This window comes from Colletotrichum fructicola, assembly GCF_000319635.2.
Source record: "Colletotrichum fructicola Nara gc5 chromosome Unknown KSG_Nara_v1_contig07, whole genome shotgun sequence".
NCBI lineage: Eukaryota > Fungi > Ascomycota > Sordariomycetes > Glomerellales > Glomerellaceae > Colletotrichum > Colletotrichum fructicola.
Window position 1 is genome coordinate 2,690,367 of NW_027094057.1, and position 545,955 is coordinate 3,236,321.

General features: G+C 54.1%; 129 protein-coding genes across 129 annotated transcripts in view; 72 read left to right on the forward strand and 57 right to left on the reverse strand.

The window, feature by feature from the left end:
- Positions 1 to 1,487: 1,487 nt before the first annotated feature.
- CGGC5_v012465 (MIP18 family protein) lies at positions 1,488 to 2,529 on the forward strand (the record flags this gene model as incomplete). The annotated part of the gene is made up of 2 exons (XM_032034039.1): positions 1,488 to 1,725; positions 2,150 to 2,529. 2 exons carry the CDS (start codon positions 1,488 to 1,490, stop codon positions 2,527 to 2,529), a joined length of 618 nt encoding a protein of 205 aa, XP_031886581.1.
- Positions 2,530 to 10,178: 7,649 nt separating this feature from the next.
- On the reverse strand, positions 10,179 to 13,664 carry cwf10 (Pre-mRNA-splicing factor cwf10; the record flags this gene model as incomplete). The annotated part of the gene is made up of 5 exons (XM_032034038.1): positions 10,179 to 10,741; positions 11,112 to 11,199; positions 11,263 to 13,406; positions 13,458 to 13,588; positions 13,645 to 13,664. The coding sequence occupies 5 exons, from the start codon at positions 13,662 to 13,664 to the stop codon at positions 10,179 to 10,181; spliced, it is 2,946 nt and encodes a 981-aa protein (XP_031886579.1).
- A 549-nt stretch (positions 13,665 to 14,213) lies between these two features.
- PACTA (Acetyl-CoA acetyltransferase IA) lies at positions 14,214 to 15,643 on the forward strand (the record flags this gene model as incomplete). The annotated part of the gene is made up of 4 exons (XM_032034037.1): positions 14,214 to 14,278; positions 14,363 to 14,412; positions 14,482 to 14,557; positions 14,632 to 15,643. 4 exons carry the CDS (start codon positions 14,214 to 14,216, stop codon positions 15,641 to 15,643), a joined length of 1,203 nt encoding a protein of 400 aa, XP_031886580.1.
- Positions 15,644 to 16,791: 1,148 nt separating this feature from the next.
- On the reverse strand, positions 16,792 to 23,456 carry pst1 (Paired amphipathic helix protein pst1; the record flags this gene model as incomplete). The annotated part of the gene is made up of 10 exons (XM_066152700.1): positions 16,792 to 17,337; positions 17,387 to 19,087; positions 19,138 to 19,983; positions 20,073 to 20,655; positions 20,706 to 20,806; positions 21,211 to 21,891; positions 22,066 to 22,077; positions 22,687 to 22,713; positions 22,780 to 22,839; positions 22,893 to 23,456. 10 exons carry the CDS (start codon positions 23,454 to 23,456, stop codon positions 16,792 to 16,794), a joined length of 5,121 nt encoding a protein of 1,706 aa, XP_066007927.1.
- Positions 23,457 to 26,490: 3,034 nt separating this feature from the next.
- On the forward strand, positions 26,491 to 28,543 carry osm1-1 (Fumarate reductase; the record flags this gene model as incomplete). The annotated part of the gene is made up of 4 exons (XM_032034034.1): positions 26,491 to 26,524; positions 26,590 to 26,658; positions 26,715 to 26,952; positions 27,007 to 28,543. The coding sequence occupies 4 exons, from the start codon at positions 26,491 to 26,493 to the stop codon at positions 28,541 to 28,543; spliced, it is 1,878 nt and encodes a 625-aa protein (XP_031886715.1).
- Positions 28,544 to 30,238: 1,695 nt separating this feature from the next.
- On the reverse strand, positions 30,239 to 33,662 carry MSB1 (Morphogenesis-related protein MSB1; the record flags this gene model as incomplete). The annotated part of the gene is made up of 6 exons (XM_032034033.1): positions 30,239 to 30,348; positions 30,405 to 32,743; positions 32,793 to 33,021; positions 33,084 to 33,177; positions 33,227 to 33,372; positions 33,473 to 33,662. The coding sequence occupies 6 exons, from the start codon at positions 33,660 to 33,662 to the stop codon at positions 30,239 to 30,241; spliced, it is 3,108 nt and encodes a 1,035-aa protein (XP_031886732.1).
- A 5,790-nt stretch (positions 33,663 to 39,452) lies between these two features.
- ung1 (Uracil-DNA glycosylase) lies at positions 39,453 to 40,620 on the reverse strand (the record flags this gene model as incomplete). The annotated part of the gene is made up of 2 exons (XM_032034032.1): positions 39,453 to 40,170; positions 40,232 to 40,620. The coding sequence occupies 2 exons, from the start codon at positions 40,618 to 40,620 to the stop codon at positions 39,453 to 39,455; spliced, it is 1,107 nt and encodes a 368-aa protein (XP_031886714.1).
- A 929-nt stretch (positions 40,621 to 41,549) lies between these two features.
- On the reverse strand, positions 41,550 to 42,915 carry slc25a40 (Solute carrier family 25 member 40; the record flags this gene model as incomplete). The annotated part of the gene is made up of 2 exons (XM_032034031.1): positions 41,550 to 42,673; positions 42,732 to 42,915. 2 exons carry the CDS (start codon positions 42,913 to 42,915, stop codon positions 41,550 to 41,552), a joined length of 1,308 nt encoding a protein of 435 aa, XP_031886628.1.
- Positions 42,916 to 43,574: 659 nt separating this feature from the next.
- On the forward strand, positions 43,575 to 45,163 carry pof7 (F-box protein pof7; the record flags this gene model as incomplete). Its single annotated transcript, XM_032034030.1, has 2 exons — positions 43,575 to 43,967; positions 44,024 to 45,163. The coding sequence occupies 2 exons, from the start codon at positions 43,575 to 43,577 to the stop codon at positions 45,161 to 45,163; spliced, it is 1,533 nt and encodes a 510-aa protein (XP_031886627.1).
- Positions 45,164 to 45,342: 179 nt separating this feature from the next.
- On the reverse strand, positions 45,343 to 46,392 carry CGGC5_v012474 (Oxidoreductase BOA17; the record flags this gene model as incomplete). The annotated part of the gene is made up of 3 exons (XM_032034029.1): positions 45,343 to 45,722; positions 45,811 to 45,992; positions 46,079 to 46,392. The coding sequence occupies 3 exons, from the start codon at positions 46,390 to 46,392 to the stop codon at positions 45,343 to 45,345; spliced, it is 876 nt and encodes a 291-aa protein (XP_031886633.1).
- Positions 46,393 to 47,417: 1,025 nt separating this feature from the next.
- On the reverse strand, positions 47,418 to 49,719 carry CGGC5_v012475 (uncharacterized protein; the record flags this gene model as incomplete). Its single annotated transcript, XM_066152701.1, has 4 exons — positions 47,418 to 47,595; positions 47,648 to 47,678; positions 47,732 to 48,653; positions 48,706 to 49,719. The coding sequence occupies 4 exons, from the start codon at positions 49,717 to 49,719 to the stop codon at positions 47,418 to 47,420; spliced, it is 2,145 nt and encodes a 714-aa protein (XP_066008043.1).
- A 3,538-nt stretch (positions 49,720 to 53,257) lies between these two features.
- CGGC5_v012476 (uncharacterized protein) lies at positions 53,258 to 53,740 on the forward strand (the record flags this gene model as incomplete). Its single annotated transcript, XM_066152702.1, has 2 exons — positions 53,258 to 53,384; positions 53,568 to 53,740. The coding sequence occupies 2 exons, from the start codon at positions 53,258 to 53,260 to the stop codon at positions 53,738 to 53,740; spliced, it is 300 nt and encodes a 99-aa protein (XP_066007893.1).
- Positions 53,741 to 56,510: 2,770 nt separating this feature from the next.
- CGGC5_v012477 (uncharacterized protein) lies at positions 56,511 to 57,485 on the forward strand (the record flags this gene model as incomplete). Its single annotated transcript, XM_032034027.1, has 2 exons — positions 56,511 to 56,618; positions 56,766 to 57,485. 2 exons carry the CDS (start codon positions 56,511 to 56,513, stop codon positions 57,483 to 57,485), a joined length of 828 nt encoding a protein of 275 aa, XP_031886631.1.
- Positions 57,486 to 57,803: 318 nt separating this feature from the next.
- On the reverse strand, positions 57,804 to 59,913 carry GUP1 (Glycerol uptake protein 1; the record flags this gene model as incomplete). The annotated part of the gene is made up of 5 exons (XM_032034025.1): positions 57,804 to 57,910; positions 57,975 to 58,836; positions 58,890 to 59,468; positions 59,529 to 59,596; positions 59,655 to 59,913. The coding sequence occupies 5 exons, from the start codon at positions 59,911 to 59,913 to the stop codon at positions 57,804 to 57,806; spliced, it is 1,875 nt and encodes a 624-aa protein (XP_031886629.1).
- Positions 59,914 to 61,135: 1,222 nt separating this feature from the next.
- On the reverse strand, positions 61,136 to 62,413 carry CGGC5_v012479 (uncharacterized protein; the record flags this gene model as incomplete). Its single annotated transcript, XM_032034022.2, has 3 exons — positions 61,136 to 61,544; positions 61,599 to 62,125; positions 62,171 to 62,413. The coding sequence occupies 3 exons, from the start codon at positions 62,411 to 62,413 to the stop codon at positions 61,136 to 61,138; spliced, it is 1,179 nt and encodes a 392-aa protein (XP_031886781.2).
- A 951-nt stretch (positions 62,414 to 63,364) lies between these two features.
- On the forward strand, positions 63,365 to 64,876 carry CGGC5_v012480 (uncharacterized protein; the record flags this gene model as incomplete). The annotated part of the gene is made up of 1 exon (XM_032034020.1): positions 63,365 to 64,876. The coding sequence occupies one exon, from the start codon at positions 63,365 to 63,367 to the stop codon at positions 64,874 to 64,876; it is 1,512 nt and encodes a 503-aa protein (XP_031886782.1).
- A 1,941-nt stretch (positions 64,877 to 66,817) lies between these two features.
- Positions 66,818 to 68,938, reverse strand: rglA-0 (putative rhamnogalacturonate lyase A; the record flags this gene model as incomplete). The annotated part of the gene is made up of 10 exons (XM_032030415.1): positions 66,818 to 66,890; positions 66,950 to 67,051; positions 67,112 to 67,334; positions 67,390 to 67,494; positions 67,546 to 67,861; positions 67,913 to 68,140; positions 68,198 to 68,247; positions 68,295 to 68,366; positions 68,418 to 68,493; positions 68,549 to 68,938. 10 exons carry the CDS (start codon positions 68,936 to 68,938, stop codon positions 66,818 to 66,820), a joined length of 1,635 nt encoding a protein of 544 aa, XP_031890277.1.
- A 3,072-nt stretch (positions 68,939 to 72,010) lies between these two features.
- On the reverse strand, positions 72,011 to 76,881 carry CGGC5_v012482 (Vacuolar protein sorting-associated protein 8-like protein; the record flags this gene model as incomplete). The annotated part of the gene is made up of 4 exons (XM_066152703.1): positions 72,011 to 74,964; positions 75,010 to 76,355; positions 76,423 to 76,534; positions 76,581 to 76,881. 4 exons carry the CDS (start codon positions 76,879 to 76,881, stop codon positions 72,011 to 72,013), a joined length of 4,713 nt encoding a protein of 1,570 aa, XP_066007985.1.
- Positions 76,882 to 77,489: 608 nt separating this feature from the next.
- On the forward strand, positions 77,490 to 78,539 carry GPALPP1 (GPALPP motifs-containing protein 1; the record flags this gene model as incomplete). The annotated part of the gene is made up of 1 exon (XM_032030413.1): positions 77,490 to 78,539. The coding sequence occupies one exon, from the start codon at positions 77,490 to 77,492 to the stop codon at positions 78,537 to 78,539; it is 1,050 nt and encodes a 349-aa protein (XP_031890279.1).
- A 478-nt stretch (positions 78,540 to 79,017) lies between these two features.
- On the reverse strand, positions 79,018 to 80,499 carry Rnf167 (E3 ubiquitin-protein ligase RNF167; the record flags this gene model as incomplete). The annotated part of the gene is made up of 2 exons (XM_032030412.1): positions 79,018 to 80,146; positions 80,207 to 80,499. 2 exons carry the CDS (start codon positions 80,497 to 80,499, stop codon positions 79,018 to 79,020), a joined length of 1,422 nt encoding a protein of 473 aa, XP_031890274.1.
- Positions 80,500 to 81,801: 1,302 nt separating this feature from the next.
- CGGC5_v012485 (uncharacterized protein) lies at positions 81,802 to 82,170 on the forward strand (the record flags this gene model as incomplete). Its single annotated transcript, XM_066152704.1, has 2 exons — positions 81,802 to 81,836; positions 81,969 to 82,170. 2 exons carry the CDS (start codon positions 81,802 to 81,804, stop codon positions 82,168 to 82,170), a joined length of 237 nt encoding a protein of 78 aa, XP_066007986.1.
- A 6,795-nt stretch (positions 82,171 to 88,965) lies between these two features.
- Positions 88,966 to 90,410, forward strand: CGGC5_v012486 (Secondary metabolism regulator LAE1; the record flags this gene model as incomplete). Its single annotated transcript, XM_066152705.1, has 7 exons — positions 88,966 to 89,131; positions 89,192 to 89,233; positions 89,310 to 89,464; positions 89,524 to 89,561; positions 89,628 to 89,765; positions 89,826 to 90,245; positions 90,335 to 90,410. 7 exons carry the CDS (start codon positions 88,966 to 88,968, stop codon positions 90,408 to 90,410), a joined length of 1,035 nt encoding a protein of 344 aa, XP_066008039.1.
- Positions 90,411 to 91,037: 627 nt separating this feature from the next.
- Positions 91,038 to 92,749, forward strand: CYP3 (Peptidyl-prolyl cis-trans isomerase H; the record flags this gene model as incomplete). Its single annotated transcript, XM_032030410.1, has 6 exons — positions 91,038 to 91,075; positions 91,414 to 91,439; positions 91,885 to 92,030; positions 92,120 to 92,257; positions 92,414 to 92,610; positions 92,671 to 92,749. The coding sequence occupies 6 exons, from the start codon at positions 91,038 to 91,040 to the stop codon at positions 92,747 to 92,749; spliced, it is 624 nt and encodes a 207-aa protein (XP_031890276.1).
- Positions 92,750 to 94,197: 1,448 nt separating this feature from the next.
- On the reverse strand, positions 94,198 to 95,496 carry CGGC5_v012488 (uncharacterized protein; the record flags this gene model as incomplete). The annotated part of the gene is made up of 1 exon (XM_032030409.1): positions 94,198 to 95,496. The coding sequence occupies one exon, from the start codon at positions 95,494 to 95,496 to the stop codon at positions 94,198 to 94,200; it is 1,299 nt and encodes a 432-aa protein (XP_031890275.1).
- Positions 95,497 to 100,150: 4,654 nt separating this feature from the next.
- On the reverse strand, positions 100,151 to 103,050 carry abaA (Conidiophore development regulator abaA; the record flags this gene model as incomplete). The annotated part of the gene is made up of 3 exons (XM_032030405.1): positions 100,151 to 102,315; positions 102,365 to 102,568; positions 102,621 to 103,050. 3 exons carry the CDS (start codon positions 103,048 to 103,050, stop codon positions 100,151 to 100,153), a joined length of 2,799 nt encoding a protein of 932 aa, XP_031890036.1.
- Positions 103,051 to 105,629: 2,579 nt separating this feature from the next.
- On the reverse strand, positions 105,630 to 108,509 carry mrd-1 (Multiple RNA-binding domain-containing protein 1; the record flags this gene model as incomplete). Its single annotated transcript, XM_032030404.1, has 3 exons — positions 105,630 to 107,129; positions 107,342 to 108,181; positions 108,249 to 108,509. 3 exons carry the CDS (start codon positions 108,507 to 108,509, stop codon positions 105,630 to 105,632), a joined length of 2,601 nt encoding a protein of 866 aa, XP_031890031.1.
- A 661-nt stretch (positions 108,510 to 109,170) lies between these two features.
- Positions 109,171 to 109,924, forward strand: CGGC5_v012491 (Dynein light chain; the record flags this gene model as incomplete). The annotated part of the gene is made up of 7 exons (XM_032030403.2): positions 109,171 to 109,219; positions 109,293 to 109,315; positions 109,373 to 109,406; positions 109,473 to 109,507; positions 109,578 to 109,604; positions 109,666 to 109,735; positions 109,860 to 109,924. 7 exons carry the CDS (start codon positions 109,171 to 109,173, stop codon positions 109,922 to 109,924), a joined length of 303 nt encoding a protein of 100 aa, XP_031890030.2.
- Positions 109,925 to 123,006: 13,082 nt separating this feature from the next.
- On the forward strand, positions 123,007 to 125,398 carry CGGC5_v012492 (uncharacterized protein; the record flags this gene model as incomplete). The annotated part of the gene is made up of 3 exons (XM_032030402.1): positions 123,007 to 123,180; positions 123,405 to 123,679; positions 123,736 to 125,398. The coding sequence occupies 3 exons, from the start codon at positions 123,007 to 123,009 to the stop codon at positions 125,396 to 125,398; spliced, it is 2,112 nt and encodes a 703-aa protein (XP_031890029.1).
- A 2,526-nt stretch (positions 125,399 to 127,924) lies between these two features.
- Positions 127,925 to 129,008, forward strand: CGGC5_v012493 (uncharacterized protein; the record flags this gene model as incomplete). Its single annotated transcript, XM_032030401.1, has 2 exons — positions 127,925 to 128,828; positions 128,872 to 129,008. The coding sequence occupies 2 exons, from the start codon at positions 127,925 to 127,927 to the stop codon at positions 129,006 to 129,008; spliced, it is 1,041 nt and encodes a 346-aa protein (XP_031890028.1).
- Positions 129,009 to 130,044: 1,036 nt separating this feature from the next.
- EFM2-0 (Protein-lysine N-methyltransferase EFM2) lies at positions 130,045 to 131,182 on the forward strand (the record flags this gene model as incomplete). Its single annotated transcript, XM_032030400.1, has 3 exons — positions 130,045 to 130,333; positions 130,381 to 130,832; positions 130,886 to 131,182. 3 exons carry the CDS (start codon positions 130,045 to 130,047, stop codon positions 131,180 to 131,182), a joined length of 1,038 nt encoding a protein of 345 aa, XP_031890035.1.
- Positions 131,183 to 131,653: 471 nt separating this feature from the next.
- On the forward strand, positions 131,654 to 133,305 carry CGGC5_v012495 (uncharacterized protein; the record flags this gene model as incomplete). The annotated part of the gene is made up of 3 exons (XM_032030399.1): positions 131,654 to 131,829; positions 131,938 to 132,015; positions 132,066 to 133,305. 3 exons carry the CDS (start codon positions 131,654 to 131,656, stop codon positions 133,303 to 133,305), a joined length of 1,494 nt encoding a protein of 497 aa, XP_031890034.1.
- A 636-nt stretch (positions 133,306 to 133,941) lies between these two features.
- CGGC5_v012496 (uncharacterized protein) lies at positions 133,942 to 136,468 on the reverse strand (the record flags this gene model as incomplete). The annotated part of the gene is made up of 7 exons (XM_032030398.1): positions 133,942 to 134,989; positions 135,045 to 135,444; positions 135,496 to 135,652; positions 135,706 to 135,876; positions 135,927 to 136,025; positions 136,081 to 136,294; positions 136,347 to 136,468. The coding sequence occupies 7 exons, from the start codon at positions 136,466 to 136,468 to the stop codon at positions 133,942 to 133,944; spliced, it is 2,211 nt and encodes a 736-aa protein (XP_031890033.1).
- Positions 136,469 to 142,238: 5,770 nt separating this feature from the next.
- Positions 142,239 to 142,642, reverse strand: Polr2l (DNA-directed RNA polymerases I, II, and III subunit RPABC5; the record flags this gene model as incomplete). Its single annotated transcript, XM_032030397.1, has 4 exons — positions 142,239 to 142,287; positions 142,345 to 142,431; positions 142,493 to 142,551; positions 142,607 to 142,642. The coding sequence occupies 4 exons, from the start codon at positions 142,640 to 142,642 to the stop codon at positions 142,239 to 142,241; spliced, it is 231 nt and encodes a 76-aa protein (XP_031890032.1).
- Positions 142,643 to 143,101: 459 nt separating this feature from the next.
- Positions 143,102 to 146,077, forward strand: utp17 (U3 small nucleolar RNA-associated protein 17; the record flags this gene model as incomplete). Its single annotated transcript, XM_032030395.1, has 3 exons — positions 143,102 to 143,421; positions 143,472 to 144,259; positions 144,318 to 146,077. 3 exons carry the CDS (start codon positions 143,102 to 143,104, stop codon positions 146,075 to 146,077), a joined length of 2,868 nt encoding a protein of 955 aa, XP_031890229.1.
- A 440-nt stretch (positions 146,078 to 146,517) lies between these two features.
- Positions 146,518 to 147,720, forward strand: DIN11 (putative 2-oxoglutarate-dependent dioxygenase DIN11; the record flags this gene model as incomplete). The annotated part of the gene is made up of 2 exons (XM_032030394.1): positions 146,518 to 146,717; positions 146,790 to 147,720. The coding sequence occupies 2 exons, from the start codon at positions 146,518 to 146,520 to the stop codon at positions 147,718 to 147,720; spliced, it is 1,131 nt and encodes a 376-aa protein (XP_031890230.1).
- A 249-nt stretch (positions 147,721 to 147,969) lies between these two features.
- Positions 147,970 to 148,444, reverse strand: CGGC5_v012500 (Uncharacterized protein; the record flags this gene model as incomplete). Its single annotated transcript, XM_032030393.1, has 4 exons — positions 147,970 to 148,042; positions 148,126 to 148,196; positions 148,265 to 148,336; positions 148,436 to 148,444. 4 exons carry the CDS (start codon positions 148,442 to 148,444, stop codon positions 147,970 to 147,972), a joined length of 225 nt encoding a protein of 74 aa, XP_031890235.1.
- Positions 148,445 to 149,520: 1,076 nt separating this feature from the next.
- Positions 149,521 to 150,517, forward strand: CGGC5_v012501 (uncharacterized protein; the record flags this gene model as incomplete). Its single annotated transcript, XM_032030392.1, has 3 exons — positions 149,521 to 149,629; positions 149,707 to 149,839; positions 149,974 to 150,517. 3 exons carry the CDS (start codon positions 149,521 to 149,523, stop codon positions 150,515 to 150,517), a joined length of 786 nt encoding a protein of 261 aa, XP_031890236.1.
- A 706-nt stretch (positions 150,518 to 151,223) lies between these two features.
- On the forward strand, positions 151,224 to 152,654 carry ybiU-1 (Uncharacterized protein; the record flags this gene model as incomplete). Its single annotated transcript, XM_032030391.1, has 1 exon — positions 151,224 to 152,654. One exon carries the CDS (start codon positions 151,224 to 151,226, stop codon positions 152,652 to 152,654), a length of 1,431 nt encoding a protein of 476 aa, XP_031890237.1.
- Positions 152,655 to 153,235: 581 nt separating this feature from the next.
- Positions 153,236 to 155,802, forward strand: CGGC5_v012503 (uncharacterized protein; the record flags this gene model as incomplete). Its single annotated transcript, XM_066152706.1, has 3 exons — positions 153,236 to 153,589; positions 153,647 to 153,768; positions 153,828 to 155,802. The coding sequence occupies 3 exons, from the start codon at positions 153,236 to 153,238 to the stop codon at positions 155,800 to 155,802; spliced, it is 2,451 nt and encodes an 816-aa protein (XP_066007982.1).
- A 2,451-nt stretch (positions 155,803 to 158,253) lies between these two features.
- On the reverse strand, positions 158,254 to 159,018 carry CGGC5_v012504 (uncharacterized protein; the record flags this gene model as incomplete). Its single annotated transcript, XM_032030389.1, has 1 exon — positions 158,254 to 159,018. The coding sequence occupies one exon, from the start codon at positions 159,016 to 159,018 to the stop codon at positions 158,254 to 158,256; it is 765 nt and encodes a 254-aa protein (XP_031890231.1).
- Positions 159,019 to 160,326: 1,308 nt separating this feature from the next.
- HCFC1 (Host cell factor 1) lies at positions 160,327 to 161,964 on the forward strand (the record flags this gene model as incomplete). Its single annotated transcript, XM_032030388.1, has 1 exon — positions 160,327 to 161,964. One exon carries the CDS (start codon positions 160,327 to 160,329, stop codon positions 161,962 to 161,964), a length of 1,638 nt encoding a protein of 545 aa, XP_031890232.1.
- A 1,623-nt stretch (positions 161,965 to 163,587) lies between these two features.
- Positions 163,588 to 164,364, reverse strand: CGGC5_v012506 (Respiratory supercomplex factor 2-like protein; the record flags this gene model as incomplete). The annotated part of the gene is made up of 2 exons (XM_032030387.1): positions 163,588 to 163,646; positions 163,728 to 164,364. The coding sequence occupies 2 exons, from the start codon at positions 164,362 to 164,364 to the stop codon at positions 163,588 to 163,590; spliced, it is 696 nt and encodes a 231-aa protein (XP_031890233.1).
- A 9,332-nt stretch (positions 164,365 to 173,696) lies between these two features.
- Positions 173,697 to 175,991, forward strand: SFP1 (Transcription factor SFP1; the record flags this gene model as incomplete). Its single annotated transcript, XM_032030383.1, has 4 exons — positions 173,697 to 174,349; positions 174,486 to 175,559; positions 175,617 to 175,797; positions 175,854 to 175,991. The coding sequence occupies 4 exons, from the start codon at positions 173,697 to 173,699 to the stop codon at positions 175,989 to 175,991; spliced, it is 2,046 nt and encodes a 681-aa protein (XP_031889979.1).
- Positions 175,992 to 177,172: 1,181 nt separating this feature from the next.
- Rcbtb1 (RCC1 and BTB domain-containing protein 1) lies at positions 177,173 to 178,236 on the reverse strand (the record flags this gene model as incomplete). The annotated part of the gene is made up of 2 exons (XM_066152707.1): positions 177,173 to 178,091; positions 178,142 to 178,236. The coding sequence occupies 2 exons, from the start codon at positions 178,234 to 178,236 to the stop codon at positions 177,173 to 177,175; spliced, it is 1,014 nt and encodes a 337-aa protein (XP_066007898.1).
- A 136-nt stretch (positions 178,237 to 178,372) lies between these two features.
- On the reverse strand, positions 178,373 to 179,565 carry ACBP5 (Acyl-CoA-binding domain-containing protein 5; the record flags this gene model as incomplete). The annotated part of the gene is made up of 3 exons (XM_066152708.1): positions 178,373 to 178,385; positions 178,451 to 179,075; positions 179,133 to 179,565. 3 exons carry the CDS (start codon positions 179,563 to 179,565, stop codon positions 178,373 to 178,375), a joined length of 1,071 nt encoding a protein of 356 aa, XP_066007897.1.
- Positions 179,566 to 180,783: 1,218 nt separating this feature from the next.
- Positions 180,784 to 182,589, forward strand: slp1 (WD repeat-containing protein slp1; the record flags this gene model as incomplete). The annotated part of the gene is made up of 1 exon (XM_032030381.1): positions 180,784 to 182,589. The coding sequence occupies one exon, from the start codon at positions 180,784 to 180,786 to the stop codon at positions 182,587 to 182,589; it is 1,806 nt and encodes a 601-aa protein (XP_031889986.1).
- A 1,120-nt stretch (positions 182,590 to 183,709) lies between these two features.
- On the forward strand, positions 183,710 to 184,813 carry toa1 (Transcription initiation factor IIA large subunit; the record flags this gene model as incomplete). Its single annotated transcript, XM_032030380.1, has 1 exon — positions 183,710 to 184,813. One exon carries the CDS (start codon positions 183,710 to 183,712, stop codon positions 184,811 to 184,813), a length of 1,104 nt encoding a protein of 367 aa, XP_031889989.1.
- Positions 184,814 to 199,878: 15,065 nt separating this feature from the next.
- CGGC5_v012512 (Secondary metabolism regulator LAE1) lies at positions 199,879 to 201,149 on the forward strand (the record flags this gene model as incomplete). Its single annotated transcript, XM_032030378.1, has 6 exons — positions 199,879 to 199,892; positions 199,972 to 200,062; positions 200,117 to 200,262; positions 200,333 to 200,404; positions 200,462 to 201,028; positions 201,116 to 201,149. The coding sequence occupies 6 exons, from the start codon at positions 199,879 to 199,881 to the stop codon at positions 201,147 to 201,149; spliced, it is 924 nt and encodes a 307-aa protein (XP_031889983.1).
- A 7,886-nt stretch (positions 201,150 to 209,035) lies between these two features.
- CGGC5_v012513 (ATP synthase subunit g) lies at positions 209,036 to 209,826 on the reverse strand (the record flags this gene model as incomplete). The annotated part of the gene is made up of 3 exons (XM_032030376.1): positions 209,036 to 209,312; positions 209,371 to 209,455; positions 209,562 to 209,826. 3 exons carry the CDS (start codon positions 209,824 to 209,826, stop codon positions 209,036 to 209,038), a joined length of 627 nt encoding a protein of 208 aa, XP_031889985.1.
- A 943-nt stretch (positions 209,827 to 210,769) lies between these two features.
- On the reverse strand, positions 210,770 to 211,957 carry ard-1 (L-arabinitol 4-dehydrogenase; the record flags this gene model as incomplete). The annotated part of the gene is made up of 2 exons (XM_032030375.1): positions 210,770 to 211,703; positions 211,761 to 211,957. 2 exons carry the CDS (start codon positions 211,955 to 211,957, stop codon positions 210,770 to 210,772), a joined length of 1,131 nt encoding a protein of 376 aa, XP_031889984.1.
- A 1,484-nt stretch (positions 211,958 to 213,441) lies between these two features.
- On the forward strand, positions 213,442 to 214,591 carry rutB-0 (Peroxyureidoacrylate/ureidoacrylate amidohydrolase RutB; the record flags this gene model as incomplete). The annotated part of the gene is made up of 3 exons (XM_032030373.1): positions 213,442 to 213,729; positions 213,969 to 214,436; positions 214,535 to 214,591. 3 exons carry the CDS (start codon positions 213,442 to 213,444, stop codon positions 214,589 to 214,591), a joined length of 813 nt encoding a protein of 270 aa, XP_031890192.1.
- Positions 214,592 to 215,334: 743 nt separating this feature from the next.
- On the forward strand, positions 215,335 to 215,719 carry CGGC5_v012516 (uncharacterized protein; the record flags this gene model as incomplete). Its single annotated transcript, XM_032030372.1, has 2 exons — positions 215,335 to 215,401; positions 215,457 to 215,719. 2 exons carry the CDS (start codon positions 215,335 to 215,337, stop codon positions 215,717 to 215,719), a joined length of 330 nt encoding a protein of 109 aa, XP_031890193.1.
- A 6,110-nt stretch (positions 215,720 to 221,829) lies between these two features.
- fcyB-0 (Purine-cytosine permease fcyB) lies at positions 221,830 to 223,500 on the forward strand (the record flags this gene model as incomplete). The annotated part of the gene is made up of 3 exons (XM_032030370.1): positions 221,830 to 222,060; positions 222,130 to 222,346; positions 222,404 to 223,500. The coding sequence occupies 3 exons, from the start codon at positions 221,830 to 221,832 to the stop codon at positions 223,498 to 223,500; spliced, it is 1,545 nt and encodes a 514-aa protein (XP_031890299.1).
- Positions 223,501 to 225,426: 1,926 nt separating this feature from the next.
- On the reverse strand, positions 225,427 to 229,448 carry Ezh1 (Histone-lysine N-methyltransferase EZH1; the record flags this gene model as incomplete). The annotated part of the gene is made up of 2 exons (XM_032030369.1): positions 225,427 to 228,495; positions 228,588 to 229,448. 2 exons carry the CDS (start codon positions 229,446 to 229,448, stop codon positions 225,427 to 225,429), a joined length of 3,930 nt encoding a protein of 1,309 aa, XP_031890201.1.
- Positions 229,449 to 232,243: 2,795 nt separating this feature from the next.
- On the forward strand, positions 232,244 to 233,587 carry PIL1 (Sphingolipid long chain base-responsive protein PIL1; the record flags this gene model as incomplete). Its single annotated transcript, XM_032030368.1, has 5 exons — positions 232,244 to 232,300; positions 232,375 to 232,432; positions 232,524 to 232,657; positions 232,716 to 232,899; positions 232,953 to 233,587. 5 exons carry the CDS (start codon positions 232,244 to 232,246, stop codon positions 233,585 to 233,587), a joined length of 1,068 nt encoding a protein of 355 aa, XP_031890202.1.
- Positions 233,588 to 233,914: 327 nt separating this feature from the next.
- Positions 233,915 to 234,319, reverse strand: naa38-b (N-alpha-acetyltransferase 38-B, NatC auxiliary subunit; the record flags this gene model as incomplete). Its single annotated transcript, XM_032030367.1, has 2 exons — positions 233,915 to 234,148; positions 234,209 to 234,319. The coding sequence occupies 2 exons, from the start codon at positions 234,317 to 234,319 to the stop codon at positions 233,915 to 233,917; spliced, it is 345 nt and encodes a 114-aa protein (XP_031890199.1).
- A 513-nt stretch (positions 234,320 to 234,832) lies between these two features.
- Positions 234,833 to 238,555, forward strand: rad13 (DNA repair protein rad13; the record flags this gene model as incomplete). Its single annotated transcript, XM_032030366.1, has 1 exon — positions 234,833 to 238,555. The coding sequence occupies one exon, from the start codon at positions 234,833 to 234,835 to the stop codon at positions 238,553 to 238,555; it is 3,723 nt and encodes a 1,240-aa protein (XP_031890200.1).
- Positions 238,556 to 242,407: 3,852 nt separating this feature from the next.
- CGGC5_v012522 (PGA52-like protein) lies at positions 242,408 to 243,860 on the forward strand (the record flags this gene model as incomplete). The annotated part of the gene is made up of 2 exons (XM_032030365.1): positions 242,408 to 242,650; positions 242,712 to 243,860. The coding sequence occupies 2 exons, from the start codon at positions 242,408 to 242,410 to the stop codon at positions 243,858 to 243,860; spliced, it is 1,392 nt and encodes a 463-aa protein (XP_031890197.1).
- A 1,834-nt stretch (positions 243,861 to 245,694) lies between these two features.
- On the forward strand, positions 245,695 to 246,829 carry NMRAL1-1 (NmrA-like family domain-containing protein 1; the record flags this gene model as incomplete). The annotated part of the gene is made up of 4 exons (XM_032030364.1): positions 245,695 to 245,871; positions 245,943 to 246,036; positions 246,088 to 246,183; positions 246,243 to 246,829. The coding sequence occupies 4 exons, from the start codon at positions 245,695 to 245,697 to the stop codon at positions 246,827 to 246,829; spliced, it is 954 nt and encodes a 317-aa protein (XP_031890293.1).
- Positions 246,830 to 247,395: 566 nt separating this feature from the next.
- On the forward strand, positions 247,396 to 249,386 carry PEX13 (Peroxisomal membrane protein PAS20; the record flags this gene model as incomplete). The annotated part of the gene is made up of 3 exons (XM_032030362.1): positions 248,015 to 248,069; positions 248,139 to 248,633; positions 248,686 to 249,386. The coding sequence occupies 3 exons, from the start codon at positions 248,015 to 248,017 to the stop codon at positions 249,384 to 249,386; spliced, it is 1,251 nt and encodes a 416-aa protein (XP_031889999.1).
- A 1,268-nt stretch (positions 249,387 to 250,654) lies between these two features.
- Positions 250,655 to 251,938, forward strand: CGGC5_v012525 (Uncharacterized protein; the record flags this gene model as incomplete). The annotated part of the gene is made up of 6 exons (XM_032030361.2): positions 250,655 to 250,675; positions 250,766 to 250,851; positions 250,929 to 251,078; positions 251,179 to 251,550; positions 251,843 to 251,861; positions 251,930 to 251,938. The coding sequence occupies 6 exons, from the start codon at positions 250,655 to 250,657 to the stop codon at positions 251,936 to 251,938; spliced, it is 657 nt and encodes a 218-aa protein (XP_031889998.2).
- Positions 251,939 to 253,529: 1,591 nt separating this feature from the next.
- On the reverse strand, positions 253,530 to 254,020 carry CGGC5_v012526 (uncharacterized protein; the record flags this gene model as incomplete). The annotated part of the gene is made up of 2 exons (XM_032030360.1): positions 253,530 to 253,556; positions 253,604 to 254,020. The coding sequence occupies 2 exons, from the start codon at positions 254,018 to 254,020 to the stop codon at positions 253,530 to 253,532; spliced, it is 444 nt and encodes a 147-aa protein (XP_031889994.1).
- Positions 254,021 to 256,923: 2,903 nt separating this feature from the next.
- On the reverse strand, positions 256,924 to 259,340 carry CGGC5_v012527 (tRNA-dihydrouridine(47) synthase; the record flags this gene model as incomplete). The annotated part of the gene is made up of 3 exons (XM_032030359.1): positions 256,924 to 257,005; positions 257,058 to 258,959; positions 259,009 to 259,340. 3 exons carry the CDS (start codon positions 259,338 to 259,340, stop codon positions 256,924 to 256,926), a joined length of 2,316 nt encoding a protein of 771 aa, XP_031889993.1.
- A 1,104-nt stretch (positions 259,341 to 260,444) lies between these two features.
- On the reverse strand, positions 260,445 to 261,659 carry pzh1 (Serine/threonine-protein phosphatase PP-Z; the record flags this gene model as incomplete). Its single annotated transcript, XM_032030358.2, has 3 exons — positions 260,445 to 260,474; positions 260,527 to 260,679; positions 260,733 to 261,659. The coding sequence occupies 3 exons, from the start codon at positions 261,657 to 261,659 to the stop codon at positions 260,445 to 260,447; spliced, it is 1,110 nt and encodes a 369-aa protein (XP_031889997.2).
- A 106-nt stretch (positions 261,660 to 261,765) lies between these two features.
- Positions 261,766 to 262,118, reverse strand: CGGC5_v012529 (uncharacterized protein; the record flags this gene model as incomplete). Its single annotated transcript, XM_066152709.1, has 2 exons — positions 261,766 to 261,791; positions 261,875 to 262,118. 2 exons carry the CDS (start codon positions 262,116 to 262,118, stop codon positions 261,766 to 261,768), a joined length of 270 nt encoding a protein of 89 aa, XP_066007910.1.
- Positions 262,119 to 271,759: 9,641 nt separating this feature from the next.
- On the forward strand, positions 271,760 to 272,770 carry CGGC5_v012530 (uncharacterized protein; the record flags this gene model as incomplete). The annotated part of the gene is made up of 1 exon (XM_032030357.1): positions 271,760 to 272,770. One exon carries the CDS (start codon positions 271,760 to 271,762, stop codon positions 272,768 to 272,770), a length of 1,011 nt encoding a protein of 336 aa, XP_031889992.1.
- Positions 272,771 to 273,517: 747 nt separating this feature from the next.
- RTT10 (Regulator of Ty1 transposition protein 10) lies at positions 273,518 to 276,926 on the forward strand (the record flags this gene model as incomplete). The annotated part of the gene is made up of 2 exons (XM_032030356.1): positions 273,518 to 273,532; positions 273,648 to 276,926. The coding sequence occupies 2 exons, from the start codon at positions 273,518 to 273,520 to the stop codon at positions 276,924 to 276,926; spliced, it is 3,294 nt and encodes a 1,097-aa protein (XP_031889991.1).
- Positions 276,927 to 279,896: 2,970 nt separating this feature from the next.
- On the forward strand, positions 279,897 to 280,881 carry CGGC5_v012532 (uncharacterized protein; the record flags this gene model as incomplete). The annotated part of the gene is made up of 3 exons (XM_066152710.1): positions 279,897 to 280,041; positions 280,112 to 280,405; positions 280,466 to 280,881. 3 exons carry the CDS (start codon positions 279,897 to 279,899, stop codon positions 280,879 to 280,881), a joined length of 855 nt encoding a protein of 284 aa, XP_066007863.1.
- A 411-nt stretch (positions 280,882 to 281,292) lies between these two features.
- On the forward strand, positions 281,293 to 281,634 carry CGGC5_v012533 (uncharacterized protein; the record flags this gene model as incomplete). The annotated part of the gene is made up of 1 exon (XM_032030354.2): positions 281,293 to 281,634. One exon carries the CDS (start codon positions 281,293 to 281,295, stop codon positions 281,632 to 281,634), a length of 342 nt encoding a protein of 113 aa, XP_031889996.2.
- A 447-nt stretch (positions 281,635 to 282,081) lies between these two features.
- Positions 282,082 to 284,852, reverse strand: STB2 (the record flags this gene model as incomplete). The annotated part of the gene is made up of 2 exons (XM_032030353.2): positions 282,082 to 284,557; positions 284,611 to 284,852. The coding sequence occupies 2 exons, from the start codon at positions 284,850 to 284,852 to the stop codon at positions 282,082 to 282,084; spliced, it is 2,718 nt and encodes a 905-aa protein (XP_031889995.2).
- A 1,301-nt stretch (positions 284,853 to 286,153) lies between these two features.
- On the forward strand, positions 286,154 to 287,544 carry CGGC5_v012535 (LisH domain-containing protein; the record flags this gene model as incomplete). The annotated part of the gene is made up of 3 exons (XM_032030351.1): positions 286,154 to 286,289; positions 286,369 to 286,502; positions 286,561 to 287,544. 3 exons carry the CDS (start codon positions 286,154 to 286,156, stop codon positions 287,542 to 287,544), a joined length of 1,254 nt encoding a protein of 417 aa, XP_031890211.1.
- Positions 287,545 to 288,658: 1,114 nt separating this feature from the next.
- Positions 288,659 to 289,850, reverse strand: CGGC5_v012536 (UPF0658 Golgi apparatus membrane protein; the record flags this gene model as incomplete). Its single annotated transcript, XM_032030350.1, has 3 exons — positions 288,659 to 289,150; positions 289,203 to 289,665; positions 289,723 to 289,850. The coding sequence occupies 3 exons, from the start codon at positions 289,848 to 289,850 to the stop codon at positions 288,659 to 288,661; spliced, it is 1,083 nt and encodes a 360-aa protein (XP_031890212.1).
- Positions 289,851 to 296,643: 6,793 nt separating this feature from the next.
- tim10 (Mitochondrial import inner membrane translocase subunit tim10) lies at positions 296,644 to 297,023 on the reverse strand (the record flags this gene model as incomplete). Its single annotated transcript, XM_032030349.1, has 2 exons — positions 296,644 to 296,827; positions 296,926 to 297,023. 2 exons carry the CDS (start codon positions 297,021 to 297,023, stop codon positions 296,644 to 296,646), a joined length of 282 nt encoding a protein of 93 aa, XP_031890208.1.
- Positions 297,024 to 298,075: 1,052 nt separating this feature from the next.
- On the forward strand, positions 298,076 to 299,744 carry CGGC5_v012538 (Lysine--tRNA ligase; the record flags this gene model as incomplete). Its single annotated transcript, XM_032030348.2, has 2 exons — positions 298,076 to 298,247; positions 298,327 to 299,744. The coding sequence occupies 2 exons, from the start codon at positions 298,076 to 298,078 to the stop codon at positions 299,742 to 299,744; spliced, it is 1,590 nt and encodes a 529-aa protein (XP_031889946.2).
- A 731-nt stretch (positions 299,745 to 300,475) lies between these two features.
- CGGC5_v012539 (uncharacterized protein) lies at positions 300,476 to 302,606 on the reverse strand (the record flags this gene model as incomplete). The annotated part of the gene is made up of 3 exons (XM_032030347.1): positions 300,476 to 301,668; positions 301,718 to 302,108; positions 302,160 to 302,606. 3 exons carry the CDS (start codon positions 302,604 to 302,606, stop codon positions 300,476 to 300,478), a joined length of 2,031 nt encoding a protein of 676 aa, XP_031889947.1.
- A 12,204-nt stretch (positions 302,607 to 314,810) lies between these two features.
- Positions 314,811 to 316,620, forward strand: CGGC5_v012540 (uncharacterized protein; the record flags this gene model as incomplete). Its single annotated transcript, XM_032030346.1, has 3 exons — positions 314,811 to 315,076; positions 315,133 to 315,322; positions 315,379 to 316,620. The coding sequence occupies 3 exons, from the start codon at positions 314,811 to 314,813 to the stop codon at positions 316,618 to 316,620; spliced, it is 1,698 nt and encodes a 565-aa protein (XP_031890209.1).
- Positions 316,621 to 320,019: 3,399 nt separating this feature from the next.
- Positions 320,020 to 322,494, forward strand: CGGC5_v012541 (uncharacterized protein; the record flags this gene model as incomplete). Its single annotated transcript, XM_032030344.1, has 3 exons — positions 320,020 to 321,467; positions 321,522 to 321,916; positions 321,968 to 322,494. 3 exons carry the CDS (start codon positions 320,020 to 320,022, stop codon positions 322,492 to 322,494), a joined length of 2,370 nt encoding a protein of 789 aa, XP_031889960.1.
- A 161-nt stretch (positions 322,495 to 322,655) lies between these two features.
- Positions 322,656 to 324,338, reverse strand: davD-0 (Glutarate-semialdehyde dehydrogenase DavD; the record flags this gene model as incomplete). Its single annotated transcript, XM_032030343.1, has 4 exons — positions 322,656 to 323,670; positions 323,727 to 324,096; positions 324,168 to 324,258; positions 324,327 to 324,338. 4 exons carry the CDS (start codon positions 324,336 to 324,338, stop codon positions 322,656 to 322,658), a joined length of 1,488 nt encoding a protein of 495 aa, XP_031889948.1.
- Positions 324,339 to 325,565: 1,227 nt separating this feature from the next.
- Positions 325,566 to 327,367, forward strand: CGGC5_v012543 (Beta-glucuronidase; the record flags this gene model as incomplete). Its single annotated transcript, XM_032030342.1, has 4 exons — positions 325,566 to 325,809; positions 325,862 to 326,772; positions 326,819 to 327,290; positions 327,345 to 327,367. 4 exons carry the CDS (start codon positions 325,566 to 325,568, stop codon positions 327,365 to 327,367), a joined length of 1,650 nt encoding a protein of 549 aa, XP_031889949.1.
- Positions 327,368 to 332,213: 4,846 nt separating this feature from the next.
- CGGC5_v012544 (uncharacterized protein) lies at positions 332,214 to 333,606 on the reverse strand (the record flags this gene model as incomplete). Its single annotated transcript, XM_032030340.1, has 2 exons — positions 332,214 to 332,413; positions 332,607 to 333,606. The coding sequence occupies 2 exons, from the start codon at positions 333,604 to 333,606 to the stop codon at positions 332,214 to 332,216; spliced, it is 1,200 nt and encodes a 399-aa protein (XP_031889959.1).
- A 2,286-nt stretch (positions 333,607 to 335,892) lies between these two features.
- On the forward strand, positions 335,893 to 337,485 carry GWT1 (GPI-anchored wall transfer protein 1; the record flags this gene model as incomplete). Its single annotated transcript, XM_066152711.1, has 2 exons — positions 335,893 to 336,000; positions 336,103 to 337,485. The coding sequence occupies 2 exons, from the start codon at positions 335,893 to 335,895 to the stop codon at positions 337,483 to 337,485; spliced, it is 1,491 nt and encodes a 496-aa protein (XP_066007870.1).
- Positions 337,486 to 344,544: 7,059 nt separating this feature from the next.
- On the forward strand, positions 344,545 to 348,121 carry FRK1 (Fatty acyl-CoA synthetase and RNA processing-associated kinase 1; the record flags this gene model as incomplete). The annotated part of the gene is made up of 4 exons (XM_032030338.1): positions 344,545 to 345,492; positions 345,548 to 346,141; positions 346,196 to 347,040; positions 347,092 to 348,121. The coding sequence occupies 4 exons, from the start codon at positions 344,545 to 344,547 to the stop codon at positions 348,119 to 348,121; spliced, it is 3,417 nt and encodes a 1,138-aa protein (XP_031890220.1).
- A 4,482-nt stretch (positions 348,122 to 352,603) lies between these two features.
- On the forward strand, positions 352,604 to 355,612 carry VCX1-0 (Vacuolar calcium ion transporter; the record flags this gene model as incomplete). Its single annotated transcript, XM_066152712.1, has 8 exons — positions 352,604 to 352,930; positions 352,985 to 353,289; positions 353,541 to 353,681; positions 353,746 to 353,761; positions 353,822 to 353,929; positions 353,983 to 354,054; positions 354,108 to 354,185; positions 354,233 to 355,612. The coding sequence occupies 8 exons, from the start codon at positions 352,604 to 352,606 to the stop codon at positions 355,610 to 355,612; spliced, it is 2,427 nt and encodes an 808-aa protein (XP_066007871.1).
- A 1,807-nt stretch (positions 355,613 to 357,419) lies between these two features.
- On the forward strand, positions 357,420 to 358,670 carry splA (Dual specificity protein kinase splA; the record flags this gene model as incomplete). Its single annotated transcript, XM_032030336.2, has 1 exon — positions 357,420 to 358,670. One exon carries the CDS (start codon positions 357,420 to 357,422, stop codon positions 358,668 to 358,670), a length of 1,251 nt encoding a protein of 416 aa, XP_031889952.2.
- Positions 358,671 to 358,790: 120 nt separating this feature from the next.
- AKT3-1 (Enoyl-CoA hydratase AKT3-1) lies at positions 358,791 to 359,690 on the reverse strand (the record flags this gene model as incomplete). The annotated part of the gene is made up of 1 exon (XM_032030335.1): positions 358,791 to 359,690. One exon carries the CDS (start codon positions 359,688 to 359,690, stop codon positions 358,791 to 358,793), a length of 900 nt encoding a protein of 299 aa, XP_031889951.1.
- Positions 359,691 to 360,226: 536 nt separating this feature from the next.
- Positions 360,227 to 362,275, forward strand: CGGC5_v012550 (uncharacterized protein; the record flags this gene model as incomplete). The annotated part of the gene is made up of 2 exons (XM_032030334.2): positions 360,227 to 360,342; positions 360,514 to 362,275. The coding sequence occupies 2 exons, from the start codon at positions 360,227 to 360,229 to the stop codon at positions 362,273 to 362,275; spliced, it is 1,878 nt and encodes a 625-aa protein (XP_031889954.2).
- A 694-nt stretch (positions 362,276 to 362,969) lies between these two features.
- CGGC5_v012551 (D-lactate dehydrogenase) lies at positions 362,970 to 364,987 on the forward strand (the record flags this gene model as incomplete). The annotated part of the gene is made up of 4 exons (XM_032030333.1): positions 362,970 to 363,252; positions 363,328 to 364,694; positions 364,747 to 364,827; positions 364,895 to 364,987. The coding sequence occupies 4 exons, from the start codon at positions 362,970 to 362,972 to the stop codon at positions 364,985 to 364,987; spliced, it is 1,824 nt and encodes a 607-aa protein (XP_031889953.1).
- A 3,221-nt stretch (positions 364,988 to 368,208) lies between these two features.
- On the reverse strand, positions 368,209 to 369,078 carry CGGC5_v012552 (uncharacterized protein; the record flags this gene model as incomplete). Its single annotated transcript, XM_032030332.1, has 2 exons — positions 368,209 to 368,761; positions 368,834 to 369,078. The coding sequence occupies 2 exons, from the start codon at positions 369,076 to 369,078 to the stop codon at positions 368,209 to 368,211; spliced, it is 798 nt and encodes a 265-aa protein (XP_031889956.1).
- Positions 369,079 to 378,361: 9,283 nt separating this feature from the next.
- On the forward strand, positions 378,362 to 383,049 carry dhkK-1 (Hybrid signal transduction histidine kinase K; the record flags this gene model as incomplete). Its single annotated transcript, XM_032030329.1, has 2 exons — positions 378,362 to 382,852; positions 382,906 to 383,049. The coding sequence occupies 2 exons, from the start codon at positions 378,362 to 378,364 to the stop codon at positions 383,047 to 383,049; spliced, it is 4,635 nt and encodes a 1,544-aa protein (XP_031890172.1).
- Positions 383,050 to 383,781: 732 nt separating this feature from the next.
- On the forward strand, positions 383,782 to 385,041 carry CGGC5_v012554 (uncharacterized protein; the record flags this gene model as incomplete). The annotated part of the gene is made up of 1 exon (XM_032030328.1): positions 383,782 to 385,041. The coding sequence occupies one exon, from the start codon at positions 383,782 to 383,784 to the stop codon at positions 385,039 to 385,041; it is 1,260 nt and encodes a 419-aa protein (XP_031890173.1).
- Positions 385,042 to 385,257: 216 nt separating this feature from the next.
- Positions 385,258 to 386,168, reverse strand: CGGC5_v012555 (uncharacterized protein; the record flags this gene model as incomplete). Its single annotated transcript, XM_032030327.1, has 2 exons — positions 385,258 to 386,044; positions 386,101 to 386,168. 2 exons carry the CDS (start codon positions 386,166 to 386,168, stop codon positions 385,258 to 385,260), a joined length of 855 nt encoding a protein of 284 aa, XP_031890011.1.
- Positions 386,169 to 386,590: 422 nt separating this feature from the next.
- CGGC5_v012556 (60S ribosomal eL30 domain-containing protein) lies at positions 386,591 to 387,454 on the reverse strand (the record flags this gene model as incomplete). Its single annotated transcript, XM_032030326.1, has 5 exons — positions 386,591 to 386,597; positions 386,808 to 386,842; positions 386,937 to 386,971; positions 387,074 to 387,220; positions 387,277 to 387,454. The coding sequence occupies 5 exons, from the start codon at positions 387,452 to 387,454 to the stop codon at positions 386,591 to 386,593; spliced, it is 402 nt and encodes a 133-aa protein (XP_031890116.1).
- Positions 387,455 to 387,747: 293 nt separating this feature from the next.
- CGGC5_v012557 (uncharacterized protein) lies at positions 387,748 to 388,159 on the forward strand (the record flags this gene model as incomplete). Its single annotated transcript, XM_066152713.1, has 3 exons — positions 387,748 to 387,834; positions 387,894 to 387,943; positions 388,072 to 388,159. 3 exons carry the CDS (start codon positions 387,748 to 387,750, stop codon positions 388,157 to 388,159), a joined length of 225 nt encoding a protein of 74 aa, XP_066007980.1.
- Positions 388,160 to 389,089: 930 nt separating this feature from the next.
- CGGC5_v012558 (uncharacterized protein) lies at positions 389,090 to 391,020 on the forward strand (the record flags this gene model as incomplete). Its single annotated transcript, XM_032030325.2, has 4 exons — positions 389,090 to 389,151; positions 389,213 to 389,261; positions 389,389 to 390,238; positions 390,305 to 391,020. 4 exons carry the CDS (start codon positions 389,090 to 389,092, stop codon positions 391,018 to 391,020), a joined length of 1,677 nt encoding a protein of 558 aa, XP_031890009.2.
- Positions 391,021 to 391,356: 336 nt separating this feature from the next.
- rad50 (DNA repair protein rad50) lies at positions 391,357 to 395,334 on the reverse strand (the record flags this gene model as incomplete). The annotated part of the gene is made up of 2 exons (XM_032030324.1): positions 391,357 to 395,076; positions 395,131 to 395,334. The coding sequence occupies 2 exons, from the start codon at positions 395,332 to 395,334 to the stop codon at positions 391,357 to 391,359; spliced, it is 3,924 nt and encodes a 1,307-aa protein (XP_031890010.1).
- Positions 395,335 to 398,667: 3,333 nt separating this feature from the next.
- On the forward strand, positions 398,668 to 400,343 carry CGPB (Cutinase gene palindrome-binding protein; the record flags this gene model as incomplete). The annotated part of the gene is made up of 3 exons (XM_032030323.1): positions 398,668 to 398,709; positions 398,912 to 400,118; positions 400,177 to 400,343. 3 exons carry the CDS (start codon positions 398,668 to 398,670, stop codon positions 400,341 to 400,343), a joined length of 1,416 nt encoding a protein of 471 aa, XP_031890119.1.
- Positions 400,344 to 401,621: 1,278 nt separating this feature from the next.
- Positions 401,622 to 402,850, forward strand: CGGC5_v012561 (uncharacterized protein; the record flags this gene model as incomplete). The annotated part of the gene is made up of 5 exons (XM_032030322.1): positions 401,622 to 401,721; positions 401,873 to 401,896; positions 402,149 to 402,340; positions 402,445 to 402,626; positions 402,689 to 402,850. 5 exons carry the CDS (start codon positions 401,622 to 401,624, stop codon positions 402,848 to 402,850), a joined length of 660 nt encoding a protein of 219 aa, XP_031890019.1.
- A 227-nt stretch (positions 402,851 to 403,077) lies between these two features.
- Positions 403,078 to 405,118, reverse strand: FAAH-0 (Fatty acid amide hydrolase; the record flags this gene model as incomplete). Its single annotated transcript, XM_032030321.1, has 5 exons — positions 403,078 to 404,136; positions 404,186 to 404,202; positions 404,263 to 404,779; positions 404,831 to 404,933; positions 404,988 to 405,118. The coding sequence occupies 5 exons, from the start codon at positions 405,116 to 405,118 to the stop codon at positions 403,078 to 403,080; spliced, it is 1,827 nt and encodes a 608-aa protein (XP_031890117.1).
- A 2,558-nt stretch (positions 405,119 to 407,676) lies between these two features.
- On the reverse strand, positions 407,677 to 409,089 carry CGGC5_v012563 (uncharacterized protein; the record flags this gene model as incomplete). Its single annotated transcript, XM_032030320.1, has 1 exon — positions 407,677 to 409,089. One exon carries the CDS (start codon positions 409,087 to 409,089, stop codon positions 407,677 to 407,679), a length of 1,413 nt encoding a protein of 470 aa, XP_031890012.1.
- Positions 409,090 to 409,263: 174 nt separating this feature from the next.
- Positions 409,264 to 409,872, reverse strand: CGGC5_v012564 (uncharacterized protein; the record flags this gene model as incomplete). The annotated part of the gene is made up of 3 exons (XM_066152714.1): positions 409,264 to 409,476; positions 409,551 to 409,568; positions 409,792 to 409,872. 3 exons carry the CDS (start codon positions 409,870 to 409,872, stop codon positions 409,264 to 409,266), a joined length of 312 nt encoding a protein of 103 aa, XP_066007936.1.
- A 3,364-nt stretch (positions 409,873 to 413,236) lies between these two features.
- Positions 413,237 to 413,488, forward strand: CGGC5_v012565 (uncharacterized protein; the record flags this gene model as incomplete). The annotated part of the gene is made up of 2 exons (XM_066152715.1): positions 413,237 to 413,275; positions 413,327 to 413,488. The coding sequence occupies 2 exons, from the start codon at positions 413,237 to 413,239 to the stop codon at positions 413,486 to 413,488; spliced, it is 201 nt and encodes a 66-aa protein (XP_066007935.1).
- A 3,465-nt stretch (positions 413,489 to 416,953) lies between these two features.
- Positions 416,954 to 417,318, forward strand: CGGC5_v012566 (uncharacterized protein; the record flags this gene model as incomplete). The annotated part of the gene is made up of 3 exons (XM_032030318.2): positions 416,954 to 417,064; positions 417,121 to 417,172; positions 417,233 to 417,318. The coding sequence occupies 3 exons, from the start codon at positions 416,954 to 416,956 to the stop codon at positions 417,316 to 417,318; spliced, it is 249 nt and encodes an 82-aa protein (XP_031889966.2).
- A 43-nt stretch (positions 417,319 to 417,361) lies between these two features.
- Positions 417,362 to 418,430, reverse strand: CGGC5_v012567 (uncharacterized protein; the record flags this gene model as incomplete). The annotated part of the gene is made up of 5 exons (XM_066152716.1): positions 417,362 to 417,427; positions 417,576 to 417,663; positions 418,180 to 418,187; positions 418,321 to 418,346; positions 418,415 to 418,430. 5 exons carry the CDS (start codon positions 418,428 to 418,430, stop codon positions 417,362 to 417,364), a joined length of 204 nt encoding a protein of 67 aa, XP_066007934.1.
- Positions 418,431 to 423,362: 4,932 nt separating this feature from the next.
- Positions 423,363 to 423,675, forward strand: CGGC5_v012568 (uncharacterized protein; the record flags this gene model as incomplete). Its single annotated transcript, XM_066152717.1, has 2 exons — positions 423,363 to 423,581; positions 423,670 to 423,675. The coding sequence occupies 2 exons, from the start codon at positions 423,363 to 423,365 to the stop codon at positions 423,673 to 423,675; spliced, it is 225 nt and encodes a 74-aa protein (XP_066007933.1).
- Positions 423,676 to 429,037: 5,362 nt separating this feature from the next.
- On the forward strand, positions 429,038 to 430,824 carry HAS2 (Hyaluronan synthase 2; the record flags this gene model as incomplete). The annotated part of the gene is made up of 4 exons (XM_032030317.1): positions 429,038 to 429,123; positions 429,243 to 430,097; positions 430,220 to 430,514; positions 430,579 to 430,824. 4 exons carry the CDS (start codon positions 429,038 to 429,040, stop codon positions 430,822 to 430,824), a joined length of 1,482 nt encoding a protein of 493 aa, XP_031889965.1.
- A 6,873-nt stretch (positions 430,825 to 437,697) lies between these two features.
- Positions 437,698 to 438,045, forward strand: CGGC5_v012570 (uncharacterized protein; the record flags this gene model as incomplete). The annotated part of the gene is made up of 2 exons (XM_066152718.1): positions 437,698 to 437,825; positions 437,874 to 438,045. The coding sequence occupies 2 exons, from the start codon at positions 437,698 to 437,700 to the stop codon at positions 438,043 to 438,045; spliced, it is 300 nt and encodes a 99-aa protein (XP_066007961.1).
- A 16,009-nt stretch (positions 438,046 to 454,054) lies between these two features.
- CGGC5_v012571 (uncharacterized protein) lies at positions 454,055 to 454,762 on the reverse strand (the record flags this gene model as incomplete). The annotated part of the gene is made up of 1 exon (XM_066152719.1): positions 454,055 to 454,762. The coding sequence occupies one exon, from the start codon at positions 454,760 to 454,762 to the stop codon at positions 454,055 to 454,057; it is 708 nt and encodes a 235-aa protein (XP_066007962.1).
- Positions 454,763 to 455,974: 1,212 nt separating this feature from the next.
- Positions 455,975 to 458,296, reverse strand: CGGC5_v012572 (uncharacterized protein; the record flags this gene model as incomplete). Its single annotated transcript, XM_066152720.1, has 3 exons — positions 455,975 to 456,946; positions 457,141 to 457,822; positions 457,896 to 458,296. 3 exons carry the CDS (start codon positions 458,294 to 458,296, stop codon positions 455,975 to 455,977), a joined length of 2,055 nt encoding a protein of 684 aa, XP_066007963.1.
- Positions 458,297 to 458,863: 567 nt separating this feature from the next.
- Positions 458,864 to 460,987, reverse strand: ROK1 (ATP-dependent RNA helicase ROK1; the record flags this gene model as incomplete). The annotated part of the gene is made up of 1 exon (XM_032030313.1): positions 458,864 to 460,987. The coding sequence occupies one exon, from the start codon at positions 460,985 to 460,987 to the stop codon at positions 458,864 to 458,866; it is 2,124 nt and encodes a 707-aa protein (XP_031890241.1).
- Positions 460,988 to 461,400: 413 nt separating this feature from the next.
- On the forward strand, positions 461,401 to 463,205 carry CGGC5_v012574 (Vegetative incompatibility protein HET-E-1; the record flags this gene model as incomplete). Its single annotated transcript, XM_032030312.1, has 2 exons — positions 461,401 to 461,654; positions 461,708 to 463,205. 2 exons carry the CDS (start codon positions 461,401 to 461,403, stop codon positions 463,203 to 463,205), a joined length of 1,752 nt encoding a protein of 583 aa, XP_031890246.1.
- A 227-nt stretch (positions 463,206 to 463,432) lies between these two features.
- CGGC5_v012575 (Isoleucine--tRNA ligase) lies at positions 463,433 to 466,383 on the reverse strand (the record flags this gene model as incomplete). The annotated part of the gene is made up of 3 exons (XM_032030311.1): positions 463,433 to 466,020; positions 466,078 to 466,277; positions 466,334 to 466,383. 3 exons carry the CDS (start codon positions 466,381 to 466,383, stop codon positions 463,433 to 463,435), a joined length of 2,838 nt encoding a protein of 945 aa, XP_031890245.1.
- A 660-nt stretch (positions 466,384 to 467,043) lies between these two features.
- On the forward strand, positions 467,044 to 468,086 carry CGGC5_v012576 (uncharacterized protein; the record flags this gene model as incomplete). Its single annotated transcript, XM_032030310.1, has 2 exons — positions 467,044 to 467,284; positions 467,431 to 468,086. 2 exons carry the CDS (start codon positions 467,044 to 467,046, stop codon positions 468,084 to 468,086), a joined length of 897 nt encoding a protein of 298 aa, XP_031889968.1.
- Positions 468,087 to 487,215: 19,129 nt separating this feature from the next.
- On the forward strand, positions 487,216 to 487,925 carry CGGC5_v012577 (uncharacterized protein; the record flags this gene model as incomplete). Its single annotated transcript, XM_066152721.1, has 4 exons — positions 487,216 to 487,332; positions 487,388 to 487,477; positions 487,707 to 487,812; positions 487,870 to 487,925. The coding sequence occupies 4 exons, from the start codon at positions 487,216 to 487,218 to the stop codon at positions 487,923 to 487,925; spliced, it is 369 nt and encodes a 122-aa protein (XP_066007960.1).
- Positions 487,926 to 491,492: 3,567 nt separating this feature from the next.
- On the forward strand, positions 491,493 to 493,135 carry CGGC5_v012578 (Metaxin-like protein; the record flags this gene model as incomplete). Its single annotated transcript, XM_032030307.1, has 2 exons — positions 491,493 to 491,646; positions 491,982 to 493,135. The coding sequence occupies 2 exons, from the start codon at positions 491,493 to 491,495 to the stop codon at positions 493,133 to 493,135; spliced, it is 1,308 nt and encodes a 435-aa protein (XP_031890188.1).
- A 282-nt stretch (positions 493,136 to 493,417) lies between these two features.
- Positions 493,418 to 494,806, reverse strand: Pigu (Phosphatidylinositol glycan anchor biosynthesis class U protein; the record flags this gene model as incomplete). Its single annotated transcript, XM_032030306.2, has 3 exons — positions 493,418 to 494,276; positions 494,340 to 494,607; positions 494,665 to 494,806. The coding sequence occupies 3 exons, from the start codon at positions 494,804 to 494,806 to the stop codon at positions 493,418 to 493,420; spliced, it is 1,269 nt and encodes a 422-aa protein (XP_031890207.2).
- A 528-nt stretch (positions 494,807 to 495,334) lies between these two features.
- Positions 495,335 to 497,293, forward strand: CGGC5_v012580 (Pescadillo-like protein; the record flags this gene model as incomplete). The annotated part of the gene is made up of 1 exon (XM_032030305.1): positions 495,335 to 497,293. One exon carries the CDS (start codon positions 495,335 to 495,337, stop codon positions 497,291 to 497,293), a length of 1,959 nt encoding a protein of 652 aa, XP_031890186.1.
- Positions 497,294 to 497,687: 394 nt separating this feature from the next.
- On the forward strand, positions 497,688 to 499,716 carry CGGC5_v012581 (uncharacterized protein; the record flags this gene model as incomplete). Its single annotated transcript, XM_032030304.1, has 2 exons — positions 497,688 to 497,942; positions 497,998 to 499,716. 2 exons carry the CDS (start codon positions 497,688 to 497,690, stop codon positions 499,714 to 499,716), a joined length of 1,974 nt encoding a protein of 657 aa, XP_031890187.1.
- A 117-nt stretch (positions 499,717 to 499,833) lies between these two features.
- Positions 499,834 to 500,610, reverse strand: CGGC5_v012582 (uncharacterized protein; the record flags this gene model as incomplete). The annotated part of the gene is made up of 1 exon (XM_032030303.1): positions 499,834 to 500,610. The coding sequence occupies one exon, from the start codon at positions 500,608 to 500,610 to the stop codon at positions 499,834 to 499,836; it is 777 nt and encodes a 258-aa protein (XP_031890205.1).
- A 1,592-nt stretch (positions 500,611 to 502,202) lies between these two features.
- bimC (Kinesin-like protein bimC) lies at positions 502,203 to 505,851 on the reverse strand (the record flags this gene model as incomplete). The annotated part of the gene is made up of 4 exons (XM_032030302.1): positions 502,203 to 503,075; positions 503,126 to 503,578; positions 503,631 to 505,340; positions 505,390 to 505,851. The coding sequence occupies 4 exons, from the start codon at positions 505,849 to 505,851 to the stop codon at positions 502,203 to 502,205; spliced, it is 3,498 nt and encodes a 1,165-aa protein (XP_031890206.1).
- Positions 505,852 to 508,712: 2,861 nt separating this feature from the next.
- Positions 508,713 to 509,465, reverse strand: CGGC5_v012584 (uncharacterized protein; the record flags this gene model as incomplete). The annotated part of the gene is made up of 2 exons (XM_032030299.1): positions 508,713 to 508,836; positions 508,888 to 509,465. 2 exons carry the CDS (start codon positions 509,463 to 509,465, stop codon positions 508,713 to 508,715), a joined length of 702 nt encoding a protein of 233 aa, XP_031890184.1.
- A 4,563-nt stretch (positions 509,466 to 514,028) lies between these two features.
- On the forward strand, positions 514,029 to 515,637 carry CGGC5_v012585 (UPF0183 protein; the record flags this gene model as incomplete). Its single annotated transcript, XM_032030298.1, has 2 exons — positions 514,029 to 514,080; positions 514,145 to 515,637. The coding sequence occupies 2 exons, from the start codon at positions 514,029 to 514,031 to the stop codon at positions 515,635 to 515,637; spliced, it is 1,545 nt and encodes a 514-aa protein (XP_031890185.1).
- A 624-nt stretch (positions 515,638 to 516,261) lies between these two features.
- Positions 516,262 to 517,294, forward strand: CGGC5_v012586 (Failed axon connections-like protein; the record flags this gene model as incomplete). Its single annotated transcript, XM_032030295.1, has 3 exons — positions 516,262 to 516,705; positions 516,774 to 517,114; positions 517,186 to 517,294. The coding sequence occupies 3 exons, from the start codon at positions 516,262 to 516,264 to the stop codon at positions 517,292 to 517,294; spliced, it is 894 nt and encodes a 297-aa protein (XP_031890194.1).
- A 5,700-nt stretch (positions 517,295 to 522,994) lies between these two features.
- On the forward strand, positions 522,995 to 526,729 carry CGGC5_v012587 (uncharacterized protein; the record flags this gene model as incomplete). The annotated part of the gene is made up of 1 exon (XM_032030294.1): positions 522,995 to 526,729. One exon carries the CDS (start codon positions 522,995 to 522,997, stop codon positions 526,727 to 526,729), a length of 3,735 nt encoding a protein of 1,244 aa, XP_031890195.1.
- A 6,868-nt stretch (positions 526,730 to 533,597) lies between these two features.
- On the forward strand, positions 533,598 to 535,666 carry CGGC5_v012588 (Uncharacterized protein; the record flags this gene model as incomplete). The annotated part of the gene is made up of 3 exons (XM_032030292.1): positions 533,598 to 534,489; positions 534,552 to 534,926; positions 534,975 to 535,666. 3 exons carry the CDS (start codon positions 533,598 to 533,600, stop codon positions 535,664 to 535,666), a joined length of 1,959 nt encoding a protein of 652 aa, XP_031890297.1.
- Positions 535,667 to 536,231: 565 nt separating this feature from the next.
- On the reverse strand, positions 536,232 to 538,019 carry CGGC5_v012589 (Drug resistance protein; the record flags this gene model as incomplete). Its single annotated transcript, XM_032030291.1, has 2 exons — positions 536,232 to 537,640; positions 537,722 to 538,019. The coding sequence occupies 2 exons, from the start codon at positions 538,017 to 538,019 to the stop codon at positions 536,232 to 536,234; spliced, it is 1,707 nt and encodes a 568-aa protein (XP_031890203.1).
- Positions 538,020 to 538,759: 740 nt separating this feature from the next.
- On the forward strand, positions 538,760 to 539,143 carry CGGC5_v012590 (uncharacterized protein; the record flags this gene model as incomplete). Its single annotated transcript, XM_032030290.1, has 1 exon — positions 538,760 to 539,143. The coding sequence occupies one exon, from the start codon at positions 538,760 to 538,762 to the stop codon at positions 539,141 to 539,143; it is 384 nt and encodes a 127-aa protein (XP_031890204.1).
- Positions 539,144 to 540,089: 946 nt separating this feature from the next.
- On the reverse strand, positions 540,090 to 541,290 carry axeA-0 (putative acetylxylan esterase A; the record flags this gene model as incomplete). The annotated part of the gene is made up of 3 exons (XM_066152722.1): positions 540,090 to 540,284; positions 540,337 to 540,777; positions 540,865 to 541,290. The coding sequence occupies 3 exons, from the start codon at positions 541,288 to 541,290 to the stop codon at positions 540,090 to 540,092; spliced, it is 1,062 nt and encodes a 353-aa protein (XP_066007861.1).
- A 1,044-nt stretch (positions 541,291 to 542,334) lies between these two features.
- Positions 542,335 to 544,222, reverse strand: dotC-0 (Efflux pump dotC; the record flags this gene model as incomplete). The annotated part of the gene is made up of 2 exons (XM_032030288.1): positions 542,335 to 543,407; positions 543,469 to 544,222. The coding sequence occupies 2 exons, from the start codon at positions 544,220 to 544,222 to the stop codon at positions 542,335 to 542,337; spliced, it is 1,827 nt and encodes a 608-aa protein (XP_031890198.1).
- Positions 544,223 to 545,624: 1,402 nt separating this feature from the next.
- CGGC5_v012593 (uncharacterized protein) overlaps positions 545,625 to 545,955 on the reverse strand; it is a gene marked incomplete at both ends in the record, with an annotated part of 2,287 nt that continues 1,956 nt past the window's right edge. Inside the window, one exon of the mRNA XM_032030287.1 lies at positions 545,625 to 545,955. This exon is cut by the window's right edge and continues 520 nt beyond it. Coding sequence (XP_031890294.1) covers positions 545,625 to 545,955 — 331 coding nt within the window.

Sequence of the window (545,955 nt, forward strand, 5' to 3'; positions counted from 1 at the left end):
GTGGGACGTAGTGTGCCTACCGTGGGGTCGGACCATGTCCAGCAGCGCGTTTTACGAATGGAACGGCCCAACGTGGCTTCTGAGCATTAAAGTTCATTAGAGCTGTCGGCAAAGAAGATAAGAAGGAACAGAAGGATCCAAGGGAAAGGGGATGAAGTCATGATGGGGACCTCGGGAACAGGTTCTCTGGTTGATCTGGAGAGAGGTAATTAAACTTTGGAAAAACCGCAAGGGGCGGTTCTTTGATGCTTGCACAGGCTGCTCCTTTTTCTCCAGTCAAGGGTCCCGTCAGCCTTACGCTACTGCTACCACGACCACGAATGGGCAAGGCGCCGTGAGATGATCTTAGCTTTCCAAGAAGTCTCCCCGTCGCGCGGAGGTGTGGTAACATGGGGGCGAAATAGCGGTTTGCATGGGTGTGGGAAGGGACGGGGAAAAGAGGAAACCCTCAAGCTGTCGTGGACACGTTTGGTTTGGTCTTTTTTTCGTATCCATATCCGCAGTTGCGAGACGAGACGAGAGTGGATTTGGATTCGATTCATGGATGTTCAGGAACGCAGTGGCAGCCCAGGGTCATAAGCGCCGATAACCCGCAGAAAACGACCCCCAAGTGGCATTTTGGAGGAGTCGGAGGACACGGGATGGATGGAAATGGGCATCGTTCGATGCTCCTTTTTGCGCGATATCCAAGAGGTTATTTTAGATTTATTGGAAGATCATCGAGAATCCTTTAAATGGTGGATCTCCGCTGACGACACGGGGGCCCGACACAGAGCAGGTAAGGTAAGGTACTCTGAAAAGCGGGGATGAGCTGTCCGATTCCGGCAAGTGAGGGGCAATATTCCAGCGCTCTGCCATCACTGTAAGATTAGTGATTCATGCGCCAACTGCTTTTTGGCTGACGACCCCTCAGACCCCTCGACGTCGCTTATCTAATCCTCGTCGTTGGGCGGGGGCACCTGGGGCAATACCTCCAAAAATATTGATTCATTCATGCCAGCTCAATTTCTTTGCCATCCACAAGCCCATCCACAGCCTCATCGCCAACGACCAGAAGACCATCAGGAAAAACAAGCACACCCACACATATACCAGCCGTGACGAGGGTGATTTCCGAAAAAAGAACACATTGCGAGACCAGCTGCAGCAGAGCAATACGCCATCACCACCCATCTCAATCTCAATTCACTCCCGCGGCCTCGTCCCGCCTTAACCGAGCGACTGGGGGGGCCTTTGAGAGGGCATCTCGAATCGACAAAGTACCAGCAGCAGCAGCAGCAGCAATCTTTCTTGTCGGCCTCCTCTTTGGGACTTTTGTGCTAGCCGGAGAGCGGCACCGAGATCAAGCGGAGAAGCATCTTCAGGGCCACTGATTGCACTTGCTGGGGTGTCCAAAGACGTAACCCTGGAAGTCTTGAGAGATATCATCATCAAAGACGAATCACCAGGAAGAGAAAGAGGGAAAAGTTGCGCATATCTTGACCACCATGGACAAAGATCTCGACAATGCGAACCCGACCATCCTGAGCGCGGCTCAGATGCCGACGCGTCAGACCAAGAGGATAGCGCCAAGGAAGGGCCCAGATGCCAAATATAACGATGTCATTCTGGCCAAACCTGCCTACCTGTCACGCCCCTTCTGCGATGACGACTCCTTATGGCCCGACAGGGACGTTGTCGATGACGACTTTGCGGAGGAGCCTATCGATGAGCAGGAAATCTACGGTGAGAGGCCTCTTTCCCCTTTTTTTCCTCTACCTATTCATTGTTCTGTCACCTGCGTCTCATACAATCGTTTCCTTGCGTAAAGCAGAAAACTGGAAAGGTGCACAATGCCGAGTCTTCCAGACAAGTCCACTCGGAGTCATGGTCCACACGAGGGTAGACGAGGCAAGCGCCACTCGCTGCGGCCATGCCATATCACGAGACCGTTGGCCCCTCTTTACCATGCGATGCATAGTCGCATTGATCTCAGTTGCTGCGTGATGCGTCGACGAGGGTGCTCACCGTTGTGGGTTTCGCTTCCGCCTCCTCGCAAGGCGAGGAATGCCCATTCTTCTCTCTCCAGTTCGACCTAACGCCGAACCGCCGCGAATCCCCTGCCACACTTACCAGACCCTGTAGGGATCACGCAACTGACGTTTCATAGACTTGATATCTACCATCTCTGATCCAGAGCACCCCCTCTCTCTGGGCCAGCTGGCGGTCGTCAACCTTCCTGACATCCACATCCACCCACCTCCCTGTTCAGGACCGTCAGACCCCAATGCGCTGGTGCAGGTCAAGGTCGACTTGACGCCCACCGTATCACACTGCTCTCTCGCCACCGTCCTTGGCTTGGGGGTTCGTGTGCGTCTGGAGCAAGCGCTCCCCCCCAATTACCGCGTCGACGTCAGGGTCAAGGAGAACGCCCACGCCCAGGATGACCAGGTCAACAAACAGCTGAGCGACAAGGAGCGCGTCGCTGCCGCCCTGGAGAACGACACCCTCAGGGGGGTTCTGGACAAGATGCTCGAAACCTGCGTATGATCGGTGCGAATCCGTCACGGCTATCGGCGTATAATGTCGCAGAACTGCAGATTGCATATCGCCATCTGGGTCTAGGTTGAACTTGGGATGGTAAAATGGCAAATTTATCCACAATCGACATTTGCTTGACAGCCGGAAATAAACAAGGAATCGTGTCTTTAAATAGGTGTGATCGACGCTCTGTACCTTTTTTTTTTCTTGACCAAGGCATCGCCACCTTGGCAGGGGGATTATTAAGTATATCGATTCTTCTGCCATGGCAAAACCAGAAGACACTCACCCACCCAGCCCAGTATTGGCAACTCACATTACCAAGGCGGGATCGACAGGTACCGTCATCCACCGACGGGTGCACGAAAAGGGTCCTTTTGCTTACGGGACTCGCATCCGCGGCGGCGGCGGCGCAGCCTTCTCCCCACCTGACGAAAGCTCGCAGGGTCTGGGCGGGATCGGCCAACGGTTCATGACTCTCGCAAGCCCGGCGGCCGTTTTCCGGGTAGGGCTGGGACGACGGGAAGAGGGGGAGGTTTCTTGCTGCTCTTCACGAAAATGTGCTCGGACTGTTTGCGTGGTGGTCCACACTACGTTTCCGTTACGGAAAAAATAGAGGAACTATGTCATGAGCAATATGATGGCTTTCCGAGCGGGATGATGTGTTCACACAATTGTCGGAATGGGTAGTAGCAATAAGACGTCGTACCTATCGAGTAGCTAGCACATGTTTACACCGCCCATGTTCCCGTGCCCTTCCGACATGGTTGGAAACATTGTGCTTACCACCATCTATATCAAGTGCCATATTATTGCATTCAATAGCCGAGCCAGAGGTATCATCCCTCTGGCTCGCTAACTGCCCACCGCGACAGCCGACGTGATTACCGGTTCAGGGTCTTTTTAACGAAGAGATAATGAAGTTTATCCAGCAAACATTCTGCACTAGCTGGCTGCTACTGCTGCTGCCGCCAGGGGACGACGAGGAGAAATCGTTTCTCGGTATGCGGATCTGCAATAAGATGGATGGGCTTCGTCCAAGGCAATGGACCGTCCTGTCCAACTTCGCCTGCACCAAAAACTTGCATGGCGTTACATTTGTGGCGCTGGCCATGTCCTCTCGCTCCTGCCGCGCCCCTGCCCCCAACCCAACCCAACCACACGAGGGGGTAAGGTAGGTAGGTAGGCAAGTGTTTTGCTGCTGGGTGCAAGTCAGATCGAAGAACGGCATGGGGAGAAACCAACCACCAGCAGCGTTACATCCAGCAAACCACATCCTTTTGCTGCAGCGCAAGCAAGCCCACGGGCCGTAGGGAGCGCTGCAATTATTGGATTTCTTCCTTCACGCCCCCCCTTCTGGCGGCGCAAAACTCTAATACATAGTGCAGCAGTTGTAAGCTGCCCAAGGGTACGCAGGTTGGTTTTGCAGATCTACCGTGTAGGAGTGAGTAAATCCACGCACGGCACGACGAGCTAAGTTTCCCGTGCCTCGAACAGACAGAAGGGGACCACACGTACGGACGTATTATGTTTGTTGGATCAGCTTCGTGGTTTACCCGGCCATGAGGCAATTGGTGGACGGAGGTCCTTCTTAGCTCGGGGTAGGTAGGCCAGGTCAGGTACCTAGGGTTCGAATGAAGAATCCCCGTCCGATCTGCAACTCCCGAGCCTTCCGTGGCCCAAGCTCTTTTCCCTATTCTCATCGTCTTCGTCCACGGCTTCAGTCTTGTTGGATTTGCAATCTTTGTACGCTTTTGGGGGGCTCGTCATGGCTAGCGACACTCGTCGTCGTCACGCTGTCACAGGTTCGATCAAGAAGGGGAGAACGCATTCTGGCCAAACATCGAGTCCGTGGCTGCGCCTCCCCCACAGCGACAGGTCTGGATGCGCGGTTGCAGGGCCATGCCCAGCAGGAGGTAAGCCGCGGGCCACACACACCATCTAACGTCGATCGATCGTGTCCAATGAAGGCCACTCGGCGATATTGAACTTGCGTCACACGGCATGCCCGTCGAGATTCGACGAGTACCAGAGGCGGCGGGCGGGATGCATCTTCAACACAGGGAGCCGCCTCCTCTCCCGTCTCCCGCCATGCGCTGCAGCATCGCGACGATTACCTGACAAGCGTCCGACGTTGGAAGGTCGCATGGGGCTCTCTCCTTCTTTATCGGCGAGACGGCGACGAAGGCGAGTGACGGGGAATGTGCGCTCAGCCACACAGCCTGAATCGGAAAGAGACAAAAATTACGCCCAATGAGGACGTCTGTCAAGCTCAAGAAGGAAGTTCCCAACGAAAAATGCGTGTTCAACGGGGTGTGGGTTGGCATGTGCCGAAGGGGGGCCAGACAACCTCTCTCGAGGCGTCAAAACGGCAGGTCCCTGGGCCGGCAGGTAGGTAGGCATGATACGGTACTTTCTTGTCGTTGTTGGTGGTGGTGTGGGATATGGGGGCGGCCGGCCATCTGGGGTCGCGGCCAGGGCGGCGGCGTTGCAAAGAGGAAGGGCCTGGAGCTTGGGATACGGAGGGTTGTGATGCATGGCGAGGTAGGTTTAAGGAGGTTGACTTGCAGCGAGGAGTCCTTGCCAAAGTCGCATATCACATCATGTCTCTCGTTCTGCAGTGGCTGGTGGGGGTGTGTTCAAGGTGTTGCTGTTGTTGTTGTTGTTGTTGTTGGAAAGCTTTCGTTGTGTGTTGTCGTGATTGCTTCCGAGTTTCCTCTAAAGGAAGGCTGAAAGTCTTGGAACCCGGTCCGCGCGATTTGCCCACATGGCTCTTCGTCATCTACTACCCTACTCTTGATGCTGAAGATAGCGCAAGGCAAGATACGCTTCTTTCGCAGAACCGGTCCAGTTGTCTTGTGTGTCTCTCTCTCACACACAATTCGTACCTAAGGATGCAAGTTGTCAAAAGTGCAGCTCACCCAAGCGGACGGCCGGAGCCCGCCGATCATCCATCCTTAACCCTGTCTCGTTCTTGTCTCTCTGCGTCGTCTAGCAGGACTTGGCGGCGAACCCTGGTTTCTGGTCGTTCATCGACACAATCTACGGATACAACGAAAGCTAGCAAAACAGAGTTTCGGTGAACTGTCCGGGCGATATCCCGCTTTACAAACGGTACCGCGGTAAACCATGATAATTCCGCGGTAGTACCGCTGTCAAAATGTCACTGCCGCCGCGCCAGGGCCACGACTCTCTACCGTCGCATTTCAATATACGTCGGGTGGCGGAAGAGATACACCCGTTTCCTCTTTCTAATCTTTTGTTTCTTTTTAATGTATCTTTGCCTGTCTGCTGCCAATGCGGCAGGCCGCAGGGCACGCGACACTACGCGCATGTTCACACGCAGTTTCCGTTTCCAGGGGAAGTCCCATGCGGATCTGCCATCTGCAATTATGCGCTTACGATAAAACGGCGTCAACTTCAACTTGGCAAAGCAGTGACAACGACGAATACTGTGGCGTCGCATAACGCTCTTCATTGCTTTGCTTCATATGGAAAGGTAAAAGAGTACTGCGCAGCAGCAACATGCAGCAAGGTAGACTTTGTCGCGACATGGAAGTGCCAAACAAATACATGTCGTTATACCCTCTATGATGGTCTCAGCGTGGCGATATTCATGATTCGCAAAGAGCTGGGCGGGGGGAATACGTGGGCTGCTGGCGTCTGTCTCGTCGCCTCTGACACTTTACCCGCGCGGCGTTTACTACAGGATCCCTTGGAGACGTGCGCGCCAAAGAATAAAAATGTCACCTATTCAAAGGGAAAAAAACCTTCACGGTGGCTGCGCTAGATGAGCTCGCGTGGCTTAGAGTGGGCTCTCTCGAAGTCTACGATCTGGGCTTTTCGACATCTGCCGACCCGATGTTTTGCCAGTATGGATACCAGAATCGACCGTCTGAGCTCGAGAAGGCGACGTCAGTGGGGGTTTTGAGGGGCAAAAGGGGGCGTGGTGAAGGGACCAGAAGGGTTTCCGGGTGTACTATGTAGTTTGGCTTGTCTTTTTTAAAATTTTGGTTCGGTATCCGTATTCTCGCGTGGGTTTTTTTCTCGTGCATGTATCTCGACATGGTGGTGTTGGTAGGGTCAAGGAAGTGAAGATTTGCAGGCGACAGGAAGGTTTAAGACAAGGTAGCGTTGTACACTGGGCTGGAGGGTTGATCCCCGTCAGATACAGCCGCTCCAACAGACGGCTCTCGTTTAGAAGACGGCGCCGTTGATCAGAGATCTTTGTAGCGCCAATTGTCAATGTCAATCTTTGTCCAATTCAAGATTGCCGTTGATGGCACCCGAGACGAACTGTAACAAGTTCTAGCCTAAAGAGTCAACTGTTTCGGCGTTAGAGGAAGAGAGGGAAAGAGAGGGGTGGAATCTGGAGTAAAGTCGGTGTGCTGGGGTGTAACTCGCCAGAGAGGGGCAAAGAGTGGATGAGGGGGGCAAGACCAGGCAAGGTGAAAGTGAGGTGTCACGGTGTGTGGTTTTTCTTCGCCTTGTGCGACCTGGCTGACGGTGAGGGGAGGGGAGGGAGTTGCAGCAGAGATAAACCGGGGATAGGGTCACCAGAAAGAAGAGGGGGGAAGAAAGAAACTCCGCAATGGACGGCCCGATTGCGACGGCGACGGCGGTGGGGGGGAGGCTACTCCAGGTCCTGGTCCCCCCTTCCGGGTTCCGGGGGCTGCCGCAGGCGCAGCCGGTTCTTGGACTTGAGGAATGTCAGTGGAGGGAATTCGTTCGACGGCTAGACGAAAGGGACGAACACCCCCCGGTTGGTGATCGGCGCTCCGTACGGCCGGCCATGACGATGAGATTTGGAGTAGGGCGGGGGGTTCCCTCTGTACTTTGTTGAGGAAATGGGTGTGGTGGTCAGGGTCTCCAATTGATGGCCAAGAGATGAGTTCCGTACCTGGGCCGTATCACCTTCTGGCGTGCCATGTGTGTTCCGATAGCCCCGGTACCAATACAATTCGAGCTTTGTTGACATGCGTCGTCGATTCTAAGATCTACGCCGTACAGCATTTTTAGTCCTTCGAGCTGTGCCCAAGCGTGTGAATGAAGGCGGCAGCAGCGTTGGGTGGTATCATTTTCCGGGGTATGGAGCCAGGGACGTCTGAATCCGCTTTGTAAATCCGCGGCCTTTTCCTTTGTCCACTCCAAACAAGCTACTGGGTCTTGATCGACTGTATCGTGAAGCTCTGCTACGTGTGTGACCACTGCCAAGGGCAAAACGTCCAAAGGGGGCTCGTTTGGAGACAGGTGTCACGGAGCTTTTTTCTCTAATGTTTAATTCTGGGGTTGTTTGGGGGCTATATATGGAGCTGTTTCACGATAGTTCGATCAGCCAAGAAGGAGGCTGGTAACGGAAGCGCCTGTTCCCGCGATGGGGCTCATGTCGTCTTACCCACGAAACATCAGGCCAGGACAGAAAACATGAAGGATTCAGCCTGGAGCTGTCTTCTGACGTTCGGAAATGGCGGCTGCACGTGTGGAATTTGCTGGGGAGGTTCTCGACATTGACCTGGGCTGCTTGCTCCGTCTTAGGGAGATTCGGTCAGGTGGATTCTTGTTACGGAAGAACATCAAGGACCTTGAGCTCTTCCGTACATGGACTAGCAAACCATCAACGTTCTCAGACACGGCGATGGCTTTCCCTGACTTACACCTAGGGGACCACGCCAATGCATGCAAAAGTTGAGTTCGGCCAGCGTCACTACGTGCAAACTCTAAGGAGAAGGGCTTGATTTGCTTTCATGGCACATTAGTCTGCTTGGTGCCGGTCCTGACGGCGTCCAAGTTGATGCAGTTGACTTTAGTGTCTGCTGCCTAGCACCGGGCTGCTTGACGCCCAACAGCTATGAATTTGCTTGGGTAAGCTCTGTGACTGTTTCCTCAGAAAAATATGCTTGGCATCGCCGCAATATACGAGACTCATGAATCTGTTGTGCGCCATCATCAAAGACATCAAGTTAAGGCAGGACAGTAGCTTGCGACGCAGTAACAACATATTTTCAATGTACGCCGAATCACAGTGAGTTCAGAGAGCATTTTCTACATGATTAGGAAGTAATTAGACTTAGAAGAGCACACGGCATAAAATAATATATGTTTTGTGATATGATGAAAACCGCATTTCTTTTACCGCCTCTGTGCCGCTGCGCCCGAACAATACGTTTGGTAAACTTTCATCGCTCGTTATCATTCGGAATAATGAGATGAAATGAAAAAAGATGTGTTGTTTCTCGGACGTTGATTGTTGGAAGAGGACCTGACATCGATGGAGTTAGGCGAATAGAACGAACATGCCGAAAACGCGATGACAGCCAGCAGAGTGATTGTCTTCGTTTGCAACTGACTAACCTAGAAAGAGTTGCTTCTTCTCTTTGGGAATTGAAACAACAAAGCTATTAGCAGCTTGACTGGCAGTAATAGCACTGTTTAAGCTAGCTGTTAATGTTAGTTGAAGCCGGGCGATCGTAACTCTCGATCTCCACCACATGCCATCAAAACATCGCACGCTGAATCTCACGATGCACCCATTGAAACCCACAACACCACACTAATATCAATCAAATGTTTCTCATAAGATGCACGAAGCATTTGAAAATTTCATAGAATTGTAGTTTTCCTCTGGCAACCACGAGCCACGCCATTTGCCAGCTGCCCCATCAGAGCGGGACCTGCCACCTGCAAGCCGCACGCTGGGTGAGCTACATGAGTCCCTTGCCGGGGTGCGACTTCCAAGCAAGGACCCGGTCTTCTCCGGTTCCTTCCCAATTCGCCCAGATCGTCTAGTTGGTTAGGATGATACGTTGTGGTCTCCATCACTCAGCGATACCGTGTTGACGGCGGTTCGAATCCGCCTCTGGGCAATTACTTTTTGTTTTTCTCGTGTCAATCGAGAGGTCACGCACGGTTGGGAATTCCACCGTTAGAGAAATGTTTGCTTCAACTTCTTCCTTCGGCTTCGGTTTTTGCCGATTCATGAGGGAGGTTCGCCAAAACTGACTAATGAGTCGAGTCAGTTAGAGAAACACGAGATATTAGACGCCAAGAGGGTCTGGAGGAGTCCTCGTTCACCCCGTACATGCGCGTCCACGAGCGCGTCCACGAGCACGTCCACCAACTCAATCTGGGATGAGCAATGCGCCACACACCTTTCACGGCATATCCGGGGTCGGGTCGCCGAAGCGGAGTAGATTGGGATCCGGCGCCCGCAAGTTCCCCGACAACAGCCAGATCCTGGGTTCCGTGAGGAGGCTACAGTTTTCAGCACGACATTTCCCGATTTGCCTCTCAACTCCAAACGGCCCGTGACCGCAACCAGAGCCATGCAATCCGAGAGGAGTCTCGTTGAGGTATCTATCTGATGGCCTCATGTAGACGTGAAAGATGGAGACCGTCCCCGTTTTTTTCTTGGTATACAACGGCCCGAGCACCTAGTGTCTCATGGGCGGCTCATCTATTAACAAACATTCTCACCAGATGCCTCATGCATGGGAGGCATCATTCCATCCTTCCGTCCCCAAACGGCGACTTGCAGGATCGCAAGACCACATGTCCGTATGCACGCGCCAACTCCATCATTCTCGAATGGCTCGGCATCACAGCTGACGACGAGCTCCGCCTGCGGCCACCATACATCTTTCCTTCAACCCCTAGCCCCCTCATTCGCCAAGAATCTCGCTCTCGATGAGGCTCTTGTAGAACTCTGGTTCGAGGAAGGTGGCCACGCTAACGTCTTCGCTCAGACCCTTTCTCCTCCTGGTCTTCAACACAAAGTCCCTAGCCGTAGCCTGCGCGCTAGCCGGCTGTAGTGGCCGGATGATGACCTCCTTGTCAAGAGGATCACCGGGCACAATACTCCAGCTGTCGAATGTCAGACTCACCATGGCCATGCCCTTCGTCTTGATGCGCAGATCTGTCTCGAAACCGAACGAGTCGATGACAGGAATGAGGCCGTTGACACGGTAAAGCGGCGTGCCGGCCACGGGGCCGTCCTGGAGAACGTGGCCACGGCGTCTGGCCAGCGTCGTGTAAACCTCCGTGGCCGAGTCCTGAGGTCCAGTCACAGAGACGGAGTACAGAGGCTCCATTAGTCTAGGTGAGGCCATCAGGAAGGAGGAGTAGCATGCTCGGCGGGAGGTGGGGATGATCTGACCGCCTCCCCTGAAGATGGCTTCCGAAGCCAACGACACATCGGTGATTCTGAACTTTGTATTTCGAATGGCTGTCACGATATCGAGTTAGTGTACCGGTGAGCAAGCAGAGGCTGGGAAGTGGTCTGATGTGGGGACAGAATTTCTGCTAAGGGCCGTGCCCCCATCCTGGTCAACCAAAGAGAGGCATGGTTGTGGGAAAAGGGTCTCGTGCGTAGAAGCAGGTTTTCTTCTGACAGGTCGGGGTAGGTGAGGGGCCTTTGCTGCTAATGCAAGCCATGCCTAAGAACCCAACCCCAACCCCAGTTCCATGTGTTGGACCCTCCCGGGAGCTATTTCCGCCTGGTCGGGGACCAATAACGGCGCCTAGCGAGGGCATTGAAGGACGACACGAAGACAGGAGGCGAGGAAGAACAGGGGCAAGGAAATGGGGGAACTCACGCTCTTCACACAGGGGGCCTTCTCTGGTTGCCCAGCTGAATCCTTGGCGGATGGTCTCCTTGACCGTAGTCAGGAGCTTCTTGTCGACCTGCAGCTCGTTAGCCTGTTGGTTCCTTCAAAGGGGTCAGTCAAGGAAGCCACCGGGCCTTACCTCGGAGGGCAACGTGTCGTCTTGAAGGATGTTGGGTCCCATCTCATCAGGACCGAATGCCCAGATGCTTCTCGCCGCCAGTTTGTCCCAGCCGTAAGTTTCTTCGAAGTAGTTGGCCGTCTTGCGGATTGGATCCCGAATCTTGACCTTGCCGGACTCAATGTCCTCTGAGATGCCCTTGTCAAGCTGCTCGGCGACCATCGTGATCTTGTTCTTCTTGTTCGGCGTGATCGCATAGCACTTTGTCGCCGACTGCTCTACGACCGTCTCGCAGAACCGGGTGACGGGGTCGGACACCTTGATCTCCATATCGGCATACAGACGTCTTAAGTCGTGCAAAACACAATCCATGTACAGCTCGCCCGTACCCAAGACAATGTGCTCTCCTGACTCTTCGACCTTGGTAGTGATCAATGGATAACTCTTTTGAATTTTGCGTAGGCCGTCCAGCATCTTTGGCAGTTCTGAGGGGTTGATGGGCTCAACAGCTACCTTCAGGACCGACTCTGTGAAATGAGTGACGGGTTTGAAAATGTACACATCTTCGTCGTCCTCTAGCTTTGGGGGGAAGATCGTCGCCGTCTTGACGATCGAGTTGTCGACACCACTCAGCAGCACAAAATTGCCTGCTGGCACACCATCCGTGGGAATGTTGTACCTTGATTCGCCGATGAAAACATCTGATATCGTTGCCATTGCCATATCTTCGTCGTCGTCTGTGGAGTAGCTTTCTCCTAGGACTCTGACTTGTGTGTCGGGGCGAGCCGTACCACTCAAGACACGACCGAAAGAGTAGAAGCTCTTGGCATCTGCCGTGCTGAACAACTTGGAGACGTGAATCACAAGAGGCCCGTCCTGGTTGCAGGCCTTCATGGACCCGGCAACCTTAGTGTCCAGTGGTCCAGTGTAGTACTTCTCCAGGTATCTCTCAGCAGCCTCTTGCGGTGATGGGACGTGTCGCACAATCATGTCGACGAAGCCTGTTGAAGGACCGAAAAATTGTTCGCACACCAGCTTCAACAAGACCTTGGCATCGGCCTTATATTGAGATGGCTTAAGAGTGATGCCCAGTGTGCCCAATACTCTCTTCAACTCTTCAGGGGTGTCGCTGATGGTATGGGTGAAGATCTTGTAAATCGGTTCCAGAACGAACTTGACGAACGAACGGCTTGAGTGAGTCTCTGTCGGTTTCCTCGTGAAGTTGCGCTTCTCAGGATTGAAGTAGATGTCTCCCCATAACCTCTTCGCGAAATCCTCGGTGTTGATACCGCCGTAAGTGTCGGTGTACATCTTCGAGAATGACTGCAGAGTGAAGCACCAGCCCATGTCGGTACACGCGAAAAGAACATTTCCTTTCTCAGGACTGATCCGTTTCGTCTCGCCTTTGCCCGGGATCGTGTTCTCGATGACTGTGTTGACCTCCTCGATGACATGCTTGAGCTTGAAGTACGCGTCCTTAGGGGGCAGCTTCAGCTCAAGAACGAGGCGATCCATCTTGTTGATGATGAGCGTGAGCGGAATATCTTCCAAAACCGCGTGCTTGATGATCTGCTCTGTGTTGACCTGAACCCCTTCCACCACATCAACGACCAAGCAGACACCATCCGCCAATCGCAAGCTGGCCGCCACCTCGTCGACGAAGTTAACGTGGCCCGGCGTATCAAGAATATTGACCAGATGCGACTTGCCCTTTGTGCTTTGGAGCACCAGGCTCATGGGCGCCGCTTTGATCGAAACTCCTCTCTCCCTCTCGACTACGTGGACGTCGGTGTACCGAAGCTGCTCGTCTCGGTTCTTGCCAACGCGGCGCTCCAGCCTGTCGGTAATGTCATGGGTTTCGAGAACCAGCATGTCCATGAACGCTGTCTTGCCGTGATGGAGATGTCCTGCCAGCGCCACATTTCGTATTTGATCGGGGAAGCTCATCAGGTCGGTCATGAAGCTGCGGTCGAAGAAAACGGGTGGCAGATCGGTCTCCTCGATGTTGAACTTCTTCTGCTCGACAGGAGCAATGATGGGCTGCGTAAGAAGCTGCTCGTCCTCCTCCCGAACTAGAACTTCGACCTCGTCTCCGTATACTTGTTGCGCCGTGGGATAGTACTGTTTGTCTTCGTGCAGGATGATCGCATTCGACGGGCCGTCGTCTGTCATCATGTCAGCATCAACTTCACTGGAGAACAGTGCAGAGTAAATACCATCGATCTCCATCAGCTCCTGGCCCGTAGGCGCAGGTGCCTCGCTCGCATCGTCTCCATAGTAGTCCGCATCCACGCCCCTTTCAGACGCCTCTTCAGAACCGACATCCTCGCCGATGAAGTTACCGAACCTGTGAAGGAAAAGTCAGTCTGATGCCAAAGTCGAAGCGAAGGGGAAAAGACATACTCATCGTATAGGTCGTCCATTGTGGCGTCTAAATGCTCGGGTGGAGTTGGTCGTTGCGGTTTGTCTAATGACGATAAATCTCGACCCAGTCGCGGTCGCAGTCGCAGAGTCGCGCCTAGAATGACCCTGGCCTCACAAACTTTCTTGCAAGGCTGCAGTGTGGCTAGTGCACATGTGTGGCTGCGAGGCTGGAACACTGCTGCGATATGCTTACTCCCTGGCTTCGCTTCTCGCGCTAGGGAAGCAGGTACACTAGGACCGGCAGGGGGTCAGTGCTTCCTGATAGCTACTGCGCCACAGGGACCCGGACGGGACACCGCAACGTCCCAGCTGTGCTAGGGTCCGGTCGGAGCAACCCCACCAAACATCAAAAAGGCGGCGGTGGGAGGGGTGGATGATTAGAAGCACGTCTTCCTAATAAGTGACCTGCCGCCCAACAAAATTGTTTGCTTCAATTTGTTTGCTTGCTCTCTCCAGGTCACACATAAACAAGACGGTCCCCCGGCTCTGTTCTCGACACAATCTTCTATTCTACAACCACCTCGAGTCTCACTTGCACGACATTCACAATGGCCAACCTTCCCCCCGTTTACATTGTTTCTGCCGCCAGAACCCCCGTCGGTTCGTTCCTTGGGTAAGTCTGGACCCTACTTCGTCGGAGAAGAAGAAAGAAATGTTCACCGCCTGGATCGAGAAGCTAACGTTTTGCCTTGGACAGCTCTCTGTCTAGCCTGAGCGCCACGCAACTGGGCTCCCACGCCATCAAGGGTATGTAAATGTCTTATCAACGGTCCGGAGCAAGCGCGGGGCAGTCCACCGCTAACCCCTCGTCAACAGCCGCCGTCGAGCGTGTTCCCCAGATCAAGCCCGAGGATGTCGAGGAGGTCATCTACGGCAATGTCCTGTCCGCCAAGTATGTCTGATATCACGGATAAGCTGCAAAGCTGCAAAAACAAACAAGATTGCTGACCACCCATCGCTATCTAGCCTCGGACAGGCCCCCGCCCGCCAGTGTGCTCTCGGAGCCGGCCTCTCTCAGGGAGTCGCCGCCACGACCGTCAACAAGGTCTGCGCCTCCGGCATGAAGGCCATCATTCTCGGCGCCCAGACCATCCTCACCGGCACCGCTGACATCGTCGTCGCCGGTGGCACTGAGTCCATGACCAACACCCCCCACTACCTCCCCGTCCTCCGTAACGGTGCCAAGTACGGCAACCAGACCCTCGTCGACGGTGTCCTCCAGGACGGTCTGACCGACGCCTACGGCAAGAAGGAGCACATGGGCATGGCTGCTGAGCTTTGCGCAAAGGACCACGACATCACCCGCGAGCAGCAGGACGAGTACGCCATCAACACCTACAAGAAGGCCCAGGCCGCTACCGAGGCGGGCATCTTCTCCAAGGAGATTGCCCCCGTCGAGGTCTCTGGTGGCCGCGGCAAGCCCGCCATCACCGTTGACCGTGATGACGAGGTCAAGAACCTCAACGAGGCCAAGCTTAAGGCCATGCGCCCCGCCTTCATTCCCAACGGCGGTACCGTCACGGCCCCCAACGCTGCCCCCCTCAACGACGGCGCCGCCGCCGTCGTCCTCATGTCCGAGGCCAAGGTTAAGGAGCTCGGCGTCACTCCTATCGCCAAGATTCGCGGCTGGGCCGACGCCGCCCGCGAGCCGGAGCGCTTCACCATCGCCCCCGCGCTGGCCATTCCCAAGGCCATCAAGCACGCCGGCCTCACCGAGAAGGACGTTAACTTTTACGAGATCAACGAGGCCTTCTCCGTCGTCGCCCTCGCCAACATCAAGCTTCTGAACCTCGACCCTGAGACCGTCAACGTCTTCGGTGGCTCCGTCGCCATTGGTCACCCTCTGGGCTGCTCCGGTGCCCGCATCGTCACCACCCTCACCACCGTTCTCCGCGAGAAGAAGGCCAAGATTGGTGTTGCCGGTATCTGCAACGGCGGTGGCGGCGCCTCTGCCATTGTCATCGAGAACCTGCAATAAGCTGCGCAAAGCACATGCTAAACTGCAAACGTTCTCGGAGCTCCGAGCTGGTGCGGGTCTGTAATTCACTAGAGAGGACCTTGAATTCACTCGGAGAACGTGGGGACTGGCTGCATGGCGGGGCTTTCCTGAGCTGAAGAAAAAAAAAAAAAAAACAGGCCACGACCCCTCCATCAAGCACAGGTGCCGCAACTTGCCCGCGCCGCGCCGCCGGCCATGACTCCCCCGACCCGTTTCTGCAGATTATTTGACGCACCAAAAAAGAAGGAAGATGGTCACATTTGGTTCCCGTATTATCCTCGCGCCAAAAAAAGTTTCAGTATACCAGCGTTTTAGATATAACGCATCGGGCCACCCCGGTGCAGCTTTGTTTTACCTAATATCACGAATCAGACGACTGCATCTTTTCCCAAAAGCTTCCCATCTGCCGTGATCTGCGCCTTTTTTCTGCGGCTAGTTCCTGTCGTGATACTCCACCTGCGTCGCATCCTGACATGCGTGGCTGTGCTGCTCGAATTATCAGATTTTTTCGATAATCAAGCTCGTGGGGGGGTGGAGGGGGGAGGCAACGGATCCAAACCGAGCGATGAGACCTGATTTGGTGTCGCGACATCGGCCGAGGTGGACCACACGTCCAAGGATCACTCATCTCATGGGGATCACTAATCTCTTGCCGCGGGAGGATTCGTAGTGTTCGTCGTATGCATAACTCTTTTGTGCAACTATGGTAACTATTGTACATCGAGGGAGTAGAAAAGGAAAGGAAAAAGAAAAAGAACTGAAAGACAACTAAGTATCTCTCCAGCTGAGAAGACCGCCTCCTTTTTTTCTTGCTCTCCCTCTCTCCCTACCCATCACCTCAAGGCGCGGTACAAACAGAAAAACGAAGAAATGAAGTAAAACGCCAATGACCCAATCCCACGCCATGCCAAACCCCCCCGGCCAAAAAGAATTAGGCGGGATGAGGGTTATTTAAAGATAAATCCATGTGAGCCCTGGGTAACATGGCAGCCAGCCATTCAGCACCGCTATGCCGCCTGGTATCTTCGTAATTGTGAAATGCATTCTTCACCTAGTCCCCTTACTTTCCCACAAGACACATCTGTCCTCCCGGAATCCGCACGTGGCCGAGCGTTTGCAGAGTTGTTTCAATCCGCAGTGTCCATGGCGTCGCCAGCCTCAGAAGACGGGAGAACGCCCTCCTTAAGCCACTTTGACCAGCCCTCATTGGACTTCTGCACGTCCGCCTGGCTCATGCCCTTCATCCACGGGCTGTTGAAGACAAACTTCTCACGAAGTTTGGTGTCGCGCTTGTTGCTTGCGTTCTTGAGTCTCTCGAGATGGCGCTCCCGAGCTTCCTTCTCCTTGGGAATGTTGTCATAGACAAAGTACTCAGACGTACCTGCCTTCCAGACCATCTTGCTCGTGTTGAGGCAGATGCTGATAGAAAGGTCCTCATCATACGAAATCGGCTTGGGGATCTGGCTTTCATCGAACTTCTCGTCGCTGGCTGGCAAGTTCCTGGCCAGGACAGCCTTCTGAAGCTTGTGGCGAGGCACACCTTCGGTCGGCTCGACTTGGATGAAGGACGAAATGTAATATTGCCAGCGGTCTTTTGCCTTCATCTCGTCCATGTAGAATGTCGTGTCTTCACGTTGAAGCCAGCGAACAGTCGCCTCAGTCTTTTGCGGGAACTAAATTTTGGTTAGATGGCGATGAAACCCGTCGTTGATTCAGACTTACCCAGCAAATGACAAACATCTCTCCATCCTTGACGCATTTCTCCGCATACTTCCTGGCGGCGATTTCGGCCTGGTAGTTGGTCTCGTCCTTCTCGCGGCTGTGAAGATATTGCTGGATCAAATCCGGCGTCTTCTCCTTGGCGTCAGTGCTACTGCAGGTCAAGGCTAGACGGCAGAGAGTCTTCAAGAGGTCCTGAATGGTGTAAAGCTTCCACCCGCTCTTGAGGTAGTAGTGGCGCAGTACATCCTGGTACTTGACCTCGTCAATGTCGCCGGCAATGTACTCCTCCACTAGGTCGAGAGTCTTTGGCCAAAACGTTGAAGCATCATCCTGAGGACTAAAGTAGTTCAGGGTGTTATCTGCCAACCCAATGTCCTTGGCAGGACGCGGCCGGCTTTGGCGATTGATCTCCTCGATGACGCTTTCTTTGCTCTCCTTCACGTCTCTCAGCCTGGTGTAAACAGTCTGAAAGACGTTGAAGAAGACGAAGATGGTTTGGTTGCAGAAGAAGTTGTACCATGGCCTGGAAAAGAAGCCATCTGCCTTCAACTCGCCGTCCGCAGTCAACAGAGTATCGTCGCCTGTGGTGACGATTGGCTGAGGAACGATGGGCATCCAGCGCTCATTGGACACTTCCGGTCCAGCACCTTCTTCGGGTGCATCGGGCATCTCTTCTTCGTTGGCAGAACCAACTTCAGGAGTAGTTTCCTTGCTACCAGATGCCGCACTTCCCTCCTTCTGCCCGCGAGGCTTGGAGCCATTACGTCCAGGATCCAGAACGCCACGAAGCAAGTCACCCCTTCTACCGGTACGGCGGCTGCGGCCGTTGGTCAACTCCGCCGGGACAGACTCTTCGTTATCATCCTCTTCCGAGACATCCTGCAGTCTGGGTAGGCGTCCCTCGATTTCCTCTTCAGGAATATCGAAGAAGGCGGGGATAAAGGTCTCAAAGAATTCCGTGATGCGTTCCTTTTCGGGCACGCTGTGCTGGCCGCTGCTGACGGTGTAGAGCATCATCAGACGGAGAAGCTCGATGACAACCTTCTTGTCTGAGAAATCCCAGACGAGCTGGTGGCGTGGGGCCTTGCCCTTCAGGCTGCGCTGACGTTTCTGCTCTTCAGCCTTCGTCTTGATGACGTCGACGAGATGCTTGGCAGACAGATTTCTCTTGTCATTTTGCTTCACCAAAATACCCATGTGGTCAAGACTCTTGAGATGCATGTTCTCAACTTGCGCGTGCCACACCTTCTCCCACTCACGCTGCGAGAAGCGCCACTCCTCATCCTTTTGTTTCATGCGAGTCAAAACTATCGGAACCACATTGAGCGGGTTCGAGAACAAATCGTTGACGACCTCAGGACCCTTATCACCGTAGATCTTTTTGCAGACGCGCTTGAACACAGACGTACTGTGGCCGGCCAACGCCTGCGGCATCTGGAAATGCTCACGCTCAACTGGCGACATGACGCTGATTTGCTGAGCAACAGGCTCCAAGAGCTGGATGCATTTCAAATTCGCCTCAATGTTGAAGTCGTAATCGTGACGTTCTTCCTCGATACGGTGAAGGCCTTCTTCAAATCCGTTCTTGCGGTGGGCAACGAATCCTGAGTCCTCGGAGGCCCACGTAGGGTGAGAAGCCCAATCGTCGTTCAAGACGGAGTTGCAGAGTTCGTCGCGACCGCTGCAGGGTTTGAGTCGTTCCTATTCAAGAGTCAGTACAGGCGCAGGTTCTTTTTAGATTTGACACATACCCGCTTCGGCAGGAGACGGTAGCTAGGACCGTAGCCGCGGCAGTTGCTCAAGGAAACCTTGCCGCTCGGCGGGGCAGGGCGGTTGTCGACGACCTCATCATGCGGCTCATACTTCAGGAAAGCCTTCCAGAATCCCATAAGTTCAGGGTTGGCAGCAAAGAAGACACTGCCCTTGTGGAAGACCGTGTTGCGATCGATGATGGATTGGCTGAACAAGTTGCAGACTTTGAGGAACTCGTTGAAAGCCGTTTTGTTGCCAAGATACTTCTTCACCTTCTCAAAGAAGGCGATCTCGTCTGAGTTCGACGTGGTAGCCGTAGGCGGTCCGAGAGGCTCAGGTAGGATCGGCGTCAACGTCGGCTCGACCGCTGGCGCATCAGCAGTCAGAGCCTTATTGTGTGCAAGCCTCGCTCGCTTGTTGTTCGCGCTGGTTGGGGGAGCTGCGCCGGGTGCGGCTCGCATCACTGGGGGCGGCACTTCGGAGACGGCAGGCGCGGGAACAGGCGTCTGCTTGTCGGGTCTTGGGCGCTTCTTGTTATTCTCCTTGGAAGCACTCGGGGGTGCGAAGCTGCCCAACGGGGGCATCTTTTGTGCACCCATGGGCTGCGGAGTTTGGTTCGGACCAGGACCAGGCGGTTGTTCCTCTCCTGGACGGCCAGGTGTACCCTTCGCTTGGCCGGCGGACTCGGGCAAAAACTGCTTGAAATCTTCCAGCAGGTCCGGTGCGGTGTGGAACAAAGTAGTGACTTGAGCGTACACGTCCTGAATAGGCTTCTGTTCGCGTTGGTAGGTTTGAAGGATCTCGAGGAATTGTTTGTAAATTTCTGGCTTGTCCTGGAAGCGATTCTGCAGCGTGGTTAGCGCGCGAGGTCTCAGAATTCGACGCGGCGGTGGTGGGTGGATTTTGCAGGTAAACTTGCCTTTATTTTGTTTACGTAGCTAATCGCGTGGTTGAACTCGACAGGACCGCGGCGTTCAAGGTTTGCCTGCTGTTGTTGCTGCTGGCTTGCGTTGCCGTTGACATTTGCGGGTCCGGTGACCGGAGTAGGGGTATGCGCGTTGCGAGGCGGCTGTTGAGAGTTGGCAGGGTGCGCACCTTGAGCTTGAGGGCCACGCTGCTGAGCACCCTGAGCCTCAAAGGCAGCAGCCAGATTCTGAGCCTGCTGGCCAAAACCACCAGGGCCGTTCTGGACAGGCGTGCTGAAGTTGGCCTCGGGACTCTCGATACTGTGCTGAGGCTGCTGCTGTTGTTGCTGCCAATTGGGGCCGCGCTGGGGAAAGAGCGATTGCGAAGCGCCTCCAGGATGCGCGTGTCCGCCATCGACCTGCGCGCCCCGGCCAGCGATCGATTGAACCGTCGTACCCATCGGTGTCGTTACTCTGATGGTATTCGGATCGTTACCAGCGCCGCATTCGATTCGGTAACCGGGCGGCAGGAATGTGTTGAAGCCCTGGATTAGATTGGGATGGCCGGCGAAAAGCTCCGAGACACGATTGATGACACCGGGAGTATCGATGCTACTATCGTCAGCGATGCCACGGTAAAGGAAGATCTTCATTACACGTACGCCTGACTCTTGAAGTCTTTCATGATATCAAGGAATCGATTGTAGACATCCGGCTGGTCGTGGAACTGCACCTTGACCTGATCCAGATACGTCAAGGCATCCTGTCAGACATCGTCAGCGCATGATCTTAGTCGCAACCCCTACAGGCCGAAATCCAAGCGTTACTTGAACCATGCCGTGCTCTCCCATCGCCATCGCGGAGGATGCATTCGATTGTTGGATTACGAAGGGAGATGAGATGAATGAAGCGACAGTAGTGATTACAATCGGATGAAGTGTACACGCGAAAGACAAAGGCGGAATACGAGCCGAGGCGAGGCGCGAGACCCTGGGCGACAACGGGAATATGCACGCGGGGCGGCCATGCATCCTGCCTGACCTGCGCCGTATCGGCGCACCAGCCCACACTGGTTTCCACTTTGGATGGTCAAGCCACAGGTAGCAGGCGCGCCAACAAATGGTGTCTTCTGGTTGAGCGAAATTCATAAAGCAAATTTAGACTTACGTTCAAAATTGGCTGCTGGCCATGGGCAATGCCGCCCTGGCCTTGCTGCTGCATCTGACCTTGGCCTCCAGCAGCGCCAGCGCCGGCGCTGCCACTGTTACCGCCGCCGCCGCCGCCAAAGGGACCTTGTTGCATCGGTGGTTGGCCTTCGCGTTGTTGGAGCGGTCCGCCAAAGACAGGGGGGCCTCCGTTCGCGGCCCCCAGGGAGTTGCTCGGGGGCCCGGTCGTATGTGGGATGGGGGCGAACATCTGATGCTGGGCAGTCGGGTTGTTCGGGCCACCGTGTTGCGGCGGCCTGTTGTTGTCGGGCTGAAGGGGGCCGCCGAAGTTTGCGCCGGGACCGGCTGGGGCGCCGAGGGGCATAGGAGGACCGGAGGAGCCTGAGCCGTGGTTTGCCAGCAGACCGCCAGGGCTGTGGATTGCGCCCATGGCGCGTGATGCGACGGGCTGGTGTATTGGGATCGAGCCGGCATTGCTGTGATGGGGAGGTCCGGCAGGATAACCCTCGCGAAGTCGTCTTTCGGCTTGTTCCTGTTCGTGTCGCTCTTGTTCACGTCGCTCCTTGTCGCGTCGTTCCATCCTTTCGGCCTCCATGGCCATCAGGCGACGGTTCTCCTCCATGGGATCAAGAACGCCCTCTCCGGCGGGTTTCCCGCTCATCATCCTGAGATCGATCGTCTTCTGAGAATGCAAAAGTTAGCGACGCGAATGCGGGAGGATAGCGAGACAGGAGGAGCTGTGGAAGTTGGCGCAAGCGTCCCAAGAGGGGGGGCTGGATCGTCAACCGCGCAAGCTTTGCTGCGTCGCCCGGGAGCTTAGGGGAGGAGGATTGCGCACTGGTCGAGCGAGACTTACAGACTGATGATACTGTAGCTAATTCTCTGTCTACATGAGGATCAGGGTGATGGGTCTCGGGAGGCGGGAATGAAGATCAGGAATAACGTCACGCTTGGAAAATTCGTGATGAGCTTGCACCTTGCTCAAACCCCTTCCTGGTTGATTGGAATGAGAGAGCCTGCCCGGGTGCGGCTTTTGCCGTGTCACGTGGAGATAAGAATCTTATCAACAAGCTCTGTGACCCGCTAACCGGATTTGGAGCAGTAGCGATTTCATCTGATGTTCCCGTTTTTTGCCGCGGATACGCGATGCTTCCGATTTGCTCGGTCGTGACGCAAAATGCCATGACGACAGCCTCACTCTAGGTATGCCGTGTAACGATAAACGTGTGCTCTGGTTCCCTGAAGATGTGTGCTCCACCAGCTTGCCTGTGGCTTGATCCCTTGGAGATGCGTCGCTCACATTTCATCGTGTTTGCACCGGCGACGTCCGCCTCATTGTCTCCCGCACCTCGGCGCGCAAAGAAGCACATGACATAAATGTTCCATTGATTTGTAGACTGCGGGTATCCAATCATTCTCTCATCAGTCGTCCTACTCATACCTGGACCTGCCGGCTCACGTCGCGCATTCCTCAGACATAGTTGCGGACTTCCTTGATGATCCACTGCGCACCAATCAGTCTGTGATCCAGAGCGCCTAGGTTGGCTTGCTGGCAAATTGGAAAACTTACCACTTCACCATTAGCGACGGTGCTTGCGACGTTGATAACCTCGATGTTGCCAGGCTGGATCTGAGGGTACACTCAGTGATTGCGCAAAACAAGCAATGAACCAGGGTACTCACAAATTTGGTGCCGTCCTTACTCTCCCACCAGATATCTCTATCATCACCTATCGCCTTGGCCTTGTGGTTTTCGGGCCATGGGCTGACGGTGACCATGTGCGCCTCAACAAATCTGCGAATGTTTCTCTGCGCTCTCTCTTGCCCATCACCACCCTCATAGGCGCTTTCGCCAAAGTGCTGGTACTCCTTGGGGTCTTCCCAGGGCTTCCGCGGCAAGTTCTCGACGGCGGAGTTGAGCGGCGCAAGCACCGTTGTGTTCTGAGTCTGGTCGTCTAACCTGCGAGAAGCGGATTCGATGTCGCGAGTGAAGCTGGCGAAGACGTTGATGCTCCTGTCGCGGCCCATCACATCGGAGAGCCTGACGCCGTCCTGTGCCGGAGGCAGCTGGGAGTCGGAGGGGTCTGAGGGCGGCATGGCTGGGCCGATAGGGTTCACGGGGGCGAGCGGCTTCTGACGGAGAATGCGGGGAGCGTACGGACCGCAGCGTTCAACGGGCAAGTTCATCAACTGCGCCGTGGCTACGGAACAGGATAGGAGAACAAGAAGGGTGGTTGGCCGTTTCATGATGCTTTCAGGGCCGGATATCTAACGGTCAGATCAGAAAAAGGAACGTCCCAAGCGGTTCTCACGGAGGCAACAGCACTGGCAGCAAAACTGGTTTGAGCCTCTGGTGGTGCACGTCACTGCAGCGCAGTCTGGAAAGGTGTTTGGCGGCTCCTTACGCAGGATGATGTAGCGGCTGGATTCTCCACGGGACCAGATTTTTGGAAATCTGCAGGTTCTGATTGGCTATATGTCTCATGACATCACCTAATGTGCTGTGTACAGTGCCTTCCGCCTGCTGTTGCGCCTGCGACGTAGTGATGTACTGCATAGTAAACTGCGCGACACATCTAAAAATGCGGAAATAGCATTTCAGTACAAATCGCATGAATTCCGAGCCTGCACTGGTGTTTCTGCGCCCGACGAGAACCTCATTTTCTTCCTCAGCGGGAAGTGAGTGAAGTCGCCGAGATTCACCGAGCACGACGACATTGTCTCAAGACGTGAAGGGCTTCGGAGCCTTTTGTCTCGCAGGAGCAGCGATTGCGGAGACGGCTCGCTCGATTTTGTTCTCCACATGCACGGGCACTGCCAGGTTGCGGGTTGCCAGGCCGGCCGGAGAAGGTGAAGATGCGCGACGGGATGAGGTCGGGATTTATTGCTACATTCGAACAGGCAAGCAAGGGCTTTCAGCAACAGACGCAGCAGTACCAACCAGCAATTCGCATTGCAAAAGTCTGAGAACCGCTGACCATCAAATTGATAGCCACTGGCTCTTGAATAGCGCAATGGAACCCGAACTTCCAGCACCGTTTATTCAATCCATGATTCATGAAAGAGACGAATGAAACGAATGAACAGGTGGCAAGTCGGATGTTGTATTGTCGGCGACGTGAAGGAGCAGCATCTGACCATGTCTGTTCCGCCCACACGTCTGTCCCGAGCTCTTCTTTCACATGCAAGTGCTTCTGCGCCATCTCTGTCCTGGGCTGTCCAGCGCTGCACGGCTATCCGTACCTGCCTGCCTCGAAGTAGGTACCTACTCCAACTCCAGCCCCCAAATGCCCCCCAAATATGCCCCAGAACGGAGGGGGGGAAGGGTAGTACCTTACGTGGGAGGCACGGAGCAGAGGCGGAGAGAACTCGTCCTTCACAAGTGTGGAGGACAAGCTGGAAGACTGAGTGGTCGCCCGGCAGCCAGGCTGGGCCGAAAAGAGGGGACGGCAATGCAGGTGGCAGGCTGGCCGAGCTGGGGAAACCGCCAGTGGGAGTGGAAGATCCTCGGTCAGGTGCTAAATGTTCCGGACCGGCATCATCTGACCTGGTGCACTTGGGAGAATGTGTGGGGGAAGAGGCTTGTGTGGGTGAGACTACCTTAGTGTGTCTGTAGCCCGTGAAGAGAGGGGGCAAACAGGTGCTCGATGCAGCCGCAATGCCTCTAGTGTTGGTGCATTGTTCGGATCGCGTCTGCAAGGAGGCTGGAGAGAAGGGTTTTGGAAACTGTCCTGTCTCCAATGGGCGGTGGCGTTGAAGACTACACTATCAAGATTCACCTGTTCACCGCAAAGACGGGGGTTCTTCTGCATCGTTTTTGACACGAGGCATGACATTTGGTTGGCCTTTTGGCGTTCCGGGTGCCATGGCGGTGGGGACAGGAAGCCTGTGCTCGCTGTAAGAGGTGACGGCGTGACGGGATGCCTCCGGTAATTGGGAACCTTGGGACGCATACACAGACAGCGCAGCGGCTCTCGCCTCAGCTTGGGATAAAGCATGAGCGTCAGCGTGACCACGAGCATGACCGTGACCGACAACCTTCACATGTCAGAATCGAAGAGCCTGAAACTGTCAAAAAAAAATCTTCGCGGCCTTCCACGCCAACGTGGTCTCAATTGCCTTGTGAAAGTCGGGTGGCCCGTCAGAGCTAACCTAAAGCTCAACGGCACGCCTCACGTCGACGACGGGTCACCACGGATACGGATAGGGGACTTGTCGAATTGCCATCTGCCATCCCTTCTCCAGCGACGGGCAGCGACCGACCGTAGGGTACTCGCTCGCTCACTGTAGCACTCTAGCAGGCTCTCTTTCCAATCCGTCTCCTACCGTTGGTCATCGTAGCCAGCTTCCCCAGCAACAACAGCAAGACAGATCCAGTCCAGTGCATGCCGTAGTCAGTTTCCTGTTGCGTACCCCGTATCGCGGCCCCGTAGGAGCTTCAACAGTTTTGGTGTTCCCCCCACACTTCCCCCAGTTTTGCTCTTCGCGGTCCACCACCGAAAGGAGCGAAGCCAGGTACTACTCGGCCAGAATTGCTGCGAGAGGCAGAGGGCCCCCTTACGCCTGCTGCTACGTCGTCAAAAATACTTATAAAACCCCCGTAGCCGGAGTCAATTGCCTCGTGTGCGCAGGCTGCTGTTGCTTCCCTTCTGTCCAGAATCTCTGTTTTCCGGTTGCATCCCATTGTCTAGGTGTCTCTTTGTCCGACCTGCTGCTGTCCCTGTAAGTACCTGATCCGAATCCACCGCTGGGCTGCCTTACCAACTCGCGCATTCTTACTGGCACGCCGCGACGGGTGACGCCAATCTGCCCCAGACGGCACCCCAGCCCAGACCCAAACTGGCCCCAAACCCGCTAGCACCACGGCGGGCGGCCCAGTCGAGTCCCATGAAAATCCCCAGTGCTAATCCCCCTGTTCCCTCCCAGGCGCTTCGACCTCGGCTCACGACTCGCCGTGTCAGCACCGCACCGCATCGCACCACCGCACCCGCACCACGCCCAAGGCCGCAGCAACACACCCTTTGTTTGCAAGGTACTCGGTACGCATACCCCGTACCTTTCTGGCCCTGCCGTGAGGTACCTCCATCGTCCCTCGGCGTAGCTTAGACACGAAGGCGACTGGGACGCTCCTCTCACACGCTCTCGTCCATCTCCCCGTTTTCTTCTTAAACCTCGACCTCCATAAACTCTCCTCCATTCCCCCCACAAACTTCATCTTCCCCATCTTCTTTGTTGATTCTCCATCCCTTCTCTTGGAGCGCATCTGTACAAATCAATCAACATGGCACCCAGAGTTATCGTCGTCGGCGGTGGTCGTAAGTGGCATCTCTCTCCAACCTCGCTCTCGAGCGTGCCGTCACATGCTAACGTGTGTTCTCAGTTTCCGGCTTGAGTGCCGCGCACACCATCTACCTCGCTGGTGGCAACGTTGTTGTTCTCGACAAGCAGGGTAAGTCTCACGCTGCGCACCGCGAACAGTCGCAATACTGACTCCGTCGCAATCAGGCTTCTTCGGAGGAAACTCCACAAAGGCCACCTCCGGTATCAACGGCGCCTTGACCCGCACACAGGTCGACACCAAGATTGCCGACAGCGTCAAGCAGTTTTACGATGATACGTTGAAGTCTGCCCGTGACAAGGCCCGCCCCGACCTCATTAAGGTCCTCACTTACAAGTCCGCTGCTGCCGTTGAGTGGCTTCAGGATGTCTTCAACCTGGACCTCACCCTCGTTTCGCGGTTAGGGTGAGTTTGCATGCTGCGCGCCCCTCGACGCAACAGCGACTAACTTCTCATCAGTGGTCACTCCCAGCCCCGCACGCACCGTGGTCACGATGCCAAGTTCCCCGGCATGGCCATCACCTACGCTCTCATGCAAAGACTCGAGGAACTCGCCGAGACCGAGCCCCACCGAGTCGAGATCATCAAGAAGGCCCGTGTCACCGGCCTGAACAAGGAGGGAAACACCATCACTGGTGTGAACTACGAGTTCGGCGGAGAGGAGCAGAGGCTCGACGGCCCCGTCGTTCTTGCCACTGGTGGCTACGCCGCTGACTTCGGCGACACCTCTCTGCTGAAGCAGCACCGTCCCGATACCTTTGGCCTCGCCACCACCAACGGCTCCCACGCCACTGGTGATGGCCAGAAGATGGTCATGGCCATCGGTGGTAACGGTATTGACATGGACAAGGTCCAGGTCCACCCTACCGGTCTGGTCGACCCCAAGGACCCCGGTTCCAAGTGGAAGTTTTTGGCTGCTGAGGCTCTTCGTGGTGAGGGTGGTCTCCTGCTGAACGCTGACGGTGACCGTTTCTGCGACGAGCTTGGCCACCGTGACTACGTCTCCGGTATGATGTGGAAGGAGAAGGACAAGAACAAGTTCCCTATCAGACTTGTCCTCAACTCCAAGGCCTCAAACGTTCTTGACTTCCACACTCGCCACTACTCTGGCCGTGGTCTGATGAAGAAGATGAGCGGCCAGGACTTGGCCAAGGAGATTGGCTGCTCGCCTGACCACCTCCAGAAGTCCTTCCAGACCTACAACGCCATCGCTGATGGCAAGCAGAAGGACCCTTGGGGCAAGAAGTTCTTCCACAACCTGCCTTTCGACATCAACGACACCTTCCACGTTGCCGTTATGGAGCCCGTCCTCCACTTCACCATGGGAGGTATCGAGATCAACGACAAGGCCCAGGTCCTCAACTCTGAGCAGAAGCCCTTCGACGGCCTCTACGCTTGCGGTGAGCTGGCTGGTGGTGTCCACGGTGCTAACCGTCTTGGTGGTTCCTCTCTTCTTGGCTGTGTCGTCTACGGCCGTGTTGCCGGTGACACTGCCAGCAACTACCTCTTCCAGCAGGCCCTCAGCGGCGCTGGTGGTGCTGCCGCCCGTATGGGACAGATCTCGCTGCACCTCGACCCTGCCCAGCCTGGCCGTCTGACGATCGACTGGAACAACGCCGGCGGTGCTGGTGGCCAGGGCATCCCTGCCCAACAGACCACCTCGGCAGCAGGCCCCACACCCGTCCAGAACGGACAGAAGGCCGACAAGCCCAACGACCCCAAGAAGTTTACCATTCCCGAGAAGGAGTTCTCCATGGAGGAGGTCGCAAAGCACAACACAAAGGAGGACCTGTGGGTCGTCGTTAAGGGCGTTGTGATGGATCTCTCCAACTGGTTGGAGGAGCACCCCGGTGGTCCTCAGGCCATCATGAACTTCATGGGTCGTGACGCGACTGAGGAGTTTGAGATGCTGCACGACGACGAGGTCATTCCCAAGTACGCACCACAGCAGGTGATTGGCCGCGTCAAGGGCCAGGAGCCAAGCTTGGAGCTGTAAGTACTAGGATGATGGACGTGTTAACGATGGCATTGGCTTGGGTAAAATAGTGATAACCGGAGTACTGGGTGCGCATTGGCGCACTTTTGATTTGGGCATTTTCTTCATGAGTAGTCACTATCGGGATTGTATTCATAGATACATTTTGTAGTCTCTTGGATCCAATGGAACTCCATACTTCTCTGTTCACAACCTTGTTGCTCATCTCTTCACACGCGACTGTCACGTAATGACCCTGGCTATGCCGGCGCCAAGTCAGTTGACTCTTTACGTGCATGCCGATGCCGACATCCGGGTTTTCCGCCTTTCATTCGGCCGACTGATTCCCCACTGACCAAATTGCGGCGCATTTCCCCCCGAATCGCGTCACTATTCCCCCGAAAACCCGAGCCGCGACTGCTCACTACACGCAGCAAAAAAGGAAACAGGAAATGTTCCCGGAAGCCAGCCCGTGCAGATATACTCAGTTTGACGATGTCAAGAGCAAGGCGTTGTGCCTCACCTTTTCGATTAGACAAGGTCAATCAAGTCTCAGAACTCCCGTTGGCCGTGCCTGGAGGGGCAGGAGGAGGTCTACACTGGCCGCTTCGTCAACGTCGCTTTCACGGGTGAGGCAGCGTAAATAATGTGCTGTGTGGTTTGAGGATTTGGGTTGACGAATGACGCGGTGCTGATGACCTCATGAACCCTTGGTGAACTAAGGCATACCTTCTTGGTGACTGGTCATAGAGAGATCCGTTCTCCCGGCGACTTGGTTTAGTTTTATGGAAACATCTGAGTGCCCTACATATCAAATTAACGATCAATAGCCACTTGGCGCAATAGGAGGAACCGCCCAATCTCCTTGTGTCTACGCTGCTATTTTTACTATGTATTTAACACACTCATGCAGAAGACTAGTAGAAGCAGTAATAATAGCGGCGACGACGACGACCGTAAGGTAGAAGATGGCATAGTCAAAGTAGTTGCTGTAGCCCAGGAAAGATGGGCGGTCTATCGTAGAAAGCCTTTAGTTGAGTGGGAAGGAGTGAAGAGTCAGGTCGATGGGTGACATGGACATTTGTTCTGACTAGAACTGTGCACGCAGGCCGAGTTGCAAAGGCTGTCTCTACATATCATGAAGTAGGGCCTATATACATACTGTCACACGTGTGCTACTCGGACGAAAAATGTTGTGTTGTGTACATCAAGGGTAGATTTTTAATATTCTGATGACGGAATTCACTCGCGCTTTTCTTTTGGCACACAAAACTAGCTTCATTGATGGAGGAAGACAAAAATGAATTGCGACTGCATCGAACTGATTCCCCCACGTCATTCGACAACGCTCCGTTCCCCTCCGGACTCTCAATTTTTAGCCGCCAATGCGGAGAAGTTGAAATAAGAAAAAGTTGAAAAACTGCCATTGAAAATTGTGCGTACCGGCTTGCTGTTCTAGTGGTATCATCTTCTGTGTGTAACAACCCGCAACGTAAAAAAGAAGAAACAGCAGACAAGGTATTAGCGACTAATTACTGAGAAGCCTAGATCCGGCCAGGGACCCGGTGAAGCCGGAGACATCCGTTTTCATCTCGAAGAATTAGAGACCGGAAGAAATGGTGCTTTTCTCGTGATGGAGGTGGCGATGCGGGAGTCATTCAAAGAATCGCAGTAAACTGAAAATCAAATCGTTCGGCCTCATATCGGCCCGTCAATCTATCGGCGGATGGGAGGAGGTGTGCGGGCGCCCGGGGCGGTGGAGTTCTCCATGTTGCCCGTGAGCTCCGCAACCCGTGCCTTGATGCGTGCGACGCGAGACTCGATTGCTGCAACAGTGTCAGTTGGCTGGTGATTGGATACCCGGTAACATGATTGCACTTACTCTCTTCTCCGCTGGTGTCGTCGTCACCATCAGTGGTCTTGCTGTATCCACCCCGACTCTGCTCTTCGCTCTGGCGCTGGGCCGCACGCTCTGCAGCATTCTTGCGAATTTGCGCCCATCGATCCTGCGCCTGGGGGCTTCGGGACCCATCAGTCGGGGACACGGGTGAGACGGGGGACATCTTCGCGGGCGGCTCGGGCGTCTTGTGTCTCGCGATGGGGGGAGGAGCCGCGTCATCATCGTCGGAATCGTCGGGCACGAACGCGGGCTGCTCCTGGAGGGGACCCTGATCGAAACGGGAAAATTCGGTGTGAGCCTCGTTGGCGTCCTCGGTATCGATGCGAGAGAGCGACTCATCAACCGACGGCTCATACTGCGGCTCGTGAGCTTGGGTCTCAACAGGGGCTGGCTGGGGCGCCTCCATCGGCGTGGCGTAAGCCTCGATAGGTGTTGGTGTGGGAAGGTTGGACTCAGTGGCAGTGGGCTGGGGAACGGGAGACGGAGCGTGTCTTGGCGGTTCGGGAGTTGCTGTTTCGCGCTGAAGCATACCGTTCACATCCGCGGCGGCGTTCTCAGGGAGCTTGGAGTTCCGGTTCTTGTTACGACCAAACAGCTTTCGCAGGCCGCCACCGCCAGTCTTTTCCTTGTGAAGCTTCTTCTGCTTCTTGTCCTTGGGGCTGGTGTCCGGTTCCGGCGTGAACATGTTTTCGCGGCCCTGGTCGAAAGAGTCCTTCGGCGGGGGCATCGGCGAGCTTCGTCCGCCTGAGTCGAATCGTTCGGCGGGCTGGAGACCACTCGGTGTCTCAGTATCCCTCTCGATGGGCGCGGGCGGTTCGTCGTTGTGTTGGGACGGCAGCGGCGAGGGTGTTCGGGGGATGCCTGGCGAGTTCATGGTCAATGGCGAAGGCTGAGGTTGTAAAGAAGGTGACTTTTCCGGAACTTCAGGGCGAAGCTCGTCACCATTGGCATGGCCGTTCGTGTATTCGTTTTGGCCGTGGCTTCCATTTCTCTGCATTGTGGAAACTCCGATACCGCGACCAGCAGTGTTGTTTGCGAGATAGGCCTCCCGAATCGCCTCCTTGTCGTATTTGTTTGCCCACTTCATTGCCGGAGAAGCTTGCTTCATGATATCGGGCTGGAGAGTCATCACGCTAGTAGTCTTCTCCATGGCCGATGCATCATTGCGTCCTCGGCGTGCTGCGAGTATTTGCTGCTGCTTCAGTTGTTGCTCCTGTTGCTGACGCGCCTGGAGCTGTGCGGCAGCTGCCTGGATGCGAGCTTGTTGATCTGGACCAATGCTCGACTTGCTGACATTTGGGTCCTCCTTCTTGCTCCCCTTCTCCAAGGCGTGCTTTCCAGTCGACTTGCGGCGGTTGACGCCCTTGTTACGTCTGGTCCAGCTGAAAAAGCCCTTCTTTTCGGCAATGTAGGCGCCTTCTTGAGGTTCAGGGGCAGCTCCGGCCACCATCTCTTCCATGACAAGCCATCTTCCAGACCGAATGGCGGTCTCGATGACGGCACAGCGGCCGAAGGCTGACTTTCTTTCCGGCGTCTCCTCAGGAGCAAGACTGCTCATCCAGACCCACCAGAACGCTTCATCCAGGTCGAAACGTGCTATGCTTGCCAATTCACCGGGCTCCAGACGATCCGATTCGAGTCTAGGGTTGTGGGATTGAGAACTTCGTTGGCGGACAGCTGTCTCAATTGGCGGCAGCACCTTATCGGGCGGCAAAAGCATGTTCGGGTTGTTCGGGTTGTCATCAACGAAGCCCGATGACAGGAAGTCTGCCCAAGACGGTGTGGTTGGTCGGCCAAGACCAACGTTTCCAGCTGCCGGTGTCGTCCTCAAGCCCTGCGGCTTGCGAGCGGCGGCGGCGGCTTCCTCGTCATCGTCCTCATCCTCAAGAGCGCTGGTAAAGCCAATGTCTTCGAAACGTGACCAGGAGGCATCGCGCAAGCTGGTGGAGTGCTTGGAGCTAGACACTTGGGACTGGTTGGCCGAAGAAATCGCCTTCAAGACACGGCGGCACTCTTCGGTAAGGGCCTTGACGGGATCCTCGTACTCGGAAAACTCTCGCAGAGCTCGATCTTCGTCACGATACTGGAAATGGTTTGCCCTCCTCAAAAGGGCGAAAGGCGTAGGGGAAACTGCGTCGACAATCATGACCACCTTGTAGGTGGAGGACTGCATCAGCGAGGGCTTCTGAGGGGGGTACTCGGTTTCCTGCAAGAGCTTCTGTAGTGACATGGGCAACATGGAGATGCTGCCTTGGGAAGGCTTCTGGGGAGCTAGCGACCTGAGGTATGCGAAGAACAGATGGCTCGTAGCATCGGCGGCGCTGCAGCGTGTTAGCGCTGACGATTCGCAATTGCAAATTTTATACTCACCTCGCCCATGACTTATAGCCACCCTCAAAGCCGCTGCCCGTATCTTTGTGCTCAAACGCCCACCATGCACCCATACGAGAGAGCTTGCGGCCACCCAAACCGTTCATCTTTCCATGAGCTGCAATCGCGGAAAGAAGGTCGAAGAAGTCGAAAATAATACATGATCGGGCGCCGTTGTCGACACTGAGGGGGATGAATGTCTTGAACGAGTCTCTCGCCATGTTCGAATCTGGAAGGCGCATGAGCCACTGTCGTATGGCACGGGGTGGCTGATCCTTGTGTGCGACTTACCTTGCTCGCCAACTTTGAACAATTCATACGCATCCCAACCAACAACACCCCCCGGCAATCTGCTCCAACACCATTTTACAACGCCGGCGATGACCTCGATGGTGTTAGCACGACCCAAGGGACCTCATTCTCAAGACACATACCATGGGTTCGGTCATGCGAAGCTCTTGCGACAAGAACTCGCCGCGAAGCGGTTGATTGCCATCGAAGAAATGGCGGATGAAGGTACGGACAGCACTAGGGTCCGAGGTGGGACGGAATGGAAGGAGCAGGAAAGGGTGGTCCAGAGCTAGAGACGGAAGGAAGCATGTCAGTTTTGCAGTCGCGATAGGTCGCATTGGGCACAAAGATTGATGCGTGCACATGCAAGATATGCAAGAAGGTCGTACCTCGAGCCTTGAGCTCCTCAGTGCAGCGTCTGATCAGGTCCTGAATCTCCTCGGGTTCGACCGTCTTTCGTGTATAAGCGTCGTCCCATCGTGGCTTCGCGGGGAGATGGTCGGCAGCATCGAAGTTCGCGCCCTTCTTCTTCTTGGTCGCACCGTCTTTGCCCTTGAGGCGGGAAAACAGGCTAGGCATTTTTGCGGTGAGGAATCGCCTTCAAGAAGACGACTGTTTGTTGAAGCGGGGGGAGGCGCGCGGCATTCGCAGAGCGGACGGAGAGGTCGACGAAGTCGTCGTGGCTGCTGCGTCGACGAGGGGTCGGAGACCGTTAAAGGGATCTGAGACACGGGGAGCCAAGATGATCAAGGTTGCGGATTCGCCTCGCCTCGGGTAGTGGGAATTGGTGGGGGAGTCGCGAAAGATGCGCGATAGGGGGGCGAGGAGGAGTAGGTATCGTCGACGGAGGACGGTGTTGCGCGTTTGTCGAAAGTCAATAATACGGCGTTGGAGCAGTTCCCCACGCAGACACTCCGCTAGGAGATTGCGGCGAAAGGGAATACAGAAAGAGATTCGAGGGTATATGGGGAAAGAACCGAGATTCTAAGAAACGAAAGTAATTTCCAGCAAGGGAAAGCGAGAGGAGGAGAAAGGAAAAAGGTGTGGTTGTGGTGTTGGCTGCCGGACTGCTTGGGCAAGAACCGAAAGAAAGAGGCAGCTTCACTCTCTTTCTCTCTCTCTCTCTTTCTTGGGTTCAGGGGCGGGCGAACAAGCGGCGGGCTATTAATTGGAGAAAGCGGGAAATGGTAATATTTGGGGGGGTCCCCTGGATGCTTGGCTCCCGCGCTCTTCCTGCTGGTGCTTGTCTCTTTTTTTTTTTCTCTCTTTGCTTTTGCTTGCTGTATTTTTTTCCTTCTGTTTTTGATCTGGCTCCCCTGTCTGCGTCTCTGTGGACTGAAGTATCTTTTGTGTGACGGTCACAGCAGACGGGTACCTGGGGGCGACCCTGAGGTGGCAGCCGAATAGGGGATAGCGGCAATGCAGCGGTTTAGGGGAGGCTTCCAGTCCGTGGGTCGCGGGTGTGGGTCGTGGGACTCTGTGCTCCTTGCAGAGGTGCAGCGGTGCTGCGTGCAAGTGGTGACTGCAGCGGTGGTGTGCAGCAAAAGGCGGCGGCAGCAGCAACAACAGCAGCAGCAGCCTCCACTGGGATCTTTTTTGAGGGGCTTTTGGCGGCGTATGGTAGGCTCGCAAGTTCTCTGGGCCGTTGTTTGACCTCTCGACCGAGGGTAGGTTCTCGGGTGATGCTAGTGGCACCTAAGGATCAGGCACAACACACAATGGTGGTAGGAGGAGGGGCAGGCAGGCCCTGAAATGAAATTAAATCGCTGGATAGAGGACCCTGGCTGAGTGCCACAGCCTACAGGGCCACCAGACCGCCCGCCGCTGATGGAACGAGGCTTGCAAGTTGAGGTGCGGGTGATCTCTCGAGACCTCGACCTTGACCTTGGGCAGGTAACCAAGTCAGGCACCGTACCGCTCTGTACCGCACCGCACCGCACCGTACACTTATTCCGTACCGCACGCTCGCTGCAATCTCGACCAGTCGATGGAGTCCGATGTGCAGCTGGGCGGAGAAGCAGGCAAGGAAGGTGCTCGTGAGTAGTGGGGGAGCTAAAGAATTTGGGGCTGCAAGGTGCAGACTAAGATCTCAGGCGACGATGTAAGTATGGGCGTAGAAGACGGTGGGAGCGTTGCCGCGCCTGGACGACTCACAAGAGGCGGACGGGTGGTGTTGATGGCAATGACGACTCGGCAGAGAATCCAGAATCCAGAATCCAGAATCCAGAACAGGGCCGGCCGCGCAAGTCTCAACATGAGTTACTTCCATGCATCCGGGATAAGAAGGTGTGTGTAATGCAGATGCAATGCCAATGCCCCGGCAAGGAAAACCTCAGACGAAAGAGACGATGGAGCAGTTCCGGCGTCAGTACCAGCCTCGGCGGCCACACTGGACGAGCAGAGAGGGAGCCAGTAGGTGCTTATCAACCACTCAAAGAGACGACGGGAATGCAGACTCCTTCATCTCGCGTGGGCATGCTGTCATCGACAAGGTTAAAGAAGGTTAACACCCATCACCACTTGGGCACCATGCGATGCGTCAAGAGCACGTCGGGTATCTGGATCTGTATCTCTACTTTGGCCATCCATCTCGTTGAGTCGGACTTGAACTTGTTCAGCTCCTCGGCTCCCAGAGATGAGGTACATAGCATTCCTCTGACTTTACTATGTATACACGAGACGAGACGAGGTGAGGTGAAGTCCATTTGCTATTGATCATGGATGGCTTGAGACAAGCTGTCTCTGATGCGCGGTGCTTGGTATGGGCAAGCGTGGACATCCCATCTGTCCAGTGCACCTTATTTGAGCCCCTGTACCCGCTAGTTCCGGTCGGCGCTGGGTGTTGGGCTGAACTTGAATCTGAACGAGTCTTTCGCGTCTCTTGTCCAAGTCTTACAGGCTGTTTTGCTCCGGCCGTTGCATCTGGAAGGGAGCAGAGGGATACAAGTCGGGAGCAGCAAGAATTGCAATTAATGAGATGGAAGGCGGTGCGGTCCAGTCCAGGCTCAGGACTCAGGTTGTCTTCATTCATTTCATCATCCACCATCAAAATGTTCAGCCATTGAGAGCAGGGCACCCTGTTGGTCCGGCCTGCCCCCCTTCCTTCCCCGTAAGGCACCACGGTACCACACCCAGCACCACAATCCACCACACCACCACCGCCGTCTCCTCCTACTTCTCAAGTGGTGCATTGTGGTCCTGTCGCTGCCGCTCATCATCTCTGGGCCCTTACCTCATTCTAACCCACCCAGCGGCCCTGCCGCCAGGAGGAGCATTGCTAGCTATCCAATTGGCAGTGGGGGTGGACCCTGTCTCGTTTCGGACCTTCGTTGACTCGTCCCTCACTTCCCACCAAGATCCAGCAGCGTTGCGATCCCGAGATGCAAAGCAACAAAACCGCCCTCTTCATCACCATCCAAGTACACATCACCTTGCAGCTGTGCATAATACCTTGGGCTTGGAGGGTGTACACACGACCATGATTTTGTCTCGTCGCCTGCAGCTCAGCCCAAAGGAAAGCGCGATGCCTCACGTCGCCCCTCGGTGTTTTCGCTTTCGGTGCTCGGTCCAACACTAACACGACCTCAACAGGTCCAGTCTATCGTTCCATTGACATCGCTTCATCTTCCACGGTCGCTGTACATAATCGCCTCCGGTCCATTCCCCGCGGCCTGTGTTCATATCAGGAACATCCGACATACCCAGGTACGGACTTATCACGGCGTAAATTCTGCCGCATTTTTGTAGCACCCTCATTGAGCTCATGTCTCGCAGCATCCTCAGCTGGGAAAGCACAAGGCATAGCATGATGACCACTAACACGACGAGACGCGTCTCGAATGTGAACCTGCCGCCAGGTTACTTTGGCTTCCGGCGCCCGCCCGTCTGCCCCACTCCCCGGCAAGCCACAGGACGCGGCAACATGCTCATGTCAACGACCTTGGAGGAATCCAATTGTCCCAGAAAGAAATAGCAAGACTCGAAGCGACATCCGAGAAAGAACCCATGAGTCTGGGGCACCGCCGTGCCGCCTCAATGGCCCGAGAGCGATGTTGGAAACCCCCAACTCAGCGCCGCCAACGGTCCGGGCAGGACGCCACTTCGGCCGCTCTTAGGAGCCTTCTTACTCAGAACAATCTGCCTCTGACACCCAATCTAAAGCGACTCGCCAGCTCCCAGCACACCGGGATTTGCCAACAATAGGACGACAATTCTCCTGGGTGAGGGAAGTCGCTTCGCCGTGCATGAGTTGGCCGTTGCCAGCACATCCTCGTCGCTACTCCCATCCACCATTCACAGCCGGCTTTCTTCACATCCTCAGAGCCGAGCACCCCGATGGAACAAGTCATTGGCTGTGTTCTGTGCGCTTGATCGGCGTGTGCTGGCACCCACCACAAAGTGCTGTCAGGCTTGACGGGCAGCAGCTCTCTGGTTACTTGCATTTCGGCTCATCGTGCGCGTCACTGACCCTCTAGGCCCCAGTAGATGTCGCGCCGATGAAATCTCGCTACCGCTCTTTTCTCCGTCCGGAGACTTCTCCTCGGCGGATGTACAATCGGTACCGCTGAGGGTGACAGATCACCATGATGCCACTGACAGGATACGACACGGAAGCGAGCTGGCAGATGCCACGGATTGGCACTCCGAGGTGCCATGGGCTCCCTCAAACCATTCATCGGCGAATGCGACGGCGCTCGAGCCTCCCATTGTTTTTCTGTGCCTCCTCTCGCACATTCAAATCGGTCGTGCCAGGGCCGCATGAACGCACCTCCAAGGGGGGCTTGGGGGCTCAAGGACCTGCTTGCCTCTGCGCGTCTGATCCCGGCGTCTTGACTGGCCAGATCAGATGCGAAACTTCTTCCTGGTTTGTCTGGATTACCAAAAAAAAAAAAAAAAAAAAGAAAAAAAAAAAAGGCTGGCTGCACTACCGATCGATCAACGTCAGAAATGTCTATCCATACCCCACCGAATGACCAACTCAATTATCGGACGATGTCTTCCATGGGTCTCGGCTCTAATTGGGGAGACTAGCCGCCGGTGTCTTACACAGAAACGTCGCCAATCCTCCAGCTTGCCCTCCAAGGCTGCGGCGAACATGAACCCTTCGACCGCTACGCCAGCGGCTGCCACTGCACCACCCGAATCTCAGCATGCCAATTACTGCTGCATGTCTCTTGTTTGACTTACCGGCATAAAGTCCCGGTGGCATGGCGCTGCAACCAACCCAATGGCTTCCCCGAACGTGACAAGACCCTTAAATTCCCTGTTTAAATGACATAAGCAAGTTGTCCGTCATTTAGACTCATCAGGGTTGTGAGATGGCATGTGACCCGCGGAACGCGCTTCAACTTCTGCAACGCACAATATAAGGTAATTGGAATATCAAACCCGTCTGGCTTGCAAGAACAATTTCGACGGAATGTAGGGCGAAAAGGTGCGCTCTCGCTGAGGGAACAAGGAAAATCGCACATTGACCAATCGCTCGACAAACGATTAAGATGAACCCGCGAGACACTTTCACATGCCTGAGCACCAGCATTGCGTACCTAATCGGTCGCATTAGGTTTCCGTCCTTGCGTCCGGCCCGGGCGGCACCGGAATCGGGACCGCGATATGGGTCCCGGGAACCCGGAGGCCCGTCCGGTTTTGTCAACTCAGAAGCTCACTATGAGAAAGTGTTTACAACTGGCCCGGAAAAATATCACACTGCAAGTGAGAGCGAGAAATTTCTTCCAAGTACCTAGCAGTGGTCACCACAAAGCCAGCTCTATGCAAACCAGTAGTTTACGAGCCCGAGTAAACGTCGTGACGGATATGCCCAGTTCCGGGCACTGCCTCATAAGCGTAAGAGGCTAGCATAGTACGGATGCTGTAGCACTGCCTTTGGATATCTCGGGCAGCGAGCGTTGTAAAAGCTGTGTCAGGACAAGCAGCGACACTAATGAAGAATATGGCTCTTCGGACTGGGCCTAGATATGGTTTCTGGCGTCTGCGCATAGAAGCGCTCAGTGTGGTGGATCAGTCGTCGGCATAGACCCAGTACCACGACAATGGAACTGTCTCCAAGGTCCGCTGAGGAGGCATGCTTATTGGTAACCATGCAAATGCATACAAGGCCTGTATCAATGAATTTTCCAATCATGGCATTCTTTCGATTTTCTCCTGAGCCATCCGAACACCACCGCCTCGTACCTTAGCCAATCCCGACATGCATCTATGCGTGATTCTTCATATGCCAACAGCAGGCTTTATCATCTAGTAAAACAAGTCATGATCCGGGCCATTCCTAGAAGATGGCCCGGACATAGCAAGCGTGTCGTCGGGGACAAACATATGCAGTTCGCCCCAACGACCGTCTTCTCGATAGTATTACTCCTTCTTGGGCGAGGCCTTCGTCTCGGCCTCTTCCTCCGCCGCAGCCGCCATAGCCGCCATGGCGTCCTCGTCGACTTCGTCATCGTCGTCCTCCTCCTTCTTCTCCGCCGGGGCCGGGGCCGGGGCCGGGGCCGGGGCCGGGGCCGGGGCCTCAACCTTCTTGGCCCCGCTCAGGTCCCAGTCAATCTCGGCGCCAGCGCCATACCGCTCGACAAGCCAGTCGTTGGCCTTGCGGAAGTGTCCGCAGTCGAAGAAGCCCCTCGACGCACTCAGCGGGCTGGGATGCACGCTCTTGAGAATGAGATGCTTCTTGGCGTCAATCTTGACGACGCGCTTGCCGGCGGGCGTGCCCCACGCCATGTAGACGACGCCGCGAGAGCGCTTCTGCGCGACGAGGTCAATGACCTTTTGCGTGAAGCGCTCCCAGCCGCGGTTCGAGTGCGAGTTGGCCTCGTGCGCGCGGACCGTCAGGCAGGTGTTGAGCATGAGCACGCCGCGGTCCGCCCACGGGGTCAGCAGGCCGCCGTTCTTGGGAGGCGGGCTGAAGCTCGGGTAGTCCTTCCTGAGGGCAATGTACATGTTCTTGAGCGAAGGGGGGGCCGGGGTCGGGGGGCGGACGGAGAAGGCGAGGCCGTGGGCTTGGTTGTGGTTGTGGTAGGGGTCTTGGCCGACAATGACGACTTTGACGTTGTTGAAGGGGGTATGACGGGACCTGAAGCTATGTTAGCATACACGTATTGAGTGCGCTGGGGTAGTGGAATCGGGAAACGGACCAAGAGTACACATCCTCCTTTGGAGGAAACCACTTCCTTCCTGCACTAGTTTCCCTGTTCAAGAACCTCTTGAGGTCGAGGAACTCCTTGCTCGTGACCTCATCCTTAAGGTGTGCCAGCCAGCTCTCGTGCAAAGTGTCGATCTCGAGCTGGAGCAGCTCCTTCTGCTCGGCCGTCAGTCCGGCGACCCACTTCACCTTGTCGAACTTGGGAGCCGGCGTATCGGCGGCGGCGGCTGCAGCCACAGCGCCGTTGCCGCTCCCTGCGGCGGCGGAACCCTTAGCAACCGGTTTCGGGGCGCCGAAGAAGGACATGATACTGCCGTCCTGCTTGGGTTTCTTGCTGTCCGCGGACGACAGCGTGCCGGCCTTGCGCTTGAGGGTCGACATTTTGGTCTTTGTGGGGAAGGAGAACGGCTTTTTGGAGAAAGTGGTGATGTGGAGTGCCCCTTGATCTGGGCGAGGGCGGACTAGAACTGGCAGCTGGAAGGGCAGGCGTAGGCGTAGGCGGGTAATCGTGGTGAGATGTGTGGGTGGTCGTGAAGGCGTCAACTGGTCGTCAATGGGTTCGTAAATCAAAGTTGGAGCATAGATGGAAGGTCACAAGAGAAGAAATGGATAGTGGCGAGGTCAATTGGAAGGGGAAGAACGGCTAGACAAGAAGAGGTGAGGTTGGCGTGCCGGACGTCGTAGTAGAATTCTTTGCCTGGCCAAAGCTGAAAGTGCCGGTCTGCGGACCGTCCAGTGTCGCGTGGGGCGACGCGCTACCGGTAAGAGCAAAGAAAAAAAAAGGAAGCCATTTACGCGAAAACCCCCGGTGGCCCGCTCTTTCAGGCGCGTCCTGCCACGAGTTTTAGTGGTTGGTAGGGGCGCGGGGGAGCTGCGTGGGAGCTGCAGCCCTGCAGCGCCCCCAGCTTAGGTTGGCTCGGCGGCACCCGCATGTTCCCCCTGAGATGGGCGTCGTTTGGGACGAAGTGGTGACTTCATAGGCGTCCGACGCGGCATCGGGAGGGTGTCATTGGACGGTGCATCCTGTCATCTTGGTGTTCGTCAAGCGAATTCTCGTCCAACTTGGCATCAAAAGCTTAAACACATCAAAAGACAAAAAAGTCGTGTTGTGGGAGGTATCATTACATCTTTCGCTACATAGTACAAGTTTTTGGTTTTCCCATGTCTAATAAACCCAAACCACGACATCTGCGTGTCGTTTGGCGTGCAACTCCAGGCCCGGATTCTTTTCCTTCCGGTTCATTAATAGCAGCCCGCCGTTTTAACGCCCAACAATGCATTGAAAGGGAAAGAGTGGTGATGCTGTGTCTTCAGTCCATGTCCCGCCTCGACTTCTCATTAACGCTCCTGAACACTCGCTTGCCGACTTCGTAGCTGCTGATCATGATGGCGCAGGCCGGGGCAACCTTTAGAGTGCGGGGAATCCATCCCTTCCAGAGGCCCTGGATACCTTCGGTCGAAAATATGTGCCAGAGCAGGCGAATCATTGTGCCTTGTTCAGCTGCAGCCATCTTAGTAGCGTTGGGGGAGTCGCGGTAGACTTGAGTCCTCGTCTTGCCCACGTCGAACGGCATCGTCACTATCGATGCGAATCCACCAGACACAGCACCGGCAATGAAGCTATCCGTCAAGGTTTCCGTATGGTTCTCCTGGCTTTGCGATCTACGGCGCGCCTGTGTCCGAGAACCCCTGACGTCCAGCGTTCGGCCACGGCGGGTCTCGCGCAGGTCCGTCAGCTTTCCCCGGATCGTCTCGTACCCCCACCAGTAGATACCCGAGAAGGGCACATCCCTCCACAACGTCAAGGTCAGGCCCCTCCACAACGCGCTGTAGCCGCTGGCGTTGACCATGTCCTTGATGCCTCGGAACGTGTTGGCAAGGTGGCCTGTTGCAGAGTTTCCGGTGCTGGCTTGCATTCTGGTGCGGAACAGCTCGATCGGGCTGACGGCGGCGGCGGCAAGGATGCGAGCTCCGGAGCCGGCGACAAGGGGAGCGGTGTCGTCGTTGAGCCTCTGCGCGATCGGGCTCTTCTTGTTGTATCGCAGGTAGTCGTAGCCGGTGAAGTAGATGATGTTTCCCGGAATCGTCATGAGTAACGTCGGAGACAGACCCCGCCACAGGCTGGTGAACCCCTCGTTGCGCGCAATCTTCCTAAGTCCGTCCATGGTCGAGCTAATTGTCTTTCGCTCCACCTCCTCGACGGCACAATCGGCCGCCACTGCGGTCGCGGCGCCCTCCGCTTTAGGCATGGCTATGCACAGCTCAGAGTTGCCATTCATGAAGAAGACCTCCCTGCAGCAGGCAGTAACTCCGAGCGTCTCTCGATTAAAGGTCTTCAGGGTGTTGGTCGTCATCGCAAGCTTGGAAAAGTCTACCGAAGGCGGGGTGACGGTTTGGGACTGCCATCGAACTCGTACAACATCGAGCGGCGTAACTGTAGTGAGCCGCGTTAGCGGAAGGCGACTGAATCGATATGCAAAAGCTGTACTTACCGAGAAGCGACGTCAACAGACTGCCCGACATGGCCGAGATCATCTTTTGAGACGCGCTGATGTCCTCGTCACCGCCTCCTGGACCATTGTCCTTGCCTGGAATCATGCGCGCCATGGCGAAGGAGTCATCCGGGTCGAATCTGTCGTGGTCCTGGCCGCCGGTAGCCTGGTGTATGGTAGTCATCGCGGACCAAGTTGCATGGTCGGAGAGATCGGAGCTGGAGAAAGAGGAAGTCCCCATCCGGTCGCAAGTGCTGTGTAACGTCGTACAAGGCCAAAGGGTTGCGAGTCGTGTCGTAGAAGAAAAGACGGATGAGGGGAAGACAAGCTTTCGTGAGCTTTTTCGCTCGAGCAGGGGGAGATGGGCGAGATGGACCTTACCCCGTTTGCCAGAGTCCGGCCGTCATCGTCCTTCTTCCCCAAAAATTTTGGGCCGGAGATAATGAGATGGGTGGCGTTGGGGCACGTACCTTGCCTGGCCGAGCCGAGCCCAGGACGTCACTAACCGAAAATGGGGTATGATTGGCTCGACATCGGGTCGTGCCTCCGATGTTCCACACCTGCACTAAATGTCACCGATAAGCACCAGCCCGGTGGAGCTGACGCCGGATGACTCCAGTTGTCGGCGTGCGTGCTTACAACGCATAGTCGATGATGAGTGGTCGGCCTCAACTACATCTCATTTCTTAAATAGGTACATCTTCAACCACCTGGGCCGACCACACTCTCAACTCCATCGCACAACTTTTTCTTTATTTTTCAGTCGACCCTCATGACATTATTATAGAATTAGCATTTGCTCCAGAGCTCAGGTTTTCCTGAGCAACTCACAAGTACCTTACCATGGAAGACAACCCGCCAAAGCTCGACTCCGAGCTGGAGTCTTTCCGTCAACAATGGAAGACGGAGCTTCAGTCCAAGAAGTCGGTTCCAGAGCCGCGCGGATCTCACTCAAAGAAAGCCGTGCCCTCATCGTCCAAGGCGATTGTAGCCCCTGAAAGTTCTAGAACCGCAACAAACAAGAAGTCCCAGATTGAAGAGGACGAGGAATATGCCCGTGCGTTGACATTCGATGAGCCGGCACCTCCGTCGTCTTCAGGGAGGACTTTGGATCAGTCGGAACCACCAAAGGCGAAGGAGCTGGTCTCGGCCTTGGATCACTTTGAAGAGGCGGTGGAGAAGGAGGCAATTGGTAATTTGGGCGATAGCTTGAAGCTCTACCGAAAGGCTTTCCGGGTGAGTAACAGCCTGGTTCTCATACGTGAGTGATTATATCTAACACCTCCATCAAGATGGACAACCGTGTGGATTTGGCCTACAGGAAAAAGCATTTCCCTGCAGCTGTGGGGAAGCCTGTGCAGACAGCAACGTCAGCCACGCCGGCCGCCACCTCAAGTGCGGCCGATAAGTCAGCAGAGACGCAGCAGCAGACTATGAGTGAGCTCATCGCGAGCTTTTCAGGTCTCTCTGTGGCAGCAGCTCCTCCTCCAGTGGAGGGAGACCCGGCGCCTCCTTGCCCCATCGCCGAACTACCCGAGGAAATTCTAGTCCACATTTTCAAGGACCTGGCTGTTCTTGATGTTGGCGATTACGTGCGTCTGTCTCTCGTTTGCAAGCGTTTCGCCTACATTGTCGCCACGGAGCAGTCCATCTGGCGTCGCATCGCAATGGGCACCGAGTTCGGTTTTGCTGGAATGCATTACCACTGGCAGAAGGGCATCTCGTGGGAGCCCCTGGGCACGGCGGAGGAAATTGAAGACACAGACTTTGTCAGCATGGAGGAGCTCAACCAACATCGTGAGGAAGAGAAGGAAGCAACAACTCTTGTCCTCTTACCGGAGCTGTATTCCTCGTCGTGGCTGAAGCTTTGGCGGCACCGACCTCGCATTCGCTTCAACGGGTGCTACATCTCCACGGTGAACTACATCCGCGCTGGCGGAGCCAACGCGAACCAGATTACCTGGAACAGTCCTGTTCACATCGTCACATATTACCGCTACCTACGCTTCTTCCGCGACGGTACGGTCATAAGCCTACTCACCACCGCCGAGCCGGGCGACGTCGTGCACTACATGACCAAAAGCCACCTGGAGCAGCACGTCGGTGGCAACGCAGCTCATCTCCCTTCTATCCTTATGCAGGACGCCCTGAAGGGACGCTGGCGGTTGTCGTCAGCTTTAGACCATTCTGATGCACCTCTGGGTGAGATAGAAGGCGACCTCTTCGTCGAGACGGAGGGAGTCGCGCCCAAGTACATGTACAAGATGGACATGTCGATGCGAAACGCTGGTAAGGGGGCGCGGAACACGAAGCTCGTTTGGAAGGGCTTCTATAGCTATAACAAGCTAACGGATGACTGGGGCGAGTTCGCCCTGAAGAACGATAAGCCCTTTTATTTCAGCAGGGTTAAGAGCTACGGCGCTGGGCAGTGAGTTGACTCGCCATAGATGAAAACAATCAGATGCTTGTGCTCTCATCAGCATTGATCTTTTCTTAATACTTCATCAGTATATAAAGAGCGTGGACGGCTCTCATTTAAAACCATCGATTAGCAATGCAACTCCAAGGGCCTGAGCTTGACTAACACCAAAGCAATAGCCCATCCACTGCCCTACCAATCCGTGCTCTTTGCAACATCCTCCCAATCCTCACAAACCTTGACCATATCCTCACACTTCTTCTTGATCCTTCCCCACCCATCAGTCCCCAACGGAACCCTCAGCGGCACCTCCCGCCCCTCAGCCATCCCCTCGCCCCGGACCAGCTCCACCATCCGCTCAACAGCCTTCTCCGGATCCCCGGGCTCCGTCCCGTAAATCTTGGCTCCCTGCTCCACACAAGCCGCATTGAAGCCCGCAAACTCTGGGATCCGCAGCGGGATGTGCGCGAGCTTGACGAACACCCTCGTGCGGAAGTACCCCGGCTCGACCATGAGAACCTTCAAACCCGGCGCCAGGATCGCGAGCTCTTGCGCGAGTGTCTCGACGGCGGCTAGCTCGGGGTTACCCCCTTGGTTAGCACAATGTTCTCAGAGAGTTCCAACAGTGTTGATGAGATACAGGAAGGGAAAGGTCCGCACCTGATAGCGCAAACTTGCTGGCGCAGTACGCCCCAGCAGAGATATCGACGTGCCACGCGGCCTGCGAGCTGAGAAAAACCAGCGTCCCCGTCCCCCTCTCCCTCAGGAACGGGAGAAACGCACGCGCGATGTTCAGCGGCCCGTGGAAATTCGTGCGGAAGCACTCCTCCATCTGTTCTTGTCTGTTCCCTTTCATTCATCAGCCTCATCCATTCCATTGCAACTCCCCCCACGCCCCAAGGTCATGTACAGAAAGAACAAAACTCACGTCAACTCTTCAATCAACCCAGAGAGCACATATCCCGCATTGTTCACCACAACATCGACGCCGCCGGGGAACGCCGCCCACGCCTGCTCGACCGTCTCCCGAATGACGGCCTCAGAAGCCGAAATGTCCAGGTCCATGACCTTCGCGCCCGTGTCCTGGAGATGCGCGAGCTTGACGTCGGCCTGGCGGCCCGTGGCGATGACGTTCTCCCCCTCGGCGCATAGTTTCCTGACGAGGATCTCGCCGAAGCCGCTCGAGCAGCCTGTGATGAACCAGGTCTTGGGTACTCTCGTTGCTTCTGCGCCTGTAGCCATGGTATCACGAACAGAGAGAGATGCAAGCCAGAGTTCTCGTCCTTCAGGGATAGGAACGAGAGAATGGAGGAAGCAGATCTTAAAGACCATCCGGTGTAAGCTCGTGCTGTGATAGCAACGCCACCCCAGTCATGTTTGTCTGCACTGGCATGCCGCCAACGATAAATCACACGCAAACAATGTCCACTTTCGTCCTACTTTCCGCTAAAACATGGCCCTCATGAGAAGACGAAAAGTGAGAATCAGCAGTTGTACCGACTCGAGTACTTGCATTTGCCTTTTATAGTTAACGGAGGCGAAAGGGTCCCATGGGCCAGAGCCTTAGCCTATTAAAGAATGTGTCGTTCTTAGTCTAAGTCGCAGAAAGGCGTGCAGGAATTGTCTGTTCCACACTTTGGATACGCAGTCATGTTTTCGTGTAACGCATGGCTTACGAGGTTCTGCAGGCAACATGCACCAAACAGGCAAGCACGGAGACGTATGTCAATCAAGAACCCGTACCACGGAAGATCTTTTATCTATAGTGGGCCGAGGATTTTCTGGCCGTTGTTTTCTCGGATTCTCATCGAATCGTACATTACGGGCCAATCATGGGCACAAGAAAAAGGTAGCCAGGCTTTTCAAATGCATCAGAAAATAAACAGTTCGCTCCCTTATTGCAAAACGCCCCAACACCTGGCAGGATGACAGTGTTCAGTGCTTCCCTTCCCAAGTTGTGAGTTCCTTTTCCTAAGCAATATACATGTAGAAATGTAAAAGAAAATGCTGGATACTGATGGTTCCTTGCAAACAAGGTGGTTGCATGGGGCAGTAGCGAGTGTGATGGACGCGCATAAATGCAATGGTAAATGATCAGTGGACGCCCCGGGTATCAATGTCGCACTTTATGCCAAGGCTGGGTAAAGACACGCAATAGGGCAAGTTTAGGAAATGCACCGGGCCACAGCGTGCCAAGCTGACGGAGAGAGCCTCCAGGCCCCATGTTGTCGGTGTGAGGCCGGGCCACATGGCCATCAGGCACCGTCTCAGCGCGGTGTTACTCTCTTGCCGTCCAAGAACTTGGGGCTTCTGGCATCGTAGTACATATTCGGCGTTTGTTGCTGCCTCCGCTGTTCGTATGCCATCCGCTCTTCCTCATCGAGAGAGAATGCCTTCTTCAACCAGCCGAATGCACTGCGCTTCTTCTTCAGTCGCTTTTCACCGCTAGCCGTGGCTTGAGAATCGTAAGTCATAGTCGTGACGGTACTCAACATACTTGCGCCACCCAAGCGGGAGGGTGCGTTCCTCTGGTGGGAGGGATAGTACCCAGATTGAGCATAAGGAGACCGAGGTTGCGCACCAGCCGTAAGGGGCCTTTGCTGCAGAGGAGAATGCGGGCTTGCCTGCACCGGGCGGTAAAACTGGTGCTCAGACCGAGGAGAGGGCAGGACTGGCGGTTGCTGCACCTGCGGAGACAGCTCATTGGTGTTGTGGTAGCGCGGTCGTTGGTCGATATCTGAGCCGTACGCTGAATCGGGAGCCTGGTATTGCCGGGGCGATTCTCTCTCAGCATGGGAATGGTGTAGGTCTGTAGCGGGAGGAGGGATTTGAATGGACTCCGGAGGCGTTGTCTTGAGCGAGACTCGTTGTCGGAGCGAAGTCTTCTTTGTTGGTACGGGGGCCTCTCGTTGCGGCTCAGGTTTGGGCGAGTCAGTCACCATAGGCGAGGGTAGAGGTTCCGGGGGCTGAGGCGTATATGTCCGAGGCTGCAGGATATAGAGCGGAGCGTCGTCAATGGCGACTTCAACTTCTTCGGGTTCGAAAGACCCCGACGGACCATCAGGCGTCTCCAAGGTCAGCTTCGGTGTAACTTTGTGCGTGCTATGTACCGAGCTGTGAACCGAATGCGAGCTGGGTGCAGTATGGTTGCTGTGAGTAGTGTGGAAGCTGCCGGTCGTTCGAGAGCTGCTGGTCGTGTGGTTGCTTCTGCTAGTGTGCGTACTTCTAGCAGTATGGATGCTCCTATTTGTTTGCGATGTCTGGGCGGTGCGCGTGGATTGTCGGTCTGGCGAAGCCGCTGGAGACGGCCTTTGTACAGGGATTTCGAAATAACTTGGATTCGAGCTTGATCTTCCGGTGGACATGGAGCCACTGACGCTGTTGGCGCGGAGCGTTGATCGTCTTGCGCTCCTGAGAGAAGGGGGAGAAGCCGGCGGGGAGTTGAGTGAGGCCTCATCAGTTCGAGGTCCTTGAATCGGCAAAGTGAATGGTGGGATGCTCGCCTGCGTCCTCGTTAGCTCTAAATTTCGTCCCAATCGTTTCGTTGTCACTCACCCAAGTTCTCCTGCTGACTTCACCAGCCTTCCTGCTCATCTCCGCCACCATTTTGCCAAGCCTGATAACCAGAGCGTTCAGTTCCTTCCCTTGAGCCTGCAACTCAACAAATGCGTTATACCAGCCCTCCGTGTTGCCCTTCATGGCGGCGTAAATGTCGACGACATCTGGTCGATCTTGGCGCCATGTGCCGGCGTTTTGTTGGGCTAGGTAAATGGCAAACTCCTTTGTCGCAGCTAAGCCATGCTGTACATCCTTGTCGTATTGCTCGAGCTGGATGTTGGTGCGGGCGGCAATGTGCTCAATCTTTTCGTTCCCTTGGACAATTTCCAGTCGAAAATTACGGTCCTCCAACAGCTTCTCAAACACTTCCAGATTTTCCATCGGCAAGCGCAGGTAGTCTATCCTCTCCTTCAAGTCTTTGGAAGCCTGTTCAAAATCCTCCATTACAACCTCAAGAAACTCGTCCACTTCATCAATGTGTCCCTGGAGAATGCTAACTACTTGAGCAGCGCTGTTGGCCATGCCATTGAGCAGTAAGTAGACGCCAAATGATATTTGAGCCATGAGCTTGTGAAGCTCGTGCTGCTGCTGGCCAGGACGGAAACGCCAGAGCATGTCGGGGAGGTCATCTTCGCGCTCCTGGCTTATGAGCTCTTCGCGACGGATCTTTGCGTCAGCCGTCTTCAACTTTGGCTTGGCGGCGGGGTTGCCATCGGCGACTTCGAGGAAGGACTCGTTGAAAGCAGATTGCATAGAGGGGATAGGATGGCGCGGGACCTTGGGGCTGCCGAGTGTCGGAGACTCATTGTTGTCGCGGCGGATGCTTCGCTCAGGAATCTGTGGGATCGTTGCGGTTGTGGGTGTCCTCTGATCATCCTCGTCGTCGCTCTCGTCAATTGGCGAAGGCGGGTCGTCTGTTGGAGGCAAAAGGACAATGGGCAGGTCCAGAGAAAGGTCGAGTGACTTGCTGGCCCCGAAGGACATGCGCGGGAGACCGGTCGAGGTAGCCATGGTGTACAAGGTGTGTCTCGGTACCTACTGACAGACTGCAGAGACCATCTGGTGTGTGACGACCGCCGCAGCCGTTTGACAGGACGCACAGAGTACGAATGGGAGTCGTGCAAGGCGCGGCAGGGCGAATGGGCGAATTTGGAGCGATCAAACCCTGTGCGACGCTGGCGCTTATCGAAGCACCGGTTGGCTGTTGGTGTAGTTTGTGGTGGGCGAAAAGAGAGAAGGTCGTTGTGCAGCTGGGTGGGAGCCGCGTTGAAGAAGTCCAGGTCGTCGTGTTCAACAGTCGCACATAGACATGACAGGCAGGAGAGTCCCTGGTTGAAGGAGGGGGTCGCGAGAAGGGCGAATAAGAACAGGTCCGGGGTCGTCGTTGTGGTGAAAAAGGGCGGGTGAGTAAGGAGGGAGGGCAAGGTAAGGTAAGGCAAGGTCAGGCCCGACAGGGTAAGGTATAGATTATAGTGAGGTGGGATAATATTAGTATTACGAATAAAGGGTTAGGTTGGGAAGCGAAGAGAAGAGTCCAGTCGGGACAGGCCAAGCGATGACGACGGAGCCGAAGGTTTAGGCGGAGGAAGAGAGGATGGCGGGGAGGGAAGCAGAGAGCATTCCAGATAAGAGGCGAAGGGTTGACGGTGCTCAGTCAGGGCCGAGGAGGAGCGAGCGAGCGAACGAACGGGGGGGGGGGAGAGTGGAAAAAGAAAACAAGAAAAAAGAGAGAGAAGAGTTGAGGCGAAGGTTGTAAGGTAAGGCAAGGCGTCGGAAGGATGCGCTTTCGGGGAAGTATGATGGGGAAAAGTAGCCGCAACGCGCAGCCGAAAAAGAAGCTGTCTGTCTGTCCGTCTGTCTGGCTTGCTGGCCGGCCGAAGGAGGGATTGATTGATTGATTGATGGGACGGGATAAGATGGGTTGGGGACGTGGACGTGGACGTGGACATGGACGTGGACGGGGTGGATGGGATGGGAGGTGGATGGGATGCGCCCTCCATCACCCATCCCATCCCATGCCCTGGCCAGACGGTCCTCTCCTCCACTGAATTGAATGAAAGAATGGCCTGAATGCCGGGAGCTACTGTGCGGCGCAAGGAAGGACCCAGGCAGGGAGGGTACTGTCACTTCGCGGCCGGTACGTACATTTGATGCCACCTACCTGCCTTGCCTTCCTGTGCGAAGTTCTAACCTCGCAGTCCTTGCAGTACCTACCTGCATGCCGCTGTCGCTAGCTACCTTACCTAGGTAGGCACATCGGCAAATGGCAGGTACGGTACCTTAAGGTAAGGTAAGGTAGGTAGGTAGGTTTGCTGTCTGTCGCCTGTCGCCTGTCTGGGCCTCAGATTGCCCGCGTCGCGCAAACAAAAGGAAGCAAGCAACATTCGAGTCAAAGATGGAGCCTAACTGTCGGATTGCAGTGACACCTGTGACCGCCGCTGGGACTGTGGGGACGAACACATTTGGCCAGTCGCATAGACGCGCCGAGACTCCTTGCTTTGTCCGTCTGCTTTTTTTTTTTCCCCTCTCTTTTTGCTTCCCTTTCTTCGGCTTCAACTTCAATGGCTTGGGACAAGGCAAGGCAAGGTTAGCTACACCACCTACCATACCTACCTACCTTACCTAAGGTAAGGTACGGTAAGGCACGGTAGATAGGTACGGGCAGATACGAGCACCTGTGTACGCATACTTGACCAACAGCACCGACCGATGCTCTCCGTGTGGTCTGCCCAACTTCATATATCTTGATCAACTAATTCGTTTAATATCAGACCATTGGCACGACTCTCATTGCCCCGTCCGTCGCCTCCTGTCTCCTGGCCGCGCATGGCTCCCCAAATGGAATGGCAAAAAAAGGCGCTGAACAACAGGAAGAAAGGAAGAACCCAGCATGCACCCGCCGGCCCCCCTTGAATCGTTCTCCAACCCCTGTCGCCATTCCTCTTTTCCACCTTAGCGTCTTTTGGGGCCCTGAACCCCTGAACAAAACGGGGAAAGACATGGCAAAAGGGAAAGGGCCCAGAACCACCCGACGCTCACCCTGTTGCAGGGGCCCCGACGCCGTGAACCACTTCAGTGTCTTTTTTTCTTCCCAGGAGCCCAGGGTCCCACGCCCCTCTCGCAACCCTCCACTTTCACCCAGGCAAGCACACCAACCCAGGCCAGCCCAGCTCCAGCTCCAGCTCCAGCAGCTCACATCTCCGCCGGAGAGCCGTCTTCGGCCCTGGACTCTTTAGCTTCAGGCACGCCGCGACGCTCGAACAACCGACAAGCTCTCTCACGTGCTATGTTAGGTGGTCAGTATCCATCCACCTACCTACCTACCTACCTACCTACCTACCTAAGGTAGACACTCACGAATCCAGACCAGAACACACACATGCTGACGGACGTTCGGACTGACTCTGACTTCCTATGACTCTGACTTTGAACTTTCCAGTCGCGTTACTTGCCGCCGCCGCCAGACGACCTGCACACTCCGCCCACTTCCCTTACTTGCAGTGGGATGGGAGCCTCTGTGCCCGTGAGGGCAGACCTTGGATGCCCGTGGGATGCCCGTCGTGGCATCCTCTGCCTGCAACCACCAACCTAGCTAGGCCCGAGGATCGGTACCGGACTCAGAGTATCATTCATCCTCCTGTCACAAGGTTCTGCGCATTTACGGCGCTGTGCTTGCTCGCTCACGCATGCTCCTCAGCAGACGGGACTGGAGATACTCGGTTGATGGCCTTGCCGAACAAAGTACCGTATGCGATCGATGCACGGATATCCACTCAACTGAGCCAGGATACACAAAAACTGGCCGCCATTGACGCAGTAATCGCGACATGCAGACTCTTGCATGCGCGCCAAGCCAGACGACCCAGGCTGTCGTCAGCCACCACCTACGGCAGAAGTCACCGGCGCGACAGTTGGCGTATGACGGGCACTTGACCTGCCCGCATCTGCATTTGCTGCATTTTCAATCCGCATCGCATCGTCGCCATAGGGAGATAAGGTACCTTACCTTAGGCCCATCGTACTATTCGTTTTGTGCAGGAACCAGTCTCAATCGGGCTTGAACCCCTGCCGGTGACTGACAGCCTGGGACATCGTCTTCCTTCTTCTGTCTGCTTCGCGCCCAAAAGTGCAGATACTTTGGTCGCGCGCCATCGCTTATTCGTCTTCACGTTACCACACCCGTCTGCAAGAGCGCGAAGAATGGTTCCCATGCCTTGTCGATGGTAGCCGACGAAGCCAAGAGGGGGTGCACCGAGGCGCAATAACTTACGAAAGACTCTTTAATGGAATCCCCGTTATACGTTCCATTGGGGCCGCCGACACGAGATGAGAATGGCACTGCGACATGCAACATGCAACCCCCCATCTTCAAAGGTGCCAACGGTATTCCTGCCAAACGTGCCCTTCCCGCCCGCACCGCGCCGACAGGGTCTGGGGGAGCACTGTCGTAGGTTGTTTGTTGTTTGCCTGCTTGCTGCTTCGTCGCTTGTTTCTGCTCTGGAGCCCGGGCCAACAGCCCGAACCTCCTGGCTTGCTGACACAGATAGCAATGAGGTGGACGTCGTCAGCGGCCGACCTACGCAGCACCAGAGGCATCCATCGCTCACCGCAAGATACCTTGGGTGGTAGTGCCTTGCATCCATACATCCTGCCGCACTTTGTCTTTACTCAGATAGGTAGGCAGACAACAAACCAGTCGACGTGGCCTCTGAAGGCCTCGGTCTCACGGTGATCATCACCGATGCCCCCTCCAAATCTTATTCGCCATCGGTGGCACGTCCGTCGCGGTCTATCGCCCGCCAACACCGGCACGAGTCACGGAGCGGCTTGTGCCAGACACTGACTGTTCGACCATTCAGCACAGCCTGGGCAGCACAGCACAGCGCACAACACAGCACCTGAGCACAGCACTTCCATCTTCCATCTGTGCCCTGCTGCCATTCGATTGGCAGCTGCTGACATGCCCTGTCTCCGACCGCACGGCCCGTCGCCGTCGCCGCCGCCGCCGTCGAAACCGCGAAGCTACTCCTGAGTCTCAAACCGCCGACTGTGTCGCTCAACAACGATGATGCTCACCGTCTCCTGGACTTGGCCGTTGCTGTACGAGGTCGCATCCACGTCTGACCGGCCCCCTTCCCCTCTGGGCTTATTTCCATCTCCGGACATAGGCTCATTGACCCGATCGATCGGCTTGTCCCATGTCCACGTAGCCCGCTGTCTGCCCCGTGGCCGCCCCCTGGATGCCTTCTCGATGGATTGATCAAATTGGATATCTAGGCCCCCGTTGGCATTGGCAATGGCCTATTTGGGCCCTGGCTTGTTATTTCCCCAGCCGTTGACCGCTTTTCAAAATTTGGTTACGATATCCTTGACGTGGCTGCAACAGGGGAGATGAGGAGGGACGAAGGAGCAGAAAAGATGAGATGAACGAGGGAGTCTCATCTGGTTCGTTCCAACGCCTTTGACTTTGGCCTTGGTCGAGTCTGTGCGGGCAACGACGACACCAGTGCTAATTGCGATGACGAGATTCATTGAAGTCCGCCGGTGATAGGTAGCCAGCGAAGCAACCAGCATGGCTCCATTTGAGGCAGGCCAAGCTATTCTTACATGGTTCTTCAGCCTTGACATCAAGTCGCCCGTTGCATCCGGCCGGCGTTGCTGGAGGGCGACCAGGACCTGGAGGCTGATGGAAGCGGCTGTCACAACCTCTCTTAAAATCAATAAATGACCCAAAGAGGCCCGCTGACGATTTTGTCTGACCCGATGACCCGGACGAGTCAGATTAACGCGACCAATTGGGTTGCTCACACGGCTGCAATGAGCAATGGTAGATATTGGGCTGGCAAAATATTGATTTTTAGCTCACCTCTGGAGATCTACGATACGACATCATCATTCACACGAGACTTCTGGAGTTCTGGAAGGGGGGCTCTGCACAACGGGGACAGACAGAACATGGCAAGGCAAGATGACGAGCATGAGAAATCGCAACGGGCCACATTCTGCAGCAGGCCCCGTTGCAGGTGGACCATGGAACTAGCCGTGGGACTATCTGTTGTCTATCCACGTCTATCCAAGGAGTCCTAGCACGATGGTGATTCCGCTTTACCGTCGCCAAGGACGTTATTGATGCCACATCAAGTGGCCCCAGTGGCAGCAGTCGTCGTCTGCACTGAGTGGTCTCTGCCCTCGGCCCGCGGCTGCCCCTCGCGCAGCAACCCGCCTGCTGTTCGCAGTCCATGTCGGCTCGTGGTGGCTCTCTTCCAAGGGTCGGAGAGTGGCGGGTGCAAATGCATCGCGCTTCTCCGTCCCCCCCCAACGCAAGCGCGGAAATGACGGACGCCCACGATTCAGCAGTCTCTTCACGACAAGCGCGGCTGGCTCGCGTACGGATAGGTGCCAGGGCTGTCCTGGTTTTCGATCCCGTCATACAAGTGGTTCCCCTGTGGCACTCTCGCCCTGGGCTGGGCCGAGCAGCGCTTTTCTGATCGACGGACCGTTCATCTGGGGATCGATCTGCAATCTGCTTACCCAAGATGTGTCCCTTTTTCTGCCTCCTGCACGAAGACTGCATCAGCCTCACCCCGCAACAGGCACGCTTTCCGAGCCCGTCGATGAGGGCTTCGCATTTCAAGATCACGCTGGTCAACGGGAGACGGGCTGCGCGTCTAGTCCAAGCCTCAACCTGATGGTTCTCAGCTCCGTCACATTGGACACGCCATCACTGTGGCTGCTGCTGGCTGGCTGTCTGTTGTCCTTGCCAATCAAAGCCACTGGGCGTCACGGCGCCCACTCATCATTCGCTGGTATCATACGTTCCTCATCGCGGTCCAGTTCAGTGATGCCACGTGCAGCCACATCCCAGATGCTGACCGGCGTCAGCGATGCGCAGCCGGCTCTAAACTTGGGCACTTGGAAGTCGGACTAGTTACCAAGGCTGAGCTATATTCTGGTTGCAGCTGAGAGATGCTACTAGGCCATCATCATGAAGAGATATGGTCGGTTATGGCATCAGAAAGCCTACTCTCGATGGATGGAAGATTGAAAAGTAGCTCCATCCCTTTTCAGCAACCACGTACCCAACATCGGGCTCTAAATCTAAATGTGTACTGAACCGTTCGCTCCCCACATCATCTCCGGCCACCAAGCTGCAGCAACGGTCAAGACCCTCTTTCGGGACCAGGACCCTGGCCCTGATTATCGAAAGAGGAAGCAGGCAGTAAGAAACGGCCACTTCCCGTCGGCATCAGCCACAACGCCGGGGCCGTGTCTTAATCGCGTCCCGACGTGTTTGCTGAAATAGAACACTACCATCGTCAGCTCGGCACTGCATTCCGGGTCACTCTGAAGGTGTGAGAGAAGTCTTTGGAATGCTCCTCCTCAACATCGACATATCGTAGATGTCTTTTTCCCATTCGCATTCATTCCGCCGCTGTCGCTATCCTTCTGCAGTCAGTGTTTTCTATTAAGACACGAATACACAAAATACACAGGCATTCATAAAGGCCAAGTTGCACACGACACCGAACCCATCTACCGCGGTACTGTCAACAGCAAGCCCCGGGCTGCCAGGTCACCCCGGCAGCGACGTGATTGCGCTTTTCCTGGCGACGGAGGCACACCCTTGCGACCTTACGACCCGCGCCGAGAGCCAAGGCCCACCACGTTCAAAAACCTCTTGGGTCTCGATCTTCCCACTCCCAGGGCTCAACTCCAAAACCTGAACATCGTCAACAAGCGAAAATAACGGTTTTTACACCTCCTCAAGCGGTGTAAAACCCCTCCCTCCAGGGCAGATGAAGATGTTCGCTGCCTTCCGCTTCGGGAACGATCTCTGGGATCCATCCTACCGCTTCGAGACCTCGTGGCTTCTGTCTCCCTACCTGTTGGCTGCTTGTCGCGCGCTGATTGTGAGTGTTTACTTTTCTCCTATCCTCGCATCCCCGAGACGACTCTTCATTTTATTGTCTCTATCCTCCCGGATTTGTACCACGTTCCCTGGCTTCAACCCCGCTCTACGCCTTTCTCAATTGGAAGCTAACGATGACCCCCCACAGAGTCTCTACATCTTCGTCACCCGCTTCTTCATCATCGGTTGGACATGCACCCACGCTGAGGATGGCGGCTGCACGATTGTCGGCCAGAGCTTCTCATACTTCACCGTCCTCACCTACTGGGGTCTAGCCTTCTACTTCCTCGTCTCCGCCATCCACACCTTCACCTACGCGCACTCGGGCTCCCCTCTCCTCGACCGCTTCCCGCGCCCTCTGCAGGCCCTCCACGCCTTCTACTACACGACCATCACCACCTACCCGTTCATCGTCACGATTGTGTACTGGGCGATTATCTACTCGGGTCCTTGGTACGAGGAGGAATTCAACGCTTGGAGTAACGTCTCCCAGCACGCAATGAACTCGGGCTTCGCCCTGTTCGAGATCATCATCCCCCGCACCAGCGCCGCCCAGCTCGAGTGGGTGCACATGCTCTGGCTCATCATCGTCCTCGCCCTGTACCTGGCCCTCGCCTACGTCACCCACGCCACGCAGGGCTTCTACACGTATGACTTCCTCGACATCCAGAAGAACGGCAGCGGCAAGACGGCGGCGTACATCATCGGCATCGCCGTCGCCGGTATCGTCTTCTACCTCATCGTCAAGGGCCTCATCTGGCTCAGGGAGTGGGTGACGGAGCGCAAGCTGGGCATGGACGGCAAGTTTGCCCAGCAGCGTTTCCGCAACTACGACACCGAGCTGGGCACCATCAACAGCAAGCACTAGATATGCATGGCTTGTGTATGTGTCCATATGTGTCTGTACATTTTCCATTTGTCCGCGCCGAGTACACGGTCGGCGCTTACGGGAACGTTCATAAAAAGAAGACTTGCAAGGAGTCGGGCATTCGGGTGGGAGCGGCTGCATTGATCATTATACCCCGAGGGACGGTATCGGTGTCCCTGTCACCATCTATACCTAGGCACGAACAGGACAGACATAGAAGTAGTAGTAGTGTACAACAGCGTCAGCTGTCTCGTATGGTAATACAGGTAATTTTAAGACGTAAAAAGCTGGCTTTCTATGATCGTGCTCTCTTTTGTTTTAGCACTTCAACGAGATGCCTCTTCTCATCTCAGACTCGCGTATCTCGAACATGACTTGGACGCCGATGAAGAGCGCGGTACATGCCCCTACGAAAAACATGACGCCTACGCAATGTGTTAGTATGATACACTCGAAAGGTAGAGCGCGAGTTCTTGTGGGGCAGCGTACCTGACCAGTCATGCAGGATACCGTGCAGAATGCTCTGCAGGCCATCTAAACCAACAGCGAAACCGACAAGGTTGGCCGTCATCATCATGAGCACGTTGGCAACGGCGCCGATGCCACACAGCCAGCGGTACTGGTTCGGTCTGTTCTCCCACTTCCTCGCGGGGAACAGCATTCCCGCGAGCACCTCTGGTAGGAGGAACAGGACGATGAGCCAGCCCCAGATCAGCAGGCGCAAGCGGATGTCATGCCACAGTGCTACAAACGTGAAGACGAGGAGGTACGTGGCGATTGAGCGGACGGTCGTGGCCCAGGAGCGGAAGTTTGCACCGCCCAGGGGTATGTATATGTAGCGGATCAGCCAACGGTTGTAGGAGCGATGCCAGGCCTTCCAGAAGGATTTCGGAGACCAGTTGTTGGAGACGCAGCGCAGCATGTTCTCCGGCGCGTCGACGCCGTCGAGGAGGGCCCATAGGCGGAATAGGCGCCATGGGAGGAGGAGTTTGAGCCAGATGATGTGGAGGTTAAAGTAGGAGAGCAGGGAAAGCTGAGAGGGCGTGTAGGATGACCAATTGGGCCCCGCGTGCGAGATGGCGCACACATAGTCGTAATGGAGCACAATTTCCATTGCGAGCAGGCAGAGAGCAAAGCGGACTGCGTAGCGAATGGTGCGGCCCGTCTCGACAGAGGCAGGCGGGTGTCGGAGCTGGTGGATGAAGTCGTTGAAGGTCATGATGGGCCCAACAAGATACAGCGGCGCATAGATCGCGTAGGCGAGGTAATTACGGAAGCAGTAATCCTTAGGAGCAGCGGAAATGGCCAGGCGGTCACGTTCGGAGAGATTGGCGGGGTCAAGTTGCTTCTTCTTAAGGATCTCAGTGCTGGACAATGCGTTTGGGACGGTGGATGTAGTCTTACCTCGAGAGCGCTTCCGCCACGATGATCAAGGCTAAAATAGTAATCCAAGTTGAAACTGATGAGCCGCAGAACAGTGATGTTGAAGAGAATCTCCCAGCGGCCCATCAACCCTCCGTAGGAATCGAGCCAGACACCCCATCGCACCAGGAAGGGGTCTTCCTCTAGTAGGTCCTTGTGCGCAGAGGGTGGTGTGATGTGCCGCGCAATGTTGGCGAACTTGTATCCCTGGCTCAGCTCGTTCGCGAAGAGCATGCAGACGTTGAAGATCCATGTCGCAGCGGGGATGTATCTTCGCGGAAGCCGCGTGGCAAGTTGGTAGTTGATGTAAAGGATTGCTAGGACCTTGAACGCGGAGAAGCCGTGCAGTGCGATGAGGAACACGATGGCGAATCGGTAATCAAAGGAAGCGCGCTGCTCGAGGCGGGCGTCGCCTTGTTCTGTTACCGACTTCTTGTGTAGGTCTGACGGGATCGGGAAGACGATGTTCCAAAGCTTCCGGAGGAGTGGGTGGAAGGTCAGGAGCAGGGCCATGTAAGGAAGGTTCTGGCGGAAGGTATGATATTGCGAGTCGGAAACATCCTAGAAGGGATCGTGTTACAGGAGGCTTCACTTCGTAGAGGGGTCTCGAGGGCGACATACGATTTTACGCCCCGGGATCCAGCCGTCAGATAGGAAGCGCTCGTAGTTGTGGTATCGGGGGTCAGAAGCTGCAGTGACATATCGTTAGCATAGCTACGAGCTCAGGACTCTCCATGAGCCACTCACGCCTCGACACTCCCCAGGCCACCCAGAACATATACGGTATCACCCCTGCGATATAAGCGAGGTAGACGATAAACTCGGGTTGCCTCCATTTTGACGGCTGCGCGCGGCTCTGGGCTTTGCTGGCTGACTCTTTGCTCTGCGCCGGATCATTGCGTGACTCGATCACGGTCTTGTATGGAACGGAGGAGGAATTCGTGAAGCGCGTATCGAGGTTGTCGAGATCGTAGATGCTCTTCAGGAACGTGAGCGGGCCACCCATGGCGGGCGGGCTTTCTGCTGCTGCTGCTGCTGGCAGCTGCTCTGCTTGGAGCTTCGAAGCGTGTGGGGAGCGAGGGGGGAAAGGACAGCAGGTGACGGTTCTAGATCATTGTCAATCAAATAACGGAGAGTCCCCAGGACTGGTGTTGTTGGAAGAAGTGAGTTGGTTTCTCCCGGTCAGATGGTGGTCGAAATGGGGCGTCGTGGGATGTCTCGTGTCCGTGGATCGCATTTCCGTCCCATGTGTCCAATTGACGGGACGGTTATTTTTGAAGCAAGCTGCTGGAGACATTGGAAGGGCTGCTAAGCTAAGCTCAGACAAGCTACGTGGGACCCCCGTAATGCGCAACCTGCCAGTTGCACCGCCCGCAAATTCGGGGCATTTCTGGCCTTCTAGAGCGTCCCAATTGGCGGGGGTGATCGACAATACCCCTTTTTCTGCACTGGGGGCCGGTTCGGGGTTCGCCTCAGGTCGCATGCGCTGTGCCTCGGTCCCCCGGTTGCTGCACTGCATTTGCACCGGATTTTGGGGAGGCTTGGTTGGCCAATGGCGTGAAACAATTGCCAATCATGAGACGCCAACTCTGCAACGCGCAACGTCGACTTCCTCAACTTCTGAATCAACTCTTCGCGTTCACATTGAAGGTAACATTAGAAAGCCACAAGGCTTCTTTGTCAAGGAGCAACTTCGAAACAAAGAATATTACCAGGTCTGTCATAGCTCACGACTGGGAGAAACAAGCGGCCAAAATTGCGGCCACTTCCTCAAGCCCGACTACAGCTCTGAGGTTATAGGCAAATTCACTTCACGATGCCTTCACATATGACCATACCCGTTGGAAAACTCGGGATCCCGTCCGCTCCCCCATAGATAAGCCAATGAGGGCTGGAGTAGTAGTCAGGTCGGTGACGACTGGCGAATGCCTGGTGTTGTATGTTTTTGCTCCCAAGTCTTCCTTTTTAGACTCTGAACCGCCTTCCTACTTGATTTGAAGCTATCGTGAGCCTCGAGTTTTGTTTGGGCCTTTCTCAATGACAGGAATAGAACTAGTTCTCGATTTAACTTTCGGGCAGTTACTCAACAATAGGGCAGCATCAGGACTACAGAAGATGCAGAGAGGTGACCATCCGGGGCGTGTTTGAGATAGTAAGGGTCTCGTGGTGTTTTCTGACTGACTACCGTATCCTTGCTACTAAGTTGAAAGTTCTTGTACTCGCGAATTTCACTCCCCAGAAACCGTCGGGAACAAAAAGGATAGTTCGCTCTGCTCGAACCACGCCTTCTTCTTACCCCAAGCATTGACAATAAACTCACTGCCGATCCGAGCAACATCTCGGGTTTGTTCACGAGTCTCCATTTCTCGCGAAATGGTGCCAAAACTGATGAGATGGACCCCCAGCTGGAGGGCGATTCGGAGAGCTGAGCTCTCCGACAGGTCATCTAGTCCCCTGCAGTAGCCCTCAGCAATCCACAGGCTTGCTGCTGACCCCTGACACAGCCAGATTGCGTATAGCTCTCCCAGCATCTCCCCGTGATCCATGCTTGGAACTCCAAGTTGGGCGTTCTCCCAGTCTACCACATATATAGACGTATCAAGGTTGGTCGCGAGTGGTGTGTCACGAATCAGGACACTGTTCTGGTGTTATTCTAAAAGTTTGAGGTAGTAGGAATCGGCTTTAACCCACTTCTGTGGACAGAAGTCCCCATGTATAACCGTCAAGGTCTTATTAACCCCGCGTATCTCCTCTAAGGCCTGCCCCTTTACTTCCTCAAATATGCCCCGCATGTGGCCCAGGATCGAGGGGAACTGGGCGACTCTCTCGAGCAGCCAATCGTAGTTGATCATATGCTTCAACTTCTGCATCTGGTTGTCTTTGTAAAGGGCCTCCTTCAGTGATGAGCCTGTTCCATCCTGCTCGTCGCTTTCCAAGATGCTGTTCGTGAGCTCATGGAATTTGGAAATGTATTTAGCCATGGCGCTACCAATGTTCTGGTATTGCGGACGTAGATCTATGGGCGTGTCTGATGGAGGGAACTTGAGAAGGTGCTTCTTCAAGTGTACCGCATTTGGCAGATACTCTTGAATCTGCGTCTTCGTTTCCTCGTCGTAGACGTAGCATCTTGGGCTTTTGACGGTGATACTGAAGCTCTCCTGGCTACGCAGGCGAAGAGACATCGCCTCCAGCTCTTTCAAACAAGCCGCCTCCACGTTCTATCAAGTATTAGCTGAGTTACTAGATAGCAAAGATCGTCTTACACAACGCTCGATCGTGATGGAGTTGACGGGATGCCGAGCCATGTATGGCTCTCCATGTTTGACCATGACTTCCATCGCCTTGTTTCCATCTTTATCGTCAAATGCCTGCCTCAGCCTTGCGAGGTAGGTGAAGTTGGTTTGACCTCCTGTAAGCGACGTAAGTGAGACTGCAGAATATGAGGTAGCTTGCATCCACTCCTGCACGCGGGACTGGACCTCGTCTGATATCTGCGAAACAGCCATCGCCCCTAGACTGTGAATCAAGGAGTGAAGAAGACATTCATTTCCGCGGTTTGACAGGTTCTCACTTCCGTTCATTAAATGATCCAGCCGCCAAGGCACATTCTGGGTGCCTAGATGCGGCTCATCGCAGCGAGTGGCCATTCATCGTCATGCATGACTGACGTCAGCCCTCCCAAACAACAGCCTGATTATATTGCAACACACTTAAACGGGATATTGGCTGTCTCGCAGGACCCTATCAGAAGGATCTGTATTATTTGATGACCACAATAACTGCAAGATTACATGCTCATATGATGAAAGCAGATGGAAGATGGTGATTAAGTTGCCTCGTTCTTGTGGCTTCCCTTTCTAAGAACTGTGTCTAGGTTTCCTCTAAGATGGGATAGCGTATGATATGGATCTTTCTTGTGCTCTCTCAAGGCATAGAATGTATTTATTAAGGTTGTGTATTGAGTCTTGTCAAGAATTGCCTAGCTGAAATTCCGCTCCTTCCTCTTTAAATCGAGTAAAGGACTTTGTCAGTTCGCGTTCGTACCAACAGTAGCTAGATGGGCAAGAAGAATGGAGTGAGACGGAAATGCCAGTCGTTATTTTTTCCAGCTTCTGGTGTTTTGACGTATGTGAATGGCCGAGGTGTTTGCTCTTGATTGTGGATGTGTTTTGTCTTCTTTCTGTGTGTTTGCCTTAGTGAAAGGCTGAGATGCTTGTGCGACGTCTTGATGGTCGAAGGCAGATACAATCCAAAGCAGCCAGGCACGGGCACCTGCTTTGTATTCGCTCATGCCCGCGAAAATTATTGAACTGAGATTGGTCACTGAACTAACAACATCACCAACTGCCATATCACGTACCTCACCCACTCGACCCTTTCCCCTGTGTCTACCAACTCATTCTCCTCATATAGGGCTATGGTGATTGAAATACAATCACCTCGATCCTACTATTACCATGAACGACTTTCACCCTGAATGGATTTGGGGCGATGACGCCGAAACGACCGTCTTCGCCCAAGGGTACGGCAACGATCGCACCATCATCTTCAGTTTCTCTCTCGACGCATCCAAGCCTCCAACCTCTCTCGCGAATCGCATCTGCGCTTGTATGCATGGAACTGAGGTCGATGACGCATCAAAATCATTCAAGGACAGCGCGGCCATGCGTGAGGCCTTGTGGAACGCGGTTCGCGATGTGTGGTCAGCCTGCTCGACAGACAAACGAATTTCGCAACCAGACGTTGTCTTCGCCGTCGATCATCACGATGATGCAAGCTCTTCCAGTGATGTGCGCTGGAATGCTTATTCTCACCCACTCTTTCAACGCTACATTAGCTATCTCCGTGACAGCGAAAGTATGTATCTCCAATCTTTCTCCCTATTCCCATTTTCGTCCTTCTCACATCCCTCGCTTTCTGGCATTTCGTCGACCGTAATTTACACCGTGAAAGTTGGCAAGACCACTCTACTCCCGAACGACGAGCAAGTTGAGTTTGCCTCAATAGTCCGCTACGATCAGCTGGGCGGGCGAGTCTGTGCGACTCGAATTCGTCGCATGGACAAAAGCTCGAAGGACTTCATGGTCTTCAAAGGCATCGACTTTCGTACCTTCTTAACGTACGCTGATGATGAAGGCGACAAAACCATTCGCCACATGATACATGGCTGGCACAGATCCAACAATCTACTTCGCAATATGCCCAAGCATCCCAATGTGCTCTCAGCTCCGTCGAAGCTAGTGACCTATGGCAGTCAGGGTGGGGTGGTCTGCGGCACACTGCAGCCGTTCTACGTGGGGGGCGATTTGGGATCTCGCATAGAGAACAGTAACGCCCTGAGATCCCGTATTCCCCTTGCTACCAAGGTCCGGTGGTGCACCGACATGGCCGCGGCGGTCGCCCACACTCATCGACAGGCCAAGACATATCACATGGACATCAAACCTGGCAACTTCTTGATCGACCAAGACGGCAACCTGGTCCTAGGAGACTGGGAGCAGACGGATGCGCCAACAACGACCATCGCACCAGAAGCCGATGGAACTTGGGACGTTGAGATGGAAGAAGAGGGCGGCGGCCCTGCTGGCAATGGGTGGAATCGCCCACGTCTTCAATACACCAAGTATGAGGGCCCACCGCGCCGCAATACTGAGGAAGACGTACTCGGTGACTATCCATGGAACACCTGGAACGTGTTTCCTGGCTGGAGTGCAGAACATCCACTGGCTCTTGAGCTTGCTGAGGTGTTCAGCCTGGGCCGAGCGATGTGGATGCTTTTGCGTCAGCCGGACATGGATTTCGATGAGATTGAGCATCCGAGCCAGCTCAAAACCAGTTGGGAAGGCGCCGAGGACATACCCAGGGCGTGGATGGGCATGACATATCGGTGCATGGCGAAAGATCCAAATGAAAGGCCGGACGTAATGGAGGTCCTAGGTTTCTGGCAGGCTGAGAGGGCAAACTTTTAACTCAGCAGTGTAGAGTGTATGAAGTCTAGTTGATATGAACAAGAGGGGCTCAACTCATTTGGACAGTAAAGGGTAACTAGGCAAAAGATTCATTCAATTGTAGGCGAGACAGGTGATGTAGTTGTAGTTGATTGGACGCTTTGCGGTACCTTTAGGTGTCCATATCGTGTTAAGAACCCCCAAGGCACCGACTCGATCATCATCGTGGACATCTACGTTTTGACCATCATTATAATTTACCTTGATGTTCAAGACAGGAAATCCCGCAGCTCAACCATGAAAGGTGCCTCCGCGGTCTTGAGAGGTTGCCCATTGATGTCAGTACGAGTTACATAAATACCGGTCGTCTAACTTTTCTCTTCATCCTCATTGTCTGCAATGATCGTTTCTACGATTATTCGTTCGAACACCAAACCCCATCATCATCGCGTCTGCCTCTCAGCCAAAACCGGCCACAATGTGTGTAATCAATACTTGGTTTTGCCGTCGTTGCCAATATCCCTGCGATCGACTCATCGACGTCTGTTCTGGGGCTCTTCAAACAAACCCCAACCAACCGCGTCAGCACAGACACATAGGACGCGATCTTCCACCTTTTAACCCACCCAAAGGCTGCGAAAGGTTTAAAGGGGTTAGCGCATGGTCTGATCAGGACTGTTCTGGCTGCGCTTCACAAGACTCGACTCCCTTTCACCTCCCTCCAAGCACTTGGTCACGACCCGACTATGTGGTTCATAGCCGACCCCAATTCAATCAACAACCTCAACCTCGACCAACCCCGCACAATGCGCGGCACGGAACGTCTGAAACCCCCGGGTGGCTCGAATGGCTAGTGTGTCGGACCACTATATTCGGAAGTGGTTGTTGGAGAGCATTCATGGTCGTCTGGGGTTCGGTGGCTCGATCTCACTTGATGAATTTGATCTTAATGCGAGGTTTTAGGGGAGTTGTGGCCAGATCCTAAAGAGAGTAAAGAAAACGATAGCATGAGTCGAAACGGAGCTGACGTCTATATGAACACAGACAGAAAAGGATATGAGAAACGGAGACGCCGACTTTAAACAGTGGGCATGCACATGCGATGTATGAATGGAATGGGAATCTAGAAGAAAAGCTCATACTATAGAGGTTTGACCAGTTCGTCTTCCGGAAAGACCACAGATCTATTGTTCGGAGCCTTGGCTAACTCATATCAAATAGCTACTACAAGATTTCTTTTTTTAAAAAAAAAAAAAAAAAAAAAAAAAGACTGGCGACGACAACACATCTTTGACTCAACGAATCACCCATCTCGAATGACATCAGTGTTACCATCGTCGAACCTAGGTACATCGGCTTCGGCTTTATTGGTGCTGGGCGACCATACCGCTTCCAGTCTACCCTACAAAGACCAAAACAATGTGCGAGATCTGGCAGCGCTTTTCTAACGTCTGATCCATGATGAGTCAAGTTACTATCCACCACTGCGACGAAGCGACGGACCGGGGGCAGAAACGAAGACTTAATCTTGATTTTTCCCATGTAGCACATGGTACAACGTCATTCAGAGGATGCGGGAACAAACGCCTAGGACACTCATGGCGCAACGGCGGATTACCTTGTGGAGTTTCACATGAAATAGAATTATTTGGGAAAAACATCTGATTTTAAAGTGAGAGATAGACATTGCTCGTTGAATTTCTATAGGATTTAAACTTATTGCAATATGAATTGGAAGTTTTCGACCCGACAGAGCACATAGACATGTAGAAACTTGCGTCTCCAAGGAGCATGTGATTGGTATATACGCAGGCTCAAGGCCCCGAATGATATATTCACTGAAGTATGTACAGCTTTGAAGAAATGTATGTGACAAGATATATAGGAGTAGTTTGACGGTGAAAACAACCGCGAAACGTGGGTGCTCGTTTAGTTCCTGAGTATCTGTGGACATTGCCTGGTTTAAGCAAGCAACTCAACCACGTCAAAAGAGACGCCAGGGCTGAGAAACTTTGTGCCAGAGCTGCCGGAAATACTGTCGTGAAGTGTTAGTCTGATCCACAAAAAACTTAGTCGGAGTACGGGTGGACATACACGTTGATAGTGAGAACCTGCCACTCGCTTGTGCTCTGGATCCAAGCGGTTTGAGGCACAGCGTAAGTCAACTTCACATTGTTGCCGCGCCATGTTCCGACACTTGCATCTTTGTTAGCTTCTAACTTTCTGAATGAAGCATGTGTAACCTTGAGAACTTACGTGAGAGATCGGGTGCTGGCCTGGTTGGTGGCGGCAGGGAGGGCAGAGGCCCAAGAGTTGATATTGATGGAGGGCCGACCGCCAATGTAGCCTTCCGTGATACCAATGCGAACAGTGTGACCAGCTGCGAGTTGTGCGGTAGTGAGCTTGAAGTAGATGATGTAGCCGCTGTTGACCTCCTTCCACATGTAACCCGGAAAGCGGTTGGTCGAGTGTGTGCCCACTTTGCGGAATTAGATTCCATACTCAAGAGTGATTGCTGGACCTAGAAGACTCACCAATGAAGTTTCCAGCGTTCCAAGTTGAAATGCGGGTGTCGGAGGGATGCATGTATGTAAGCTTTACCGGGGTATCCTCAAAGTTGAGGAAGCCCTTGGGGGTTCCTGTTGTAGATAGTCAGACAGGAACCCACACTTTCTAGTGCCAAAACTTACCGTCCCACTCGCCGATACGCCAGATAGTAGCATCATCTTCAGGGTCAACACAAGTGATTGTGTTCACAGCGGTGCCCTTGCCAGCAGTAATGGTCACAGACGAAGTGGCGACCTCGAGCTCGTCCTTGTAAACGGTCAAGGTGTAGGTGCCAGGAATGACCTTTGTGATAGACCAGGCGCCACCAGAACCGGCTGTGCCCCAGTATTGAGCGTTGGAGTTGCTAAGGCCAACGACGTACGTCTTGCCGCTCTTCATGTTGGCCAGGCCAACACCACTGGCATAACCACGGCCGGAAGCCGGGACCCAACCGTCCAGCTAAACAAACATCAGCTATTGATCATGGATCAGGCCTGATTTCGTACTCACACCGAGGTCATCGAACCAGGACCAGTCGGCCTTGCGGGCGAAGAGATTGCTATTGGGGGCCTCGCCGTTGGTGAAAGAGATAACGGAGGGTCCCTGGAGACCAGTGCGCATGGGGTCGGTGTGACCCATGTTATAGTAATAGATGTCGTACAGGTCCTCTCCAGTGGGATCGGCGCGGCGAACGAGGGATCGGAAGAAGGGACCGCCGGAGGCCTTCTCGTGGTTGCTCTAGGTTTCAGATGTTAGCGGTGACACATGAAGGCAAATCTGCACCGCAACACTTACTCTGATCATGAACAAACCGACATCGCTCTTCGTGCGGCCGACGTAATCGTCTTCAAACAGTCAGTATGTGCCAAGAAAGTCTCGAAACAAATCTTACAGTCGATGGTTCGGCCATAGTTGGAGCCTTGGTAGTGCTTGCTCTTGGTCAGACCCGCGCTGTTCACATTGACTTTGAAAAGTTAGCACAACCTGACCATCTCCATGTTTAGAAACTACGAACTGTCTTGGGCTTCGATGATGGTGCTATCGGCATCGTAGAAGTCGCTCTCGGTCGAGGCATGGCTGAAGATTCCGCCCTGTCATTTCCGTTAAATTCAGACTCCCGACGAACATTCTCGACCCGTCACAGACCTTGATTCTAACAATGTAACGCATGGCGGACACAGAGTCGTCCGCCTTGTTGGTGAAGAGGTAGACATTGTTGTTGCCGTAGCGGACAAAGATCCAATGCTTCAGAGTACCGTGGACGACGGAGACCTTAATCACGTTGGAGTAAGTGGTAATGCTGACCGTGCTGGTACCCAACCCAGACTCGACGTGAGAGTTCTTGCCGCCCCAGCCGTTGTACTCGACGCCCTTGTAGTTGAGCGAGGAGATGTCACCGCAGCACTTGGTGACCTTGATAACCAGGTCGGAGCCGGAGTCGATCACATATTCGCTGCCGTTGTCAGTCCAGCCCCAGGCCGCGAAGACGGCGGAGGGCAGGAAGAACAAGGAGAAGAACAGGGAGAGAAACAACATGGTTGTTGCTGTTGTTGTTGACAGAATTCCAGGTAATGAGTGAAGAAAGAACCACAGCTGCAGTGTGGTCCTACTGGTGTAAGGGAACGACAGAGGGCTACGAGAGCAACAGCAACGAAGGAGATCCCTCCCCTTCGAGAGAGAGCGGGAGCGCAGCGGTGTCCCATTATATTAGCTTCTCATATCCCTAGGAGGCCCTGTTCACCAACTCTTCAGCAAGTGCCCGCCTGTCCGCCCATCCGCTCCGCCCGCTCCCAAGACCACATCTTTTGCCGTACCGGCCGATAGCGTGCTTGGGAACCCCCCTTAGGCTTGATCACTTGATGAGACGTCTTTGGTGGAATAGATTGGGTGTTACACTGGAAGAGGATGTGGTGCGTGCTTAAGCTGCCCTGCCGGCCATGGGTTCTCGGAGGCATTAGCCCTACCGGGCCTCAAGTCCGCGGTCCTTCACCCCACTTGTCATATCCGGTCTACACCCATCACCCCGGCTCCGAGATTCCAGAGTGCTTTTTCTGCCCATTTCACAATCACCCCCTTTGAATCCTCTAGGATCCTTTTTGTCATTCGAAAGAAGGATCGTGGAACAATAGCGTCCGTGAAGTGCCAGCGGGTTGGTGGAATTCGAAGAAGCTCTCCGCTCTCCCAACGCACCACCAACGTTTATTGTGCATTGTACTCGTCATCCCCCATCCTTGACTCGTTTAAGGTAGTATTCAAGCATATTGTTTATTGGAACTAGGCAGTTCATCGTTGTCCCGCAATCTTCTTACACTTCGTGGATGTTTCCACCGAGGTCTCGGTCTGACTGCCGACGAGTCCTTGGCCTGAGGGTTACACCCGCCCGCAGATCCAAGGCTTGATTCTGCTCCTCAGATGCTTCGTTGGCAAGCGGCCTCCAGCACATGCCGATCATTGTCCCTGAACCCTTCCGCCTGGCGGCACTCAACTAGGTCGGGGCTAATCCTCCGTTCAGTACCGAGTGCCTGCGTTCCGTCCCCACTCAGCCCACTGAATACAGCTCCGCTACCACGCGTCGAGCTACCGAGGAGATGGGCCACGATGCATGTTATTCACATCTCATTTGAGGACTCCAGCATTTATCTTCCACCTTTCAAGCCTAGCTATATCCAATTTATAGAAGCTTACGCTATACTATAAAAATTCTATTTATACTTTAATAGATATTTACTATATATTATAATACTATTTATAATAACTAGGAAAACTTTAATCTAAGTTTATAAAAGTATTATTAATAACTTTAATAGTTTATAAATAATTTATTATATAAGATTATATAAAAAGAAGAATATAAGTTTGTTCTTCTTCTATTCATTAACTATTTTTAATAAAATTAACTTATTATGTCTAAACCTATATTAACTAAAGTACTAATTATAAGAAAAACTAATAACTAAATAGAAGTAAAGTATTACCCTATCTAAATAGTAAATATATATATATATATAACTATATAAGTTTAAATAGTTTATTAATAGTATTTTCTTTAATATTATAACTAAAGATAATTATAAAAATTACTATAAATATTTAATTTAACTATATCCTATAAGTTATTATATATCTCTTATATCTATAAAATAATAAACTAAATATAAAGTATATTTATTTATAATTTTAGTAGATATATTAATAAAGAAGAACTTTATAAAAACTTAATAATAAAGAACTTAGAGAGAATATTAATAAGTTAGAGGAAATTTTATAATATAAAGATTATATAAACGAAATAAGTATAGTAATAGCTATAGTCCTTCTTAACTATTAAAAATAGGAAGGGAGAAGTAAAGAAGGAAAAGGGGTAGCTATAAAAATAGCCTATATACTAGTAGAGTTTCTAAAAAGTATACTTTAATATACTATATCACTTTATAGTGAAAGTGCAAGAGGACTCCAGCATTTCTAGCTGGGACACTCGCTAGTTGCGCCTGTCTCGACATGGCATTCCAAACTACGCTATGCGACGAGCGGGCCTTTTTGAAGTTTGAGGTCCACTAAGCAATCTTTTCCGGTGACTGAGTTTGAAATTCGGCTCTTGTCGTCTTCTTTCGGAAGAGTTCATATAACCGTTGCCTCCCAAGTCAATAGACCCACTGAACAGACTCGGCATTCTCAGGGACCACCTCACCCTTCGAGTCATGCGGATTTTTCCATCATATGGAGATTAGTACCACTCATCAGCCCGATAGTCCGAAACCATCATTACAGCGACATCATGGCGAATGGCGATGAGAACGGCGAATCAATTGAAGTTCCAGGGGAACTACTACAACACAATCTCAAGAAACACCGTCTAGGACCGCTCTTATCTTTGCAATGGGTCCCATGCAGTGCCGGGATCAACAGACGGCCGTAGCCCCAGGCCCGATCTTCCCGGAGTCCACTCCGACCCCGCCCGCCGATCCCCGGGCGCCCTCCGGAACATAGTTCGAAGTCTTCGGGTCCCGTATCTCCTATTCTTCCCTGTGTCACGTCTTCAGTCTCACACTAAAGAGCTGACAGGGCTGAGCATCCGTCTAAGCCCGACTACCCAGAGAAATTGTTTCTGATTGACACATTGACCGACAAAGCCAAGACATGTCATCAGTCAACGATACGACAGACTGCAACGCCCGAGTACTTAGTCAAGACTTGGCGTCTGCAATATGACACATAGACCATCTCTATATCGACGTCTTGTTCGCCTGTCGCATCTTCTGTGTTGTTCTAAATACCGTGGAACCAAGATTGATGCATTCGTTCGTCCACTACACCTTCTACTTGCGCTCGTGACCATCTGATATCCTACGTGGCAGCCGTCCGGAAATGTATTCGGGCAAAAACCGTGGGGTAGGGCAACGCGTAGCTTTCAGGTGCAGGCGGCACTTGCAGCCCGTTACACAGAACAAGGGCAGTCAGAAGACAACATCGGAGTAGCACGACTTGAACGGTGAGATGCCGGCCAATTTCCCAAGGATGCCAACCAACTTTAAAGAAATCGTAGACACGATCAAGTGTCATTCGTGAATTCATGAAATTTGTACATCGTACACAGAAGATACAACTCATCTATCCATCAATCGGACATCTGTACTCCCTCGCGTGGCTATCAATTCTGCGGGTCTCTCCCTCAACCTCCGGCCGGGCCTGATACGCATCCAGGCAGGTTTGGTGGTAGATGTGCCTGCAACCCAGCACAACGAGCGGCCCGAGGGGCTGCTCTTTGGGCCTTCCGATCGCATCTTTCTGCGCATCCACACCCTCCTCTGCCGCGGCAGCTTCAACGCCCGCTGGTGCAGAAACACCCGCTGCGGCTTTCCCCTTTCCCTTCGAACTGTATGCAGCCTGAGATGCCTCACCGGCGGCAGGGGCTGCTTTGCCCTTACCGCGCTCGTCAGCGGCGGTCTTTCTTTCGGCCTTGTGTTGCTCGTCGCGGGCCTGCTTTTCTTCCCAGGCCTCAAAAACATTACCAGAGACACCTGGGCCCCATATACGACGGCCGCACGCCTCACACGTGGAACCCCTGGGTCGCCAACCGCGTTGTCGGAGGTCGACGGCTTGCTTGACGTTCACGAACAAGCTTCGTTCCAACAGACGGTTTGAAAGTCGCAAGATGGACTCTTCATAGGCGTACGCGGAAAAGATGGATGCCAGCACCGAGCGCAGATCTGCGAGATTGGGGGACGATGCAGCGGCTCGTGTCAGAAAGGCACGCAGAATTCGAAGAAATGACAGGTTGTTCCCTGCGTTGGAAAGGAGTCGGCCACCAGCCTGGGCTCCTGCGGGACTTGAAGTCGTCGTCAGGAGAGCCGTGAAAGTATGCTGCACCAAAGATCGAAGCAGTGTCAAGAGCTTCTCTTTGTCTAAGCTGTCCATAGCGCTTGCCTTCTCCGAAACGCCGTTCTGGGTGGTTTTCGACGACTCGATGGTGGACGAGATTGATCGCGTGGTCTGCACTGCCGCATCGATGAGACTGAGCCAAAGCTCCTCATCTGGAGAGAGAACTTCTGACGTGTTTTTCGACTTTCGTTGTTGGACGCCGTTCGCCTTCTTCGATGACTTGGTCTGGCCCTGGCAAAGCCAAATGCCCACGTGAACATATTTTTGCAACGCTCGCAAAGTCTCCTCGGCTCCTGATTGCAAGTCATTTGAACTCTCCTGTTGAGCGCCAGACAAGATACCTTGCAAGGCCGATTCAAGGGTACCGAGGTGCTTCACAAGCCTGTCCATGGCATCCTTGACTTGGCCTTCTCGAGCCATGAGTACGACCGCAGCGTCAATCACGCCGGTCTCCTCCATGGCAGGCAGCAAGACATCCAACCTGAGGTTGACGGATTGAACCAGGCCGATGTAATCCGACACATGTGCGGAATCATACTTGCACATGAGCTGGACGTAGCGCTCGATGAGGACTCGGTCTGGATTCAATGGGGTCTCGACGTCTCGCTTTTCGGGCTCGAGCAACGTCCGCAGGTAAAAGAACTGCAGCTCGGGTGCGTCTTCGGCAGAATCCAGGATGTGTTGGTGAACGTCCACAGACTGAGCTGCCAAGACTCTCGCCGCTTCGACGGGGTTAATTCCGAGGAGTTCCCTGGCGTTGTTCTTGACTGCTTCGAGGACTTCTTGCACCTGTCGGCGATTCAGACCACTGTGTGGCCGAAGACAGTCCCCGAGGCATTCAAAGACGGCATCCCGGTCAGCGGGGTCTTCGAAGTACGTCTGGACAAGCTTGTCATACTGTTTGTCAACCTTGTATTGCCTCTTCAATATCCGATAGAAGCCCGCTTTCTTGAACATGGGAATCAGCGTGGTAACATCGGGAGGCTGGTAGATCGAGAGCAGGTATTCGGCACTTAGTTGGGCGTCTTCGGCTAGGTCAGCTCCAGGGTAATTGCAAAGCCCGGTCAAGACCTTTGTAAGCGTCGAGCCCGGGAAGAGCAAGTATTGAGGAAATTTGGGAAGGTTGCGAGCGATGAACATATCGAGGTAAATGGTGTCCTCCGATGCGAAGTCTGCTGGGTTCATAATCTCCAACAAGATAGAGACAATGTACTGACGATCGACCGTGAGCCCGAATATCTGCTCTTCAGGGACGTCGCCCCTAATGCCGCCGTTAACTTGCTTCTCAGGAGAGTCGTTCAAGAATGAATCTTCAAAGGCTTCGTTTATAGCACTAAGGAAGCTTGGGGCATCGAACTTCAGGATCAACCTGAGGTATGGGAACGACGGCTCAGTGTGCTGATCTGGCCGTGTGAGAAACCGCCGAGTGCTGCCCTTGGGCCACGTGACGCTATTTCCTGAGAATAGAAACCAGTAAATCTCAGCCTTGGCTTTGGAGGCAACGGCGGTGTCCATGGCCTCCCCGGTGGGGTATACTCTGCCCGTCAACGTGTATGAGAGGTAGGGGAACATCTTCAAGGCGTTAACGCCGTAAATCTCGTCATCCATGTTCCCTGAAGACATGTAGTCGCCGTTGCTCATAAGTGGCACAAGCAAGGTTAGTAGGTCGATCAATGGTGTAATGTAATCGTTCAAGGCCTGATTCCAGACATAAATCAAGGCGTCGTAAAGACTGTGCTGCTTGCACAGAAGAGTAATCTGGTCCAAATCTAGGGTCATTGTGTCCATGTGGACAATCATCTCCTCAAGGCGACTCTCCCAACCCTTGGTGACGTAGTGGTTAACTGTGGCCTTGACAATGGTTGGCGGCACAACCGTGATGTTCTTTTCCAGAATGTAAGGCTCCATGGTCTCGAGAAAAATGCCTTCCACGCCGGCGTCTTCATACCATTCGTACATTTCATCGAAGAGGAAGTCGACGTCGCCGACGCTGTGGCAGGCCGTGAAACAAGTCTCAGCCAACTCTCGAAGGTGGGCGTCGTCCGCTGCAGCTCGGTCTTTTTGCCGCTGGGTGAAGGCATATTTGAGAGAAGCTCGCATGATCTCCATGAGCTTGTCTCGCACCATCGAGTGGCGCAACTCGGTATCTTCGGGTAGGCCAATTGTGAGTTTATCGGCGTCACCTGTGTAGTATGATGTTCCAAGTTGAATAGCACCAACGTAATCACCATTTTCCATCAGAGCAATAATGCGATCAGCCCAGTTCGAAAGCGATCCAATTGAAACATCGTTGAAACCGAGCAGGAAAATTTTGCCCTTGTAGGTTTTGAAGCTCATGTAGAAAGCGTCGGCCACAACACCATGCATCGATGTGTCGTCCTCGTCGAGCTGCTCGACCAATGTATGTAACTGTTTAGAGAACAGGTCGGAGTGGTAAATGAACTTATTGATGAGATCAAAACCCTCGGTCATTCGCATACTGCGATCCTCAACGACGATTAGGCGCTGAGTAATGGTCAAAACTGTGAGAACAGAACGGCTTAGCCACTGGACCGCAACAATGGCTTCTTCACACTTCCACCGACTCCGGGCCTTGAACTTGAGCGTGGGCGGCTTGTCCTTGTTCTCTGCTGGTATCTCGTCTACGTCCAGAACAGTCAGGACGTTTGACCAGCAGTACACCAATTTGACTTTGGAGATGTCGCTGCCTGTAACGGGATCTGGAACCTTAAGCTTCACCGCAGGAAACCACGCAAGGCAGCCGGTCATCGCACTGTGATGGGCGACATCTTTTGGTCTGGCCGATTTGTGTTGTGTCTGGGCGACGGGTGTGGTAGAAACGATAACCAACAGATATGGTGTAAGCATGGCCGTCAGGCCGAGGGTATCCGTGGCGCGTTCGGTATTACCCAAAGGACATGGACTAAATGCCAGTACAGTACTGGGCTTGAGAGGCTTTCCGGCAGGAGGCGCCGCGTTCGGGTACCGTCCGAGTATCCTCGTTGTCTTTACAGTTCGGCCGAGAGAGCCAGTGCCTCTAGTTGCCAGATGGGAGAAGGCCATGCCACGATCATCCGCTGACACAAGCGCAGTGTGCCTGGTCCCCAGAAATCCAAGATGGGTGACCGCGACACCAGGGAGATGGCCATCCATGGTCCGGTTCTCTAGTTGCGACTGGTCTAGGTGCGGAATGGACAGGAACGGCCTGGACGCTCGGTTCGTCTCCCACGTAAAGATGCTTCCATTCGCATGGCCCCCAGCAATGGTGGTGTGATCTGCCGACACAGCGATTGCCGTGATGGCGCCCGACTCGACGGCCTTGGTCCCGGGCCCTATGATGGTCTTCAAGACCTGGTTGTAATCAAACATTAGTATTATTCCCTTGTTCGTCCCCAACACAATCGAGGCGGAGACGGCGATGCAGGTCGGAGCGCCGAAGTTGCGCTTGCCGGCCTCGGAGAAGGCCTGGCCGTTAAGTTTCTTCAATCTCGTCCATCGAACAACTTCCCACGGCGGCGAGGGGGTATCGGTATCTTCGCGGTCGAGCAGTCCTGAGCTCAGGGAAGCGGAACGGCTATGGCCGGTGAGAAAAGCAGGTGAGGAGGATCGCGGGCTACTGATGAAGCTGGCGGAGGAGATACGGGATTGGAATCGACGATCGAAAGGACGGAATGACGGGGTTGGACTGCTGAGGCCTGGTCGAGAAGCAACGGATGGGAGGACACTGCTGCTTGGAGAGGAGATCACGGAGCCCTGAGGTTTGTGGTTAGCTAGTGCAGCCTGAAGCTGATAGGGCTACTTGCCTGAACAGACGGGGAATCGTCGGGCAGAGACATCAGGGAATCGATGGGACTTCCCACGCGCTTCGGCGCCGCATCCACGGATCCCTCCTCAGACGCATCGTCAGCTTGGTCTCGTAATATTTGCCGATACCGATTTGATATAATGCCGTTCTCAATTGCTGGAGAGGCATCGGAGGCCTCTCTTTCTTCATCGTCCAGAAGGCCGACGATGCCGTCCTCCTCCCCCTCGGCCTTTACCATCCCTCCATCGCTGGGAGCTTGTACGTCCGCGGAGGACCGGTCGTCTGGATCTGCCATTGTGTCTCCAGGTCCATCATCTCTCTCCGTCGGTGGTGGGGTCATCAATGGCGGTTCATCAAGCACATGTCTTCGGTCGGGCCAGAGTTCGGTTTGGGTTCAGAAGCTAGGCCAGTGCTCTCAGCAGGGAGGGAGAGCGAGAGGGCCTGACTCGATCGGAAACAGCAGCTGGAGGATGATAGAAGCTGGCCAAATGAGGCGAGGACCCTTTCGAAACGTGATTCTGCTTTTCAAGCTCCTATCAGACGAGGAGAAGCTGACTTGTCAATGGATGATCAGTTGCACTTAGTAGGAGCGCATTACGCAGTTGGACGCGCACAGCCCACACATCAAGTTCCGGGTTCCAGGTTCCAGCCACCCAGAGCTCTACGACGGACCGCGGTTTCTCCGGCGGGCCCGACAGCGCCTAGCAACGTCGCAGTGACCTCTGATTGTCACGGCGCAAGCCCGGTGGAGCTTTCCTTTAGCACTTACATCACCTTACAGCGCTGGTCACACTCTTTAATGCGACCAATCTCCACACGCGTCGCGAGTTGTCAGATCAACATATCCCGAATTCAAACTGAACACCACCGCTCCACCACCCGGCTAACATCGCAGCTTTCACTATGTCTTCCATTGGGCCCCAGCTGCCACCTCATCTCACCAAGAGGAAGCGCAACCCAGACGACGTCAGCGCCGACTCACCGCCAACAAAGCAGACTCGAAACACCGACGAGATCGATCTCGACGACAGTTCCGATGACGATGGTTTTGGACCTAGTGTGCCTGGCGCATCAGTCAAGGAACCTGCGCCGACCGTTAATCCTGCCGTTGGTCCAACAATGCCTCCTTCCAGCACAACGAATACAAATGAGATACCTCTCGACGGCTCTGATTCAGAAGACGGCTACGGCCCATCCGCTCCTCGCGCGGCATCACCGAATGCTTCCAAGTCCAAGCCCTCAATAGGTCCTACTCTGCCTCCGAGACAGCCTATAGGACCCACGCTCCCCCCAGCGGCTCACCAGGGCGGGAACGACGACTCTTCGTCAGATTCGGAGGATGACTACGGTCCTGCTCTTCCCTCGTCAACAACCTCCGCTCAACGAGCACAAGCTGCCGCAGTAGCAGCAGCCGCGGCGGCAGCCTCGGGCCGTGCCGCACCTCAGCGCGATGACTGGATGCTCGCACCACCGACACAATCTGGTTACCAAGAGCGCGACCCGACCAAGCTCAAGAATCGCAAATTCGCCAGCGGCAAATCGTCATCGGCTGCGGGCGGCAGCGGTGGGGGTATCAGCAGCATCTGGACAGAGACACCAGAACAGAAGCGCAAGCGACTCGAAGATGCTGTGCTAGGTCGTGGAGGGGAAGTCGGCGGAGCAGAACAGCAGAAACCGCGTCGTACTAGAGAAGAAGAGGAACGGGATAGGCGCATCAGCGAGAACATCGCAGCAACCCGGGGGAAGAGTATGTATGATGAGCATCAGACAGACAAGAAGAGTGGCGCAAAGGTTGGAAAGGACGGCGAAGAGGAGGATGACCCTAGCAAGAGGGCATTTGATAGAGAAAAGGATATGGCATTGGGCGGCAAGATCGGTACAGCTCAGCGCAGGGAGTTGCTCAACCGTGCCAAAGATTTTGGTGGCCGATTCCAAAAGGGGTCATATCTTTGACGAACGTAAAGGGCCGCATAGGCGGCAGCAGGTGGGGATAATCAAATTAAACCAACCACAGATTTTCATATCAGAAGCACAAAGCCAACAAAAGGAGTTTTTTGTGAACATTGTCAATTGTCATTATTCCATGTCGAGTGATGCCTATGTCGCCGCAACTCCGCCGCTCTCCTCAGAATTCAGAGGATACAAACCAAGCCAAATCAGTCCGCCCTGACTGTAATGCAACTCCCTTCTGCCACATGTTGCGGCAGCCAAACCTTCTTTCCCCTTTTACTCCTTGGGGCTATTCCTCCGAACACACGTTATATGTAAAGGTGGGTATGAAAAGTGGTGTCGTGAGCGTGTATAGATGCGGTCACATCGCAGTCTATGTTGAGATCTGCAAATTGGTCTCGGGGGTATGATGTACAAGAGTAGCACAACGGAAAAAGATCAAAGTCGCTTTTTTCGGGCGACTTTTGTCGCTCATGAATAATCACCGCGCCTCCGTAGTCGCGGCGGTGGCATTTTGAGTACCAGCTTCGAGCTGAGACGGGGTAACGTTCGCACCAGACGCGGTGGGAGAGCCGCCCTGCTGCTGATCCCCTCGTCTGAGAGGATTGCGGAACACGGGCATGCGGAAGCTGGAGAGCAGACCGCGGGATTCTTGGTTCTCTGCCACAGGAGGTGACTGAGGGGGGTTAGGACTGGGATTCGTCGCAGTCTGCTGGCGAGCACGTCGACGGCGGTTGGCGCGGTCATTGTTCTGTCGATTGCCTCTGTTGCGACCACCAAATCCTAGGCGCGAGCCGCTGAGGTTATACCAGGCAGCAGGAGGAGCATTGGGCATGTTCGTGCGAGATGCGGTGCGAGCCATGTCGCCGTTAGCGTTGACGTCACCCTCGGGAGCAGGACGAGGCTTCGGGGTGTAGTAATCGGCCTTGCAAAGAGGGCAGCAGGCACGGCGGCTTGTGAGCCAGGGGTCGACGCAGACAGCGTGGAACGCATGACCGCAAGTAAGACCACGGATGTCGTCATCGTCCTCCAAGGTGTCGATGCAAATGGCACAAGTATCACCGCTCGTGGCCATCAGTTCAGGAGGCAGAGCAGCGTTGATGTGCTCATCATCCTCCTCGTCATCCTCACTATGGACACGCTGGAGGGGAGTAGCAGAAGTCGGAGACTGCACAGGGGCACCAGTAGCGTCAGCAGTCGCGGTCGAGTTATCGCCTTCCTTTTTGGTCGCATCCTCAGATTGCTTCTCGGACATGGTTGCCTTGTTACCGGTACTGGTAGCAGGGCGTTCTTCAGTCGAATCCCTCTCCTTTGAAGGCAACTCGGGAACAATGCCATCGACGGAACGCAAACTATTTGCGCGACTCGGCGGGGCGGAGACGCCGCCGGCCGTAGGGAGACCCTCTCTGGCACGTTCGGAAACCCATGCCTTGTACTTCATCATGGGGAACTTGTCGTTCACCTCATCCATCGTCATTAACTTCTTCTCACGGCGGCGACGGTGCGGTCGAGGCATGTTCTCCAGGTTGATGGGCTCTCCGTCCTCGTTCAGACGCATAGCGCGGTTGCGAGCGTTGTAGCGGAAGCAGTACTTGACACCAACGATGATCCTGAAGCAGATGTTAGATACTGATGACCCCGGTAGGAAGCCAAAGTGGCAGAGGGCTCACCAGAGGTTAGTGAATACGACGCCGAAACCGAGAGCCACGAAGAAGAGTAGAGGCGAGCTCGTGGAGCCACCACCACCTCCCCCTCCGTTTCCTCCATTGCCGCCAGCGGGGGTTGTTGACTGAGGGTCACTTGATGTAGTCGGGGTGATGGAAGAGGGATCGAGTGAAGTCGTCGAGGGTGCGGCAGAGGAGGCTGCAGATGACGGGAGGGTAGAAGTCGGAGTGTCCGACGAAACTGCCTGCCGCACTACAAAGCGCGAGACCTCGACGAGGACTTGATTGATGACTGCCATGATGACGGATAAAATTGATCGGTTCGAAATCGAGAGGCGGAGTCGTCAAGAAGAGCGATCGCACACCAGCGGATGGTGATGTCGGAAAATAATCACGGTCGGAGGAAAGACGAGGGCATCGATTAATTGATTGATTGACTGTTGCGGGAAGGCAAGAGCCTAGAGGTGAAACGCGGAATCCGAAAACAGCGTCTCGTGACGGAAATGGTCGACCTGAACCCTCGATCGCATGCGGCCTGCAATCAACGCAAGTCACAGTGAAAAAAAGGGGAAAACCCTCGGGCAGAGGGTATGGCAGTGATTCAATATCCCAATCCACTCAAGCCGTGTTGCACAGCGGTCGCGGTGAGCAGAGGGAAATTGAAACGAGAGAAAACTCACGACTCAAAGTCGGATGGGGGAGGTTGAGAGTTGACAGAGGCAGGCAGGAAGAGTGCGGAGGGTGGGAAAGTGCAGGTGGAGTGGGATAAGTATGGAACGGTACTGTGGGACGCTCACTCTCTGACGGACAGGACAGTAACACAGCCCCCCGGTCGGGTCGACGTAGGAAAAATAAAAGTGGAAATGCGAGGCGGCGGGCGGGTAAAGAGCGTCGTGAGTGTGAGGGAGGAGCGACGCCGACGGGCAAGGGGAGTGAGTGCGAGGAGCAGGAAGGACCCCCCGGACACCCGGACACCCAGACACCACACACACGCTCTCTCACACACACCTTCACTGAGGGGGACACCCCCCGGTACACCACCTAGACCGGAAAGAGCAAGCCAACACACTGCGGGCTCTTTTTGGTTCCTTCTTGTGTTTTTCCCCGGGGCTGGCTTCCGTTTGCCTTCTCGGCCAAGCGGTAGGAAGGCTACGAGGGAATTGCATTCAGTTGTTGTCTTCGCACTATCGTAACAGATACTTAAATTCCTGACTGAGTCGAGGATGAGAAGGAAGAAGATGACGGGGAAGAGCGAAGAGGAGACTGGGCATTGCCTGCACTGGACTTGGTGCTGCAAGGAGGTGGAGGGGGAGCTGGGAAGGCAGGAGTGGAGACCTGGGGCCTCTTTCCCGCAAAATGCAGGCCGGGCGAGCGAGGTTGAGGGCGACCCGTGTTGGCTGCACTGTGCTACTGCGATCCCTCAGACAATTGAACAATTAACATTTCAATTTGCGCACCAGTGCACCACCACTACACTATGTACCACCACCACCTCTGCTTGTTGCTTGCACCTCCCATCTCACCTCTCGCACCTTGTTGCCGCGCACCCTGCCACAGCTGAGAGCCTGAATGTGAGAGAGCTGAGGCCAGAGGAGGGTGCCATGAACACCGTACGGTATCATTGCCTCGAGAGAGAGTACGTTGCAAGTCCCCTCCTCCCCTTCCCTTCCGCTGGGACCTGCAATTTGCAATTTGCAATTTGCGAATCACAATGCCGTGGTCTGGATGATTTGACAGCCTTATTGATTTATTTAGCTGACCTCTCCAGCGTGAGTACAGACGCTGAGCGACCAACAATTCTCTCAAACCCCAAGCGACCTGACATGGGCTCAACTCCAGAGAGTCCGGGCGCCAGTCAGGCAAGTCAAGCACTTGGACCCAAGCCCCCGTCAATCACTTCGTTTCCAGTCCATGGGATAGCCGAACTAGTCTTGTTTGGGAAAGATAACGGCACGCTAGGCACATTATGAGTGGTGGGACGGGCTCTCGAGCAGGCCACCATCCCCCTTCAAGTTTAGCATCAAGACTGCTAAAGTGTTCACGTTGTCGAGTGGGTAGCTTGCTTCCAAGTTCCAGCAGGCATCGGGCCCTTGGCTGGGGAACCAAGAAAGAGAGGCGGGGGAACCACACAACAGGACTGAGAACGCAGTGGAGGGCCTTGCAGCCGCTGAGAGCAGGGGTTCACCATCGAGCTGACTGCTATTTCTACCGATACTACGCCTTAGCGGCAGCCAACACCTGTTCGCTGGAAAGGAAGGCTGGCCTGGTCTTCTCACCATGCTGCTTTTTGCATGGCCATCTCACATCTCAACGTCTTCTGAATGGCATCACAACTGCATCCTTTTTCCACTTGCCTTCTCCTTAAACCTCTAGCAAGGGCACTCTAGCTCTTCAACCGTTCTCGGGCTGACCGTTTTCCCTTTGTCGTCATATTCCCGCTTCAGAGGCTGATACCGCCAGGAATCAAGGGGTTTCCATGTTACGACCCCTATCCCAGAGGAGATATCACCAGGGGCCAACTTGATACAAAGTCTCCCAAGCAAGGTACGCGTTCCTGCATCGCACCGCCATGGGCTTCTGAGAAACGGGCACGCGCTTCGTCGCCCGGAGCGCCTGAGATTCCAAAAAAGACGTTCGCCCGCACGATTTACACCCCGGCCGAGAGGTCTTTCCATGCCGATATAATGGGCCGCATATGGTATCCGTGCCATCGCGCGCCGCCCAGTCTACGGCCGAGCATTCACATTCCATATTTCCGTCTTGCAATCTCAATCAGTGGCCAAGTATCGAATTCCCAGAGATTGCGGTAAACAGATTTGTGTGTTCACTCGAACAAAGGCCTTTGTTCTTCGCCCTTGCCGTCCGCCTTCGCCCCCGAACTAAGCACGGCAGTCAGCCACTCAAACTTGGTCCTTACCGTCACCGCCCACCGCCAACCGCCCCGGCGCCCCAGTCCGACACTTTGGTGATCCCCAAACCCCAAAGAACGAGGTAAAGGGTGGGGTTGCGGCGGCTGATGGAAGAGGCCGCGACACCATGCAGTAGCATCCAGTCCGAGAAGCGAAGAAGCAACTTCAACACCCGCGTTCGCCAGAAAGAAAAACGGCTGGAGTCTAGTGCGTCGAACGAGAATCTGAACGGTTCGGTGTTTCATCATTCGCGACTTGCCCGCCCAAAATCACCGCGTGTACGTCGCGCTGATTGCTTTCCGAAGATCATGCCGCATGGAACCGCTTTCTAGGGAGTATCACGATAGGCAGGGCCTGGAATCAAATTGGCACGTTGGCGACTTGCTCTCATCCTCCGCCGCCATCAACGAAACCCCTGCTGGCTGGCACAGGCTTCTCTGCGTAGGGAGGAAGCTTACAAACACGGCCTGTATTAATCAGACTGATTTTCTTTCTTTCTTTTTTTTGCTTCTTCCAGCCGTGGCAGTTTGTTTTGACTCTACCTCCCGGTCTTCACAAGCAAAAGCAATTCTTTAGCTCGGTGTCTCTGGATTATTTCCGTGTCGGACAAGCTCCGCAAGAACACTGCCGTCGAGTCAAACACTGTCAGGAAACCCGTCAGACTCAGAAGCCTCGGATGGCGAATGGCCAGAACATGCTTCCCGGCGGAGGACGGTAAGCCATCTCAAGAAAACCATGTCGGTTCGATTACTTCGTCGGCAGCGCTTCGGCGAGCCGACACTAGGCTCTCCCGGCCCGGCCAGGCCAACACGGTAATTCGAGGCCCTTGTCACTGTCTTCACCCAACCCAGGATGGCGGCTCGTCTTCCCGCATGAACGGGAGAAGAGTACCTACATCACGCACGTATCCGCGCAATACGAGAAGGAGAAAAACGCACCCCGCCTCGCACGGAATACGACGTCCTGAATTGCGCCTCGTTGGGAGGCAGGCATCTGAACACCTCAGACACGTTCGATATGGAACCTGCATCTCAGTGTTGCGATCTAACGCACGATCAGTCAGCTCAAATCTTACAAGAGCAATTAATAGCTCTTGACTTCTGCCCATGACGAACAACGCGCGTGTCGTATACCGCTGCAGCCAGTGGGAAGTTCAGATGGTCCTGACCGGAACGCTTAGACCGACGGGCAACTGATTTCACCCCAAGTTTTCCAATGTTTCAGCATCACAGACAAAGACGACGCTTTTCGCCACGATGTAATCTTCAGCGGTGTGCTCTGCATCGCACTTGATTCAGGCACCGTCAATGCATCCTCCTTTGTACGTGTCGCCTCAACTCCTCGGGCCCGACCGTCGGCACTCCCAAAAGGCGCATCTGCAACTTCCGTCTGGCGCCTCTTCGTTGACTTATCAGTGCCACTCACCTAGTCGAGGAATCGAGTGTTCTCTTGGAAGTCAGTGTCCCTTAGGCCCGACCAAAGGTGTCAGACGTAAGAAAAGCATAATAGCGCAACGCTGGCAATGCAGCACATGCGTGTCTCGAACGTCTTATCAGATGTCAAACGGCGAGTTCTTTCACCTCACTGGCGAGTCCCTTCAAGACACTGTTGTCCGTCTCAAGCCTTCTACCCCCTGTGAGGAGCCCAGACGCCTTCTTAGTAAAGCTTGGCCGACGCCAGGACCACTGCAGTCTCTGGGGGCGCCCAGCTAATGCAATTGAAAACCAAAAAACGCTCCTTGCTTTACCAATTTCCACCGGTCGAGAGAAGATAGCTTGCAGAGAACGCTGCGCTGGCTTCCATAGCTCAAAGACGCGGTTCGTTCCATCGACTGGAAGGGTTCCAGACGTGCAACAAGCTACTGTAAGAAGACGTAGGAACCGGTGTCACTTGTAAGATACGTGTAAAGGAAGCAAGGCCGATTGATCCGTCGCTAACAGCCCGACAGTATGAGAATTTAGTCTTTTCACGGTGCGTCTGGGGATTTGATGGCAAGCGCCCAGGGAGGCTGATTCGACAGATGACGCTGACCGAAGGTGAGTGCCGCAAACTCCGGACACACACCACCAATCCCCCGTCGATGACGGCGACGAGAACGGCTTGGCTCCCGTTAATTCGGCCATAGTTAGTATGGCCTTGCCCCCTATTCTCGGGACTATGGCTATTGTCCAGACCTGCGCCTCCGTGTCAATCATCATCACAACCGCCACTTGTTTGTTCTTCTCGCCCGTACGCCTTGAGAGTTCGGCGCGTCGGCTGGGGTGGTGGTCGATTTGGCAAACTACTCGTCATGCAAAATCCTCATGTGCTGGCAGGCGACCCACCTACGTTGAAGCAGCAAGCTCGAAATGCTAGAGAAAAAAAGGAATGTTGCGAAGGCTGGATGATTATTAAGAAGGACCCTGTAACAGCCAGGATCATGCCATCATCATCCTCACCGCAGCATGCGTTCTTTCGGGTGCTGGTGGACCCTGAACGGCCTTAAACAAACCAGCCGACCTTCTTATCGTCGTTGGAGGGGATCGTCGCCAGATCTCAGTGGCTGGCGCCGAACAAACACCACGAGTCTCCCAGCGGGAATGCCGGGAACTCGTGGTCAGCTATCGCAACATGCCGACACCCGCAAGCTTAATCTTTTGCACACCATCTGACCATTCCCGTGCGCTGCGGGTAAAAAGAGACGAAACCCATTTTCTGCCCACAGGTTCCTGAGGATGGAATGATACGACCCAAGCTTCGATCCCGAAGAAAGTGATGTCAGGCCACGAGTCGTTTGGAGGCTTCCGAGCTTCTCCTTCGTCGCGGGTTCATCGGGGGAATGCAGATGCCATCATATGTGGTGTTGGTTGTCTCTCGCGGGGCACGACTGGCGCGAGGGGCTATGCAGGCCATTTGTGATAATATTCACGGACGACCTACATGTCCCGATGTCGAATTGCAAATCATGCCTCCAAAATCGCAAATCATAGATCTTGGCTACTCCCACTGCCGAACACCGGCGTCCAATAGACTTCGCCGTGTCTTGCCCTTCTCGCCGCCGGCACTCTGTCTTGACGCAACCGTGATCACTTCGCAAAACGGATACAACTGGCGCGCGCGAGAGCGAGAGCGCGCAGGCGACCTGTCAACCCGGCCATGCGTGGGTTATGTGGGGGAACCGCGTTCGAAACATAACAGCACCCCCGGTCGTGTGAGGGCGACGGGGTCTCACGATGCCATTATTACGGGTTGTTTTGCTGCTCTTGCAGTCTGCAGCAAGAAAGAACTGGACTGGTTCAAGACTTGCCATGAGCCAATTGGTCGTCGGCAGGAATGGATGAGATCATTTTCGATGGAACCCCCAACTCCTTTGTGCACACTGCGGGCCCCCCTCGTCCCCTCCGCACACCCTGGCTGGTGCTGTCGATCTTCGACGCCGCGCCATCCGGGGAGCGGGCTGGACTTGCTGGAATCAAGCTTCCCAGCGCAAGCCCCTGCGATAACGGCGGCGGCGGGCAGCACGGCAAAGGGCGAGGATGGTCTACGCCCGGACGGTCAGATTTTGGAACTCCGCGCCGCCCGACGGAGACGGTTCAGTTTCGTTGTCAGAATGGGACACTTGCTGCTGTCAACTCAGGAACTTTGATGCGAGAAATAGGGTCAAGAATTCTTTCCGGTCCTTCCAGATTGCACGACATGGCGCAGTTCTTTTTGTCCACATCTCTGGTCGTGTGCGACGACGGAGACGATGGTTGGTACGGAGGTGTGGAGCGATGAGGAGGTCCTCTTGGCCCCGTTCCCAGCCTCTCTTGGCCGAGGGCTGGGCGGGCCAGTCATTCAATCAACCCGAAGTCCGGTTACGCGTCCGAATCCTGGGCCTCCGCTTCCGTGCCTGTCTCCTTCCTTTGCGTTCCTTTCCCCACCGGCCAGCGGTTAAACAAGCCGCGGGAGGGTTGTGCTTCTGGGCGTCCGGAGAGAAGTGCGGCAGCAAAGATACTTCATGGGCGGCTACGACGAAAGGAAGAGGGGCGGAAAAAGGCCATGCTACGCGTGGGGCGACTGGCACGCGAGACTGCGTATTACTTGCTTCCTATGTGGCATCCTTGCCAATAACGTGTCTGAGAAGAGCGGGAAGACCTCGCAGGGCTCATTTACGGAAAGTCTTCATGGTCCGCAGGGAGGGAGGCCCCTGGGATAAGAAGTTCGTTCGCGAGAACCTCTCAGCCTGTGTCGTGCAATTTAAAATCTGCCCAGACAGACTTTGGGTTTGTCTCGAAAGACACGAGCTGCAGACATGCACGTCTAGCTCGTGTGGCTGATCTATTGTTTCAACTGCGACACCAAGCTTTTTTCAGGTGAAGAAGCTTATGTACAACGGCGGCCCTCCCTTGGGTTCAAAGTCATGGGGGACCCTCCGACATCAGAGAAGATGGTTTTTTTACTCGGGTTATCAGGGGGTCAGTGCTGTTCAATTACTCGAGTCCGGAAGGGCCAAGCATTCCTGTCAAGTGTCATAGTTATTGAGGTGGCCTGCGCGGACGCGGCCGGCTCCGGAACGGAGGGTGTCCCGTGCTAGGGAGGCCCGACGGAAGAGGACCCTTCCGCGAGCTGCGCCGGATGGGGCCCCGTCGATCCTTAGTCTCTTCTGTATTGTTGGATTTCAGATATATTCGGTGATCATGCCCCCTGAAGTTGGCAACGACACCCTCGCCGCGGGGGTCTCTGGACGTCTCGATCGTAATTTCGAGTGGTCGCAAGCTACTGGGGTTGAACTCAGACGAGCTCTTTGCGACTTATACGGCCCATTCAGGAGTATAAGGGGGTCAAGCATGATGCGACATAGGCTGTCTTGTGCGCAATGGATTGACTGTGTACAGACAGACTGCGGCATGCAGTTCTAGTCAGGTTGCGGAGCGGCAACTTGAGACGAGAGCCGGCTTCGCTTCGACTGATACTACTCCGCGATCCAGAACTTGGGGAGTTGAGAATTCGTTCTCCAAATGCCATGTTCCAGCAACGAAACCGGAATGACAGTTATCAACCAGTCTTAGACCTACTTCATTGTTTGCTAATTAAAACCGAAACTGTATGTACTTTGAAATGTCAACCCGCGGCTACCCAGGCACACACGAAGTTGTGTACAATTATCATGGTGGATTCGTGTCTAGTCACCGGGCTCGCGCGGACATTCGACAACCACGGCGAAAACGTATGTCGAGTTTATACAAGCATTACAAGCATTGATAGGGCCATACTCAAACTCACTACCCAGCTAGATGGTGCTTGTCCTATCCCCAAATGGCCGCCGTGTTTGAGAACGGATACCAGCCTCAAGCCAACAAAACTGCCAAAAAGACATACAACACCAGGCATTCGCCGGTCGTCACCGACCCGACTACTACTCCGGCTCTCATCGGCTTGTCTCTGGGAGAGCGGACGGGATCCCGAATTTTCCGATGGATATGGTCGTATGTGGTGGTTCCGCAGTAGGAGACAGATCATGAAGCCATCACGGACAAGACGTGTTTTTGTGGTCGCGGATACCGCCAGACATTGCTGCGCCGCACGCCTGTTATTAATCTTGGCGGATGCTCCCCTATGAGCAGGGGTTGCTCTACAGACTGATGGTTGGTAGCAGAAATAATGCGGAACCGGTCCCCAGCAGAGACGAGAGGGGCCTTCCAGTGATTGTTGGAACCAACATAGGAGAACCAACAGCCCAGAAGTCCAAAATGGGATAATTTGCCGCGCAGCTTGTTTGCTTTGGCGCCAACCGCGAGGCTGCACATTTCTGCCCGCAGACCGAGACTCATTTGAACCCAACAGTTGCCTGCGCTGCATCATAACATTGTTGTTCTCGCTCTCATCGCTCGAAAGATGTCGGATGATAACGCCACGGTCCACAGCTCCTCTTCAATGGACGTCGATCCGCCCGGCGCCGGCCCCAAGGACGGTCGGCCGCCGTCAACCCGGAGCGTCACCGACTCCATTCTCGAATACCGGCGGGAAAATGGACGAACGTACCATAGATACAAGGAAGGGAGTATGTGCTCCAAATTGTTTCTGCCTGCGAAAAATCGTGAGACCTGGCTAACAGACCCAGAATACTGGGCGCCCAACGACGAGGTAGAGCTAGACAGACTTGGTGCGCCTATCCATATGCAAAACACAGGCCACGACCTTGTGATTCTGGGCTAATGTGGCCATTGCGGCAAATATAGATTTGGTTCACAACCTCTACATGCTGACGTTCGACGATCGTCTCGCAACAGCTCCGCCCAGCGCGCCGGGATCGACCGTGAGGCGGGTCCTCGACGTTGGCACTGGCACCGGCATTTGGGCCATCGATTTCGGAGAAGAGCATCCAGAAGCTGATGTAAGTGGGGCCTAGAGTCCCCGGATGCTCTTCCGGGAACTCTACTGACATGCTGATAGGTTGTTGGCATCGATCTATCTGCCTCCCAACCTGAGTAGTAAGATGCTCAGGCAAATCCAAACCTGTGGCATGGTGTATGTGATGATACTGATGGTTCTCATAGCGTTCCTCCCAATGTCAGGTTTGAGATCGATGACATTGAGGAGCCGTGGACTTTCTCGCAGCCCTTTGACTATATCCACAGCCGGATGATGATGGGCAGTATCCGCGACTGGCGGACATACCTCCAAAGATGTTTCGAGTTAGTTATATCTAAATTCTGAATCTCGGTCCCATCAGTTACTAATCGCTGAACTATTAGTAACCTCAGCCCAGGAGGCTATCTTGAGCTCAACGATGTCGATTTCTTCCCCATCTCAGACGATGGAAGCATCACGGAGGAGCACAGCCTGTGGAAGGCTTTCGTGCTGTGCCATGAAGCGCTCGCAGCTCTCGGGTCTCCTTTTCAGGAGTTCAGCCGGTTCGGGAGCCTTATGACCGAGATTGGTTTTCAAGATGTCCGCGTCCAGTGTTTCAAATGGCCTACGAACGCATGGCCTCTTGACCCTAAGCTCCGAGAGCTTGGGCTCTGGAACTATGAGAACCTGGCTCCGAATCTCGACGGTCTCCTGATGGCCCCGTTGACGCGAGGGCTGCAGTGGAAAAAGGCGGAGGTTCATGTACTTGCGATGCATGCTCGTAAAGATCTTGCGAATCGAGACATCCACGCTTACTTTAACATGTAAGACCCCTCCCCCCCCCTTGCGCCCCTATTAATCCCGTAAATGTGCAGTTTCTCCCCCTTCAAGACTTTGTTCCTGACTTTTACAGCTTGTCTATCTATGGACAGAAACCTACAGGGACCCCGACCACACAGTTCCAAAACTTCTCGTTCAATGATGCATGATTCGGAATGGTTGGCTCGGCTGACTACTTTGAAGTTTGATTTACGCAGTGTTCTGGGATTTCTACGAGATTTAGTTCGCAATAATCGATATTATCTTTGCTTTTCGTTGTCACATGTCCACACTCATGTCTGCTCATTCCCATTTTCGAATACGCGTGCAATTCATGGAGACGATCTCTGAAACCCTCGGTTTCTAGTTGAGGCATTTCTGAAGGAATTTCAAAAGATAAAAAGGTTGACCCATTTGGGCAGGTCATATTGTGCACTCACCGCACCTCCGCCCGGACATGCAAACGGCTGTGCCCCGGCGGAAGAGGTACCCACTCTTTACCAGCCGTTCCGACAACTCGGCTCCAGTCCCCTCCAAGGTCCCCCTCACAACTCTGTTCCCACTTCTCACCAGCCAACGAATCGTTTGTCCAACCAACTCAAATTCAGGCGAGTTCTCGACCGCCTTCCCACCAGTTCCAAACACAGCCCCATTCCCGGGTGCGCGGAAAACGACCAGACGACCAGGACCACGGAGGAAGCAGCAGCAGCAGAAGACGCGCCATTTGATTTCTTTGGCTCAAACCACCCGCAGGTACACTCACACACGCACGTATCGCGCGACCGACTCTACTAGCCATGCCTCCCACAAAGCTCCCGGAATCCGGCAACCCGCTGTAAGTTGTTCAACCGCCGTCTCTCTTTCTTTTGATGTTACACCCCGCAAGATTTTGGGTTGCAACTACCCTTGGCTGTATTGAGCTCCGCCGCACACCCGCCTTATCTCACTCTTGCTCTCACACTCACCACCACTTCCACAACCGGGGACTGCTCGTCCAGCGCAAGCATGGGCTGCAGGTATCGCGGTGGCTGAGCTCCACGCGTCCAACGTAGCCCAACCTCCAAAGGCGGGGAAGCGAAAAAGAAGGGTCTTGAGTTTACCCCGACCTTGCCCATTATTGTCGCGCGCCCACGCCTCGGCAGCACCCAAGAGACTAACACATCGCGTCAACAGGGTGTTTTTTGATATCACGCTTGGCGGTATGTGAAGGCCTTTCCTCATTGGGGACCACCAGCTCGGCGGTGCGGGGACGCGAAGGAGGGGAAACGGGCTCGGCGCCGGACGGACTGGTGAAGCCGTCGGCCAGACACTATGTCTTGGAAGTCGTGAAGTCATGAAGCCATTCGCACATCTCGGGCACGTGGGCAACCCGCCGAGACGGACGGCCTGGGCTCGAAGGTTCTGTGCTGCATGCACTACCCGCTGCCACCGATCAGGCGGTTCGACAGGGGAGGGTTCCTTCTTATCTTGACTGCTGTCATCGCCGACGAGATCGTGGCGTTGACATTCTCAGCCCCGGCTTGGCTCTTTTTGACTTTCCAGTCTCCGGCGCCCGCTCCTCTTTTCTTCCCTCCCGACCCCGGTCATCCCGAGCCTGCGGGCCCACGTTTCCCGGCGGTGTTCGCTGACGTTTGTGCTGCGTAGGTGAGCCTCTGGGCCGCATCACGTTCGAGCTCTTCAACGATGCTGTGCCAAAGACGGCTGAGAACTTCCGCCAGTTCTGCACCGGCGAGTCAAAGAACGCCCAAGGCCGGCCGCAGGGCTACAAGGGCTCCAAGTTCCACCGTATAGTCAGTTACTCCCCGCAGTCGTGCATGTCGAAACAGAAGCGCGATGAAGTTTGGGAATACAGAGGTGCTAACGGATTCATGACGTGTAGATCCAGGGATTCATGTGCCAGGGCGGCGATTTCCTGAACGGCGACGGGACGGGGAGCACATGCATCTACGGCACGACCAAGTTCGCCGACGAGAACTTCAACCTGAAGCACGACCAACCCGGTCTGCTTTCCATGGCGGTAAGTTCCCCCCTCCGGTCTTCCATGGCGTGATTTTCTCATGTTTTTCTTCTGTACCCAACTTTTCCTAATTTGCGACCCGTCTATTCTGTCTCAGCCCGGGGGGTCCGCGGCGACGGCTTCTCGCGACCAAGTTTCACTAACACCGAAATCCAGAACGCCGGCCCCAACACCAACGGCTCCCAGTTCTTCATCACCACGGTCCCGACGCCCTTCCTCGACAACAAGCACGTCGTCTTCGGCAAGGTCGTCGACGGCATGGATGTCGTCAAGATGATGGAAGCCACCAAGACGGGCTACCGCGGCAAGGACCAGCCCAACCAGGATGTGGTCATCGCCCAGTGCGGCGAGATGTAAGCCTTGCAGAGAATGAACGGATCTTGCAGGAGTCGAGACGAGCTGAGGGCTTTCAGGGACGCCTCGGAGGAGGAAGCAATCGACTGGAGTCACATGTTTCCCAGGGATATGCCCAACCCCATCATCCCGGTTTAGTGGGAGCACAAGGCTGGTTTCAGATGTATTGGAGCTTTTCTAGACCTCCCACCATGTATTATTCCTGGACTGGAATTACTAAAAGAGCCGCGGTAGTCGTCTGATGACAGAACATGATAATCACTTTCGCGCCGTTGCCGACGTGATGGTTCTCTCCGTCCTGAAGCTGAGAAGCTAGACAGGCCTAGGTAGCATCCAACTTTCCACGGAGCAAAAACACGCTCCCAGGTACAACTTTTTGTCTTCGTCGTCATGGAGGCAAGCAATCACGGCTCGCGGATTCGTCCAAGTCCTTGATGTTACGTGGAAAAATATTGCTCTGCGAGCTCTAGCCATGGCCATCAGCCGACCATCCAAGCAAACAAGTCCCCGTGAGAGAGTATTGTCATCCAAACCTTGGCCCATTTCGCATTGATGTCAGCTTTGAGTCATCCCATCTCCATGGATCCAACTCCTGGGTTCATTCAGGTGTGAGCTTAGAAAGCACCCAGTCAGCTTGGAGCATGTCAAAGAGGCCAAGGTCAAGCTCACTTCAACTTCCTGGTCACTCACATTACTGCACCCCGCTGAGGCACAGGTGCGCGAGGATTGATTCACGGTACGTCATCACTGATATGTTAGTCACGGTAACCTTGACGTGTCACGAGGCAACAAAGAAGTGATTGTACTTGATTCCATTTGACTACCTACTGGAGCATCTAGCCCAGTGTACTGGCTTCCATCCATGAGTCCCCCGTTCATCCGAAGCCATCCTCCAAGTTTCATCCCACGTCCCTTAAGTGTCGCGTCGAGCCACACAACCTGGAAGGGGGACACCCAAATCTGGAAAGGATCTAGAAAACAAGAAAAGATGAGGCCTCGTGGGAGACCCATATGGCCAGAAACATGATAGAATCCGTGAAGAGAGACCTGAAAAGTAAAGAAAAAAAAGGAAAGAGAGAGGTGGTATCATCCGAAAAGGTCAATCCCCCTTTGAACGCCCCAGCACATGCCAGTACCATTTGTATGCCCCTCCAGTTGTGATGAAAAAAACCTGAACCCTTTTCCGTCCCCACCCCATTCCGCCTGGGGTGTATCCTGTAAAATTCAAATGCCCTTCATACTCCGTTGACCTCATGACTGCTGTCCAATTCCGTAACCGTGAATCCGGAGAGGGGGGTTGAAAGAGAAACAATGCCCTGTATCCTTTGTATGTACTGTTTGGCCGAAGAAAAATGAAAGAATGCCCAAAAGTGGTATTGCGGCAAGGGTGTTCATGGAATGCGTGGGGTCATAAGCGTCAATGAGTCGTAATGACGAGAAAGGAAAGAAAAGAAACCGGTCGAACCAGGACCGCAATGTGAGAAGAGAAACATTCAAGCAGGGAAGTCGTTGCTGTGAGTGAAGTCTGTTGGTGAGACTGCTGAAAGGATAATGCGGCCCTTCCTCAAGCAAGTAACCTCCGTGGCTTAGATGCGAGGGTTGAAGTTCCAGGAGTCCTTGCCGCGGACGTGGCGACCCTTCAGGAAGGGAGTAGGGCTGACCGAAGCGGGAGCAGCGCCGTCGACGAACTTGGCAGGGTTGGCAGGGTTCTGCGAAGGAGTCGGGGTCGCCTGAGGAGCGATGGTGACGGTGAGCATCGAGTACAGAGTCACAGGAGCGGCCGTGACGGTGACGGTGCGGACCTTGTCGCCAGTGGGCGTGGGGGTAGGCGTGGGAGTGGTCGGGGCAGAGGAAGAGACAACCTTCTCAGAGCCGTTACCGGGAATGGTCGAGTTGCTGGTGGTATCGTCGCCCTTGACGTCAACCTGGAACTGGTTCTGGATCTGGTCCTTGACGGCGATGGCGTTGTAGTTGGGCTTCTCAGGGAAGTTGAAGGCGGCCAGCGCGTTAGCTTGCTGCTTGTTGGAGGTAGAGGCAGAGGCAGCGTTGGCGCTCTTGACGAGGGCCTCTCCCTGGACCTTGATGGTGGAGCAGCTGGAGTAGATCTCAGCGGTCGTGACATCATCAGAGGTGACGGCACGCTTGTCGCCCTTGAAGCCGGAGGGGAAGTCGGCGAACTGGCCATTCTTGGAGTTGGCGACGGCAGAGGCCTTCAGAGTAGGCCAGGACCAGACCCAGTAGAGAGTGTACTCGGAGTTCTGGGCAACATCCTCAGGGAGCTGGACAGCCGACTGGCACCAGATATCGGCTCCCATGGGCTGGGCAGCTGCGTGGGGGAACTTCGACTGGCGGTCGGTGGAGATGGACTCGCCGTTGACCTGGTAGCACTGGCCATCGTCATAGTTGCGGGTAGCCAAGAGCTTGCCACGGGCATCACCACCCTTGCCATCAGCAGTCCACTGGCGATGAACGTCGAAGAGGGTGTCGTTGGCTCGGGGGTTAGTGGTGCCATAGACGAAGACAGTACCGCGGTTCAGAGGCTTGTTGGGGGGGTTCTCAGGCTTGGTGACGTGACCGTTCTCCTGGTAGCGGAGGGAAACATAGTCGCCGGGAGCAGCGGTCAGGTGAGGGAACTGAGCGTTCTGGGTGCCCTGAAGGTTCTGCTTGCAAAGGTTGAAGCCCTCGTTGGGGATGCGGTTGGTGAAGGCCTCGTCGTTGAAGGAGGCATCACGACCGTGCCAGCCGTTGGAAAAGCCAGCAGGGCCGACAAGAGTGCCATTGGCAGCGACACGGTTGAGCTGCTCAACCCAGGTGTGGGAGCTGGCAAGCTGAGGCGCGCCCAGCAGGCAGGCAACGACGAAAGCAAGAGTGTTACTGCGCGCCATTGTGAAATTCGTGATGTGGGTGTGAGTGGTGTGAGAAGGAAAGTGAGGGGATAAGGGTATTTGTGTTGATGCTGAGGATCAAAAGATGATTCTTGTGATGGGCCTGATTCTGGAAATGTGAATCAGGGAAGTGTTTTGTGAAGATCACAAAAAAGTGAGTGATGGGCTGGAAAAAATAAATATTAGGGCTGGTTGTTGTGAACAACGGGGAGGTAGGTGAACAAACCAAGAGAGGCAGGGTCTAGCGCGGGAAAGAGCGTCTGCTGGTCGAGTCTTCCAGAAGAATCGAAGTTGGGTTGGCTGGTTGTTTTTTTTTCCTGCAGGTTTTTGAAAAGAAGATAAAACTTTTTCCAGAAGTTGTAAGGAAGAGGTCTAGGCCAGAAATACTGAGTTGAGGTGGCCGAGACTGAGAAGTGAACAGAGCAAGTCTGAATGGAAGGTTGTGTGAGAGAAGGGTTGTGTGAGTGGTGGCCGAGGCGTAAATTTGTTGTTGTGATTAAGACGTCCGGCGCAGTCAGGTACCAGCTGAGTCAAGAACTGAAGAGGGCTACGAAAACAGGAAATGGGCGGCCGGCTTTGTGTACTACATGCGGTCGAGGCCAGCAGTCGATTCTATCTCTTTCTTTCGGTCGAAGTGGGGCGGCGGTAGAGGTGAATTCGAGCGGCGAGGTCAGGTGAGAGGTGAGAGGTGAGGCGAGCGAACAGTCGAGTTGATCCGAGGAAGGAACAATGGAGGGTTAAAGGCAGGAGGCCTGGCTTCCTCAAGCGCGTACGACAAAGAAGCGACGGAGATTAAGGTAGGGCGGTCTCGATAACAGGCCTCAAGGGAAAAGGGAAACAATGCGATTGTTTCTGCCTTGTTCGTCCCGAATTAGCGAGGCGGTGGCCAGCACAAGAAGAAAGAGGCGTTGATGGCGGGTGGGTGAGGAGGTGAGGTCAAGACCGTTTTGGGATGCGAGGCCCAGGTTGGGTTTAATATCACGAGCGTGTCACCACACCAGGCACCAGGCACCTCACGACGAGCTGCCGCCTTACCCATGCCATCCCTACCGTCACTCATCTGCCTAGACTCATGGTTTTTTCTGCACTCTACATCTCTCGGCCGCTGCAGGGTGGGCGAGCGAGCCATGATCGACGGAGAAGGGACCCGAACGACAGGCAAAGACCCATGCGGCGCATCTTGGAAGTCGCGATCCAAAACGACAGCAATGGAGGCACGCGGGTGGGATGGCACTCGGACAGGGGGATTCTGGCCAAAGAGCGTGCAAAAGCACTCGAATGCCGGGGGGCCGGCCATAGGGTCGGACGGGTCTCGTCATGGGACGAAGAGCCAGGGAAAAGAGCGCGTGTTTCTGATGGGGAGTGCTGGGCGCCAGTCGACGTCGTTGCGAACAAGAGCCCCGGGTTGGTGTTTGACAGGGAAGGGTTGAGGTTGAAGTGCGAGTCTTGGCACCGATACTTTGCGAGTGCAGCTGCAGCAGCAACAACGTTGACTGACGGGAGATGGCCTGCGCTACACGCTTGTGTGGATAGAGTACGTACTGATGTGGGTGGGTGGGTGGGTCGGGGTACCTGGCACTAGGCCCAAGTGGGTGGGGACGTTGGCTCGTAAGTACCGTTCTGCGCTGCTCTCCCGCCGCAAGGCACCGGTCCTCGTGGAGTTGCAGCGATCTTGACTCTTGGGTAGCCGCCACGCTTGCCTTGGAAACCAGGGGTCGCCAGCGAACGCCGAAACATGTAGCCTCCCCGCACAAATCGTATGGCTGCGGTACCTCGGTCGCGATGCTTCACAGCAAAATCTGGAACAAGGGGCTCGCGCTGCTCTGAGGATCGATGCACCTCATCCAGTCAACCAGGTCCATGCGGCCCCTGCCCGAATTAAGCGAGCTCCAGACGCAAGGGTCCGCTACCACCTCGACTGGCAGGCGCTGCCTGCACCTTGCGGCGCCTGCCAAAATTGGCATCCCAAGAAATGAAAGTCTGGACTCCTCAGTCAGTCACTCACTCACTCAAGCCGTCGGGTTGAGATGCATCGCTGCAGGCCGCTCTTTCCCTGGGCAGCCACTCGACGCCATTCCCGCCCGCTTCTTCACCATTTTTCTTCTTCCCCTCGCTACCTGTTCTCAGTAACGTACCTTAAGGTACCGTAATGGGTCCCCGAGCTCTTGACCCAGCCACCGCTTCTTTCCATCTTTACCGCGCAGCCAGAGATCATGGGTCTGCCCGTGTGCTCGATTGGCTGCCGTTGGCGCACACTGCCGCCGGAAGTGACGGCGAGGTCTAAAATGGAATTTGAAAAAGAAAGGACCGAAATCTCTCTGCCAAGACCCGAACCCACAGGCTGTTTTTTCGTCGTCTCTTGTCCGGGCGACCAGAGTACAGCGTCTCGTGCCGGCACTCCCAATGGCAATTGCCAAATGCCTTGTTTGAAGCCAAGAATCCCAGTCTTTCTTGCCGCGGATGGAGTCGCGGATATACAAGAATTCAACCCACCTCGGAGCTTCGACCAACTCCAAATTCCCACCCATCATCCGTCACCATCCATGACCCGACCAATTCGACGGACGCTAGCGTCGCCGCATCCCAGCAACATCATCCTAGCAACATCTTGCTCACTCGATAACCTTACGTCTCCTATCTTGCGCGATTCTTCGCACCTTGGTCGTGTCAGATGGACCGAGTACGGCCACCAACGATATCTGCTGTCAGTCGACTTCATATACTCTCTTGGTACATGCTGCAGAAAGCTTGGGCCTGGATCTGTAAGCTAACGTCAGACGGCGTCTAGAAGCAGAACCCAAAGACGAGAAGCAGGAGGGGAAGAAGACTTCAAGTTGACGCGAAACACGGGCCCACGACCCCTACCTTAGCACCCAAACACCAAGCCAACGATACCCAGTCTTGTCTTGTCTGGAGATTGTCACCTTCGCCTCCGTGCTCAATGCTCTAGAACCCAAATCTTTCGCCCGCCCATTCTCAAACCCCCCAGTCTGCGATCCCTGGCGAGCGTCCATGATCTTCCTCCCCAACCCTCAAGGGCAGGAAAGTGCTCGTCTACCCTCGCTCTCGTGGGCCCCCGGTGGTGGTCGTGGTGGGAATTTTGCAAATCCTCCCACACGTCTCATCGTCTGTGCGCATCCCCCGTTCACTGCAACCACTTGGGCGTTGGGGCTATTCTTCGCCGGCTCCACAGCCACTAAAGCCCGCCCGCCGCCCGCTCCCCGGCGCGCCATCTCCGGATCACGGCTCCTTTCAAAATCGTGGCTGTGAAGCCTAGTCTTGACAGCGCTTGTCGTTGCCGCCGCAATCTCACCTCATGCCATCCATTGGACATCACAATCTCTTGGGAAAAGAAACATCGTCAACGGACCGTTGCGCGATATCTCTGGAGACATACCGAAAGACTCACTGGCCAATATGGCCCCTATTTTGCCACCACCGTTCTCGCGATATCACACACCTCGGTCGCCAGTGTTCAGACATGCAGCGTTTCATCTCGCCTGCCGTCCATGTTGTTCAGACCACACACTCAACACACTGCACACGCACTCGCACTCAGTCCAATGCCCCCTGTGTGTCCGTCCCAACCCCCAAGTCAGAAAGAAAAACCCTGCGAGCATCTTTTCTGGTTCCCACTGATCATCTTTTCGCTTCCAAAGCACGTCGACTCCTCCTCCCCGCCCTGCCCACTTCTCGAGATGGTCCTTTCGCCTGCTGCTGCAGTATCCACGCGTGCACACTCCGCATATTTCGTGCTTCGAGTGAAACATTTCCAACTCCACGAATCTCCGTCCCACCGTCCAACCGTCAGAGCGATTGATCCTCCCAGGAGATCATTATCCACCGTCCCGCGACTAAACGCCCCGGCGGCCCCCGGGCGGCAGCGCGTGAGTATTACGACTGTGGTCTCCAATTAGCGACAGCAAAGTAACGTGAGCGAAACGGAGGAACCACAGCTACGCAAAACGCAAAACATCAGGTCTTGGCAGCCCATCGAGGATCGTCTGATCTTTAAGCTTCCATCACCTCAAACGCTGATGAGGACAAGAAAAGAGACAGACAGAGAGAGAGAGATGACCCCACAGAGATTGTAATCCAATCCCCCCCGACTGACTGACGAGACGACGGACCAGGGAACGTCCCTTTGGCTGAACCACGTTCTCTGCGTTTCATCTCATCACCTGCAGAAGCTCTCTGAACCACTCGCTCGTCCGGACAATAGGCATGACAGGAGAAACAAGACATTTGTCGGGCCAATGCAACTGCGAGGTAGAAACCGAGTCAATTCTTTTTTTGTTACCCGCTTGTTTTTGCGTGGTGGTGGTGTGTGTGTGTGTGGTGCGCAGCAAACACATGCCATAACTCTCTCTCTCTCTCTCTCTGCCTGCTTCTCTCCCACCTACATTATGGTATCAAAGGGTTCTTCTTTTCTATACGTCAAAACACATTTCCGTCCCTTCCCAAGATACCTTTCTTGAGCGTTTCACACATGAGTCGGCCGTCAATCATCCCACCCCCATCAACCTTCCCAACCCCCTTTTCTTTGCTCTCATCCTTTGCGCCTCAGATAGCCCGCCGCGCAGTCCACACGCGCATGTTTCCCGAGGTGATGTTACATTCTTCGTCTGCCGCCGTCGGCCGACCATGAGATGTTTCAGTCCCAACTCCGATGTCCGTGACTACCCTCGTCCATGACGGCTGCCGGCGCTCGGTGATGCACCAGCTTCTGAATGGCGGTCGCGGGGAAGTTCTCCCGGCTCTCCATGTCCAGGCTGTTGGTGCGTGCCCTCTTCCTGCTGCCGGTGAGGGACTTGAGCGGGCTGATCGAGTCCAGGGAGGGCAGCCCATCCGCAGGTGACCATCCGGACCTGCCGTCCGTGCCGGCCACGGCAGCGACTGCCGAGACGGCCTGGGCCCACGGCTGCTGGTTCCAAGCCTGGTGTTGGTGGTGGTGGTGGTGGTCTTTGCTGCTATCTCCTGCCCACAGGTTGGAGTTGGCCGCCGTGGCGCGTTGGTTCTCGTTCTGCCACTGCTGCGTCTTTGCGTCCGATGCTGCCTCGCTCCATCCGTTCCACTGGGGCAGGCTGTGGAAGGAGGGCGCGGTGTCCCACTCGGAGATCCCCTCGCAGTCCGCGTCGTCGTACACGCCGACGCCCACGCCATTTGAAACCTGGATGCCCGCCGTCGCTGACAGGAACGGGTCGGCCGGGGTCGGCGCCATGTCGGTGATCAAGGTGCTCTGGCTGTCCATGGACGTCGTGCAAGTCCCGGCCAGGAAGTCGAGTTGATGGTGCGACCCGCCAGCCAGCTCGTGGCTGCCGTCGTAGCTGCTTGCGTAAGACGAGTGGATGGATGCCGTCGGGGGAGGTGTGGCTAGTCCGTGTGAGAAGCTGTCCATGAGGCCGAGGGTGCCGGTTGATGCGAGGCTCGGCAGCTGGCCAGGCATGGTGACGGACTCCCAGGCAGAGCTCATATTGTCGTTCATGACGGCGGCGAGGTGGTGGGAGTAGGGGGGTGTGGTGCCCATGAGCATGTCGCGGCTCGGAGCGGCGGCGGGGTTGACGCAGACGTTCTGTTGATGGGCTTGCGAGACTGGGTCGAGCGCCGTCAGGAAGCGCCAGGTCGTGCCGGGGGGGTTGAAGACCCGCTTGGGTCGGCCCCCTCCTCCGCGACGAGAGGAGCCAGTGTGCTCGTCGCCTTCCTCGTCCGCCGGGCGCTTACCCTTCTGCGCAGCCGGCTTCTCGAAGATGGGGTTCCACTTGTCGTCGAAGGCGTGGATGGTGCGGAACTTCCAGAGGATGATGCCGCGGCGAGTCCAGACACGACGGTCGGCGTTGTTGTCCGGTGGAGCAGACCAGAGCTCTTGGAACATGCCGACCTGCTGGATCAGCTCTGCCGTGGTGCGCTCTGCCTCGAGGGCGGCCTCTTCGGCGGCCTTGACCCTCTCGTCGTCATCCTCAATCTTGGTCTTGTTCTCGACCGGCTCGAGGTATCCGGCGCAGGTGCTGAGGATACTCGCCCACTCGGCTGCGGGGAACGGGACTCGCACATCTTGTCTGGGGCGGGAGCGGCAGTCGCAGTCGAACTTGTTGTCTTGGCATCCGGGCCTGTGTGTGTACTGCACACCGACCTCGCTCGTCTGCTCGACTACGCAGGGCTCGTTCTCGCCACGGCGGAGTTCCTCCGGTCGCGCGAGCTTGGTGACGCACTTCCACCTGTGGTTTTGGAGCGCAGGCTGGGAGATGCTAAGCTCGACGAAGCCGTTGAGCTCGGAGCCAGCGGGAAAGTTGCTGCGGGGATGGATCTCGAGAGTCACAGTCATCTCCAGGATGTCAAGCCATTTGTTGTCGGCGATGGCGTACTCGAGCGACTTGTGCAGAGGGGTGAACTTGGCTTCCCATTCCTGAGACAGCTCTGTCACCGCGGCAGATTCCTTTTGCGCAAGCTCGCGGTTGTACTCGTGCAGAAGAACGCTGCCGTTGAGGCCGCGAGAAAGGCCGTCTTCCTTGTGCAGGTTCTTCTCCAAGTGGGGGTAGTACTCGTGGTCGAGGAGTTTGCCGTTCTGGTCGTAGGCGTCGCCGTTTTCCTCGATCCTCACGCCGGACGAGGCAACGAAGATCCAGGCCGTCTTGGGGCGCATGACAACAAGAGAGTCCATGGCCAGAATCTGGGCAAAGTACTCGTAGTTGGGTCGGACGTCCGGGAGACGGCTCTCGGAAAGGGCAATCAGGACTGGGTTGTCTTTGAAGGAGGCCATTTCCAGGTTGTCCTTAAGACGGGCCTCGCTCTTGTCGGGATCCTTGACGAAAAAAAAGTGATCTACATGATGTGAGTTCGTGGTCGACTTGGCCCAGTAAAATTGACTTACAGCATCTGTGCTTCTCAAACATTTTCTTTACAACTTGAATGTGGCTGGATACTTGCTTTCGTTTTCTCTCCTCAGCCTTCTGCCCGGGCTGCAAGCTGCAACAGTAGGCAATCCAGAGGTACTCGCTGATGAGCATGTTGCGTCCAAATTGCTTTCCTTGCATGCTATACTTCTTCCTTCCCATGTGGGGAATGATAAGCAGTGCTGGTAGCCTGGGTTAGAGATACGTTAAGTTCTCCAGTGGAAGGAGACTTACAGTCAAGGAACGCATCCTCCAGTACACGAGGCCAAATTTGCTTTTCATTGGGGTCTTTCTGGTCCTGCTTGTCCCGGTAAGGGCGAAACTCGGGAGCATAGTAGATGGGGTTGATGTCATGTCGTCCTCGTCTCGCAGCTAGGTGCAGAGCATCTGGCCTCCGAAGGCTACCACTGCTCCGGTAGCTTGCCCCAGCTTGCGAAGGCACGACAGGAGGAGTAGGGATGTTGGTAAGCCCCGGAGAGAAGAGGCCCAAAGGGCTGTTGCGGCACGACGAGGCCAGACTCCCCAGGTGAGATCCAGTCTGGGCGTTGCCCGTTGACTCCCTCAGTGGCTGCCTGCCGGTTGGTGTGCATCGTCTGCTATCGTAGCTGTAGACAGGCGAAGGGGAGTAACGCTGAGATGGGAGCACGGGGCGCGGATGCTCCATATTGAATCTCGTTACGCTTCTTCTTGCAGCGTAACGTTCGTTACTGGGTATGTCGATGACGGATTCCGGCGATGTGGTAAGGTTCGTTTCCGTTCTTTCTCAGTATCGTCCCCCACTGGAGTCTGGGGAACGGTATGCGTTGGCGAGGTCGACTGAAATGTAAACGGATTCCTTGAGAAGAACGGAACCCCTGAGAGAAAGAATGGAGGATGGGAGGCAAGAAAGAAAAGGAATGACTCTTCAGGAATTTCGCGGGGCTGGACAGGGTTTTGTTTGTGTTAAGAGAAGGGCAGGGACATGTGCAAGCTCGTTTTTTTGTGTCTTCGTCCAATTTCGCCCCGGGGCAAGATTCCTCGGGAAGCTATACAAAATACGGAAAAGAGTGGAATGAAGCGGAATGATGGGAAAGTGAGAGTGAGTATGGTGTTTTGCCGATAGGCGAAACGAAAGGAGTGTGAGGGGTTGAATTCCGCAGCTCCCAGCTGGTTGTTGTGATGGTTCCCGTGCTCTTGCTTTGTATGACCAGAGCCAAGGGTGAGCAGGCGTGGGAGAACGCTGGTCGACAGAAGAGACAGATTGGTGGTGCTTGAAAGGAATGGCACTGGCATGGGATGTACGTCAATATAAGTTCCTGAAGTCAGGTACACCCGCTCGAGGTCTGACAGAGGGGAGGCGAGGGAACGGGTGAGATCGTTGAAGGCCAGTACCAAAACACACCAGCAGCTTGCCGAAAGAGCAGAAGGTCTGAGAGAGAGATTGTCACCGTTTGGTCGAACACGCCGGGGTCCAGATCGATGTCAACACACCCCTCATCTTAGCCCTCTGCTTCATCGTCCTCCTCTTCCATTCCCCAAGCATGCCACGTCTGGGGCCTTGGGCCCAGCCCTGTTCCCTTCAGGGCAGAAAATAGAGCTTGTGGTCCACGGTCTCCCCACATGAACTGCCAGTGCTCTCGGAGGGGGAGAGGAGATCCCACTTTTCCCGTCCTGGAGAGGCCTGGATCAGCTGATAGAAGGGAGGTACCTGGTGGGGGAAACAGAGAGAAGTATGCACAGAACGACAGCGAACAGGTGAGGCGTTGGGGCGCAGAGGGTAAGCTATCCGCCAGTATGGTCGGAACGAGGCTCCGGAGGGGAGCTGGACAGGATGCGAGGGGAAGGATAGAGGGCGGGGCTCAGTTTGGTAAGAGGATGGAGCACAGGCAGGGCTGGAGACATGCCTGGTCGAGGAGAGAGAGAGCGAGGAGAGAAAGAATTCAATCGGGCAAGTTAGGGAGAAGGGTGCGAATAGCGTGGTGGTAGACTCGATTCAACACCGTCAGAACCTGACTGACATGACTTGACAGCTTCATCGAGGTCGATGGGAAAAGCCCGTTGGTTCCCTTCGCCCTGGTACGGACCCAAAAGTGTGTGTGCATGTACGTACGTCGACTTCGACAAGGGTAACCCCACATGGAAAATCGTGAAGCTAGTTGAGCTGGAGGGGTGGCCGAATCGAGGCAATGGCATGCAAGGGGGTTGGTCGAGGAACGTTTGCTCATGGGAACAGATCAACTTGGGTCTTGAAGTGCGATTTGGTAGATCTGCACGTACCACCCACCTACCACCATATGCACCAGTACGACTTGCCGGCCACATCTGTCTATCAGCCGTTGCCATTTTGGCTTAGAGAGAAGGTCATCCATAGAGGAAAGGCAAGACCACACGCATGGCTGGAGAGAGCGTGTGGCTGTTTCGTGGTGACCACCCAGAACTCCCCGGAGCCTTGCGCGGGATCAGAGAGCAACGGAGAGAGGGCTGGAAATCAGCACGTGGAGGTAAAAACAGACAGAAATAAACGGCATAGCGCACCGGGCTCTGGCATGCTGCCATGATTGGAAAGAGACAAAGCTCAAGAAAGGGGAGAGACGCATTCCTGCCAGCGGGGCAAAGGAGGCGAGGGTGGCCAGAGGTCGATGATGAGGAACCTAAAGTTTTGGATAGCGTTTTGTTTTGTTTTGCCCCTTCATCATACTCGCCAGTGTTGATGATCTTGATCATGACCGTGATGGGGGATGGCAATGAACCTCGCACTTGAAGCTATTGCCATTGCTGTCTGGGTGCACGGAGGCAGCTAGGAGCATATTGAACAGTAAGCCGCCCTCTGCAACCCCACCGTTGGCCGTCTCCTTGGTTCCCGTCTCTGCGTGATATGGGGAAAGCCAATAGCGGGACGGATTATTTCTTGCAGGAGGGAGGTAAAATTGGTCAGAAGGGAACAAGGGCGAAAAGGGCAGGGCGGGGTGCGATCGGGCAGATCAAGTCTCGGAACTAGGGATGACCAAGACAGACGTGCGTACAGAATCACAAATCTGGGTAGACACTGGACTTAAAGAAAATGTATGACCTTCCAAGGGGCAAAAGCAAAACCTACGAATTTGAGTACAATGTTACTCGGGTTCACTGCGTGGGAAAACTTGGAATAACACAACACATGATACCATCGATGAGGAGCAGACTGGCGCGAAGCGTTGGGTGCCGTAACAGAGGCGCAGATGGACTCTCTTTTAGATTTATTTAGTTCTCGAATCATTTCTCTTTTCACATATCCATCTCGTCGGCATTTTCGCCGATGTTGACCTTCTTCCTGCCCTGGCCCATGAGCTGCGAAAGGGCGACCTTGCTGACCTGGCCACCGATCTTGCGCTGCATCTTGGCAATCTCCTCCTCGGCATCGACTGCCTCCGCCTCGGCGTAGTCGAGAACAAGCTTGCGGCCCAGCAAATGGGTGTCTCGCAAAGCGTTGAGCGCGTTTTCCGCCTCCCGAGGGGTGACAAACTCCGCAAAAGCAAAACCTCTGGTTGAGTTGCCGAACTTCTTGGGCAGGCGTACAGCTCTGAGCTGGCCGTAAGTGCTGAACAGCGTGCGAATGTCCTTTTTGGTTGCCTCGAAGGGCAAGTTTTTGATGACGATCTTGGTACGCTGGCCCGCCGCCTTGCGAGCCTTGTCTTCCCGGCGGCGCTCTTCCGCCGCATCCTGGCCCTTGTGGGAGGCCTTGACGGCGAGGGTGTGACCGTCGAGGACAAACCCATCCATTGACTTGAGAGCCGTTGAAGCCTGTTCCTTTGTCTTGAAGACAACAAAGCCGAATCCCATACTGAGCACCTGCCCTGGCTTCTTGGGATCCATCTTTGTCTTCACCCTAGCGGACACAAAACCGTCCAACGGTTTAAACGTCTCGGCCAGCTTCTCCGTCGTGGTGGAAAAGTTCAGGTTTCTGACAAACAGCGACGTTGTCTGAATGTCTGCCTCGCCCTGCTCACCACGCTCCAGAAGCTCAGTAACGCTGAGCTTCTGCACGCCTACGGGCCGATCTTCCTTGCCCTGCATAATGTTTACTGAGGCATCATTCTTGAAAAGGTCCTTAGGCCCCTTCTCCAAGAACAGGACGGTGTCCTTGATCCGCCTGTAAGCGAGCTTGGCAAACGCTGCTTTAGCGTGTGCGGCCTGGGCGAACTCGACGATGGCAATGGTACCACTGGGTGGCATCAGCACTCTCAGGACAGTGCCGTGCTCCTCAAACATGGTCCTCAGCTCCTCCATCGTCGTCCCGAAGGGGAAATTCTTGACCAGAATGGTCGTGTCGCCCCGCTTTTGTGACTTGAAGGCATCGAGATCTACGCCATTCGATGCAAAGTATGCCTTAGTTTCCTGGATGATCGACGTCTCGGCGATGGCCTGCTTGACACCGGCGTCCGCCGACGTGGGATCCAGCAGTTCTGATTTAGACACACCCAGTCGGCTGGCGACCGAGGCGTTGACAGCGTCCTGGTTCATGTACAGTGAATTCCAGTTGAAGGAGCTAGACGCAGCCTCCGCCTTCTTTCGGATCAGGTTTTGCTGTTTCAAGGGCAGCTTGGAGATTGCAAACTCGTCCAGCCCTGTGTTGCGCTTTTCCGCAGCGGGCAAGATGTGTAGAAGTCGCCCTTGAAAAGTCTGACCATCCGAGGACTGGAATGCGGTGACAGCAGAGTCGGCATTCGTGAACTGGACCATGGCATAGCCCTTGCTTGCGCCAGTAGCAGTCACCGGCAGATGTACCTGTCCAGAAGATTAGCAATCAAGTCTTGTCATGAAATGTCCATGAAAAGCCGAGAGAGTAAATCATTTTTCAGAAAGTCAATGCATCTACTAAAATACTGATCCAAGGTTCGCATCAAACATCATTCGATGTCAGCTGTCCCTATCTGGATTCATCACATGATTGTCGGGCACAGTGGCGGTTCCAAATGTAAAAAAGTATTGCTGCTTACCTCTTGAAGCTCTCCGAATTGCTCGAAGTGCGCCCGCAGGTCCTCTTCGTTGACACTGTAGGCTAGGTTACGCGCAAAAAGTCTGGAGGTTCGCTTGATGGTGGCAAGGGTGTCGTCCTCGTCTTCCGCAGCCTTCTTCTCAGAGGGGGCCGGGGCGTCGCCGGCTCCAGCTGGACTTTCTGTCTCGGCTTTCTCGGAGGGCTCCACGGGTTCCTCGTGGTTGACCGCGGATGCGCTTCCGACTGTCTCTTGATTGTCTCGTTGAGCTGAGGGCTGGGGTACCGGCTGGGGTACCTCGTCGTCATCCACGAGGTCCAATAGACGGCTCGTCCTCGAACGGAGCCAATCATCGTCTGTAGTTGCCGCGTTGTTATTGACACCAGCAGCGGGGACAGCACCCTCCTCCTGAGTCGCGTCTGGCTCAGGGTCGGCGACAGAGGCGGCGTCCGGCATGGGCTCGTCCTTTTCAGGCAAAGGCTCCGCGGGGCGCTGGTCTCCCTTCTGTGCCTCCCTCATCTGCCGTTTCTCAGGCCGAGCCGGGATGGCCTCATATTCATCGTCACTCTCGCCATCTTCAAGCAACTTCTTCTGCTCTTTAGCAGCAGCAGGGGCCATCATATCCGCCATCTCATCGGCAGCAGACTTCTTCCCAGGCTGAAAGACTGACAAGTACTCGCGCAGCTTGGGATTGGATTCATCCACCTCCTCGCGCTTGCGCTTCTTCTTCGAGCCATCATCCTGCTCGGCGCTAGGTGGTAGAGGGGCTGCTGAATCTGACATCTTCGCCACAAATGACGGCCCGCTCACCCCCCTCGTCTTCTGAAGGGCGGGATCTGCAATCTGAAATGGCAAAGACGTAAGCATATAGGGGTCATAGTGTGTTTACCTGGAGGTTTCTCCAACGTACCGGCCTTGCAAGTTCAACATTGATTCTCGACATGCGGACGTAAGACTTGTTGAAGTACTTGACCGCCTTGGCAGCAACGTCCGGAGTCTTGTATCCAACATAGCCGATCCTCCTCTGTGGGATGACTTTGACATCGGTCACTTCGCGACCACCAGCCGAGAAGTGCTTTCGAAACTCGGCATCGGTGATCTTGGGTGGCAGCCCTCTGACGAAGATGCGGGAGGTCTCCAATGCAGGAGTGGCAGCGTCGATGCTAGCCATGGTGTAAAAGAAAAGGGTATCTCAGAAACAAAGAACACGTTGATAAGAAAGAGGAAGAGATATTATGAGCGTAGACTGCTCTGGGATGTTGCTGCTATAAACCCAAGGCCATGCTGTCGAGAGTGTGAAGAAGAGTGTAGAAGGATTTGTTGACATCCAAGATGCGAACGGGACTTGTCTCGAAGTTTTTTTTTTTCGTCCCCAATTGCTCTTATCGCTATCGACATGTGACCTGCCCCGCAGTGCCCACATAGACCGTGGCTGTCAACGGTTTAGCGCATGACTGAGGTGCCGGGAAGGACGCATGGCCCGTGCCCATGGCAACCCGACTCGACCAAATGGGACCCTTCCCGTCGCGGGCACTTTGTCAGGTTGGCCAAAACACGCGACGATACTTGCTTTTGACAACATTCAACGAACCCAGTTCTCCGTATCAAGCCCGTCAGTGTAAGTGAGATCTCTGCTACTGCTCCAGGCAACTGCTGGCAGCTTCGCGAAGTCGACTTCTGATCTAGTGAGTACCTTGCCGACTGCATGGCGCAGCAATCGACGACGAACGAGAAAAGGGGCCCAGGCCCAACTACGCACGATGGACATTCCGTATCGATGCTGACAGCAGCATCGCAACCTTAGGAACCTCCTCAATCTCTCCGACTTCGAAATGGCCGACGCTAAGAGCACCTCGCCCGCTCCCCGGGAAAAGTTGGAAGGTGAGTCTGCCGATCCGGAGCGGTCTACGATGTTGGCTATGGGCCCGGCGAGGCTGACATATGAGGAATCTAGCTCAGGTCAAGAGCGCTGATATGGTGAGGCTCACATACCGTTCAAGCGCCTCCGTACAGCACTGACGCGGATCATCCTAGACCGAGGACATGCAGCAAGAGTGCATCGAAGTCGGTACGTAACGTCATCTCCGGAAGCCCCTCCTGGATCCCCGCTGCGGTACTGACCACCCCTCTATAGCCCAGGAGGCCATGGCCAAGTTCACCATTGAGAAGGTGTGCATCGTTAACTGGAGACGTTCAACCAGACAACTCTTTCAAGGCCTTGCATTGACACAAATCGCAGGATATTGCCCAGCACATCAAGCGCACTGTAAGTTCACATCGCCTTGCCATCGCGCGTCCTGCCTAAGCTCACCTGGGAATACTTATAGTTCGACGAGCGAAAGGGTCCTACATGGCACTGTATTGTCGGCCGCAACTTCGGTAGCTTTGTGACGCACGGTACGTTTACTTGAACAAGCAAGGCTCGGAGAAGGAACCTCAGCCACCCTATTGGGCAGATCGAGACTTCCAGCATGACGGAAGATATTCTGATGGCATATGCTGACCTTTCACTCGAATGCAGAGACTAAGCACTTCATCTACTTCTACCTCGGTCACTGCGCCATCCTCCTTTTCAAGACTCAATGAACGAAGCGAGACGAGCCGAGAACCAACTGTTTAAATACGAACCCCCTGAGACGATGCGTTGCAAATATAGTGTACAGGATAGGGGCCAACTTTCTCCGACTACCGGCTTGATATGGGTTAATGGGACATGATATTTGTGCGAAGGCGCATATGTGGGTTGCTTGGCTGTCGGGAGAGACTCAAAAAGGGAGTTGAAATGCCGTCAGTCGAGCATCTCAACATCGCCATCTTTTCGGGAGGGCAAGGAAGCCCGTTTATCCACCGTCACAATACAGATGTTTATTGCGTATGCCCTGTCCTGATCAGCCAGTGAAAACACATTGACCTGCACTTTGCATGGATGCGAACCCGTCCAGTTGAGAAGCGGAGGGACGGGCTGTCGTCACAACCCTTTCGGAACAGGTGGAAGCGATAATGGACAACAAGAAGTTGATGCTCAGTGCGGACTCAGAGACCAAGGTGGGCGCGGGCTTGCGAGCTTCGGTGTGCATAGCCAGCGGAAGGTTAAGGGTAAACAGGACTTGAATAGAGAACTTCTTATGAAAACCATCACGACGAGTTTCGACGGGTTGTCAGAAGCGCACAGCCAACCAAAGCCATCCGTCGTTAACGCCCATCGCAAACACAAGCCAATCGCGCCCACTCTCCTCGGCATCTCTATAGGCCATTAGGTATTGTCCATGGCGAGGAAGGGCATCGCGGCCAAGTCATCGTTTCAGATGAGCTCTGCGTCGAATCGACTTAGCCACACCCATCATCCCTCTCACAGATCCGGCGCCGAAGCCGATACGACCGAGAGCAAAAAAAAGAAGGCATGTCCCTCCCACCCTCATTGTTCAAACCGAAAGGGACCTGTCAACATCTGCTTTGCACCTGGGCAGGTAGGACCTGGATCGTCGAAAGAGGGTCATCCGCTGCGGGAACCCCAAACAGGTCCAAACCAACACAATTTAACCCTCACCAATAGCAGCACCAATGGTTCAGATTCCGATTTAATGCAGGCACGCGGGCGAGGTTGAGAGGGAGTCAAAGAGAGAGATGGAGCAAAGCAGCCGAAACCGAGGCCTGTGCTCTGTGTGTGTGTGTTTTCTTCGTCTCAAGTTTTGCTCGCATCCTCTCCGCAGTTTGATCATCCTTCCCTCACCCTTGAATCATGTAAAATGACGACCCGACACGTTGGAAACCCGGTTTTCCTCGGCCGACAGAACCGTCTTTGTACTATTAAGTAGTAAAGGAGCGATCAACTAGAGAGGGAGAAAGGAGGCACTGGTTGAGCCTGGACCATGAACCTATGGTGCCTGCTTCTGTGGCATATCGTCTTCACAGATGCATCATGATCCTACGAAACGCGTAACTGTCTACATTCTTTTTCTACTGCAGATGGACACTGACGCAGCGGTCTCGGGCCCGCGGAACATGGTCCGAAAGCTGTTGGTAATTTGGAGCAGCGGGCGAAGCGCGGGAGGGCAGTTTGCGTCGCAGCAAAGGTAGAGCTGATCAATCATCATCATGCTCCACCCCGGGTTGAATTGAGGTCGCATTGGATGTGGCTTTGAGGAGAGAGAGACAGGCTGTTGACTGTTATTCAGGCACCCAGCATCAGCTTCGTTGCTGTGAGGTAGTCGCAGGTACCTCTGAGCTAAGATACGTACTGGAGGACGGAGCACACGGGACAAGGGGGGGTCGGGTCGGCCGGGGTCTCCTCTGAAGAGTGGTGGATGATCTTGGCACTCGGGTGGCAGGTCTCGGAGGCCCGTCCATTTCCTCGGCGGCTTCACTCACCTGACGCCAGAAGCGGCTGGCTGGCTGGCTGGCTGGCTGGCTGGCTGGCTGGCTGGACCCCCATGTCCCAGGTATGTCCCTTCTTGTAGAGTCTGACTCTCAGCCTTCAACTACATGCTACACATTTCCTTCTGCATCCGCGTCCGGCGCCGAACTGTTTAAACTCTTGAGGCCTGGTCAAGACTTCAAGAGGGATGCGCTATGAAGCCAAGATGGCGCTGTGCTCACGCACCAAATGCCCATAACCACGCTAATAATGCGACTACCAAGACGCTCCTGAGGAAAGAAGCAACCACGGAAGGGCTGCTGCTGCTCTACAATTCAGCTAGCGAGCGACCGCATGGCTGGCTGCTGCCGGATCGACATGACGGGGGCGGATGGGATGGGCAGCCAGCCGGCGAAATGCGACGGGAGTGGTTCGTCGAAAACGTGGTGGAGAGCGGCGGGCGGGATGTTTCTCCAAAATGATCTGCGACGCGTCGACGATGGGACTCGTTTCTCTACAATGGTCCTCGGGGCCACTTTGGATGTCAAGGAGTTGTTTCTTCTTTTCTTTCCAGGAGTCGGCGAGTTTAATGACCTCCAGGTGCGATTGTCGCAGACATTGACGGGTGACGGCCGAGGAGAGTCTTTTTCCCGTCTCTCATTCGCGCCAAGGATGTTGCGAGGTCGGGGGGTGCTCTCGACGACCTTTCGGATATTCTCTTCTTGCGGGCACGTTAGCATCCTCATCGATAGGCCATTCCATAAAGCGTTAACACTGATGTGGTCTGAGGGTGGTGGTGGTGATGGTCGTACTTAGTGTAGTAGACGTTCTGCCCGTCTCTCGCCGTTGTGCCCCTCTCCACAAAACTCAAATGGGCCAGGCCGTACACTACTCGCGAGGTACCCTCGTGGTGAGCTGGAAGGGGCAGGGCCAATGGTGCCTCCGGAGCATTCAATCCACCGCTTTATTTCTCCCATGTCTTTTTTGTGCGGATACAGAAACATCTGATGGACTGTCAATCTGTTGACAACCTCGCTGCGGACGTTTTGATGTGCACCACTGGGCGGGGGAAGGGGCACCGAGCAACGTGGTGCGTTCCGTGAGGGTTCAGGGACAGTCAATTCAGGGTCCGGTGCAGGGGATGATCTGGAAGATCAGGGCCCGAATCGAGCACCCGGAACGGAGGGACATCAAGCGAAAAGGATCAAGTGCGAATGAATCCCATCTCGCCCCCCTCACCACCACCACCATCACCACGTTGCTTGCGTTGCGTATTACCCGACAGTAGGCGGGCATGCTTGCTGCTTGCCGAATTGCGTTGAATCCCTCGAGTCCTTCATCAGAAAAGAGACCGTTCTCATTGGGTTCACAGGATGTGGTGGTGGTGTACGGAGCGGAAGCAGCCCGGCTGGCTTTCACGAGTCGGTTGATCCGCCTCTCTTCCCATCAGAAAGGTTCGATGCGCACGGGACAGTTGCCGGTCTTGCTTATCCGAACTCTGGGCCCCCGTCCTCATCTTGTCTCTGCCCTCGAGGAAGGCACTCAAGGTTTCTTCTCTGCGTCTTGGGTGCTGCCCTCCAACACCTTACGCTAGTTCCTGTATGTAGCCGTCGTGCCGTCCAGGTCGTCCGCCATCTTCGGATGGAGTAACCCGTTCCAGCGGTTTGTCCTACCGGTCTGTCTTGCAATGTCTCACACATTCTGGCTCCGACCGGCTTGACTCCAGATCTTCCAGCTTGGAAAACGAAGTTGATTCCCTGGGACGGACAAGAGCCGGCTCGAAGCAGGGAGTAACGGCACATCAGCGTTACTTGAGAGCATCGTTCTTTTCTTCCTCGATTCTGCTGCTCTGCGCAAGATAATTCCCTCTTCTTCCTGCGAGCCGAGGGGCAGCCGTCAATCGGAGGTTGGGGGTGGTGTCCTGCAACGCACGAGTCTATTGACCGTGCTACGGCATCTAGGCCCCAAGTCGGCAACGAGGCGGGGGAACGAGGCATGTATTTCGCGTGTACCTACACCCATTCGGTCGGGCCTGCATCCTCCATCTTGAGGCGGGAATGTACTCTGGTTTTCTCCCAGGCCAGTTTACAGGCTGCCAGAACGCAGCTAGAATTACAAGTCTCGCCCAAGTCCGGAGAGGAGAAGGAGGAGACGGGTACTGGGGTCGGGAGAACGGATGTACTGTGGTGCAGGGCGAAGGCTGCCTGACCTGCATCGAATCCACAGGTTTGGGAAGGAGGGGGCTTGACGGAGAAAATACCGATGCATATCTGCCCAGCACTGGCTTGGAGCTCACTAGGAGGGCATAAGACGAAGAGATTCAACGCTGAAGCATGCGGTCGACCCGTGGCGCGTGAGTGAGACATTGCTCGATTCCGTCAAAAGGGGTCCAAGTCATTGCCATCGCCTTTCAAGCAACCACGCAACCTCGCGGCGCCTCAGCTGGGGCCGACCGCATGCATCGGATGGAATACCAGTTAGACCTCGTTGAAGATTTGATCCTTCAGTGCAGGGTACTATGCACCCAGCCAAAGGTCGGAGGCAGAAACCATCGATATGTTTCTTTGGCTGGGGGGTCGGGGGTCGGTGGTATCTCGGGCCCCCAGTAAGCTGATGGCATGCAGCGAGCGGCTTTGTCAACCAAGTGTGACTGGGAGGGCTTGATGTGATTGTTCTGTGATATCTCGAAAGACGGCGCTTGACCCCACGCTGTTGCCGGCAAGCGTGGCTTGAGCAACGTCTGATCGTGGGCTCGTCGCGGGGGAGACACATTGGCCCTCATCAGAGCATATCCCGCACTCGCGCGTGTGGTCGGATCAGATTGACAGACGCTGGCTCAACGATTCCCTGTCGTGCCGTTGAGGGAGGGTTTCTGCTCTTGCTCCATCATCCGCCAGCCAGCAAGGGATCCGCAGGATATATTTGGGTGCAGAAGATCCCGACCCCTGCAATAGGCAAGATCAGAGAGAGCGAGAGAGGCTCAGAGAACCCAGCCAGCATCCGCCAACCGCCTGGGCGCGTTTCTGTTTTCCCGTTACAGGACATGGACAGGCGTGGCAACGGCCATCAATCGCCATGGCTCAAGCTTGGGCGACAGCATCAAACGTGCAATTGACGGCAGATAGATTAAAACGTCTGAGGGACAGAGTGCTGCCGGCGAATATCATAAATTGGATGTTTATGCTGGCTTCCTGGACGCTGCCCTTTTGGGCTGTTCCATCGACGTCTGAACTTTGACTACGTCCAATGCTTATTGCAGTGGGGCTCAGCAGGCCTGTCGTTGTTGTCTTCTTATTAATGGCCCGAGACGTGGGAGGATAGCATGAGTACAACGACGTGCACAACTGAGTGTGGCATTCGTGGTCCCAGACCAGGGCAGCTTTAAGGTGCTCAAAGTAAGGTTATCTGTACCTGTTGCTGGCAGACGTCTCGCGTGATGGAAACCCCGTATTAAGGTTCCTTGCCGAGACAGCGCCGTGAAGAAAGGATCCGACGATGCTCACGGGGTTTTTCTCTCTCTTTCGCAGCCCCCGAGAGACCTTTCGGCGTCGACCCGACTTGACTGCCTTCAAAGGCTGAATCATCCCGCCGTGAAATAGGGTTGCGTCGGTTGTGGCGAATGAAGGTGAGTCTCGATAAAAGGGACGGGTCAGACGCCATCCCGGGCAGCCAGGGACGACAGGTCCGGCGGGTGATTGGAGGGCGGGGAGGCCAGGGGCGGGACCGCCAGGGAAGGCTGATTGAGGCTGGCTGGCTGGCTGAAATGGGGGCAGTCTCCCACGGCATTGCAGTGAAGACGGCAGCAAAAGTAGAGACATCTGGCGACGGTCGGGCAACTGGAATGAATCTGGGCGATCGAGAGTCGTTGGTTGCTTCTTGCCTGGGCGCGGAGGATCGTCGATGCGTCCGTCGTTCTGTATCTGGATCGTGCAGGAGAGGCGAACTGTGTGCTAACGCATAGTCCGGCTGAAGCCATGCCGTCCGTGCTGGTAAATGCCCTGGGCTTTGGGTTTTGGGGGTTTGCAGTTCGCAGCTTGCAGTTCGTCGGCAGCCTCCAATAGCCTCATCGACTGCATCGTCTCAAACACCACTCGCTTGGTTCTTCCGGGACGTTATTCAAGCAGGCAAGCGCGGCTGGTGGAAGAAAGTTTGGTCAACAAGAGACTGCAGATGACGGCATGAGGCCAGTAAAGTGGTGAATTCCTTCTTTGGTGGCGCCGAGACAATGTGAGGTACCTGACATGAACTTGGTCGTGGCACCGGTGACGGATGGATGGTGTACCACCACAACAGCCTCTTGAAATGCACCTCAGGTCTGCTCACAGGCTACCCTGTCACACCGGTAACGAGGCAGTGGTGGGAATATTGGCCAGTATTTTGAGTTGGTCTTCCTGGACTGTTTACTCTTACCTCGTCGAGCCATTACCCCAGAGGCCCATTATGCCAACTGTCACCTGCTACCTCTTGCCAGCGAGGACTCCATCTCGTGACAGGAGCAGGTGGGGAGGCCACTACTGACGGTTTAACTGAGAAAGACGTTATTCCTTGGATGAAAGCAGGAAGATGCCGTTGCTCGATTCGGCCCAAGTCTCAAACAGGAACAGAACAGAAACAGGGTCCCCGCTCGTGTCTCTACCGTCAGTCACTAGGGAAAACAGCAAAAGAACGACCACAAGACACAAGGAAGAAGAAAAAAACAAGGCCGCGATAGAAAAGTGTTTCAGTGGCATTTGGGACGAGGACATGCACCTCCCCAAGGCCAATGCACTCGCCGAACGGCTTTGGGAGTGTTTGGCAGGCGATCCAGACGTGCAGCACCTTCCGCCGGGGCCGAATCTCCAGCTGCCATCAGCCGTCATCCTGGCAGAGACGAGTTTGGGTGGGACAAGGCAACCCAGCTCATCTCAATTCACTTCTGCATGTGGCAGTGTGCAGCCAACTCGTGTGCGTGTGCCTGTCACCGGGATTGCTGCCAGACATCGTCAACCAAGATCGATCGGCAGCCTCTAGGCTACGGCAGCCCCCAGTCATCATGGACGGGCTCGCCTTGCGCCGTGCTTTATACCGAAGCTGGACTGGATTGAAGCACCAACGGGCCAAGGTGATTGGGTGTGCTGCCTCGTCATCTGGACAAGGCTCGGTCGCTGAGAGGTTGCCCATCATCCGCGACCAAGCCTCAGTCAGGACCGGTACGCAACTTGGGTCTGAGGCATCCAATCCCAGCCATGATAATGTCCCGTGTGACGTCCGCGGATGGGCGCAGGCTGGCCATACGGGCGATTCTGACCAGGAGCGCCTGGGCATCGACACATTGCTCTGTATCGGCTGTGTTGGCCGAACTCAGTGTTCATTGAGTGGTTTGATGGGGAAACAAGACGGGTGGTTCACTGCGCACGCCGTAAGAGCAGAGCGCAGAAAGTGAGAGGACGAACCAGCGGACCCCTAATTCAGGCATCACCCATCATCGCGCACCATGCTCCTAAGCCCCGAGGAAGCTATTACGGAGACGACAACGGGTCTTTCTTTCAATTTGGCAGCACGGGGACCCGAATGGCTTATTAGTCGCAGCTCTTCCGAACCCCGGCTCCCTACCTCCGGTACGCAGCAGCAACGCGGCAAGGCAAGGTGCTTGGACTCCAGACAGGTTCTCAACTCTTGATTTCAAAACCGTCCGAGGAGGGAGGGGGCAGCAACGTGGGAAAAGAAGAAAGGTCTTCGCGACCGAGTACGTCAAGAGTTGATTGTCTGCTGCGTGTATACGGATCCATTCCGTGCTGCACAGAAGAAATGGACGGGCGGCAGGTACCCCTCGCGGGGCAGCTCAGTTGTTGGGTCTTGCTGCATCGATTTGGAGTTTTCTTTTTCGTCATTCCGGGGAAACACACCGTCGGCTCATGGAGTCTTTGAGGCGTTGTCAAGCCAAGAGCTCACTGGACCAAGGGTTTGCCAGCCGACGAGTGTGGCTGCCACCCAAGTGAGTGCCTGCTAAGGTACCTTAGTAAGTACAGTAGGTACGTACCTGCGCTGGATCCACATATGCAATTGCAGTCTCCATCGAGAGGTACTGCAGCGGTACATGACCTCGTGGCTGCAACCAAAGCGGTCCTCCCGTGCCCCCGGCACATCATCGCCGTTACCTTACCTTCTCTGTAGCCTGTACGGATAGGCGAGAGGGAGATACTTGGGTGCTTGGGCACTGAGAGCGGGAAGCCCAGCAGCGGCAGCGGCAGCGGCGCCGGTACCAGCAATAGCGAAGCGAACTGCGACAGTGACAGCGACTACGGCAAAAGTATCCTCGACCACCTCGTCAGGGAGAACTCATGCGGTCGACAATTCAACCGCCATTGGTGCCTCGAGTATTCCCGGGAGCGAATAGCAGATGGCAGCCGCGAGAGCGAGAGAGAGTATTGCTCTATCGACCGCCTCATTAATATTGTCTTGTGTCGAAGGCCACCGAACTTCACCCCATGCGATTTGCATTTCTCCCAGTCAGCCATCTTGTCTCCTTTTTTTCTAATTGGTTTCTTTTGGGCATCTCAAGCGAAAATTCGTACTGACCCCTAACACAGCTTCAGACCGCTCTTGCCTCCCTTTGCAGACCGCCCGAATTCTCATCTCACCGAAATTTGCGTGGCTCTAGTACTAGTCACCCATCTCGACCTCTTCATCACGAATGAGCGCATGCTGCACCTTGCCAATCGCTGTCGTCAGTGACTCAGGATCCAGGAACAACACAGCATGCAACCGCCGCTCGACGCAGAAGCTCCGAGGCCATGTGTGCATACATGCGAATACATCTACACGCTCAACAATGTACTCCCGCAGCGGGGAATCAAGTGACAGAGCAAGCGAGGCTAGACCCAACGGACCCTCATGAGGTCCGCTCTCCTGCAGCCGTCGCTGCGGAAGCCAGAGAAGAGGGAACTTGGAAACCCCAGTTACATACCGCAGTACCTACAACCGCCCTTTCGTCACTCCAGTTTCCGTTCAACAAGAGACGACCTCGACGACGTAGCTTGGTTGCTTCCGTGTGCTGCCCCCTCACATCACCTCACCTTGCCTCACTTTGACTTTGTCTTTACCTTTAAGGTACGGACGGACGGACGACGGATGCCACGCCTCGCTTTCCGCCCCTGCGCCGAGCAAGAGCCGGGACCATCTACAAGAGACAAACCTCGATTCCGTTCGGTCCCTCGAGGTCGTGCTTCCGTCCCGCCCGCCGTAGGCCCTATTGAACCGTACAGGTCTGCCAGCCGCACTAACAGCGGCGACCAAACACAGATGACTCTCAGCATTTCCCGACAATCAGTCGAACGAATGCGTTCTGCGTGGCATGGATATGGCGTGGGTGGTGTCGTGGCGAGCGGCCTTGGGTAGGTACACCAGAACCGGGTACAGCACATACTGACGCAGACGTACCCTCAGCAAAATGGGGCTCGTCAGGCACGCATCGGAGCACCAGTGACAACATGCGGCGTGTAGCACGACGCAGTACTGCGTACCATCTGCCAAGTCAACGTTACGCGCGACAAAATCCCATCAGTCGCCGGCCACCGACCGAAGAGTCAACCCAGGCCAAGGAGCACAGCGCAGGGCCACATGAGATCAGCAACAGCACCATGGTCAGCCTGTCACGCCCTGCTAGGCTCTGCCAACAGCAGCATGGGCAAAGCGAAAGTGAAGGGGTAGAAAACACTTCTAGAAGGACCTGTCATCGCCGTCCACGATTTACCCCTGACTCGACCCAAGAGTGCTGCTGTTCGTTTCAATCTGCGCCATTGCCAGAAAATGCCCCAAGGTACGCCGGCCAACTGCCCTATCGGTGACCAGTTTGGCGGGATAGTTCCCCCGGTATCAAAAGTCAGCAATCATTGCCAATCATCAAACCAGCGACATTTGCCTCTGTTCGAGGCCCAGCAGGGTGGGCACTAGCCGCTCCTAGTCCAGTGCACCCACTACGCAACTTGGAACCTTCGCCGCGGGTATCCGTCTGGTAGGGGCCAGCGGTGTTTTGCAGTCAAGGTACGTCCTGGGTACTCAGCCCACTCGGGAGGAGGGCAGCACTGCACTGCAGCACCAGGCCAAGACAGGAGACGGCCGTCTCTCACCTGAGGATAGCGCTGCACAGTAGCATGCAAGTGGATCGCCGTCGTCCCTACGAATACAATCGTGGGACTGTCAAGAGTGCGAGGACTCTGCCGCAGCAGACAGCCAACGGTCGGGGAGCGAGGCCAAAAATGGGCCGTTGATACTCCAATCAATGCGTTCTCACTACGCACGCCGAGTGGTCTCTACCATTTCATCTTATGTGCACCGCGTGCCTACGGAAGCACGTATATCCGCGGATTACCAGATGACGAGGTGGTCTATGTATGCTCAAGCATATGCTGTGCGCATGCTGCAGAATGGCAAAGGCCGGCGAGAGAAAGCGAGGGATTGGAGGGAGGTTTGTAACGATGTTACAGTTGAGACGGCGAGAGCCACGTTCGGGTGGCAGATCCGCTAGCTACGGTCGACCTGGGACTGGGCTGAGCCGGACAACGCGGTTCTGCCCTTGACTGCTCCAGTTCAGTTCCCATTAAGGTTCGCGGCCGTGTGTCAAGTTTGGACGGATAGCCCGTCGTTCAAACATTTTGAGGCAAAGAAGCAACAATAAAAAGACCCGAATGGCGCTGTAGAAGCGCTTCACGTTGCTGTATGGCTGGCCTGCCGTTCTCAAGGGAAGATGCCCATCTTACCCAAGCCGGCGGACGGTTGCACCATGTTTCTGTCCCTCCCCACAGAACCAGAAACATCGGCCAAAGATATTGGAACGATGGCAGCGGTCCATGGAAACAGCGAGACAAAGACAAATAGCGCAGCGGTTTTGGTTTGCCACGTCCCTTCCTGTCTGGTGTGCCGTTTTCGTTAACCGCTGTATCTGTCGAGCGACTGCTCGTCCCGACCTGAACTTTTTTTTACTTCCCTTTTGGAATCTCATCACAAATGAGCGGGCGTAGTGAGGGAGCGCGAGGAAATCGGAGGTCAATAACGACAGGGGGTCAAGGAACTTTTCCAAATGGTGGGAACAGGACCAGGCAGCGGGACGACAGATCCAATCAATCCCAGCCTCTCAGGGACCTGTCTGGAGTTCAAGGGAAAGGAGGAAGGTGAGGCCCAAAATACATACAAATTCAAATACCACCTACCCTGCGCAAGCCAGTCTGGTTAGTTTGTGTGTATTTTGTTTTCCCGTAAATGCGATGCAGCAGGTTTGATGTGTCTCCGGTGTCTCTCCCGCTCAAGACCGGGAGCAATTACATTGCCCGGAAAGGCATGTTTTACAGTTTCTTCTTCATCTATTACGGTTTTATTTTCACATCTTCAATATCGTCCTGTCAAGTGTGGACCCCTAGGAGGACATGGAGGTCGGGGAGACGGGCAGAAATAAAGAGACGCAACAAATACGGTAAATGAATGGGCATGGGACGAGGTTCGCGGGATTCGACGGCCGCTGTCGGAAGGCTTTGCCCAGTTGCCGCGGCGGACGTTTTGATGCATGCCATTAGCCACTCTCGCCCGCGGACTGCCCACTTGGTCCGTCGTGTCATTGCGGTGGTGGTGTTGTTGCTGTTATTGTTGCCAGGGCCAGTCTTTCTCCATCTGTCTCTCTCTTTTCTCTCTCTGATCTTGCGGTCACGGCTCCATGATCCATCACCATCTCCATCTCCATATCCAGGGCCGACTTGCCTTGGGGGGGGGGGGGGGGGGGGGGGGGGGGGGAGGGGGGGGCATGATGTGTTCTGCCCATGTGGCACCATGAGTGCGTGACTGGCTCTGAGTGATCCAACTCACCACCTCGTCATGGCCCATCAGTCATCACCCTCAGCGGCACCCAAACCAAACCGTGCCGTCTTGTAGTACAATGACAGCCCAGCCAAGCCCAGCCCAGCCCACGCGCTCTATCCCGAATTTTGCCTCACGTTCCCCCGTCTAGGCTGGTCGGAAGTTATTATTGTCTGCAAAGCCAGAATACCATGCCCTTGCCTTCCTTGCCTTACCTTACCTCAGGTGCACTGCGGATTGCTTTACTCGGGCTGGCTGGGGAGCATTCGCAGCAGAAAGGTACCTGAGGGAGGTATCGCCCATAGGCTGCCCCCCTTGTCGTAGGTATCCCCGATCCCCCTGTCGTTCTGCCAAAAAGGTAGGAGGTACCTGAGGTACAAGCCGCCGGTGACCAGCAGAGCGACCAGACCCCCCGACCGCGACCGGCTGCTCAGCCAGTCACAGACGCTGGTTGCCCATGAGATCGCACGCAGAGTGGGTCTATTCTTCCTCATTCTGCCCCCCCATCCCCCCCTCCCTCCTTCACTCTCCTGGGAACTCAGCCGATGAACTCAGCAAAGTACCTGCCAAGTACCACTTGTTGCCCAGGCGCCGCAACCCTGTCTTGCATGGGGGGCAGTACATGATGCATACTTGGTCTGCCAGTAAATCGATTTCCCTCCAGCAGCCTTTAGCGGTCGATCCAGCGGGCTGCAGGTCATGTTCTCCGGAGTGTCCAAGTACCTGATGTGGTACCCGCACTAATTAGTGCCGGTGGGTGCCCTGTTGCGTCTGGAGGCGGCCGTGGTGGATGGCCCTGCTGCGGTCCGGCGTGCGCTGGACTGCTGGGCTCTCAGTGTCAGTCAGGTCCCTCACACCTCACCCCCAAGTTGGCCCTGTCTCTCTTGTCGCTCTCTTCCTGGCTCGTATGGATACCTTTTGGCTGGGGCGGAACCTGGGCGGGCACCTTGACTGGGCTGCTTGGCTGGGCTGACTCCCATCCCGTAATACCGTACCTACCTACCACCACGGCCACGGCCAAAGCGTATGTGCTCTCTCTCCTCCTGTTCCTGATCTCGACTTCCTCTCTCACCTTCACCTCCTCACCACCACTCTTCCCTCCGGGGCAAACCTCTACTGTGTTATTCTACTGCTTTGCAACATTGGTTTCTGGGTTTTTGTTCAGACGAGAAGTGATTCACCGGCACAACCGGCCTTCACTTCCCAACTGCAGCCCAGTCTACTGGCTATGGAAAAGTGACGTCCTGGCCTGCCTTACTTGCCCGCCCCAGAGTCCACCTGCGAGAATAATATACGCAACAACCCGGGAGTTTCCAGCAACGAACCACCGCCGACTCACTCCCACGACGCAAAATTCCCTTCTCCGAGCCTCCAATTCGACCTTACACACGTCTGCCTTCTCATTGCTCCCTTGGAATCCCGAGCCAGAGCATGCGAGGTGCAACCCGCCTTCAACCGAACCGATTCGCGTGACCTCTTGAGATCCACGATGCCTTCGATCAGGGTTCCGGATACCGGCCTCATTCTTGAGAGCTCGGCCGCCTCGGGCAACCCCGTGCCCCCTCAAGCCTTCACCATCAACCTCTCCGACAATGTCCTCGAGGACTTGATCAAGTGCGTACAGAGTGGTGAAGACCTCCAACTATCCTTGGGGAGCAGCCCAGTAAGTAATCACCACTGCTTTGCCTTGCATTCCGAGAACCCCGGCTACAATCCTATTGTCTCGCCGGGGAACAACCACCATCTGGGCCAGCCTGCATGCATGACAAACGCTGCGTCGCTACCAGTCGACGTCAACCGCGGCGAGCCTCAGCATTGTTCCCAAGCGCAACCCACCCTTCGAAGGGAGTTTATCTTCATGTATGCTGACGGGACCTTCCTGCAAAGACACTGCTCTACGGCTCAAGCGCACATACCCTCTCTCCGACTTCCGATTCCTTTCCTTCCGACCTCTTCCTCACGAAACCCTTCGATTCGACGAAACGAGCCACACGACTTCCGCAGCCAACGTCATTATGGAAGAAGCTCCCCGGCTCCGAGGCACCCAAGAAGGCCGAGCGAGCCAAGGCCAAGCCTGCCCCTTCCACCTCGTCGTCAGGCATGGACTCGGATACAGAGAACCTGCAGAACTCCATCAAAGCGGCCAATGCATCGAAGAAGACGTATGTGGACGGTGAATGGGTCAAGCTGGCCGTGGCACAACTAACAGGGCAAATAGGTCGCAGGTTATGGACAAGCCACTGCCGACGAAGAAGGCTGCGGGAACCAAAGCCAAGTCGAAACTGCTGTCGAGCATGGCCTCGTACGGCAATGGAGGCGGAAAGTCTTCGCCATCATCGCCGGCGCTGGTAGCCGCCAGCTCCCCGTCAACGAACGCCGTCTTCTCATCTTCACAGCAAGTCGTCGAGAAGTTCAAGGAGCAGCGATCCATGATCGTCCACGAACTTGCTGTGCAAGACCGGTCGGAAGACTACCTGGAAGACCTATGGAGTGGCAAGGAGGAAGAGTTCAAGCCAGCTCTGGAGAAGGTTGCCCAGTTCGAGAAGGACGCGCAGAAGTGGGCTTTGAGAAAAAACTACTGGAAAGAGTTGGACGTGTGGAAGTACGATTATGATACCCAAGATACCCGACAGAAAGCGATCGACAACGCGATCCGTCAGTTCGATAAGATGCGACTGGCAACGACGGAACCCGAGTGGCAGAAGCTCCTGCCCAGGGAGGAGCGAGGCAAGGGCAAGATTCTCAGCAAGCTGCAAGCGAACATCGCGAAAGCCTCTGCCGCTCCACCACCGAAGATTCAGGTGCAGGAGCCTGGCGACGACAACGAAGACGTTCTCAAGGAAACAACCAAGAAGGGCGGCGAAACCATGTCAAGATCTTCATCAAACCCCTTACCGCCGAAGCCAAAGAAGGCTGCCCCCGACCCGCCCCCGGCGAAGAAGTGGAAGTCGCAAAGCAAGGCCGCTACCGCAGCCAAGGCTGCCGCAGAAAAGAAGAAGGAGAAGGCGCCTGCCCCCGGCAAAAAAGTTCTTTCCGCTGAGTTCATCACGAACTCGGATTCGGACTCAGAATCGTCAGAGGACAAGCCAATGGCGAGCATTGCGGCAGCCAAACCCAGACCAGCACCCGCGGCAGCCGCCCCCGTCCCTGCACCCAAGAAGAAGCCGGATACCTCTCTGCCACCGAAGCCCAAGATTGCCGCGCCAAAGCCTAGGCCGAAGCCGGTTGAGAAGCCCGAGAGGCCTGAGAAGCCCATCGAGCGACCGGTGGAGAAGTCAATTGAGCGACCGAAGGAGAGGTCAGTTGAGCGGGAGGCAATCAAGACGGTCAAGTCGCAGCCGCCTAAGCGACACCGAGAGGAGGAAGCAGACGACAGCAGCTCAAGTTCTGGCGCGCCCCTTGCGAAACGGGCGAAGCAGCCTAAGGCGGCGCCCATCAAGGCACCCGTCAACCTCAAGCAGCGTCCCGCGGATGTCTCGCATGCCTCACCCCGCAATTCATCCGGTGTGTCATTCAAGAGCAAGAACACATCGCCAGTCAAGTCTTCGCCTCTGGCTTCGTCACCGCCTACGAATGCTTCAGACTTCGAACAGTCAGCACCCAAGAAGCGCAAGGCCATGGAATCTTCCGACTCCTCCATCGACAGCGCCCGGGCCAAGACCGCCCCCAAGCGCCAACGCGGACTTAGCCCCGACCTGGTCAGCAAGGCCCAGCGTTTCAAGCTGTTCTATGAAAAGTATGAGGCTCTGCACTGGGAAATTGCCGACATGTCACACCCGCCTGAGGACAAGATGGCGGACCTGCTCGACATGCGCGAACGACTGAAGGTCATGAAGACGGAGATCTACAGGGAGTGCCCGCCTCCCATCGCGGTCGCCTAGAAGGCGCCTGAGAACGGACAGCCCAGACAGCTCAAGAGGAACGTGTTGACGAGATCAGCGAAGAGGGATGAGGCGAAAAGGCAAACTTGATTTGCGGCGGCTTTTTTGATTGATTTTCTTTTTTCCCCTCAAGCGTTAATTCACGGGGATATCTCGCCAGATCCTGGATAGGACGGCCACATGAGACCAGCATCAGCAACAGCGAATGATTCTTTCTTTCCCTTTCTCTTTTCATATTATTTGGACTGGATGGCATTTGCATCAAAGGTCAGGCGGCATTGGCGACCAGCATATAGGATTGCATGGACAAAAAAACCGAGCTGGAACACCGTGGATACGGGCCAGTATTTTGACATCGTCTCTTGGTTTCCGGGGGAGGTTTACTCTTTTTTCCCTCCCCTTTCTTCATTTTCTTTGATACCACGAGGTAGCCACCCACACAAAAATCAAAAATCGAGAATGATATCCTCATGATGAACACGTCCTTTGTTCCCCCATGTGACAGCCCATGTTGTGCAACGGCGTCTAGCTGATCTTTGCCGCTTTTTTATGCAAATTGTCAACGTCATTCCCGCTCTGCAGCGATGCAAACAGCCGTGCGCTGCAGCGTCCTTTGGCCATATCCACAGCTGCAGCTTGCATTTCATATGCAGATGGGATGCATATCCCAGGAAGTAATGAATCCAAACAACAGTAGAGAAGGGGAAGCATCCATCCCCATCCCCTCCGTCCTTCCTTGTGCTTGTTGTTGTTGTTATCGATGCTGCAGTTTGTGACGTCGATCATTTCGCTTTTCCCCACATAAGGTTCGCGAAAAATCAAGGTCCCCAAAATTTCTGTTACTGCGAATTACTGGGTCTCTGCTGGTTTCCCTTTCTTTCTCTGCACTACGGATACGTACAGAACGGAAAGGGGGCGCCGCGGGATGGGATGGGAATCCACCAGAGCTCCCCGCAATATTTACGTGAGGGATTTCGTGTTTTGGCTCATTAAAGTTGATTTCAACGGCAATACGACGGGGCGCCCTATGTCTGTCTCTCTGTTTCGTGACGGGCCCCTATTTTTCATCGCTCGTATTTTGTGTCGGGCGGTCGATTCGCCTCGAAGGATTGGTGTTTTTTTGGTATTCCATCTGCCTAGCTTGTCTTACCTGTAAACTAGGTCGTTCGGGGTTGACCGTTGAAGACATGAGCTGCGTGTGCTGTGTGTTTCCTGCTTCCTTCTTACCCCTTTCGGCACCCCGCAAGTTCGTGTTCAGCAGGCTAGATTGCTTTTTGTCCTTTCCCCGTCTTAGAGCCATGGAGAGAGACACATACACACATCACACGAGGCTCTCGTACAAGCTGACGGAAGGATTGTGTGTAAGCCGAGGTGGCACGACGCATAAGAATAGGGCGGCGGTGCGTGCGCTGCGCCGCTGAAAGCTTCTGGTCCAAGCCGCGCCGCCCCCGTCGCCGAACATGATGAATTTCGGTGGCAACATGTTGGAATGTACCGACTCCGTACTCTCTCTGTAGTCATTCACATCCAAGGTTTCCTTTCCCCCAAACTTAATTGTCGTGGAGGAGGAAATAGATGGGCTCTGTCGGGGGGTGTTCCCTTCGTTTTCTTCCAGAACATGCGCGACGCAATGCTGGATGTTGGATGTTGGCAAACGAAGGGAGGGGTGGTACGGGAACACCGTAATAACGAGCAGGGGGGCATATTGGGAAGCAGGAGGGGCCGCCCGCCCGTCCACCCGCCCGCGCCCGCGGCTCGCGCGTCCCTTAGCTTGGCCTTCTTTTTCCCCGCTGCCGCCGCGCCTTCCGGGCCGCCGTAGTGTGGTTGTCGTTTTTTAAGCTTTGGGCCAACCCCCGGGATGATGGCGCGCGGTTGAGCCCGGATTGCCACTTGGGTCAGTGTCACCCTGCCCGCCCTTTGGGTGGCGCGGATACCCGCGGACGGGGGCCGTTGGCAGATGCTTTCGTCAAGAGTCACATTATTCCTTCGAAGATTCCTGGAGATGGCATTTGAGAGATTGGGGTTCGGGTTTGCAAGTTCTCTTGTTGGAAGAGGTTGCTACCTCCTCTGTTGGAAGCCAGCAAGCGATGGGTGCGTTTGGTGTAAAGTGGGACAAACTTGGGGCTTGTTTACTCTCAGAGTTGATCTGGCAAAAGAGCTTTTGGACTCTGTGGAATGAATATGCTTGTGTCCGGATGGAAATGCATGTCTTGTGCCGGCGCATCGGTTTTGTGCGGCTTTCTTTGTATGCAGGCATATGTCTATGCAGCTTTGTGGGAGATGGTGCTTGGGGATGGCATCGCATGGCAGGCTTCTGCCACAACATTCACCACAAAGGTTCAAAGAGCTTCACCGCGATGGCAAGACAGCTAGCTGCCACAGCCGACCCCAGATATATACCTCCCTCGCTGGCGCAATGCCACCGAAGTCCCAACCAGAATCCAGAAGCCGTGACACTGATCGTCCAAGGCAACATCGTCGCCGTCTTCGAAACCGCTTCAAGTCTTCTCCCCATCAGCCAGCGCAATGTCACGAGAACGCTTCATCCCCCATCACAGCCGACCAGTCTACATGGACGAGTACGGTCGCATGACACAGGACGCATTCCACTTCGACGCCCTCCAGTCCTCGCTGCCTGTGCCGCTGCCCCGGAATGGCTTCGTCTACGCCTTTGCGGCACCCACCGTCTCCAACGCCAACAATGGACGCTCGCCTCCAGTATCCCCGAGGTCGAGCGAGGAAGCCAGACGTTCTCGGCGAGGCCAGCAGGGCAACGACAGCCCTGAGCGGGATCGCAAGGACAGGAGCAGCCGCGAGGGCAGTCGTCGCAGCGCCAAGAGCGAGAAGAGCACCGCCAGCAAGGACTTGGTCAAGGCTGCGTCCACTCACGACAATGCAGCGCGCGAGGAGTGGCTGTTGGGGGCCAGGTTCTCACTGGAGCATCTTCACGATCAACTCAGTGCGGCTCACTGGATGTACAAGAAGGCACATGACGACTTCGACAACAAGATCACTCCCGACGTGAGAGAATTCGTGCAGAAGGGCACACTGGGGGATATGTGGGCCGACATGCTGCGGACGAACGCGCGAAAGGAGGAGGATGAGAGAAAGGCCGCAGGCAAGCGAGAGAAGGCGCCCAGCTTTAGAAGCGTGAGAGCACAGGTCAAGCATGGCTTGACGAGTCTAACGAACGCCACTTGCTACGAGATTCCACCCACGGCCACCTCACATGATCAGGATACAGTCATCAAGAGTCACATCAACGGCGTCATCTACGCTGTCGAGGAAGCTTTGGAGTTCGCTAGAGATGCCGACGAGGATCATGAGGCCTGCAGCAAGGCTATCGAGAAGTTCATCTGGGCACGCAATCTCACCAAATCCAATGCACACCTATGGAGAGACCTCGACCTACCTATCGTAGCTGGCCCAGGTGAGCCCACCGACGAGTAGCCAACCACAACTGACACCAGAAGCAACGGCGGATGGCGGCGCGGGTGACGACAACAAGGAGCATGCCCAAGAGGAGGATACCAGCAACGAGCAGGCCAGCAACAAGGATGCGCAGTGGCAGCAGACGAATAGTGCGACTGATGCACCCCCGAAATGGTGATGTGGTCGTTGATGTTGACGGATGAAGCTAGATGAAAATACATTTGGATTGTTAGTAGTATCCTTGGAACTTGAGCGATGGGAGAGAGCAGAAAGCAGCTTACCTGGAAAAGAAAAAAAGTGAAGCACCGTCCTCAACAGAATGATCGGAATTGAATTGTCAAGTCCCCCGCCCAGCCGAAGCCAGTCGGGATCCCAGACGCTGCGTATCGCACTCAAGTGCTGTGCACAATCTTCGCAATGACTCTCCCAAAGGGTCACCGAGTCCAGAACCCCGTCTTCCCCCGAAGGGTATACACGAGGACGGCTGCGGGCCCTGCTTTTCTGATGCCAATTGCAAGCGTGAAGTCACGCCAGACCCTCGCGGGCAGACCCGTCATCCCACACAGGGCAGGAGACATTGGGTGGTAGTGAAGATGTTACTCCGAATTTCTCATATGCCATTCTGAAAAGACGAGCTTCTCGAGAGATCGTGCTTGCGCACAAACTCTCTGTTCGTAGCATAGAAACGCAGCGTTGAAGAGGACGGTGCTTGAAGAGAGGAAAAGAGGAGAGAAGTTGGAAGCGCCGCAGAAATTGCAGCCTTTTTTATACTGTGACGTGGGGTCGGTTGATCTGTGACTCCACTGCAGCCTTGCATGTGAGGCCAACCAATCAACAACAACGGCAGGAACAAACCTTGCGAGGGAAAGACCCTTGGGGACGTGGGTCCCCACCTGCCAGATCAGTGATCTGAACCCCACGTTTGATGGGCCAGGCGCATCCGATAACGATGAGGGTCCCTGTCGGCGTTAACGTTGGTTGGTCTCAGTGTGTCGGGTGCTTTTGGCGATGGGGTCCCTTGGGTACCTTAGCGGAAAGTCCAGACCGCCAGCGAATTTTTCCAGTGGCTGAACCCCCTTTCCCATAAACTTTCGGAAGCACCTTGCGCCTCTTCTTTGTTCGGCAACCACTTCTTCTTCATTATTAGAGTCCCTTGGTGTTTTAGAAAACATAAAATAGAGAGCCCCTAATAGGACCTTGATTCGACCGCCAAGATGTCACTCGAGCCCAAGGATTTCCCTCAAATGTGGCAGAAGCCATCAAGTGAAGACTTACTCACCACCTTGAAGCAGCTGGAACTCAGCCCCCCGATATGGAGTCACAAGCGCAAGCGATCGGAGATCGTTCACGAGCAGGAAGCCACGGCCTACTTTCGGCGTGAGGTATCAATGTACCTCTCCTCCATCATCAAGAGCGGACTTGCATGGATCGAGGATGACGATGAGAAGGAGGCGATTTGGACGGAAGCCAGCAAAAGGATGACGGAGCGTTGTGGACGAACAGGTACGTGAGGGAGACCACATGCTGGATAAATTTCTGACAAGAAGTAGCAATGGGCGAGATTACCAGGCGGTGGCCCTTCAGAGAGGATGCTCGCACTCCAACGTTTGAACTCATTATTCGGGAACCGCCCCTGACTGGCGACTCACTCGGCCTCAAGACCTGGGGCTCGTCCTATGTGCTTGCTCAGTACCTACCTAGTCTTGGACCTACGTCTCTGTTCCGTCTTTTTGATGAGTCACTTGGCCAGCCTCGCCCGCCCGTGTTGGAGCTGGGATCCGGTACTGGGCTTCTCGGTCTGGCGGCAGCTGCCTTATGGAAGGTCCACGTTATCTTGAGCGACTTGCCCGATATCATGGAAAACCTGCGGTTCAATGTCGAAGCCAACCGTGCAACTGTAGAGAAGCTCGGTGGGTCGCTCGATGCGGGGGCTCTTACGTGGGGAGGCTCAGGAGAGGACGAAGTTGACCAAGATCTCTTTGAGAAGAAGAATCAGTTCAAGGTCGGCGATCACCAGGCGTTTTTGGTTAGAACAATGGCTGACAGATATCACAGGTCGTCCTTGCCGCGGATCCGCTCTACGACGACATCCATCCAGGCCTCTTGGCCGGTGCTTTTTCAGATCAACTTTCCCTGGAAGAGGATGCTCGCGCAGTCGTCATGGTCCCGCTGAGAGACGAGACAACCAAGAGACTTTTGCAGAACTTCAGAGACGCGATGAAGAACCAAACACGGCCGCTTGCCTGCATCGAGGAAGGAACTCTTGACGGGCAGGACGACTGGGGCGAAGCCGACGAGGGCTCTCCGGTAAACTGTTGGTGGGGTGTTTTTGCGCGTCAGTCACTGGCGTAGGCGGCAAGCATTTGTTGAAGCGAGCGATGCATTTAATTGTTTGCATACCACACATTAGAAACATAGACATAAAGAGGCTGGGGGTACTAAGAAGTAGACCTAGATCTAGACTACACGATAGACAGAAACTTTCCAGCAATAGATAAGGAGTCGGATGAAATAGATGCAATTACCAGTCTAGTTTCCTTCCCTTTCCCAACACGCTGTCAGCTGAGCGGTCTGGCTTCCCCAGCTTTGCTGACTCCAACTGAATCACAGCACAAACTGCAGGAACGATATCGTGGTCCTTTCCTTCGTGGGATATCTCCACCTCCACCACCTTCACTTATCACGAACTTCGGCGTTCTTTTCAACAATCTTACTCTCCCTCACGTTCACAAACAAAAATTCAATCAGTCTTCCAGTTAATCACCACACTCTTTACCACCACATCCTTCATATTCTCAAAACCAACAAACACAAGCTTCAACCATGGTAGGCCAGATCACATACACTGAGGAGCAGATTCTCTTCATTCTGCGCTTGTCTCTTGAAAACGAGAAGCGCGACGAGATTTTGAGACAGTACCACCAGCGCTTCAACAAGCCTCTCACTGCTTCACAGCTTCGATATGTGAAGGGCAAGTACGGCCATGACCCCGAGTTCGGGTAAGTGCTTCTCTCCAAGGGACAACAAGCGGGTGATGCGCCTTTTGTGTGCGCGTGTCAATGAGCCTGTTGTCTAGTTTGGTGAAATATTTTACTAACGACAAACAGCACGGCGTTGATCAATGGAGCTCTTCCCACAAATGGGGGTGCCAGAAAGACAGCACCTCCTTCGCCGCCGCCAAAGCAGTATGTCATCAATCACAAAGGGCCAGTATCATTATCTGACTGAGTCACAGGAAAACCCGAATAGTGATTAAGAGGCCCAACAACTCCATCAACCAAGGTTCTTCAAACACGCATTCACCCTGCCCAACTCTGCCAGGGCCAATTCAACACCGCGGTCCTCAGCACATTACCACTGGCCATGCTCCTCTTCACTGCCAAGACAGCGCCTTCACCGGATATCCCCAGCAAACGATACGAACCCAATCTTCACTTCGGTACGAAGCATATCCTCAGCCCACAGGTATCACGAACAATGCCGTATCCAGCCATCAGCCACCACCCCAGCCGGACCCAGCCTGGGCGCCAATCTGGGATCCTGACCACCCTTACGGCTATCAACCCGTCCTGGAGCACTACAAGACTCAGTACAACCTCAATGGCTCAAGCAAGCCGGCCACCAAGCGCAAGCGCGAAGACTCTGATGACTTTGGGGAGCAGGCGAATGGAGCATCTCTCCAAGAAGAATATGCCGTCGACGCCAAGCGTGTGAAGATGGAGTCACCGGCCATGAATCTCCAGTACGCATACCCCGACTACGATCCGGCCGTCGCCCACAACTCCTCCTGGTACCAGACCCAGGTATCTGAGACCACGCAAATGAACGAGAACATCGCTCAAGCTGTGTCGCCTCTCACCGGCTTACTCAACCAAATTGATACAGAGTTTCTGGCTCAAGGCAACTCTCCCCTCGCAATGTCTACGGCGCCTAGCTTTTCAACATTGCCAATGTGTCATCCATACACCGGAGCGATGACCACAGCCCCGATCTCCGCCTCATACCTCCAGACTCCCCAAATGGGCTACTTTGACCCCTACCCAGACGCGACTTGGTGCCCCGGCATGGACACAAATGGGACCTTACTGGCATCGTCTCCAAACTCTTTGCCCTCGCTGTCCAATCAGAATTCTGGAGTTTCAAGCAACGAGACAACGTCCTCGTGGACGACCCCATACCTCGACAACATGAACGAGGACGGCTGGCACAACACCTCCAGCCCTTTGGAGAACTCCCTTCTCAACACACCAATGTTTGATCCGGCCTTAAATCAGGACTTGACTCCGTACATGGACCCGGCTCTCCTCGATGACGACCAGAGTGGCGCAGAGACGGGCCAGACGCAATGTTCTGATCATGCCGTCAAGCTGGAAGAAGACACGATGCGTTCCGACGAAGACGGCACCTTCGACTGGGAGGACATGTTCGATTCTGGAAGCAGCACGAACGACGAAAGTGGACAATCTCAGGATTGATTTCTGGGACAGAGCAGGAGGTAATTTGGATCAAATATCACCTACACTGGGATATTGGTGCGACGCGACACGCACGTTGCGCGAAAGTCGAAAATTATCTTTAGGACAGCAGTCGAAGCAGGATCAGTCGACTTATGCGAATGGATTGAATCCCTACTCATTTGAAGATCGCCGCAGAGAACGGCAAAGGATACAGATGAGATAGGGGTTAGGTAGTCATTGCGACATAAACTATATAATTTCTCTTTTGGACAAAGGCACGATATCCATCCTGACGCACGATGAAACGAATGATGATGGCCCTCAGGCTTGCCTCCTTACTGCTCTCACGCAGCACAAAAATCAGGTGCGATTTTATAGCCCCCCAAAACATTGTCCAAGCTCCGGCGCCGAAATTCATCTACGAGAGGGTATCTAAGTGCAGCAGAAACGAACAGACGGGGCCGCTTTCCTCCCCAAAAAAAACATGATACCTTCTCCAAGCTTAAACAGTTGTTTGCGTTCAATGAGTGCCCTCCGCTTTCCGCCCTATATGGTGTGTTTGTAGAGACTGGCAGTGTTTTTCATGGTAATCATAAGTGGAAGCCCAACGTGAAATGCCAACAGAATGTGTCCTCAGATGCGTGATACAAATGCTCAAATGGCAATGCTGACTGTTTTCCTCGAGTCTCCCTCTTCTGTGGGGAAACTGAACACCAGTTTGTAGAGGTCGCGTAGAAAGACGTATTGGGCAGCACGGCCGGCCATGTAGTTGACACTCCTTGCCATGTCGTTTGCCGCGATACGCTTTCCTCGAATCGGAAGCAGCGAAGATCCGCGGAACGATGCATCCGCCTGTACGAGGTTCTTGTAGTTCTGCAGCAACGTAGCATGAGCCGGGAGGGAACCGAAAGAACCCGTGGGCATCTGCTTCACGAAGGCCTGCAAGGCGGCCTTCTCGGATTTGTTGTCGAGCGCTGGATCTCGGGCGTAGCCAACGTTCATAGCCGCCTTGATAACGAGAGCCTTGATTCTACTGGTGTTGCTGTCGTCGCCTGCAGTAGTTGTCGTGGCCGTGCTTGATGTCTTGTTGCTGCTTTGTGAGTAGCTTGACAGCTGGGAAGCGCTGCTCGACCAACGGCCTCCACGGCCACTGTCGGAGGTGGTACCGAGGACCAAGATGTTGGGAACTCGTGGCGATTGACTCTCTGGAGAGATTGGGGTGTCTTCGAATTCCGTGACCGGAGTCTCGGGCACTGGAGGAGGCTTCCTCGTGCGCTCCTCCACAACGCTCTTGTGGCTTTCTCGCTTCGAGTAGGAAGAACGGTTGGATGCTCTGCTATCTCGGCCTGACGGCTGTTCAAAGTTTTGTTGGTGGCCGAAGAAATTTGTCTGACTTGGCCTCGGGGTGTTGCGATCTGGACGGACTTGAGTCCATCCATCTCTGAAGAGATCGCACAATTCCCAACAAGCCTGTACTGCTGACCCGAGGAGTTCCTCGTCGGGGGCCCTTCCATCTCGCCTGTTCTGTCTCAAGCTGAAAAGCATCTCGGCTAGTGACCAGCAGGCTTTCAGTAAAGAGTCAGTCTCCTCGGCCAACTCGCTTCGTTGCTTCATCAGCCGATGACAAAGTGTGATATAGAAATCCAGCGTTCGTTCCCGAAACTGTTCTGGCAAATTTCGTATATCCTGAGCGCTGTACAGACTGAAAGAGAGTTAGCATGCATTCATGCATGATACCGTTACGCGCTCGTACTCACTGGTTATTGAGCTCGAAGCTAACCCGGAGAATTGAATCGGCAACTTCATCCTTCTTCTGTCGGACATCGAAGAGTGACTGACAAAAGTCACGGCAAAGGTCGAGATTCTCTCGTACGTTGTGACCGTACAAGTCCTCGTCCTGGTTGTCATAGAGCCTTTGGCAAAGCTTCCAACAAGCCATCCACGCCTTCTCGTGTGCGTCCGGGGTTCCTGAGCTGTTGAAGACCCTCATCCGGTGGATAGAGCTCAGATTTGCCAAGGTGTTGCATAGCGTCCAGCACTCGTGAAGTGCAGTTCGTAGTGCCGTGATCTCTGCAGCCTCATATGGCAGACCGGGGGTGGCGTAGTCTTCATCGTAAGTTTCGGCGTCGGTTTCTTCTCCCCTCCTTTCATCGATTTCTGATCCATGTTAGTTAGAACCATGAGCGGGCGGCAGAAGCAAATGCGTACTCTCGAGGCTGCTAGTGCTGCTTGAGCGGAGCCTGGATGACTCGCTCAGCATATCTTGTAGATCCTGTGCTCGTGGCGTGGCACTGTCGATGCTGTAGCGTACAGGCCTGACATCCGTGGAGAGTGGAGGAGGAGTAGGCAGTCCGGGAGATCTCGACTTTGTGAATATGGTCAGCCACCTGTCTCTCCTGAAGTCAGTTGGTAGCGCACCTTGGATGCATGTTCTGTAACAGGCGGAAGGCTCATTGTATCAGTCTTCGGCGACGTTCTGACATCAGCCTTCGCAGACTTTGCAGACCTCGGTGATGACGACTTCGCGTCAGACTTTGGCGATGACTGCTCGCTAGCCTGGTCTGGCTTGACAGTAGGGTCATTTGAAACCTGTTCAAAATTAGTCACTGGTCATCTAATATGACCCAGTTGCGACTTACCCAGCTGTGGAAGCTCTCGGGCGCATGGATGACTGAAACAGCCTCTTCGCTGCCAGTCTGTCGAACGTGATCGGGGATATTCGTGGTGAGCATCACGAGCTGGCACACGTTACTATTATTACTATACACCATTTCCGCGGTTCAATCTGCATACCTGGGGGTGAGGCAAAGGATTGGCAATTGTTGGTCGAGCCTGAGCTTCTTCTGCTTCTTCATCTTCGATTTCCGTCGTCTCTGTGCCAGTCGAGGTGACAGGTGAAGGCCCAACAATATCGCTTGGGCTCATGAGATGCATGCCGCTCGACATTCTTTGGATTGAGTTCGGTCGGAGGGAATTAGAGTTGGACTGTTCTGAAGCAGCTGACGACCTGGCGAAGTGTGAGTGCTTGCTTTGCGAAATTGGACATCTACGTAGCTTACATGCTGGAGAATGGCGATTGGAATGATCCGTTGTCTGGAGAAGAAACAGACATCTCGTTGTGATGCGAGTAGGCCGACATTTGACTTCCAATAGACGATCGCAGGGGCGCTTCGAGTGCCATGATCAGTCTGAAGTCCCTTTCTATAAAGACGACGTCCTAGTCCTTCACGACCTCAAGGGTTGGATTTCAGGCGAACTGCGACGGCGGATGGTAGTCGAAAGAATGCCTCGGGAGCTCGACGCAGCACAGTTGTAGGTTGACTAGGCCGTCTCCAGGGCCGTGCTGGCTGTTGGCCTCGATCCTTGAGGCCGTCGAGGCGAAGGATCAAGCTGTGCTGGATGCTCGGGTCTCGTTGACGGCGGCCTGGGGATCACCAAGCTTCGAGACGAATAGCGGCTGGCTCGAAAACGAGAGAGCTCGAGAGAGCGAGGGTGGGGAGGGCGGTTTAAGAGGAGCTGTGCCTACTGCTACCTCAATTCTGGGTTGAGGAATGGTAGGGTAGGGAACTGGGGGCCCTGGTTGTTCTTGTCTGTACCTCGCTCACGCGAAGTATCGACAGGGTCAGGCGGGTTTGGCAGCGTCGTGGCGGGTCTTTTGCGCTTGCTGGTCGAACGGCTAGGGGGGACGGGAGACCCAAGCAGCAAGCAGTATTACCCGTGGTTCTAGGTTCTGAAGACCGAAGGATAAAATTATGGGGCGGAAGCGTTGGAACGACCTGCGGGCAACGCGACTACCGCTTCGGAGGGGGATGGAAGACAGTGAGAGGACGAGGAAGCACTGAATCAGGCTGAGCTGCGCGTGTCTGCGATTATGCTGCAATGCATCTGTAGGAGGGGCGGTTGAGAAGACCTGCGGCTAAGATTCGACGAAACGGATGACAAGCACGGCTCCACCGAATGCCTAGTCGTCCAGTCGGTCTCGCGCAGCCGGGAGAGAAGACTGAAGACGGGCGGACAGCCAGCAGGACAGACGACAGCCGATGTGGATGTCAAGCCTGTGCCGCAGAGGGTCTTAAGACTCAGGGCGGGTAGAGCTTGGTAGCACAGGTCGGATGTGATGGGACGGCAGCAAAGCGTGGAGTTGTTGTCAACCAAGAGACAGAAGTGAGTGCTCTATGTTCCGTGACCTGAGTCGATGGTAAGGTACCCGGGACGGTGCAAGACAAAGATGACGGACGAGTTGCAAGCTAGATGAGACAGATGTCAGAGTTCTCTGGTGTTGTCTGAATGGCTGGTCGAATTTCGGCCCGCCCTATGGACAGGCACCCGACCTCACATGGAAAGAAGGGACCGAGAGCAATCGGCTTTGGCTGTGCTGGCCGAATCATAGATGAGCAACTCGGCAGGACAAACGGAAAGAGGGTGTTGGCATGGCCGTCAGTCTGTCGGGTTCGAGGACCACAGCGTGGGAACAGAAAAAAAAAAGAGGACGGGAGGCGTTGGGACCCGGGCATGATCCAATCCGTGGGCTGCGTGGGATTGGACTTGTTCGGCCTCTTCGTTCTCTGACCCAAGAAAGGCTCTAGAGGGGCAGTTGGTAGGGCAGGCACTTGCAGGCATCTTGGGAGGCAGAAGGAGCCAGTGAGATGTGCAGCTGCGCGTGTTTCCCCAAGGACATGGCAGACACCTCCTGACGGGTTCGACCAGTCAGACGTGAGCACAGCGTTGTGTCGGTGGATGAGAAGAGCATCGTCGAGCTGTGGGCTGCATGAAGCAGACAGGCGTCGGCGCTTAGCAGAGGTGGGCGTCGCATCCTCCAGCGAACCACGACCTGCCCTGGCCCTGCGGCAGCCCCACATGGCCCCCGGAGGTGGAGGGCATCTTAGTGCTCGGAGTGGAGGGGAAGGGAGCTTGGGAAGTGAAGGGAAGGCAAGCCTTGAAGGTAAGAAGAACATGAACGTTGAACTAGTTTCAGTGCGCTGGTGTAAATGGCTGCTTTCCTCAGGGTAACAACGTGGCTCAAGCATTGGTGTTGTTGTTGGCGGTACCGAACGAGGTGCCCGCCGTCATTCATCACAGTGAGCAGTCTCAATTCCAACGGGTAGGTCGTGTGTAAGACAGCCAGCCACGCCGCATCTGTCCTCCTTTCAATGTCTTGCCTGGCTGTCCACAGTCTGCGTCAACGAGACGAGATGAGGTCGCAGATTCGAGTTCTTAGGCCGAGCCGGTGTGTTGGGCCCGACGGTATCGACCGTGTCTGCATGGCTGAGTTGGGACTTTTGCGCCCTTTTCGATTGCTTGCAGCGTGCCTGCTCCTTCTTGTGCATCAAGGGTGGATGGGCGGATATCTCGCAACAACCTTCTTCTCGTGGTCTCCTAGCCACCATTCAGACATTCAAACACTGTCATGGGCCAATCCGCCGATGCCGTGTCATGGAAGACGCGAGCACTCAGTCACGCTTCCTCCAAGTGCGTCTGTGTTGCGTTTGGGGGCGGTGACACGCGTGCGTGTTCGTGTGAACGGCTCTGCCCGTCCGTCATGTCTTCAGCCTGTCTCGGCCGCCCTTTGCCGCCCTGGTGAGATGGTGAGACCGATGGGAGGCTTCGCTTTGCTGGGCGCGGGGACAATTGTTGGAACCTGCACACTTTCACATACCTTCGTACACCTGCACTAGCTCCAACACACCTTTCTTATTTGCTGACTCCAAACTGACGGAACCGAAAGTGGCCTCGACCGCGATACTCGACAGGGGGTGTGCTGGTGGTGGCCCGAGTCGGTCGGTCAACAAACAACCAGTGGCTGGGGCGGGCATTCTGTTCCCATTGTCCGAACCAACGTGCTACTGCTATTGCTTTGCTTGGTGATAGTCTGTCTGCCTAATCAGGTCTGGAGGCGTTAGGCCTAGCGTTATCCGAACTCTTGGTAAGATGTCAGCTCAGGTAAACTCGGAATGGATCATGGTCGTGAGGTTGGACCTACGTATGTATGTATCTTGTCGTCTGTGACGCTTGCCTATCAGCCTACATTTCCATTCTTCATCCTGGGTATACTCACTACCCAAGTCGATTTGCGAGTACCTTGTCTTTTCCTGGTCGCTCCAAATCAAGTCTCCGCTTCTTCTATTCATGGTAACAGCAATTCCGACGATTTGGGCCAGCGGCGGTTTTTCTCGCTGTCGGAACGTCTTGAAAATAATGTGGACCCGCTCTCCCACTGATCGACCTCCCGCCTAAGGTACCTCAGGTACTGACACGCCAACTCTGACAGGGCACACTGGCCTCCTGTTTGCGCTGGGGAACAAGCCCGGACCCAGTAACGGCTTCGATCCCTACTGGCACGGCAGGTACGTATTTCCCATTCACCTCCCGTTGCAACTGTTGGTTCTACGACTGAGAGTTTGCCCTCGCTTCTCTTCTCGTCACTTGACGCTCTCCCTCAATGGCTGTTGTCGTGCCACATTTCTTTTTCACCTCCAACCGCATTTGTCCCTCATGCGTGATCGCAACGATAGTCGACTATGGCAACTGACCGACATTCCAAATGCCGGCGAGTTCAGGGCCCGGGGAACCTCCGGGACGGACGTGGGAAAGGGTCAAGAGCCACCAAGGCAATGGACAGCTCCAACACGGCGTCCTCTTGTTCCCTCCCGGAGTCTCCTCGGGATCATGCGGCGGCACAAAGATTCCTATTGTTAGCAAACTTGACCCCGGTCCCAGAACCCGGAAATGCGGAACCATGAGGCGGACCAGCTTGGTTCCAGTTCATCTCGAAATACCCGCGGCCCTGGCCAAACTCCCCGGCAAGGTGTCGATGTCCCGCAGCCACAGTCATCACCTGATAAAACCTCGCTTCCCAAGCTGTCCCGAAACTCGAGTCCATGTTTCCTGCCGCATGCTGTTGGCCCTGAGCTCGCCGTGGCATTCGTGGTCATTCTCGTCATACTTGATGAGTTCCTTCCCAGCTGTTCACCTAGTGCGGTGATAACTGTCGGTGCCTCCCACTGATCACAGCGCTAGCAAATATTCTGGTAAACAAGCGGAGGTGACCCCGGCGATGTGGCGGGGTGCCAGCTCCAGGACCCAGGAATCTGTATCCGGGCACCATTTGCTGATCGCCGATGGAGGCGGGAGGGGTGATGGGGTTGTACTTCACACCATCCAAAACCCTCGTCTGCGATGCCTGGAAGGATCAGCTACGATGCTCTATATCGCCGGGCTGCCGCGTTTCCTGATTCTCTGATATCGCAGAAGATTATCAAAGGCCTCGCGGAGTATGCATGCTACTTCTCCGGCCTTCCAACACCACACAGACTGCTCCCAACTCGGACGCCGACATATGGATCATGGTTGACTGGGGTCGGCGCTGGTATCCCTGGCGCCACGACCGCATCACGCATGCAGGCCAACGCGCATAGGCGCCAACAATTCTGTTCTATGAATTGTTACGGCTCAGTCTTCCCACTTCGGGCAACGCCTCCATTCTGTGCGACCGATAGGAAGCTGCGCTTCTCTGCTTTCTGGGTCTAGCGAGGCACTCGCAGCAGCCATTGCGCGCCAGTTGGATCCTCTATCGCGGTTACGACGGAGTCGTCTTGCGTGAAAGTATCAACTTCATGGGTGGAGCTGTGGGATTTGATCCTAAGTTTGTCTTCTAACCGTTGTTTGTTTGCGCACAATGCATCCATCAGGCGGACTTATCTCCATACTCTGCACTCCGTGCGTCAATCCAAGACGTGTAGTACTTCCCTGCGTCCCACCGACAGATCACTACCTCCCATGAAATGAAGACCAGGCCCCAAGGCCGCGGATGTTATCCGGTTCTGGAAAGTGTGTTGGTGCTCTGGGTGCTCTTAGCGGCAAAATCGCCGCGTCATTTCCAGTTCCTCGGGTTCTTCAATCGGCCACCGGACTCATCCTACGACTTGCGCCGCAACTTTGCTGCTATTGCTAGCCGACCCATGCGGTTGATGATATACGATGATTTGCATGGTTGAGGAAGACGATGAGCCTCGGCGGAGCACTCAATGCATCCACATCGACTAGCACACCTTTCGGGCAGCAATTGGCAAGCCTCTTGGACTGTTGGACTACGAAGACGCATTGTCTCATCCATCTTACGGGGCTCTGACCAGCCACTGAGGAACGACGTTTTGGCCCCCAATACCCAGACTGCCGAGTGATTGAGGCTCTTCTGACCGAGACAAGATGCAAAATTCAGCAATCACGCCCTCATGATTCGAGCACATACAGTGGCGCACTGGTGGTCAGCGACAGGTAACCAGTCGGGGAAGCGATGGTGTTACGTTGAAAATTCTGGACAGTTCTTTCTACCTTGACCGCCAGATCGAAGACTTCCTCCGATCCCAGTTGAAGCACCAACATTCGACTAACGCGCTGCAGCCAAGTTGGGCGTGGGCTTGCGACATCCTGTGGAATGCCTGTCCGATAATCCGCTTGGTATACCCACCTAGATTGTTCAACCAGAGTCCCCGATGCCACAGTTGTTGGAACAAAAGCCCAAGTAAAACAGCAGACATGGCTAGACGAAAGACTGTTTAAGCAGGTCCCGACATATGTTCTTTTCACATTCACATGAGAAGTACACCAAGCGGCAGAATGATGTTGAAATCGTAACATCCTCAACGCAGAGTTTCCCAATCTCCGCTCACAGCCCAAAATGCAAGCCTAGTTCGGATTCATTCCGTCTCTCTTGGTTGCGAGGGGACGTGCGTTTGCCTGATCACCAAGGCAAGAAACCTCATCGCGGGTGGGAATACCAGGGATTCAACGTTGCTCTGTAACTCGATCGGCTTGATAGGCACAGTGGGTGCCGGTTCTTCGTCGTGCACGGGTTGTAAACCGTTGTTTATTTCAGGCACTCTGGTTCCCTAACGCCTTGCAATGCTTTTGAATATCCCAAACTCCTAATATACCGTCACTCCGTCTTGAATCTACGGGTTCAAGGACATCTTCTTCTCGTTACGTCCGTCGGGAGTGTACCTGAAGTTACGCGTAAGAAGTCTGGAACAACGCCGCCTAAGATACGGAGAAACATACTTGAGAAGCTTCTCGATAAGGTCAACGTGAGTCATGACCATACGACGGCAGCAGTAGCGCTTGAGGCCAAGCTGGTCCATGGCGTCGCTGTGTCAAATGTCAATGATGCGCTCGAACATGCCTGATGAGGCCAGCCGCTCCAACTCACCCATCCGTAATGCCGTCGTCAATGAGCTTGAGGTAGCGCTCCCAAAGGTCGCCAGTGACCTGCGTGATTCGTCAGAAACCGCATCTTGCGCGGAGGGGCGTCGCATCGACTAACCTTGCCACAGGAGAAGCAACGAACGGGAATGATCATCTTCGCGGTGTTTTCGGGGTATCAAGATGTCCGTTAATCGGAAGACTGAGCGTGGAGCAGCGGTCGTCTTGGACGTAGAAAATTCGGTCGCGCAGTCGATCGCAATGGAGTCGCCGTCGCCGAAGAAACTGTGAAAGAGGTACTACCGGGCGCGCTGCCTGCGGCGTGCTGAACAAAAATTTAGCGGTCCGTTAGTTTATCCGCTTATCTTATCAGCAATAGATCCACTGTGGGGATATCCACCAATTGCATGGCCCGGCGACGCAGCGGGACCAAAAAATTCCTGGGAAGCAACTCTCGAACTTTTTTTCTGGAAGGGTCGTGTGCGAGCGGAACAGAGCAGGAAATCCAAGCCAAATCGTCGAAGGTCGGCTGCAAAGTCATTTTCCCCTCTTCACCGCCCCGAATCCAACAGCAGCCACTCTTTCTGCTTTCTGTCGACCTTTGCACAAAAGAAAAATGGCACCCTCTACCCCGAGAAGTCGGGACGCCGACACGAAGAAGCGCAAGAGAGACCTAAGCGACAAGGACGGCCAGACGAAGCGCCTACGGCACAAGGGAAGCAAGCCTACGAACAACGGTGATACCGAATCTGGGGATCTTCGCGACAACGCCTTGAACGTTCTGTCGCAGCTCAAGAAGAACCTTACGGACGACCAAATCGAGACCGAGCTCTCCAACCTGGGCAATTCAGATCCTCAGGCGACTGGATGGCAGGTTTCCGCGCCAATGGGTGGCCGCATGGCCGATATCGACCCCATTTTCGTCGAGAAGGAGAAGTGAGAGCACCCGCGCCTTGTGTTGGTTGACTTGTCTGACGTGCGACTAGGTACTTGATCGTTACTTACAACACCTCTCTCCAAATCTACTCGGTTGCCGAATCCCTCCTTATCCGAAGAATTGCTCTCCCAGTGGCCCAGAATACGTATGGAGACAAGTCCAATGCGCCGAACATCGTGGCCACATGCCTCTCTCATACCAAGCCAGACTTTGTCTGGGTGGCCTGCTCCGACGGCAGAGTCTGGCGCGTCAACTGGAAGAAGGGAACCCAAGTCGACCGGGAGTTTCGCACAAAGTCGCAAACTGCGCTTGACATGTCAGTCGCAGCAATCCAGGGAGAGAAGAGCAGCATCGAAGTCATCTACGTGTCGGAGTCAACGGTGCAGTTGAAGGGCGAGATTGTGGCGTACTCTGGGCCCGACTTTACCCAGCCGACATGTGAGATTCTCTTCACGACGAAGCAGGCAGAACAGACTATCCACCTGCTACGCTCAAGCACTGATGGCAAGACGGTTATTGGTGCCACGAGAGACAATCTTATCGTCGGAACAGTCACACCCAATGTCACCAAGACGGACCTCGGCTTGGACTGCGAGTTCTTTGCCTTCAACACCACCGATATCGTTTGCTCCCTCGACTTCAAGATTACCAACCGAGATGACGGCATTGTTGTCGACCTGATTGCCGGATGTGCTCGAGGTGCCATCTACTACTACAACGACATCCTCAGGAAGCTCCAAAACCTGAATGCGCCCAAGTCGAAGAGGGACAGCCTGCAAGGCCGCAAGTACCATTGGCACAGGAGAGCAGTGCATAGCGTCAAGTGGTCCAAGGATGGTAAGTGGTGATAAGACTCGATTCACTTTGAAGCTTTGACTGACACTGTGGGTTCCAGGCAATTACATGCTCTCTGGCGGCTCTGAGAACGTCCTTGTTATTTGGCAGATGGACACTGGCAAGCTGAACCACTTCCCCCATCTTTCAGGAAGCATCGAAAACGTGGTTGTGTCGCCCGCGGGATCCTCCTACGCCCTGCACCTTGATGACAACTCCCTCATGGTTGTCTCGACTGCCGATATGGTTCCGAAAACTTACATCTCCGGCATCCAATCGGCGGCTCGTTTCACTTCAACACCCAAAGACTTGCTTGTCAAGCGCGTCTGGTCAGCCGACCGTGAGGTGCGCCACCATGTGCCCGCCGCTCTCAACCCGGCAGAGCCGTCAAGACTGTACGTCTGCACAGGTGCCGGTCAACAGGCCATGCTGGCTGGTGACCTACAGTCTGCGCCCTTGCTGCAGTCATTCGACATGGAATCTTTCAGAAGCGTCGCGAAGCAGGCCCTTGCGAGAACCCAGCCTACGGATGTCAACATCACGTCCAAGGGAAACCCAATTTCGGAACCCCGCATAACCCACGTCGCTTTCTCTCAGGATAGTGGCTGGCTGGCCACGGTTGACGACTGGCAACCCCCTAAGCGCGATCTGGAGAAGATGGCTCCTGAAGCTCGCGAGGAGTTTATCAGGGCGAGACGCGAGGTGTATCTCAAATTCTGGGCCGTCGGCGAAGATGACCAGCCTTTCGCTTTGTCCTCCAGGATCAACAACCCCCACATCACCAGCCGACCTGAGACTGTCCTGGATCTGGCTGCGGACCACACCTCGAATCGCTTTGCCACCCTGGGCGACGACGGCATGGCGAGGATATGGCATTCCAAGGTCAGACAGCAGGATGGCGTCGAATCTAAAGGCACATCCGGCGAAGTTTTGCAGTCCTGGTCATGTGCTGTTGCCGTAGCTTTGGGCAGCAGCGTGGGATCTGACGCTCTGGCAATCACTGGCGAAAACGCTGGTGAGCGCAGCGGCAGCCTCTGTTTCTCCGAGGATGGGTCTACCCTCTTCATCGCCTTTGGTAATTCAAATGACGGAACCGTCTACGTCGTTGACACGAAATCTGGTGAAATCAGGCTCACATTGGAAAACATGTGGAAGGGACATATCCGCCGCCTGCAAGTTCTCTCTCCTTACATCATCACTCTTTCCGACGACGTGAGAGTGTACGATGTGGTTGCGGACGAGTTGCAGTATGGCATCCAGCTGCCTCGCGGGCGCAATGCCAACATGACTAGAGAGTTCAGCCACTTGGCCATTGACCGCAAGTCAAGAACATTCGCCGTCATTGTTCCCGGCGGCCAAGTCTCGCAACTTGCTGTCATGAAGCCGGAAGAGCCAGAATTGCTCTGCGTCAAGCGCATCCCCCACAGAATCACGAGCTTGGTCTCCACAGGAAGCTCCTCTGGCTTTGTCGCAGTTGACGATTCGGCCCAGGTCTGGACCATCGCTGAGGCTTCCGACACTGCCGCAGTGGCCATTTCAAGACCACTCGAGGACATGCAGTTGGATGGTGAGCCTGTTGCGGAAGATGCCATCGAAGACGAGGAAATGGAAGAAGACGAGCAGATGGCCGTTGATCACGAGGTAAACGGAGCTGGGGAAAAGATGGAATTGGACGATGACGACGCGCAGCCCGCCACTATCAACAGGCAGCGTCTGGCGGAGTTGTTCGACGCGGCGCCAGCATTTGCCATGCCGTCTGTCGAGGATATGTTCTACAAGGTCACAGGGATGCTAGCGACGAAACCTCTGGCATCATCATAGACTTAAAAGTTGTCAAAATTTGTTTAATATACCCAATAATAGACTGGTTACAGGAACAATGTCGACTGTGCCGTTGGAGTTGTTGACTTTGGTCTGGGACTAACACGTCATCCAATCAAGCCTAGTCTGGCCCGAAGACAGCCGTACAATTAGTACCCCGCGGCTCCGATGCGGGGCAGACCCCGACGCTCAGAGCCCCGCTGCCGCAGCACGCCATCCCGTCACGTCATTGGGAATTCAATAGCCATCGGCTTACTTGACATAGGTACACGGTCGTACTTCCTTCCTTCCGATATCTGCATCTATCATACGCTCCTCACGCCTTTGCGTGCAGCACGTGCGGAGAACTCTGCTGCTATAAACGGCCCCTTGTGCATGTTGACGAGAATCTCACCACAACTTCTGTGTCTCACTTCTTCGGACTTTGTCTCATCGACACAATGTCTTTCACATCCATTCCAGTCCTCGACTTGTCGTTGTCTCGGGATCCCAAAACGAAGCCTCAATTTCTTGCAGACCTCCGCCATGCGCTGATGGAAATCGGCTTCCTGTATCTCAAAAATGCAGGTATCCCTGATGAGCTGTTCCAGAGGGTGATCAAGGAGGGAAAGGCCTTTTTCGACATTCCCACGGAAGAAAAGTACGGCATACTTCATCTATATGGCTCACACACGTTGAGCGCGACGCATCGGACGAACTAACATCTCACCAGACTCAAAATTGAGATGAAGAACGCCAAGTCCTTCCTGGGATACTCCCAACTCTCAGCCGAGATCACAGCTGGCAAGATAGACCACCGCGAACAGATCGACCTCTCGACGGAGCATCCAGTGCCAAGTGCCAAAGATCCTCTCTATTACAACCTCCTCGCACCGAACCAGTGGCCCTCAGAACAGGCCCTGCCCGGCTTCCGGGACACCTTCACAGACTACATGGACCGCATGGGCAAGATCTCCATCGCCTTCACCTCCCTCATCGCCGAGGCCATCGGCCTCCCGCCCAATGCCTTCAACAAGTACTTCGACACAGACCAACAGCACAAGCTGAAGATCGTTAAGTACCCCGACGTCAGCGAGCTGGGCATCGACGCGGCGTCGGGCGTGCAGGGCCAGGGCGTCGGCCCGCACAAGGACAGCATGCTGACAAGCTACCTCCTTCAAGCGAGCCACCACCGCGGGCTGCAGGCGCAGAACGTCAAGGGGGAGTGGATCGACGCGCCGCCCATCGACGGGACGCTCGTGGTCGCCATCGGGCAGGGGATGGAGGCGTTGACGCAGGGCGTCTGCGTGTCGACGACGCACCGCGTGCTGAGCCCCGGGCCGGGCGAGGGCGCGCGGTTCTCGATTCCCTTCTTCCAGGGTGTCAGGGGCGACGCGGAGTTTGAGGATCTGGAGAGCGTCGGGGTGGGGAGCGTGCCGGAGGAGGTCAAGGAGCAGAGGCGCCAGGTGATTGAGAAGAACGGGGGCCGGCTTGACGATGTTGAGTTTACGTTTCGCAAGGGCGGCGTGGCGAAGACGCTTGGGGAGGCGACGTTGAGGAACCGGGTGAAGAGTCATCCGGATGTTGGGGAGAGGTGGTATCCTGATATTCTTGCCGCTATTCGGGAAGAGCAGAGGGCAGCGGTTGCGGTGCCGGCGCAGTGAGGCTGGGTTCTAGATGTCAGTCATAGACGTTGCAACTGATCGCATGAAGCATCGCCAGGTCTTGTTATATCGTGGACTCGTATTTGTCTTTTTCCGATATAAAGAGAGCAGAATTCCAATATTACGCCTTCGCTGAATGCCCTGCCTCACCAGACTACGCCTCGCTACTCAGCCTCACCCCGCGCCAATCTCCCAGACATCAACACCCTACCACCAACGCCTAACACACACCATATGGCTTTTATGCGCCTATGCGGCGACAAAGGAGGGGAAGCAGTCGGCAAGACCCTTGCTGTGCTTGTTCTCGGCGTGCTCGGTAAGACTAGAGGACACAATTCGTCAGCACATGCGCGCAAAAACCTGCGGCAACGTGTCGCCCGCTGAGTATCGGGACAGGGGACATACGCCGGAGCCTTGGTGGTCTTGAGGAAGGTGGCCTTGCAGATCTGGCACTGGATGTCCTTGGCGGCAGCGTTCTGTCATTGTTCGTGTGAGCGCATGTTGACTAGCGAAAGAAACATATTCAGGGGAAACGCAAACTTACCACCTTGAGCTGAGAGCCCTTGGGCTTCGCATCCTTCTGGGCGCGATCGCGCTTCTGCTGAGCCTTCGCTCCCTACAGTCCGGAATGTCAGCAAAAGCCTGCCCCTCAATTTGTTTCCACCAAGACCCTGATCAGCGGTGGGGGCCAGAGGGGTGATTGTTTGGAACGTACGTTGCCCATCTTGACTGCTTGGTGATTGACGAAAGTCGGATAAGTGGTGAGTCGTTGTCTTCCGGAGAGCTGGTAGCGCGAGTCGGTAGCGGTAATGTGAAAGATCGTTGGGTTTCGGGAGGAGAAAGGACGAGAGTTGCTGAAGCGGGCGCAGACGGCACACTTGTTTTTTTTTCCCTCGGACGACCCCGTAGCGCTTTTGCATGGATCGGCAGCCTAGACTCAGCGAAGAAAATGCACGGACCCCCAGACTCGGTGACCAACGGGCTGCCTCCACTGAGGGGCAGAGCTTGACCGCCTGGAAACACTTCACTGTTGGGCTTCGGTGAGAGGAACGTCTTGCATTGGGATACCTATCAGAAAACGTATCTTGAAGTGTTCGGCTCCGATTGAATGGCCCGGCCCGGGTCTCTTCAGAAACCGTTTCATCCAATCTTCTTCCAGCTGTACATCCCCCTAGTGCTTCCCGCCCACTTCTGTCTCTTTCGTTTCTATCGCCGTCTCCTGAACTTCTGATCAGCTGCCATGTTTTTTTGGCAAGGGACTTTGTGTGGGAATGGCTTCGATTAAAGAGCAGACCGTGTCTACTATGTGTGTGTAGTACTGATGCTCACATAAGGGGCAAGAGGCTTTCACGTGCTGATGGGTTTCCCGTTTCATTTCAGCGACCCACAGTGTTTCTGAGCACTGTCAGGAGCAGGGGAAAGCTTCTGGGCACCTTCAGTTTCACATGATCGCTGCATCGGTTGGCTTCGTCTTCCTCCTACACCGCTGAGCGCTGAACTACGTACTTGTCGCGGGTACTCGAGCCCTTACGCGATATAACGACGCGCAACATACCAACCCGGGGCGGATGATTGAAATTCCAAGATTGCCTGCGACCCGTGGACGCGTATAATCTCCTTCGAATCGCGTTTTCCTGTAAACTTCACGAACACGGCGACCTGCAGAGAAAGGGACTTGATCAACTTACCTCATCCTTTCAGATAACGGCTGGCATATCAAGTTGAAGCTTCTTCCTAATTGGGAAACCGCATCCACCAGCTACGTCAACCCCGATCGCCGGTTCCTGAGCTATGCCGACTATGTCAAGCTCCAAGCTCGTGTCGGCTGATAAGGTGACGAACAAGGAGTTCGCAGAGCTCCTCGCTAACTATGAACCTCTGATTGACTCCATTTCAGCCTCGAAAGGCGGTACGTCGGCCCTTGATCGCGGCCTCCCCCGCATTCATAACAGTCTTTCCCACGGTATCCCTAACTGCCGCATATAGCCAAGTCTGGTCAGAAGACCCTGCAAGAGCTGGATCAGTTCCGTTTCGTCGAGGCCCCGGCCCTCTTTTCGCAGGAAGCCCCTAAACGATCCATGAACCACGATGATGTCAAGGTTCTCGTTGACTGGAAGCTGTAAGTGCATGCTTCTTTAATTGCCCCTAACGTCCCATAGCGAGGCTACAAGTGTAACGATGTCAACACGAGGTGACGACATGGTTGTATTACGTTCGTCGTGGAATGAATGTCCGTCTGACACACCCAAATAGTCGCCACGGCAAGTTTCGCCCGACTCTGATGAAGCTCGTCTCGTCAAATGACTCTTCCGCGGCGGAGAAGACCGTGAAAGAGGGAGTGGAGGCCTATCAAGGCGTGTCAGACCTGTCGGCATCACTCAACATCTTGACCAGACTCAAAGGAATCGGTCCTGCGACTGCTTCGCTTCTTCTGGCGGTGCACTATCCGGAGCAGGTCCTTTTCTTCTCAGATGAGGCGTACTACTGGTTATGCAACAAAGGCCAGAAAGCGTCGCTTAAGTACAACATGAAGGAGTATGAGTCTCTCAATGCTGAGGCACGGAAGCTGATGAAAAGGCTGGACGTCTCAGCAATGGATATTGAGAAGGTGGCATATGTTTTACTCAAACAAGAGGGAACCGCCTCTGTGGCAAAGACTTCCTCGAGCCCCAAGGTCACCAAGGATGAGCCAAAGGGTACAACGAAGGCAGCGTCTTCGAAGAGAAAGAATAGCACCGACGAGATCGTAGAAGACAAGGGTCTAGTCAGACGGTCGAAACGCGGGAAGGCGACATGATAAGCTTCTCAGAAATGGCGATCACTGGCGGAATATGTGTCCCGTTTTTGCATCACGGCACATAATAGCCACAGTCGGGGCGGCTACACCCAATACGGAACCGTGGAGCCCGTGGATCTACCGGGCCAGCTCCGCGGTGCATGCATATCCAGCTGGAGGGTATCACGGGTACATCATGCGTCCCGAGGCCACGAATGCACGGATCTTGGGCGGAGAGTCCGCCTTGCAAGTTGAATCTCATTCGTCTTCTCTGACCGATGATTTTCCCATTGGGTTTATAAAAAGAGCAGGGTCGAACGACGATTGAAGCGGCTCGGCGGCCCGGCCACAGCGCAGTCAGCAAAGCACAATTTCCAGCTCAGGCGCCCGATTTTTTTCCGGCACGCGTGATCTGCAAGACCCCGGATCCCAGACGGCGGGCGCCGAGACCACTGTTACTCCAGTGCATATCCAATCCATTCACACGACCACCAGCACACCGACGATACGGAGGTCTTCCGCCACGTCGTGTGCAACTCCCTCCTCGTCCCACACGATGGACGATGAATTATTCGAAGGGCAGGCCCAATTTGGGGCCTCTGGCGACATGCCGCCTCCACAACCACCAGATTTCTCATCAATGCCCTACTCCTCCAACCTCTTTTCACAATACATTTCGCCGTTTGACACACCTAGCTTACTCTGGTCGCAATCATTTCCTCCAGCAATGGACAACCGCCTGAGAGGCTTCATGCGAGCAGATGAGATATTCTCAGAGAACGGTGGGCCAATTCCACTCCCGCCGAGGTTCGCCCAGATCAAGCGGAGCCTCATCGCGGGCAAGGAGACGGCGATAGTGGATTCTTGGAATCGGCTGCTGGTTGCCCTCCGGGCCGAGATTGCGTTGATAGGAGTAACAAAGTCTGACATCATCCCCACCATCAACTTTTCGGAGCTCAAGGACCATGCCCGCGTCTCCGAATTTGCCGCAAAGCTCCGACGCCGAGGTGGCGCCGTGATTCGCAACGTGATTCCGCCGGACCAAGCTCAAGACTGGCGGGAGGAGACAGAGACGTACCTCGCCGATAATCCGGAGACCAGAGGGTGGCCGACGCGTGACCCCCATCTGTTTGGAATCTACTGGTCGCCTGCTCAGATCAAGGGTCGAGCTCATCCAAATGTCCTTGCAGCCCAGCGGTTTTTGATGGGCCTTTGGCGCTCGAGGAACCCCAACGCCTCGGTGGCAGTGGACTTGCCCGTGGCCTACGCAGACCGTTTGCGAATTCGTGCGCCAGGCGACGAGTTCTGGCATTTGAACGCCCACGTTGACGGCGGCAGTGTTGAACGATGGGAGAGTGACGGGTATGGAAACGCCGGCACATATCAACGCATATGGGATGGAAAGTGGGAGGACTACGACCCCTGGGAATGCAGCACCCGGCTCAAGGTCACATCGGATCTTTACAATGGCGCGGGCTCATGCAGCATGTTCCGCATGTTCCAGGGCTGGCTTTCCATGTCAGACATCAATCCCGCTGACGGCACCCTGCTGCTATGCCCGATGCTTCAGCTCGCAACTGCCTACTTCCTTCTACGGCCTTTCTTTTCTCCACTGAACCCGTCCCCTGAGGCTGCGAACTTTCTCGCCCGCGAGAATTGGTCTCTCGACTTTATGCAGACAAGCATCATCCAGGGTGCCGTCCCGTCGTATACGCAAGAGCTGAACGCCTCCCTCCATCCTCACCTGCAGTTCGACAAGTCCCTCGTTCGCATCCCCCCTGTTCGGCCTGGAGACTACGTCGTGTGGCACCCGGATATGGTTTATGGCGTCGACAGGGTGCCGCCATCGGCTCTGCCTGCAACGATCATGTATATTCCCGCCTGCCCACTTACACAAACGAACGCTCTGTACCTCGCCCGCCAGAGAAAGGCGTTTCTCCTTGGCCAACCTAGTCCGGATTTTGGGGGCGGACGCGGAGAGATTTCTCACCTGGGTCGACCTGGTGTTCAGGAGGTCAGCGATGCGGGCGGCGAAGATGGGCTTAGGGCCATGGGCTTGCTGCCTTGGGAAGATCGAGAGGGGAGGAGCCCAACAGTGAAAGCTCTGGTCGGGATGGCGAACGCTATTTTGTTCCCGGATCAGTATGACATGGTTTGATAGGAATCATGATGGCCCTTTTGAGGTTTACCGGCGTTGGAGAAGAGAAAGGAAAACAAGTTGATACCTCTGTGTTCTTCGGTATTCATCGCGGCTTTCTGGATAACGGTTGGGCAAGTTCAAACAGCAAACGGCGAAGGGCAAGACTGAAAAGGCTGTTTAAGCCACTAATTGAGTAATAGATGTCTCTGCTGGTTCCTGACGCTTGTGGCCTTCAATGAGCCTGTTGAGAAAACGAGGCTCTGTTACCAGAGTGCTTACACTCCTCTTCGGTGAGATCCTGCCCAATGATCCTAAACGATGCTGTTACACAGGGCAGTGCAGCAACCCCACCTGCGCATCTGGCAGCTGCGTGTCTGGAATATCCCCAAATGCTCTGCAGAAAACATGCGGGTGACCACTGCCTTGCCACTCATTTAGCTCCCAACTTCCTTGGACGTAGCAGCCGAGGACTAATAGGCATGCAGCCTTGCCTTTTACGTCCGAGGAAGGCTCCACGCACAAGCTTATATATGAAGCCAGCCTCTTCAGAAGAGTAGCGCAATGCCTTCTTGCAGCCTTACCCTGCAACAATTCCGGCCATGTCATCTTCTTCGGCTCGATTCTACTTGACGCTTGCATTCCAGATCATCTGGAGGCTCGTCGTGAGGGTATTTGACGGCTTCCGGGGGCGCTGGCGACCAATTCTACGAGCCGTTGGTCTCGGCATCGTCGCATTCATCGGCGAAGACAAGCCGGAGCCCCCAAAGGTTCTCATAAGCCAGTCTAGGGCTGTTGCTGTATCTCGATGCGCTATACATATACTACCGACGGCCGTCTCCCTTTTTCTGATTTCCTTCAACCTACAAGGATACTTCATCGGTTCAGAGCTGCAGGGAAATAAAAATCAGGACGATGTCAAATCTGGCGTTTTACAGCTTGCTGCCAAGATTCAGGTACCTGCCTTCGTCTCAAGAGACTCAGTCCATAGTTCTGACCTCACGGATCCTCAGGAACTTCTCATCGTATCAAGTCTTGGGACTATTATCTTCCATGTTCTACGTGAGGAGTTGATTTTTGGCGATGGTTTGCCACTTGGGCTCGTTGTTTCGGGTTGGCAATTCACACAGCTAAGGTAGGCAGGATGACGTCCAAGGCTAATCGCCTGGTGCCTCTCTGACCCTTATTGTCTAGTTATTTCTGGTCAGCCGATTTCTGGGGAGCGATATTTTGCCCTAGCTCTGAACCTCGAAGCTACATCAAGCGTCTTGCTCTCCTGGCACTCATTGGGATTTCCGGCCTGATTGCTGTCATGGCGGGCCCAGCTGCTGCGGTCCTCATGCTACCTGCTCAACGGGACTTTGACATAGGCGGTGGTGTTTACTGGGCCAATGGCGGTGACGCAGAACTCTGGCCGAAAGTTCTTGACGCAGAGTACTACTCGAGTTGGAACTGCTCGTCCTTGCAAAACCAGCTCGAACAGCACCAATGCCCGGCTGCTGGATTCTCGACTCTTCACAGCCATTATCTCGCCAATACCGCGCGCCCCAGGACACATGTTGACTATCAAATCACGACTGGGCTTATCAGCAAAAGCATTTACGTCCAACCATCCGCAGCTTACATGTCTGACACATGGGCGTTTACGGCTCACGGCCCATCAGCCCGTGTTCACGATCTCATGCGGTTCCTGCACCTGAGGTCTCTTGACTTCCTAGATCGCCGCCAGGCGCGAACTCCTCTCGGTCTGACGAATCTTAAATTCTCTTCGAAGCAGAGATACACTCTCGAGACCCAGATACCCGCAGCTAGAACTGTGTGTGTATCGAATGGTGTGGTCGATTATGGAGTCCCTGGCAACCTTGCGTTACCGTTCTTGGATCTATCAGTCTCCGATCGCGCCAGGAGGCCTGACAATGACAGCGGTCTATGGAAACATCCAAGCATGGACGATGGTTACCATTATCTTGACGTGTTCCAAGACGTGCGGGAACATATATCTAAGAGGGGCATGATGGAAGCCAACGCTACCTTGGTAAACGAAACCAGCATCTTTCATCTACGCAAACGTATCATTGCTGTTCCTATCGATATATGGAACGGTGAAGCAGCGAGCTCCCTCGGACTGGTCATATTTGTAAAAGCAGAGGGCGTGAACTTTCTAGCTGGAACAACCAACCTCCTTACCTGCTCCGTCGACACACGCTGGGTAAAGGCCAAAACGTTTATCGAGATGTCGCCGTCGAGTGGCGTAATCGAGCACGACTTCAATAACGGGAGAGTCTATAGCAACATCGAAGTTGAGCTAGATACAAGACTGAATAGGCCTTTGTGGCGTGTACCACTAAAGGCCCCTTCGGCCAACTCAACTCGGGAAGGTATAATCCGCCTGAAGCCTAGCTGGTACCAGTCGCTCCATCCACCAGTTTACAATACTCCCAACGGACTTGCTGGAAACATTTCAGAAGGTCGATACAGGACCACCCTAGAGAGAATTCTGGACTTAAGCTTTCACAACGATGTGATGGATCCGGTCTCCATTCAGGAGAGGATCGTCACAACCATCGTGGAAGCCCTATCGAGATGCGGCAGTATTCCTAACAGCGATTCAAGCAGGTTTCTGGAACCTTTGCAAAGGTGGCGTGTCGGAGATACTCTCAGCCCTCCGGATGAAACCGCTGCGAGAGCTCTAGTGAAGAGAGGTAAGCCTGCAGAGAATTTTCTTCTTCCCAAATCTGTGGCAGGTTCGAACGAGCTCGGCTCAGCACGAATGATTGTAGAGGCTCACTACGGAGGGTATGCCATGATGACGTCTGGCTGGTTTGGGTACTTTTGCATTTTCATTCTCATGGCCCATGCGGTTATGGCGATAACCCATCTGCTAGTCTGTATTTACTCGCGACGGACGGGACACGCCTGGAGCAGCATTCTCGAATTCATCGCCTTGTCGTACAAATCGAACCCCCCGCCGGAGCACATTCTCAGCAATACTTGCGCTGGTGTCACATCCTTCAAGACAGTTGGGTCAATGGCATGGGTGGAAGAGACACAAGAGACCGTAGGGCTGAGGAAAGTTAGCGGCGAGGGTCTTTCTCTGAAAATCACAGACCGTCATGAGAGGAGGCCTGATGGACTCAGGCCGACCAAAGGCAAGAGGTATAACGAGTGACTAGTCAATACCTGCCATCACTTGGAGGAGGGACTTCGGACGATGGCAAAAGATCGCCAACAGGACGCTTGACGCAATGAAATAAAAAAAACAAAAGAAAATGTTCCGAAACCGAGAATCGAACTCGGGGCTATGCCTAACCTCTCAAGAGAATGAGAGGGCATCATGTTGGCCACTACACCATATCGGAGGATGATGGAAAAGTTGGCGACAGAAATTCCTAAGGACCTGGTGCTGTCGGCCCCACTCCGCGCTAGCGGGGAGTTTGTGTAACCCTTCCAGGGAAACCTCAAGCATCGACGACCTCCGCCGGTCGTACGTGGACCGGATTTTCGGTGCAAACGAGTCATGGACCAGTTCACATCCCATGTCAGACCGTCTTTCCATAAATCCCGTTGCCTGCCGGGACGTTATCCGTGCCATTCTCGCAAACGCATCCGAGCCGTCGGTTCTCACACCAACATCCGGATATTTCGAGAGGTGGGACTTGCCCACCACCCTCCGGCAAATGGACACCCGCCGCCCCCGGGGCTCTTGGGGAGAGACCAGAAGCAGAAACCGGTGCCGGTGGGTTGTATATTGGTGGGGACGAGTGACGTAGATCGATCTTTCTGCAGTTCATCGGAGAAAGGTGGTGATGTTCTCCCAGGATTCAGCTCAAGCGAGGGCGAATGTAGATGGTACTTCCGGCTTTGGGAGGGTGTTGTATACGATACATTCGTCTCTCAACTTGGTAAAGGGGATGTTCGTTTCTTGGCTAGGCCTCGCTTCGTTCCTTGTCTGAACTGTTGTTAATCTCGTCTCCCCATCGATAGTCAGCGGGACGCTCCGAGTTTGGACGATAACGCTGGAGACTTTGCAACGTGCATACATCAGCTGCTTCATGCTCTCATGAGTGTGTCGTGGCTTGAGTCGTGAAAGTTACACGGCACCGTTAGCCGCCCCATCGTGCGTTCGTCAGACTCGTCAGAGTTGGCAAGATTATGACGCAAGTCAGATATCATATCGGAGCCCGCGTGGGCTGCACGGAGGTGATCAACGTTATATGGGGAATGCCTTCCGGTGCGGTTTATTGTTCCTGTGCCCCATCCAATACACGTTGTGTCTAGAACCCGCCCCGGGCCTTGGCAGGAAGCTGGGACTGAATCATGTTCCGTGCTTCGGCGGCATCTTCAGTCCCCCGACTGCGGACTGTTTTCCCATATCCAACCTCCGGGGCTCCGCTCCAAGACTTCTCTCCAAGACCTCCTAAAAAGCTCCGGACGTGGGACCAGGTTGCGTGTGTCTCCAGGACCCTGGTTGGAGCACGTACGATGTGCTATTTCCAGGGGTCCCGAATCCGAGGGGATCTGCTTTGGGGACATGATCCGGATCTAACCTCGAATCTTCACCGTTTGGGTAGCGTTTGCAGTCGACATCTCGCATATAACGGTGGACGATGTCGTGATAGAACGAGCACCTGCGGCACCGCCCAGCAACCAACCCTCACTGAGTCGAGACTCTCCAACTTCCTTGGCCAGCACCCAGACTAGCGTGGAGAGCTTCTACGTCATCCAATGTCGGTAGGGCAGAATGAGTTGCCAGCTTATCATAGTTTCTGTGCTGCAAATGTGATGAAACTCCGACGAGCGGCACGGGTTGCCCTCTTGTTCCGATGGGGAAAGGCGTCGAAGGTTAAGTTGGTGTAACGTCAAACCTGAGATGACGTTCATGAGCTGTCTGGTGGAGGAGTTACTTTCGGAGATGAGACGAGGTTACACAAGCCAGATAGCCGATGGGCGTCTGTTGAAGGGCGTTGGAAGTGTTTCTCTGGTTCTGGTTGAACTACCCCGGATTGATGATGTGGGGTTCGAACAATGCCGGTATCGTCAGAGTGGGGGGCAGAAGTTCTAATTGCGAGGGCGGTTGGCGCTTTCATGATGATTCATCTGATTCTTGGGGCGACTCTCATTTGTTGGTATAGAGAATAACCAGATTTATCCATTCCGCGATTTGAATGAGTCTAAGAGCTACTGGAAATACAGCGTGGGATTGCTGATGAACTGTATTAGGCCAGGCTGTATATAATTAGATGATTATGAGTCCGGTTGGACGGAAAGAAATAGCCTACCAAAGGCTTTTGTGACTTGAGCGTGCGTCCCGGCCGCAAATAGTGCCAAGTAATCGGCGTACAGCCCATGCGTATTTTCAGAGAGCCAATGAATTTCATTGTGAGAGTTGTAAGAGCAGTGGGTCACGCCGGTGAAAACTTAGGAGAGGTACACAGATACTATCATGCCCACCGCATTTACACGAAGATTTTGCTCTCTCATCCTAAGTATCTTGATAACCACTGATCCGACCAGATCATCGTCGGACAAGCGTACTCCCGAACGTAGATTTACCTACACATTGTTTCCCCAAATCCGGCCACAATTTTCGACTGAGACGCTCCGCATTGAGGGGCAATGCCTAGTCCTTCTCAGTGCCGGTCTCAAGCAATCGCTTGAGACGCACATACTTGTGGCAAGAACTTTTATTGATGTTGTTCTCGTCGATGCTCGTGTTCAGTCTGTTGACCTTTGACGCCCAGTCTTTCGTTTTATCACGCTGGAGCCACTGCTTGGGATCTTCACACCTTTCAAGCTCTTCCCGGACGATGCCTACAAAAATGTCCTCGATATCGAGATGAACATAGTCGTTATCCTCATTGTCCCCACAAACGCTGAAGTCCCATTCTTTCCAGATAAGCCGGTCGGCGAAGTCCATCAACAGGTCAAAAACCAAAGATGGCGCATTTGCCCTGGAGCCAGAGCGCCAAAGATCGAGAGCATGCCTCACAAAGGGATCGACTGCCTTCCCTATATGTTCAATATGAAATGTGCGGTTCTGGGGGTCGTATGCATCCTCTGTGGCTTTGGCTACAGCCCTGGACGCTTTCTTGCGAATCTCGTCTGCTTGCCGTTTGGTTCGCTCGCTCTCCGCCTTCAAGGCCTTGCTGGCGTAGGCCTGGAGATGTGCTTCAACGGCCTGCCCGCAGAGGGGATCAGAGAGCATTTCCTGGAAACATGACTTGAGGTCGGATGGCGCGATACGTGACAGGATGCCCTCCGTCGAATGCGGGTCCGGGTGATGACGTTTTGGGGATGTCTCTGCAAAGTCGAAAGTGTCGATAGGTCTCTTCATTAGTATCATTGGTCTCTTGGAGACGCCTATGGGTCTTCTGGTGCCGGCCATTGTGAGTGAGGAGGATGTTGGAGGAATCTAGATGATTTTGGTGATAAACTGTAGCCGACATTCCGTGCAAAGGTGTCTCGAAGGCAACTTCAACAATTATTTGGCGAATGTCACGACTCAGACGCGCCGAGACGCGACGTGGTAGGTACTTCACTTAAGACGTGGGGTAATATTGGACCCTCTGCAATCAATTTGAAGATTGCTTTTCTTGTTTAAGGCCAGTCCCCATGCCAACGAGCCAACTGCATGCAAAGGCAGGTTGACAGCGTACCAGACTGCTGTGGCTACATGACATTGAGCACCAAGCACGAGCAGCCCCCGAACAACTTCCATCTGAAGTTTGAATGACCAAGACTTGATGCGCCAAAGTGCACACTGTCGACAGCGCACGCGACCAATCAGAGTGACCCCGGCAGGCCGGTGACAGCGGCGCGGAACAGAAGGGTCGGGGAACACGACAGGCCAATGCAGGGGCCGTGATGGTCCGAGCTTGGGTTTGGCGAGGGGGTTACCTGACCTGGAGATTTGATACGTGGATAGAATTAGGGACCAAGACAGCTAAAATGCCCCCCCATGAAGGCTGCCCATGGAAGTGAGTGGTGACCTGGACCTGAGCTGACATGGGACCGCACTAACAAGGGCCCGTCACCGAGGCCAGCAGCCCAGCCAGCCAGCCCGATGCCTTCCATGCCTTCTTTGCCTTCCTTGCCCGGGCTGGCCTTACCCGACCCTGCCAACCTGCCTTACCTTACCATGACCTAGCACCTGGCAACTTCGTCGGGCTGCGCTGGCCTTAAGCACCACCTCATTCAGCACCAACGATCATACTCAGCACCCAGTGGTCCACCCCCGTCAGACACCTCCTTGCAAATCTCCAGCTGTGGAAGTGGGCAATGAATGGACCCGCGACCTAAGCAACCTCCCTTAGACGAACCAGACCTGAAGCTGAAGGCGGGAACACTGGGAAGCGAGCAGCAGCAGCAGCAGCCGCAGCCAAAGGTGGGCTCTTTGCGGCTGGGCTCCAGTCCTCCAGCATTCTGCAGCCAAAAACCACAACCAGAAGCACTCGACCCCCGAGTCATCTCAACTGCAACAACGACAGGTAAACAATTCCTTCACGACTCACGTGCGTCCACCGCTCGACTCTGCATCACCGATCCCGATCAATTGTCCCTGACGACGAGCCGAGCCTACTCCCTCGCTCTCCCTCTGCTGCTACCACCTCTCCTTCTTTGAGCCCGCAATCGCTCGCCATCGACAATCCACATCCTCGTGAGAGGGGGGCAAGGACCATTTCCCCGCCGAACCATGGCTGATTCGGCCAGGTCATCGGACAAGATTCCCCGGTCCCCCTCCAAGGCGAAGGTCGTCCGCTCGCAAAAGATCTCCGGCCCGGCACAGACTCCTCCGCCGGGCGTCATCGGTGGCCTGCCTGACGACCTCGAGGAGCTGAGCGACCGTGACGTCGAGCACCACCGCCGCCTACCCTCCGTTCCGGGTGGCACCCTCCCCCGTTCCCACACCCCAGGCCATCTCTCCTCCAAGAGCCAAGATCGCCGTCGCAAGCCCTCCGAGCTCTCCATCCGCCAACGCTCCCAATCCGCCTCGCAAGCACCCTCTCAAGTCCCCCCGACACGCACAACTCCCACGAGCGCGAACCCCCCTAAACCCCCGCCGACCTCATATCGACCAACCGGCGCAGATGCTCCCAGCTCCAGCAACACCAACGACGGCTCCGAGTCTGCCGGCGGCCCCGGCTCAGACCGTGACGGCCGCCGTCCTGTCGCCATGCGCTCTACATCCGCCATAGCCGGAAAGGCTTCAATACCCTCCTCCTCAACAACCACACGTCAGCTATCAACCGCCGCGGCCGCCGCACGAGTCGCCGCGAGGGGGGCACATGTCCCCTTTCCACCTCTCCAGGACCCCAATACAGCGCCAGATGTGCCTCCAGCTCCATCCTCGGGCATGTACTGGTCTCGCGCACCCGTATCGGGTGCTCCTCACACCTCCCTCCGCGCCCATACCACAACGCTTGTCGGATCCAACATCTTTGTCTTCGGCGGCTGCGATTCCAGAGCCTGCTTCAACGAGCTATACGTCTTTGACGCCGATGCATTCTACTGGTCTGTCCCCCACGTCACTGGCGAGATACCCGTTCCTCTACGCGCCATGACTTGTACCGCCGTTGGCAAGAAGCTGGTAATCTTTGGCGGCGGCGATGGGCCCGCGTACTACAATGATATCTACGTTCTCGACACCACAAATTTCAGATGGCATCGGCCCAAGATTATTGGCGAACGTGTCCCCTCCAAGCGCCGCGCCCACACCGCCTGTCTGTACAAGAACGGTATCTATATCTTTGGCGGCGGTGATGGTGTTCGCGCCCTCAACGACGTCTGGCGCCTAGACGTCAGCGATATGAACAAGATGTCGTGGAAGCTCGTTTCCCCCCCTGAGCGGGCCCCGCCTCCTGGGGTCCGAGAAACCCGCCCAAAGCCCCGCGGCTATCACACAGCCAACATGGTGGGCAGCAAGCTCATCATCTTTGGCGGTTCCGACGGCGGCGAGTGCTTCAACGACGTGTGGGTCTACGACGTCGATGCCCACATCTGGAAGGCCGTCACCATCCCCGTCACCTTCCGCCGCCTATCGCACACGGCCACCCTGGTTGGCTCCTATCTGTTCGTCATCGGAGGCCACGATGGCAACGAGTACTCCAACGACGTCTTACTCCTCAACCTCGTGACCATGACCTGGGACCGCCGCCGCGTCTATGGTCTGCCGCCCAGCGGCCGCGGGTACCATGGGACAGTCCTCTATGATAGCCGCTTGTTCATCATTGGTGGCTTCGACGGGAGCGAGGTGTTCTCGGACGTATGGATGTTGGAGCTGGCCGTGCATGCATATTATTCCCAAATCAGCCATTTCACCATCGAGGTTTGAGGTCATTCCCTCCCCGCGCGCGCGTCTAATTATTGCTGCTATCTATACTAGCTAGTTGTTCTCTTTGTCTCAACTAAACGTGCGTGCGTGTGTGTGGTGTTTCGTATCCTGTTCTACTCTGTATCGTTACAAACCCTCCGAGCTACTACAGTATTTATGTTTGATGACGGAACGGCTTCATAAAACCCCGGTGGGCGGCAGGCAGGCATGCATGCATTTTTCTTTATCTCTGGGTTGGAATACTGTAAACCAATACAAAAACATTCTAAAAACTCCGCCTAGAAGTGATGTTGTAATTTGCGACAAAAAAGACGTGACAATGCCGTCTAATTTGGCCCGCTGGGCAGATCAAACGTGACTTGCACATCATATCATCATATCTCTCGGAAACGAGTCAGTCTACATTGAGGTTCAATGGCAGGTACGTCATCTGAGAAGCGTGCCACCGGGCCGGTTCACTTCCTCCAACTCGAAGGGGTTATCCGGTGAGGAGGAAGACGGAGAAGTAGTACAGTACTCCAGGTAACATGGGTCCATCGTGAGTTGCACTGAGATAGTGGAGTGTTGTCTGTCACCTTGAGGTGTTGGTAGTTGGCACTGCAGGATATCAGGGCAACCCAGCAATCTCTCTCTCGCCTTTCGTACTGCAAAGTATACGCACATGAAGAGAGAAATACAATGTCTATCAAACTTTTTCCCTTCTTCGTTTTCTATTTCGGTATCACCGAATATGTTTCAGGCGAACAACATGAGAAAAAAAGGCTGAACTTCCCAGGAGATTGTTAACTGTCTCGTCGCGGGAGGATATTGACCTAGGGGGGAGGTGAGCGGGGAAGATGTCTGCAGCAGCTATCTATCCGTAGGCCGGAGGAGGGGAGGGGTTGGTTGGGGTTTGAAGTGAACGCGACTCAGAGACTGGATGATCGACGGCGGGGGGGTGGTGCGCCTGGCTTCCCGTTGTCACCAAATTGGGGTTCCTATCTACGACGGGGAACTCGAGAGTTGGAGAATGCTCTCCAAAAGGATACCTGGTTACACAGTACAGCGATCTACCATACTGCATGTTCTATTCACGGCTCACGGAAACGAGGGACAGAGTGCGAGGGGCTCGCCAAGTTCGATTCGTTACCACCCCAGCTCTCGCGGCAGCTCAAGCATCAACCACGCACCCGCGTATCAAGAGAAGACAACAGAGGCAGGATAGCAGAATAGATAACATTAAAACAGGGATTGCATTACAGAGCTCCTTTTCTGACCGTTTTTGGGATCGTCAGTTTGTAGTAACCCCGGACCGTCTAAGTCGACTATCTCTTCTAATCTGAAATCGGCTTCACTCATGACGGGGTATTGCATCATGGTGAGGTTCACAGCCTGCGCAGTCGCCCGCCCTTTCCGTTAACGCCAGCAATGCAACGCAAGCCTCCAGTTCAGCTCTCTGCTCCTCTGACTTTCCAGGAGAGGAGACGTTTTCGTCTACAGCTCGTGAAGAGCTGCTTTAACGCGGTGACAACAAATAAGGGAATAAAAACAAATTTCAAAGGCTCGCCATCGTACAAGATGAATGTCGGTTAAGGGTAGATGCGTAGGTTGGTCATATCGTAACGGTGCTGATATCTGAGGCGTTTACTTCTGCTCCGCAGCCTTGCGGGCAGCGATACGACGCTCCTCGGCAGCGACCATGTCTGTTTGCGACATACGTTAGCATGGGTTTCGACGTGGGGGAGATAGCTTGGTGTTGAGGGGTATGACGTAGGTGAACTTACCCTTCCACAGGTCCTGACCCTCGTACTCCTCCTTGTGGATCTTCTTCTCGATCAGGTGCTTGTGCTCCGGGTCCTCGGGGTCGATGATCATGACCGTCTCCCAGCGGCCGGAGCCGGTCTTGACGTCGTTCATCTCAAAGGCGGCGGTGACGACGAGCATCACGAGGGCCAGAGCCTGGGCGTAGACACGAGCCTGGACGAGCTTCTGAGCGCCGGTCAGGTACTTGTTACGGTTGACGAGGGCGAGGGCGACACCCATGGAGGCGAGCCACGAGGTGAAGACGATGGAGTATCTGTTCTCGCGGCCCCACGCGGTGAACTTCTGCATCGACGTCTCGTTGGCTCTGGCCTCGGCGACGGCCCGCGCCGTCGCGTCCTGGTAACCGAACATGGGGTCCTTCTCGTGGCCGAAGCGAATGGATGCGCGGTCGGCGTTGACAATGGCTCCAAAGGTCGCCGACGACGTGACAAGGAAGGAACGGAAGGGAAGGGTCAACGAGCGGAAGGACTGGTAGCGCCTCGAGGCGATCATGACACCCGCGAGACCGACACCCAGACCGAGGGAACCGCCAATGAGGCCGCCCTTGACGACGACCTTGTAGTGGGCTTCCTCCTCTTCCTTGCTGAGGACCTTCATGATTGCGTTTGGTAATGTGCGTTGGTTGGAAGACTGATATGCGCAGAAATGCTGATCGTTAGGTGGTTGCAAAAGTTGCGCGCAAGTGGTTCTAGTTGTGCGCGACTGAGGGTTTTGGTGTCGTCGGGATTTGTATTGTTGGTCGTGGGGAAGATGATGTCGTACGATAGCGCCGGTGACGGATCGATGACAGATCGGGGATTAGCTGGGAATATAGCTCTTGGTTGGTCGCGTGTTTGTGTGCTTAGTTGGTTTCTCTGTATCGCAGGTACAGGTACTGCTTCTCTTTTCCAGTGGATGTTGTGACTGAGGCGGATGAGGGAAACGAGGCTGAAGTCGACACCCAATGGTCCTTATATCTGGCATTCAATGCTGGAAGGCAAAAAAAATTGCTGGTGACACGCCGAACGGCGATTGAAATCCACGCCGCGGGGACGAAAAACCTCGCACAGGACCCAGAATCGTGCCATGAGGTTGAGCTCCGGCATGATGTAATGGGCCCTAGCTGCCCGGTCTTTGCCGCACGGCCGTCGTTGAGTTCAGCGCCCTACGGCGCAGTACGGGTAGAACTCTAGCGGTCCTGCAGCCGCCTTCAGTGGACTCTGCGAAAGGCGAACTTTCCCAGCAGACACCGAGAAATTTCCGTCGTCTGAGTAAGCAGCCAACAGATGCTTCTGATTGGCCTAGACACCAGAAACCCACTGCCTCGAAAGACACAAGGCGCCCGGCCTCCAATTCCCATCAGGCTGGCAGTCTGGCCACTATGGCGGCGCTTCCTATTTTCGCCGTTTGCTGCAGCTGAAGAGCGTTATGTAATTCAAATGCCGAAAGCCAAACCATGCCGCGGGGAGTCCGTAACGTCACTAACCTCTGGGCCGGGGACCATTCTGCTCGCTGACTTTTGTCCTTTGAGGCTGTGGATTACAATGACTTTCTTCGGCTTGCTGGCGCTGGTCCTGGTCCTGTGACCACTGAAGCCATTCGTGAATCATCATTGTTGGCTAAGGTGAAGCCCCAGCACTTGCTGAGTAAACCAGCCCGTCTGATCGGGCGAGGCCGAGAGCATGCGCCTGGTCTTCGGCAGTATTCGCCGACTTCTAGCCGCCTCCATCACTCTTCTAGAAGCCTGTTCGTCAGGTGCGATCAGTCAGGATGCAAATGGGCTGATGTTCAGCCTGGGCTTTCTGACATTCTGTGCTTTTGACACCACTCTGCAGGTTGGTGCAATTGCTTGGTGTACCCCAGATGTCATCCAGGAACGTGGTGCTGACATGTGTCGGTAATCTGTAGTTTTTGTTTCCCCCCCCCCCCTTGAAGGTTAATAACATTGGTTCTTTGTCTCACAATTGCTGGCCAAACCGCCGGGTTCGGCCATGTTTGGCGGAAATTGCAAAAGTTGAAATTTCTCAGGTAGATATCCATAGGAAGGGATTGAATGCGACTCTGTCGGACCGAGAGCCCGATTTCAGTCGTTGAAATTGACGGATAATGCAAATATTGTATCCCACCTACTCGTATTTCCGTTATAATGGAACTGCAGCTGTGGTCTGTCTTTCCGAGGGTGTCAATGTCGGCGCTTGGAGATGCCAAAGTATTCAGGACCAAGACCGTATTTCGCAACGTCAACCAGATGGTGACCATTTGGGCGTCAAAAAAACACAACAAGAAGCTCTAAACATTGTTCTCGGCGGTCGCTAAGTCAGAATGCAAGAGCGGTGAACGAAACTCGTCCCGTCGCCGTCCAGTGCAACTTCAAACTGCCCGAGCCCAAACTCTCCAGCGTGGCATCGTGTGTGCACAGTTGGGGTCGGTGCGGAAATAGGAGGTGACTTTACCTTAGGTTAACCCTCGACGAGTTTCGAAAGTCCTTGCGTTTCAGACCATCTAGATACTCAGGGTCCTAGTCATGCAGTCCACGTCCATAATCCCACAGCACTTCCACACTTCCGATTCAGGGTCCTCGTCCTCATGCGGTGCATCCATCCGCAATCTGCACCCCGTGGTGCTCACCGCTGGTTGGATGAAGCCTTCTGGCTCTCTCCGAGGTACGCATGGCATGGCGTGGCAGAGCATGCTGCCGTGTCCGACGAGTCTACTTTTGGTAGCAGCGAGAACGCCCACGCGCAAGGTCCAGGTCCCCTACGAATGTGATTAGTGTATTCGTAGGCCCGTCGCACGGAGTATTGTTGATGAGGTGAGGGGCAGTCCAATCTGGGTGCGCCGCCTCATTCTTCAGCCCGAACCGTCTTCTAGAGACCTTCCACAATCCTTGCTAGGGTCAGGGTCCTCTGTGCGCCTCCGCCCTGCCACGTTCGCCCACAGCAAGCCCGAAGAAGAATACGGACCCTTCACAACGACTGGTAGCCTTTGCCCGTGCAGTCAACAATGTCCCGGCATTTCATCTTGACGCATCTAGAAGGCTTTCCGAGAAGGCTGTTTCTGTTTCTTGCAACTAAATTGCGGCTTCATCGGTAGCTCTGTTTTGTGCGCCACCTCTGGAACTCGCCGATACCTTAAGTCTTGCCTCTTCAGCCTCGAGCGTTGCCCTATTCGTTCAATCATCCGAACCGTTGGCCCTCCAGACTAGACTTCCTCTTGTTTGATTCATGCCTCATGCACCGTGGGAGTCGTGCGCACAGGCTGCTGCTTGCTTGTCTTGAATTATTGGGCGCAGTGTCCTTTCTACCCAATACGCCGCGTTCCGGAGCTCCATCTTGGGTGAACCTGGACCAAGCCTCATTAGATCGGCTGGCGCCGAGTCATTCGACCGGAGCGCGTCCGGCGTTGAAGACATTACGTATCTGTCTCTCTGCTCTGGTTCTAGTGCTGTGGAAGGGAGCCAGTCGCACAAATCCCGAGGGCCAAGGACCCATTTCACCCTGCACATCAAATGTTTGAACAGCTGAGGATGATCAACGAAGAAAGTTGAAACCGAGGTAGCATCCAGCTGCCCGCAGACGAATTATCGAAGCGAGTCCGTTCCTCCTGTGAAGTCATACTCAGGGATCGGTGTTTGGTCGGGCAATGCATCTCGTCTGCACCGAAGTCGCAAGTCAAGTCTTTACTTCCCAGGGTATCCTAACAATATCAGATGCCTGCTTGGAGGGTATTCGGACGTGTGCATGGCCGAGAAGTCAGAGGGCCAAATGGCTCTGCAGCATCGAGACACAAAGTCTGCATGCATACAATAATTCCCTGCCAAGAAGAGACTGATCATCTCGTACGGCGAGACCCTTAGTATCCACACGTGGATTGGTGAAGAGTGATGAGCGGCGTGCCATGCAGTATCGAGATTGCGGCATTTCAAGCCAAACCCCGCTGCGGCGCCTGGCTCTCAATGTCTTGAAGGATGGCCGAACGGTGGGCAAACGCTGACGTTGCCGTTGCCGTCTCCGCGATCTCGGCCGGGAAGTTGATAAGATGTAACACGAACGTTGGGGGCTCCGTGCCTGCGGGGTGCTGCGTGGATGGTGGTGTCAGTGTCAGTGGCTCGTCAGCCACGCATGCGTGGGCGTCAGTCAAGGTGTGCGTCGTAACGGTCGACTGGGTCGGGGAGACGATTAAGGGAAACCGATATCGATGATAGACATGATCGCCTCAAAGGCATGATCCAACATTTGCATCCAGGCGTGGCCATCACATGCAGGATGCAGTCAGTTGTGGAGTTCGACGTTGCAAGTCTGAACTGGACAGAGGTCCGGTGGAGGGGTTTGAGATCGAAGCTCAAACCAAGATCGCATAGAGATCCGGTGTCTTGCGGGCACGACGTTGAAAGCCCTTGTTGCAACTCACTTGAGGACAATAAGCGAGAGAGTCCCCTGGAGATCTACAGCTCTTTTGAGCCCCCACCATGCACCATGATTCTTGGTGAGCTAGGACTCGTGGAAGAATCATGGCAGAAGGCGTGTGCCATAACCGACGGCGTTGAGCATCATTGGATCAAGAACAGTGACCGTTAGTTACGCCCAGACGATGCGCATGCATGCCAACATGGTAACCGATCCAAAGCTTGTTGGACGAGGAAATGATGTGCCGAAAACGAGGGTCGTTTGCAGCGGTGCAGCAGCTATCCACGTCCCGTCAAGGGTCGGCAGACTTCTGTTTGTAATTGCTCGCTTTGCGCGGCTGAGGAGCAAAGACAGCATCTCTCGCGGACTGCTCCATAATCCATAACCCATGGCTTTCTGGGCCTCTAGTTTTGAAAGAACGATGAAAATGCCTCGGACTCTCCAAACAACCCACGCTCTGTAGCTGATGGGCCGGAGGAGTATGCATATCCGTCTACCACCTCAACATGTTGTCGATCATAGGTAGTGTCTACCACGGTAGGTAATGCGTCCGTCTCCGGGAGAAATGTCCCACACCGCTTTTCAAGCATACGCACCGTGGCACCTCAGCGACGAAACATTTCCACGCTGTAGATGCTGCATGCCCTGGAGGCCAATGCACGCTGCTGCTACTGCTGCTTCTCCTCCTCCTCGTTGCTCCAGCTCTGGTTCCGCTCCTGCTCTTTGGCTCTGAGACATGGCAGAACCGTCGGCGAAATTGGGATTCGGGCCTGCAGCGCTTAGCGTTGACTTGGTAGGCGGCGTGCCAAGTTGCCAGTTTCTGCCAGCCAGCAGCGCCAGGGGCCATGTCGTCCCTGAGGAGCAAAGTGTCAAGTGCCTCGCGCAGCCCACCCATGCGACGGTGAATTCATCCGGAGCGGGAGCGAACTCTGGGAAAGGCAGCAGGGTGTGCACGGCGAGCGTTAGGCTCGTTTTAGTTGTAGCGGCTAGCAGGGATGGAGCAGCCAGGCAGAGGCCTGGCGTCCCGAAGTTGGGCTTGGCTGCGCTTTGGGGTGCCATTATCGAAGCTGTCATTCGTCGTGCCCGGCGTGGACCGCCATGGGAGGGTGGGGGGTTGTCCTTCTGCTCCGCTTCTGCAGGTCTTCGATGCACCGTGTTCCCAGCGTTCCATTGCCTCCACCGTATCCGTGAGGAATGACGGTAGCTGGTAAGGCGAGGCAGGGTGCTCGACATTGCCAACCCACAGCGCGCTCCCGCCTGTACCAGGACCCTAAGCCCAGCCTTCGACCGACAGACCGCCTTCCTCACTGTAGTGGTGAAGTATGAGATCGCGTTTCTGCCATTTTTTTTTTTTTTTTTTTTTTTTTAACCCTCTGTGACATGCTTGCCGACGTCTTGGGGGTTTTTGGTGGGTGCAATATCTTGAGCTTGTCTCCGAAGTGCGTATATCAGCATCTGTCGTTGTCTGAGTAGTAGACTTCGGTTTTGCCGGAGGCTTCGAGCCCCTCATCTCGTATACAATAGAAGCCTCGGTCGTCTTGCGCCTGCTCCTCGGTGACATTCTCTTCTGTGTGCCTTGGCCAAAAAGTTGTTGCAGTCGTTCTAGACGGTCAATCACCGAAGACGGATAGCGGCTGCTGTATGCACGAGAGACAGTCATGGAGCATGGGGTGGCTAAACAACAGGCCTCCCCCCGACACTAAACGTCTGGTTATGAGTCAAGCATGGCAGCGTAAATGCGGTTGTGCGGCAGCCTTGTCCATTCACGTCGTAGAATATTCATCCGTCGGTACCGTAAGATCCACCAACGCAGTAAAAAGACTGGGCAATTTCGTAGCTCTTGACGTTGATTTCCTTTGGTGACCGCCACGACCTTTACTGCCAGCCGGAGCTCTCGTACAAAGTTTTGTGGAAATCGCCTGCCATGAAACTTGGGCTTGGCATGAGCTCGCTGCGCAGTACGCATAGTACTAGAGAGAGTGCTTTCCAAGATACCCTTCATCGTGGGTCATGGCCGATCGGACGATTGACGCCAGCAATTGGCTTGCGCGTGGTGACGTCTCAGCTGGTAAGGCAGGACGACGATCGTTTGCAAGACAGCGCCCACCAGCCTCCCTCCCTCCCTCCCTCCCTCCCAGCCCAGCTTGGAGCGGTTCAGGCACAGCGGATATCTCAGACAACAGCGGCACAGGCGCCGAGCCAGCCTCTTCGAATTGCCTTGCTGCTTTTCGCATAGCCCAGCGTACCGGGTTACTCGAAGGGGCGGGTTCGCATGGCCATGATGGGCAACGTGGATCGGGCCTGTGCGCGAAATGTTGGTCTTGAACTTGAGAGGTGATGAAATCAGGAATGGTCCCGCTGTCCCAGGTACTATGGTACGTATCCATCCGCATAGAATTGTGTCGTAGGCGGTGGGCGAGGGATGGCAAAGCCTGGAGCTGCCTTGCAAATCGACGGGTTCCAGTAAACACAAGGACCTTGACCTTGTCTCTGGCCAGGGAAGCTCTCCAAGATACTGGGTCAATCACGTAACGGGCTGGATCCCGCTCCGTCCCCTGTGCTTGAGAGCTGGTTGAACATGGGAATTGGCCTCAGAGCCCCTCCTTAGCCGTCTGCTGGTAATTTTCTCGGAGTTGAAGAGTTGTGAAGGAAAGTAGCAGGTGGTGGTTGAGATTGCATTGGACGGTGATGCGTGTTAGTGGTTGCGGTGGATGGACAGTGACAAAGGATGTGTAGGCACACCCTCGCTTGCGCGCCGTCTCGAAAGAGGGCCCAGGGGACCTTTTTTTTTGGGGGCCGTCTGGGATGGTGCCGGTACTGGGGAACGGGTGCCGCTGGCGGCTGGATATGTGGCGAGAAGCAGATCCAGGAACGGGTTCGATGCGGTGTACGGATACCTAGCGCGGTGCAGCGGCAGAGGGCGATGATGCTGATGGTGGTGAGGTGGTTGAGGTTATGGAGTGTCGACTCTTTCTTGCAAGTTGCAGCATGGAGGTGGATGGATTGATGGGTGCTGGGAAAAGAGGCATATCCGTCGCGCGGTGAGGACGGCAGTGGTCGCAGGCAGGTCCACGTCTCGATTAATGAGCATGCGCAGTGTAGTGCTTAGAGACCAATGGGTGGTCCGTCAGAATTGCTTCTTTTCCGGCCGTGGGAGAAAAAAGGTCCCTTTCCCTTTGGATGCCCTGGCGCCCCTGGTAGAGCCGCCAGCGAGTTCGAGTCGTTGCTTCTTTCTCGTCTGTTGTTCCTCCGCTGGTGGGGCGTGCCATGCTTGTTGTCGACTGAGATACCCTGTCACGCCTGTTCTGCTTGCCTTACCTTACCTTCTCGCGTGTTGTCATTCGTCGAGGTTGGGCTCTTTGCACTGGGGGACTTGAGGACGCGCTTGCCTGCCAACTCTTTCCTTCCTTCCTGCTGGCTTCCCGCGCCTCTTTCCTGATGTTGAAGCCTCCGTCGTTCATGCGGAGCCGAAGCAGAGCAGGAGCTGTAGCTGGAACTGGAGCAACACGGGCGGGCAGGGGCAATGGAGAGGTGCTCCATGGTAGTGTACTTGCTACTTCACTTTTTCGGATGTCGCAGCTACCTCCTACCCACGCAGCACTGTCACTCCTGCCTCGTCCGAGTACGTAGTGTGTCTGGTCCGTCTCTCTCTCTCTCTCTCTCTCTCGTCCTTTTTCTTTTTCCCTCCCAACTACCTGCCACACCTGTCTCGATGTTGGCTAGGTATTGAAGGCAAAAGAGGGAATGGACGGCAGCCAGAACAGACACCAAACGCCGTGAACCTTACTCTGCCACTCTAGTCCCTAGTCGCCCACCGTTTGCTGTTGTCGAGTCACACTATGGTCCGTCGAAGACTCACTGACCGTTAAGGTGTGTGTCTGTGTGGCGGCGGCGGCTGCCATTCGTCCGCATCTTGTTCCCGTCGTCGTCGTCCTCCAGTTGGTTGTTTGGTTGCCTGCCTTGCATTGGCTTTCTTTGGCCGTGCCCCGATGTAAGCCAAAAGGGAGCCTTCACTTTTACCTGGAGAGCAATGGAAACCTAAGGCCCGGCCGGCTCAACCAGGTTCACTACGATGCCCCTTCCCGCATCACCATCGCCTGCCTTCCGAGTCTAAACCACCGTAGTGCCCGTATGGCTTGCTAGACATTACATACAAACAGTCCTCCTGCTCCGTACAGAGTACATGTCACTCCCCTGCTGCCCTTCTCCTCTCCTTCGTAGTGTCCCCTCCGTCCAACGCCCCCAAACGTCGGCCGAGCTCTGCCTTACGGATACCCTCCGCGCGTGGTCCTCACCTCCTTCATCTTGGACCGATCTATGGAACCTTGAGCCCGGACTGGCTACACAGGTGCAGGTACCTCGACACTGGGTCAACCTGGATCTGATCTTGAGTCGAGTCAACACTCGCATGCGCATCTCCAGCTCCCCCATACTGCAAGCCTTCTTATTCTTAACCCCTTCCCCATCCCGTCGCCCCTACCTTTCTCGCATTCCACTCCTACCTACCCCGAGGTTTGCTTTTTCCAAATCATATATACTTGGATTGGCCCCCTCGTAGCTTTGAAAGACTGCACATACATCTTTGTTGTTATTACGATCATTCTACCCCACGTACGAGCAGCATATCTTCGTTACCGCCTTGCAACGAACCGGTTATAAGACGACCACTTATAATCACAACAAACAGCGTCGTCGTCCACGCAACCTCAGACATCATCCTCTCCTTGGACCGCTGCGACCTGATCGAATAGCATCTCACACTATCGATGGGCCCTTTCGTCTTCCTCAACAAGACACAATCAAAGAATCGGACCTACCGTCGAGTCGCAGCACCTTTGCAAAGGAACAATTCCGCTGTCAGCAACACTGCCGCCGCCGGTCGGATTTAGTTCCTCGAACACCGGACGCTAAGAACCGTAGGGCTTTGCGTGCCTCCATTACGTGTTGCCCCTTGGTTAAGAAATCGCCTCTGCCGGCTTTCGATCCGAATCTACTGGTCATTACCAATACCGAGCCGTCTCTCTTCCGTCGTCTCCGTCGTCGTCGTGTCGTCGTCGTTCCCGTTGTCGCCCCCATCGGCCCCCCAGCCCACCTTTATTTGCCTCCCCGGTCACCCACGGTGAATTGCCAGCGGCCCAGTGCTTCTGGTACGCATACTATTTTATTGGCCCAAACTCTCCAGCAGCCGACCAGGTACACAACGGCCATATACCTTTTGTCGAGTCCTCCTCACAAAACGCAGTTGACCTTTTGCGACTGCAGCGACAACAAAAAGATCGAGAGAGTAACAAAAAAAAAAAAAAAAAAAGTTACTCGGCAACGCAAGAATCAGGAACACCAGCTCCTCACACACGGAATACACCCCTCCCCCTCTGCATCACACTCAGTACTAGTCGAGACCGGACTCGATCTCCTTTTTCGGGGCGCATCCGCCGGCTGCAGCAGGTGGCCCGATTTAATAACTACCCACAAAAAGGGTCGAGAAACGTTCTGGGTGCCACGGTCCCCTACCTAACCCAATACAACGGCTACTTCCCAGCTGACATGAGGAGCGCCTTTCGCTGGTTAAACCCAACAAGTACCGAGGACCCGTCCAACCGGTCCACCGCCGCCGCCCACAACAGACAAGACAGGCGCACGCCCATTACAAGTGACTGCGCCAGCGCCGATAATATTAGTTATCGTGCGTCGGCGTCCTCATCTGCTTCTGACAACGCCTTCGCTTCTCCTTCACCAGGCTCCTCCAACTCAACCTCTCTTACCCCCAACTCGCCTTCCCCTCAACCCCTCACACCCACCGACTCTTTTGACGTGCCTGATTCCCGTCCAAGTGTGTGGTCGTCCAAGCCAATCACCATCGCCACGCCCACTCGCGATCTCTCACGCTCCCCCTCAGCTGTCCCCGCCAAATCCAGCTTCGAAAGAAATCCCTTCCAGCTGCCCGACGAACTCCTCAACTTTCCTCCCATCCCGACCCAGAGCATCGATATGACCACTGGCCCCGCCATGGATTCGGCCATGGGTCGGAGTCGTCAGGACTCCTTTGTCAGTGCTGGCCCCAAGCCCATTTCTATGGCCAACCCCAATCGCGATCATGTCAACCGCCAAAGACGTGAGAGTCTCGGTCTTGCTGGCAGCCTGATGGGCGGCAATTCCAGCTGGGCCCCCATGTCATTCGGTAGCTTCATTCGCGACGAGTAAGTTTAATCCTGTCTACCCCTCAAGAGACGCGTCTCCTCGGCGTCGCCAAACCCACAAATTTCGTGAGACTCGCGCAATACAGTACCCCCTCACCTCCTCCAGAACAATAGATCGCTGATTTTGTTGCGCTAGTATTGCCATGGCCGGCACCTCGCCCTTTGCTCACCAGGCATCGCCATCTTTCCACTCCGGCTCGTACTTGCCTAAGCTGGAGGCCAGCTTCATGAAGGACTTCACCTGCTGCGGCCTTAACCTACCCAACCTGCACGATCTTCTCCAGCATTATGAGGAGTCGCATACTCAGCCGAGCCCGAATACTGCGCGCAATGCGCCCTTCTCGGTCATGTCTACACAACCGTCTTCCAGAGCAAGCAGTGTAAGACCGCAGACTCAGCAACAAAATACGGCTTCCTTGTCTCAACTCGGCCAACAGAGCCGTCCGGGTTCGAACCTGGGTGGCGGCATCGGAGGCATCGGCATGCAATTAGGCCAGCAAAACATGTCGGGCCAGCAGAGCCAAATGTCACATTTGGATGAGATGGAGACCGTCGGCGACATGGAGATGGATGACGCGCTTGGGCACATGGAAATGGACGACAGCCAGACCCAGCAGCGAACAATGTCCCAAACTCGCACAATGTTCGGTCAACAGCAAAGACCGCAGCTGCATGTCAACGCCTCGGGCCTCACTCAGGGATTGCGGACATCTCAGCCAGCGACGCCTGCAGCCGCGAGCTTTGGCCTGCAGCACAACCCCACCGTTTCCTCCGTAAACACGCCTACGCTCACCACGCAGCAAACGCCTCAGCAGCAACGGTCGAACAACGGTTTTCTCCAGAACTCTCAGATGCAGTCTATGGATGACATGGACGAGGATCTGCCCGGCATGCCAATGGGCGGCAACATGGAGCTGAATGGATCAAACTTTGGGGATGTGAACCTTGGCAACTCCAGCACGAACCCCGAGTTCTGCATCAATGATCCTGCCAAGCACCTCTATAGTCCTGGCGGCGCACTTAGCAACCAGCAACGGGCTATTCAGCAGCACCTTATTGGAATGGGTTTCGATCCAAGCCAGCCCAACAGCCCTGCCAACAAGGCCCTTATCCAGAAGTTTGGCGCAATGATGGTTCCCGAGGAGCACAAGCCATTCAAATGTCCCGTCATCGGCTGCGAAAAGGCGTACAAGAACCAGAATGGCCTCAAGTAAGTTTGCAATGACTCTATTGGTGTGGAACTTGTGCCTGACCATGACTCAAACAGGTACCACAAAACTCACGGCCACCAAACGCAACAATTGCACGAAAACGGCGACGGAACCTTCTCTATCGTCAACCCCGAAACCAGCGCACCCTACCCTGGCACTTTGGGCATGGAGAAGGAGAAGCCGTTTTCCTGCGATGTGTGTGGCAAGCGCTACAAGAACCTGAACGGTCTCAAATACGTTAGTTGTGCCCTATCATCGCACTGGCAAGACGCCGAGGCTGACCCGAAGCACAGCACAAAGGACATTCCGCACCGTGCAACCCCGACTTCAAGTTCCTGGCTGCGGGGCTCCAGAACCTCACTAGCCTACCGGGTCTCATGGAGAATTCCATGTCAAACCTTCCTGGGATCGGCGAGGACCAGATGATGTAGGCGCACGGCGGCAACGTCGTTTGGCGGGATTTCCCCGATCGATTCATCCCCCACGTGGTACTGAACTTTGCCACGGTCAAGGGGATCTATTGAATCCTCAGCAACATCCCGGCTTGGGGCCTGGAAGCGTCCAACCAGAAACCCGATCCCACGGAGTCGGTTTGCAGCATATCGTGCGGCGTTTGATTGCTTTCGCGGACATTTTATTTTCGGTCGATTATCAGCTCGACCAAGTCTGCTCTTATCCGTTTTATACCCTCATAGACTTACTAGTGACGTTTTGCGACCGACCACGATACACCCCCCTCTAGAATTAATACGAGCCTCGGAGACGGCTGGGGACAGACAGCTGCGGGCAATGGAAGGACACCAGTGTTGCTCGACTTCCCAGCGCTTCAGTCTTCTTTGTCAATAGTTGACAACCTCATGTCGGGGTGTCTTTTCGACCTTTTCCCACTGTTGTGGTTGCTACTGGTAACCCCCAATTTCCCGGAAGCACAGGATGTTGTCCAGGAATACGAACGAAGGAAAGAAGGAAAAGCAAAAGGGAAGAAAAGAATTGCATGAAGTGCAGAACGAACATACGTGGCCTGACGGGTCTTTACGAGTTTGGACTATGACGAGGAGAAAAAAGGGCTGGATGGTTGTTTTTACAAAGAACTTGGGTCATTAAGCGGCCTGGCCTCCTTTTCTGGGATGGCGATCTCCCCTCGACAGCGTTTGTAGCTAGGGCAAGGATAGTTGGTTGATGAATGTGATTATGCGGGCGTTGTACGACGGGTACTGGTTGGGAAAAGTTGAAGTTGTATGTTGCGAAGTTTTTTTTTATCAAAAAATAGACTGAATGGATTGAGCTCTCGCAAAAGAGAACAAGTATCGTATCTTGTCCTGACATTGATATATGGGATATCTCGTCTACAGGTCCTCAACTCCAGCGCGTGTCCCTCCTGTAAAGCAGCTTGCATAAAGAATGAACAAGGCAAGCAAACCCAACACCAGCATATGCGATAAACAACTACCCATGCGCCCCATTGGTGATCCCACGTGAACCGCTCCGTCGTCAATTGCAAGCCGTCGAACCGCAGCACAGGCAGTGCCTAGCTAGACGCATGTTCTCATATTTCCTGATGAGAACCACCCCACGTTGGTGTAAATCCATCGACTTGGCTTCATGGCATAACTCATGTCATCTCCATCCCGTCTTCGTCATCGGCCTCGCTGTCAAGAAGCTGCGTGTGGTTGCTACTGATGCTCTCCTTTCGGCTTACAATAGAGCATCCATCGCCGAAGCGGGTGCCAGCCAAACCACCAACGTACTCAAGCTCATCGCCACCAACAACACGCCCCTCCATGTCTATCTCCTGTGATAGCTCGACCAGTGCAGCACGCGGCAAGCGAAGGAAACCCTGAGTCCGAACTATCCGGCCCCAGTGTAGGAGGCAGAATTGTGCCGCACGTTTCCGCAGCCAATCCTCGTTGGCAAGTCCAGCACAGTGCCAGATGATGCAGGCATGGTCAACATCCAGCTCCTTCGACAGCCGGTTCACACAGAGTAACCGCAAATGTGGTATTCCGTAAATGTTAGACATGACGAGTAGCCCGGCCACATCAGACAATTCGGTGGTGGCGCCACTTTCATTTACTGATGTACCGTGAATGCTGTCTGTGTAGAGATAGTAGAGGAATGCTTTCACAACAGTGTAGGGCTCTGGAATATGCATTCTCTTCGTGTGAAACTCAGCCATTTGAGAGTTATAGAGGCGGGCAAAGTGTGGCCAGCGAGCCTGAAGAATAAGCTTGTGAACGTGAATAGGCTGTGAGGTGGGTGCATCAGGGGCGAGCCAGTTCTGATCTGCTGAAGCGTTGACATTTCGGCTTATCATATCGTCGTCCTCATAATCGCCCTCTGACGCGGTGATACTAAAGTCGGTCCCGCTGCCTGTCTCTGGAGGCTGGTCAAAAAGTTTGGCTAGGTCGGCACCAAGACCTTTGGACGGCTGGTCTATGACTCTCGTAGTTGGCCGGGATTCTGTGCGCGGCTCGGAAGAGATATTACTTCCAAGGAAGCCGTACCGACGAAGATCCATCTCCATAATATCACTAGTCACAGTCAGTATGGTATCCGGCTCATGAGGAGCGGTGCAGCTCACCTTAGGTATTCCTCGAAACCGTTAGGGCCAAGGTCGGCTGCGGCAGGATCGGTGGGACATCCGAGGAGCCACGCCTTCGTGCCATCCTCATTCATCGTGCAATAATGCCAGCGGTACCCGTTTTTGAATATTTCACGACCTTCGGCAAGCTTTTGCCACCTTAGTGTTGGGAGATCTAAGGCCGACAGTGAGCATTCCTTAGATGTGATGATTGTCGATGGCGTGACGAAATCAAGTAGTGCACCTGACGAGTAGACATGAAAGTGAATCCCAGAACCCTGAGAGGGTATGTTGGGGCCGGACACAAACTTTAAAGACGAGATCGTTCCAGGTGCCATCGGGGCGAACGTCTTGAGTTGAAAAGATGGTGGGTTGACCTGTTGGGTGCGAGAGTTGGCGGCATAACCAGAGGCTCCGACGGCTGGGGGAGGATGGGATAGTGTGTATGGCTGTCTCGGGGAGCCGACTGTTCGACTTGTGCCTGTTTGTCGGTCGAAGATGCCGACATGAGGAGAAGATTCGAAGGCTGGACTGCCTTTCAGATCTAACCACCACAAATCTCCAATCTTGTCCATGTCCTCGGAGAGGCCGCCGAAGACCCAGACTCGGTCGCCCCAGATGTAAGCGGAGTGGTCGAAGCGCCCCACGAACCGCCATGAACGAGACCATGTGAAGGTCTTCAAGTCGAGGTAGCATATATCATCGAGCACGTAATTGTCATGGCCAGTTATGCCGCCGACTATGAACAACTTGTCTTCGTGGAGAACAGCGGCATGCCTAGCTCGTCCTTTTGGAACGGGGCCCGTCACCTGCGGTTGTGTCCAATGTGCCGTCTTCAAGTCGAACATTATCAGGTCTGAAAGATACGTCCTATGCTCGTTCTCGCCGCCAAAGACAAGCAATTTGTCGCCTTGGTACAAGGTAGCCGTGTGGCCTGCAGTTAATTGTTAGGCGATGACGAGGCAGCGGGATGAAAGCTGCAATTACTTACCCATACGCACACCGGGGATATCGCCGTAATTGTCTACCAGGCTCCATTGATGGCTGATCAAATCCAGCTTGAGAACATGGTTGTACACCTCATCGGTGTATTGGTCAAAGCCTCCAAAAGCGTATATCTGATTGTTGCCGCAGTAGGTGACGGAGGCATTGACGAGACAAGCAGGGCGCTGGCCTAGGGTCCTCGTGATTCGAGGTCGGTATCCATCTAGCGTTCCTCTGTTTTTAATAGGGGAGTTGGGCATGATGTAGGTATTGTTGCTTGATGCCGCGGAACCTGGAGTCTGGTCCATCGGCGACGGCGTCGGCTGCTGCGATGGCGTCGAAGAAGAGGACGACGCTGGTAGAGCCTGGTTCGTCGGGACGCCAAAAAGAGACTGTGAAGGGGGCACTGGAGTTCCTGGTTGAGGCTGCGGCTGAGCCATGGTGAGCGGACAGGGTAGAGTTCTCGAGTGCTATAAAATCATCCCAATTGTGGCCGAGGTCGCAACGAGGATTCGCCGGCCTTGAAGTCTGCGGGTACGGAGGTGGAGGGCCGACAGCGAGGAAGAGGAGTCTCGGAGGAGGTTGACACCACAGTGGGTAGTGCAGTGTCGCCTGGTGTCGTGTCGTGTCGTGTTTTGTCTTCGTCTCTGTTCGAGGTTGCGGATTCGCAGAGACGAGAAAAGAGCAGATGCGGATGGGGGACTCGGATGGAGGGTGCAGGCGCGAGTGCAATCTCGATAGAGATAGTGGACAGGCGATAACGAGATGGCGCTGCCGTCGCACGCTGCGATGGTGGAGGTCAAATGTTCCTGCATTGACAATCCGAGGCCTCTCTTAATTTTGGGCAACCACGGGCCATACTCAATGTCCCGCCGCTCAGTGCAGTGGTCCACGTTTGCACCAATGCCGCACCCTGCACACTTGCGCAGGCGCTGCACCTCTGTCGTGGCAACTGCCAGGGAAGGGGCCCCTCCCCTAATTGGGTAGCCCGGTTGACGGCAGCAGCCGGCCCTCAAAAATTTGCTGCTCGTGACTGACTGCCCGTCCACCGCTGGTGCAGTCTGTCATTGGTGGCGTCAGAGGCTCCACTCTGTCAGTCGTGGTCGACCCCCAAGCCGCTTCCGCTTCCACATCCACATCCACCACCGTCCTCTAGGTGAACATGGCCCGAGCGTCGTTGCCCGGCCGCAACAATGGTGGGGCACAAAGTAAATAAAAGAGGTCGAGAGCTCCTGACCAGCTTGAAGACATCTCTTCTCTGTACCAAACCTCATCACTTCGCAAACCTCCTCAAACCTCCTCAATCGCTCTCGATCCAAGCTCTTGAGCTTGGTGATTCTCCCCATCAAACCTCTGTTTCCAAGAACAATCAAGTCCGCTAGATCTCATCGCTGTCATCGGCCATTTGATCGCCCCATCGACTTCGAGCACTTCTTGCGCCTGCACCACTTCGACTTTTCGAACAATTGAAACAACGACAAAATACTAACAAACAACACAAATCCAGGAACCTTTAGCTAGAGTCTCTTGGAGCTCGTTCGACATTCGGAGCTCTCACACTCATCCCTCTTCCTTCGACGGACTTCGTTGCCCTCGTTGGAGACTTACACATCGTCGCTACGATATCCCACACACCACACACGCATACAGTATCCAACATGGCCACTGCATCAGTATCGACTCCTATCAAGTCCCACAAGGGACTCTTCTCTTCCCGTACCGCTGGCGGACGCATGCCCTTGACCCCCTCTCCCCGTCAGCACTCCACCACCTCCATCTCAGCAAACCTGAACTCTTCCCCGTTCACCCCTGAGAAGCAGTCGAGCAATGACACCTACCGGGCAACTGGCAAGTCCACCTACAGTGGCAACCTCACCGCACACCTCGCAAGATCCACCACCAACAAGTTGTCTCACCGCGACTCCCCCAAGTCCAACATTGCCAGAGGCGTCTCCACCCCCCGCAAAGCCCTTGAGCTTGGCGTCTCTGACTTCACGTTGACCGGCACCGGAATCAAGACTCCTTCCAGCTCCAAGGCCAAGAAGGGCTCTCTGAGGCAAAAGACCGCCAAGACCACCGTCAACTACGGTGCCGACAGATTTATTCCCAACCGCGGCGCCAGCTCTGCCATCGCCAACGCCGGAAGCAGCAAGCTCGACAGGCCTGACAAGAAGTCCAAGTCGAGCGCCAACGAGGCCTCCAATGTCCTTTCATCCGCTACGGATGACGCCATCGCCGCCTTGGAAGGTCTGAACATCGACGAGGAAGAGCCTGCCACTTACTCCCGCCCTTCTCCCAACACCGTCGCCTACCAAGACTCCCTCGCCAACGCTTGTGGTGTCAGCCTCAACACTCGCATTCTTCAGTTCAAGCCCGCGCCCCCTGAATCTTCGAAGCCCATCGACCTTCGCCAACAGTACAATCGCCCTCTCAAGCCTGCAACTGCAACCTCTGCTCAGTTCCGTCGTCGTGTCGCTACAGCCCCTGAGCGTGTTCTCGACGCCCCCGGACTTATCGATGACTACTACCTCAACCTGCTCGACTGGAGCTCCGGCAACCAGGTCGCCATCGGTCTTGAGCGCAATGTCTACGTTTGGTCTGCCGACGAGGGAAGCGTTAGCTGTCTTCTTGAGACCAGCGCTGACACTTACGTTAGCAGCGTCAAGTGGTCTGGCGATGGCGCATACGTTGGCGTCGGCCTCGGCACTGGTGAGGTCCAGATCTGGGACGTTGCTGAGGGTCAGAAGGTCCGCAGCATGTTTGGCCATGACACGCGCGTTGGCGTCATGGGCTGGAACAAGCACCTTCTCTCTACTGGCGCCCGCAGTGGCCTCGTCTTCAACCACGATGTCCGTATTGCGGAGCACAAGGTTGCGGAGCTCGTCTCGCACACCTCTGAAGTCTGTGGTCTCGAGTGGCGTTCCGATGGTGCTCAGCTCGCCACCGGCGGCAACGACAACCTCGTGTCCATCTGGGATGCCCGTTCTCTGTCGGTCCCCAAGTTCACCAAGACCAACCACAAGGCCGCCGTCAAGGCTCTCGCCTGGTGCCCGTGGAACATGAACCTTCTGGCCACTGGTGGTGGTTCGTACGATCGCCACATCCACTTCTGGAACTCCACCTCCGGCGCCCGCGTCAACAGCATCGACACTGGCTCCCAGGTCACCAGCCTCCGCTGGAGCCCTCACTACCGTGAGATTGTCAGCTCCAGTGGTTTCCCTGACAACTCTCTCAGCATCTGGAGCTACCCCACTTTGGTTCGCAACGTTGAGATCCCTGCGCATGAGAGTAGGGTCTTGCACAGCTGCCTCAGCCCCGACGGTCAGATGCTTGCTACCGCAGCTGCCGACGAGAGCTTGAAGTTCTGGAAGGTGTTCGAGAAGAAGGCCGGAGCTGGCGCTGGCGTGGGTAGCAGCGGCTCCTCTGCCAAGGCAGACATGGTCAAGCAGATGACCATCCGGTAAACGTCTCATTGACCAAGCCTGGCGAATGTCGGTACAACGACGTCAACAAATGTAGGTATATCTCCCTCTGGCATTTGTCGGTCATGGGTTCCTAGCGGGTTGGGGTTCATCTTCAGCGAGGAGTTTGGGATTTTTTGCATCCGACTCTACGTGGCACGAAAGAGCTTCTCCACGATGGGAAATGAAATTGCTTGGTCATGAATTGCGGCACACGATACCACCACTGATAGCTGTTTCGGCTTTGGAGAACGGGGATTTGTAATTTTTTGTTTGGGGAATGGAATTGTACGGTTTACAGCTACGTGCTTCACGTATTCGAGATTGCAGCATCGGTTAAGTAACAAGATGCCTCTCGCAATATATACTATAAAAAAAAAAAAAAAAAAAAAAACACTCGGGGTTTTTTTCAATATGCATCATTGAAAGTGTCGTGAAGGCTTCAATTTTTGGGTCGTGGTACCTTGCAGTGAAAATACCTTAGAAGGCAGGGGCTCAAGTGGAGGGTCCCTCCTTCTCCCCCGCGTTCCCGATAATCCATGCAGATGCCATCTTATCGCGTTATCCAATTCACCCAAGATAATCGGTTTAGTGGGGCTCGGGTGATCCTCAGCCTTTCCGCTGCCGCTGCCGCCTAACGTGCTGAGGCTGACTAATATCAATCGCCTGTTCTCTCAATGTCGAAAGGAAATCTACCGAACAAAGGCAACCTAGACCCATACACAACCACCGCCGAAAACAGGGCCCCAACAAGACGTCCTGCCACGACCCGAGCCTCACATTTCCGACGAGAGCGTATCGCACAAAAACAAATACCAGGCTTGCAGTTTCCTTTCCCTGCGTGCGCGTGCCATTCTGGGCAGCGAGAGTGGTGGACCAGGCAAGCGATCCTCCATCGGCAAATCAACCAAAACCTGGAATCTAGGAAGCACACCCAGCCAGTTTGGTGCTTATCAATTGCGACATCGATTCAATCGAGAAACAAGAATCGAGAAGGAACTCCGATCCGGTACCCGTGACACCGCAGTCATCCATCAGTTCGCTATAGCATCAGCAACCTTCACCGAGACACCACCGGACGTTCCTCCGCTAGCCGAGTGATAACCCGCCCACCAACGCCAACATGTCCAACAACGCCGTTGGCAACGTCTATGAGCAGATTATCAATGAGGTAATCAACTCATCGCGCGTCGATTTCGAGGAGGGCGGTGTAGACGAGAACGTGTTGGAGGAACTTAAGAAGGGCTGGCAGGAGAAGTTATCGCAACTCGAGGTCGCAAGCTTCCCATGGGATCCCAAACCAGATGCTGCACCCCCCGCTGCTCCGGCACCCGCACCTGCCGCACCCCCACCGCAAGCCGCCCAGTACTCGCAGGCCCAGCTGAGTCCTCAGCTGCCTCTACAAGGCGTTCCGCTTCCTGGTCCTGCCCCCGGAAACCCTGCTATTAAGGAGGAACCATACATCAAGCCCGAGCCTGGCGTCCAGAATGTTGCCTTGAACCCGTCTCAACAGGAAGGTAGCAACCAGGCTGCCTTCCGCGCTGCCCAGCACATCAGAGGTCAGTTCGGCGAGAAGGGTGCCGGCTCAATCAACGCGATTCAGTCCTCTGCTACAAACAGACCCGCCGGCCAGCCTCCCATGCCGCAAATGCCCGGCCAGCCTGCCCAGCAACAATATCGCCCACCCCAGCCGCAGGGCCAACAACAGCGGCCTGCAAGCAACGGTCAGCCTGGCGTGAACCCCTCGCAGACTGATGGCGCCGATGATGACTTCGACTTCGAGGGCGTCCTGATGCAGCGCAACGCTGACGGCACTCAGCGTGAGCTCGGCCGCGTCGACATTGATCGCATTATCCATGCGCGAATTGCTGCCAACGCAAAGAGCATGGAGGGTGGCGGTCTTATGCTGCCTCTCCAAGAGGCTACGAAACACAAGGCCGCGGCCACCTCGCGCTCCAAGGGCAAGGAACATGGCGTTGCCCCCTACGATGGCTATGACGATGATGAGCTCGACGAAGATGCAATCAACTCGGATCTCGACGACCCTGATGAGGATAAGGATGATGACGAAGTCGACGACGAGGGTCTGGGCCACATCATGCTCTGCATGTACGACAAGGTCCAGCGCGTCAAGAACAAGTGGAAGTGTATCCTCAAGGACGGTGTCCTTACGGTGAACGGCAAGGAGTACGTTTTCCACAAGGCTACCGGCGAGTACGAGTGGTAAAGCAGCCCTTCCGCGCACACCCGAGATACACACCTAGGCAAACCGACTTGCTTCCTCGGGTATGTCGAACCTCGAGCTGGAAATTGCGATTCTATAGACTGGCACGAAGCCAAAATGGCTCGCCCGCCAGAGCCTCGTCGCTATACTTCTGGTCTCTTTTTGCGACAGTTGCCCATATCAATTTCATCATCTATGCGGTTCTCGCTTCGTCACAGCGCAGGCATGGGAAACGAGAAATGTGGAAAAGACTGCACTTCGCGATCAGCACCTTCGACTTGGCCACAGCCTCTTCCTTCGCTCTTAAAATTTTTGCGTTATAAAGTACGAAGTGGTCAAGGGTGCGTAGTCACGAGCGGCGAGAAGGCGAGAGTATGATTAAAAGTTTTCTTAACCGGGGAAAGGGACGACGAGCAACGCAGTCTGGCAGTTTGGTCCGTCCATTTAGGGAGAGGTGCAAGGGACACAGAGTTTTCTTTTCCTTCTTCGTTCGCGTTAGGGAGGCTTTTCTATGGAATGCGGGCCTCCTTTTCACGACAACAAAACAACCAAAAAAAGTGTACAACAGCACCCATGGGTTTTCTCTAGAATAGAACTGCTGCCACAACATTCCTCGCGTGCCTCGGGGTGAGACCGGTCCGTCTTTAGCAGGCTGCTAAGCTGTTCAAGCTTTTGCTTGAATGTGACATTTCAGAAAGGGAGCTCGCGAGTCCCCACCGACGTTTTCCAAAAGCTAGCGATTCTTTTCTTTTCTGGCACATATGATTCCATCACTCTGTTAAGGTTTAAGACAAGAGACAGGTCTAGCCAGCGACACATCCCATCCCGCGGAGGTAGCCCTCTCTCTCTCTCTCTCTTGCTGATGGTGGTGGTGTGTTGAAGCGAACAAACGCCCGTCGGGCCTTCTCTCCAATCCCCCCCGCCCTTCCATTGAAGCCGAGACATGCCTCACGCTCTCGCTTCAACCCGTCACCGCTTCTTCGAAGGTGAGTCTTGTGGAACGCGAGATGCTGTTCTTCTGAATCATCATGGGAAGAAAGAGGCCGGGGAGGGCCCGCGCGGGCGGCCCCCCAAGTGCCGTCGTGGTGGGCGCTATCTGAACGTGAGTTTGAAACATGTGGCATCGCTAAGAGCTTTTCGGGTGCCGGCTCGAGTTTGTTTGCTTGCTTTTTCTTCTGTCCTGGTTGTCTTTGCTATCAGGGTGCGCTTCGGTCCTCTAAAATCTCCGTGTCCGTCTTGGTGATGGGGCCAAGAGGAGACGGGGGAGTATGGATAGATGATGCCAGCAGATGTGGAAACGTGATGATGTTTAGTCTTGGAACTATCGCGGGCAGCTGCTCGGAGGTCAAATACCGGCCGTGTATCTGGATCAAAAATAAGCAGGCTGCAGATGCCACGATCCAGTATCAGACAACACCCAATGTCCTACTAGCTCGTAGGGGCACGTCGATCCCCGGTCACTTACAGAATTCAGTCGCTCACAATCCTTTTGACCAAGGAATGGAACACCGAGTGGGATATATCCCTGGTATAGTTGAGGCTCGGGAGGCCCTGGTATCTTGAGCCTGGTGAGGGATGGCTGCTGCCTCGGGGAGTTGGGCCTTTCACAAAAAGCTGCGCGGTATCTCACACGACGGTGATAGCAATGTCGAAACCAGCATACGCTGCGGCCCTCAAGCGTTGTCTTCCTTTCCGTGGTCTTGCCTGAATATCTGAATGCCGTCAGAAGTGTCTTCTCACGGGAAGCTTTCTGGCTAGTCGTGCGTCTCGAACGAGGTGCGAGGAACGGCGTTCTGTCGCGACCCGATGACGATGCACAATATACATCTACTGCTGCTAATATACAGGCCATACGGCATGTCATTGTGCTGTCCTAACCGTGTGTGAACTCCGTACTCGGTGTAGATGATAACAACGATTATCAAGGGAAAATGGCACGTCGTTCCGCACCGCCTCGTTCTAGTCCATCAGTCGACGCCTGCTTGGAGCGACTACGTGAGTCCGTACCTAGATCACGGTCCTGCTGTTTTCTATAGTTGTTCAAGTTGGATGAGACAGAGTCGATAAGAAGATGGGCTTCACCGTCCTTGAACGTCACGAATACAAGCTACAACACAGGCTGAATCGAACCTATTCCGTCACCAGTGTATGTACGAAGCAAGTGACAATATGACCAAGACAATTTGCAGCACTGTCCTTCAATACTAAAGGCATTTTGACCGATCATTGACACGCTTGAGCATCCTGATGTGTGAAAGCTCAGATTTCCACTCCGCTTTAGACACCGCGTGATGTATGCCGCTTTTATACCAAACCGAGAATTAGCTAGCATGGACAACTTTCAATGGCACACTCAAAGAAACGTTCCACTGCTGCTCGCATTAGTCTGATTCATTCCAGCCGTCACCGAGGCACGTCGTCTTCCTCCCATGATGCTTAGGTCTCTTTTCGAGGCACCGCCCTCCTCGCAGCCGCCAAGAAATGCCACGATGTCACGAAACGGACATTTGATCCCGCGGAAAACGGTTTTACGATTGTGTGAATTGCACAAGCGATAGCTCCGCGGAGCAGCAAGCCCCCCTTCTCACCCCGTGGCAAAAACCAGAACTGCCAGCAAGCCACGAAAGGCATTTTGGCGGGGGTCCCGCACCGGAACGGAACGTCGATCACCACAGCCTGATCATCGAATTTTCCCATCGCCTCTCACACACCTCTGAGATGGCGACGCCCACGAAACCTCGCTTGGTAACCTCTTTTCATCCCCATCAACCGAGTGAGAGACTCCCCCTCCCAAGAAACTAGCCGGTGGGCAGCCAGATTGCGGGCAGAAAGATTCGCGCGTTGCCGTCGTCGTTACCGAAGCAAAGCCGGGAGAGACTACCACAAACGAACCGACGACAAACCAGAGAGCCTCTTTCCTTCCCCGCTTGCTTCGAAGAAGCAGGCGAGCCGTACATATGTGTCGTGGCCAGAGTCGAAAGGCACGCGTCTATTTCGGCCTCATTCCGAATGCGGTGGGGAACGCAACCAAGTACCGACGTTGCATCCTGCATTACGGGCTACACACACAGGCCGTAAGGAAACTGCTACTTTGCAATGTTAAAAAGAGTAAGAAACAGCGGCTGTCCCCCGATGAAGTTCGGTTGTGACCACCGAGCAATTACCGGGGGGCCAATGTAAAGTCGAGGAGGTTGGGATGTTGAAATGGCGAACCGCGGGCCTTCTTGCTCCAGTCTCGAAGGGGCTGGTTCTGCACATACGTACATAATCTGATGGACAAGCATTGTCGTCGAGCGGTGCCCACTTGATCTCCAGACCCAACCGCGTGCTTTATTCCGCGTGCTCAAAGATCCTCGTCGCTGTGATGACAACCCGCAGCAGGTATTTGTGCAGAAGGACAGCGACATAGTTGCACCGGGGCCGCTGTTCCGCGAGGACAGGGTTTCATTCAAATTGTATGGCTGTTTGAAGAGCGCTTCATCAAGGGCTTGACCATGGCTGATAGCGCGAAACCCCGTCCCAACCCCATCTCACCTTTCTTTGGAGGAGAGCATGATGGCCCACCGACTTCAAATTCCGCACCCCATGCTCGTGTCCGATTGCTCAACGGTATACGTACAAGCACGCATCGATCGATGGACAGGCTGGAATCGACCCAAGTGGACAATGCCATGGCTATCGTTTCATCGAGCGCGCGTCGCGCACAACTTTGTCTCCAGCCTCTGAGCCATGTATCGTGCAAAAAGCACACTGACACTGGTACGGCCCGTTGAGGGGCCTTGATGCGCGTGCAGCGCAGAGGAACCACTGCAGGACAGGGAAGGTCTCGACGGGAAACTCGCAGACGAGAGCCCTGTCCCACATGCTTGCCCAGTGATGGGCGAGACGCCTGGTCCCGGATCATGGATCACACCGACATGTTCTTCCTGCAACTCTGCCACTCTCTCCAACAAGTGGCAACCCCGGCGTGGTTTAGGCGCTAAAACCCGCCGCCCCGACTTTGCGTGAGTAGGCCGGTTCTGTTTTAAACACACACGGCGGCGGCGGCGGCGGCAAATCGCCCTCACGAGGGGCCGGCGTGGACCATGGGCGGCCGACCGCCCGTTGGCAATCTGATGTGTCAGCGCCTACGACCAACATCACCGTTTGTATTGTCCTCATACTAACCCTGTTCCCGTGGTCTTCAGCATCGACCGATACAGTTTGGCCCAAGGTTCCGAAGCCGAGTCAAAAGTCCTAGGGAGATTGAGCGGGTTAAGCGAAGAGGCACAGCAAACGGACGAGCCAATTGGGCTTGGCAACACGTTCTCGCGGCTGCCTGTCAATGTTGGAGTTGCGCCAGAGTGCGAACTTGGACCCGGGAGTTTGGAACCGCTATTGCAGGATTCCGTCCAGGATCCTGTGCCTTGTTTCCCAGCTTCGGTCGGAGATTTTGCTCTTCACTGTTCGTTGCGCCGGCTGTAAGCTGCTTGAATTGGAAACAGTGTAATTAATGTAATCAACTGTGGGTTTGGGTGATGGAACTTCACCCGGTCGTAAGACGGATGACCATGCTGTGCCGCATTCCTTCTGTTGTTGACCACCCTTTTCCCAAACCTATGTATGATCAACAACACTTGCAGATTGCAATCGTGTCTAAGGCCACTCGGTGTTTGGTACAAGGTGGATTTGCGCCATGTTTAGTGTCATCCAAGCCGGGGTCCTGGGTGGCTAGGACATCGCGAAAGAATTCGATAGTTCAGAGAACTTTGGCCTAGATTCTCGGTCTCACGTTGGGGTAACAACGAGATGGACGTTGGCTGCATTGCGATCGGCGGTCGAGGCTAACAAGAAGGCACCGCCGGCGTTGCTTTGCCGCACCTGAAGCAGAGCTGCCGGGCCTTGACTTGTTACTAAGTAAGTATGTACTCTGTATGTTGATAGAAGAACCGGGTGACTGGCAGAATGTGACATTCCCTCGGCAGGTTCCGGAAAAGTTTAGTTGGCAGGGAGTATTCCCAAAGTGCAAAGCAGTGAGATCCGTTCGAATTGCTTCTTTCCAACCTCTGGCTGCGACAATTGTTTTCCCTGGCCTTTTGTCCCTTTGCAGCCATGGGCTGAGGAAATAGTAATTGCCGAACGTTGTTGGAAGCATCACAGGGTTGGTCCATGTTCGCACGGCCAAGTGTCCTGCTTCCACGGGAGACTTCGACTGGGTTTTTCATTCGGCCCCAGCAATTGGCCAACCGCTACTCCAATGCGGTGCAACAAATGACCCATTCGTGCCTGCTCATTTCACAATGTCTTGAGAGCCAACCACAGGTGTAGAACGGCATGTAGCGAATTCGGCCAGACTGGCGGTATGGTTGCTTTCCAACGCGAGAGCCCCTGTGGCAGCCAGGGTTTTGCTAACACCCCGGAAAGGCTGTAAGCTGCGTGTCAAGCTGGAAGGCCTGGCCTCTCGGACGATGTAACCAACACCATTATTGTGTTGCATAGACAGCTATTTGGAACCACTGGCTGGCAGAACGAGGTGTCCAGTTGTAGTCCTTGGACAGATAAGTCAGGAGGCGAGTGAGCACGGCTCGAAAAGTGACTTTGTGAATCTAACAGCGCGTGACGATGACACTCAGCCGCGAGTCGCGACCGTGGGTTTCCAATGCTGGCTCGCTCGGTTTGCGGGGAAACCAAGATGACTCGAAAAGAACATCGACCGTCTGTGTGGCCGGCAAAGGTGCCCCCAGACCAGACCTAGGTAGCTACGGTCCAAGCCAAAGTGCCTTGACACCGGTTATGTTCGATTAAAGTTTGGCGCCGTCTATGCCATCCAATGTCTCTCGTAGTAGAGCTTTGTATCCGACCTGAGCGTAACTTGGCTGTCCCGTCGCTACGGTACGGTGTCGGTTCTGCAAGCCGCAACCACGGCGCAGCAGATGAGAAGGAGGTGTGATGATGTCTTATTCCGGGCAAGGGTCCATTTGTCGGTCGAGCTGGAACGCGGCAAGGGGATGGATGAGGTACGGATAGAAAGGAGGAGTCTAAAGGAGGTGCTTCGATGCGCGTCGTCCGCGGTGCCTCGGGTTCGTAAGCCTGTTGTAAGGCCCCCAAGCAAGGCCCACATCGTTCTGCTCATCTTCCTTTCCGCCCAGGTAGGTGACTCAGGTGACGGGCTAGTGGCGGTGTCCGGGGTGTCGTTGGCTGCTCCAAGTGCAGAGCCCGGTAGCGCCTGAACCAGATTGTCGGGTCCGTAGGCTCAGGGGTCAAGGGTCGACGAGAATCATCACCGCTGCCAGCTCATCTAACCCCGACGTCAGCCTCAGACACCACTACGGACCCTGGGTTGTATTTGTATGCACCGCCGACCAGAACGAGTAAAGGCGTGGAATAGTCGCCAGCAAAGGCCAATCATCCGGAGGTGCCCTAGACAGCCACCACCCACCCCTTCGGTCCAGCATGCTGGGAAGGATCGCGACTTCAATTTCACTCTTGGAAGCCGAGGGTCAACTTGGGACAAAGGAGGGGCCATCCTCATCGAACACTCTCCAGGTCCGAGGCTAGCTTAAACAAAGGATAAGGGGACGTCGAATGGCGTAGACCGTGATAAATGTACATTAACCGCTTAAGGACTTGCTCGCCCCCTCGTGGGAGCATTACCGCTCCCGCCGATCGACGCCAACTAGCTGGGACGCGTGACTTCCAGGCGTCGCCGGTCGTCGTCAACGGACGTGATTTTGCCATTTGATTTACTTGGTAGCGAAGCAATACCGCAATACAACAATTTGTGAGCATGATCTTCGTCTCGGCCATTGCAAACTCGGTGGCTTGCGCCACGCAGACAGACAGGACGCGAATGTCGCTGCGAACGAGGTGCCTGCCGTGCTGCAGAAACAAGTGGCTGCATGATGTGATGCAATGCACCGAGGCGTGCCAGGCTCTTGGGAACACAGCTCGGTGTCATTGAGCTCCGATCCATCTCCCCAACACTCTGTTTCTGGTGTCAAGGACCCGTGTCAAGGATCCGAGGGGGTACCAACGAACAGCGGTGCATGCGTTTCTGTGGATGGGTAACATCGACTGTCACAGCAAATGTCCGCGAAGGAACAAAACCTGGCAGGATCTCGTGGACCCAGCGACGCCCCGATACGGAGGTTGACGGGTATGAGGAGAAGATCTCTCTCCGGCCTTGCAGCTTGCACGGGGAGCACCCCCTTGGAGGCCTTGCTACGGCGGTTTCCGGAACTGTCTCAGTGATCTTCCAGATTCGTACTGCAATGGAGCGACTGTGATGTAGGTCTCAGACCTCCCTAGGGAGGTTGATTATCATGTAATGAACTTGTCGGCGCGTTTTCCGCGTGATGTCGCAAGCTAAGTGGCTGGGCTCGATGCAATAGTCGTCAGTGTCCCTGGAAATCCGAATCGCACCTCGTGGGGCATTGGTGGGTGGGAATTCCGAGAACCTGGGTGCTCCGACGTCACCCCTGCAGAGCAGAAGAGGTACGTATTGCCCAAGGCGAGGTACCTCGTCCTCGCCTCGCGGTAGACGAGGCCGAGGTGTACGAGGTGTTGTTGAATGGGCTTGTCCGTCGGTTTGTGTTTGTAGGCGAACCTCGCTTTGTCCTGGAGGCTACTACCCAAGTCGGGCCTGGCATGTCGCGGTGTCGGGATTCATGTCGTGACAGAGGGATGCCGTTCGATATGACAATCAGTTCAGTCTAGACATGCCCATCAGCGATTGGCACGAGCATGAGACTCGCTTGGAACGTCATCTTGAGGGTGTGGTATACGGTTGGAGATTGTGATGACTCTCCATCAGCACAGATAAGGATGCGAATGCCGGCTCTATTTGGTGAAACTCGGCGGCGCAGCCTATACGCAGCGGAAGTAATGACTGGGATGTTGTCGTGGCCGAGGCAGAACGATACGTAAAAGTTGACAGTGCGATGGTTGGGTTTGGTTCGTCTTTGTCGCTGTTGTTTCTGCAAAGTGCCTCTACAAATGTTCGTCCCGAGACACTGGGTGATGGCGAAGTACTTTGCCAATTTCTGCACCAAGGAAGTCCCTTGGGCATGGGCCGTTTCTTGATCCTCGTCTCCCGCCAGCTTGCTTTTCTCGACGGAAAGCCTTCATGGCCTTCCGCGAGAGACAAGGCACAAGGATGACGGTGGTGAGCCAGTCAGGCTCGACAGGTCGAATGGGCCGAGGTGGCATCAGGGAAGCGACCGGGTCGGTGAGTCGGTACCGCGGGATGCAAGTTGACGGGATGTGCTTCGTTTGTTTCGTAGTCGACGTTGCACTCGATTGGCCAGGGCAAGCAAGCCACCAACCATCACAACACCACCGACTGGCATGATGCACGGCTTCTGCGGCGTCGCATCTGTTGGACGAGATCGGCAACTTAACTCAGGACAGCACCTGTTGGGCTCTCGGGCGATTGTCCTGGAATGGCGCGCATCGATGAGCTATTTTGTCTGGTTGAATGAGGCGGCATTTCTGCTTCATCCGGCCGTCGCCTGCCGGAGGGGTGGTCGATCCAGACTCGACTCCCAGGGTGTCCCGCTGGTCTGGAGAAGCAGAGCGGCGTCCAGGTCCAGGTCCATGTCTAATGTAATGGCAAAGTTTGTATCCGCAACGCGCATGGAGGCGGCGGCGGCAGCATCTATCATTATTGGTGACGTGGATGCGGTGTGTTCGCGCTGCTGCACTGCACTGCACTGCACTGCACTGCAGCCTTGACATTGAGGGGCCAAGGAAAACCGGAGACAACGACGTGAGCTGGACCGTGGACTGGAGTGCGCAGCGATGTGCGGCGTGATGTGATGTTGTCTGAGAGGTGCATCGGTCAAGTGGTGGTTGATGGAAGGAGTAAGAGACATGTCTTTGCTGGAGAGCATTGCTGGCTGAACCAACCTACCCAACTACGGATACCTTAACTGCCCGACTGCTCTCTCATTCGCTACGGCAGACTGCCCGCCAACTGTGATAGGACGACTTGGGCAGAGACAGGAAGGGCAACCACTCCAAAATTAGAGTGAAATCATCTCAATCCGTAAGGCATTCTAGCGCGCGCCTGCAGAGGTGAACCTGGCAGAGACGACGGGTTGGTCCGGTTGGGTTGGCAGAGGCAAGACATCGAGCCTGACGGCAATCATCCAACCTAACACATGCAACTGCGGTCCGAAACTCTTCCCACTGCAAGTCGGAAGCTCCGTCTCTGCCTTCCTAGTAACCACGGCCAGGTCGCTGTTGAGTGAGTCGTAAGCGCGCCTGCCTCATCCCACTTCCCTTTCCCAATGCTTGGCATCAGTAACAAAAGTCTTGGGAAGCTACTCATGTGGAGGAGGGCAACCCAGGAATCCCATAAAGTTAACCTAGGTAGTGGTAGCCAGACGAGCCCGAGTCACTCGCAAGGGGAGGAGTCCAGCGGGATGGGCAAGTGAATAACACCTACGGAGACATACATAGTAAGGTAGCGTAAGGTCACGTAAGGTAGGTATCCGTAGTCTCTCTCGCCTTGCAGTTTACAGTCTGCAGTCTGCATTTGCTTCCCCTCCCCACCTATCCCATGTCATGCCGTGACACTCACTGGCTTCTCAAGGGAATCCAGGATGTTTCACCGAATCAGGGTCGAGAGAAGGGACGCACGATTGGTATGGAGGCGCGGGAAGAGTTGCAAGGGCCCCCCCTAGTGGACGACCTAAGATGGCTTACAGGGAATCTTATAAAAGAACTTCTCGAGAAGGGGGAAGGAAAAGAAACCAGCCGGGGCAAAGAGGGCTTGCCGGGGCTCCTGGTCGTTTCTAGCCGCAGGTTCTGGGACCTTGACCTTGCCAGGGAGGACCAAGACAGTCTGAACGGGCACTAAAAACCGTCGTCCACAGCCAGGCGTCGGGTCCCGAGTGATTTTGAGTCCATCGTAAGGCTTGCTGGCTGCTACTACTTACCTTACGTTGGGAAAGGCGACAGAGGGGTCAGTCAATTGCTGACGCAAACACGGGTTCGATATACCATGGACATGGCAGGGCACAGCAGGGCAGACCAGAGCAGAGCAGAGAAGAGCAAATGATTGAAACACCCAGCCAGGCCAGGTCTTCATTGCCTTCCTTGCCCTATGCAGCTGGTCTTGTCTGGTAAACTAGCCCAAGGAGGTGAGGTGACGGAACATGAAGAGTGGGAATCTGAAATCTGCAGGCGGATACCCTCCCCTGGCCCTCTCCACCAAACTACCCTACTGGTAGACGTACAGTAGCGCGGAGTACTGTGTAGTGTGGTGGTCTGCATGGCTATGCAGTTGATCCCAACCGGGCTTCTGGAGGGGAGGCTGGAGTCTGGACGCAGGAAGGAAATGAGTGCACCAGACAAACAGAGACTGAGAGGCGGATGGCCCCGTATGACACACAAAGAGAAAGCCATGTGCGTCTTCGGTCTGCCTTGCCTCGCCTTGCCTTGACATCAACGGACTTTGAGAGACAGAGAGGGAAAAGACAGGATTCGAGGGTGCCGCGCACTAAGACGGTTCAGGCATGACACGCCACACAGGGCCAAAAGGCTCGCACTCAGCGGGGGCCAAGCCATCACTACTGCGGAAGGTAAGGCAAGTTCTAGCAAGGTGCAGACAGACGCAGTGTACGGTACCTGCGTACCGACTGTACCTTCTACCGCCGCGGGATGGCTTAGGGCAGGGCTCCGAGGCAGGAGAAGGACATGTTCAGGAACTGTACTTTCCGTACCCAAGGTACTGCGTACGAAGTAGAAGAAGCAAAAGTAGGGTGGGTGGGATGGAGAGAGGGGACGACGAGAGGAGGGCTGGCGGATTGGACGGAACATGGCAGAATGCACACAATCTTCCAGTGCTAAATAAAAATCAACGCCCCGGGAGACGGGTTACCAGCAACCATCCATCCATCCGTCCATCCCCCTTTGCATGTTGCCGTCGTCATACCTTGACTCCTGGACTGGACTCCTCCAGTCTACAGGGCAGGGCAGGACACACACCCTTACCGCAGTCGAACGAACGAATTGAATTACACTACGCCCCTCCGATCCTGTTGGTGGATTCGGCCCCATGTCATGGCTCCCCCCTCCGTGAACGACTTTGCCCTCCTCGACCTCGTCCGTCCTAATCAATATTGTTGAAGTCTCCGTCCCGTTCCTTACCTATAACGACCCTATCTATCCATCTGCGTACTCGCGTTTCTCGACCAAGCAGAATTGTCGGCCGCTGTGTCATAGTCGTGACCTCTAGTCCGGGGTCGGGTGAAATTGCAAGCGAGGTTGAGATGACTAGCCCTTACCGCACACGTCTTGCGTATTTCCGGGCCTGGACGGGGCTGCCATGATGGTATTTTGGAGCAAAAGAAAAGAGAGACAAGGACTGGGGAGACAAGAGAGGAGGAGAGGCCATCGACTACCTTGGACCTTGCCTGTCTTGCACTACTACGGCTTGGAGGCATTGCATATTTACAAGCCTGGTCGTGTCCAAGCTCCATCCATCCATCATCAATCACATCGACACCCACAGGGCCACCAGGGGTGGGAGGCAGACTCGGGAGAGTCTTGTCCCCCCTCCCCTTCCCACCCAAGCCCCGGGGCGGTGACAGGACAGACATGATTGAAATGGCAACCGCAGCGAGCGATTGTGGACAGGGGACAGGGGAGAGAAAGAAAGGCATTGGAATCGAAGATGGACAATTTGAAAAGAAAAACATGCCCACTAATTGTACTTAACAGTGGGAAGTCCCCCGAACGATGAGACGCGGAGAGGAGGCGTCCGCAGTCTAGTTTTACCTCTCTCATTCTTTCTCCTCTCTTCTAGAACATCATACGACGACAGGCTAGACTGAGCAATCTGTCTTTAACATACTAAGGCAGTATACTTTTGCTGTCTTTGGCACCATCCACAATACCAACCAGACCACACCGACGAGACGACAGACAGAGACAGATACAGTACAGAGACAGATAATACTACGCAGCACGCAGCGCCAATCCTTTCCGCGTCTTGTCTTTGCACCAACACCACACAGGGGAGAGAGGGGCAAGCCCAGGCGCATACATACAACAATTGTGGACAGACGGGGACCTTCCGGGCGTGGTGCAGTGCAGCTGCGCTTGTTCTTCACTTGCATCGGCGTCTTTTGATTGCTTCCGCCGTCCAGGGTTCACCCCCCTCTTCCAACGTTGCAGGACAGCAGCAGCAGCAGCAGCGAGCCCACACCTGTCTTTAAACTTAGCAGGTGGCCTGTCCTGGCTTGGTGGTGCAGTGCAGCAGCTCGCTCGTAGACACAGACCGACTTCCAGGTTGGAGCTACTCTACTCTCCGTTCCTGGTACGGTACCTTTTCTCTGGTGTACCTCTCTTTACCTTGAGGTACCTTGCCTTAACGGCTAGTTACCTGCCTTGCCTTCCTTACCTTACCTTACCTAATACCTAGGTGGTAAACCTGGGCTCATCGTCAAAGACGAGGAGTGCCTGGCTTTGCAGTGGCTCTGTTCTTTCTGCCCGTGTTTTTAGTCGGCTACCAAGTCGAGTACCTCCAAGGACCCTGCTGCGTAAGTGTTTCTCTGGCCCGTCGCCCCTTGGTGTTACGCCGACGCCATCCATACTCGCTCGTCCTGCTGGATCTAACAACATCCCGTCAGTGCCTTACCTAGTACCTTAGTAGTGGTGCCGTCTGGTCGTGGTAGTGGTAGTAGTGGTGGTGCTGCTGTTGCTTTTATGCTGCCCTGGATTCCACTTACCGACCGACACCTCCCCTCCCCTCCCCGTCCCGTCACTTACAGACAGATCCTGTACAAGAACCTGGGGCCTGGACATTTTCCCCCTTCCTTTTAATACTCGGTGCATCCCATCCCGCCAGATCGCTGTTCCTCCCGCTCCCGCCCGTCGCCGAAACGAAACCCGACAGACAGACCAGACCCAACCAGACCTGCTTGCTGGCTTGACCTGCCCGACTGGGTATCTTCACAAATCACCGCACCGCACCGCACCGCACCGTAGCGTAGCTCACATACCTTGCATCTCCATACCTTACCTACATCACCACACCTTAACCTGCCCGCCTTACCTTACCTTACCTTACCTCGCATCACACACGCCTCATCACATCACCTTGCGTCGGCCTTGACCTTCAACTCGACCCTGACCTCGAACTCGACCTCGAGCTTGACCGTGACCGTGACCGCGACCGGCCTCAACTTCGACCTCAAACACGGCCCCCGAATCTCAACCACCATTCAGCTTCTGCCCTTGGTTTCTGCCATTCTTTCTTTGCTTCTGCCGCACCACCCTCACCTCATCATCGCAAACTTGGGCCCGTTGAACGACCTTGTCTCGAGTCCAGCTCATCACAAACTTGACCCTACTCATAGGCTGGCTTATACACGATTTGTGCCAAGGCTTCTTGACATAGCCGTTTTTGAGAACTCGACCCCAACAATCAATCACTCAGACTCAGCCCAGCCCAGCCCGACCCGACCAACGGTTCTCGCCTCTTGCGACGCTGCCCATCGTTTCGCAACCTATCGCCTCGAGCCAACCTGCACACGACGAGGGCGAAAAAGGCCGATTACCGCAGCACCGGTCCCCGTCTGTACGACCTCCTCGACTTGTGCAATCCCAAACGAACCCCCGGTCTTCTCTTACTTCACCAGCATCTCGACCAACTAGTCTCTGTGCAAAGGTATGTCAACAACTACTTGCTCTCAACCTTCGTTGTCTTGCCTTGCATCCCATCCCAGCCCAACCCACCCGCCTCAATCGCTGTCTGTCCATCTCAAACCTCAAGACGAGCTTCCGTCTCACGGAGACAAACACACAAACGCATACATATGCAACCTGCACCAATTTCCCACTCTTCATCTCCTATGCCATGTTGGCGGCCATGATTGCGACCTCTCCCATGCAGGTACATGTACTCGCACGCTGGCCAGCCTTTAAGCACGCGGCCCTTTTCTCCCTGCCCTAGCATGCGAGTTACCACCACCTCGACCCCATGTCACCCACCCTCCCCATCATTCGAAAGCGGAACGAGACTTGATGTGTTTTTTTTTTTTCTCTCCTCTTACTTTCTTTCTTTGGTCGCATCCTTCTCAGCCGACCTGTTGGCTGGGCCATGAGTTGTCGTGGTCCCGCGCCAGCAACCTTGTCAAAGAGGCCGCTGTAATGGCGAGAGCAGAGAGATCGTGTATACGCGCGCGTCCGTCCGCGCCTGCGCGTGTCGTCCGGCCATCAGTGCAAGTGCACTGCCAAATGCAAGAGTATGGCGTTGTCTTGCCCGTCCAGTTTTGTTCTGGCCATGCCAGCAACAGACAGACAGCAACTTGCTTTCCCCTGCCATAGTTGTGGTGGAATCCTTGCCTAATCGGGAGTGTTCTATCGTGTATTGTTGTCGAGGTGTGTCTGTGTGAGTGAGAGGGAGGGCGGTGTCAGTGTAAGGTACCATGGCTCTTGGAATACAAGAAGTCGAGTTACCCAGCTTCTTCTTCGCAGCAACCAATTCCGCTACATCGTTCCCAGAGCCATCGGCCCCTTTTCTTGCTGTTCGCTGTTACATCTGTCGTGGGTTATTGCCTCTCGCTCCCCGTCACTCTCGACACCCTCACTCGAGCCCGCCCTCGTTTGGGTCGCATTCCCCATAAAAAGCCTGCCCCTCGGTGGCCATTTTTCCCTGGATGAATGACATCCAGCCTGGCTCTGTGCGTGTGTGCGTGCTGCTCCCATCCCATTAACTTAGGTTGCTGCTGCAGCTGCCTTCGCCTTGCCGCGCTACCACCGTCATCTCGTTTCGTTTCCCTCTCAGACTCACTACTGCACCTACTTTAAATTGCTTTGCTGTCTCATTCCCACTTCTTCAGCCCAATTCCCCTTTCTCCATGTTTCAGAATCGCCAGTGTCACATCATACACCAGCCCTTCTCCAAGTCCTCGCAGCTCTAGCTTCAAACGACGCTAACCCAATAACTTGCGCAGAGTCTGGTCCAGTATTTGCTGCTCAACATCTGCTCTTAGACACCCTTCAGGCTGTACGGTCATACAACGCTACGCCATTCGTCACCGCCATCCGTCTGTCCAAAATCCACACGCATGGTAGCCATGTCTCAACAAAGGTATGTAGCTCCTCAATGGCAGGCCGCAGCATGCGTGCTTCGTACTGAGTACCAAGATGCCGACTCTGATGCGCAATAGTGGGACTTCAGAGGTGCCAGGCGACTATGCTGAAAATGGGCGCACTTATGGCGGATATCGTAGTGGTAAATACCTACTTCCCGTGGATGACGTGCGTTTCCAATGATTCCTTTCCCTCAGGTCTTCAAGCTGACAAGATGAGCAGGAGGAACAAGACAGACTTGACATTTTCCACAACATGATCTCTATTGCAAGGAACAAGGCACTCTACAGCATTCCCGACCCACCAGCAGGCTCTCGCATTATCGATCTCGGAGCAGGCACTGGGTTTTGGGCGATCGAGGTTGCCGAGTAAGACACCCACTGCGTGATACACCTCCCACGCTCAAACGACTGAAATAGCTGACAAGGACCATCTCAGCAAGCTTCATTGGGCCCAAAAGGCCCCCGAGAGCATCATCGGACTCGATCTTTCCTTAATTCAACCCGGCAGGTATGTGTTTTGCGGTGCTCAACGTAGCCATGGCGTGGGCTCACCTTTCGCCATTAGCATCCCCCCGACTGTCAAGTTCGTGCGTGCCGACGTCGAAGATCCGTGGCAGTATCCTGAGCAATACTTTGACTTCGTCCACATGCAAATGATGCTCGGCTCCATGCGAGACTGGCAACAACTGTACAACAGAAGTTTCAGGCACCTGAAGCCTGGAGGCTTCATTGAGCAGGTGGAAATCGAATGGGTTTTCCGTTGTGACGATAATACTCTTTCGCCGAATTCACCTCTCCGCCAATGGGGCGTCGTGCTGTCTCAGGCGATGAGAAGGTTCGGTGCTCCCATCGACATCTTCGACACAAAGGCCGCCCTTGAATCCATGGGTTTCACAAACTTCAGCCAGCAGGTGATCAACCTGCCAATCAACCCATGGGTGCGCCCTGATGAACATGAGGAGGAACTCGGCCGCTGGTTCAATCTCGGGCTTACCCACGGCCTCCAAGCGATGACAATGGCACCATTCACCCGGTACGCGCCAGAACCCTGGACTGCCAATCAAGTAAACCAGTTCGTGGAAGTGCTTAAGCAGGAGCTCTGCCGACTCAGCGTCCACGCCTACTGCAGAATGTGAGTTTCCGCATGCAAATTGCCGTTGCGGTAACTGCAACGGCCAATCGTGTGTATGTATATTCAAGTACTGATTGTCCATCACAGGTACGTGTGGACGGCACAAAAGCCGATCCAATGATTTCAAGATGGAGGAAACCAGATTGCCGATGGCTCCAACCATCCCTCCTCGCAGATTGGGCCTCGCTGGTTACGTCGCGGCAGGCTCTCGTTAGCAGCTCTCTCCTGTTGTCACCCTCCCGTCAAAACCTATGTTGGCCCGCAATGGGACGAGCAAAAACTGCCACGTTTGATATCTTTCAAAGCGACGCCGCTCAATTGGACAACTATAGCGAACACTTTCCTGTGCACACCAAACGCATCGATCCGAGGCCTTGGTGCCCTTCCTGGTGTCTACAGGGCGTTACAGACAGGGGGCCGAAGATGGGCTCAGTCTAGGGACTTCAGTTCTCCGGGGGGGCCTGCATTCATTCAATGGGGCTGGGCAAACGGACGAGGCCAGGCAGTGCTTACGCGCCGAATTCATCCTCTTCGAAGATGACAGAGCCAAATTACGTCGAGTCATTTTGTTCTACACTCTCATGTCGACGACGGCTGGCATCACACCTAATTCGCAAATTCAGAAAAAAGGCATCGGATGGCCTTCCGTGGTTGAACACTAGCCACTGCACGTCACCCAAACTGGACTCGGCGGATGCCCACTCGTCCGATGCAGACGGGCGTTTTCTTCTAAAGCGCGGAAGATGGTACTGAGTCGGCCGTGATTGTCGGCCGTTCCAGCTCAACCACATGACTTGATCTGAGCTTTCGCCAAGACGTCTCCTGCAGCACAGGGCCCCGCGAGCAGTCAACATCCGCCTTATTTCCCTCTCGTCGTTACTGGCTTCCTTACTTCACCAATATACCCTGAGCCATTGCAATTATCCCAACACATGCCACAACGAGAGCCACTGAAGCCTCGCCTTGCAGAGTTGCGGATGGAAGAAGGCTGACAGTTGCATTTTCCGCCTACGTTACTTTCCCTCTTTCATTTGTACACGGCCGATTCTGGGAACTTCCTCTGTGTCTGGCAAAATTTTTGGGGAATTCAAGCACTTTCTACCTACAGCTCGAAAAATCTTCGTATCTTGAATCATCTTCACATTGGGAGGATCTTTCCCCGAGGTATTAATTGTGTATCAACATGCATGTGTGTGGTGTGGACGGGCGCATCAATGAGCTTGCTGGTGGTTTCTTGGGGCAGCAAGCAAGCAGGCAGGAAAAAAATGGCATGTTTTTTCTCGGCATGAAAGCGTGATCTTGGCTACTCGTTTCGGGCCGCGCCTGGCTGGTCTTCACGGCCTCCGTTTGTTTTTCCTCCTCGTTCCCCGATGGAGTCGTGTAAATAGAGCCATATGAGCGACCCAAAGTCATGGCCGCATAAAGCAAGGCCGACCCTCTGGCCCAATGACGACCTTCGTCCATCATTGCATTTCCAGACCCGGTGACTCGAGCATTATCAAAACGAATGACACCATATCCAAGGCTCGTTAGGCTCGCGCCGGGCACGGAGGCATCTGCACGGCTGGATGGTGGGTAACATTGGAGCCATGTAGCCAGGCGCTCGTCTTCATATTGAGGCTTTGGAAAGCAAACTGGCGTTCTCGATCCGAACATCGGAGAGAAATATTGCCTAGAAACTCCCGTTTATCGTTTTCTTTTTCTTTTGTGTCTTTCTCATTGCCAACAACTCGTTCATCCATCTCCACCTCACCCTGCAGGAGCACATTACTCCCGCATGCTCACCCGCATCGCACTCGACCATCGCAAGCCCCATCGCCTGTTGGTTCTGTCCCCTTTGTGCTCTCTCTCAGGCCCCCATGCAACGTGGTGGTTTTTAATTGCCATGCCATGCCATGCCATGGCACCCCGTTCTCCCCTGCCTGCTGTGTCGGGCAACGACCGCATGGCGTTCGCGTAGATCATCGATCAACATTTCCTAACACAATGGGCGATGAAGGCAGTACCATGCATCGCATTAGGGAGTACGCAACAACAGCAACAACAACCACAACCACCAACACTTTTGACGACGCCGTTGGTCCCTCCTGCATATGACAGAACAGGTCACGGGTGCGTTCTCATGCGCATCACGCCCCAGCCCAGACAAACAGCAACTCTTTCTCTCTCTGCCCACGTAGCCAACACACGTCTCCGACAAGCTGGTTCAACCGTCCCCCTGCCTCCTCCCATGCTCGAGTCCAGCACCGCTGTCGGCTCTCTCTCTCTCTCTCTCTCTCTCTCTCTCTCTCTCTCTCTCTCTCTCTCTCTCTCTCTCTCTCTCTCTCTCTCTCTCTCTCTCTCTCTCCACATCTCCCATGCTGCGACTCCGGCCAACCGTGACAACGTTGCCATCGGCTGGGGGCCGGTTGCAAGGCTGACCGACAATTCCTTTTTTCCCTCTTTTCTTTCTCAACCTTGCATCCGCGGAAAACGACCTCCACCTCCGAGATGCGGTCCTGGGAGGGTGAGGGGCGGTCCAACTCGCCCAGCTCATTCGCGGAGCCAGACCTTGGTTTTTTTTTTCGAATCGAACTCCTCCACCATACCCTCCATCACACCCGCCTGCCCGCCGCCCGCTGCCAGCAGCATCTCGTCCCCTCCCCTCCTTCCCCCCCTTGATGTCCCGTTGTACCAGTACTTTCCGACAATTTCCTACTAGCTGGGCCGAGTTCCAGGAACACGGAACCCGAGCTAACTGGACCGGCTGGGGTGGGAGGGGGGAGGTACAAAGAAAGAACCCGGATCGGTGTGCTCAAACCGCACCCACGTACATGCATATGCATCCATCCTAACCCCTCTCCTCTCCAAAACGGCCGCCCAACCTCGTCCCTTTCTGTCAAATTATCACATCAATATATGTGATTTGTGGTGTCTTTTCCATTGCGGGCAGGGCAAGGAGCGCAGCAGCAGCAGCAGCAGCACCGGCTGGCACTTTGAAGACGACGCATGTGTGCATTCCGGCCGTATCTCTCTGCCATTCATTATCTCGTATCCGTCCTCGGTCGACGGAGAACTCTTGCGGTTGTTGGACCACGATGCCGAATGATACGTGAGGTCCCCCGATGATCTGCGCCTGCCCACCCCGCCCTTCCAGAGCGGTTGAAAACGTGCGCTTGAGCCGATACTCCCGCGCAAGGTTGGTTGGTTTCCTACTTCCCGGGTCTCCAGTGCCGCCATCACCTCCGTTGGATGAGTGTGGAGCGAAAGGGACATATGGGTCAATGAGTATGCCCTACTCCCGTCTGTTCTGGAAGCAGTCAAAACACACAAAAGTTCTCAATCAGTCACAAGTTTCGGGATAAGGGACATCTTGGACGTACGTAATGGGGCTTGGTATCGGTTGCCCAGATCCTCCTTGTCTTTCTCATGGTGTTCCTTCGGCCTGCACATTCTCCTACTTGACGAGACTCGCAAGGCTCAGACGTATGCATGGCACGGGTAACGATTCACAGAAACATCATACTTGATACGGTGAAGATCCATCGCGAGCAGCCCAGCCACGATCCTGCACCAGGGGAGCAAAAAGGCCCAACTGCATCATCCACCTGAAACCTAAGGAAGCCTCGAGAAGCCTGCGATGACGACCCCCAGGAGATACACCAAACGAACGTTCAAAATCACGACCAGGGAGTTCGTGGAGACGCTAGCGCTTTCCCTGCCCTATTCGGACACGAAAATCTAGGCCCTTTCTTTCCGTCCTTTCTTGCTGACATGTCCCATGCGAGCCCGAAAGACCAACAACCCCGCCGCCGCCGCCCCTTGTCGTCCTGGTGCTGGTCCGAACCGACAGCCCGCATTGGGGTGTGGCTTACATACAGACGAGGCACATATACGGATACATACACACACACGCGCCGCGCGCACGGCACGCACGTACATTTGCTGTTTGCCTCGGCGGACGGGTCGTCGACGGTCGTTGGGACGAGAAACCCGCCAGGATGGTAAGGGGTACCCACTTTGCTGGTTAGGCAGCCCGGCGGAACGGTTTGGCAACCTCGGGCGACCGGGGTGCGGACGGAGGAGAGGCATTGGTCGGCGGACGCCACCTCGGGAAGGGGGGAGCAATGTAAGTCAGGGGTTGCCCCTCGTGGCATGCAAATGGGGGGGGGAGGAGGGTAAACCTGGTTAGGGGAAGCGAAGGAGACACGTGAAGTTGGCCGGGTGGATGAGAGGAGGAGGGTGTTGTGCGTTTGTGCGTGTGTGTGTTGTTCCTTGGTGGCTGGTGGTGTGTTGTTGGTGCGTTGGCTGGCGGTGTTGGTCTGTACCTGGACATCGGCCCCCCTAGCCCCTCCCTTCCATCTCATCTGCCTTGATACTTCCTCTTCTCCCAGCCCCCCTGCCGGTGGTCTTCTTGTCTGTTGGTTCGTTTGGGACTTTGGTAAAGATGCAAGCCCAACCCCTGGTCTGTTGACGGGCATGCTTCGAGCGCGGCCGACTCAACGTCTACCTCATTAGGTTAGGATAGACAATGAAAGGTGCCTTGCGCGCCGCAAGTCTGGGCTGGCATGGCAGAGACAACGAAATGTTGTCGATGACGCGGGGCCGGGCACGTCGGACTGGGCACACGGTCTTACGAAGTACTCTCCCTGTCCTCTTCTTCTTCTCCCCCCAGCTGGCCCCGGTCGTCGAGATTCCGTCGGCGAGTGTGCGGCACAGGCTTGTTGGTACTTTGTTTTTTCGTGGCGAAGGAGCCTTGCCGTTGCAGTTGTCAAGTTGTTTGGGACGTTGGTGAGAAGTGGGCACACGGGGAAGGGGAGAGGATCCTCCTGGTTGCTCATGGACCAGGCTCGCGGGCCAGGTCATCATTCATCATCCACCCGCGAACATGGGAGCATCGATCGGCGGCGGCCGCTGCCCAGGAGAGCGGAGGCGTCGCGGATCCAGGGGGGCTTTTCTTTTGTGTAACGTGAGAGCTCGACTACACGTCGACACTCATCTCGCTCACCCCTGATACTGATGCCCAGCGGCATCCTGGGATCTTGCGGAAGGTCGTTTTGCGTATACGTTTACTCCCCTTATATGGACGTGTGCTATCGCTCCCGTCCCGTGTTGATGGGAGGTACGCGGTTGATGACTTTGATAGAGCATGCTCTGCAGAGGCTGTGGCCTGCCGTCAGAAGACGATATCAGGTTTTCTGATGGCCGTCGGTGAGGGAGCGGCCTAGGCCATACCGGTCAGATAAGCGGTTGAAAGGTTAATGTCAAGAGTGCCGTGCTCTCAGATACGCATCTCGTCCGAAGCAGGCATCACATTCCTCTCGGGCATCTCGGTCCCGAACCCGGACATTGTATGGAGCATCAGGGAGTGTGAAAGTGAAGAGAAGTCGGGATAGATTCCGATGGGTGGCTGTTGCCAACATTTTGGACTCGGCGTGACACAGCATCCCTCGAAGCTTTGTCGTTGTCACATAAAATTGACGCTCAGCTTTGTACCTACTGTATAGCTTTGAACGCCTCTTTGGTGTCGCAGTACGCAGGTATTGTTGTCGTCGTCTTCTGTTATCATAGACCTTCAGCAAAACTTGCAAAGGTTCGGTCTGCAACTACACGTTGGGGGTTAAGAACACAGTGAAGCGTCCGGGGAGCCCCGAGTCAAAATCCTCATTCTACGGATGATGGATGTCCGCGAATGGCATCTCTTTCCTACTATCAACTTCTGCCTCAGTCAACCGTCATTGGTGCAACATGTTAGTACAACTGAAATGCCTCACAAGATGGCAAAAAAAGTCATACAACACATCGCAGAAAGCCCCTAACCGGCGGCGACCAGCATGCGCCCAGGTAGCCAGACACAGCTTTGTCTGGTTAGGGATGAAGTAGCCTCGTAACACATCGAGTCTTTGTTTGGCAACTTACTGTCCCTCTCCAGCGTCAGAAAAGCCGTGTCGGAGAAAGATGTGAGGTAGACATGTTATACAACTTAAGAATCTTCCGAATTTCGGAACAAGCGGTGGACATATCTGGTTTGCTCCGCATGAAAAGACCTAAACTCAACTCGCGATACATTTGAAAAGGCCCAAGGTGGTCAATCTCATGGACTGTGTGCCTCGTTCCCTATGGACTGAAAAACGAGAGAGTCTCCAATGTAACCGGTGTTGTTCAAAGGCTGAGTGCGCAGTATAACCAATTATGAGTTTAACTTCGATATAAGGGTGATAACGTGCATCTTAGTGAACTTCCATAGTCCCCTCTGTATTTGAGCGTGTGCATGCTGAAATCTGGCGATGAAGACGGCTTGTGTTACTAAATTTGGTATTGCTGATGTGAAAGTTACCGTAGAGATAGCAGCAGACTCGGCTACAACGTCTATGTAGCTATCTGCTGGTTTCTCGTTATTATTTTAGTCATCTCAGAGACGACTTCAATCTGTTAGATGGTTATTGAAGTGAAATGATGTAGGTCTCACGGGGATGTTTACTGTCACCGGGATTCCTTCGCAACACGTCTAGGTATTGAGAAGAGTTTTGCTAGCCGGGCAGTACCGTAGCACATCGAACAATTCTATAAGGGCGATGATAGTAGAAAGACAATAGGGGCAATGAAAATAGCAACGAGGATAGACGATGACGACAGCGAAAACATAGGAAATATAGTCGCTTTAGGAGGATGTCTGTGTGTGCGAACACTGCAAGGATAGCGAATAAACACTGCTCGGCCGACAAAACTCATTGAGAAACCATGGCAATTGTTACACTGATAGGTAACCTAAGTCTCCTTCGAAGAAGCCGTAACAGCTACGCATGAAAACCTGCAAGCTTTGAAGTACATGCAGAAGTTTAGGGAATGAGAGGCAAAGACAGTGGGTGAGATGGGTTCAGAACGGAGCTGACATTTTGCAGTATCATACGATTTCCGTTTACTACATATAGAATGCGGGCTTCGTTATGCTTCTCAGACACTTCTGAGGCTTGTCGACAAATTATGTAAATACACATGGGACTTCGATTGTGTGAAGGGTTAAGCTAGCATGGTCATCATGAGTCCGTCTCCGCGCCATATCCTGCGGGCAGAGGGTTTTATTCTCTTCAACCACTATACTTGTAGATATTCTATCCGTCAGGTGCCCGATTCTGTTCGTCAACCAGAAGGCGTCTCCAAGAAAGGAGGCATAACGTGCTAAGGAAGGATTTCTGAAATGGCATTAACATGCCACATGGAAGTTTCAGTCTTTACTGACAAAAATCCCACGTTCTAGAGGCTTAATATCTTCGGTTTGCCTGAGCGTTCCATCCGAAACCGGTACTTAGCTCTGCGGGATATCATGAGTAAAACAGTTTCACCCAAGTGCTTCGTCTCCATTTGAAGAAGAGCTGGCTGAACATGTCCCTTTTGTCGGGCTTCAGACGATTAACAACGAACATAGAACGTCTTACGACATTATGAGGTACGACTCAAGCAGAAGCCATGGGAATGTCGTAGCAGTAGCCATAGACTACTCGGAGAGACCATGGACGTTCTCTTCGCCCGCTCATGTCGTGCCTCTGCAACCATGTCCGATTCGATGCACAAAATTCAGGGGGGCTCACTTTCAAACAGGCGTTGTTGAAGGGTTTCCTGGTATTTACCCACAGGAGGCGGGTTTCGCAGCTTGGGTGGCTGCGTTGACGTGATGTACAGATTCTACATAAGGAAAATAAAAAGGTGCCTGTTAAGGACGCTCAAAGGAACCAGATCCAAGGTCCCAACGAAGCGTAACTCCTCGTCTCGCGCTCCCAGACATGTCCGCTCCCTAGTTACCTAGGGGGCGCGACTTTCTGGGTTACATGAACCTCCTACACGGGTCATTGAGCATTCATGCGTATTTGGTTCCATAACACCCCCTAACCCCGGTGTCTATATCCCGATACCACCAATTTCCGCTCCTTCTTTAGATGCTGGTGAATTAATTAGAAACACATCTCCTCCATCCCTTTCTTTTACACAGGTTCGTTTTCGAGAATGGGCGAGTTCCGACGGTTGCTTCGTCTAGTGGTGGGCAGCGTGGGTCTCGCCGTGGTAGCCGACGATCTTGAAGCGGCCAATCATCTCGCCGACGGTGAAGAAACCGAGGCACTCGGCGGCGACGACGGCACCGGTGGCGACGGTAGCGGTGTTGATGCGCGAGGCCAGGTTGGCGGGCTTAGCAGCGGCAGCGGCGGAGGCGGCGGAGCTGGCGGTCGCGGAGGCGGAGCTGAGGAGGCCGCTGGGGTTCTTGAGGGAGTTCACGGCAGTCTGGAAGTAGGTCTGGAAGGTGGAGACGGGGCTGCGGACGACAGTCAGATGCTGGAAAGCCTTGATGTCGCGTAGTCACGGAAGCTTACGGAGGAGCCATCTTCTGGCCGTGGAAGACAATCTTGGAGAGCTCGAGACCGACGCGGGAGTAGTAGACGACCCAGGGGACCTGCTCTATAAGCGCAATTGGGTCAGCACTTGATCCTGTCACAACGCTCGGGATACGCATGGCAACGCTTCCTCGGAGCGTATTCCTGTTCATATCCCAGATGTCACGTACTCTCGATAAAGCCGATAACCTTGCCGGTACGGCCGCCGACCTTGCCGAGGGCATTAACGGCACCAGAGATGGCGGGACCAGCAGCGCTGGCGGCGCGGCTCAGGCCCTGAGCAGCCTTGGCGGAGTACTCGCTGGCCTTCGCGGCAGCATCCTTGGTGGCATCGGTGGCCTTCTTAGAGGCGGTTGACTCGAAGCGGACGGCAGCGCGGGAAGGGAGAGTGCGGGCGGTGGTCCGCATCAACGGACGAGCGAGGGCGGAAGACATTTTGGCCGAGGGAAGGGATCGAAAATCTGGAGGAACAAAACCGGTGGATCTGAAGTCGGTCGGGGATGGATCGAATTGAACGGCTCCGGGGGTGAGGGGGGAGCTTCGTTGGCGGCCAATTGATGGAGGAGGGGAGTTGGTGGTGATGGGTATTTTTGCGTGAGGAAAAAAAGAGCTCTTTCCCTCACAAACTGTCAGTCTCTGCCTCCGACCTCTCGGAAGATTTCGCTTGTGCTGTTGTTGCGAGCCGGACAGGTGGCCCGTGCGTTCTACGACTCGCTGAGGTGCTGTCGCTGTTGCTGTTGCTGTTGCTGTTACTGCTGTCGCCGCGGTGTCGTTGGTGCTGTGCTGCTGCCCAAGTTGTGGCTGTCCAGTTGCACCAACCCTGAAAGACAAGAAAAAAAAAATAGTTCAATTACCACACTGAGCTCCCGGTGCGCCACTCCTTCCATGTACCTTGCCTTTTCCGCAAGGGCAGGAACAGGCGCGCCGGCCGGTACAACGGGCTATGCCGCTTTGAGGGCACATAGCCAATGAGATTGCGAGGCTAGCCCGGATGTGGGGGTTCTCCTTGGGCGGAAGTTGCGCACCAAAGGGAGTTACCCTTGAAGGAAACGCAGGGCAATGGGCAAGAACGGGGTTCTATCATGATGCGCTTGCCAAAAGTTGATTGCCTCGTGATTTTATTCCACAGCTCACTCTTGGTGGCTTCACATCATTTTGGTCTTCCAACTTTCACGAACGTCTTCCACGCCAATGCTATGCAAGCATCACCCCCATCATCACCCAACCAAAACAATTACAGGCAAAAACATTCACACAACGGCAGATTACGAATCATTGGAAAATTGTCTCTATAAATATATCAAATGACCATCCATGACACCAGATCGCCAACACCGCCGTATTATGCCCAAAACACCAACCATTCCATACCCGCAGCTTAGTCCTCCAAGCTCTGGATCATGACCTTGATGGCGCCCGTCTTCGGGTCCCTGGCCGTCTCGAACGCATCGAGCGCGTTCTCTAGCTTGAACTTGTGCGTGACCAGCTTGCTGAGGTCAATTACGCCGCTCTCCACCAGACGAATCGCCCTGGGCCAGGTGTTGCAGTAGCGGTACTGCAGCTGGATGTCCACCTCGCGCACACTGGCACGCATGAAGGGAAAGCTGATCTCGTTGCGTCCAACACCAATGATGAAGACCTTGCCGCCGAACTTGCACGCCCACACGGCCGAAGCGATACTGCTCTCGACGCCGGTGCACTCCATGGCCACAGCAGGCTCAATGCCGCCGAAGGACTCGACAATGCGCTTCGCCTCCTCCTCGGCAGTGCCGCGCCCGACCTTGTGGGTAATGGCCGTGGGCACCAGCTCCTTGGCGAAAGCCAGACGGCCGTCGTCGATGTCGGTGACAACCAGCGGGCAGGCACCGGCAGCCTTGGCGCAGAGGAGGGTGATGAGACCGATGGGTCCCGCACCGCAGACGAGCACCGGGTCACCGAGGCGCACACCGGCACGCTGCATACCAGCCAGCGCCACACTCAGCGGCTCCAACATCGCACCGTTCTCGTATGTCATGTTACCGATCTTGTGGCACCACACGGCCGGGTGGTTGACATATCGCCGCAAAAGGCCCGGGACCGGCGGGGTGGACAGGAACTGCACCTTCTCGCAACCGTTGTAGCGACCAGTGAGGCACGGCTCGCATTCGTTGCAGATGACGTTCGGCTCGACGGCAACTCGGTCGCCAGGCTTGAGGTGGGTGACGCTGGGGTGGACGGCAATGATTTCACCGGCGGACTCGTGGCCGAGGATGTGGTCGCCATCGACGATCATGGGTCCGATGCATCCGTGCTTCCAGAAATGAACGTCGGACCTATGCGTCTGGTCAGCCTTGTTCAAAGTCTCTCCGGTTTTCGAGCTGGTGACTTACCCGCAAATGCCGGTGCTTCGGATGGCAATGGTGACTTCGCCATTCTGCAGTCCCTCTCCGGCCTGGACAGCCTCCAACTTGGGCTCGGCCTCGGTGATCCAGAGATCGTGTGCGGGGTTGGTGAAGACACCGATGTTAGCCTTGGACGGCTTGACGGCGCCAACGGACGCGGGAGGATCAACAGCCGAGGGAGACATTGTGGAAGCTGTGCGTGTGTGTTTGTGTGTGTGCTCTGGTAGGGCTCCAAATGGTTCAGCGGCGACGAGACCAGACGGCTGGCAGCAACGAGAGCAGTGTGTAAAGGCTAGGGAGGGACAGGACAGGACAGAATGGACGAAGCGAAGCAAAGGGTCAATCGAGCCGGACGGGGTCTGGTCTACAGTGTCTGGGCTCGGCTGGATATATAACTTGTTGACAAGTGGATGGTCTACTGACGACAAGCTTCTCCCGCGCCCCTCGATGTTTTAACAGCCCCTCCTTTCTCGAGGGGTCGAGGCGAATAGTCAACCCCAGTTCCCCACGTCGCAACGTCACGCAGGGTCGAAGCTTGTTGGCAGGGGGTGGGGCGCCGCCGCGGTGTGGGAATTGTTCGGTCGCTGTAAGACCGATTTTTTCTCTTTGCGACTTCCCGCTCCAATCACGACGCCGATCCTCACCCGACGACGACCATCCCCCCGCGACACCTTTGACGATAGTCGCCCAGCGTTGCCCAGTCCGATTGTTTCCTTTGCTCTGCCGCAAGTCTCTAGGAGCGCCAACCCTTTCGCTTTGCAGGTCCAGGCGCGCCGGGAGGGGCATTGGCCGCATTGAACTGCTCACTCGTCCCGCGGAGATTTTTCTGAGTGCGTTCACGTGGTGGGAGAGCCGGGGACGTCGTTGGGCCTTGTGCTTTTTCCCCTGCCTTTATCCCGTAACATCGTCGCTTCTTGTTGAGGGAGGGGGAAGCGCATCTCGCTCCACGAATCGCGACGGTGCCCGACGCGAGATCCCTTGGTCTCCCCGACACTTACTGTGCCCCTCCTACCACCAGATCCGCCGTTCCTAGTGTGAACCAAACAAACCGAACTCGTGGGCGTCGGCCCCGACTTGTTTTCCGTTCGTCCTCAACACTGGAGTCTGGGTGCATCGAATGCGACAGCGTACCTACCTCGGTCGGTCACCTACCTGTTTGATATCGCTTGCATGGATGCGCCTGTGGTCGTCTCAACCGCCAGCGCACGCAGCTGGAGTTTAAGTGCTTTGGCTTTTGGTTTGATGTTTTTAAACCCCCCAATTTTGCTGCAGCATGCGTTCGAATTATGATACCCCGTCTGTTACATTGACACGCCGGGATCGGGCGATAGCCGCTCCGGTCTCTACGGCCTGCCAGATAGGGCGCTCAAAGTCACAGAGAGAGAAAAGATTGACAGCGGCCTTGACGTTTAGACTTACACCCGATAACACCGCTGCACGGTTGGTTATCTACCGACTCTCAGGCGTCGCAAGAATGATAGTCGTCGTCTTTCTTCCTTCACCTGACGTGAGGCCCACGATTGACCCAACTTCCTCTCACCTTGACCGCATCGTGTTACCCGCAATCGGGGAAAGACCTAGACTATACCCGCCCGCAGCGCAGCGCATTCGGGACTAGAATATCCGAGGAGAAAACTCGGACCTTTTGTACCCTCTCGCCGTGTTCGTCATGCGCCGCCCAGACTTGGTCTTTGGCCCGCCGGGCGACGAATGGCGCTACGAGACATCGTCGCGAACCTATGATCTCACCCGGGGCCGGTCTCCGGCTTGGACGGTCGGCACCTCCCAGGGCCCCACGGAGACCTTCACATCCGTGAACCCCCACAGCACGGCGCTCGTGATTGTCGACATGCAGAATTACTTTCTGCACCCAGACTGTCGCGACCATCCCGCCGGGCTGGCCGCGGTCGACAAGACCGAGAAGGTCATTGAGAAATGCCGCGAATTAGGCGTCCAGGTACGGCGGCTGCGCTTTTTTTTTGTCTTTTCTCCATTTTCCCCGCCAGTCGGACTCGACGCCGGGGTTTCTCTGTGCCCGGCAGAGAGTGGGGGAGCTGTTGCTGCACCCGCATTGCATCGGAGAGGTAAGGTAGGGTCAGGTAAGCTGGACGGCAGCGGCTTACACAGCAGGGCGTAACGTTGGCTTCGCTTTTTTGTTCTTTGCACGCAAGTCATTCATTGATTTGAAACGGGCAGGTAATCTGGCTGAATTGGGGCTTAACCGACGATGATCTCGCCGTGATGCCTGCCAGCGTCCAGCGGGGCTTCTCCCGCACACTCATCCACGGCGCCTCCGCCGACGACAAGGTCGCACGTCTCGGTCTCGGCGGAGACCTAGGCGACGGCAAGGGGCGGTGTCTCGTCAAGGGCAGCTGGAACGCCGACATCTACGAGCCGCTGAAGCGGTTCGCCCGTCCCGGGGACGTGCACTGCGACAAGAACAGGATGTCCGGCATGTGGAGCCCGGAGCAGCCGCTCCGGAGGTATTTGGACGGCGATGGGGCCGGGGTGCGGACACTGTTGTTCGCCGGGGTCAATACGGACCAGTGCGTGCTCGGGACCCTTACTGATGCGTATAACGGCGGCTGGGATTGCGTGATGGTCGAGGACTGCTGCGGGACGAAGACGCCTGGGGCGCCGGAGGTTTGTCTTTACAACGTCGCTGTAAGTCAACGCACCCCTCCGTTTGGATTTCAGCCAGTGGTTGCGACTACAAGATGTTATCGTGGGACTACGAGTCGCTTATTAAGAGTATTTGTCAGGGCTCGTATGGTTTTGTCATCAACAGCGATACCTTTCTTGCAGGCACGAGTTCGTGATGAGAGGATTCTGCGGGATGGTAGCCACATGATGCGCCGCCAGCCCTCCCTCCCGCCGCCTTGCGATTCTACATCTTCTGCCCGACGAGAACTTGAAAGAGCGAGCGAATGACTGAGTAACTGGGTAGATCAGGCCAAGCAGGGAGGAAACATGGGACGGCTTATCTTTTACGAACGGCGGTGCATGGCTGCGGCACGAGATGACGACCAACGGATGACCTGACCACCACATTGATCTTAGCTACACCCGCAAATTTAGCCTGCGGCAAGTCAGACTGAGAGAAGAATAGTCTCACGCTTTTCCGATCGGGTTGACTTACATTGACTTTGAAAGAATTCGAGGTATGATGAAAGTGGGAGAACAAAAGCGAACATATTCACCACGTCAGCCACCGAGCAAGGGCAACAGGGCTGCGATGATTTAATATGAAAGTCGAGAACCAAATAATGTTGACCGAGTAACATGGTTCGGTGCCAAGCTTGAATTCATCAGCTCCAACGGAAACGCGTCTGGGGTTGTTGGATGTTTGTCTGCCTTGCCCCGCCACACATATTCGTGGAGTCAACTTGCAACCAACACAACGGCACATAACGATTCCTCAACGCCGCGAGACCTCTCCACTTCTACCCTTCGTGACTCCTCATATGCAGGCTGTTGGTTACTCCTGCATGCGTTTTCAAAACTTCATCGCCCTTCATCGCGCACTCACTTCGACATCCCACGTCTAACACGCGTACCCATCATGGCCGACCGTGAGGCCAGCCTGAGCAGTGGTGCAACTGATGATGGCAACCACAAAGAGCTCGCTAGTAGGTGGTTTCTTCACGCCCTGTCAAGCGAGGTACTGATTTCCTTGTTTGCCAGTCAAGAAAGAGGCGAACAGCAAGCTATGGATTAAGAGCAACGGCAAGGTCGACTGGCACGCGGTGTATACCATGTTTTCCGCGCTTTTTGGTCAAGGCTGTTTCGTATACTTCTTTTACCGCGTCTATCTCGCCTATGAGCGCAACGGCACGCTGTCGTGGTTGATTATCGCGGTCACTGTATTCGGAGTCCTGTTCACTATCCTGACGATATTGTATGTTGGAGTACACCTGATAGCGTGGTATCTCGGCTGTCTGTGGTGACCAGAAGTCCTGAAGGCTGTGGTCATGTTCAGAAGGATCGCGCGGGGCTTCTTTGACGACAGGCATGTATTTGGGATTGAGACTCTGGAGTGTGATGAGGAAAAGGCTCAATGAGAAATGTTCAACTGCCTCGTTACTTAGCCGTGCTGAGCGCAGAAAAGCGCACTGGAACCAGAAACCAGTTTGAAATGCATTACCGCTTAACGCAAATATTAGAGGCAAAAATTGGAAAAGAGTGGACTGAATTTATGCTTCGTTGAATGTGAGCGTAGATGTCCTTCTGTGCAACTTTCTTGTGAGCACCGAGCCGCTTTCTCGGCTATGAGCTAGCTCATGGTATTTCTTTGAACTCGCTACCTCGTAAAGGTGACTTTACTACCACGTCTTATCATCGTGGATGATAGCGCTCACTTTGGGCGTAGACACTCTTCTGGGGCAACTGCTTATCGTTTACGAACGGCGGCGCCTGGCCGCATGCGGCTTCAATACTGGCGACCAATGGATGCCCACGTGAGGTGGATGAATTGTCTCCGAGAGAGACAGACAGAAGCCTCCCCGTCAGCACCACGAGGGCGTCTTTAGGCGTGGGGTATTGTTCACACTGTTCCGAGTTTTTGTGTAAGTGTGAGTGCAAAAGGTTCAGGCAAAGGTAACGACGTCTTGGCTTTGCGTTGCCTCTCACGATGTTTTTTTGGGGTCGACCTGGCAAACAGTTCACTCTCCCAAAGACGCAACTGAGGATGGAATTATGTGTATTCATGAGCTTCAATTCGTCATCCAGAGCTATCTCACCGTTGGAAACCTCTCATCGGCCATTCTCCCCCCCTCAGCGGCGCCGCCGTGGCAGCTTATGCACGACAAAATACACTTGCCTATGGGGCGGGCGCTGCTGACGATGACAGCAGCGGAACTCCGACCCAGGCATCCCATTCGACCAAGAAACTCCCCATTGCGATCTGGAGATGCCGAGTTGTGCATCGGGGCTGACCTCTTTCCCATCCCACCGTGACACACCAAATTCTCACACAAAGCAGGAAAAAAGAGTGAGGTTCTCAAGTTGTGTAACGCCCTGTTGCGCCCCCCAAACACCGTTTGAATATCCGTATCTCCTTATTGATGAACGCCAACGTATGCATTTGTACGCGCGAGTGATTCTTTGATGAATATGTGCTCGCTTGTTTTGGTGTGACCGGACGTGTCCGTCATGACGAGCGCCGGCGATTGTACTCTCGAGTTTGTTTGTTTTCCGCAGGGCAAGAGGTCAACTTTTCATCCGCTGATGATGTTGACGTCGCCCTTGCAGATGCCGTATGTGCAGCATATCTCGGGGCTGGCCTGTCCGCTGAGGATGAGGTCACGCTTAAGCTGGCGAATGATGTTAGACATGCATCCGTAGATAACATGTGAGTAGTTGGGATACGAACATCTGTGCAAGGCAGAGGTCTGGCTTGGATGACGGCGCCGAGGGAAAAGACGGCAACGGCCGCGGAGACGATGATGTTGAACTGCATGGTCGCTGATGTTGGAGTGTGTGTGTGTGTGTGCGCGTGTGGCGGACGGCAAGGCAGGTAAAGGAAATGTTTGGCTGGTTGGTGATCGAAGACGGCTGCGATAAGCGAAGGAGCTCTCAGAGTTGAAGCAGAGCGAGAGACGTGCGGAATGTTGGCGTTGAGCGAGAGACAGGATTATTATATGATTAGGCCGAAAGCGAGTGAAAGAGGACGGGACGAAACGGTCTTCTTCTTCCTTTCCTTTCTGCAGTGAAGCCCTCTGGTACGGCCCAGGTCGTTGCTGGAATGTTGCTGATGTCGGATGGGTAGCAAGTAACTCGGACGAAGGCCCGGCGGGAAGGGCTGGCCTTTATCAATACGGGGCCAAACAACATGTACATATTTTGCGAGTAAGCACATATTCGTACACACCCACCACGCACACAGGCACACGCACACATGCATACGATACATACACATGGGGCGAGCAGGCTGTTGAGGAAAGCCCGACGGGAAGCCATGGGTGACGGCGTTAGCCCGCGCCACCTCTCGCAGCTTAATTGCTCCTTGGGTACGGGGCTACGACTTTGGGCCAACGCCCATCTCCCGCTCTGGCAGCGCGATCGATCAGCTTGGGTTTAGACCAACGGAACGTCCAGAGTCGAGGGGTTCCGGAAGGAAACAATAGACTAGAGCAAGGGGTGAGGGGCGTTCTCATCGCGCCATATGCTGCTGGGTACAGTAATGACTGGGGGAGGCTTCCCTCTGGCTCCCCTCGAATCTCAAATCTCGTCAATTCTAACGTGCGTTACTGAGACACCGCAGCGGGGTGATTGATGTTCCCTGCTGTTGCGGAGTTATCATCAATGACAGCTGCCTCCGACGGGTTCGCACCTGCGGAAGCAGACATGTGCGCCCGTTATACGGGCGCGGGATAGAGAGCTTGCCCGGGGGGTTGTGTGCATGTGTGTGATTGTGTTCTTGCCAAGGCGCCGATGATCTGCCATCGTGGGACTATGAGTGCGTAGGGTGAGTACGGAGACGGGTGACAATTCAGTCATATGAAAACATTGATTCGCCCGCACCGAGACCCCGAGAAAAGGGAACCAGACGCTAATGCCAGTCCGTCTTCAACAGGTTCTTGGGAATGGCTAGCAAATCGGCAGGGACCGAGAATGCTGGAGACATATTGTAACCGTGTGGTGTCTGGTGGTGCCCGCCCGGTGTGTGTGCTATCAGGTACGAGAGACTAGGGTGGTCTTCGGCTTAGCGCAGATTTGGTGGAGGGGAGCTGAGGCCACGCAAAAACCGTGACGAGGAAATGAGGCGCGGCAAGGCCGACGACCGAGGCGTTGGGAAAAGTAAAATAAGAATAGAAACTGTGGCTGAAGGTGGGCAAAAGATGATGTACGGCTCAGTCGTGGTGGACGATTGGGTAATAGACTGTGCAGATCGAGAGCCGCGGCCAGGGAGCCCGAATCTCAGCCCTACTGCAGAATGGACAGGTGAAAAGCTTCCAGATAGTGTGCCATTTCTTTCGTTTCTTTTGCATGGATTAAGGTAGTCGCTTCTGCGTGTACTAAACATCAGACGACCGCAAAACGAAACATTAGTTGTGGCTACGCCCGAAGCACGCCTTTTTAAGATTGCGCGCTTTTGGGACATTGTGGGCTCGTGGGTTTTGCCTGTCCGAAAACTCAAAAACCTCTCACGTTCGTGATCGTCAAGTGTTATTCTGCGATCATCAAAACAACGTATCCGTACGGCACCACCGCGGAGGAGGTTTGCGCTTCTTCAGCCGTCAGGCGGGGTGCCTTGCTAACATGGTTCGAGTCCATGCATCAGGCCGACCGCAAACGGCGTCGTCCAACGTGTTGGGGGAGAGCACAGCAACGTTGCCCTGAGCGGCCGAGCCAATGGCAGCGACGCCGGTGCAAGGAGAGGTAGTGCGAACTAAACATGGGCAGCTCGAGTGGTTGTCTTTCAAATTGCTTTTTGGCTGCCATGAGTTTTTGAAGGGAGCTTTCGTGTTATCAGACGGTAGATTGTGTCCTACTTCCCTGCGTTGACGTAGTTTCAGGATGAAGATGGACCTGTGCAACGACGACTGCACGGAAGGACGGCAGGTCTAGACTGGACTTGGCTTCCGACAGGATCTGTCTGCTCGAGATCTGGCCCGGCTGCTGTCGTGTTGGAGACATGGACGCTGCCGATTTCCCCGCCGTAACATTGCCAACGATCATGCCGTGCACCGTTTGTGCGAGGTACTGTTCGTGCAATTGACTTCGTTGAGCTGTTCCGTGCTTGCGAGACATGGCGCAGAATGCGGTTAGTTTTCAGCTTGGTGCTCGCAACCGGCCTCGGAGTGGGGGTGATTGGGCGTGTAGTCTTGGTTCTTGGAAGCCGGTCCAGTGAGGTCTTTCTTGCCGTCAAGTCTTGGAAGACTGCGGCTGTCGCAACGTCCAGGGAGCGTGGTAAGTAGGGAATAAGAAACAGCAAGACAGAACCAGCAGGTGGTTGAGTTGTCGATCACTGCGAGTGTTTATCATCACGCGCCCGCCAGGTTTCTGCCATGTGAGGAGTATTGGAAGACATTGATAGAAGATGGCTGACCCGTTCCCCTCGCTGGCTTCATTTGGGTCTTCATTGCTTGTGGTGGAGGTCCCAAAGCCTTGCGGTTGACGACAATGGCAAACCAGCTTCACCGAGGAATGCTAAGCAATTTGAGTCTAATGATCGAAGCCAGGCTTGGAACTTTGCGGGGCTATCGAGATTCGCGGCGTCCTCGCATTTGAACGGGAGCAATGGCGGGTTGGAGGAATTCCTCGCGACAGTATGACGTGCGTTTGCGTTTGGCCGCCACGGCAAGCTGGCATATGATGGTGGAGAACCTTCTTTGATGCGAGAGGAAGCAAGATGCGTCTTGTCCAACCTCACATAACACACGACGGGAGCCCTGCCTTACATAATACAAGACCGCGGAACGATGTGCGGAAAGAACCGCCTTCTCGCACCGCCACGCCGATACAAGTGTGGCTGCAACTCCCGAATATGTTGAAGTAAAAGTTCAAGAGGCCCGTTGCCCAGGAAAGCTAAGCTTTACTACCCGCGGTCGCAAGGTCAGGGTTCGCTCCCACAAAGAGCCCCTCGACACACTCCGAATCTTGCGGCGGCTTCCTATCACCAATAGTTCGGATTGCGCGCTGATTTGAAGTCACGACTAATGGATCAGGACTCCCATTCGCATCTAGCTCCAAAGTTCGGACAATTCGACTTCTTGGCACCCCAGCCCTTCGTTGATTGCTTCCCGCTGCAGGATGGAAGCAAAATTGCCCCGTCGTCACCAACCTCCTGCTTCCATGCATTCGGCATCGGCATTGCGGCAGCGCCAGCAAGATTTGGTCTCCATTGCGGGAACCCTGGCTGCTCACACGACCAATTGCAACACTCGCAATACCCTATCTAATCGCGACGATCCAACGGGGGGTTCTGAAGCCTGAAGATAAGGAAGTCCTTCAGCAGGAAACCCTCGACTCTTTGCCCTTACGTACACTCTCTTGTTCGTCTCTGACGACCTCCCACGTCGTTTGCAGCTTCGCGGACATGGCCGTGGTGCGCTTGGACGATGCGTGGGCAATCCCGCCTTATCTTCTGCATCTGTCTCTTGGCTCCGACGGGGAGAACCTGGGGTAAGGTAGTGTGTGTGTCTGCGGATGGCAGCGATGCGCGCGAATGCCACACAACCAGCTCCCTCACCATCGCATCGCCAAGTTTCGAGCCACCTCAACTCGCCTTACTCTCTTTGCCCTGTCTCGTGATGCCACTGTCGAGGCTGCTGCGCATACAGAGGGCAATGTACCGAGTACTTGACAGACGAGACGATCTGCTCAGTTCCGCAACTCTCGCCTGACGACCTCCATTTTCACCGAATTTTTTCTCCTTCGAAATTCGCCATTGGACGAAAGGCAACCCGGGAATCCCGAATTCGCCTCTCTGCGTCTTCTAGCTCTGCCTTCAGACTCCAGCGCGGCCCCCCTTTACCGGACCTATCCCAAACGGCTCCCAGTTGCCGGCTGACTTCCGAGCCACACCAAGTACCCGCTACTCATACTCCAGGGACGCGCTGGTGGGGATATGTCGATTGATTCTTCAATGCCGCGGTTCCTTATCTTTTGCTCCCCCCACCAGTTTCGCGTCAGAAAGGCTAGGACGTGGTGTGTGCTCTGCTGCACCTCTGCGCAAAAATGGTCGTTGCCGTCTTGCGAGGCCCCGAAATCTGGGTACGAAAGATCCCGTAGAATTCGCGCGCGTCGCCATCGCCCTGATAAGGGCTCCTCCACTTTCCGTCGTGTGAATTGGGATATTACTGCCCCCGGGTCCGCCACCATGTTGCTGCTGTTGCTCATCGTCCAATCTTCCGTCGCGGACCTTTCTCTCCCCCTCACTGGTGATCGGTAGCTTCAAAGCGCCTTGAATTGAGTTTGCCCGTCGTCGACAAGACACCACCGTCCTCCATCAACCCGCCTTACTCCGTTGTGCCAAGCCAAGCCAAGCTATGAACTTCCGGTGACCGCTTACACAAACTCGAAAGAAACCAACGAGAGAGACCGGATACAGACCATGGCGATATTCGAGACCAAAAGCGACGTCGAGTCGAACGGGGAGAAGAAGGATGTGGCCCGCGGTTACGTGGGGGCCGACGGCGTGCACCAAGAGGACTTCGAGGCGGGCACCAGCACGTATGCGAAACTCCAAAGGTTGGCGGGCAAGTTTGGCGTGGAACAGAGAGGCATCGAAAGAGTCCCGGAAGATGAGCGTACCGACGACGCCATCATGAACGTTGGAACGATGGTGAGTTTCGCTGGTGAATGTGTGCGCAAAAACCAAGAGACGCGGTGGTTCTGACGAAAGTCTTCATAGTGGTGCTCCGCCAACATGGTCGTCTCGTCCTTTGCCATCGGCGTTCTTGCGATTCCGGTTTTCAGTCTCGGCTTCGCTGACACGGCTCTGACCATCGTCTTCATCAACTTCCTCGGTGTCCTTCCCGTGTGCTTCTTCTCTACCTTTGGCCCCAAGTTTGGTCTTCGACAGATGGTTCTGTCCCGGTATTGGTACGGCTACTACGTCGTCAAGCTTGGTATGTCGAATACTACCTCTCTCCTCAAGGGTGGGCGCCACTAACACATGCCCAAAGTTGCCGTCTTCAATATCCTCGCATGCCTGGGCTGGTCCGCCGTCAACTCCATCGTCGGCGCCCAGCTCTTCAACGCCGTGAACCACGACATGCCAGGGTGGGCCGGCATCATCATCATTGCGCTGTCGACCCTCGTCATCTGCACGTTCGGCTACCGCATCGTCCACACCTACGAGCGCTTCTCCTGGATCCCCTGCTTCATCATCTTCCTCATCGTCCTCGGCGTCTTCGCCCACTCGGGTAACTTCAACAACATGCTGCCCCTGAACACGGGGCCCTCCGAAGCCGGCTCCGTCCTATCCTTCGCCGCCAGCGTCTTCGGCTTCGCCACCGGCTGGACCTCGTACGCCGCCGACTACACCTGCTACTACCCGCCGTCCACCTCCCGCATGCGCGTCTTCCTCGTCACCTTCTCCGGCCTCTTCCTCACCCTCTGCTTCACCGAGCTCCTCGGCGCCGCCGTTATGACCGCCAGCGTCAACGACCCCACCTTCAGCGCCGCCTACGCCGACTCGGGCATCGGCGGCCTGCTCGCCGCCGTCCTCGTCCCTAAGCTCGGCGGCTTCGGCCAGTTCTGCCTCGTCATCCTCGCCCTCTCCATCATCGCCAACAACTGCCCCAACATCTACTCCGTCTCCCTCTCCCTGCAGGTCCTCTCTCGCCACACCGCCCGCGTCCCCCGCTGGATCTGGGTCTTCGCCGGCACCGGCGTCTACATCGCCATCAGCATCCCCGGCTACGACCGCTTCGAGGCCTGGCTCGAGAACTTCATGCTCATCATCGCCTACTGGCTCGCCATCTACGAGGGCATCAGCATCACCGACCACGTCGTCTTCCGCCGCGGCCTCGGCGGCTACGACATCGAGGACTACGACGACCCCTCGCGCCTGCCGCCCGGTATTGCCGCCTTCGTGGCCTTCCTCATGGGCGTCATGGGCGCCGTGCTCGGCATGTCGCAGACGTGGTTCACCGGCCCGATCGGCAAGCTTGCTGGCGGCGCGTTTGGCGGCGACATTGGTTTCGAGCTTGCCTTCTCTTTTGCGGCGGTTTCATACGCCGGGTTGAGAGTCGTCGAGAAGAAATTCTTCAAGAGGTAGTTGTTGTCGTGTCAGGCGGCATGTGTGGGATGATTTGTATGATATAGATGCGTTGTACATATTGAAGGTCTGAGGCGTCTACGGTGTTGGGCGTCGATACAGGGAAAGAAAGCTCTGGGTCATTTTGGGTTCCAACTTTCAGTACATGAGCTGGGCACGTCGTTCATTGTTTGTCTAGCACTTGCATGGCGGACCGAATCTTCTGAATAATTTAGCTTAGATAAAAGTATACCAGCGAGCCAATTGAAAATTGCAAAAACCAACGTGGGCTTTGACTCCGATTGCTATGTTCAACCACAACTATTAATGTCTCCCTCCTTGATCGCTTAACGCTATGACCGTGACTCTTTCAAGTGTTTAGAGTGTCCCTTTCCAACATTCCGTTACTAATTCAAGTCTGTGTAGTTGTTGAGACGCAGCAGCATCGACGTGTTCAGCACCTAAACCTCGACTACATTTTGCTCGCACCGCGAGGCCCCATATGTGAATGTTAAAATAATCAATTCTCTTGAGACTGAGTCTCTGCTACGTTCCGTACACGTAAGTTGATTGCCGCTTTCATGATGCCCGGCGAAGGATGTAACAACCACAACGTGACAAATAACATGTCGTTAGCGCTACATCTCTACGAAATGAGGTTTCAGCTATTGAAGAAGATAATGCTCACGTCACAAAATCATAGTAAATGGTTGAAAGTACTAAACGGTTCTAAATCACATTGTCACATTGGAAAGAAAAACTGCTCTCAAGATACTCATTTCTTCCTATGATGCATAAATATGTGCAATGTCGAAGATTGTCATTTTTATCTGCGTCTGCTCTTGATCTTTACGTGTAGGCTGCTGGACAGATTTTACGCTGTTAGTGCAGCAAATCAAGCTGAACAGTTACCTTATTCACGTTCATTTAATCTATTGTAACTAAGTGAAAGCGGCTCTTAATCTTAGTCTAAGATAAAACGTTAAATAGTCACTTTAATATAGTAAAATGTGTTTTTAGCATATACTATGATAACACACTGTTTTCCTTTTTATTTCTGTATTTGACGGTCTACTTATCACTCTATTCTAACCTTTTTCGCATGAGACCTTCTACCCGTTGTGATATCTGTTCTGTCTATGTTGACGAAGTTTGCAATTTTAATGTGATAGAAAGAGCTCATAACATTCTTAGCTAAACTCCTGAACGTTTATTATTGTACTAAATATTGTTTAAGATATAACTGAAGCAAGGTCCAGAAGAAGGGGAAAAAGCACAACATCCATTAAGACTTCATCTAAGCGTACATTACTTCAAGATGCGTCAGTGTTTGTTTAGAACAGAGACATTGTGAAGGTAACGGGTAGGTTTCGTCTCATCATCCCGAGAGGGTTGGCCCCGCCTTTTCAAACTCTCATTGGAACACCAGAGTTTTGCCCATCACAGTATTCGTAATCTTCGGCATTGAAAAGATCTGGGCTGGCCCCGAGCTATCCCGCCAAAGCTTGACTGCTACTTAAACTCTAAATTGACCTGTACATATCTCAGCACCAGTCATCGTCTCAGACATTCCCGAAGAACCGAATGCAACTACTTATATTTGGCGACTAATGCAAAGGGCTTTGTGATGCTGCGTCACTGAATCCAGTATCCACGGACTAACTATGTATGCTTTATACTCCCTGGATTTTCCTGAAGCGCCAAGCAGAATGTTCCCCACCAACTAGCTGATTTCACTCAGAACTCCCTGCCCTTTGGGAAGGCTCCGTGAGTTTAACCAGCTGGATGCCAACTTTGATGCAAAATATGAAAATCGAATTACCCTCCGCCATCCATTGGTGTCGTGAAGTTCTTGCAGCTCCCCAGAAAAGAACTGCGCCTCATGTCTCTTGACTCCTATGATGCTTTTCGTAATAGCCGCGGTGAACCGGCCACGTATCCGTCACCTCAAGACTCATCGTCATCCGACACGCGAAAGCGAGCTGGTTTCTTCCTAGCCCTAGCGGCACGCCGCAAAGAGGGATCGACAATGTCATCCTCGTCATCATCGTCCTCCGAGTCGAATTCGACGCCGTTGTTCTGATAACTGGATTCGCTATCGTTCACTTCAAAGAAGGGAGCGAGTCGCCCCTTGCGCTGCGAACCCGGTGCGCGAACCACAACGTCATCATCCGTATCGATCAAAGCTAAGCGAGCTTGCGATGTTGAGGCACGTCTAGACCGCGACGGTCCCCTGGCTGTGATCGTGTTCGCGTCGTTCCGTTTTCGACCCCTTGAGCGAGACGGGGTTGCGTTTACATCAAGCTCCTCGTCAATATCCATGTGATGGATCTCAGGGCTGAGGCCGCGCGTGGTAAGCTTACGTCCACGGGCGGATCTCGGAGGGTCAAGGCCGACCGAAATCGTATCACCCTCGACCTCCTGGCTCCTGGAGGACGCAGTGAAACTTGCGTGGATTTCGTTCTTAACGTCACCCATGTAAGCCTCATCGTTCTCGGCCGGGCTCGTTGGTCGAGGGTTCTTGGGTGGCCGCCCGCGACGTTTCTTCTGGACGGGCGAGCCCGCCTCTGACTTCCCGGCAGCTGTCTGTGTCTTCGCAACTGATCTGGCCCTACTCGCAGTTCTGGAGGCACCAGGACGTCCGCGTCCTCGTCCAAGTTTGATGCGTGGAGATGTCTGCGTGGAATCATCCGCTTCTGAATCCGTGTGTAGATTCTTGGATTTCATACGACGATGCTTTCGTTGAGCAGGAATGCTGCGCTTGCTAGCGTCTTGCGCATCCTCAGACTCAAGGGACGGGTGGTATTCCTCCTCCTCATCGTCACTCCTGGCAGCCCGTTTTCTTTTCCGCCCTGGGCCCGACACGACTTCAAAATCGGCCAGTGCCTCGTAATCGTCGGCTGTCAGCTTGGGCGCCTCTTTGCGGGCTCCAGTGCGAACACCCTTGGCAATTTTGGCTTTGGCAAACTTCTGTGTAGTCTGCTTGACTGCAGCTTTTTCTGATCGACGTCTTCCGCCCCGGCCTCTTTTGACCGGTGCTGCCTTCTCCTCCCCGCCCACTTCGCCATCTTCGTTGTCTGCCTTCTCCTTAATCATCTTCTTAGTCAGGTTGGGGAAGTTCTCGCCATAATTAAAGAACAGCTCCTCGCCCGCCTTGATACTGCGCGTGGCCGAGAAGCGGATGCGGTACTCTCCGTTGACGTAGAGAATACCAGGCTGGACGTTGGCTGCCTCCACAGCATGATTAATATAGCGGCTGAGGTTGCCATAAATAGCGGCATCGACCCAAATACCCTCATAATCCAAGAGACTGAACACGTAAGAAGTACTCTTCTCAACAGCAAAAGCCTCTCCGCGTCTTGCTTCTCTCCTGACACCCTCGTCCGCAACGATCAGCTCTCCAGTGTACTCGATGACGAACTCGTCTTGAGCAATGTCTTCCGCTGTGAAGAGGCCGTAGCCACAGCCCTCCAATTGACTCTTTCCCAAGACAACAGCCTTGCTGACACCTCGTTGAATGGCAATGTTCTGGCAGCCCGTTTGGAACAGGGCATCATCATGCCGATTTGCAGGGTCGGCGCGTTCCACAGCGCCGCAAGTCCCGCAGAGGTCGGGATCACACTCGCGGTTGAGTTGCACGCAAATGCAGGGGCGGCCTTCCTTCTGTTTCTGCAAGCAAGTCTTGCCGCTGGCATGGCAAGCACAGCCGGTGAACTTATACGCGCAGCAGTCCTCGGTACAGCGGCAGAATTTCTCGCAGAGGATGTCGTTCATTATACAGGTGCAATTTTCTGCAGTGCAGGGCCCGTCGTGGTGGCATGGGTCGTTCGAAGGGCGAACCTTGGTGTCGTGGGAATTTGTGTGATCTTGCCAGTCGCCGATGAGCATCTTCTTCTTACGATCATACCAGGGAAGATTTTTGACCCTTGCCGGTTCAAAGGTCTCCAAGGGGGGAAGAGTAATGCCCAGAGATTGTAAATGGTGGTTGACGTCCCAGCAGGACCTGTTCAGAATCTCAGCAGTCGCGCACTGAGCCTTGACCCTGACCTTGTTGTGATCCAAGATTGTGAACAGGCTTCGCAGCAAGTTCGTCTCGTCTTCCGTCCAAGGTCGCGACGATGCATCAGGAGTATTGGCGTTGATCTGGAAGCATCCCCGCTGACATGGGGGCGGAGGATCCGAATGTTCGGGGTCTTCTTTAGAGGAGATAACGCGGTTCGCCGAGAACATCCGTCCGTACATCCCGATGCAATCCATGGAGAAGTTGCGCTTGTGATTCTCAATGCTGTAGTCTCCATGTTCGCAAGAGTTGCTGTAACAGATGAGACAACCCATGACTGTATGGGTTTCGATCCAGTGCTCAAGAGATGAAGCTTTCTCATTGTCGCCTTTAGCCGCCTTCTTGGACTCGACAATCTCGTCAACAGACTTATCGAGCTTCAGCACGTCGCGCAACAGAACTCCCCGGTCTTTTGGCACCTCTTGATAGAAAACGTAATCGAAAGCCTCGGTGAAAACTCTTGCTGCCTTCAAAGCTCTCGGTGTGGCGGCTAAATTGTCATCGCTATGCAAATTGACCAGACTCGTTTTTTGTTGCGGCGTGATGGCGTCATCAGACTCTGAACTGGCCATATGACGGATGAGTGTCGTCCGGTTACAATTGTCGATGTTGAGCTTCTTGAGCCAAGAATCCAGGAACAGTGACAGGGTGGCGGTGCGCTCTTTGCGAAAAGTCCTGTTGACTCGGTCTTCGCGATTGCCTAACGTCTTGAACCCGCAGCTTGCATCCATCCTCTCAAGCTCGTTCAGCCATAGAAGGTAGTCTCGCTCCTCTTCCGGTTCCAGATCGCGGATGACAGGGACAAATTTGAGCATGGAGTTGGGAGAAAGGACGTTTTTTACGATTTCCGTGTGATGAAATCGGTACTTAGGCACGGCGTCCTTGGTTGACTTGACGCAAACTGGCAGGTAATGAGCATCTCGGCCCTGATCCGCTTTTCTCCCGCGAAAGTGTTGCTGAGGCGAAGTCAGCATTCATATCCATACTTTGGATGTTGAGATGCGGCAGAATGATGAGGACAGACGTCTCGCCATCGATGTGTACTTACCTTGACCCGAATCTTCATGGTCGTTCCCTTCTCCTCAGTCGTAGGTGAGATGCCGACGTCAGCGAACCAATCGTGACCGGTAGAAACACGTGTTTCCCTGGGCTTGGTAGATTTGAGTGCGTAGAGAACCATTTCTACATGATTTTTGCGGATATCATGAGAGTACTTAGTGAGTGACGAGGTGATGTGATTGAAGTCGGAGATGCCCTTGTTCGGGGTCTGTTTCTTGGAGTTGGAGACATGCTTAGCAACCTTGGGAGACTGGTTGCTCGAAGGGCGGGTAGAAGATGGCGGAGTGACTTGCTGGGCAGTCTCTAGAGGAGCGTCTGGTCGCGCGAGTCGTGGCATCTCGGCATCGTAACTGTCGTCGAGATCGACTGACGTTTGGATTGAGACAGGCGGCGGCGAAGGATCCAAGACCGAGGCTGCATTGCTGGAAACAGCGGTTGAGGCGCCGCTTGGGTCGGAGAGGACACTACTGTTATGGGCAGGACCTAGACCTAGTGGGATACGCGACGCTGAACTGGGAGGTTGGCTGGCCTCAGGCTTGGATTTCCAGCTGGAGGGGGTCGCGCGATCGGCATCAAGATGAGGAAAGTGCTTAGGGCGAGGGGAGATGGGAGGACTGTCGCTGTCGCCTGTCAGGTCGATGAAGTTGTTAGAAGCGTTTCCCGAGCTTTGACGGAGCGGGGGCTTCTGGTAGGCGCGTTGATCGTGTTGAGAATGAGAGTGGTGGTGGCGGTGGTGAGGGTGATGGTTTGAAGGATCGTGTTCTTGGTTCAGGTGGAACTTGGCGCACTCGTCGACGTAGGGACCTCTTTGAGCAGCTGCGTCCCGATCGGACCCAGCAAAGAAGGACATGACGGTAAATGACGAGGCGAAAAGCGACAGGAAGAAGGCGCAAAGGCGGTGGCTTTCTGTCGGGAGCTCGTCTGGCGGCGGTTCTGGCCTCGAGCCTCCTCACTTGCTGCAGGCGCAAACACAGACACGGTCGCTGCTCATGTCCTCTTCCCCGAGATCAGTGTCAGCAAAGCCTGTAAACATTGACTACGGAAGTCTCATGCCAGGCGGCCAGGAAGAAGCGCCCCGTGACGTTGCGCGGTCGAAAAAAAAATGCGACGCAACAGTCGAGATGGCGAATGGGTCACTTTCCCGCTCAAGCACGCTCTCTTGGATGAGGTTGATGATGAGAGAAGAGATGAGATATGTGAGACGCGTTGGTGAATTGCGAGGCTAAGCGCGTTCATGGGCGGAAGGACATCGAGGGAGAGATTGCAATGCGCTAGTCCCAAACGAGACCGGGGGAGCAGGGGCTGCGCTTCAGGAACTGCACTCAGGACTCAGGCAACCAACGCACCTATCCACAATAACCCACCAAGCACCTCACGGCCCAGTGTATCAGTTGCCCGTTGGTTCCGATGCATTTCAGGCAGTCTGGGTAAACACACAAGAGATGCACAAAGATAACATGCCTTCTTTGATTATTTTCTGCAGTATTTTTTTTTCCGTCTCTTTCGTCTCAGCGGGTGGTGGTGGCGGGCTTGCAATTGATTCATGTTACACTTTGGGCTTTGTCATGATGGAGCGCACTCTGAGAACAATGTCTTTCTATCCATTCGGTTTATTCGGTGCTGTCTCCTTACGGAATACTTTCCCGGCCGGCGTCTCCTTGTTTTATATTCAGGTGTCTTTGAGGATACCACGCTGCCATGTGTCTCCCACCATACCTCTTCCGAAGAGAGAATGGCAAACAATAAGCCAGGGCAAAGAGACTCGACATTTGGCTTGCGCTCGGACTTCGTACCCCAAAATGAGGCAAGTCTCGCTTTGGATGCTACAAACGCAATCCGGCGCGCATGACAAATTTTCGCAAGGGACTTTCAGCCAAGGCGGCCATATTCCATTGCCTTGCGTTGAACGTTGCCCGATGTTCGAGTTGCTTGGGGAAAAAATAGTATAACAGTCATTTAAGCTCAACTCAGCGCAGTAGCGGTCGACGTGGCTCGGCCAGGGCCAGGGTTAGGGTTGCATGGCCGTCTGGAGTTGAGCGGCCCAGGTACTAGAGAAAGTCTCTTGATTCAATACGTCCAGCTATGCATCACACCCCGACATTGCAAAAAGAATTACTCGTAAGCCTCGAATGAGATGTATACCGTCGACGTTCTAACGAGAATATAGCAAGTCAACAGTGTTGTTGCGTCAAGCACATGGCCATAGTCGATATTATAAGTAGCAAGTAACATGAGGGAGTGTCTGGAGATGCCCGTACAGCAACGAGCAGAAAGTCAATTGGCAGAGTCTACCGTGCTTAATCCGACAGCCGGCTGCACCGACACTCTGGCGGCCGCTGTTTGGACTAATCAAGTGTTCCGCCAGGACGCAGGGCACAGATTGCGCTGGTTGGCGAGTTGACAGATAGAGGCAGTCTATGAAATCATCGCTCATCTTCTGGGACTAGCAGACGACCCTTAGCTTTAAAGAATCTGGACATGCCGATGCGCTCGACAGTACGAGTATGTATCCAGCGCTAGAGAAGAAAAATACGGTCCTGTTCCTTGGCATCAAAGACGGGCAGGTTCGATTCGAATACTGACCTGAATTGAGAGGCCGGTGCCTAGGAATGCAGATATGTCATCCGCTGGCAAATTAAAGATCCTTCGCCCACCAGTTTGCGAAGGAAGATAATGAAGGATTGACAACCCTGAATTGTTGACGAAGGCTATATCATAAACCAAATCGCCCACTCTCTCCATCATCCCAGAGCCCAGTTCCGTCTGGACCTGCAGCTGCGGAAGGGAACAGACAGGCGTGGGGTGATGGGGTTTTCTTGCAGCTTGCATCGAAGCTTGCTGGTTCCTCCTGTTTCTTCGTCCCAAGTCGGCCCCAAGAGTCCCGGCCGTCTGTTTCATGAGCCCACATTGGGCGAAGGGTCTCGAAGAGCCGGCGCCATCCCGGATGGCGATCGTCCTGGCTGTGTGAGGCCTGCCTCCTCATTGCATAACCGTAGCCTCCTTTTGATCATGGTAGGTCGAGGTCGAAGAGATGAGGAGTGACACTGGCCAGAGCTCCCGGGGTTGTAGCTTTCAAGGGTGACTTTGCGACGGATTCAGCTCAAGATGGCGCCACAAGGTACCTAGAATGTGGGGCTTCCGGCTTGTACCCGCGTAAGTTATTGATGCAGGCACCTGGGTGGGTGGTTAGCTGGGTGACGCTGCGAACAACGCCAAAAACACGAGCTAAAGAAACAGATGACGTCGCCAGGGCGAATGAGGCACAGAGGGGGGCCTGGGGGACTGCGCTGAGAGGTGCTGGGTGCTGCCGCTTCACCTGCCTGACCCTTCTACTACCCATGCATGTCCAGCCCAACAGGCCGCCCACTTCGAGTCCCGTCTCCTCCGCAACATCCACGCATGTCTTCTGGACCCTTTCCGGCGCATACATATAAACACTCGAGTCCGCATCATCCCAGTCCCGACGCCTCGACCGTCATTCGATCCTCTACAAGTCCCTTGTTCCACCCCGCGATACCCTCTTTGCGAACCGCCCTTCTCCCTTGACTGGCATATTGACACGCACTTTGTCGCCTGATTGATTATTGCGACAGTACACACGTTGATAACCTAACTGACATTGTCGTCGTTGACACCACTGCCATCATGCACCGCACCTATTCTATGCGCCAAACGAGGGCGCCCACGGCCTCTCAACTACAGGTACGAACACCGCGAGCCTGTCTTCTCACCAATCGTCGCCAAGAACAAAAGATAGATGCTGACTCTTGTTGCAGAACCCGCCCCCGCCGCCGTCAACCACTAAGTCTGGCCGCCTCTTCCGCGGTGGCTTCGGTATGTAGCACCCTCCATGGCTTGCGCCGTCCTGTCTATCGTTCGAAATGCGGCCACTGTCATCTTTACGGCGACTGACAGTTCACATCAGGTCATGCCCTTCGTCACAAGTCTGCCGGTGCCTTCGGGCCAGACCTTGCTAAAAAGCTGTCTCAGCTGGTGAAGATGGAGAAGAATGTTATGCGCAGCCTCGAGACAGTCGCGAGAGAGCGTATGGAGGTCGCAGTAGGTCAACCCGCACCGAGGGCATTCCGAAATGTGTATACTAATTTTTACCTCTCAGCAACAACTTTCCATCTGGGGAGAGGCATGTGACGAAGATGTTTCCGATGTCACCGACAAGCTCGGTGTCCTGCTCTACGAAATTGGAGAGCTTGAGGACCAATACGTCGATCGATATGACCAATACCGCGTTACCATCAAGAGTATTCGCAACATTGAGGCTTCAGTCCAGCCAAGCCGAGACCGTAAGAAACAATCGAAGCCTCCCATGCCATGCCGATTCTGACAGCGTTCACAGGCAAACAGAAGATTACCGATCAGATCGCTCAGCTCAAGTACAAGGAGCCCAACTCGCCAAAGATTGTCGTTCTCGAACAGGAACTTGTGAGAGCTGAGGCGGAGTCACTGGTCGCTGAGGCTCAACTGTCAAACATCACGCGCGAGAAGATCAAAGCCGCCTACACCTATCAATTTGATGCTCTAAGAGAGCATTGCGAGAAGGTGGCGATTATCGCCGGCTACGGAAAGCACCTCTTGGAGCTCATCGATGATACCCCCGTCACCCCTGGCGAGACCCGTGCTGCATATGATGGTTACGAGGCCAGCAAGGCCATTATCCAGGACTGCGAGGATGCCCTCACCAACTGGGTGACCTCCAACGCTGCTGTGTCCTCAAAGCTGTCGACTCGCGCTCGCACTCTGTCAACTCGTCGTAGAAACAACATCAAGGCACGCGCTGAGGGAGGCCATGATCTGTCTGGACAAGATGCCCCTTTGAACGACGACTCCTCTTGGATGCCCGCCCATAACAAGGAGACGGACTACGATGATGAGGAAGACGATGAGGATGATATCCACCATTCCGTTGCTGGAACTGATGACGGGTTGAACGGTGAAACCCGAGGACGCCAGCACGAGAGCGTTGTCGCATAGATGCAGCATCTTGTCATGCCGATTTCGCCCGGATTTTCTCAATCATATTCGTTTTGAAGGCAGCGAGCATGTAGCTCATGGTCGCGATAATATTCCTTCCACGTTCATGGACAGCGCTTGGTTCTGGTGTTAGGGGTTGGGTGCCTCGGTAAAGAATTGAGGTTATGATAGGTTTGCTACGGCGAACGTGGAAGGAAAGGTAATCAAGGCAAAAACATTGGTTCTCCTAGTTGTAATGTCCAATAATTGCGTAGTTTATCATTATCGGCATTATTATCTTTAGTCGTCACTTATCCCTTGACCTGCCATCTTCTAATGTGCGGGGCCCTAGACAACTGCTGCGTCGGCATATGGGTTGTGTCCTCGTAGCTGGCTAGAAAACTCTTCCACCTCGATCTTTGCAATGTATTGGCCAGGTACTACAACCAAACCCAGGTAACGGGAAGTCATGTCCATCGAGACCGACCCGGTGCCTGCGGCGGCATTCTTCGCTGCCTCCGCCCGTTGCTGCGCTGACGGTTGGCGATACTCGTATGTATGGGCTAACACGACATTTCGGTCCTAGACATGGCCAAGAGGGTCAGAAAATTTTCGAAGGCATGAGGAGAGGGCGTCGCTCACAGGGTCGGTGCATTTGAAAATCCCCAGAAACATGCGACCATCAGTGGCCAAGATGCGCAAGTTCTTGTTGAGAAGCGAGGTCAAGAAGTCTCTTGCCTCCTCTTTGTCCATTGCAGCGAAGCAGTAACGACTGTATTCATCGCCTTTCCCAGCCTCCGTGCTGAGTCTCTAGGTCAGATGGTGAGAGGAAGAGAGATTGGTTCGCAGGTTGTCATTCATGCCGACCCAGGCTTGCTAGGTCGTCAAGGCGGTTCCCAAGTCTGCTCGCAGTGGTACTTCCGACTGCGGGGCCACTAGATAAGAACCGATAACGACGCCTCTAGTGGAGGAAAGCGCGTCATTACCTGAGCTCCCCCATGTCAAATGGCATGCCTGTCTGCAGGCAGCCACCGCCTCCCACCTCTTTCACAGAGTCACAACTTCATAACACTTTTACAATCCAACACTCGAGAGCTGCCTCTTCTTGAGTAGACCGGGACTTTGCGCCTATCAACGACAATGCGATATCCACTCGGTGGATGAGAAGACCGCTTCTCGTGCCCTTTCGCACCTCGCTGAGCCGAACACCCCCGTGAATCCCGAACAGACCGAACCTACCCTCGTCCGACAACCCCCTTCACAGCCATGGGTGTGAACGGCCTCTGGACGGTCGTTCAGCCATGCGCGCGACCGACGAACCTCGCAACACTCAACCGCAAGCGACTCGCCGTCGATGCTTCCATCTGGATATACCAATTCCTGAAAGCCGTGCGCGACAAGGAAGGCAATGCGCTGCGCAACTCTCACGTTGTCGGCTTCTTTCGTCGTATCTGCAAGCTGCTCTGGTTCGGAATCAAGCCCGTCTTCGTCTTCGATGGCGGTGCCCCTGTTCTCAAGCGACAGACGATCCAGGGCCGTAAGCGACGGCGTGAGGGACGCAGGGAAGATGCTGTCCGCACGGCGGGTAAGCTTCTTGCCGTGCAGATGCAAAGGATTGCTGAGGAAGAGGAAGACAAGAGGCGACGTGATGCTGAGAGGGGAATCCGTCGGGAGCGCGAGGAGCCGCAGGAGGAGATTCCTGATGTGGATAACATTGTGTACGTTGACGAGGTGGGCATGTCGCAGCAGGAACGCCAGCGCGGAAGGAAGTTCTTCAAGCAAGACGCGTACCACCTGCCGGAACTCGATGGCGACATTGCTTCGATGGCGAAGGCGGATGATCCTAGGATCATGAGCATCGAGGAATTGGAGGAATATGCAAGGCAGTTTCACAACGGCGAGGACATCAACTTCTACGACTTCAGCAAGATCGACTTTGACGGCGAGTTTTTCAAGAGTCTGCCGCCGGCGGACAGATACAACATTTTGAATGCGGCAAGGCTACGCAGTCGTCTGAGAATGGGTCTCAGCAAGGAGCAGCTGGACGAAATGTTCCCGAACAGAATGGACTTCTCTCGGTTCCAGATTGAACGTGTACAAGAAAGAAACAATCTCACTCAGCGACTCATGAAGGAAGCCGGCATGACAGGCCTCGATCTCACCCTTAATGGGGGTGGCCGTATCGCTGGCGAGAAGGATAGGGAATACATTCTGGTCAGGAACGAAGGAGCAGAGGGCGGTTGGGCTTTGGGTGTCGTGAGCAAGGAGAAAGATCTGGGTGAAGCTCACAAGCCTATTGATGTCGATGCTCTGGACTTTCAATTTCAGAAAAAGGAGAAGGCCGAAGCATCCGATGACGATGGCGACTTCGAAGACGTTCCTGTTGAGGGTCTCAACCGGTTGCCGACGGCCGCCTCACAGGCATCGAGGGATGCAGCACTCAGGAGACAGCAATTCTATGACGGCCGAAGAGAAGCTGAAGTCAACGGTCTGTTTGAGGAAGAAGATACTCTCTTTGTCGGTGGAGACTTGCCTGAACAACACGAGAGGTTGAATGGCGAGAAACGCGAAGAGCGGCTGCACCCGGAGGAGGAAGACGACATCAACCGTGCCATTGCTATGTCTTTGCAATCCCAGCACGGGCAAAATGCTGAAGACCTAGAAGAAGAGGAGCAATTCGAGGACGTCGAAATGCCCGAATGGAAGCAAAAGGCCGTCGAAGCTCCCAAGCGCATCACTGCCACAAGCGGACGAATGGTTGCTCACATAGTCAACAACAGATCTACCGCCGCTGTGCCCAAACGAAGGCAAAGCAATGCCAGCAGCAGCGACGATGAGATGGACTTGCAAGCGGCTCTTAAAGCGTCTCGCAAGGCCAAGAAAGCTCAACCAAAGCCGGCAGTGCCCAACGTCAAGAACCCGTTTGATGGGCCCTTGCCGTTCCCGAAGCTTGACTTGGGATTTTCTATGTTTTCCAAAAAGGCCCAGCCAGCAAAAAAGCCCGCGGAGCCAGCTCCGACTACGCAGGTTCCGCTGAATTTGAAGAAACCAACTCAAGAGATTGAGAACGCAGACCTTGGCGGCGGTTTCATCATTGAGGCTGCTAATGGCGAGCACGTGGACGACGATGACGAAGGTGGTTTCCAAAGAGAACCGCAAGAAGAGGGGCCTAGGCCGCTGCCACCCTGGATGGTCGATGACTCAGACATTCGTGAATCCATCAAACAACAGCGACAGGTTGAGAGGGACATCAATACCGAAGATAGAGATGCAGCGCTGGAAGAAGAGCGCCGCTTTGAACGCCAGCGACAGAACCAGCTTATTGAGATTCAGTCCTCTGACAGCGAGGATAGTGATGTTGAGATTCTCGATGCTCCTCCAACCCCCAAGCAGACCGCGGCTCCAGAGGTACTGTCTCCAGCTGGGGACGCCACAACAAAGAGCCCTGTTGCCGAAACAGTTGCGTCGCCAGAAGATATGGCACAACCAGCGCTCACCACCAGCAAGGTTGCTGCGCCGTCTCCAAAGCCTTCACTATCACCCGAGCCTGACTTTGAAGACGTCCAGGTGGACGACGCCGACGAGGACATGCAAGTCACCGTCAGAGAACTTTCAGACTCCCCAGAGCCAGAGATGAAAGACGTCACGACGGCCGCAGAAGAGCCAAAGCCTGCCGAGGAGACCGAACTTACTTTTGAGGAACTCATGGATGGCCCTGCGTTGGATGACCCTAACACTGCCGGCGACTCTGTGCAGGACATTGAAGCGGATGTCTTCGCTAACAGCGACGACGAGTTCAGTGACCCCGAGGATGAAGAACTCTACGCCAACCTGGCCCAGGAAGCCGAGGAGCACGCTCGTTTCGCCAGCGAGCTCAACAACAAGTCCGAACTTGAGAACAAGGAAGCGTACGAAAGGGAGCTCAAGGCTCTCCGCACACAGCAGAAGAAGGACCGCCGTGACGCAGACGAGGTTACTCAGGTCATGGTCACCGAGTGCCAGGCCCTCCTCCGCCTGTTTGGTATCCCGTACATCACAGCGCCGATGGAGGCTGAAGCGCAGTGCGCGGAACTCGTGCACCTCGGTCTCGTCGATGGTATTGTCACCGACGATTCCGACACCTTTCTCTTTGGGGGCACCCGCGTGTACAAGAACATGTTCAACAGCAACAAGTTCGTCGAGTGCTACCTTGGATCTGACTTGGAGAAGGAGCTTTCGCTGTCGCGGGACCAGTTGATTGCCATCGCCCAGCTTCTTGGATCTGATTACACGGAAGGACTGCCGGGTGTCGGTCCGGTCACGGCAGTGGAGATTCTGTCCGAGTTTCCCGGAAAGGACGGGCTGGCCAAGTTCCGGGACTGGTGGCAAGAGGTGCAGATGAACAGCCGCCCCAAAGAAGCGGACGCAACTAATCCCTTCCGCCGAAAATTTCGCAAGTCACAGGCGACGAAACTCTTCCTGCCGACGGGCTTCCCCAATCCGGCCGTGACCGACGCCTATCTCCGTCCAGAGGTTGACAGCAGCCCGGAGCAGTTCCAATGGGGCGTTCCAGACCTCGAGGGCCTCAGACAATTCTTGATGGCGACCATTGGATGGAGCAAAGAGCGCACCGACGAGGTTCTCGTCCCTGTCATTCGGGACATGAATAAACGCGACGTGGAGGGTACGCAGGCGAACATCACGCGGTATTTCGAGGGATCTGTGGGCGTGGGCGCGAGAGATGCCTTCGCGCCGAGACAGAAGACTACGACGAGCAAGAGGATGGCGAACGCTGTCAGTAGGTTAAGGGCCAATATGAATGGCGAGGCTGCGGCTGAGGCGCCTGCTGCACCGGCCCAGACCACAGGGAAGAGAAAGTCGAGGGCCAAGACGGTGGCTGCGGAAGAAGATGACTTTGTGGACGACGACGGTGAGGAGGAGGTTGACGAGGAACAGAGCTCTCGCGGTGCTAGACCGAGGAGGGGAAAGAAGGCCAAGGCTTCTGCTTAGATGTTATAGATGTATACCATGTGTCACTATTGTGTTCATCGTCGTTCCGTTCTCGTCTTACGAGTGTGATTGTGATTTCTGAAAGTCGTGCCCGGTCACTGCAGGCAGTTCTTTGCTGGCGGTCAGTGAAGTGGACATCAGAGAACATGCTCAAGGGGACGCCCGATCCAGGACACCCCCCGATCCCGAGGACTCGCGTGGCTGTTCCGAGCCTTGCGACGAGGGCTGAGAAGTGGCGGTATGTCTTGGGAAGTCCTTTGCGACTCAGCATCCCTGTCTTGGAGATGGTATCGTGGCTTTTGCGGTGGCGATGTTTGTGCAAAAGACCACGGGTGGGAAAAAGTTGAGAATTATGTGAGTCACGTTCCAGACGGCAGTTGGCCGAAGCACCATCATGAGAAAAGAAAAGAGAGAAAAATCGGTGGTGTCCATGCAAGTTGGCATTGGTTTGGCCGAGAGGACTTTTTGCTCTCCAGCTGCTTGTCCCGCAGGGCAATTAGTGTTGTGGATGGAGGGTCCGCCAGGGCTGAACCATACGTCAATCCAGGCCGCTCTTTTCCTAGAAGGAGGGTGGGAAAGAGTGATTTTCAGGTACGCCGTTGAACATTCCTGACCTGCACGTGTGCGAGGCCCAAAAGTACAGCAGCTGGGACACACAAGAGTTTCCCCAATCGGAGGACGAGGGACGTTGAAATTCTCTTGCGTTACCACGTGGCGGGGTGTCAGTTGCGAGGCGAAGATCATTCTGGGTCGACGTGCGAGTTGGCGGGTGATGACTGAGAAGCATTCCGCTTGCACTGCATGTAACGTGGAGAAGTACAAGATTTTTTGGGTTGGGTCGGTCCACAAGGCCAAGAGGTGACGCTCACGACTCGGTGATGTCTTCGTGGACGAGGCGCAAACGTGCTGCTGTCGTTCTCAGAGTTCCTGTGCCTCGAGAGTCGACGGAACCCCGGTTGATATGCCGGCATGTGAAGGTGGTGCATCCTGAGGTCGCAGGCGCGACGGGCAGATGTCGTCGAATAAGGAGTCGCCACGGTAAGAATAGAGTGCATCACTGCAGGCAGAGTTGGAAAACAGCCAACCAAATCGTCGCGGGTGAGCGGTTCCGCTAATGCAGGAACAGCCAACCCAAATGTTGTGATGATAAGGTCCTTCGTCGAGGATTCTCAGCTCCCGCTTCGACTTGCTCTCTGGGTAAAATAGGCGCTGCCGGCTGACGACTGGAAATAATTCTTACTCGCCGTCTCATGTCAGATTCCGGCCTCAAGAGACTGGGTCTCGTTTGACTTTGTTTTCACTGTTCCTTCTGCCTTGCCACACAGGCTACAGCATATTGCCCCGAGTTCCACGACGGGGTTTGCGGACCAACGACGTCGACGTGGTCGCGGGGAGAACCAACCCCGTCCACCGCGATACGTTACAACGCGGGGGCCATGGGGCTGTTTGAGCGGTTTTCTCGTTGCCTCTGAATAATTGACTTTTTTGCTTCTCGCTTGGAATTTTGTTTCGACCCCGGGCCGCTCGTCCAAGGTTTTTGTTTTTTTGTTGCTTCCCATGCTGGGCCGGCAACCAAAGCATCCGTCACCAGAGCGGATCTCGAACGCTCTAGCTGGTCTGAGTGACATTGGGGGTTAATGAGCAGGAGCGGAGTGATCGTCATTTGCTCTGCCGCGTGTGAACGGGGAAAGGGCAAAAGCAAAAACGTCCAACCCGTATCTTCCGCGGTATCAGCACATGGCTCGACGGCACGGTGAGTTGGGATGTGGCCGGCAGGTGAGGGCGCTGCGCGATTAAACATCGGATGAAATGGGCCGCGCTGTGGGTTGTTGACAGTGGCCGAGCGAGGTGATTGGCACATCTGATGGTCGAGATTGAGGGATGGGATGGAAGCTTGACATTGTCACCGGGATTGAGATGAACCCAGGTGAGAGAGGCACCCCACAGACTCCGGATGGGCGCACACCGTGGACTCGACCGGCTCACACCACGGTAAGCTTGATTTGCCGGGTGCGAGGTCAGCGCAGAACTGGAGGCCCAAGGCTGTCACACTGCCACCCCCAAATTCCCCGAAATGGGCGGAGATCGATATTCCCTGGCCGCGAGAACAGAGGGCCCGAGAGCGCTGTTTGGCACCTCACAGGCCTTATTCTGGCGCTGGCTCATTTCTTGGACCGCCTGAAGAAGACGGCAAGCCAAGGCGCCAGACTGTGGTTTCCAGTAGTTCTGCTCTGTCGCAATCTTCTTTGTGTCGATATCAAGAATAGATCCGCGCCGGACCCCAAGTCTTCTGGTGCAGAATCCCACCAGCCACCAGGATAGATGCGGAGGCCGTTGTCTGAGCAGTGTGCGATTCGCGAGCGCAGTTTGACCCTAGGCAAGAGCCAGTGAAGCTGTTGCTGTAGACCGTTTTGCACGTTGGTCCGCCGATTCAGCTCGACCGGTCTCGCCCTATATTTTTGGGTCAGCGGCGGTTCGTCTCGTTGCTATGTTGGACAGCCAGCTGGTCTCTTGGTTGCCCCGGATGTCATTTTCGAGGCTGCACTTTTTCCCAAGGGCAGCGAAGCAATGACAGAAACGTAGTCACGATGGTGCGGGAAAGCCAGCTGGTCTCTCATTTAGGTTGAGATTAGAGCCCAGAACGCCGAGGAAGCCCAGCTTTCGTGCCAGTCGGTGGTTGGCCATGCTATTGGGACCTGGACGATGAGAGCAGGGCGGGTTGACTTGGCTCTTGGCGCAGCCGGTGGGCTGCTCTCGACTCGCTCACCTCTGAAGGCCGAGTGTGGTGGCCGCTTCGGTGACTACATCGGAGGAGGTACGAAGGGAGCGGTGATGGAAGAGAGGAGGAGAATGTACCTCGAGTCGAGAGCGAGTTGGGTGACACGGTGAGTGGGAGAGGTGCAATTAACTCAGCCCCCCCTGCCCAGACCTCCAGGCGCTGCAAGGTACAACCCCCATGAGCGGCCGAGCCGTTGTTTCAATTGAACCTGACAAGCGGATTGGCCAACTCTGTTCTGTTTCCCTGTTCGTCCAATTATCCAACGGCTTTTTTGCCTCTCTGTTCGTGTTCTTGGCCCCTTCTTTTGCAGGAAGCAACCCACACCTCGCAGTTGAATTCACTCGAGAGGAAGGAAGGAGGAAAGGAGGGGGTGGCAGTATCCGTATCCGTAGAGCTGCACTCCATTCACTTGGGAAGGTGCTTCTTGACTCCTGCTCCTGCATCGCTCCTGCCCCTGTTGGTTCCTGCTTTCCACCAGGGCAAGTCCACCTGGTCGTTGCTTCTTGCTTCCTGCCTTACGGGACCGGTCTCCTCTTTGCCTGCCTTCCCAGATGGAGCACTCCATCCCACACCTCCATTAACCTTGTCCCCCGAGATAATCCTTCTCTCTTCCTCCTCTCCTTCGGCCAATTTATTTACTTAACCTTCCCGCCTGCCCTCACCCACCTCCTCTTGGTTTCCCTTCTTCCATCCTCACGATCAACAACAAAGTTGGTGCACTGTTCCGACCTGCCGGACACTGAATAGCATCGCCCTTCCTTTTTTGGAGACTTACATAGTCACCAGACATTCCTTTTTCCGACGCACCAGCGCTTCGTTGATTCACATCCCACACCACACCGTTGAACAGGGTTCACTGAGTACTTCACATTCCAACACCACCCAGTCACAAGCCTCCTGGTTGAGTCAAAGAACAGCCTGGGCCGTCGAACAACCCTCAAAAGATTCCAGAAACATTCTTACCCGCCAGTTGCGATTCTCTTTGAGGCCGGTCAAATACTCAAGGAACGAACGCAATTTCCCAGCAATCTCAGCATCTAACGCTCATTCCAAAGAACGTCTTGCGAACAACCATGAAGCCTTCTACTGCTGTCTTCCTGGCTTCGGCCTCTGTTGCGCAGGCTCTCCAGCAGTGCTCCTCTGGTACTGCCACCGAGGAGGGTGGTAACTGGTGGTGTGGCGTTGTGGAACAGATCCTCTACTCCAACGTCGGCCACCCTGGCACTTACAAGGCTGTATCTAACATGGGCGACGATGGCTCTTGCAGCTTTGAAGATGTTGCCTTCTCTGGTCCCTTGGCCCCCTTCAATGAGGAGGTGAGTTTCTTTCCATCCTTTCCAAAGGATTTATTGCACAAAGGTACTAACATCGCCGTAGCTCACTCCTCTCTTCCGTGGTCCCATGAACCTCAAGCAAGTTGCCGTGTACAACCTCAAGTCCAGCGCCAAGCGTTCTCCCGCCGTGTCTCACACTCACGCCCGCCGCCACGGTCACCACCACTTGCACAAGAAGCATGCTGAGGCTCATGACAACAAGGAGGAGAAGCGCGATGTCTGGGTCACTGCTACCATCGACGGCATTGTCCAGTCTTGGATCAACAACTGGAACCCAGCCGCCACTCCGAACGTTGCCCCTGTGGCTAACACTCCGGCTGTTGCTCCCATCGTGGCGCCCACTCCTACTCCCGCTGCTGTCTCTCAGCCTCCTGATGTTGCTGCCGCCGCCGCCTCCAAGCCCTCCAGCTCCAGCAAGGCCAGCCCCAGCAAGGCCAGCACCTCCACTGGAAGCTCCAGCGGCGAATACAGCCGTGTTGCCTACTACAACGCCGACCAGGGTGTCGCTGACGGTCTCGTCTTCCTCGGCAACTACGGTGGTCAGGGCTCTGGCAAGTTCGACAACGTCTTCGGTAACTCTCTGTCGTACCTCAACTCTGATGCCAGCGGTGGCGCTGCTTCTCCCGAGGTCCTGAACCCCGTCTACCTCCCCTCCAACAAGGAGTTCGCCATCTACAGCGACAAGGAGTGCACCGACGGCAGCTGCGGATACTACCGCCCGGGCTCTGTTGCCTACCACGGCTTCAAGGGCGAGGACTCTGTCTGGCTCTTCGAGTTCAACATGCCCATGGACGGTACCGCCGGTTTCAACGCTGACATGCCGGCCCTCTGGTTCCTGAACGCCAAGATTCCCCGCACCGCTCAGTACAACTCTTGCTCTTGCTGGCCCGCGTGCGGTGAGCTTGACATCTTCGAGGTTCTCGCTGCTGGCGACACCAAGTGCAAGTCCACCTTCCACTCCAACGTCCCTGGTGGCTCTTCCGACTACTTTGACCGTCCCACCGGCGAGCCTATCAAGGTTGCGACTGTTCTCGACGGCGACTCCGGTCAGGTCTCTGTCAAGGTCCTCGACAGCAGCGTCGACTTCTCTGCCGGTCTGACCCGCGAGCAGGTTGAGGGCTGGCTCTCTACTACCTCCATCGCCTCCACGAGCGGCAACAACAAGGTCAGCTTGTTCGCTCTCTCCAGCTAAGCGGAAAGCGCCAAGATTTGAATGAGATTTTGGGAGGTCAACGATTGCATATATGAGATTGGGACGGCCTTGTTTTTTCGACACCCCTTTTTGACGAAATTTCTCTTCTTCTGGCTCGCCGAGTCGAGCAAGTCTTGCTTGCATTGGATCATGGTATCTGATGACTCAACGACGCCTTTTTTTTTTCACTTCTTTTGATACCTTATTCGGGGATGAACAGCAAAGATGCCTCGCTTTGGGAGGCAGGCGGGGATTGCAAAACGAAATGACTCTTAGACGGCGTCCAAGATGATACCCGGCCCCGGAAAAGTGCGCCTTTTTGATTTCAGGGATGGGGCATGGTTAGAGAAGGAATGCATTTTTGTCCTTCTCTGCAAGCAATTAGAATGATTTGGAATCGATACGAAAGTTCAAACAAGTTCAGTTCGCGTGATGTGTTGCCCCTCGCTGTGATGTCTCGGGTGAGGGAAAGCCGGTTGGTACTACACTTACGCGACTATATTAGCAATTCCCTCTGTCGGAGAAGCCGTCTATCTTGGTGCTACAAGGGCACAAGCTTTGTGGCTTTTCACCAAATAACCACGTCAGACGCGAGACGTCGGAAGATGCCTTTTCACGGTGTAGTATGTGCAGGCTGAAGCGCCTCTCGATCCTACGGCCAGCCTGCTCTCTGAGGGCGCACGCCGTAGGTTGCGGAGAATTGCAAACCAGGTTTTCCCCAAGCACTTCCACCTACTGCAAAGGATGCACATGTTGATGAATGTTCTATCGATGTTGGAGCATTTCTTCTTGGTCGAGGCCAAGAGGCAGTTCGCGCTGGAGACTGCGGACGTGATCGGAAGTCCGAGCCAACCAATTACCCGACTGTGACAAATGACATCGTCAAGATAGAAGTTCACATCATCGGCTTGCGACGCAAAGAAAGTTCCAGTTTCTGAAGTCTTCTTCGAGAAATTGTTTTCAATGATTGCTAACTTTCCATGGTGTTGTATTCGGGGTTTCGCGCCTCGCGTCTGTACAGGTGGAGACGGCGGGAAGCTCGTGGTTTAATGTTGGTTCGATTGGTAAGCTCTACTTGGACCAAGATCAGCGGCAAGCCAACCAGCGTAGCGCGCGTTGATGAGGCTTCTCCAGCAGTGCCACTGGTTGATTCCACCGTTGTACAGAGTATGCGCCATGAGTAAGCACCACGAGTCCCCCGGTGCCCGACCAAGTGCGGGAACGTCGAGGTGCAGCTCCAGACGGACGGACTTTTCGGGTGTCGGAGGGCAGTCCGGCGCTGCTTAGTGTCTGCTTAGGTCAACACGCACCTCCACCATGTAAGTAAGCTCGCGGGCAACAGCCACGCAGCACCTCTGCGGCGCGGGGTCTGCAGTATTGGACGGAACTTTCTTCTGGGCGATGGAGCGTGAGTGGCCTCTCTTGCGCCAGTGTCTTTGCCTGATTCGGTAGTTTATGTCGAGATGCGTCTACTGCGGTTGTGGCACCGCGATGTCTTAGACTGTGTGTGCTTGGCAAGCAAGCAGGCTGGAGTGCTTGGACGAGGGGTATATTAAGCTTGGACGACGCTGCCCCTCAATGACGACGAAGCAGAAGAGCATCAGCAATTCAAATATCATTGTCTTACAATCTTGTTCCCAATCGGCACTCAGATATTGAATTGTGAGACGTTCCACGCATAGAAGCACTCAGGTCCGTCCGAACTCCATCGTCGTACAAGTACCGGAGGTTCCCCATCCTGACTTGATAACGCAGCTAGCACACGCTTCGGTCCAACCTATTCCAACTACGAAAACAAACCCGCGCATAGCAATTACGCAAATCAGAATCAACAATGTCCAAGAAGATCATCACAGTGTTCGGAGCGACTGGTGCCCAGGGTGGCAGCGTCGTCAACATCTTCCTGAACGATCCCAAGCTAAAGGCAGAGTGGGCAGTCCGCGGTGTCACCCGTGACACCACCAAGGACTCTTCCAAGGCTTTGGCGTCCAAGGGCGTCGAGGTTGTCAGTGTAAGTTGTTTCGACTATTCTTACCTCACTCAACGATTTACGAGGCAAGAAGTTAACCCTCTTCCACTCAGGCCGATCTTGGAGACAAGGCGTCGTTGGCAGCTGCTGTCAAGGGTGCCACTGCTGTCTTCGCCGTGACCAACTACTGGGATAAGCTGGACAAGGGTGGGTTTATCAACTCGGCTTGCGAGACAACACTTTCTAACAAGAAGGCAGACTTGGAAATCCAGCAGGGCAAGAATATTGCGGACGCTGCGCAGGAGGCCGGCGTCCAGCACTTCATCTTCAGCTCTCTGCTCGACATCAACAAGCGTAAGTTTGTTAGCTTCCACATTATGGCATAACGCAACTCACTAACAAAACCTTCACAGTCTCCAAGGGCGTCCTTCCAGACGTGTACCACTTTGATAGCAAGGCCGCTGTTGAGGAATACATCCGGACCCTCTCCCTCCCCTCGACCTTCTTCCTCCCCGGCCTCTACATGTCCAACTTCCCCGGCGGCATGTTCCGCCAGACGCCTCCGGACAACGCGTGGGCCGTGAACCTGCCCATCCCGGCGTCCGCGCCGATCCCGCTCTTCGACACGGTGGCCGACACCGGAAAGTTCGTCAAGGGCATCGTGCTGAACCGCGACAAGGTCCTCGGCAAGCGCGTGCTCGGTGCGACGGCGTACGTGACCGCCGGCGAGACGGTCGAGGTGTTCAAGAAGGTGTACCCCGAGGCCGGCAAGACGGCCAAGTACAACCAGCTCACGCACGACCAGTTCCGCGGGGCGCTCAAGGGCCAGGGCATGCCCGACTTCGTGGCGGAGGAGATGCTGCAGAACATGAGGCTGTTGGATGAGTTTGGATACTACGGCGGCGAGAAGCTGGACGAGTCGCACGCCATTGTCGAGGACAAGCTGACTACGTGGGAAGAGCACGTGAAGAACGCCAAGGCTTTTGCCGGGCTGCAGTGAGCGTGGAGGTGGGAGAGAAGAAACGTGATAGGACGATAGAAATTGAAGCTTGTGATTTTGAACCCTTGATGACTCAGATGGTCCAGACACTTTAAATCGTGACAAACGTGTTGTGTTGTCTGCTTTTCCTCGCTATCGTCGTTCCCGCCGCCGTCGTCCGCTGCCGTCGTCTCTAATCGTCTCGCTCGATGTCACTCTCGTCGCTTCGACTACCGTTGTCGTCGTCTCTAATCACTATGATTTGTGATCGTTCTTGATCGAGCTAAAGCTTCAAATTCGAGGGTATTGACAACGTCGGAAACAAAGCCGTGCAGATACAGGAAATTGTGGTCCTCTGCTCAGTGACTTGCAGCGAGATCCCCAGATCCGCATCAGCTACATGCGGCCGCCAATGACGCTGCAAAGGCGTGTCGTGCGTCGCCAGCAAACCGACCCTGTTTGCAACGAAGACAAAGACTTGGTGGTCTCGCAACGAATAGCCTTCGGTGCAAATAAAGACGACATAAGTCCGAAACCGCCAGAACGGTTTGAGACCCTGAATGACTATCTTTGCGATCTGATGAAAGATGCCGAGGCCTGGTTCTATGGGCGGCGCAGCAGCGGCAACGAAGCAGCGTAAGCCAGGCCTAGGCCGCCGGCCGACATACCGAGGCAAATGGAACCTGAACCCCCGACCCCATGTTTTTTTTACCTTTTACTACCCTCACCCTTCGCATTTCCTCTCCACATTTTCAGTGTAAACGCCAAGCACAGGCCCCGGGTCACTTGCCGCCAGCATTTGCGACTGGCAACTGCACGCACGGCTGCGTCCCCGACCCCGTCCGCCGACTGACCCCCATTACTCAGGTCTGCTGCACTATCAGCCCAATCCGCGTCCGTTATCCCAGCGACGCTCTTCCTCTCCTCTACCCCGACTTTGCCTTCCCCTCTCCTCCTCTCCTACCATCGCCAACGTCGTCGGATCGTCTTTCGACATCGCAGCTGATCGAGGTCGATTGCCATCTTCCATCCGACCTGGCTGCGAAAAGCCATCATCCGTCGCATTTCCGGTGCTCGAGATAGAGAAAAACAAAGCAGCAGACGGCAACGTCGCCACCAGCCAACCCCGACCGGTAGATTGCGAGATAACGCCGAGCGACACCAACGACTGTAAGGAAAACTTCTTCCTTATCGTGAAACAAGAAAATGGCATCACCACCAAAGCCTTGGGAACGGGCCGGCGCAACTACCGCTGCGTCAAGTGCGTCTACCAGCACCAACATTGCCAATCCAGCCTCTAGATCGAGATTATTAACGGTTTCATCAATAGCTCCTACCGCCGCTTCCATCGCGACCCCGACACCGGCGGCCTCGATTGCTTCGACGACTTCACCATCGTCGGCGCCCACTGTCCCTGAGCGGCCAGCTTCTCTCGCCTCCGCGGTCAACCAGAACGCCTCGGCATACAGCCGGACCGGACTCGGAGCCGGTATCGGTGCAGCAAGCCCTTACGGCGGCGGATACTCTTCGCCTTACGGCAGCCCGTACTCAAGGATGGGTTCCTACGGCGGCTACGGTGGCGGCATGTACGGAGGTTATGGCGGATATGGCGGCGGCATGTACGGAGGAGGCATGTACGGCGGCATGGGGGGAATGGGCATGGGAGGCATGCCCGGAAACCCCAACGATCCGAACAGCTTGACGAATCGATTCAACAACAGCACTCAGGCTACGTTCCAGATGTTGGAGGGCATCGTCGGCGCCTTTGGCGGTTTTGCTCAGATGTTGGAGAGCACGTATATGGCTACACACTCCAGCTTTTTCGGTAAGTTTCAGCATCGGATCATCGACAGTAGACGTCACTGACAAGCAAATAGCCATGGTTTCAGTAGCGGAACAGTTTAGTAACCTCAGAGATACCCTGGGCTCGATTCTGGGCATCTTCACTCTGATGCGCTGGATCCGTACCCTCATCGCCAAGATTACCGGCCGTCCACCCCCAGCCGATGCGACGGCTCTTACACCCGCTGCCTTTGCCAAGTTTGAAGGCCGACCGCCCATCGGCCCCGATGGCGCTCCTCTAGGACCTCCCAAGGCTTCTCGCAAGCCCCTCTTCTTCTTCATTCTTGCTGCGTTCGGCCTCCCGTACCTGATGCGCAAGATGATCAACACCATGGCCCAATCTGCGGAGGAGGAAGAACGCCGCCGCATGGCGCTTGCCGGCGAGCAACAAGCCTTGGACCCCTCCAAGCTTGACTACTGCCGCGTAATGTACGATTTCACGCCCCAAGCCGGCAACGCCGTCAAGGATGTGGACATGGAGGTGCGTAAGGGCGAACTTATCGCCGTTCTGTCCAAGAGCGACCCCATGGGCAACCCCAGTGAGTGGTGGAGATGCCGCGCTCGCGATGGCCGCATGGGCTACCTTCCCTCGACCTACCTCGAGGTTATTAAGCGACCCGGACAGCCTTTGGCTGCGATCAAGGCTGCCCCCGTGCCAGAGAAGGCCCCGGAAATCAAGACCAAAATTGGCGACGTGTCGCCCGAGAGCTTCCAGAAGAGCGTGTTCTATAACTAGGCGCCAGAGAGCCGCTCATCTGAGTAGGCGCCAGACAGTTGCTCATCTGATTTCGCGCCAGAGTGCTGCGAGTGCTGCTCATCTGAGTAGGAGACAGAGAGCTGCTCATCTGAGCATGTGCCAGAGAGCCTCTCACCGGGCTTTCGCAAGTTCCTCCGCAAAACCCGTCTATAAAGCCATTCATTTTCTTTGTAAAGAGTGTACGATTCTGGCATTCAGTTTAGGGGCTGTTGTTTGTCCTTTGGGACTTTAAAAGCTGGGCGTTCAGGTTGACGATTGGATCCCGTGGCATTGGGAGCGGTTTGCTGCTGGTTGGCTACTTTGGTCTCAGTATGCTATGAATACCCAAGGTAATGCCTACGAAGCAGTCTTTGTCTATAGCGAAGAGAATGCATACAACATGTTTGCACAAGATGATCATGAAAACATAGGCCGTGATGAGGCACATGCTCCGCGTGGATGAAGAAAAGACATGGCCAGACCAGCGCCAACGCGGCTCCACAGGATGTGGCTTGGTGCCCAAACCTGATTCGTGTGCCCTATCCCATTCCTCGTGCCATCTCGACATTGACGTCAGATTGGATGACTGGAGTCAATTCGGGTGTCCTCCTACGGACAGCGGCACAACATGGCCTGGCCAGGCCCGGAGCCATCTGGCGGCAGCTGCCGCAGCAGCCGCATCAGGCAGATTGCACCCTTAGCTTTCCCTCAGCTTCCGTCCAGTCGACGCACGAGCCACCGATGACGTTGTTGACTTACGTCTTTCTTGCTGTACCCGGTAGCTTCCTCCCAGCTGCAGTAGGTCCCTCACACAGGACCACCGCAGCCAGAGGGAGGGGACCCGCCCAGGTTCAGTTGCTCAGCTCTCCCCGTAACGTTTACGTAGGTATTCGTCCGCACGAACATAGGTAGGCAGACAGGCACGTAGGGAAAGTAGACGAGTACCTTACCTGCTGGCAGACACAGGCACGCTTTGTGGTCCTGCCACCTCTACCTTACGGATCCAGTCCCACCATCGTCACCTTTCACGCACATTGTACAAAAGGCCAGCTCCTCCCAAGTCCGCCTGCCGCATCCCTCGCAACAAATCACAGCACTCCGAATCTCCAATACCCACGCAACTTTTTCGCCAGCTCAACACACAAAAACACCGTCGGTCAAGTCAGTTTGGGCTTCCGAGTGTTTCTTTCCTACAACCACCAATTCCTACTTCGACCGGAAGCACACGACCAACCTTTCACAAGCTGAGCTTTCCCCGCATCGTCAAGATGACTCTCTACTACACTCTCGTACGTCTCGGCTTTGCACAACACTGGCGTCGTGCCTCTCCTGCACTCGGGGAGGGGCAATTGAGGAGAGCCGCCGCTGACTGGATCTAGGTGTTCATGCTGCTCATGGCAGAGATGGGCCTGTTCATGCTCCTGATCGTGCCCCTTCCCTTCGCCATCAAGCGTAGACTCTTTACGTATGTGCTCTCGCTCCGCTCCCTCTGCATGCTGCGTTCCCAAAGAGCTCGAAGCTAACCGTCCGGCCTTTCCGCAGCTTCATCTCCGAGAGCCCCATCGTCGCCAAGGTCCAGTACTGGATGAAGATCACCTTTGTCTTCATCCTCATTCTCTTTATCGACAGCGTCAACCGCGTCTACCGCGTCCAGGTCGAGCTGGCGCTTGCTACCGAGAAGCAGAACAGCGGGTGCGTACATCATTGCCCCCCTTCCACAATCTCTCCCTTGGAATGCCCACCTTCAAGGAGCCCCTCAGGACAATCGACTCACTAACAATTTCTGCCACAGAGCCGCCGTCATGGGCCATGAGCGCCTCGAAGTGCAAGCCCGCAAGTTCTACTCCCAGCGTAACATGTACCTCTGTGGTTTCACCCTCTTCCTGTCCTTGATCCTCAACCGCACCTATGTCATGATCCTCGAGGTCATGCGTCTTGAGGACAAGGTTCGCAGCTACGAGGGCACCCAGGGCAACACCAAGCAGAGCGAGAAGCTCGCCGTTGCCGGTGACGCTGGCGAGATTGCCAAGCTCAAGAAGGAGCTCGAGAGGAAGGACCGCGACATCGAGACCTTGAAGAAGCAGAGCGCCGGCCTGCACAAGAGCTACGACGAGCTCTCCGAGCAGTACGGTCAGACGCAGCCCAAGGGCGACAAGAAGGCACAGTAAAAGGCCTTAATGCAAATCGACTTGACGACTTTTTTCTAAGCGGAAGACGACTATGGAATAAAATTTGACCCGCGGTGGTGATGAGGTGAGGGTTGGCCGGGAGCTGGACAGCTCTGAAGATCCAACTGGTGTAAAGATTAGGAAGGTTCGCCGGCACGGCGAGGCGTTTAGCTATACATCAGCTTTGAGTTTCGACGCAATTGGATCCAGTCCAAGATGAAATGTCTTTGTTCATTCTGTCTGTGCCATGATATGGTTACTTGAAATACGTAGTTGACGCCTCACAAGGGTCGTCACTGTCTCATCAGTATAAGTACCCAGGCAAACTTTACGTCTGCAAACTATATATCAGGTCAAATTACTGATGTCTCACAGTTGGGTTAAGTTGCGACTGGCGTTAGGCGATTGGGAATAGCCCGTCACGAAGACACACTTGCGGACATGACCCTCCCATCGTGGATTCCATACCGTTTACACAGCAAGTAGTGTAAAGACTGCTACCACGTTCCAAATGCTCATGTTGTTATGAGGTTCTCTGGTCGCCCTCGAGATTTATCCTGACCACGATCGACGCTGTTTCGATCTTGAATGTTCTTGACCCTAACTTGCCGCAAGTTTTCAAGTAAGTCCCCGAAAGACGAAGACGACGAAGACGACAACGCTATAGACGAATACGGACGACATGGACCAGCAGAGACAGCAACCGACGACGAGAGGAAAGGAAAATTCGTTCGTCTTGACACAACAGAGGTGATCAACATAATCATCCGGTTGAACAGCAGGATTTGATGTTCACATGCAGTTGTTGTGCTGTTCGACCCAGTTGATGCCGAGAACATGCGAACATCCTTCATAGCCGTAAGTCCGGTCAGTACGGGGTAAGAGGTTTGCCATTTCAATCCATTTGGAATTCTCGTTGAACTTTTCGGCCGTATAATAGATGCCATCCGGCCTTCAGTCGGTTACTCGATCTTCACATACGATACAAGCAGACCCCCTGGGTCGGGATTTTTTATTGTATTAGACGAGTTCCCGGTCCTTCAAGCATGTTGTTCCAAGGCTGGAATGTTCTCGGAGACCACAATAATTGCGGCAAGCCTGATCTTCGCACCAAGTTATCTCTTTGAATTCAGTGTCGTCTTTCAGGTTGTAGGACGCAGGTTCCAACGCAAGGTACCACTGGGGACTAGACGGACTCAACTGGCCCGAGTCCTCCGAAGCACCGAACGTGCGATCAAGGGTGAATTCCCAGCAGTGTTTATGGGATCCGCAGTTCCGGAAACTAGCTTGAAAGTAGGCAGTTTCGTCCGTTGTCCATCGGTAGAACTTGTGACTATCTAGCCTGCCGTTAGCATTGGTACCCATATCATATCTAGAGAACTGACGGCGGCGCTCCGCATCACTCTTGGTCGCCACTCGGTCATGGACTGGAATCCCGCATCTCTCGATACCTTCGTATTGGAGACAGTGACGAGAGTTGGCGTCAAAACATAGCATAGGATCTAACCGTCGGGGGCCTTCTTCAGGGTACCATGAACAAGGTGATAGTTCTCGCAGCTCAGCAATCCGGCGTCGAAATTCGACAGCAGTGACCGGGCATTTTCTATTGGGGAAACGCAAATGTCTTCTTCTCTTCAGAAGAGCCACTTGACTAGCCCAGGGAGCGTTGCCCTTCGTTTGTTGAAATTCCGCCTTCACCTCTTCAACCCGTTCTTTGTGACTAGCATGGTCGCAAGTGATGGTGGAAACACTCTTTCTTCTCGAGGCCGGAAGTGACGTATTCGAAGATACTCTCACGAAATCGTCCCATGTGAAGGTCTTGTGTTCGCACAAGCGTATGTGCCCTTCTCGGCCGATACAGACTCTCGAATGTGACCTCTTCTGACGCTCCGCAATGGAGAAGACACTCGTCGGATGGAGTCGGTCACAGCCAGAACAGTACAGGAAAGCTCTGGCGCAATCAGACAACCAACTTCTAGGCGTGCGGTTGGTTTTGCAGCCTCTGCAAAATCCTCTTGTCTGTGGCACCGCGAAAGAGAGAGCTTTCACCCAGCCCTTGGCCTGGAAAGGCGATTTCCATAAAAAGCCGTACCCGTCGCCGTTCTTATGCCATTTTGAGAAGAGCCTCGAAGAGAAGATCCTCATGAATGTTCGCGAGGCGCGGCGGAGTTGGCAGGCGGTGGTCAGATCCGTTTGCTGCATGATGTTGACCAAGATGTGGTCAGGGAGGCCGCAAAGCGGGCTCTTCGTCGCGTTGCGATATATCGCCGCTATCAAGGGGTCGATATTGACGCCCTCGGGCCAGTCCAAATCTTTGTTGACCTCGTTCGAGGCGAGCTTGTAGCTTGTCGATTGGAATGGCAGAGGGTACGTCTGGTTTGTGTACGGCTCTTGGCCATACTCCATCTCGTAGGCGATGTATGACGACGGACTGATCACCATGTGCTGGCCGAATCCAGGGTACATGTAGCGTTCGACATACTCGTTGAAGCAAGGCTCGATCCCGGAGGCGATGGATGAGCCGGGTTCAGTCAAAAGGAAGCTTTCGAAATACTCCTGGGAGGTAGGGGGAATCCCGTTGGCCACATCATTAATGATCGAAAGGTGCGTAAGGATGGTGGTATTGATCTTCGTATCCTGTTTGTGTTGTATGTTGTGTGTTCTGTTCCGAAAAGAAGTTCTTCCTGGTAGAGTTTGTATGTTACAGGAACCTTTCGGGCTCACCTTGATAGCCACACCTTGGCAGTTGGCTGTGCTTGGATCTTCCACGCCACATTGGAGGCTTGCTTGTATTTAGCGCAGATATGGACAGAGATGGAGGGCGGTCACAACCAGAATCACAAAAGTCGACTCCACGATGGGAACGGATCATGTCGGCATGCAGAACCCGACTATTCAGTGAGATCTCCGTTCTAGAAATCATCTCTTGGACGTTGGTTAGGAAACGCTCACATCATAGAAGTGTGAGGATAACTGGTATAAACCGTGCGTGAGTGTCCGTCTACTGCCTGAAAATCAAGAACGGCTGAGATATATAAACCCATCCATCTAGAATGTAAGTGAAAACTCAGAACCGAAGAAATCATGCGTCTGAATGTGCTTCGTCTTCAGCAACTCATATCAAAGCTACCAGAAGGTCAAAGTCATCATGAGGACAGTAGCAGCAGCATAGTTTATTGAACTGACGCGGCCTTTTCCGTCGTTAATATGCCTGAGAAATACTTCAAGGGAACTAGAAGATCAGGAAACCAGTAGTTATGCTAGGCAATGTACTTAAATTACTTTAGCAAACTGCCAGTCAATACGTATTTTACCAGACTGACTCTCTGCGAGGGAGTTTGCATCTGGAGATTGAAAAGGCCGTCGGAAGGGATGATTGTTGCCCTCAGAGAGAGAGAGAGAGAGAGAGAGAGAGAGAGCGAGAGAGAGAGAGAAGCCTATGTGACTTTAAATAAAACATCTCTTGAAAATTGGAAATAATCACTAGGCTTGGAGCCAAGTTGTAATAGACGTATGTGGAATAACAGTACTTAAGAGAGTCGACTATGAGATGCACCTGTAGAAAGACGCAGCAAATCCTTCGGGCAAGAGCGAGCATCTGATTCTTTCTATATCAGAATCTTGTGTGGAATTCTCTCGTCGCCTTCGGAAACAACGGCAAGGTATACAATTGTTAACTCATCACGCTTCAGCCCTGCTTCGCGCGTATTCAGTCACTTTACTCAGCCAGCACCGGCACTGTAGAGAGATGGAAGGACGTTAGCAAGTTTCACTTGAACAACGGTGTTGGGGTTGAAATTGGTCATTGCCACTCGTGCTTCAACTAGCTTCCACTTGGTAGAACGAGTCTATATAGGGCATAATTGGCGATGGAGTTCGATAGCTGCCGTGTGCTCCTTAAACATAGAGACGATTCCACTTAGCAGGAAGTGTTGCATCTCCATTAAGCCCTAGTGTTTGACGGGCATATAAAGATAAATCTAAAAGGGTCATGTATCGAAACCAAATGTTGCCTAGCTACTGATCAACTGGATCCCGGTGGACAAAGTCTGAGGCATGGATCTTTCAGACTTGTTTGCGGTCAAGATCCATCGCCAGGGCTAAACTTCTGTGGTTTTGCCATGAAGAAAGGGACAGGAAGTCGTCCCCCAAAAGCCAGTATTGATACCAATACGTCATGAAATAAGCACAAGGCCGTGTGAGACACTGAAAAATCTAATAAGAGTGACACGCAGAACAATGTCAGCAGCCAGAAGCTGGGTACGTAAGAATGCGCAGAGGTGACGCGACTGCCTTCAAGTCTCAATCCTTGAATGCAGGCTTGGGACTAATTCGTCGAAAGATTTCACAATGTGCCGACGGAAATAGCAAACAAATCGATCTCGAATTCACTGAGTGGCAACCGGTCATTATTGATAGACGCCGACGAAGAATGGGAGACTCAGGAGTTTCGGCCTGGTGGGCGGCGTGACGTGGAAAACTTCATGATTGACCACTCTAGGCGGCGATGGTTCTCAATCTCTATATCAGGATCAATCACATACGACCGATCTATTTCTTTAAGCCAAAGGCAGCCAATTAGAACCAAGTTTGCAGCTGCTTGGAGTTGATAAACGCGTTAGTGGTCATGACGTCCCTCTCCAACGTGCCCCAGGCTGGAAGTTATGCTCGGAAACGTGGATGACATCTCCTGTACGAATACTACAATGAATAATTTCAGACTCATGCTGGGAACTCGACGCACTAGACGGTGTCGGCTGCAAGGTTCATATGAGCTTCGTCTGGAGGAAGGTCAAATGTTTCGTAAGCTGTTGAACGCAGGTTGAGCGCACGACGAGAACTACACCCTTTACACCGACTCGAATTGCGGTGGGCTGTTCGTAAGATCTTTCCTTCAGGGCCTTTAAATACGTCTGGAAGCAGCAATTTGCCATGTTATGCCCAAGATGAATAGAACCTGCGTTATTCGATGTTTGACCAGAAGTTCGTGACCCGACCGTAACCCTTCCACTGCTGAGCGAATAACTGAATAAGACTAACGAGGACAACAAGGCCGACAACAACGATAGGAACATTAAGGACGTCATGGATGTGATCAACAGGGACGAGGGACGAAAAGTAGGGTCGCTACTAAGTAAAAAAGAACACCTCATTTTAACGCCTCATTTGTGATCGTGAAATGACTTTTGATTTTGTCTAGCCCATTTTAATTCTGGGGTACATCAACTTCTGCTTTCGTGATGTTCCCCAACCTGGCAATGCCCTCGAACATGCGTCATCTTCGTTAAAAAAGCCAAAGGTAGCAAGGTCTCTCTTTTCCATTTGTACCTATCCCCGTGTCTACATCATCTTCTCATGTCATCACCACCTTAACCCTCGGCCTCGTAGGCGTGGGACTTGTGCTTGGGCTGGAAGGTGAAGTTAGGGTGAGCAGGTCCAAGGAACATTTCACTGTCACGGTCGTTAGCAGATATAAACATAGACCTCTCTTAGGACAACATACCTGATCTTGATCCAGTCGCGGTAATTCTTGCTGGCAAGAAGGGTCTCCAGATCGTTGCGTCCGTGGTACGCAGGCGGGCGGTCGTTGAGGTCGGGAGGGAGGTGCTCCAGCAGACCGAGAGGAACGTAGCGGTGCGCGAAGGAGAGCCACTCGAGCAGGAAGCGGCGGGTGAATCCTATGCCCAGCTCATCCGTGCCCCAGGCCTCCATGCCGAATCTACAAAACTTCTCGACGTAGGCGATACGCTCCGTGGCCGACTTGTCGAGGTACTGGCCCTTCTCGATCTCCTCAAACAGCCACGGCTTGACGAGGGCGCCGCGACCGATCATGATAGTATCGACCTTGGCCTTCTCGATGTGCTCATAGTACTCAATGTGGGAGTAGCAGTCACCGTTGCCGAGGAAGAACATGCGGCCGTCCTTGGAGTTGGGAAGGGTGGATTCGTCAGGCTCCCGAGCCGTATCGGTGAGCTTGTCCTTCTGCTCGTTGTAATCCTTGATCATCACGGCACACTCGGCGATATAGCTCCAGTCGGCCTTCTTGGTGTAGCGCTGCTCGCGACTGCGGCCGTGGAGGGTGATAGCGGCGCAACCAGGAGCACCTGCACGTTCGCGGTTCTCGCGGGAGCCGAAGGCGAGCTTGCCGATGATGGAAGAGGCCGTGGGGCGGTTGGATTTGACGCCGGTGCGAAGCTTGACCGTGATGGGGATCTCTCCAGAGACCGTGTTCATGCCGCGAACCATGCGCTCAAGCTTGCCGTGGGACTCCAGAAGAGCAGAGCCTCCACCAGACTTGTAGATCATGTCAATAGGGCAGCCGCAGTTTAGATCAATGAGACGCAGGTGAGGGACAAATCTGCTGAGGAGGTCGGCAGACTTGACACAATGCCAGGCCTGGTTACCAGAGATCTGAGCACCGAACTTCAGATCGCGGGAGTTGTCGTAGCCCTTCACAATGCTGGCGCTCTCAGGGTTGACCTTAGGCGGGCTGATCTCGCTTTCGTGAGCCTTCATGAGGGCCCAGTCGTTCTTTACTCCTTGGACAAGGGGCATGCCCAGAGCCATCTCGGAGTAGGTCAGTTGAGCACCAAGATCGACGCAGAGTCGACGGAAGGGAAGGTTGCCCTGGGTAGTCAGGGGCGCCAGGGCGGGCGTCTCCTTGCCGAAGTAAAGCCTGCGCTTCTCAGACGGCTTCAGGGGCGGCTCGACGTACTGCGCACGCAAGTCGTCATTGTTGCCAATCCTCTGATCTTTGCGGCGCTGGTGGAACTCATCGCCCAACCTCGTGTCCTTGTTCATCCAAGTGATGTACTTGTCCGTCTCGGTGAAGTCAATCCGCTTGCGGCTGAGGTCAATCTTGAGCTGGTTCTCGGTGTTGTTATAAACACCCGGCCTGAGATCTTCACGTCCAGCCTCAACAGGAGCATCGCCAGTAGTCTTCTTGGGTTCCTCCACCAGAACAAGTTCCTTGCGGCCGTCTTCGTGCTCGACTTCCTTCATGTGGCTCTTGACGAAACGGCACTTCCAGCCGGAAGGGCAGATGCCCCACTCCTCGAAGACAGGGCACTTGCCTGCGAAGGTGTCGAGATCCTCGCGGCGACCCTCCTTAAGGTACTTGCGCAGGTCGTGGACGAGGTTGCATCTGTCACCGAATCTGCACTCGCGCGGAGAGAACTCAGAGGTGTAGGCACGGCTGTTGCAGAGACGGAGGGCATCGTCAAAGTGGCCGAAACTACGCTCCTTGTTCTGACCCTTCTCACGCTTCTCGCGCTTCTTCTTCTTGTCGCGGTTGTCGCGAGCGTCTCCCTTCTGCTCGTTACCCTCACCACGGCCCTCAGCGGCGTCGTCATCATCAACGACCTCATCCTGATCTCTTGACTGGTTCTCCTTGTGGATCAGAAACCTGTCTTCGGGTTAATGGTACTCAGGACTCCGTTGATGGTAAAACTCACTCAGCCTTAATGGGAGCAGTGCCACGTGACCTGTCCCTGTCGTCGGTCTTCTTGTCGTTCTTTTCCTTGTCGTCCGTCTTCTTCTCGGCAGGCGCATCGGCCATAGCGACATCACCATTGCTCACCTCCGCCGCCTTCTCACCGTTCTCCTCCGCGGCAATTGGCTCCACACGCTTCGTAGCCTCATCGACAGCGACACGCTCCTCACTCGGGGCCTGCGCCTCAGTCACGACGGCGGCAGATGCATCCTGGACGCCGCCGACCTGCGCCGAGGAGTCGTCCACCTTAAGACGCTTCGAAGCGCGCTGGTCGGACTCGTCGTGGCTCTCCATTTTTGTGCTGCTTGAACCCTCCGCCGATTGACCTGTTGTAAGTTTTTTTGGTGATGGGTAAAAGTCGGAACGACGGCGGGACCAGTGGTATTTGGAGGCGAGGTCAGAAAAGGGAAGGTATCAGGCGGGTCGCGCAAAAAAAAGAGGTTGATGTCACTGGCCCGGTACCTAAGCTGCGGGCGGAAGGTGGGGCTGCCTACGTGCGGCTTGGAGGGGCACCTGCCTGCCGCGGGAAGAAGCTAGACGACAAAGACGACGACGACAGAAGCACAGGAGCCACGGCCCAGATATCACAGCCAAAAGGGGTACTCCCCCCAAAGATACCTTCCTGCCTAGATCGAACATTGAAATAGGCATCTACGTAAAGTCTCAGCAGTTGCCTTACTTTCATCCCGCGTGTCTTATCACCAATCCCATAGATATCTAGATTGTTTCTTGACAACGGAGGTTCGTGTCACTCAGGATGCCCCTAGAGCCACTATAGAGTTTATGCCGACGATTCACAAATTAGCCAAAATCTCACACAGGCGTGACGAGCGTGAATAGATGGAGGTGAAAGTCAGTCCCATATCCCTAACTATTTAATGATGATAGCCAGCTGGTCGATGCCCCTCATCGACCAAAATCCACAAAATGACCTGATTGTACACAGTATCGCTAGCTCGTGACTGTCCAAGACAACCTTGGTTGAGGTTATCGCTTTGCAGACTTTGAACACAGCAAGCGCTACCTGCCCCCTTTTGTCTTATCGAAGAAATCCGTCCCATCTCCAGCTGCCTCCCAATCTTGTCCAAGCCATGATGGGGCCTGCACCGACGAACGGCGCCTACAAGAGGTTGACCCTGCCAGGTATCCCAACCTGGCCATCCCTCGACTCGGCTTTTACGCCTCGGTAGGCGTCATTCGTCTCTCCGGACTCGGGTTGGCGTCTATTTCCTTCGGGGAGTTCCACCTGCCGAGGATGTTCGAGATGTCGCCGGAGCGGCACATGCCGCCGTAATATTTCTGGTTTGAGTCTTTGCCCGGTTGCCCGTTACTTTTGATTCAACATGATCCAACTTATGATGTAATAAACGCTGTCCTTCTCCCCTTCACGCTAGCTCATCAAACGCTTCGCGGCTCGACGTGCGCAGGCTGTAGAATAGTCAGTTTCTGTTGTACCAACTTGGATCTTTCTCCAACATACCGGACTGTTGAGCATGCTCTGTCTCTTGTTCCTGCCCTTCTTGATGTGGCTCTTCAGCGCGCTGGAGTCAAGCGGCTTGAGCAGCTCGAAGCTGCAGAGCAACTCGTTAGAGACAGACATCACGGCGCCCCAGTTGTCGAATTCGCCGCAGTACTATTTCTGGCATTAGCATGTAGTCAAAGCTGATCTGAAGCCGGCAAACTTACGTTGGGAGCACTGAAAACTGTAACAAGGACCCTATCATTGAAGAATTCGTACCCGTCCTCAACCACCATATGAGCTCTGCAAATCAAGTCGAAATCGTGCGTTGCAAGGAAGTCAAGAATGACCTTTTTGCCGAAGCAGTAGCTGACACCTCGTTCGTTGGCCTCCCAGTCTTGTTCCATATCGGCCGGATCGGACCACAAGAGATCGTTCAAAAGTCCGTAGTCGGGTACATCGGTGGGTCGAGCAATGTTGCGAATATCGTCCATGTGGCTCAGAGCAGGCGAAAGACCACCATGTACGCAGAAAATCTTGCCCGCAACAATGGCAGCGATGGGCAGCGTGTTGAAACAGTCGATGAATGTCTTCCAGATCTTAACGTTGCATCGACGCTTGCACTCATCGTAAAACCCGTAGACTCTGGTGACGTTGGCGCACTCGTGGTTGCCTCGGAGGAGGAAGAAGTTCTCGGGGAACTTGAGCTTGTAGCAGAGAAGGAGGAGAATCGTCTCGAGGGATTGCTTGCCGCGGTCGACATAGTCGCCTAGGAAAAGGTAGTTGGACGAAGGAGGGAAGCCGCACATTTCGAACATGCGAATCAGATCCGTGTACTGGCCATGAACATCGCCGACAATCTTGACCGGTGCGTCGAGTTCCAAAAGGGCAGGCTGGGAGAGGAAAACCTCGCGGGCGCGCTGGCAGATGGCAACGATCTCGGCGTTCTTGAGGCACACGCTCTTGGTAACCTTGCCGGCGTAACCTGCGTCGAGAAGTCGCTTGATAAAGTCGTCGAGATCAATGTCCTTGATGTCGCTCATGGCCACGCCGCCCTCGTGCCTATCGCCAGAGTTTGTCGACGAGGTTTTGGCAACAGGGGTGGCGGCACCGTCACCGCCCTTAGCCAAGATGGACTTGCCGGGCTGCTGCATGTGTGTGTTGAGGCTGCCTCCGGCACAAGGCGGTTGGTCAGATACATGGTCGACCTCGCCGGATGCCTGAGCAGCGCTCACGTCGTGATGCCCGCTCTTGATAGTGCTAGACTGGGTTGGAGACGGGGGCGGCTGGGAGTCGTCAAGCGGGGATTCGATGTCGCCTGATGGCGACGTGGGAGAAGTGGCGGAGTCATTGCGGCCTCGGGACTTACCCGACTTGACCGAAGAAGCGTCGGCCTTTTCGTCAGCGGGAGAAGCAATCACAGAGTTCCTCGGGCTGTCAGTCTTGTTGCTGGAACCGGGGATTTTGGATCGCAAGGCCTTGAAGGAGCGGGATGAATCCTTGGTATCGGATCTGCCAAACGAAGGGTATGACTTGAGATCCTCGGCAGTGCGCTCACCGCCGGCACCCTTGCCAGAAGCATGGCCGCCTTCCTTGGATGGCTGGTTTCCCATGATGTAGCTATGTTGGCCGCGATGGAGGGAACGGCGGTCGAAGCTGTTGTCGATCGGGTGCGAGCGTGGGCTGGCCTCGTCTTCGTCTGATGTATGGCTAGCCTGCTCGTCTCGCCGCTACACCCGTGGTCTGGCAGGGGGCTCTGAATGGAATGAAAGGCGATGCTGCGTTGCAATGACAGTCTTAGGGAGGATGGAATAAACGACCGAGGATGGACAGGAAGCGGATGCAGGAGGGAGAGCGGCGTCCACTTGAGTTGTCCGTTTTGGGCGCGTTAAGGCGACGGCCTTTGATCGATTGCTGAGGATGTGTCGGTTGGTCTGTAAGCGAAGAAGCGGGCGGGTGACGTCGACGCGGCTCGTGGCGGGCGGGAGTTTTCTGGGGATAAGCGAGAGGAGATGGGTACGAAACGGCGGCGAGGATGGAATGAAGCTATTGAGGTATTCGTCAAGGACTGTGGTGTAGAGAATTCAAGAGTCAGTCTCGTTCGGATCGCATGGACGGGAGATAAGGCGAAAGGGCCGAGTTGCCGTTGGTGAGGAGGGATGAATGCAGCGGGCGGCGGGTGCCTAGGCGAAAGGCACGGGATAAGCCAGTGGAGTTTAGGTTCGGATTCGTACCTCGATGGAAAGGAGACTATCTCGTAAGTCGATACCTTTGCGGGTCAGGTAGGATGCAGGTTGCGGATGCAGACGCAAGTTCAATGGAATGCGGGGGGACGACGAATGGAGAGGAGGTAACGTGAGGCAGGCAAGCGAGCAGAGCAGAGTAGAGCAGAGCAGGGCAGAGAGCTGCGGAGAGTATTGACCGGCGGAGAGCGAGTTGGTGGTCGGTGGTTGGCAGTCGTGCGGCGGTGTATGTGCTGCGAAAAGGCAATTCAGACGGGGGAAAGTAGAGTTGGTCGAGGCGCTGAGGATTGGATTTGTGGTTTGGGATAAAGGTCGACTCGACGTGTGTGTGTGGTGCGTAGGTCCCGGTGCAGTACTGTAGGTCCAGAGTGTGTGTTAGGTGTAAGGTAGGTATCCGTACGCAAAGTAGGTAGGTGCGTGGCGGAAGATGGTGGTGAGAAAGTTAAGTTGGCCGATCAGATTCTGCAAAGAGGAAGTGCAGTCAATCCCCCGACCCAAATTCAACCCAATGGAATTCATTCAACCCACCTCAGGCAGGCGAGAGCGGTCGACCGGTGTAGTGTCTGTCCCAAGGTGGTGGTTGGCGGCGGCTGCACTGGCTCTCTCTGGCCTGGGCTACGGATACACGCTACCTGTCTACCTACATGCCTACGTATGTACAGACCTACCTTACACGCTCCAGTGTCACTGGCCTGCCTTGGCTTCCCGTCGCCAAGGATCCAAAGATGGAGTTGGAGCACCTGGGTCTTGGGTCGTGGTCCCAAGGTCTCAAGGAGGAGCCGTGCTGCGACTGTCTCGCTATTTTCCTGTCGCTGTTTTCCCTGTTGACGCCGCCTGAAACCCGTCCTGGTCCACTGTCCTGGGCTGACCTGACCAGGCTTGTTGTTTTCGGTGCGCGCTTGGGAGTTGGGTTGTCTTGTCTTGTCTTGTCTTGTGTCTGGTGTGCTATGTAATTATCGTCTGCCCTGGTCGTCTTGGGCTCTTGCTTCCTCGTCGTTGAGCCGGCGACCCAGTCCTGGCTGGCTGCTCGGCCTTGCCTTGCCTTGTATTGCTTGGGCTGCAACTCGACGGCCTTGCTTGCTGGGGGGCCAGTAGGGCTCTTCCTTGCCGACGACAAGGGAGAAGGTGGGATATAAAGTGGTCGAGTCGAAATGCTATTACAGCTCTGGTGCTTATTTGGAAGACATGGAAGCCTAACGGCTGGCTGTCGTCCGTCGGTTTTATGCGTTGACAACCAGTCCAGAGATCGTGGATAATGTAGATAAAGTCCAGAGGTGCTTGGAAGATGCTTCGGGCGCTTGACCCCTGTGTCGATGTTGGACGAGGTGGATGTGGAATGTCGAATGTGGATGCGGTGGATGTGAACGCCAGAGCAAACAAGGTTGCGACGGAGACAAAAGATGGGCGTAAGCGGAACACCGGACCAACGTAGCAGCTGTAGATCAGGGACTTGCGAATAAGCACATGGCGTGTAAGAAGGAGCTCCAAGTCGTTTTCCTCCCTTTTCTCTCTCGCGTGCCCAATCCACAGCGTCTGCGTACAGTTATGTGGGAAAGGGGCACACTGAACAGCCATTCTTTACGCTGCCGCCGCAACAGCAGCATAATGTGTCGTCCTGCAGCCGTTCGTTGTAGGTGGTTGTCGGCCAAGCTGGCTCCTGTCACGTTCAATCCTCGTGCTCACCTGGTCCAGGCCTTTGAAGCACCCTTGGGCCAATGTTGCCCTGCGCCCAATGGGAAATAAGGGAAACCAGACGGGAACGGGTGGATGCAGTGCAACTCGACCAGGTGCATCGCGAAGCTATGCAAGCGGATTGGACCATTCCATGCCCACTCCGACATGCAGCGTAATGGTGATTGATGCAGTTCGTGCTGCTTTGGGAGTCACTACGAACACATAACAGGACTAGCCAGGTGCCAATTAGGACGTCAACTCGGTCGGGAAGAGCGTGGGCTCTACAGACAGACTCCGCCGTAGTGAAGGTGAGGTGCCTCAACGTAGGGTCTGGGCCTGGACATGGCCTGCCGCATGGTTTTGCAACTGAGCCGATTTGCTGCCCGCAGAGACACAAGACGTGTTGGAAGTATTTTTCTCTGTTTTATTGCTGTCACAATACATAATTACACGCGTTCTTGCGCTTGCCACCAATCCCCTCATCCTCCTCCACCACCCACTGGGTCAAATATGGATTCGAGAAAACCCCAGTGACGACACTTGGCGTCGAGTAGTTCTCGTCACCGGTTTTTAGCGCCGCCTGTCCGCTCCTGGAAAACCGCCGGCCTCCAACTTGTAAGCTCACGCAGGTTCGACACTGTCGACTCGTGGCCACCGATGGCATTGCACACATGGGGTTCGCTGGGTCTTCCCAGCTGTGATGGTGTCTTTGAGTTAGAGGTATGTGTGTGGGTGTGTGGCAGCCGGGCGGAGAGGGGAGGGGAGGAACAAGACGAGACGGCGAGGAGGAGATGGAAGGATGGGGAGGAGAGGGGAGGAGGGGAAAACCTACTGCCTCCGTCAGTGCAGATGCAGGCGAGGAACGGCTGGCAACATCCAGTGCTTCCCCTTCTCCCGCATCCCGCTACAATCCTGCGATGGCCTAGTGTTCAGCCCGGGGTTTGATAATCATGTTTAAACCTCTGCTGACATGAGATGCTCCGAGAGATCCGCCAGATCAAACACACCGAAAGCTCATACACGCTTGTGTATGGATGTCTAGTATGCAGCTTATGAAGGGCCGCTTATTACCACTTAAGTCCGTACTCAAACCGCCAGTTGCCTCTCTCACTCAGTGTTTTCGATCTCTCGTCTCCAGCTCCAGCTGGGTCCGGTACAGCGGTACGAGGTGCACTGGCCGCTCCACACGCCACGGCCACAAACATGGCCGCCACACAGCACTGAGTTGCTATGAATCTGGTGAGCAAGTGTGAGCGGGATGAATCTCAGTGGCACGAATATTCGGAATCGGCATCGGATGTCGAGGTCTCCAGTCTCCAGTTCCACATAGACGCGTCAACTCTCGTCCGACGTCTCTGAACGAGATCCTCGCCAATCCCCGTTTAACCAGAGACGACGCCAGACGACGATAAGACCGGTCGCGACAACCCCGCAACGCCGCCTGTTTTCAACCGTCGTGGCGTCTGTAACAAACTTCTTGTTCGCCTTTCCACGTTAGGCATGCAGACCCAGACACCGACCGCTCTTGCGGCGTGCGCATTCCCAACGTTCTCACATTCCTCGTGTGCGGTGCGTCGTCCCCGCGTCCACACGAGCACGTGCTGTAACTGGCTGCCGTGCAACCATCGAGGGCCTCAATCTCCAAAAGGTGGGGGTTTATACTTCCTATGATGCCCACGTTGCTCAAATCAGTCAACGGGAGTGGCCGGCGGCGCACCATGTATCAGCGACGATGGATTGCAACTGCAGCTGTCGGGGGCCACAAGTGCGTATTGAGATGCAGTCCGGCGCACACATACAGCCTGAGCCAGGACGAGTTGCCCTCTTACTCGGTCTCAAGGGGGATCCCCTCCTGGCTAAGACCGACACACGTCGCCTTTCGGGTTCGGCCCCATCACGCTCAGAAGTCGGTGTTCCGAGGACCACGCCACTAGTCGGCGCGCGAGAGCGACGATTGGACTTTGCGGATGGGCACACATTTTGTATTGCGGTTGCCGTCTACCGCGCGTCCACCCGGCTTCGCCGCATCGGGGGCATTGATCTAAGCCCCGCCGGCGACTCGGCTCAGCCTGTCTCTTCTAAGTGCTTGAGCAATGGGATGAGGGCCGGCACAGAATGGCAGCGCTATATTCGGGGCGGCCTATTACAGGCCTCCCTTGCTTGTCTGTCGACGAGGGGTCTCCTTCGAATCTCATTTCGCCGTGTCCGCTGAAACGGATTTTGAGTCTCAACCCAGGTTGACTTTTTTCAGTCGAGGCTCTTGCAGTCGCGGCGTGAGGTGAGTGGGACGGGGCTCTGTGAATTGTTTGATGCTTTTGGCCCCCAGGAAACATTCATCTCCGTGGCAGGTGGGCTGTCGCTTTCGCTGGGTAGAAACCAGAGTTGCAGCCAAGCTTGACGCCTCACTCAGTCACCTGAGAACTGCCAAAAGTGGAAGGAAGCAAAACACCCATGAGATGAATAAAGACGAGGGGTTCGTAGGCTGTAGAACGCAAATAGCGCGGCTGCCGAAATAGCCTCGCCAAGATATTCGAAAAGGCTCACAGGGCCCGCTGACGGAAACTTTTTCTTCGTGTTTTCTCGAAGACGTCTGGGCAGGCTCCGTTGCGACGAACCAGAGGGCATCTCGAAGCTACCAGAGCCTGGTCCATCTCTCCACACATCCACGAGCCAAAAGTGAGTTTGGCCAGTCAGCTCCACGATGCCGGTTGTGACAGCAAACTTGGGTCACCGAGCCACGATGGCGTTCGCGGCCGAGATGCAAGTTGCGTAACTCGTGGGGGAAGCTGTCAAGTCAAGCCACTGCGGGAAGAGTCTGCCGACATGCCAGGACCCTGAAAATCGGCTCGTCTGTGTCGACAGTCATCGCCCCCCTCTTGAGGTTGGAACCCTGCGCGCGCGAACGGGAAGAGAGAACAATAGGTGCCACTCTCCGAAGACCGATAAGCTGCTGGGTCGCGTTACCCGTCAGGGTGACCTGCCTCCGAGGCTGGACGGCAGATGGTGAATTAGCTCACGGGTCCGGATCCGGGTCCGGGGCCTGACGTGGACTTTGAGCTCGTCTGTTGTGGCGGTGATGGCGTCGTCGGTCGTCTGTGGGCTTCCCAGCCAATGGCGAGGATTCCAAGATGGCCAGTTTGGGCATGTCGGCAACCTTAATCAATTGACGGCCCCTCGGGTTGGCCCCATCTTTGGAGTTGAGCCTTACGATTGCGGTAGCTGTTAAATTGACCGTGTCGTTTTGTTATTTTGCCCGCGCTAGCCTAGTTAGGAAGCCGCGCTACTGCCGCTACAGTCAATCCACCCCTCTAAATACTACCCTCTTAAGCTATAACGTCCTATTATTAACTCTATTAACTTAGCTAAAAAAACCTATTAACGCGTATACCTCTATTTAAAAGTGAAATTAAGCTTACTAGAGGTTTTTATTATATTATTTATTTTCTAGATATATTAAATTATTAATTTTCCTATATATTTTATATTTTTCTAAGATAGTTATAATATTTAACGCTTAGATCTAAGCCTCTATTTTTAAAAAGTACTAGCTATATATTTATATTTAATACTACTCTGAAAGTATTATATTATATAAAAACAGAGTAAATAATAGTAGTAACTAATATAACTAATATGTACCATAATTATACTAGTAAATATATTAACTATAATAAAGTAAAAAACATATATTAAGTAGTATAATTACTACTTTAAAAATAAGATTTAATATATTATTATTATAGAGATATAAATATAAAAAGTTATTAATAACTTTAAGTATTATAACTAAAATTCTATTATTTAAAACTAGCTTAATATAGTTTTTAATTTTTGAAAACTTATTATTAATAAAGTTAAGTTTATTATTAAAACCTCTAGAAAGCTACTAAAAAACCCTATATAAGTATATTAAAAAGCTTTTTACTATTAATAATTTAACGTTATATATAATAACTAGACTTTTATAATAGAAAAGCTATAAAGTTAGCTTATCAGATATTTATAACTATTAACTTAATAGTAATCTCTATTTTTCTAGCTAAAATTATTCCTATTATCATAATAGCTTATCTTTTTAGTACTACTATTATTATAATTACTATTATTAATATAGCTATTAAAATAGACATAGCTACTACTACTAAGATTATAAAGCTAATAGTAGCTATAATAATATTAATATAGTCTTTTTTAGTTAATAAAAATTATATAATATAATAGCTTTTTAATTAAAATATAAAAAACTAATTATTAAACCTTAAATTACTTAAATCTAAGGAGTTTTTAAATTATTTAATAATTTAATAAAACTCTAGCTAATCTAAGCTAACTAAAATGTAAGGATTTAACTAAGTAAGTCCTAAAGTTTTAAACCTTTAGCTAAAAACTAGTTATACTCTTAAATCGAGATATATAGTAGTTTAATAGAGATTCTATAAAGTAGCTGTGTTAACCTATATACTTACTATATATAGCTAGCGCAAGCAAAATAACAAAACGACACGGTCAATTTAACAGCTACCGCGATTGCGGCTCGGGGCCGCTGCGGAAAGTGGTGTTCTGGGCTTTCAAGGATAGCTTAATCATAATGGCGTTGGTGGTGGTGGCCCTGCGGGTGGGCAAAGGAAGAAAAAGGCGTCCACGGGTCGTTTCTAAAATTAGAGAGTTGGGTTAGGTTCCGCCTCGGGTGGGTGTTGGGTGGATGCCTGCCCTGAGTGGGCGATCTGGCGAGCCCGACGGACCAGCCACACGCATTACCACCTCACCACCCGATAACCGGTTGCTACCAAACGTCGTCCCGTGGGGCTGAGCAGCAGCAGCAGCAGCTCTTGTCGTGCTCTCACAGGCTCAGGTCAGCAGTGAGAGCCTATCTCCGGTCGTCACACCTGACTTGAAGCTGAGGGCTGACCTTTCACACTGAAAGGCGGAACGTGGGCGATTGAAAACCCGGTGCCAAGTGGTTTTTGAGGGTGCAACCAACCTGCAGTAGTGAATGCAGTAGTGAGCTGCCGCAAAGGGACAGCGACACAGAGAGAGAAGAAAAAAACAAACAGCTGAGCCTCCGCAAGATGACGACCACCACCCCGGGCCACTTTAATTGCGTGGACGTATGGAGCCCGACGTGCAGCTCTGGACGTGTCAGACAACGAACTGTTGTCGATCAAGGCAAATCTTGATGTCGATGGTCTCCTAGGGTGCCAATGGTGTTTATGGTGACTGAGCAACAGACCACCGATCGGCTTCCAGTGGCTGGTGATGGACGGTGAATCCTGGCAGAGAAGATGGGAAACAGGACTTTGCTGTGCCCAGCAGATGTTACTGCCATAGTAGGCCAGTAGACTGGAGGCAAGCTCATGTACCGATACTGCGCACAGTGTGGCAACACGATTCACTCTCTTCCCAGTTCTCATCTGAACCACGAGCTCACGACACACGAGTCCGACCGGCCAAACACGTCAAGGACGAATGAGAAACGCGAGAGACAGGACGCGTACCATGACCTCTTGCGGCCTAGCCCTGAGGTTTTACAGGCACACGAAATGTCAATTTGCTTGACTTCGCCGCCGTTGGGATGGGGGAGATGGGCAGGGTCGGTCGCTAGCACTCGCAGCCTCTCAGCCAGTGTCGGGTCGGCCTTGGTGTTGGTCTTGGCCCGGCAGTTTCTCATCAACCCGCGGCAGCATCGACAAGGCTCCTGTGCAGGTGTGAGCAGATGTGATGTGAGATTGGAATTTGGAGGGGTTGTCTTCCCTCCACGATCCCACAGAACTGATAGGCTGCAAACCCAGCAAGGTGACGACAACGAGCGCAGATGCCTCTTTACATGAAGAACACCGACTTCTGGAAAGACGTCGATGGAATCACGGGAAGCAATGCCACAGGGCAGCTGGTACCTGCTCGTAAATGCAGCACATCAGCCTCTGCTAGGTTTGACGCCAGTGTCAGAAAGAGGTAACCGTGCGCAGGCAGCACAGCCAAAAGGTACTTTTTTCTCTCTCTCTTTTCTGTATTCTGGCGTCACCGGTTTCTGCCCTACGGATTCCATGACCCCTGTCCGCCGCTCGCAGACGCTATCCGTAAGTCGGTTCCGATAACCACCCCAGATCCTCCTCCTCATCCTCAATTCCGCATGTAGGCATTCGTGAGGATCAAGTGTTCGGCCATGATTCTCCTTTGGTGTTGGTGTTTTTTTCGTTATGCATCGGTCATCTCCAAAGCCCCTCCAGCAAAGAGCCAAGACACAACGTAAAAAGCCCTGCGGACATGTTCGAGCATGGATGATGATTCGAGTGATACAGTGTTCCCGCACGGCATGTGGGAGGTGGAGGATAGCTCTACTCTATCGCCGTACCGCAGTCGGCAGGTATTCGTAAGGCGCGCAGCCACGACGAGCAACAGCAGCAGCAGCAGCAGCGTCTGCGCAGTTTAGAGGTGTGGATTGGCCGCTCAACGCCGTTGCTCGGGCGAGGGATTCCCCCAACGGTCATGGGTGTTCCTAGAAGGACCGGGGGCTGAGTCGTGCCGCTAAGCTGTGTGGAGGCGAGTTGCAGCCCGTCAGCAGCCAGCCAGGGGACAGTGACGGGAGCAAGTGGGCACACCGTAGGGCAGGTCTGTTGACTTTCCTTTCCTTCACCTCAGTCACCGATGATTGCGGGCATTGTAACGCAGACAGGGCACGCACCAGGCTGAGATCATAGGTACGGGCTGCGGTACGAATAGAGAGACAGCTGGAGGAGCACTGGCAGCAGGCCCCACTGACCGCGACCGCGTCCGCAATGGCTTGGCTGCCAGTGCCGACCGACCGCCTGGTGCTGGTGCTGTTCCTGCTGCGCATCACTCTAGGTCACTCTTGCTGCCGCTCCGTCCCATCTCCACCAAAAACTCGTCGCTGTACTGCGCCACGTCCGCGTCCTTGTCCCTGTCCCCAGTCCCGTCCCCGTCCCCAGCCTGCCTGCTTGCACTTCGCCCTCTGACATCGACGTCCCGGTCTATGGATACCACACGCATGTACGTAACCGCACCCCCAACCTACTACGAACGACCAGTTTTATAAACATCAACGCTCGTCCGTCTTGGGTCAGCCTCTTACTTCTAGCTCCCATCACACTCACATCCGTTTATATCTCTCCCACCTCCTCCCAACCAACACTCAAGGGATCTCCTCTTCTTCCCTTTCACCTCTTCTCCATCTCCCAAACTTTATATCAACCAACCTTCGCTTTCCGGTACACTCGTTGACCAACAAGCCACTCGACCCACTCACTACCCGAGATCCATTTACAAACTCGACGACTACTACTACCAACTTTCCGATAAACAACACACAACAACAGAAAATGGGTGTCGGCCGTGTTATCTGTGTGGCTCTGCCATTTATCCTCACCGTCGGCTCTCTCATCTTCTTGATGGTGGCCGCTCTGGGTGGTGTTTCCAACAAGGACCTTTACTTGTTCCGTGTCAACCTCACCGATCTCGAGATCAACCCCGTTTCACTATCAAGCGTAGTAAGCCGCGATGTGAACGCTCGCGCTCTGCTCAGCGGCGGCTCCGCCCCCGGCCTCTCCAAGGCCCAGACCGACAGCTCTGGCACCCAGACCAGCAACGTAACCGCTGCTGACCTCGGCCTCGACAACCTCTACGACATCGCTCTCTGGGGCTACTGCACCACCGACACCAACGGCGACAAGACCTGCACCAAGGCCAAGTTTAACTGGGCCGAGGAGTACCTGAACACCACCACCCTGACCACCATCGGCTCTGTCACCGGCAAGAAGGTCGAGCTTCCCGACGAGATCACCAGCGCTCTCTCCGCCTTCAAGACCGTCAGCAAGTGGACCCAGGTCGCCTACATCATCTCCTTCATTGCTCTCGGCCTTGAGATCGTCTTCGGCATCTTCGCCAACTGCACCCGCGCCATGTCCTGCATCACCTTCCTGATCGCCTCTCTCGCTTCCGTCGCTGTCTGCGCCTCTGCTGCTCTCTCTACCGCCACCGCCGTCGTTGTTGTCGGTGCTGTCGAGGCTTCCGCTAAGTGGTACGGTGTCTCATCTTCCTTCAACAACAGCTTCCTTGCTCTTATCTGGATCTCCGCCGCCCTCGCTCTCGGCGCCGGCTTCTTCTGGATGTTCACCATCTGCTGCTGCGCTCCCAACCACACCCGCAAGGAGCGCAAGCGCCAGAGCGACGGCGAGAAGCTCCTGCCTACCGGCAACACCAACGCCTACCAGCCTATCCACGAGGAGAACGGCTACTACAAGCAGCAGCAGGCCACCCAGTACGGTGCTCCCCGCTACGCCAGCGGTGCCCGTGGTGACATGGCCTACGAGCCCTACTCCCACCGTTCTTAAGCGATCTTTTGGACTAATGGGCGGTAATGTCTGTACGAAGAAGCTGTGCGATTTGGCACTCATTTGATTTTGCATCGTTGGCGTTGGGTAACGGACTTTATTATCACGAGCACGAACGACATGCGCGGAGGAAGTGGTTTACGAATGGTCTAGCTTGACGGGAACAATGGGGGAGGGCGAGGATTCCTGGGGATGGATGATACCCAACCAGGCTTATTGTCTATAGAATTTATCATGCTTATACAGCACAAAAACAAACACATTAGATTTTTCACACATTGTTTTTCAAAACCACTTGTGAGCCATTTATTCGCTGGTTTCATCGTTTCATGTGGCAGAATTCGTCCGTCAGTGAATCGTGACAGCAACGTGCATTCCTGGGCCACTCGCACTGTCGATGGATGCTTCAAAATTTCTCCCACACAAATCACGAACCAAAAAAAATCTCCACACACAGAGCGCGAGAGGGGTGGTTGATGACTCGATCCACCAACCTTGCTGACCGGAACTGAGGAGTTGAAGGATTTCCTACCGCCTATGCGACAGCTCAGCCGCACAAGCTAGCATCATGATCCTGGGACAGTAGGCAGCAACAACAAACTCATTCGCTATTTTTCCCCCTCATTTTTGCAGTAGCCGCGACGGGGAAACGAAACGCTCGTTCCTGCGAGAAAGGACTACATCAACCCCTCCAGGGTCTGGTGAGATTTTAAGACCCAGGGAAGACCGACACTAAAGGACTTCCCAATGAATCATTATGCCGTTAGTCATCATTCATTGATATCCGTCTGCCTTCTCAATTTTTCAAAAATAGCCGCGCAAGAGGAAGAGAGATGGTTTGGCAATAAGACCCAAGTAGGCTAACCGCCTCAAGCAGCAGAAATCAGAGATAGCCCGGCCCTCACTACGGCGGGACCATCAGCTTACCCCCGTCACCGGCCTCTGCTTCCTAGACCTGGGTGCCACATCGAGTAGTGATGATGGCGAGCAGCAGCAGTATCTCCTGGCCGGAGAGGACACGGACCTCAAGGTCTACGACGGGGAAGGCATCCTGCAATGCCAGCTGAGGATCTTCCGCGCCCAGCCCATCCACGGCATCAGCGTCGGGGGCGGCAGCGTGCTGCTCTGGGGCAACCAGGCCGTGGCGGTCCTGCCCGTCAGCGTGATCGAGGCGTGCTTGTCAGGCAAGGCTGACGACCACAGCCCGCCCAAGATCGTGGAAGCCAAGGCGCCGGACTGGATCTACGACGGCGCCATCTGTCCCGAGGACCCCTCCCGCGGCGTGCTCGTGACGGCGCACAACGAGGCTCTCGAGTTCTGCATCGCGGACGACGGACGGCACGTCGTGTTCGGGAGGATCGTCTCCCCGTCCCGGCCGATTCTGTACTCGGCCAACTCGACGTGGGTGTCTGGCTCCTGCGTGCTCATCGCCGGCGGCACCGTCTTTGGCGAGATCCTGCTCTGGAAGTGCCACTTTGACGACGGCAAGCAGCAGCCGTGGTGCGAGGTTCTCTTCGTCTTCACGGGCCACGAGGGGTCCATCTTTGGGGTGGACATCTCGCCCGAGATCGCGATGGGCGAGGACGGCAAAACGGCACGCCTGCTGGCGAGCTGCAGCGATGACAGGACCATTCGCATCTGGGACATTTCGGAGCGCGAGGGGGCGCCGCGGCTGCAGTACGACTCCTTTGGCGAGGCGCGGGAGACCGGTTTTGGCGGCGGCAACGACGGCGGCGCGGCACCCGCGGATCTGTCGGCCACGCGCGTTGCGTCGAGCAGGCCGCTCGCGATGGTGATGGGACACATCTCGCGCATCTGGCACGTCAGGTTCCCGCGCACGTTCGGGCCCGCAGGGGGCACGGTGTACTCATTCGGCGAGGACTCGACGCTGCAGAGGTGGAGGTTGGACGTTGACGAGGTGCAGTGGCGGCAGGGCCTGAGCGGCGAAAGCAGCGGCAGCGGTGACGTAGCCGCGAGCCTGACCCATCTGGAGACGTATGCGAAGCATGACGGGAAGCACATCTGGGCGACCGCGTTGGCGGAGAGGAGTGGTGGGGAGGTGGTCGTTGCGACGGGCGGGCAGGACAGCAAGATCAACCTGTTGATTGACCGGTCCACGGCCAGGGTCGGCGAGCTGCCTCGTGAGCTGAGGATGCTGGTTCTGAAGGATGTGGTTGCGAAGTTGCCGGTCAGGGGCCAGGAGTTTGCGATCCCGGCGGAGACGAGGGAGGCTTTTCATCGGTTTGCCTTCATCGGGAAGGATACGCTGCTTGCGACCAGCACGACTGGGAGGTTGCTGGTCGGCTCGTTTGGGACGGAGCTGACCTGGGAGGAGATTGGGACCGACGGGACAACTTTGAGCGCTTTGAGGGCTTGCACGAGTCTCAAGAGCCCGATGGAGGGACTGGCGTTATTGGGTACTGCGAACAAGAAGATTTTCTTGTTCAGGGGAGGAGAGATTCGCGAGATCGGGACGGTGCCTGGGAAGGTTGCCGACATCTTCTGTCTGGGTTCTTCCGAGAGCGGAAAGCTCGAGTTCCTGGTCACGATACTCGGCGGCGAGGAAGCGATGCAGCTCCTCACGCTCGATCTGGAGACCTCAGCCATCACATCCATGATCCCCGTCGACCTCGACAACCGCTTCGTCTTCACAGCAGCCTGTCTCGTCAACGACCTCCTCGTGCTCGGCTCGCGACACGGACACATGGACGTGTTCCGTCGTTTGGGGGCCCAGCTCACCCCCTTCCCCGCCCCGGATCGCCGGACGGCGGATAGCATCACCTCTATCAAGCCTCTGGCGACCTCGCCCGAGAAGCACATCATCACGACGAGCAGAGACGGGAACTACCGCATCTACGAAATCGGCCCGTCCTCGCTCACCCTCCGCCACGAGACGGCGCCCACGGCAGTCCCGAATCTCGAAGACTCCTGGATGTCCGGGACGGACCTGATTCTCTGCGGTTTCCGCAGCAAGAACTTCGTGGTGTGGAACGAGACGCGCCACGAGGAGGTCCTGAGGCTCGACTGCGGAGGCGCCCATCGCGCTTTTGCGTATGATAGGCAGGACAGGGTCAGGTTTGTCTTCAACAAGGCTGCTACGCTCGGCGTGTATGAGCAGCCTGAGACGCAGAAAGCGGTGGCCTGGCACAGGACGTTGAAGAGAGGCACGCACGGTAGAGAAGTTAGGGCCATTGCGTTCTCCGGGCGGTATGTCGCCACCGGCGCCGAGGATACCGCGATCCGCATCTGGGAGTACAAGAACTCGGAGAAGCCGCTTCAGAGGAAGATGCGGTGTGTAAAGGTCGTCAAGGTCCACACGGCCGGTCTTCAATCTCTCAAGTGGCTTGGTGAGGAGCTCCTCTTCAGCTGTTCCGGTAACGAGGAGTTCATGGTCTGGCGGGCCACGGATCTTGGTGCCGCTGGGCTGGGACTCATGCGCGAGGCCGTCTTCGAAGACAGAAGCGCCGACGGGGACTTGCGGATCACGAGCTTTGATGTTGCGCGGGTGGAGGGGGTGGTGGGAATCACCATGGCGTTCTCCAACTCGGTCGTCAAGACGTATCGCTACTCAGCGGACGAGGGATTCGAGCTTCTGGCGACGGGCCGGTACACAGGCGCGTGTCTCACCCAGGTGCGGCATTTGAAGATCCAGGATGGCACGTGGGAGGTTGTCACTGCCGCCACGGATGGCTGTGTTGGTGTCTGGAAGAGCGAAGGTGGAGAGTTTGTATTGAAATATACTGCCAGGGTACACCAGAGCAGTATCAAAGCTCTCGATGTCCACAGCACTGCGGAAAGGGTTGTACTCTTGACCGGAGGCGATGACAACGCCCTCGGCATCACGACCCTTGACCCGAAGGACGGGTTCAAGCCGGTTGGCAGGGCGGGTGTGAGAAAGGGGCATGCGGCTGCCATCAACGGGCTCACGGTGCTGAGAGTCACGGAGCGTGGGGAGGTTGTGTACGCGACTGTGAGCAATGACCAGAGAGTCAAGATGTGGCAGGTCGGCTGGCGACAAGGCGTTGAAGAGGTCACTTTGTTAGCAGACCAGTACAGTGGCGTTGCTGACGCTGGTGATTTGGAGGTTATTGAGGGTGGCAAGGTCGTGGTTGGCGGTGTTGGATTGGAGGTTTGGGATTTCGGTGCAACGGTTTGATGAGCATAAGATATCCGTGGATAGACAAAGGAAATGATTAGAGAGAGAGGTGTAAATGACTAGATGCAATATCAAGTTTGTCTATAATGTCTATTTGAGTCATGTTTATTATGTTTACGAACAAGTAAGCAATAACGGCGACAATCATGGCATGTTCTATTTGTAGTAGTCAGATCCATTCTGCGGTACATCACACCGGTCTCTTCTTTTAGTTCGATGTCTGAGCCCATGGCCCGTCCAGTTATTACGCAGTCCCGAGGTTGGCGTTCTCTCGGAGCTTGTAGTAGTTCCTACAAGCCTGGTCTTCACACCATGTGACCTCCTTAAACTCATCGTCCTCGGTGAGGTTGTGCGACGCCGGGTCCAGAGCAAGGTACCACCCAGGGCTCGAAGGCGTCAACGGTCGTCCTCGATCATCCGTCGTGGAAAATGAGCGAGTAAGTTCTAGTATCAAACATTTTTTATGCTTGCCACAGCGGCGAAATTCGGACTGTAAATACGACTTGGCGTTCTTTGCCCACTTGTAATTTTCATGGCCATCTGGATTTAAGTAAGCATTCGACATCGTCAAGACCTGGCCTGGCCTGGTGAAGGAACATTAACTTACCAGGGCTACGAGGGCAGTCTCCCAGCCAGTTCGGCGCTTTTGGTGCTTTGGGGTGAAGAAGAGGTTCGAATATGCCTCTGCCTTCGTAATGTAGGCAGAGACAAAGATTAGGGTCGAAGCAACCCATGGGGTCCAGGCGCCGTGGCCCTTTCTCGGGATACCACAGCCATGGGTCGCGCGCTTGGTCTTCTGCCAGTCTTTGTCGCAGCTTATCAGCGTTCAAACGAAAGGCCCGGGGGGTACGGGGAAACGACATATGCACCGTCTTCATCGAATACACCCACTGGCCTAATACGAAGGCATCGTACTCAACCGGTGGTAGGCCAGGCTGGTGAGAGACGTGCTCGCAGAATCTCAAAAAGCCGCCGTCTCGGGGAAATTTTGATGCCTCTGAAGATGCCCTGACGAAGTCATCCCAATTGAATGTCTTGTGCTCACACAGGCGGATATATCCCTCACGACCGATGCATATTCGCTCGAGTGCCGCCTTGTTGCGCTCGGCCGCCGAAAACAAGCTGGCCGTGTGCTTTTGCTTGCATCCAGAGCAATACAATTAACATCTTGCTTTAGAAAGCTTCCAATCATATAGGTTGCGATTCGCATAGCAGGGCTCGCAGAACGCACTCGGTGCTCCAAACTTCAACGCGTCCACCGAACCTGGCGCTTGCACTGACGATGCCCATAGGAATTTGTAGTCGCTGCCCTTGTACCGCCACTTTTTGAACTCGTGATACGAGAATAGGCGCAGGAACTCGCGAGATGCCCGCCGGAGCTGACATATCGCTGTCAAGTCGAGTCGTTGCATTATGTTGAGGAGTATAGGGTCGGGCAGTCCGCAGAGAGGGCTCCTCACGGCGTTTTGCCAGACCGCAGCCATCCACGGGTCAATTCTTGCGTTCTTTGGCCATCCCAAAGCATTCAAATTGTTTCTGGACTTGGTACGACCATTTGTATTTGAAGTGCTCGTCATCGTAGCTCTGTCGTCGGTGTCACGAGGCCTGTCCGCATAGCCCACTTGAACAGCGTCGCCTTCGTCACTGTTCACCGATCTGTCGTCCTGGCTGATATCAACTTTTGTGCTTAACAGAATGAACGTTGCTAACCTACTGATTCTTCGTCGCGTTCTTCATCACTTCCTTCTCCACTCTCTTCGTCGGTAGTGGTCCAGTCGCAGCGTGCATCGTCGATTTCACTAGGATTGTTTTCTTGGAGACTGATCGATTCTTCGAAACTGACGGTATTCTCGGGATCTGAAAACTGGAAAAGCCTCTGCAGGAAGCCTTTCAGGCAGTGTGCCATTTTGTTATTACCACGTCGGAGCATATCACGCTGGTTGCTAGAATACTCGAGTCCACGCGGGCAAGAAAAATCTTATACACAGATAGCCGTCCAGGTTACAGACGCCACGTAGAAGCCGTATTTACAGGTCATGCTTTTACCACTACCACATTGGCTGTTTCCCATTGAGGCGCACAGTCAAAAGGGTCTCCAAACTTTTCGATTAGGCCCAGAAGCCTACCTTGAGGACAGAGAGTCAAAGGAGGACTCAATATATCGACAACGGAAATCGGAAATCCAAACACCCTCAGTTCACGTCCCGACTTACTTTAGACGACATCCCTGGACAGACATGACAAAACCAGAGACATGACCTCCCCAGATCCCAACTTGGCAAACCAGTATGGTTCAAGAGCATGCCCTTCCTGTATGTGACGTCCACGCCATCGTCTGATTCTTCACCGTCACCATTTTATCCACAACCTGCACCACCGACCGACCTACAAATATTTTTTCAGAAAACCAACTGACCACGAGATGCCCATCCTCAGCGACTTTGAAATTACATAGGTCGTCGATGTAACCACTAGAGCATGTGGAGAGTTGTAAACCCCTGCTCCATTCGCCAGCCTTAAAACCGAATCTGCCACTCAGGGTGTGAGTGAATCTGACATGCATACAACCAAGCCTCTTCCTGCTCCGCCAGAATGAGCCGTTCTACCCCGTTCGTACGCTCGAAACAGGAATAGATTGGCCCGTCTTCGTCTCCGGTAGGTGCGGGACCCTCGCTTTTGCATCGCAGACAAGCTCCTGGTCCTGGTCGCGCTAAGTTTAGTTTTTGGACCCTGCGATCCTTCAAGAGAGTAGGTATGATTAGGTAGCAGCGGTCTGCCTTAACCCACCCTGGTCGATGGACGGTAACTGAGACCAGGACTCTGGAGGCAGCAGAATTAAAATTGATGACGCCCTTTCGTCCTGTGTTCCTTCGTTTCTTCGCAGTCCCCTCCGTCTCTTTCGGTTTTGCCGCTCGAGAGGCGTGTGTTCCTGTCTCACACAGTCCTGCCTACACGCGTTCAACGGTGACCATGCTTTCCCTGACTTTTGTCAAAGCCTGCGTCCTGACGGCGGCGGGGGCTCTCGCGTCTACAGCGATAGCTGAATCAACCTGGATCAGGCCAGACGCGAGTGGCGACTCCAACTTTAGGGGTTGGTACATCCAAGGTGTTACCAGTAAGTCGCCACTTCGAGACTATCACGAGCTTCCTGGACAGGACTGACGCTGCGCTTCCACGATGAACAGCGAGTCCGAAGTGGTGCGCAAACGGGCAGTTTAGAACAACGTCCGCGGGCTACGCAGGCTGTTGTACGGATACGAAGTGTCCCCTTCCTACCGACTGCCGTAGTAATGTCATTACTTGGGACGGAGGGAGCACGCAGGACTGCAATGCCGGGGCGACCTGCTGGACGATGTCGGTTTACGCAACGCCACCCGCAGATGGGGCGTTCAACAGAGACATCTGGTGTGCTGGTGCAAACACGGAGACGGAGCTGTTTTTGTCGATAGCAGCAACAGCAACCTCTTCGTCTTCTACCGGTTCGTGAAAACCCAACTCTTGCCAGCAACTAGCTCTGTGTTAACTCTTAGACGAAATAGGCCAAGCAACTTCCACTTCCACCAGCGCGAGCACTCCGACGAACACCTCCGCGGGCTCTGATTCGGGTTCAGGTTCAGGCTCAAGTAGCAAAGCATGGATAGCCGGCGTCGTCGTTGGCCCGCTTGTGGGAATAACGCTTGGAGTGCTGGTTTTCTTCATGCTGAGAAGGAGATGGAAGAAGAAGCATGCTGATGCGGCCGCTCCAGAGGGCCAGGACGGCGCTGCTGCCGGCCATGGAATGCAGCAAGACTGGTCCAAACAGACACCTCCCGGGTACACCCAGCAGCAATGGCAGGCTAGCCCACAGCCTCCTCCATCGGAGATGGAAACAAATCGGTGGGCTGGGGGTCCCAGGGAGATGGACTCAGGATACCCTGCGGCTGAGTTGGATGGGGGACATGTGGCAAGGAACTGATGGCTTCCGCTGATAGTCTGAATCGCTTCTCAGAGGCACGCTATTAAGCCTGTGCTAGACAAGTTATCCAAGTTAGCTTATCAAAACATGATTGGTGAACCATTCTGCCACAAGAAAACACGTTATTCAGGAATTAACTTATTCATCGTCAGCCGTTGTTGCGATTTGCTGACGGTAGGAGATGCACCAAGTCTACGACTTAGTAACCTGATAGTAGAGCTAAGCGAGACTACGAGATCCTCCTAAAGAATGTTATTGAAGAGAAAGCCAATCTTTTCTGAACTTTCGCGCTTATTGCGTTCACATACACAAAGATTTAAGGAATTTAATTGAGAATTTAAACAAGAATCATAAAACAGTAGAAACGACGACGACAGTAGAGGACGATAGTAACGACAATAATAAACGATAATGACAGCAGCAGTAGACGACAGCAACGACGGCAGCAGAGACAACGACGGCAGCAGAGACAACGACGGCAGCAGAGACAACGACGGCAGCAGAGACAACGACGGCAGCAGAGACAACGACGGCAGCAGAGACAACGACGGCAGCAGAGACAACGACGGCAGCAGAGACAACGACGGCAGCAGAGACAACGACGGCAGTAGAGACAACGACGGCAGTAGAGACAACGACGGCAGTAGAGACAACGACGACAATAACGACAATAACGACGGCAGTAGAGACAACGACGACAATAACGACAATAACGACAATAACGACAACAGCAGTAGACAACAGCAACAATAACAGTAAAGATGACGATGGTAGAGACGACGACAGCAGACGAAGACGACAGCAGACGAAGACGACAGCAGACGAAGACGACAGCAGACGAAGACGACAGCAGACGAAGACGACAGCAGACGAAGACAATACTGGACGAGGGCGATCGTGGATGACGATCCTAATAGACGACAACGACGACAGTACAGACAACAACAATTGAGACAACAACGATGGAGACAACAACGATACTTAGCGGTCCAACCTTGCCTCCATAAGGTATTATTGAACTAGCTGATGTAAGGACAGTCTGCTTTTCTGGCAGATAGATAGATATACAATACTGTCGCGCCTACCAACACACGCGAACACAACCTTTAAATACTGTGATAACTTATATATGCAAACCCGCGAGGAGGTCTTCCCGATGCCAAAGCCAAACGAACCACGCTATGCAGCCCACCATTCTGTCTACGATCCCCTTGTGATGTTGGGACCAGTCCCGATACCGGTGAGCGTCCTGACAAACCAGTGTGCCCAGCTTTCCGTTTCGAGACTTTTCTTTAACTCCTCGGCGCGCTTCTCAACGTCCTCGACCTGTCTCTCGAACAACCTGACTCCGTCTTCGACGTCGTCGACCTTGCTTACGAGACCGTTAACCTCGTATTCTAGTCGCGCAACCAATACCTCCACCTCCTTAATGGCTTCAGTGATGTGCGCTCGCTCTTCGGCGATGAGCTCCGAGGAGCTTTGCTTAACCCGTTGGTAAGCCTCGCTGAGCTGGTAGTAGAGGGTCTGAAGGTCTTCCTGTTCGTGAGCGTAGTGCTCGTCCACCCCTTCAACGGCCTTGACCTTAGACTCTACCCAGGGGTTGACGTCTCGTTTGATAACTGCGATAGAATCATAAAGGCTCCGGGCGAACTCGGCTAGACTGGCTTGCTGTTGCAGAGCATCGGCTGTAGCAAAGTGCTTGTCGTCGTAGACCTCGGTGATCTCCTCCCATCGTAGAACGGCTTCCTCTGCTTCACCAAAGGACAGCCTTCGAGGCCACCGAGCTTCGTTAAGTGGGTGTTTGTAGGAAAGCCTGGACACCGCGATAGAGTGACGCCGCTGGAGAAAGCCCACAGCATTGTTATCACCCCGCTCCGCCTCGAACGGCCCATGAAGGTCCGCTTCATCAACCACTGAGCCAGCCACAGATGCTTGAATCTTTTCAGGCTCCTCTTTTACGGGCCCGTTTGGAGGTGTTGCGTAGGCACCTTCTACACGTGTCGAGCTGGGCTCAGAAGCTTCGCGAATCTGCTTCACCTCTGGGGACTTCAGCAGCTCCGGGGACCTAACTAGTTCCTGTGATGATTCCGGAATTGCCTGCGCAGCGTCCGCCTCCTTCTTGAACTGTGCCAGGTATTCTTCTGGCTTATTCTTCCAAGTGAAGGCTCTACCAACAACGACGGGAGACGACAAGGCTGCTGCAGATGTATGCGCCAGTGCTGAGATAGGGGCGCTGTTGCTGTAGCCATTCTCACCAAAATCGTCTCTGCTAGGACGACTGGCATGACCTCTCAAACCCGTTCCGACGACGTCTTTAATGCGCCCAAGCCCAGACTTGGCATCGCTAACTCTGCCAGCAACCGACTTGAAGACCGTTTTCCTAAGGGCGTCTTTATCTCCGGGTGCGTCGACCACACTAACGGCCGAGGCAGGCGCGGGAGCTGAGTAGACCCCGGAAGATTCTTCTCTGTGCTTCTGAATTTCTTCTTCGAGAGGCATTGATTGTGTTCGCTTGCCTGCTTGCGCAGCTAGCTCGTCTTTCCCAAATAGCGGAGCACCAATGTCCGATGACTTTTCCTGGAGTTCAGGAACCGTCTTTCGGGGTCGGCCATACCAAAGCCATTTTGCACGCTCACCATAAGCCAAGGCAATGAACCTGTCAATGTCGACGGTCTCGATATCAGCAATGCCAGCCTTATCTTTTCCGCCACTAACCATGCCGATGACCAGCTCACCCCTCTTGCCGCCAATTTCACCGACGGCAGACTTGACAGCTTTCTGCACGCCCCAACCCTCGCCAGCGGCTGCTTTCGCAGTGGCGCTATGGAGCTTTAGAATAGTCGGACGATCCAGTCGTCTCGTCCGCTCGAGCTTGTTTGATTTTTGGAAATAAGCAATTCCCCGCTTAGTGCTTTCAATGTCGAAGACATCTTTGGATACTGGAGCACCGTAGTAGTGTAGACGATTTCTTGCACCCATCAGCATGCCCAACAGGGCCGCTACCGTTGTTGGTCCCAGGATGCCATCTGTCGGCTCGACGTTGTACGATTCTGCGCCGAGCTCCGTCCACCAGTTTCCGATAGACTCCTCCGTCTTGTCGCATAGTAATCCATCGATATATTCGTTATCCAACTTCCCAAACATGAACAAGGAAACCTGACACAGTTTGACGAGTTCGATGACTGACTGTGGAAATGGGACCTTCTCGCTGGTTTTGTAGAGCTGGTAGAATTTGGCTTGAGTCGGGGGTATGGGGTCCGCAAGAGTCATGCCAGATCGACCGGAACATCCCAGTCGCTTGAGGTTCTCGTTGACGATGAAGGCCTGGCGATGGGTGCGAATGTCGCCCTCAGGCACGGGTATAACTGTCAGGGCCGAGGGAAAACTGCTCAGGTTGGTGACCATAACATCGCCCAGCGGCGTTTCCTTGGGTCGGGCATGGTATTGGTGGATGGCCCTGAAGTAGAATCGCAGTCGATCTGACCAAGTGCTCTCGTCCGCGGGGACAGCCAGCACCCCAACCACGACGGAATGCTTTGGGTCGCCCGTGTAGGTAACAATCACTAGAGTAGGCGACTTGCGCGAGCATGCCCATTGTTCCACCAGATATAGTTCGTAGCCTTGCAAGACGCCTCGTCGCTCGATAACGGTCACCGCTGGATCACTCTCAAGGTATCTGCAGAGCTGTCAGATTCAAACCCCTACACTCGCGCTTCACGAAAACTTCACCTGAAGGCTACAGGATCGGCGAAGACCCATTTCTTCTTGGCCGCCGGTAAGGGAGATGGTGTCGCGGACTCGACAGAGGCCTCCTTTCGCGCCTCCAGAGGCAGGGGTGTGTCCAGGGGAGAAGGGCCTTTGCTCCGTTGCTGTTGCTGTTGCTGAGACGCAACCCTCGCCAGTGTCAACTCCTCCTCACGATGCGTTCGCGGGTCGTTGACCGGGAAGGGGAATCGGAACGCCATCTCCATAGGAGCGCAGCATCGACGACACTAAAGCGCCCAGCAGCTCTACCTCCACGCGGTCGCAGTCGAGATCATAGTCGCCTCAGATCGTTCGGTCGGTCGGGCTCGCAGACTGTCGCAGATGCAGAAAAAGGCGCAGAGAATTGAATGCCGCCCTGCATGTGACTTGCGCGTCTCTTTTGGTCGTTCTGTATCGTTTCCTTCTGGTTCGGAAAGCGGTCGGCATGTGACGCAATGTAGGTAGGTACTGCTGTCGTGGATTGGTTGGGCCGCTGCAGGAGCTGTACCACGGGCTGCTTCAGCGAATGGATAACGGGCAAAAAAAAGGGTGGCAGCGGTCAACGCTAAGGTTCCAAGGTAAGGTTCCCGTCTCTCCGCGATGGCCCAAAGATCTACCGGGCTCCCAGCCGCAGCGCAACAGCAGCAGCTACCCCGGCCCCCTGCCCGTACTAAGTAATTATGCGAGACCACTGCCTGAGCACTCGCTATTGTCATTGCTATTGTCGTCGCTGTCGCTGTCGCTGTCGCTTTTGTCGTCTTCGTCCGCTGTCGTCGTCCGCTGTCGTCGTCCGTTGTCGTCGTCCGCTATCGTCGTCCGCTACTGTCGTCTTTAATCGCCTCTATCGTTATTACTATTGTTGTTTCTACTATCGTCATAGTTGTACCCGTCGTCGTCCCTAATTATAATGATTTACAGTCGTCCTCGATCGAGTTTATGTTCATACTACGGGTATGAAGTACATAAGTACGAAATACATACAACCGCCGCAGCAGCAGCAGCTACCCCGGCCCCCTGCCCATAATTATGCGCCCCCTCCTCGCCCACACCTGCCCGACTTCGTGCTGGACCTGACCTTACCTTACCTGCCACCCGGGCCGCCCATTTCGCCGTCGCGGCAACTCAACCTACTGTATGCACTCTGGGCGGGCAGTCACAGCACTATGTCACCTGTGGGCCTGTTCTCTTAACCACCCGTGGACCTCCCCCGGCAACTCTGGCCACTGATTCAGCTACCGAGCACGCTACCTGTTGACGGTGACAGCCGTGCAGAACTCCATCCTGGACAACCATTCAGCGGGACCAGCAACATTCACCCTGCCGGCTCAACGACTGCCGTCATTCTCTCGGAGATCCGATAGACATCACCGCTTCGTTGACGACCGGAGCTTCGATCGAATCTCCCGCTACCATGACCTACCCGTCGTAACTTCCATCACTCGAGCCCGCCGCAACATACACTACGCCATCTACACCACCAATTCCCACTTATCACCACATACGAGCAACCCCGAAGACCGCTCCCAACATGGCGGAACAGAACCCCATGATGACGCTCCAGGCGGAGCTCTCCCGCTTTCGCAAAGCGACACTCAACTCGGCTGTCAAGGACGCCGACAAACTCCTCGATATGCTCGTCCAGGCGCGCGAGCAGATTGCCAATGGTACGTTCGCCGTCCCAGGACGGAACCCCCGCCATCGCCCGCAGTCGTATGCTCACATTCCCCCCTCCTCGTGCTACAGCGTCCGATCCGCACCGCGCAAGCTTGACCATGACGAAGTTACAAAACCCCGTCAACGCTGGCTTCGATGCCATAAATAATGACCTGAAAGACGTCTCGAAAGCGCAAAAGGTCTTTGGGAAGGCCCTCGACAAGGTGCGTCTCACGAGCCCGCCATACATGGGACGAACATCAACTAACACCAGCTACATAGTCATTCCCCCTGCGACCTCTCCCGACAGACTACGATGCGATGGCTTCGTATCCTTCATTAATAAATCGGGCAGTTGCCATGCACATGCTGCGCGAGGGCCAGTTTAGCGTTGCTTCAACCTTTCTCCGCGAAGCCCATGAGCGCCCTCCCCCGCGCGCCGCCTCCCCCAACGGCAACTCACCAAACGACCTCGAGGCCGACATACACTCTCTTCAATCTCAGGAACTGCAAGACAAGTTCGCAAACATGTACAGCATCCTCCATGAGCTTAAGAACCGCAACCTGGTGCCCGCCATCGAGTGGGCCCAGTTGAACGGTTACGACCTCGAGGCCCGTGGCTCCAACCTCGAGTTCGAACTGAGCAAGCTGCAGTTCGTCTGGCTCTTCAAGGGCCCAGAAATAAACGGCCTCCCCGACGACCCTCCCGGCTCGAATGGCCGCGCGGGGGCTTTGGCCTATGCCCAAGCCAACTTTGGACGCTTTCAGTCGCGGCATCTGAAGGAGATTCAACAGCTGTCGTGCGCTATGGTGTACGCCTCTAATATTGGCCAGTCCCCTTACGCCAACATCTTTGAGACTTCGGCTGCGTTCGACGACGTCGCTCTGTCCTTCACACGGGAGTTCTGCTCCCTGCTGGGGCTGTCGGCCGAGTCCCCGCTCTATGTGGCCGCGACTGCTGGTGCAATTGCCCTCCCGCAGCTCATCAAGTACACGACCTACATGAAGGCCAAGAGGACGGAGTGGACAACAGAGAACGAGCTTGCCTTCGAGACGCCCCTGCCACGCAGCATGATCTACCACCCCATCTTCGTCTGCCCTGTCAGCAAGGAGCAGACGACGGAGCAGAACCCGCCAATGATGCTGCCCTGCGGCCATGTTATTTGCAAGGAGTCACTGCAGCGTCTCACAAAAGGGTCACGGTTCAAATGTCCGTACTGCCCCAACGAAGGTCACATCAAGGATGCCAGAGAGATCAAGCTCTGATAGAGAGAAGAGACGCCCACATCGCTTGGGACATGTCATTCGGTTGAGATACAATTCCTCTTTGCCCAAGCGGGGAAGTGTAGAGTACATTATTGATACAGGTAAACATTACAAACAGGGTGGGGCGGTGAACAGGTGCGACTTGGAGGGGACTGAGACCACAAAGGCGTCTAGGAACAGGGGAAATTCTGGTGTTTTAGGGGTTGGCGTTTTCTTTTTCACTTTGATGACCGGGTCTTGGGGGGGGGGGGGGGGGGGGGGTTGGGAAGCGTCTTTTAGTTTCTTGAATATGAGATACAATCAAATAACCCACTTTAACACAAGTCTCAGGCGTTTAATTGATTCTGTCCGTGAGTGAGCTGATCGGGTACTGAGACGTGTGAAGGTCAACGACGACAACTGAGTGTAAATTGAACACCCTTGTTTCTGGGATTTACTTGTTCAGATTGGTTTGAACCATGCCAGGGCATCTGAGATGTTAGATTGCACTTTGGCTTTTGCGATGAATCCAGTACCTCCATAAGGAATCATCAGATTGGAACAAACTGCTCATGAAACTACGTCACTTCCTAGACGGAAACACATTTCGTGGACACATTGTTTCATCAACGTTCTGAATTATCTCATGCTAGATAGATTACAGCAAGGAAAGGTGGTGAAAGCAAATCGCTGTCTAAACCCAGAGGCGGCCTCGACGCTGTGAAGAGCCAGTGGTCCATATGGGCGCAGTCGGAGGCGCCGGTCCCAAAGGTCATCGTGGTATCCTGGGTTACAAGTCCGTCGCCAGTGCGACCAAAGTAGAATCAATCCGTAAACTCCGCTCCCAGTCTTCGTCCCCCACAGTTCGGGTGGCGGGAGCGAGCATCGTCAACGCCGTACAATGTGCACAAACAAGGGGAAAAAAAAAGCCGATGATGGGGAATCTCAACCAGTCCAACACGCTACCGGCCCGCGTGTCACCGTTCCGTCCGTCCACGATCCCTTCCTGGGCTTCAAGTCTTTTTTTGGATAAGAAAGGTGGCATTGTTCGTAAGTCATGTCTTTGTACAATCGCGCGGCGTCTCTTTTCAATCGTTCGGTGCCTCGGTTTCATCGGGTCAAGCCAGCTCCACCCTTAGTCGATCGTCATTCGGCTCGCGACAGAGGGCTTGACATCTTGAAGGTTGATGGAGTTCAAGTCCGGATTCTTTTCCAGATCCTTGGAGGGCTTGCGCAGATGAGTCTTCAGACCGGCGTTGAAGTTGCGCATGCAGACAACGCAGTTGACGATTGTGCAAATAATTAGGAGAATGGTGATGACTGTGAAGGCGGTGAGAGACTTTCGGACCGGTTGATACTGGTCGCGAGTCGCGGGTTGATAAATGCGGACGAGCTTGAAAATGAAGTAGCTGAGCGCGCCGAAGTAGAGGACGAGAACACAGATCATGCCAATCTTGTTCTCGATTCTGGTGAACCAGGCCGCCATCAGAAGAATGGCAATCGTGACGGGAATCGCGGCGATGGTCAGGCCAAACTCGGCATCGGTTCTAGCGTTGACAATGACGAGGAATTGAACAGTGAAACCAAGGAAAAAGAAGAAATCGAACTTCAGGAGTGCGATATAAATCTGGATGGGATTAGCAAGGAACGCCGGTGGGAAGTGGCGCAAACGAACGTACCTGGTAGTGGAGGAATCGCTTCTTCATTCTGTAGTCGGCTCCTATCGTCTTTAGAATGTCCCAAGCGAAGACCTGGTACAGCTTCCAGGCGACAAAGCCCATGGTGATGGTGCCGAACGCGAGGATGCAGGGAATAGCGACAAGATACGGCTTGACGTCAGCCCACATGTCGTCGTTGGGGTTGATGAGCGCGCTGATTCTCTTGAGCTCGTCGACGGCCTCGGCGATCTGGTCCACCTGAATGGCAGTGTATACCATCAAGGCGAGGTTGGCGATGCAAACACCAATGACCTGAATGGTGTTTTTCGCCCTAAGAGCATCCCAAACGATAACCAACTCGTACAAGAATCCGAAAATGAAAAGCGTGAGAAAGGTGGGAATCGTTTTTCTGGGCGAATCCTCCTTGGCGTTGCCGGTCGGCGCATCGTCAGTCAAGCTGGTCTGGAACTTCCAGAAAACATAACTAAATGATTGTCAGCGACATGCGATCACACACTATGCGATGAAGCGATGGGCTTACGCCTCAAAGGCCAGGCAGATTATGGCCTGGACGAGAGTGATGCCGAAGAAGATTCTGGGCCATTTGGCACCCATGAAGCCGAAGCCCATGAAGCCCTGGTTGCCGCTAGCGGGACGAGAACCGTTCATTGTGGATGGAGCGAGGCCTTCGCGAAAGGCGTATCCTTGATTATATGATGCTTGGGGTGGGTTGTACTGTTGCTGGTACTGTTGTTGATACTGCTGAGCGTACTGTTGCGCTGCGAGTTCTTGGTCGTAGCCGGCAAAATTCGGGTCACCGCCGAGCAATGAGCGGCGGGAGTCTAGCCTCGTAGCCAGGTCGACGGTGTTGGCGACTCCCCGGAAGGAGTCGAGAGTCAGGTGGTTCTTGTGAGGCGGAAGGGGGTCGTCGATCGGGAAAGGAGACGACGATACAACAGGGCGGTCGAGACTGTCGTCGTGTGATGCGATTGACACAGCGGCAGGCGGCGCCCGTCGGAGAAGGACGGTCGGGGGCGGGTGAGTGTGTCGGAAAGCTTGAGGGCAACTTCTCTATTCGGGGGTGGCAGTGGTTAAGGGAGAAAAGCGAGTGGAGAGCGAGGGAGGACCCCGTCGGAGGAAATTCGACAAACAATAAGCAGGCGCTTCTGGCAAAGAGGAAGTAAGAAGGAGGTTAAAAGAAGGGAGGAAGAAAAAGCGACGACGGGAACAAAGAGTTTCGCTCGTGCCTTCTTCTCCTTAACGACGGGATTGTTTTTGGGTTTGAGTGACAGCAAGGGGGCAGCTGTTGTTGAAAAAAATAAAAAAGAGGGAATTGGGAGGGGAGGAGTGGTTGTTGGTACGAAGCTGAAACAGGTTGAGGAGTTTGATCTGTTCAGCACAAAGACGGCCCAGGGCCCTTTTTCGCTGTCTCCGGGTTTTGACAGGCAGGAAGGAAGGCTGGGCGTGGTCTGCGGTCTGCGGCTGTGGAGGGAGATGCGAGAGCAGGAGGGGGGAGGGGGGGCGATGTAGGTGAGGTGGTAGCGTAGTAAAAGCAGGAGCCAGCACCCGACTTGCTGCAGCAGCGGCAGGAGGCAGAATGGCAGACACACACACACACACACACACACACACTCACACACAGGCAGGCAGGCGCACCTTACTGCACAGTACCACTGACCTGACCTGGGGGTAAGAGGAGGCAGTGACCGGGTCGTGCGCTAGGCGGAAAGAGGGAAACCTAGCAGGGGGGTGGAGACCCAGGAGTGAGCAGGTCGAGGTGTCGCGAGAGACGGGTGGAGCAAGGACCAAGGACGAAGGACCAAAGGGGGGGGCCAAGCGAAAAGGCTGGACAGGGAAGCCTGGGGTTTTGGAGAAGAGGAATTGGGCAATTAGTGGGGTGCGAAGACCGAGGAACTGCGAACTGCCCTGGATGGGTTGATTGATGGGGGTGCGAAGGGGGCAAAATAAACAAGTTGAATGAAGGAGAGTGTCGAAAGTCGAAAGTCGGCGTCGCTCGATGACGGACGGCGGCAGCGATGATATGATGAAGTCAGACGGTAGCGGGATGGTGGTCTCTGGAAAGGTCCAAGGAGCTTTGGGACGGCCTCGATTCGCTGGTGCGGTCGATCAACACCTCATGGGAAGGATTCAGTGTCGTTCTGGGTGAGATAGATGTAAGGCGAAAGGCGGGTGGGGCGCTGGATGGTCTGGCCGCGCAGTGCGAGTGCGGTTTGCGTCGTCTGGTCTTGGGGGAGTTTCTTGGTATTACGGAGCAGAGGCGTGTACTCTGTACTGTGTGTCTTGAGGTGCAAGTGCAGGTGCAGGACTCGGCGTCCTCCTTTTCTCGTATTAGTGCGGCGGATCGCGGATGGATCGATGGAGGGATGCGCTGTAGGGCGGCCGCGATTGTCAGAGGTAGGGACGGTAGGCTATTCGTCGTAGTCGTAGCCCAGTATACTAAGGTATCTGGCAGTAGGTATTTGAACGAATAGTCGTCGACCGGTCGACAGTCGTGTGTTGCAGATCAGATCAGCTGTGTGTAGGCTGTTGATTGATGTTGAAGAAGAGGGGGGGGGCGAAAAGTAAAATCATACCGCATCCAAGACAGCATATGCCCGGTTTATCATGAAATGGATAAAGGAGACGGAGAGGCCTCAAAAAAAGCACAGCACAGCAATCCTAGCTCCCCGTTCACCGTCACCGTCATCATAGGCAATAATTAATTACAAGACACTCCATCGACAATTGTACGTACTTTACTCCGTACCTGAGCAAGGACTCTCTCAAGTGTGAAGTAGTGCCGGCAACGCACAGCACAGCACAGCCAAAACGCCAGTGCACTACCACGGCCATGGACGGCCACGGCTGCTCCAGTCTCCAGACTTTCAGGCTTTCCCCCCGATCCAATACCACCTCTTCCTTGGAGGGTGGGTGCTCCTCGCGCCAGTCCTGGAGGCAGATTGGGTGACTGGCAGACCCAAGAGAGGCTGGCTGGTTCTTCTTCCAGGGACAGTAGGGCTGTGCAGCGAACCCGGGTCCAAGGTTGCAGCGTGCAGACGGGACTGCGCCAGGAATAGAGTCCTCGACTCCATCTGACCAAAGGACCGACGTCTGCATTCGTGCAAGTACGAAAGTACAATTTGCTAGTGCACGACTGCAATCTCACTCCCATCGGCTGCCGAATGGCTGCCTCCAGAGTGTTGCCTGGTTGCTGTAGACGGCTCATGCAAGTCAGCCTGCAGCGACAGCAGAGACACGCACACGACCCATTCCCCTGCTAACATGCACGACTTGTGTTGACAGCACCCAGCCCGCGCCGCTAGAAGCCAATTATGGGACCGAACCTTCTCTTCGCTAATTACCTGCTGTAGAATGTCGCTAGATTCTTGCCGTGGTGGTCTTCAAACTTGTTGTGCAGCCAGGCAAAAGCAAGCAAGCAAACACCCTTCTAGTAATAGCAACCCAGCCAACCCTCCCTCCCTCACAGCTCACAGGCGACTCTGGAGAAGATGCAAGCAACAACTGCAACATGAGGCTTGTACAGCCACAGGCTTCTTCTTCGTCCTTGACTTGAGGTGCATCAAAGACCCTGACAGACTGCCCTACCGTACCACTTAACCTCACGGTAATGCACGACCTAAACATTACGCCCACGAGACTGCCCAACCTCGTCGCGGTTCCGGCACGACGTGCCCAGCCGGACGACGCCGTGGCTCCCGAGCTGATAGGCCCGTCAACGAACCGTCAGACACATGTACTCACATTCCATTGTGCGACCCAGAACTGCGTAGAGGGGGCTGAAATAGAGGCTGACTTGTTCTGACGATCCCCATGTATAAAGATATTCCGTCACATGCAGTAAAGCAGAGACGACTGAGGCTGAATCACACAATTTCCAAATCGTTCTTTCAGTTTTTTTTTTGACTTGTTTTGTTTTGGTCTTGGCTTCTTACCGCACAACTTCAGACCAAAACAACCGTAGTCTTCCCCGTTTCCTGCGTCCACAGCACGGCAAAGACAGACACTTTTAGCGTCCGTATCCTTACCAACCCGCAGTCTCCACGGCATGCTCCGCCATGGGTTCGGTTCTTCCAACGGGGACCAGAAGAAGCAATATGTCCTCTCCTAAGACTCCGTAAGCGAAGGCAGAGAATACGCGTCTCTGGATACGCTCTCTCCCGTTCCCATTCGGTTTTCTTCGCCGGGAAGCTCTGGTGAGGTTTGGTGGCTTTTCTTTCCTAGACTGTTTCGATACTTCAGACGAGGCCTCCTCTGCTGTGCTCTACCTTTCCATCGGCTGTTTTGTCTGAGTGAGGGAGATGCGTGTCTTTGCAATGCCACTCAACGGCATACAACCTACGTCAACTTCAAGACCCAACCCGACCCTACCTTCTTCGCCGTCCGTCATGTCATCTCCACGACCCGTCGGCCATGGCACCGTTGCACTCCCTGCATCCATCTCCATCCCCCCCCTCCCACTTCGTCAATGCCGTGCCGCGTCTCTCTGCGTGTCCCACGGGCTCCGATCCCACACCACCAACCCAACCCAACCCATCACCCCCACAGGGAACCCGTCCGTGTGAGCGTGTGTATGCGCCGCTCCGAGAAATGGGCGATGGTGAAAGCGCGGTTGATGGCGATCGACCCTGTGCAGTGACGACAGATGCAACTTGCAAGGGAGGGCCGCTAAGCCACGCCGTAGAACTCCACCGCGGCACCACGGTTTGAGGCTCAGTCAATTGAACCACCATCCACCAAAGACATTTTGCCAAACACCACCACCAACATCAGACCTTGCCGCATGCCAGTGACATTCTTTGCGGGAGAGAGAGAAATCGGCCACGGCCAGGAATGGAAAAGAAGGGTAACCAACCGTCGCAAGTCTTCCATTGGTCTTCCCTCACATGTCGTTGTCTTGCATATGCCTCTCTCTCATGCCAGGAAAACAAGCTCAGTCAATGCTCGCAGGCTTAGCCGCCGTAACCCAATGTCATCCTCATCATCCGAAGTATTGAAACGCATCAACCACACACATTCTGTCACTCAACACACCCACCTAACCCCAAAATCAGAAGAAAAAAGTTGGCCCATCTCTCGTCCAGGGACAGCCTCCTCGCACGATCCTGCAGACCCCGTCAATGCCCGCCCGTCCCTTGGTGCCGCTGCCGCCGCCGCCGCCGCCAGCCAGCCCGCCCCCTGTCGCAGATCTAAACGAGCGAGGCCCCAAGCTCTCGGGTTGAAGTGCTCGACAGAGTTGGGATTTGCATCATTTTTGCTAGGTAATCTTTCCCTTTCATGCCCAGCCCAACGACAAACCAGATTTACACGCGCGCATATCCGTGGCTAGATGCGCGACAAGCAAGAAAGGCCGGGTAGATGAACCGGCCACCACATGCTCTGCGGGGGCTGTTGGCTGTGGGCTTCAGGTGGTTCTTTTTCTTCCCTTTCCGCCGTTCGTCATTACCGTCCGTGGTCTCACCCACGTACCTTTTTTTAATGTCGACGCATATCCGGCGAAGCGGGGAGCGCGGAGCGGATCGGCAAAGAATGGGAAAACAACCAAGGCAAAATCAACAGGTAATCTTGGGCCTGGCTAGTAGAGGAATTCTCGATTTCTATTTTCTGCTACAGTGAAAGCGAAGCAACAGGAGCCCCGAAAAAAAGGGACGTTCTGGACCTGACCGACTTTTGTTGGGCAGTTCGGCACCGAATGAGGTTTCCATAATCTCGCCTCGAGGGAATCCTTAATTCCTCCCCGAACGAACCACAATCCTGCGGAACAATATTTTTATCCCCTCGTCTGCCGTGTACGAATACTCCGTATACACATCCTGGACAATCGGGGGGCCCAGTGTTTTTGCCCGTCGAATACATTACAGCAGACGTGCCTTCATTTTGGGAGACCGTGGACGACCGTTTACTTCTTCTTGCTCTGCTTACCCCTGGTTGTCTGGGGTAACATGAAAAGACGGTCGACATTGGATCGCTGTTCAGTTCGCAACATTTGTGACGGGGGAAGAAGCAGAGTCATGTAACAAACTCATGACTTGGCTTTTTTTCACTGCTTCCCCCCTTCCCTCTATCCCTCCCAGTCCATGTACGGATACGCGAGCACGTATTGGTGGATGTGCTTGCATTGCTGGCAAAAGCCGGAGACTGGCTCTTGCGCGCATGTCAAATTCATTCGCGCCCCTTTTTATGTATTGTTTGAAAAATCGACAAACTCACTTTGATGACTTCGGATGACCAATCTAAAAAACCAAAAGATTCGCGACATCGTGGCCCAAATCTGGGTTCTCGCGGCACCTTATCTAATTCAAAGCCAGTAAAAAGCCAAAAAAAAGTCTATCAACCGGAGTCCGGCACCCGATTTTCTGGGTTTGTCCGTAATTTCTTGATTGCTCTGCCGTGGGAAACTCAGATGGCGGGCTGATTCATGCCTGGCTGCCTCCTGGGCTGTGCAACGTCGCCGTGATATCATTTCACAAACTTGCTGTGTGTTGCGTGGGTTTTCTCCGACCAGCAGAACGGTCTCGAGATGCGAGATGAATCCGAGCAGCTGGCAAGCCTTAAACTCACGTGGACCTTCTCCTCTACTTTGCCCGGGGAAATTCGATCGTTCTTCCTTCCGCGGGATCGGTGAGAGCACGTGCGGGCGTTTCTCCACGAAGAGCGTCTGAAACGGCCAGTGGTGCCGACTTGATTGCTGATGGGTGTAGATGGGTAAGAAGAAACCCACACTGGAGACGGCCAAGAGCCGCTTTCGACATGCCAACTCCGGGCTTGCCGGATCTCTACACGATGAGGAATAGTTTACAGCATTCATCGGTTTGTGGAAAGTCCCTTTGCCCACCTTCATCGTCGAAGAGGTGAGGATAACGTGATACGAGATTTCTCGGATGAGATGATCGGGCTCTGCATGAGAAGATGTAGAAAATTATTATGTCTTTTCCGAAAGTCAATAGCCAACATTGATCCCCGGACCGGTTCCGACTTTGACAGGGCGAGTTATGCCCCTTGGTCTCTTGCCGTTAACATCGTTCGCTTGTACTTAAGACCAAAGCTGTCAGAACTGTCACCGATGTTGACCAACCCAATGGCTATGTATGCCAGTCATATCCAAACGAAGGGCGCAAAGGATGTCACTCAGAGCAAAAGATAAGGTGAAAGTGTGAGGGTGGTTCATTGATACTCCAAGGACATTCATCACATCCCATATTATACACGAAGCCCGTCTCGGTGCTTCAAAATACACCCAATTCCCTGGTGACCATCCAGACCATGCAAAGCCAGGCTCGCAATGCGAATGCGAATCCGTTCACCCGGGACCTTCAATCCGTACAGCCTGTATTCACGGCAGATTTGCCGGACGGAGCGTCGTCGTAACGGCCTTCCAAACGGTCCCATCCATCCCGCTCTTATTTTTACTCCCATCGTTCATCATCTCGGTTCGTCAAGAGATTTAGAACATGCCGCCGCCCATACCGCCGCCTCTCTTCTGACTCTCGGCCTGCATCACCTCCGATGCCTTCATATGCGCCTCGAAGAACTTGGCAGCGCAGCGGTCGAGGCAGACGGACTCGCCCTTGTTGAGGTCGGCCTCGCGGTAGTCGGGCAGGCACTTGGACTGGCAGATCTTGGTGAGGCTGGCGCGGAGCAAAGTCAGCCCATGTTGCAATCCAAGAATACAGAGCTACATCAAGCATATAGCATATGGGATTGGGAGCTCCAATGTTCAACGTACCGGTTGTGCATGTCAGCAAGCAGACGCATCTCCTGCTCAGCCATGGCAATCTTCTCCTCCGAAGAGAGCTTAGGGCGACCCATTCCAAAGAAAGACATCTTGGCGGTTGTGTTCGAAGGTTTTGGGATGGATAGATCTCGGGGAAATGGTGACGTCGTCGGGTGTGGTTGTTGATTATTCGTAGCTTGTTTGCTGCGGCGGGCTGCTTGACGTCGCTGAGGTCGAGATTTTACGAAGCTCCTCTGCTTTAGCCTTCCTTATCTTATCGCATCGCGACTGGACAGGTGCAAGCAGGTTTGACGGTGTGCACGGACCTCTCAAAGCTTTACGACCAATCACGAACAGGGAATTTTGCTGAGTAACCAACACCCAAAGCCGCATCCCCTCATGTGTCTCTCCAGCTCTCCTCTGACCCTACCCATCGTACTGTAGCCTTCGGGGCCTTGCCTTCGGGGCCTTCACGGCTTCTTGAGTCTGTCTGATTAAGTGGTCGTAACACAGAGGACTCACGACGACAAGGACGACAATAGCATCGAACTGAAGCTTGAGGTGTGGTTTAAAGTGTGTACTAGAGGGGACCCCTCGGGCCGTCTTGCAGGCCGGCCAACTTTTTTCTTATCGATAACGTCAAGGATGCGTTGAACAAAATCGCGCCGTCACAAATTTTGCCATCTTTCAAGTCGTCGTTTCCGTCGGTAACTCAAGAAGAACAAGCGTCTTCTTGAGCCACCCAAGTATGCTGGTAAGTGGTCACGAAACACTTTCTTATTCTCCCATTTCTCCTCTATGATGATTGCAAGCATTAGAACCGCTGCGGCTTACGCAGCTTGCTGCGCGTGATGTATAACCGCCAAATATCTGACACTCACAACCTCCTTGTTCTTCTACCTACAGCTCGCGCAAGTTTGGCAAGAGACGTCACTAACAGGAGACACCAGGCACGATGACCTCAATTCAGAGATTACTGCTGGTACGGCCCATCGTACGAACCCCGCAGGTCGCGATACCGTTTCGGTCCTTGCATGTAGGGCGGCCAAGTGGCACGAGCAGACTCCAGAACGGAGCTGCGGGGAGGACGCAGGATAGCGTAGAGGCCGAGGGAGAGAAGGGCTTTATGCCCAAGGGGGAGTCTATGTCAGAATTCAAGAAGATGCGCATTAAGGCGCTGGAGGAGGTCACCGGGGACTGGTCCGAGGCTCTCGTTAAGGACCGGTACCCGCGATTGAAGCACATGACCAAGAAGGTGTCAGTACCGGTATTCAAGAAGAGGTGGATTAAAGAGAAGCTGGAGAAGCCGAGCGAGGAGATCGTCACCCTGTATGGTACGCAAAATCAATGTCACCAGGCGGGCTACACTGCCACAGCGATATCCAATTTTCCCTTGCTGACCCAAGGCCACAGGCCGCGTCCACTCCATCCGGACCCAGGGGAAGAGGCTCCTCTTCGTCACCATCGTCAATGAGTTTGAAAAGATCCAGGGCATGATCAACTTCGGTAACCTGAATGACAAGATAACCCTGGACAAATTCGGCCTCTTGACCCGCATGATCGAGAAGGGCGACCACATCTCCCTCACCGGCAAGCCCTGCCGCACAAAGACGGGCGCGCTCACCCTCAACGCCGTCGTCCTGCCGCAGCTCCTCGCGCCCACCATGGAGCAGATCCCGCAGTCCCTCACCGACCCGGAGACGCGCGCCCAGAAGCGCCACGTCGACATGATCGTCAACCCCGAGGTCGCCGACGTCCTGCGCATGCGCTCGCACATCACAAAGTACATGCGCGACTACTTCCACGAGCGCGCCTTCCTCGAGTTCCAGACGCCCATCCTCGCCGAGAACGCCGGCGGCGCCGTCGCCCGCTCCTTCACCACCACCGCCACCGAGTTCCCCTCCCGCGAGCTGTCCCTGCGCATCGCCCCCGAGCTCTGGCTCAAGCGGCTCGTCGTCGGCGGCGTCCACAACCTCTTCGAGATCGGCCCCGCCTTCCGCAACGAGGGCATCGACGCCACCCACAACCCCGAGTTCACAATGTGCGAGTTCTACAGCGCCTACACCAACCTCCAGGAGCTCATCGTGCGCACCGAGGAGCTGCTCACCGGCCTCGCGCACCACTGCCAGGAGCTCATCGACACGCAGCTCACGTCCCTGCAGCCCATCGACCTGACCAAGTTCAAGCGGCCCTACCGCCGGCTCGAGTTCATCCCCGCGCTCGAGGCCGCGCTCGGCATCCGCCTGCCGAAGCTGACCGGCCGCGACGCGTACGCGGAGCTCCTCGCCGTGCTGACGCTCGCCAAGATTGAGATTCCCGGCGGCGTGCCCCCGACGATGGCCAAGCTGCTCGACCGGCTGGCGGCGATCTACCTCGAGCCAAAATCCTTCGAGGGCGGCCCGCTGTTCATCACGCACCACCCGGTGTGCATGAGCCCGCTCGCCAAGAGCTTCCTCTGCCCTAAGACGCTGCAGCTCGTCTCCGCGCGGACGGAGCTGTTCGTCAACGGCCGCGAGCTGGCCAACATGTACGAGGAGGAGAACGACCCGGAGGCGCAGGCGCGCAAGCTTGCGGAGCACCGCGTGCTCGGGACCGGCAAGAGTGTGGAGGAGGAGGAGCAGGAGGCTGCGAGGGACGCGCCGCTTGACCAAAACTACATCAAGGCGCTTGAGGCCGGGTTGCCACCTACGGGCGGCTGGGGATGTGGTGTTGAGAGGCTTGTGATGCTGTTTTCTGGCGCGAACAGGATCAGCGACTGTCTGAGCTTTGGTACGTTGAGGAATATCGTGGGATTGACGTCTGGGGAGCAGAACCGATCGGGATCTTCATGAGCAGCGGAAGACGAGATGAAGCGAGGAGAGGAGTGTTTTGAGCATTGCAGCGTGTATCACTTTTGTACAACATCACGAGATAGATGTCAAACCTGTAGACTACCCCCGGCATCAAGAGGCCGGAGGATTCAATACCACTATTCAAGAGTCAATATCGACATCACCATACAAGTTGAGTCCATGGGGTCATGTGCGAAGAGTCCATTGCGAAAATATCGTGCCTTTTCTATGTACATGAGCGAGTCGCCGCTCAAGCTCATTATTAGCTCCCAATGCCAAATCCATCCTGATGTCGAGTCGAAAGAAATAAAAGAACCAAGGAAATAAATCGCAAAGAAAGGTGGGAGGTGAACACCTCGCGGTCCTTCCCGTTATCCATCCGTCCATGAAAAGCAAACCGTTATGCCCATATTGTGGCATCTTTAGGTTCAAGAAGAGCTCTGTTGGCTCTCGATCCAGTGCTCCTGCAATGCCCTGCCTGCTTCTTTGAAAGCATGATTTCTTTGATCATGCTCGTGCGCCCTTGTTACCTTATTGCTCCTTCTAATAATGATGCTGGTAAGCATCCAAGCGCCATTGTACAATCCAATCCTTACCCATATCCTGTATTATATACTCTCAATCATGTTGCGGATGATGAGGAGGAGGGGGTATTTCGGATTTTAGAGAATCGATGTAGGGTTTTGCCGAATAGAGGTTTGTTCGTAACTCGGATGAGCAATGTGGAAAGATTACCAGAATCCGGCTGGCTTCTGGTCTTCCGTCTCTCCCTTGCCGATCTCGTGCCAAACATGGTGCTCCCAGGACTGCTTTATTCCCCTTGCATTGGCCCGGCGTTGTCGAGTGAGGGTTGGATGGTCAGGGTAAACACCATCTAATGCTGCAATTTCGTCTACAACATCTAGTGCGGCGGCGCTTCCTGAGGCGCGGAGGATGTCGTACTCTCGGTCCGGTGACACAAGAGCCTCCACAGTCGGGAGGTTGTAGTGCCACAGAAAGGCAAGCTCACGGTGGTCCCCGTTGGCGGCGGGGTCCGCCACGAACGGGTTCGGCAGTGTCGGCGCGAAGACTTTCTCCAGATCGTTGACGGGGATCTGCATGGTGGCAATGTTGTTCTGCTTGGTCACATCCTCGTCCCTGTTGAAGAGCAGATCTTTGACCATCTCACGCTTCTCGAGAAGGCGATGGTGAGATTGCGCGTCCAGCCTCTGGTGAAGCTCACAGATGCGACAAGTGCGCTGATCGGGGGCACGTGTGCTCATCTCTCCTCTGAAGAAGGCCGTGACAAGCTTATACCCGCAGGTGTCACATTCATCTGTCCCCTGAAAGTAAGCATCCCGCTTGTGGTAGGCCAGCTTTTTCATGCAAATGGACAGGAGAACCTGATCCTCCACATCGTTACGAGTGACCTTGTTGAGTGATGCCCAAGTGATCGGGTCTTGGGTCAAATCGATGTAGACCATTAGGTGGTGGAGGAATAGTGCCATAGCTCCTGGTTGCATCGGGATTATGTCAAGGAACTTGCGGAAATCGCGATGCTCCGACACCAAATCGATGCCCATAGGGACAGCCTTGACGACGGCCATGAAGACGGTGGTCATGATTGCCGTTGGAATGTTCCTGTACTCAATGTCGTCGAAAGAAATCACCATCGTGCCTTGGCGGTTGGTGTCGGTTCCAAGCCACGTCTTAGGGCGGAATTGGAGTTGGACGGGACTCTTTCCCGCCTCCTTCGAATTGACATGTACGATGTCCAACAGCGGCACAATGCTTCCAAAGTGCAGAAGCTCGCATTCGATTATGTCCAGATTGATGAGACTCTTGCAAGCTGAAAGGATCAACTTGGTGACCCGGAGGTCCAGTCCAGGGACCTCATGGAGGCGGAGACAGCTAATGTTCGCACCGTACGTGTGCAAAGAACGAACTGCCATATTGTTAGCTAAGTATTCAGGCGCAATGTGGAAAAGACTCACGCAAAGGGATAGCGCAAGTAGCCTCCCGTAGATGGTGGTGCGTAGGTGTTTGAACGGCCACCTGACCAAGTCTTTGCTGCTTCTCACTCAAGCGACGCTCCATTACAGAGAGCAGACCCTCGGCGGCGTAGTAGGGCCAAAGCTTGATAGTCATTTCAAAGGTGGCCTTCTCACTTTCGGCTTTTGCCCACATGCCATCACGCATCTCGTCAGACTCCCAGAGTTTGGGAATACCCGTGATCGGGGCTGTCGGCGCCAGGAGATCTTTGCCAATCACGATAAGGTGCTTGTGAAGCCCGATGTCGTCCTTCGGCTTGCGTGTCATGGGGACTAGAGTGTACTCGGTAAAGTCGCAGAGATTGAAGTCTCTGCTTGGCAGGTGAAAGCGAGACTGTAACATTAGTATTGGACGATATGAAGACCGAAGAGAAGTAAAACTTACCACATGTACGCTGACGGCTTCCCTGAGAGCCTTGGAAGTGCCAGCCAGACGTCTGATGTTCTTCGCGTCATGGGACCACAAACTCGAGATCAACACAGTCGCACCATCGTAGATCTTTTTCAAGATATACACCAAGGTTTTCTCATAGTCGGTCGTCCGTTCCGTGTCCTGAGGGCCGTGCGACACGACCTGTGACTTGGCACCTGGAGTCGGTCTCGATCGCAGAGCATCCCAATCTTCCAGAGACAGGTTCCCAACTCTCGGTAGCTCCGGGAGGGATTGGCAACCAGCTATGAGATTGGTGGCCTTTTCGAGCTGCTTCTTGTACTGCTCGTCGTAGGTGCCGCCTACCATAGGGTGGCAGGGGCCCTGAGGGATGGTCAACTTCATTGAACCATATTGAAGGGGAGTCTCCCTCGTGGCCAATATTTCAGCCAGGTGGCTCATTTTGAGGTTGTTTCGCCGCCGACGAGAATGATGATAAGGCTGCCGTTGAGTAAAAGATTAGCGGGCTTGAAGTCGGCTTTTGGTAAGTTGATGAGTTGGAGTAGGAAGGTGGCGAAGAGAAAGCGTGTTAGCAGACCCGGGGCCGAATGGAAAGGCGTACGGGTTTCTTGCGCTGATCCAGAAGCCAAAGTCGGGGATAAGATCGTGTGTCCTGTGGATGGACTTGAGAGGTTGCCACGGGAAGGAGCAGTGAGGCTTCTGGAGAGATAGCTCACGTAGCAAATGGGAAGGAAGGAGGCGCGAAGCAAAGCAATGTGAGTCGCGGAAGGTAGAGGGGAATAATATCTGCAAACCAAAAAGGTTGTCAGTGGGTTGTGGTTGTAGGAGAAGAAGTTGAGTAAGGCAAGATGTGTTGGGGGGAAGGTTGGTGGTGATGAAGAAGAAGGGAGAAAGCGAGACGGGAGGTGAAAAGAGGAGATGGTTTTGTAGGCGGCCGGTGGCCAGGTGGTTGTGGGAAGGAAGGAAGGACCAGATCTCCGCACGTCAGGAATGCCATTCAGTGCTCTCGAGAAGTCTCTGAAAGGAAAACAACCTACCTGTAGTCGGGATGAATGTTGATGTTGTAAGGATACTGCGTATCTATGCGGTTACTCGGGGCGACGCAGAAGAAGTTGGGACGGTATCCTGTAGAGGAAGGTGGTGCCGCGAAGCCTTCACGATCTTGGGAAGGCTGAGCAAGTGTGATCAATGATGATTGGGAATAAGTTGAAGCTTCTTCTTGTGTCGATCTCGTCGTTGTTTGTCGAGACGGAAAGGTGTCTGAGTCGAGTTTGACCGTGGGTAGATCCTGGGAGAGGAGAGGAGGGCTCTTTATACCTGGGACGACTGACGAGAGAGCAAGCGTTAACGTACGAGTTCGCAACGCGGAAACAATCGGTTGGAGGTCTCTTGCCTTGATGGGTTTATTTGCAGAGGGAGGAGGTGAACACAGATGACGGTCAAATGAGATCAGTCGAGGAGTGAATATCGTTGGACGGTCTGTTTATATCACTCCTGACGAGTCTGTCAAAGATGGGATGAGGATGCAGGCAGGAGAGGTTGGTTGCGCCGGTTGACTGGCAGCCTTAGGTTTGCCAGAGCTGTGCCATCAGGGCAGCGATGAGGGGGAAGGAGGTCCCGGAAGGGAGGTCCTTATGGTGATGGGGTGGTCTTGAGGTTGTCTTCACGATGACATCCTTCTGATTTCCTAACTTTCGGAAATACTAGTAGAGGTAGACGGACACCTGTCGGGACACCTTTGGCCTTGCGGGCGAGGGCAAGGACTGGACTGATACATGAGGCCACGGATGGTCCATAAGGGCCACTTCCACAATGGAATTGAGGCGTAGACATCGGTCTTTGTGACAGACAATAGGCATGGAGTGGCCACGACGAGGTCTTCTTTGACTGAAAGAACGAAAACTACGAGACAAAGACCTGTGTACTCGAGGCCTCGGCAGCATATTCATTGGAGAGTAAAGTATCGATGTGTTGACCTTCAATGGAGAGCGGTCCGGGGGAGCTATTGCCGTCTTCGTGAAGACCTCCTGCACCCCTAGCCAGATTATTGAAGGCGACGGGGAGATCGTCTACAGTCTCAATCAAGAGGAGAGCGACAGTCAAGGTGTACTCTCCTGCTTGAGTAGAATCCTGCCTCACTGCCATGGATCACATTTACGAAGGCACGTAATCGAGGCAGATATATCATGGAGCCTTCTTGCCCGACCTGGGCAGGAAAAGCGCAATCATTAGGGAACAACATCTCGCCTTGAATGATGAGAAGTTTACTAGTATGAGCTGAGATACGAGAAAGAACGATGCGCAAGCTCCAAAGAGGTGGAAAGCTCCCGAGGGACAGATGATTCTATGACGTTCCCAAGACAGCTAGTGTTCACATCAACGCCTTCCACCTCACGATTTGTTGGCATCTCGAGGGATATTTCAGACGTCGACAATGGCAATATAATGCTAGCATAGTAATATCACAGATGACGAAGAACGATGGCAATCCACACGACCTACTCTAGCCCATGGTTCCAGTAGCAGACGTTAGTAAGCTCGATGAGGCTCATTCAGGAGAATCTCACGCCCCCAGGGCAACGAAGATTGGGTTTAGGACGGCAATGTCAAAAGCTCGGATGGAACTGAAGGAGCCAACTTTCTTCAAACCACAATCTATGGCAGCCAGTCATACAAATGTACAGTCAGCAGGCAGCCAAAGGCAGTTGATCCAGAGAAACGTAGTTTAGAACGATGGCCCTCTCAGCTTGCCAAGAACTATCCAAAATACGCTCAGGCTTGTCGGGACACAATCAAAGCAGCAGATTGAACGTAACTTCAAAAGTGGCCCGGATTTCATTGTTCAAGATCGCGGATCCTGGGCCGAGGTTAGAGCCTGTAATCCAAGACAGCCAGATCCTAGGACGACAGAGTCGAAAGCCGCAAAGCCAGAGGAACGTGCCGTCTGACGGTGGCTTGACGACCTCCCCAATGAGGGTGATAAGAGCTGCAACCCCTATTGGAAGCACCGGGTCGAAAGACGACAAAATAGCATCTCACAGATGACGCCAAATTGACCACTAGGCCGGATGGTACGGTTGGATGAGCTTTTGGGGGTGTTGAGCGGCACTGGCGGCGACGAACGAAGTAATTAGGCCCAGGAAATGGCAAGACCGCTGACGTCGCGGGCATACAATGCGACATGCGCTCCATGGGACTCATGCGCACTCTCCGGTGCAGTCGATGGCGGGCACTTGACTCGCCATGGTGCGATGGATGCAATGAGACGCGGATCTAGAACTCTGCGAGGGGGAAGAAGCCGAGAGGGAAGGCTGCATCATGTGCATGCCAAACGGCGGGGCTTGCATGAACGTTTTTGATGTGTGCCGGGCTTTGCCAGCCATGGTGTGCAAGACATGAGGATCAATACCGCAATTGTGGTGTCGAACCCTGGGCGGACCAGTATCGGAGGCCGTCACCGCAACTTCGTGCGAGCGAGCAGATGTCGGCTGCGAAAATCAGCCCCGAAGAGGGTTGCGGCAGCAGAAGCCGGCGCAGCGAGCCACTGGCTTTGACAAGGAATACGGCATTAGCATCAGGCGTTGGAGAAGAGGTTGAGACTTTGTCCACCGCTGTGTCATCAGAACGACGGTTTTTCGGTGCCCGAAAGACTCAGAATCCGAAGTATTAGCATCACCGCTTGGGTTTAGCGGGCAACGGACGTTGGAGATTCTCTTTGTTCGGGACAGCCCCTCAGCCTTGAGAAAAGCACATGAACGTTGCCCAGCAAGCTACTCAGCTTGGAGCTTGGAGGAAGGGGATGGGTTCGGGGACAGGCACTGGCACGCTGGCACTTTGGCAGACCCGGGATGCCTTGGCAGCGGTTTTGCCAGCATGATAATCCGGACTTATCATCCAGGTAGACTTTGGACCAACTGTGGCGGCCTCACTCCCTCTGCAGCGGAATGCCTGCCTTTCTCCATGTGTCTCGACCGGCCCCCCACCTGCGTCAAACGAGCAACTGGTTGTTTCACTTGCGACATCGCGGGCATGGCGGGCTAGTGAGTACCAGCTGACGATAGGTGTCCAGTGATGGGGTTGAACAGCTCACGGCGGTGGTTGGTTGTGTTCACTACGATCGACCGGATCTTCGGTGTGGGTTATCCGAATAAGCTCCGACGAACTGCGCAATCGTGGCGAAAGAATGCGTGCTGAGTTGGTATGGTTGCCGATGTTCTTCTGCTCGACGGGTCTGCCGGTAGAGGCCGTAAGCCGGGTCAACGCGGCCAAAGTTGGGGAAGCTCTGAGGTCGTGGGTGATCAAGTTCAAACCGTCGAAACTGCGTTTGATCAAGCCGACAACGAGCTCTTATCCTAGCGCACCGGAATCGTCGGAGGCAAGCTCGCCTTTCGTTGCATGAAGCTGGCTTCGAAAGTGCCGGTGTCAACCAGAGACCGGCTGGGGCCTTTCTTCGTTTTCCCGGCCGGTAACGGGGCAGCAGGTCCATGTGCTGGCTGCTCAGAGTGCAGGCTAATGGAGCAGCTCAGCCGAGCCGAGCAAGCCAAAGGGTGTCGTGGGCTTGCCGTAGTGTAGCAATGTTTCACTCCGCAGGGCGGCCTCGAGCTACCCCAAGGCCGTCTGTCTCAGACATTAGACGACGGCATAGGCGGCCAATCAACCGGCGACGGAGGCTTCCCCAGACGGAGGTTGCTGGATGGCTGATTCAGACGTTCGTGGCGATGGGCAACCAGAACCAAGCACAGCAGCAAGTTGAGAGGGTTGCATAGCCATCAATCTCTGTCTTTGGTGATGGCGGTCGGTCGACATACGACACGGCGGACGGCGGTGTCACGGAGCCAAGAAAGTTGCAAAACGGCCGGGTGAGGACGGCATTCCAAACGGCGTGCCCCACTGTCCTGAAGAGGAATAAAGTGTGATCATGCGCATGCGCAGGAAAAAGACAAGGAGGAGGGGTGATCTGTTGACCACGGTATCACCAAATGCAGCCAGAAAATCCCACAATCAAGCAGGAAAGGCGAGGGGAAGGATGCAGCATGACTGTCCGCTGCAGCGAGGCCAGTCCATCAGGGTTCGTACCTTGCCTTGCCCTGACTTTTCCGTGTAGTGTACTCAATCGAAGTACTGCGTAGTTGGTATGATGTGTAAGTCGCCTTCAACGTGGGATGACGAGAGTGGTGGGGATGGAGACCAAATGGGGCTCGACAAGAGGAAGAACAGGGCGGGAAATCTTCAGCCCAGCACCAAGAACCAAGAACCTTGGAAACCATGAGCAAACTAACGAAGCTTGTGGAAGCAAGGCAAGAGCGACCGGCTGGACCGCAAGACTGGGAAAGAGTGACTTGAGAGAGGGAGGGTGCGATGATGTCTCTGCTGTAAGTGACCTTCCCGCCGGTGCCTCGATGTAGACTGGGCCAAGATGAATGTTCCTGCCTGGACCTTGAAACCCGACTTCCAATTTTATCTTCATTTGCCTCGTCTGCCAACTACACCGTACTTCCTCCCCCGCGAGGGAATAACGGAACCTACTCGGTAGACGATGGCGAATGACTGCCCAACGCATCCCATCGCCCTGATGTGACCTTACGTAAGGCAGACACTGAGCAGGGCGCGTGAGTGTCATCAGATCACGATCCGCCGACAGAGAAACCCAACAAGATGCAAGATCCTGATCAACCACTTACCTACTCCCGCCGTCCGTCCGACGTTGCTATCTCTCGACACACACCCCATCCAATCAAACGAGCCGAGCCACCATCTGTTCTTTGATGGGTGGTGCCGCCCGCCGCCGCTGCAGATTCACCTGCTGCACCGCCATGCCCTGTCAAATCATGCCTGCCTGGCAATCCGATACGATGCCTTCAACGACAGACACCATTCCCAGCCAGGCCACCCGAACCCTTTCCAAGTTCCCTCCCCCCAACCTCCGTGCACCCCCTCCGGTCATATGTATCAGAGACTGCAACGACGGCCCCGATTAATCAAGTGCCCTTTTTTTCTGCGCGATGCTGCAGTTCGCCAACCTAGATCAGGAAGATGGCGACATGCCCTGCAGCGAGATTGAGGAGAAGATGACGATGTCGCCATCCAGCCAAGCAGGGCTGTACGTGGTCTGATGAACACCTTTTCTGCGGTCCGCCGAAGATCCCATTTACCAACTCTATTTCTTCATCTCGGCCTGAGACGAGCTGCTAGTCTGCTGGTAATAGGCAATAATATAGCCCGTGATCTCCAGACCCGGGCGAACCTAGAATACTTCCGTCCGGCTCGCCTGGGAAAACCCACCCTTGGACGGGGCCTCAAATCGAAACCACCACCGATCTTGAGTTCGACGACAGGTCCTCGTCCGGCTCCGAAGCCTCGTCCCACGCAGCGATGAGCTGTTCTCCGGCTGCCGGGCCTCTCCCTAGAGCCCACCGCCAGCGTGACTGGCCACTGCGTGGGGCCCGAGATGGAAAATCTGCTGCGAATGCGACCTGTTCACTGTCCGACCCAGGTCGAAAGAAAAAAATAAAAAAGGAGAGATGGGACAGGGATCAGCTGACAGGGTTGTGGGGGGAGCAGTCATGAGGAGGGATGTACATCGTACGCGCAACCAGCACCTGGCAAAAGGCAAAGGCTTGTCGGTGCCCATTTGACGGCATAATTCAACAATGATTTTGGCTTCGGCCATCGTCCCCCCTTCCCTGGACGACGTCGGATCGCATTCCATGAGTGGCTCCCACGTCCCAATTCAACCGCACAACCCACGGAACTTCCAATGGTTTATTGAACGTATTGGCCGTCAAGAAGACCCTAGAGCGGACAAACCCAAGCAAGAACAGGCCGGAAGCCTTGCCGGTCCTCTCTCTAAGGACAAGCCCAGAAAGCCAGGCTATGCTCGCGCCGTTCAGGGGCAACCGCATAATAGTCGAGCATGACTCTCTGAACTCTCAAGTCCTTTCCGGTGGCTTGCTTGCGTCGTCAACCCCCTCATCCCGCCGCCGGCCGCCTGCTGTCTCCCGTCAGGCCGCGCCGTGGACACTCGTCGTACCTTGCGTAAGGTTAGGTTAGGTATGTTCTGTAAGGTACAGGACGAAGACAGGACAGCCCGTGCTTCGAGCTGACTGGGGATCAAATCTCGTTCACCATTCGGGGCACAATCCTGCAGGTTACGCCTCAGGCGGGAATGGGCCAAAGTTGGGTTAAATGGGAGATCGCGATGGTAGCGCCGCCGCTGGAACCCCGAAGCCAATAGTGGCCGACCCGGACGGTCGCCCCAAGGCTCTTTGTTGAAATGAAGCGCCGCCGTGTCCCATCCAGCGAAAGTGTTAGCTCGGCAGCGGCCGCAATTTACCGTCCTTGCGCATCTGCATCTGGCGCCGCCCCCCTTCCGTGTGGTTGAACCCACCAGCAGCAGATGGGCTAGGTACGCCAATATCCAAAGTGACGGACAACGGGTTTACGAGCCTCAATAGGGCCACCAGTGACCAAGGGACCTACTAGACTCGTGCGGTAGGACGGTCGGTCAGTGTCATACCTTTGGGGAGTCCAGACGGTGTCGAATGAATGAATATCGGAGGGGGCCTTGGGGGCTAGAGTCAGCCTCGCGCATCTTGGCAGGTCTGGACTGAAGAGATCTGTCTGGACGAGACGGGAGTGATCGTTCGGGGCCGCGAATGTCGGACGAGTTGGCGGCTGACCGCCAGAGTCAGAAGAGTGGCTATTTCCAGGGCGCATCTCAAGGACCGGAGGGTGGAGGTAGATTTAATGTATCCTGTTCTTGCGCTGTGGTCCTCGAATCTGCGAAAAGAACAACAACAAAAAAAAAATCCCCGTATGTATCTCTTTCTTTGGCCTGCTGCGCTGATCATGAGAGACAGGGAAGCCGGGCCCCCTACCCCCTACATCCCCGTCAGTCCCTGTCGGCAGGCTTGCAGGGGCTCTCTGAGAGAGGGCAAAGAACCAAGACTAGGCCTGGCGGCAACTAGGATTGTTTGGATCAAATATGCGGAATGGGTCCAAAAGTCAAGGACCCGGTGGATCTCCGATTGATTGGTAGTGGCACAGTGTCGGGCGGCTTTTGTTTCTGATTGTCATGAGAGTGGTGTCTCTCTCTCGTCTCCGTTACGGTAGGTGGGTCTCCCAATCGTGCTGGCCTCAGACGAGTCTTCTTTGAACGACTTCTCCTTTTTTTTTTTTTTTTTTTTTTTTTTTTTTTTTTTTTGCTGCTCTTGCTTGCCCGTTACGATGGCAGGACAGGTATGCAGCCGTTCTCTCAACGGTTCAAGGGTCAGGCTGGGTTTGCAGTATCCGTAGACGAATGGCAAAGGAGGTATCGCGCCATGCCACACATCTTGGTTCTGCATCAGATACAGATACGACACGCATCGTAAGAATTGCATCCGATCCGCGGGACCAAGGACACACGCCACGGAAGGCAGAGGCCGAAACGTTCTGGATAGCTATGTCGCATATGTCCGTACCGACCGCATAGTATTAGATAAGTAACTCGTTCCATGCATCGCGAGAAGGCAGAACGGCCGTTCCATGGGGTATCCGTGGACGGGACAGTCTGTGCTGTGTTCAATACGGGATATTCTGGGGGTTAGACCCCTCCTCCGAGATGGCGAGCGACACGCACACGGACAACGGTGGACGGTGACTGGCAGGTGGCGGACAGTTCGTTCGCAGGCCTTGCAGAGGAGGATATCGTGCCTCTGCGTGGAACGTACATGATGCAGCTGCAGATGGAGTTGCAGTCGTCGCAACGTGTGTGGGTGGTGGTGGTGTCCTTTTTCACACGATCTACCAAGTACTCGTAGCGAGACATCTGCGAGTATCTCTTCTTTGACCGCCGCATTTCATTGCCCGACTCAGACGTCTTGCGACATTCCTCGAGGGAAAAAATCCTCCTGCGCAGGCTGGCTTCTTGCCAATGAAGCGTCAGGATAAGGTGCGCGCAGCAGGCTTTGGATCGTCAATACCCGCTCAGGACCTTCACTTCACCTATTTTCCTTGGCCTAGCAGCAGGTCTGGCCTGAGTCACATGGTTTTAAAGAGGATGCAGCTAGCAAGCTAGCGGCACATCTCGAGGAGGAACAGCGGCCCAGTCACTCACCCCCGTTTTCTCCATCGTGGCCCTACGGCGTGGTTGGTTTAATAGGGGACCACCTTGGCTCCTCAATTTTCTGTTGTAAGGTAGATTTTTATTTTTTGCTTACCCGTTCGAGGTCCCGCCTCTTTTCGTTTTTGAACCATTGTGGATTCTGGGCCAAGTTTAACGAAACGAGTTTGTCTCTTGTTCCTTTTCTGAAAAGTGACCTGACACTTGGGCGGGAGGAACAAAGGCGCCTGTCGCAAGATGCCCGTAGTGAGATGGACCCCTTCCCCTTTTTTACCCTAACGAGGAGGAAAGGAGGGCTTTCTTTGGCGATCGCCTTCTTATTGTGAGAGTCGTGGGCAACGGTTTTCAGGGAACGGTACAGTCAGCGGGTGGGAGGCGAAAACGGTGGTGCAGTCGACGGAATGCCTAGCCATGCCGGCACTTGGCCATGTGCTCTCATGTGGTAGGGCAGAGGACGACGGTCTGACAGTGGGGGATTGGCGTACATCGTCCAACAGGTGTGTACACGTAAGTAGTGGTGGTGGTGATCTATCGGTTCTGTTTCGCGCTCATTACGGCGAGAATATGCCTAGCAGAACTAGATGCAGCCCCAGCGCAGCCTGTGGGAGCTGTCTGTCGGTCCTCGAGACTCGGGGATTCAGGACTGTTCCAGCAGATTCAGTGCCGTGAGTGCTTCGAGCGGCGATCTCATCAGAGCTGTCTCGACGAAAGGGCGCGAAATGGGCGGTGGTGGGATGCGTGCAGGACCTACATCTCGTGTAGGGTACCTAAGGTAGCGGCTAGAGGTGGGCTCCAGTAAGAGTGTGGTTGCCATGCAATGCCTGGCCTGCATGCAATGCACGGGAATGGAGTGCATCTACGGCACCCCTCGAGGTGCAATGACGTCCGTCATGGGCTGGCTGCAGGACATCACGCGAGTCTGGCCGGAGCTGATGCGGTCTCGTTTTAGGATTTTTCTGTGCATTTATGGGTTTTTTGTCGTATTGTTTCGAAAGGGGCTTCCAGACCGCCGAGAGAAGGACGAAGAAGCCGCCAGCAGAAACAGTGTCGTGTAAAAACTCCCAAGGGCCGCATGGAATGGCATCGTTATCCGTCCATCCGCCCCGTTCGCCCATCCACTTTCGATCGTCGCGGCTTCAGTTTCTGGCCATCGAATGTAACGGTATCCGGTACAGAGTAGATGAGCATGATGCGCTGTTGTCAAAAGGAGGTGAGCGGGTAGCAGTCGCAGAGTCGCAACGACAAACATGTTCAGATACATGGCTGAGCCCACAGTGCGAGTAGTCTGAGGACAGTCAGTCCATGGCACGCATCAGTCGATGTTGATGGCCGAGGACCCTGGGTGGTGGTGCTTCGGCATCCCAGGCGGTTTCTGACCTTAATTACACATCCCGTCGGTGATAAAACACAGCAGCAAGCAGGTCTGCGTCTGCCGTGCTGCCGCCGCCGCAGCGAGACTGAGAGAGGAAGAGAGTGCGGTGGACGAGGGCGCCCCTTTACTTTGGGCTCCTCCGAACGGTACCTTATCTTGAGTGGGCGTCCAGGCCCAGGTTCAGGTCTGGGTTCAGCGCGCATCCAAATCACCCAGCCATCTCCCGTGGTCCACCTCGTGGGAGCTGTGTGGTTTGTGGTGGTTTGTTAGTCCGGCCTCGTCAAACGGCGAGACGGTTGGCTGCTAGGGGTTGCTGGGCTGACGGCGCGTAAAAGTGTGAAGGTGCATCTGGCACTGCTGCGACCACCCAGCCTTTTGCATTTATGATTCGTATGGTGGTGGTGATAAGGGGCAGAGAGCTGAGAGCGAGAGTCGCATATACGGTATCCGTAGGTGAGGCAGGCCAACAAGCAGAGAAAAGCAACTTTTTTGCAGATTGGAAGAAAAAAACGAGATAGGACGGCGACTAACGTCTGGCAATGGCGGCCAAAGTGGATCTCGCATGGCATGTTCCCGGCCAAGCAGCAGGGTCCAGGCAGGCGCACCCCTCGCCCGTCGTCGACCCCTGACGCTGGCCGTACTGTGGAAAGGCTCGCTCTGAGTCGATGGGTACGTATCTCGTCTCCCGTGGTGGATGTACATGCAGCGACGGGTCTTGCAATTTCGTCCTACTCGCTTGCGTGCAGCACGGGCCAGCCTTTCTCGCACCTGGCCAACTGAGCAACACCAAAAGAGCCCAAAGTCACCAACATCGCACCAAGCAACGACAGGGAAGGAGCTACCTGTGCACACTCTGAGCAGCCAGATGCCCATATGGCCCCACTCGCCAATTAGAGTACCTGCGCCAATGAGAGGTACATGTGCCAAAGTAGATTTCCCACGGGACGTGCTCCGTCAAGTACCCTTTTTTTTCTTCCCCTTCCCCTGTCGTTCTGCCTTTGCTGCCCTTTTTTTTCTTTGCAGACGAGGGAAACATATCAAATTGCATCTGAGAGCGCAGCCAGTGAGTGTGCCGTTTGACACTGACTGCTGTCTCTGCTTGCCTGCCTCAACGATAGGTGATGCCAGGGCCGCCACAGCGAACCACCACCGGGAAAGCACCACCCACCCCCCTCCCCACCCAAAAGTATCCGTACGGGACGGAGACCTCACCTGCCCATGCCTGCCAGTCGCACCTTCCCATCGTCGAACCTCACCTTATGCCTTCTCTCAAGACTCATAGCGCATTCGTACACAGTAGACAGCTGCTCTTTCTGCCCACGGCGGCAAACCAGACAGTAGACCTCCTGCCGCAGGGAACAAACAATTCCAACAGCTTCTGCTACTTACCATAACCTTGCTCGTGACCGTTTCATACCGTATCGCACCCAACGGACACTGCTGCCCACCTGAAGCTCTCCCGTCGTCGTCGCACCTGTCCTCCGTCTCGTCTTTCTTTCTGCTCGAGGTGGGCTTGTGCCTAAGGTACCCTGCCTTCCTCTTTCCCATTCAACGGGCGACGACTCACACTGAACCAGTCATTTTCACTCCCTCATCCCTCCCTTCTCTCTCTCTCTCTGCTCTCCCCACGCCCACTCACTCCCACTTTGCACACCACCCACCACTCCCCCTCCTCGCACACACTCCTTGGACGCTTCTTTCCCTGCGCGCACTACGCAAGGTAGCCCGGAGAGCCACTCATCAACGGGGCCACGCCTCTTTTCCCTCCTTTCGCAAGGGACCTTGACTGGACCTGACTGGACCTGGGCCGTGTACCGCGTACCGTGTGTTTGAAGCTCCTCTCCATCAAACCAGGCCTCCTGGCAAGGGCAAAAGCCGCCTCTTGTCACGCCTTTTGCAATAAGTAGCCCCAGCGTCCCGCTCAACCTCCCATTTTTCTTCTCTCCCTTTCCCGTCTTCCCTCTGCCACCATTCACAGGTCTTCTTTTTTTCTGCCATTATTCCCAAGAGATCTTCTTGAATCCTAAATCAAGAGATCCTTACCCACCCCCCAACCAACGACCATAACAGTACTTTTATTAGTACTTTTGATTTACACCTTTTCATTGTGATACCCAAGTCGACTTTAAGATACCCAACTCCCCTTTTCTTATAACACCACATCAACACAATGGCCGAAGAACAGAAGCCCGTCGAGGTCAAGGAGACTGCTCCTGTCACCACCACCGACGCCCCCGTTGCCGCCGAGACGAAGCCTGCCGAGACCACTGAGACTCCCGCCGCCCCTGCTGCCACCGAGGAGACACCGGCTGCCGCTACCGAGACCACCGCCGATGCCCCCGCCGCTGAGGCTGCTGCCGCCACTGAGGAGGCCAAGAAGGAGGTCGTCCCCGTCGAGGAGGGTACCCTTGAGCACAAGGGCCTCAACTTCCCCAAGTAAGCCCATCTAAATCCCCCAGACTCGATCTCAAAAACTTACACGTGCCTCCTAGGAACTTCATCTACTCCAAGGAGTTCTTCTGGTTCGGATCTGACGCCGTCGAGTCTAAGAACCTGTCTTCTTACCTGAAGACCGAGAAGTCTGCCGAGACTGCTCACCGCAACGCCGCCTGGGCCTCTCACACCGGCAAGGGTCTTCTTTTCTTCGGTGACAAGACCGCCCCCCAGGGTGTCATCAACCTGGTATGAATACAACGCCTCTTCGCGAGTGATGAACAATCAAGCTAACAATCTCCCAGGCTGATGCCGCCGAGCCTGCTGCCGATGGCGCCAACAAGTTCCACTTCACCGCCAAGGGCCACAAGCACGTTTTCAAGGCCGCCAACGCTGAGGAGCGCGACAACTGGATCTCCCAGCTGAAGATCAAGATCACTGAGGCCAAGGAGCTTGCCTCCACCGTCACCGAGACTGAGGCTTACAAGACTGCTCTCGAGAGCTTTAAGCCCGCCAAGAAGGAAGAGAAGAAGGAGGAGAAGGCCGCCGAGGTCCCTGCTGCTGACGCCGCTGTCGCCACTGAGACCCCCGCTGCTGAGGCTGCTGCTCCCGCTGCCACCGAGGAGGCTGCCAAGGAGACCCCTGCCGTTGAGGAGCCCAAGAAGGAGGAGCCCAAGCGTCGCTCCGCTAGCCGCAAGCGCGCCTCCATCTTCGGCAGCCTGCTGAGCAAGAAGGAAGAGTCTAAGAAGGAGGAGAAGAAGGAGGAGGAGACCGCTACCACCGAGACTCCCGCCGCCGAGGCTGCTGCCCCTGTTGAGGCCGCTGCTGCTACTGAGACTCCTGCTGTCGAGACTCCTGCTACTCCCGCCGCTGAGACCCCCGCTGCCACTGAGGCTGCTGTTGAGGACAAGCCCGCTGAGACCCCCAAGGAGGAAAAGAAGCCTGCTCCCCCTACCAAGCGCAACTCCATCTTCGGTGTCTTCGGCAAGAAGGAGAAGAAGGCTCAGGCCGCTGCTGAGGCTGAGGCTCCCGCTACCCCCGCTAAGGAGGGTGAGGTCACCCCCGCTGCTGAGACCGCCCCTGTCATTCCTCCTGTTGAGGCTACCACTCCCCTCGCCGTCGACGTCTCCAACCCCAGCACCGTCCCCGTTGAGACCAAGGAGACCACTCCCGCTACCAACGGCGAGACTCGCCCCGAGCTGAAGGCCGAGAAGCGCAAGTCTTCCCTCCCCTTCGGCTTCGGCAAGCGTGACAAGTCTCCCGCTGCCAAGTCCCCTGCCCACTCTGACAACGAGGAGGGTGAGAAGACCGAGAAGACCAGCGCCTTCTCCAAGCTCCGTGCCACCATCAAGGGCCGTGGCAAGACTGCCGACAAGCCCGCTGACAAGCTCGAGAAGACTGAGGAGAAGCCCGAGGAGCCCGCTGCTGAGGCTGCCAAGACTGAGGAGACTCCCGCCGCCGAGACCTCCAAGGCCACCGACGAGCCTGAGAACAAGCCCGAGAACGTTGCTTCTTCCACTCCCGCCCCTGTCACCGCCGCCGCATAGAGTGCTACAACGAGTTCGAAGGAGCTTCCCCGCAAGTGGAGGTTTGAGTACAGCTCTGAATGACCAAAAAATGAAACAAAAACCACATACAAAAATTGCACGCATCGGATCGAAATCGGAGGAAGAGCAACATCACGTGATAACTCATTTCACTTGGATGGGTTTGTTCGGGAATCGGATCTGCATTTCAAGATACCCCGTCAAGACTGGTTCTACCTGATACCCTTTCCTATTTCCCTCTTTACAGCACACGCATCAGAAGGCGAAATTCGGCGGGAGGTGATTCCGTTCCACATTCAGTCTTTTCGAATCATTTCCTGTCTGTTTGGCTTTGCTTTGTTTTGTTTGTTTTTACCAGTATCGTGCTTTGATGCTTTGATACCCAGTTATACCCGTCGCTCCAGACAAGAACACGAAAAAGAAAATATCCACGACAAAAAAAACGAAGAAGCCTTAGGTCGACAGGATGGACGGACCTTATTGCGTTGGTTCTACTCTCGGGCTGGGGTTAGGAATCGTCAGACTCGAGTTTGGAGATGCTGTTGGTGGAAAAAGATTGCATGGAACCGTCTGTGCCATGCCACTAGGGCTGGTATCAAATTGTTCGCATTCACTTAATACTTAATAGAAGTTCGTTGCGTCTGCATTCTGTCTGTCAGTGTAATGTGCCTCGTGACTGAGTGTAGTGAGTCAGTTCCTGGTGCTCGGGGCTCCTGCGCTCAAGCGTACTTCCGTCTCGATCTCGTACGCGTCTTTGACGTTTTGACATGTGCAAACGGTCATGTCGTCGATCCTTGGCGCGCATGTCTAAGCACCCGCATCCCCTCCCAACCTGAGATATCGAGGTCCAGAAGATCAATAAGCGTGAAACGAATGCTACGCTACGTTTGACACGATGGTGATCTCACAACAGGTCCAACAACAACATATTTCCATCTGCCGCATTGCCTTGGATGTCGCCTTCGCAGTTTGGGATGTGCTTCAGGAGACTTTCTGGACGGCAAGGCAGATTTTCTGTCATGGAAGGATTGTAGAATTTGAAGGTTTCGATTGCAGGATGCTGAATGCGGCGTGCGTACTGCACGGCACGGTGATTACGTACGATATATCTGCGTCTGACTTACACAGTATGCGTGCGTGCAGGAAGATCAGACCTTGCCCTGTCTGTGGTTTGCCCTGTCTGTGGTTTGCGGCGTTCGGGGTTTAGATCTCTCTTTTGCGTCACTCGCGTTCGTATTATCATCCCCTCCTCCTTTCTGCAAAGCGGAAGAAGTGAGGCGAAAGGGACGGGTTTTGCGCCTGCAGGTTGAGTACGGTGGGTGGTCACGAGACGGGGCGATTTTTGGGTGTTTGAAGTTGTATGCAACCCAGCGTTTGGGAGACGGTCATGCTCCCGATAGAAGGTGTTTCCATTTTCGGATGAGAGCGAAGGAGTTTGCAGATCAACACGAGCGGTTGATGGAGGTTGTATTCTATAATTGCTCCCAAGGCGATGGTGATACGTCGAGGGGAGGCGAGCGGTGTTGTGTTGGGCAGGGATGTCGAGGGACAAAGCATGGAAAATCGCGACCCCTCAAGGACAGAGCTTCAATGGGAAATCTTTTTGAAATGGGTAGTCGGGAGGACGGACGAACGGTGGGCTGGTGCTTTTCCCACTTCCCACGCAAGAAGACACTTGGGACTTTTCACCCCCTTCTTTTGGAAACGGTGGTGTGTTTGCGGCAGAGATGGTCTCGTGAGTTTTGGAGCGGGGAGGGTTGGGGTTCGTCACTAGGCCTCTGCGTTCGGTGGTACAACGCGAGATGGGTTTGGTACTTTGAGGTGAGGTACTCTTCCTGCTCGAGGGACTTTGCTTTACTGGTCTTTATGTGCTTGGGCAGCAAGCTGGGAAGGAGCTGAAGGGAAGTTGGGACCTATGGATGAACCGAGTTCAACTGGACTTTTTTTGCTGAGGAGGAGGTGGATGGGCACGGTCGTTGGTTAGCACGTGTGATGTTCATGTTGTGAAATGGGTTTGCGCTGTTGTGATGGCAGAGTTTAGGGATGATGAAGCTTGGAGTGATCATGAAGTCTTCTCAGAGCCCCTGCTGTACGGTTATCGGTAGGCTTTGGGGTGCATTCTTCACCAACAATTCCGAACAGACTTCTCGGACGTTGTTTTCTCTCGAACAAGCGGGTCGTAGTCGACTACAGTCGGAAATTTTCTGTCAAAGCGGAACTGCTTTTCCTCTAACCTCCCAGACCCATGTGGGGTTTCCGTTATCAAGCAATCAAGAAAGCGTAGTGTCTAGAACCTCGAAAGTGGAGAGGGTCTTTTCGTGGGTAAGAAAAAAAGCCACTTTACCATGCAGTAGTCCTGTGGGTTTGTCGTTGGGCTCTGTATTAAGGCTCGGTGGGGATTGTTGATCGTGTGTTTCCGTGGTGGAGGTGAGCGTGACGTGTTGATGGCGGGGAGCGGGAGAAGGTCCGACTTGCAGATTTGATGAGTGGCAGAGAGTCTTAGAGTTGGGATGGGAAGTCTTCGTAGTTCTTCGTAGTAATTTTTCTACTGTGTGCGATTGTCGTATATGGGATGTCTGAGGACGTGGCCCACATGAATGATCTTGCCCCCAGCATCATCGTGAAGCGGATTACGAACATGCCCCAAATCGATAGTGCGTTGTACTCATATCTCGGCGGTATCGCATCATAATTCCCGAGCCTAGTTGATGGCTGCTTTATCTTCTTGCCTTGAGGCTACCCCGATATTGTTACGTTGATGAGCCCGAAGAATGCCAAAGCCACGATCCTGGGGATGCATGCCACCAATAGAGCCGGTTCTGGATCGGGCCGTCGGATGTATGCTTAAAGGCAATCCAGTCCGTTACTTGATACGTCGCCACCATGTCTAGATAACAACATCAATGGTCTACGGAACTATCGCTGCGCCCGCTTGCTGATTTGACCGAAAATAACCTCTCAATTTTCATGGCGATTCCAAGAATCTCTGCGACTCCGCATTCGTGTAAGTCGACGTTAGAAAGGGGCTATCATGGAGACGGGCCAACATGGGCATCTCGACGTACCAGGAACCGCTCAGCACAGTTGTCCTGCCGAATGGAGCTTCCTGTCAATATTTCTTCGCCGTCATCGTCATGAATAACACTTCAAGATCTCCATGTACAGTATGCTTATCGAGCCGAGTCAAAATACGCCCTCAAGCCACTGACCCGTCCATTCCGGCACACCATGATAAGCTTCAGGTCATGCCGCGCGGAGGAGAGCCCAAAAGGGTTGCTATACTTCAATAATATACAAACCAATCGCGTGCCCTCTTTCCTTCGGAGACAGTAAATAGCCCCCTAATGTCTGTGAAATCGTTTGAAACTCCATGAGAAGAAGCGGGCAACAACGATCGTGATGCGGATCTACGGCCAACGCCCCGTCGGATGGAGGATCAACACCCTCATCTGCGCCATTCTGGTGTGGTTGATGACGGTGCTGCTGTGGGTGCTCCTCCTGACGTCCTTCTCCAAGAACCACGACCTCTCGGACATGCCGCCCTTCTACGCCGCCGACTGTCACGACACACGCAGGGTCATGGTTGTTGTCCGCCTCCTCGTCGGCGCCCTCTCGACGCTGGTCATCGTGTCATCGTACATCTTTATGCAGCTGTTGGTCAGCCCGACACGGGAAGACGTGGACAGGGCCCACGCCCAGCGCAGGTGGATGGACATCGGCTGCATGTCCGTCAAAAACCTGCGCTTCATCTCCAACGGGCGGAGGGTCCTGTTCGTCCTCTTCGGGCTGATATGGATCCCTTTTCACCTGCTGGCCCCGGCTTCCGTCGCCGAGACGGCGCGGACGACGCCGTGGGTGACGGTCCTTGCGACGGAGTCCTTCCTGTCAGGGGGGAAGTACCACCTGCCCGGCCTCGGATTGGGAGCGTACCTGCAAGACACGCCTGGTTTCTATTCAAACGACCTCAACATGTCTGTTCCGGAAGCGGTGGAGTACATTGCTGCCCACGCGACCGGGTGGGAGCGTCTCAGCGGCAGGGAATGCTTGCAGAAGTACGAATATTGGGTCAACGTCGATAAGAGACGGCACGTGGTGGCCGTCATGTCTACGGATGATTGGGACGGCGAATTCCTTGACAGCCTCTCCAGTGTCTGGTACGCCGGCATCTGTGGCTTTGAGGCAAACAAGCAGGATCTGCCGTGCGGCGGTCTCACCCTCGGCCTGAACGTAACCTCAGATAGCGTTAACGGGACGTACGAGGGTGTCTCCATCGTCTCGGACAACAGGCCGAGAGTGCCCACCAGAGGAGCATCGAGCAAGGCCGAGATCGACGGGATGGTGGACGAGCACGACAACTGGATCATCCCATGGTACGCAAAGGACAACCTCCACAACACCCCGGTGCTGAGGAAGAACCTGACCGTCAAGTACTGCCTCTCGGAGCCGTTCCCGACTCACTGCAAAGCCCGCGTCAGCAACACGCTGTTCCTCGCCATCTGCCTCCTCGCCCTCGCCGTGAGCACCTTGTGCGCGGTTGCCTTGCGTATTCTCTGGGGCCAGGACCGCCTGGTTGCCGTCGGCGACGCCGTGGACTCCTTTATACGACGCCCGGATATGACGACGAGGGACATGTGCACGCTGGGCTGGCGCGACTTCTCTTCGACCACCATCGAGCGACTGCAGAAGCCGAAGATGGAGGGCTGGGTCCACAGCCAACGACAATACGTACGGCGACGAGGACGCTGGGGAGATTCCGTTCACGTCTCTGACTGGGTGAAGTTGCTGTTGCCCGGTGGCGTGGGCTTCATCATCTGTCTTTTGTCCTTGATTTCCTTCGTTGAGGCAGGGTGAGAGCACCTCGTGTGCCATTCTAAACAGCTTTGCTAACAGGCGGCTACCAGGGGCGGATGGCAGAAGGCGCTTTCTGCGAGCATTTTCGGGCAGAATTCCAGCAACCCCATCCTCATGATGAAGTATCCGTCCGAGAGTTTGCGTGCCTTCATGGTCATGCTGGCTTCCAGGCCTATCGGGGCCTCGTTGGTCGCCACCATGCCACAGCTTCTCCTGGCCATCCTGCCCCTGATCTTGCACCACACGTACACGCGCATGTTCATCGCCAGGACATGGTCTTCCTACGCCACGAGATTCAAGACATTGCGTGTCAACGAGCGCAGGGGTCAGCAGAGAGAAAATCATTTCTTCGAAATTCCCTCCAAGTATTTCCTCAGCTTTGTAACCATCGGGACGTTGACCCGCTGGCTGTGCTCGAATGCAATCTACGTCATACATGTCGAGTGTAAGTCAACCCAACCAAACCCCCCTATGATGCCACTGACCTGTTTTGAAGCATTCCATGCCGACCCGTCGACCGTTGAACCGTACCATCCGTACGTCAACGTCTTCGTCTCTCTCAAGGCGGCGCTGGGGACCATTATCACGCTCTTCTTCATCCTCGTGACTCCCATCTTCATGGCGCTCATTCCTCTGCCTGGCGAGTCTGTTCTGGTCGGAAGCTGCTCGGCGGCCATATCGGCAAGTTGTCATGTCATCGAGCCGGAACATCTGCAACGAAGGACACCAGGTGAGAAACAGCCGGAGCTTGTCCATCTGGAATCAGATACATCCATGGCCAAAGAATATCAAAAAGTCAAGGTGTCTTCAGTCGATGGCGATTATGAGAGTAGGCCCGAATATGATTGGAGAGCTGAGCTGGCGGAGGGGAGGATTCGATGGGGTGTTTTGCGGGAAGCGCGGTCAGCAACAGACCGTGGAGGTAATTTGGAGGGTTTGGCCCAGGTCCTTTCGTTCGGATCGGAGGAGACGTATCTTGGGAGTCCCAGAGAGGATGAGTTTTATGGCGGCACGAGACTTTGAGAGTCTTCATAGCGACCCTGCCCTAACATTTGGCTTATGGACTTTGGCGGATGATTGAACTGAACATTTGACTTCTTTTGTTTGGAAATATCTGACCCGTGTAAATTAAACTCCTGACCCAGGGTTGCCCGCTAGATTTTCTTTGCAATCCTTCACAATCCTTACTTTTGCAGGGGCTGGCCCATACCGCCGTACGTAACCATCTTCGTGATCTGGTACTCTGAGATGCCATACAGAGATCCCTCCCTGCCGAACCCGGACTCCTTGACACCGCCAAACGGCGCGGCGGGGTCCGAGATGAGACCCGTGTTGACGCCGACCATGCCGACCTCGAGGTGCTCCGCCACGCGGTGCACGCGCTGGATGTCGCGCGAGAAGAAGTACCCCGCCAGCCCGACGTTGGTCGCGTTGGCCAGCCTGACGACCTCCTCCTCGGTCTCGAATGCGAACAGGCCCGCGACGGGGCCGAAGGTCTCCTCCTCGGCCATGGCCATGTCCTTGGTCATGCCGGTGATGACGGTGGGCTCGTAAAAGTTGGAGCCGAGGCCGTCGAGCTTGTGGCCGCCGACGACGACCTTGCCGCCCTTCTTCTCGGCGTCGCGGATGTGCGCGTCGACCTTGTCGATGGCGCGGTCGTGGATGAGGGGCCCGTGGGTGACGCCCTTCTCGAAGCCGTTCCCGACCTTGAATTTCTCGACCTCAGCGGCGAACTTCTTGGCGAACTCGTCGTAGACGCCGCGCTGGACGTAGATGCGGTTAGCGCAGACGCAGGTCTGGCCCGAGGAGCGGAACTTGGAGGCGACAGCACCAGCCACAGCGGCGTCGACGTCGGCGTCGTCGAAGACGATGAAAGGGGCGTTACCGCCCAGCTCGAGGGACAGCTTCTTGAGGGTGCCGGAGCACTGCTTCATGAGCAGCTTGCCGACGTTCGTGGAGCCGGTGAAGGAGATCTTCTTGATAGTGGAGGAGGTGGTGAGGGCCTCGCCGACCTCGGGGGTGTTGTCGAGGGCCGTGACGACGTTGATGACGCCCTTGGGGATGCCGGCGCGGTGGCCGAGCTCAGCGAGGGCGAGGGAGGTGAAGGGGGTCTCGCCGGGGGCCTTGCAGACGACGGTGCAGCCCGAGGCGAGGGCAGGGCCGATCTTGCGGGTGATCATGGCGGCGGGGAAGTTCCATCTATAGAAGTCTTAGTATTGTGAATGAAGGGGAAGTGTTCAGGTCTGAGAGCATACGGGGTAATCAGACCGCAAACACCAACGGGCTCCTTGATGGTCCACACACGGTTTCCGGGAACAGAGGACTGGATGGTGTCGCCGTAGATACGGGGCGCCTCCTCGCTGAACCACTCGAGGAAGTTGGCGGCGTAGGTGACCTCGCCCTTGGCGTCGGCGACGGGCTTGCCGTTCTCCCAGGTGATGAGGGTGGCGAGATCCTCGGCGTTCTCCATCATGAGATCGTACCAGCGGCGCAGCAGCTTGGAGCGCTCGCGGCCGGTCTTGGTGCGGAAGGTCTCGAACGCCGTGGAGGCCGCGGCGATGGCGGCGTCCGTGTCGGCCTTGGTGAACTCGGGACATGTTCCGATCTTCTCGCCGGTTGCCGGGTCTGCTCTGGATCAGCCTCCGGGACCGATTGCGGGGTTCATGTTCATGGTGGGATGGACGCGACAAACGTACCAGTGATTGCGAAAGTCTTGCCTGACTTGGCCTTGATCCACTCGCCGTTGACGTAGCAAATGTCCTGCTTCAGCAGCGACGGATCTTTGAGCTGCAAGTGTTCAATATCAGTTACCCGGGTCCAGGTAGGGCGGGAGCTATGTTCGTGTGGAGATGTACCTTGGGAACCATTGTTGAGGCTGCACGGAGTGAGAAGGGAATGAACGGTGTCCGGATGGATCTGAGTGAAGCTCTCGCGACGAATCTCGACGCCGGAGCGACGGCTTTTTGTAATGCGATAGGCATGGTGGAGAGCCGAGGCAGGATGGATGACGATGAAGAAGCTCTTAGCTCGCACAGTGGTTGGAGCTGCGGAGATGGGATGCGGGGAGGTTGTAGTGGTGGTGGTGGTGGTGGCCTTTGGGTGATCTGGGCGTGCTTCAACACTCCTATGCTCCCGGTGAGGCCTTTTGGGGAGGTCAGTTGGGGTTTATGATGCGTTTATGATGAGTTTTTCACACTCGACAACGCTCAATGGCAGTTATCGCAAGAGTTGTAGTGTTTGAGCGATAACGGAGAGCTGCGAGCTGCCATTCCAAGTGACGCTCGATGACGTCCACCCCACATCAACCGGCCCGGTTGTTAAGGGACCGGCAAGTTCGCGCGCTAAGATACGGTATCGCTCAGGCAGACTGCCGGGGATTGATACCCGCGGGTCGCTAACAGATATTAATTACTCAGTCCAGGACACTGATGAGGGCTCCACTGGAGCTCCAACATGCTTCATCTTTTTAACACCTCCGGACGCTGCACCGAAAGCTTCAAAATCATCTATTGACAGTTAGATTTTCATTTAACGCACCCTACACCATGGTAGCCTTTTAAGCACCATATGACATTTTTCCGGGAAAAAAAAAAAGACCCAGCTGGGTCTTTGTAAACCTTGAGCTGCTTCAATCTAGGCCGTTCGTCTCATGTTCCAAGACTTTTTGAGACAGACGCCAGCATGAGAGCTTCCCATAACCCTCTGCAGGGTCCCATTTGACATACATCTACAGCCTCACTGGCCTTGGTCTCGCCGGTCTCGCCATGTTTCTCGCCATGCTCCCAAGAAAGGGTCTCGGCCTCCCCCGCTCGGAGAAATACAAAGCACACCAGTCATCCTGAAAGCCAAGCTCTTCATATTGCCATTCAGTGGTGATCTCGCCCCGTTTCTGACAGCCCGGCCGACCTGCATGCCGTCATGCCCACAGCACCGTTGCCCCCGCGCCTTCCCGCCAGACTGAAGATGAAAACCCGTTGCTTCCCCGCCTCCGCGTGCGAGTGTGGTACCCGATGAATGATCATGCGGGGAAGCTTATTGCTACCTTCCACCACCTCCAAGCTGAGTGTCTCTGAAACTGTTTCTTAGCTTTCGTCATGTCGGCCCGCGAGACTATAAGTGCCGTGGCCTCGGCCATGAGCGATGAGCTCTGGTGTCTCTTCGCCACATACATACCCAGCATCAACATGGTCAAAGGGCCCCGAACACTGCTTTCCGCTGCGGCCTTGGCGCCGAGAGCCTCCGGTCTCCATCCCGTCCCGGGACCTGAGAGTGCCAGTGCCGTCTTCGACGCCTTCCTAAGTTACTCGCTTGAGTTTGCCTTCTTTCCAGATTTTGCAGGTAGGCGTCAGATCATGAGGATTGTCAAGGGTAGGGCTCACCAATCTGCTAGGAAACAAGTCCTCCCCCAACACCTTCTCAGATAACTTGTTGGTGAACTTGGGCAATTTGCAGGGCACTCGACCTTACATTCGTGTTGGCGGAAACACACAAGACTACGCCCTCTACGACGAATCACTTCCATACGCCGTCAACGGAACCTATGACTTCAATCGATCCAAGGACTATCCGACCACGATCCACATAGGCCCATCATTCTTTGAATCTTACAGCACCTTCCCGGACACCAAGTTCACCCACGGCTTCAACCTCGGACTAGGCGCGAATCGCTCAGAAGGATGGGAGACTCTGATTGCCACCGTACCGCTAGCCTGTAAAGCCATAGGTGTCGACAACCTCGATGTGTGGGAGTACGGCAATGAGCCCGACCTCTTCTCTACTTCGGCCCAAGGTCCCGTTCGGCCTTCGTCGTGGAACGAATCCATTTATGTGGAGCAGTGGCTCAACGGCACCCGGGAGATCGCCTCCGTCCTGGCCGAAGCTTGCCCTGAGTTCCCGGCCCCAGTGTTCATGGCCCCTTCGAACGGAGGAACAGGAAACAGACTCCGCGCCCCGGCGCAGTGGGCTGCTGGACTGAACACAGACGACAACATCGCTCTCTTCTCGAGTCACAACTACATCAGCGGCGCCGAAAGCCCTGGGGTCACTCTGCAGGGTACCCTCATGAACCACACTCGGACTGTCCAATCTGTTCAAGCTCATGAGAGGGAGTACGCCAACATCACATCGCGCTTCGATGACGTGCCGCCGCAGATCCTGGGAGAGCACAACTCGCTCTACAACCAGGGCAAGCCGGGGCTGTCAAATTCGTTCGGTGCGGCTCTATGGGGTGTCGACTTTAACCTTTATGCTGCCACGGTTGGCATCAAACGGGTTCATTTGCACATGGGCACTGACTATCGAGTACGTATCGTTACCTAGACAAAAGAACTTTGCTGACATGAAGCAGTACGCGAGCTGGCAACCGGTCAGTACAGAGACGACATCTATCGGGACCAAGGCCCCCTATTATGGCAACGTTGCCATCGCTGCTTTCATCAACCCAGGCCTCTCCTCCGAGCCCGTCTCTGTCGCACACGTCCCATTATCAGACGACAACGAGAGGTCCTCCGCCTACGCAGCCTTCCAAGGAAGCGATCTGACGCGTGTGCTCCTGATCAACTTGCAAGCATACAACTCCACACTCGGCGGTACCGGTACAAGCCCAGACCCTGATGCTCCAGAGCGTCCGACCTTCTCGTACGCCTTTGAGGTCCCCTGGCAAGATGGCACGGCGAAGGTTCAGCGGCTGCATGCCAATGGTAGCGACGCCGTCTCGGGCATCACGTGGGACGGCTGGAGTTACAACTACGAACTCGACGAGGGTAAACCTGTGAAGCTGGATAATGTGACCGTGGGCGAGACTGTAGAGATCAAGGATGGTCAGTTACAAGTTAAGGTAGCTGCGAGTGAAGCGGTTGTACTGAGTCCTGTAGTGGGGTGTAGCAAGTTCTTCTAGTTCAAGGGATGGATGCGGGGAGATCAAGGAGATAGATGATCTCAAAGCAGTTACCAATATCAAAGTGGTGGCCCACATGGATCACAACATTGAGCCACGGACGCTTTATTGACACAGAACAGCTAGTTTGCTCATATTCCCGGTAGTCTTGACAAAATACAGGATGAGGCCATCTCTCATCTATATTTACGTTAAAGGTTCCCATGACCTTGCTAGGTTTGCAAAGTAGGTACCGGCTAATTCTAAAGCAAAAAGTGTAGGCCAACGAAGGACTTCTGAAAGCCTGGGTGAAGTATCAATATTAGGTCTAAGAATACCTGCAAAGTCCATTCCTGGCACTTCATGACTAATGTTAGTGCCACAAACCAGGCTGGAACACTTGGGGTAGTAGTAGTCAAGCTATTGACTTCGAGGGGCAACATGGGTCACAGGCGTCAAAAAACAGACACAGAATACTTGCTTATGAGTTTGACGAGGACTCAAAAGCTTTGAACGTATCCTCCTTTGTTCCACTGTTATAGCCTCACATTGGTCACTGAAGAAACCTCATCATCCATTGTTTACTACAGTAAACCGCGTAGTTCCAGAGGAGAAACCTGACCTTATCAGTAGTGTATGAGCTTTCACGTCATGACACTGTCAGGAGAGAAGCTGAAATCAGGTCATACATAGTTAACGACTACCTTCTCAAAATTTTCTTCACGTAAGTGGACTTGGGCTGCTACCTTTGAACCCGAAAGCAACCGTCTACCTGGAAGGCGGAACGGCTTGTGAAAACCGCCGCGATTGAGGAATCCATGGATCCGGCAGCTGGTAAAAGCAGTGTCTAGGATTGTTGGACCCGCTGCCACACCTGCCCTGAGCAACTGTAGGGACCAAGAATAACACGTCTTGGTTGCGAGGTCCTTTGGTCGTTCAGGAGGGTAGCCTAGGCTGTCTGCAGTCTCCCGAGATAGATTGTCCTCTTCGGTCGGGCGGTCAGAACCGTGACCGTTTCCCACCAATTTCGTCCCCCCATCATACTTGCAGGAATCCGTCTCGATTTGAGAGACCAATGACTGGACGTGCGTTGCAGATGCATGCGCAGCCACCCCGAACTGTCCACACACGTGCGGTGCCAAGAGGGAGGTTAAGGTACGACTGACGAAAGTAACGTATGGCTGCCGGGGTCTCCAAAGCCATTTGAACCTTTTAGATAACGCAGTGATGAAATGCATCATTATAATGTCCGGTTGTATTTAAGGCCAATATGCCCAGGTTAGTGCAGCTTGACCAATTCTTTTTCCGTCAATGTTTTAGATGAGACAGTCTCAGCTACTTCTGCGTTTCTGAACATTCTACTGCACTGGACTTAAAAGTCCTGTCTCCTCTCATACTTTACGCTCTGTCTCCTCCCAAAGAAGTTGCCGTGTCATGCTCTCTACTGAGGCATTTCTCGCCTTGTTTAGTCTACTTATCGCAGTACCCCCTGCAATCCTTGCGTACCTACAATGGCGGAATATCTTCCGGAAAAGATACAACCATCGGGAGCTTGCACGTGGGTACCCGATCTTCGTCAGGCAACGCAGATGACGGAGATCGTTGAACACTTACACGTTGAACATGTAGTCTATACCGTACACAACCCACGCCAACGACGCAACGAGGAATACCAGCTTGACATAATATCGATTCGAGCGCATGGCCGACGGCAGTTTGAATATAGCTCCTAGCATCACATCCAGGAAGCGATGACATGAAAGCCTAGACAGGAGATAGTTGAACTGTCGTGGCAGGATGAATCGACTGCCACCATGTCCGTCGCGCTCACCTGGAACGACCATACCCATCCATTATGACAGCCATCGAATCAAGCGTGCGCATCAAATCAACACACACGCATCAAGAAAGCCGCTCCATCTATCAATCATGAGATTTGACAGCCCGACAGTCCCATATGGATGATAGGACAAGATGGGCCTGCATGTACTCTAAGCAAGGAGTTCTTTGATAAAAAGGAAAGCATTGAAGGATTAAATGATAAATATTATTTTCATGATGCGAACCTATCCTGAGACCATCATCTTGTACCTGAAATTTGGAAAAGTTGAGTTGTGCAGGTTTTCTTTCGTAAACAAAAACCTGAATGTAGGACAATAGGCCTTAGGTTACCTAATTGGTCTGCAGCTCAGTGCCCGACCCTCCTAGAATGAGTTTTGCTAGTCGGGCAGTATTATTTTCTTATCCGGGCAGTATCCCCTATAATCTAGAAATATAGAGAGAATTATAGTAGCTATAATAAGGATAATGACGAAAAACGACGATAACGACGACGACGACGACGACGACGATAATAATAAAAATAATAGATAAAGATAATAGATATTAACGATAACGAAAGTAAGAATAGGAAATATAGTTACTTTAGAAATAGGCCACGGATTATATACGTGTGTGTAGACACTGCCCGGATAGCCAAATGACACTGCCCGACTAGCAAAGCTCCCTAGAATCTGAAAGTTGACTTTCATCTCTTTCCTCCGGGCACTCAACGTATTCCATTTGGGCGCATCTCTTCGTCACGACATACGCAATTTCTCTCCTCTCCCGTCGTTCCACATGGACAGTATTCAGAGAGGCATTGTTTGGTTACTAAGTAGGTAGGCGTCCATTGATGCTGACTTTCCATTAAGAGATTGTTCGAAGTCTTTCGCACACTCGACCATCCTTCAGCCTTGAGGACGGCTGTCGGACAACTTTCCGTGCATATTTTGCTTTTTGAGCACATTCATACACAGCTATCATGTGCAGACAAGAGCACCTTCCCGAATCCGCGAACAATAATGTCGACCTCGGACTTTGGCCAAGGTCAGCGAAGCTTATGTTTCTGCGCAATTCTCAAGCCTAGCTTTGCCTCATATGCAGCAGTCGAATATGTTTGCAACGACGACTGTGGACGAGTGGCCAGAAAGGCACGATACGCCAGTTGACCCCTTGCTGGCATTCAAGTGAGAACCATGGCCCTATGTATACTCCTAAGCCACGAAAAGCTATTTATCACAAGACGGTTATTCCTTTTGACGGGCGTAATGACTGGCCACCAATCATCTGCTCAACGGCAATCTCAGGGGTTATGTATGTATTGCGCGGCAACCGTTCATCCGGCCTCTTTATATGCGTATCTCTTTGCCTCTTCGTACACTGTCTCTGGTCACGAGATGGTTCTGTCCAAAAGCTTGGCACACGATACTTTTAGCCCTCCAGAGGAGCTCATCATTGTGCACCAGGCCGCCTTAGGGTCATCATCCGGTACCGCGGCATCGCAATTGTCATTGTCTGCAGCCCATACGGACCAAAAATCGCCACGACGGTACAGAAAAAACAGTGAATAGGCACACCCGCACCCGGCATGAAGGCCCGCTGCCTCGGACCGGAAGCATCATCATCCCACCCACCCGCATTGGCCAACGGAACGCACTCCGTCAGCCGCGGCCTCGTAATCACCGCGCGCCGGAAGCAGCGACCTTTCTCACCGTCTCGTCGATGATGTCGATCTCCAGGCAGGAGAAGCATAATAGTTCATTCAAAGAAGAGGAAGTTGAGGAGCTTGAGGGTCAAAAGCAAAGGAAAACAACAAGACGCAAACCGTCTTCCTTCCTTTGTCCACCTCCGTGCGTTGGGCTTGGCGAGAAGCATCTACCGCGGCACATCCGCTCGTGGCCGCCTGACAGCTTCCCGAGAGACAAGCCACGACCTTGGGTGAAGATCGGCCAACACACGCAAGGCGCAGTGGTAAGGCGGAGGGGAGTGGGATCGGCGTCAAGAAGGGGGGTGGATGTATTGTTGATTCATCTCGGGATAAACGGGGGAGACGAGGAATGAGGCCTCCTCGTGATGGAGAAAGAAAGAAGAACCGTGATGGAGACGTCTGGGGAGGCAGATAGTTTGGGAGGCGAAGACATGAAAACGTCTGTTAAACTCGCAAGGCCGGTAGAGGCTCGTTGCCAACGTTGATCTCTTTCTCACCTCGGACAATCAGGTCACACACACAGTCCCATCCAAAAGTCGGAAAGAAAAGGAAAATTTCGCTGGTATTGCCAAGAACGTCAGAGACATGCGTGTGAAGGATGAAAGGAGAAATCCCCAATTAGATGGATGGAAGAAAACGGAAGGTGGGTTAAAAGAGAAAACAAGGTTGTCCCTCGTGGGAAATCGTACGTTGGGGCGCGTTTTCCCTCATAAACCACGTTTGCGGAAATGTGGTGACTTGAGGAAAACATATTCACCGTGTTTGGACGTTCCTCCGGATGTCCTTTTTTTGACAGGTGTCAGGCGGATTGAAATTGCCTGCCACGTAAAAGAGCGGTGTCGGAAAAAGACGTGGCTGTGGCTTTGTGAGCTTGGGATGTCATTGAAGTGTCATGTGGCTATTCACGGTGGAGGCGAGATATGGAAGCAGATATTGTTGATTTGGACGATACTTTTTGATTGTTCTCAAAGCAATCCTTGCCCGATGCTCCAAGAATGGTTTGAAAGGAAGTTCATTAAAATACATGGCTCGTCATATAGGCATGGTTGCCAAATTCATACGGGAGAATATCGGTAAGTGTTTGCCCATGGGGGTAGACACTTAATAAAGGAGGGATATCGAAGAGAAAGGATGGAGGAAAAGAAAACGGCTCCTGTAAACCACTGCTCCCACTTCTCGCGTGATCATGGATGGGCAAGCAAAACAAGGAAAAGAGATGCCGGATTCAAGTTGAAGGAAAAGGGAACGAGTAAGAAAGGAGAAAAGAAAAGAGTCATCAAGTCGTGAACAAGGAAGTAAGAAAAGAAATCGGAAGCCTCCTCCACCCAAACATGCGCCTTAGACTTTCCCGGCGAGGTAGAGGATGTTTTCCCTGACTGCATCCGTCAGGTCCCCTTGTCCGGTGTACACATAGGCCACCGTGCGGTCCCAGACCTCGGGATAGGGCAGTGGCAGATCGATAACGTCGCCAGCTGTAATGTGGCCGGAGACAATGAGGGCAGCCAACACCGGCAGAGAGGATCGGGCGTATTGGAGATCTGCGGGTGGGTTGGGGTTAGCTTGGTGTGCTTGTTCCTTTCTTTCTGTAAGAAGGTTCGCGCCTCGGGAAGGAGACCGCCGGCTTTGGAGACTACGGCCTAAAAAGGGCTGACCGCAAACGTCGCGGCATGGGAAAAATGGTGGATGTGATAAAATTGGAGTGAGACATTTGGGAGGAGAGTGTACACTTACGGATTGGCATGGTGGATGCGCCACGCGACGGGGCTCGCGAGTCTGCGCGGCTGTAAGGGAGAGAAGAGCCATGCGCGGCACTGCTGGATCTCCGGCGGGCCATGGCCGGCCGGGGAGACCTTTGCGGCGGGGAGCCCGCGAGGGATGGGCGGCGGCGGGCGTCTGATGCCGGGGGAGTGCTCGGGAGCGGGTCTGCTACTGTGGAACGCAGCTGCTCGATGTCGAAGGTGCGCTGGATCAGGAACGGTTTGCGTTCCAGGGCACGGGGGCGCACGCGAGCGCGGATTGCGGTCTGGTTGGAGGGGATCGTGGGCGTCGTTGGCATGCGGGTCGGGGATGAGTCGCCAGCAGATCCTTCTGAGTTTGTGGATGCGTTGGAGTCGCGGCGGAGGGACACGGCGTTAACAAAGACATCTGAAGTCTTTGCATCGCCGAGGTAGACATGTCCCCAGGCGCGAAGTTGCTCAAGTTGATGGCGCTTGTCCGCATCCTTGGATCTTGGGAGATAACCTGCGTTCGGGACAGACTGGCGACGCTTCGCCTCGTCTCCCAGGCCAGCGAGGAGCATGGAGCGGTTCTCAGCGGCGAGCGTCTGGCGGCGGTTGCCTGCGACTGGTGGTGATCGAGGGGAAGGCGGGGGAGGAGGTCGGCGGGGGCTCATTTGAGCGGCCGAGTACCGTCTTCCATCAACGGAGTGCTCGGCGAGGGGAGAAAGCGGAGATGGGCGATGGGCAGTCTTCCTTGGGCTGAGGTCGAGGCGCAGTGCTGTACGAGGTTTCTGGCCACCAAGGCGGTCGACCATGGCCCGTTCATGTTGTCTCATGGAGCCATCATTGGAGGGGAATACCGGCGTAGGCAAGCTCTTGGGAGAGCGGTCCGAGGAGCTGAAGTATGAGGCGGAGGCAGAACGGCCCGAAGAGGAGCGAGGAAAGCCACCCAGATTGTATTGAGAAGTCCATAGCGGATGGAGGCTAGGACGGTTATCAATGGGAGTAGCCATGATAGTTGTCGTGGTGATGATGAATGCTTGGTGTTGATGCTGAATGCTGAATACCGGCACTGAATAACCGCACAGGCTTCTTCTGTTTGATGCCAGGTAGGGCAGAGGGTTAAATCAATTTAGTGGTAACAATGAATGGACCCAAAGATCGGAATGTGCAACCGGTTGATAGGGCGATGGTGGAAGCGAGGGTCAATAGCCCGGTAAGGATTATCAAGGGAGACCGGCTTTCTTATGTCTGAGAGAGAGGGACGTCCGAGGGGGTAAATATCTAGACCGATCGTCGATCACCCTTTTGGTCTTGTATATCCGTCCGTCTTTCTTTCCCGCGCGCCAGACAGTACGAAGAGGGTAAAAAACGAGTTTCTTACGCCAACTGCCGGGGACGGGAAATGAAAGGATTGGTACGGCCTCTCTATCAAAGGACTTTGGAGGGCCGCAGCCTTGATACGAAGCAAGAGAGACATACTGACAGAGACTGAAGAGCAGAGGGCGTGTAAAGAGAACGGCTCAAAGGCCAAAGCTCCCGGCCGCAAGTCGCTCTGTCACTGCCACACCTCTTTTTCTTGCCGGGATGGGGCTTTGGCAGGTCGGTGGGCGTCAGTGGAGTGGAAATCGCAGGATGCAGTCGTCAACTCTCAGGCGACAATGGGCGGTTGCGGACGACAACCTTGACCATGTTGCCGCACGCGAGAACAAAGGACAGCAGCTAGCGGCGTGTGGGTTGTGGTAGCAAACCCAAGGGTGTGTAAAAAAAGGACCCAACATGGACGGGCTTGGGAGGGGCTTGTCAACTTGGGATTTTCTGCAGATGGGACTGGGTATTGCAGGGTAGAGAACAAAGAAAGTGTGGCTTGTCTGGGCCCTCATTCGTCATGTTTCTGGCAGAGTGCTTCCTCGCCTATCGTGTTGGAAAGGGAATGGGCTTCACCTTCTCTTCAACCCTGAGGGAAAGAGAGATGAAGGCTTTCCCTTTTCATTCTTCTGGCTTGGGCTCTGGACTTTCGATGCAGGCGCACGGCGCGGTAGTTCCTTCTTTTTCCTTCTTTGCGTTGACCTCTTTCGCTGCGTCCGGGGTTCGGCAACAACTGATGGCAGGGAAGAGAGAAAGAGAGAGATTGATTTTGACAGGCGCCCATCACAGCCAACCGCAACCTTGTTGAAGCTGGCGGGGTGCACTTGCACCTGCCACTGGCGCTAGGAGTTGGCGTGGCTGTATCCGAATCCGTCAGGTCAGCTGTAGCTGCATCTCCATCTTCATTTCCATGCTCGCAATGCTGTCTTCAGTTGCCGCAGTGCGGCCGATGGTGTGCGAGAAGAGACAAATACACCGAAAGACAGAGAAAGCAGACGATGAGTGAGAGAGAGGAAGTGTGTGTGGAGGCGGAACGGGACAGAGACCAACAACGGCGCTGGCTCATCAAAGTCTCAAGTGTCTGAGTCACAGTGTGGTAATGTCTCGGCTGGGTTCGTCCAAGATGGCAAAAAAAGGGAAAACGACCATCCTAATCGTCTTGTCAGGCAGGCAGCAATGGCGATGGACAAAAAGCTGTGATGAACCGAGCACCCGAGCAAACCGGCCCGGGGCTGGGCTGGATGGAGTTGGGAGGAGACGTGGAGCGGGATGAGACACCAAGTAGGAAATGCTCCCGTCGAGTGTAGGTGACGTATTTGCCTCGCGGGCAGTTTGGAGTGCTGCGTGGCCGTGATGCCGATCTCTTGCGAGAGGAGGTCAGAGGTCAGGACACCCAAGACACCAACCCCGGGACGATGGGGAAAGCTTCCTTTGAGCGGCGGAGGAAACACGGAGGTGGGAAGAGCTTCAGCGTCAGGTAAGGCTTTCTGGACCACCCGTGCCTCCGAAGCCATTCCGGAGTGGATCCGCACGATGCCTCAATTTGGAGCTCCTGATTGGGCAGGGTGCACCGTACGGCACTTTGGAGGGGGGACCCTGGAATTGCGTCTGTCACCTGAAGGTCGGGAGCTTGGACCACCCTGAAGCATCCCACGCAATGAGGTGTCGGTCGTTGGTTGTTCTTTTCGGCCGCAATTTTGGAGACGTTGCCAGTCGGGATTGACACATCGCCAACTCTGTCCAAAGGACCTCCCACGCCCTCCTTTACCCGCCCATTTGCGCGTGTGTCAAAGCAGACACATCTACAGAAATGGTATCGGGCTTGCAGACGTGTTTTTGAAAAAAAAAACAGGCCCCTCCTTGGTCCTCCCTCCATCCACCGGATACACCCCGTCCCTATTTCTTTCGACCCCCATCCGTCGATCGCAAACATGTCTGCCGCAACGGTCGAAAGCTACAAGAAGCTCAAGGAGGACTTTGTCTCCAACCTCTCCGGCGGACCCCCCAGCGAAATCAACTACGTGACAGCCGTCGCACCCGTGCGTGTTTCCTCCTCCAAATCCCTCCCCCCTCCCCCCCTTTCAATACGGCGCGCATGCACCAAAGGAACAAAGCAGAAAGCTAACCTGGCACAACTCCAGGTCGCAGTCCTCCTCTGGTCCGTCCTCCAGTCCCGACAATCCTTCTTCAAACCTTACACACCGCTCGCCGGCCTAGTCGATTACCTTCTCAACGTCACCGCCATCCTCCTCTCGACAACCCTCTACGCCTCCTCCCCCCTGCTACTCAACCTCCTCCTGCTCGCCCCGGCCGTTGTCGTCTACGCCTTCCCGCCAAACACCCGTCGCAAGAAGCCCGTCGTCCCTCCCAATGCAAAGTCCAAAGCTGCTGCCCAGGGCCCGCTCCCTGCTCTCTCCGTCAAGCCCTTTCTGACGCATTACCGCGGGAGCATGATGGTCGTCACCTGCATCGCCATCCTCGCCGTCGACTTCCGCCTCTTCCCCCGCCGCTTCGCCAAGGTCGAGACGTGGGGCACGTCCCTGATGGATATGGGCGTCGGCTCCTTCGTCTACAGCGCCGGCGTCATCGCCGCCCGTCCCGTCCTCAAGGAGCGCGCCGAGGGCCGCTCGACGCCGTTGGCCACGCGCCTGGCCGCCTCGATGCGCCACTCCTTGCCCCTCCTCTTCCTGGGCGTCATCCGTCTGCTCAGCGTCAAGGGGCTGGACTACGCCGAGCACGTCACCGAGTACGGCGTCCACTGGAACTTCTTCTTCACCCTCGGCCTGCTCCCGCCCTTCGTCGCCATCTTCCAGTCCGCGCTGAAGATCGTGCCGAGCTACGCCGCCCTGGCCGTCATTCTCGGTGGGCTCTACCAGGTCGTGCTCGAGAGCACGAGCTTGAAGGCGTTCATCCTCACAGCGCCGAGGACGGATCTGATCTCTAAGAACCGCGAGGGCATCTTCAGCTTCATCGGATACCTGGCCATCTTCCTCGCGGGACAGGACACGGGCATGTACATCCTGCCGAGGAGCGTCAACCCGAAGAGCGACTCCACGCCGGCGACGCAACGCAAGACCCTCATCATGATGATGGCCATCTGGTCGGCCGTGTGGACGGGTCTGTACTTCCTGAGCACCAGCTACAGCTACGGCGACGGACTCAGCGTGTCGCGCCGCATGGCCAACCTGCCGTATATCCTCTGGACGGCGGCGTTCAACTCGACCCAGATCCTTGCATACTGCATCGTCGACACCGTCTTCTTCCCCTCCTTCTACAACGCGACGGACGCAAAGTCTGAGAAGGAGACTTACGAGACGGCCACGAGCAGGGTGTTCCGTGCCTACAACCGCAATGGTCTCTTTTTATTCCTGATCGCCAACCTCTTGACTGGTTTGGTGAACATGACAGTGCCCACATTAGACGTCAGCCCGCTCGCTACCATGGGCATTTTGATGGCGTATAGCGGATCCTTGACTGCTCTCGCATTGGCTCTTGACGCGTACAACATCAATATCAAGTTGTAGGGACTTGAGATTAACTGTATATGTGTATATGAATGTGTAGATATGGCATGAGCAGATACCAATTGAAGCTTACCGCAAATGTTTGGCACTTGTGACATCCAGACGATGGGGACGTTACTACTTCCATGGCAACATCTTGTACAGACGTGCGAGCGCCATCAGAGAGGACAACGGGCAGAGACGACGGCACATGCTATCGCAATTTCGCAAGTAGTGAAGCACCAACCCGATATCCGGCCATCATCGAACATGGCCTGATGCCAACGCCCACGAACTTGGTACGTCCGCAACCCTCGGGAAGAGATGGCGCAGGCATCCCAGTTGACGGGACGAACGCTCCTTCGTCGTTCCAATAAACCCGCCCAGCAGCCCCGGCGAATCCGAGGTAACGGGTTACTGAAACGGAGCCGTCGGAAACCTACCTACAGCAAAGACAGACGACGACTGGTTCCGCCTCATCTCACGAAGCCCTGGACGTATGTGCTCTTTCCCGAGACCGTCCGACACGAGGGCCGTCACGGTTTGCACTGGGAAATCGCGAACAGCCCTGGAAAATCGCAAACTTGCCCGGGCGATATCCCCCTTCGTCTGGTCCGAGCAGAAAGTCATGTCTTTCAACGTCCTGGCCCAGCCCAGCCCCCCTTGCATGAACGTCTTCTTTAGAAACGGCCGCTCGGCCCTCCTCCCTCGAACCAAACCACCCCGCTGGGTTTGGAATCATTCTAGAAGAAAATTCAAAGGCGAGTGGGTGAAGTGTGAAGAGAGTGAGATTAGCCATGTTCTCGGTTCACCAGTTAGTCACGTCTTATTTTTCCCCTCCTTCCCGTCTGTCGGAGACCCCGTTGGCCGTTTGGCATCTCGCATGTTAGCGCTGTATGGCAGAAATGCAATGTGATTGCGTGTTCTCCGTGAGTTGGCAATGGACGGCGGACGCTATTCCCCCGAAGGACGATACTCGACTGGACGCTGGCGAGAAGGCCAGGATCGTCCCTGGGAATGGCTCTGAGTTGGACGGTCTCCAGTTTTTGAAGTTGGCGATGGGCGGGGTCAGGACGCGTCGCGTTTTTCCCGCGATGTTATGGGACTCCGTCTAAGTGGGATCGTCGATGAGGGATTCTGAGATGGAGCAGCATGAACATGGCACATTTTTTTGGTGCCTTGCGAGGCGTGTGGAGTTGTACATCACCACCCCGAACCCTGATGCTCTCTGATAGTGAAATGTTACCGCCTGAACGGTTGACACCCAACGTGAAAGCGCCGTCTGGACGAAGCTGATAGGCGGCGCATGATGTCACTAGCCACACGTACTTAGGGCCAAGTGCCGAGTATGGCTTGGTTTACCCGGAGACTTTCTCGATGGGGCAGTTGGCTTGTCTCCATCAATGGCCCAACTGGGCAGCCAAATTGAAGGTAAGCGTTAGCCCGATGGATGGTGACAGCCGGAATGGCCTGGCCGAGGCATTGAACGAGCTCAAGACGCCATGTCAAATAAACCCCAGCCGCATGTTTCTCAAGACCTGGCTCAGAATCTTAAGAGCCCCATACACAGCCATGGATGAAGACCATGGCTGAAAGTCTCCAGAGCAGATCAAAGAGAGGGTCTCGTTGCTCTATTCGTACTGGAGACGAATCAAACTTGATTCCGTGGACAGCTTGATTTGAAGCCTTGCGCCGGAGCCGGCAGACCCCTGGTGTGAGCCGTGCGCCTCATCTCCGACATCAATGCTTGCTTGCCATACTTCGTGGCCCAACTGCCAAATGACGGCGGAAGAAGATGAGTCCTAAATCATATGGATGTCCCCTTTGCGCCTGGTCGACGTTTTGTTGGCTCATGCACGCCGAGACGCGTCGTAGAGCCTTTTTCTTTCCACACGTCAGCTGGTCCCGGTGGAAGAAGCAATGGCGCCATTCGTCTGCCATGTGTCTCTGTATTGTGCAAAATTCGGCATAAACACCGAGAGAACTCAAAGTTGTCCTCGGAAGATATCATGTCTTACATAAGACGAGAGCCAGGCCAAGACACAGTTTAGCCGCTTTTGATTGCTGTGTTTCCTTCCAGGATCTGCGGATTCGAGACAAGCGAATATTAAGGTGCGACGGAGCCCGATGGGACCTGCACAACGGGAGCTCGTCCGCGAGGGTGGGCGCATAGGTACGTATCGGGTACGATGCATCGAATTGCGCGTTGCAAGGGAGAGACAGCCACAGAGAAGGCTGGAAAGATGTCAAGATGCCGAGATCTGGGCATGCGAGGTGCTGATGGTATGTGGGAGTAGCGAGGTGTACATTTGATACGTGCGTACCTTGCTATGCCATGCCTTTTGCTGACGGGAGACGGCTGAGTGGGCCATCCGGAGTAATAAGACGATAGAGGCACCTTCATTATGGTGAAGGATATTGCATCAAGGTTAGACAACTCTGCGTGTAATCGAACAACGCCTCGTCAATCCGACCCGTGTTATGGCGCGCATGAGGTAACAAATCGCAGACAAGACGGGCGCAGCCACGGTGGCATCGAGATGGATGTGTGGAGGCCAGAGACGCTTCAAGAAATGCGACATGCGCAAACATGTGCGGTCCGTCGTTTGAAGGCGAGAGGAAGGTCGGCCGTCCGGTCTCGCAAACATTGATGGTCAGCCAGTCAGACTTTTGTACGTTAATTTGAAGAAATGCGTCCTGCCATGTTGATGCAAGGAAGCTCGCTGCTGCCTCAATGTCGTCCACTGGCAGTCGTCTGCAACTATGCGATTGCAAACAGGACAATCCTGCCTGGGCAGAGCTATGTGGTCACGTAGTGAGGTGGTGGGCAGGGGCCACTGGAGGTGTGCGTCGCAGGATGGCGAGCTGTTTTCCCATGTGCTTGACTTGAATGACTTGACGGGCCACACCGCACCACTGGCAGTCAACGAGCGACTGAGAAGAGACGGGATGGCATCGGACGAAATGCAAAAGTTGCGGGCGGCGAGGAGCGCTGACTGACTCTGACACCGCTGTAGCACTGTTGCGCTGGTTGCTTGTATGGATTATGATGACAACCGAGAATGACAAGACCCCCTGAACCATGTCCTGATCCCTGTCCTAGCAGCTTGGATGCCCAGCCCAGCAACAGGGATGGCAAGAGTTTCGTTTGACAGAGGTCGGCAGGAGTCTTGGTTACAAAGGTATCCGTCAGTTTAATCGCGATACGACTCTGCAGCGTCTGCATCTGCTGTGCATGAGAAGAGAGAGATATTCACAATGCAAGTCGACAGTCGAAGGTGGGATTGAGAGGCCAGATTGGCCACCCACGGCGGTCACGAATCGTGGAAAGCCGCATTTCGTGGTCCTTGAAGAGGCAGGCGCGTTCGGGAATATGCATGACCTCTCATCTCAGGTACAGGGTATGCTGCACTGCACGGCGCAAGTGGTCTTGGGATGGTGCGAGCACCGAGCAGATAGACCACATACTGCCAAGATGGCTCACAGGATGCGTTCTTCGTTGCCTCTTCTTCCAGAGGCGCCACGGAGCCTCATGTCGGGATGAACAAGATTTGAAGATGGGGACAGAGCAACGGGGCGGACGGACGCGCGGGCAGATGGGCTGCATGATCCGCGGTTACCCTTGCTGGAAGGGCCATCCCATCTCAAATATGTGGCATGGATTGAGGCGGGCATGAAGTTGGATCCCGCCGTCGCCTGTTAGTTGGGAGCTCTCGGGCTTCTCGAACGATGTGGAGGCGCCGTCGAGGCTTGATGCCAGTTTGCGTTGACCGACTTTGAAATATCCAAGATGAGAATTTGATGCCTGGCCCGCGGGGTTGCTGGAGATTGAGGCCCTCGGAGAAGCGGTGCCCGGATAATTGGCAGGTTTGAAGAGGTGGTAGTGACGTCTTGAGGCCGGATCCCGACGAGATGGAGAAGCTAGAAAATCTAGAGTGACGGACTCAGATTGGGTTGTGTCGTGGAGATGGTGGAACGTGTGTGGTGTGTGTGAGATGTGGGATCATGGGATGAGGTGACAGAAATTTCAGAGAAAAAGAAAATCCAAGATATATCGGGAAGGCTTGACTTGGAGAGGGGCATCCTCGCGCTCTTCCCCCATTGTGTTGTTTCCCTTTCCACATCCGCAAGCAAGAGCCATCACCGACCGTCTGGTCCTTCCATCCGTGAAATCTCCATGTCGGGCTGAGTTCCGGCCAATGTCGAATTCCAGCTGCTCCCTTCACATAGACCCAATCTCAAGTCGAGGCCGCGGCCAAGACTTGCAATATCGGCGTCAAATATCAGTGCTAGCGTCCGCATCAACACCACCACCAGCCACATCCACGTTTCGGCTGTCGTGCAACCCACTTTTGGTCTCACATGGTGGTGGTGGTGGCTGCTCGTACCTTACGGCTAAATGGGTACGACTCAGAAGTAGGTAGGATAGCTTCGACTTACATCAAGAAGCCTGCGAAGTACACGCTGCGAGAGGTGCGTGGGCTGAGACCTCACCTAAGACAGCCCGCGTCGAAAAAGACTCGACAATTCCTCCCCCGAGTGGGAAGACGTGCCTATTGTCCGAATCATTGTTCGAATAGTTCATACTGCGCGCCGACTGCCATTTCACCATTGCCTGTGATCCGCGCTCTTCTCCAGCAGCTAGGCAGCCAGGTACGGAAGGGCAGATCCATCCATTCCATCCTTTCCGGCTGCCGCTGCCGCTGCATTGACGGCCATAATTAATACTCTCGGACCAGCAATCCAGTCCAGTCCAATCCAACCCAAGCCCATGGGAGAAAAGCAACGACGAATTGCCCACCCATCTTCCATTCATCCAGCCTGCGCGTGGTGGTGCTTGGACGGCCACGGGTGCCATAATTTAACAAGACGACATCTCCTCATTTTCGATTGTCAGCCTGAGCGGCCCCAAACACCACCGCCAAACAACCTCAGTTGAGGCGGATGATACCGACGATACGGGCAGAAAAAGCTTCGGTGCAGATAGTCAATCAACCTTCAGCTCAGGTCGATCCTACCTCGACGTCAGAAGGTTGCTCTCGATCCGGATACCCTGCCGAGACGACGTCCAACACGACACGACAACCGCGAGCGCCACCCCGTTACCCCGTCCGGGCTGCTTCAGAAGCTCAGCCATCATCTGCACTTCTCCTTCCTCTTGCATACCGCTGCAGCAGGACAGCAGCGGTCGACAAGTCAGTCGCAGTCGCATGCGCATGAGCGGCCTTCGTATGTGCAGAGGTAACTAGCTACCTAGTCGCAGCATTAGCGGGTTTGGGTTTGTATCTGGTACCTGCATCAGCTCCTAGTTGCATGTACCGCACCTGCTGTCTCTTTCCCGCTTTTCCCCCTGAGGCCCACGCACATCTCCGCCTTCACTTTCCTGGGCGGTACTTGCATTTCACACCACCCCTGCAGGTACACGATACCCTTGAAGCCACTCTTGAATCCGCGCTCTCTCTCTTCCCAGCCAGGTCAACCAGGGCAGCCAGCTCGTCTCCAATCTCGCTGCCGTTCTGCTTGCTTGCTCTCTGCTCCTCCCGCACTCGATCCGTACGGCGGATACCCAGCAGCAGGAGACTGGAGTGCACTGCACCCGCACCAGCACCAGCAGCCCGCAGTTCTAAGTTCCTCGTCGCGCTTCGCGCTGCGCTGCTGTTCCAAATATCGGGCGCCCTGCAACCGGCACGCCCCCAAGGACTCATCTCGTCAATTTTACTCCAACGAGAACGACGGGAGTCTGACCGTTCGCTGGCTCTCCTCCCTCGCAGTCCAGTCTCCCCTCGTCCAAGCCAAGACAAGGCCCATTCCCACTTCCACCAGCGCCCTTACCAGCGCCAGCGCCAGTCCTTCTCTCATTCTAGTCTGGTCTCTGATCCCTCTGGTCTGGTCTGTCCCGCGCCGTCGCCGCCGCCGACACCACTCCTCCACACCTTTCCCTCCTACCGCCTCGCTTCAGGTCGGGCCGCACTCAACTCATCTCATCCCACCACCACCTGCGTACGGTGCAGACAATACCTTACAACACGCAGCGCACCTACGTTGCCGTTGTCGTTGTCAGCGTCTCGTCTCGTCTTGTTTTTCCGACCGACGATCCAACCTCGCCCCGATAGTCTGCCGCTAGCCTCGACCTTGCGAAGGCGACGAAGCGCACCATCGACAGCTTCGACAATCAACCAAAAGTCAACTCCAGGAATTGGGCCCGCGCGCCCATACCGCTGCTGTCTTGCCTGGTATCGTTCCAACTCAAGAGCTCTAAAGTCAAGTCAGGCGACCTCAATTGGCCAGCAATAGGGGGTTATCAACAACAACGTTAGGTTGCCCGCCGCCAAATTCCAGCCTGCGCTCTCCCTCAATCAAACTACACCACCACCAACACCACAGACAACACCACAGCTTTGGCTGTCTTTCACTCGCTCCCTCCTCCCACTGTCTGCAGCAGCCCCGTGTGGTCTCAGACGGTGTCAAGACACACACAAGAGGGATAGGCTCAAAGCCCGCACTGCTGCTCACAACAACAAAGTGTGTGCGTGCGTGAGATCGCCCCCCCTTGTCGCGTCTTTTTTGTGTGTTGCGGTGTTGACCCGACCTACCACAGACGGTCGTCGCAGACAATTCGTCCTGGTTGAGCTGCAGTAAACAACAAATCGGCAGCCCTGGTCCAGAAAAAAGCCCCTCCCAAAGCGATACCCTTACACTCGCGCCATGAAATAGCCAGAGCCAGAGCCCGATTCATTGGTACAGCAGACAGACAACGCAGCCCAAGGTCCATAATACCTCCAATCGGACTCGACCATCTCATCCCAATTCTGGCCGACTTAATTCCTGCAGCTCATTAATTCCTGCGTCCTGAAACCTGCTGCCAGACCGCCGCAGAGAACTTCAATTACTCACTCTCATCGCTCGCTACTCAATCCTGCCCGCCCAGGCGACGATTTTCTCTCCCTTGGCTCCTTCAGCGCACCAACATCGCAGACCAACTGGTTAGCGATAGCCGCGAAACAAAACACGCCAAAATAGAACGGCTGCTCAGTCGAACTCTATTTTCCTCCGCGCCTGCGTTTTCAGCGTCACAGAAGCATGTCCTCGGCCACCCTGCAGCCTGCCCATCAAACACCAGCTTTGGCATCACCGCCTCTAGTCGCAGCCTCACCGAATAGCCGCTCCTACACGTCGGATCATTCCTCTCCAACCCGCGAGGCGTACAATGCGAATCTGAAGAACACGACTTCCTCTCCTGCATCTTCACACCGCCCCTCGAGACGACCGAGCGGAACCGGCGCGTCTGTAAACAGTCCGGATCCAGTCTCGCCCATGACGTCCCGAGCTGGTCCCGCCAGTCCCGTCGCCGTCGCGCCTTCCTCCCCAGACTACCAGTCTTCATCCTCCGAACGACGAAAAAACATGCCGCCCGTCGCCCCCCCTCGAACGTCTTCGACGAACTACACGGGCACCTCCAACAGCGCCTCCTCGAAAAGACGCGATCACGCAGCCGATAAGGCTACCTCTTCCCCACGACGTGCCCAACCTGACGGCACCAACGGCAATGCCGACTACTCTTATTCAGACGACGCTGCTGCCTCTCGCAGCAGAAGATCACACCAGCAAATGGCTCCAGACTCCCCTCACCGCTCCAGCGGTCGTCCGGGAAGCCAGCCGACGGTAATCCCTGTACGATCCCATGCGGCCCCGCAGTCGACCGCGTCTCCCAAGCAGCCCATCCGCGAGGGAAGCGATGTCCTGAACAGAATGGTTGTTTCTCAACCCGAAGTAGACGTCGCCCGCGAGAAGGAGCGGTTGGCGGAAGCTCAGCCTCAGCGCGTCGGCTCCTCCCACGACGACGCCGTGCCACCCCCGATTGGCATGTCCGAACATGACGATGGTAGGCGAGGAGGCAGAAGTCGACACGACCACTCTGGAAAGCGCGATAAAGTTGTCAGGTTTGGCGACTACATTCTCGGAAACACCATTGGCGAGGGCGAGTTCGGAAAGGTCAAGCTCGGATGGAAGCAGGACGGTGGTGTTCAAGTGAGTTTATTGATCCGATGGTGATACCCGCCGCAAGCTAATTTGACGGGTCTAGGTCGCTATCAAGTTGATCAAGCGAGACAGCGTTGGCAACAACCCCTCCAGATTGGCCAAGATCTACCGCGAAATTGCCATTCTGAGAGGCATCTCTCACCCCAACATCGTTCGCCTGCACGAAATGGTGGAGACAGAGAGACACATTGGTATCATTCTCGAGTACGCATCCGGCGGTGAGCTCTTCGACTACATCCTCAATCACCGCTATCTGAAGGACAATGCGGCACGCAGATTATTCGCCCAGCTCGTGTCTGGCGTGGGCTATCTGCACAAGAAGGGTATTGTTCATCGAGATCTCAAGTTGGAAAACCTGCTTTTGGACCGTAACCGCAACATTATCATTACCGACTTCGGCTTCGCAAACACCTTCGACGCCGAAGAAGAGCTTTCCGAAGAGGAGGAACTAAACCTTGGTGATCGTGAATTCGTCAAAAAGTTGGGGCTTGATAGGGTCAAAACCAACGGCACAAGGAAGGGTGATCTGATGCAGACGAGTTGCGGCAGTCCTTGCTACGCTGCACCCGAGCTCGTTGTTAGTGACTCGCTTTACACCGGTCGAAAGGTTGACGTGTGGAGTTGCGGTGTCATCTTGGTGAGTACAGCTAGTCTGTTGATACAGACATGATTGAAGCTGACAAGAACTTAGTACGCGATGTTGGCAGGCTATCTTCCCTTCGATGATGATCCGGCGAACCCCGAGGGCGACAACATCAACCTCCTCTACAAGTACATTGTCAACACTCCTCTCACATTCCCCGAATACGTTACCCCCCATGCGCGCGACCTCCTCCGCCGAATCCTTGTCCCCAACCCCAGGAAACGTGCCGATCTCTTCGAGGTTGCCCGGCACAGTTGGCTGAGCGAGTATGCCCACGTCGTAGAGTTCATTACGAGTAGTACCACGACGCCTACTCAGATTCAAAACACAACAGTGCCCTCCGAGGAGCAGGAGGCATCCGGTCTTGCTCGCAGCGCTTCGGTGCGCGAATCGTCCAAGACGAAGGCCAACACGCCCACATCTGTGGGAGGTCTCGCCAGCAAGCATGCCAAGATCGACGCCGACGCGGAGGCAGCCGCTATTGCCAAGCAACAAAGGGACAACAAGCGCCGTACTGTACAGGTTGAGTATGTTGCGCCGACGACGCAGACGCAAAGAGGAGAGTACGCGACCGGAAGTAAATCGCGGGCGCGTTCAAACAGTCAGGGCCCCGTCGAAGTGGCCGAGGAGCCGGTTGCTGCAGAGAAGCCACTGCCGAGAGACCCTCCCGTATCAAGAGACTCGTACAGGTCCAGCAGACAAGGCACAAGACCGCCAAGTGCTCACCGGAACACGGCTGCGGCGCCGCCGACAAGGCCAACCCGCGATACTCGTGCAACCTCCGACAATGCGTTCGTATCATCAGTCTCAAACCCACCGCCCACCGCGAGACCTCAGACAGGAGGCTCAATGGCATCAGGCTCCATGGGACTGGGAGCCGGTGCTCGAGGATCGTACGGCCAACCTATTCCCCCGGCCGTCGCAGGTACTAATGCTCAAGGAAGGATTCAACAACCGAACTCCCAGGACCCGCAAGCCATGGGACGACCCAGTGTCGCCGTCCCCGCCAAATTCGCCAAAGTCGCCGGTTTCCCCGAACAGCAGCAATTCCCGCAGAGCCAGACACCGTCTCAATCGAGCGACGGCAGAAGCCACGGCCACAAGCGATCCAACACTATTGGTGACCTTGGATCGAAGTTGCTGGGTCGAAACGGGTCCATTTTCGGTGGTAAGAACCGCAGCAAACGGCCCGATTCGCAGAGCGCAAACCGGAAGTATCCTCCAGTCAGCATGCCTAACAACATGCCGCTCGAGGGTCAACCCCGTCCTTCGATCGACTCAAGGGCGTCCCGGCGGTCCTTCTCACTGGGTCTTGGCAAGAAGCGGAGCGGTAGCATCGCAGATTCGCAAACTTCTCGCGAGAAGCCAAACAGGCGGTTTTCACTCATTCCTCAGTCATTCTCATTGAAGGCCATCGGGCTTGGCAGGGATTATGACCACCACCCACCACCGTCCGAGCCTCAGTCTCAGCCCGACCTGCCTATCCAAGACCCCCCTGAGGTCGACGAGCACGGCAGGTACGTGGATCAGCGGGGCCAATCTCGTGGTTACGATGGAGGATACGATCAAGGCTACCGCCAACCTGGGTCCAATTCAGCGCCGCAACTCCAACGTCAAGGCTGGCAGGAGCAGCAGGGCCAGGATCAATACGTGGGCCCGATTGGTCAACCAAGCGCGGTGCCCGGCCATATGCAGCATGGCGCCACATTGAACACTGGATCCGAATCATCCTTCGAGAATCCTCAATCACGAAGACGATCAGGAATCCCGCAGCCAACTGGTGGCTTCAGCTCTGAAGGCTATGACGGAGGTCGAGGCAACGGTCGGTCGGGCGTGCTACAGAAGAATAAGAGATTCACGGACGCCTACAACCAGGACCAGTACCACGGCCACCAAGGCAGCAGCGGAGCAGCCAAGAGAGTTATGGATTTCTTCCGGAGGCGGGGCAAGGCGAGAGGCGGCGAAGAGAGATAGAGGACTCTTGATGCCCTTGATTGCACGCCATCAGTGGATTCAAGCTCACGGCCTCTTTGCGGTGCTCGTTCGTCTCAGATGAGCTTATCCCCGGCACGACGTGTGGAGCGTTGAGAAGGGGGATGCAACACCACTCACCCCTCTATTCTACAATTTCGAGGTTTTTAATGTGTGAATACCAAGCCAAGAGAATGTGGTTGGTCTCTTGGTCTCATTGTCAGATGTCCATGTTGTCTTGATCGCCTACTGCATTGCAGGCGAAACGGCATAGAAAGGTGGAAGGAGTTTTCGTTCGTGGTTCCTCACTTCGTAATAGGGAAGTTTGTTATTTCTTGCGTCGATTGACGAAGGGGTCTGGGAAAGGTCTTTTTTCGGTACAGACGGATTGGTGGTTTTTCTTCCTCAGCAAGGGATCATTTGCAGTCGTTGGTTCAACTCGTCGTTTTCCTCTTAATTCGATGGCATCACAGCGACTATCCTCGATTGCTCGCTGACGGCGGCAAAGGCGTACGGGAACACAGAAGAAGAGAGCCAGAGTTGCGGTGGTCGAGTTGTCAAGCGTATTGTGTAGCGAGGTAGAAGACGGCCCAGCCTCGTTTAGTTGTTCCGTGTAGGGTTGAAGCGTATTGAGAGCTATATTGAATGGCGAACCTAGCCAGGCACTGCTTTGCGACCAAGTGAAGTCATACCGCGATCCCATTACGAGAAGCCATCACGCAGCTCAATCATCTGGAAGGTGCTCATCGCATCTAGCAAGCTGCTACTGATCAATTGATGACGGGATGACCCGCTAGATGGCTTGGCGGTGGCCATGATGTCTTGGCAGAAGCCAAGACTGCGCATGTTCCACCGGCGTCCCCTTCTGGAGAGGAAGTCCGGATGTTTTTTCCTGCTTTTTCTTCTCTCTCATCTCGGGGCTCGCCATTGCGGTGGCACGGGTGGGTGGCTCAAAACTAACACCCCTGTGCCACCCGTCATTGTGGCTTAGGGGCTACGGGTACGTGGCGCAGCAGGGAATGGACTCCGAGAATTTTGACGTCACTTTCGGCACGTGGGCTCCGGCTTGGTATTCCTTTGGCAGGGCTCTCATTGGATGTGCGGGAATGGAAGCGGCTCCGTTCGTGAGTGATTGAAGCTTGACTTGATTAGTTTGATTCCCCTGATTATCTGGGAGTGTGACCGGTGTGGCTGGTGAAGGGAAGGGAGTGCGAGAGAGAGCTGTTGTCAGATCGCGCGGATGACGCGTTCTTTGCGGCCGTTGGGAACATTCACGAATGCACTGTTGATCCTCATTTTTTCTGTTTCTCATGTTTCTTTGGGATGCAGGTCGTGCAAGTGCCCTCTCTCTCTCGCTGTGTCTATCTCTCTTCTCCAATGTTTCGCCCGGCACATGAATTAGGTTGTGGGCTTGTTACTGCAGATGGGGACGGATGAGGGCCAGACCGGCCGGCGGTGGGGGGATGGGGGGATGGGAATTAAGTTGCAGAGACGTGTAACTGTTTCTGAAAGATGGGCTCGGCCAAGCAAAGCAGAAAAGTAAGGCGAGGCGAGGCAAGGGGAGCGGTTCGTCGAAGGTGGGAAAATTCGAGGTAAGGTACGAGGTGAAGGGGAAAAAAGAGTGGTTCCGTGCACCGGGGAGGCAGTCTTTGCAGATGCGGTGAGAGAGAGAAACAGCATGAGCAAGGGCCTCTATGTCTTCCATGTCTGTTCCATTGTTTGGGAAGCCTTTTTGGGTTGTCCTCCGCAGGTTGCTGGTGGGAATAGTCATGACTCTCTCACTCTGCATGTTTGGTTGTCTACAACTTGTGATTTTTGCGTATGAGGTGCAAATAGCCGGGCCGGATGGATCTTCCTCGCGTAGACATGCCGCTGCACAGGGTACACGTGTTGTTGACAATCACACAAGGGAGGTTTTGACACCGGGTCAATTGCGAGGGTCATCCTCGGGGTGTAGTCTGTCTGATAAGGCATTTGTGCATTACTGGGCGGGAGGGGGGAATGCGAAATGCGTGTGACCTGTGTTGCTACATTTTGTGGATTTTACGGTTACTGGCTCTACACTGGCTTTTGTGCTGCCTATCATGAGGAGCAGTAAGAAGAAGAAGCAGCAGCAGGAGGAGGCAGGAGGCATAGTGGATGGATGGACGGTTGGATCATGAGAGTACCATAGTGTCTTTTTACCGACAAAGCATCCCGCGAAACTAGAAACAAGACAGATGAGGGGAAATGGACCGACCGTCCGTGTCTTTCGGGCCATGTTTCGAGATTCTCCTCTTGCTCTGCTGCCTTGTGAGGAGAAAGATGGAGGAAGAAAGAGAGAGAGAGAGAGAGAAGGGGAGAAAGCGTCCATCATCTGGACTCGCTGTTCTTGGCGCACGTTGCGACTTGAGTCGGAGAAAAGGCCGCGCGAGAGTTGCGGTGGTGGTCTAAGTGCTTGTTTCTTGAACGAAGGTGGATAACTGTGTTTGGTTCCTGTGCTCTCTCTCACTCACACATTCATAGGTAGGGCGTGTTTTTGCAGGTTTCCTGCTTCAGTATGTTTCCAACGGGTGGTGTTTTGTTTGGATCGTTTGAAGTGAACATGATTTAAGCTCGTGCCGCCCACGGCTTGGCTTCCGTCCGGTGGGAGAAAGAAGGCATCGTCGGCCGGTCGCAGAGGGCTCGGACGCGAAGCTGTGGTTTCTGTTTGTTTGGACGGTGGGTGTCAGTGTGGCGTAGGTTAAATTCGCGGCCGGCGCCTTGATTACTATACTGGGCCACAGTCTAGTGTGAGTGTGTGTGTGAGTGTGTGTCCCATCTTTTGCTCCTTCCCTTCCTCATCACTACAGCGGACAGTCGGTCTTTGGCGAAGTTGGGACGGTGCGAGATGAGAGTTATTGCGAATTAGACTACGACTGTGAGGCTCAGCTGCACAGTCCGGGCGGAGCGGGCGGAGCGAGGGAGGACACACCTAGTACTCACAGTGAGAGGAGGGGAGGGGAGGGGAGGGGAGGGGAGGGTAGGTAGGGTCAGGGATGGGTGGCACTTGGGAGCATTGGAGGGTATCCCACTTTCCGTTGCGCGAAAGGCCGTTGCTGTCCGTTGTCACAGTCATTATCTGATGGTTGCTTATTAGTGCGTATCCACTGTGAGTCTCGGTCGACGGCGGTCCTTTGTTGAGAAGGAGGCTGAGATGACCCTCGATGGCGAAAGACGTTGAGGCGAACAGCAAGCAATCGAGTTCGGTTGCCAAGAGGCCTCCTCCTTAGCCCGCAGTCCGTCAATCGTCGATACGGATGCAATGGACGCTGTATGTGATGTACAGGCAATGATGTGTTTCTCCCCTTGCAGCGGGTTGGTTTGATGATGGGATGTGATATCATTGCCAATGGATGACCTGGATCTGATTCGCCATGGTGGAAGTTGATAGGCGAGGGGACAGTGACAGCATGTACATGCAGGCAGGCCGATGATGCATTGTTACCGCTGCTGTACTCGGTATGGCGTCGTCGTCGTAGTCGTCGTCGTCGCCTTCCTACCGGCTCTCGCCCAGTCCTGCTTCCTCCACCCACGTGTACGTACCGTTCCATGGCGAAAGCTTGGTGCGACCGCAACGCCCTTTGGTCCACGGCGCAGGTTCCAGATTGCAGTGCCTATGACATCCCTTACACGGTAGTGTACCTTACACCGCGGGATCAACTCTCCACTTCCCTCCAGAGTCCAGACATGTCGTCAGGAGAGCTCCGGTTATCTGATGCAGCATTGCAAATCAGGGTCACTGCCAACTGGAGTCTTCGTACTGCGTATGGAAATAGAAACAGCGGTAATGGTAGAGAGAACAGAGACTCACGCAGGAAAAAACAATCAAAGATGGAGAAATTGTGGACGCGCCACGGTAGTGCCTGAGGCAGGTGACCAGCGCTCTCTTACTGTATCTGGCACTGAACTTCGGCGGCGGTTCATCCACTAGAACGTTTCGACGTTAGCGATTGGCTTCGGGCATGCCAGATAGCGACAGGGGCTCCCTGCAGCGAGAGCTGCCCCATGTTCGGCGGGGGGCCACCCCTGTCGTGATTGGGGACCTTGATTTTACCTCCACGGTAGCTCTGGCGGCCGGTACACTTCCGCGTTCCCACCATCCATCGGCCTTCCGTCCCAACGTGAGCGAGACTGCGCTGCGCTGCGAGAGGGAAGGGAGCGGTGCGGTCCAGTGCAGTGCAGCGAGCTAAGGTCCCCGGCTGGGACGTTGCCTCTGCCTCATGCCCATCGCATCCGAGTTCTTTAAAGCATCCCTCGTCTCGCGCGTCCGACCGCAGTCTCGTCTTGGTCTTTCTTCTCTCTCTTACTTGCCCTTCCTCCCCCCTCTCGAAGCTTGTCTTCATCTTGGTTGCGTCCCTTCTTCACCCATCAAACACACATACAACAACAATATCACACTTTCTTGTGCCCTTATCTCAAAAGTAGCATCTCCGCCGAGACACGAGTGTCCGGTCATCAATTTCGATGAAGAAAGCCTCTACAGAACCGCCCAATATAGACAGTCGTGCAGCAGAAGCAAACGCGCATGGCGTCCACCGCTCCTCCTCCAAGCGATCCAAAGGCAATCCGGCTGCTCCCATAGACGCCATCGAACCTTTTCCACTCTCAAACACCACGACCTCCAGCTCCAGCAGCAACAATGGCCGTGCCGACGACATCATCACTTCGTCCAACATCACAAGCTCCTCCGCGAGCAAGAACTACCTCCCCGACTACGAAAAGTCTGCTGCCCGCGAGAATGGCCTCACATCTACGCAGGTTGAGGGGAAGGGGTCTCTCGTAGGAAATGGGGTTGGTCCTCAGGACAACAACAGCAACAACAACAACAATAACACCCACCCTCAGCAGCAGCAGACAGCCGCCCCGGCCCAGACCGAGAAGCCCAATGTCGCTACTCGCTTTTACGAGACGAGCAAGATGATCATGTTCCACAGCTGGGTCAACCTGCTCCTCGTCTTCGTGCCCGTTGGCATCATTGTCAAGGGATTGCACGTGAACCCTGGCGTCGTTTTCGCCATGAACGCCATCGCTATCGTCCCCCTCGCCGGCCTACTCAGCCACGCCACCGAATCCGTGGCCAGCAAGCTCGGTGACACCGTCGGCGCCCTTCTGAACGTGACCTTTGGTAACGCCGTGGAGTTGATTATTTTGTAAGTCCCCTGCAACTGTTCTTGTTGGACCATCCAAACTGTACCGCTCGGTGTGGTTCCACCCGTCGCCGCCAGCTGGTGTTTCGGGAGGATGGTGAGAGGTGAGGGGACCATGAGATCCGACATGGTTTGGCTTGGCTTGGCTCTTGTCTTGGCCATGTCGCACCCCGGATCTTGGCCCTTACTCGCCCCTCAAATCCGCACATCTCGCATCTCTTGGCAGAACCTTGGCTAATGCTTAATTCTTCTAGCATGTATGTCTCTACACCAATGCAGGCGATCAAGACAAGAAAGACAAGAGAAGTCGATGCAAAAAGACACTATCACATCAATCGAGTCCCAAATCATGTAGATTTTTCTCCCCGCCTTCGTCCATTCGTTTATGCGCACACGTTGCCTTCCTTTTGAATTCGTATTGCAGTGTTACTGACATGAGAATCTTTTGTGACGCTTCAGTATCGCACTTGCCAAGGTAAGCATGCTTTCCCCCACCAATCGCAAAGTTGGAAATTGTCCTCTAAGGCCATGACAGAATGAAATCCGTATCGTCCAGGCTTCGCTCCTTGGCTCCATTTTGGCCAACCTGCTGCTCATTTTGGGCATGTGTTTTTTCCTTGGTGGCTTGCGCTTCCGAGAGCAGGTATGATCGCCGACTCTGCTAAATTGACGAAGGAACATCTAAACTCTTGGCAGATTTACAACAGCACCGTCACCCAGATGAGTGCTTGTCTGCTCAGTCTGAGTGTCATCAGTCTGGTCCTGCCCGTGCGTACTTCCTGTTTCTCACATCGACATGATCGCTGACAAATCGCGCTTAGACTGCCTTCCACGCTTCTTTCACGAACCTCAAGACTGCCGACGATCAGACGCTGAAGATCAGCCGTGGTACCAGTGTCGTACGTAGCCATACGCAACTTACGATGAACGCTGCTAACCAGAACAGATCCTCCTCTTGGTGTACATTGTCTACCTCTTGTTCCAGCTCAAGTCTCATGCCTACATGTATGAGTCTACTCCTCAGCATATTGTCGATGCTGAGGCTGCTCCTGGTCCTGCCGTCGGTTGGTTGGATACTTCCAGCTCTGAAAGCGATTCAGACTCCGACGCCGACTCGGACAGCTCGGACAGTTCTGCCGGCACCGTCCGCCAGCGGATGAAGAAGGTCTTGCGTGGCGGCAGAAGACGCAAGTCCAGCGTGGCCTCCGTCGACATTGAGGGCCGCCCTCGCACTCGCAGCACCTCCGTTGGCACCCACAGCACTAAGGGCTCTCCCAGCCGCCCTCGTCTTCCCCGTTTCGGTTCAAGCGTTGGCAGTGAGGATGCCCTTGAGGATGAGAAGCCTCGCAAGCATCGCAAGCACCGCAGACGCCACCACAAGCACAAGAAGTCCAAGAAGAGGTCAAAGAACACCCTTGTCGATGTTGATGAGCCCGTCAGAAACGGTCCTGAGACGGCTTCCTTCCAGAATGGCGAACCTCGTCGCGTCGACTTCGCGCAGCAGGATGCGGCGCCCATTGAGGGACCTTCTCAGCCTTCCCAGGCCGAGAACGACCGCAGACCCCTGCCCGCCCTTCGCGGCCTGTCCATCAAGAACTTTACCCCTGCTGTCTTCACTCAGGGTCCCGGTTCTCCGGTCGTTGGTCCTGTTACTGGTGGCCCCGTCCCCCGCGTCCGTTTCGGTATCCGCCGCACCAACTCCCTGCCTGACCGCCTGAACCAATATGGCGCAAACCCTGGCGTCAGACCCCCTGGCGCCTTGTTCCCCGCTCAAATCCCCAGGAATGTCATTCACAGCAGCGACGGCACGGAGGAGAAGGTTATGCCCAATGACCACTTGTCCCGCACTGCCGCCATCCTCCTCCTCCTGTTCTCTACTGGTCTCGTCGCAGTCTGTGCCGAGTTCCTGGTCGACTCCATCAACGATGTCGTGGAGTCAAGTCCCTTGGGCGAGGTTTTCATCGGTCTCATCATTCTCCCTATCGTCGGTAATGCCGCAGAGCACGTCACTGCCATTACGGTTGCTATGAAGAACAAGATGGATTTGGCCATCGGTGTCGCCGTCGGTTCGTCCATTCAGATCGCCCTGTTCATCACCCCCATCGTCGTCATCATCGGCTGGGCTCTTGGCAGGGACATGTCGCTGTACTTCACCCTGTTCGAGACGGTCTGTCTCTTCGTCTCGGCCTTCATCGTCAACTTCCTCGTCCTCGACGGCAGGAGTAATTACCTCGAGGGTGCCCTCTTGTGTGCGACATACGTCATCATCGCTCTGGTGGCGTTCTTCTACCCCAACTCTGACGAGGTCAACGCTCTGGGTGCTTAAGTGTACGAGACGTTGTAGGATACGTGTCAGCGAGGCTGAGTTGTTGGTGAGGGCAGCTTATGACTTTCATGATGCTTTATGACTTTTTCTTTCTTTCTAGTCGTTGGATGTCGCTTGACGTCGATGGCTACTTTTTACCAAGGGGATGATGAGGATTGGGGTATTTCTTTCTTCACATGACCAAAATTTGTAACAATTTAAGGCCATTCTTAGACGGCAGTAAATAGAGACGATACTGGACCGTCACTCATTGAGTGACGAGGACGGGTCGTCTAACGCCGATTATCAAACACTTTTATTCATCAATATTTTCGATTTGGCTGCTTCGTGATCGCGTGAGCACATGGTAGAGAATGCTGTTCGAAGTAGACATCCAAACGTCTTTTCAAACAGCACTGGATTAAGCATGTGGGTCTCTGACATGCCAAAGGCGCTAATGGTGAGGTGGTGTTTGGGTATTTAGAATGCTTCTCCCCCCCAGCAGCAAGAGCAGCCTTCGTGCCTTCCCCTCATCACTTCACCTTCACCTTCACCATGGACCCACCACGCCTCCTGCCTTCCCAATGGTATATCTTTACTTGCATCTCAGGATCTGTCACCAGTTCAGCGAAAACGGCGTGACCTAGTTGGTAAAAGCACACGTTTAAACAAATTCTTCCCAAGGGTTTCTCTGGTAACCTAGGAGGGGCGCTAAGTTCGAATCTCGTCACGCGAGTAAAAAAGGGCCTTGAGGACGCGGACCTAGTAGTCCCATTTTTGTATTTTGCTCTTTCTCTATGTTTTCCCTTGCTTCGTTCGTTTTGTCAGTTTGGGTTGGCCGTGCAAGGCTTTTCCGCGTGAGTATCACGACAAATTATTCGAGATATTGTCGGCCGGTGATATCACACCGATGCATCGAGATCTGGTGGCCCACCGGGTAAGCTTAAGTTTTAGCCGCAGCGCCCGACAGGACGCGCCCCCCACCCGACCACTGGAAGTTTGCGCCCGGCGGCGCCGTGGAAGGCAGGCGGCCTCCGCCAAATATCAGCAGTGGCTGAGCATTCTTTGTCCTAGCCTGAAAGGGTTGTGGTTCACCGTTTGCCTACCTTACCTGGTGTGATTGTTTGGAACCGTTTTCTGGTTTTAGCCGGGCTGCAATCGGATCTTGAAAAGGAGAAAACAAAACTGTTTGATGTGACCTTTTTGCGCAAACGAACGAGTGGACTGCAGCAAGGAGGCGGCGCGCTTTTGGGTGACATTTTGTCCCTTTCATTGCGGGGAGCTGCTGCCGCAGCCTGCACCAGTGTAAAGTGCCCTGCGGGCGGGCGGATTCATCATCCAGGTGCCCTGCAGGAATAAAACTGGAGCGGCTGCCTAAAACGGACAGCTTCAGTGTGTTTTATTGGATTCACCGGTGCGAACCTCTGTAGCCAAGCCACACAGCCACATCTCACCTTCCATTGCCCATATCTCAACCGCCCATCCCGCATCATTCATCGCCATTTCCATCTCGCATCATCGTCAAAAGTGCAGGAAAAAGAAGAAACACAAGCGCATAACTCGAAAGCTGCGCGACATCCGCGATACTACTGCAAAACACACAGCATCCGGTCCACGCCCAATCGCAGTCCTTGTTTCGGATCCCTAACCCCAGAAAACTCAAGCTTGGGCTTTATTTCAACGTCAAGGCGGCCCAGCGACTCTGGCGGTTTCCGCAAGCATCCGACACACCAGACGAACACACGCATTCAATTCTTCTCCCCTCCCTCCACTACCCATCCCGGCCAAAGCTTTTCCCCCTCCGTCGCCACCCTTTTACCCTGGAACGATGTGTTTCGGCGGGAAGGCCGACAAGGATGACTCTCCTGCACCGAGACCCGCGCAACGACCATCTTCAGCGCAACAGCAACACCACCAACAACAGGACGTGAAGATGAGCGGTAACCAATACGCGGCACCTACTGGGCAGGGCTCTGGCGGCGAGACATATGCGCTGTCGAGCGGTCCGCCTCCGAGTCAGGCGTATGCTCCCCCGAGTGGCCCACACCCGGGCTGGACACAGGATGAATTCGCACCTCCGCCGGGACCTCCACCTGCTCAATCGTACGCCGCGCCGCCCGGCCCTCCGCCCAGTCAACAATATGCTCCGCCTGCTGGACCGCCGCCCTCTCACCAGCAGGGAGAATATGCACCGCCGCCGGGGCCCCCGCCTTCAAAGCAGGACTACACGGCGCCGCCCCCCGGTCCTCCTCCCTCCCAATCCAAGCCGAAGCACGATTGGGAGGAGGCAGTCCCTGACACGTCCCTGTTCCCTCCGCCGCCAGCCTTCTTCAGCGGCTGGGACCGGTCGCCTGCCAACAACTCAACCGAGGCGGAAGCCGAGGCCGGCGAGGAGTGGGTTCGCAAGTACCCTCTGATTCAGCCCATCGACCTCGACCAGGCGGCTCTCGCAGCCCTCCACACGAGCAGGATCTCATTGCTTCAACCCAGCGGCTTCAAAGGGACACTCAACCAAGTCGCCCCGGGTGTCTGGGAAGCCTCGACACCAAAGAACGCCCCAGACGGCACCATCATCGGCTACCCACCCCTCTACTCCGTGAAGAATCATTCGCCCCTGGCCACCGGCCGCCCATTTACGGCGTACTACGAAGTTCAGATCCGCCAGAGCGGCAACAAGGAGGTCGACGTCGCCATCGGCTTCACGGCGCTGCCGTACCCCAATTTTAGACTGCCGGGATGGCATCGTGGCAGTCTTGCGATCCACGGTGACGATGGGCACAAGTACATCAACGACCGTTGGGGAGGCAAGTCGTTCACTGACCCCTTCCGGGTTGGCGAGAGGATCGGTGTCGGCATGACCTTCTCGGCCAAGGATGGCAGAGTCAATGTCGACGTGTTCCTAACCCGTGACGGCGCGCTGAGGGGCCAGTGGAACCTGCACGAGGAGATTGACGCGGAACAGGATGGGCCGGTTGAAGGGTTGGAGGGGTTTCATGACTTGAGCTGCGCAATCGGGTCTTTCAACAAGAATATTTACGAGATCATCTTTGACCCGAGTCGGTGGAAGTATCGGCCTTGAGGACAGATGGTTTCTTTGTATTCACAGGGTGAGGCAGAGCGTTGATTAGTATACAAACAGTTTTCACTTCATCCTAATCCGATTCTAAGTTTACACAATTTCTCCCTTCTCACAAAATGCTCATATCTTGGCCTTGACATCCGTCTCTTTCCACCACGGATACGCGCTCGGCGCATCCTTCTCCATAGTCGCCTCAAACTTTGGCGGCCTCTTCTGCATGAAGCTATCCATGCCCTCCTTACTATCCTTCCCGCCGAACAAGTCAAAGAAGATCTTGCTCTCCAACAAATGCGCCTCCTCCGGCGACGCCGGCGTCCGCAGTATCATGTCCCGCATCACCCTCACCGCGACCGTGCTCGTGTTCGCCGCCACGTCCTCCGCAATCGCCAGCGCCCTCGGCAGCACCTCCGCCGGCGCGACGATCTCGCTGAACAGGTTCCGCAGCAACGGGTCGGTCGCGGGGTAGACGGCGCCCGTGGTGACGAGGTGCAGCGCGGGGCCGGCGCCGATGAGGCGCGGGAGGTAGAATGAGGAGCAGGCCTCCATGTTGAAGCCGCGGCGGGCGAAGACGAAGCCGATCTTGGCGTCGCGGGAGACGACGCGGACGGAGGCGGGCAGGGCCATGGTGATGCCGACGCCGACGGCGGAGCCGTTGAGGGCGGCGATGATGGGCTTGGAGCAGTTGTGCATGGCGAGGGCGACGAGGCCGCCGGTGTCGCGGTGGGCGTCGCGGGTGGAGGGCAGGCGGACGGGGGAGGTGAGGTCCATGCCGGCGCAGAAGGTCTTGTTGGAGGGGTCGGCGCCGGTGAGGACGATGGCTTTGACGCGCGGGTCGGCGGAGAGGAGGCCGTAGGCGCGGGCGAGGGAGTGCGCCATTTGGTCTGTGAAGGCGTTGCGGGCGGCGGGGCGGTTGAGGGTGAGGATGATCACGGGGGTGACAGTTGGGGAGGATGGCGGGTGGTGGGAGAGGAGGAGGTGAGGGAGGGAGAGGGTTGTGTAGCTTTCTGGGAGGGCGGTCATGGTGCTGGTTGTGTTTTCTGTTTGGATTTGTCTATTCTGTGATCAAGGAAATCAAATCGATTTTTTATATTGATATTTGGGATGTTGAAGCTGGTATATGAAGCTATGATGATGAACATGAGTTGGAGATGGAGGGGTCGTTTACAACCGAGGTCCGTTATGGCTGCGGGAGCTGTCAAACGTCACTATGAACTTTCTCGGAGTCCCAATTAAACGGCATGGTTAAGATGAGATACAGAGAATAATTGATACTTTCAAGTCGGAAATTATTGTAACAACACATTTAAGAAGCCTCCTCTTCCAATACCATGACCCTTGGCTGTAATGTAAGTCCATGGAGCTGCGTTCACAGTGACATGTTCACCGAGCTCACCGGGAGCTCCGATAAGAATGCGATAAAGACAGTGCCAAGAGCCGTGCTGGAGACCCGCGACACAGTACGGCTGACTCAACCAACCACTTGCGCATCGAGAGCCTCCGTGCTCGACCAAAGGCGCATTCTCGACATGCCGTAGACATGCACCATCCTAAAGAGTATGGTCTATGATTGGGATGCCCACGAGAAGCTATGTTTCCAGCTATATATCAACGAGAAAAAGTCCCTCGAGGACATCATGGAATATCTCAAAATCCACCATGACTTTTCGCCCTGGTAAGCAACCGATTCCCCATTCTCTGGAGGGGGTACCCCTTCGTCCTCGGTGGTCTCTCTCGCCGGCCGGACCATCCGATCCACCCAGCAAGCTTCACCTGCTTGCCGGGAAACGGGGGACAAAATCTGGGGTAGAAATTAGGGGACCTGGGCTGATGACGTATCGTGCAGTAAACGAGCTTTCCAGACGCAGTTTCGCAAATGGGACTTTCCTTCGAAGCAGAACCCCGCATACAAGAATGATCGGCTGGTCGCGCGGGTCAAGGAGTTGTGGGAGAGGAATCTGTCGCAGACGGAGATGCTGAGGGTGTTGAACGAGGAGGGGTTCGACATTAAGAAGAGAGAGCTGATCCGGGTGAGGACGAAGAATCGGTGGCTACTCAAGGCTGCGAATGGGGAGAGGGCGAAGGACGTGCCCGACCCTGAGCTGAGGCCGTCGCCCTTGCAAGATGGCTTCGGGGGACACAACGGTGGAGGTACACCTGACACCTTGACAGACCACGAGGTTCTGGGAGCGATGCCTGACGATGTCGGTACGGCTTGGGATCAGGATAATAACCGGAGGAAGAGGAGGCGGCTGAAGGCCTTTGAGAGTGCGTCACTGGATGCACCTATCGCTCCCCGGTTTCCGTCCGAGACTACTCTCGACGAGGCCAAAGTCATACTGGGCCTGGCGAACGAAGTCTACCGACAGCTCCGTACCACGTTTGCGCGCCTCTGCGAAGAGTCAGACATCGTCAAAAAGACCATCGCCGGCCCCGACAGGTGGGAGGCTGTTAAGGAACGGTTGATACAGGAGATGCCACAGCTCCAGGCGGCCATGTGGCAGTCCAGGGACAATCACGAGTCCAAGAAACTGGCCCTTGACGTTATTTGCACTGACATTACGAAGCGTGCGAGGACGCTGGAGAAACGGATCACTCTCGCGGAGGCCAAGAACATACTTGGCATCAATCCCGAGGAGGCGAGAGATGTGCGCACCGCTTTTGAGCAGATACTGAAGGATGATGGTCTCAGCTCCAAGTCTGACGCCGGGCCTGCTCAATGGGACAGCCTGAAGGGCAAGTGGGTAGACGGATCGGACCTCATTCAGCGCATTCTCGCACTCGGGCCTGCGGATCCCTCTCATGCTGAGAAGGTGAGGGCTCTGGATGTGCTCGCTCGAGACGTCATGAAAAGGCTGCGAGACGACATGTCGAGAAAGGACAAGCCAAAGAAAGGGGGCTCCACCAAGACGGGACGGCCGAAGGTGTCTGGAAATCAGCACAATCAGCATGCGGAGGTGGCTCAGCCTCAGCTAGACATGGTGGAGGATATACAGGGTAACACCGACCTGGTTGGCCAATACGGAAACGCAGGACAAGTCTCGTCGATGGGCCTGGTCCCCAGTTCCGGAGACAACCAGGCACAGCTGCTCATGCCCGTGCCGATGCAAGCCCAAGCCGCCGACCCTCTCGGCCACTCTGCGGCACGCATCCTCTCCAATGCTCTCCTCGGCCAGCCGAACATGGCGCTCGACTCGCATCTCGGGTCTTCCCTCCTCCTCGCCGCCAACGCGCAGGCAGCCTTCGTGGACCAGCAGTACGCGCAGCAGTTCACGGCGGCGCAGTCCGTCTTCCATGCCGCCCCGCCGCTGCCCACGACCGTGGCTATCTACATGCGCCTGCACCCGTCGTCGACGTTCGTGGTGAATGCGAACCTCTGGATCGCGACGCTGAGCTCGCACTCGATGCAGGAGCTGCGGCACGTGGCGGCGAGCAAGTTCCCCGGGGCCATTTGCCTGAGAGTTGAGGGGGTGCTGAAGGATGGCAAGGGCGGGGAGATGCCTTTACAGATTGACCAAGATCCGGAGCTGGCTGCGTACCTCGCACATTTGCAGGGTGCCACGCCTACTTTCAACGTGCAGCTCGTCCCCGGATGGAAGACTGGCTGAGGTGTTCCATGCGGGGAAAGTGCGGTACACGAATTATGACCGATGAATAGACTGTCAGGATATAATGAGCCGAATGAGGGTAGAAGATGCTCACACGAGCGAAATACCGATGCTGGTGCTGCTGCCGGAAGGGTGCGGGAGACACAGTATCGGGCTACGAGATATCTACGCTAATGCATGGCTGGAATCCAATTGTTTTTTATAAAGTCCAGTCCCTCATCCGATGAGTGCATGGTGGCGCCCCTCTCCAATGTTGCTCCAATGTTGCAGTAAGCCAAAGTTCACCTCGGGCTTGGTAATGTAGAGGGCGGGCGGAAGGGGGAAAAGGAAGCCACGGCAAAGTGTGGAGTTGCGCCGGTCGCGATGCACCGCGGGGTTCCACAGCTTCCCAGGTCGTTCACCCCGCTTGCCGGGCCGGCCAATCCTTATCCCCGACAGCTGTGGCAGCTGCAGGCTTTTGCATGGATTCTCTTTCGCCATTCGAGCTCCAAAAGATCTAAGACCCAGGGGGGTTTTGCAGCTCCACCACAACCACCACCTACAACCTACACATCGTTACCTTTGTCACCCCCTCCTTCTCAACCCGGATAGATTTATAAAGTATACCGTCTTTTCCTCCAATTCGGAATTGTCCCAATTGCTTCCTAGAACCGCTCCTACGATAATATCATCCCTCGCGACCCGAGCCAGCGCAATGGCGCATCTTAGAGCCAGAGCTCCGCAAGCAGCTTTGCAGGGCCTCAGAGCCGCGAGCCCGGCCCCGCGCCGACGATGCGTCGCCCTCGCTGGCGCCGCGCGGCAAATGTCCAGCAAGCCCGAACGACCGACGTCGAACGAGGAGAAGCACGGCAGGTCCTTCCAGGGCCAGGTCGTCGGCTCCATCTCCCAGAGACTGGCGCGCGAGCGGGCGGAACGCGAGAGGTTCGCTGCTGAGCGGGAAAAGACCGGTCCCGGCAGAAACTGGGCGTACACCTTTGGTGAGCACAACAGCAGCCTTGCCCTGATACACAAGTGCCCTCGGTAGCTAACGTCTTGCGTGCTTTCTTTTGCAGTGCTCCTCACATCCGTCGGTGTTTCGTACTACCTCGGCACCCTCGTCCCCTCAAGTCCCAACGAAGAGTCGACGCTGCCGCTGCACAAGACGATCGCACCGCTACACAAACTTAACAAGGAGAACCTCGAGGCCGCGTGGGCGGATTTCGTCAACATCGTCGGCAAGGAGAACGTCAGTACTACCAGCACCGACCTCGACCACCACGCCAGCTCGGAATGGTCGTCGCACGCGGCGGGGCCCGACGAGAGGCCCTTCTGCGTCGTGTTCCCTAGCTCTACGGAGGAGGTCTCGCAGGTCATGCGCATCTGCCACCAGCGCCGCATTCCCGTCGTCGGCTACAGCGGCGGCACCAGCCTGGAGGGCCACTTCACGCCCACGCGCGGCGGCATCTCCATCGACTTTGGCCGCATGAACAAGGTCCTGGCGCTGCACCAGGAGGACCTCGACGTCGTCGTGCAGCCCGCCGTCGGCTGGGAGTCGCTTAACGATCAGCTCGCACAGTCGAACCTCTTCTTCCCGCCGGACCCGGGCCCGGGCGCCATGATCGGCGGCATGATCGGCACGGGGTGCAGCGGGACGAACGCCTACCGCTACGGCACCATGCGCGAGTGGGTTCTTAGTCTGACCGTCGTGCTGGCGGACGGCACCGTCATCAAGACGAGGCAGCGCCCGCGCAAGAGCTCCGCCGGCTACGACCTCACCAAGCTGTTCATCGGCTCCGAGGGCACGCTGGGGCTCGTCACCGAGGCGACGCTCAAGGTCACGACGAAGCCGGCGTCGACGTCCGTGGCGGTGACGTCGTTCCCGACGATACGCGACGCCGCGAGCTGCGTGGCCAAGGTCGTCGCGGCAGGCATCCCCGTCGCGGCGGTGGAGATCCTGGACGACCTGCAGATGCAGTGCATCAACAAGGCGGGCATGACGAGCAAGGCGTGGGCGGAGGCGCCGACGCTCTTCTTCAAGTTCGCGGGCACCGAGAGCGGCGTCAAGGAGCAGGTGGCCCTCGTCAAGCAGCTCGCCGCCAAGACCGGCAGCAAGACGTTCGACTTTGCCAAGAACGAGGAGGAACAGCACGAGCTCTGGAGCGCGAGGAAGGAGGCCCTGTGGAGCACCATGGCGGTCAAGCGCGAGGGCGATCACGTCTGGACTGGCGACGTCGCCGTGCCGATGAGCAGGCTGCCGGACATCATCGAGGAGACCAAGGAGGCGCTGGCCAAGACGGGGCTGTTCGGAACCATTGTCGGCCACGTAGGCGACGGCAACTTCCACACCATTCTGCTGTACAACGACCAGGAGCGCAAGCGGGCCGAGCACTTTGTGCACAACATGGTCAAGCGCGCTGTCGAGATGGAGGGTACTGTCACGGTATGTTATGCGGTTCACACTGGAGAGAAGTGGTCACTGACAGATTTTGCAGGGTGAGCACGGTGTTGGTCTCGTCAAGAGAGACTACCTCCCCCACGAGCTGGGCGAGACGACCGTCGACACCATGAGACAGGTAAGCCTAAGTTCCGCGGAACGGCGTGGTGGCCAGCTATCGATTGCTAACTGACTTTTCTCTACAGATCAAGAAGGCTCTCGACCCCCTCTGCCTCCTCAATTGCGATAAGATCGTCAGGGTGCAGCCTCCCAAGGCTGGCGAGGTGAGCGAGTGGTAAGACGGCGTCTAGATCCGGACTGGTGTATGAATAGGGCACGCGCGATTCGACCTAAAACTACTACTCTTGTACATATATATCTCTACCATTCCCCGCTGAGGTTGCGCCTGTTGGGCTGGAGTTCTGACGGCTATTGTCCTCACCATGGCGCATAAGGCGACTGAATTCACACGCTCATGACCTACGAAATGACTCATTTTAAAATTTGGAAACAAACATCACAAGACCAACCGTGAAAAAATGTGATCTTGACATCTGGCTGAAAACGGCAAAAAGTCATCTTTGAAAGGGACGAGACTCGAACTCGCGCGGGTTGCCCCACCAGGAAACAGATGTTAAGCTGACCTTAACCTGGCGCCATAACCAACTCGGCCACCCTTCCTGAGATTGTTGAGGTTTTCCGCGCGGTGGAGGTGACATGAAGCCCTCGCCAACCAGGGCTTGGTCCTGGGGATCCACACCCTGGCGACCGGAGAGGGGCCGGCCGCAACGGTCGGTCCGGCTGCGTCATCCCTGCTTCTATGTGCCGAAGACATTGTTGTTGTATAAATATGAGGTTGTATTCTGTCTCCGAGTGAATCTGTAACAATTGTCTAGCTTCGGGTTGTTTTGCAATATGCGGCTTTGAGCACTTTGGCCGTCTCCGAACTGAGATCCACCGCCGAGTTCAGTGTGATTTATACCTTGATTCGTTATGATTTGGTGTCTGTCATTCTTGCCCGTGGTATGTACTGGTATATTCATGAGAGAGGTCTGTGACTTTGTGTTGGTCGAAGTGTTTCTCTGCCGAAAGCACCACATCTCGGTTCTTCAGACATCAAGCTGACGCAGGGGGGCCATTGCGACGAGCGACGACTTCATCCACGAGAGACGACTAAGTTATTTGGTGCTGTGCAGTACTATTCAGCTTGATTGGCTATCTTATACAGTAGCGCTGATATTTGGTGAGGGGTTAGATTTGAATGATGGACTGAACGTAGCTCTCGGAGCTAAACGTCGATGTCATTTGGGTGCCCGAAAGTTATTTGGGAGAGGCACATAGCGCAAGACAAACGAAGTAGTCGCCTCGGAATGATGAACAGGTATGAGAATCATGCCGTATCTAACGTGGCCAGTAGCGCCAGTCTGTTTTGTTAGTGTTAGTGTATTCCGTTCGAGGACTTCAATGAGACCGTGAAGACTCAATTTACTGGGCCACCTGTAACTGAGCAGCTCAGTCCACAACTCCTTTCATCCCTGGTATCATGATGTATATAGAGAACAATAAGCTTGATGCGTGTAACCCATTGTTTGCGGATTCTGACTTGGCGGGTTCAATTCGCCTTTTAATAAGTCCCTTGGTCTCTCCGTTCTTCTCCTAAACCTGCATCTGCCAGGAAGCAGTCTGGTTTCCCATTTGGTACTATATTTCAAAGTGTGTAACTCGTCTGTCAATCGCTCCTCAGATTATCTAAAGGGCTTATAAAATCCCAAGATGCTCGCGATAAGCTTGGTTCTAATGCCAAATGCCATGCGACGATCTCTGATTTGATAACATCTACACGGATGCTCATAGCACGACGAGAGTCATGTGCGAGGTCTGAGCAGGTCCCATACTTGATACTTGTTTACCGGGACAACATTTGATTAACGTCCGTCAAGGCTGTTGATGTTGAGTTCTAGTGCCTGAGTATTTTGTCACAAATAAGCCTATTCAATACCAAGATATTCTGGCCGGCCTGAGGAAAGGAAGCAATGGATCTTGCTCTTAATTGTAGAGTGATGAAAGGGAGGATCAAGGTCCTGTAATTCTTCGATCTCGTGCCGGTGATAAGGTCGATATGCTCCCTCTATAAATCACAGTGCCATCGTTTCCTTTCTTCGAATTCTCCCCAGCAATGACGGGGTGCTTAGAATGTTATTAGTAGAGAGGCCAATGGAAGTTGCTAGTAACACGATGGGCCATCAGCGAAAAGAAGGTATGGAGACTACAAGTGGTAACTTGTGAAGCCTCACTCAGCTCTCTGGCATTGCCGATGTATTCGTTGACTCGTACACCCAAGAGCCACTTGGTTCGTTGTTCCCAATAGATCACGTCCACTTGAGAGTCCTGACCCTGTAGTGCAAGGTAGTGACTCGGAGCACAGTCGGGATCGATGAAGATGACGACCAGTATCTGGACAGGGCGTCCAGAGATCTGCACCTCTTGCGTACTTATAAATGGGAGTTATATCTCGTAAAGTGGCTCAAGTCTCTTCCAGCGACATTTTAAGAGCGGAGGACATCGGCCCAACAAAGAGTCACAAGTTGGTAATCAAAGCGCGTGGAGCCATGACACCGGGAAAAGATCCTCCCTCTATGCGCATGCACGGAAATGGTAATGGTAACGACAGACCGTCACGCGCAGGTTTGGTTTCAACTAACAAGAAGATGCTGGGGTCATCTCGTTCTGAGAGGTATTAAAGCAGCTAGCATACGCCCCGAATATCTGGGTTGTTCTCCTCTTTCGAAGCAAATATTGGGATCAGATGTGGATGACAAATGATTGCGCGCGTTCATAACGTTCATCTCCAGAAAATACTGGTCTAAAGACTTTTTCAATGCAATCGAGGTGTCAATCTGGCTGTTCGAAAGCATCGGGCTGTACCATTACAGCAGTTGCTGTTCAGTATAAACAGCACAAGACGCCAGACAACAACGACAGACAGGGAAAGACTCTAGACAAGTTCGATCATTAACGAGCAGCTGCCACAGATGTCCCATGTGCTGAGTGATCAACTTGTGAGGCGTACACCCAGAAACGAAAGTGACAAAGATCAGAGAGTACTGGCTATTGGCCGGTCGCTATTTCACCAAGACCTCTCATACTTTATGTATTATATAGACTTCAGAAGCCAGCTTAACATCATAGCAGCCACACTTGCAGATGACCTACCTCTTGCTGGTTTTCCTACCGCCACATTCACGCCGTCTTCCATAGCTGCTTCTTGAAGTGATTGATATCATTTGACGCAGACACATAATCCGCTACTATACATCCAGGGTACTTCATCATCCTGAACACTTCATCCCTCTTCGGGGCATCATTGAGAGCTTATTTCCGCGCGGGTACCATAGACCTAAGCCGCGTAGACGACAAAATGAAAAGTTATATTTAGACGGTAAGGAAAGCCATAAAAAACCACCGCCCTCCCTCTGCTCCACCACCACATATGAAGATGTGAAGACATACCGTCTCACGCTCAACCGTACTGCTGCCTCAAAGGCAACTTCCGATCCAGCGTGTGAAACGCCATCGTCCGCGGCGTATACGGCACCGTCCTCGGCGTCGCCGGGCCCTTCTGCATGTCCCTCATCTCCCACTCCCGCGCCTCCTTCGGGTCCACCGGCGAGCTGCCGTCGCTCCCCGCAGCCTCCTCGTCCTCGGCGCCCTCCTTGTCGAACTTGTTCGGCAGGCACACGTACACCGCAATCCCCAGACTGCACAGGAACAGGAACAGCATGTACACCGTCACGGCGAAGGTGCTCTTGGCGAGCATGCACGACTTCTCGGCCCTGTAGGGCGCCGCGTACGAGCAAGACTTTGAAATGTACCACGCTACGTTGGAGGGGTACCGCGAGTCCGCGTGGTCCGGGCCCATCTGCCCGTAGACGGAGACGGTGTACATGGCGACCATGGCGACGTTGATGCCGACGGCGAGGAGGGGGAACCAGAACTTCATGATGAAGAAGACGAGCTTGGTGAGGAGGAGGAAGAGGGTGATGACGGAGAGGGCGACGTTGAAGTCGGTCAGTCTGTTCATTTGAGTGTCAGCTTCCTTCAATTTCCAAATCTCTTTCAAACTCATCCACAAGAACAAAACTTACGTCCTCGTCCATACAAAGGGAACCGTCGGCAGGGACTCATAGTTGGCGTAGGCGTAGAGCACCATGTTCGGGCTCGAGTTGAAGCCGTAGGCGTGTCCAATCTCCCACATCTTTGTGCGGTAGAGGTCCGGCTGGGCGATGCCGAAGAGGACGAGCAGCGGCACGAGGCCGGCCAGCTCGAGCGGGAAGATGGCCCACATCCATGGCCTGAGAAGCCATTTCCTGTGCAGGATCTTGTATGCCATCTTGGTGAGGCCGTGGATTTGGTATGATGATTAAAGCGGTTTGCGATATGCCCGCGCGCGCTCGCGCCCGTTCGAGGTTCGAGGTGGGCGGGTTGCGTTATTGTACTGCCCCCGCGGGTGTGGCAAACGTCTTGTCCTACTCTCTCCTCACTATTCCTCCGGCCTGGTTGGAAAGCTTGGGGGTGTTGGTCGACTATTCTTATCCCGCTGAAGGCGCAGTCGTCGCCGAGGCAAACAATGGGAGGGATTTCACATTGGTCAGAGTACCAGCACTCGACCTCAGCTGTTAAACGAAAATCAGCACTATTCCGCCGTTCCCTTCGTTATCGTTATTGTCGTCGTCGTCGGTTCCGCTCGCGAATCTTCAAAGAGGGGAAAGGAGAAGAGAGGTTGCAAAGCGACCGCCGAGCCCGGTTGGGGCAGGGTGGCAGTTTAATGGCCATCTCTTGCAGATTCACGCCTTCACCCGGGCCTTGCTTGCCCACACACACATTCGCTCTCTTCGCCATTCACCATTCACCGGTTCACAGAGAGGGGGGCCGCTGGCAAGCAGGTCGGTGGCCCGGGTCAGCTTGGGGTCGCGGCATTGGACGGCTGCTGCATGTGCCGTGGTCGACAATCACAGCGGCGGTGCCCAATGAGGAGCGGAGGCGGGCAGAGGTGCTAAGCGCCGGGCTGGGGAGGGGCCGTTCGATTGGCCGGCCCCTGGGCGCATTAGCCAATGGGCACGGCGATACGCGACGTTGCGCACAATACCCGCCCGTCTTTTTTTTCGACCGGGGGCAGGGTGAGGACGGGACAAGGGTCTTGGATGGCTGGGGGCCGTTTTTCCCGGTCACTCAATCACTGTCCGTTGGGGGGAGCTGTGGACTGAGAGAGGAGGGCAGATCAGCCTTTTCGTGCGATGCTGGTGCGATGCGACCGCAAACGCAGCAGAAATCAGGGATGAAGCGGCGTGATCGCTTGCGTTGACGCACAGTGATGGACAGGTGGAAACCCCGGATGTTGGGTGATTATGTTGGTTCTACCGAACGAGACTGCACACTCGGCGCTTGCTGCGAAGCGTCTTGTCTCGCGATGTGATGGGGCACCCGTTCATGGATCTGATAAAGCGGGCCGGCCGGTTGACGGCCTCCCGTCTGCTTCCCGGAATGGTGGCAACGGCCCACGGGCGGGAACAACCAGACGCCGCGCATGGCACGTGTCTTTGGAGAGCACTACCTTAGACTGAAGAGACCCTTAGACACCGACGATCACACCGTGCTTTTTTCGCTGTCAAGAAGCTGCCATCGTCTGTCAAGGGAGACAAGCTTCTAGCGGTGTCCGACAGCAAGGTAAGGTGTCCGTAGACCGGGACGCTGTCGGGAATCCCACATCGCGGGCTTAGGTGAGCGACGATCCGATCTACCGGCAATAAGCAAAGGATCATCGACGAAAGATATTAATAGGGGGGCAGCAAGGCACGCAAGAGTGCCACGAGAATGGGACTCTGACTGCCACCTCAGATGACAAATGAGCTTGACCCGCGTCGTGCCTTGCCAACCACCACGAGTGACTTGCATGTGCTCTGCCTGCTTTGGGTGCCATCGGGTGAAGTATTCTGGGTATAGCTGACTGCCAGCTTGACAGACAGCGAATCAACCGGACGAACCCATCAGGCTGGTTCAACGTGTCAGCACCGACAACACGGTGACCGAAGGAGGTGCTACACTCGTAACAGCCCCCAAAGGAAGACGTACGCAATGATGCCCACTGTCGTGCGTCTCCGGAGAACAAAACTCAGCCGTGTGCTCAGTCGTTAGCGGCTCCGACAATGCGAATGCTCGGACAACACCGATGGCGCCTCGTGGTTGAAGCGGAGATGAGGTTTCTCATGCGGAGAGGGAGGAGCGAGACGAGACATGGCTCCTCGCGACTCAGAACCCCACCCGGGCGAAGAAATGGGCAGGAATGCTATGCCTAGCCAAATCTCGGTGCTCGCTCCAACCAATGGGCGTCTTGTTGGCCCGTTTCTCCTTGCGTCATGCACCCAGGAGATGGAAAGACCCCGTTCCATTTTAACGAGAGATAGGGCTGATTTCTCGCTTCTCACAGCGACGATGTTCGATGTTAGCAAGGCCTAGACCGCGCTCATGGATACCAGCCGGTTATATCTTGGTGACGGCGGGATGACGAAGGGGGCTTCGACGCTTGAATCCTCCTGGTATTTTCATATCGGCCACAATTTGTTCTCTGGAGAGATTGTGTAACATGCTGCTACAGATACGCCGTTGACCTGAACGGCATGGACGTCGAGCGTTTTGCTCGGATTCGCGACTTAACACGCCGGGGCAATTCGTCCGTGGAAAGGCTCAACGTCTCGCTTGCGCCCTTTGGTTGGCGCAGACGTTCGGAACACAGGCCGTGGAGGCATGTGAGACGGTTGAGGCGCTCCCTCGCCTGGCATTCTTCTGGTTGGAAATCCAATGAGAGAAGAATAGAAAGCAGATAGCAGCTCGGCTCCTGGCAATCGCCTAGTCTCACCAGGGTTAAAGGCGCGAGGGCTGCGAGAGAGATTTCCGCGCACTTCCCGCAGAGACCAGTTCGCGGGCAAGGAATGCGTGCCATCCCTCCACCGACATTCAAGGCTGGCTGGCGTTAGCTCTGCGCGCTCGAGGTTTCCCCCGGCTCCGAAGTGAGACCTTGGGGCTGCCTGGCATTGACGCTGCCCTCGCACAAGGAGGCATGCGAGAGGATATCGTTCGCTTCTTTGAGGTCACCGGAGTGCGCGGTCTCCCCAAGCCCGTCCCAGGCACACCCTCTGGCAAAAGGACCCGGCAAGAGACAAGAAGACCAGCAGGTCTCGGGGGCGGGCATGCAACCGTAAAAGTGTGTTTTGGAAGCAAACAGCCCCCAGAAAGGGCTTACACAGCTGGTTTCCGCCCGCTTGGCCAAGTCCCGGGCGATCCGCTTGTTCAGGCCCCCGTTCAGGCGCTGGAAATTGTGTTGGTGGCGGTCGGGCAGTTCGTCCGCACGAGGCCGGACAGCCACAGGTAACTTACGGCCCTACAAGCATCGTATGATGATGGATGATTGGCAATGATTCCAAACGGTGTCCTTTGAAAGCCTCGGGATGCAGGAGGCGGGGAGATCTGTGCCTCTGCTAGGTGGAAGAGGAAAGCTGTTGTGCTGATCAGACGTGGGAGAGGCGGCAGTACTTGTTCGCCTGCTTGACAACTACCGGCGTTCGGAACGGCCAGGCAAGGTACGGTGCGGCACTGGATACGGAACGGGGTGCGGCGTCTTTGAGAGAAGAGGTGGACCGAAGATCATGGCTGAATGCAACGAGACACGGCCTTTGGTGCTGACCAGCAAGGCGTGGTTTGGAGTGAGTGACTGTGCTGCGCTCACTTGAGAAGAGTCCCAACAGCTGCACCTTCAGGTGGGCGCAGGCTCCCTGCTTGCTAGGGCCAAAAAAAAAAACTGGGTGTTGACCTGTCAGAGGCATCAGCAAAGAAGAAGCTGAAGCTGGACTTACCCAACACAAGCAAGCCGTCGAACAGGGAATCATCCGCAAAGAAGAAAACGGCACATAGCAGCAAGGCCAGTCAGGCTGGCAGGTAGCTAAGAGTGCAGAGTGCAGACAGACAATTGACAAGCGTGAAGCCGGAATGGGACCAATGAAACCGGGCTTGGGCGATGGGGGGAACTGGCAGGTGACGATCATCGATCGGCGAGCTCGGGGTGGGGGCGACCACGGTCTGGACCGCGCCAGTTCGAGACCGACAGGGGAGCAGGAGCCACAAGGACAAGGACGTCCCTGCCTCGAATTGGCGCTGGCGTCGGAGGGCACGGGCCAAGTGGAGGGGAACTCGCTCTTTCCCATCCAAATTCATCCACCAAAATGGTTACCGAAATCCAATTGCCATTGCTGCTTTTGCTTGCCCGGTGCTTTTGGCAGCCGTTGCTGACGACGGCGCAACCTCAATTCTTCTGTGGCTGGGTTCAAGGAATGAGAGACCACGGACTTCAACTTGATGTCTTGCTAGACGAGACCAGAAAAGATGCCGCATCATTGCAGAAAATTGGGTGACGTAGTGCATGTCTCTCGTTCATTGCAGTGCGGGTACATTTCGACTGCATGAAGCTATCCAGCGACCCGCGTACTTTCTATACGCACAACAATTAAATGCTGGATGGACAAATTGCCAGATGCTTCGAGATGGTTACTTGCAGCGCGCGCACATCATCTCGCCATCCTCAACAGATTGAAAAATGTTTCCTGAACGGGTGTTGGAACTGGACGTGCATCACGGGGCGCGCCGAGGCAAAGACACCGTAGTGGCCGTCCATCCATGCTCGCGCAGTCGTTGCTTTTCTCTCTCTCTCGCTCTCTTTCTCTCATGGGTTCCCGTTTCGTTTCCCAATGTCTCAAAAGAGGTTCGCTTCGTCCAGGATTGCATTCCTGGTCATGGAGAGAGAGAGAGTGAGAGACACTCGGGAGAGGACGTCGGACCGTTGCATGCAAAGGACAAGTCAGATCGATATCATGTGAGCGCGAGCCTATAGGAATTAAGCCATGCGAAGAGATGAGAGATACTAAAGCACGACAGCACAACGTACCTGTTGAGCGCGAGATTTTAACATGGTGACCCTCTGTCTTTCTCCCCGGTCTCTTGTGACATGTTCCATCGTCATTCTCTGTCATTGTCTGAGAAGCAAAACCTTATGTCCATACAACGTAGCGTTGATATCGCCATGATGAATGGGCATGGCGGTTTAAATGTGGCTGCTGGCGGTTTCCAATCTGGACGGTGAGATATTCACTGTCGCGGGCAACGGCGGCAGTGCGCGCGCAATTCTTGATGTGCACATAGTAGAGCATCCCATATTTCGCCTCATCCTTCGTCTCGTTGCCAAGCGAGGCAGCGATCATCAGGACTAAGGGCAAAAGCCGAATTGCTTCGTGGTGGAGCGGTTTCCATCCCGTCTCTCCAATCCCCTGGACGAAAATCTCATGTTGCTCGAAGCTTGTTGAAAAGTTCCCCCCTCTTCCCTTCCCATTCCCCACGTTTCGGTCCTCGGACGGTAACCCCCTCAAACGCCCCCTCCCCAGCGATCTGCTCGCTTCCTCCCTTTTCCCTCGTCTCTCATGCAAGGGTTCACCACTGACTGATACAGCCACCACCATGTCAATGTCGCATGCCACAATTTTGGACGCACACGGCCGAGTGACTGCGGGAGGAGAGGGCGTGTGATGTGGGAAATATCTGTTGCCGAGCGCATCGAACGCGCGACGCATGAAAGCCCTTAATGAGCTGGGCAGCTTGGCTGCTACAGACAGAGACATGGGCCAAAGTCTTTGCTTACCCACCCTTTTTGGTGGAAGGGGGGGACGCCCTCACCTTTGTACGTTCGAGGCAGCGCGCATCTGGTTTGAGTGCACGGCGCAGGCCGGCCACAGGCTTGGTGTCCAGGCTGCTGGGTTGGAGGCGGATGCACGATGAACAAGTTCTGACATAAGGCCCCCGAGGAGCTGGATCCATCCCGCGGCTTGCCATGACTTTCTCTTAGCATCCCGTCACCCTTGGTTTGAAGTCGGCGGCAATTATAGTTTCCGCGTGGCATCAAATTGTCAGCCGTCGTCTGTTGATGCTGTTGCTGCTGCTGCTGCTACTCGCCCGGAGTCGAGTCCTGGCGCACTGCGTGAAGCAAAAAGATGGGACCCACCTGCAGGGCCAAGCTGCGGCCCTGACTGGACAAAACGGGAGAGCTTGGCGCAGTGAGTGGGGCAGCCATGGGGACTGGAGGCCAGAGCAGTCGCTGGTGGTGGTGTTTCTCCAGGGACTTGACTCCGAAGCAGTGTCATTGGCTCGCTGGAAAAGATCAGCAGGAGTCTGGAAGGGACCTGTGGGACACGACTTGCATGTTGTTGCACAGCAGACAGCCCAGCAGCAGGAATCCCCTAATAACGAGAAGAAGACGACATGAGAGGAGAGAAAGGCACCGGCATGGTCCCCCGTTGCATTATGCAGATTCGCGCTGCTGCTGGATCACCAAAGCAGTCGCCGTGTGGATGTGTGCTGTGTGTGTTGTGTGTGCGCCTGGTACTCGTACCGAACAAAGCACAGGTCGTAATTCTGTGGGAAAAGGGCGAGTCGCGACAAGAATCCAGACCCGGGTCCAAAATGCCACGCTGCCGTATGCCAGCTGTGCCCCGTCTCAACCCCGGTTCCCAGTCCCAGTTCGTGGTGAACCCGAATCCCACCTCACCCTCGACCGCGGCGCGGGACCCGTCGTAAGCCCAGCATTGGTCGGTATCGGTACGGTAGGTGAAGTAGCTGCGGTACCTGAAGCCGAGGAGGGGGCAGAGGTTAGAAGACACACTGGCCGTAACTGGTCGTAAGCAGGTCGGGAATAGGGAATAGGGTGGAGTCAAACACGCGCGCCGTTCCAAGTGCCACAAAAGTCCTCTGATTTTTGTCTGGCGCAACCACAGATCCGTTGCCGCTAGTTATCAAAACAGCGAGGGCCGTCATTCTTGTCGATGTTTCCGTCGAGTGTCGATAGCGCCGCCCATTGTCGGCAGGGCTACCTAGTGCGAGAAGGGGTAAGGACTCGTCGTGCTTGGCTTTTACCTCACTCGTTGTGGGGGAGGATAGATTGGTCCAAGGTTGTGAGTAACGGAAACCAAGCAGGAAGAAAAAGCAAGAATATGGCGACGCCGGGAGGGAAGGAAGGAAGGACGCGGATGGATTTGGCCGAAGGGTCTTTCCTGTTCGTAGCGTCCATGCCATGCCATGCCATGCCATGCCATACTACCTCTGACATAGCATAGGCAGCTGTTGTCCACCTGCACTGCACCTGCCATGTAATCAATGTTTTCTTTCCAATCTGTTATGCGATGGTGACTGTTGGAATATTGACTGCTTTCTACATCTACGTCTCTCCTACCTTTTCTTGTCGTCTCTCTGCCAGACCTACCTGCCTGCCTACCTACCTAGTAGTTACACACGCATACAAACACATACACACACCCAATCGACCTGCTTTACACAACACACGCGGTCGCATATCTTGCGGGTTTGAACTGGACCTTAAGGCATTCGAGTGCGGCACACTCTCTCCCTACTCATTCACACCCTAGACCTTGCCCTCCTCGCTCCTCCTCCTCTTTGTTCTCGTCCCATCCCAACACATCCCGTCCTGTCCTCTGCCTCCTCCGACCTACCTTGCCTCGCATTGCCTTAGTCCCTTTCGTTAGCCTCCGAGGAGAGAGATTACCTGAGCAGACACAGGCCAGAGAGCCACCAAACCAGACCAAACCAGCCGCAGTCCAGACCAAACCAAACGAGTCCAAGTCGGTTTTTGCTTAGCCGGATGGTATGCTTTGGCAGAAGCAAGCGCAACAAAAACAGCCGAACCCGAAGCAGAGCTAATACGACGTTCCCTTGCCTTGTCCTCCCTCTTCAACATCGAGATACCGATTTCCCATAGTGCCCCTCGATTTCTCTTCCCCGATCCACGTACATCTAACCCACCGGTCCACGACAATTGCGATACACCCCTATCCCGTCTTGTCCTTGCCCGCCGCCATTTCGCTCAGTCGCCAGTCACCAGTCGCCAGTCGCCCGTCAATTATCCCGTTGTTGAGAAGACAGACCTAGGACGAGGGTACTCGGAAGCACAGGGCTCACGCCAGCACGGCCGCACGGCACAGCAGCAGCAGCAGCAGCACCTCACACATCGCAGCCACCTCACACGCACACGCACACGAACACGTACCGCACACGACTCTCGACGCACCTTGCGCCAGCCAGCACCAATACCGACGATACCAGTGATTACCGACTGGTCACCCTTCCAAGAGCCCCTTTAGCAGAGCAGCCTCGGCGGCGCATTGTATCGCATCTCATCTCACCCACCGCGTACGCAAAGTCGTCCACCGCACTTCGTGTGTGGTGTTGACCCCAAGACCGACAGACTGGATTGGACTAAGTTGACGCATCCTTATCCTGGTAATTGCTGCTCCGTTTCCTCGTCTCTCGTCTCTCCTCTGTCTCGTCCATCGTCGTTGCTTTCTTTCCTTTCAACGTTTATCGTCACTGCCACTGCCACAACTGGCTGCTGCGAACTGCGGCTCCTTCCGTAAACCTTTCCTCAGCTCCTGGGCTTCCCTTGTCGGAGGTGAAAGCAAAGTGCACTTCAAGGGGAGGGGAGGAGCAGAAAAAAAGAGAGAGAAGGCCCCGAGTCCAGCCCAGTCGATACGACATCCACCCCCCGTCCGCTGCACCTCTGCACCTATCCACCCCCGGTGATACTGGGAAAGTGCCCCCTCGTCCAAGCCTCCTCCAGCCCATTGTGCCCTGCCTGTCCTGGTCAGGTCCAGGTCGGAGTCGGGTCCAGTCCGTCCACCTCAGTGGGTGGCCCCGGCCTCTGTCTCTGTCTCCGTCCCCCCCAAAACATCGTCGTCGCCCGTCGTTGTCGTTGTCGCACTCCGCTCTTCGCCGACGACGACAACGCCAACGCCAACGACAGACAGCACAAGAAAGAAAGAGCCGGGTACCAGGCCTGTGATGCATGCGCCTTTCACCCGCTGCCCGCTCTTTACTTTACACCTTACCCGCCGCTACAGCGTTTCTTACCTTCACCTGCCTGCCTTACCCTTACCCTTACTTTGAGGTACTACCTCTTACACCCGCTACCACTACCACGCTAGGTGAGGTATCTGAGATGGGCAAGGTTCCTTGAGGTGCCTGACCTGAGGTTGACCACTTGCGCGCTACCACCGCCAACTCGAACCACCAGAATCTCCTGCTTCCTGCTCGTCGCCCTCTGGTCGCTGCTGCAGGGCAAGCGGTGCACCTCAGCTACTCCTCCCCACCTCCACCCTTACCTTACCACCTGGCCAGCATCACCCTGCCCTCCACTGCCTTATTCGTACCGTACCTTACCTCTTCCCATGGTGCGGTGCCCGTGCTCACCTGCTCGCGCCCGCCTATTCCGCCTATTCGGTGCTGCGCCTGTGCCCGCCCTTCCCGTCCGTGCCCTTTGTCTTTCAGTCGTCGTGCCTTTCCGCCTCTGCGCTGGCCTTGCCTTTGCCTTGCCTCGCCTGTTGTTGCTGCCGCTGCCGCTGCTGCTGCTGCTGCTCTGCTTCACCTCCCGTCTCCGCTGTCGCTAAGACGATCATTTTAGTTTCGGCAGGGGAAGAGAACCATACACTTAGAGTAGCCACGAGACGAAAATTTCCAGACCGGTCCGACTTTCTGGGCCCTACCATCTTTGCCCTCCCTCTTGCGCATTCATGCCGAAGGGCGACGACTCTTTTCCACAACCCGCCATCCACTATCTGCCACAGTCCTCCCCGACGATCCGACCCCATTACACCACAGCAGGATACACCGCGAATTCCCCGAAGAACATCAACAATACCACCACCAAGACCGCGAAAACGAAGACACCGAACTCATATCCCTTCGCTACCCCGGCTGCGAAGACCTCCAACACCACCGCTGCGACACCCGAGAGCCCTGCCTTTGCTTCCCCCGCCGCCGAGTCCGTCAATCCTCTCCAGGGCCCGGGTTCCGGTTCTCAGTCCAGCAACCCTCGCTATCTGCCCGCCTCGCCGCCTCCCTCCACCAACGTCTTCAGCCCCGAGGGACAATGGACAACACCCGATATTAGTCGGTACGGTTTGACGTATAGCGCTACAACTTGCGAAAATCCCTTTGACAACGTCTCAAAGTCTCTCCTTACGCCCACCTCCGATCCGACCTCTCCCACCACATACTCACCCACCGAGGAGCCCTCTCGTCCGCGCCTGACGAGGCCAGCACCCCTACAAGCGAAGCGTCTGTCGGATGAAGAGACTCATCAGATCGACACCCAACCCTCTCCGCTGAAGAAGCCGCGCCGTCTAGCTCCCCCGAGGACCATCGACTTACCTAGGCCTCCCACCGCAGCGGCAATACTGGCTGCACGAAACCAAGGGGTCACGTCCCCTCTGTTCTTTTCCCGCTCCAACACCCGCCGACCCATGCCCACTCGCCCGAACCCTCTACCTCCCTCAGACGCCGCCGCTGTTCTGCTGGCCCGTCTGAGGGAGGAGAACGATGGCGTCCATACTGTCCGTCTGGCCCGCGGCACCGTACATGCTCGTGGCGCTGCTAGGTCTGGTAGCACTCCCGGGAGCAGCAGCTTGTCTTCCTCTGCAGAGGCCACCTTGACCTCGTCGCGAAGCCCAATCAGCCAGTCCACAGGCCCAGGCGTCGCAGAGCTGAGGAATATTGGTGTTGTCGAGCTTCTCGAGCAGGATGAGCGCCCAACCTTCATTATAGACCTGGCAAATCCCGTCAACAACCAAAGGACGGCGCTTCACCTGCTGTATGCTAACGCGGCCCTAAGAGCCTCGGTCGGTGTTTTGGAGTTGCTGTCAGTAGAAGGGGACGACGCCATTAAGAATTCTGAGTATACGCATTTCAAAGCGTGGGCCATGAGTTTCGTAAAAAACCAGGAGTCGTTGGATGTATGCCTTCCATCTCACAACTATGGAGGCATCACGTGGACTTGCTCAACCTTGCGCAAGCGCTATCGATTCGTGAGCGGCAACATGAGTGCTGTGTCAACCGCTCCCGACTCGCCAGCCCCGCTAGCTGAAGAGTCGGCGGTCCTTGAACAACGGCACAAAGGTCCTTCTCCGCAGCCGACAATCTTGCAAATAGAAGAGGAGCCTGACTATTTTGGTGATGCCGTTTCGGATACCCACGATATGAATGACACAACCATGGGCGAGGATTGCATAATGGCGGACGATGGCGGGAGGCATCACACGGACGAATTTACTCAGCAGGTGTTCCAGACAAACATGATGAAGCCCTCTTTCGACTGGACACGCATTCAAATCACCGACGATCTTAGCGACCACATCCGCTTTGCTCGTAACGTCGACTGGGCTTCCACCGCGCTCGGGCCTATCGAGCACTGGAGCTCGGATCTCAGAGCCATGGCTAACATGGTCATGGGCAGCCCTCACCCGGCGGCCATGTACTGGAGCCGAGACAATGTCATCCTCTACAACGAGGCGTACGTGGAGCTCGCCGGCCAGAAACACCCACAGCTCATGGGCATGCGGTACAAGGATGCCTGGGCTGAAATTTGGTCGGAGCTGGAGGGTGTGGTAAGCAACGCTTGGGATAACGGCACATCTATCATGAAGAACGACAACCAGCTCTTCATTATGCGACATGGCTTCTTGGAGGAAACCTTCTTTTCATGGTCAATCATTCCATTGCTGGGAAGCGACGGTCAGATTGTCGGTCTTTACAACCCTGCGTTTGAGAACACCCGCCGCAAGGTCAACGAACGCCGCATGTTGACGTTGAGAGAGGTTGGCGAGAAGACCGCGGCCGCTAAGGATGTCCGGAACTTTTGGCCAAGGGTTCGCGAAGGCCTCGAATTCAATGACTTGGACGTGCCCTTCGCCCTTATTTATTCTGTCAAGGAGGACAACGAGAGCGAGGTGTCTTCAATGCATTCCGGCAGTATAGCACACCCGCCTCTTTTGCAACTTGAAGGCTCCTTGGGTGTTCCTGACGGGCATCCGACAGCCCTCACCCATCTGGATCTCAAGTCCTCAGATGAGGGCTTTGCGCCGTATATGCGTCAGTCTATGACCATGCAGGGTGCGCCCATTGTTCTCTCCCAAGAAGCCGGCAACCTTCCGACCAAGCTGCTCGAGGGCATGGATTGGAGAGGTTTCGGTGACCCATCGAAAACAATTGTCATCTTGCCTGTGCATCCTACAACGGCAGGAGAGTCGGTGGTGGGCTTCATCGTCTTGGGTACTAACCCCCGCAGACCATACGACGACGACTACCAGCTTTTCATTCATCTACTCTCCAGACAGCTGGCGACCTCGATGGCCTCAGTTGTGCTATTCGAAGAGGAAATTAAGCGGGGCCAGAGGGCCGCTCGTCTTGCTGCACTGGATCGCCAAGAGCTGCAGATGGAGCTTTACTTGAGAACCCAAGAGGCGGTGGAAAGCGAGTACAAGTTTAGCCGAATGGCCGAGTTTGCACCAGTTGGCATCTTTATTGCTAATGACAATGGCCATATCAACTTCGCCAATGATATGTGGTGGCAAATATCCAGGCATCCGCGCACTGAAGACAGCGTCAATACATGGATGCAAAGTGTCAGGGAGGAAGACCGTTCAGGTCTTGAACGCTCATGGAAGAAGCTTATCGAAGACAAGGAGGCTGTTACCGTCGAATTCCGATTCAAATGCAGTCGGCAAAACGGACGCAACACCATCGACACATGGGTGTTGATGAGTGCATTCCCGGAGAAGACCGAGCACGGCACCCTCAAGAGCATCTTTGGCTGTATCACCGACATTTCGCCGCAGAAATGGGCCGAGGATTTCCAGAAGCAACGAAGAGAGGAAGCGGTGGAACTCAAGCGACAGCAGGAGAACTTCATCGACATCACCAGTCACGAGATGCGCAACCCCCTTAGTGCGGTGCTTCAGTGCGCAGACGAGATTGTCAACAGCATCACGGAGTTCCGAGGACAACAACCAGACCATAAGGAGCTCGAGGTGTTGTTGGACGGCTGTACGGAGGCTGCCAACACAATCAACCTCTGCGCTAGCCACCAGAAACGCATCGTAGATGATGTTCTGACACTCTCCAAGTTGGACTCTCAACTGTTGTTGGTAACGCCGGTTGACTCACACCCCGTCACGATTGTACGACACGTCATCAAGATGTTCGAGTCGGAGTTGAGCACGCATGACATTCGTCTGGAATTCTCAATTGAGCAGGCATTTTACAAGCATGCTGTTGACTGGGTCAGGTTAGACCCGTCTAGGCTAAGACAAGTCTTGATCAACCTGATGACCAACGCTATCAAGTTCACCCAAGGCCGTGAAAAGCGCGAGATCATCATGAGCATGAGCGCCTCCAAAGATATCCGCGAAGTTACCCAGAAGGGTGTTTCATTCTTCCCCAGCCGTAAGGAGGATGTCAAGGCTCTGACCCAAGAAAAGGATTGGGGCGAGGGAGAAGAAATCAATCTTCACTTTTCGGTCCAGGATACAGGCCCTGGCCTTCGGGAAGACGAGAAGAAGCTCCTGTTCCAGAGGTTCTCGCAAGCCTCACCGCGTACCCACGTGCAGTATGGCGGCTCAGGTCTGGGCTTGTTCATCTCGCGAATGCTTGCTGAATTACAAGGCGGCCAAATCGGCGTCATCTCGGAGAAGGGTATTGGTAGCACTTTTGCATTCTACGTGAAGTGCCGCAAGACGCCCGCACCGAGCGTAGACTCGACAACATTATCGGCTTTGAACCTCGCCAGACCGATCAAAGCACCGACATCTTCGCCATCAACACCCCCTCCCCCGAATTCTCTGCCACGGAGGGCATCCTACCGGAAGCCTGTGCCAGAGGGACCTCCACCTCTGGACGTCTTGATTGTGGAAGACAACATTGTGAACCAGCGAGTTCTCCAGAAGCAATTAAGGAACTGTGGCAACAACACGTATGTTGCGAACCACGGCGGGGAAGCGCTAGATCAACTCAAGAAGTCTCGTTTCTGGTCTGGAAAAGAGGCGGAAGGTTTCGACCTCAGCGTTATTCTGATGGATCTAGAGATGCCGGTCATGGATGGCATGACGTGCGCGAGGCGCATTCGCGAATTGGAGAGGGAAGGAACTCTCATCACTCACATCCCCATCATTGCCGTTACGGCTTACGCGCGGCCTGAGCAAATCGAGAGCGCGAAAGAAGCCGGCATTGTAAGTGAACTTTTCCCGGTACCTCAACTCGGGCTCCACTAACATGTTTACAGGATGACGTGATTTCCAAGCCATTCAGAATACCTGAATTGATACCCAAGATCAATGAGTTGATTGCAAAATACAAGACACTATCTACCACAAAGACTGCCGTCTCAACTGAGGGGCAGAGTTCGGCATACTCAATTAGAGCTTGACACCAGCAAGCCGAGTCGTGTCATCATGAGCATTCAGAGTGCCCGGATACCGGGCCCGAAGCGGGGGTTGGGCTTCCTTTTACATTTCTGGCCGCAGTCTCTATCGCACAGAGAGACTAGCCAGATTGGCGTTCATAGGGGGCATTGGCATCAAAAGACCCTGGAGGATGGGTTGGTTTAATTGGTTATGAGGCTGGCATTTCAGAGACGGAAGCATCCGGAGAATCAAAGATATGGAGTCTGGAGCGGATTGCATACGGATGAGAACGCAATACTGGTATACCGGCGGCGGGTGTTAACCCATTGACAATGAAATATTTCTCGACATATTCATAGTGCGATACGTCCAAAACGTATTGTGTAGATCCTTGTGGGCTATGGTACGTGAGCGTTGTTGGGTTGATGCATCCAGTAATGAACTACCTAAACACGAACCAACATGTTCGAGTTCAGCAACTCTTTTGTCATGATAGACTCTCGGCGTTGGAAAGCCAAGCCAGAATATGATTCCTTTTTATCAATCCTAGTGCCTGATTGGGTAGCTTTACTAGACACGGGGTCGTGATGTTGAAGGCCTCTCCCCCTACGTTCCCCGAGTACTCAGACCCACCCACACCTGCTTACCTAACCGCGAATATTTCTCAAGCTTCAAACCTCACCTCAGTCCAGCAGCAACCACGACGGCCACGCCAAAGCAACGCATCGCGGCCTCGGTCCTCAAAACCTCCAACAATGCACCCCCAGGCCCTGCGATCGGCCGGCGGCCGCATAAGGCCAGACGTCGTTGCCGTCAAATCATACATCCGCACCTTTTCCACCACACAATTGCGCCTCGCCGAGTCCGACTCCTCGAACAACTCCAACGGCAATGGTGCCCCGACGAGAGCACCACTCTCCGGCCGCGAACGATCCCGCAACGCCGCGAGCGAAATCAGCCAGATTCTGAGCAGCGGATCGACCAGAGGAGTGTCCAAACCCGACAACACAACTGCGGCTCAGCCCGCGCGCGTCATCGACGTCAAGACACTGCCGAAGCGCGGCCTCGGCGGTGGCCTGGGCAGCGGCCTGGGCGGCGGTCCGGGCAGCAGCTCAGGCGGTTCCAACTTCGTCAAGCTTCCCACCAGCTTCCGCGGCCGTGGCGGCGGTCTTGGTGCCAGGGGTGGTGGCCGTGGCGGATTCGGCGAAGGCAGAGGCGGTGGATTCCAGCGCGGCCGCGGCGGCTTCGGTCGTGGTGGAGGACGGGGCGGCATGATGAGAGGCCGCGGCGGCCGTGGAGGCCGTGGCGGTCGTGGAGGCCGTGGCGGTCGCGGCAGACGTAATGCGGACGGCGAGGAGGATCGGAGGGAGCCGAAGTCGACCGAAGCAGAGGAATGGCACCGCCCGACGACGGAGGAGGAGCACCTGTACTACCGCAAGCGCGACATCGGGCTGCCGGAGCGCTTCGAGCCCCGCTTGACCGCGGAGAGCCTGCTCGCCTTCACACCGGCGCTGGCGACGGGCGCACCGGCGGACCAGGCGGTGCAGGTGATCGATGCGCTGAGGGAGGTCGGCGGCGGGGCGAAGCCTGCGCCGGGCGTGTGGGCGCTGCCGAGGCACGTGGCGACGGAGCTCGCGTACCGCGGCAACGGGGCGCACTTCTTTGACGATGTGGAGGACAAGAGGGCGTTTGTGGATGCGATCAAGAACACGCCGCAGGAGAAGATGACGACGAACATGAGGGTCGTCAAGAGGTCCCCCGAGCAGCTGGAGGCCGGCGCGGAGAAGGCCGTGAGGGAGTACATCATGGACAAGGTCGTCAAGGGTCAGCATGTGAGGCCCGAGTTTGTGGAGTTGGGGGCGAAGCAGCCGCTGGAGGTCGCGCGGGCGAAGCACCTGCAGAACTCGAGCTACCACGCGATTGAGAGCGGCAAGTTTGACGAGAAGCTTGCGCAGCTTGTCAACCGGGCCAAGGGTGCCGCTAAGCCTGCTGCTGCTGTGGGTGCCAAGGCATGAGTGTGGTGGCATCGAGAGCATTTGTATGATTAAGGACCCCCTCAAAACAAAAAGGAGAAACACGAACGTTGTTGTACATTTAGATACAAAGTCTCTTCTACCTCAACTCTGTGAGGCTCGTGATAAATTCGCTCCCTGATGACAGGACACAAGGAGAAAAAAAGAGGGAAACGTGAACTCTTTTTAACAGTTTTGTATACACACAGGTCATCACATCTACGTGAGCTTTCTGATAGTCTGCTCCTCCACCGCATCGACGCCCTTCATCTCCTTGTCCTGAATCTTCTTCAACTCCGTGTCCGCGCGCCGCTTCAGGTCCGGCACGATGAGCTTGTCCTTGTTCCACTTGGTGTGCAGCTTCTTGCGCTTCTCCGTGACGGCGCGCATCTTCTCGCGCCAAGCCTGCGCGGCGTCCTTCGCCTTGCGCACGACGGCGTCCTTGTTCTGCGGCTCGACCTTGAGGATCAGCTCGAGCTCGTTGTCCGGGTCGCGCTGCGGCTGCTGGTTGAAGTCGGGCGACGCCTGCACGGCGGACATGACGGGCTTGAGGTAGTCCTTCTCGTGCAGCAGGAGAGAAACGGTGCGGCCGCCGGGGCGGGGCACGATCTCGGCGAGCTCGCGGAGGGGGTAGGACTGCGCGGGGTCCTTCTTGTCGGGGTGCACGGCCAGGGCGCCGATGGCGTCCGGGGAGAAGCGGTCGCCTGTCTGCATCTTCTTGAGGATGTCCATGTGGTGCGTGGCGAGGGAGGCGAAGCGGGAGGCGACATCGCCGAAGTCGAGGGGGTCGGCGGGGTCTGGCTTCGGGTGCTTGGAGCCAGAGGGGTCGTCTGGGTCGGCGTCGTGGTCGGGCGCGGCGTGGGATGTGCGGGAGACGACGGCGGGGGAGTCGGCGGTCGGGTAGGAGGGGGGAGATTTCTTCTTCTTCTCGAGGGGAGGGCTGGAGGTGAAGGTGCGGCGGAGGAGGAGGGTTTGGGATGCGATTAGGCGGGGAGCCTGGGTTTGGCTGCGGGTTTGTCTTGGTCAATTGAGTGATTGCTTGGAGATGGAGAGGGTATTTACCTTCGCGAAGCTTGGGCGAGGCCATTGGCGCCGCGGAGGAGCGTGCTGGTGGCTCTGAAGGGGCGCATCTTGGGTGGTGGTGGTGTGGTGTTTTTGGGTGCAGCCGTTTTGAAGCTTGGAGCTTCACAGTTTGAAGCTGGTGTGACGTCGGATTTTGGCTGGGACCCGCCAAGCTTCGGTCAGGTCACCTACCGGCGCTTTTCAGTTAGTCAGCACTTTTTTGCCCATGGGCAGATCATGAACAGGTGGAAGAGTATAAGTCGTAAATACAATTAAGTTAAGGTCATGTTTGTTTGTTTATCAAGTGAATGTTTCGAGTGGTTGTGGCATGGTCACGCTTGGGATGGGGAGAGATCTTGGGTTCTTGAGAAACACTGTGTTTTGATCTATCTACTAGCTACAACCTTCACGTATCCTGGCGTCGCATCGATAAAGTCGGACTGTTCCTCAAGAGGACTGCTCGTCGGAGAAACTGCAGCAGCCCGATGTTTTATAGCCTGGGGTATCATGAGGTTAGTCGTAATCCTCCGCATGCTGGTATAAACATGCTTCGCAGGAACCGTTCCTCCACACGCCTGGCAAGGGATGCTTCGTAGGAACAATCCTCCACACGCCCACTGAGGACGCGCTTCGCAGGATGCTTTCCTCCACGCATTCAAGAAGAATGGGCTTCACATGAAATTAAAGGTTTGGAAGGGGGGACGTACCTTATGATCAGGTCTCCTTGCAAGTGCGGTGCTTGCTGTCAAGGGGACGACCTGTTAGTCGGCATTCTCCACGTGTGTTCCGGCGTAACACGCTTCGCAGAATGTTTTTGGAAGTTTTGGTTCACATACCGTGACATCAGAGCCATTCACAAGCGCTGGGCGGTCTGTTGGAAGGGGGGAACGGTCGGTCGAGACATTCTCCACGTGCATACACACGCTTCGCAGAATGCTTCCGCCGCGGGAGGACATACCTTGAAAGATCTAACCGATGGTTTGATCGGCGAGAATGTCCGAGTCGCCAGCATCGAGGATGACCATGGTGCCGCAGCGGAAGAGACGGCCGCAGGCGGTTCCCATCTCGATATTGGTGCCGTGGAAATGGTGGACGGGCACCTTGGCCAGCATCGCGTAGTCTGTGACCAGTCAGTACATGGAAAGCCTGCCATCACAGAGGCAGGATTTTGCTTACACTCAAGCTCCGACTTGCGAAGGGGAGGGGCGTTGGCGGCGATGAGGACCAGCTTGGCCTTGCCGGTGCGCAGGGCTTTCTTGGTACTGGCGTGGCCGAGGGAGATTTTGCCTGACTTCACTACGAGAGCGAGACGCTGGGCGAGGGTGTCGCTAGCCTTGTTCTTGACGCGAGCCATTTTTGAGAGTTATTGGGGAAGGATATGGAAATTTGAGGGTGAAAATAGAGGTTATTTGTTGTGGTTGGCGGAATAAACTTGAGAATCAGAGTGGGAGGAAGAAATTTTGAGTACCTTTCTTAACTACCCCGCTAGCGTCACGTGGGGGCTGTTAGTACTTCTCAGTTGCAGTTTGCGAAGGGTAGAAAGGTTGAAAACGATACCGCAATATCTTCTTTTCCTTTTCCCGTTCCTGTTTTCCAAAGACATCTTGATTTTATAAATTCTGGGGGAATCTGAAGTTGTTGCATCCGATGGAAGGGGAGACAACGCTACAGGGAGATTTCCATCTTGTCCTCGATGAATCGAGGACGCCTGCGCACCTGCAGACCAAATACGCTGTATGCTTCATCCCAGTGAATAATCATAGAACATAGGGGCTTAGAATTAATCACTTTAGACAACATCGCCAGTTCGCGTGGGAGTTAACACGAAGGTGTGGTACTACAGGTAGGTAGTAAGTTTCGTTGTCAACTCTTTCCTCCACCAAAATTGAAGCTCAACGGGCGACGCCCGATGGTCCCCTCAAGCTCCTCATTCCCCACGTCATTCGAACCAATGTTCATTTGATGTCGCAGGCAATATCTAAACAGATCACGGCTTGGAACTCCAAACGATCAAGAAAGCGTTGATACGCTGGTGCATGTGAGTTTGTTGCTGGTCTGAGACAGCAACAGCTTCCGCGCTCCTTAGCTGCTAAAAATTCCCGATTTAACAATTAACACTGGTCGATTGGCCCAGCGGTTTAAGGCATCTGCTTTACACGCAGAGGATCGCAGGTTCGATCCCTGCATCGATCATCTCGTTTTGCCATTTTGCTCGACATGCACTCGGTCCTAGCACACCGCAGCAAGCATACGCTGGGACGCAGACAACGGAATGCTTCAATTAGATGACTACCTTTATGTTGATGCGCCTGGTGGTTTTTTATGTGGATGCTGCCATCTGACTTTTCAGGAAAACAACCACGAACTGAATGAAATACCACGATAAAAAAGATGAGACCCGAAGTGGATGTTCGGACTGAGTGAACAAACATGAGCAAAGAAATAGCTATGTCATTGGCCATCATGACAATAACACCAGCGCGCAAAGGCCTTAGGAGTATATCCCAGCATGTTGTTATAACATAAGGATATCATTAGGATGATTTCCTTGTTAATTATCTCAATTTCTTGAAAGCCAACTTTTTTTGCACTAGATTTTCTAGTGAGTGTGCGGTACCGACTTGTCGGCAACCCGCCCTTGCAACTCTGGCATCACACTCTGTATCCACCGTAGCTTTTGAGCCTCGGGAACCTCTGCAGTCTTCCTGCACCCCTACTACCCGGTAACAAAACACAGGTCACATTTTCGACGTCTCCTATCATCTTTCAGGTTGCAAAAGGAATTCCAAACACAACGGCTCAACGTTCCTGTATCTGCATTAACCTCTCTACGCGAAGCTATTTTTGGCGCGGGGCGCAACCCGTTTAAGCGCATCTCTCCAACTTTCCGACCAGTCGCGCTTTCCTTGCCCCCAGCACGCGACGTCAGCGGGAATAGCTCTCTTCTTCCCAATAAAAACACCACCCAAACGACTCCATGCCCTCAGAAATGGAGATCGAGGTCGACGACGACCTCTTGCGGACGGTCGCGTCAGGCGGTCACATGGACTAGTAAGCCAATCGCCACTCTCTCCCACCAGATCGACGCGCCATCGCTAACCACGTCGCAAAGCGGTCTATGGCCTGCCATGTCGCAAGACATCATCACGAGGCTAGATAAGGTATGTCCCGATCGCCGACCGACCTCAACTCACTCCCGCCTCCCCTCCCTCAAACCGCCCATCCGAAAACTTCTCTTGGCCTCCCGCAGGGCGCGCTCACACGTTCGCTTTGCGAATGTTCTTCTAGATAGCTCACAATGACTTTCTTATCCCGAATCTGCCACCCCTCCCTCAACACATTAACCCACCAGGCCAACAACAACCGCCACCCCTCGAGCCCGCCGCCGAACCCTCCTCGTCACAGGAAGCAGACAAGGAGAACAGCCGACCGACCGCCCCGGCCCCGGCCGCCGAAAGCGATGCGACCGACGCCGCCGCTGCCACAACGGACCCGGGTTCCCTACCGGCCCAGATCGAGGCCATGCTCATCGAGATCAAGTCCGTCCTCGCCAGCTTCCCAAAGTACCCCCCGCATACGATCCAGCGTCTCGCGGAGCTCGTTATCGAGCCACGCCGCCATTACCGCCACCTGGCCTCCTACCTCCACGCCGTCGACCGAGTTGTTCATGTCACCAGCGGCGCAAACATCTACCCCCTCCCGCCCGCCATCCCCGACGTCTCGGCCATGACGCTCCTCTCCAACGGCGCTCTCGGCAGCAATAATAACAACAACGCAAACGGCTCCTCCTCCCCCCCGGACCCCGCCGCCGCCGTCTCCTGGGGCAACTCGACAAACTCGGTCGCCTCGACCGTCGGCACCGACGAAGCCCTCGGTGGCGCCCTACTAACCCCCATCCCCTGGCTCACGCGGCGGCCCTCCCCGGGCTCCGCCTCGCCCGCCTCCTCCAGCGGCGGCGGCTCCAACAGCGGGCCCGCCGAGATCCGCACCGAGTCCACGGAGACCATCGACGGCCCCAACGGCGTCGGCAGCATCGAGACCGTCAGCGTCAGCGTCAACGGCATTCCGTCCATGGGTGCCACGGGCCACATCAGCACGGCAGGCGGCCCAGCAGCAGGCCCAGCAGGCATAACGCAAGGTGAGTTACTGCGACAGGAGCAGGAGCAGGGCGTCGTTCCAGTCAACCAACTCGCGCGACACACAGAAGAAGCACATCTGCAGGCCGCCGCCCTCCGCGCCGCCGCGGCCGCGGGCGGCTCCTCCTCCCCTGGCAGCGGTGGTGAAAGCGGCGGCGGCAACAGCCCCGAGAAGCAGCAACCTGGCGGTGGTGCTGCGGCTGAAGACGAGAGCGAGGTCCCGCACGCCCGCGGGCCCGAGGAGATTGGCGCCGAGGACCTCGGCCCGCAGAGCGTCACGACGAGCTTCGTCGGCGGCCCGGGCATGGAGATGCAGGGCATCGACGTCGAGGCCGCCGTGGGCCGCAAGGCCGCGTCCAACACGCCCCCGGCGGCTGACGGGGACTCGCAGACGGAGGACGCCTCGTCGGTGACGATGGAGGCGGAATCCACCACTGCCGGCGACGACGCCGCCTCGGAGACGAGCACCGTCACGTCACATTCCAAACGGGATGCAGACGCGGAGCTCGAGGGTCTCGCGAGCAAGAAGATCAAGGAGGGCGATGGGGACGTCGTCACCGCGGGCGAGGATGCTCCCCCGGTGAAGAAGGAAGAAGACGACGACGAGAAGAAGGATGGCGAGGTCAAGGAGGAAGCCGACGCCGAGGTGAAGCCCAAGGAGGAAGACGAGGACGAGGAGATGAAGACTGATGTCAAGGAGGAAGAGGAATCAGAGGCCAAGGTGCCCAAGGTTGAGGACGAGGAGAAGAAGGAGAGAACTGCTCCGCCGCCCGGGATTGAGTAGCGTCTGAATGCTCGCTCTCGTGTATAAGAAGGGGGCCATGATACCATGAACTGTTTTCACCCCGAACCTCTGTTAGTGTGACTGATAATATTCCGACGTGATGGCATTCTCACGAAAAAAGTACGAACGGGACTAAAATCGCACAATTGAGGATGATATCACATGTGATAAAGGTATCTTCGTCAATTGGGCTCATTTTACGCTTATCATACGTCTAACCCTAAGCAAACGTAGTCGTATTGACTACAGTGACCATAAGAAATGACCAGAACGCCATGCTTTTTGTAAACCGTCCTACCCCAATCCGCTGTAAACACCAGAATACGCACATACGCCTTACAATACTCTGGTAATGCTCTCCTTGGTAATAACACTGTTCTGCTTGTCGTCTCTCCTGACGCGGAAGAAACTGTCGCAGAAGTCGCTGCAGCGCATGTGTCGCAAAAACTCCTCGTCGTGGGTGATGACAATGAGCTGGAAGTTGCTCTGTGCTTGGCGGGCCTTAATGATGGCATGAAGACTCTCGGCGAGACTCTTGATGTTGTCCTTGTCGAGGTTGGTCGTCGGCTCGTCGAGGGCAATGAGGCCGCAGTTGACACCAAAACTCTCTGCGAGAGCTAGGCGAATGATGATACTGGCCAACACCTTCTGTCCAGCGGAGCAGCGGCCACGCATGTCCATCTCCGTGTCCTGCTTGACCATGCAAACCCGATAGTTGTACGAGCGACGGCCAGTAGATGCGTTCTCGTTGTCCGAACGAATCAGGATGGTGTCAATGTCGGTACCTTGGTAGGTACTCTGCCACAGCTCGCCGGCGATACGGTTCACCTCCTCCATCTTGAGACTGTGATACTGCATGATTGCTTTGTCCAGGGCAGCACTATAACGACCCAGATCTTCAATAGCAGCCTTGGTGGTCTCGACTTTGATGTGCGACTCGCGGAACTTCTTCGCCGCGTCCTTGTATTCCTGGTTCCACTCTTCCAGCACTCGCTCCAGCTCTTTGTCCTTAGTCGTCATTTGCCCCATGACAGAGCCGCGTTCGGCAACGAGTCGGCTGTGACGATTCTCCAACTGCTTGGCTTCAGCAGCCAATGTCCTGTAATCCTCGTCGGCATCACGGGCCTCGAGGTCCTGAATGTCACGTCGAAGAACCTCAAGCTGCTGAAGATTCTGGCGGTACTTGATATTGTTGCTAATGTTCTGCTTCTTCCGGTCGCCATTGTCAATGTCTTGCTTGAGCTTATTAGTCCGCACCGTCAAGTCCGAAATCTCCTTGTCCAATCCAGCGATGGATTTCTCGAGAGCGGCAATGGCGCGCTCGTTGGACGCAAGGTTGGACGGGCCGCCTCGGTCGATGTAGTCCTGAATGTCGCACTCGACCATCTTTAGTTCCGTAACGGAGTTGGCAACCTTGTCGCGCTCCTCCACAATGCCCTGCTCCTTGGTACGACCTTTCTGCAGAGTATCGTTTCGCACTGATCTCGCCTCGGTAATCTCAGGCTCGATCTTCTCCAAATCCTCGTCTGCCTTGCTGATCAGTTCTCTCTGGTGAGTTTGGTCATCCTTCAAGGTCTGAATCTGGTTCTGGAAGTCCTTCTTGCGCTCAAGCTGGTTGAGGGCCTTGCTCAGCTTGTTCCTCAGCTCACTCTTCTCCAGCTCCAGAGCGTTGAGCTGATCCTTCATACGTTGACGCTCAGTCGAAGTCTTTAAAATCTTGTTCTTCAACGACCTGATCTGCTCGTTGCACGTTGCCTGGAGTTCGTGGATCTCGTCAGCACTTCGGCTAGCAACGCTCGACGATTGCTGAGACATGATTCTGTCAACCTGAGACTCCGAGTCCTTGATGTCCTTGAGAGCTTGGGTGATGTTAATGACAGTCTTGTTCAGGGACTCAACGTCGTTCAACTTCTCTTCCTCGGCGCTGGCGATGGCATCGTGCTCCTCTAGTTGCCTTTCCAGAGCCTCGCATTCAGCTTCCAGCGAGGAGCACTCCTCCTTAACGCCAGGAATCTCGGCCATCAGTCGCTGATATGTTTCGTACTGCGGCTTGACTTTGCGCAGCGAGTTGAGAAGGTTTGTGGAGTTGGCGAGATCCTCCTCTGCCTTCTCCTTCTTGTTAGGGTCGAGGAACTTGACAAGCTTGTCGGAGAACCTTGACTTGGCAACATTCTGCTTATCATCGAACCCACGATCGCAGAGTCGACATTTGTTCTTATCCTGCAAGGTCTTTTGGCAACCACGGTAGTAGTCGGCCAAAGCATCCAAAAGGCTGATGTCGGTTTGGTAGGTTTCCACATCCTCCTCGTGGAGCTTGTACTCCTCTTCGTAGTCCTCGATGGTGGCACCGTCCCGAACTGACTTCAAAGCATTGACCACAGTCTCCTGGCAGCGCGACGCCTCGGCTGTCTTTTTCTGACCGGTCTCCTTGGCACTCTTGAGACGGTAGTCTACTTTTTGATGTTTGTCTCTTGCCGACTCACGCTTTTGACGAGCTTCTGCAAGCACCTTGTTCTGGCTCTTGATGACATCGTGGTATTGCGATTCGAGCGTCTCTGTCTGCCAAGCAGTGCCAACATGCGTGTCCAGCTTGGACTTCCACGTGTTTGTCAGAGTATCCAACTTGCGCTTACGGTCCGATAACTCCTTCTTGCGCAGATCCAGCTGTGCACGCTCGGATGCGAGTCTTGTGCACTCCATCAGCTCACGTCCTAGCTTCTCGTTCTCGCTCTCGAGCTGCCACAGCTTCTCGTTGTCTTGCTGAAGCTGCGCGTCGAAATCAGCAGCAGCCAATGACTCGTTGGCTTTCTTCAACCTGCTCTCGACATCCTCGAACTGGCTGTCCAAGATGGCTTTGGCGCCCTCGTCAATGTCCAAGCGGTTGATGTCCATCTGCAAGACGTTGACACGCTTCTCAATCGCACCCAATCGTTGCTTGGCAAATACTCGGTTCTGGGTCATAGTTGCCTTGCGGCCCTCGAGCTCGGTGATGACGTTCGTGGCCTGGTCCAGCTCGCGGGCGTTCTCCTTCTGTACGCGCTCCAAGTCGCGCTTCTTGTCTGCCAAAAGTTTCTGGATGCGCTCGTTGAAGGTCTTGATCTGGCTGTCCTTCAGGTCACCGTCGTAGCCCCGGAACCCGTGCATTTCCGCGGCCTGTCGGACCAGCTCCATGCGGGACTGAAGTTGACGCTCGTACTTGTCCTTGTCGGATTGATGCTTTCCCTGCTCCGCCAACTTCAGAGACAGCTCCTTGCGAGAGCTGGTCATGTCCCTTTGAAGCTCGTTATATTGGGTCTTATTTTCGTCCGCTTCCTCCTGGTATCGTGACATGCGCTCTTCGTACTGTTCAAGCGCGTTCTTGAGGTACTCGTCGTCCTCTGAGAGTTCCTCCAGGGTCATCTTGAGATCGGAAATGGCGCCCTCGCGGTAGGTGAGCTGATCCCGCTTGAACTTGAGATCGTTGACGATGCGGAGGAAACTGTTTGCTTGTTCGTGCTTCTCGCGAATCTGCTCTTGTAGGTCCTCCATCTCAGCCGACATTGTCTTGCACTTCGCTCTGGCTGCTTCAATCTCGGCCTCTAGCTCAGTAGCCCGCTTCTCAGCTCGGTCGCCTTTCTCCTTATTGATCCTGTCCTGCTCTTCAAAGATCTTGAGTTTGGACAGCTCCTCACCCTGCTTTTTCCTGAGGAGCTTCAGGTTGTCGACAGCCTTGGTGTATCGCATCGCCTCGAAAATCTGGTCGAACTGTTTCTTTAGCGCGGCAGGTTCGCTCATGGGCCAGAGGGACTCGTCCTGGTGGCAGAAGATGACGTAGTCGAGGATGGCTCGGGAGACACCAAGCTCTCTCGGAATCCATTCGTCCATCTGCGCCACTCTGCTGGAAGTGACTGTGCGCTCGCCATTGTTATTGCAGGCCAAGGAACCCTCGAGGGTCTTGAGTGATCGCGTAGTTTTCTTGACGGTCAATTGAAGACTGCGAGTAGCAACGAACTTGAGGCCGCTAGTCGATGTGAAGGCGAGCTTGACCTGGGCTAGGACTTCCTTTTCTCCGCACAACTACAAACTGTCAGCTTGAGAAGGTTGGAGAGTTCTGGGTGGGTGGGTGCGTACCTTAGGGTCATGGACAAAAGCACCTCCTTTGCTGTTGGGTGGCTGCTCGCCGGTGGTGGCATACTTGAGGCACTCGATGATGGTCGTCTTTCCGGAGCCGTTGTATCCAACGATGAGAGTCAGAGGTGTGTAGAATGATATGGTTTCACGGCTGCCGCCGAAGGAGCGGATGCCCTGGACGGACAACTTATCGATCTTGGACATCGCGGGCAGTGCCTCGGAAGGCCGTTGGCCCGATTCGGATGATACTTTGGTAAAAAGAACAATGTGAAGTTGAAGAAGGGTAAAGTAGATCAAGATCGAGGCGGATATGGGAAGAAGTTTATTTCGTGCTTGGAGGGGTGCACGGGATATAGTCGTTCGAGGTTGCCTTGGAGCAGGCTGCCATCGGCTTCTCGACGCGCAGCAGGCACGCACGCGTCGGGAACCTGGAAGGAGTGCACCATTATGATCGTGGTCTGATTAGATAAGATATGGCTAGGTGTCAGATAAGACAACGATAAGACTCGGATCCCAATCCCTCCATCTTGACTTTTTTTTTTTTTTTTTTTTCTGCCAATGGTCGGGCTAGCTTACCTGGTAGACAGACCTAAGTAGGTAGGTAGCTAAGCTGGGCATAAAGAAGGTAAAATAACAGACATCCTGTGTTTCGTGTGCTAGAGCGACTACTTTTTCTGTGTGCTCGCTATCGTCGTTACCGTTGTAGCCGCTATCATAGTTGCTATCATCGTCGTCCCTCGTCGTCGTCCTCATCAAAGTCAAGTACACAGCAAATGTAGTCGCGTAGGCAGAGGAAAATTAGTTGGTCTCCAACTAAAAAGGCAAACAGCGGCAAGCAGTGACTCTAAACAATGGCAAAGTAATAACAGGCGATGGCGACGACGTTGATCATACCTTAGCTTAGGCAATCAAGTAGGTCGTTTCCGACTTGCCCGGGCATGCTTGCACTGCACGGCGGTTCGGGTACATAAGGTCGCCAATTAAGGTCACTAACACTCATTTGCCTGCATGCATGACAGCAAGCAACGAGCTGTCAGACTCGAAGCTTCAAGATTTGGTTTGCTTTGTAAGTAAGGTAGCTCGAGATTAAGAAGAACGCACACGTTGCTCAAAGGTAAAAGGATACCCACTGCCTTACATGGTGGATTGCATCATCTGACAAGCCAACCAACAGTCTTCCCTTACTTCGGACCAGACCACCACCACCACCACAACCACCTCGGTTCAACGTGGCAGTCAAACACCTCTCTTCATACAGTTGTCGCGTTCGACAACTGCACTCTATTTATTCATACCGACCCAAGTGAGCACGTAAGTGTGGTACCTTAGTGATGCACGACCCGAATACGTGATGCTGGGTACGGTGTTTCCAGAAGGCCGAGAAGGATCCACGGAAGTTGGCAATAATGCCTAACCGATTAAGGCAAAGCATCCAGCGCGGGCTCTAGCGGCAAAGCAGATCCACCGCGACCCAATTTGATGCCTCACGCAGCCAAACAGCAGCGGCGATGGTTTCTTGGACCGCCGTGATGCCGGGGCGTTTGCTCCGGACAGTGGCTCCGCAGGCGTCAGCCACAGGGGATGATCGCTGCGTAGAGCCCCTGGAATCTGAGCTCTGGAACCATTGCAATGGACAGCTGGACCGTGCAGTTCCCCAAGGCATGGGCAAGGCATGGAGACATGACGTGCCAGTGTAAGGGAGAGCACGCACCGTAGCAGGTGCTGGACGGCCCATTGGTGCGCTGGAAACTGCCCAATCCAGGGCGATTAGCAGCCCAGTTATCCCTCCTACAGCGGTGGCAGAGGTGCATTGTTAGTGGGAAGGCGATTGCGTAGGAGGTGCTCTTGGGCGGGGTGGAGGGGTTGTTTTTGCAGAATTCCATGTCCCGGACGCTCAAAATTGCCATATGCTCCATTTCCATTTTGCAGTTTCCCATGTTTTTTTTTCTCCCGTCCCCGTCCCCTTCCTTTTCGCAGGCATCCCACGCCGCTCCTCCAGCTCCCTTCCACGTCTTTACCCTGCTTGCCTGCACCTATCATGCCTGTGCCTGTGCCTGTGCCTGTGCCTGTGCCTGTACCTGTACCTGTGCCTGCCCACCACACCTATCTAGTTTTTTTGGTGACGACGTGACTTGGTTTCCCTCACCTTCCCTACCGGCCATTTTCACAAATTGTTTCCTCTGCCCCTCGTCTTCCCATTTCTTGTCTTTTCCCTCTCCCCTCTCTCTGCACACCTCCCTCTCCATTCCTGGTCCCCTTTCGTTCCCTCCCCTCGCTTCTTGCATCAACCCCGACAGTCTGCATCCTGCCCGCATCTCGCGCAGTGTCTCTGGCTTGCCGGCCAAGCTCGCGGTGATCCGACCTCGACGACCCTGACTGCACACGCCCCCCCGTGTCACCAAGCAAGTCAGCCCCGACAGACAGGACGAGACAACCTTACCTAGCTCCCAGCTGAGTTGTGTGGAATCCAGCCGACAAGACCTGCCTGCCCTGTCGCTGCTACCTCACTGGCCTTATCCGGTTGCTGCTATCTCTCTGCCTTACAACTGCTACCGCTACCGCTGCCCAAGTCTCGCATCGCTCCGCACCACACCAAGCCAGACTCTCAATCGGACTGGACTGGCTTCTCTCTCTTTCTCACTCACGCACTCTGTGCTAGTGGTCACCCAATACCCGCCCTTTATTAATGACTACAAGCCCCCATCCTCTGGAAATCTCTCGCACAGAAATCACCCTTCGATCAACCCTGGTCTTGGCGTCGCCCTCGTTGTCGTTGTTTTACGTCGCTTTAATGCTGCAGCAACCTCGCATCCTGGCGAAATTCTTCAACACCGGTCGCTATTCTGTTCCTGCCGCTGCGAATAGACCGTTCTGGACCAAAGAAAAAGAGATATGAAGGGCTGAGAAGTGCTCCCGTCGACGCACAACGCCCCATATCCCGTCCCGTATCCGTACCTTGGTCCTAGCTGTTTCTAGGCTCTGTCGGAGTCGAGGCCCTGCTCCGAAACTCACTCGTGCTTGCGAGCTGCTCGAGCCCAGCCCGAACCGATAGTCAACGTCCACGGCAAGCAGATAGGCATAGTCGCTTTCACCAGCCGTCGTCGCAAGAGCTGTCGCTGGTGCTCGTGCAGCTTACTGGGCCCTGCTGTTGCAGCTGCGTTGCTTGCTGCTTCTGTCGCGCTGCAGTGCGCATGGTGCGGTTCCAATCGAACACCCTACCGACGGATACCTCGCAGCACTGGAACTGATAGCCAGCATCGATACCTTATCGCGGTTTGAGTTGCCTGCCAACAGTCCACCAGGAGGCCCAGGCCTAGATCTATCTGGACTCGCACCTCAGCGCCGTGCCGCCGCCGCCGCCGCCGTGACCACTACGAAGACGTCAATCTCAGTGGTCAATCGCCCCCCGGCGCACCATCCGAGTCGCTGCACAAACCGCCAAATGCCTTTGTTAGAAGCCGTCTGTGCCAGCATCAGTATTGGAACAATACCACCACAATCATGTCTCACGGACCACCTCAACCGCCCCCAGCCAATATGTTTGGCTTCGGGCCCCAAGACTTCTCTGCCTTTGATGCTGTTAGTTGCTCCCCCGCCCGCTCCTCCTCCTCCTCTTGCTCCTCACAGCCTGATGCACATGGGACCTCACCGAACCAGCCCTTCCACCACTCTCGCTTACCTCTCCTCTTCCTTCACCTGACCCGCCGACCCCCGGCGCATTCCCTTTGAACCCCATCAAATGGCTACTTACCGCTCCCCAAGCCGTGCTGACGCAATGCAGATGGCCGAAGCCGACCCCAACATGATGTCTACTCTCCTAGACTCAACAATATATGGGAACTTCGATGCCATGTCCATGAACGTCGACAACCCCGGCGACGACAACGGAATGTCCAACTTCTTCGTTAATACCCCCATGCCCGACGGCCTGACCGACGATCCCTCCGGCATGAACACCAGCTATTCGAAAAATGGCGACGACGCATCCAGCGTTGTCGGAGGAGGGCCTCCGCCCGTTGGCGGCTTCAATTCTCAAGCTATGCAACAAGCGGGAAGCAGCACCCTGACCGAGTTCACGAAGCGACGAGGCTGGCCTGCCAAGGTCATCGAAGAGCTCAAAGATTTTCTTCAGATTCTCGACGCCAATGGTCGCATACGATATGTCTCCCCTAGTATTCTTAACTTAACCGGATACACCTCCGAGGAGATCATCGACACCTTCCTCAAGGATCTCGTACACCCAGACGACGTAGGCGTGTTTGTCGCCGAGCTGAACGAGTCGATTGCCTCAGGGAACCCTCTGCGCCTCTTCTTTAGGTTCAAGAAGAAGGATGGTAAATACGCCATCTTCGAGTCAGTCGGTCATGCCCATATCGCCGCCGCCAAGTTCGCCCCCAACCCGCACAACCAATCGCCCTTCTGTCAGGCCGTGTTTATGATGTCGCGCCTGTACCCCACAAAAAATGCAGGCCTGCTAGACACGTTCCTCGAGCACAAGATGGAGAACGAGAGGCTGAGAAGGCGCATTGCTGAGCTTCGCAGGGAGGAAGAGATGGAAAATGAAGAGTCGCAGAGGATATGGCAGCAGAGTCAGGAAGGCAGATCAGACGTAACTCCCTCAGAAACCACCATGACCACCTCCGCCCCGAGCGTATCGCGTAACGATAGCTCCAATGACCGTACTTCAGCACTAAACGTCGCGCTCACCCGGGAAGCTTTGGAGGGTGTCGCAGGAAGTCGTCCAGACTCACTGAAGGATAAGATGGCTCGTTACGAGGGTGGTGCCTCGCATACCGATACCATCGAGATGTTGACAGGGTTGAGATATATCGAGGGGGAGAGAAGTCGTGGCATCACGACAGGAAATGCAAGCCCAACATTGATCAAAGGCGATGCCGGAATTGCTATTCCTTTGGACCGGGATCCTCGGACAGGCGACAAAAAGAAGAAGCTTAAGACTTCGGAGGAATACGTCTGCACGGACTGCGGTAGGCTTCATTCTAACCAAACGACAATAGTTGTGTTCATTCTGACGATGTCAAACAGGTACCCTCGATTCACCCGAATGGCGTAAAGGCCCGAGTGGCCCCAAGACGCTATGCAACGCTTGCGGGCTTAGATGGGCTAAGAAGGAGAAGAAGAACCGCCATGGCGGCAGCAATAATGCAGCGGGTTCACTGGCAGTCGAGCACTCCACGGGGGCTCACAGTTAAAATTAGTTAATGGGTCGACGCTGCCGCATCTATCGACATGTGCCCCCGGAGAGAGGGAGGCGGAGGAACTTCATGATGTCCACCGGCGTTGGCGTCTGGAAGAGGGCACGGCGCAGCTATGACTATGACGAAAATACGGCCGTCCGTTTTGTTTTGAGCCTTTTTTTGCAGCAACCGAGATACCTAAACACGACACCAGGTCATGGGACAAGGAGCGCGAGATTTCAGATGGGCAGTCTCAACAGCGAATTTCAAGCCATGTTGCTTTCAATTACCAGCCGCCCGCCAAGCCTGATGCTGCTGCTGGCATCGAATTTTGTCGGCTTGGCGTGCCCTCGCGGGCTAATTGTCTATTTTGAGGCGGTTCGACTGGCGGTCAGCCAAGACCCTGGCCAGACAGGACGGACTGCAGAAAAAGTGATCTAAATGGAGCCTCTCAGATGAGGGGCTTCCAACGATGCGTCCCGTTGGTCACGGCGGCTGTGAGCATGCCCACTGTCTACCACTGAGTGAGTAAGCCCAGTCATGGACGACGTCGGCCTTTTGTCGAACATGACAGTGTATGGTGCCTTGAGAGGCACTTTTGACCACCACTATCGACACATTTGTGCTGCTCATAGACGTCTACAGGAAGGCCGGTAGGTTCCTGAAACAACTCGTTTGCGCTGAGCCCTGAATACTGCTGAACAGGCTCCGACCTTGCATCCAGGACAAATCAGGCCATCCCAGCACGGAAGCCATGATTGGACGGGACGAGCATGCACCTGCGGATGCGACCATGGTGGTTGATCTTGAATGGGGCGGGTGGGACTCCGTAGCACAGGCACATCAGACGTGGAGGGGGCCAGGCACACGCAGTGCTGGTCATCAGTCAACCCACGAAGCCGGACGGGAGACGACGTTTGTATCGGAGGCGCGAGCTGTTGAACCAGTCTTTACGCCAGGTCTGCTGCGTCACTGGTATCAATCTTCACGAAACGGGGCGCGCTAGGCATGGCAGCTGAGAAACGCATGTTGCTCCCCTCTATGGCTGCAACGCGCATCAGCCATTGGCTCGTTGGATATTCCTCGTCGCAGCTGCTGGTGTGCATGGCCAACTCAGGGTGTCCTGAGACAATTGATCGCCCGTATGTCCTGCGGAGACGTGGCTGGCCTTCTAGCTACAAGAGCTTGCAACCCAGGCACATGTAAATCCCTCTTCTCTTCCTAACAAGAACATATACTGCTTCATATCTTTGCATCTTCGCAACCACATATCACGTATCATACATAACAAACATGGACAAGCTCGCAGACCTCGCGCAGTCAAAGGTGCAGGCGTACCTGAACAAGGACGACGACGACAAGCCGTCGCAGCACCAGTCCTCGCAGGGCTACGGTACGCGCTGCCCAAGCTTCCCCTTCCCCTACCTATCTTTACCCCGCCATCCAGGTGTCCCAGTGCCGGCAGGCGCCCCCTATTACCCCGCGCCCCTCACCCAGCGAGAAAGCTTGTTACTGACGATAGTGTGTGTATTACCACGCAACAGGCCAACCTCTTCCTGGAGGCAACAGTAAGTTTTTGATATTTTGCATTTTATTTACTTTTTTTTGGTTTCTGCGGTCCCCCCTAGTCTTCATCCAAACATCGGTTTGTCTATTGCAGATCTTCCAGGGGTTTGTCAAGATTGTATTTCATGAGGGATTGGGAGGGGGGCTTATTTTGCCGAGAGAAAGATCCCGCATAGGTATCTTTTTCTTTGCTTTTGCAGAGAGACATGAGAATTGTTCACAAAGTTTCCCGAAGCTGATTATTCGACGCGCAGAGGCTCACGGCGGCAACTATCCCGCTGGCGGCGGCGCGTTCCCCGACGACAACGATGACGATTATCGACAGGCCGCCCACCAGGCCTCGCGCCACGCGGGTTCCAGCGGCGACGCGGACCTGTTCTCAACTGTCTTGGGCGCCTTGACGCAGAAGAAGGGGCAGTTGGCGAATGAAGATATTGATGAGGACGGTATGTGGTGGCACTCCTGCGGTCCTTGCATCACTACGGGGTTCTGTTGCTTGTGTTATGTGTTGCGATACTCATACTCATATGTCTGTTTTTGGAAAAAACAGATGCCGTCAAGAAGCACAAGAAGTTCTTTGGCGACGACGACGACGGCGAGAAGGCGGACGACAAGGGCCTCGGTGCCGCGGCCGCGATGCAGGCGCTCAAGATGTTCTCGAGCGGCGAGACGGGCGGGCAGAAGCAGAGCCAGGGCGGGTTCATGGGACTTGCCATGGCGGAGGCTAGTCGGGTGAGTCTTTTCCTTCTCCATGCCACACTGGAGACGGAAAAGCTAAAGCGTGATGTTTCCAGCTGTTCGACCAGCGCCAGTCGCAGGGCAAGGTCGCGGAGGGTACCAGCAAGGAGTCGGCGATCCAGCAGGCCGGCGAGATGGCGCTCAAGATGTACTTCAAGAGCCAGGGGGAGCAGAAGGGCGGGTTTATGGGCTTGGCGTCCAAGTTCCTCACCAAGTGAGGACAGTGCTCACACTCTGAGAGAAGGAGGCAGAGCTCATTTGGTACGATGTGATGATGACGATTATGGATGAGAGCGGTAGACGCGACAGCTACTTGCCTCTTTGTACTGTCTTTAGCGCTTGATAGAATTCCGGTTATTGTTATCCAAACACTACAAGAATATGATGAGATATATCACAACCCCCTTTTCCCCTGTTTTTCTCCACAATAAGTGCCGTACTGTTTTTAGATGTTCTTCTTGGCTTCGAGACCCCCGTTCTTGGTCATCTCAATCACGTCCACCCAGCCCTCGGGCCTCTGCCGGCCCTCCTTGTGCAGATACGTCTCCGCCTCGCGCGCCCAGCCGAGCAGCTGCTCCTCGCATCCCCACTCCGCCATGGCCATCAGCCCGACGGGGATCTTGCCCTCGCCCTGAACGGGGTCGACGTAGCCGACGGGCGCGGTGACGGCGGGGCACCCGCTGACGTTGGCGACGTAGACGTAGCTCATGTTGGCGATGGTGGTGTTGGTGTCGGAGACGCCGTAGGCCTCGTCGCCGGGGTGCTTGGGCCAGCCGGGGAGGGGCGTGGTGGGGGTGACGACGAGCATGCCGGGGTTCTCCTCGAAGAGGTGGGCGAGGTGCTTCATGAGCAGGTCGCGCAGCTGGTTGTACTTCATGTAGTCGCCGGCGGGGGTCTGGGTGCCGACGGACATGGTGACCTTGTTGGCGTGGTTGATGATGGACTGCCAGGCGGCCGGGTCCGGGTGGCGGTGGCGGGCGAGGTCCTGCATCTCGGTCACGCAGGTGGCGGAGTGCATGAGCTGGATCTCGCGGAGGTAGGGGATGCGGATGTTGACGACGGAGTAGCCCTGGGACTTGAAGTTGTCGACGGCGGCGCGGCAGATGGAGGCGACGGGACCTGAGGCCTTGGACCACCACGCCTCGTCGATGGCGATCGTCTTGGGGGCGGAGGGCGAGGGCGGGATGGACGGGGTGTAGAGGCCTTGGATCGGGTCGTCGGGGTTGGGCCGCGACATGAGGCGGTAGGCGATGGTGAGGTCGGAGACGGTGGCGGCGAGGGGACCGACGACGCACATGGAGGAGTTCATGGCGCAGGTGCGGTGGTGGGAGGGCTTGAGGCCGTAGATGCCGTTGAAGGAGGAGGGGATGCGGATGGAGCCGCCGGCGTCGGTGCCGATGGAGATGGGGACGATGCCGGCGCCGAGGGCGGACCCGCCTCCGGAGGAGGATCCGCCGGGGTAGTAGGACTTGTTGTGCCAGTTTGTGGGCGTTCCCCAGCGAGGCTACGAGGGTTAGCAATGGTAATCAATGGGAGCTAGGTTTGTTCCTCACGTTGCAGCCGTTGGTGTCTGCGTGGGAGGTTAGCTTGCGCTTATACTAGATGATGAGAAAGGCGGTTTGTGACTGACCACCACCGAGCTCATGCATGGCATTCTTGCCTAGGACTATGGCACCGGCTGCCTCGAGCTGTTCGACAGGCCACCAAGTCTTTTCGGCGGGCTTGAACCAGGGCAGGTCGGGCCGGTACTGCATGCCGTTGTGGCTGACGTATCCCTTCACGTCGATGTCATCCTTCACTCCAATGGGAACACCGTCGAGGGGTCCCAAGGGCTCGCCGCGGCGCCATCTTTCGGTGGAAGCTCGGGCAGCGTCGATGGCGAGGTCTTCGCGGTCGTGGGATGCCACCCAGGCGTTTGCATACGGACCCGTCTGAGGCGGCGGGTGGCCCTCGGCGCGTCGGATCAGGGGCAGCAGGGCCTGAACGACGTCGAGCGGGGTGACGGCGCCCGTCTTGTAGAGGGCATGGTAGTCTGCGCTGGAGAGGTAGCGGGCCGGCTGGTCTGCTGGGGCCGGGGTGGTGACCTCTGCGGAGAAGGGAATGGGCTCCGGGTGGGATCCCGTCTCGGAGAGACAGATGACGTCGGGCTGGGGACTGGGTTAGAGTCTACGACCGAATCAAGGTCTGGGCATACCAACGGCGAAGCGGTATCTGTAGTCATCTAGGCCTGGAAGGTCCCTAATGGAACCGAATTTGGCGTTGCTCCAGAAGAAGCGCTGGACGGCGCCGGAGTTTGCAAGACTGTGTTGGAGGTTAGCCAGTGGGCCATGGGTGACAATGAGCGACTGAACGTACATGGTTGAGCCAGCGACTAGAGGCCAGCCGCGAAGGACGGGGTTCTGATCCTCCTTCTGGATGTTGGTGTTGACCTGGGTCGGGCCCTCCCGGGCGCCGGGGTAATTGGCGTATTTGCGGTTCGGAGCCATGATCCCGGACTCAATTGAGGTTTAAGCTGTGTTATTCTCTAGTCCCTTCGTTCCACAGAGAAGCTGGGCCGTACGTTGCGATGGAAGCAGTGGTGACGGTCAAGCAACTATCGTGGAACACGAGAAGGAAAGGACGAGGGGCTGAAGTAGAGTGCACCGCGAGGCGGAACACAGGATGAAATGACCGATCCTGCTATTACAGCTCAGGCAACCGGCATCAGATGCCGTTGGGAAGACGTTGGGGGCGGGAGCTTTCAAGTGCAGGCTCGGCTGGAGCTTTAGAGTTTCGGAGCTTGGGGTAAGGTAAGGTAGGACGGGGGAGAGTTGGAGCTTTGCAGTGTGTTGGTTGTGTCGTCTCTGCCTCACCAGCGAACGGACGGACGTTGGGTTGCCGTGGGATTCTCAGAGTGCTTGGGCTGTCTGCCTTTGGGGCGAAAATGGTTGATGAAACGAAACAGATTCGGGGCTCTAGATCTCTTAGCTTGCACTATTCTGGGTAGGTTGCTACAGATCTGGCTGTCGATGTTTGGTACGGGAGCGACGCCAGTGTCTCCCGTCACGTCCCATTTCCACTCACTCGGGATCCACTGGAGCCACAAGAAGCTCTACACTGTATCCTTTCCTCACAGCGCCGAGCTTACCTAGCAGCTGAAAGCCCCATATTTCAGCAGGTGCGATAGCCTACCAGCGAGGTAATGCAGGGATGATCATCTTCGCAGGAGCTTCCTGCCTCGGCATGGCAAGTGGTGCGAGCCGTCGGGAATATTCTGGGTAATAAGCTTGTGAGGCAAACGAAAGTAAGCAATGCAGCACGGCCAGATGATGCTCACCTCATACAATAACAGCCACGTTCAGGAACGAGGGAGGTGGCTCTGTCAAGGACATGATGCACCGATATGTGCAGCCCGGCTGTTTCCATCACTGGGCCCTATTAAGTCTGATGCCAAGTTTCTATTTGTATCCCGTCCGCAGTCTGTCTCCGTGCCGTGCAGACCGCTCCAGCGTCAGAAAACGCTGCAAGCGGTCTGATATCCATTCGTCCCTCTGCCTGAGGTAAGGTAGGTAGGTAGGTACCTTAGTTCATCAGGTACCAAGTCTTCTAGTCTTACCTTAGGTCAGCGCTATCGATAAGACCCAGACCGCTCTACGGAATACACGTACCTGAGCTCTCACCAGGTCGGTCGATTCATCCAGCCGATCTCCCGTCGGTCGGACTGTGATGTCTGGGACACCACTCACGCGACCTGAAGAACACTTAGCGCCTACCCCGTCCGCCAAGCCATTATCACCACGAACATGTCCATTCTCTGCTGGGATATTATAGCTCCAGTGTTAATCGCAAGGGGTACCTACCTAGTACGCTACTTACTCCGCAGATACCACGATGTGAAGGCGCAAGATGGGGGTTGCATCGCTTAGATTGTGAAATGTCACAGGCGCCGAGGTCACCCGTTTCGCCACGGGAAAACAGATAAGATGCTCAAACACGCGCCCCGCGACGGGACGCCTGCGATTTCAGGGTCCCCCATGATCAACGAACTCCCACGATGGCCCGGCTTGTGGGCGCTAGGGGCGTCAGCGTTTGTGTTTTGACACATTTACCCCGCCATCCCACTATGAGCAAGCTCTGAAGCTAACGCGGCGCGCGGCGGACGGGAATGCTTCGACAGGAGCCTCTGCGAAAGAGATTGTCTACCGGATGGCTTGTAGTCGGACGACGGGATGAAGCCTCACCGCAACTGGCTCGGCGGGGGGCATCATTATTCAGCAGATGAAATATCACATGGGGAGCAGGAGGAGAAATCGAGTGTGACCTGAAGGAGCCAATCCATTGACTCTATACTTCTACATACGGCCCGGCTTTCCACTGTGGGAAGCAGTCTGCCTGTTCTAGGCCAGACGAGCCCGTTTCGCTTGCTTGATCGCTCGCTCGAACCAAACGCCGTCCCAAACCAAAGGTCCCTCCTCGAATGCCCTTGGGCCGAGGTCGGGGTGCCTTCCAAAGTCTGTCCAAGCCGTTTCCAACGGCACCCAAGCGAGTGTCCTCCCTTCCTTTTCCTGGGGGAGGTGATGTGTGGTGGTGTCTCATGCCAGAGAGAGAGAGAAAAAGATTCCGAAAACGCCATGCCGATCCATAATATAAAACGAAGGAAATAGAAACCTTTTTCTTTTTTTGCTCATCTGCCCATGCCGATACTTCGTGTGAATGCCGTTCATAATCGTGGGATGTGAGAGCGTGAAATAGTGATGAAAGGTGCCCAAGCCTCTGAAAGGGCACTGGCAATGTCGTAAAAGGAGGCATTGCGCGTGAAAGGGCGGTGTGTGGTGTTTGGGGGTATATGGTGAATGTGAAAAATGCAGGTGACAAGTTCTGTCTGCCCGTGTCATGATGATCGAATCTGTCTTAATCATGCTGGAAGCGGTCGCTTGTAATTCATGTTCCGTGATGGTTGAGATATGTGGCGTCAATTGCGTTGGATCCGCCCCTGAGAGAGGGATCCTCTGCAACTTGACGTGACAGATCAAGAGTGGGCGTAGAAGGATATGTAGAGAGAAGTTTAGCGCTTGGCCATGTTGTTCAGCCGCAGAATTCTAGTCCGGAACCACAAGACGAAGCTGGTCCAGGCACCCTGAGTCTTGCGCTTGGCTGTCAGGGAGCGGCGAGGACCCTCGAAGGTGCTCTGGTCAGCAACAGGCGCCTGGCCTTGGTTGGTACTCTCGTAGCTGCGACCGGCAAATCCAAGCTCGCCCATGGCCACCTTCTCAGCATCAGGGGCAGTCTTCTTGCGGCTGATGGAAGGGCGGATGATTTCGCTGGAGCTGTTGCGGGCGCTGTTGGTGAAGCTCTGCTTGCGTGCAGCCTCCTTGGCCTCTCGCTTGGCCTGGATTTGCTGCTCTTGTTGCAGCATCTGCTGTTCCTTCTCAAAGCGCTGGGCTTCCTTCAGGTTTGCGCGCTCCTGCTTGCGCTGGTCTTCTTTGGCCTTCTTGGCGTCCTTGAGGCGCTCCTTCTCCTGCCAGCGGCGTCTCTCCTCTCGGATGCGTTCCTGGTGGTAGTTGGAGTCCAGCTCAGAGCGGGAGCGGAGGCGGAAGCCCTCGAGAGAGGTTCGTAGGGGAGACATGGCGGTGGTTGACGTGGAAGGGGATGTTGTTGATAATGGCGAAAAGGTAGGCGCAGTGCTGGAGACCGTGGCAGACTCTGACTTCCTGCCGACAATGTTGATGTCGGAGTGGCTTGAGACGTGGACGAGTCGCGACGAGGCTGCGTTGGAGTTTGTGCGGCTGGTGTTGATGCGCAGTGAGAGGGGTCCGGTGGTGTGGATGTCGGATAAAGATGACGTACGGCTGGTTAATGACGGGCGCCGGGGATACGATGTTGAGCTGTTCACGATGGTAGTGGAGGAGGGGGGTGTTGGGTGGTAGTTGGGGCGTTGGTGACTTGAGGTTTTGCCAAAGTGATGCTGGTCGAGCAGGTCGTCGTCGTCCTCGGTGATGGTGGGAGAGTAGTCGCGAGGGCCGCTGGGGACGGCGGCGGTGGTTTCCCTCTCGAAGCTGGTGAAAGAATTGGCGTACGAGAGCGGCGGTGTCGAGGTGCGCGGCGTTTGCTGGAAAGGGTGGACGAAGCTGCCGTTTCGCTGGCCGCTGCCGTTGGTTGCTATACTGACGTGGGAGGTGCCGCTGGTTGACCGCGCGTGGCTGAATTTGCTCCTTCCGTTGCTGTTTCCAGTGTTGAGCTCTGTAGCCGAGATGCTGAAGCTGACGTCCCGCCCTCCAAACGAGCCTTCCCTTTCTCTCCCCAGGCTCCCACCGTAGTTGCCAAACGACGTCTGCTCGTCCCAACCACGGTCTAGGTCGAGCGAATTCTTCTCCGAGTGCGACAGCTTTTTCAATATCGGCTTGACCACCGTCTTACTGCGCGACTTCGACAGCTTGCCTGTGGGCGCAGAGCCCGGCAAGTCTGTATACGACGCCATTGCGACAGTTGCAACAACACCCGCAGTCCTTCCCCTACACGGCTCTTCTTCTGCTGCACTGTACAACCAGAGTCGACGTCGAAGTCCTGCTTTCCTTGCGACCAACCGAGCACCACTGCTTGATCGTGGTGGCCTGTCGTCGTTTCCAAGCGGTCTCGTCCAACTGGCGATTGGCTACGGCGTACTGCCAGACCAGAAGAACTCCTCCACCATGCAGGCCGGGCGGCAAACCGCTCCCCCGATTTGGAGACGCCTCTCTCTTACAGCGACAATGAAGACCAGTCGAGATGCATAGATCGTACACCAGGTGAGCGGAACGACGACGACGGAGGAGATGGCTGCAGCAACGTTGAGCGGCAGCAATGTTTCGGTGCCAGAGACGAGTGTCTGTGGAGGTGACGGTGAGCACACGACTTAAATCCACAGGGTCAAAGACGCGTCGGTCATGTCATTCAACATACGGTGAGTGTTGGACCCAGCTGGGAGGGGGAGCGAGATGAGCGGCGCCGGGGGGTTATCTAATGGGCGAGATGAAGGGTGGGCGCGACAGGCTGACGCAGCGGAATGGGCGGAGTACAAGGCGGATGGGATGGGATAGGATGGGATGGGACGGCCCAGGATGGGGGATGGATGGATCGATGGAGAGAGAATGTGGCGGTCGTCTCGGCCTGCCTCACCCGTCGCTTTCAGCAACTCGCTCACTCTGCCCTCGAGGGTCTGAATCAGTGATTGCAAGCCTGCTCGGCTCGACCCGAAGCTCCCAGAAGTCAACAGACTCGGCATCGACCTTGCCGCTCTTATTGTTGACAATGCCGCAAAGTGCAAGATGCTCGCCAACGGGGCAGCGGAGAGAAACAAGGTGAGGGGAGGGGAAACGAGAACGGGGAAACGAGACACAAGAACAGCCAGACCGACACCCCAACCGCAGAGCCAAAGCCAGCTACACAAGGGCCAGCGTCCGCATCGGCGGCAGGCCAGAGACACCGCAGCGAGCCCAGGCCACCGCCAGACCTGCGCCGAGTATCCGCAACCCGCTTGGCTACGCCTGATTCAGCCTCATTCCTTTCCCAACTGGCATGGAGCACGTGGGGGAAACCAAGAAATGCGCCCGGAGGAAGGATCAGAGGCGACCGACCGACCGAGCAGGAACGAGACGAGACTTTGACAGAGAAAGGAGGGGTCACCCTTCTAGAGCAGAAGCAATGGTGTGGCGTCCTTGGAACCTTTTGCCAACCGGTTTTAAGGTTGCGGGCTCTCAGGACAAGCCCAGAGGCCTGTTGTTCCACGGTTGCTTTCGGCGTTGTCTGGGCCAAGGACCGACCAGACGGCGGTTTTTTTTTTTTCCTACACTACTTTCTATTGCCTGGGTTGGGTTTGTTTACACGACCAAGATGTTTTGTTGATGTTGCGGCTTTTTCCAAGGGTCTCCCCTCAAGCGGGCGTTACCAATGTTGTGAGAGAAAAGGCGGGTTCGTGGACCTCGGGCGGCCGAATGAGAGGCCTCAAGAAGGGACGGAGACCCGGACTGGAGGTTCTCGAAAACAAAACTAATGAATATTTTCTGGGTCCGTCCCGGGGGGTCGACGAGTGGAACGGACGGGGGGGATTTGACGTCGCTGATGGCAAAGAAGCTGGGCGAAGCGAAGCCGTGCAAGCGGTGGTGGGAAGGAAACGGAAGGCAAGGGAAGCTCAGGAGCCTGTCGAGGAACAGAGGAACAAACACCGACACAAACCAGCAGCAGAGAAACTTGCGGTGGGAGAGGTACAACAAGCACTGGCGCTGGGCTGGGCGTTGGCATTGGCAGTGGCAGTGACATGGGTTGCCTCTGCTGAGCACATCCTCGACGCCGAGCGCAGTCGCCAAAGAACGTGACCTACATACACGAGTTCCTCGTCGTCGCCCATTGCCCCTCGTTACTTACGCACATACGCGCGCGCACACGCAAGAAGTGCGTCTGGCAATCCTACGTTGCGCCCAGCCAAGAGGCCGAAGCAGCAACAGTAACAGTGACAAAAACGGTCTGAGATTGATGGGATGAAATGGGATGGACGTAGCGGGCAGACTCAGAGGAACGAAACGACCCAGTTCTGCAGAGACCTTGCGTCCAGGGCCGTCAGCATGCGCACACAGGCACAACCTTACACAGTTACACAGAAACTGGACGGTTGGCAGGTCACCCTCAGTTTGCTCTGCTTCGGAACAGTATCATCTAAACACCACAAACCCGCCGACTCAAGACTTGCAATTTCTTCAGCTCGCTCGCTAGTGGCGAATGCAGCTCGGGTGTTAGCTTCCAGGAAGCTGGTTGTATGTTTGCGGATGTACAGTCAGAGAGTCGCTCCGAGGAAGAACAAAAGGCAGCACAGGTCGGAGGGACCACGACGAAGGACCAACGCGACAAAGTCCGGGGGGCACAGGTCGATCCCGTCGTTCTCGAATTGAAACAGCGCTGCATCGAGCTAAAGGCGAACAGTCTGCGAATGAAAAGGCGCCAAATCCCAGGGCCGTCAATGTCACGGCCCCGTTTACCCCCAGCATCCGGCGCATCCCCGTCCCCGGTCCCCAGCCACCCCATCCTCGTCTTGACCACTCACCGTCCGGCTGCGGTCTATTCCCAGTCAGGCTCACAGTTCACGGGATGCTGTCCCCATGCGAACGAGACTCGAGGACGAAGGGAAGCAGAGGGCAGTCCGAGGAACGGGCACAGTTTCTTGTTTCCGTTGGCAGCAAATCATGGTCTTCCTTGGCCACCACTATCAGCCATTCGCAAACGCCAAAGGGCAGAGAATCTTCAAATCAAATCACTCAATCAACATGAACCTTCCGGCCCGAATTCCAGGCGCACCCACCCCCACATCATCCTGCATCCTGCGAAAATGACGCCGGCTTTCCCCCCAATCAACATCGTCAAATGCCTCACTCAAACAGGAAGAAGCTTGTCTCTGACGCTTATTATATCAGACTTTGTGAGCGCGTGTGTTCTCTCTCAAGAGTTGGAAAAGTCAAATGACAAAGTGGCATTCCTTGGGTCGATCTTCATCGTTCGATGCAAAGCCAACTGCCAAGTCAAACCTACCCAGCCAGGCAAGCTGGAGACAGTAGCAAAGCGGCCCGAGGCTCGTCATCGTCGTGGCTGGTCTTCAGTGGTATCCGGCGGCGCCATCATCGACGATTCAGGGCCCTGCATCTGTACTCAGCTGCGAATGTCTCCCGCGCAGCCTAGTTGGCCCGCCGCCCGCCACCACCACCATGGTCAACAACCACAACTGATTCCTGCTTTGCCTCCTTCCGCCTCCTCTCCATCTGACAGGCTGCTCCCCCGCACCTGGCCCGGTAGCAGTTTCACGAATCAACTTTCACAGCGAGGCCAGCAGAGTGAAGTGACGAAAAAGCCCAGCCCGGCGCAGCAACGCACCACCACCAACCACAACCCACTCTGCCCAAGCCTACTGGACCGTCTACCCCGCCACCGGAGCGCCTTGCAGCTTCGCAGCGGATACTCTAAGCAATTACATATGAGGTGCAATAATTGCGCCGCCCGGCCGCTGTACGTGGGCTCTCGGAAGCGTTCGTGTAGACCGGCCTGTCCGCTATTGAGGGGCTTCATTGGACCTGAACCCGCCCTGTCTTCCGTCGGCATCCTGTCACGCCCACGCATACGTCTTACACAGTGAAGATAAGATGGTGCTCGAGTCCCACGATGCAGCAGAAAATTATCAAACCACCGGATGAGGTACGACACATGGCCGGCCTCGCGATGCCAACATCGTCCACCACTCTGAGCAACGCCTTGCCGCTCAAACCCGCACCTTAAGCAGTCCCACTCGCCTCCGACCCGGCCCCTCTCCCCGAACTCATGCCCATCTAAACTCAATCTCGAGTTGTCGCATCTCGAACCATGTTTCGTCCGCTGCACGGATGTCGCGAACAGGCCAGCGCACATTCTTGATCATGCAAAAAACCCCGGATCCAGACGTGTTCAAGACTTGACCAACCTCCCTTACTGTCACACACACACATACGCACACGCGCATATCCAACACACAATGAACGGGCATGTCGGGAGGATTTTGCAAGAAATCCTGTGTGTAAGAAGTAGGTTACACCAGTCAACGTACAACTCTTACATGAGCGTCCTGCGGTAGCATGCAGGCAGCAGGCAAGCAAGCACACAAGCAAACCACAGTAGGCTGTGTCCTTCCTCTTCATTGAACCTGCTTACGCCTGCTTCCCAAGAGCACCCCCGCCCTTTCCTCCTGCCCTCCTCTTCGTCCCATTCGCCGACCCTCCTGCTCGGGAAAAGATAGCTCCCCAATCCCGCAGGTTGGCGCATACGTCCTACGGGAACTATTGCCCGCGCGCAGCATCAGCAAGCCAGAAATAGATGACACACCATGATGGACTGAGGAGGAGTCCAACCTTGCGTGTTGGCTCCCTCGACCTTGTCTGTCCTCCCGCTTCCCGCATCGGGGTAGTCCCAGCTGCCGCCAACATCACAATTCCGGAACGCGGACGGCGCACGGCTGGATAGTTGTTCTCTTCGGGCTCTCTCCATCTGCCTACCACAGTATTCTGTTGGAGAACTCGGGTGCGGAGAGAGATCAGATCAAACGCCACTTGACACTTTGATGCTAAAACATAACGGCTACAACTGACAGAATAAAAGAAGAAAAATAAGTTCGTCAGATTTAGACTTCTGTCGCCGACGTTTGGCACCCGGGCCAGCAAGCGACACCCACCCTGTCCAAGTTCTCCAGAAAGCGAATCGAATCGTACATCGTCATCCCCCCGGAGTCTCACCGGTCTATCTCCATCTGTCTATCTCACGGACAACCGACCGTCGCGTGGGAGCCAGGAACTGTCCCTTGCGTAGGCGTGATGTGTCACAAAGTCTAGCCCTTCCTCCTCCTTCCTCCCTCGCCTGAACGAACAGACACGGGGGGGAAGCATAAAGATCAAACCGCTTTAACCGCTTTGCTGTCCTCGCCCAATATATGTTAGAGTTTAAACAAGAAAACTGGTCCTTCCTCCCCAATCCATTCGAAATTCTCTTGAGAGCAACGACAACGGGCCATTTGTCGTGTATGCATTGTAAACACGGGCTCCTGGAGGAAACAAACTCCTTGTTTGTTGTCTGGGAGGAGAAGAAAGCTTTTTGATCATCCAACAATGTTCTCGTCCAACAATGCGGATAGCTAAAGTCAGCTCAGTTGTTGGCTAGAAAACCAAACTCAACTCATCCTGCAGGGCTTACACGGCATGTTCATACCGAGGAATGGTGCGATATTCAGAAACGACGCTGACATGCAATGCTCGAATTCCAACACATTGTCAAAGGAGAATTGTCGAAAGAAAGCAACCCTTGCGTGGCAATTACTGAACATTGAAAGTTTGCTAAACGCATCATTGTCTTCTGAAAGACCCCATGTTTGCCTCAACAGTTCAGCTGCCTGCTAGAACAAGGGGGCAGTATCTGGATCGTTGGCCGTGTTCCTGCTAGGGAAAAGACTTATACGCGATATGTATAGGCTGTCATTGTACGTGATCGATCATCTGAGACGCCGGAGAGGCATCACTTTAAGCATTCCTTCAGGTGCGCGCAATGCAGTCAAGATAATGCAATGTTGTTCGTCCATGACGGAGCGACGCTCGCATCTTTTTGCCAAAGATGTCTTGCTGTTGCTGTTGTCGTTGTGTCTGGCACATGTATGTTTTTCCAGCATCACGTCCTTCTTCCAGAAACCTGGCATCATCTAGTTTCTGGCCATCTCTCCGTCCGCCTACCCGCACGTGTCCAAGACTAGACCCGAGAAGAAATCTACCGTCACCTACAACACAACCCGCGGATGGATATAAGCGTAGTACTTCGTCAGAAGACTGTCTATTTTCTGTGCCTACTTAGTTCTGTACGGCATATTCTTTTGTCTTGGAAACGACGAGGCGATTTAGGTAGAGGGGCTTACAAAAATTCAAGGATCATACGGACATTGTGTATTGCACCTCGAAGAAAAAGCAAAGACACACGATACGGTCCCATATCTCGGGAAGTTGTGTGATTCGCACATAATGGCAGATGTCCCCACCATGTGAAGAGGAGATCATTTACGTTCCACGAAGTGAAAAGAGGCTTGAAAGCGAATTTCGCGATGGTGTAGGCGATGATGATGGCTCGAGGGAGGGGATGATCAGGGGGCTTGAAAACGTCCCGAGTGAAAACGTCGCCCAGCCCAATTCCTATTCCACGCCAATCTGAGTTCAAATTTACGTATCACGATAAGCCCCCGACATATTACCGCTGAAGAATGCCTGCCATGCTGGACGCTTGCGGAGTGGTGGTGAGGTTGGAATGGGAGAGAAAAGAAAACGCGGGGTGGTTTGGACGTGTCGTTCGCGGCTGGTCCATTCCAGAGGGGGGGGAGGGGAAAGAGAGAGGCAGAGACGCGGAAACGTCACTTCCCCCGCCGTCGTCATCGGCTGTCAACGGCATTTCCTCTCTCAATGTCACCTACGTGTGTGCAAATGCTGATGCAGAGTGTGTATGTAGGTAGCATGTCGGAAGGGTCTCGTGATCCCATCCAGTTTCCTTCTGCGTGGGATGATGCCATCATGTGACGGCACGGCGGCATCCGCTACAGACCCCGGTTCGCTGCGGCCGTAATATCATCTTAAAGATATCCGGTCGTCTTTGGAGTGGTCTGATACCTGTGATATTTAGGCATACAATACTGTCGCACGTCCCGCATCCCTCCTTCTCCCAGCCAAGGCGGCTGGCTTATTTTGAGATTGGGCTACGATATGTTGTCTCACCTGACCCGCTGCCCTTTGGAGTTAAGTATCGCGTTCCCACAAAACCAAACATGGAATCTGCGCATCTGACTTGCTTCAGATGTCGAGGCCGCGCGCTTTGTCCACGAGAAGGCAACCGACTGTTGAACCAGGAAGGGAACAAAGTGATATCAGGTCATCTTTGACTTGGATAAAGCCCGGGTCAGTATCTCAAAGTTGAGATGACGTCCCGAGGAGCGGCTAGTCGCGCGGGATCGTCAACGTCGTCCGTCGCTTGACGGAACAATCCCCCAAACAGCACACGGCGTCCAGTCGCACGCCGTCACCCGGTACCGCGTCGCACCTCTCCAAGGTCATCGCGCGGCTATCCAAGAGCGAGACAAGGCCTTGTTACTTGACGAGCGTGGCGCGCATTCGTCAAAGCAGTTGTGTGCCTCTGGCCCGAAGCTTGATGCAGATCAGTGTGTGCCTCCTGTCTTTGCCACCCTCGTCTAGGTGAGAAGGCTGCCGCGTGCCGGCCGAATGCTCCTGTCGATCCTTGACTGAGTGCCCAACGGGCCACCTAATGCCAGGTCCCGCAATTTCTGTCTTCTTTGTTCCACGTTGTTTGTTCTCTTTTGAGCAACTGCTAAAACCTGTTGTCTTTCAGAGCCGCAATTCATCGACACTTGTCTCTGTGAATCCTCAATTGACTCAGGCTGAGCGTTCAACCACTCTGTCAGCCAAGCACTGACCCCGAACCCCTGATGAGTTACTGCTTCAGCCTGATATCAATTCAAACGGCAGCAGAGGGTGTCGAACAGACGGCGAGTGCCATGCCTCATTTCGTTCAACACGGCCGCGTTTCTCGACCGGCTCAGGCATCTGAGACAGCACAAATCTCTGCTCGAATACCTTCTCTTCCCGGAGCACAACGTCCACCAAACGATCCTTGAGGGATCTCGCACAGTGACCACGTTCGCTTGCATTGGAACTTGATTGTTCCCCTCCGGCTTTCCAGAGCTGCAGGATGAAGATCCACTGCGTGTTGAAGCAGCCTCCCAGAGGACTCTGCGCTGCCGCTCCGGTACCGGGAAAATGGCACAATCCCGAACACACCCCGTGTATATGGAGAGCATAGCCACTCGTTGCCCGTCGAGGCGCTTAGAGGATCTTCAGGTCTCGAGCAATGGCCCAGGGAAGTACTCGGTAGGTAGAATGAGGTATCTCGTCGGTCCTTGTCGGTGTCTGATCCATGGACCTAGATCATTCTCTCGGAGTCTACGGCAGGCTGTCCGTCTCATCAGGCCGGATCTGGTAAGCATGTCGAGGCTTCAGGGCCGCCCGTCCAGGGGCTTCACCACTGAGCATCGTGAGATTTGAATTCGCATGCGGGGAAGGTGGCGATTGTGGAAAGGTCCGACGATGATCATGAAGGCCAGTACAGGGCGTACGATGCCTAGGAGGGCGTGTGAAGTCGAGATAGGAAACGGAAGGACGCCGAGGTCACTTGACAGCTATCCCACGTTCTTCAACGGGCCTACCAGATCTTGGGGCGACTTGCCGGTCCTTCTGGACGCGAATCAGTCAGGTCCCATGACCGTCTATCTCTTGGACCACGGGAAGATGGGTTACGGCAGGACAGGAGGCGAAGTCATCCTCGAGCAGTGAATGGCTCGTGTTTGATAAAGGAGAGACCTTTTGTGGAGGCTTGACTCACCTGGGGCGAAGTCCGTATCATCACAACTCTCAGCAGAGATGCATCAATGCGCCAGTTCTGTCCCGTAGCCCGCACATTGCCACCAGGCCTGTCACAGTGATCAATGAGAGTTCAATGTACTGACTCTCTCTTGAGGTGTGTCCTCATCACGACTTGGAAGCCCTTGGTAGACGAGCGCAAAGGCTGGTCTCCAAACGGCGCAGTCCATTAGAAGGCTCATTCGATCGGCCTCAACAATCATGCCGTATGATGGCAATGTAGGTCACCTTGCATGGTGATGGACACGCCTCCGGCTTGAAGTTCCCCGAGACCAAGCGAAGTCGTGCATTTTGGATATGCGAAGGAATTTGCCCAGCCAACAGAATCCGTTTCGTCTGTGTGAGGGTTTGGCCCTGGTCACCACACCGCCATAGCAAATGGCGGCGGCAGAGGCGTCTTCGGTTACACAGCCATCATCGTATGAGTTTCGACACTGATGTTCCAGAATCGTCCAGATAACTCGCAATAGCGCAAGTGTTATGATTTCGCCAGAAACGTCCGGAATAACAGAGTCGACAGCTCATCTTGGACTACCAAATGGACGAGGCCGCATCAACCCTTGGACCTTGCACCCTGTGAGACTTGCATTAGAGAGATTCGACAGCTCACGACGCTGCAACGTATGCAGCAGCGTGTACGCACTCCAACGCCGCGGATAACTGAGTTCATAATGACAAAGCGGAGTTGGAAGGGAAATCTCGCTCACAGAAGGGTTTCCTTGGCCTCTGCAGCCTGTGCGGCGTCAGTATGTTCCAGCAAAGACGATTGGACCTGCAGTTCTGTTTAGCCAGCAGACTGACAGCAATAACGGTGCATGAGACTGGGAGGATGTACTTGTATGCGCATCATCCAAGATCGCCCACTCCGGAATGTGCTTTCCTGCTTCCCCGAAGCATGCTTCCCGCACTATTTCACCATTCCCACCTTGGGTTGTCATCAGGGCCTGGATCCATCGCAGGCCGCGTGGGTGTATAGACCATCCAAATGTGGAAGTGAAGCCTGCCCAGATTTCCACGAGAAGGACACCCAAGGCACTCCCCGCCGCACCCAAGGGACTGGGGCCTGACGTATGATGACGGAGAATCCTTAGGACACCATCACATAAGCCGCGGGGGTAAAATTTGGCTGGGCAGGAATGACGGAACAAGAAGGCTGCTGCATGAAAAGACACTGCAAGAGGTCACAGTAAGCAGGACCATTACGAGAATGTACATGCTCTAGCCCACTTGTATGCTTTCCAGAGACGATTGCGATATGCTTGGGGATCCTTCGAATGGCCCGGTCATTCGGGATGAAAATACTGTGAGCCATCGATAGGAGGCTGCCGGCCAGGGCGAAACACGCAGGCGGGGGTTCCAGTGCGTCTCTTCCAGCGAGAATCAGACCATGGATATCCAGCAGTTTGGGAGCGGTTCCAGCGCCTCTCGACCAAGGAAACCACGTTCTAGGCTCCGTGACCTCGCTTCTTGGCTTCGACCGTTGACGAATGCCGGCTTGCAGCACGCCGGGTCTGCCGGCGCAACTCGCCCGCAGTTCCGACGCTGGCAACCATAACGGTTGGCTGCACGGCCGGTATCAGCGATGAGAAGCCTGCCAGACGAGTATTTTAAACTGCATTGTGCAGGGACCTGACACTGTGGAGACGGCCGAGCAGCTGAGATGTGAGGAGCTCGTGGTAGGACTGATTTTACTCCAGCTTGGTCGCATCAGATCGCGATCTGATCAGGCCATAGAGTCAATATTGGACCTGCACATGCTGTCGTCAGGTCAGACGTCAAGATATGAAGTTTGCCAGTCTCGCCCTCTGTCTTAGTCTGAAGCTGCGTCATTGAGGTTCTGTACGAGAAGAGTGTCAGCATGTTGAGACTCGAGAGAGCACACACACGCGGAACACGGGCGGCACCTGCGTTCTAAACACGAGCCTACTGTCGATACTTGACAGCTCACAAAGTGATAGAGGCCATTCTGTCTGAGTCCGGAATGGAGTCGCCTGGCAGTTTGATAGTCTGCATACTCATGCCGCGATTCCATGCAGAGTTTTCCGAGTGGGCTCAAGCTTGAATGCTGTCTCTCGAAAGGTGCGTGTGGGCGCAAGTAACATAGTGGACCCTGAAGAAACATCCGACGAAGCAGGACGAGTGAGTGAGCGTGTGTCACCTCCCTCCACCCTATGCAACCTCCACCAACAGCTCCAGAGTGGGCTTGTTTGCCTTGGAAACTTGATTATTGTGCAATGCTTCCGTTGTTAAGAAGCATGCCGAGCTTCCTGCAAAAGACAACCTTTTCGCCGGATATGTTGCAACGCTGGTCGTGGAAGTATGAGAGTGCGACTTGCAGTTGAGGTTGAGAGTTGAGTGGTTGCGAGTGCATGGCGGCCGATCTGACAACCAGCGACTCCTCTACGTTTGGCATTTGCTTGACAACGCCTGCTCCGTGCTCTGGTCCGTGTGTCATCCGAACCGGACGGCAGCCATTCTTCAAGCACGCCTCTTTGAGGCATACCTAGGTACCTGCCCATGGACTGTGTCCGAAGAGGCTAAAACATTCTGGGGAGTCCCTGGCCGCTTGCCCCAGAGTATCAGTCGCGATTCGCGCTCTAAATAGACAAGGGAACAGACGATCTTCTGCCCGGGGCTTGACGTCTCCATAAGCTGCTGGCTAGAGCTCCAATGTGAAATGAGAAATGAGCCTCGATTGTTCGTGTCTTTTACGCTCTCCATCGCCTCTTAGTACTGAAGGTAGGAATGATATCCTACTGTGTGACACAGTTGGTACCAATGCTGTTGTTGCTGTCTCGGCACCTCGGCCTAGCGACAGGAAAAAAGCCTTGCTTTCCGGCAAAACGTAGCCAAGTAAATAGCTCTACGGGCCCTGGGTGCGACCGGAGCGTGTCCAGTTGCAGAAAAAGAGCCTGGTCGCAGTGTGGAGGGAGATAGCGAGGCTGGGCAGGCAGGCAACTGGGGAGGGGGGCTGAATGCATGCTGTAAGTACTGTCGTACACTCAGTGATCCTAGGCCGGATGTCTCCAAGACGGGGGTTCCGCTGGCGTCGGCTCGGTCTTGAGGCGTGCGGATTGCGGGAGCGCTGATGAGGAGCAGGTCCCGCAGTGTGCCGGAATCGCAGGCTGGCTGGCCGCGCTCACTCGACGGGGCCATGACTCGTCGTGGCCACTGAGCTCCGACTTGTTTACTTGACGGGTATATCGTGTCAAAGTATGCCTTGTTGAAGTTGATAGCGAGCGGGCTTTATGCATAATGGATCGATTCGTGGTCGTGCGGAGAGCCAATGTGGTTCGTTGTATATCAATAGAGACAGGCAATCCGGCGCGGGCAACTCTGCCGATGCGCCTCGGCAGTAAGGACAGAGTGACGGCTCTGATTCAGCGGCCGCGCAAGTTGCATTCCGCCCGGGGCCGTGTCAATCATGACAGAAGACGATGGAAGGACAGAGCCATAGTTTCCAAACATTGGGGGCCCGTCTCAAGTTTCTGGAAATCCGGCTGGTAGCGACATGCAAACTCTTGTGCAAGCGGCTGGCGTTGGTTCAGCGTCCGGTGCGGTGCGGCTGGACAGAGCAAGCTGAGATGGTGTAGCAGCAATTGGGACGGTGGCGGGCGGATTGCAGAGCAGTAGATCGATCAATTCGCCATTGACGGCAGCAGAGGCCATTGGATGACGGAATACAGTTGGCGATGTGGTGGGATCAGATGCCAGCCAAGACGAGGTAGCTGAATAGCATCCAGTGGCATCGTACCGGTGCGTACGGCTTGTCCATGGCGGCCCACCTCGCAATGTCAAGCTACTGCGAAGTAAGGTCGAGCTTCCCTGTGACGGTGATCTGTGGTGGACTTTAGCAGTTCCCAATGGGGCCAGGCGCATCCCACCATGCCCTGACTCCACGCTGCCTGCTGGTGAGTGTCAGAGGGCGTAGCATTCAAAGTGCTGCTGCTGTAGGCAAGGCAAGGTACTTTGTTAGCCCACACCCGTGTCGGTCATCGACCGTCCAAGGTACGAGGCAGTTGAGCAGACGAGAAGGGAGGGACATGGTCGAGTATCAGAAGAGACGATGTAGCGTGGGCGGGAAGGCGGGTTGGGGATCTTTCTTGCGAGCAATTTCTGTCGAATATCCACAGACGGACGATGGATGCGTTGTCGCATGGTTTTTGGACGTGAAAGGTAAGGTACAGTTGCAGTATCCGTTTTCTGTAGCCAGGTACGGACATTGAGCGACAAGCATCCCGTTGACGAGGGCCAGACTCGCCAACAACGAATGGGACCCTCCGGGGGGCTCATTGAGACCCCCATGTTGCCGAACGGCGCATGCGGCCGCCGAGTTCCATTGCGTACGGGAGAAGTGGCCGAGGCAGGGCAACGAGAAATCTGGCACCTGTGCGTGTCAACGATGATGGCTCGTTGGCGACAACACAGCACGGCTTTCCTCAGGCTGGAAACATGATCGTGGACCAAGTACGAGGATATCTTGACTTGAGGCAGACCAGGTTGTGCGACGAAGCACGATGGAGGGAACTTTTGTGGGCACGGCAAATCCATCGAAGCCCGCGATAAGACCCGGGGCGCTGCCGTCGACGGTCGAAGTTGACGGGACAGACTGGAGCCGACATGGCTTCGCCGGAGCAACTCCGGAGCAGTCGACGGGAGAAGCCCAAGTCAGGAACCTCGCCTGACAGACAGCGTGGAGGAAGGTCGTGCAGAGCTCGAGGTACCTTAGCAAGGGGAAGGGAGCATTCGTGGAGAAGGCTGTCCGACGACCCTATCTCAATGCATCCGGGTCCGTAAGGTATGCATATTCGTACACTGGAGGGTACCCTTACGCCTCTCCATGCTCGAAGCAGGCCAAGAGAAGAGAGACATTGGACATGCCTGGGAGAAGTGACGGCTCGTGTCAATCAACGAGGAGAGGAAGGGTGTGCGTCGTGTGTGCGCGTGTGCCGTTGATGATGATTTGCATCAAACATTTTGTGGGCACGGCGGGAGAAAGAATCCTTGTGAGATTAATTTGGCAACACCAACGGGCGACGGGATGCTTTCCGCGGCACGCTTGAAGCGCAGGGCAGGCGGGCGGGGGACGGGAATATCGACGAAGGGCAGGCAGGCAGGCAGGCAGGCACTTGCTTGGGGAGGAAGGAGCAATCCATAGCAGGTCGCGGTGCACCTTCCATCACCCATCACCACGGGCAGTCATGAGGTACACCTAGTTACCTACCTTAACTTAAGGTAAGGTAGGTAGTTGGGGTCGTGATGCTGGGTTGGGTGGAGGTGGAGAGGCATCTGTGAGGTTAAGCAGGAACAGACGTCGTCGTGCTTGCCATCCCTGGCCTCGGTAAGGCACCTGCCTCACCTTGCTTCACCTCAGGCAGGTGGCTCCGGGGTAGGAATGCTGGGTTTCGGCAGGAGAGGCAGGAACCATCTTGGACGTGCCTACCTTATCGCGTTTGGGTTGCCCGTCTATCGGTCTTGCATCCGCAGTCTGTGTTCTGGAATTCTACGCAGGACCTACCTTACCTGATCCCGTACTTTATGCATCCATCCCATCACACCGAGGCGGCAACCAACGCACTTCCGTTGCCATGGGAAAGTGCTCTGCTTCACCGAGGCAGGTAACCTTTGTTTCGTTGCCTTACCTTGGGTTGGTCGGGAGGTAGGTAAGGTAGGTACGGATACAGATGGAAACCTGGAAGGCGGAAAGGTCGATGCTGGCCTGGACCTGTCTCTCTGTCTGTCACTCCAGATGCCGTTTCGGATGGCTGAGTCAATCTGCAAGCGCCTCACCTCTCACATTCCGTCATGGCCAACGGAAGAAGCGCTCAGGGCCCTCTCCATGTCCTCTTGCAGCCCTCCCATCGCATCCATCAACATCGCGCTAAGGCAAGCTTCGTTTCTTCCCCAACTAAATTGGACCGAGACATTCGTCAACCCGCCTCCAACACCTCTGAGCCATCGTAAGCCAGTAAGTCACGCCCGTTGCCATCTCAAAACCCACAAAAACAACAGCCCTCTTGTCCATGCAGCTGGACATATGCTAATGCTGATGCTAGTCTTGATCACATCCCATCACGTTATTCCACCTTCCCGCCCGCACCCAAGGAATGTCTCTCCGTCGCTCCGTGACGCTTCCAATCACGATTGAGACCGCAAATGCCCTTCGGCCAAGAGGGGCACGACCGGACTTATTCTCCTCCTGCCAGACTCGAACGGCGGGCTTGCTTGTATCATGCAAAAAGACAACGGCTTCACAAAACGGGACATCCGCATGTGGCAGCCGTTGCCGAATGGCCGATCCGGCTGCCACCCAACCATCCATAATCGAAGCCCACCCAGCAAGATAGCCACACCCATCGACCCAGCCCCGGCCGCTCTTCGCCTTCACTCGCCTTGCTACCTCCAACAACTCCGACTACGAGTCCCAACACCGTTGTTCTTGTCTCGTTCCATCCCGTCCATCCAGATCCTCCGCAGCGCATTACCTAACGCAAGCCCATGCCCCGATCATCTCCAGCAGACCCTAACGGATCCCTATCTCGTCTGGGTAAAGGCACGACGTCTTTCTGTCCTTATACAGCAAGGCTTCGTCCTGCGAGCCCTCCCCTCTCATGTAATCGAGATCATGACAGAATAACAAGTCCGCAACTTGGCGCTACACACCACACCTAATCTATTCATCACACCTCGTCCTTGCCGTCTTGCACCTACACCATGCAAGTGCTTTCTGATGTCAGGTCTAAACGTGGGTGTGATGGACTGATCACTGTCTCACGCAGATGCACGCAATTCGCAGTTTTAGGTCTTTCCCATCAGGTTAACGGCTTCAATGGCTTGGAGCTGCAGGACACACCAGCTCGATGTGGTGGTCAGTTGAATGAGGGGGACCCCGAGATAGCGGCCGGCACAAGCCAAATCCAGCGGCACATACTACCTTTTGACAATTTTTTTCTTCCCGCCTCGCACGAAAAGCGCGAAGCACATGCCTGACTTGCGGATTTTGTTGCCTACGCTGGCTTGTACTATCCTTCGCACACGCACTCGGACGGCACGGGTGAAGTCAAAGGGCATGTAGATCGTGTGTGTGACAAACAGCCGGCTGGGCTTGTCTGTGCATCCGGTCCGGACCTCTGGCAAGAATAGCCTCCATGTCGTCCGAAGACCAGCAGAAATGAGACGGGAAACTACGGACCAGTTGATTGATGGAGACTCAAATGTCAAATCTCCACCGCCGTGCCGCAGCCCTCGCTCCGCAGGACGACAAAGCATGGGGTTTTGGTGGCTCTTCGCTTGCTCGGTCCAACGTCTGGTCAAAGTCAATCAACCTTGGGGATGGCGATCTACAGACTACGGGAAATATTCGCGCCCTCTTGCAAGTGCTAACCCCGGGGCCCGTTATCATCACCAAAACAGCATTCGCCCCGGCCAGGGAAGGCAAGGATCATGGCCATCATGGAACGTCAACCCTGTCGGTCCTGTCGTCGGAATATGGCAGGTCAGACTGAAGAATGCGAGTGCAAAAGTAACGGCGCTGCGTCTGCCACTGCTCTGTCTGCACCATTCATCAGATATCAGAATCGTCAGAGCAGCAAAAGCCATCCAACCACGACTTGTATTGCATTGTACGGTGTTGCTCTGAACTGCAATAGTCAAGCACACCTCGCGTCACTTACTGCATGCACATACGCACGCGCACACACACTCACAAACACACCCTCTATACGGATGCTCTCATCCTCGCTCGATAATCTTCAGGGTGGAGAGCAAAAGCCATGTCCGTTGCAGACAGGCTGGAATTAAGAGGGAGACAAGAAAGACGCGAGAAGCGTCCCGGTCTGTTCGGAGGATCGATCAGTCGAGGCACCTGCAGGTCCGAGAGAGATAAGTTGCGTGGTACGGGTACGAATGCCATCTTACGAGATACAGACGAGAGACAGATACAGATACGCATACAGCCCCCGCCCCCCCAGGCTAGTAGCAGAGGCTGAGGAAGAAACAGAGAAACGCAAGCCGTAGCAGACAGTCTGCGTGCCTCCGCTCCGCTACGTGCGGCGGCATGCTTGTCCCAGTCTGGTCTGGTCTCTGCTTGATAATGGGCCAGACAAGAGACGAGTATCCATAATAAGCAGCGCAAATGCTTGTTCATCCGCTCGATTTGACTCCACGCCGTCCGCTCGTTTGTCAGATGCGAAAACTGGGGGTCTTGACAATGGCCCAGGCCATTTTCGGGCCAGGGTCTCGTCAGTGCGCGCGAGCCTTCCTCACGCCTACGAATAGCTACGAAGCTGCTGCGAGGAGGTTCCTGTTTCTCCAATTTTTCTACAGGATTTTACCCCTCCCACCACAAGTTTTGCGGGCCTGCGGCTAAAGGTGCCAGTCGCATTGCCAGCCCGTCCATGTTGCTGTCTGTTTTTACTGATGGATGCTTGCTGGCTTGCCTGGAATTAGCTGCTGCCGTTGCTGGTGGCCTGCTGCTGTTGCCGTCGAAATCCCATCTTTTCTCTCATCTCGTTTCGTCTCCCATGCCCGTCTGCTCTCTGGTCCTCTTCTCTTGCAATTCTCCGGCCAGTCGATTTGACACCATCTAGCCTGTCTAGGCCAGATCCATGTCTCCCTTCTTCTTCGACTGCTGCAACTGACCAGGTCAATTCCTGTGTCTTTTCCGCGCCAGGTATCTTGCAACACCATCGACGGAAAGGCTCTGTTCCTGGTCCTTGTCGCCAGCAGCTCCTCCAGGCGTCTGCTCCCCACCTTTGTCTCTGGATGTGCAGATGGCCGGTCGTACTCAAACGAATGATGGAATCTGCCCACCCGAGCAGTGGATCTCCAAATCTCGCCGTGCTGCCATTTTCCACAACAACTAGCCGCTCAACCACGGAGACTGGAGAACAGTCACCAACCAAGAGCAAAAGGACCCTCCCTGGTGCGCAGGGTATGGCGTTATTCGCGCGCTACACTAGGCTCTGGCAGGTATCATCCATCCAACAAAAAAGCTGCTAACCTCTTCTTGTCGCCCGTCGTCGCCTCCTCGTCCTCGCTGCCCCTCTCAACTCTTCAGGCCCGTCTCCTCTCTATCCGTAGCCTCCACAGGCCGCGGTCGTTTCGCTCCCATCCCCACCAGATCGCCTCCGCCCTGTGATTCGCGCTTCCCCAGTCGTCCGTCCATAGGACAATGGGGGCCAACAGGAGCGAAGGGAAATAGAGAGAGGCGAGCAGGGACCAGCAGCTCCAGCCGCCTCTGACTGCTTACCTGTATTACCGTTTGGTTCCAACCTAGGGTCGAGGATCGAGGGTCTAGGACGCCGCCGGTGGTCCGTGTTCCGTGGTTGACTCCATTGTCGAAGCTAGGTAATGACCAGGGAAGATGGGAAGCGCAGGGCAGGGCAAGGCACCTGGTGGCCCCCAAACCTGCTTCCGTTGCCATTTCGTGCCGGTCGACGGCGCACGACGGGAGCGAAGACTCACTTCTCGGTGGTGAGGTTGACGAGATGGGAACCAAGACCATGCTATGCAAGAACGTATCGGTACGCTACTGTTCGCAAGTGCTGATGCCAGGCCGATGCGATGCGTCAACCGGGAGAAAAAAAACCTGCCAATACCAGGGCCTATCTGACTGTTCTGCTAAAGAAGCGTCGTCCCAACACGGAGCCACAAAGGCCAGCCTCTGGGTCCCCCATCCACAACCCCAGCACAAGCACAAGCCCCAGCCCAAGCCTAGCCGGTCGCCAATCCAGCCCATCTTAGAGACAAGAGGCAGCAGACTTGCAGCATACATGGCAGTAGTGGTGGTGGTAGCGGCAGCGGCAGACGCAGGCTGGAAAGGCAGGCAGAGAGGGCACTCGTTGTGTGTGTGGGAGGGCAGTAAAAGACACTGAGAGAGAGATACCTGTATCGTGTGGGTGGACTCTTCCCCTCCAAGTACGCGCAAGTACCTGCCATGTATCCTCCAAACCAAACCCTTGCCGGGGTCTGCATAGGAGAGATGTTGATTTAACGCGCCTTTTGCCTCTTTTTTTCTGCAACGCCCACACGGCCGACACACGCCCCCCCATTCCACCCCCGATACAACCGCCGACCACCCCTCCCCCTCCCCCTCTCCAATACCCTTACAGATGAACGTGATGCATACTGCCTTCTCAAGTGTGGTGTAGCTGCTAAGAAAGTCGAAAAGTCGAGGATGTGACAGTCTAGACGAGGTACCTTTTCAGACCCGTCGACTTGCCGTCCTTTAGACAACAGCACTCCATACATCCATCCCATTACATTAGACACCTCCATGCGTACTTATCATATACTTATGACCTTGTTTGGATGGGGGAGCAGCACCATCTTAATGCACTGGTGCATCTGTTCAGACAACCCATGGCATGGCTAGCAACCCACCTCGACCACATCTGGCTATATATCCTTGCCTTGTCCCTCGCCCAGCTCTTCTGACCTCGGACGACCTCATCACTTCTTCCCTTGGGTCATTGTTGTTTTTTTAAAAGACCAATTGGTCCGCGCAATGGTCTGAGTTTCCATAGTCGTCTTTCATCTCTGTATAATACCTTTGTTTGACTCCTCCTCGACCCTCTTCCTTGTCCTCCTCCTCCTCCAGCAACCCATACACGCGGCTTGGGTGTTGGACATCATCCGTCTTGCCCGTGTCACTCTTTGATACCACACACTTGAACGGACGCAGACAAGGCGCTCTAACAGTCCGATCTGCCACTTCGATCGCTTGGGTCCTTCTAGACAGAACGGAAGAAGAGACTTGGAGAGATAGAGCGAAGACAGAAAGCGAGAGCGAAAAGACGAGACGCGAGAGAGGCTTTGGAAGCAAGCTACTCGACCTGAGAGAGAGGCACGATCCTCCCCCGGAAATCTCGACTACCACCCACCCCATCATCCACCGCTGTTGGCCTACGAGCGTAATACCTTGCTGGTAACAGGGAATTTTTGGGAGCTAGTGTCCTGATTCCTCCTCTCACACTCCATCTCCAGGCATTTACACTGTCTTGAAGCTGCAGGAAGCTCTCAAGCGTGGTTGCCGAATTCACCACCTCAGATTCTTCACCTCAAAAGTGGGTCTCTTTCACCCGAGAACAACGACCTCTGCACCATCAAAAACGGCAGGAACCACCACCGGCCACGAGGCAACTCGAAAATTCACCACCACCACCACCACCACCACCACGACCTTTGAAAGAAAGGCACGCTAAGGACCGGCACGCACACCTGCAACCGAGACCTCTTTTAAATATTTCTCTCAGAAGGCGCACACAAAAAACAAAGCCTTTCCTCCTCCACAACAACTCACCACCGCAACCTGCAACTTCTTCTCGCAGGTTTTCACAACCACTCCTCCCCTCTTCAACAATCTTCCTCAGACTTCCCCCTTCCCCCAGTATCACACACTCACAAACCAACGAATTCATCACCATGGCTTCCGTCATGGAGATCTTCCTGCCGAATCTCGGCTTTGGCTGGTCCCCCAGCGCCTGGATGTACCTCTTCATCGCCCTTTGGTAAGCGCGCCTTCCTTCTCACGATCTGCCTCACCTGCCAGAACCATCTGGCTGGATTTTTCACTTGCCCGTGGTGTTTGAATTTGTTCCCAAGCTTCTTTCCGCTAACAATTTTCAAGGCTTCACCGATACACCCGTCTGCTCGTCCACTGCGTCAGCCACTGGGTCTACAAGTCCAAGCCCATTCCCAGCAAGCCGACTTTCACTGCCGACGACGTGACTGTCATCATCCCTACCATTCACAATGTCTTCGAGGAGCTCCGTCCTTCTCTTCTCAGCATCCTCGCCTGCAACCCTCACGTTCTGATGCTTGTCACCACCACTGAGAAGCAAGCTGCTCTTGAGAAGCTTGCTCGCAGCCTTCCTCACCCCAATGTCCAGGTCTACTCCACTCCCATCGCCAACAAGCGCCTCCAGGTCTGCGAGGCTCTTCCCAAGGTTACCACCAAGATCACCATCATGGCTGACGACGATGTCACCTGGCCTTCGACTCTGATGCCCTGGATTCTCGCTCCCTTCGAGGACCCCAAGATCGGTGGTGTCGGCACCTGCCAGAGAGTTAAGCGCGTCTGGGAGGGTGACTGGTCCACTCGCATCTACAACTGGCTCGGCGCTGCTTACATTGAGCGTCGCAACTTCGAGATCTCCGCCACCCACAACATCGATGGCGGCACTTCCTGCATGTCTGGCAGAACCGGCGCCTACCGTTCCGAGATCCTCTCCAGCCACGACTTCCTCGAGGGCTTCAAGACTGAGAAGTGGGGCAAGTACATCTTGAACGCTGACGACGACAACTTCGTCACCCGCTGGCTCGTCAGCCACCAGTGGAAGACCTGGATCCAGTACGAGCGCGAGTGTGAGCTTGAGACCACTCTCGAGAACAGCACCAAGTTCCTGTACCAGTGCTCCCGCTGGGCTCGCAGCAACTGGCGCAGCAACTGGACCAGCCTTGTCAAGGAGAGATACGTCCTTACGTGAGTGCAATTCTTTTTTTCCCCTCCATAACCAATGAGCAAGGATCCCAATCCCTGCTCACCCCAAATCTGCGCCGCACCTTGCATCGATGTCTTAGAAGGCTAACCAATCACGAATGCAGTCAGCAGCCCTGGTGCACCTACGCTCTCCACATTGCGACCTTCACGTCCTTGGCCTTCCTTTTCGACCCCCTCATCATCTTCGCCTTGTGGAAGGGTACCGCCGACTGGGACATGGAGAGCCGCAAGCAGGCTCTGTGGGCCCAGATCATCTTCGTCTTCGGCTTCACCAAGGTCGTCAAGCTCATGGGACTCTTCCGCCGCAACCCCAGCGACCTCATGTTCCTGCCCGTCTCCATCGTCTTTGGCTGGGGCCACGGTCTTATCAAGCTCTACGCTCTGTCTACCCTCAAGATGGTGAGTGATCGTTCTTGATGCATGCTTTTCTTCGTTGCCAGTCTAGCTAACACCTTGTCAACAGACCTCCTGGGGCAGCAGAGCCGACGGTGACACCAACGATGACATCCGTCTGACTCCTCGTCCCAAGCGCGCCATGAGCTTGACCACTCCTCCTGGTGGCGACCTCGTCCGCTACCGCATGACCGAGAAGGTGGTCTCCGAGTGGCAGGAGCCCCGCAGACCCCAGGCTGTCCGGATGAACACCCATCCCGCCAAGGGCATCAAGCCTCACGTCACCTTCTCGCTCCTGGAGCACCCTTCGGGTTAACGAAAGCATGACCTTCACTTTACGAATTATGAATTTGCAACGAATGGAATTTGCCAGAGGTGAAACGGGACTCTGGCCGGGTGACTCCCTACTTTTCGGGAGAGGGAACATGGGAGGATTGTTTGGTCGCGGTCATCATTTCGACTGCGACATCAGCGCCTTTTCTTGCGACCTTTTTTCTAACCGGAAAACAAAATCACCCACCAAAAAGGTTACTGAGGCGGGGGAAAAAGTTGTGTTGTCCTTTCTTCTCTTTCTTTTTTTTCTTTCTACGATGGATACACACACGGTCGATCGCATACGGAAACGGAACCACAGCACAGCAACATTGTGTGTCGGATCATAATCATCCATGGCATCTTTGAAGCAGCATGCATGGGAGGACAGAAGGGAGGGTTATGGGTTTGGTCATCTGTTTCTGGAGACGATTTTGGTCTCTGGAAATTTCTCTCTACCTTTTTTTGCCAAAAACTAAAAGGGGGGAAGGGAAACGGTGGATCGTTGGCCTTTGTGATTTCTCTATTTCTCTGTTTCTGTTCATTTTCCGGTTTTTCATCATTCCCGAAAAGAATAGCGGGAAGGGCATCGCGCGGCGGGCGGGCAGGCAGTTTGACTTTTATATTTCCCCCAAAAACCTCCAAAGAACGGCGGCATTTTCTTTCTGTTATCCATTGCGAAACGAAAAAAGAGGCGAGACAGACAGACAGAGAGAAGAAGAAGCATTAGACCCATATGGTCTCTTATTACTACTATTATTACTTCATGATTTTCTCCTCTCTCTCATCAGACGATAGGCTTTCGGTAGACTGTGAAGAAATGAAAGCACTCTCAAAACTATTTTTTCATGAAAACACCATGCGCGAGGTGATGATTGTGATGTTCGGCCGGGCTTACTTTCCTTCAAACCAAATTTTCATCAAAACACCATGCTCGAGATGATGATCATGATGATATTTCGTCACGGCAGGTACTTCGTCATGTCACGGCAAGCTGCAGTTGTCAAAGGAGAAATGTAATCTACCGAACCAATAGGGGGACACGAACATCATCAACCTAGCACACGACGTCCGCGTTGACGAACTGGGGGATCGACCAGCTGCTGCTACTTGGTACTGCTTGTTTCTCCTCGGGAACGAACACCCCCCCTCCCCGATCGGACTAAGGCTGGCAAGGCAAGGCAAGGTATCGTGCCTTCCCACGCGGTGGGCCGTTACACAGCAGATGACTGCGTCTTCGTATCCATGTCCGGGGATGAGGTTCCGAATGTCCCATGGCCCCCAATAATTATCGATGATACGCGCAGCAGACGCGGTTCCGGGGAACCCGCGATATCTGGTTTGCTGCGATGACGGGTTACACAGCATGGGGGGTAAGGGGAGCCACAGGTGCCAGCTAGAGAAAAATCTCCGGTTCGTGATGAGGGAGAGATATCACCCTTTCTGGGGGGTGATGGGGAAATCCCACGGCTGTGCCATGTTCATGCGCCTCGTTTACGGTCGTCACGGATGGGAAGGTGGTGGTGGGTTTTGGGTGTGGAGGTGTCATTCTCCAGTGTCGTTGTCTTACATGACGTCTCTGCTTCCCAGCTTTGGTGGGGTTCCGACCAGCTAAGGTAGGAAGGGGAGGGGAGGGGGAGGGGGAAGGGTGTGGATGACAGATTGCCGACGAAGCACGAGGCTCTCGGAGGAGGGATTTGGCCCGGGCCTGTCTCCGCTCTATTTGATGGGTATTTGGCTCATCCGGCTCATCCACAACGGTCTGTGGATAGAGACGACCGTTGTGGATGACAACGACACTGGCGGGTGGTCGTTTGTTGCCAGGACTCTTGTTTCGTGGTGGTGTTGTTGTTACCGAATCGTGAAAGTCCATGTGCCTCTCTGACTCTGAGGTCGTTCTTCTTAGGTTGTGGCACAATGTCTCAGTGGCGGGCTGATTGGGAGTGGGCTAGCCTGGTAAAGAGGATGTATGGTGCGCGTACTCTCTCTCTCTCTCTCTCTTTTCGTGGCTGGTGGTTGAGAGATCTCACACACCCCTCCATCCCTACTAGCCCATCGAACGGTTCGAGACTTGGCTCGATCAGGACGAGAGCTCTCCAGACTAAGCGGCCGGACTCAGATACTTGAAGGTTTCCCGTCTCCACTCTCGACGGGTAGAACAGGCAGGTGACGACTTGAATATACGTAAAAACCCCGCAGGCCGGCAATCTTTGGATCGAAAAACCGTACTGCTGCTGTCGGAAAGAAGAGGGTGGTCCGACTCACAAGACGAAAAGAGCTGTGCCTAGCAGGTACCGGATGTTGGTTCGTTAGGAGTACGAAGACGAGTCGTGATGGGTGGATGGGTGAGATGAGATGGCCAGACCACACGGTCCAATCAAGACATCGGAAGCTAGGCTTCGAGGTCAAGAGATGAGGTTTGGCAGCCTTCTCGACGGACTGGGGATACCGTCCGGCGGCCTTGTTTACGTTATCGAGCAGCCCACCGTGTGCTCCCATGCTCTCGAGCATGCCTGGGTTGCCCCTCCCCCTCCCTCCCATTCATACCCCTGGCCCTGATGCTGCTGCAGGTGGACGAAAAGAGGTCCATTGATGACATAGGTGAGCCTGATTCCAATCTGATCGTGTTTCGCGCTCGACTCGATTAATATGGATCTGTGTTTCCCGACCCCTCTTAAATGGGGCTAGATGTAGTCTATGCTAGACATCGCACGTCGGGATGGGGGCAGTCGGATGGAGACACGCACGACATGATACGGTCGAGAGCGCGCGTATCTTGATGTCTTTGCAGAGCTGCAACAGATCGGAAGCGGCATTGTGGGGAAGAGAAATAAAAGAGCTCACTACTCAATGTCTCATTTTCGTGGGTGGTTGTGTGCATCCCGAAGCCGGGCTTCCAAAGAGCCGATATGTTAGAGATGCAAGCGGTCGTCACAGAAGTCGAACTAATAAGGTGCTGTGTGGGCTGAGTTGGTGGGCTGAAATCCTGGCAGCCGTGTGTGTAGAATTTGAGTTGAGTCGTGTGCGTGTGTGTCGCAATCAAGTTGAGAAGACGTATTAAGCACAGGGAGTTTGCGGCGTGAAGGAAGTTCTAGGCCTTGTGCATTGGGGTTCTGCAACGCCTGCAACGTCTTGAATCATGGCCACAGGTTGGAGTATTCTGTCGTTTCTTGTCAATGCCAATACCAATCCGTCGTCCATAATGAGAAGTGAGCGACAACAGGCCAGTGATGGTTGGTCGCGACACCACAGTGTGCTGCGAGGACTGACTAAGGCCGGTGGTCGAGGGGAGGAAAAATCTCTTTTGCTTCTTGTTGTTGGTTTGTTGGCAGGTCTTCTCCAACTTGATGGTGCCACACGCTCCATTGTGAGGTGACGGAGGACGAACCAATGCGACGGCACGAGTCAAGACGCATTAGGAATGACGGCAACCGAAAGCCCGCAGGGCAGGAAATAGACGGAATTGCGGCGCGGTAGCAAGACGAAGAGAATTGCCGCCGGACAGGATCCGTAGGGAAGAAAATAGTCTGCCCATGGCTCCGATATTGACAGGCCCCGATTGTGTCAAGAGTGTCAGTAATAGAGACGGCGTAAATGGACGAGGGCGAAACAAAAGGCAGGATGAGGACGGTACAAGGACGGTTGAGCCAACGGACAGGACGGGATCGGACGAGCGGGCCTGAGACGAGGAGCTAGGAGCCACAGGCGCCGAGAGCGCGATGGAATGTCTAGCGTGGCTGGAACGAGTGAATGGTTGATGATGATAAGACGGTTATTAGCCTCTCTCATCTGCATCTGCATCGGGGTCTGCGACAGCGTCTGCGTCTGCGTCTGCATCGTGCTGCCATGATAAGATGCCGCGCCGTGGCCGGGGCATTGATTGCCATCTTCACTGCCTGCCAGCCAAGCCAGGCCGTCCGATGGGCAGCCCGGTCGATGGAGGCACACCCTTCTGGAACTGACTGATGTTGCCGTCGTGCGCACGGTCGTTGACATGTCATACCAGGCTCCGCCGCCACGGCAATTTGTTGTCTTTTTCGGACTCGTAGACGAGGGGCAAGGAACATGATTGTATGGTTTGGGTGTGGAATAGCGATGCCCGCGACGATCTGGGCCCTTGGAGCTGCTGAGAGTCAGAGAGTGGCAGAGTGCACGAGAGGACGTGGAGGACGGTGGAGTTTGAACAGCGAAGAGCGAGGACGAGGACGAGGACGACGATGTGACCCGCGGACGGCATTGGCACTGGCACTGGCACTGGCACTGGACACTGGACACTGGAGCGTGTTGTTGGTGGGGAAGGAACAGACTGGAAGCACAGGCCACATTGTACTCGGCGCACGGACACCGACGACGATGAACGGGAAAACGGGCAGGGACGAACGAGGTACTTGCGGTCCCTTGAACGCACAGGCGGCCGCTGTATCTCCACGACCTGAGCAGGTACCTACCTACCTTCCGCCGTACGTGCTCGCTCACTTGCCCTCTATTTCCAACAGCCGCAAGGCAAGGAAGGTCCTGACCTTACTCCAGCCTCAAATTCTTTCCTCTCAGCAGGCAGGCAGGCAGGCAGGCAGGCAAGCACGCAGGCAGGTTCTTCCCTCATGCCTGCCTGCCCTGCCCTGCCCTGCCCAGATAGCCAAATGCGAAACAAACGCAGCAGTACCTGCCTAGGTAAGGTAGACAACCTGAGGTTGGATGGACTCACCACCACCACACCTTCTTCAAAGAATAATCAATGAAGAGTTTTCTTTACGATGCCGAAACGCGCAATCCCTCTCCACTGGCAGTCACATCTCAGCTTCTTTCCGGCCTCGACATCATCACATCATGTCATCTCTGCGCCCTCGCCCTCGGTGCGTCCTTCTTCTCCATGCTTCTGCCGCACTCTTGTTTCTCTTTTTAGGAACTGAGCCAGCACCTCTCTCCGTCCTGGCTGCAGAGCTCCGTCGGATGGGCGAAAGAGATGAAGAGGACATGTCTCCTCAGTGCAACCCACCCTTGCCTGCTGCCGCGCTTATCCTCTTCCTCTTGGACCTGCGTCTGCATCACCCATGCGAACCGGGATCATCGCAAAGAGAGGGGGTGGGGTGCCCAACCGACGAAGCCATTCCCATTCCCATGTTCGTTCCCACCTCACTCAACAACGCTCCACAGATTGCCTTGCCTACATTGCCTACCCAGGCACCGCGGAAGTACGAACACACCCTCCACTTCCTCCTACAGACAAGGTACCTGCTGCACAATACACCAGATACCTGCCGCTACAAACTACCTGCTCAGTGTCCTGTGTAGCTACGGCGTACGCAGTGCCATCCCACCCCACCATACCACCACCCCCTCGCTGCCCGTTTGGGGCATCTGGTGATCTCGGTCTTTGAATCCCCTTCAGATCTGGGAGCTTTGAGACCGACCTACCAACAAGTACCTTGCTGGACCACCGAGGTTCCCTACCTACCTACCTACGCGCGCTTCTTGTCGGCTTCGGACGAGCACGATGACTGCCACCCCCATGACCTCACCCGACCATTTCTGTCCGTACCACGCAGCAGCGAGAATTCGAATATGTCGGCTTCGCCGTACCTTGGAACTGGCGGAATGTTGGTCTCGGGCAAGTCTACATTCGGATGAGCCAAGAGCCTCTATTTCGACCTACATGTACGAGGTTGCAACGCTACCTAAGCTAGCTAGTTGGCTATCCGAGTCTAAAGCAGATCCTTCCACCTCGACACCCGCCAGCTACGGAGTACTATGTACTGCGTACACCTTGCCTCACCTCATCTCACCTTGACCACACCTTAACCGCACCTCAACGCTCGCCCACCCACTCCTTGGCGACCTGCGGCCCTTTGGGGTTCCCACCATGCCCAGATCGTCATCTCCCCGACACCCAAAGTGCCATTCTCAGCAACGCCATGCCCATTCTCCAGCGGGTAAACAAAGGAACATCAGGTCATCGGCTCCAACTCCTCAGCTTCAATTGCAACGACAAACCCTAGCCCTGACCCTCGTCACGATCCTCCGCACGCCCAGAGCTTGGAGGCTGATCAGGGCCGGAAGACGGTGGAGACAACCAGGTGGACCAGCGTCGTCTTCGCGCCGCCTACAATGTACCATACTCATCCCGTCTCGCCGACGTGTAACGCAGGACGGACACTTTGTTGCTCGAATCATCATTTCTGAGAAGCTATAGACTCTCGCGCTACAGAAACGCTTCATGCGCTGTGAGGGTTAATACAGTACTTGGCATCAACTCCAGCAGCTCTGGCCATTGAAAAAAAAAAAAAAAAAAAAAAAAAAAAAAAAAAAAAAAACCCAATGCATCTGCGTCAGGGTCCGCCTCGCGACCGTGATCCTGCGGCTACAGTAGGAAATGGTTGACATCAACTTGCATCTCAGTCGTTCATGCCCCCAACCGAGATCCGCCGGGGAAGCACCTCCCACGATCCAGGCCGCGTCGCGCGCCTGTAGTCTTGTGCGCTATGCCACGTCTGCCTGTCAGCAATCTGCTCTCCGCAAACTTTGTCCGTAGCAAGCCCGGATGGGCAGGCTCATGATCTTCCCGCCCTCGCGTCGATTCGAGGACACTGGCTGGGAGGATGGGTGGATGGGGACCTGCTGGAGCAGTTCCCCTCCGTGTCCAGGCATCCCCGCAGGATAGCATCATTCCATCACGACATCGACCGGGCCAGCTCTTCTTCAGCGACCAGGGTCCATTGTGTCCCTTGCACCTGCCAGCGAAATAAATATGGGGAATTCGACCACGACAACCAAGAAAAAGAAAGGAAATGGCAGAGCCTGCATCTCGAAAAAATCCCGGCCCAGGAGGGGGAGCCCACTTCACCATCCTTGGTTCGCTGCGACCTCAACGTACATTATCATGCAGGTTCGCGAGACTCGGAACCAACAATGGCAAAGACCTTCCAACCCCCAACTGGCCGTCAGCAATCCCTCGATCCACACAAGCATCTTCGGCGTTGTTGAGCCGTTGAAGAATATGTCGCCAGGGTACGTGTAGTTACCAATTGGACCTTGCCTCGAGATTCTGATGTTCAGATCGTCTGGTCTCGTCCAATGGGCGGCCACCGGCTTCTTGATTCGTTGCGCCTGCAGCGAATGCAATGTGACCTCGAGCTCTCGTTCCTTGCACGGGAATACCATTTCGGAGAAAGACGCAATCTCGAGCCAAAGTTGTCGAGGTCCAGAGCATGCAGGAGAAAGGCGCTGACATGTTTGGCCCCATTGATTCAGGCTGTTCGCTCACCTTGAACACGCTAGCTGCAGTGAGAGGGCGTAATGGCCAGATGGGCCGCCGCAGGAGCTTTCGCTGTCAATCCGCACACTTGACACTGGAGGAGACACAGGATCCATCTGTGGACGGAGGAAACGTCCAGGGCCCTTGCCACCAACAAATGGGCCCTTGACCTCTCGACCTCGGGGTACAACATCAGTACCCGCCATGTACCCTCAACATCCTGATTCAGGGAAAGCCCCGGAAACCAGTTTGCTGTGTCAGCGCTGCCTTCGCGTCCTTGTATGCACCAAGGTTCCTCCATCTCGTCCTTGGAACTGGCACAGCTACGCATGAGACGAGCCGACGCCTCATCAGGTCGGCTACGAGATGTGAATCCGCGAATTGTAGGAGGACATGAGATGGTCAGAGGAGGGGGGTCTGTTAATTAGCCATAGTGATAGAATTAATTAGCCATAGTGGGGCCCACCCAACCTGATCTAACCAACTAGAAGCACTCACTTAATAACAGATAAGAGATTTCCTTATTAATATAACGTTTTTTTTTAACTACTACAGCGTATATATCAACACCTGCGTTAAATTAACTACCTATACTACTATACTACTTTCTTAATAGCGTTAATTACCCCCTACTACTATAATACTAAGACTACTAAGTTTATTAGAGATCTTATCCCTCTTATAGATAATACTAATAATACTTATAATACCTTATTTAACCTAGCCTTAGAGGTAGGTTACTACCTCTAAAAAATATATTTATAGGGTTAATAAGTATAGAGTATATAATAAGAATAGCCCTATCTTATATATTAATATACTCTATAGCTATACCTCTTCTATATATAAGTAACATACTAGTTAACGCACTAGTAAGTTAGTTAAATATAACTACCTATAGTGCGCTAAGATTATCTATTATAAAGCTCTTAACTAATATAAAACTATTATAGTTAATAGTTAGTATAATTATAATAGCGTTAATAGGCACTATAAGGTCTTACTATATATATATAATAATAGTAGTAACTTAGTAACCTTAGTATTATTAAGTATATTAAGATATTATTAGCTTTAGCCTTACTTATTACTACTTAGATCTATAAGAATATTTATAAAGATTAGTTATAATAAGCTAATAATAAAGCCCTACTTTACTTTATTACTAATACTAATATGTATAACATATAAGCTACCCTCTACGCCTAGAAGTATAGCTTATTCTCCTCCTTTTAGCTTTTTTTAAAAACCCTAAAGTTATATGCTATAGATTATAAAATTCTCTATAAAGTAGGTAGAAGTAGTAATAACTATATTAACTATATAATTTAAGTTTATAGCAACTACCTTAACTTATAGCATAAAAACCTTAATATTCTCTCGTTTAATAATACTAATAGGCTAAAGAACCTTAGGAGAAAGAACTCTAGCCTAAAGGCTAAGAGAAGGTATATAGTTATAATCCTCTTTTTTAGTAGTAATATCTACTTAAACTTTAGGAATAACTAGCTTAAACTATTACTATTAAACCCTAAAAAATACTTAATTATTATACTTACCTAACTTAAAGCCTAATTAATTAAGTTAATAGCTATAATATTGCTCTCTTAATTAGTTTCTTTTTACTTATTAATACTAAGAAGAGGATAATTAGTAACCTATTAAGCATAATATAAAACCTAATCTATTTAAGTAAGAGGGATTAAACTATAAAGACTAACTACGCAAGGAGAAGCAGATCAATATAGCAAAGAGGTACTAATATATTATAAAAAGTAATAGTAAGAGGAGTTATTATTATAAGATATTATTAGCTCCTAGTATACTCTATAAGGCTAATAATCTATAGTAGTATTATTTATAGATTATAAAAGTAAAATAATCTAAATATAGATAAATAGCTAAATACTTTTAAAGAAGAGAAAATCTATTATAGAAAAGCTACTAGAGGTAAATAAATATATAGATAAAAAAAGTGTAACTTATAGCTTTAATTTTTCTAATTAGTTAATAACTAAGAAAGTAAAGTAGGGTAACTACCTTCTTAATAAACCTCTAATAAAAAGCTTAGGATTAGCTAATCTTAGTTCTAAACTAAGGATAGTTCCTCAGAAGGGGACCTAGTTATTATAGAGCCCTATAAGCCCTAGTACCTTAGGCCTTCGCTAGGTTATTATTAGCTATTTTAGGGAGAGAGGCCTATTTCTAGCTACTACTTAGCTGCTAAAAGGTAGGCTAAGATTTAATCCTTATTTAATATAGACCCTAACTGCGTTATTCTCTTAATCCTAACTACTATCCTATAATAGTTCTAACCTCTAATATAATAGTAGAAGTAAATTTACCTGCTTATAGCACCTAAATAATGCTTATAGTCTCATATAATAACTTTCCCTTCTCCTAAAATAGCATAATTATAATATAAAAGGTTTATATTTATACCCCTACTAAAGATAGTTTTTTTGAAGCTTAAAGTGCCTTCTGTGAATATTATTTAGAATAGAAGTATACTATAGACTATATTCTTAAGATATACTTTCCCTATAAGGAGAAGTTTACTAGTTTTATTATTTAGTATTATTAGAACTATAGCTTTATAGTTACTTCTTATATAGAAGGGGCTTATACGCTCCTTAAATAGTAGCTATATTATATACTAGTAAGCCTTAATATCCTCTATAATTAGATTTAAAAGATAAAATAAAGAATAATATATATGTATATATATATATACTAAAAACGCTAAAGCTAAGTTAACATAAACTATACTTAAATATAATAAGTTTATAATACTACTATTAGTTAAAAAAAGTAAGCTTTAAGATATTTAACTTAATATATAAGTAATACTTACTTATAGAGGATGCTTAGCGTAAAGAGAAGGATCTATTAGCTTATAATAGCTTATTTACTTAGTAGTATAGCTTACCCTACTACTATATAGTATTTAGCTAGCTTTACTAAAGTAGAACCCTTACTCTAGATAATATAAACCCCTATTAGTACTTTCTAAATTACTTTATAAGTTTCTCTAGGGAGTATATTTATATAGGAACTAATAGCTATAGCTACTTACGCTAAACGTTATAGCTTTACTAGCTAAATAAGATCTTAATATAATACTAGTTATATTGTATTATTATTTTAATAGTAACTTAAGAAGAAGATTTAGAATTATTATAGGATAGTAGTTAGGATTAAGAGAATAATATAGTTAAGGTCTATATTAAATAAAGACTAAATCTTAGCCTACTTTTTAGCGGCTAAGTAGTAGCTAGAAGTAGGCCTCTCTCTTTCAAATAGCTGATAATAACCTAGCGAAGGCCTAGGGCGCTAGGGCTTATAAGGCCTTATCATAAGAACACCTCTAAGAAAGTTAGCTATAGTAAGGTTAAGTAGTTTAAACGTAATAGCGTAATTAATATTATCCTTATATTCCTACTACTTAGAAATAATATAATCTAAGTTAACTATACTAAAAGTAATACTCTAAGTAGCCTCTTATAGATCTAGCTTATTATTAAGCTTATACTATTTTATTTATATATAATAGTTAATATTTTTTATAATATATTATATATAGATCTACTGCTATATACCTAAGTAGATAAGGCTAACAATATAACTACTTAAAAGCCTTATTAAGATTGCTAAAAATAACTATAGAGCAGTATACTTAGCGTTTATAAGCTTAGCAAGATAGCATAATAAGTAGCTACTTAAAGTTATCCTTAGCTTTACTACTAATAAGGCTAAAGGTAATATTAAATATTATATGGAGGTAAGTAGTGCTAGTGATCTATAGTAGGGGTATCTTAAACTTATTAGTCTTATAAGTAATTAATCCTTAAACTATTATTCTAATTTTATCCTTTAATCCCTTAGTCTAAAGTATAACTATAAAGAAGAGCTTAAAGATATTTAGTAGCTTTTATATAAAGCTTAGGTAAGTTATATTTTTATATATTTTTAGTATTAAGTTAATTAGTTTTTAGAAGGAAATTAATAATAATATAATTATTAATTAAGCTATAGAGGATTTTAGAGATAAGTAGGAGTTTTAGGAGTTTATAGTATATTATTATTCCCTTAGGTCTAATAGCTTTACTAATCTAAGTTTAAGAAGAAGCTTTTAATAATAAGCTTATACTTACTATTAAGCTTTAGAATATAGCCTTTTTAGTTAATATTACTTTAGTTAATATTAACTTTAGCTCTCTTAGTATAAGTTTATTTAGTTCTTCTAATAATACCTCCTTAGATAGTAACTCCTCTAATAATACTCCTTTTATTTATTTAGAGTATTCTTACTACTCTTACTACTTAAATAGTTTAAGTAGGAGTTAATTAGGTTATTATAGCTATTTACTACTTATTTTAGAGGGAGTTCTAAATAAGCCTAAGTATAATAGCTTTCTTAGTGTTTAGCTTTACTTCTATTATATCTATACTACTATAAAAGTATAAAAAGAAAGTAAGACCTCTTATAATAAGCTACCCCTTATAAAGTATATCTATACTCTTAATAGTAGTATATATTATACTTAATATTATATTTATAGAGCTTTTTATGCTATAATAATCCTACTTTTCTTAGGTGTTTTAGAAGGTTTTTATTAATAAGCTTTAATATAATATACCCTAACCATCTTAAGTGAATATTAAAACATCTTATTTATTATTAGTAGACTTCTTTATTTCCTTTATCTTATAGAATTTAAAGCTGTTAAAATAGAATTATATAACCTTATTAAATAAATTTAAAATATCTTTTATTTACTTAATATTATATACTACTAAGAGTTCTTATTCCTAGCCTCTAAGAAAATCCTTAAGGTATTATTTTATTTTAGTATTTATTTTAAAAGTATTTACTAATAGTTAAGTAGTATTTCTAATAAGAGTATACTTCCTTCTTTAATAACTATTAATATATAGCTATTATTAGTTTATATCTATTTAAGGTTTTTATCTTTATATTAACTTAGGAGAGATAATAAGTATAACTAATTTCCTTAGTTTTCACCATAATTTTTAAGTTTTTAGAACTAATTTAATTTTAAGGAATATTATACTAATCCCTTCTTTCTACTTAAGGATACTAGCTATATTATATAGTAGCTCTTTAAGCGCTATATAGTTTATACTAATTTCTACTATATATTTTATTAGTATACCTCTTAGTTAGTTATTAACTAATATATTATAGCTTTTTCTTAGGAGATTTTAAACTATATTAAAGCTTTTATTAGTAAGCCTCCCCTACTTAATCCTACTTATTAAGTAAGTTAATTTTCTAGTTTTATTAGTTTTATCTTCTTATAGTTTTATTTTTTAGCTCAATTTAGTTTTTTTTAGCTTAGAATTATAGCTTTAGTCTACTTAAAAAGGTTATTTATACTTTTTACTTTTTAGTAGGGAGAAAGTAGTAGGTTTATAATACTTTAGTTATAGTTTTAGCTAAATTTAGCTTTAGATTAGAAATAATTTTATTCTCCCATTAGTTTTTTCTTTTAGTAGTTTTTTATTTCTTTTATACTTTTTGATATTATTATAAAGCTTTTTAAGTATTATTTATATTATTTTTACTAACTGAGGAGTTATATTCTAATAGCTATTTAGTCTATTTAATTAAGTAGAACTATTCTTTTTTAGTATCTTAATAGCTTACTATATAATCCAACTCCTATTAGATATCCTTATCCTCTAGGTTTAAGATAAGTAAAGGTTTACTCCTTTAATTATTTTTCTATAGTTTAAGTAGGCTAATTAGGAAGATATTATATAGATATATATACTTATTAGGGAGAGCTAGGCGATATACTTACTTTCTTATATAATCTAAAATTTAGAATAGTCTTATAAAGTGTGAGGATAGCTTCTTTTCTTTAGATTTAAAGTATAAGTTTCTCATCAAGAGTAAAACTAATCATCCTTAATAGAACTCCTACTTCTTATAGTAGTTATTATACCTTTTCTAATAGGATTCTACTAACTTTTACTAAGATTCTTATAAGTTATTATAAAGATTATTTAGTTTTTTCAAATAGTCTCTTACTCTTTATATCTCCCCTTTTTAGATCCTATCCTTAAGATCTTTTTAAAACTTAAGATAATACTTAAGTAATACTTTTATAAAAGCTTTATTAATAGTAGAGTTTCTTATATTATTATATATAAATATTACTATAAGTAGTAATTTAATTTAGTTTAAATATAATTTGTTTATAAAATAGTATAAATATTATTCTAAAGTTTTATTTATGGTCTCTATTTATCTATTAGTTTATAAGTAAAATATAATAAAAAGCTTATATTTTATTTTACTATAATAATAAAGATCTACTTAGATTTAGCTAATAAATAGTAGCCCCCTATTATTAATAATACCTTTTAGAGATCTATAGACTAACTCTACTTTTTTAAAAAAGAGTTTAGCTAGTTTTATTATAGTTATACTTATACTAATAGTAAAGAATAAGTAAAACTTAGTAAATTAGTTTATAATTATTAAAATAGAGTTATAAAGTTTTTAGCTATCTTATAGTTATAAGAGTTTAGTAATTATATCTATTAAGATTTTCTTAAAGGGTTAGTTTAATAATAATAATAGCTACAATTTGCTATAAAGTTAATACCTTTTAGTTTTTATTATATTATAAACTCTATAACTATTAATATATTCCCTAATATCTTAGTTAAGATTTATCTACTAAAACTTTCTTTAGATAAGTTTAATAGTTTTATCCCTACTAAAATATCTAGCTAGAGGACTATTATAATAGAGGTATAAAATCTCTATTTAAATTAATATTTTATTAGGAATAAAAATATAGTCTTTATACTTAAGGAGATTAGCTTCTAAACTTTAATATTTAAGTAGATTTTCCTTATTAATTTAGAGATATTACTTTTAATACTAAGAATCTATAGACTATAATTCTTTAATAGATTCCTCTAAACTTAGAGTTATTCTAAAGTTATATACTGATTTATCCTTAGTGATATACTAAGCTTCAGCTTAAGTTACTACTTAGATATTTTATACCTTTTTAATTTTAGTTGAGTTTAGTTAGGATTTCTATAGTAGTTTAACTTTTTTAGAAATACTTAATAAGAGGTTAGGATTAAGGATTCCTTTATTATAATAATTAAGGCGTCTAGAAGGCTTATGAATAAGGTTATTGTTACTTTAGTAGTAATAAATAATAAAGTTATAAGGTATAAGATAAATATACTAATAAGCTTACTTCTTTATAATATAAGTTTAAGATATAAAAAAGCTTAAGTTCTAGTAATTAGTTAGAACTTCTATAAGATATTTTAATCCTTCTATATAGTGTTATTAGATCTTAAAAGATTTAATAATAATATATATCTCTTAGTTTAGTATATACTAATTTAGTTTAGCTCTTTTAAACATTTAGGACTAAAACGCTATAAGATACTAATAATTATTCTTATATTTCTATAATAAAATACTAAAAGCTATAAATTATAATATATCTATCTTAATTCTTATCAGCTTTTTACTATTAAAATACTATAAAACTAAAGTATATCAAAAAGCTAAATAGAGTAATTAAAAAGTAATTAACTCTACTTAACTAAACTCTATTAAGCTTAGTTTTCTATTATTTTTACTACTTTTTAGTAGTTTAGTTAAGGGTTTTATAATATAGAAATATCTTAAAATAAACTGTTAATAGAAGTTATAAAATCCTAAAAATACTTAAATATTATAATAAATCTTTAAGATTAGCTATAAGGCAATAGCTTCTATATAGCTAAGAGTTATAGAAACTCCCTTAAGAGATAGGATAAACCTTAAGAAATCTATACTCTTTTAATAAAATAAATATTTAGAAAAGTTAGTATATAGCTAAGCTTCCTTTATTTAGTTTAAATCTCTTAGTCTTTAGAGAAAATAAAGATATTATCTAGATAAATAATATAGAAAATATTAATAATCCCCTTAAATATAAAGTTAATATAATTCTAAAATATAGTAAAGATATGAGTTAAGCTAAAGAGTATAACTAAATATTTATATAGTCTATATTATATATAAAAAGTAGTCTTCCATTTATATCTTTTTATAATATAGATCTAATAGTATACCTTTCTTATATTAATCTTAGAAAACTATTATATACTTATAATATAATCTAAGATTTTAGAGATTAAAAGTAAAAGGTAATAATTCTTAACTATAACTTAATTAAGACCTTAATAGTTAATATATAACTATAAACTTTTATTCTTTTTAGGGATAGAAATTACTAAAGAACTAACAGGGCTTTAAAATATATAAATATAACTACTTCTTAAGTTCTTATTAATATAAGCTTTTAATATCTCTAATTCCTTAAGAGAAAGGGGGTAAATAAGCCTTTAAAGTAGTTCTTTTCCTTTTATAATCTTAATTTTATAATTATTAAATCTTTATAAAGGAAGAATAATTACTTTTAATAATTCTAATATATTAGTAGTAAATAATAATTCTAGAGGAATAATAACTAAAAAGGGGGGTTTACTCTCTTTATAGTCCTCTTTATCTAAAAGGGGAATTTGTTCTAGAAAAGTAATAATTATATATATGTATATAGCTAATTAAGCCTTTTTAGTAAAGTAAAACATCTAAAGTACTTCTTAAGTTTTCTAAGAGAGGGTTTAAAACTATTAATAGTATTTAATACCTCTTAAGTAGATATTTAGATCTTAAATTATAGTTATAAAGAGAAGTATTAAGCTCCTTTTTTACTAAGAGTTATAATTAATTACTATATAAGACTATATAAATAAGTAAGTAGCTTTTTAGAAGTTAGTAACTATAAATAGAACTTAATATACTTTATAAGTAGGGATTTATAAATAATTAGCTACTTCTAAAATAGAAATATTAATTTTAACTTAATTTAATCTATACAATTTAGTAAATTTAAATAAAATTAAATTATACTTAGTAGTAATATTTAGGTTAGTAAAAATATATAATTACTCTTAATATCCTTTTACTTAAATAGGTATATAAAAATAATAAATAGTCTTTAAGATAAGCTTAAGAGAAGTATAAAGATCTATTTTAAAGTTTTAGCTTTTTTTAACCTTAAAGTAAAAGAGTTTTTTATAGATTAAATAGTAGAAGATCTCTTACTTTTTCTTTTTAATTCCTTCTCTTTTTTTAAGTATTTTAGAGATAGATAGTTAAAACTACTATAAGTATAATACTTTAAGGGTTAGCTATCTTTATTTAAGTAGTTCCCTATTTATAGAGAAGAGGTAAAAATAGAGGATTTAGAGTAATCTTAAGATTTATTTATAGAATAGTAATATTTTAAAGAAGATTTATTATAATCTTAAGAATCCCCTTTATATTTATAATTTTTCCTTATAGCTTACTATATTTAATTAGCTAAAGTAACTATTTAGTATAAATATAGGGGAGAGTTATAGATATTTTATATGTATTATTTTAAAGTTCCTTAAGAAATTTTATATAATAAAAATATACTTATTCTTTCTCTAGTTGCTATATAAATTTATATTCTAAAGATTAAAGATAATTATTAAAATCAATAAAGTCTTAATTCTCCTTCTATTTAGTATTAATAAGGTTTTATATAATCTTTAGCTCTTAGAATATTATATCTTTTAAGAGAGTTTTAGTTTACTCTAAAAACTTAAAGTAATCTATAGCTTCTCTAAAACGTTCTAATAGTAGATCAGAGATATATTAGTATTATTAAGTATAATAAATAAACTCTATATATTCTAGCTTATTAAGAATCTTAAGCTAATCCTTCTTAAACTTTTTCAAAACGCTTAGATAAGTTTACTTAAGATTAGCTATCTAATTATCTTAATACTAAAATACATACTTATTAGTTAAAATCTTAATATTCTTAATTTTAAGCTTTAAGCTATTCTTAGATAAATTACTATAGGGAGATTAATATTTCCCTACTACTTTAGCTATTTTTTATTAACTTATTACTTAACTTTAAGTTAGTACTTTAATTTGAGAATCTTATATTATAGCGTAAGATTTAGATTCTCTATTTTATTACTTAAGTTAGAGGAATTAGATATTTAAAGGATTATCCTTTTAGAACTTTATTTTAAGGTTTTAAGCCTCTCTTAAAATAGACTTATAAGTAGAAGATTACTAGAAGACAATCTATTACCTATAGCTACTTAATGATCTATAACTATATTAATTTAAATTAAAACCTTAAACTAAAACAGCCAAGGCTACACTCAGTTAGCTATAATATTATATTAGCTAAGCTATAAGAGAGACTAAGTTAATATAATATAACTCCTCCTACTTTAAAGTCTTAAAGCTACCTTAGAGTTAGCTATATAGTAGAAGTAGAGGTAGAAGTAGAGTAAGAGGTAGTATAAAGGCTAGAAGTAGAGGCTAATCTGCAGTATAAGCTAAGCTATATAAGATCTATACTATTAATAAGAGGCTTAATCGCTTTAAGGATGCTTTTTATATATATATAGGTAGGTAGGCTTTACTAGTATTAGTAGTAAGCAGTATAAATACTATTAACTTACTACTACTACTGCTACTACTACTACTAGTAAGAGGCATATTAATAAGAGGTAGAGCGAGAGGTAAGGCTATAAAAGGTGTAGCAGAAGGTATATAGTTTATATATTAGCAGCTGCTAGTATAACTAGCGCTAGAAGAACTGGATTAATAGTTAATGTAGTCCTTATTAACCTTTTAATAAAAAATCAAAAAAACACTAGATCTTATTAAGTTATATTAATTACTGCAATAAAAATTAAAAGCCTTAAAATTATGTAACTTTTAGGATCCCTGGCCTCTGGTTAGTTAGATCAGGTTAGGCGGGCCCTACTATGGCTAATTAATTTATCACTATGGCTAATTAACAGACCCCCAGAGGAGGACGATAAGCTTATTATGGCAGAGGGATCAAACAGGCGAAAAGAATCAAGGTGTCAGCCCGTGGCAGGCGTCCGCACCAATGAAGGGCTCTGCAGAGCACGTCGCCAATCTCAGGCGCGTGCCTTTCCATTCCGACCTCGTCATGCAATAACGGCGTTGGCCCGTTGCCCGGCCCCCCACGCACACCACAACGTTGAACTGATCAACAGTATTCCATTCACGTTTTAACGGGAGCCTCATTGCCCAGAGGGCCGCTGTTCGGAGACCTAAGCCGAGCCATGACACCCTTTTCGCATCGATATCCACAATTCTTCGAGCTTCTCGGCCGTCTTTGGTTGCGTACATAGGTCAGCGAGAGTTCGGTTCCATTCTCGCAATCAAGGCCCGTTGAGGCTCAGCCTTGCAACTCAATGGTTCGCTTTCTTTGAGAAGAATCAAGATACCGGCGGGCAGTGCCATGGACCCCATCGTGGTCCGAGCAAGCCATTATGTCGCGGCTGCGGCGTCGTCCGCTTGTTTTTTATGAGGGGTTAACGACGTAAACGAACGGGCCATGGAGAGCGTCTCTTTCGACTTCGCACCAAGGAACGAGGGTCATCCAAAGCAAACACACCCCAGAATACCCCCCCCACTGGCGTTTAAGGACCGACCGAGACCTGGCCGAGGAGTGCGGAATTGGCAAATGCTGAAGAATTGGCAAAGAGAAAGTATTGGCCGACTGTCAAGACCCTGCAAACACGGATGTGGGCACGCCCTGGTCGCCTTTGCCAGAGACCGGCCCGGGCACGAGGGCGTGAGCCTATCGCCCGAAGAAAGCTCAGAAGCACGCCCTCTCACAACCCCTCCAACCTTTCTCCCCACCACCACCACCACTCTAGGTATAGCAGTTGGTGGAGTATTGAGGTTGGGGTGGTCGTTCACCCATAATGACGAGGTCTTACTTGTCGCTACTCCGCGAAAGATGGCAAGATGGTGCGTGGCTGTACGCAGCGACCTCGCACAGAAGCAAGGCTAGGTCTGAGCGTACATGCTGCAGGATTGCTTGCAGCAACACCACTAGGAGGTTGACAATGTGCCCACACTCGGACTTTGGCGTTGCTCAGACGAGAAGCTTGCCCGTGTTGAGATGGCCAGATTCAAAAGGGGGGGGGAACAACCAAGCAGCATGTGCCCGTGTCTTCATACCTGCTTGCGGACGGCATTCTTTGAAGCAAGTAGGAAATGTCACGAGCGTTGAAGAATGTTTCTCCATCAGGTTCTTCTTCTCTGCTTGTGGCGAGGAAGCGGGCCAATGGAAACAAGGCGCTACTTGGTGGCTCGTGGTTCATGGTCGCGCGTGCTAGCGTCACATGCTGAACGGTCCCATTATCAGATATGCCCATCGTGGGATGATCTTACAAAGAGGAAGAAATTCGCGAACGACATGCCGGCTAAAGATGGCCGAAAGAGATGGTGGATTGGAGGGGTACATCGAGCTACGAGATGCCTACGATCTAACCCGTCGCTGATGACGCTGCTACATCATGACAGACGGTTGACGGGACTGATGCCTGGTTTAAGTCCGCCCGGCTCTTCACATCGGTGTTTCCTCTTCAGTATATGAGGCCGCTGGAATGGTGAAGCCTCGCCGCTGCTTCGCCCGCCGTGTCGAGCTAAGGCAAGGTAGTGCATGCATGTCTCCGATGTGACGGCCGCGCTTATCTAGGCCAAGCGACGAAGCGAAGCGGATGGATGTGGAAGGAAAGTAACACACAGACTTTTCCTCAACCCATCTCGAACACGGTTTTGCAAGCAGATCTTATCTTTGCATTTTCCAATCGCATGTGCTATCCCACACGAGATGGAGGTTGGCAGAGTTTCGTGCCATGGGCCACGGAGACCGTCTTCTTTGGGATGGGTTGCGTTGAGTGGCTTGTCGCGCTTGTCAAAACCCCGCGGGGAAGGGGGAAATTGGCGATGGGGGCTGGAACGTGGGGTAATGGCACTGACGCAACTTTTGAGCCGCTGTCGATCATTCTTCACATGCTTTCTTTTTCCTTGCCCTTTGGCGTGGGCAGGAGAGCAATAATTTCTTCTTTTGCCTCCCCTATCTCCCGGTGGATGTACCGATCGACTGGGTGCGTTCGGACTTGTACATCACGACCCCAAGTGGGGACTAGTACACCACCACCACTGCCTGTCTTAGTCGAGACCCAGGCATCGGCGTCGAACTTGAGTTAGTGTTTGAGATGGGGTCGTCGGTTTCTCTGGCTCAGCTTACTGTGGCTTTGTGGCTGCATTGCTGCAACCTGGCTCCGTGTCGGCGCCGATGCTGGGCCGATTACATTGGGGTCAACTCCCGAGACGCGGAAAGCATTACGCAAAATGCCTCACGGAGCTAGACATGTGAAGCAGAGAATTATCCGGGCGATTGGGCTTTGGCTTGACTTTCTCTGCCTGATTATCGCGTTAGTTTGGATCTGTCTTTTTGTTTCTCCTGTTTCTGCCTGCGGATTGGGTCTGTGGGAGGGTTGGAGGGGTTAGATGTCGATGTTGCATAACGGAGCTGGGGAGTGTCGGCGTGACCACATGTCAACGGCTTTTGCCTTTGCAGATTTTGTAAGTGCCTTCCCGCCCGGTTCATTCCCGTTGGAGGCGGGAACGGCAGGCCCCCGGGATCACGGTTTCCTTAAGCGCCGCAGGCGTGTTCTCGTAGGTCTAGACCATGCGTGGATTGAGAACGTGTCTGTCGCACGACATGACGGGCCGTGGCTTGGTTGGAGGCTTAAATTTTATGTGAGGGCAGCATCGGTAGGGAGTTTGGACAACGGTAGGTTTTGTTACATCGGCAGAGTTTGATGAGCATGTGGAATCTTGGGGTGATGAGTGTGTAGGGAGAGAGCACGAGGGGTGGGTTAGTAGGTGGGTAGGTTTGATGTAGACGCGAAGCTTTTTGAGGGGTGCTCAGCTGGGCTTGTTACTTTTGTGATGTGTTTACGTGTGTGTTGGCTTTGAAGGAATATCAGTCTTTTTTGAAGGATCTCAGCTTTGTGAGGGATCGTGTGTGTTGCTGGAGTTGTGTCCATCTTCTTTGGGGGTTGACTTTGAGATGGCATGATGAAGGTTTTCGTGGCGGTGACTTGATGGTTTCCTGACTGATGAAAGTCGTAATTCGTCAAGGGTCTCTGTAAGACTTTGATGCTTCAAAGACATCTAGTATCGCCTCGTGATGAACCAAACCCTCCATGGCTTCCTCGCGCTTGTCATAGGTACCTGTTTTGTGTGCGTCTGCGCGTGTAGATCTATGTTATCAGCCAGCGATAAATCTCGATCATTACTCTGAGGTTATCGTGTGCAGGGCGATGTACCCTCTAGGTGTCTAGTGGAGGATTCATGTATCAGTGTCAATGATATCGGTTGCTTCGAGAAGATGGGGTAAGGGTCGGACAGACGTGTATGATTGCGTGATGAGGCTTTTGGAATGGAAAGGATCTTGTGGATGCCATGTTCACAGTCTCCGGGCAAGATTCAATGAGTGTTTACGTGACAAGGGATTCAAAATAATTGCGAGTGCCGTGGCCACGGTCTCTTAGGCTCGACGCGCGATGCGTGGCCATGTAAAGCCGTCCCAGGTTAACCTCCTCCACTATCTATAAAATGATAGCTTTTTGCTCTTCATGATGCAAGACAGCACCACAGCGAAACAAATGATAGGAGATATTGAGTCCTACGTGCAATCTTCTGAGAACTGAAGAGCCTGCTCGTGGAAAGTTTGCAACCAGCTGGTCGTTGGTAGAACTTAGCTAGAGTCTTTTTTGCCGTCGTTATTGTCTGGTGTCTGCTGTTTATACTAGAATAAGACTGATGTGTTTTGTTACGTTCGAGATTTCGCTTCCGGCAGTCTTGCACGCTTCTCACTCGGAAGTCATGAGAAGCTTTGAAAACGCAGACCGAGGGTTAGACCATCAGCACTTCCCATGCAGTCATTATGTCTTAAGAAGAAGAGAAGAAGATGAATCCTCTGTCTTATGCTTTATACTTCCCGAAAGGAATAGTATTCTCGTATTTGCTGGACATGCGGTGCGTTGTGAATCAGAAAAGTGAGAAATTAGGCCATGCGGATAATTCTATGGCACTTCCCAAAGGACATCGCGTGTTATTTAAGCGTGGAGGGCTGATAATTTTAGACGTTAAGACAATGAGTTGCTGGCTCAGCTGGTTCTTTGTGAAGTGGCAGACCGTCAAACACAGATCAGTAGGTGTATTAAACGCCAACGTGCAGTTTATTAAGTTGATCTCATACCAATGTTCCAGCCGCTATCTCTGTCGACCTTGGTATATTCCGGCTTATCCTGTGCGACTTGATATTTGTAATCTGTTTTCTACTTGTGATACCTGAGTGAAGTCGGCGTGATCATGACGCACGCGTGAGTGATGTTCAAAGCACCTCTACCATGACTGAGGGGACGATTTCTCTATTCAATTCCCCCGTCATCGTGAGACATTCTTGATATTTCTTTGCATACAGACAAACGTCCTTTTATAATACGGGAAGACTGACAACTTGCTAGTAAGTGGTCATGTATTCCTTGTTTTCAGAGCTCAAAGTCAGTATTCTAGGGACGGTCTGCTCCTTCCCAACTGAGGCAGCTGTTTCCTAATCTGTGACTTCGAATGGCATTCATCAAATTCTTGTCATGCCTGTTTAGTGTCCAGTATGCAAGTATCCTACTCAGACATGCTTCGAATTCTTCATTAGTACAGTAAAGGCTAGTTACATGTATTACTCGAGACGAATACTCGAGGAGCTCCAAGGCTGCAGGACTACAGCCACATATTGCAGACAGATACTGTTTTCTCGATATCGAAAACGGCACTAATAATACAAAGCTATGTAATGAAGCTCTGTCTATTACTCATGATTTCAATGAAAGAACATTCTTAATGCGGTTCGTTGGTTTACTAGTCCAGATGCTTTGTTATATAGCTGTGGTGGTACCCATATCCACATTTCGTCTGATGTGAAATAGGCATCCGTACTTCTAGAAGAGCATCTCTCTGGTAGCCAAGCGTTCGATATTACGAGTATGACATCGCCAGCCGCGCCCTCAAGAGGCGTTCCTCAGCAGCTGGCCTCCTGAACGCACTAACACTTCCCACCTCGGCTTGCCACTTCGCCAGGCTGTACGTCAGTTTATCTCGATAAACACCTTTTGGAAAGACGATTCTGATATCAGCCTCAGCGTTGTCGAAAAGCCTCGTGTAGATATCCCAATAATGAATCGCATCAATTCCCAGTGCAAGCTGGTAGGGGGTCAGCCCATCCCGGTTGCGCACGTTCACCGCTTCCCTTCCCTTTTTGTGGTTCAACAGGGTTTCCAACGGCCTTTGGTTCTTCTGAAGGCTCGTGGGATCTTGCTTAGCGACTAGAGCATGAAGCAAGGTGTTGCCGTCGTTGTCGGGTATGTCCACGCGAGCGCCGTTGTCCAGCAACATGTACGTGAGCTGACGCTCAGTCCACAGAATAGTGCGACCTTGTGTATCGCGAGCGTTCAGGTAGAAGTCGTTGGATATGAAGTCCTCAAGCAGCATCTCTCTGACTTTCCGGGAGACCGGCATTTGAAGATCGCCAAGGTTGAACCCATAATCTTTGAGAAACGACCTGCCGCCTTGCTTCAGGAACCGGGCCACGCACTTCAGACTTGGTGTCTTCTGGGGGCAAAGCCATAGTTTCAAGTCCACACCGCAGCGTAGCAGCCCGTCTGGTCCGATAGAGTCGGTCTCCATCAAGTCGACCAGAGCCTCGAGGCATGTAGACGCTCTCGGACTGCAGCCGTGATTTTGTGCCCTGGAGCTATCCACGTTGTTCACCGACAGGCTAATGAGTTCCAGTAGCTGTGTTTGATGATAATCCTTCTCATTAAAGAAATCAGCCTTCGAAAGAAACGAAGCAATGCCTCAAATTGATGTATGTTGGAAGATCGAGCCTTCTCGATTGCCAGTATTTTGGTCATTGACGACCGTGACTGCTTATCCGTCTTGTTCAAGGTGGAAATAATGAAATTGAACCAGAAAGGAGTCTGATCTCCCCAGCTCAGCCGTGTAACCGTTGTAGCTACTGTCTGGGGGCTTTCCTGTGACGGTGTTTGTGGACTATTGTACCCAGGAACGCACCGCAGTTGCTTGAGTAACTGGTAATTTGAGAGGGCGCGGGAAGAGATGATCTTGGGTGACTTCCCAAACGGGGATTCCATGGCGCCGGAGAAGATGACCTAGCCCGTATGTCGTTTGTCACACTGAAAGCAGGAGACCTTGAAGCCACTGCCCACGCAATCTGAACAGAAGATGTGTTTGCACGGCAAAAGTCTAGCAGCTTTGAGCTTAGTGGTGCGCAATTCCCAGAGATGGTTGAACTTACGCAACATTGCGCATATCCGTCTCGCACTGAGGACAACTGATGATCCGACGCTTATATCTAACGTCGTCCGAAAGTGTTATGTCAAGGGCACTAATGGACTTCAAATCACATATAGTAGCAACTTGTGTCGTAGAATCGTATGTGCTCTCCGCTACCACTGGCACCTGCAACATGCGCCCCTTCTTGCGATAATCCAGCAGAGATATGGGTGTCCAAGCCGGGATGCCCGTGACGGATTTGAAAGCTGCCGCGTTCAGTAGCTGAATGTTCACCAAACAACTGTTGTTGCAGTCCCAAGTCTGCTCTTTGCCGCGGTGTGTTTCCTGAAGAAGGCGTGCTCCGGCACCGAGCGAGATCTCCCAGCCAGCTGAACTGGGTCATTGCCCATATTGGAACCTGAATTGATCATGGCGACTGTCTATGAAAGGCGGGTGATGAATATAGGGAACGCCAGCTCTGTATCTGGTACAGTAAAAACATAAATCACCAGGCAAGGCGCCTGATTCGGCAACCACTGCTTCCACGGGATGATACTTGGGCGGCCAGTCGTACATGAAGAGTTCTTTTCCCAGCAATGCGAATTACCATACTGGGGGGCTCGAGAAAACCTCGGATGTTTCGCAGCTTTCACAACGGCCGCATTTGATTCCGTGATCATGAAGGCACTTTGATGCAATAAGCCCAAAGTCGAGAAAGGGTGAGCAACTGAAACTCCTGACGGACTTGAGTTCACCTGATTGGTGCCTTTCATCTCCGATGGTGAATTTCAGTTCAATAGCCACCGAAAGGACCGGCTGGAGGCGAATGGTCGAGATCGGACCTAGGTTTTGACCACCACGTCTCTGCAGCAAATCCTGGACCCAAGTGACACGATGCAGACCAGTCTCATCCATGGGGTACAGCAGAGGGTTGGACCAGCCATGAATCTGCCACCTGCTGCGGTCTGCGAATGAGTGCTCAAACTCATTAAGAAGCTTGATGTAGGAGTCGAAGTCGGACATGGCAACGACAGAACCAGCTACTAGCCCCAACTCTGAAGCTGTGGCGGAGCATGGGAACGACCACCCCAAGTTCCATAAGTGATCCAAGGCACGGAACTCCACACAATCTCTAAGACGTGGCGCGATTTGTAGCTGGATCCCGCCTACGTCTTCCTTGTCAGTCAATTGGTGTTCTGCCGAGTACTCCCAGCCCAGAGGCATCGCCACAAATTGTCGAGTTTCGTTGTCTGCGGACTTGAAGCCGTCTAGCCTCCTCTGTCTAGAACAGATTATGTAGTCCTGCTCATGTGGCACGGAATCGATGACCTGTTGGCCAGAGACGCAGTTGATGGAGCCGGAGTATACTTTGATGGCAAATTGCTGATCGTCTTCGTCTTCCCATGCCCGCCTGTCACCCTTGCTGGTGTTCTCGAAGGAAACGGCAGGTGCCTCTCGTTGAAAGATTGGGAAGAACAGTCCTCCCTTTTGTTTCATTTCCTTCGGAAGCCTATCTCTGTATGCCTCAGTGTCGAAAAGAGGAAATGGACCCAAGAACTCTGAGATACCTTGAGCCTTTTCGTACATTAGATAGTGACTCGTCGAGTTTTGCCTTGGGGTTTGACAAGAACGCTCCGGAAGACGCAACGTTCTTTGGAACGTCACGCTGGCAGCACGTTCGGGAACCGAGGTATTCCGTATCACAAGTTAGATTGCAGCTTCTCAACTACCGGCTGTCCCGTTCCGGTGATTTTCAGTCATCTACGCACACAGCCATTGTAGAAGTGAACCAAACTCTCGTTGTGGTTGATCTTGAGCCCAGACTGAACGTCGTAGCAACTTGGGCCCTCCATGACCACCACGAACGAGGTGCTCCAAGGCATGAATGGTGCAACCTTGGTTCCGTTATCCACGATCGCGAAACCGCAGATTCGGTCAGGTCCTTGAAGATTGTCAGAGCTGTCACGTTTAGGTGGTTGTAGGTACTCCTTATCGAGTTGGAACATGATATCATACAATGGTGTGTTTGCGGGTGTGGTGATCTCACTTGTCGCATTTCCTTCCTGGGCTGCTTGCGGGAGACCTTCGATGATCAACTTCACGTTCTGCAGCGGCCGGCTAGATGCAGTGCCAGATTCCGAATTTAGATGTCCTTCCTTTGGTGATTGGTCAGTTAAGGATGTAGGCTGGCCATCTTGGTCGTCTGGTGTTGCCCATGTTGAGAGCCAGTCATCAAAAGAGGGATGCACATGCACCACAGATGGAGTGCTTGCGTAGCCGAAGTCTGCTCTCATTAAATTGGCGAGCACGCCATTGTCAATTTCCTGAGGAGACGTGTCCATGGGCTTCTCTCTTTCAATGATGGCTCTGAGTTCCTCAATGGCGTTGAATATCATGTGCAGCATCTTGCTCTGACTCTCTCCGGTGCAGTTCCTATTCGCCATGATCAACCTGTGCTCGCGATGTGATAAAATGAATGCAATGGCTCGAAGAAGCCTTGTCGAAAACGTTGGGTGATACCTACTGCATTGCGATCAATAGCGTTGTCTTCTGCCCCTCCAGCGTAATCTGTAGCGTTGAGATTTCCCTCAACACCTCTGGACGAGCAATCCTCCCTCTCATACTATGCCACGAGTAGCCCTTTATTTCAAGTTTCTGGAATTGCATCTCGATGTTTCTCAGTGTTCGCGCACAGCACTCGATAGGCTGCCTCAAAATCTCCTCTCCAGGATGATCGAATGCTTGGTGCTCGAGACTCCTGTTGATTCGGATCAGCGCCGAATCAAGAGTCTCGACGTTTCCCCTCACTGAAGCAGCGGCTTTCTCGTTGTATCGATCCAACAATGTCTTGGCCAGTTTCGTAGTGGAGGCGGCAAGAGTAATGAGGCCCGCCACGCTGGCGGCGATGGAGAGAGGATCTTCCATGGCTTGTCGTCTGCGATGTCCGCTCTATGCCTGCCCATTCCCGACGATCCAGATTACAAGAGAAGTGAGGGATTCATGAGCAGTCAGGCAGACCGTAAAGCTCATGGCTGATCTGCACGGCCGGTTTGAGTGGCATGGTGTGGCACCCCTAGGCACACTTTTCGTAGGGGTCACCAGATACTGGTGCGGTGCACCAATCGTAATGGTCGCCAAATTACTGAGCTGAACTGCACTGCAGTAGTGTCAGGCTTCTTTCAGATCGGCCTATCGTAGGCGACCTGTGCCTCATGCAGCCATACACGGGGAACACTTGGGATAGACATTTCGCTGGCTAGTCTTTGTGTCTTGAGGGCCTAGCTAGAATTATGAGCAGGAGGCAGACCGTCATCATTGAAGCATACGCCTTTAACATCATCTCCATCGTGCGTTGGGTTCAAGTAAGGATTCGACAAAAACACCACTGACGCAAAATTATGTCTTGAAACAAGCAACGGCTCCACGCGTCACATACACGAGGACATTCAAGAGCCATGCGTGAGTAAGCGTTGGTATATTCCCTATGATAGCTCAGTCGTCGATGCCACCCCATTCGCCGCCATCGCTATCATCGCCCCTCCTAGACTGCTTCGCCTCCTTCTTCCTCTGCTTGCTCGCCGCAGCGGCACCCTTCTTATTATGCTCCTTCTTCCTCTCCCACTTGCTCTCTGTCGAGATCATAGCAGCACCATGGCTTCGTCTAGCCTCAACACCCTTCTCCCTCAACTTCTTCTTATCCGCCTGGCTGACATTTGGCAGAGCATCGAGGAGCCACTTCTGCACGTTGGCCTCCTCGCCCGTCTTGCCAGCCTGCTTCTCGCTCGCGGCAATGACGTTGGCGACGGTCTTGACAAAGGGGATATCGTCCGTCGTGTAGAAGGTGACGGCGACGCCGCCCTCACGACCAGCTCTGCCGGTACGGCCCGCGCGATGGACGTACGCGGCGCTGGAGCCAGGGACGTCGTAGTTCACTACGCCATTGACGCCGGCGAAATCGACGCCGCGGGCGAGGACGTCTGTAGTGATGAGGATCCATACCTCACCGGCGCGGAAGCGGCGCATGATTCCTGCGCGGGCTTTGTCGGTGAGACCGCTGTGCAGAGCGGCGATTCTGGTGGAACCGCCAGCGGCAAGGGGGATGTCGTATTTCAGCTCCTCTGCGAGGGCGGTAGCACGCTCGATGGTTTGAGTAAAGACGAGGAATGGGGGCCGGAGAGGCGGACCGGAGTCGTCGCCTGCTGTTGGGTGAAGTAGCTGGCGAAGGCCGAGGAGCTTTCCCTTCTCTGTTGCGGTGTAGACCAGCTTGTGCGTTACGTTGGGAACCGCAGTGTCCTTCAATCCGACCACAAGACGAAGCAAGGGTCTGTTTGATGCTCTCTCGGCCTGCATCTCCTTGACGAGAGTCTCGATGTTGGATCCGAAGGTTGCCGACCAGAAGGTAATCTTCAAGTCGGGGTTCGAGCAAGCAGTCCATATGGTCATGGTCTGCTCACGGAAGAGTGGGTCCAGGAGGACATCCGCCTCGTCGAGGATCAGCGACTTGACTGTTGGTAGCACAAGCTGGGTCTTTGACGATCCCGACGAGAGGAAGTTGACCAGCAGTGTGGGAGTGGTGACAAGAATGTCTGCCTTTGTGACATGCTTGGAGCTGGCAGGCTCCGTCTCACTGTCCTCGTCGTCGTCTCCGGAGCCCTCATCCTGCGATTCATCGTCCTCGCTCTCAGAGATCTCGTCCTCCTCGGAAGCTATCCGCATGCCCTTCTTCATACCCACGACCTTAATGCCAGAGCCTTGGGCAAGCTTGCGCCCCTCGTTGACGATCTGGAAAACAAGCTCTCGCGTCGGCGCAACGACGATCGCAGAGAGTTCGTGGTCATCCTGTTCTCCGCCGGCAGACGCCCTCTTCTGCATGATCGAGTTGATCGCGGGGATCAAGAAGCTGATCGTCTTTCCGCTACCCGTCGGCGCGACAGCCAAGAAGTCGACTCCGTGCGACACATCGCCCAACTCCTCCTTATTCGGGACCTTCTTCAGCGCCAGCTCAGGCTGCAGAAGTAGTGGCAGACTACCCAGCTGCACCTCCGTGGGAACCTTGTAGCCCTGGTGCGCCAGGTTGTCCGCCAGCAGAGACGAGATGTTGAAGTTCGTCCTCAGCTCGCGGAACGAGGTCAGCGGTTGCGGGTGCAGCTGGTTCGTCTCCTTCTCGACCTCAACGGCAACCTTTTTCTTTTTCTTCGTGCTCTTGGTGACCTTGGACTGGTTCTTGTGGCGCTCGGAGAGGAGGGTGAGCTTCAATCGGTGGGAGCGGAGGATCTGTCGGCACTCGTCTTCGGGGAGAAGCTTCGGCTTGACCTTAGGCGCTTCCGCCTTGTCCGTCTCCTGAGAAGAGGTCTCCTTTGCCTCGGCGGCCTGCTTCGAAGGGTCGGGCTTGGGGGCAAAGAAGTCGACCTCGGGCAGCTGCTCCTCTTCCTTCTCCTCGACCTCGTCCTTAGTGCGCTTCCTCTTGTGGCCCCGCCCGGAGGGGACTTCGTCGTGGAAAAGCTGAGGGTTCGGTCGGTTGCCAGCAGACGGCAGGTTCGCCGTCGCATTGCTCACCGGTTTGGCGCCCTTGGAAGGCTGCTTGATGCCGCGCGACAGCACTTTGAGGATATCCATGGTTGAGGGTGCAGATTAGAGACGATGGCCTGCGTCTTTGTCGCAGCTGCAATTGACTTGGAAATTTTAAAGTGGGGACACGGACTGTGCCCGCATAGTGCATTGACTGTGCGGCGCATCGGAGCCGACTTACCTAATCCCACCTCTGCTCATGACCTTTGAGAGGACGGTTCACCTCTCAATTCTCAAGTTAAATCTAAAAGATAATGTTGATGTTGGTTTGAATCTTCGCCGCCCATACGATCTTGCAATTTCTATGGGAAACTGGTGGCTGAAACTATGAGAAAGCGATCATGTGCTTAGTCCTGCCCCTGACAAGGTAGCGGCGCAGCTTCATTGTTGTCTACTTCAACCACCAAATCCTCAATATCGCTCATTCTGCAAATCCTAATGCGAATTCAATTGCGATCGAAATGAGAGTAATTGACACGGAAACGCTCAAACTTGTTGAATTCCATGATCTACCACCAGACCCATATGTGACACTTTCACACACATGGGGCGAGGATGAAGTCACATTCCAGGAGATGACGGCGCTGAGCAATGACGAAACCAGCTTACGAAACAAAAGTACCATCGGAACTAAACATGGTTTTGAGAAGATCAAGTCAACTTGCGCGAAGGCGAAGAATGACGGATTCTCTTGGGCATGGGCCGACACGTGCTGGTAAAACTCCAATTCCTCACCAACAACTCATCGCGCTGACATAACGAGTACAGCATCGACAAAACTAGTAGCGCAGAGCTTTCCGAGTCCATCAACTCAATGTTCCGCTGGTACAGGGGGTCTGCAATATGTTATGCGTATCTGGCCGATATACCCAGAGCTGACGAAGTTGTTGACATCTGGAACGAAGACGAGTTCGACCCCTCAGGACTCTTCAGGAATTGCCGGTGGTTCACTCGAGGCTGGACGCTCCAGGAACTTCTGGCTCCTGACGTGGTCGAATTCTACGCCGCAGACTGGAGCGAGATTGGCACCAAATCGTCGCTTGCGGCGCGCATCGCGGATATCACAAAAATCGACATTGACGTGCTGGAAGGGCACAAGTCTATCCACAGGCGTTGCGCAGCAGAGCGCTTATCCTGGGCCGCCTCAAGACAAACGACTCGCACGGAAGATGTGGCGTATTCGTTGCTCGGTATCATGGATGTTAACATGCCGTTGCTGTACGGAGAGGGTAAGCGCGCTTTTATTCGACTGCAAGAAACCATGTTAAAGGAGAGAGAGGACTACTCTCTCCTACTTCCAAACCTTGCGATTCAACTTACCTCGAGGCTCAAGGAATATGGTCCGCTTCGTAGCGATACTGTGGTTTCACTCGGACCAGACTCGGAACGGGCACCGCCACTGGCAGAGGACCCAAGCGATTTCTTCGTGGAGGACCCGAATATCTGGTCTTACGCGATGATCAGTAACTGGTCGGCTGCAGAATCCGCCATGGGCATCGAGAATCATCACGCGCCGTATCTCACCCCAAGAGGCCTGCAAATCTGTCTACCGCCAGCTGTGGATGGTTCTACCCGGGTCATGTCCAAGCGTTTCGATACCTACTGCAGAACGATGAACTTCTGCATCGTGATAGGACTTAGCGGCAGTCCAGTCGGGAGGAACTACGTCCGCACGCGCGCGTTTGACCTGGTTCCACGCGACGGAGTAACGAGACGGGAAAAGTTCGTCCACAGGTTTCAGAGCATTTGCATTATCCATCTGTCTAAAAGAAGTCTTACACATCGGAGCACTCGTAGCACAATCACTAGACCACAAGACGCCTCGCTCTGGTGGACGATCGACACTGCCTCTCTCTCAATGATTATGGACGTGGAGTGGTTGGAGAAGCCATACGACGCCTTGGCCATTGGACCCGAACTCTGGCACAGGGTTCTTGCTCTGGGATGGTGCACGCGGGCCCCGGGCGAGACAGAACCTTTTCTGCTCGCTGTGGGAGACCATTGGGCGGCCGTGTTGTATGAGAGCGAGTGTAGAAGAAGAGGCATCAAGATACACGCGCTTCAAAGCTCTGGCGGGTCTAGTCTGGAGGCTATGCTGGTTGCTCTGCGTGAGAAGGTGTCCCGGAAAGGTCCTGACAGAGTCTATGTTCGTCTGCGGGAAATGGCAGTTGGTGTTTCGTACAGGAAGATAGGAACAGACGAAGACTACAATACTCTCACACTGACTGCACATCCAAGAGCGGGCATGAATGAGAACAGAACGTAGAAAACATACTATACACAAAAGAAGGACGTCACACTCAGACCTTTTAAGCCGGTTTCCAGCTGGCACGTAGGCACTGCACTGCCATTCCGTATCGGAAAAGATGTTCATGCTGTGAATTCCGGCTGTCGAGATGATGACTTGGTTTGTATCAAGAAGAAAAGGGTATCTTTTTTCTTAGATTCTTGGGAGGCGACTATTTATACACATCTAAATCCTTTTTAATATTCTTACAAAGTCGCCGTGACATCTTCGCAGCGACCACAAAGATCGTCCTCCTTGGGCGCAATGTACCGCCAGCAGCGGGGACACTTGTGGTCCTTGGGCGGCAGTACGGTAGCATGTACCAACGCCTGAGGCTTACCCGGCATGGCGGACTCCACGGCGTATTTCCACTCGCTGGCCTCGGGAACGGGCGTACCAACATCGACGGAGGACACGACGAACATGGCCTCGAGCTCGTGCTTGTACTTCTCCAGGACGCCGAGGATGGCGGGGTCCTCGCTGTTGAGGATAACCGAGGACTGCAGCGCCGAGCCAAGGACCTTTGCGGAGCGGCCGAGTTCCTGAGCAGCTTTGATGGCGGAGTTGGCGGTGAGGAGAGCGGGAATGTCTTTGCGGAGGGAGGTTTCGTTGATGACGGAAGAGGGAATAGTATGGACCAGGGCGTCATAGGGGGTCTGCAGGGGGTGGACGAGGGGGAGCATCCATTCCGGGCGATGGTCCCAAGCTTCTTCGACGAGGAGGGGGGTCATGGGGGAGAGCATGCGGAGGAAGCCGTGGAAGATGGGCTCCAGGACGCCGCCGCCGTCGCCGCAGTAGAGACGGTCCTTCATGGCCTCAAGGTAGAATGCGGACAGGTCGTTGGAGACCCAGCGGTTGATGGCGCTGAAAGCTCTGTAAAATTCGTGGGATGCATAAGCCTTTTGGACTTCTTCCATCACGTCCTTCAGTTGGACGAGGGCGATATGGTCCAGGGTCGTCGTGGGGGCGGTGCGAGCGGACTCGTGCATCGAGCCGAGTAGCATTTTGATGATGGTGCGGTACTTGACCAGTTGGATGTGAACTGATTTGAGAACATTCTGGCCGATGGCGACGTCCTTGGTGTACTCGGAGCTGGCGGCCCAGAGGCGGATGCCATCAGGGCCGAGGGCCTCGTAGGTCGGACCAGCGCCGGCGACCTTGGCTTTGCCTCGGAGCTTGAGAGGCGGCAGCAGTGTGCCGTCCATGATCTCGCCAGGGGTGATGGTGTTGCCCAGGGACTTGGACATCTTCTTGCCCTTTGCATCCAGAGTGAAACCGTGAGTAATGAGAGTCTTGAAAGGCGACTTGGGCTGCGTTTCACCCTCAGCTCTTTGGGCCGCAACGTAGGACAAGAGGCTTGACTGGAACCAACCGCGATGCTGGTCAGAGCCTTCGAGGTAGACGTCAGCCTGGCCGCCACTTTCGGTCCAGCTGCTGCCGCTGTCGAACCACACGTCCATGGTGTCAGTACCGCGACGGTAACGACCTTGCAGAGAGGGGGCAACCCAGGCGGGCTCATCAGGGGCGTCGGAGAACCAGGCGTCAATGCCGCGCTTCTGGATGACTGAGATGATGTGGTCGACAGACTCCTCCGTAACCACAGCATCGCCGTTGGCATCATACAGGGCGGGGATGGGAACTCCCCAGGCACGCTGGCGAGAGATGCACCACTCGCTACGGCCCACGACGAAGCTCTCGAGTCGGTTTCTTCCAGAGGCGGGGACAAACTTGACATCCTTCAGCGCGGTGATGGCGTCGTCCTTGATACTGTCCACATCGGCGAACCATTGTGCGGTCGACCTCATGACTACGGGCTGCTTCGTCCGCCAGTCATAGGGGTACTTGTGCTTGTACTTGGCAGCTTGCAAGACGTCGTCCTCGATGAGGGCGAGAACAGCCTTGCTGCCACCCTTGAGGATCGAGGAGGATTGGGTCAACTTTTCGGGTGCATCAGGGAAGGCTTCGCTGGTGAAGTTTCCTTCGTCGTCAATGGGTGCAAAAGCGTCGATCCCGAGCGCGGCGCAAGCTTCGTAATCCTCGAAACCATGACCAGGAGCAATATGAACAAGACCGGTACCAGAATCGGCAGAGACAAAGTCTGCGTGGATGATGGGCTGGGGAGTCGACTGAACGCCCTGAAGCCTGTTGTGGTATTTCAATCCTCTCAGCTCGGAGCCCTTAATGGAAGGCACGATGACCTCTGGTTCGGCGTCTGTGAAGAGGGCCTTAACGGCCTCAAGACGAGTGACAGCAGTGAGGTATGCGCTTCCGTTGACAGCGATGACGGCATATTCCAGATCGTCGTGGATGGCGATGGCCTTGTTTGCGGGAAGTGTCCAGGGGGTGGTAGTCCAGATGATGGCGTAGAGCTGACCAGAGAAACCGGGGAGGGCAGGGCCGTCGATGATGGGGTATCTGACGTACGCAGCCGTCGAGACATGGTTCTCGTTGTACTCCAGCTCGGCCTCAGCGAGCGCGGTTCTCGAGGACGGAGACCAGTATACGGGCTTGTTCTTGCGGTAGATGAGGCCTCGGCGGACCATCTGCTGGAACAGACGCAACTGCCTAATCTCAAAGTCGGGGTCCATGGTCGTCCAGCGTGCGTCCCAGTCGCCCATGACAGCATATGATCGGAAACCCTCCATCTGTTCCAGAACTGTCTTGGAAGCGAGCTGCCTCGCAGCCTTTCGAATCTCAACGGCGGTCATGTCCTTGCCGCCAGAGGTGCCTACGGCTTTCAATTCTATCGGAAGACCATGACAATCCCAGCCTGGTCTGTATCGCACTCGGTAACCTGGGTATACAGAGTCAGCTACCGAAGCATTGGTGCTGTAGGGTCAGTGGTTCCAACCTTGCTGGACCTTGACTCTGGAGATCATGTCCTTGAGGACTTTGTTCAAGGCATGGCCAACGTGAAGGCTACCATTCGCGTACGGGGGCCCATCGTGAAGCGTAAAGCCCGGTCGAGAGTCATTGGCCGACTGCCATTTGTAGAAATCATCGGCGCATCGGCGCAGGTAGTCGGCGCGGAACTGCGGGAGCGGGCGAGGTCTAGAACGGGCCGGGTCAGCTGAGGCCGGAGCGGAGGGCGGGGGTCAGGTCCTTACGGGAAGGTGGACTTGGGCAACCTCAGCGTCGATGCCCATGACTTTGACATGGTCTGCTCGTGGGCATCACCGCGGGACGGGTGTGTGGGAGGTGGACTAGCCGCAACGACGATGCGCTCTATGGGATGCTGTCGATGTTGACCTTCATCGCCGACGAATTGACGCGATCCAATGCATCCGTCGACTGAGAAAAGATTAAGTGGGGCACACCGCCTGCATCGCACCGAGGTCGCAGCAGCTGCCAGCAATAGCGCAGGTAGCACCGCTGCAAGGCTGACAGTCCACTGTAAAGTTCCATGCTTGAGAGCCGCCAACGCTGAGTTACGTGAGTACCTGCCGGAGCTGGGCAAGTACCACCCCCATCCACCACTGCAACTGCATGCAGGCAAACCCGGGGAAGGAACCTCCCTCGGCACGGTGGGGGCCTTTCACATCACATCAACAGCGTCACTCTCCCATTGACTTCCTTCCCTCCAAACCACGTCGCATTCAACGCTGGACCTTCCTTTCCTGCTCATCTCAAGTACCTCCTTTTGCGGTCATCTAGGTTTTCATCACCTTCTCGCTTGACTCACTCTTGCATACGACGTTGCCAGCCTCATCCATCTTCTCAGCGAAGCACGTCTTCGTCCTGGACACACGCAGCTGAACCTTTGAAGATTCCCTGCGACCGCAACACCATCCAGCACGACCTACTTCGAACCTGAATAATGGCACCCCTCCGCCGATATCTCCGGATCACAAAGTACTCGGTGCTTGAATGCCGCATCTATCTCGACAACCCGGCCCTGGCACAGAGCTGGCTGCTCAACCCACGGAATCCCATCCTGCCCAAAGTCATTGAGAGTGTCCGCCCCCTGGTATTACCAAAACTCCGCGAGGAAAAGGAACGCGAAAGATCCAAAAAGAAGAGCTCCAAGAAGAAGACCATCAAAGATGTCGTCGTTCAAGGTTTGCCACCCTGTTTCGCAGCCTTGCACGCTGCCACTTCCCATCCAAGCACTTCTCCAACGTCGTTATCAGCCTGGTCTGGACCACCATATACGGTATGAAAGCATGGTTTGTCTGAACATTAGACTGACCGCTGCATTGACCAGACGAGTTTGAGGTCTCCATGTTCTTGACTGAGACCACCACCCGTCATTCGCTGCTCACTAAGCACAAGCATTTCCGCGACAAGGCACAGAGCAAGTTGAAGTCCAACTCTAATAAGCTCATAAACGAAACCAATGACACACCCATTGACCTGGACGCCGAATCCGCCGATACTACGGTGCACATTCGGCACGAAAGTGAGTCCGAAGAAGAGCCCGCCGGTCTTTCCCGTATCCCCGCGGTTGATGAAACAACACGGCCTCGGCGCTCCAAAAGACAGCGCGGGGCAGCTCGTGATCAAGACGATGATCACGACCTTGCTTCGGACGACGATATTGGCGGGGAGGCCTCGGCAATCGAGATAGACTCGGACGACGACGCTCCCCGCCCGTCCAAGCGCCTGAAGAAACAGACTACCGGGTCTGGCGACGACCAGGAAGACGACGACAAGAAGAAGATGGCCATGGATGTCTCGTATGAGGGGTTTGCCATCTACGGTCGTGTCCTGTGCCTCGTCGTCAAGAAACGCCAAGGTCTGAGGCTGGCGTCGTCGGGCACTTCTGGGAACGCCAAGCAGCCGGCTGGCCAAGCCAGCATGGAGAACTGGATCACCTCAACTCAGATGCCTAACCCTGGTGCCGAGGAAGACGCCTTGTGAGGCGTGGGTCGAAGAAGCAAACAAGGCATGTCTGCTACACACCCAACCCAACACGAGAAGCATGACGAGATGATGCCGCTTTTCCAGCCTAAGTTAGGGTCTCTGGTGGCATGAATACGCGATGGTACGATGACAGCCCGCTTCGGATCGAATTTGACACTTCTGTCATTTGTTGGGATGCAATATGGCTATAGGATGATGGTATTACTGATGGACTGTCATCCTACTGTTTCGTGTGTATGGGTACCGCCGAGCGCCCTCTCGTGATAGGACACGCGACAATCATAAGATGCACCCTCACAGTCAGATCGAGATCTCCAGTTTTTCGCAGGCCTTGCAGCAGGAATAGGCGAATATCCCAGGAACGGTTGTTTCGAGGGAGCCCCACTACATGACCATGGCGAGAGCGAGATGGTTCAAGAATCATGTCGGGGACACGTGTGCCCAGGGTTGATGTTGGCCAAGCCTTGGGGTAACGCTGGGGAAATACATGGACATCCTGGGCTCGATCACCGGACTCTGGCCAAATGGCCGCCCGTGCCGTATGAAAGAATATTCCGGCCTCCAGACGGCGCTTGGCCACGCGGACGGGCTCCGTCTTGCTCGCCAGGAAAGTCCCCGGGTTCCCAGTGCTCTGCCACGGCATGGTGCCGAGTCGTCGATCCTCGAGAGCCATGGGCAACAGTTGTTGAAAAACGAGCGCACGGTCGACGATGTTTAGCTAGACGGGCGACAAGTGAAACGAGCTCAATGACACGCCAATTGATTGGCAGACGATAGCCCAGCCTCATGGTCTGTGGCTGATGGAGCTTACGACGTTACGTCTTAGTTTGGGGCACTTATGCCAAGCCAACGCTAGATCTACCAAGTTCCCTCTCCACCGGAATCATTGAACATCAACCGGCGCCTGCGCCAACTTTAGAATTTCGTTTCTAACCCCTCTTCTTGACTGTCGCGGTGTCTTCTTGGCGTGAACTACTGAGCAGGAAACTGACTCACCTGAACTGCATCGACGATGACATCTCGATGAGCAAACGGCACAATCTGACAGCGCAAACTCGGTCCGAAGCAGGCGGCTGTACAAGTGATTACCAACAGCGTCACATTTCTGAAGTTCGCTTTCAAGCGGTCGCCGAAGCTGCCGGACCCGAAAACGACCAGGGGACACGGTGGTTCACCGCTGAATGACATAAGTCGTTAAACGCACGTCGGCTGTCTCAAGAGTCGCTGTGTCAGGTCCTTGCTGACGGGTCTACTCGCTCTCTGGAAGGTCCATCGCGAGTATGGACATCACGGACACCCGAATCGGGGACCTCCAACAAGGATGTCACACACAGCCAGGTCCAAGATGGGACGCTGACGCCAACCTTGCTGAACACGCAACAGAAGGCTAATCCCACGCACCAACTCTGTTCAAGAAAAAGATACATCCCATCAAAGTACCGGCCAACGTGTTGCCTGCGAAGCTGAACTACACCGTGGGCGTTGAGCAATGGTGTCGTGGGATCCTTGGCTGCACAGCTGCACACCACCCTTTCCAGCGATGGTGGCTTAGGATCCCGATAACGACAGCTTGACTACAGCTGCTTCGGCCGATCACATCCAGGCTATGGCTCATCGACAGGCAGAAGCGCGGCAGTCTCCCGTTAGGCCGTCCGGCAAAGGCACGGACGGAGCAGTCGGACGACTTGACGAGGGCCTCTGACGCCATGCCAGCGGGTGCGGACGGCAATGCGGCCTCAAGCATCTTGAATCCAGGCAGACGGTCCAGTCGATTACACACCGTGGTCAACCCCACCGGTACCGAGGTTTGCATAGCAACGCACGCTGACGGACGGCCGTAGGTAATCTGATAAGGATTGCAGCCTCAACACCGCCTTTGGAAAGCCTTGCAGGTTTGCAGGGGATTTCGATAAGATGGTGATCGTTACCCGTTACCCCGCTAAGCTGACGGTTTAGAATTGATTGCAGCAATGGTGTCAGCGCGGCACAGCAGATCCTCCGTCGAACCGCAACCCAGTTTGCTGGCCGCATGACCTCCATCTGCGAGGTAGCGGAGGGTGTGGGTGATCGTCGAACAGGAATAGCATGGCAACCAACTATCGAGCCATTGACGTACTTGATAACGAAGCTGCGGAAACATGCACGTACGACTTGGCCTCGTCCCATGGGGAAGACGCCATGTTGTACGGCCGAAAGACCGTTTCCTCCCCCCACCGATCCGGTCGGCCGGTGGGTGGGTGTTCACGAAAGTCGGCCGATGTTGACCGTTTCTACACTCCGTCACCGTTCAGACGGGACGTGCGTGCAGCATCTGTTGCAGACAGACCTTCGTCTCAGAAATCCCCCACGCAAGGATACAGCAGGCGGAGTTAGGAGCACGGGGGGACATTTCTCTTCGTTTTGCCTAAAATGGCAGCGTTTTGGCTTCTCCGGATTACCTATTTTCGACAGATCGCGTACGACATCAAGCAAAGTGGGTCATGAACACCGCGATTGCGGCAAGATGGTATGGGGTAGAAGGGGTCAATTTTGTCCTCACTTACGAGATGAGCTTGTTCGTCCGCAGGTTGAGGCTGCTTCAATACGTCTAGCCCGACGTCCGCCGTGGTGTCCCTTGCTTGCTTCAAAATTGCTGCAAGAAATTGTAATCAACTTCAAGGGGCCGAGGGAAGCGTCTCGGAAGCCGAGAGGAGCGGAATACAAATGGGACAAAAACTGGAATGCGGGATATCGAATCATTGCCGTTTGCCACCGTACCTGCAGTAGAGGTTGTCTTTAGCTTGGTGTTGGCCAAGCAGTCTATTGGGCGACTAAACCACACCAGCTGATCAGCAAACGCGGCATCGCGATGCAGAAACGCAGCAAACCACAGCGCTGAGCCTGAATTACCAACCACTGAGCTGCGTGAAGGACGGTACGTGATTCGAGCCCGGACGTCGCAGTCGCCCGTTGAGCCCCTGTTCAAGGTATGATCGTCAGGGGTGGTTGTTCTTGCTCGTCAGCCCGCCCCTTGTCCACCACGTGGGAATACGGTGAGTGGCCGAGCTGCTGCGGACGTGGGGCGGACTTTACTGAACGTTGTTCGCCCTCTCACACTTTGTCATTTGGGGGCTTGCGTCGCACTCGTGTCACTGCGGAGCGAGGACGAGAGAGCATTGTTTCAGATGCCTCTTTACGGCTCTGTGTCTGGGCTCTCTGATTGGCTATGCAACGAGAGTCGACCGTATTGCCTCTGTTCAGACTGGCCATGCCGAGGCTGCCGACGCCTCCCTTGGCGAACGGCCAATGGCCTGCATTCTGTCGGACTGCGGAAACCAGAGACAGCGCGCGGAAATGACAGAACACTTGGCTTGTCAGTATCGTGACGAAAAAGGCCAGTGAAACGTTCATGAGGTTGCGCGGGATGAGATGGGGCTCTGAGAGCCCGTCGAACAAACGCGAATTGTTTGAGACTCTTGAGATGAGTACGACAGATACTCAACCGATGAAGCAGCTTTCCGAGACTCTTCTGTGCGGTGAATTTTTTCCGTGAATAATAGCATCGACTCATTCCCAGCTCATCCGACAATGTCACGATCGAAGTGCTGCGAGAGGCTGTGCAACGCGCCGCAGCCGCGGACAATCTATGACGGCATGCCTGCACTTTGTGGCACCTTTTCTGACTTGTCGCTTTACTCAATATTGCAAACACGATGCCCTTTACGGTAGCTAGCTCTCACCGAAGCTACTATTTTGCGTTCCCGAGGTCACTAAGACTCCCGCCGATGGGACACTACATACACCTAAAAACGCCATCCGTCGCACAGCCTTGCCGGAGCTGCTGGAGCTGCTGGGACCTGCAGGAATGGCGCGAAGAGGCGCTTCCATCTTCTGATCGATGCATCGATATCAAAGGTACTGTAACGTGAGCTGAGCTCAGCCAGGCAGGCAAGGCAATAGCGAGATTGGTTCCCCAGCCTTTTGGGGGCTATCGTAGGGCCGCAAGTCAGGCAAGGATGCCATCGAGGACTCCAGAGACACGGCTGGCTCCTCGCATCATGCAATTCAGCCACTCGGACCACCTGTGCTTCCGCTCTTGATACTCGTCGCCCGGGCAGCCAATGTCACGAACGAGTTCGCCTCACAATGGTTCGAGAATTGTCTTTCACGCCAGATGCACGGAGCCAAGTCGTTGAGCTGTCAGTGCTGTTAGTCTCGGCGGACGTCGCCGTCGGCAGAGACATGTTCGACAAATCTTCAGCTCAACTTGCAGCAACAGACGTTAAATCAGAGGCATTCCACTAGCGTTGAGACATGCCAATGTTTTGCCCACGCAGCAGTCAAATTCTTGTTTACGTGGTGAAGGTCTCTGACAAACCCCGTCGCTCGCTCATCAACATCGATCAACGAACGCCTGACTCGACCGGGGGACTTCCAAAATAATCAATCGACATCAGCCTGATGTCTTGGCCACGTCTCAGCCGACCAACTTGCACGATTCCTTCAAGCGGTGAGTGCAGGCTTGGTTCTGGGGTTGGTTGGGGGCCCAGCGTAACTGGAGAAATTGCGATCTCTGACATGGTTTGACATGCCCGTCATGAGGGGGATTCCAGTCCTGGCTCATATCCCAAAACATTGGCGAAATCGCATCCCCCGGCTCACCTGCAGCTGAATGGTTGGCACGGCTGGGGATTGGGGGCCAGTGGATGGTGATCCTGTTCCGTGTCACCTTGATCACCGCAGCGGCGGTCGCTTTCTGACGGCGCATTCTCGACAAAGTGAGCGGCGTCAAGCCCAACAAAGTCAACCGAACTGCCGAGCCTCCGAAAAGAACCGCGCGAAAACAGGGTTCGTGATGGGGTTATCGATCAGATGATGGCTTTCCCAGGGCCTTGTGCGACCCTTTCGGAATCAAAGCTGCAGCCTTTTGTGTGTTGGACTTTTTCCGGGTTGATCACCAATATTTGCAAGGGTTCGTCCAAGGCAGCCGATGTCGCAGGATTGCCGAAAGCAGCAGCCCGCGTGGAGGAGCGTCGCGGTGGGTGGTTGGTTCGTCTGAGACTCTGAGAGAGAAATGACAGCAAGCTGTCGTGTTAGTGACAGCTCGTCAACGTCAATAGCCCCATCGCTATGGGCACAGGAAAGCAACCAAGTTTCTAATGTCACGATACGGAGATTTCGATTTCGGCCGAAGAAGAGGAGCTCCTTCCTCTGACTCAGGCACCGTTTGTGATGGGTTGCCGGCCAGCCGGCTAATTGAAGCAATCGAGCTACCGCGACGCTAGACATGCGAGACAGGACACACACAAGACACCAAGCGCATTTGTCTCTGTGATCGTGGAATGTAGCTTGAATCGATGGCACGGACTCTTTGTTCCTGAGCAACATGGGTAATATTCGAACGACTAGCGAATGCATGCACTTTAGCCCTTTTCTTGCTCTTCCGTCTGTGGGGGAGATGCCATTCCCGTGGGTTCTGGAAAAAGAAGCAAGCGGCGGCGGCAAGCAGACATCCCAAGGCTTGAGCGCACACCCCCCCTTCCCGCGTCGGCATCGTGAGAACGGACGGCAGAATACGGTCTGCAAATGGAACTTCACCGAGATGGGATGGAGAAAAAAAGAAGTTGGTCGGAGACATGCCGCCTGTTGTGATTCCAACTTTTTGGCTTGGTACCGGCTCATTGGAACCGTCACGGGACTCGCTGGATGCGACGCTGCATCTGCAGGACGGGGCGTGGCACACGGCTGGGACGGCTAACCCCAATGTGTTCGCTGTGCCTCTCGGTTTTCTGTGATTGCTGATGACTGGATTTTACGAGACAATGATACCCTGACCGGGGTGGCAGGGCGGTCGGTGTGCGTGCGGTGTAGCCAAAAATTGCAAAGTTGGCGGCTGACTGACAGGACGGGGGGCGGCCCACGGAGAGCCGATCACACACCTGCATCGTGGAGCATCATGACGAAGCTATTCCCAGTGTCCCACCGCTCACGCGTGGAGTAGCAGTTGGGCCTTTGGCGCGAACGGACGGGAGAGGTGGTGACCGCAAGTCCCACACCTGCAGCCTCAACAAGCGGTGCCGAACCGGCGAACCTGCTGGCTGGTAACGGAGGGGCTGGTTCTGGAGTCTCTGGAGAAGTTCACGAACCATCCAATTTCGATGGAACAGGGAAAGGCATTGTGAATTTGCCTCCCAATTTCCAAGGAGCCATATTTTCCTTCGAATGCGAGATCCATCATCCCGGCATGGAAGAAAGCGGTGGACTTGTGGTTCCTGACTAAAATTCTAGAGAATGCCCACAGCTTCTCTTTGACGATGGAGAACGTACAGGGACAGGGAAGACGGAGGTTGGGGAAAAGGAGAACCGTTACGGAAGAGCAGACGATTCGAAACGGAGGACTTTGAAGACGTGGCCTGAGGCGCAGCGCACTCTGTCTTCATCTGCCTGCTGCAACACTGCACAGAAGGGCAGAGGCGACGCATAGCGCTCATGAAGCAAGCGAAATGGCCATTGCTCGTGTCGGAGATTTCTCACAGGCAGTCCGAGCACACACATACGGTTGCTATTCTTGAGTCTAAGTGATGTGTGGACGGCACGGCCTATGGTGCGTGTCGTTACCGAGGACGCGTCTCGTTCGTCAGTCGTCAGTGCATGAACACCACCCCCCCCCCCCCCCCCTTCCCTTCCCTTCCATATGCCGGCTCCCTCGACCGAGCCTATCAGACGAAGAAGCGGCGGCGTTGAACGGACGAAACGAAACAAACGCCGCCATCGTCACTGACGAGAAGCTGCCGACGACTACAAAGGGTGGTGAATCGGGGACCAAAAAAAAAACCTGCAACTTGGAATCACGGCATTAACGGACCACGCTTGCTCGATCGGAGCCGCGTTGCCTTTACCCTTTCACTGCCACAATTTCAGCGGGTAGTTTTTCCCATTGTCGACGGTGTGTGTTCCCGGCATCGCGGTACGCTCGGGAAGGACGCCTCGTGGGATGGAGGCTTGCTGAAGGAAGTCAAGAGACATCAATCGCGATCCCGGGGATCCGCATTCTTGGGGCCGATACGTGCGTGTGGTTTGTTTGTTGGCTCCGGCGGGCATGCGTTTGTTCCCACGCAGCGGCGGCCATGCTTCTCCCTCGTGAAAGGTGGTGCAAGTGTCTGCTTCGATCGACCTTGTCCCGTTCCGGCGAGGAGCGGATTTGTGGTTTTTACGATGCGGCCAGTAGGCAACATCCACCGGGCATTCAATTGTCGTGAAGCAAGCCGCTAGAGAATTGCCGACCGGGAAAATATGCGCTGCGTCGTACACAGAGCAGAGGAAAATTCTTCCTTCTCTTCAGTAAATGGGCAAATATGAGACCAGGAATTGGTTCCCCGGGAGCTAGCACAGCAGCCCGCCTCCTAATGCCCAGCGACGCGGTGACGCGGACCGTCTGACAGAGTTCTGACAGCTCTCAGGAGCAAATTGCGCAGCGAGTCTAGTGAAGCTTATTTGGCGTCACGGCGATATGAGGTGCTGTTGTTTTGAGACTTGGGCTAGAGGTCTCAAACGGAGGACACACCCCTTTTTGGTAGGTACGAGCCATCAATACGCTCCATCGTCAACACGTCCATGAAACCGTCTGTTCACACGGGCCGTCAAGATACTGAGGGAATCTGCCGCCGTTTTGTTGATCGGTAGAACGTAGAAACGTTCCATGGGCGTGGGACAAACTGAACGGCGCCGCCGAAATGAGATCAGGAACGGCGCGACACGGTCCAGCGAGGCCATCCGTACGAAGCGGTATTGCAATGGTCAGATCGTATTGTTCTCACGGGATGGAACAGATCGCAACACGGGCAATGCATCACAATCACAGGCTTCAGGCTTCTTTCCCCAACAATTCTGAGGCTCTAGAAGGACTGGAGAACTTCCATTTGTGGGAACCCATCGGGTTCTCGAGGGGATGACCGGCATGGCTCGAGCCCTCTCTCTCCCTTTCTTTTTTAGGGGTGAGGGAGAGGCAAAATAAAATTGTCGCGCGGAGCAGACGGGTTTCGGTCTGATGTTCGTCTCAAGTATTCGCGGTGACCGAGGCAGGGGGGAGGTTCAAACGCATGGTCCATACCCTTATGACGTCCGACAGCGATATCCCGGCCGGCGTTCTGTGCTTCAGGATAGAGTGCTCTTCTCCAACAAGCGAAAGGGGGAGGCGAAAAGGCAAGAGAATCGGGTCATTACCGAACGCCGCTGGAACTGATCCACTCCTTCTGGAAGAATTCTTGGAATCCTTCTAGACGTCGGTGGAGATGGGGGGGTTCAGAATTCCATGGAGCCCTTCCTCGTCCACTTTTGTGGCCATCTCCACAACACAGTTTCATTCTGGGGTTTTGAGCAAAAACTCCAAGGTTTTTGTCCAAAATGACGGTGTTGGGGGAATGCAGTCTGGCAGCAGCACGAGAGCAAGACCCACGTTACACTTGAAATGGGCACCCATTTTCTCCCATCTCGCTTTGGGAGAGAAGAGAAGGGGAGGGGGCGTGTTGCTTCTTCCTCGTTCTCGCGGTCAGAGAGTTTTCACCACGTTCACGTGAAGAATTTACCTGACCCTCTGGGCATTGGCATTGGCATTGGCATTGGCATTGGCATTGGCATCGCTACGCGCTCTCTCTGCCCGCTCTCTGTCTGCGTTGGAGCTAATGATGTAGGGGTACCTGACGACCAGGCGCCGTTGGACGGGGCCCATGATATCCATGTGTATGTATGCGCGCGCGCGCGCCCGTGCAAAAGAGCGCACATCTTTTCACGGGTCTCAGCCTTGAATTTTGTCGCAAACCGTTAAACGAAGCAGGAAAAAAAAATGTCCGACTGACGGGGTCATCTCCGGCGGGCCATTGGCGGTTAGGCTGGGTATGCGCCAGCTCAGTGTGAGTCACACATGCTGGATGTTCATCAACAACACCAACGGGACGGGACCCATGAACAGCTGCGCGTGTGTGTTTGCTTCCAGGTTCAGCCAGAGAGAAAACTTGACCGCCTCTGTGCTGCGATACCTGGTAATTCCTGGCTTGGCGGTGGAGGGGGGCACTTTTTTTTTTTTCTCCCCTTCCCTTCCTTCTTTTCGGTCTTCTCGGCACGAAGCATCTGACAGGGATTGGCCTCTCCACCGTTGCGGTTCGTCAGCGTCAACAGAGCCAAGTCCTCTTTTTGCTCCATATCAAATGCAAGAGAACCCTTTTTCGATGGAGCCCTTCTTTTTTGACGTTTTCTCGGTGGGGAAGACAGAGAGAGAGACGGCGAAAGTGGGAAGGGGGGGCGTTTGTTCATCAAACGGGGAACGGGGCTGCTTTCACGGTGAACAACGTGGCCTTGGAATTCGCGAACCAGCATCAGCCCGATTTTCTTTGGTGATCATTTGTTCTCCGAGGACTGTGACTCGTTCGTGGGTGTTGGCGTTTTCCGGGAGAAGGGAGGCAGGGAATTGGCGCGGTATGACTGGATCGGCGTGACGGCGAAAGGGGAGAGGGCCCAGCGCAAACGCCGAAGTGACTGTCTGCGTCCACTCAGGCAACAGCCCAACCGCAAAAAAGCCCATATTTCAAGGTCTTCCGAGTTGGAGGATAAGGCTGCATGGGAGAGGATCAACATGCAGCTTGCCCATGTGTCATCACAGACACTCACACTTCGATGGGCGGTCAGTTGGTTGGTTTGCCCTGCCCGCCCCATCCCGATATCACTCCGTCGTCATTGATGGGATAATCAAAACGGAGGGAAGGGGTCGTGGAAGGAATGGGGACTTCCAGAACATGTAGCCTCCCGTCGGCCGTGCTCGTGCTCGTTGCCTTGGCGCCGGCCGGCCGTTATCCTGGAGGCTCCCTTTTCCTTGGTCGGAGGATACGGTGCGCGTCGCGTACGGATTTACACTACACCACCAGACACACCATCCCATGCGGAATCCGGTGCTGCGTGCCTGGGGCCTGAGGCGTCTCCCGCTCCGCACCTCCCATCCAAGTCAGCAGAGTGCTGCGCTGTTGCTGACGGAGGGGCATGGGCTGTGTAACACAAGAGAGAGAGTGTGTGTTACACAGCATCCAAGGCAGCAATCAATCAATCAATCAGCAACGGCACAGCTGGTGAATTGAATTGGGTTTTGCTGGGGCGGGAGGTTCCAGTCAGCCCGGGCTACTACGCACACATGGATTGGTGGATGGTTTGACGGCGCGGACATGTCTTTGTTCGGGAGGTCGTTAAGCTTCTGACTGGAACATGTTCCCCCTCGCGAGGCACCCGTGGCCTCCATGACCACGACCACGCCGGCGACGAACGGGGAGGGCTCCCGAGGGAGGTTGGCTTGATGGGGTGGGTGGGTTGTTTGAGAGCCTCGTTTTCGCACCGGTGGGATTTTACACTTTGTGTGACTTTGTGCGAGATGAGGCCAACTCTAAGCCGTCTGGACTCGGATCACCATGGCGTTTTGTTCGTGTGCCTTGTCGAAGAAGGGCGGGCATGGTCTAAAGCGATGCGAAAACTGGGAGATGGGAAATTCCGGTATGCCCTGCGCTGCCTAGAGAGGTGTGGGAGGACACGGCGTGGTCGACTAACACGCTCGTCATTGATGACATGTCGTCGTGCGAGAAGACGACGCTCATCTCACGTTACTATTATGCATGCATGCAAGGCCCTATCACCAAAGACCTGACGACGTGGAACGTTGCCAATGGGTGTATCTTCCCTCCGCGCAATGCAATGCGTAGGGCAAGACGATCCCAAGGCATAGGACAGGAACCAACCACGGCAAGACTGGCGCTTGGTGTAGCGTCCAAGTCGGGCATCTCCAAGCTCGTACTCCGCGTCTACGACCGCGCCGGTATCCAAGTTGCCGGGACTGAAACGACACCAGATGTGGAAATGAGCCGGCAATATCAGCTACAATAACAGCGCTGCTGGCACAGCAGAAGGATTCACTACACTACCATCGCGATAGGAATTTTGGCGTCCAGGGCAGCCACCAGCGGGGACCATCTAGTGAGGGGAAATTCAATGCTATATGCCTCTCTCCCTTTGTCTGCGCGGGTCGATTTGGGTGTGGCTTGCACCTGCGCGCCCCTTCTCACAGAGGGCTCCTCGGAGCTTGCACGCAAGAAGAAGGTGTCGCGAGGGCGCTATCCAACGTAAGAAACTCAGTCTCCTCTGCCGCCGCGATGGCGTTGCGTTTCCCCTCTCATAGATGCGATCTTTATGAGGAGGAATTGCACCACTGCGTGCCTCCCTTTCCCAACACCGTTGACTCGCCCGGCGCGGGGCTTGGAGCGGCGCCATTTCCACGGGCAGTCCCAAATAGCTGGGACACGGGCAAACACACACAAGTCACGTCGCGGCAAGCCATGATCCTCGCGCGAGTGACAGCTGGTGGGGATGATCCGGAGATCTGGGACCGCCGCGGGGGCGCTTTCGCTTCGCTCGGCACTGGTACACGCCGCCGCCGCCGCCGCCGCCGCCGCGCCGAAGCACTGTGACTGACTGACTGACTGACTGACTGTCCAAACGTGAACTGTCCAGGTGCTGCGGGTCGTCCTATGGTTGGACCGTTTTGTTTCACGATTCCGTTTGTACGGTTTGGTCTTTTGTTTGTGTTATTTTACCTGCGCTTTGCTTGGGGGCTATATTCAGGACCAAGCAGGGCTAATCGGGCGTCGTGGTAGCGGCTCAGCCACCACTGCCATCATCGCCGTCAATCAAACAACACGATGTTGCAGTGAAGCTGCTGACTGCAGTGCTGCACTGCATGTTTCTTACACGACGGCAGTTTAGACGGTGTTACGGTACCCGGCCACCGGCTTCGCGACCGGTGGTATGGTTCTTCTTCTGGCGAGGCACAGCAGCCAGCAGCAGGAGTAACAGTAACACCAACACCGCCGCCGCAGCCGGGAGTTGTTTGGTTCCGTTTCGCTCAAAAGGTCGAGATGCAGCCGTATCGGCCGGTCGTGACCGTCAGCAATAGGTAGTAAGTCAGCATCGGTACCGGATTTCTTCATCCCTCCCCTACCCTCCACCCAGCCCAGCGGCAGGCTGTGTGCGTGTGTGTGTGTGTGTGGTGAGCAAGAAAGAATCCGGGCAGATGGGATAACGCGGGAACGGTGCTTTTGCGATTTGCTCGTCGCTTGCGGCTTCGCCCCTCACATGCAGCGACAACGTGGTCATGAGCAATTAAAGAGGGCTGGCTAGGCTGCTGCAACTCTACAGATACCTTGCTGCTGCTGCGGCGCAATGCGGGATTACGGACATGGAAGGGAACTTTTTTCCCTCTCTTGATGTGTGGTTTTAGTGGTTTAGTGTACTCTATTGTGCGTAATTTTTCTTCTTTTGCCTGGTTGATGTAGGGCCAGCTGACCACGACGTGCAGGCTGGGCAAAGGCCGGGGGGTGTGTGCGATTGTCGATTACGACGCTGTGGTGTTGCTGCAGGATGCGATGCGATATGCATGGCATGGGAAAAGGTGAGTCGTCGTCGTCGATGTGGTGGTGTTGGTGCTCTGGTGGTGGTTATGATGAAAAAATTACGGTGAGGCCTTACGGTGGGGAGGCAGGCAAAACGAAGGAGGAGGGGGAGGGGCAGTTGAGTGGATGCCAGCCCGCCAACACTCGAGACGGTGTGTCAAGTTCAAACGGTGGGCCGAATGCGGATCTAACCAACCATCTTTGTCACATCACAGGGGGACTGAGAGACGATGTTCAAGATCAGCGTCAGTTGCTGATTATCTGCAGCCTACCAATCTGTTGGTTTCAGCTGAGACTTGGACCGGTGAGGAGGGCAATTGACTGATCTCCCAAAGAAAGGCGGGAAGAAGAAAGAATGGCGGGCAGACAGGAATAGCTCGTCGGGATGGGGGGTTCCCGATTCAGCTGCCTCCCTTTCACCGAGAGAGGCTGCGCATCAACAACGACCAAAAGGGACACGAAGGGAAAAAGCAATGATTACGCACGAGAGAAGCTGAGCGACGTCGCAATCAATGCTTGTTGTTCCCTCGGTGAAGGATGGGAAAGAGAGAAACAGACAGCTGCCTGCAGGCTGAGTGAGACATTGACACGGGCTGTGGCTCGCTTGTCTTCATTGGCAATAGACCCAGGAACAAGAAGTACAACATGTGAGACAGGAAACAAGGCTATTGTTCGCCCATCACATTCTGTGTCTTGCCCCACGATCTCTCCCCAGGGCTTACGTCGATGCGACACTCTTTGACCCGAGCCATTGGTATCTTGTGTCGTCAATGTTCCTCTTTTTTTTCTTCTGCTGCTGTGTTTGCCAGCAGGGTTTAGGTAGGGTAGGGTAGGGCGGCTGATCAATCGCGTCCTCGATCAACAACAAGGCCTCCTTCTTTCTTTTGTTACTCATCTGCGGTGTGACTCGTGATGTGTTGTTCGGTCTCGGTGTGCCGGGCTATTGGAATTCCTTGCTGGACCCCTTGCATTCCCGAGCCTCTTGCTTTGCTCTCCTCCCGACCAATTAGCTTTTTTAGGCTTCGCCTTTTTTCCTGTTCGCCGCTCAGGGTTCAGGGCTGGATGTCAGTGATGATGATAATTTCCGTTCGGGGGCCCGTCAGGCCACGGGTTCATTGGGAATGGAGTCAGGGAGAAAGCCAGATTGACTGGTTCACGGGTCATGAGTTCAAGGTTTTTTTCCCATTGCTCCCGCAGCGGTGTAGTGTAGCAGGCGGGCGGTTGAGCGGTAAGGCAGACAAGACTAGACGGGCGGGCTTTAGGCTTAAAACGCCGAGGGCATGAGATGAGCTGCAGCTTGCAGCTCTCTTGCGCAGCGCGGTGAAGAGAGCGACGCAGGGATGTTCCCTCTGCCTTGGGTTGGGTGAAGTGAATTTGTCTGAAGATGGGGGGCCCCCCCGAGGAACCGTATTGCAACCTCCGTACGGCAGTCCGGAAAATCAAAATAACATTTTTTTTTTTTTTCGTGCGAGTGTGACACACATACACAAGGGACAAAATTGAACATTGAGGTGGACTTTATGAGCAAGTTTTAGGGGTCCTGCGCGTTCCTGTCTCGGAGTTTCCTGTAACGGTGACAACACACACACACGGGTTTTGCGACAAGGCTGAAGGAGGAGGAATCTAGACTTTTGGGATGTGATTAAGCATACCAGTACACGTTAGTCATGGCAACGAAGAAGATTTGCAACTGTAAAATTGCGACGGAGATTTGTGAACAACAGATTGGGATAGTGTATGGAAGATGAAGAAAAAGAAAAAAAGTTTGCACAAAATTTTTCTTCATGCTTAGCTCGGCTTGGAAAGTGTGAATGAAAATCCGGAAAATGAGGCATCGTGACCAGCCAGCCCAGCCCAGCCCAGCACTGACACCGCTTCTTCTCGGAATCCACTGGAGCAAATGGAAAAGCAGCCACCAGATTCTCACACAGACACTTCATACAGACCCCTGGAGGCCCTGAATTTGGGGGCTGGCCGGGGGGGGGCTACGATCAACCCAACAAATCCTGGGCTGGCTGGCTGGCTTCTTTTTTGGGGCTGGAGACCGCTTGAGATGTGGGAAATTAACAATGATGGAGGCCGCGCAAAAATGGAGATGGGAGGCGGTCGACGAGCTCCACGTATTCTTTTTCCATGAGAGCTTCCAAACGTTCTATGCAGGGGATTGAGGGAAGCAAAGCGGAACCACTCGCATTTGCACGCCCCCTTGCCCCCTTGCTCCCCTTCTTCAAGGACTCCAGCCTTTTTTTGTCCTCTAGCGAGATCCCAATTTCCCCTTCTCCATGTCGAGGGAGCTGCTCTTCAAAGAGGCGACGACGGTACTGCGGGTCCGCGGCCTCGATGTTATCAATTTGCTGGTGGTTGATAATCCGAACCCTAGGCGATTTCTTCGGTTCGTTCGCTTCATTATTCCCGATTTCGATGCTGGCGATGAGAGAGTCCCCCTTGTTGGCCTGCCCCATGTGCCTATGCCCTGCCCTGCCCTGCCCTTTCAGCCTGGTCTGATGCAAGATACGATTTGCTCCCACTCCGAACCCTTGGACGGCGCTTGATGACAGGCAGATTTTCTAATTTGATGATGATGCTCTGCCCGCTATGCGAAGGCCCCCGGACAGCCTGAAGTCCTGGAGTCCTGGAGCATTTCGAAGCTAGCCTGGAGAAAATCGTACGTTGCGACCCCCCAGGCCTCAGCTTACTGTGTCTGCGACCCTGGGTAGGCTACCTCAACAACAGCAGCAGCCAGGGGGACAGAGGACAGGGCCGCGCAGGCTGCAGGCTACAGCAGCTATCTCGCACCCTGAGGTGAGGTAAGGTCAGCATCAGGCTGGGGGCGCAGCTGTGCAGTAGCGGCAATACGCGGGCGCTGTTGAGGTGAGAGTGAGGCCCCTGGAGAGCATAACAAATTTAGCAGCGTCGATGGGTAGGTAGCCTTCCATTCGAAGGCAACGTCGACGGCCGGTACATTGGCCTTGTACGACGCGAAGATGCGCGGGCGCGGGCGCGCGGCCGGAAGACTGCGGCATCTCGGAGGTCAGAGGCCCGCAATGATGGGAGCCCGGGGGGATCTTCTGTACAGACGGCCGTTTGCAGATATCATGGTGTTTTAGTCGTCGTCAAATATCATAAAGTTTCCGTAGAGCTTTGGTGAAAGGGCTACGGACGTAACGGACGGCTCGAACGGGGGGCTATGCCATGGACTATCGGCCGGGAGGACGGGATTGCGCGGGAGTGGCACACATCAACGTCTTCACAGATCGTCTGGTGTATTTCTCTTTCCTTTGACGATGAGAATTCCCAATTGGTGATTTCAGTTTGGACAGGACAATTTTTAGGTACGCTCCGGCAGCGGCAGGCGGCTCTCAGACAGAAGTTTGAATGTCAAATGGCGTACGCGTTTGGATTGGGAGGGGCCTTTTGTCTGAAGTTGCAAAGGTTGAACAGAGTCTATTCAACCTTTTGACAACTAGCCAGGCACCGCTTTGAAGTTTACGGCCGCCCTCCCTCCCTTTCCCTCGGGGGCCTGAAAGGGAAAGAGAGCAGCGGGATGATTAGGCGGAGAGGGAGGGGAGGGTTGTGTAGTGGTGGTGGTGGTGGTGGTGGTTGTCAGCGCGCATACGTACGCTGTTGGCTCTTACTCTGACACGCACGGCGAGTATTCGTTGTCGTCAACTCAAAAATATTGGCTTTGTGTGCGGCCGTGTTGCCGGTTGATTGATGAATCGTCTGAAGATGGTCGCAGAGAAAGGGGAGCTCTGATCGGACTGTGGGTTGCGTGCTCACTGCTGCTGCTGCTGCTCTGCCCGCAGTGTTTGGGGGTGGTGGGTTTGAGCGGTGAAAGGCAACTAAGGTAGGTACTTTACTTTACGGGTAAGGTGAGCGTCGCAATCTCCCAGACGGTTTGAGATTGAACCGTACGGAGGTGCCGAATCGGTTCTCCTTTCTGTGCCCTACGGATACGTATGCACGTCGATCTGAACGGTACGGGCGGTAAGGAGTACGGCAGCAGCAGCAGGAGCATGACCATCTGCCGTTTTCTGGAAATATGCTGGAGATGACCGCGAGATTCTGGTGGATACGGTGGTGCCAAGGCCTGGGTTGGTGTGACAGGGGCAACACATGCTCTGGACAAGGGGGCCCCCCCTGTGCGCGTGCTTGTTTCATTTCCTTGCGTTGCGGCGGTCAAGCCCCACGGTGACTCTGCCGCTGCGTCACCGCCAGAGGGCAGACGGAGCGTACGAAATGGGACGAAATGGTGCGGCGGAGGAAAACGGTTGTGTCACAAGGCCGTGTTCGGGTTAGCGTCTGGGTTTCAGCGTTTTGGCAGAGGACAAGCCCAGCTGAGGTGGCCCCCACCGTCCCGGCGACAGCACCGTAAGGCAGATACGGATGCTCGGTTCTTCGTACGAGCAAAGATGGGAAAGTGCGGATTACGGGAGGGGCTGACGGAGGCGCCCACCCCCAAGGCTCAGACTCAGGCACAGGCACAGGACCAGGACACAGGCACAGGCACACACTCATCACAACACCACCTGCACCTCCCTACCGTAATGCCAGGCACCGCAAACCGTAAGTTACCGCACACACCCACCGCGTCCCCGTCCTCGTCCCCGTCCTCGTCCACGTCCCAGTCCACGTCCACACCACACCATCCACCACCACAGCGACCACACACCAGACGGACGCTCGCCCCAGGGCAAGCTTTAAATTTGGCAGTGTCAGTGTCAGGTACAAGGGGCCAAAGTACTGACGTATTTCGTCCCCGACGGTATTTTGCACCAAGAAGCAGAATTCCTTTCTTCACCTTCACTTTAACCACACACCACACAACACCCCCCCTTTCTGACCCCTGGACACCCACCGCCCTCGCACCCCCCCTCCCCCCCGGTCCGCTCCAAGAGAGACACCAGTGCCCGATCCAAGGTCAAGCTGGGCTAACCCTTGCAAGGTTTCTGGCTGTTCCAAAATTGCAGAGTCTCGGACAGCTCGCTCTGCAAACAGGCACCGCCAGCCAAAATGTCCTCCCCATGGCCGCATCCGTAGATACATAAGGCACCCGACTCCCCCCCTAGCATCGTCTGTCGTAGAATCTCAACCAGATCACCATCGACCATCACCAATCCAGACGACTCTACTCGCAAGCCAAACCAAACCGTTTACTCTACATATAACCTCTCAAGACCTTCCATCTACCATACAAGACTCTTTGTGCCTCCTCAACGGCTTCTTCGCAACCACCACCACAACAACACCAAGGCTTCACTTAGACAGCCTTACCAACCACAACCACCAACAACCATCACCACCAGCTTTATGGCTTCCTCCGCTCTCGACTTCAACATGCCTGCTCAGCGCCCCTCGCAACTTCCTCCCTGCCCCGGCCCCCCGCCTCAGCGCCCTCTCCCCCCTCTGCCCACCAGAGGTTAAAGAGTTGCCTGGGCGGCGACAGCCTCGCAACCAACCCGACAATGACGACTTCTCTTGTCTTTCGGAATACTCAATCAGCTAACTAGAGCAATGAGTCCAACACAACCACCGGTGTCTTCGCAGTCGGACAGTCGGGACATCCTCCCGCACGCGTCAGGACATCAATTGCGAACGAACAAAACCACCACCTCTTCAACAAGCCGGCCCATTCTGGCAGCCCGCATGGAAAATCAGGATTACCAAACATCTCTTCGGATATGCACGCCATCTCCATGTGCGGGCCATGCATGGCCGACCACCACCTACAACCACAAACCCACATCACCCACACCCACTCGGACGGAGGAATTCCAACTTCTCTCTCAGCCGCCTTCGATTTGAACCGCGCCGGATTAATGCAGCCGACCCTTCCCTCTCGAGGGCCGACAACCATCATCTCTGCATCACGATAACGTCCGCCGCGATCACGAGGTCGCAACCCGTCTCCTGAGTGGGCAACGCCCTTCTCTACCCTATTCTTCCTACCCTCTTTTCGTGCCGGTCACAGAATCGCTTCTCTTCTACCTTGGCTTCGTCATTGATTGCCTCTGAGCAATATTCCAAACAACTCTCTACTACAACCATTGTACCACCACAACCACAACCAATCTTTTAATCAATGACCTACCAATGGAACGAGCGAAGCATCATCACGGGACCAGGATACAACTTGAAACGTCATCCCTCATCATCATCAACCATCATGTATCAATAGACATCAGCATTGTAACGGGGCAACTCGGGAGGGAAGGAGTTTCACAGAAAGCCCCTTTCAGTTTTTATTTCTTTTCCACTTTGTCGTCGCCGATACCCCCCTTCCCTTTCTCAGAGAGACGGATGGATTCGACGTAAAGTAACGAGTGAAAGTTCTCTTTTTGGGTTTTGCATCAAAAAATCTGGGGGAAAGATTCGGAGTTCTTTCACATTTCTACTACATCAAAGACCACAATCTAGATGAGAGAAAGTTTCCATAATACCACACAAATAATTCATCCAAAATCAACATGACTACCTCGCCTCCCATTCGCCTTGTGAAGAGAAATGAGCCCTGACCTCGAAAAGCAACTAGAAAACCTGTCAGCGTCTGATATGCCCATGGGGTAAACAGATGCCGCTCGCCGCTCTGGGGCGACTTGCGAGACGGGAAGCGAGCCCCCCTCGCTGTTGTGAGACAACAGATGGCGCGAGCGAACCATTCGACCCTCATGCCAGATTCCAGACAAGCAGCGTCCCCCAGCCTCCCAGCCTCCGTGCCTGCCGCAACGAACACCGGGCCCAGACGCGGGGTTCCTGAATCTCCCAGGGCCGATCAATCAAATCTCGTGTGTTTCCCCCTCTTCAATCCCTCAGCCTGCCTGAGCTAACACACACCTGCAGCATCTTTTTGGGGGTAGTGGTGGTGGTGGTGGTGGTGGCCTGCGGGCTACGGCTACAGCTACAGAGAGCTACATGGGGGCCATGCGCATGGTTGTTGGCAACGTCGCAGCGGCCCAATTGGCCGACCGCCATTTTTCTTTTTGCTTTGCTTTGCGGTGTTATTGTTTGATTTTCCTCTCTCTCTCGTTCTGTGAGAGCCCTATCTGCAGGTTTCTGTTGCTGACTTTTCCTTTGGGTCCCGGGGTTTGAGGGGGGGAGGGATGGAGGGGGACTGGGTTAGGTAGGCCTCGCATAACCGACCCGAACCGCACGATCCAAGGTTATCACCCATCGCCCATCACGCAAGCACGACAGCACGACCGTAACCACGGACAATGACCGTTGCTGTTTATCGAACATCGGCTCTGGGGGGGCGGCAGGCCGGGGTAGGACGCTGGCAAACTCCGCACGACGGCTTGATTTCCGCGACTTACTCGTCGCAGACGCCCAACTTTCGGCATCACAATCACATTGCGGGCTGGTCATGGTTCATACATGACGATTATCACGGTGTGGTGGTGGTGCTGCTGCTGCTCCACGGACAATCTGGCGTGTTTACGGAAAAAGAAGAGCAGACTGGCAGAGTGGCAGAGTGGCAGACCGGGTAGCGTCATGCGTCATCGTCAACTTGATACCGCCGGTCTGGCGAATCGATACCGAAGGGGGGGTGCAAGTGCGTGCGTGTGCGTGTGCGGTGTGCAGTGTGTGTGGGTAAAAGGGAAGATCATCTGAGATCTTTACCCGTCCTCGGTCTTCCTCCCTCGCGACGTTGACAGAAAAAAAACCTCGGGCAGGAGATGGAGACGGAGACACGAGAGTGGTTGCGCCAACGGCGTGAAAGCGCAAGCAAGCAGGCAAGCAAGGGTGGGTTGGACGGTTGGGAGAGCGGGTAGGGCGCATGACGGGCAGAGCCGTAGCGACAAGCAAAGCGGGTAGTATTGGGATGGATTTGGCATTTGCCGCGGGCCCTTTTTCCCTTTTCCTTTCGCGCTCACTCAAATTCTCTCACAGATTTCTTCGGCGAGGCGGCGAGGGCACATTGGCATTGTGCTCATCTCGCGTAAGCAAGGGTTTTGGCAGGGCACGCCAGACAAACACCACACATGTTCGTACACATTGGGAGAGGGGGGCCGGGCCGGGAGGGACAGAAAAAGGTTGGCGATTTGCCGGGGGGTGGATGTTGTTGCTGGTGTTGTTCCCTCGGCTTTGGGCAGCATGCGGGCGGCGGCGACAAGGCCCGCGATGCGCGGCTGTTGGATTTAATGGTTTTTTCTCGGTGGTGTATGATGTAGGTAAGGTAGGTATCGTCGGGGGCTTGATGAGTTTCCGTCGCCTCCGAGATTCCGTTTGCGATTTTTTTTACTTTCCTCCGGTGTTGGAACTTGGTGCGTGCCCACACTCGCTGCCCAGGCCGAGCTGAAGAGCAACACACACCGCAACCGCTCATTGTGTAGCAATTACAACACTCTCCGTTATCGTTACCTTGCCTTGCCTTGGCCGCGGCCTTGCCCACACCCCCAGCTGAAGAAAGCCCCCAAAAGGGAACAGGAAGAAGAAGAAAAAAAGGACCCCACGATGCGCATGTAACCAGCGTCACTCTCGCCAAATATTTCGGCGGCGGTTCTTCCCCCTCCTCCACCTGAGGTCTCCGTTTCGATGGGTGTAGGCTTAACAACCTACTGAAGAAAAGGACCCCAATGACCCCTTGTTTCTTTTTGTTTTGCTGCACTTTACCACTTCGGTGTCCGTCGGTGAGAATTGAGGCTCAGAGGGCAGCCAAAACGGACAGACGAAACGCATCTAGAGGGCAAATGGCAAAAAAGGGGAATAACCCAAGGGATGAGAGAAAGTCAAGTCTCACACACGCCCCCTCATCAAATTTGGACCCCTAAATTGCTAGTGTTGCTAAAGTAGTCGGTTCATGGTACACAGACGTGTCTTGTCGACGCCGTCGTCTGTCGTTTAGAGAAAGGGTCTCTCTCCCTCTTTTCCCCCGTAACGGCGCATAGGAGCTAAGAGCTATGCCTGGGGCAAGAAAAAAAGGGAGACGAATAGCATGACGGTGAAATTAAATTGCGGCTTCAGCAGAGGGAGACTGCAGCGCAGTAGCATGCATACACGCAGCAATAGCTGCATTGGTGGGCTCCGGTTTTTTATTCTTCAACTCGCTGCGCCGCGCCGTCGCCGCTGCCCGGTACGGAGCCGCCGTGGGCGGAACCCGTCAACGTGGTGCGGCAACGCGCGAGGAGTCGTGGACGTGGATTGATGGGATGGGATGGGATGGGAGGGATCCACCCGCCACGATGCGAAGGTGCAAGTAGTGTATCTGTAGTGCATTCGTAGCTGTTTAGTAGAGCTCAGCTGCTGTCGTCGTCGTCGTCGTCCAAAACGTTACTTACCCCCTTTCTTGATTTATCCCCCCTTTACTGCCGCCCGTTGCTAGCAGCATGGCGTGTACGTCGTAATCTAAATCGGGGAGCCGCCACGAACGGCTGTGCGAGCGAGGCTTCAAAGTGCCGTCTAGTCGGTTACCTATACTACGGGACGAGTTAAAGAACCATCTCTCCCTTTCGTGAGGTGGGCGCGAGAGAGAGGGGAGGGGGGCAGTGGCTTAGTTGGCACATCTAAGGACTGTCGTTTATCTGTATCCACGCCCAGAGACGGGTGAGACGGAGTCCAATTGGGCCTGCTCAATTGAGGTTCATCCCTCTCTCTCTCCCTTGTCCCCGAGCCATCAAAGTGACACCTTTGATCGGTGCTTCCCCAGAAAGGGTAACCAGATTCATTAAGCCGCTACCCGTGGAGAAAATTCCGCGACCAACAGCTGCTGTATCGAAGACCCCCCACTTGACGAGCCGTGTGTTTGAATCTGTGTGAAACAGGGGCGGTGTTCTTCAACGTTGCCTCTGCGCGGGTGGCGTGGCGTCGTCAAATCTGTTTTCCCACCCCGTTTGTTCGTTTCTAGTGCGTCTGAAATTCAGACGGAATTAGATTGCATGCCGCTGTCGTTGGTTCCTGGCGCCAGTGGCGAAAAAGATGCTGGGCGTGTGCATCGCGTGTACGACCATGCATCAACAAAGTCTTTAATCTCGTGGAGACTTTCTGGGTTCTTTGAAATGGACGCAGAGCGTTTAGGTCAAACTTCCTAAAGAGGCCGCCGTTTATGCAGGAACGGAAAACGTTGTCGGTTCATCGAGGACGGGATGCGCGCCCGTCAGTTGCCTCAACGTGACCCGATGATCTTGCCGTTCTGAAAGCGTCGCCACGGCCGGCGTGTTTTGGACTTCATTAGAGAGGAAGGCCTCTTTTTCCGCCCCTTGCCTTGACGTTTGAACCGGATCGTCAGGGGTGTGGTGCGGTTGCTTTAGTGTAATGTAGGTTGCGTTGCAGATGGCAGCAGGTCTGTCCAAATATGGAAAGCCGTTCTTTTTTTCCCACTCTCCAGTGTCTCTTGCTGGGTTCCACCAACACCACGACCCCCGTCTGATCAACCCGACGAACCGAGAAAGCAAAGCAAGATCTGCCTGTCGGCGGCAACCTTATCGCCTTATCGTCACGTGCCTCACTCCTTGTGGAGCGCTCGCAACTTCACTTCACGTTTCGTTCGAAGCTCGGACAGGGGTGATCATCGGCGCCTGCTGCGTCAGCGGATGGACGAAGAAGGACCCTGTTTTCCTGTCGCGCCCATCGTAAACGTCACGATCATCGTCGAAGGAAGTCCGTGTTCTATCGACGGCGTGCCGAAACACTGGATTCTTCGAAACAAGCGCTGATCTGCCATTCGTCTCGTCAGAGTGAGTGCCTGACTGTTGACTCATCGGGCAAGCTTTGACGCCTCCATCGTCAATTCACCGTCATTCTCGAGCCCAATCATTTCCTCCCTGGCGCTTAGGACGCTACGTTCGCTGGTGATCAGGGTCTTGAGGGAGCCCCAGTCAGCGTGAATTGGATACCTGGGATTAAGCGCTCGGCCGGTGCATTCCCCTGGTAGTGGCCCCCGTCACTCATTCATTCTCACGGCTCACTCACGCACACGCGCCTCACGTCATTCACACACACCATCACGATGGAGCCTCTAGAACTCCACGTTTGGGGCCCGGCTTTCGGTCTCCCCTCCGTCGACGCCGAGTGCCTCGCCGCCATCGCATACCTTCACACCGCTCTCCCAAGCTCCGAATGGCGTCTTGTCCCGAGCAACGACCCTGCCGTCGACACATCAAGTAAGTGACAAGTGACGCTTGTATCTCACTTACACCAACACCCTCCTACCCTGACTCACATCAACATCCGCGTCACTCTTCCCTTCCACGCCCCGTTCATCCCACGCTTTTCACACTCACCCCTCTACCCTCACGAGGCCAAGTCCCCTTACCAGCGGAGCCTCACGAGGCTTACACCGTTGAACCCACGCGACCTCGTGTCCACAACAGCCCTGCAGACAAAGAACCCCAAACAACTGCCCATATCCAGACAAAGAAACCCAGGCACCACGCAAACAATGCAGAAAGGAAACAGCACGAAACGAAACGGCCAGAAGCTAACGGCCACCCTGTAGACCGCCTGCCGGCCCTCCACGCAAACGGCGTCTGGGTGACGGGCTACGCCTCCATCGTATCCCACCTGCGCACCACTCACTCCCTCAACCTCGACTCCCGCCTGACGCCGTCCGAGCGCGCTGACGCCCTCGCCCTCGCTGCGCACGTCGACGCACACCTCGCCCCCCTGCTCGACGCCTACCTCTACGCCGACCACGACAACTGGGCCGCCGTCACGCGCCCCGCCCTCAGCCAGATCCTCGGGTTCCCCCTGAGCTGGACCGTCCCGGTCTTGCTTCGTCAAGGGGCCGAGGCTCGTAGCGCTCACCTCGGGTTCGGCAGCCTCGGGGAGGACGACGATGACGCTGACGAAGACGGCGGTATCAAGGCCGGCTCATCGGGGCAGGGCACGCTGGACCGCGCAATGAAGCACCTCCCCGTGAGCGGACAGAAGAGCGTCATGGAGGAGATGAGGGCGCGCACGGCGAGGGGGATCAGGCTGCACGCCGTCACCGTCGACGCGCTCGCCCCGCTGGAGGAGCAGCGGGCAAAGGGGGAGCGCACCAAAGGCGAGAAGATGCGCTTCTTCGGCGGCGACGCCCCGACATCTCTCGACTGCCTCGTCTTCGGGCACCTCGTGCTCGTGCAAGCCGTCGCCGCCCCCGAGGCCTGGCTCCTCTCCATATTCGCAAAGAAGTTCCCCCACATGAACGAGATGGTCCGCTGCCTGCGCGAGGAATGCCTCGCCCGCCCCGGCGCCCTCCCATGGGCTTCCGCCCCGCCCTCGGCCCTCCGCACCGCCGCGCGGCTGCTTGACACCGTCGTCCAGCACACGCCGAACCTGGGCGAGTTCTACCTCGGCGAGTGGCGCCGCCACGCGGAGACGAAGGCCGCGGGCGTCGCGGACCGGAGGACGGTTGCGCTTGCGGGCGGCGTGCTGGTCGCGGGGACGGCGATCGCGTACGGGGTGTGGACGTACCGCAGTCTGCCGCCGTGGGGCGCGCGGACGATGGTGTGGGATGCGGAGAAGGGCGGCCTGCGGCGGTTTGGGGAGCTGGGCGCCATGTTGGATTTCTCGTTTGGACTTGCGGATGCGCCGAGGGCGAGTCCGGCTGCGGGATGGGGAGGCGGGGATGAGCACAGGGTGGTTGAGCAGGAGCTGAGTGTCGATTAAGGCATGGGTGGTGTGGCTATGGATGGGTTTCGGTTCGGTTAGGCCATAAGGCCCGGTAAAAGGGCATAAAACGCAACTCAAAAGTATGATAGAGGATACGATAGAGGCATCAATGAGTCTCATGACATAAAACTGTATAATGCTGTCCCGATTACGTAGACAGGTCGTCGTTTTCCGTCCGTAAACCGGCCTTTTAATGCTACCAATGCAGTCCCAGAAAACAATCGTACATATACATGTATCTCTAACAGGAGGACATCAAAGGAAGTCCACTCTTACAGCCTAGATCTGTCGGATCTCCTTGCCCACCATGTCGGGCCGCTCCACCTCCCACTCGTCGCGCAGCACCGCAAACGTCAGGTCGCTGACGAGCAGACTCTGGCCCAGACTCCAAACAAGCGTGATGGCGTAGAAGAAATTCGCGTTGCCGCTGCCGGCGTAGATCCACAGGTGGTAGAACGCCGGGCCGAGGAAGGAGGCGTACATGATTGTCGCGGCGCCGACGAAGGTGTAGCGCATGAGGGGGAAGATGTGGCGGAAGAGCGGCAGCATCGCGAGGAAGAGGCTCGTGTCGGCGATGGAGGGGTAGGGCTTGAAGATGGCGAAGATGCCCAGCAGGAGGGTGAGGACGACGAGGGGCTGGGAGCGGATGCGGATGGTCAGGGGCAGGACGTAGCTCGAGAGGTGGAGCCAGAAGACGGCGAGGAAGAAGGAGCGGAAGGAGTCGAACATCTCGATGAAGAAGTACCACCACAGGCCGACGTTGGGGGTCAGGTCGTTGAGGGTGAGCTGGGCGCCGTAGGTGCTGGAGAGGAACTCCCAGGAGGCGCCGGTGAGGAGGAAGGACATGAGGAAGAGGGCGCCGAGGACGGCGGCGACGACGCCTGTGTTTGCGAGGGCGAAGTGCGAGGTCGAGGCGATCCGGCGAGCGGGGTCCTGGCGGTCGTAGGCGAGGAGGAGCAGCGGCGGGAGGAGGAGGAGGGGGTACATTGAGAGGTAGGTCGCGGAGGAGAGGGCGACCATTGCGCCGAGGGGGGCGCCGGAGATGGCTTTCGCGATGGCGTGGAGGATTGCGCAGGTTGAGAAGATGGAGGTGGAGCGGCCGATGCAGGTTGCTATCGTGAAGGGGTTGAAGAGGTAGCTGGAGGGAGAATGGTCAGCGGGGAGGGCTGGTGGGAGGGGATAGGGGGGGAGGTTGGCTTACAGTGATGCGACGACGAGGCCGCTCCAACGCTTGCCGCGGCGCGGGGAGGTGAAGAGACGCGAGGTCCCGGCCTCGCCTGAGTCTGCGATCTTGGAGAGAGCATCGGCGCTCAGGATGTCGAAGAGGATGTAGAGGATGTAGGTGAAGATGGGGAAGGACTTCGGGTCCGGGAGGAGGGAGAAGAGGGGGAGGAAGAGGGGCGCTTGGTGGTAGACGCCGCCGTCGTACGGGGAGACGTTGTGGTTGTAGAGGAAGAGGCCTTCTTGAACTGTACACGGGGCAGGGTCAGCAAGTGAAGTATAGACGCAAATAGAGGGGGACCTACGTCTCTTGAAGCTCGTGACGGGAGTCGAGATCTCGACACGGCCGGTAAGCAGGTCAGGCAGACCGGGGAACGCAACGAAGAGCAGCAGACGCAGCGCAGCTGCTGCGGCGTAGACGCCCGTCTTGTTGCCTCCCTGATTCATTGTGCCGGCAGTCATTGTTCAGTCCATGACCCGGAGGGAGGCGGAAGGGCGGTGGAAGAGAGGGGCCGAGGGGGTGTTGCGCGTGGTGACGATGCGGCGGCGCGCGGAGCTTGAGGTTCGCGGATGACAAGCCGAACGGGAGCTGTGAGTCGGGATGGACAATTGGATGGGACGGGGATGACACCTGGCTGGTCCGGGGCGCTGGTCCGCTGCGCGCTCAGCGAATGACGGCCTCGGTTTCAGCGCGGTCGCCCTGGTATTAGTGGGTTGAACCCCTGGAGCTGGGGCCGTTCCACCGATTAGATAGCAGCGCCCAATGAGCATCCTTCTGGATCTGCGCTAGTCCCTCCCTAGATCTTATCAAGGCGGTGAACTCCCGGCAGAAAAAAATCAATGGAAAAAAAGTTCAGAGAGTCGAGAACTGGTGCCCCGCTGCGACAGGAAGTTTTGATAGCTTCTGAACCGTCCAACCACCACCACCACCCTTTTTCTTTTCCCACCCAACTTTGACGACCACCAACCGCCAAGATGCCCAGGATCAAGAAGAAGGGACAGGCCGGAGCGGCCAAGAACTACGTCACTAGAAACCAGGCCATCCGCAAGCTGCAGATCAGCCTGCCTGATTTCCGCAAGCTCTGCATCTGGAAGGGAATCTACCCTCGCGAGCCGCGCAGCAAGAAGAAGGTCTCCAAGTCCTCCACCGCCTCCACCACCTTCTACTACGCCAAGGACATCCAGTACCTCCTGCACGAGCCGCTGCTCCAGAAGTTCCGCGACCAGAAGGCCCTCGAGAAGAAGATCTCGCGCGCCCTCGGCCGTGGCGATGTCGGCGATGCGAAGAGGCTCGAGAAGAACGCCGCCCGCCCCGAGGAGACGGGCAAGCCGAGATACACCCTCGACCACGTCATCCGCGAGCGCTACCCTACCTTTGTCGACGCCATTCGCGATCTCGACGACTGCCTTTCCATGCTCTTTCTGTTCGCCAACCTGCCTTCGTCCTCGTCTGTCCCGGCCAAGATGATTGCGCGCTGCGAGCGCCTGACGCTCGAGTTCCAGCACTACCTGATCGTTTCGCAGGCCGTCACCAAGTCTTTCCTGTCGATCAAGGGCATCTACTACCAGGCGAACATTCAGGGCGAGGATGTCTTGTGGCTGGTCCCTTACAAGTTTAACCAGAGGGTTGTTGGCGATGTCGATTTCCGCATCATGGGCACCTTCGTCGAGTTCTACATGACCCTCCTGGGGTTCATCAACTTCCGCCTGTACACCTCAATCGGCCTCAAGTACCCTCCCAAGTTCGACAAAAACATGGACGACAAGTCTGCGGAGCTCGGCGCCTTCACTATCGAGGGCCAGAATCGCGCTGTCGCCGAGCAGAAGCAGATCGCCAACGGAGAGGAGCACCACGTCGACCCCAAGACGCAGGCTGCCGTGAACAAGGTTATCAAGAAGCTCAAGGACACCGACGTCGACGACGAGAAGACGGAGGAGAAGGCCGAGTCTACCGAGGAGTCCACCGACGCCATCGACAAGTTCGAGCCCGCTGCCCCCGGTGGCGACGTCCTCCCCCAGCCCGAGTACTCCAGCTCCGACCGTGGCAAGCTCTTCGCCAACTGCACCTTCTTCCTCTCCCGTGAGACCCCGAGACAACCTCTCGAGTTCCTCCTGCGCTCCTTCGGCTGCAAGCGCATCGGCTGGGACGCCGTCCTCGGCGAGGGCGCCTTCACGACCAACGAGCGCGACCCCACCATCACCCACCAGATTGTCGACCGTCCCCAGATCTACGCTGCGCAAAACGAGGGAGGCGATGAAGAAGACAACCAGACAGCCCAGAAGCTCGCGCCCAACCAGCGCATCCCCGGCAGGATATACGTCCAGCCTCAATGGGTCTGGGACAGCGTCAACGACGAGGAGCTGAAGCCCGCGGACCAGTATGCCCCCGGCGCGCAGCTGCCTCCCCATCTCAGCCCTTTTGTCAGACAGGTCCAGGGCGCCTACGACCCCACCATCCCTCTCGAAGAGCAGGAGCCCGAAGGCGAGGCCCTTGCCGAGAGCGAGGACGACGGCGAGATGGACGTCGACGAGGAGGATGCCGACAACGACATGGACGTTGCCGGATCCGAGGACGAGGAAGAGGAGAGTGACGATGACGACGAGGCCGCCTCTGCGGACGAGGACGAGGAGCTGTCCGACGACGAGGAGGTGCAGCGCCAGATCGAGCTCGAGGCCGAGCTCGCCGGCGGCAGCGTCAAGCGCAGGGAGACGAAGCCCAAGACCAAGAAGGAGGCGGCGCGCAAGGCGCACGCCAAGAAGGTGGCCGAGGAGGCCGAGGACATTGAGCGCGCCAAGGGCATGCTCAGCAAGAAGAAGAGGAAGCTGTTTGAGCAGATGCAGTACACTAATAACAAGAAGAGCGCCGAGGACGAGAAGCTGAGGTCCAAGAGGAGAAAGCTGGAGAAGCAGCTCAACAAGAAGGCGAAGGCGTAAAAAAAAGAATCAGTTTCTTGTTTTTTTCCTGATGTAGACTGTATGTAGTTGGCGTTCGTTATACCATAATTGTGGTGTTGGGAAAAGAAATGCAATTGCTTGATATACACTTGACTGCTCTTGCGTTTGTGACTCTGAAATGGAATAAAGCATTTCTGGTGATAGTTGTCTGTCGTGAGTTGTTGCCTTGCTGTGAGAGAACTTTGCTTGATTTTCGGTGAGTTTCGGTGTAATGTGGGCGGGCCCAACTTTTTCCCTTCTTCACCTCACTTTTACACACTTGCGATCAACGATCCTGCCTGCAAAACATACTTTCTTCTCATCGCCAGAGATAAAACCTATACTTACATGGCATCTGATTAAAAGTCCTTGCTTTGTTCTATGACATGCCATCATGACGGCCAACGAAGAACAGTGGGACCTCGACACCGATGAGATCCGCTCAATCGATTCGGAAGAACTGTACGAGACCAGACCCAACCGCTGGAAGGGCAGCAAAGCGACATGGCACGTCTACACGCAGGAGGAACGCCTCATTTACAGATCGCTCGAAGAAGTCCGCAACCGCGACCTGTCTGTCCACCTGTACAATGCGTTTGCGCTGAAAAACCGTGAGACCCGGGCGGGTGCAGCAGAGCCTGATGCAGAGGTGAGTGGCAGCCGCCTTCCAAGGTACCGACCAGCTGCTGATTCGAATTTCACAGGACGCGGATAGACCGCTTGAGGAGATTGTGGATGCTAGCGACTGGCGGCCGCCAAACCCGTGGACTGCCTGGCCTATGAACACACAGACGGTACCTGGCGACGACTTTCTGAAGCAGACGCATGACGAGGACGATGAGTTCACGATCCGGTCCAATGCGCCTCAGATGCCCAGCACCGCCCTGGAGGACGAGCTCACGGCCACGATTCTAAGGCAGGCCAAGGAACGCTTCTACCAAAGGCAGGAAAAGTACAGGCGGAAAGAGGCTGCTGCACAGCACGCCGCCGCCGCAACGTCGCAATCGGCGGCTACGATGTCAGGCGTCACCTCAGACGACGAGGACGACGTTAAACCTCCCGCGGATGATGAGACGCAACCAGAATCTTCCGAGAAGACTCCACAAACTCAGCGAACAAAGACGTACGAAGCAGTCGTATCCGCCAACGACGACCTCTCCGCAGACCTCCTCTGCCCGTCCGTCAGACACATCCTGACCGTGATGGACAACACCCTGACGACCCTGCACAACGCCCGTCTGGCGGGCCTGAGCTACATGACCGACTCCTCCGCCTCGGCGACAGACCTCTCCGACGCGGAGGGCTCCGACAGCGCCGTCTCCCGGCGGTCTCGGTCGCGCACGCCGTCGAGGAAAGGCGGGAAGCGAAGCCGTTCGCGGAGTCAGGCGCCGCGCACACCCGAACCGCGCACGCCCGAGCCGGAGCGCAGCGCCTCTGGCAAGAGGGGGAAGGGACGCCCGAGGAAGGTCCAGACGCCGTTGCCGGGGGAGACGGAGAGGGAGATGGTGATTCGGATTGCGAGGGCGCAGAAGAAGAAGATCCCAGCTGCGTCTGATGCGGAGGATAATAACGCCAACATGGATAATATTGCGGCCATACATGAAAACGACGCCGACGATGAAGACATGAGCCCTGAAAAGCACCGTCCAATACCGAAATCGCCCGCCAGATCTCCCCGCAAAAAGCGCGACCTGCCCCCCGAAGCACGCATGGAAGCCCGGACCAAAGCGCGCGAGGCGATGCTCGGCAACTGGGGCCTGCGCGACTGGAGCGACGTCCTCGGCGCTGCGTCCATCTCGGGCTTCAAACCGGAGGTCGTCGCGCGCGCGGCGCAGCGGTGCGCGGATCTGTTCGGGCAGGGGATGGACATGCAGACTCTCGTCGAAGGGCCGGCGTCTAAGAGGTCGAAGCCGCAGAGGACGCGCTATCTCCCCGGGATGCGGCGCCACCGCGCGGTTTCGTTGTCGAGCTCGGAGGACGAGGGGGATCGGATGGATTCCCGGGGCCGGAAGAGGCGGGCGCGCAGCCGTGGGAGGGAGAGTGTTGCGCCTAGCGATTCCGAGGCGAGGGCGGGGAGTAGGAGGCGGAGTGCGTCGCGCTCGTCTTCTGTGGGATTGTTCTTCTGTCCTGTTGCGGGGTGTGAGAGGGCGGCGGAGGGGTTCGGGAGGAAGGCTAACTTGCAAAGGCACGTGGCGAGGGTACATCCTGGTCAGGCGGTTGATGTGGACGACGTGGAGAGTGAGAATGAGATGTTTGGGGCGGTGCATGTTGATGGGTTCCTGAAGCCTATCCGGGCTAGGAAGGGATGGAGGGCGGAAGACACGGGGATAAGGAAACGGAAGAGGCATTATCGGGGCCGGAGGCTTCAAAGTGGTGATGAGGGTAGTGCTGGTGATGAGGAGTCTTTTTGGGGTTCTTCCTGAGGGGGTGCGTGAGAGACATGGTATACCCAGAGTAATGAAGGCAACTGATTATTACTGTTACGCTCTTGGGAAATGCTTCGTTGAACTACGCTTGTTCTACATGGTGGGATCTTAAGATCACCCAGACTTCTCCCGAAACTGCCTGTCCACCTCTTTGGCAAAGTCACCAATCGTGTCAAACCGCCACTCAAACCCAACATCCCCCTTCAACCTGTCATAATCCCCGCCAACACCCTCTCCCTCCTTCGTCTCCCCTCCTCTTGAGATCCACACACTCCTCAACCCCAGCTCCTTCGATGGCACATGATCAGCCGTCAAACTCCTCGCGACATGAAGCAGGTCTCCCTTCTCCCGATCAACGCCCAACTCCTCCTTGGCGTGCTTGAACAGATACTCAAAGTTGCGGTGCGACGGCTTGTAACTCCCAATCTCCTGCGCAATGTACACGCCATCGAACTCGACCGGGCTGAACTGCTTCACGGACCCAGCGATGTTGTCCGCGTCAATGTTGGAGAGGATGATGAGCTTGTAATGCTTCTTCAGTATCTCCAGCCCCGCGTTGGTGTCGTGGAAGGGCGGCCATGTACCGGGCAAAGTCCCGAATTTCTCGATCTCTTGGTCGGAGACGGAAACGTTGAGCTCGGAGGCGAGGGTGGCAAAGGAGCGGGAGAGGTTGATGTTGTAGCGCAGCTCTGGCTCTGCGACCTGGAGCTTTGCGGAGAGGGCGTCGAAGCGCTGCAGGAGGAGGACTGGGTTCTCAGCCTCGGGGGTGTTGGAGGGAAGGCGAGAGAAGATTGGCGTGAGAGCGGAGCGGAGGCCTTGTTCCCATTGTATGAGGGTGCCGTAGCAGTCGAAGGAGAGGGCTTTGAAGGATGTCAGATCGGGATAAGTCATTTTAAAAGGGGCTAAGGATGGACGCGTTTATATTATTTTTCCAGGCCTTAAAGCTGACTTTGTTGCAAAATTCAAATGATACAAAGATCAAGGTAAGAAAAGGTCTAATTACTGGAGGCTTTTATACGATTCACGTCGATGGACTGACGTAGACTTGGAGTCGACTCCTCAAGGGCGTGGATGACGAGCGGGGAGCTGACAGCCAGTCAAGTGTTACCACCTTCTGATGAGAGCCGTCTCTGCGAGCAAACAAATGCGTCTAGAATTTCATTGCACCTGACAATTAGGGTTTGTGAATTCCATGGCTACATCTACACAATTCTTGGCCACATCGAGTTTCAATCCGCTCATCTTGGTATCTATTTAATACAATCCAGTACAACACCACCATTGCTGACCTCCGTTGAATTGCACAGCGGTCCTGTTGTAAACTGACAAACTCATGGAATTGGTGTGGTTTCCATGTCACGCTAGAAGTTCAAATTCGTTATTGAGGAGCTGAAGGCAACCCTTATTACAAGGGCTACAGAGGATCACAACTTTCCGATGCTGTCGGTAGGTAGGTAGGCAGTCGTGAGATTACAATGTTCACCACTCTTGAAGTCAAAGACCAGATAGAATCCTACAGACTTCCAAGAAGTCATCAAGTCGCTGCTCTGTTTCGAGTGAACGCTGTTCTATAAATTGATTGCATTTGCCACTGGAAATCCTGAATCCGTCGACAAAATCTCGATGCCCAAAGTACCTTTGACATGCTTATGTTTTCTAAGACGTATAAGCGCCGCTACTAATGACCTTGTTCCACATTCTAGATCAACGCTTCTTTTTCCATGTCATTGCTGGCCGCTTCTTTATGAAAATACACAAGAGACGGCGAAGACAAGTAGCGAAATGTAGGTTGATAACAGTCGACTTTGATGGACTCAGTGACCACACCGGTCCATGAGCGACACAGATGTGAGGACATATGCCATATCAGTGCGAAAAGAGGACAGAAAAGACAATGATTCTGGCGTCAAACAAGGTGCTGAAGCCCTTCCTTTTAGACTACCAAAGCCCCCCGGAGCTTGAATATGATTCACAATACTCAGCTATCCTTCGAGTCATCCTAGGTCAACGCATCATCGACCACATAGTATTCAACTACACAATAAATCACAGCCGATGACGGTCAGGAATCATATGAATGCCTTCCCCATCGCTGTTAATGAATCATGCTTCACTAAAATCAGGTTGTCTCCGTGTTCGACGCTCATCATCAGATGAGACCGTCAGTATTGAACCATTACCATCGAATCTCAGAACTTGGGTGAATGGCCATAGCAGACTTCAATTGTCAACACGCATAGACATTCATGGAGAGGCAAACAATCTATTGCAGTAACAGGAACGTTGTTTTCAAATGTAACATCCTCAAAAGAAGTCAAGGGTATCAAGAATACCAATAAGCCTACACCCAAAAACACAAAAAGCCCAATCCGCCATCCAAACACCCGCGATTGTTATCTGTACAGTTCAACCAGTGACCCTGCCATACCAAAAACACCAATCTCCCAAAAACAGCCAGTTGCCTTATCCATAGTATCGTCCACTTAATTCAAACGGGGGCTCTTCCTGCGAGGTCCCAGACTCTGAGAGAACGCAGATGGAGGCACGTTCTCCCGTCCTTCGATGGGGAGCAAGCTGGTCTGCTTACGCGGGCCCTTGCCTTGGAACCTGGTCGAGGTGCGCTTGTTGAAGAGGAGCGGGGCCGTGTTCTCGTTGATGGACATTATGCTCGCCGAGGGGTCGAAGGTAAGGTTGCTAGTCGTGTTAGGGTTGACTTCCCGCAGACTCATTGTAAAAGGGGGCATCTCCGAAATCATGCTGAGGGTCGACATACGGGTCGACTGGCGCGCCGGCGGCGAGCGGTGGAGGTCTGGGTTGTCAATGTCCGAGAAGACCATCGACTCGCTGACTGGTTTGGTCGGGGTGGATTCATCCTTCATGTTGGCCAGGAGGGCTTCGTGCGCTTCGGTCCGGGGAAGGTTGGTCGGGTACTGGTACTGCATCTTCATGGGAGTCGCGCCAGTGGGCTGGTACTCCTTGATGTTGGTCGACTCGATGTCCTTGCGGAGGTTGCTCAACGGCTTGCACAGCTCCTGCGTGAGCGGCTCCAGACCATCTTGCATCTCCTCAGTCTCGGTCTCCATCTCCTCACCAAGGTCCTTGACGCGGTCGAAGGTGACCTTGAAGTGGTTGGAGATGTTGCCAAAGGACTGCTCGACGGTTGACGACAAGCCCTCCATAGACTCGCTGTGCTTCTCATGGTGCGACGCGTTCTCGGAGCGGGCGCGGGTGACAAACGCATCCAAAGACTCCATCTGGACGTCCAGATCCTTGAGCTGTTCGTCGACAACACGGACGGTCTCGGCGTGGACCGACTTTGTGGTTTCCTGGATAGCGGTACTGTGGTCGTTTGCGGTCTAGGGTTGTCAGTTTGTGATGTGCTGATGAGGGGGCCAAGTCTACTCACATTCCAGTCATCCTTCAACTTGTTCTTCATCGTGTCACGGGACTTGGCAACATCTTCCAGAAGCTGGCCCTCCTTCGAGTCCCAGATGTCCATGTCCTCAGAGTACTGAGTGACGCTGTCCAGTAGAGCCACATTCGAGTCCAGGACGCTACGCTGCAGCTGAGAAGTCTTCTCAGCCAGGCGAGTCTCCTGAGTCTCGGCCTGCGCGTTGATGAGAGTAGTGATCTGGGCGAGCAGGTTCTGGCGGTCTTGCGCAGCTTGCTTCCTCTCGTCTTCCAACACCTGTTGCATTTGATCAGAGATGTTGGCATTCTGCTCAACAACAGTGTTGGTAGCGGCTTGGAGCTGTTGTCTGAGTCTATCAGATTCACTTCGCTGCTCGGTAATGTGCTTCATGAGGTCCTCAAAGATGCCCTTGAACTCCTTGCCCAGAGAGCTGTATGAAGAGTGGAGCTGCAAAGATGTTAGCAAGTTGTTCCGAAAGGTGACTGTATATGTTGTTTACCTGGTTGTGGAAGGTGTCCAGCTCACTGAGGACGTCCGCAGCGATGCGCTCGGCAGCACCAGCAATCGCCTGCAGGCTGTCGCCTACTCGCTCCTTGACGTGGTCACGAACAACCTTGATCTCCTCAAGGACGTCGTCCATCTCGTCCTTGGACTTCTCCTTCTGCTCCAAGAGCTCCCTCCTTGACTGGGTGAACGACTCCAGCTGCTCATCCAGGAACTTCTGAGTATCGGACAGCTTCTTCAACTCCTCGCTGACGAAGGCGTTCATGCGCTCAGAAATCCCCGAGATGTTCTCCCGCTGCTTGTTCTGGAAGCTCTGGACTCTCTCCTCAACAATGCTCGTCACCTCAGACACCTCGGCTTGGGCAGTGCCCCAGGCGCTGCGGTTGATGAACTGGAGATCAGACTTGCGCTTGTTCTTGGCTCGAAGCCCGTCGACGTCGCTGACAGTCTTTTGCAGAGTGGCAATCAACTCGCCACCTACCTCGGCTAGCTTCTCTTCGGTCTCTTGGTGGGCCTTGCGAATATGTGTCTCCTCAGACAGGCTCTTGCGAGTCGCCGCCAGAACAAGCTCCGTCTGGTCAAGAACACCTTGTGTCTCATCGAGCTCAGCCTTGGTGCCCTCATGATCCTTCTTCAGGCCCATGAAGCTCGAGGTCAGAGCAAAGAGTTCTTGAACCTTGTTCTTCAGATTGTTCTCGAGGGTCTCCATCTTGGCCGCCTGCTCCTCCACCACAATGCGTCGTGACTCGCTTTGAGCAGTCATCTCCTCGTAGGACTCGTTGGAGAGGTAGACACCGTTGCGCTGCCGAGTAGTAATCAGCTCGCTCTTCAGCCTCTCGATCTCCGTTGCGAAGTCCCTAAGCAGCATCTTCTTGTTGATCATGGCGTTGAGCTGTGGCTTGTTGCGAATGTTTTTGGCGCGGAAAGCATAGTCGAGTGTGGAAATTGTTTCTTCGAGGTTGCTCTTTGCAGGCGAAATCGTTGCAATGATGCACGTCTTTGTGCGTCCACCAAGAGAGTCTTGGAGAAGTCGAGTGAGCTTGGACTCTCTGTAGGGAATGTGCTGGCTGCGGTCGACCAGAGCATTAATGACTCGGCCAAGAGTCAGCAGACTCTTGTTGATCAAGCCTGCCTCAGCGGCGCGCTTGTTCTCGGCACCGGATCGCTGAATGTTTTCGCTACCGGCCAGATCGACCAAGTTCAGCTTGCCGGCACTAACGTAGTCCTCCTCTCCATCTTCGCCCTTCTTGCGGACGTAGGCGGTAATGGTGAATACGGTGTGACTTCGACTACTGAGATCGTTGCAGTTGGTGGCTGCGACCTCACGCCTCAAGCTTCCACCTTGAAGAACCTTGATACCCTCGGACGCGGTCTTGATGTGCCTCTCCTCCATACCCTGGACGACTGTGGTTGCATGGCCCCTCCTTGATGTGTCGTCGTAGATCTTAAGCTTGTGGCGGTCCTCTTCGACGGAGATCAGATCGCGGAGCTCTTCGTTGTAAAGCTCAATGAAAGAGCACTTGACGCAGCTCTCGGTGTCGTCGACCTCTAGTTTGTTGAACAGGGCGTGGAGGACTCTTGGGATAATGCCGGCATTGTCGTTCAAGAGGCCCAAAGTCTCGGTCATGTCACCAGACATGGTGTATGTCTTGCCAGTGCCCGTCTGGCCGTAGGCGAAAATGGTGCAGTTGAAGCCGGCAAGCATCTGCAATAATATTAGCGTGGTAATGGAAGCGTGCGACTTCACCACATACCTCCTCCAGAATAGGCTTGACAACATCATCGAAGACCATAGTCTGGTCCGCCGCAGCGGAGAAGACGCGGTCAAAGTTGTACGTCTTGTTGCTGAGGGCGTTGGCGCCGAGAGACAGTTCAATGTTCTCGCCCTTCGCGCCGTCTGCGCGGACGACCTGGGCGCTGTTCTCGCGAACCTCGCGCTCATTGCGGCCTCTGCATCTCACGACGACGCTGATGTTGGTCCCACCGCCGGGTGCCTCGTACTCGTAGTCGCGCTCCTTGCGCTTCGTCGCGGTCGTGGCTGTGGATGCGACAGACTCAGCAGGCGAGGTCGCGCGGCTCCTGTCGATTTTTGAAGGACCGCTCTGGTAGCGCAGGTTGGAGGTTCTGGTCGTCGTCGGGCGCACGCTCGTGCGACTGGCGGCGGCGGTGCGGAGGTTCGACGAGGCCGTCCTCGTCAGCTCCCGTCTGGAGCTCATGTTGTGATGTGTTGTGTGGTGAGGTTAGTAGTGGCTGTATGTGGAAAATGAAGAAATCAACGCGGCATGTGTGTGAACTGAAACTTGCAAGACTTCTGGGACTTTGCTGGAAGAGAGAAGGATTGCGGCGTGTGGATGATGTATTGAATGTCGGAGGTTGTGTGTGGGCGGTGTTGACAGGTGCCAGGGTAAAGTAAATACAACATGCGCGCTAAGTGGGGGGAAGCTCTGCAATTGGTTGCCGGAAGGTCCCGTCACCCGGACAACGTCTCGACCCGCTCCTGCCCGTCTTGTTATTCTCCTCTTTTCTCTATTTGGGCGGCTCACCGAAGCCGGGGGTTGTTCACCGAGGAAGGCCATGACCATCAGTTCGTGCTGCCCTGCCCATGGCCGCTCCTTGTCCTGACTCCATGCGTTGGCCAGTTGGTCTCACGAACACTACAGTCCGCCCAGGAAAACATTTTGGCACTGTTTTGAGTGGGGCCGGAGTTCGATGAACGGGCATACTCAATAAGTGCTACCTTATTCATTGCCACGGCCCCGCGGGTGAGGATATTGTGAAAACCGCATAGAAGCAACGCGCAGCTCTCAAAATGGAATAACAAAAGACCAATCGTGTTCTCTTTCCTGATGATGACTGCAGCTGACGCCCAATAGGGGATGCGCTGCCTGTTGAGCTCAACTTGATGACACTTCTCTGCTTACTTCGATTGGAATCAGGCTGGCACGTCGTCGACTCGGTCTGCATCGCATCTCCTTCATCAAATTAATACATCTTGCCAGTATGGTTCTCTAGTTTTTCGAGCCACAGCGGTCCCAGTCTTTACGAGCCCAAGATGTCGGAATATCAGTACAAGCCGCTAGCTGACCAGTCGATTCGAATCTTTCAGCTGCTTCCAGGGGAATCGAACGATCCGCTGAAAGGGTGCATCGAGCATTGCCTTTTCCTTCACTCTCGCCACCGTGGAGACCAGCCGGGCCGTTGGATCCCCATTTACGAAGCGCTTTCTTACGCATGGGGCGAACAAGATGAACTTGAAATCGTAACAATAGTCGATGACTCGGCTGAGAAAGGCAGCTTTCTGCGAATCGGAAAGAATTTGGCATCAGCGCTACGTGACCTTCGGAGCACGTCCGAACCTCGAACCATATGGTGCGATGCCATTTGCATCAATCAAGAAGACCTGCCCGAACGAGCTGCTCAAGTCCGGCACATGGCGGATATATATCGCCATGCGGATAGGGTTGTCGTGTGGCTTGCTCCAGACAGCGAGCAAGTCGCTCGTGCATTGCATATCCTTGACGAGTTCGGGTCTCGCATAGCATACGATCTCCGTGACGTTGAAATACATGATGACGAGGAACTGGTCTACTTCAAAAAAGATTATCTTTTGCCGTTCAGCACCCACGACTGGCAATGCATAGTTGATTTTGTCAGCCTCCCTTGGTTCATGAGACTTTGGGTCCGACAAGAAATATCCCTGGCCAATGATTCCGCTGTCCTCACAAGCGGGAGGCGCCAAATTCTTTGGTCTAGTTTCTGCTCCGCCATGAAGTTTTTCAACAGGATGTTGAAGCTGGGAAAAACTGTGGTGAACGCAGCTGAAAGGCCTTCAACCACGGTTATTACCAAACAAATGGCGGATTTGGTGGAATGCAAATGCATTAAATACAGCGCTTTCTATATGGTTGCCCTGCTGCTTGAATGCCAGTGTGCCGATTCACGGGATAGAATCTATGGCACCCTTGGCCTCCAGAAAACTATTAACATGCGAATCGACTACAGCCAGACTGTTGAGGAAGTATACATCGATTGGATAAGGGAATACTACAAGCAGTATTCAAGACTCCAATTTCTCGAACTGTGTGAGATGGCTCGCAGACCAAGCTGGGTTCCAAATCTAGCCAAGTCAGTGAGAATGCGTTTGACATACGCACAATCCCGCAGTGCTGCAGATACAAAGGCGGTCTTGGAGATATCAACAGACCAGTCATGCAAGATGTTGGCAACTCGGTACGGGGCTGTTCTTCAGCATACCTCGGCAATGCCGCAAGAGCCCGATCTCGAAGTCACTGAGAACACTCTCAACTCCTGGGCATGTCAGGTTCTTCCTCTTCGAGATACTCAATCCAATCGCGAGTTGGCGATTAACAACCTGGCGGCAACAGTCAGCTGTGGCCGCACGGTGGAGTCTTTTGACAAGGGTAAATTTAATATCTCCGACGTCAAGAACGTGTTGCTGCGTGGCACCGAGGAAGCTTTGCCTTCAAACACGAAGCTAGACCTGTTGACCCCGGCATTGTTTTTCGATCTATGCAGGTTGCTTCCTCATGCGGTAGTCTTCGCCACGGATGACGTCCACTTTGGGTTGAGTTCCAGTGCAGCCCTCGTAGGCGACGAGATCTGGGTGGTACTGGGCTTCCGCTTTCCGCTTCTCATAAGACCTGTCGAGGACTCAAAGTATAGAGTCGTGGGACCTTGCTATGTTCCTCAACTATCTAATGGCGAAGCTGTTCTTGGGCCTTTACCAGATGGGTGGAAAGTGATGTTCCACCCATCCGGTAGTCCTCACTTCGTCGCACCCGATGGCAGTGGTACCATTCAGGACCCTCGTCTGGAGAAGGAATTGCCTCCTGGCTGGGAGCAAAAAGAAAGTCCCGACCATAGCCAGTTACTTTGGAAAAGAACGGAAGACGAAAACTGGCGGACCTTAGACCCTCGTCAGACACCGGAGAAGCTCGAAGATCGAGGAGTCAAGCTAGAGATGATCACAGTGGTATGACTATGTGATAGATTTCTCGATATCGAAATATATTTCCAGGTGATACCATTCACAGAGCGGCAGCCCACTTGCTTCACATCATACGATGGATTTATTCTGATCGATACAACTCATCGCCATAAGTGCACCAGGCCAAATTGAGCCGTCACCTCTCGTTATCTCAAACTCAGTAACAAATCTGAACCCATGCTTCTCATAGTATCTGGTCTCTGTTAGCAACTAATCTCAAGATAACCTCCAACTTCGAACTCACCTCACCAATCCTCCACCATTGCCAGCCCAAGCGTCAAGATACACCCCCCTCATACCCTTCTCAACAGCATGCTTCCCAGTCCACCCAAGCAACGCCTCCCCAGCACCCTTCCTCAACCCTCCCGTCCGAAAATCCGAAATCAAAACGTCAACATAAACAAAATCCTTCCGCCCCTCCAACTCCTCCCTAATCTTCTCCACATGGAACTGATTCTTCACATGGCCCGGCACCCATCCCTCCCTCACCATCGCCATCCCGACAGGAAGATACCGCCTCCCGTCCCCAGCCTCCCGGCACCGGAGCCCCGCCCCCGCCTCCGTCCCATCCTCAAGCTCAACCTCCGCCACGAAAATCCTCAGCGCCTCCTCCGCCTCCCCCGTGGCCTGATACCTCTCCGACATCCGCACATCCTTGACTGTTTCTTCGACGAAGCCGTCTTTCTGCGAGAAGAGCGTGGAGCCCCACATCGCGCCGCTGCCGAGCGCCGCGAGGGGCGCGAGGGTCGAGTCGAAGGCTGCGACGATGAAGGTGACGTCGTCTTCGGCGGTGGACGCGTTGCGGACGGTTATTTTGGCCATGTTTTGGCGGGGTGGCTTGTTACTTGATGGGTTGGAGGGGAGGGCGAGGTTGGTGGTGAGGGGAAGGTGTGACGTTGGTTTGAGGCGCGGGTGATCCTTTTGAGAGGATGGGAGATAAGCGAGCCGGTTGGTTGCAGGGCTTCGTAAGGACTTGGCTATCAACGTTTGCCAAGTTGGGTGTTTGCACTGTCAATAATCAGAGGACGGGATATTATCAAATTGCGAGTGAATTGATGGTTACTACATGTTACAAGCTGTGAGATAGTGTAAGCTTGAAGGCTTCATTTGACGAATCGAATTGAGCTGTTGCCCCCATGAAGAAGTTCCCCGGGCGCGGGGACCCCGATCAAAGTCAGCCAGGCTCAATAGACTTAGATTGACATTGAGAACACGAAGCCCGCGATATCTAGTGCGAAGCTCTCAACGTCGTATTTGTCCCATATCATACATCAGATGAGTCTCTCCGCCGCAACCCAAGAACAAGTCCCCGAATGCTACTTCTTGAGTCGCGCTGTACTTCGGGTAGTAACAGTCTCAGTAGTATTCATGCGACAGTCCCGATTGCCATTCGCCATCCATCTCATCGGGCCTCAATGAGACAGAAGCATGTCTCGACGTCCGCTGCGACGCTGTGAGTTGCCTCACGTTCACGACTCACGTTCAACGCACCTGCTCACTCACTGAGCGAAGACAGGAAAAGCCCGTGGGTGGTTGAATGAGAGAAGCTCAGTCATCGGGCAGTAGAACCAAGACGAGAACAATATCGTGGCTTACATAACTCATTAATCCTCAATTACCAGTCCAACACGTCGTAATACAAGATCGGGAATATGGGAGGCACTGGCTGATCATGTGGGATGAAGATGACTGTTACCACATCAGGGAGAGCGTTGCAAGAGAGGAACGAGCGACCCATCCTGCTAGGGCTAGCTCAAAAGCTCTCAGTTGGCAATCCGTCTCATCGTAACACTCGGATGGTATTGTCCACCGAAGTTCATCAGTGCTGCCTTGTGTCCGTATTACGACTCGTTACCCTGGACGGGCTGATTCGGTGAGACGGGCGGAACCGATATTACCAATATCGACTACCCGCGTGTCAATCTCGATGATTTGGTGGGTAATTCACCAGCGACTCGCCGAATCCGAGCCTTGCCTTTCATGAGAGAGTGAATTATTCGGACTTGACAACGGTCTTCATGGGCATGAATGTGGAGCCTCAAGGTCAAAGCCTCCCATGCTCAGATTATCAGGGGCTCACCCTCATCGCACTCACAGGTAACGGCTTATGCCAAGGAGGCAGTTCTCCGTAGAAATAGAGCGGCCTGATATTGTACCAGTCGCTCGACAGGTCAATCCTGTCAGCGGAGCGGCCGAAATACCATGCCATTCCTCAGTACGTGGGCGATTCCCTAGCGCTGTAACAACGTGGGTCTGCTGTTGTCTCGAGCATGCTCCTACAGAGTCAGGGCATATCGTGACACGGGACAGCCTGATGTCCATCACGTGTCGGTGCCGTATGTACGGCAGCCATACATGAACTGCGATGGTCCGGGCATTGGAGCCCAATCGGACTGCTACCAGGTCTAGGTCTGCCTTTGTCCGCCGCCCCGGATATGTCTGCGATCTCCATTAGTGCCGGGCTCTGCGAGACAGTTCACCATGACTGATGCTGTCGTTCATGCATGAAATGCTGCCACATCCAAGCAACCCAGGAGCCCAGCAGCGTTGTACTTGAGGCTGGGATTAGGCTGCGTCGTGAAGGTGGTCGTTCAAGCCGTCACATTAGCTGACCCACGCAGCCAAGGCTTGCCGTCGTTGGGCTCAACTCGCAACCCAATCAAGTTCTTTGGAAATAAGAGTTGAGTTCGCCGGGCAGAGTTGGATTCCAGCAAAGTGGGTTGAAGCCATCTCTGTGCGCTGCCGCACGGCCTAGATTCAGAGGCCATGAAACTGCTCATCGATGCCGGCACTAGCCACCGTCGTTTTCGAGCCGAACAGGGTGAATGTTCATTTTGGGGCCGAATATGCTCATTGACGTCAAAAACCCTAGCGGAGACGATGCCAGTTGCGTGGGCAAAGATTCATTTGACATGGGCATTCTGGAAGTTCTTGCTTTAATATCCAGCTATAGAGATCAGCATCGAAAGACCATCTCTTCGAAACAGGATGAAGCTCGAGCGCGCGGAAGGAGGAGCCTCCAATTCATGTTGCACAAGAAGAACGGGCCCTCATATGGATGCAGCGTCTTTCGAGTCGCCTCTGATTGACAAAGATGCCTCGACGTTGGCAATGCGCCAGGTACCGAGTGAGATCGCCTGATCCAGCATCTGTAAGGGAAGACTCAAAATCGCCCTATTTTTGACCAAAGAGAGGCGCCGGAGACATGCGGCTCGTTTCTCGGTAGTGGTATGCTTCGGCGAAGGCACTGTCTCCCGTCCGCCAACGTCGCAAGGGCTTAATACAACCGCACAGCTGCGAGTACTTTCCGTTAGCCGCGATGTCTGTGAGATGAGCCAAGATGAGATTCAGGGTCAACGCGATTGTAGTGGTGGTCGTTGGGAAAACGTGGATGAGAAACATCAGAAGAATCCTTCTTAACTGTAATCTCGGTGTAATCGAGCCAGCACCATCTCTCGCAGTTACCAGGAAACCCGCAGCTCAAGTAACTCGGATTACATATGCCAAATCCACGCCCAGCTGAAATCGACGAGGCAGGAGATCCGGCGATGAAGTGGTATGGTATCGCTGAGAAGTAAATCGATCCGTATGTACGCAAGCTGCCGGGGCATTGTTTAGTCTCGGCAACGAGGTTGCTCCGAATTCACGACGCTCGCTGTTCGTAGGATCGGAAAAGTCAATTGAGGACGTAGTGGCATTTTCCTGAGTTCACTTGCAGAAAGCGAAGACGAGATACGAATCGTAGGAAAAAAAACGAAGTGCGCCATGTCCGGGCTACTCGGCCAAGCTTAACAAGCAGGGCGCTGGTACCTTGGAGCGCCTTGATGCTGGGTTAACATAATGCCCGCATTCGCGGGTCATTGACGAGAAGGCGATTGTAGTGGCCAAGACCTGGTGGAGACGGCAACAGCAACGGCAGGACAAGGAAGACGACGTTGATGGCTTCACCATGATGATAGGCTGAACTTTTCCCGTCGTGGTGTGGTCCGGGCCAAAGGTCGCATACTTGAAGGAAATGCGGGACTTTGAATTGAAATTCGATGTTCCTCCGGGCAAGCCGTAAAGGAGGGCGGGCAGAATGAATGGCGTGAGAATGCTTCTGGTGTTGAAGAGACATCCTTGAAGATGGAGCAATCGAACTTACAGGAATAGGTGAAACGGAGCGAGAGTTCATCGAATGAAGGTCCGTGTGCCTCAAGCGTTGGATTTCCTCTGTGCTTTTCTTCAGGCGGGAGGACGAAAGTGGCAGTTGGAGCATGCCGTTGGCCAGTTGAAGCAGACATGATGCAGATAGCAGTGGAAGTTTCCATGCGGAGACGGGAGAGAAGTCAATGGCGAATGTGATGGTCTAGAAGCTGTGTGTGCCAAGAGGGGGGCGGCTGGAGATATTGCTCCATGTGCTGGGATGCTTTGAGATGTCTTGTTTCGATGTTCTTGCGTGTGGTGAGCTTGAACGTGACAGTGTGTCGCTGAGTTGGAGAGCATGCGGGGAGAGAGGGTGTCGAGGGAAGTCTGTTGGGTATTCCAGATGCGCCTACGATGCTGTACCTTCCGTTGATACCATGGCCCGATGTTCCAGGCCAGCGTTGATCTGAAGACTGAGGCATCTGAGGGTTTGGTGTGGTGCAAGATGAGGTGCCTGCCCTTGCAGCTCGTCTTTCATCAGAGGCAGGTACATGTGGTGGGTGATGCGTGTGGCAGGAACTGGGAGGCAGTACGTATCGAACCTGCCCAAGCGGAAGAAAGTGTCTGGGGAGAAAACCGTTGGAGGCAGCTGCCACACTTCGCAGCGAAGCTCCTTCACTTTTCGATGCCTCTTCAGCCAGTGTCAGTCGGAGTTTGCGATGGGAATCTGGGAAGGCGTGAGTTTCCCCCCGCTGTCTCGGCGCAGGCCCACCTTCCTCAGTGACACACGCACACCTCCAGAGGGTGACTGATAAGATAAGAGCTACACCCCTGCTGGCAATCTGTGCAAGTGGGGCGGCTGCACCTCAAGCGATGGCGCTAATTCGCCGGTGCTGTCAGCTTCTCCTCCTGACTGGTTTAATGCTGGGAAAGTACCCGCCATATGTACCTCCGCTAACCGAATGACGTCCCCTTTCGACCCCACGCCCCGCTAAGTCGTTGTCACTGCTGAAGCATCACATGAACCCCTTCTCCAAGACCCGTGGCCATCCGTCTCTGTCTGACTGCGCTGCTCGTCGTTATCGCGGAACTGCCTCCTACACACTTCCATGGCCCCTTTTACGCCTTACACAAGCACCCGATAGGCACATCTTGCGGCCTCTATTCTACCCCAAACAACATCAGTCCCACGAACTTCAACACCATCCGCCCTGAGCACCCCGCGGACCCCACGCTGAGCTCCGATCGCCTTCGCTGATCATGTCGCTCTTCACCGCGCAGCTCCATCCAGGGCGGGCTCTGGGCTTTCTCGGTTTGCATGAACTCTGCCCTTTGGAGAGGCACTCTCAGACACTAACTCTATCGTTGTCGCCTAGTTCTCGGAGCATCCTTGCATGATGTCTTGACGCGACTGAAAGCCGAACCCCAGCGTTTTCCACAGCTCGACCTCGCCTATTCCCGCGACCAACCCGTCCAGGAACCCGTTACCCTGACGCTTCCTGCCAACGGCATCCGCCTACGCTTCGATGGCCCCGAACAGCGCTTGCGTTTGATAGAGATTATCGACTTTACAAAGAATCATGTAACCTTCAAGGATCGTGATCTGGTCAAGCCTGCAAACTCGCAAGGGCCGCCATCGTCTCCCGTCCCCGGAGAATCCAGCTCCGGCCCAACCTTCCGACACATCTACCACAGGCTGCTCGGGCCAACCTACGGCGGAGAGTATATTCCACCTACACCGGACGCCCCCGACAACCTGGGTAACTACATACTTTCTTATCCCGGCGTCGCCTTTACCTTCCGACTCGCCGAATCTGCATATTCTCCCACCAAGGACGTTGTGTCCTTGCTGTCTTCCGCTACCAGCCAAGTGGCCACCTCCATGGCCGTGTTTAGTGGAGATTCATGGGCGCAAGCGCGAGAGGCACTCTGGACGGAGATCCTGCCCAGTGTCAAGACAGTTCCCGTGCTCCCGAGGGGTAAGGACGTTGTCCCCGACGAGATCTCTCTGGTCAAGATTCATGGGGGCGGCAAGCTCCAGCTGTTCCGCAAGTGGTCCAACTCGTCAATCTGGATCATCCTGGGAGAGACTAGTCCTCAGGAACTGATCGCAGAGCTTGGCCCACCCAACGCCACATATCGGAAGAACGACCAGAGAATGACAATACACAAGCTTCGGACGGCAAGCCATAGCCGCGCTCGGTCGAACGGTGCTGACCTGAGCCGTCCAGACGACTTGACGGATACCGACCAGTCGTCCGCGAACACAGGCTCAGATGATGATAACGACGAGGCTGTCGAGGAAGACATTGCTGGCAATGTTTCTGGAGAATGTTTCTACAATTACTTTTATTTGGGCTTTGACGTTCTGGTCTCAACGCCGTCTCCGCCGTCACGACCGCCGCCTGCCCAAAATGAGTCTCAGGTGCCGCCTAGCAAGCCCATCAAGTCAGAGTCTCCTGATCGGCTGGTTGCGACCAAGTTGGTTCTTCACGGCAATGTACCTGGCTCATACGAGTTCAACCGACACCGTAGATGCCGCTGGGAAGTTAGCTACCTAGATGATGGTTCGCCGGGTGCATCGGCAAACTCAGAGACCAAGTTCACCGAGATCAAAGATAGACTGAACGAACGGTGGAGCACCGCATATCCTGACGGAGACTCAAAGGCTCCCCAAAGAGGTATGGTCCTCAATAGGGGATGGGGGGATAGTCCCGGCAGCAGTTGCGAGTTTCTTGGGGGATGGGAGGACAGCGGCGCCAAGAGACTGGATGGTACAGACGATTCAACCACTACTCTATTTGGATTCCCAGGCCTCGTGTTTGAGGTGCTGAAGAACGATCATGTTAATACGGTCACAGTGTTTTAGGGTTTGAATTGGGCATTAAACCTGGGGTCAGGTGTTATGGTGGTTGTGTGGTTGTACTGCTGCTTCCATTGAGCCAAGCTGTTGGCCAGGGAGACGGGGCTTTGTGTTGGCTACGATATCCCTACATGCAAGATGGGGTTATGCTCAAATCCAGATGCCTCTTTAGACACCACCTCCGTTTAGCCTCGTTCTTTGGAGTGCCCGCCAACTCAACATGGAACAGCCATGACGTGTCGGCCAACAGATATCCCATTGGCAAGGCTTCTTCCCCATCCACTTGCAATATTCCATCTGATTTTGCATTTCATGCAAGACAGACATGGGATATTTCAGCTTTGTCCTCGCTTTACTTGTTGGTCTGACTCGGCCTACGTTTCGGGAGTCAAGGGCATTGCCACAAGCACCTACCATGTAGTAAAGCTCCAGCAGCTCCGAACAGGCCGTCCATATTCAACAGCTAACAGCTTCCAGACCCGGCGCCAAAAACAATAAATAATACAGGTCGAAGCCTGTTAATCACAATCGTTTCTCATCACAGCAGCATAGAACAGTACATCCTTTCGAAAAATACCCAGAGATACCCCCAAGAGATACCCATCCGCACCCCCCAAAACCACAGACAAAATGAAGGCACCTCCAGCAGCTCAGAACGCCAAGCAGAACGCGCTGGCGCTTAAGAGATACCTGCCCCGCAAGCTCCGAGAGGCGGCCGAGGACGAAGCCGAGGTGGAGAAGGGCATCGGGCATGACCTGATCATCTACAGCTTCGACCGCCCCAACGGGCAGTACGGCTACACGCCCTTCACGATCCAGCTGCGCATGCGCCTGCGCCACGGCGGCGTCCAGCACAAGGACCGCGCCGCCAACTTCTTCCAGGCCCCCAAGCAGCGCGTCCCCTACGTCAAGCTCGCCGACTCCGACGAGCTCGTCGGCGAGGCCCAGTTCGTCATCCAGCGCCTGGTGCAGACTGGCAGGCTTCCGGACCTCAACAAGGACCTCGCCCCCGCCGAGAAGGCCAAGGATACTTGCATCCGCGCCATGCTGGAGGATCGCGCCTACTTCCTCGTTGTAAGTGGCTTCGTTGGAGGAGAGACTTACACACATGAAAAGTGAATGAATGCTGATGAGGACTGCAGCTCTACGAGAGATGGCGCGGCCAGTATGAGCAGATGTGGCACGACGGTCCCTTTGCCCACTTCGTCTGGGGCGCGAGACACATCTCGCACCAGATGGCGCGCGGCTACGTCAACTCCCAGCTGTATCTCCAGGGTGTCGGTCGCTACACTGACGACGAGGTCAAGACCTTCGCCACGGATGTCGTCACCTCTCTCAACGGCTTCTGCGAGACGGCGCTCTCCAAGCTGTCGCTCGACTCCCGCGAGTCCCGCGAGCCCTTCTGGATCTTGGGCGGCCAGCGACCTACCGAGGCTGACTTTGTTGCTTTTGGCAACCTGGCGACGGTTCTGGGAACCTCTGTGTAAGTTCATACAACGACAGGCACACATCAGATGGCATAAGATAAAGAGGTAGCTAACACGCTTGACACAGCAACCCGGTCCACGCGGCTCTGATCCGCGAGAAGCCCGCCTTGGTCGAGTACATTGGACGTATCCACGAGCGTTACTTCTCCGAGTACAAGTCCCCTGTTCACTCTTGAGGTAAAGGTAGTTTGGTTAGGGTGAGATACCCCGATACCCCCCAGGACACCCCTAGGACAAGAGGAAAGGTCCGCCGTGTCGCGCGCGCGCCTGCTATTTGGTCGAATTTTCCATATCATATCAAAGTCCTTCGTTGAGAAAGAGAGAAGTAGGGGGTCCCGAGGAACACGGTTATGGGCTCTTGGCTGGTTTTCTTTGTGTATTTGGTGTGCTTTCAAACCGTGCTCTCACACAGGAAAAAGAAAAGGGAAGACGGGATTGTGCTTTGTATTCCGGGAAACCGATATTTGGAAAATGTGGAAACGGTTTTCCCCGGCCGTTAGGAGCAGGATACTGGTACCTAACTGGAGTCTTTCTGGTCTTCCTAGAGCTTAATTACCCGGTTCGCCAATACTATTGCTGTTTTTTCATATAAATTATGCGTGTGGCATGAAGTGTTTTCTATGCAAAGCTCTCCAGTGAAGTGTGTAAGGCGGTATGTTCGATGAATTGCATGAACGAGGCTGCCAGCTCTTCGCAGCCATAGCAGGGGAGCAGCAATACCTGAACGAACGCCTATCGAGGGGTTCGCCAAGCGGTCATGGCAGACGTCGAGGCAAACCGGGGAGACCCTTTGAGAGAGAGATGCGATGGGCGGTCTGATCCGTCCTCCTCCGCTTAGCGCGGATCGGGTGCCCCGCCATTTTTATTCTTGCTGCGTTAGCGCGGTCGAGTAAAACCGGTTGGAAGTTGGTTGAAACTGGACCCCTCAAAGGAAGAGCACGAGGAAGCGGTTGTGATGGGGAACAAAGGAGCAGGGAAAACGGGCTGCTGCTGCTGCTGCACAACATGCTTTTCCGCAGCTCGCTTGCACTTGATGATCGGGGTGCCAGTGGCTCCAGCTGGCAGCTGCCGTCTGTTGTTTGGCGCCCCTGTAGGTAAGGTAGGTCGTGTGGGTAAGGCGTCTGGAACAATGATATTCCTTTCCGGTAAATACCGAAAACCTACCTAATGGACCTGGAGAAACAGCGGAGAACACACGGTATCCCTTTAGGAGCGGAAAATAGCTCAACTATACTCTTTTTCGTAACTTTTAACCACTTACAGGGGGTTAGAGTGATTATGGAATTTTTTGAAACTCTCGTAATAATCAGCCATAAATCAGCTAATAAGAAAAAAGCGATATTCTTATATAGATTAATATAGCGATTATTTTTTTGGCCTTTTTTTTTGTTTACTGATTGTGGTTGAATTTTTAATTAACTGTAGAGGCAAAAAGGAAGTATTTTGCAACTTAGGCTACGATCTCCTTGATTAATAACGCTAGTCTTTTTTGCCCTACTTAATAACTTTCTAGCTAATTAGACGCGTTAGATTTTAGCTAGCGCGTTAATTAATCGTAATAAGCTCTTTTTTGTAACCTAACCTTAGCTACTTTAGCCCTCTTCCTCTACCTACTCTAAATAACACCCTCTTTAACCTACCTCCTCTACCTATCTATAATAATAATAATAAAGCTTCTAATAACAAACTAAACCTTATTAAAGAGGCTTCTGATAATAAAGATAATAGTAAGTGCTTTTGTTTTAGTATTTCTATTATTTCTATAGCTAATTTTTACCTAGAATAGGATTTCTCGCAGTTAGCACCTATATTATAGCTTCTATTATAGCTAGCCTTATAGCTAACCTTACAGCCCCCCCTAGGGTTAGTACTATTACGTAAGAATAACTTTAGCCTCAAGCTAACGCTATAGTAGCTACTAAAGGCGTAGCTTAATAGTAGTATACTAGAGGCGTATTATTACCCCTTTTTTTTTTGCAAACTTTACCTTACTAACTACGCTATAACCCTTATGCACCTTAATAATAAGTTAGCTCTTAATATTTTCTTATGCTTTATACCTACTAACTTTATTGCTAACTAAGCTAAGTAGACTAATTAGTAGTTTCTTCTATATTAAGTTAGTATTAGTAACCCTTACTAAAGCTCTAAAAGAAAGGTGTTATGCTTTAATGAGGTGTTTATTACTAGCCTTACTAAGGTTTATATCTTTTTTACCTACCTTATCTACTTATTAATATAGCCTACTACTTAGTAAGATTACTACTAGTCTATTATGCTATAGAAGCCTCACTATAATCTTACTAACTATATCTTAAGGGATTATTTTATTAGTCTTTACTATAATTTTCACCTATAGGACCCTAATATACCTAAGCCCCCTATAAGGATCTAAAATAAGATTTAGCTATAGTTAGCTTAAATCTAAGAGGTATCTTTCTCACTCTAGAACCCTAGCTCTATTATTACTATTAATAAGTATATAGTATACTTTTAGGGACGTTCTTATAATATTATTAAAATACTAAAAAAGCTTATTAAAGTTAGGTTTAAGCTATAAGTAGCTGCTTAATAAAGCTACTTCTTAGCTTAGATCCCCTATATATATACTAACCTCTTATTAACCTCTAAGATTATTACTACTAAAAAAGGACCCCTTAGTATTAATATCCTACCTCTATAGCTCCTACTAGTTTAAGCTATAGTAGAGGTAATATAGGGTTTTATATACTTTACTAATAAGTTAGTACCTAAGAAGCCCTATATACCTAAGTAGTTAGCACCTACTTAAGTTATTATTATTACCTTTATATAGCGCCTACTTACCCCTACTTATTTCTAACTAAAGAGAGCTACTACTTATTACTATATTTTCACTAATAACTGTTAACACAGGTATAAGCGTATTCAGGGGCGTGGTATATACGCCTATATAGTATAGGGTTATAGATGGGCTTATGTTATGATGAAATGTAATAATCCTAAGCATTTATAGGCATTTAATCGTATCGAGAATAATAAAGGAATTGATGCATTATGATTACTCTTGTTGTTGTTGGCAGGTTGCATCCTCTAGTAGGGAAAAGTGAGGGGAAAGATAATCTGAAACGTAACCTACTAAACTGCTAATTACATAAGGTGCTTACGTAGCTATACATATTACATAATCAATATTATAGTTATAAGTTGTAATAAATAGAGAATTTTTATATAAGGTTTTATACCTTAAATGTTATTAGTTTATTTTATATAGAATATTAAAGTAAGTTAAGCGTTATTGTTATTCTTATATTATTATTATTATTATAAAAGAATGTTATATGTTAACAATAACTTATTTATTACTATTAACTTTATTTAATACTTATATTAACTATAGCTACTTATTACTACTATTAGTACTACTTAGCTAAACTTTAGTGTTATTAAGCTACTTAAGTAGTTATAAGCTAGTAATAAAAAGAGCAACTTTATGCTATAAAGCTAGCTTTTTACTTACCTAACGCTAGATAGCCTTACTTATTAGTTTATATTTAAAGATAATATAGTTATACTTCTAATCAGTAGTATATTTAATAGTAGGGAGATTACTACTCTATAAGTATATAAATATCTTAGTACTATATTAACTTTAATAAGAATAGTATATATCTCCTTTAAGATCCCTCCTATGCTTATTAATATAAGGGACTCTTAGAGTTTATAGTCCTCTAAGAAGGGTTATAAGCTAGCTATAATGCTTTATTAGCACCTGTAAGGGGCTGGCCCCTAGGCTTGTTCAACGTAGAGGTGCCGTCGATTGACTATTCTAAGCTGAAGAAGGAAGAAAGGACTTTACAGGGATAGGCACCTAACAGCGGTGAAGCAGGCCGGGTTAGGCGGCGTACTGCGGCAGAATAGTGGGTCCAACGGAGCCGGATCTCGGTAACTGCTCCGGCGAAGCCGGAGATATCAATCCGGGCTCTAGCCCGTGACAGCACCTACTTATACCTAATATTATTAATAACTATAACTATAATATAAATAGTATTAATATTAATAACTAATATAGAGCTAACTATAATAGTATTAATGAATAATACTATTATTATAGTAGCTAGTAGCTTATAGCTTTTAATTATTTATTAGGTATATTAGAGGTCTATAGGGTACTTTTAGCGTTATATTTGCTAACTTTTTTATATTATAGGGGTTATACTTATTAATATATACTTACTCTATAAGGCTTTAAACCTTACATATAACAAGCCCTCTATAGCTTTCTAATAAGAGATTTATAAATAGTTAATAGTAAAATTTAAGCTTATAGCTGTTAGAGAGTGTTACTTTATACCTATCTAGGATATAGAGGCCCCCCTTTATAAACTTAGATAATATTAGAAGGAATAGTGCTACTATGCCTATATAAAGCGTTTTAGAAGGATTATATTAAGGTTAGTAGATAGAAATAGTAGCTAGGAATAGCGCTATATATGCTAGAGCTATATTAAGTGTGATATGCCTTTCTGCTATACTAGCGACTGCTGGGCAAAATGGTATAGTGAAAACGCCTAGATAGCAACACTATAGGCTGGATTTTTTGGGTGGTAGAAGGGTGTGGTAACCTTTGTTAGCAATGTACCTCGCGCGGAGTTAGTTATTAATCGAATTATGTAATTGGTTAACTACCCCTGGAGGTATAAATAATCCCTGGCTGAGCTATTTTCCGCCCCTAAAGGGATACCTAAGCATCGTGATACTCCTCGTCGAAGTTGGAGCTGCATCTGAAGCGAGGCGCGGCTGTAGATATGCTCTCCCCCTATGTTCGTTGCAAATTTTTTGACAGTCGCTTGAATCGACATGACCTTCGACAAGTGTTTCTAGACGCACAGGAGCGAAAGGGGGCATCGAATGTCTGGCCCTGGCATTACTCCTCATCGCCTGTCTCAGCCACCATCATGAGTGACAATGCTGTATCACTGGAAGGGTCCAGAAATGTGTGATATGTTCTATAATCTCGGATCAGCTTCACCGCGTGAAAAGGACATTCATGCTGATGAGAGTCCAGTGTTTCCTCCGGAGTAAATGGATAATCCGCGCCGGCGATTGCCGAAAAAACGGTGGACACGCGGTGTGGAGCGGAGTTGCAGCGGGTGGGGAAGAAGCGGCAGGCGAGAAGGCAATTTTAGCGCGACCTGGGTGGGTGCTCTGTTGCTTGGTACTTGGTTCTCTGGTGCTACGCCACGGCAGAGCTAGCTGCCAAGTACCAACTGGAGAAGGACAAGAGAGAGCTTCTCTGGAGTCTGGTTTGCGGCTTGCCTGTCACTGTTCCCTGCCCTTGCTATTCCGGTCGCGCTGCATGGCCGCTTGTGTACCTCACTGGCCAGGTCTTTTTCCGTTGCTGCTGCTACTACAACAACCTGAAGTCTTCTTGGTCACTGGTCTGGCGCTGCTGCCGTTGCCCAACGATTTCTAGTCAACGATTCCTGGTCAACCGGTTCCCCAAGATCGACACCAACCTATGCTCAGCTGGCACATGTCAATGCCCTGTTTCGGCTCGGACGAATCAGCGCCTCTCTTCGCCAAAAACTTCGTCACCTTCGTCCCTTCACATGGGATACCTGCCTTTCTAGACTCGTCTTTGCACCTGCGCACCGTCGCCTGTGCCCCCCCTTGCGTCGACGTCAACCGGACTGTGATGGCCGCTGCGGCCTCTTAACATCCTCCTTTTCGTAGCCACCGACGCTTGTTGGCGACACGACACCGACACCAGAAACACCACACGAGCAGCGCACCGACCGACGACGATACCCAAAACCAAGAGACCGATTTGAGAAACTCCACCACCCAACACCCTTTTCCCCGACGACGGCGGCCATGCGAGCAATCTCGCCGCAATGACGGAGAAGGATGCCGCCCAGCAGCGTGCCGTCTTCACGAGGAAGCTGAGCCCGCACTCGATGCCTGGGGATAGGGGAAGCAGCAGGGGTAGCTACGAGACGGGCGAGTCGAGCGCGACGGGGAGCCTCCTCAACGACACCACGCTCCTGCCTTCGCCCGACGAGTCGAGCGGCCGACGCCCTACATCCAACTCATCGGCACCGAGAGACGCTGAATTTACGACCGGATATGCTGCGAGGGACGTGAAGAAGCAGAGGGCGCCTAGGCATCGCTCCAACGGCGGGTTCCTGCTGCAGGATGCCATTCGCAACGATGACGACTCCGATGGGGACCAAGGGGTCCGCCGGCGACATTCACGCAACCCACCGACCAGCCGCAGAGCAAAAGACTCTGGGAGAGCGTCCGACAAATCAGGTTCTGGCGCTGGCCGCGATGCCGGCCTGACGTTTACCGAGATGGACACCTCGCCGCGACGGAACGGCGATATTTCACCCACGCAGCCGACACATAACTTGACCGTCAGGAAACGGGATGCGGTGAACGGCAGACCGCTCAGCGGATCGAGCTATACCCCGCCCTCGACCAGCCACTCGCTCGATATCGACTCCACGCAGATCGTGAACATGGCTCTTAACTTGAGCGAGTCGCGGCGGCAGGCGTCGCGAAGGATCGCATCCCAGGCGGTGCCCACTCTGGCGCAGCTCCCGGACGCTACCGGTCCGAACTTGAAGAACCACTACCAACAACAACGAAGAATATCACGGACGAGGTCGCCGGGCCCGGATAAGGCTTTGACGCCCAGGTTGCCGTCGGCCGGCGTGCTTCATAGCCCTTTGCAGGCCTCTTTTGACATGAGCCGCGAGGGCACTTTTCGAAACCACTTTACTCCATCGACTCTTGCTAGGGCGCAGAAGGCGAAGGAACATCTCGAACTTATGGCGCAGTATAGGCGCTTGTTGGAGCTGGTGCCGCCGATCCAGCCACAGACCTCGAGCCGCCCGACGACGGCTAGCCCGCCGACGTCTTCAGGGGGTATTGCCAAGACTCCGACATATGGCAGCTCCGATGGGAGCGTACGGCTAGGCCGACAGTATAATCCCTTACAATACATTCGAAACAGAAAGGTTCGGGCGCGGGAACGCAAGGCCATTGACGGAGAGGTCCAGGGATTTGGGGATACCATCAAGGTCGACAACTGGATTGATGACGTGGCCAAGTGGGCTGCCACGGGCCAGACGAATGCGGACGGTTGCACGCTGCCCCCTTTCCCCGATGCTGATGCGCGAGAGAATGCGTTGCAGCTTGCTGCAAATGCCAACAAACCGAGGCGACCAAGGCTGGACTGGTTCGTTGACCCGGCAGATCTCCTTGCTGACGCATACTGGCTGGAGCAAGATCATCACAAGCAACTGATTGAAGACCGGCAATGGCGCAAGATCTTTCCCCAGATGCCCGATCTCCACAGACCATTGTCAAGGCAGAATGCAGAGTATGGCAGCGAGTCGGGTCACACGCCGGGTCGGAAGGAGCACGAGGATGCGGACCCTGCGATAGACCCCAAGACCGGTCATCCAAGGCTAGCCAAATCCGATACCGACCATTCACACGCCAGCAGCACCCGGGATCGTGCTCGCCAGAAGCTTCACGATCTCACGGGCCATCACCATCACCGCCACAGCCAGTCGACGCATAGCCATCATGACTACTTGCGTCTCGGCAAGTCATCCTTCTCGGACGGATCTGACAGCGAGAGCGAAAAGATCAAGAAGATTGAGAGGAGAAACCGGACCGGCACATTGACGAGTAGTCACCAAGATATCCTTGAGAAACAGATGCTGGAGATGATTGCTAGGGAAGCCCGAGAAAACGATCCTAAGAGGACGGACGATTCTGGGTGGCTGACCCCGGAGCGGGATGCGGGAGCGCTGTCTCAGCCGCAATCACGCCAACACAGCCGAAAGCCTTCGATTGTAGAGGTTAGCGAGTCCGACGAGAGAAAGAGCAAAGATAAGCCTCGAAAGACCCCGAGCTACCTTCAGCGACCTGGAAGACCCAGTCTGGAGATTCCTCACCCGGCACGCAGGAGCTCTTTCGATGTCGATTCTTCACAACCCAACTCTCCTGATGGTGCAGTCCGCGGGGATCCTTTTATTCCCGCACTTGGAGGCGATTTATCCCCGGGATCCAGTCGTGCCAACTCACCGACCAGGAACCCCTTTTCAAAGGTCAAGCAAGCAATATTCCGCGATCGAAGTAAAGAGAGAGGAAGCGAACGAATTTCAGAGGAGCGTTCTAGCGCTGAGTATCTGGCAAGCGCACCGAAGACGCCTTTTGAAGCGTCGCCAGAGTCATCCGGAGAGCGGAGGTCAATTGACAGGCGGGGATCGTCTAGGAGTCCTTCCCGCAAGATCGCCCAACGAACGACTGGAGACAGCCACAAGTCGCACCGCAGCGTTACTAGCATCAAGCTGCGCAGCGATGACCCGGGCGTCAGAGGAATCTTCAAAGCAGCCCGCATCGACAAGGTTATTAGCGGTGGAGTGTCGAAGCTGGGCGACCTCATCTGGCGTAAGGAGTCGGATACGGGCGATGGCCCATCGGAGGCAGAGGGTACGACGACGGACGAATCGGATACGGAGCCCAGAGGCAGGCGAAGAGGGGAGACGCCGTTGTCAAGGACTGCATCCATTCGCCAACAGAACAACAAGAACTTCCTAGACGTGATGCCGACGTTCCAATCGGACAAATTGAGAGCCACCGAAAGCGAACCTGCCATTCCCCTGGATCCAACATCTCGCCCGCCGAGCCGTAGGTCGCCTCGGTTTGATAGACTCAAGCCGCCACGCATCGACATTTTGAGCGCCTCGCCCAGCTCATCACCCAGCTCGGCCAAGCGACTGTCTGATCTGTCCGAGGGCGAGCCGAGATCAGGTGCCAGTGAAGGGGTCAAGGAGGCAGACAAGCGGCTCAATTCCATTCTCACGATGCCCCAGGCCCTATCGCCTGACGCTCAGCCGGCTTCGCAGCGTAGTCGCCACTGGTCAATTTCCGATCACAGCCCGGCGCCAGATCGCGCCCCCATGTCGAAGCGAGAGATCGCCCGCCTACGCGCTCTGGTCCTCAGTTCCGGCATCAAGGCGATGGAAATCACTCGGCGCGCTAATGAACCGCGCCCTATATTTGCTAGTGAAAGGCGCCCGTCACAGCATGACCTGCAGGTCGCCAACGTCTTCTGGCCGGAAGTCGCCAAACTCAGCACCGACCCCTCCATCCGCAATAAAGCCATTCCCCAGACAGAACTGTACCAGTTCGCGGCCAAGACTCTAGGCACATCGATCCAATGCTCTGGCCAGGAATGGCAAAAGTCAGCCGACACCTTTGTCTCGGAAACAGTCCCCGCGCTGCACCGCCGTGTAGAGGACGTCCGCCGCCGTGTGGCCACCGACCTGTCAGCCATGACGCGCGCAGCGGCCGACGAAGCCGACGAGACCAGCCGTGATCTGACGCTCGGCCAGCGGCTGAAGATCAAGCACACCCTCGACGTGATCGAGAAGATGCTCCGCCGGCGCAGACGTAGGTTCCGCTGGGTCCGTCGGGCCATGTGGCTCGCTGTCGAGTGGGTGCTAGTCGGTTTCATGTGGTACGTGTGGTTCGTCGTGATGATCCTGAGGGTCTTTTGGGGCATTGGGCAGGGCGCCGTCGGGGCTGTGAGGTGGCTGTTGTGGTTGTGAGGTCCTCCTGGCGGGACGGACCTTTGCATTTCCTATTACTACACTTTACCTACTGTCATTACATGCATAGCGAGACTGCATCATCATCATCAGCAAGCTACGGAGTCGAGATTTCTACATTTTTGGATGTTTGCTGGATACAGACAAACGGCGGGAGGAAGGGGAAGAGCTACACAAAAAAGAGAAGAGGCGAGAAAGATAAGGGGGGGGGGATAGTGATGATACCCGATGGGAAAGGGGGATTACCGGAAGACACTCCCTGTTGCGTTTTTGTTTCTGTAATCGCTCGGGCTTTGCGCGCAAACACATTATCTTCTTTTTTTGGTAGGTTTGAGAAAACACTTCTCCGTCGGGCTCCTTTGGATAGCCGGATGTAACTACGGCTGAGCCGGGGAGGTTGGGTTGGGGATATATAATAATGATACATAACTTATTTTCTTCAAAGTGGTGTTGATGTGCCTGAGTGATTGCCCTGATGGATTTCTGTTTCGTGTGTTGCTGGCGTGGAACTTCGTCGGCGTGTGATGTTGTAGGATGGTGGTTGAGATGGAGACACCTTCTCGTCGGCAACCCTTTGGGCAGGATACAAATACTTGTGTCAACGAGGATACTGCAGAGTTTCATGCAGCCAGCAATGGAGAGTATTGTGATCGGTTTTCAAAGTAGGCTATCCAGTAGTCTCCAGACATTCTCACCAGAAGTATAACAGAGGGTAGGCATGCAAGGTCTCCCAAGTCCCTCGCAACTGCGAAAGCAGTATGAGGTACCGAACAGTTGACGGAAGAGAGAGATGGCGAAGGACGGGGTCTGACAGGCCGTGTGGCTCCGAGTGGGAGCGTTCTGATACTGCAAGGTAGACTGCTTTGAGAGCGGCGTGAGTGAGCTATAACATGGTTAACAGGGCTGTCTATATGACAGCCACAGAATTAGCCACAGCATTTGCTGAAGTCTGCAACGCAGAGAGTAGGTCTTTCAATGTACGCTGAGGGCGCGGTGGACCGCGAATCGCGTTGATGAATCAAGGCGTTTGGTTGCGCTGACTGAGAGCTCTGTGATCTTGAATAGGCTTCAGCTGGCGTTTGTGTATTTAGGAATGTGGGGGGGGGGGGGGGGGGGGGCCTCTGTGGGACTTGAGGAAGAACAGAATGGTTGAGCAGTGTGCAGTTCCCCTCTTTGGCTGCTGTCTGGCGTTGTTGGGAGTTGTCGTCTGTAGTTGATTCGGTCACAGCAGTCGGCGTATCCGGGGTTAGAACCTCGGATGTGTAATGATCAGAGGCAGTGTGGTGGGGAGGAAGAGATACAGAGCAACGCCATGGCCCTGTCTTATCTTTCGGTCACAAAAGTGTCCACCGAAGCGGCATTCAAGGCGACATTTGCGTCTCTCTTTGAAAGATTCTTGATTTCCGAGCATCGTATTGGGTTTTATACTTGACATCTCGACGCCAAGCCTGCGGCAGGTTTTGTATGGGATGAGTGGCGGATATAAAAGTCAAACGTCAACGCAGGAATGTCGAAAGCAGGCAAAACAATATCGAAATGGTTTCTGATATGTCGAATTCCCCGCAATGAAGCTGCGGTTCCAGGACATTCGGGTTAAAGAGAATTCGGTTGGAAAGTAACTGAGGTCGTCTGGGGAGTGGCCTTTGCTAGAGCTGTCGTCTGCCTCATATTGTTGAGAGAAGATTGATGTATTTAGTTTGTGCATGACTACCTCACGAGCCACGAATAGTAGTTGGGGTGCTGGACTTCGGCGACTGCAGCGATTGCCGAGTCGTTCTCTCCGGCCATGTTGAAGACTACGACACATATGGCGGTTGACGATCTCATTCGTCGTTAAGAACTTTATCTCGATTGGGCAGGACGCATTTATTGACATAAGAGAGCATGCCCGTGGTGATTATCGATGAACAACTGTAGGGATTGTTAAGGTGGATGTCTGTAGGGGAGATAAAACGAATAGAGTGTAGCTACTAGTCGTACTTAAGCATAATTTATCTCTAAAGATTACCTAGGACAATATACCTTGCTTACACATGGGTGCCATTCGAGAGATGCGGCGAGGGTGTTTTGCTTATAGTCTATATATTATGAGCACCGTGTGCAGCATCTCCTGCTTGCACGTAATTCAACGATATTCGACATTCACAGCGTTTTCCTTTTCTGTTTCTCGCGTATTGAGTAGATTTGGGGAATATAGTCTGCTGAACACTTCTGTGGGAGGGGTGGTAAGGACAAGCGCCGACGGGGTGATCTGTGGGCACAGATGTCGAGTTATCCCGAGCTGACCACTGTTGGTGTAATGATTACGATTTGGCCATTGACACGACGCTCGCTCGTCATTGCTGGGGTTCTAGAGATGCAACACGTCGGGGGCATTTATTTATATCTGTCATGTTAGAGCAACATGTCCTTTGAATCTAGGCATCAGTCATAGAAAGCTCCATAGCTGGCGTAGTATATAAAGTCTGAGCTATTGGAATATCGAGGACCTCAACCAAATTTATTGCCGTTCACAATCCTCAGGTCTGATGGAACAACCGTCGCGGAAGTGGCATCCCGGCAAATATGACAGCAACCTGACTTCGAGATGCTGATGCTTCATCACCGCCCTCAGGTCTTTCTGGGCTTCGTCTTCTACATTCTATTCGGTTATTATTCCCGGAGGCACTTTGCAGACCACGTTAAAACAACCTTCCATCAAAGGATCTATCGCCTCCGCAAGAGTTGTTGGTTACACGTAACCCCTGCATTGCGACCTTTTGTCCATGATGACCTTATTAATACCGCTCCAACAGCCGGACAATTTTATGAAAATCTGTCTTTGTGTTAAGGAAAAGGGATCGCCATTTTATAGATCTTGGAGCCTCATGTCTGTTGGCCACTCGCCCGGACCGACGACTCCCTTGTAGATGGTGCTGCCTACCTTCAAGCACGTGCCCGGTCTATCTGATCTGCTTGAGCCCATCAACCGCCCCGATCCATGCTCGCAGCAAGTTGGTCCAGTCTTATTTACCATCATGGATTGACTTTTCTTATTCGGGGGCTATCCGGGCGGATGGTGACAATAGGATATTAGTAGTAATCAGTACGAAGACAGCAAGGACGGCGACAGCGACGGCGATGACGACGACGACGACGACGACGACGACGATGAGTATAACGATAATAATAGAGGAAACTATCCTCATATATAGCTTGTAGGTAGCGAATAGACCGACGAAGAGAGAACGGCGCAGCGCGTGGCCGATCATAACAAGGCTAAGTGGGCCATTGAAGCTCTCGTGGCCTGGAAACGCCACCACACGAAAGATGACTCCCCAACCAAAGTGGTCTTCCCAAGAGGTTCTCACGGCCACAAAAGCCCTGCTGCTGCCCTGTGCCCATCCCTCTTCCTCTTCCCACAACCCACAACAAGTCAGAAAATATTGAATACGTCTAGCCAAGTACGGGTGCATCATCACTACCTTTTATCAATTTCAGCACCCCATAATTCAACGACCCGGTCTCACTTTGAACGACCCAGCCGAAAAATGAAGCTCCGTTCAAGAACCATATACTCGACCGGCAATGCCAATCACCTTCTTCGATGGGCAGTCTTGCCTGCGGAGATTCGACTGATGATTCTGGAGCAAGCTGAGATCGGAGACATCCAAGCGCATGATTTGTCAAATTGGGCAAGGGTCTCGAGGGAATGGCAAACCTTCTTCGAACCGCAGATTTTCCAACACCTGAAGCTTCAATTTCCTGGTAACGATATCGACGAGCTGAACTCTTCTGTTCACGGCTATCGAAGAGATCTCGTCAAGAAGATCTCACTTCACGTAAGAACTGAAGAGTACGATAATGTGGACAGGTTCGATGAAGAAGAGAGCCAAGACACGATCAAGGCGAACAATAAGCTCTTCAGCCAGGCCCTGAAAAAGTTATTTGTCTCTCTTTCGGCATGGTCTAGTGGCTCGCCTACAGGTGGTATCAAATTAAGCTTGAGCGCCGACTCTCCGAGCGATTTAGGCCACCCTTGGAAGCATCGCACAGACACTGAGAGGAGTCAATATGATAGGAGACGTATTTACTCCTTGAAGTCCAGGCAGCGTCTTTTTGGCAACTTACTAGACGCCAGCTCTGGCGCTCTCAAGCTTCCTCAGGTCTCCGTCGTCAACAGGTTTTCCGTAAATCAATATCGCTACAGAAGCCTGTCGAGGGCATTACTTGCGAAAGTTCTTCATAGACTTCCCCGTCTCAAACTCATCAGATACGAGCCATGGCACGCGATCACTCGAGACGAACAGTTCCCCCGCGATGAGGCAATGATTATACTGCTCGAATGCGCGAGCGAACTTGCCATGATAAAATCAGTGCACATTTGGGAAGCGCAGTCTTCACTGCATGAAAACCCACGTTTTTTTAGGTTTTGCAACGACTACCTCGTCTCTACAGCGGTAAATGCAAGCTATCGTCTCCGATATTTTTCTCTATGTCACGCTGTTGATGCCAGAGGCTTTTTCCAGCATGCGTCGAGAGATGTGCCGGCGAATTCTTCTGAGTCATCAGATGGTCTTCGAACCTGGCCAATCCTCAAATACCTGGCCCTGACGACACATATTGGAGACCTGGTATCCAGCCCATCAGCGCTGGAACGCCTGCTTCTTCAAGCAAGCCGGGCTGCTGTGTGCATGCCTTTACTGAGGGTGATGGAAATCTGGGCCCCAGGCGCCGGTCAAGGATTTATCTTCAGATATCACGTTCGAAAAGGCTCGCCGTTGCTTACCGTGATAGCGACATGGCAGATCGCATTGAGCAAGGAGGCTTTGATGTCATGGAAACAGGTGGCAGCTGGCTGCATAAAACGCGAATTAACCTGTGACGTGAAGCTGGTGGGGTCGGGAACTACGATGTCGGACTCACCCTATGCGCTTTATCATCTGTTAGAATTAGGTCCACAACTGAGGGAGTAGGCACGATTTTCGAATTTTTAGAGGTAGGTTCACATAAATATCGCTAGCTTATGTGTATGGATCAACTCCAGGGACGTATATCGAACTTCTCTCATTTTGGATGACTATGTGCATTATAGAAGATGATCATGAGAATAACGACGACGACGACGACGACGACGACGACGACGACGACGACGACGACGACGACGACGACGACGACGACGACGACGACGACGACGACGACGACGACGACGACGACGACGACGACGATGACGACGGACGATGATGACGAACGGCGCCGAAGATGAGGGCAATAATGACAATAATAACGGCAATGACGCTTGTCAGTAACGTTAATATAGCTTATAGTTAGGTACCCGCCCGGTTAGCCAGAAGTATCTGCCCGGATAGCAAAACTATATGTATTTCCTGGAGAAGATGGCTAAGTAATTGAGTATGATATCTTTCAAGAATTTATCACCGCTGTATACCTTTCTTGATCTTGTTTTCAATGCATTCGTCATTTAATGACCAACACCTTGAGCAAGCAGAGTTATCGTGGAGGCATACTAGATCATCGATGAACATGCCGTATCGTTCAACGCGAGATGCACCCTTAAAACCAACCGATGACTCTTTTGACATTGCTAATTTGGTAAGTGCTTTTTTTCACTTTCAATGCAAAATGCTGTTTCCAGCTGAGCAGCTTTACACTCGAGGTTGTCAATCATAGGGCACTTCACATGTCAATGTGGGTGTCCTCGAACGTTTTCAGTCTACGTCCCAAGATGGTATGTTCTCCGACGAAGAATCGCGAAATCAAATGCTCAGCTTTGTAAACTCACATGCATTTCTTCGGGCTCGATCACATTCCATATCGTGTTTTTTCATTGCCGGTCAGGACTCAGCTACTCGGCGAGCTGTGTCTTACCACAACTCCGCCTTTACCGTTTGCAACGGATTGCAAAGAAGCCTTGGCAACCCACTATAAAACAGTTTGTCTTGTATGTCAAGACATTATCCGAACTCTATTTACGAGTTGTCAGTAAAATTCAGCTCGCCTTCTTGACGCCTCACATTTTCCATCACATCAGGGATGCCTGAACAGAATTTTGATGGAGATAAAAAACAGCTTGGTGGAGGGGATCTGCCAGTACTGAAAGCTGGATAATAACTCTTTGAAGATGTTTAGTCTTCTATATTCATCATGTGGCGAGGATGTAGATTGACAGGCGTCAATTGCTGAATGCTGACATGGTCGAGAAGCTTCTGGCAGCCAACCCGCTGCCGTTATTCTGCGGCCCGCGTAGACTGCGAGCTTGTTATGACAATGTCCCCGGTCTTAGATATGGCATGGAAGCCGTAAAGTCTTCTCTGCTACCTTCAGGTTCACATGTTAGGTGATAAGACCGACAACGTCGATCTCATGAGTTCCTTAATTTTGCCCATGAAATGTTGCTTTCAGAGTCCCTACCCTAGCGTTATCACAGACATTTGAATAGCTTCATACTATGTCTCAGCCTCAACCTGTCGTTCCTCGCGCTGTCCGAGCCTCCGAGACCTCACATGCTAACATGGCAAACAGACATGCAATAGCAGCTTCCATCTTATCACAACACAGAAATTTCTCATTCCTTCGTTGCCAAAGTACCAGAGTTTGGCGCATTCACATGCTTCAAGACAGCTTTGCGGCCCCTCTCAGCCGCACCTGAATTGAGAATTTGTTCTGTAGCAGACTGGAACTTAGCAATGAGACAACAACAAACCCCCACAGCGGAGGCTCCCGACGGGCCGTCCCCGCAAAGGATATTGAGGAGTTAACTTCCATATAAAACCTATTGAGGTTTCTCGGTCAAGGATTGGGGACCATTGACAGACAGCACCATTTCTAAATTCAAGCATTTCCAAGTTACTCTCACATTTGTTTGAACATGAGTCCTACGCTTCTCACGTCGGTTGTGGGACATCTCAGTCGGAGATTCCTGCCATCGGATCTCACATTTGGCCAGCCTCCGCAACATTTGGACGAGAAGCAGGTCGAAAAGGACCCTGCTGACGCCGCACAGCGTGAGGGGCTTCGTCGCAAGCGAATCATCATCTGCTGCGACGGCACCTGGCAGTCTTCTGCCACGGGTCGGAAGAATGTCCCCTCCAACGTCACGCGCCTCGCAAGATCCATTGCCCGAACCGGGAAGATGAAGACCAAAGATGGTAACGAGGTTGACTGCGAGCAGGTGGTGTACTACAGCCCAGGTATCGGCACCGGCGACGGTGTCAACATTGTCGAGAGGGCCCGCCAGGCCACCTTTGGCGATGGGCTTGTATCCGATGTCATCAAGGCCTATTCATTTGTTGTCATGAACTATTCCAAGTACGATGAGATCTCTTGCTTCGGCTTCTCTCGAGGAGCCTATACCGCCCGCGCGGTGGCAGGTCTCATCACGGATATCGGCATCATCGAGCCCCGGGAATTGGACGACTTCCCTGAGCTCTATGCTTTGTACCGGAAGTGCGGCAGCAACGACAGCTTCGGTTTCCGCCAGTCTCCGGAGTACCGGGAGTGGATCATGGGCGTCAGGAAGAAGGGATACAAGTATAAGGACACGGACGGCAAGAAACTAGACAACCACTGGGAGCAGGTACCTCACACCTTGCCTGCCGAGTTCACCAGAGTTGTTCACGTGGTCGGCGTTTTCGATACAGTGGGTGCTTTGGGAATTCCGTACATGGCCTGGACTCGAGAGATAAGCAACTTCTTTGCCAGGACCATCCCATTCTTTGGCGTTGATGAATATGGATTTCACAACCCTTCGTTGAGCAGGTGTAAGTCACGCGTGCCGCTTCTATCTCGATTATTTCACCGAGGCTGATTTTGAAATACGCAGATATCAATCACGCATTCCATGCTCTGGCACTGGACGATAAGAAGACAGCCTTTACCCCAACTCTATGGCGTCTTCCTAAGGATCACCAACAAGCCCCTGAATTTCGTCATGAGACTAGGGTAGAACTCGCAGAGAAACTCAGAAGACTTCTTAATGTCAAGCATCCCAATGAAAAGACAAAGGAGGCTATCAACAAAGCGTGGGCTGCCATGGTAGAACGCGAGATGTGGGATCAGTTGAAGGATGAGACGTCGACAGATAACAGGCCGAAGTTTCACAAGCCGAAGCTTCAGCAAGTGTGGTTCCCCGGTAGCCACCAGAACATCGGAGGTGGCAATCCTGGCATTCTGCTGGGAGCGCCATACGACTGTGAACGTAAGTACTTCTTCTCTCTGAACGCTGATAGTTTGCTGACCACAACAGAACTCGCGCTTGTCTCCTTCACCTGGATGTGCGATCAAGTGCGCCCATTTCTCAATTTCGATGACGAGAAGAGAGACGAAGCAAATGACGACGGCCCGGAAACCTTGTCAACCCTTGCAGACCGTGAGATTGAGTCACGCAAGAAACTCATTGAGTTTTCGCAGCAGTCTCAAAACATCCAAAGCGACGTCGTTAAATTCGGCCGCTACTTCCTTGGCCTTTTCAACTTGGTGAAGACTGGCGAGGACAACCAGGACTGGGCCTTGGGACCCATTATTGGGGATACGACCTTCATCGAGGGCAGGTTCCTCTTGGTTTCTCTCTTCCGCTTGGTCCTGCGCTTCCTCTTCGACTTGTTCTTTGGCAGGGTCTTTCACTTCCTCTTCAACGACAGGACACCTGGCGAGTACACCCTTGACGATCACCAGAACGAAGTTGGAATCACCAACGAGAAAGTCCATCCTGCCGTTAGATATCGCATGGAAAAGGATTCCCGGTATCGACCAGGTGCTCTCAAGTCCTTCGAGTCGGAGAAGAAATTCGCCAAAGTTTCTGGAGGAAATGAGTATGTGTACAAGTGGGCGAAGGGGAATCTGACCCTTCCGGAATATGTCATCAAGCCTGATGATCATATCTCGCGCCAGCTGATCAGTCAATCTAAGAAGGGAAACCAATGGATCAAAAACCTTTGAGAGGTTGCTACGTTGGGAATTTGAACTCACGGAACGATTCGCTGTCGAGAAGCAATGTCATAAAGGACATGGCATAATCTCTTTTGTACTAGGCTGTCCTTCGTTTGCAGTTTTAATGTTTTGTTTTCAATAAGAATGAACCCAGAATGAGTTATCCATAAAAAGGGCTCTGCCATTACCGCTCTCATTGTCTCTATTTACTTCCTAGCGTTTACTGAAATGCCTATTTAGCACTTACCTCAACTGCAGGATACCGCCTAACCTTCCTTTACATGCGTGGCTATATTTCCTGTGTAGTCAGTTGTCCTCTTACAGACGGTAGCAGAAGCAGCAATGATAATAACAACAGTAGCGACGACGATATTAAGGTAGAGTATATTACTTCAGGAAAAGTAGCCATTAGCACAGGAAAAATAGGCGGTCTCTTGCAACTGCAGAAGCTGTATAGAGATGACAGCTACGAGTTCTGTCTTCAAGAGATTGTATTTCTATGTCAAAATCATGGATATCTATCAAGGCGCTGAGAAATGCGTTTCTACATCTAATTCTATTATGCTAATCCCCATCACGACTTGGGCGCCTCGGCCTTCTCCTCGCTCACAACCTTCCCAGCCTTCCGGTGCCTCCATTCCCTCGCCAAGAAGGTTAACGAAACACACAGTCCGAGGCCAGCCAGGCCGATGCCCATGTACATTGCGCCCCTGAAGCCGACAAACTTGTCCTCTGTCGTCTGCGCCCCGCGGTTGACGTGGACCTCCACAGTGCCCGCGAAACCCACTCCCAACGCGATGCCGTAGTTGACGACGGTGTTGACCAAACTGGCACCGATGCCCTGGTGCTCCCGCTTCACAGCGTTGGACAAGATGAGCGTCGCAGCGGGAAAACTCATGTCCATGCCGAACGGCATGATGAGCATGGACACGAAGATCTGCGCCCAGTAGATCTGGTTCTCGGGCGCCGTCGCCGTGAGGATGACACCGGTGGTGAACGCCACCAGGGCCATCGTCATGACTACCGCAGGACGGACCTTGAGAGGGCCGAGGAGCTTGCCGGTGATCACAGCCGCGATACCACCGGTGACCACAACGGGCGAGAACCACGCGCAGGTCAGCAGCGGCGACAGCGTCCGGATCTCCTGCAGGATCTGCACCAGGTACAGCGTCCACACGCCAAAGGTCGCCCATCCACACACAACAGCCGCCAGCACGAACGCGACGTCTGCGTTGACCGCGTCGAACGGCAGCAGCGGCTTTTCGGCGTACTTGAACTCGATCGCCGCGAAGACGCCGAACAGGATGAGACCGAGGATCAGGGGGACCAGGACCTCGGGCGTCTTCCACCCGACAATGGGCGCCTGGTTCCACGCAAAGTTGAAGAGCACCAGCGCGACGATGCCGGTGACGGCGCCGGGGATGTCGAGCTCGACCATCATCTCCTTCAGGCCCCGTGGCGGGCCCATCTTGCGCTGCGGCTCGGGGATGATGAAGAAACCGGCGACGGCCAGGATGGCGAGCCAGATGGAGAGCGCCCACAGCGCCCACGGCCACCACTCGAGCTCGAGCACGGAGGCGATGGCGGCGCCGCAGACGCCGCCCATGGGGGCGACGGCGCCGAAGAAGGAGAAGACCATGGCCTTGCGATGGCCGGGCGGGTAGGCGGCGCCGAAGAGGGCGAGGGCGTTGGGCAGGCAGATGGCCGGGCCGATGCCCTGCAGCACGCGGGAGAAGACGGCGAGGGTGAAGTTGGAGTAGACGCTGAGGCCGGCGATGAGAGACCAGACGGAGAACCAGGAGAAGCCGATGATGAGCATGCGCTTGTAGCCGAAGGCGTCGCCGAGGCGGCCGGAGAAGAGGATGAAGGTGCCGACGGTGAGGGAGTAGCCGGCGACGAGCCACGCGAGACGGGCTGGGTTGTCGACGTGGAAGGAGCCGCCGATTACGTGCAGGAGAACGAGGGTCTCCATGTATGCGGCCTCTGGATATTTTGTTCAGTCAACCATGTTCATCTTACATGATGTAGAGTAGCCATTGATAGCTAGCTGTGAGGGAGACTCACGGGTGCAGAACTGCGCCATGCAGCAGATAGCTACAAAGAGCGCCTCACGGGGGAACGACATCGTCGTCACGGGCCAAACCTCGGAGGCATTGGTCTGCGTCGGCGCGAGGGCGTCGCCGTTGTCGTCGGATTCATCGCGGCTCGATTGGTCTGGCGAAGCGCTCGAGTCGTCCGGGATCGGCTTGTCTTCTTTCGTCATGTTGACATCAGGGGTCGCTGTCGCGGTCCTGTCTCCGGAGAACGAGTCGGCGCTCCTGCGCGGTTGCTGGTGCTTCTCGGACGCCGAAGGAGAAGACATCTTGTCGTTGTTGTCTGGTGCAAAGCTTCCGAGTCCTCAGAGAGAGGAAACCAGGCGGCACCAGCTCCGAAGGCGGGTGGGAAGAGGGTGAGTTGAAGTAAAGAATGATCTACCCGTAGTGAAGGCGGCGACGGCAGATACGAGCGGGACCTTTCAAATTCGCCATACCGAAGCAGAGACGCTAACTCGTTCAAGAGCCAGGCAAAGATGGGGACTGAAAGAGAAAGAAGAGCAAAAAGGGAATCGCCCCTAAAACCGGCGAGACCCAGAGCCACCCGGGGCCTGGTCTCCCTCGTCCGGAATTACACGTGGGATTGGTCCGTTTTTTCTCACAAATTTGTAAGGGTCGAATCGATTTTGCATGGCCCAGGGGTCCTGGGATGGATCCGTTTTGATGTGATGGTGGGGGTTCTTCCAGGAAGACCTTGATGAAAAACTGCCTCCATCTTCAATGTCTCTCTGCTGTTTGAACATTCAAAGCTGCCAACGCCGATGGGCCAAGACTAAGAACGACTAAACTCCTAAACGCCGTCCGTCCAACCGGTGTGCGACCCGCGAGTCGGACGGCACATCAATTAGAATCACGGAAGACTCACGTTCTGCATTCCAGTCCGTGCTTGCTTACTGAGTGACAGCTTTACTTTTTTATGGACCCCCCTGTCTGGATATTTTTTCTTCTTTGGGAATACCGCCTGCGAGATCTAATCTGATGTGGCTCTTCCATTGACTCGGTGTCGAACATGATCGAATGCGATGATGCCAATGGCTCCAGATTTCAAGGCCTCGCCGATGCTATGAGACTCGCCGACTTTTCACCTCTTCCAGGACACCCGAGAACCCTGATGATTCACACTGAGCATGGAGGAATCAGGGTGCTTCTCGAATGTCCACGAAAGGGAAACATCGTAAACAGAGAGCCTGAGCACCGGCCCCTCCACCGACAGCCCGGAAGCAGCCCGGAAGCAGCCATGGATCAACTTGGCACCTGCAAAGAGTACCCTCTCCTCAGAGACATGGGAACCATCAACTTCCTATTACAGAGCAAGGTCACGCGGATGTTCGAGACCACTCAGCTGCAGCCGGCTCTATCTCAGCTTCCCCTCCTCAAGCATGCGCAGGGCTGAATTGCTACAAGTCCCAGCGGTAGGGGACGCCAAACAGACGGGCTGGGCTGGTCTAGTTCCGAGCACTAAGAAGCTCTGGAAAAGCCACCAAAGAGCTGCGCAGTAGAAACCCCGCGCGCGCTTGAGGGGGAAAGGCTAAGAAGACGCCATCCCATCTAGGTCGGAAGCGGCCAAGCTGGGACCTGAGTCAAGACAAGACACTGACAAGCTGACACTGGCTCCACGTTGACGGCACCTGGTGTCGGTGATTGTGGTCTGCTCAGCAGTGAACGTGCCAGTGGCTTGCTTATCGCCTATCGCCCATCCTCTGCTGTTCGGGTCCGAGGTCGGTGGGTGGGGGATGAAAGATTGCCTCCGGATTACGAACCGGGACGGGTTCGGATGCTGAAAGAGCCTGAGTGGCGATCGGCCCGGAGGGTTTGGCTTGCAACGGCGCGCGCGGCTACCGTCATCATCCAGACTTGAGAAACCCGCGGCTTTGGATGGCACGGATGGTTTGTCAGGGTAAGCTTGAGGTGATTTATGATGATTGGCGTTTCCGAGCTCTTTGGTCGAGGTTCCGGTGGGTGTTATTGACCCCAGTCGCTGGCTGGGCTCTGATTGCTCGGAACTACGGAACGGGAATACGGAAATACGGAACGCTCATCCATCGCGAATCCTCAACCAACAGGATTTGTTGGCCGGGGATTATGACCATTCTCGAATCTCACGGTGACGCTTCTACTTGAGGCACAGAAATAATGATCGCTATCAGAAATAAAGTGTTGTTCAGAGAAAGGAACTCAGTCGAGTTGGATAGGTGCCCAATTGAGTTGAAGATGTTACTTGGCCAGTTCATCTGATTTCAGCAGCCAAACATCAGGAGACGTTGAAAGGTAAAGTATGTACAAAACTCTCTTCAACCACATCAGTCACCCTTCACCAGTGCTATACCCATACATCTACCTCACAAGCATTGAGAATACCAATCATTGGCCTTGGTGCAAGTGTACGGGGAAGCGCAGACAGTGCACCCGCTGAACCCGCTCCCGCCGCACTGATCCCACCGGTTCGCCGTGCAGCCCCCGCCCCCGCTCGGCGGTGCCGCCGTTGTTGTCGCCACAGGTGGCGCCGCTGCGGTCGTCGTCGTCCCGGAGCCGCCCTGGCAAACGGTCAGTATTACACCAACAAGAACAACACCAGAGAACACTCACCGTAATCCCAAACCATTTCAAATCCTCGGCGCCCATGACAGGCACGCTGTGCCCGACCCCAGCCCCGTAGATGCCCTCCAGGTTCGGCCCGTATATGTACTTGGTGTACTGCCCGCTCGGCGTCCCGGGCAGCGTCTGCTGCGGCGTCAGGCTGTACCCGAACACCCCGGTCCACTGCTTGATCGTCTCGTTCCAGTTCTGCGGGTACAGCGTGGTGTCGGCGCTGCCGTGGTAGATCTGCATGCGGGGCCGCGCGCCCGAGTAGCCGGGGTACATGTTGAGCGCCGTCTGCGCCCACACGGCCTGCGTCGAGATGGACTGGCCCTGGCTGCAGGTCGAGTTCCAGCCGTTGACGGTGCCGGTGTAGAAGCACCCGGCGGGGACGCCCGAGTAGGCGATGCCTGCGGCGAAGAGCTCGGGGTAGGTTGCTGCCATGACGTTCTTCGTTGTTGTTAGCGAGGCTTCTTCCGGCCAAAAGATGAGTGTGTGAGAGAGCGATTCTTGTCGTCTTCTAGGAGGGTCTCGTACCGTCATCATAGCTCCAGAGGAGGTGCCCGTCACAAACACCTTGCTCTTGTCGCCGTTGTATTGGTTCAGAGTATACGTCACCATATTAGCGATCGCATTGCTGTTTCCACCACCATTGTGCGTCAACGAGGCCGTCGAGCTCACGTCCCAGCAAGTGCCGCTATACGGCGATTCTGGGTAGATGACAATCAAGCCGTACTGATCCGCGTACGACTTGTACGGCGTGTTGGAGTAGTACGCGCTCGCTGTCCCGGAACAGTAATGGATCGCAACGATGATTGGCGGGCTCGCAGCCACCTTATCGGGCACGTAGATGTACATCTTTGCCCCCGACGGGTTGGCGCCGAAGCTGGTCACCTGTTGAAGGGAAGCAGCGGCGGCGATGCTGCCGCTGAGGGCGGCGATTAGGAGGTTGAGGAGACGCATTCTGGTGATGTTTAGTCTGGCCTTGATGCTGGGTTGAGCTGCCTGCAAACACCGGTTTGCCATCATGTGGGTTTTGAGAAGAAGGCTTTCGTCTTATACCAGGTTGTCTCCGTCAAGATCGCGAATGAGGCAGCGGATGTGATGGCTCCGGTGGATGTCCAGCTAGTGGCTGCGACCCCTCCTCCATGCGAGGTTCCGGGACCTCTCCGGGTCACGATGCGACCTTCTGCTCGGAGCTACGGGCGTGGCTTTGGATCATCCCTCTCAGGTCTGAGAGGTGGGGACGGCCTTTCAGCCCCAATGATGCGTTTTGATAGATTTACATTAGTAGTTCAGCAAGGACATCAGTTTTTGAGGAATTTATGTCACTGTGAGAACTGTTTCTCATCAAAAGGAGAGATCACGGACGGTATGCTTAGACATCCGTCCCTGAACCGGAAGTATTCTCCGTGAGTGGGGCCGTGCGATTCCGCCAATAAAGGCTTCGGTCGCAATGCCATCGCTGCTGTCTCTCATGTTGAACGAGCGCAAATATAAGATGAAATTGTTCCCGAAGGGCTCGCTGTGCAAACCTTCTTTGCATGCCAAACAGGCCTTCGACAGCCCAAAAGCGCCTCAGTACCAAAAAACTGGCCCAGCCTAGACCATATTGGTTCCCATCTCGGACGTCACGACCGGCCTACTACCGGATTCTGCCACACTCTCACTTCTCAATGCGACCTTCCCCGTCTTCCGGGTGAGCGGAAAGCACTCTGAGAATCAATAGTATCTTTCCTCATTGTGCGTCTATACATAATGTTACCCATTGAATATGTCCCACGTGGAGGAGACATCAACCGCCATTTAGCCTGAATCCAGCGCGGTTGAGCCTCTCTGAATATCTAATATACCCGGCCAGGTCACATGTGCAACATACGAAAAGCGCCATTGTTTGAGAGAGCTCAAGTTGAATTGAGAAAGAGATAATGAATCCAAAGTTTTGGTATCCGCTCCATGCCCGTTGAACGCCTTGCCATGATGGACCATGCATGTATGTACACCACCCTACTTCCCCGTCCGGCTCCTCAGCGTCTTCAACCCCGTCCGGTGCTCCGTATGCTTCTTGCTCAGCTGCTTCTGCCGTATGAACAGACTCATCACCAGCCCCAGCCCCGCGAACGCGACATAGACAATATACATCGTCCGCAAACTATTCAGATACGCGCCCCGCGCAATCTGCCCCTGCTCGCCCTGCAACCCCGCCACCACTCCCACGCTCGACGCCGCGCTCGAGCCGGACAGCAGCCCCGCCAGCTCCGGGCCCAGCTCCGCCAGCAGCCGCGGGTGCTGCTTCTGCATCTCATTGTTGAACACCACGCCGCCGATCACGACGGAGATGGACGTCGCCATCTGCCGGATGAAGCCGAACGTCGACGTCGCGGCCGCGATGTCGCGCGGCTCGACGGACGTCTGCACCGCGATCAGCGGCGACTGGAAGTTCGGCCCGATGCCGAGCCCCGCGACGATCTGGTACAGCACGATCTTGGTGAAGTTGCGCTGCAGGGGGAGGTCGTGGAAGAGCCCGAACCCGAGCGTCGCGACGGCCATGCCCGCGATGATGAGGTAGAGGTAGTTGCCCGTCTTGCGGATGACGTAGCCCGCAAGCGCGGACATGAGCGAAAGCGAGAGGACGTAAGGGAGCAGGTAGACGCCCGAGAGCAGCGAGGAGACGCCCTGGACGCCCTGGAAGTAGAGCGGCAGCCAGTAGGAGCCGGAGATGAAGGCGAAGGCGTGGCAGAAGGCGGTGGCGAAGGCGGCGAGGTTGGACCAGTCGCTGAAGAGGTGCATGGGGATGACGGGGTAGCGGGCGTACTTCCACTCGTTGACGGTGAAGAGGCCGATGGTGAGGATGCCGAAGACGATGAGGCAGATGACGGTGGGGGAGCTCCAGGGGTAGGTGACGCCGCCGAACTCGAGGCCGAAGAGGAACATGATGGTGCCGCCGATGATTGTGACGGTGCCGATCCAGTCGATTGCCTTGAGCCCCTTGACGACGGGCGTGCGCGGGTTGTGCAGTTTGAGCACGAAGAAGAGGATGATGATGCCGACGCCGGAGATGGGGAGGTTGATGTAGAAGCCTGTGTTCATAGTCAGCATCATGTCTCATTGCAACAAGTGAGAAAGAAAGATAGAGCTTACACCACCGCCACGTAACCTGGCTCGTAAACACACCTCCAATAACAGGTCCCACGGCCGAGGCCACAGCCCACACCATGCCCATAACCCCAAAATACACCCCGCGCTGCCTCATCGAGAACAAGTCGCTAATGCAGATGTTTACCAGCACAATAATCCCCCCGCCGCCGATGCCCTGGATCGCGCGCGCGGCAATCAGCATCGCCATATCCACCGCCAGCCCGCAGAGCAGCGAGCCCACCCAGAACACGCCGACGGCGGACAGCAGCACGGGCTTGCGGCCCCAGATATCCGAGATCTTGCCCCAGGTCGGCACGAAGGCGGCGTTGGCGAGCAGGTACGCGGAGCCGATCCAGATGTAGCCGATGTTGCTGTTGAACTCCTGCGCGATGGTCGGCACGGCGGTCGTGATGATGGTCACGTCCAGCGCGGCGAGGAAGAGCGCCGCGCACAGGGAGAGCACGATGAGCGTCGTCTCGAGCTTGGTGCGCCCGGCTTCCGGGACGTCGGCGTCGGCGTCAGCTGGAGGCCCGGTGGTTGTGGTGGTGCCTTCCGGAGCATCTTGCTTTGTCTCGCCGGCGGTAGGACCCGCCTCCGGTGTTGAGGCCTCGGCCTCGGCCTTGGCGGCGGAGGCGGGTGGGTTTGCGGTCACCTCATTGTTGCTGCTGATGGAGTCGGAGCTGCTTGTCGTTGTGCCTGCGGCGCGCTCGACGTCGTCGACTTTCTCGTCGTCGTGGAGGTGGTGGTTTGCTGTCATCTGTGGGTTGTGTGGTGATGGCTCGGATTACGATTTCCGGGGTTGTTTGCGCTTTGGGTGTTAAGCGTTGTGATTTGATGTGTGAGCGAAGACGTTCTCAGTCTGATGAATCATCAAGTCGCTTTCCAGATTCCAAGCAGTAATAGTAGATGAGACCCCGTAGATCTTGCTGTGAGACCCTTTCCCAGCTTTAAAGAGCGAACTGCGATGAATAAGTCACGGCAGCGAGTGTGATCAAAACCAATGAACGCAAGCGCGTGGGTATGAAAAGGAAGAGTCACGAGGTCGACCTTGAGCCGTCACGAAAAGAAAAAAAAAAAAAGACCGTAGGCGAAACGGGCAAATTTCATTACCTAGTCGATGACCAGCACCTCCACATCCGCTCCAACGTGAACCACTCCAACCCCCCGGTCACCCATGTGGCCGCGAAGCGAGAAGCGAGGAAATCGGGGAAAGTGGGATGGAGCAACATCTTCCTCGAACCGGCTAAGACCACCGGGGAGTCTGGGCCGGTGGTGGACGTCGAGATTGGCGTCGCTTGCCGCACTGCCGCGCTGCCGAATCGGCGAAAATTAAACAGAGAATGCTTGACTGGGAAAGTTTGCTCATGTTTCCGACGAATTTTGCAGCACAGCAGCTTGCTCGGGAAAGTGAATGACACATACGTAGGACTCAAGCTAATCGGAACGAATGTTCATCGGAGTTAGCAGGACATCCTCGGGCGTGCAAAGCCGCACCTCCTTGAGCTTGGATACGGAGGTTGTCAGCAGCCGCCTGTTCTTCTAGCCTCGACCGGACGGGACTTCATATGACCTGCCTAGTTCGTTCCATGCAGTAATTAGCACGGCGACTAGAAAGCTCGCTGTCCAATTTGACAAGTCGGTGAAGCTCTCGCTCTTGTCACTTCAGGGCGCGTTAAACAAGCACTAGCCAGACTCCGGCGACGGCTTGGTAATCACAGCAGCATTCCCTCAGAAGACGTGCTCATTGCCGTCGTATTTACGACACTGATGCGACGGGACTAATACATGATACATGCACAGGAGAAAAGCAGCATACCATACATCAGACGGCTGACGCAGCGAACCCAAGGAGGCACCGGACGCTTTGCAGCGGGAAGCAAGGGGCTTCCCCGCGCGTCCACGTTGCCCCCCGCATTCGATGCCTCATCCTTGACGCCGTGATTGTCCAGTCGGGATCGGATCGGATCTGCCGCTTTGCCATTTACAGCTCGCGGCTCTCCGGTGTCGCTACTGCCGCTTTTTCGAAGCTCATGGACAACAGAACTTTGTTTAGTCGATTGGTTGGTCGGTAGTTTGAATGGTAGGGTATTAACTCATAATTCATTACTCTTTAATTCTAAGTCTAAATTCTAAATGGTATCGTTCTGCTTTTGCTGTGCTCAACTGATTATTACGCGGTCGTTCTTGATATTCTTCGCAACGTCAAACGGCTTCGGCTTCTGCCCCAGCTGCGTCAGGCTCTTGTGCAGCGTGTGTCCGCCGGCGCCGGGACCTCCGGGACCAGCACCGGGACCGCCCGTCCCGTCCTGCCTCTCCTGGTCCCACCCCGCCGGCGCCGGCTGCATCCCCCGGACGGCGCACACCGCCGCAAAGTCGAGCGTCGGGTACCCGCACCGCTCCGGCCTCTTCTCGCACACCCTTGACGTCGCCACAATAATCGCCGCCGACAGGCACAGAATCGTGCTGCTGACGAGCACGAACAGCACCCTG